This window comes from Trachinotus anak, unplaced genomic scaffold (genome assembly GCF_046630095.1).
Source record: "Trachinotus anak isolate AG129_WGS33_773 ecotype Australia unplaced genomic scaffold, CSIRO_AGI_Tana_v1 ptg000011l, whole genome shotgun sequence".
NCBI classification, from domain to species: Eukaryota; Metazoa; Chordata; class Actinopteri; order Carangiformes; family Carangidae; genus Trachinotus; species Trachinotus anak.
In genome coordinates, this window is record NW_027273862.1 from 13,709,327 (window position 1) to 14,257,064 (window position 547,738).

The 547,738-nt window shown below is 40.0% G+C and overlaps 10 protein-coding genes and 3 long non-coding RNA genes across 27 annotated transcripts; 8 read left to right on the forward strand and 5 right to left on the reverse strand.

The window, feature by feature from the left end:
- Positions 1-1,430: 1,430 nt before the first annotated feature.
- spon1a (spondin 1a) lies at positions 1,431-69,263 on the forward strand. 2 transcript variants are annotated; one of them, XM_071488241.1, is made up of 17 exons: positions 1,431-1,570; positions 1,754-2,034; positions 3,118-3,224; positions 7,678-7,811; positions 19,346-19,419; positions 19,899-20,021; positions 24,092-24,240; positions 51,356-51,420; positions 57,605-57,806; positions 60,469-60,609; positions 62,190-62,265; positions 62,395-62,577; positions 65,977-66,147; positions 66,256-66,423; positions 66,662-66,826; positions 67,945-68,211; positions 68,335-69,263. In XM_071488241.1, exons 2-17 carry the CDS (start codon positions 1,803-1,805, stop codon positions 68,496-68,498), a joined length of 2,421 nt encoding a protein of 806 aa, XP_071344342.1. In that variant the 5' UTR covers positions 1,431-1,570; positions 1,754-1,802; the 3' UTR covers positions 68,499-69,263. The 2 variants fall into 2 exon arrangements, with proteins under 2 accessions (XP_071344342.1, XP_071344341.1); XM_071488240.1 differs by lacking the exon at positions 1,431-1,570 and having other exon boundaries at positions 1,597-2,034.
- Positions 69,264-75,091: 5,828 nt separating this feature from the next.
- LOC139627468 (uncharacterized) lies at positions 75,092-87,146 on the reverse strand. The gene is made up of 3 exons (XR_011692576.1): positions 87,018-87,146; positions 82,208-82,267; positions 75,092-82,073 (listed from the first exon to the last, which is right to left on the reverse strand). It is a non-coding gene; the product is annotated as an uncharacterized lncRNA (long non-coding RNA).
- Positions 87,147-92,331: 5,185 nt separating this feature from the next.
- Positions 92,332-110,934, forward strand: syt9a (synaptotagmin IXa). The gene is made up of 7 exons (XM_071488242.1): positions 92,332-93,061; positions 100,090-100,585; positions 101,084-101,639; positions 107,563-107,683; positions 107,771-107,942; positions 108,190-108,319; positions 110,069-110,934. The coding sequence occupies exons 1-7, from the start codon at positions 92,914-92,916 to the stop codon at positions 110,135-110,137; spliced, it is 1,692 nt and encodes a 563-aa protein (XP_071344343.1). The 5' UTR covers positions 92,332-92,913; the 3' UTR covers positions 110,138-110,934.
- A 9,687-nt stretch (positions 110,935-120,621) lies between these two features.
- On the reverse strand, positions 120,622-456,053 carry LOC139627467 (uncharacterized). Its single transcript, XR_011692575.1, has 3 exons — positions 455,409-456,053; positions 163,673-163,731; positions 120,622-122,088 (listed from the first exon to the last, which is right to left on the reverse strand). It is a non-coding gene; the product is annotated as an uncharacterized lncRNA (long non-coding RNA).
- On the forward strand, positions 121,598-139,075 carry ppfibp2a (PPFIA binding protein 2a). 10 transcript variants are annotated; one of them, XM_071488229.1, is made up of 23 exons: positions 121,598-121,807; positions 125,122-125,208; positions 126,240-126,353; positions 128,105-128,236; positions 130,146-130,442; positions 130,714-130,806; positions 131,795-131,906; positions 132,107-132,139; positions 132,743-132,804; positions 133,484-133,562; positions 133,724-133,848; positions 133,951-134,018; positions 134,106-134,166; positions 134,353-134,491; positions 135,328-135,469; positions 135,991-136,119; positions 136,402-136,552; positions 136,676-136,787; positions 137,091-137,179; positions 137,327-137,449; positions 137,849-137,974; positions 138,091-138,279; positions 138,380-139,075. In XM_071488229.1, exons 1-23 carry the CDS (start codon positions 121,601-121,603, stop codon positions 138,596-138,598), a joined length of 2,889 nt encoding a protein of 962 aa, XP_071344330.1. In that variant the 5' UTR covers positions 121,598-121,600; the 3' UTR covers positions 138,599-139,075. The 10 variants fall into 10 exon arrangements, with proteins under 10 accessions (XP_071344330.1, XP_071344331.1, XP_071344335.1 ...); XM_071488231.1 differs by lacking the exon at positions 121,598-121,807 and adding an exon at positions 122,500-123,008; XM_071488233.1 differs by lacking the exon at positions 121,598-121,807 and adding an exon at positions 122,500-122,775.
- Positions 175,909-177,816, reverse strand: LOC139627462 (uncharacterized). The gene is made up of 2 exons (XR_011692574.1): positions 177,681-177,816; positions 175,909-176,431 (listed from the first exon to the last, which is right to left on the reverse strand). It is a non-coding gene; the product is annotated as an uncharacterized lncRNA (long non-coding RNA).
- On the forward strand, positions 203,591-314,441 carry mafa (MAF bZIP transcription factor a). Its single transcript, XM_071488228.1, has 3 exons — positions 203,591-205,275; positions 213,551-213,616; positions 275,482-314,441. The coding sequence occupies exons 1-2, from the start codon at positions 204,308-204,310 to the stop codon at positions 213,576-213,578; spliced, it is 996 nt and encodes a 331-aa protein (XP_071344329.1). The 5' UTR covers positions 203,591-204,307; the 3' UTR covers positions 213,579-213,616; positions 275,482-314,441.
- A 12,953-nt stretch (positions 456,054-469,006) lies between the features above and the next one.
- Positions 469,007-497,673, forward strand: LOC139627578 (chromodomain Y-like protein 2). Of its 2 annotated transcripts, none has more exons than XM_071488454.1 (7): positions 469,007-469,441; positions 481,587-482,193; positions 486,201-486,418; positions 493,605-493,777; positions 493,873-494,083; positions 494,237-494,380; positions 494,472-497,673. In XM_071488454.1, exons 1-7 carry the CDS (start codon positions 469,418-469,420, stop codon positions 494,628-494,630), a joined length of 1,536 nt encoding a protein of 511 aa, XP_071344555.1. In that variant the 5' UTR covers positions 469,007-469,417; the 3' UTR covers positions 494,631-497,673. The 2 variants fall into 2 exon arrangements, with proteins under 2 accessions (XP_071344555.1, XP_071344556.1); XM_071488455.1 differs by lacking the exon at positions 469,007-469,441 and adding an exon at positions 469,559-469,794.
- A 645-nt stretch (positions 497,674-498,318) lies between these two features.
- On the reverse strand, positions 498,319-500,896 carry cmc2 (C-x(9)-C motif containing 2). 2 transcript variants are annotated; one of them, XM_071488456.1, is made up of 5 exons: positions 500,724-500,896; positions 500,239-500,312; positions 499,485-499,555; positions 499,324-499,395; positions 498,319-499,169 (listed from the first exon to the last, which is right to left on the reverse strand). In XM_071488456.1, the coding sequence occupies exons 2-5, from the start codon at positions 500,273-500,275 to the stop codon at positions 499,086-499,088; spliced, it is 264 nt and encodes an 87-aa protein (XP_071344557.1). In that variant the 5' UTR covers positions 500,276-500,312; positions 500,724-500,896; the 3' UTR covers positions 498,319-499,085. The 2 variants fall into 2 exon arrangements, with proteins under 2 accessions (XP_071344557.1, XP_071344558.1); XM_071488457.1 differs by lacking the exon at positions 500,239-500,312 and having other exon boundaries at positions 499,485-499,601; positions 500,724-500,892.
- Positions 500,897-502,121: 1,225 nt separating this feature from the next.
- On the forward strand, positions 502,122-505,417 carry cenpn (centromere protein N). The gene is made up of 10 exons (XM_071488754.1): positions 502,122-502,419; positions 502,598-502,643; positions 502,738-502,797; positions 503,168-503,241; positions 503,359-503,532; positions 503,641-503,742; positions 503,839-503,893; positions 504,016-504,125; positions 504,283-504,406; positions 505,016-505,417. Exons 1-10 carry the CDS (start codon positions 502,249-502,251, stop codon positions 505,135-505,137), a joined length of 1,038 nt encoding a protein of 345 aa, XP_071344855.1. The 5' UTR covers positions 502,122-502,248; the 3' UTR covers positions 505,138-505,417.
- A 1,286-nt stretch (positions 505,418-506,703) lies between these two features.
- atmin (ATM interactor) lies at positions 506,704-514,716 on the forward strand. 3 transcript variants are annotated; one of them, XM_071488421.1, is made up of 4 exons: positions 506,704-506,986; positions 509,467-509,592; positions 510,425-510,624; positions 510,735-514,716. In XM_071488421.1, exons 1-4 carry the CDS (start codon positions 506,735-506,737, stop codon positions 512,506-512,508), a joined length of 2,352 nt encoding a protein of 783 aa, XP_071344522.1. In that variant the 5' UTR covers positions 506,704-506,734; the 3' UTR covers positions 512,509-514,716. The 3 variants fall into 3 exon arrangements, with proteins under 3 accessions (XP_071344522.1, XP_071344523.1, XP_071344524.1); XM_071488422.1 differs by lacking the exon at positions 506,704-506,986 and adding an exon at positions 507,028-507,121; XM_071488423.1 differs by lacking the exon at positions 506,704-506,986 and adding an exon at positions 510,140-510,273 and having other exon boundaries at positions 509,465-509,592.
- A 743-nt stretch (positions 514,717-515,459) lies between these two features.
- cunh16orf46 (chromosome unknown C16orf46 homolog) lies at positions 515,460-518,235 on the reverse strand. Its single transcript, XM_071488424.1, has 3 exons — positions 518,037-518,235; positions 517,635-517,871; positions 515,460-517,249 (listed from the first exon to the last, which is right to left on the reverse strand). Exons 2-3 carry the CDS (start codon positions 517,836-517,838, stop codon positions 516,404-516,406), a joined length of 1,050 nt encoding a protein of 349 aa, XP_071344525.1. The 5' UTR covers positions 517,839-517,871; positions 518,037-518,235; the 3' UTR covers positions 515,460-516,403.
- A 316-nt stretch (positions 518,236-518,551) lies between these two features.
- Positions 518,552-523,436, forward strand: LOC139627567 (protein phosphatase 1 regulatory subunit 3E). Its single transcript, XM_071488425.1, has one exon. It carries the CDS (start codon positions 518,909-518,911, stop codon positions 519,830-519,832), a length of 924 nt encoding a protein of 307 aa, XP_071344526.1. The 5' UTR covers positions 518,552-518,908; the 3' UTR covers positions 519,833-523,436.
- The last annotated feature ends 24,302 nt before the right edge of the window (positions 523,437-547,738 follow it).

The window sequence follows — 547,738 nt, forward strand, 5'->3', positions numbered from 1 at the left end:
CGTGTTCCTCCCAGAGGCTCGTGAATATCCTCTGCAAATTCACCTGAATTTTTTTCAACACTGAGTTTTTTATTTTTTATTTCTTATTTGCGTCACAAACCTCTGATTCATTCAGAAAGAGGCCATCAACACAACTGGGTGTGAGATCATTAATGAATATGAGTTTCAAGTTGTTGAGAGCGTCATAATGTACCAATGTTTTCCTTAACAACATTACACCGACAAAGTAAAGTATATCAATATGGTATCTTTCAGCTGATGATATGAAAACCATATAATTTGAATGCGGATATAGATGGCGGATAACAATATAGTATTATACATATGCAAGAGTGGCAGGATAAATAGACTGCTTTTAGTTTTTACTTGCATCACAGGGCTTTCATTATAAAACAATTATTATCTACTATTACCGAACTGGGTTGTAAAAAACTGATTTTTTACTTAGTAATATACAAATAATGGTGGTGGTGCATACTTGGTCACCAACCAAGTATGTGTTCTGGAGAAACTGAAGTTTTGACCTGATGGTGGCATCATGGGAATCACCAAAGTCACTGGAATTCATCCTGGGGGGAGACATGAATGTGTGTACTAAATTTCATGATAATCCATCCAATAGTTGTTGACATGTTTCACTTAAACATTCACTTAATTCACTACAAATATGAACCTCATCATGGCGCAAAGGAAAAAAATCAGAGGGTCAAGAGTCAGTAGGCTTCATCCTCTGGGGAGCATGAATGTCTGTATAACATTTCATGGCAAACCATTTAGTTGTTGTTGATATATTTCAGTCTGGACCAAAGTAGTGGACCAACTGACCGACTGACGAAACTATCTCTGCAGACATGCAGTCATTTATAGTCATTTTGCATGCGGTACACAGTCAATCTGCAAGGCCACATTTTATTGCTTTCATGACAACTGCATGTGCGGCTCACTGACATTTGGACTTACATGGCTTCAGTTTACTGAGATGAATTCTCTGGGAGGTCCACGGTGCACTAAATAAACATGTGAAATCTTATTCCTTGTGCTGATAATGACAGAACTACATTTCCCCTTAGTCCCAAACGTTTTAAACCCCGCTTCGCTAGGATGTGACTGTAAGGCATATATACCGCACCTTTCTATTCAGACAAATCTTACTGATGTCCTGATATGTGCACATGTTGAAATGTCACTAGTTAACGTTTGCCCGCTGAGAGAATAGACGGCAAAGCACTCACCGACCGGCTAATGAATTCAACACTAACATGTGACTCAAGGCTTGTTTAATTAGTCACCTAGGCAACCGCAGAGCAAGCTTTATTAATTTCTTTGTGTGTCTGTTGAGTCCAAGTATGTCGACCCCGTTGGCCTCTCCCAGCGCTCATCGGTAGGAATGTTTGTCTGTGTCCTCAGTCTGTTGGCTCAGAGTATTCTTCACCTACAGTCACTGAGTAAATAGCTGTGGCCGCGGTGACAGCCATACACCGCTCATTCCCCGGACCCCTGCTACCCGGTTCAGCCCGACCAGCGGCGCGCAGTGTGCAGCTCTCGGAGAGCGAGTGCACAGCACACCCCGGTCAGTCCTCCCTCTCTCTCCCTCTCTCCCTCTCCCTCTCTCTCTCTCTCTCTTTCATTCACACCAGGATGGATCGACCTTCCTAGCAGAGCAGAAGTCCGCTCCAGCAGTTGGCAAGTTGGGCTCTCATTTAGGAGGGAAGCAGGGGCCGAAACAAACGTTTCTCCTCCTCCTCTCCGACAGGATTTCTCTCACCTCCGCGCATCAACTCGGCTGTCGGAGACCCTACACGATGACACGAACCGGGCTACGTTCACGCGTGGTGCTCCTGCTCTGCTTCATCTCCACGACAGCGTGCAATACGTTCGCGTTTACCGAGGAGCCCTCTGAGAGAGTCGGGAAGGCGGACGGGTATTGTAGTCGGATATTAAAGGCTCAGAACAATCGCAAGGAGAGCAACAGCGAATTTCGCCTCCGCGTTGAGGGAGACCCGGAGAGCTACCAGCCAGGGAGCACATACAAAGGTTGGTGTTTGTCTGCGAGACTTACGCGCCGTGCATTGGTTGGCACTAAGTGCGCACTGTCAAATAAAAACTAGTCTGCAGCAAGTCGGTTCGGCAAACTCAAAGTAAGTTTCTACGGGCTACATTTGACCCATCGCCAGTGTTTATGCCAAAGTGGACTTGGTGAGTAAAGACGTGAGTCTGCGTCCCACTGAGGGAATATGCATTTTAAGTATTACAAATCAAGTGGGACGCAGCTTCACTCACAACCTAATTGGCACAAAGATTAGCAAATAATATGCATAAACAAGCTTTTATGCTTAAAAATTTCAAATGAATTTATAAAGTTAAATCTTCCTATCATACAGAGAAAATGATATATCTATATATAGAGAGAGATAACAAAAAGTCCCAAAAAGTCAGTGGTCCCTGGTTTAATTGTTTTCGTCGAAAGTTAAAGTTATTGGGTATAGTCAGTGAATGGACATATGCTATCTGCTGTGGGAATCGCAAATGCTCATTACGTTCTGGTGCCGACTAAATGGTTTCACGTTGGCTCATTATTTTCAGCTTTAATCAGAAATAGGTTTATATCATCCAATAGTATTACAGAATTAAGTCTTAGTGGGGAGTAGGAAATCACTCAATCAGCTATACTGGAAATTAGTCATTTTGAAGTCTAAACGTCATATCTCAAAATGCTGATAAAGTTGTCAAGGACACCGAATTACAATTCCCCAAAGGTAAATGAACATGCTTTCATGTTCTGCTGGATTGCAAGGTGCACAAAACACTATCTTCAACATCTTATAGAAAAATACTGCTAGGCTGAGAGCCAGCAATTATAATTACTGTTATCTGAGCTACATCCTCAGGAACAGGTGAAACGTTTGATTGTGGGAAAAAAAAAAAACAGTTATATCAGAATATTTTACTCCGTATCCATCACAGCTCAACACATGCAGTGTTGTTTCTAAATGCAACACTTCTCAGGCAGGTAGTCAGCGAGGCCCACTGTAGTCTCCTGTTTGGAAAGACCATGGTAGTTCAGCTTTTTTTTCTGTGGATTGATGCCTGCTGTCTCTCTTGTTTGCTTCCATCTAGTGACTGTGATTGCATCCAGCCCCTCCTACTTTAGAGGGTTCACCCTTATTGCCCTGAAGGAGGGCACAGAAGGAGACAAGGAAGAGGACTATGCTGGAAATTTCCAGGTAAATTAGAGTTAAAGATATGAATATTGGTTTAGCAGGAAAATTCTCAGTTATCACAGTGCTATCTCATGGTAATTAATTGCTCTCATCCTGGTCTGACACACAGTTAAACCCTGGTATTTAATAAACATCCATCATATCAATGATGCCATACATTTTAATGTATGACTCAGCAGCCACAAAAAGACAGCACACCAGTACAATTAACCACACTTATATCAATTCCATCCTTCCTCTGGACCCCAGTACAAGCACTGTGCGAGAAGTGTGGGCAAAGGGAGAAAAAATATACAGGTCATACTGTAGAAGGGCACGGGTGGGGTGGGGTGGGGGTGGGTCTTGGTGTTTTTTTCTTTCCCTTTTTTTTTCTTCACATGTCAAAGTGTGATTCTTCTCACCTCACCTCCTCTAATAGGCTTGATATAGCATATGAAAAGAGCATACTCTCAGATCAGCTCCATGTAGCTGACAGTGCCTTGTCAGGCTGAGAAAGTAGTTGTGTGAAATTTGTGTTCTCACAATCAGCCGTACAGTTCATGTATGTAGGAAGTGTACAGTTGGTGTAGTTAAGAGGGCAATTAGCATTTTATGCAGGCAGGTCCAGCTGGAGTACTGTTGGAGGGAGGGAGAGAAGGCAGTGGGGCCAAGAGTGCCAAATGAAGAAACTGGTGCTGATACACACATGTAATAATGGCAAAACATGTGAGGCCTTGTCTAACTGTAACGCAGTGTGAGAAACGTAATGTGTGTGAGTAGGGATGGGATAATAATCATTTAATACAGTGATCAACTTAGAACACTGATTTTATTTCTGGGATGTATAAGTATTTAATGTATATAGTGCTATACATACAGCTTAAAGTAATCCATTACATACAACACATCGACAGTGTAAAACAACACTGTAAGGTGAAAAAAACCTTCCAAACCAAAAACTTAATATTATATTCATAATGTTTCAATTCATTCCTCTTCACTGGATCTTGTTCTGCTCTCATGCCTTTTAGCTTGCTATGTCCTGCCAATGCTTATTGCATTCAATTCAAGGCTGCAGTTTCGAGAAATTCACAGAGCTTACAGTGCACAAGATGACATCCTGTTTTCAAAGCATTTGAAAAGAACTGAGCAACCAAGGCATTGGTTTTAGCTTTGCCAAGCACCCAAATATTAGAGAAATGCTGGAATATAGTTAAGAAGGGTAAAGCCAGTATACCATGACACAGTGTATTCCTTACAAGAAAATCAAAGGCAGACATAGGAACCCACTTTTATGATCAGCCAAATTCCCATTCCTGCCCAGAACTTGAAAACATATGTTTTCTTATTGCAGACCCTGTAAAGGAGAAGTTGTTAAATGGGTTTAACAGCATGTGTGAAGTTCTCTTTTTCAGACTCTTGTGAACCTGTCAGTTTCAGTTGCTTCCTACATAAAACCCTATTATTTTATTTAACCTGCAGTACAGTGTATGGGGAGGTTTGCACAGCAGCCCTCAGGCTGCTCTGATCACAGTTATTGCCATGCTGGGGCACTCTGTGTGAACCTGAGCCTTGGATATTGGAGAACATAAAAAACAGAAACATTTCATTTTTGTCCTGTGTGCACCTCACATCTCATTACCCAGAGTTAGCAACAGTAAGGTTTTTTCTGTTTTATTTGTCCTTGCAATTGATTTCATGCTGTTGTTATTTAGAGCCAGCCTAGAGCATAAAGAGGGGAAACACTACATCATTTAGTCACGTTAAGTCACTTTGCTCCACGCATGGAAGAGACTGAGTGCACAGAGAAAGTTGTGATAGATGTGTTACCATAGCCCTTAGATGTTTTCATCAAAAGTAAAAAGAATGGATATGTCATTATTGGGACGTGCCTTTGATTGGACTCTTGCTAGGTTTTAAGAAGTTGAAGGTCTCTTTCACAGCTGCAGATGGTCACCTGTCTAGGTGAAAGCACCATGTGACAGTGCTTTAAAAATAAACTGCTGTCCAAAGAGATACCCTCTATCATCACCTGCTCAGTTAGTCTTTCATGTTTTTTGTCTTTTGTGTCAAAAGACACACAAACACACACACACACACACATACACACCATTTCTCCATTCATTCCAAAGAGCTCTGGGTGGGCCAGCCTCCAGGCATTGAGAGAATAGAAAGAGAAAAGAAGCTGCAACAGAAGACGTCAGGCTTTATTTAACATACAGCTCATTTGAAATCTGCTGGTGTGCTACATCTCAGCCATCTCACGACAGCTCCCGACTTGATGAAAAGCACTTTTATTGAGCTCTCTGGGGAGGTCAGCTGCCTGTGTGTGTGTGTGTGTGTGTGTGTGTGTGTGTGTGTGTGTGTGTTTTGGCAGGAGTGTAAACCAGCAATGCTGGTGATGTCTGATGAGACATTACTTCTCAGCAGGGTGAGATGATAGAACAAGAAAAGGCAAATTGTTAAGTGGCTAAGTGCAGGGTATAATCTACTTTAGGTGTGACATATCACATAATCGTAAAGACAGAGATACCAGACCTCGTGTGTGCATCATCTCCACATCAGAATTCCACATGGATGAGCTGATATTAGGACAACAAAGTCTTCACACTGGTTTGACACTTAACCTCTTTGCAAGACACACTTTTGTTTGGTTCTGACCAGCAGCTGCTGTAGAGCCAAGCACTTACTCTGATGCATACCTTCTTGCATAGACACAACTCACTTTTTCAGTAATGTATAACATGTTTCTTTTTTCCTAATGCTCAGCGTCTGTCTTTTTGGTACAAGGTCTGAAAACTTGGAATTAGGCACATACAAGAAGAAATGGGTCATAGGTCATTTTGCAGCAAATTAGTTGCTTCTTTTTGCAGATAGTCTTTAATGCATTCCCTTGAGACTTCGTTGGTTTGAACATGTGTTGCACTCCAGTCAGACCAACCCAGGATGCCTGTTAGAAACCATGGGAACATGGAGGGGGTATAATCCGTCAAACAGAGATAGGCTACATATACACAACTTGCAAACACACACACACACACACGCACACACACACACACACACACACACACACAGAGCTCCCTGGCTCCCCTTCTTATTTTCTCTGTCCTCTGTCTCCTACTGACCATCACACACACACGCCCACGCATGCATGCACACACACACACACACACACACACACACATACACACACATACACAGACAACTATAGGCATGCACAGCAACACACAATTCACTTTCAGAGGGAACTCATTCATAACATGGCATGACAAAGGAAATTCTCTGCTGACAGCTTTATGGAGTGAGAAAGTTCCCCATCTTTACAGCTCTGATGTCACTTCCTATCAAACAGATCCTTGGTCTCTGGGCAGTGAATATTAGCTCGCTGGCTGCAACCCACTCTACTAATTTTACATCTAGTGAAAATCAATGAGATGCTTAGTAGCTCAGGTGTGTGCATGAGTAGGGAGGGTAGCATGCATTTCAACTCTTCAGTGTGACCCAAAGAATCTTTTTTTTTATTATTATTATTTTTCCTACTGCAATAGTGACATGATTAGACATCTGGGTGTTAACTTTTGGACTGATCTGAGTATTGATAATTTCAATTTAATTGACTTTGTTTCACACAGTGTCATTGCTGCTTTCCACTAACACAGCTACATGTATCTTCCAGCTCCTTCAGGTAGATGCCAGCTTGTGCTCACTAGGCTGACAATATGGAAAGTGGCAAAAGAGTGCAACGTGTTACCCGCTCACTATATTGGATTAATTGCCTTGCTTGTTTAACCAGCTCTATTATACTGTGCTGGAAGGTCTTAAGAAGCTTGTGTCCATGTCTCCAATAGAATGGCAATGATGGAGTTTTACAACTGAAATGAAGAAAATCTCAACTTCCAGCTGCAAGCATCCAGTTTTTCTATTTCTCTTACTCTGGTTCACAGCTATTTTGGCATGTGAGCCCTTGCCCAATGTTACATTTATCTATGAGTGACTTTTAATTCAACTAGAAAAGATTAAACTATGCTATTCATATATAATTTCACAAGAAATAAAGTAAATATTGTATCATCAGATTTACTTTGTGACCAATTAGAGGGATCCCAAACCCTAGGATGGAAATCAGTATTTTAACACTCACTCACACAATGGCTGATGTTTAAACTAATACATGTGAGACAGATTTGTTCAATTCATCCTAAGAGCTGCCAAGTTAGATGTGTTTGTTTCTACCAACATTAGCAAGCTTTAAACAGCATATAACCACAAATGGTTTAAGACTAACATGATTTATTTCTGTCTTAACTCTAATTTATAATAATCCTAACTTTTAGGTTTGTAATTTTCTTTTATTCCTGTGTTCAATCAGCTGCTAATACTGTTTATAAGGCAACTGAGCTGACATTGATCTGCAATGAAACAGCTTCTGAGGCAAGTCTTTTTATTCATCATTAATCTCTTTGTGCATGCTTTACAGATAATGGATGAAGAGGAAACACAGTTTATGACCAACTGCCCTCCTGCAGTGACAGAGAGCACTCCTCGCAGACGCACCAGCATCCAGGTGTTCTGGACTGCTCCACCGAGCGGCTCTGGCTGTGTCGTCCTCAAGTATGTACTGTACACTGGAACTGTATGCTGAGACTGCCCAGCAGAGGCAAGTCCTCAGCTCAAATGCTCAGAGATACACTACACCCTGATGGAGGATTAATTCATAAAATATATTTTTTGGATAAATGGGTTCTCGTACTCGGTGAACTATAAATCATAACTTCATAAATCGTAATGTGGAAAGTTGGGCTGCCCCTCTCTATCAAATTCTTAATTTAATTTTTTCACCCTGCCCCCCTGCCTTCAGATCAAAACATGATACAAGATGCAAGCTTAGTCTACATGTTCAGTCTTGTATCAAAAATGGGTAGATTTGATTTGTCATTGACTCCTGCCGACCAATAAATTCATTTTTATTTTCTACCTCTCCAACAGCCAATAGCTTGTCTTGTGAATTTAGACCTGCATTGTAATACATTTAATAGCAGACAGTGTTTTGAGGTAAAGTTTGTCGGGGCTCTTGTTGCTGGTGAGTGCACTTGTGAAGAGGTAAAAAATGCGTCAATAATTTAAAAATAAATGGTATGCTCTGGAAAACATCGATGGCAGTTTGGCAGTCTCCTGCGCTAACTTTGGTGAAGTTGATTTGACTTTGTTGACCTGTAATGGGGTGATTATACTGTAATATAAATTGGTCAAAAATTCGGGAGGCTGTCCTTTTAGTTAATTCAGTTTGAATGCAGTTCTTCTCTGGTAGAACAAGCAGTCAGTCATAACACAAGACTGAGCAATATGTATAACTCTCTGTACTCACTGAGCTTTGTTTGTAGTTGTGGTTTAACTTTGCTGATGTGACAGGCTTAATAACTACTGCATGTTCTGAGACTGCAATTTTCTGTTGTAACCAGGACCTTGTGCTGTCTGAATTTCAGGTCCACTTCTCATGAATCTCCCCATAATTCAATTAAGTAGGAAGGAATCTCAGCCACTAGTATAGTACATAGCAGTAACTAAGTATTTGTTGATGCATGCTGAAAACAAGGATTTTATATAGCATGTATATACTGTATAGGTTTCGTTAGGTTTTGACTTTTTAGCTAAATCATTTTTAACTAAATGTTTTTCCAATAACTCTAGCTTATCCGGAGTTTTAATCATCTAATGTATAGAGCTACATCTCTCTTGGGTTGTTAGCTATTCTACTGCTATATATCAAGTCCATGTATACAGTAACTCTGTTTCATTATGCTTCATCCCCCCAAGCTAAGCACAGTAAAATTCAGAATGTATTATCAAATTTTCATTCCCACTTGGCTTCATAAACTATTCATTACCTTATACAGCTGACTGACACCAATCAATTTTTCTGGTGTGTGTCCTCTGGGCTTACTTGCATACAGAAGGGTAGTCATGTTCAGCTGAAGATGGATCATTGCAGAAATCTGTTTATTAATCCCGTTCTGTGGGGAAATAATGAGAGTACAGGAGGTGGAGAGATACCGAGGGACTGTGATTCACAAGGTCTTTTGATCAATGCTTTATTTAACTGTTTATGAACCCAGTTGTTTCTCTTTTGCATGTCTACATCTTTTCTGGTCTTACGTACAAAGGGAAGATTAAAAAGGTTGCATTTTATTTAATACTTAATGTCATTATGTGACTGTTACAGATAGTGATAACTTTCTCTTTTCTATGTCTCTGTACTTTACATTCCCCTTGTACTTATCTTTCTGGGACATCTTCATGACCTACCCTTTCAATAACCTCTGAGCTTTCCTTTACTCTGTCTGTCATTATTACTCTCAGCTTCTTATCCCTCTTCTCTTTGTTTTCATTGTCACTGTGGTGTTGACGTAGTTTTCTCACAGCAGGTCGTGTTTTTAATCACACCTGCTCCCTTTGTAGAGACCAGAGGAATGATGGCAGAACTGTTTTCAGTTAAGTACACGGATAGAGGAAAAACTGACAGAGCGCACAGCCTAGAGAGAGATACCTGAAAGTGTGGCTGCAATACCAGCGCACAGACATTGGAGGAGGGAGAGAACAATAACCTTGCAGTTCAAAAGAGATACCTCTGAAAATCTTGATTACAGGCTAGCACTGGGTATCTGCCACTGTTCCTCTTGTAACTGGCAGTCATAAAGATGACAAGGTTTTTGTATGCCTTTGAGCTTCAACACAACAAAGTTTTAATAAAGTCTTATTGATTTAAGAGGTACAACTCCTGTAACTACTTGACAAGTGCAGGGCTTTTTATATGAAAACTGTTTGGAGGGAGAGATACTGTTGTACACTATGACTGTGTTATGATATAGCCCATACCAGCAGAGAAACATAGGTAAATAAACATGCACACACTGTACAGTCAACAAATATGACCAGAAAGAAACAACATGAAAATATGAAATGATTGCTAATATTATAGATTAATTAGAGATGACAATTTCATCACCACCACAGGTAAATGTTTAATTATAATTTCATTTCATATCCCAGAAGAACTGCCCGTCACTCTGCCTCCCTGTAAAATATCACGGTTATTAAAAAAAAAAACCCAACATCTGGCCATGAAATTAGATATATGTGTGTGTGGTGTGTTTCTGTCAGAAAGCTCCTGTGACTCACATGTTGTCCCAGTAATCTTGCTCCTCCCGAGTGGTTAGCTAGAGTATAATTGATGGGCAGCTGCTGTCTTTTAGATGGAAAAACTGAGCTTGGTGGTTTGCTTCCATCAGAGGTTGGTCCGTGATGATAGGGTCAGGCAAGGATGCTCATTCAAATTTCTGAACTCAGAGCACTGACTTTGAAAGTCTCATTCTCAGCCTTCTTATATGGTGGAATCAAATCATGCCAAGGTCTCCTTCAATCTGTCTCTCTTGGTATCCAACTCTTGTTTTGTGAAAATATATTCTATACACTGATGTCTTGGTAGGTGTTGTGGAACTTGGACTATTTAAAAACTAACTTAAGGCCAGCTGAAAATCTTGTTTTGCTGACTTTCAGTTGTTGAATTTCTTACTGTCCTGCAGTGATGTACACTTGCATTCAGGGTGTGTTCAGTACACTTTGACATAATGTTACTGGACACATAAATGTGACACCGCTACCTGCTTACTAACTAACTAACTCGTTGGGATTAGCTATCACGAATATTAGCAGATGTGACAAAAAAACAGTACTGACCAGCCAACTGTGTGAAACATAGCAAGATTTTTTTTACCCACATTTCAAGCAGAAACAGAGCAACCTCAGATCCACATACTTCTTCATGTGCCTTTTAAATCTTGAAGGTCTCTGACCGTAGTTGGACTGGCCATCACGACAACCAGTGGGTCGCTGCAACAGTTGGCCAGTGGACCGTCAAGTTGGTTCCTGTATTGGTTGGTTGATAGACTGTCAAAACATCTTTAAAGTTTTTAACCAGTCTGTCAGTCTCTTTTCTGGTCTTCTCTGTGTGCCTGTCATTCGGTGTGCAGGTCAGTCCCGACAGATAAGTCCAGGGCAGAATTTCTTTCCCAATCCGACTGTACAGTTTCCTTTGTTAGAAAGCCTCACTGATTTAAAGGAGGCGCTTCATTCCTGTGTGATCAAAATTGTTCTGTTTCAGTTGTTCTACTGATCTTCTCCTCTTCAGCTATTCCATCTCCTTCTTGACAATGCAATCATGATCACAGCTGGTAGACATGAATTCCATACAGATACCCCTCTCTGTTGGCCTTTCATCTGCAGTCCCAATCAATCCCAATAAATTGACACTATCCACTAGCATGTGCCAGATTTGCTGTCTCTTGTTCTCATTGTCCCTTTCCCCCCATCTCTTCTTCTTCTTCTGTGCACAAGCACAAATGCTCCCTGTTGCTGATTGGCTGGAAAAGTGTTGTGTTACACTGTCCCAGCCAGGGCTGTGAAGGAACACTGGATTTTTTTTACAGTCCACACAGAATGAACAGCTAGCAGACCGTGAGGAGGAGGAGGATATTCACTGAATTTTACAAAATTCTGTTGGATTAGAATTGCTTACTGTAATTCACCTTTAATGTCAGGCCATTATTCAGAGCGTGTTTAGAGCTCATTATTTGTGACAGCTGGAATTTTTCAGTTTGACAGATTTCTCCCTGGTTCATTTATGCAATATATACATCAGGAGGCGCTGTGAACTTGTTTCCACTGGTCATGAATTTATTTCCTCCATGGCATTAAAACACATCACACCCTCCTTGAGAAACTCTTTTGGGTTAAACTGGGATAACGAAATACTTAGGGCCAATTAACTCTGAGAGACTAGATAGACTAGTGACATGAAACAACCCGCAATGTATTGTTAAAAAAACACTGTAAAATACTGTAGTTACACTCTCTCTGTTCAAAAAGAATATCTGGCATAATGAATAAGGAATTGTACAGTTCTGAAATATGAGATGATCCCTACTTTTTCAAAGCTAATTTAAACAAGACTAAATCGAAGTATATGGCTGGTATGCCCATGGACAAATCCTGATTGTATGACCCCTACGTTATCTGACAAAAACACCAAACACAGATGTAAAAGACAAAGACTGTGCTGTGAATTTGGCTAGATTTACTTATAAAATCATCACTCAGAGAGAAAGTTAGAAGAGACAGACTTTCTGTCTTATTTTGTCTCTCACACAGGGCACAGCCTCTGTCTGGGATCCACAACAGTTTAGCCTTTATTTACCTCAACTCCAGAACATAACACACTTTTAAATTAAACAGAGAGACAGGTCTTTATTTCTAATTCCCTTGGACAGACATGTATAATTGGTCATAGCGGTTTAGTGCGAAGCCTCATTTTCAGTCGCTCCCATTTGCAGTGTTAAAGTTACTGCATTAAGTGTTAATACAAACTCTACACTTACTGTAATCATTTCACATTCAAACCTCTCTAGCGCTTCAGTGGCCAGAAACCCTTTATTTCTTAACAGGGCTTTTATTGCTGTGCAGCAGTGAGTGTATTGTCTAATTTCCAGTTGATTTATTAGCCTCTTTTACTAACCTGGAAACAGATCCAAAATGGAACTGGCTGTCTGAACCAAACCCAAGTCAGAGGTGTAACAGACTTGAAAATTTTAACCAGAATAAGTCAGTAACAATGTTACTTTTCATCTTGATGTTATTTCCTAATTATTAGCTCCATGTAATAGACCTTTTTGAACTACAATTTCATTCAAAATAGTAAATGATTGACCACAAAATATCCTTAAACGATCAGTGTGTAGGATTTAGTGGTATCTAGGAATGTGCTTGCAAATTGCAATCGATTGAATACCCCTCTGTAGGAGAACCTACAGTGTCCTGCAGGTAACATAAGAAAGTGGAAGACTTTCTATAGAGCTAGTGTTTAGCGGGCTGTGTGGAAGAGGACCCACTTCCTATCTAGATACGGAAGGCTCATTCTAAGCTAATGAAAGCACAGCGATTCTTAGTTTCAGGTGATTATAATTATGAATATTATATTTCTTTGTTCCAATAGAGCCTTCTAAACCCTCTGCTTCTCTCATTTTTACCTAGATTGTTTTTAATGCCATATCAGGTCTAATGGTCAAAGCACAACTTCCCTCACTGCAAGGTCTAACAATGACAACTTTGTCTCTGTTCTAAATCAAATGTTTAGCTTTATGTCTGGTTGGATTTAGAATAATTGGCTTCCTTTCTGCTCAGCAGGGGCCTCTAAATGATAAGATCTTGTCTGATCTGCAGTTGTCTGATGACGAAAAGGGAAACTCTAGTCAGGGGCTATTACCACAGTTGAATCCTTGTGGTTGGCTACATCCTGGTTGTTCCACAGAGCCAGAGTAAATCATATCAGATTGTAATCCATATATTACAGTCACCATTGTTGCCTCTATCTTTTATCTTTTCATTTGTAGGTGGGAAGCAATTTATTTGTCATCTGCTTCTGGCTTGTGATATGTAGGGTAGTGGAATGTGTTGTGATGGGTTGTCTAAATGAGACAGTATATCAGTGATCAGATGAATGTCACAACCTCATGCAGCCGTCAGAACCTGTTTATTTCTGTCAATACAATGATAGGACAGATCAAGGAGGACTTCAGGACACCATAGTCAAGCAGACACATAAAAATTAAATGTAAATACATTTTCATTTGTGCAGTGGATTTATGTATTGTCTCTGTCTCTATTGCCAGAGTTGTTACTTTTTTGTAAGCTGTGTTTATAGCAGGAGCAGATGGAACAAAATGAATTCATTTAATCTCTGGTTCTAGCAGGAGCAGATAGAAGGGAATGAAAATTATTTAATCTTTGGTTGTAGCAGGAGCAGATAGAACAAAATGAGAATTTATTTTCTTCTTTTACACATCTGCTGGGCATGCAAATAGAAATGTAGCCACAGAAAGTGACACAGAAAATCTTTCTCGATCTTTTCTTTTTTTTTCCTTTTTCTCAATTTCTTCTTTCTCTCTTTTTGTTAAGATCTCACACGTGAAGCTATAAAACACACACATACACACACAAGCAAATCAGGGCAGTTTTGGGGTGATTGGGATCGGCAGTGGTGTGGATCCGGCAAAGTGAGATAGAATTTAAATTGGATGTTAAATAAGCATTACTCTACTTGATTGTCTGGCCAGCCCAAGAAAGTGAGCAAGCGGTGAGGCACAGTGTGCTCCTCTCTCTCAGGGAGATATGTGAAATTGGGGTGAGATTGAATTAAAGTGTGAACAGTTAGAGATGTGCTGGTGGTGTCGCTTACCTTGAATCATTTTATCCATGTTATGAGAGGCCATTTTGGACATAAATCATACTTGCTCTCACTCAGAATCATAATTTCACACGTACAGTACACAGGCACTGTGTAGACACACTAGAGATGTGTATGAGAGAAAATATGTGAGTGAATTATGATGTGTTTGAGTGAGACAGAAAACACCGTGTGTCAAAGAGAGTATAGTATTGTGTGTGTGTGTGTGTGTGAGTGAATGTGTGTTTCGCTGTATGCAAAAGAGTATAGTGCCCCTTTTCCACAAAAAAAAAAAAACATTTAAGAACCTCAAACACTGGGCTAATTTTTGCTCCTTTTCCTGCTGTGATGTCGTTCAGTGCACATATACACTAAAGATGACCTGTCACCTGCCCAGCATGGTGCTGTTAAACCAGAAACATCGCAGCTACACTGCACTCAAGGATGTTAGAATTAGCGCAGCCCAGAAATCAGTCTTTAAAACACACAATCATCAATTGCAGGCTCCACCACTTTTACAGATCCATTTTATCAGTTTGCACATTGGCTAGCAGCTCACTCCCCCCGTGTCTGTGTCATGCTCTGCTCCTTGCAGTTGTGTGTGTCCTAAGTCCAAACAGAAAGACAAACTTGACTGGCTTTTATTAGCGGGATTACTTTCATTTAAAAATCCGTCTTATACTTGCCAATTTTGGTGGAAAAAGGGTATAATTATGTACTGTATGTGAGAGTACGGCAACATCTGAGAGAGAATGAGCAATGCCATTGCAATGACATTGCATGTGTTGAAGAATAGTAGCATGTAAGAGAGTTTTTAAGTAAAAAGCTTTTTAAAAAAAAAAAAATAGAAAAGAAAAAAAAGTTTTAATCAAAAGTTATTTTTTGGGGCATTTTTGCCTTTTTGCAATTAGAGAGAGAGACAGGAATGTTGGAGAGAGAGAGGTGATGGCATACAACAAAGGCCCCCGGGCCGGATTCCAACCCGGGCCACTGTAGTAAGGACTGAGCCTTCATGGTATGTGCTCTGCCAGGTGAGCCAACAGGGTGCCCCGAACTAAAAACCTTTTTGACTCAAAATGAAGGCAGTTGGGCTTAAAGCCTTGAAATCAAAGCCTGAATCTGCTTAGTGGCACTCCTGATAATTGCTGTTGAAAAGCTAAATTGAGGAGCATTTATCTCAAGATGGTGCATTGAAGTTAGTACCACAATTTGAAATTCAACAAATTGTATTATGATAGGAAGGTCACTATTTTTATGCCTCCATGCCAGCGACAGACATATTTGAAGGCATTATGGTTTTTGGTTCTCTGCCCATCTGTCCCGTTCTTGTGAATGTGATACCTCAGGAATGCCTTGAGGGAATTTCTTCAAATTTGGTACAAACATTAACTTCTCAAATATGAACTGAGTAGATTTTGGTGGGCAAAGATCAAGGTCACTGTGGTAATGTTATTTAATGTATTAATTAAATTCAATTAAATATGTTGGATTGATTTAATATAATTCAATAATAACATAATGATTCAATTAATTATATAATAATTATTACTAATATAACATATAATTAATAATTCAATTAATTCTTATTTGAGTAAATCATTTTTTATAGTTATTTTTTCTTCAGTTTTTGGGTTGAATTTTGGTGAACTAATGGCTAATTAGCTGACTCCTGGCTAGTCAGACTATTTGCAACATGTCATTCCCCTACTTTCTTTCCCACATTTCCTTTTTTAATTATTTCAATCATTTACATTTAGTTCAGTAAATTTAACTTTAAACTTAATTTAATGAATGTACGTCAATTTAAGTTAATTGATTAATTCAATGAAATTAAACACACAGTATGCAACTTCTGCCGCGAGGGGTCTTTCAATCAAAATAATAATAAAAGACGGCATTGGGTGATATCATGAAGTAGCGTGGGAACACGGGAGTTGTTGCCTTCACCACCATTGCCGTAAGCTTCATCCGGTTTGGATTCCTTCAGTGTCAGTCGTTCAGGAGGTTTTTACCTGTAGCTGAATTATCTACAGAGGTTTCCTCCTCTCTAAAATAAACAGACCCGGTTATTATAAAAGCACTGAAAGCAGTTTCACATATAATTTTTTTTTTTTTTTTGGCATTTTGCCTTTAGTTATAGGACAGTGGAGAGTGACAGGAAACAGGACAGAGACTAGGGGAATGGCATGTAATGTAAAGAGTCCGACTGGTTGGGAGTCTGAGTGGTGAGCCAATAACCGAGAGGTTAGGACACACACCACGTGGGCGCTAATCCACCAGGCAGGCCAGTCCCGGCTGGAACTATTTACTGCATATCATTCCCCTTCTCTCTGATCTCTCATCACTCTTTACTGGTATTTACTGGCAGCCAATCAGCAGAGATGTCCTCCTCTTCATAATAAATGGACCAGAGGATTAAAAGAAGCAACAGATAAAGCAGTTTTACTTTAAAAATCAGTGATTGGCCAATGCTCTTCAGCGGATACAGTGTGTATCAGAGTGGGTACATGGACATCCATGAGTGGATGGGACCTAAGCTGCCTTTTGAGCCTGGCTGCCTGGCTGTTTTCCCTGATGACTTCAGATCCAGATGTCTGATGACTAAAATCCTTCATCCGGTTAAAATATATAGTTGAAAATGACCAAGATGGAAAAAAGTGTATTTGAAAACATGGCTTAAAACAGGATAAAAGTAAATTTTTACCTTTTGGCAATCTTTATTGAAAAACATTCAGGGGTACCACAATGCTGACACACACACATAGGCAATATGATGTCATTGACAGGCAACCAAATGAAGGGACCATTACCATGATTAAAATCACAATTTCTCTGCTTTGAGAATTGCTGAAAACATTTGGGTTTGTGTAAGTAAATAACCAAAAAAATCTACATCATCATGATGTTTATACATTTAAATGTGGAAAATAACTTTAATCTCACTTAATTAAATTACATTAATTTAATTGATTTAAATTAATTCAATTTAATTTAATTGAGTAAACAAATAAGACGTAAATATCAATTTAACCCAATTGAAACTCAATTTTATTAATTTCACTCAAGTTCGATTGAGTAAATTTAACTTTATTTAATAAATGTATCTCAAATTCAATTAATTGATTAATTTCATGAAATTAATTGGATTGAACTTAATTAATTTCATTAAAGTGAAGTAAATTAATTCAATTTAATTTAATTGATTAAATAAATCAGTTTGATTTAATCAATTTAACTCAATGGAATGTAATTGAGATTTAATCAATTTTGGGGGACCTGGAGCCAGCTGGATCATTTGCTGCATGTCATTCCCCTGCTCTCTTTTTATAGTAAATGGAATTTGAGTACATTCAATTTGATTCAATTAATTTAACGCAATTAATTAAAAAAATAATCTTATCAATCTGACTCAATTTAACTTTTGGCGTGAATTTTAACCACTTAATTACAGGACTTGAAGTTCTGTGGTTAAGTGGTTAAAATTCTTCTTTTTACTCTTTAATAAAACTTTTGTTAATGGAACTTGTCCACAAATGTAGCGGAACAGGTAGCCTTATATGCAATTTAGAGATGCTGATTATGCTAATGATCAAGTCTGTTGAATACCCACCTCCTCACGAACAGGTGGCATTCATCAGGCTGAAATGAGCAATTTATGATGCATTATATATGTATCTGGCTTGAAACACTTGCATAGCAACCCTCACAGAGAAAAAGAGAGTTTTTGGAAGGAATATTAAATATTTCTTGTTATGTTAAAACATGTATATCACTGTCATGAGTATAGTTGAGATGTGGACTGTGCAAATGCCTTTCCCCAAACCAATAAGTCATCAACTAATGTCTTTTAAAGCCAGCTTGGAGAGACACATGGGATCCATTGACACAACTATCTCATTTAAATTTAATATTTCCATACAAAATTGGGAATTAATTTAGGTGTACAGAAATCTTCTAGGTCAATACACATTTTCTGTTGTCATGTCACTGTATGCATTTCCTTGCCGTGAGGGACCAGTTCTGGTATAAACTCTGCTTAACAGAGCACAACCCAGCTCAGCTTAGTTTGATACTCCAGGATAAATGGTATCCAAACAGTCCAGCTGGACAGGACCCACCTGGATCAGACCTTACCCAGCATCTCATCCAGAACTTCATTGTTGGGTTTTATCACCATGGAAACCTTCCTACAGCTATAGCTGGTGTATAAAGCTGGTGTGTGTGGGGAAGTTAGGTGCCTAGAGGCTTGTTTCTGTTGTTGTTTTCTTAAGTCTGCTGGCCTCTGAAAAGGATAGTTTGTGGTTGATTTACATGTCAAGGCCCTTCTCAGACCTATGTTTCCCACCACCCAGAGGAACACGGCTCTTACAGCTCAATCTAGAGAAGCTTCCCTCTGCCTCACATTTGGGGAGGATTTCAGTCTAGATCAATTTCATGTTAGTTGCCATCTCTCTCTCTTTCTCTTTTCCCTCAGCTTTACAGCCTCTCATTTCTATGCATGTGTGTATCTTAAAACTGATGCACGCCTTTTGTGGTCTTTGTATGAGGCAATGAATGCCTCTGTCTGAATGACAGCCTGATATAGCAATTTCAAAGTGGGCTCTGATACCTGCTTTTAGGGGTTATCTGAAAAAAACAGGAAGATGATTATGAATAACTCTGCACCTGTTCGATCTGCCACAAGACTTCCAGATTTCCTGCTGTCTTTTGTCTTCTCTTTCTTAATAAAACACAGCTTCTCCAAAAGCATTTTTTCCTGTTTTAACATTCACTCTTACTTTTGCCCCTTAGGCCTACATTTGAACTTGGTGCTGCCCCCCACACTTTTCACTCCTCACTGCCTCCTTCTCTTCTTGTTCACTCTTTGTAGGGCAAGCATTGTGCAGAAGAGGATAATCTATTTCCAGGATGAAGGCTCGCTCACCAAGCGAATGTGTGAAAAAGGTAGGCTTCTTTTATTGGCATCGAATAAATAATTTATCATGAATCTTTTTTCTTTCAATCTTCCTGCTGGTACTCTATTTTGCTCCCCACTGATAGTCTCCTTTTTTTTTGTCTTTCTTTTACTCTATTTTCTGTCATTCTTGATTTGGTGTAGGGATATTCCTCTTGATTTTTACGTTCTGGCATGTGAATGATTGTAAATGAGTGTGACCCCCTTGCTGTGTATGACATTGGATGCCACACTGAGCAACAGATCAAAAGAACTGTGCTGCACATCCTTCCCTTTCCTCATGTCCTCCCCCCTTCCTCCCTTTGGCTCCCCACTTTCTTAAACCACCCATCTCCTGTATGATGAGCACCACTCTCATCTGCTCCATATAGGAATGAGTAATCTCTCAGTGCCTATCTCATGGTGTTCTGTATTTCGGTCTTGCTCATTTTATTTTTCACCCCTCTACCTTCCCCTCACCTCTCTACAGAATCCCTGTATGGAGATGCTACAGATAAACCTGTGCTCAACTGTTGTGCCTGTGGAACAGCAAAGTACAGAGTCACCTTTTATGGGAACTGGTCGGAGAAGATTCATCCCAAAGACTATCCCCGTAAGCACAAACTCCTCATTTTAAGAATAAGTCTAGTGATATACTATTTTCTTTTTCTTTTTAAACCAGCAGTGAACTGGTTTCACTAACAAGTATTGCCTGTGTAGCCAAGGCCTGTTGTAGTTTACTGGTTTCCAAATTCTATTAAAAACAAATTAATTAACATCACCTTTGCACTAGCTGACATGTTCCCTCATTATGAAGAACATGGGTGTTTATAGTTTATTTTTAGTTGAATCCACATACATTGTGCTGCTGCTGTAAATACTCAGCAGTAATATTTCAGCTGCAGTGCTTCTGTCCCCAACATATAAGCTACTTGCTTCAGTGTGATTAACTTTTATAAAACTATGGTACCCAGCTGTTTTTGGAAAAAAAAAAAAAAAAAAATTGCAATAACATACTTATGACCCCTTTCTAAAGATTTGCACAGATTTGTTGACAAAAACAAAGTAAGTACAAAGTAAAAATATAGAATATTGGCAACCTTATCCCTCAATCTTGGCTGTGTTACTGTAGCCCTAAAAACTCTAGGATATGCTTTTCACATGTAGCTGGTTTAGGCCCATTACATGGCTTGCAGTAGTCATGGTGGATGGTGAGCTACATTACTACACTTGGGTGTGATGTACGTATAACCTTGAGACACACAATCAGGATGTGAATGGTCTTAAGGATTACACTGGCTCTCTTGTCTAAATCAGGCTCTCACCCAGTCAGATCAATATACTGATTAGAGTAGAGTAAGATAAACCCTCAGATTGAACGGAGCCCTAATTTACTGTCTTATGGAGGGAGTAGTTGGTATGTGACTCGATCACACACACATATACACAAACACACACACACACACACACACACACACACACACACACACTCATACACACACCTCAGATACTTAAAGGAGGATAGGGCAAGCTGTGTGCTCTCTGTTTCATCCTGACTCTTAGGATACTACAGTTGGATTTCTCCTTGCACAAAGTCATATCCTAGGTAACTAAGCATTATAACATTGCACATATTGTACTAGACAATAGCAACTACTGACTGCTCACTGATTATGATACAATTGAAAAATGATAATTTGTCCTTATTTGAGTTCTCTTAGTCTGAGTTGGTCTTTTTGTTGCAAATTTTACTGCATGCATTTTATACCACCTGAGATATCCCACTGTGTCACATATCATCCTTCTATTTTTAACATATGTCCTTCAAGTGCAGGAGCCATAGACCACTTTGGTGACACACATTCTGAGACCAAAACTTCTGTAAAACAGGCCAAAAGGAACCTTTTTTTACTCCTAACATGATAACCTTGACAGTTCTATTTTCTTTCTCCCTTTTGTCCCCGTCATAAGTCATGCAGCAGTGCATGGCTGTTCAACCCAAGCAACTGTAGCTCACTCGTACATGGGGAGACAGAGAATGACCTGCTTGTCAACAAATATGTTTTGTATGGTATTTGCAAGAGTGAGAGAGAGAGAAATGAAGAATTGAATCAAATAAAGAAGTACCCTATCATAGTTGATTTCCTCATACAAAAAGGAAGCAATACATTGAAGTCCAGACTTAAAACATATACACTAAAATAACAGCTACCTTCCATCTTCTGTCTCTTTACCTAATCCAATACCTTCTGATTGGATTGATGGGGCTGGTACTGTAAAATGAAAAATGGCATCCTCTGCTCCTGTAATCTTATACATTTCGTGAAGTTGCTTCTACTCTTACAAGGACTGAAAAGCCCTCAAAGATCAAATGACTGAAAAAGTAAAGATTCATTTCTTACCCTGTCCTTGCTACAAGCAAGGCATGAACCATTTATGTGTTCTTAGACTTCGACTTAAACACCCAAAACCTACTTGACTTTTGTAGTTTTAAAGGCTACAGCTTTTGGCCAGTCTAACCATTGTTAAGAAGTTACCCCAATCAGTCTGTTTTGCCGGAATTGGGCTCATTATTATGGATAGATGGTGGCCATATTTTTGAGTCAGAGCACTCTAAACCTGATATATATATATATATATATATATATATATATATATATATATATCTCAAAATATACCTCTATATATATATATATATATATATATATATATATATAGGTATATTTTGATATTGTCTCACAGCCAGAGCAAAATCTGCCACCACTAACCTTCCCTCAGTTTCAGATTAGAGCTCCCAAGGTGCTTCCACATGAACTGCTCGGCAGATGAATGTTAATGCACCTGGAGCATAAAAGCCATTGACAGCAGTAAGAAAAGGGCACCTTTTGCTCGTAAAAACACATTCAGATCAGCCCTAAGAGATGATCAGGCGGGTCGTTCCAAATTGTGGTCATCATTACTTTTTAACTGGGACACTGGAAGAGTTAGAAGGCTCTGTGCTGGCTTGAAGTATCATTATCAGGTTCACAAAGATTATTTGACACCAGGTGATATCACCTTTAAGAGTTATGACTGAAACCATGGAATTTGAAAACAGGCAACCATTGAAAGTATACTAAACTATAGTATATACTATACCATACTACTGACCTCTTCAATAACCTTGTTTGTTTAATAACAATATTTAATGCAAGATCTAGAACATGTAAATGAAGCAGTTGAAACAGTTGAGAAGTGCAAAATGTGTTGGTCATAGAGGGGCTTTAATTTTCTGACTTAAACAGCAGCCAATCCACCACCGTGGACAGATACGTGATAAAACCATTGTTTTGGGGAGACAACACTTGTCTAGCTGTGCTAACAAGCAATCATCTAGATCTCAGTGAAATATAATTTTGTAGAAGTAGAAAGTCAAAAAATAAGTGTGAAAGGGTTCCAGCATTATCAACATTAGCCATATCTGTAACATCAAATAAAGAACTATTTAGAGTTCTACAATATACTATTACAGGAATACTGCAAGCACAGGGATTAAATTGTGAGTGAAATTAATCTTTGATACGACACACACTGGGAACCAGCAAAAGGCTGAAAAAGTTGACTTATAGAACTGCAGAGTAAGGACTCTATTTAGGGCATGAATATGAGAGCCACACCAATGGCCTATTTGACTGAACCTCTCTTTGACTAAATAGGTGGCATACAAGAGTTCAGACAAATGGTGAAATTGTTAATGTAAAGGATTTCATTATGTAGAACAATGATAATCTTTCAACTTGATGAGTAGCTCCCAAAAGCGACTGAATTTTATGTCTTCAAGGGTAGACTCGCCTGAACTCAAGCATGCACTTTATGTTGATGGTGGCTGTAAAATCATCATTGTGCTCTCAAGGTGATAAAGCTGAATGTCATTCTGGTCCATGTACATAATAACATACTAGGCATGGGGATAGTATAACAGTAAGGGGTGTAATAAAGGCATATGAAAAAACTAGTTTCTCTGCTGTTGAGGTAGACATGTCAGACCACAGAGGACCCACAGTGAGATAGTTAGGATCCCTCAAAAGGACCTGCAAACATCAACAGGGAGTACATCAGTGCTAGATGAACAGCTGTACCCCGTACCTTATTATGCCATCCACAACAGTGGAGAGTACCGCAGGGCTTTACCTTCCATTGTCTCAAAGTTAATTATGTAAGGCTCAAGTTTGTTTTTAGCCTGTGCTGTCACCTCTGATGGATCATCATAGATACTACCACTGCTGCATTCTCTACAAGCTTACAGTTATATAGGCAGGCATACAGCTCCACTAGCCCCTTTTCTGTATGTCACTTGGGCACACACACCATTGTCCTGAGTGAGTGAGATAAGGGGAGAGATAGAGAGAGTGAGAGAGAGAGAGAGAGAGGGAGAGAGAGAAAGGATTATGAGGGAGCTTAACATCTTTGATGCACTGTAGGTGGTTTGCAGCAACATGGAATATGTTTTAGACTGAAACAAAGCACTATTCGTTATAAAGATTATCTTGCATCAAAAGAGGTAATCAACTGACTGTCATCTCTAGAGCTGCTAGAAGGACAAAAGAAATATTTTCAAAGTGAATGATGCTGAGATACTTTAACTTTAAGGAACAGGCTGAGAGTGTCAAACTAATTAATTATTTTGTTGTGTGACTTCACCAGGTCGTGCCAACCACTGGTCAGCCATAATTGGTGCATCCCACTCTAAGAATTATGTGCTGTGGGAATATGGTGGCTTTTCCAGCGAAGGAGTTAAACAGGTAGCTGAGCTGGGCTCCCCGGTCAAAATGGAGGAGGAAATCAGGCAGAAGGTAAGATTCTCCGCTGCTGGAAGATGACTTACTTATATGTTTTATATGAAGTAGAGTATGAAAGAATCAGCGAAACGTGCATTTTTGCAAGAGATGTGGTCAGAGGATTTAACAAATGCATGAGTTCATTTATACAAATACTCAGCTTGCTTTTTTGTGTTGAATTAAACTTGGAAGAGATGAGTTGCATAACACCACAGGGGCCTCAGAGGATGTTCGAGGGTTTGCACACCTGAGTTCAGCATTGGAGGAATTGCTTTGACGTTGTTGTCCAGCTTGATTAGTGCTTTCAAGCATCTATGCTATTCTTAGCCTTCCTCTACATCTACTTTGCACACTTCACCAAAACACAGGATCTGGGAGGCACACCTCTGTAGGATCTGGTTCAGATGTTAAAAGAAATGGATGGAAGGAGCTTTTTGTGTGCCATGAAAATAGGCCTCTTGTACCCTTAGTTTATCATCATCAGTTCATCTTTGATCAGAGTCTGGGCCTTGACATGGCCCTCATTTGCTCAGGAGGTGCTTTGGAGGTACCATCTATAGGAGGTAGCTGTTGCTTTCATCATCAACTCAATTGGTTGAGTTGTTTCCCTATAGTGCCCAAAGGACATTTTCTCTAGTTTCACCTTTAACTGCCTCTCACTGCTCTCGCTTTTCTGTTGCATATTAAATTATATATGTTGTACTACACTTCTCATGTTCTTTCTCCCTCCTTGGCTTCTTTCTTTTTTTTTTCTTTATTATTTCCACAAATATATTTCCTTCTTCTCTATGGCTGTCTCTCTCAGTCTTAAAATAACCCGTGCTGGCAGAGCAGATGTTCCTGCAGAGTGCTTATTGTTGGCTAATACTGAAGACCTGGAGTCGCAGCAGATAATGATAGCGTAGTGTGAGCAATGGGGTCTCTGTGTCATTGCTGCCTCCCTACTGCTATTACAGCACACTCTTTTTTTGTATTAGTCTTATCTCTTGGCCTGGATCATTAGATGAGTTTCTTCTAAGCTTAGAGGTGAGAGTAAAATGGCATGCAATTTGATAGACCAGTACAGTAAGTATGCTGAAAAACATCAATTTTATTAATGTTGTGTTTGGAGTTTACTTGCAATTATTTCTTGAGCACATCAAACAAGAATTCATTTACCCCCACAAGGGCAGAAAATAGTTGGATTGCATATATGCCTACCCAGAGATCAGTTACATAAACCAAGAGGGACAACCCACTGCTTCCTATATGTTGGTTCACATGTATGAAAAGGACAGAAAATAGTTGGATTGCAAAGCATATGCCCCTCCTCATATCAGCAGATACAGTGAAATGATGGAACAGGAAGAAATGAGACATTTTCCTAACCACCTGTCATCATATCATCACCAAGCTGTGGTTGTTGAGATGAATTGCTCAATAGTGAGGCGGGATTGGCTGACACAAGAGTACAGGTTGATGATTACACAAACGATCAATATAAACCTTGAATGGTCTGATACTAAGCTGCATAGACTTATTTACTGCCTGAGAAAAGCCAATGAATAATCAGCCTTTTTCAATAATCTGTACATGGCTTAAGAGGGCAGCATGGCGATGCAGTGATTAGCATTGTTGCCTCACAGCAAGAAGGTTCTGTGTTTGGGGCGTTTCTGTGTAGATTTCAATGTTCTTCTTGTGCCAGACTTTGGCTTCCTCCCACAATCCAAAGACATGCAGGTTATGTTAACTGGCAACATTATGAATGTGAGTTTGTCTCTATGTGTCAGCCCTGCGATAGACTGGTGACCTGTCCAGGGTGTACGCCGCCCTTGCTCAGTGTCATCTAGGATTGGCTTCAGCCGCCCCAGTGACGCTAAAAGGTTAACCAGTATGGATAATGAACTAATGGCTTAAGTAGTGAAATCTATGTTTTGTTTTAAGTCAACATACAGTATGATGGTACTGTAAAAAGGTGATGGCATATCATCATTTTGCCTCACAAGACATATGAACTCTTTGTGGTCATTCACAGCTGCTTTGCTAACAAGAAGCTAAAAATGTTTTATTACCTTAGACAACTACCGCACACAGTCATTGTATCCACTTTTCTACAACTCATACAGAGAGCCTGTCGATGCCCTTGAGGTAAGGAGACTGGGTGAAGGAGGCTCCCTCTTTTGAGCCATGCAGAGCTTCTTGGTAAACGCTGACACAAACAGAAAGCTGATTCGCTTTTATGTCAGGTGGGGCGTCAGGGGGAGTAACTAGCAATGAATGCAACATTTATATTCATAGCCAGGCTTCACTCTAGCCAAGAGACGCACTGATCAGTGTGTTCATACAAAGTTTCATTTGCAGAGTCAGGCAGGCATGCAGACCACGCAAACATGTGCGCACACACAGACACACAAAGCCCTCTTTTCCTGCTCACATCAGTTCAGAGTGTGATGGCTTTATTTTATACCAGAGTTTGTCACCTTTTCAGAGCTGGGACAAAAGTGTGTTGTACTGTCTTGCTGATGCTGCTTATCAGATGTATGGAGGAAAAAAATTACACGTGCCTGTCGTCTGGGAGTAAAGACATCTTTATAATTGCCTTTTTATTAAACTACAAAACAACAGTGGTGGTATTTCGTACGTTCTTAGACAGTCTAAAAGACAGTGTACGTATACTAAAAAGAAGAGTAAGGAAATGGCATGCAGAGATTCATCCTATACAGACATGCTGCTTTGCCTGCTCATTTCAGTGGTTATGTTGTGACCAGTTGGTAATAAAAATATGATTGCATGTCAGAGCCTTCTCAAACACAGCTTTCACCCACACAATCTCAGGAACTCTGCACCACACACAAGCAATCATAGCACCATGCCACTCATCACATTGAAACGGTCTGAGATTGGAAGTGTGACTGTTACTACCCTTTTAAGAATTCATATATTGAAATGAACAACATAAAGTTGCGACTCACATCCACAGTACTGGATGCTTTGATTTGATTTATGATAGCTTGCTGCCAAAAATGCAGATCAAATTTGTTTTTTTAATCTAACCTTTGGTTAGAATAGTCATGAGGTGAAGATAAATTAACGAAAGCAATCAGGGACTCATTTTTTTTTTTTTTTTAACAAACTGTCTTGCCAGACTGTAAACAGCTGTGCAATACTGTTCCATTTGCCAGGTACAAATGCTGTTATCAGAGGACTTGGCAGCACAGGAATACAGCCTGAGTCCATTGTTGTTGTCCCTCCTTTCATGTCTGAGGTGATTTGTATATGCATTTAGTCATTACAGAAGCTCAGTGTGTCACTAATGAGAAGTTTAATGAGACTGTCTCCATGGACCAGCGACCAGGGCCAAGGCCTCAGACGGATTATGAAAGCTCCTATTTCCTCTCGCAGCGTGGGGCGTTTTTCATTATTGCACCGTACGGATGCTTACAGAATCCTCTATTATCCTCAGCTCCACAGCTGTGCCACAGAGCAGAGACAGAACAACTCAGGATGGAGTCAAAAAGAGACATTACAGATTAATGACAGGAAAAACAGATCTGTGTCACTTGATGCAGCTGTGGTCGCTATTTTATTGCCTGGCATTTTAAAAAAAAAATGTATACAAGAATACATGTGCAGGTGATACATCATGGATCATCTAAGTGACTCCTGGGATACCTCTAGATTCATTTTTAAATGTCAGAAGTCAATACAGGATATTTCTGAGCAGAATTCATATTAAAGTTTTAAAAACTGTGAAGCTGATTGCCACTGGTGTTATGTAACAGTCAAACTGCCAGGTTGACAAAAGCTCTTTCACAGTCTAGAAGGAGCTTCAGAGCTGACTCCCACATGAATAGAACAACAGGTACTATGGAATAAAATAGCAGCTTGTTGTTAATGTTTCTCCCTCTGTTTCTTTTTCTGTGCACCTTACAAGGATTGAAATGGTAATTTTGCAGTTCAGTTATCTTGAGAACTGTAAGGTGGCCTGCAGTAAGGATCATGGATAGATAATAATAGATATGCAGGTTCCTTTGAGTTCTTGACTCTCTTGGAGTGGTCAGGTGTGTATGTGTCTCTCTTTGTGTATAGAAAATTACTTCACATCAACTTTCACTGTATTGTCAAATCTATAATCCTCAAGTGTCTTATGTTAATTTTTAAGTTTCCTCTTGTGGCAGAATGGACTAGTCATAAACCTTGTCAGAGTTTGTTACGTGTGGACAAATGGCGTGAGGGACAAGAGCTACTGTCTGTTGTATTGACCCTCTGAGACTGAGGTGGTTAGCAGGGAGGACTTTCAAATAAAACAGTTTTATGTAATTACACCAATCAACTCTTACTGTCTGCCGATTTCTTTTTTTTCTGTTACTTCTGTCTGATGAATGCATCCCAGAGTGCTTTGAGACTGTCTACCATCTTGTGTCATAGCTGGGTTTCGTTCTTTTCAGCAGCACAACAAACACAATGTTGTGGAAAGAGGCAATTATGTTATTGCTTGGAAGTGTGTTCATGCGGTGCACACACACATTTCACTCCATTCATTCCATTGAGTGCAAACTGAGAGAAAAAAATACCTGGCATGAGCACAGATTCATATTACAAATGCACACTGTCCACTGACTGAGTACACACTGAACAATTGACATTTTGATAATGAGCACCTGTAAATTTTATTTTTTCCCCACTGCCCATGCCTCCTATAAGACCTGTATAAGGTCAACAGATTAGAAGTGAAGTGAATGACTTGGGTTCAGTTATTTTCTTGCATCATTAAGTTTTGTAATGTCTTTTTAAGATCCAATCTTTCATCAAACAGCGAGAGATCTTCACCTTGATGTCACTCAGATTTGGTGTTTCAACCCCCACATTTGATTTATTTCCTAATTATCTTGAGATCGTATCTGGTGGTCGGGCAGCATACAAGCATGTATGATACATCAATGAAACTCACTCCCTTTTATGTTCCATGAAAGGGTCTAGTTCATGATTACTCAAAATACCCACTCATAAAATGCACCTCTCTGTTTTTATGGCCGTTGTGTTTTTAGATGATTATGATCATGAAAATGTGTTTATGAGACAGTGTACTCATAGAGCATTTTTCTATATTCTCCAATGTATGAAATCACTGATACAGGAAGACAAGTGGCTTGCTGAAAGGGGTCAAGTGTAGGGGCTGGGGGTTTAAATGCTGTTTGGATTCACAGTGGTTCAGACTTTTCCTCTTGAGTGCCTCTTAGCTAAATCCTCTCTCAGCCATGTTATAATATAATGAAGCACACAGAGAGGAAACTCATCAGGCAGTCTTAAAGGAGGCCATGTAGTAAATCTTTGCCAGAGGAGTAACTATCTTTCAACTTTAAAATGGATTAAGCGATGTACAACATGTTAATGCTAACATGTATTATCTTTATGTACATCACAAACAATAAATTGTTATTTTCTATTGGCAGAATAATGTATGTTGATTTGTAGATTTTCCTTTTGGGTATGTACATTCCTGTAAGACATTAGTTTTGCTTGACTCAAGTGATAAATGATGTGTTGCAGGAACATGTACAACTGGATCTGTTTTTTTGAGTGACAATTCAAAAATGCTACTTTGGCCCCCGTGGACACAGCAGAGTTGGATTGATGAGCTGTTAACTTGAGAATTCACATATAAGATGCAGACTCTTCCTCTGTCTTTCTCTGTCTCTGTCATTGCCTTCACTCTCTTTTCTCCCAGCATACCATTTGTTATTCTCATTGTATTCCTCGTGTATCTTTCTGTGCGCGTGTTGCTGCACGAGGTCAGGCTTGCCACAGTGGGATAGCAATTAGCTATAAAGGGGCCTCCCAGGGGACGAAGCCGTGACCCTTGCTTTGCATCGAACCTTGCCAAGCCACGGAGGACCATGCCAAGCCTCAGTGGGTGTAAGAGCATGCAGACAATCCTTCTGCTCTTCATCAACCCCCCTCATGCCCCTATGGCCACTTCTCTTTTGCTACACCATGCTTCTATTTTGTTTTTTGGGTATCTTCTTGGCTCCCAGAAAAAAAAAAAAGTGACAACCAGTGTTTAGGAAGGAATAATTCTTTAATTTTGGCTGGCAGTCCTCTCTTGGCCTGTCAAGTCAGCTTTATGAGGCTAGCAGAGATATTCCTGTTCAGGAAAACAAAGCTTTCAAAAGCCTAAATGCCTGCCTTGGTTCCCAGGACTGTTATTATGATTGCTGAAATTGAACAGTACAGCCAGAGGCAAGCACATTTTGAAATGCAGTGGGGGTAGCGTTAGCCAATATGTGCTTTGTGTATGTGTGTATGGGTGTGCACTTGCACGCAGTGTGGGCATATGAGTGGGTTCTTTATTTTTCTCGTAATGAATAAGTCCGAGCAATGCATCACTTTGTCATTAAGGGAACACAGGTCACAATAGCCTCCCATGCAGGTGTTTTCATGTAGCTGGCATATGTCCCTGGTTACGATATGATCGGGCCTGTTTTCACGTACATCTATTTGTGTGCAGATGTGTGTGCAGATGTGTGTGTTTGTGCGTGTGGGCCTTAATGTTGACTTAACCGGTCCTTGGTGCAGCTGGCTGGCTCAAGACTCAGAGCTACATACAAAGTCACAGGGATAAAAGATGGATTATTCTGGAATCTCAGACATCTTGGCCGGAGGCAGCTTTGATAAAGCCATCCCCATGTCCAGAGAACTGACTGGAGTAAGAGAGTAGTAGCATGCAAAGCAGAGAGGACTGGACACTGCTCCAGTTCTTCCACTGCTCAAGTTCCTCCTGTTAGTGCATCATAGCATTTGAGGATTAAACATTTGCCTTGTTTGTCTTATTTGAATATGCCAGAACTTTTCTCTGAATATTTGTGTGTCCCTGTGAGTGTGAGATGACTCAGTTTAGGGAAATTAAAATTCTAATTTATGCTCAACATTGGAATGTTTTGATTTTAGTGTTATATCTGTAGCCTCTGAGGGAAATCTTTCCCCTTTTTATCATTTAGAAATCAAGGCTATTCATACCCATCATGGTGTTTACCTCTTGTGAGTGCTTTTCAATTTGCTCATTGGTGAACTTAATGTTAGAGTTCATATTTAATGTGCCACTATCTGTTTATTTGTATGCATGCGTTGCTGGTTTGTGATTATTCTGTTGTTCAGTGCCAAAACTGCTATATCTTGCAAATGGAGAACACAGGGGTACAGTATAAGTTCGCTGAGCACATGTAAGAATAACTGAGCAGCAAAGTGGTGTAGACATGGGTAAATAACCATATGTGTGAGACCATATACCTCTTACATGCTTACTCAAATATAAATGTGTGTTTTAAATGAAGGAAAGTATTACTCAGTGTGGTTTATGGTACATTGACAAATTTAATGAAGTACTCCTCTTTAAGGCTTTTGCAGTATACATTCAAGGTAACATATGGCCGTCACAACAGAGTTATTTCATGTTACAAAAGCTGATTCTCGTGAATGAATTTTGTGATGTGGAAGGGAGAGTTTGTTTATTTTTTTAGATCTTCATAGGATCATGGCCAGCTAAATACAATAAACCCTCATTATACATCTGTGTGATCTTTTATTCATGAGATGTCCTTGACAAATCTGTTTTCAGTAAAGCCTCATCCTGTCCTATGTAAATGAGACCATGACTCTGAGGGTCCCCCATTCATTGCAATCTCCATATCATTTGATAGGTAGGGGACCTGGAGTCTAGCCTCCCAGGTGTGGGCCAAACACATGAAGGTGACAGAATGTGATAGACAGTTAAGGACACAGCAGATGATTCAGACATGACCACACAAACTGTATTTCTGACACAAATAAAGCACATATGCAATACAGTCTCACACCGCGTTAGATTTGTCTTGATATTGTAGTTGATGTATGATACAGCATGTCAGCACATTCTAATTAACATTACATTTGTCTGTTGTAAACAGTATTATCATCTGTTAGAATCACTATTATTAGTCTAGCTTTTCAGAAGAATAAGGGAGATGGCAGTGATTTATTATACAGAAACACTGTTTTTGTACAGCTACAGCTTTTGCTAATTCCAGGTTATTGCTTATTCCATTACTTTTAGTGCAGCGTCTTTCATTTCTAATGTTGCATTATTTTGCCTCAAATGCATTAAAAAGCTCATTACTTTGTGTGCGTGTGTGTGTGTGGGTGCTGCACACAAACAGTAATAATAGTTATGATTCTTCTCTGGCTGCAGAGGGAGCTAACAAAAGCAGAACATTTATGTTATCAGCTTCAACTGGCTTCATATTGGACAGTTCTTAAAGGGCAGTGAAACTGGCCAGCTCTTGTAGCAGTGTATCGAAAAGTTGGCTTGTCAGATGTAAAGCTGTGTTGTAAGCTAAATATATACTCCCCTCTACACACTGTACCTAGTTGTGTACCTTGTTTAACTTTAAGGATATCTGTAGTAGCTGATTAAACTTTGGTAATTAAAAATGAAAAATCCCTTACATGCTGTCTGTTAGGTCAAATGGACACCCACATTATATACTCTGCATACGGATACAGCTCTAACAGTTTCTGTAGCCTTGCATACTGTGTATCTATGCAAATTAATGTTTTGCCTTTAGCATGTTTTTGTGTTTTGTTTTGTTTTTTCCCCCTTGGAGGTAATGCTGAGTTAATGTCTCTTGCGATTTTGGGACTGAATTATGTATTCTGGTGCATAGCTACGTGTGCTACAGAGCTGATATTACATGTATATATAATAAACACATGGATGGAATATATCATGGTAATAATAATAATAATAATAATAATTTCAAACTTCAGGACTGAACCTGAATTGGTAGAGTTGTGTTTTCTTACTAGCTGGGTGAGTTTCACAATCATCACACATTCTGCACTGCAGTACATTTAGCCTCAATGACCGCTGACCTCCTTACAGAGCAAGGATTCTGGAAGTAAGAATGAAAGTTGGTAGAATGGAAGAAAAGCTTAGAGAGCGACAGACACCATGAACTGGGTCATCAAAGGCAGTTACCTCAATTCATCTCTAATAATATCCCCTAGCCCTGGGCCCAGGTCTGCTGGAGTTGCCTGTATGATGGCTTGCGCTGCTTGATGAATGAGTGTGCCAGGCGGCACTATAGGCTTCCAGCCTGCACTGCAAGGCTCAGAGATTGCCACCGAGGACAGCCACGGTCAGCAAATCAATTCACAGCTCTCTAGAGAAGTAGTCAGCACTTACAACTCATCTACCATAAGCATGGAAGATTCTCTTGTCACCACGTTTCCTCCCTCGCCTGCGGGATGTTCTCCTGTCCTGTTTTGAGCAAGATTGGTGTGACTGAAGTGCCTTCACCTATGCAGTATCTAAACTGCAGCTTATTCTGCCGGGCAGGATATGGGAATGTCAGTGGAGATTTAATTAACACCTGAAGGCTGTGTAAGCCTTTACTCTATGCGCTGATAACAGCCAGCTTGCATCCCATTGGAATTTTGAAGCAATTTTTTTTATGTCTATTAATAGTTTGGAGTACGTGCTGGGACAGACAGATCAGAGATTCCTGAGCAGAACTTTGATTACAACATCAGAGGAGCTCCTACCTCACCGAGGGTAAAAGCTCCTTTAGACCAAGTGGGGCTTTGGCTTGCAGGCAGAAAACAGCTCTTAATTTCACATAATTGTCATGTCCTAGGGAATAGTTTGACCAGTTTGATTATAAAATGAAGTATTCTGGCATCATTAGGCGGAGCAGAATCCTTTTGATACATAAGTAAATACTAACAAAGTTATGCAAAATATAAAAATAAAGCAATGGGGTATTTAGTAATTTATATAGTGTATTTTTAGCATCTCACATTAAGTTACAAAGGGATAAAGTGGAAATTCATGCAGTGGTCATTCTCCTCCTACATTTTGCATGTTGCCATGCCCCAATCTTCAATGTTAGGCTGCTTTGATATATTATAGCAGCAACAAAGCATATGAATATCTTATTTGCATAGTTCTGCACTCAGAGGAAATAAGATTTCCTGATAATGTTAATGAGGTGAAAAAAAAACAAAGGTATTTGCATGATAATTAGCACTAATGATCTTTTTAGCTGATGATTATACGAGGATGCACTGTGGCTGATATTCCAAAGGGGTCTGAAAAGGCAGAAGCTCCAGCTGTTAGCATGTCACATGCAGGTCTTCCAGTGAGTGAAGGGATGTTACCTCCCTCAAGTTGGTAGCACAGCCACCAGGAGCTGGAAATAGCCATTAGTATCATTTTTCAGCAGAAACTGTGTGAATGATATGGGCAATTTCCATAGCAGCTTCCTCTCTGCTTTTGCCTCAGTGTCCGATTGGCTTTGTAGGCATGAAAGATGCTAATACAGCTTTATTTGCATTGGGAACCTGGTTATCTGTGCTACCTCATCTGTTTTCTGAAGCAAAACTCAGAGAAACATTACCATCATCGCAGTCTAATGAAAACTCAGCCCCAAAGAGTCTCTGTTTGAAATTAATATTTTATGATCAGCAGATGCATTCCAGGGACCTTTTTAATGCTGATCAAAATTTAAATACACAATTTCAAACATATTCAACACACACACACACGCACGCACACTCACACATACACACAAAAAGTATCAGAGTCAGGGGACAGTTTTGACATGATAATTTTGACTTAAGTTTACTTCAGTTATGGCTGTCATGTGTCCTTATATGATTTAAACACTAAACAATTGACATTAAACAGTAAATAAATAAAATGCAATTGAAAGACACAGTAGAGCAGTCAAACATTAAACATGTAAAAACAGAACTCACATCAATCCCTTTCAATAGTAATTATTCACTGTTTAACAGGATGACGCTTGTAGGGATAAATGATGTGACACCTCTTTCTTCTTTCAACGATGAAAGTTGGTTGTAGCTGTCTGAGAGCAAGATGATGCATTCACTGTATCAGGGGTAAAATGGATCAACAACGAATGTGATGTTCTGAAAGGTGTGTGATGGTTGAGTCGTTAAGTGTTCTTCCTTTTGAGGGGTTCTTCAGCAAGGGATTTTGACTTTATGAAGGTCTTACAAGCTTTATTGTTACATTATATCTGCATCAAAGTTCTTGAGAATCCTCACAAAAGAGTCTTTGTTGGGCTTTGGCCTGTTGGACATTTGTGTTGACAAGTAGTGGCCAAAGTAATTATGACAGGAGCAAAGGGAGAAATGCGGCGACGTAGTATATAGACCAACAAACGCAACAAAACACAGGACTTTGATACAGGAGAATGGTGTTTGATTCCCATATAGTTGTATGTATGTATGTATGTTGTTTCTATTATCCATGATCGTCCGGCAAAGTTAACCACGTTGTTATTATTGTAACCTTGACAACAAAGATCATCTAATGTTAAGGAAGTACTTATTTTAACCCAAATCACAATCTTTTCCTAAACTTAACCATGTAGTTTTAGTGCCTAAACCTAACCAAGCTGTAACCGTTATTAGTGATGGTTGGTATGCTGCTGTGATACAGTTGACATATTATAACCATGGCAACGAAGGTCCAGTACGCCACCGTAGGCGTGCTATTTCTGGAAACACTCCTATGGGTTGTATGAGAGGGTTGATTAGAAACAACCAATATGGTTGTTTAGGTTTGAGGACTTTGATTTGTAACAGTTTTAGGTGGTACAGACAAATGATCTTCCTGCCAATATAGGCCACAGACCAGAAAACACTTGTGTGTCAATTTAGTGGGTATTATTCAATTTAGAAAAGTTGTATATTTATTAACCCTGTAATGCCTGACCCCAGAAATAATGGACAGAAAATTCTGATTTCTTGAATCTGGAACCTTTATTTGGCCCTTTCACAAAATTTGAAGAAAAAAAAAATTACAAAAAATTATTTGCATATAGGTTTTTCCAAATTTTGTACACGATTTTACTACATACTAAAATGCAAAAAATTATGTAATTATAACTTGCTTAAACAGATTAAGTGTTCATGTTAGAATATTACTAAAAATTTCAAAGAAAATGTCACTGGAAAATTGTAAAAATCGCAATTTTCTTTACCTTGATCCAGTGAGTTGGGAACTATCTGAAGGTGGCCAACTTGGATTGTCCCATGTACTGTGTTTGAATTGTTGTAGTGATAAAGGGATCCACCAGGGGTTGGAAGACAAGTATCAGATTGGATACAAGAGGGTTTTGAGTGAAGTTTTTACCATAAGGTGATGCAATAGGTCTCAGAAATGCTTGTATCAAATTTGATGCATTTGGCATTATAGGGTTAATGTCGTGTTCAAAGGATAATGGGTAGAGAACACGCCCTTGAAGAACGAGGAGAATTGGCCCTTATTATATAAGATATATTTTACATTGTCTGATAATGATTTCTTAGTACTTAGTCATCTGCCTGTTGATAGCCATCTTCTATGGCCTACTCCCAAGATTACTGGGGGTTAATAGACAAGATAACCACATTTTTGCCATTCCCACATTCCATGAATTTTAGGGCCTGTCTTGTCATTTTTGTTTAGTCCATTGAACATGAAGAAGATACTGAACTACCATTTCTGTTTTCATCTTATTACTGTATGTCGGTTGAGTCTTGTGCAACCACTGAAAAAGAACATTAAAGATATAAGTAATACGGATATCCCCAAAAAAGTTTTTTGCTCCTGATCCCAATTCATGTCCTGTACCATTCAGCCAATCAGCTTGGGAAATTCCTGGTGAGAAAACTCTGTTTCATCTTAAATGTATAAGCAATGATATATAACTTCTTCTGTAACTTCATACAACCAAATCTTTTCTCATGACAGTAGTCTCTGTTGTAATTGAAATGTTCATTAATCTTTTAGGTATTCTTTGACACTATGTTTGTAGTAATTAATGCTGCATATAACAATGTGGATTTAGTTGATTTGTTGTATCAGGTTTTTGATGGGTTTTTGACAGATTTTCTTCATTCTGCAGTGTGAACGCACATAGACAACTGTATGGCTGCCTTCCCACCCATATTCATATTAAACCATTACAAAAGTCAGTGGAGCAAGCAAGCAGTATTAAACCATATTAACACTGTGACTCTGTTCATAACCATTTCTTATTTGCAATGATGCCAGTTTAAATGCCGTTTCTTGCCTAACAGGGAATTACAAATGCTAAATCAAGCATCGCAAATGAAAGTTCACTGCGCTTGTCAGAACTAGATGGAAATTATTCATGCAATATGAATCTTTTCCCTCCAAGACAAGAGAGTATGTCATCCACACTGCATGATGTGTCTTCTCTAATGGATACAAGCAATCCTCTGTTCTGGAAATGAATCCACTGAGCTTTTTACAGTTTATAGTTTCTTACAGCACAAGTCAGTCCATTAGAGTGAGCACACATATTTTTAAAAAGGCAAGCGAGACTACACAGGAGCTAAATGTAAATAACATTTTTGTATATGTGTATATCGATACTTAGTTATCTGAATTCAGCAGCTTAATGCCAAACCTTTTAGCATGTTCGCACTCTCCCACTGGGATCCTTTAGGCCCAACATATTCTTAATTTAATTATATTTTTAGTTAAGATACATTGTGCATTCTTATTCTTATTCTCCTTTTTTAGAGGAGCAAACTTGAAGGTTAGACTTGGATTTATGTTTTTCTGTCTTAATTCATATATAATCTAATGAAATTCGTAACATAGAAAGCAGACAGTTGCTGCCAGAAATGGCTGGGCAGCATGGTTGGGTAGGTGTCAAAACTCTTTCTGGGTAATGCTCCTGAAAGTGATGCTTGTCAGTTATGTTCTCTTACAGCTCTGCTTCATTTGATAGATTTGACTGGTCACATCCATTTAAAGACTGAAAATTAATACTTGTTGGTCATCATTGCATAACTGCTTGCTCCGTAGTTTCTGGGACTCATTTCTCCTAAGAAGAGAGTGCTGTGATTTCAGCCTGTGCTTTGTGTGTGTGTAAAGTGCTGAGAGGGGATCGGAGCTAATACACAACAAACATGAGCCCCATATTTGTAAACACTTAGATACCCACATATATTAAATGGAAACTTGCTAAAAAAAAGTTAATACAAAAATTGTTTTTTTTCTTTGACCTTGAAATCCAAATGATTACCTTTCACTAATGGCAGATTTGCAGATACAGGCCGAAGTGACACACATCAGTTATGTGTTCAACTTAGGTTCATGAAGTGATTTTATAAGGAGAGAATTATTTGGTTTTGGCACACTGAGGGTACTCTGATATGATATTTGGTATTTCTTTTCTCCTGTTTGTCTACACTGTTGCAGTCTCTCATCATAATGTTGTGTAGTAGTAGTGTTACCAGTTGTATTTCTTCTGATCCCCACAATTCCATAAAGGTGCTGCAACCACAGGTTTTTAGTGGCTAGAGGTTAAGACTGATATGTGATAAGACTTTTGCTGTGGCTGCAGCTTTTTCTTTTCTTCCTTTATTTTAGTTTTAAAAATAGCCTTAAAGCCTACTTGTTCATGGGATTTTCACTGTCTGAAATGCATAGTCTTTTGAGCTTTTGCTCTTATTTTATCTTTTATTGCTCTTTTCTGAACATTACACTTTAATTTTAGCTTTAATGTTCATGCTTCATCTCCTTTTCTAATGTCTGCCAATTTGTAAAGCACTTAACAAGTCTTATTAGCCAAATAAAACCATGTAAAGGGCTGCTTAGGGATCAGCGTCTGGTATGGCTGTTGGAGAGGAAGCAGAGCAGCCCTTAGAGTTGAATCTTTCCAAAGATCTTAAAGAGATGCCACTGAGTAATTTTGTGATGCAACATGTAACTGTAATTAATGTCAAAGACTGCTGGTTTTCTGTTAACAAATTGTTTGTCTCGTTCAACAGAATATAGAGGACTCTTTTATTCAGCATTGAAACAATCTGTTCTTATAGACCTAAACTGAATATGGGCTAGGATGGATGAATATAAATGCATAAGACTAGGAGGTTAAATTTAATTTTAGACCTCTCAATTTCAAAACTCAGAAAGAACTTCTTTAATGTGCATGGCACTCTAGGTGACTGTATTATTAAATGCTTATTTTATACTTATGATCAATATGCCTTCCCTCTTCTTCTGACACCCAGTTTATTTCTGCCTACATGCCTTCAGATGGTTTTCTCACACCAGTGACTACAAGTGGCGAATAAAACTAACTATGCTAATTTCTTTAATTATCTTCTGCTCTACCCCACCGATGCAGTGAACTAAAATACATTTGTTTTGGAATAGATAAAGGAGGGCTGAAAACTAATAATTCACTGTGACTCCAGAGATGTTTTTTGCAGGGGGGGTGGGGGGTGGGGGGTGGGGGGGTGGGGGGTGGGGGGGGGTTTGCTTTCAGTAATTCCAGTGATGATTTACACTTCTGATACTAATGACTCTGGAAGAAAACAAAAGCTAGAAAGAAAACTGCCATCTTTTGCTGCTTGAGGCACACTCTTTTTCTTTTTCTGTCTCTGCTGTCTTATCTAAACTCCCAGTGTTCCTCACCATCAAATTCTGAGCCACAGGAAAAGTAAATTTGCAGGGGATCTGACAGACAAGTCTTTAGGATTGTTGATTGAAGGATGAGGGTTTTAAGAGGGAATTTCAAGAGATGAAAATGGTTAAAATTGTGAATATTTTAATGTAATTATAATTATTATCATAATTATAATTATTTTTTAGAATGGGTAGAGAACATGGATTTTAATGGCATTTTAATGAAGCATCTTTATAATTATTTTGATTTTAAAAAGTAGTGCAGTCTATGTGGTTGAGTATTGAAAACACCACCACTTCATTTTTTTAGAGCAAAAGAAAAAAAAATACATGTAGTGGCTGTAAGTTTTATCTGTCATGTGTATTTGCCTTTCTATTAGTCTGTCTGTGCTTGGAAGGTGTCCATGTATCAATACATTTTAGGTCACAGAGGAATTTGTTTCAGGAATTGAAAGCATACAGAAATAAGCCTTCTCAAATCCTTCAGTGTGGTTATTCTATAGTGCACATCACAAATTGTTACAGCTGTCTAAGTGATGAGAAATCCCAAGATGTGCAATTTTATCAATGGCAGTGGCAGATTAAAATATACCATTTAGGTGGAAAGAAATAAGCATTAACAATTTCTTTCGAGGATGTCTTTATTCCTCCTTGGACCAAGATACTGCAACCAAAAAAACAACCTAAAATTTAATGAAACACAAAACTCTGACACCCTCGTCCAATGAAGAGGCATCGCCACAGAAGGAGAATTATGCTTCTTAACACTTGAGTCTGTGATGTGATGGCAGCGTGTACTAATTTTTTTAGCATCACATTCTCTCTGTCAGTAATCTCTGTGCATTTATACACCGTGGTCCGCTGCACCTCTGACCTAGAAGTTACAAATTAGAAAGCAAAAATGTTACAGTCATAACATAACATCACAAAAATAAGAACTGAATATAAAGCATGGGATGAACACAATAGGCACACTGCTCCTGCTTTATTAGCACTGTTAAATAATAACCACTATCGGTCAGTTCATGGTTTTTATACAGTATTTTATGTTATATTTTGTTGTTGAACCTTTGGTGTTTGCTAACAATATGTTCTAGTTGTCAGAATGTAATGATGCAGCACATAAGATGTTAATTTTATTTTGTCCCTCTAGTATACAGTTCTATGTAAATGTTTGGGCGTCTCTGGGCAGATTACATATTTTGATTTTTGTAGTGAAAAGGAATGAATACAACCATTGTGGACAATTAAAATGAGTCTTTGTTAATGCGCTGTTTCTTGAACTATTAAGGCAGTAATGAGCAATTCCTTACAACTGGTGGACAAAACCATATGAAAAATGTCACATAGATTAGATATAGCTAATGCAGGGCTTTTGGATTAGATCAGGTTGAACAGGTTCACTAAATAAACTGGTACTTTGCATCATAACATAAAACGTGTCTTTGTGGTTACACAGTTAAGCAACTACAGCAACACTAAAATGATCATAAACCAATAAGTGATCATAGGATCACATGGTGCCAAAGAGTGAGGTTAAGATAGTAGTGGCTATGCCTCATTCTGAAAATATGGTTGCATTGAGCCTATTTGCCTGACAATAGCCATCAACCCTCTGTGATCCACTACAATAATTGACACTGCACATATAGTGCTTGTGGTTGTGTCAGTAATGGTCACACACAAATACCCACACACACATATGCACATAGACATAGATATGCACAGATGTACAGAATCACTTATAGTGTATGACCAGGTTGGCATCTAAAATCACTGGATGTAATCACGCCACCCTGTCACTAAAAGGCTCAGTTCATCATAGGTCAACATGCACACGGACACACATCACATACAGTATATGGAAATGCATACATGCACATTACATGGAAAGAAGACAAGAATATATTCCCAAGCTCTTCAGCCTTTTTTCCCCCAGACAACATCTGCGCCAGAGACAGCACAGCATGTGTATCAGTGTTTCCTCACAGGTTGAGTTCATTTTTGGTGATCTATGCTCTGAAATCTGGCACCTGAGGGGTGTCTGCCAAGCAGCATAGCATTCCCAAGCAATCACAGTAATTCGTCCTATATGATTGTACTATTTGGGCAGATATTTCAAGTAATCAACACTTTGAACTTTAATTTCATGCCTTTCATTAAAGTACAAACAAAAATCTTTTGGGGGTGGCCACCTCTGTAAATTCACTATATGAAAAAACACTATGCTAACCACAGATTGAACTTACTTTGACTTTCACTGTTAATATCTCAATAAGAACAGTCACTCCAAAGTAAGGAAAGAAATGAGAAAATACTGCAAGTCCAGAGGGTCATAGATGAACCATGCAAAAACAGTAAAACCCATTCTGTAATAAATATTACATTAAGATGTTCCACCTCATCACTGTGAAGCAAGGCATTGTCTGAGAAGCACAAAGGTTCCCTCTGGGCATGAAGAACAGCCACCCAGCACAGTTGTACTGGTAATGGAAGAGAAGGAAAAGATGTTAGGGTTGCTAAGATTTTTTGTGTCAAGGCGAGAACTGTGCACTTCTTGGGTATTACCTCACCGAGGCAGTATCTAAAGACTATACCCCCAGCTTGCCTTTAGCCAATTTCATGGCTGATCTCCTCAGTGTGAGGGACTGCGACAGGTCAATTCCACCACAGCAGGACAGACTTGTCCTGTGAGGTTCAGAGGCCTCTGACAATGGCTTCACCTCCAGCATGTAGTGTTGCTATTTAACGGGTCAAGAACAAAATTAAATACAAATTGAGCAGAAGCCTAATTATGCATTAATGCACTGGTAACACTGGTGTAAATATTCATCAGTTTCCTTGTGAGCTGTCTGCATACTTGAGAACAAAATATTGATTCCTGAACTGCAGACGTGAAGATTAAATCAGAATAAAAGGCATCCTCCGACCAAAAATTAAGAAGTAAAAGCGCCTGAAGTTGGGATTAAAATATTTAGAGATACCATAAGTTCAGGAATCATAACTCACTAATACTATTTTGCATTTATGCATTTATACTGCAAAGCAATTTGATCACAATCTGATGACTAAATAACACTCAGTGACACTGTGTTCTAGCTGATAAGGATTTCATCCTTTATTCAAATTCTAAACCGAACAGCAATTAAACACAACCAGCCACCATGAACTCCAGCAATGTCTGGATACTGCTTCACATACTCTGCCCTCAGCCAAGATCATTGTCAGCTATTGTAAAAAAAGCATGCAGTTTAGCAATTTCTGAGGTGCAAATGAGCAAGTATTATCTCTTCCTGAAAAATTACTGTTTAGATAAAAAAATTAAAATAGATAAATTAAATGTGGCCTCGAAGAAATAGACTAGCAGGGTACATCCCGATCCCTTAATAGAATCTATGTCCCCTAAGAACATCCATGAGCCAATGTACATTTCTGATGATGAAACGACAGCTGGATCGCCTGCTTTAAATGTTCTTTATTAACTTTTGATTATTTGTATTTGCCTATATGGACTGTCCAAATAGTAATAATAAGAGACACACTGATTACATCTGCCAGCACAGCAGTGTTTAGCCTTTTTTTTTTCCCCTTTTGCGTCTATAAAAACCTAAATTCGGCCCTCAGATCATTTGAACCACAGTATCCAAAACACCAAACAAAAAACATTGAGTGAGTGGCAGTTCTGCAGACAAAAACGCCTCATTAATGAGAGAGGTCGGAGCACAGTGAGGCAGACGGGCTACAACAGCAAAAGACAACGTTAGGTTCCACTCATGTCAGCTAAGAACAGAAATCTGAGGTAAAACATAGCCTGGTTTGATGAATCTGGATTTCTGCTGAGGCTCCAGATGGTGGGGTCAGAATTTGACATCAAAAGCATGAATCCATGGATCCAACTTGCCTTGTGTCAACAGTCCAGACTGCTGGTGGTGGTGGAGTTATGGTGTGGAATATTTTCTTGGCTCGCTTTGGGCCCCTTAATACAAATCAATCATGGTTTGAATGTCACAGCCAATCGAGTATTGAGGGAATGGAAGATTGGCAGCATTAATGTGCATCTGACAAATCTGCAGAGATTATGTGATGCAATCATGTCAACATGGAGCAGAATCATCCTGTGGAATCCACACCACAAAGAATTTAGGCTGTTTTGAGAGGCTCCACCCATATTAGTATGTTGTTCCTAACATTTTTATTTATTTTTCTATTATAAATATCTTTAAATAATCATTGAAATAATAATTTGCTTCTGCATGTAATATTCTGTTTGTATTTATTATTTAATGATCCAGATTGTGATTATATTTTTTAGATTTGTTGAAATAATTTAGAATATTTTAGGAGAAGTGGAAATTATCATGAAAGAGATCATGAAACAATGAAAACTTGTTTATAAAGACAACAAACTCTTGTCATCTCCCTGGCTATAATCCATGATACAAATTAAAGGAGGCAATAATAGCTAATGAACAGAAAAATATTTCTATTGAATAAAGAAATTTAATTGTTTTTTTTTTTGTTCATCAGACTACTTTTAATGGTCCATATTTAACCAGAGGGTGAATCAGAAAACAAATTAAAGACTTGGGAGCCACTTGAGCTAGTTGTATGATTAGTCATCCACTTCGGTATAAAACTGCAGTATCTGTCATGTGTTTTCAGAGCAGTTGGATCAACTGCAGTGTCCAATCACGAACTGATTTCCAATAAAGGAGTGTGTCATTCTGGTACAAGTCCTCTGCAAACGCTGCTCTCATGTATCGTTGCTCATGTCTCTTCAGGGATCCGTCCACGCTCCTCGATCCTTGCTCCTCGGAGTAGAAATTAGGGCACTTGAATGGCCTTGATGATGGTGGACCAGGACAATTTCTGGGTCAAGCGAGGAGTAAGGAGTAAGGAGCAATCAAATGAGGGAACTGAGCTGAATTTCAGGCGTATTCATACGAAAGACCTATGAAGTGCTGTTTTAAAAGATATTTTCAGAATGTGTGAAATTGCAAGGCTCAAACCAAAAATGGCACCAACAATAATCAGTTTTATAAAACACTGTTGTGTCATAAATGTATAAAATGTGGTATAAGAGCTGAAGACCTCTGATACAACAGCATGTTGTGAGCAACATTCACTAATAATATGAAATTATTAATGAATGTTTATAACAACTGAGTTATAATTTGTATTAGCTCTCAGCCACATGATATGACATTTAGGTTACCAGTTATTAAACAGAACAATCTATAAATGTCCTGTGTGTGCTCTTCTGATTAAAAACAAACAAACAAACACATGAGGAGTACATTGCTAGCCTGATGTTGATAAACGTGCCTTTGCTTTGGACTATGGTGAGATAATCGACTTGGAGCAGATGTTGGGTTATTGTATAGAATATTCTAATAAGTCACACTTTGCACTGTGACTTGTGCTGCCATATTTGTCCAGTTGGGCAGATGTGCCTGGCTGCTGTGGTCTCACAGTGATTAATGACAGGAGGATTGTGATTCACAACATAATGCACCAATACATTATGATTGATCACAAAATGAGATTTACATTCCTCTTGGATATGTTCAGGGAAACTGTAAGAAGAGGCGATTCTCAGAGGAATGTTCTGAAAATTGCCTCTTGTAGACTGAAAATGCAGTGTTAATGATCTTTTGTCAAAGGTAACACCAGAGCACTCAGAGAAAAACCACAAAACATGAAAATGATCAACTGTGATGCACCAGTTTATTTGGTTTATAATGCTGCGTAAGTGATTTCCTAAATGAAGATTGCAAAAAATCTGAATGATGTTTTGACTGACTGAAGCAGCACAGGGTTTGAAGGAGCTTGATAGGCTTCGGGGTCATGAAACATGCATCATACATCAGCATAAAAAAATAATATAAATGGGTAATTCAATTAAACTGAGAAAACACTAAAACCTTGAAATGTAAAAGCAGTAAGAAGCAGTACTGTATATGGGTTTATTAGTAACTAATGTCTTGCCGTACTAAGCATAGAAATGAAAAAGATACTTCTTGAGCCCATTCTAATGAGTTCCTGAGAGGTTGTCCCTTTGCTGCCATCCTACAGGATACAACAGAATTATAGATTTGCTTTTGCTCAATATTAAATTAGTGGAGGGAAATGACAGGCACTCTGAAAAGCTAACTGCAGGATGTGTTTGGCAGGAGAAGCAAGGGACAAGTTACATTGCTAATGGGGTTCAACTTTAGACATCCCTGTCATTAGTGGAAATACACTCCTTTTGAGCAGCAGAAGTTCCACTTACACTTGATCTTTGAAATGTTACCCCTCTCTGCCTGCTTTTGACATATGTGTGAGGAAAAGCAGGGAGTACATTTAGAAACACTTCTGCCTGTCAGATGACTTTAATTAGAGGTGTAAGTTCGCCAATTAACAGTAGATTCTTCAGTGACTGTTCTGAAAAAATGAAGCATATGCTGGCCCTAATGTTCAAAAAACATTTAAGAAAGCAAATTATCAAAAAACTTGAATTAAAATTACCAGAAAAAACAAGATGACAAAAAAGAAAAAAAGAAACCACAATGACATTTTTAGCATGAAATATAGTCAAATTATGTTGCATTTGCAGGCAGAAGAACAGTTCCAAGAATTTATTATTATGTGCCGCACCTCCCACTGTGTTTTTAAAATGAAGAGAGGATGAGACATGCAGTGGTTTGAAATCATTCCTCTTGTAGTCTTGTTCTTGTAGCAGCTTGATAAACCATGATAGGTGCACTGGACAGGAAAACAGGATTGTTTTCTATTATAAGAAACTTTACTGTTTTAAAAGCTTATCTGAAATATCTATAAAATATCTAATGATCTAAAATGATCATGCATAATATTTCACCATAAAGACTACAATACCTCTACTTCTAGATAGAGTGGATGTAATATAAAGTTCACTTTAGTCCCCACATTTTTGGCTGAAGTTGTAAAAGTCTATGTAAGTAGCTGACAGCTCATCAAATTGATCCATGGATAATCTGCCCCGCTCTCAGAAGCCTGCAAATTTCCAAACCTTGTACATTTCTTTGAAATGTTGTAGATGTCATTCTCTTCATTTTGCTCTTTTTGTCAGTGACATCAGTTAACATAAGCTGACATTTTAGTCTGGCATACTAATGGTTTAACTGAATGAATGGATGCAGGCGCAGTTATACTTGTTAATTGAGAAATGCAAGAGTTTAGGGATTCTGTGCCAAGGTAATGATCTGTTGCACATTTTGTCATTAAGCCAATAAATCTCTTTGCTACCAGTCATTAAACCTAAGGGCAAAGTTGTGTGAAGTGAGTTTATTTATGGCTGCATGCTTTACTATTTGTCTCTAATGGATGGACACAGTAAAAATACGCTGCTTTCTCTCTCGAGTCAAAAAGGAAAGAGGTTTACAGCTGCATACACATGAGAGACTCAATTAGATATTAGTAATGACGGTTGCAAACGTTATTTCATTGTTTTTGTTTCCACTTTTTGAGAGAAAGATACTGATTTAAACCTTCATGTAAGTCAAATTTCACCATAGGCAAGCATGACCCAGATTTTAATAGGTTTGTTCAGAAATGACAAAATCATAACATTGTTGTCATGTGTAATTAATGGAAAGCATTCCTAAGATTTGTCAGAAAATAGACATTTTTTTACCTGTTTTGATTGTGCATACAGTATGTATACTACTATGCCACATAAATTATTATTTTCATTGTTACTATTTTAAACTTTGATGGTTTTCAACTTGTTGCATTTATTTTAAGAGTTACATGGCACAACAGTTCTTGTAGTAAGTGAAGTCAGTAAAGTTTAAATGCATGGTTGACAAGCTAAAAACAAAATTGTTCTTTGTTCCTGAAAAGCTTGCATTTTTGGAAAAGCTATTTAAATCTAGATAACCACTCACAGAACCCCTGTCCCCATATCAATGATCAAAGGGAAGCTCTTACCAGTGGGCACCAGATTCATTCAAATCATCCACTGGCAACTGTGAGGGTCTTTACCAATTTCATAGCAATCTGGTCAGTTGTCAACAAACTGTATCTCGGTGCAGACACAAAATGTTACACTCCTTCAAGGAGAGTTGGAGAAGTTACCAAACTTGAATTGTGTAAACGCAAGAAATAAAATAAATCTGTAGGAATGCATATACATTATAGATACACTGTATAACATATATGCTGAATTCATCATAGGAAATAGTTTCCATTTTATTCTGTCTCATGTGAATGTGAAAAACATAATTCTTTTAAAATGGAGGAAATAGAATAATAAACATCATAGATGTTTTCGATTAGAACAGTGTCAAGAAAGCAGTGTCTGATGATTTGTATTACAGAGAGAGCAATTCATATCTATGTCAAAATGAGTCCATTAGGGTGTAAGGGTCCCTGACTTGGAGGATTAATAATCTATAGCTAAAGCTTGCAAGTTGTACTTTAAGTGATGAAGGAGGCCATTTACTTGTGTAATGCTCTTGATTTGCATGCATTTTTAGTGACTAAGATGAAAACTGAGTGCTGAGCTCAGATGACAGAGATGCAAAAAGTTAGTAGAAGTAAATTCCAAAAGCAAATTGCCTGTGCAACACAAACCAAGGGAATCTGATCCGAATGTACCAGAAGTTATCTTGTGTCCGTGTTTAAAACTTTGCAACTATAAAACATGAAATATAACTACTAACTAAGAAAATTAGTACATTTTAGAATGAAGTGAAAATGAGATGCTCTAAAGCCATCTTATTTTCATTGACGAATACAAGGAAATAAAAAAATAATACTATTGTACCCAGGGGCAGATGTGCCTCTGGCGACTGCATAGCTTACAGACACTGTACTGACAAGTTTGCAATTAAATATGAAATGTATCCATTGCATCAAAATGTCTCGGGAATGACGGGCTTCTGGTAATTAAGTAAGTGATGGTGAGAAATGCTGGATCACATCCTCTGTATTGATCCTGCAGAGACTTTCTACAGATGACTGAAGACTCGATTATTACTGAGGGGAATTAGATCCAAAAGTGAGATTCTACTGTGTAGTGCCTTGTTTTATACACATTTTCTATTATTGGTATTACATGTATACGTATTACACGTTCAGTCAACAATGACATGCAAGTATTATTGTATTTGTTTGTGGGAAAAGTCCGATTGAAGGGCTGAATGATGTAGCAAATGAACGTGATTGCCTGAAACATGACACTCTGCTTTTATGATCAAAGAAGTGTTTTTGTATAACTTAGGAAAATATGTTACGCCTTCATTATAGATACAAAAGACTGCATCAAGACTTCCAAGTGATTTTAGAATTTTACTTAAATTTGTGTTACAAACTAGTTTCTAGGCTATATATTGATGTGTTCATGTAGAATTTTCACGAGCAGATGCATGCAGTGTGCCTGCTGATGACCTATGGATGGTTAAAAGCTGGCATCAATTACATCCAATCATGTCAGCTCCTCTGATCCTGTTAAAAGCAGTGCCCTTAGCAGCATGACTTACTGACCCTTTTGGGAAGGGGGTAAAGAATCCAGTCCGTCCTCTCCTAAGAAGAAACAAATATTCTTATCAGAGAGGGACAGAGTTGCACTACTTTACCATCCATACACTGCTCTCCGCTTTGATATTTTATAATCACTATATGGTGGAGAAATACATCAGAATCATACTAATTTTACTAAAATTTAGGAGGCTGATTCAAAGAAGGCCTTTCTCCAGCATTATGCTCCTTGTATGTATGGTTATTCATTAGGGTGTAGTGACTTTTGGATGTTCAAGAGAAAAGTAGAGAAAAATCAAGTAAAAGAGAGAGACTGGGAGAGCTGTTATGTTGTTTCTGGGGTTACAGGTGCAGAACATGAAATGTGCCCTTTTCAGTAGTTATGAGTTGCATCTTGACAGTTCAATTTGTTCTGCAAAAGGCTGCCAAAAGACTAAATCGTGGGTGGGAGTCTTTCTTGTTTTTTTTTTTTTTTTTTTTGGCTCACTCAGTAGTGATCCTTGTCACCATCTTGGACATTGCAGGTTGTGAGATATCTGTTTTTCAAAAGGTCTCACAACAATATTTGATAGCTCTGCTCCTCATTAGACCTGTATTTCTAAGCTTCTTTCTCTTCAACTCCTGCCGGAAAAATTGGATAGTGAAAACCTCTGTCCTAGATCACATTTAAGAGAAAGATGGTCTACATCCAAATAAGCAAGCTGACTCTCTTTCTGGATATTTACATACAGTAAGTTGAGAAGCTGTGTTACTGTCACAGCTCTTATAATGCAAACCATACTTACTAGTGCATCTTCAAAGAAGATAAGCAATTTCCTTATGTAAAAGAAAACATTTTTCACTATTTGAATTTACCTGAACCAAAAGTTGCACCTTGACTTTTTTTTTTCATTTTGTCACTTGTCAACAGCTTTTCATTTCAAGTTAGCAAGAACCTCCCTAAATATGATTTAAGACTGACTGAAGTGTTTGCTCGAAAGCATAACGCTTCCCACAAACACCCACAAAGAGGATAAGTATATAATATTTAGCACAGGCACAGCCCATCAGTAACATCCTCAAATCTGAAACAGGATTAGTCTGCCTATTAACAGACTGTCAGATTTGCTGTAATGAAATTCAGTAGCACAGAGCAAGAGATGGGTATGCTGACATCTTGGTTACACGTTCAAAAAGTGATCTCCTGACCATATACTGGCCACATGAAATAAACTTACTGACTTTCTGATCATTGCAACATTTAAGCACATTTCTAGAAATACTTACATCATTTAATTAAAAGTATTAATTTGCATTAAAGGTAGCCACAATAAGCCCATTTTGTATTGTGTATTTGTATTTTGTTGTAGGGGGAAACAAAATGTTAGAAATGATTGACACCATTATGTCTTCTGTTACCAAAATATTTCACCATAATGTCTCCATGTGGAATTCTTTGTGGCAGTCAGGGCCATGAGTGACAAAGGAAAAAGATTCATTTACAGTGCTTAGGACTGTCAGTCATATCAATCAGTGAACTTTGCACGCAGGCATGCCAATGCCATTGATTAGTCAGCTTAAGTTGAGAGAATCTTCAGTTATTTTTCATGTGTGGCATCAGTGGCATCCATCAGATACAAAGTTGGCATTGTTTTCAAGTTCTGCTTCAGCATCTGTGAAATAAGACTGTAACTGAGACCACCTCTTTGTGTTCACCAGAAAATATCTATACTAGTATGGAGAAAGAGTGTGTGGTATGATTTTTTTTGTGTGTGATTTATGGTTGAATAAACAATCCTTTTTGTTCCAAACTGGTTACATTTTTGCCTGAATTCTGACATTTATGTGAGGATTTTGTTGCAACGTCCTCACTCATCTTCTTTTGAGAACATACTTCAGGTTCTCTCTAATTCTCTGGGACATATTTCCATTTAAATGTAAATTTTTCCTCCCGTTCCAGTTGGAGGTGTGTTTTCAGCTCCTTTGGCCACACACACACCATCTTCATCCACTGATCATAATGATTTTATACATTAAAAAAAGTGTTGAAAAGTCTTCCATTGATCCAATTCAATCATTCAGCTCTGATGTGCGTTGATTCAATAGTGAAGTGTTGATTATTTCAGGGTACTGAGATTGAATTTTTGTGTCTTATTGTCTGTCTCTCTCCTGTAGGGTGATGAGGTCCTGACAGTCATCAAAATGAAAGCACAGTGGCCAGCCTGGCAACCACTCAATGTGTAAGTAATATATCTCGTTATTATATACAAATCAGAATAAATACTAATGAAGCACTTCTTGAACTTCTGTCCAAGGATTTTGAGACAAAACTGGCAAACTTAAACACAAAATTAGGAAACTGTTCCAACTTTTGATACTATGTACACATCTTGTACAAATCACCATACTTTGCATAGCACAAAAATAAATGGGACTCACTTCCCACTTCATGAGTTAGTCTCTAACTCCTACCTCTTTCTTTTAGTCTCATGGAGATAAGATGGCTGTATGGAAAAACAATTATGAAGTGAAACACTGATATGGATAAACTGGACACAAGGACATATCAGGGCTAATGGTGTATGGAACTTAAAAGTCAAGGAAAAAGTCATGTTTTTTTTCTTTCTTTTTTTGTACATTTGTCTTTTAAATCAGATGCATTTTGTAACACTTACATTATATATATTTTAATTTATTAGAAAGACTGGGAAAGTGGTCTCAGACTTTTGGACTGAACCAAATGCAGAAACTGGATTGATTACCTTTAGGAGATTTAATTGGTTCACAGCAGATCTATAATAGATGGAGTCTGGGCTTTCAGTGACCTCTCCTTTATCAACTGGCTTTACCGCGCTAACTACATCTATAACAGTTTCAATGGTATGCATGTATCCCCGCCATCTTAATTTGATGGGTGTCTGAATTTGAGGTCTTAGTAAATCACTCACTTATCTTTAAGCTGATGTGCTCTTTGAATTGTTGGACTCAGAAAATGTTCAGCAGGAGATACTGCATGGATTACCTATTTCAAGAAGTTTTCAAATCTTTCCAAGCTAATTTTTACCATCTGTGCCTGCAAGATAGTGAATCAGTACAGAAATATTATGGCCTTTAAAAATGGCCCATAGATGGATAGTATAAACCATCCACAATTTGTAGTTAAAGAGCTGAAGGATTCTCAACTACTGGTAGGACCACTTAACAAGAAGTAATTCACATACTGTGTATGATGGAGCAGATTCTAAGGGTTTAAGGCTTAAGGTGTCAGATGATGCAGTACAAAGTTAGTATCCAAAGTTGGACCTGGAGCTTGCTGATCAGTGAAAACACGGCTCAAAGGTGCCCTGAAACTGCCTGCTACACCATGCTTACAGTGTGAAAGCTCATTTACTCCTAAATTCACAGGAGCTATTTCATCTCTTATTCATGAGAACAACAAGAAGCTTGTTGCCTCAGCTTGTACAGAAGAACTTCACTGGTAAAGGCCTGTTCTGTGTTGTTTCCTCAACCACAGGGCCTCAGTGAGGGCCATGAGTTTAGTCTCCAAAGGGGAGAGCACACCCAGGAATAGAAGTAATGATATCCACTATGGCTAATTAGCTTACTCTGTGCTGTGTATGCAACCAGTTAATTGTTTCACACAGTGATTGTGTACAACACGTGCAGGAGTGTGTCACATTAATTACATTGGTTTGGAGCAGGAAAAGGAAAGAACATTTTGTATTGATCACTACATGGAAGTGTCCTTACCATAAAAGCAGACTGAGGAAAGAAAGAGTAAAGCAAAGGTTTTACTCGACCAACTGGAAGATGCACCTTGTTAGATTTTAAAAGTCTATTAGCTATACATGTGAGCTGCATGAAAACTGTATAAATGCACATTTAGCACATTTCATAGTTGGATGTGTGCTATAGTTCCAGTAATAATGTGTAAGTATGCATATTTGTTTGTCTCAGTGTTTGTGCTTTTTCAGGTGTATGTACTGTCTACAGGTATGTCTGTGTAAAGAGGGTTTTTTTTCTGTCATTTAATGCATTTTTTCACCTAATTGGTTAATGATGCCCTCATCTCCATCCAGTTTTTCAAGCGTTTTCTTTTAAAGGGTGGTTGTCAATTAAAGCCTCCAAAATTTCTTGCTTTGACAAATGTAAGGATGATTGAGAGGGGGAGAAAGAAACTGGGAGGGGAGAGAAAAGAGAACAACAACTGGAAAGTGTGAGGAAGTGATTAAAGAAACCTTCTGAGAAGAATTGGGTGGAATTACATTAGAGGTACTTCTTTTTTTAGGTCAACGATAGGGTTAAGAACCGGTACATGTACTGCAACTTCATTCTGTAAAATTAAGTAGCTCCTCTTAAACCAAGCTTTTAATTTAATTTGACTATAAAGAGCAAAATGATTGGTAGAACAAAGGCCAAGCAGCAGAGATGTAGATGGAGAGCAGAGGTGGGAGAATGAGAGTGAGGCTGAAGAGGTGACAGCCATTATCACACATATTGCAGCAGTATGTCTACTGCAGTGGCTCTCCTGAGACCCAATACATACTGTAACAGGGAAAAAAGTTCATTTCGGAAGAATGCATCTTCCAGAAAAGAAGGTATACTAGATCCTTGTGCATCTTATTTACACACATACTTATAGGGGTCAGTGGGCTTTTGGTAAATAAATAAAGTCAGTAATTTATCAATACAAGTCGTAGAATAATGAAACACGTGAACATTTTCAAATTTCAACAGCTAATTATGTGACTGTCCAAACTGTAGCGGTCTTTGTGGACCATTAAAACTATAACCACCTTGGCATCACCCTGCATACCGACAGAGAAATTTCAGTTCTTTTGTTGGGTGAGCCTGTTCCACAGTGTATACTTATACCAGAGCAGCTCAGCTTACAAAAGCATAGATGCTCTTCATGTTCATGATTTGATATCCCTTTTGCTACCATGTCATTTTGCAGCCAAAAAAAAAAATACACATACATAAATTACTGTGAGCAAAGACACTTCGTTCCATAGAAATGACTCCGCCTATGCTGTTAAACTTCAGTGATCCTAAAATACTGTAGGTGAAACAACCAGCAAATGTAATCCTCTATCACGGCTTCCTGTCTGAGGCAGTTATTGTTCCTGTCTATCTTCTCACAACTCTAAATAGTGCAGTTGACTGCAGTGGGAATAAGTGAGATTAAAGATGCAGTCAGACTGGCAGTTAAGCTAAAGGACTGACTGTCTATGAAAATGCCCTTTTTATTAGAACCAACTAAAATTGAAATGTCTGACTCATTGTGCCTAGTGGTCACCTGTTCCACTTATCCCATAAACTGACTAATCTTGGCCAGGCTACTGTAAATATTTTAAAGATACCATATATAACATTATAAATCTTTTTTGGGGGATTTAAAAGACGATGGTACTTCATTTACAGCCAGGGCAGTGCTTCAACCTGTAATTATTTGGACACAAAGGATGGTGTGGTGTTGATGGTAGAGGCTAAAGTTGATTCTTTTCCTCTAAACACAGAGGAAGTGGAGGCACAGTTTAAGGTATATGTAGTATGGAGTGCCATTTCCTTAAAAACTGGGACAGAAATTTTACTCAGAACTTGACATTTAAGTTTTAGTTATGTCACTGACTTCCTACACAGTAAAAGACTGAGAGTATTAGTAGGCAGGCATTGAGACAGCAGGTATGTGCTGATAACGCCAATCCAGCTGCTGTAGCTTTGGTATGGAAACTGGATACTGCAACTAAAACAGACTGCCAGTACTTTAGACGCATTGCATATTTGTGAGGCTAACTTTGAACACCAATCTGAGTTTGAACTAGTGTTTTCAACATTGTCTAGTATGACACCTAACATTTAAAATTCTACTTGTAAAAATGTATAAACCCACAATTCAAACACACTCCTCTCACTCAGACTTACTCAAACATACACCCAGTCACCCACAAGTGAGCAACAGATTCCTACAGAAAAACATATTTCACAGCAATTATTCCACCTGTTTTCCCTAGACCTTAATAAATAGATAATCCTCAAGCCTCCGCACAGATTCTCTTTGTTTCACGGTATCCTCCCACTCTCTACCAAATCACACTAGATACAAGGTCCTCTTTTAGTTTTCTCACTGAATTTCTCTTCATTAGTCGCCTCATCCCCCACCCTCCCCTCTCTATGCCACTTCCCACTTTATTCTGAAGGAAAATTGTTGCATCCATGACAGCTACAGAAGCTCCATGACGCTCAGCTGGCTCCTCGTTGTCTCCCCACTTCCACTCTCTCTTGTCAGGCATCTTACTAATAACCAGAGGACGACACTGCAGGTTACATTTGATTAGCAGTTAAAAAAAAAAATAAAATAAGGTGGTTTTCAACGGTGCGAAATAAGGAGCTTTTGAAGACAAGAATGCAGCTGTTAATGAGCTGCCTTCTTTATTTCTGTCACTCTCAGAACTACTTTTTGGGGTTGATAACAAAGGTTCATGTAAGTGTATAGTGTGGTGTAGTAGTGTAGCAAGTCTTGCCTAACTTCTTGGCTAACCTCTGCTCTACTAGCTACTGTGCAACCAAGTATTTTGCATACTAAAAACATAGGAAACATAATAATGTGGTTGCCTTGCACTGCAATAATTCATTGCTGATCAGGACTGAGCTTTAACTATGTTAAGCACTGCTGTAGCAAGTCTGTCTGCAGGACAATGAATGTTCCAACGTTCAACAAAATAGTTGAAATTACACACACACACACACACATTAATACATATATATATATATATATATATATATATATATATATATATATGTATTAAAGGCGGCCATTTAAATAAGCTATTTCTTTCTAACAGATGCCGTGGATACTCCACAGCCAGTTAATATGACGTTTTTGAGGCAGAAGGAATTTATTAAACTAATCAGAATTGCCAAGGGAGGCCTGAAACCTAAGAAAAAAAGGAAAGTACTGTGGTTCATGTCAACTAAACTTAACCAGACAAACACTGGTTTGCCACCCACACAAATCATTTCTGGAGCAGTCAAGTGTAAGGGCAGGAATGATTTGTGTTAGATGTTGTATCCATTTAGCAACACCATGACCCTGGTAACATTACAACACACTGTATCAACACCTTTTCAAAAATATGCAGAACCTGCACACGTTTATAAACATTAAGGAATACAATAGGATTTCCCTTGGGTTACACTATCTAGGGTGATTAATCCCTTCCTCATTTGCTACCAGACTTGCTCTGTCCGTCCTTTTCTGTCAATTACGCTTTTTGCCTTTTTGTAGCGCACAGGTGGCTGTCTGAGATAAACCTCAGACCTGCAGTACTCACTGAGCAGAGGCCCAGGAGAGTTGACTCAAGTTGTATGTTCCCAGAGGATAAGGGCCATTTCACATCCTCAGAGGCCATCATTAGTGGAGCACAAGGGAAGGACTGAGTTGGCTGAAGTCAAATGGATTTATATGGGCATGATGACAGTTGAAAAGGGATCACTGGCTAATTATCAGTGTTACGACAAGAATCTTCCCTCTGCTAATTAATCTTGTATTGACTGTGAAAGTTCGTGTAATTGGTTTAGCTGTCAGTCACTGGTCAAGACAGATGGCAGATGTGTGTTTGTCTCTTGTGCTGGAACTGAGTAAATGTAATGTGGAGATAGATGTGGTCTACAATATGTCAACTAAACAACTGCAGCTCCCTTGAGTCAGTGACATAGGTGCACTGTCTAAGCTTAATGGTGAACGCTAACAGAATTATCAGTTATATCTTTGTTAGAACAATGGAGTGTGGATCCTAAGGATCAATACCTGGTCCGATCCGTGCATATTTTAATCGATCATATTGGCTAAAATAATGTTCAAATGCTGATCTTTTTTGTACATTTTACTGTAGATATACAGTTAGTACCTGGGCTTGGTATTGGCTCATACTCAGTATGAAAGGACTTGGATTGGATATCCCTTGTGTCTACTGGGCTAGTGAATTCATTATACAAAGCCTCTCACTAGTTGACTGTTCCCTTCATCTCCCATTCAGTCTCTGAATGGGACACTTGTTATCATCCTGGGTTGGTTGTTGTTTATTGTTACTCTGCTACACTGCCAGTAAAATGTCAGAACTTGTAAACTTGGTTATCAGAAATGTGTCCTAGTTTTTCTCTTGTGTTGTCACTTTGTTGGCCATTTTACAAATGACAACATTGGAAAAGTATGACTAATGACTGAGTGCATCATTAGATTTGGTTTTGTTCAGGCTGAATGTCTCATGCAAGGTGGAGCAGGTGGAGCCTTGCTGCAGGTCATTTCATGGGTGCAGCTTATATACATAATTATAACCATATATATATATATAATTTTTCAATCTTACTCACACTTATGAACTGCCTTTATTCACTCACACCTCATGCTTGTTCTTTCCTCAGACGGGCCGCCCCTTCAGCTGAATTCTCAGTGGACCGGGCCCGTCACCTCATGTCCTTCCTGACCATGTTGGGGCCCAGTCCAGACTGGAATGTGGGTCTGTCTGCTGAGGACTTGTGTACAAAGGAGTGTGGTTGGGCCCAGAAGGTGGTCCAGGACCTGATCCCCTGGGATGCAGGCACTGACAGTGGGGTGACATATGAGGTCAGTAAGAACATTCAACCATTTTCATATCATAAATAAATTAAAGCACTGCGTTGTGTCAGTAATTTGCTCCTAAAACAAAAAATCATCAATGTTTCCTCATTCTTTGTCACATGTGTGGTTGCGCTGCGCTCTATACTTTTAAAATAATTATAGCGTGGAACATTAGTTAACCATTTCTAATTTCCAATATTTGTGGCAAAGAGCAAACATTGTAATAACCTTTTACCATGAGTCATTTGGAAAGTTGAAACAGAAAGTAAAAATTGAAAAAGAATAAATAAAAAATTGAAAGTATTTTGTGTCACCGGAGAGACCCTAAAATATTTTTTAATCATATTTATTAAAATGTAGTTTTAGACATTATTTGTCAATTGTCAATGAAATATTTTGTGAAACAAAAATTTACCAGTAATCATAATTTATGAGTTGAGCTAAAAAAACAGCAGTGTCCTTCATGTGAGGAACATGTGACTCAACTCAGGTTACAACTTCACACTCCCACAGCAATCATAGCCATTTTCAAACTGTTATTCCCTCCACCCTTTACCCCCTTGATAACCTTCCTCTTCACTCTCATCACCAGCTGAGTCTCCTGTTCACACTCGCATTTTGACCTTGTCATCACACCAATCTCTTCCTCTTCATCTGCCTGTCTGCCTACATTCACAATCACTCCCTCTTCAATCACATCTTCACGTACTGCCAGTCTGCAACAATTCAAGTGTCATCGTCCATCCAGTTCTCCTCTAACAGCCTTGAAAATCTTCCCCTCCCGCCCTCACCCCTGAGGTGCTGTCTGCTGCGTGCTTAGTGTCTCCAGTCAGCGCCAATAGATTAGGCTGTGTGTGCGCATGTTTGACCAAGCTCTATGACTACATGTGTGAAACCTTTGGCTGATCCCTCAGAGCTCAAAGATGAACCCGCTGAACTGTGCTCTCTTGCTTGTTTTGGCTGGGTTCAAGAATAATTTCAATTTTCTTCTTCCTCTCTTTTTTTCTCTCTCTCTAACCCACCCTCACACACACCCACACACACACACACACACACATTTTGTGGCTCACGTGTTAAATCGAACTGTACTGTAAAGGCAGCAGGAATATTGAGGAACTCTCAATTTGTGCTTTGTTTAACTCTGACTATTGTAACTAGACTAACTAGACTGTGTCCTCTGTTAGAGCCTGAAAAGGACTTTCAAAAACTACTGAAGTCTGTTCTTACTGGCATTTTTTCATAACAAGCACGGCTTCAGCTTGCCATCTACTGTGCAGTCTCATGCATTAACGTTGGACTCCATAATCCTTAACAACAACAGAAACAGGTCACAGGATAAACCTGAAGTAATCTGTGTAAACTGAAAATGTAAAATTTCAATTATCCATAGCGGGGGCTTTCTGAGGTGAGTTGTTGACATGTTGCGGAGGAAAAGACATAAGACACTGCATGAGATGAAAGGGGCGGCTGTTCTAAAGCCAACAGGGAGTTGAATATTGTAGTATGACCCATTAGTTTGGCTGCAGCTGCAGCAGTGACAATCATACAGCTCATGGAGGCAATTAAGGTACTTTGAAACCCTCAGTGCCGGACTGTGTCAAAATCATACTTCTTCTTCAATTCATAAGATAGTCAGATCTGAACACAAACATATAATACACATCTGTGTGATAATGATATCCCAGACATACTTTTGTCTGGGGTATCATTAGCCCCATTGTCCATTGCAAATAAACAATCCGCTTAAGAATCAAAGAAAAAAGTTGCTCCTCATAACCTCGAAACCTGTCTGAGTATCATCATATTTTTAAGCTTTCTTTGGGATTAAACTAATCCAGTGACAGTTCTCTGTACCTGGCATATAGTACTCTGAATCTCAGGTACACACTTTAATTCTCAGTTTGACCATATACATAATTTTCAATAAAATGAGTTTTGCATGGCTAAAACCTCAAAGATGTAGATCTTAAATGTTGAAATATCTTTGTTAAAATGACAACTTGCTCAAACTGTACAAACCATTCAGATGAGGATAAGGACAGAACACCCAAGTATCATGTTAAAGCTTTGCAGAAAGATCCATGAAAGGAAACTTCTATCCAAAAATACATTGTGCAGCAGAGGATAGTGAAACTGTGGCTATTCTGGTGGTGGGGTGTAACTTTGGCTCTCTGTTACAAAGTTGTTGTTGTTAAAGGAACAGGCCTGTAACAGAGTAATGAGATCTGTCCTTTGTGCCATTACTTTTACTGTATCTTTTAATTAGTGGCCACTCATTACCCCTCTCCCTATCTCCTCCTCTTTCACACAAACACAAATAGTACCCTCTGCTTTTCTGGGTGGCCGCAGTGGGAGGTGAAGGATGAGTTGGTCCTCTGCCTCCAGACAGCCTCTGGCAGTGGTGCTTCTATCAACCCCATGCTGGCAGACCTTTACTGTTGACTAATAAGAGCATCTCCCATATAAACTACAGCGCTCCTCCACAGCGTCTCTCTGACTTTGAGACTTGTCCTTTGTGTGACTTGTGCTTTGTGTAACTTTGAGTGACTTTGTGCTCATTATATTTGTGCAAATGTATTTTTCAGAGAAATCCTGATCCCAAAGATCCACTGCTTGGTGGCCCATGAGCTTTTCTCTCTTACTTTGTCTCGCTGTGTGCTTCTTGTAGTCTCCCAACAAGCCCACAATGCCTCAGGACAAGATCCGTCCCCTGACCAGTTTGGATCATCCACAGAGCCCATTTTATGATCCTGAGGGGGGGGCTATCACTCCTGTGGCCAGGGTGGTGGTAGAACGCATTGCCAGAAAGGTAAGTCTGTTTTCATACCATTCAGCTCATGGTACAAATACAAATGCTTAGTAGCTTTGAATGAAAAATGATGCTATACAGGTAATGACACTATGACGGCTTATTTCATCAGATAAAAGTATTCAGACTATCATAAAGTGTTTGCCATTAATAACTCTTATGTATGTTCTAACAATAATTTATTGTATGTTTGTATTGTGCACGTTACAGTACACTGTACTGACTGCTTCACAGCTAGCAAAAAACAAAAAGAAAAGGCCCTGAGTTGGGATTTTCAGTTTAAAATTTTTCTATACAAGAAATTTGTTTTATTCCTCTCCAAAGTCACTGATTCCCTTGCGTAATTTGTATTTTGTGGTGATCTTCCTCTGCTTTCATCTCATCTCTGCGTTTCCTGTTTATACATTCCGAGCTCACACTCAGCCATTATTGATTCTCTTCTACACTGCTAAATAAGCCAAATTTGACTGACATAAAATTTGAACACATTATAAGATGCCAGGTCTTGACATTATTGTGAAGTGAAAATGCCTTCAGATTTTTCAACAGCAGAAACAGAGAGGGAGTGAAACCTTTCCTTCTCCTGTATCACTCAGCAGGTACCATGATGAGTTCAATCCTCTGCATCAATAGAGCAAGTAGTGAAAACATCTTTACCGTTGGGACTCATTAATAATTCTTCTGATTTCCAAACTGAACAAAAATGAAATACAAACTTACTAAAGTATCATTTACATTATCAAATGTCAGGTGTTAGTCCCATTTCAAAAACATCAAAAAACTCTACTTCAAAGTAGGCAGGTTATAACTACATGGATAGTAATATATCTTCATCTAGAACATTGTGATTATCACTGCTAAATTCATCTCATAGCACTAAATAAAGGTAATATTTTGACCAATCACCACCAGTTTCAAAGCTTACGCATATCAAGAACATTAAATAAGATAACACCTAAAATTGTGATTTGATGCTTCTCCTAATAGAAAATTGTACGCAAAGCATTGAAAAACAAAAACATGTACATTTCACCACCCATCAAATTATAATTAGAAAAAGTTTGTATTGAATTTTCATACCTTCAGTAAATGTTTAAAGACATTCCCTAGGAGCCCTGGCTGCAAACCAGAAGAGGATAAAAGGTTTGCAGTCCTTCAGTGGCATCTAGAGGCAGATGTGGGGAATTTGGTGTCTCATTTTTTTCACCCTGCAACACATTTTTTTCTCATCTTTTACTTTACAGCAACCCAAACAACACACTTATATACATATACACACTCCCAACAAGCCCACGATGCCTCAGGACAAGATCCGTCCCCTGACCAGTCTGAATCATCCACAGAGCCCATTTTATCAAACAACACACACACACACACCACAGACATGTGTGTGTATGTCTTCTCCCTGTGTATTGTGTGTCTACCAGTTTAGAGAATTTGTAGGTCTGTGCTGACCTTCCATCTCCCTGCATGCTGCCACTATATCTGATATCTCAGAAGCAAATAGAAAGAGCAAACAAAAACAACTGCAGAGTGGTGGGGTTGTGTAGCAACATCACTGTATGTCTGTGTGTCCACAGGGCGAACAGTGCAACATTGTGCCGGACAATGTGGATGACATTGTAGCAGATATTGCCCAGGAGGAGAAAGAGGAAGGTCTGGATCCAATTTCTCTCTCTCTCTCTCTCTGTTCTGTCTCTCTCTCTCTCTCTTAGATTCAGCAATAAAGTATAATTAACAGTGATAGACTATTATAGTATCTTTATTCCCTTTGCCATCCTGCAGATGATACCCCTGAAACATGTATCTACTCCAACTGGTCTCCATGGTCTGCCTGCAGCTCAGCCACTTGCGAAAAGGGCAAGCGGATGAGGCAGAGGATGCTGAAGGCCCAATTAGACCTTAGTGTTCCCTGCCCACACACCCAGGATTTTGAGCCTTGCATGGGGCCAGGATGCAGTGATGAGGGTGAGTATCTGTCTAAAGACTGAAGGTCGCTGTGTTTGCCAGGAAAACAAAAACCTGTGTGGAGACTGACGTAGAAGACATCTGAATTAATAAAAGTTTTCTAGAGGTTCAGCATCCACTGAAGCCCCTTTATGAGAATTTTTTTAATCTCTTTTCTAAATTTTATGGAGCTTTTAGGGTTATTGCATCCAATAACGTGGCAGCCTTAAATGTGGGGGCATGTATTAAACCTAGCCTTAGTTTGTGTAGGGCCACCAATAATATCCAAGGCACCGTTCTACTGCAGCAATTAAATCAGACCAGAACAGAGGCGTAAGAGGACACTTTGTTTGTATGGCAGCCTTTTAAATTTTATGGCAAGTCCAGTTAAATTACATAAGGCCGTTAAATGTGTTTTGTAAGATGTTAAGGGTTAATCACTCAAGAAATTATGCCTGCTGGTTGTTCAAGGTTTATTTTATTTTGTTTTTACTTTTTTCATCTCCTGCTTTTATGTCCTTTTACAATCATATTTGCCAGAGGCATCATGTTGGGTGTCCATTGATGTCCATGATTATAGTAATCATTTAACATAGATGATTTATTGTTTGAATGAATAATCCAAACTTGGTTGCATATTAAGGTTGGATTGTTCTGCCAGTGAAAGAAGCCCTTTATTTCCTGTGTAATAGCAGACAGATTGTGCTCGTGGAGGTTAATGATTTGTACCGTGTTTTACACCTTGAATGCTGATTACGCAGAGATATGAAACGACTTACATAGAATATGATGAACTATTATCTACAAACTGATTAAGACATTACAGCAATAGAGTTAAATAAAATCAAAAATAATAGTAGAGATACAAATAAAATATACCACAATAAAATGAAATAAGAAAAAGGAGTAAAAATAAACAGTCAAAATATTACATTGGCCACAGATTCAGCCTTTACACATAGTCAGTGTATTCGTCCCTTTGCCAAATCCTGCGGCTCATTTATTCCAATTACATGCACTGAGAAAGTAACTCCTGCTTCCTGCTGTGGGTGCCCATAACACATGCACACTGGTGTCCGTTTTCAGTGCAGCCTGGCAGAGAGCCCTCACACATCAACAGCATGAAAATAACATGTTGGCATGACTGTGGATGTCTATGTCTACAATGGGCTGTAATAACTACATGGTTCATATTATATGATCCGTCAATAGCCTTAAATTAAAGATGAAAGCTGGCATTTTGTCTTCACTATCACAATTTCATTAGAAATCCAGCGAACATGAGTAGAGAGCCAACACAACAAATAACATCACTGTCTTTGGAATTTGCCAGCTACAGCTTTAGCTCCATGCTCATTAATGGTCTTTATTAATTGCATGTTCAAATGATAATAGCTGACTTTGTTTTTTTAAAGATAGTTTTACTCTTAGTTTACTTTTCACAGCGGAGAGTGTCAGGACAATTAGAGGACATAGGGGTAGGGGACAACATGACTATTGTCTGATGCCCATCACAATCCAATCTGATATGTAGTTCCATATCATAACAAGTGTTCATCTTGTCAGTGTGTTTCTGCACAGAGATAGAGCTGATTGGGTGTAGTGTGCACAGGCTGTGGATTACTGTGAGGAACAGTGTTTGGGTAAACTGATCTTTTAATACTCAAACTAGTGCCATCTGTTGCTATCGGGTATTGGTGGATATTTTGCAGTTATAACATAGATTTGAAAGATGCTAGTTTGCTGTCTGCAGAAAGCTAAATTACTGATTTAATGATAATACGATCATACAATTATACAAGTAAAAGTTCATGTTTAAAGGAGATTAATTTCACTGTGTTTGTGCCTAAAATCTTTCATTTCCTCCCCTGGATATAAAACAGGCATATAGTGACAAACTAATGGGCCCTACTAATGGGTTATTGGATAAAGTTTTCTTGCATCACAATTTAAATTTACCTTAAATGATGTAACCACATCATTAACTGATCTTCACTGATTAGGTATACTTATTTTCTATGTAAAAAACAACAAGAAGTTGTATCTGTATTGTTAGCTAGACTGGAATATTAATTATTTTCTGATTACACTGTCATCATTGTTGCAGGTGGAGGTAAACAGAAAAGCGGAGAAGACCTGGCAATGACATCTATTAGAGATTCCATGTGGTGTCTCATCTAACATAATAGGCATAAATGAGAGTAGATAATTTCCTACATCTGAGAGTTTTTCTTTTTTTCTCTTCCTTGTCTCTTTTATGTTGACAAGAAAGAAAATCTGTTGATTCATATGCTAGAGATCCAGGACATTTTTATTAGTATGTCCAGATTTTTACATTATTATTAGTTACATTGCACCACTTATACACGAGAAAATAGCAATTAGAGACATCACAGACAACTTATACAATCCATAACATATACATGCCTTTACTATCAAAGGAAACGTTTATCAACTTTAAATCTAGTAAAATAATTGAGGCAGTGTAATGGCAGTGTTTTGGTGAGATTTTCTGTCCTTAGATTTAGAGGTTAACTGTTTTGTCTCTCACTTTTTGGTTCGGTGAGCAGTAGAGAGAAAGATCTGATGGCTCTACCAGGGACTTGTCAGTGGGCCCATGAATAGATTTAAAGCATGAATAAACTCTACATTTCAGGTCTTAAAAGTAATTTTTTGTAATTTTAGAAATTACTGTGCTACTCTATTTATATTCCTTATGTGCAACTGGAAAGTTAGATCAGAGTCAACGATATACATGATAGCACCCAAATTTCTTTCTTTTTAATTTGTTACAATAGTGCTGTTAATTTTAAGGACAGTTACTTTCCTTGTGCTCCTAGACCAAAAGCTATAATGTCTGTTTCCAATTTAGTTACCACTGGTTTATTGAGCAGAACTTAGACTCGTGTATCATTACTTGACCTCTTGCTTTACTGCTCAAGGAGTAACCAGAAACCAGTAGCATAGAATAACAATTGCCTTAGCCAATGAGGTGTAATTATATGTTGAAACCATTGTCAGTAAATAACTCAGAAGTGCATCTACTTTATTCAGAGCAATTAATGTTTTCATTATAATTTGGTTAAATACAACGTAGTCCTTTCTAATATGGTTGTAAAAGAACAAAGTCCAGTGTTGTAGGTTGCTATGGCAATGCCCAAAATGATGCACACTGTAGAGGTAACAGAGGAGTCTCACAGCCATTCACTTTATATGAGCCCCCAACAGACAGAACTGAAAACAGTGCAGAGCAGCTTCACCAGGTTCAACCAAATAAGACACCAAATGGAAAATTTGTCTGTGTATAAATTCACCATTGTAAGTGTCCTGTGCCGTCAAATTACTTTGCCAGTTACCAAAATCACTGACCTTTTTTGAAATTTGCTGACATGTTTCTTCTTTTGGCCTTTGACTCTTTAGATGCTTCTACCTGTATGATGTCAGAGTGGATCACCTGGTCTCCTTGTAGTGTGTCCTGTGGGATGGGCACACGTTCCCGAGAGCGTTACGTTAAACAGTTCCCTGATGATGGCTCAGTCTGCACCCTGCCAACAGAGGAGACTGAAAACTGTGTGGTCAATGAGGAATGCTGTAGGTTTCCCTTTTTCATTAAAATTGTCAAACCGACCAACAGTTCATACTATAGATCTAATGTAAATAGCGCTGTGGGTTTACCCTGACTTCACTTTTTGGCCTTAGCTCCCAGCAGTTGCCTGGTTACGGAGTGGGGCGAATGGGATGTCTGCAGTGCCACTTGTGGTCTTGGCATGAAGAGGAGAGAGCGCATGGTGAAGATGCCTCCTGCAGATGGCTCCATTTGTGGGACAGAGGTGCTAGAAGTGGAGAAGTGCATGATGCCAGAATGTCGTGAGTAGCAACATTTTCAGGACCACAACTATCCTGACACCTCCTACACTTCAAATCTGGAAAAAACTGTCCCATTAAGCAATGGGGCAAAAGCAAGCGATAGCCTAACTGATGAGACAAAGGGTATAATAAGCAACTCAAGCAACTATATGTGTAGCACATATATGACAACATGATACCACCATATTGTGTTTTATTCACTAGATGTATGTGTTACTGAGAGATTCCTGTTGTACAGACACAATTCCCTGCATGCTGACTCCATGGTCTGACTGGAGCGACTGCAGTGTGACGTGTGGGAAGGGTCTGAGGACACGACAGCGCATGCTCAAGTCCCCTGTGGAGCTGGGAGAGTGTACAGAAGAATTAGAACAGGTGGAGAAGTGCATGCTACCAGAGTGTCGTAAGTAATAAACATCCCTTTCTACGCAAACGCATACTGTACATGTGAGCACATATAGAATTTATGGAAAGTAATGCTAATTTCATCTGTTATACAGCCTGGTGTCTTGATACAGATAGTGTATACACACAGGGCAAGGAAAGGAAGTCAACAGCCTCTGTCCCATGTACCTATTCCAGATTGACAATAATTTAGAACTCGCTGGTGTACATGAGAGGTAACAGATTAGTTCATGCGCTGTATTTACATTGTGGCTGGAATTAAACCTCCTCTCAAGTGCATCAAAAGACTCGACAGACATGTAAAGTTTTAAATGAGAGGCCTAATATGAGGAAGGGTGAAAAATGAAATTATTAAATAATCAAAAACTATCAGGTTGGTCAGAGCTAAAATACCTCAATGAAATTAATTACAATTTGTTTAGGCTCCACTACATAGTTTGTCCTGACAAGTTTAATTGTTGATGATGTGCTCAGTGCATATTTGGTCACAATTCCTTAAAAAACAAATTCATGGGATCTGTGTTTTTCTTTTATTTTGAAAAATATATTTTTACTGGATTTTTAAACTTTCAAACTCAATAAAATAAATAAACAATGAACAGTATTGGTTTGGATGTACTTTTTATTCACCTTCTCTGTTTGACTCACCAGCCAAAACCATGAACCTGCCTGGAGAAACATGATTTCTCATATGTTTTGTGTTTTCCAAAAAAACTTTAAGTTGTGTATATATGCTATGTGTATTTTTTCATATCAATGGTTATGACTTTGACACCAGTGATGCTACATCAGTCATTGGTGGCACATCCATGTGGTAATGTGAAAACAAATCACACCCTCTGGTAAACAAGAAGAGTATTCTCTGTGGTGCCTCTGTATAATTTCAGATAAAATGCACAAAATTACTTAGACATGGATTCATAAATAATGCATGACATACAGTAAACAGGACATTGCATCAAAAGATTACAAAGTCTGATTAACTAAGGCTGTGTCATCTGCATCATTTATTATACCTTACTATCTTCACTGACTGTCCGCCTATCCCATCAGTTACAACCCTGTGCCACAACTTCCTCAGAACACCTCTCTTTCTATCCATTTCTGCCTCTTCAGCCATAGACTGCATCATGTCAGAGTGGACTGAGTGGTCAGAGTGCAATAAGTCCTGTGGAAAGGGTCATACAATCCGGACACGCATGGTGAAGCTGGAGCCACAGTTTGGAGGAGACCCCTGTCCTGAAACCATCCAGAGGAAGAAATGTAAGATTAGGAAGTGCACCCGAGGACAAGCCAACAGTGATGAGAAGAAACGACGCAAGGAGCAGCGTGAAAAGAGGAGGAGCAAACAGGGCAGAACTGAGGTTGCCTCCGAGCATCCAGGTTAGTATCTGCCCTTATTTCATTGAGAACTAAAAGGCCATACAGATGATAAAAAAAAACAATCAGAGAGAACACATTATTCTGATCGTGTCTCTCTTCCTGTTTCCTGATATCTGTCTTTAGGGTGTAAAATGAGACCATGGTCGAGTTGGACAGAATGTACCAAGCTGTGTGGCGGAGGTATTCAAGAACGGCTCATGACAGTGAAGCAAAGGTTTAAGACTGCCCAGCTGTCCAGCTGCAAGGACAGGAAGGAGATCAGGGCTTGTAATGTGCAACCCTGCTAGGAAGGAGTAGGGGAACGGGGTTGATGTAGACAGGATGGATGGGGGATGTGGGCGGGAATGGAAACAGGACAGGTCATGGCACACTGTTGCACAATGATCCAATGCACTCTGTTTAGGGCTGAAATGGCACATACGTGAATCTGTTTTGCTTAAATCCAGAGCTCAGATCAGTTGTCGTCAAGCGAAGACAAACTTAAAGATCTCTCTGGAAAACTCTGGACTTAAACCAGGCAGATTCTTCAATCTGTGCTTTCACACTCTGATAGCTCTGATACACATATGACTCTTTTGCAAGATTACTGTAAACTTGTTGTGGTATAATATATCTTGAAAAATATAATTATGAAAAATGAGTTGATTTAATAATAAGATAAAGAACTGTTATATCTCGTGGTATCCTTAGGTAATACAGTATATTCCAGACCTTAAAGCACAGGTGCCCAGCCATTCCAATGTTTTATATGCCTTCAATTGTTCAGTTGTTTCTAGGACACAAAATGCCCAGTTGACTTTTTACCCAGCTATATTGTTGTACATGTAGATTCACCATGATTGAGATCTATATGATTTGGAGCATTATTAGAAATTTCTTGTTATTTTTTGCTGTGGAATTTTTTGATAAGAATGTGTCCCAAGATTGTTACCAAAGTCTTGTGTAGATGTTTTCTAGATGTCTTCCCTTCCTTTTCTTTATCTCAGTTCCTCTAACATATTAATATTTTGGAATAATATCACCTTTACAATAAAAGTAAATGTGACAACTTGTCACCTGGATCTGTCTTTTTATTTGAGAGGGTTAAAATGTTATGTTGGCACCTTTGCCACCACTAGATGGCAGTAACTAGCTTAAAACCTTTGCCTTTTATAAAAACCGGTCTTTCCTGAGGCTGCTTGTGCCAATGTTGTGCTGTACCAGTTGACTTATCCATTTGCTCCACTATACCTGCTTAGATATATAATATCCACCAGACGGCAGTGTGATGAATGGAAGATAAATGCAAAATAACAGATTCATTTATTTATTCTTGTGTGGTGATTTGGTATGCAAATAATATTGCCCGAGACTGATTGGGATAATTTACAGCACCCTCTCTTTTACACAGGAGTACATTTTCCAGTCAAAGGCATGGGACAAGAAAATAATTTCACAGTAATTCTACACAGAAACTGAGGAGCATACAAAGGTCTCTGCAGAGAGGGTATACTCTCATGCAGATGTTGGTGAGCAGAGAGTTTGTATGTACATGCGCTGGCTGAAACCATGAAAGAATCTGCCCCCCCACCCCTCCTCTCTGATGTAATAAGTGGGGGAGGGGACAGTGTCAGGCTTTCCTCAGTGCTTGGGGGACAGGGGTGAAAAATTCAATACACACATCACAATGCCATCCCTGTTTCCATGCCAACACAACCACACATGGGGGAAGCCTAGATACTTCACAGGCAATAGAAGCATGGAGGGAGAATTATTACAGGCTTGATTGAGCTGTTAAACAGAAATAATTGTGGAGGCTGTGGATGGGTTTAAAATGTGCATGGTTAAAAAAAAAGACACAGATGAAGGATGTGTGCTTGCTTATCTTTTGTGTAATCTGATTGAAAAACCCCTCCAGACCTAATCCAGTCTACTACAGTGCAGGCTGGTGGTTATGTTGCTCAGCTGCAGTACTAAGACCAGACTTAGACTGGAAATCAGTTCAAAGATGCAGTAAGGCAAGTAGACCTTCCATGTCTCTGTGATATTATAATGAGCTTCCTCTGTCTGTGGATACAGTGATGAATATTTATATTCTGGGTGTAGGCCACACTGCTGACATAAAAACTGAACTCTGTAACCTATTCTTTATTTAGCCTGTTTCTCTCTGAGGTTCCAAGATCTCGTTTACTGTGAGAAAACAAATCAGGTCCATAAAGTGGGGACAGAGTGACTCAAACATCTCTGCCACAAGGGATAGGCAATATCCTTTAGTGCCTTCCCAGCTGATAAAACACAGTTTTGATACATTGCTTTTATTTTTGTGCCTGAAAATCTCTGTAAGGCAAGATTCATGTCGTGTAGGTTACCAGAACACCCTATCTTTCAAAAATGCCTCAGGCACTAGCGTTGTACACTGAGTTTATGTATGAGAGGTTTTACATTATCTATAAAACTCACCAAACATGGATCATCAGCCTCTAAGTCTCTATATTATGTATAACTTGATCAAATCCTTGCCTTTCAATCACAAATAATGAGCAGACGATTGAAGACCACGCCATTCTTTTCTATGAGCTTCTCTGTGCACATCTAATAATGTATTGAAGTTAGGTACAGGAACTTTTGACAAAAAAAATAATGAGCTTTAGATAGCTACATGAACCTGGTCAGGGCACAGGGACATTTTCATATAGGCTTTGACAAGATTACAGCCATCTACAGCCATGCTAGTGGCTCTGTGAGGTTTGTTACGGCCCTGCCCATATCACTGAACTGTGTCCAGATTCTTCTGTGTGAATGTGTTTTGTGACTGTTTTTTGTTTTTTTTTGTGAGAGTGTGTGCTCTATTCCTGTGAGGAGCTTTGCGTGCTTCTCCTCCAGGTCCCTCCTGACTGACTGGATCCATGGGCCCGGCTGGGGAAGTGGCTGTTGCTGGTTGGCCGCTTCGCAACATCCTGCTGTTCAAAATGCATGGGTTTTCCAGTACTCCAGCGACAGACCTGACAGCAGCATCTTGGTTCTGTCCCCAGGTTCCAAACTGATTGTATGATCTTGTGAGTCCCGTGAGATAATTATGAGCGTTTGCCACCCCAGTGCCCTGTGTGAGTGTTGTTATATCAGTGTAAATTGATTTGGGATTTTGGTGTACATAGATCGACACACTTTATTGTAAATAGCACAGAAGCTGTAGGCTTTACTTTACTGATGATTTAGTCTTTTGACTTTGGTTACATTTCTCTGCCCTCTGATCCACCAACCACTGTTGCTGAGTCATCTGCCATTTTATTTAGGAGAAGGGAAGATGTCTTCTCACAAGGCTTCTCTTCCCTTTTCCATCATGTCAAGAGATTTTTGAGGTAAAGTTTTAAGAAAACTTCTTGCATATTATCACTGGAATATTCTGTGGTTTTAGCTTTGTGACAGACTGGCAACCTGTCCAGGATGTACCTCTCGTCCAAATATCAGCTGGGACTGGCTCCAGTCCCCACGCCACCCTCAAAAGGATAAGCAGTATAGTTAATGGATGACGGATACTTTGGTTTTGCATGTATTAACCCTGTACAGTAACTACAACTTTGCATTCCTAAGACCAATATTTTTGAAAACATCAGCCACACAATGGTTTTATTTTCTGCGTCCTACCTATCTACCACAGTATTTACAGTTACAGTACGCTTTACATCAACTATGCTTTTTGGCAGCTGAACAACAAGTGCGTTTTTCAGATCTGGGTAAGATTTACAGATGGTTTTTGATCCTCGTGAGCAAAGAGTGTGTCTTGGTTACAGCTGTGACAGTTTATCTCTCTTCTGGTGTTTTCTTTCCGTGTACCCTGTGTCTCCTGTTTCATCCTGTATGTGTGTCTGTGGCATGGGTGTGGTGCTTCTCACTCTCTCCCTCCTGGCTGCCATAATTGCAATCTGTCTACACACCTGCCATCACTCAACTCATCAGCCCTGCAGTATCTACTCCATTTCATCATCCACTCTTCACCAAATCATTGCTTCAGCCAGTTTGGTACCAAACATTCTCAGTGGCTTAGAATCGTGTATTCTGAGTTATGCATGTGTAATTTCTCTGAGCTAAGCTTTATTACCTTGTGCTCCAGGATCACCTCATGTTTGCCTGTTTTCCTCTTCAATTCTCTGCCTGCCACACTCGCAACACAACATGCCTCCCCATAAACAGCTCCTCTTAACCAGTCTCCAGCTTCCCTCAATCCTTTGCCTCATCAGTTTGCTCCCCTGCTCATTCCACTGCCTGCTGGTCAGTTATCCAACCCTGTTCCCCATCGAGCCTTCATTCCCCGCTCTGCTCTGCCTACGGCCACCCACCCCTTTGCCCTCGGCATTCTTCTGCCAGAGCCCTCGTTTCCCCTTTACTCTTCATCCTCTGAAGCTTCCACTTCATTTACCTGGACCTCTGAGGCAGATCTTGCATTCACTGAACACAAAAGATGCTTAGCCACAGTCCCTGTCTTAGTTCACGAAACCCTAACCATAAGTTCATTGTGGAAGTGGATGCCTCAGATATTGGAGTGGGAGTGGTTCTTTCCCACTGCTCCATCCAGCACCAGAAACTCCACCTTTCTGCCTTCTTTTCTCATTGCCTGTCCCCTGCAGAGTGCAACTTTGATGTTGGTAACTGGGAGCTGCTTGCTGGCTGGTTAACTTCCTTTGGAGGAGTGGAGACTAGCTTTAGGGAGTTCGGCATCTATTTACTGTATGAACAAACCATAAAAGTTAAATGTTAAAACTCCTTACCTTCCTGGGCCCTGTTTTCTGGTTTATTGAATTTCACCCTCACCGACCTACTGGCTCAAAAACTATGAAACCAGATACACTCTCTAGTTAGTATGTCTCTAAAGAAGCCACATCCAACCCTGATACTGTTGTGGCCTCTGTTCCCTGGGAGATTAAATGGTTGGTGAAGGAGGGCCAGCAAACACACCTGGCCACTGCAGGTAACGGTCCTTCTAATCGTCTTTGTGATTGACTCTGTCAGTTCCCAGGTTATCCAGTGGGGGCACACATCCCAGTTTGCCCACAATCCTAGAATTGGTTACCCCCTTTCCCCAACACTTCTGGTGCCCCTCTATGGATGCTAAGACCCCTGCCTATGTCTCCACCTGTACCATGTGTGCAAATGGGAAAAACCCCCACCAGTGACCTCCTGGTTTGCTTCACCCCCTGACAGCTCTGGGTCATCCTCGGAATCACATTGCACATGACTTTGTAGATTACCAAAGCAGGAAAGGGGCAGTTACATTAAACTCTTAAATTGCTTCATGATATCAGGTAACATTTGTGTAATCATACTGATGAGTGGACAGCCATGTTCTTTCGCTTATAGTGTTCTCATTAACCAAACATACTGTATTTAGTTTCACCAGATTCAGTTATAGTAGACAAGTGAATTCACTAAAAATAAGATTGTAAGCTTGTAAATTTGTAGGAGATAAGGTAGGCTGAAAAACAAAAACAATTATTTAAAACAATTATACTCAAACACCCTACTTTCTTCCCAAGGCTAGACAGTATACTCACTTAAGTGGATTGTTTCTCCAAAGCTGTGCACTCTGTGGCTTCCCCTAAACTCCCTACAACTCGCGACCAATCAGGACCCACTGCTGCATGCCTCCTTGCATCACATCTTCCTGGAGCTAACAACTCACCTGGATGGAGGATGCACACAACACCCTGACCAGCGTTGCTACCAGTCTGTCTCCATTTGAATGTTCTTTGGGCTATCAATCCCCTCTGTTTCCTGTGCAGGAGGATTAAATTGCAGTACCATCGGTCTAAGCCCACCTTTTCTCCCACAAGATCTGAAGAAATGCTCCTTTGGTTGGGTGACCAAAACTGGCACACCACTGATCCACTAAACCCATGTACTTGTATCAACCTCGTCAGAAAATTGGGCTTTCCTCCAAAGATTTTACCTTAAAATTGACTCTAAAAAACTCTCTCCATGTTACATTGGTGTATTCCAAATTGAAAAGATAAATTCATCTGCTGTAAAACTGATACTTCCAAGGTCCATGAGAAACCATACCAATTGCCATGTCTCCCTGGTAAAACTTGTCTACATGTCTACATGTCTACTAGCCATTCAGCCAGTTTGGCACCAAAGGCTCTCGGCTGCTTAGAATTATGTATTCTGAGTTAGCCTTGTGTATTTTCTCTGGGCTAAGCTTTATTTCCTACTGCTCCAGAGTCACCTCATGTTTGCCTGTTTGACTCTCCGCCTTTCATTCTCACAACACAACACACCTCCCTGTAACCAGTTCATTTCTACTGGTCAATCCCCTGCCTCATCAGTCCGCTCCACTGGCTCAGTCCCCAGCCTTCTGATCAGTCATTCAACCCTGCTCACCACCCAGCCTTCATTACCTGTTCCGCCCTGCTAACCGCCATTCCCCTCTTTCCCTCTGCATTCTTCTGCCGGAACGCTTATTTCCCCATTAATCTCCATCTGCTGAAACAAAACAATAAATCTTCACTTGATCACTTGTACCTTGAGTCTGTGTTCTGCATTTGGGTTCTCGTCTGTCAGAAGAAGAGTACATTAACTATGACTCTGTGGTGGCCTTGTCTTTAAATCAAGTGGAATTTAAATCAGATGTTCTCATAAGAACATTTGTAGTGTTTGAGTATAATTGTTTTGGTATAATTGTTTTTGTTTTTCAGCCTACCTTATCTCCTACAAATTTACAAGCTTACAATCTTATTTTTAGTGAATTTACTTGTCTACTGTAACTAAATCTGGTGAAACTAAATATGTTTGGTTAATGAGAGCACTGTAAGTGAAAGGACATGGCTGTCCACTCATCAGCATGATTACACAAATGTTACCTGATATCACTAAGCAATTTAAGAGTTTAATGTAACTGCCCCTTTCCCACTTTGGTAATCTACATGATAATATACATGTTGATGAAGCTTAATATATCAGCAATATTACACCATTTTCTAAACCATTTTCCATATAAACAAAGCCAAGTCTTCAAGTTGTTGCATGGCAGATACTATACACATGCCCCACAATGGTTTGACATCTGTCTCATGATGTGACAAGCTCTAATTTTTGTTGAGCAGTTTAAACAATCATCTGTCTCCCTAGAAATTATCCTGAATGACAGGAGAAAACCTCAACAGCGTGGGAATTGGTTATATGAAGTGGATTATTATCATTTTCTTTCATTTCAACGGCCTGTATTTTTTTGTATTGTTTGCTTTTTAAAAGCAGCAAGGCACAAGAGAGAGAAAAACTGTGTAAAAGTATTATGGTGAGTGATTGAGTTGGCAAATTCTGCTTGCATTGACGTGGTTTTTGGTTTAGTTGAATGGGATAGGGCCAGTCAATTTTACTTATAAAGCATACAAAAACAGTTTTAGCAGCCCTTCAGTTTTTTTGTCAACAAGGAAGAAAATACAGGTATGGTATGGCCCCCTTTTTATTGGCCTTGAAAGTAGTTCTGCAGCCTGGACAGAGAGACAGAGGAAATATAGGATTTCATAAACTAATAAACCACAGAGGGAAAATCAATATGGTGGCGAGCCCTGCAAAGGCTCTTTCCCACAAATTTATAGACCACTGCAACAATCAATGTCCTCAGTTTATAACCTGTTCAGACTTGGAACAGCTGAGGAATCTGTGAAATGTCAGTTAGCATTAGAGCATATTCAGAATATTTAGTTGAATAAACAATTATAGTCTGTAAGGCAGAGCTGGGCCTTTCTGTGTGAAGTTTGCAGCCCCAGGCTGCAGAGATAGCCTCCCTGAGGGTAAGGCTCATTATCTGGCTCCAGTGTTATGCATATTTAATTTCAAAATTGAAATGGCTATTCTGCATTGTCCTGCTCATTTTTTTTCTTTTTCTCTTTCATTTACTGTCACCCCTTTCTAGTGCTGGCAAAGAGTAGGAAACCCCTTTTACAGTGATAGCACAAGATGATTTTCCTGTCATGTTATCTTCCAGTTGCTGGGGAAACGCATTTTGCAGGGATTCACAGAGCAGTAATCTGAAATTGACTGGCATTCCACAGCAAGGCTATAGAGACTCACTAGGAGGCTTCTGTAGAGCGTGATTGTCATTGTAAATTAAAGCTGCAGTTGGTGACAACACAAATGGAAAATCTCTGGTGCTGCTCTTCTGAATTTCTTTCTGAATTTCAACAAGACAAAAGCCTGGGATGAACTCTATTCAAGAATAGCCCTAATGCCCCATGGGACATGCTGTTAACGTAGGAAGGTGGATAGTTTTTGACTCTTTGCATGCCGGAGTCATTATTAGCTTGAGGGTGTAGGGTGTAGTGGTCAGATTTCATCTGCACTGACGGAAATAGTAGTAGTGATGTCCAAATAATTCCCCTTATACCTGACCATGCATGTATGCACACACAATTTGCCTATGCATAGACACTGTATATACAAAGTACTGTATGCTGCAACATCGTGGCAAATACCCACTAACATTTGTGAAAAGTGCTGAAATTGAGATTAAAATGTAAAATTTGAATTTTGACAGTAACATACATTTATGCAATCATTCTTTCAACAATATCCTGTTGTCTTCCAGTCTGGTCCCTTGCCACAAAGGAAATCATTGAACCAATAACAAGAAACAACAGAGCCTATAAGGTCCATTGCAACCTTCCCCCTTGGGGTCACCACTTGACTGCACTTTCACAGTCTAACGCCTCGACTTTTCAGTACTACCCAAATAATATAGCTATCAAATTTTACTGTCAGAACCAAAACAATCACTCCATCCCAAATAAGACCATAAGTCTTTCTTTTTAGGCAGCAGAACAGAATCCTGCTGTAAACCAGTGTAACTGTGCCAGACCAGGTTTAATGCAACACAATGTTACATTTAATCCTTTTCCTCTAAAAAAAAAAAGAAAAATACAGAAAGACAAACTGTGAAACGTTGTAGAACATTTAACTTTTTTATTCTAATTTATTGCAAAATTGAATAAAGATTAGCAAATGTCCTCTTATTCATCATTTTGTTCTATTTCTGTTTAAAACACATGAAACAAATAATAATATTTGTAAAGGTGTGTTGCCTTTAGTACTCCCCAGCACCACCAGATATCAATGGTGAACTGAACACTTTACAGTGTTGGAATTCTGCTTTAGGGACTCATTGTTACCATGACAACACCGCCATCCCAATACTTTGAACTCTTAAATTACCATATGATCTTTGAAGGAATAGCTCACGCATTTCTCAGTAACTCTCCTGCCTTTAAGAATGCAATTCATTAGCAGCGTCACAGAGAACCTCAAGCCAAAAGCAAGATTTTCTCTGCTGATACTGGTTCATAGAACAACTGACAACTAACCCTACAGTTTAAACTACATACTTAAATTTAACTTCCAAGCATTTGGACCCAGCCTCAAACCAAATCAAAGATATATTGACTCTAAGAGATACCGCAATCAGTATTATGGTAATTAAAAATGGCAGTTTCAGCTTTGAATATAATGAGGCACAGATCACAGGGCAGTATAATGTTTATTAAAATGCAATGCCAGTACATGTTACATCAGTAATTAAGTCTTTGCTGTTTTCTTTAGGGATGATTCTATAATCCACTTTACTCTCTAATAAAAAAAAAAAAAACTTTTTTGTTTTTTTCCCCCTCACAGCATCTTACAGATAGAAATTACACTGCTGTTTGTTGGTTGTTGGTGTGTCCATATGTGGGTGTGTTTACAGTATGTTTCTGTGGCTAAAACCAGAGAGATCTTGAACCCTGCTCTCTCAGTGTATCTGTTGATTCCTTCAATCTCTCTATCCAGATTGGTCTGGGTCACAGTGAATCAGAGGGAGACACCGAGAAAACCAGCATCACACATCCATCTGTTCTCATCTCCTTTCTTATTGTTATCGGCCAAAGTATTACTAACATAAAATTAGGTACTTAGGAGACAACACAGGAATAAAAAGCTCCTCCAATACTGGACAATTCTCTGCCTTGAGGCTGCAACAGTGGATAGCATTTCTATTTTTGAGATATTAAGTTTAATAGTTTGCTCACCCTGGAAATAAACCCCAAGGATTTGGATTAACGTCTCTGTTAGTTTGATAGCTGAAAACAACAGTTCTGATAGTCATGGCTAAATAGGGTAATTGTCTCAGGATAGAAATCCCAGATCCAGATCGCCACCAAAATGGAATCAATTATTCCATTGCCTGAGGACTGTCTGTCTACTGAATTTCATGGAAGTATGTATACAAGTTTTGAGATATTCTGTAGACTATCAGACACAAAATATGACCTCCTCTGCAGAGTTAATTATTTTTTGTGGGTGCATGTGATATAAAAGGATTTTGTGAAGTTATAAGGTTGACTATAGGCTAATTTATTCTACTGGTAATCCTCTGGCAGGTCTCACTCCTTCAGTGTTGCCAAGACTAAGCAGAAGCATTGAAACCTCGAGGTCGTGACAAAGCTCTGTTTTCTCTCTTAAAGATGTTGGCACATGCCAGACCAACATGCTCCAAATACCCACTTCTCACAGTGTGTGTGTGCCTCCTCTTGATGTATTTTTCTTACATGTCTCCTTCAGCCTTTCCCACCACAAGATATGTATGTATGAGACTGTTACATCTGTAGCACCATAGTGCTAAAAAAACAGATTTACACAGAATTACATCACATTTCAGTTCAAGTGATGTAAACATTCTGTACTGTAGGAATTGTCCAACTAGCCAGGTTAGATGACAGGCGCTTAGCTGTTCAGATCAACTGTCAATGTGGATTTAAAGGGATACTGTGTATTGTCCATCTACAATGGATACATTTCAGGTGTGGTTTTTATAGTAGTAATCTATCTATCTATCTATCTATCTATCTATCTATCTATCTATCTATCTATCTATCTATCTATCTATCTATCTATCTATCCAGCTATGGTTCATGCTTTTTGATACATGGTTTCATAAATTAAAGAGTCATTTTTTAAATGTCCTGTTTAAGCCACTTCCCTCAAAACCATCCCTCATCACACTTTCTGATTGGGCCAGGTCTGTTACCCTACAGACATCCTTTGACCAGGTCAGTGAGCAGTAGATATCCTAAACATCTAGCCACATCCCAAGATATGTTGTCAAAGCTACTACTGTTTTGTTTCACTGGTTTTAAGTCAAGATCAAGATAATGTTCATGCAGTCTTTGTACTCTTCTGAGAAAAATAAAGAACATAGACACTGACTGAAGACTTGGCGAGCTGCTGGTGAAATCCTTCCGTGTTGCTTGAGTGTGATTTCTAGGGCTGAGCGTGGGTGTCCATTTACATGCATAGCAGTGTTTTTCATCAGGACTCTGTCTGAGTGTTGCTGAGAGTTTTCAGCTGTTTTCTTAAATGCATAAGCTACTGCAACAAAATTAGGACAATGTGAAGTTTCTGTTTAGTTTCATTGTCTCACTAACCCAGTTGTTACATCTTGTGGGCTACCTTTCTCTTGCACTGAAAAACTGAATTCCCATCTGTAGTTTCACACAGCAGTGAAAAAGCCTGTATATGTGTAGAGTGGGAGATCACCTCAACCAGAACATACACAGTTTTGAACGAGCAGATGTACCTGCTTCTTGTAAAATGTTGTAATCAACTCATCTCCCAGTGTGATTTCCTGCCCTGTAGGTGTGAAAAAAAAACCAAAACATTCAGGTAATGGCCTCAGATATAGTGTGTTGTGATGCACTACGGTTGTAGCAACAGGGAAGCTCTTTACGGGTTACATCATCATCACCAGGGGACACTTAATGTCTAAACTGTTTCTCTGCAATAGATATAACCTGCATTAATAAAAACGCACAGTAACACCACTGCTGTAGCTCTGAAAAGTTAGTTGAAAGTACTAAATCATGTGACAGACCTTACAGGTCAGCCACAATATTTTTGGCAGTGCTAGCATGTACTGTAGAGCTGGCCAGACTGTGCTCACTTAGTGCGAGCAGTAGGAGCAAAGACAGATTATATGCGAATCAATGAGTAGAGCTCAGTGGAGGAATGACCTGTTTATACAAGCTAATGGCTTCTAGAGCAACGCCAGAGCATGTAATGGTTCCTACTAATGTTTTATCACATTGTTTAAACTCTCTCTGTGACTCTCTCTCTCACCTTCTCTTACCCTGAGGAATTCTTTAGTTCAGCGAGTATAACTCTTGCTTCCTCAAATCCTGTTTATTTCTCCCGAATTGGCTCTCGTGTTATTCCCTATGTTATATATGTGTTCTAGGCTATTTTTATTTTATGACTTTGTTATCATTTGACATTGTAGGCTTGGATGGGAAATAGGAAGCGTGTGTATACTGTATGTGTTCAAAATAAGCAACTAGAGGGAAAAAGAGTCATCAGCAAATAAATGTAATGTAAACCTGGCTCTTATTTGCATCCAATGTTGCTCCATCTACTTCCAATATTCAATGAAGTGAAACAAAACATCAATTCAACACAATGATGCAGGTCGATGCCTTACTGGTGGCTGTGCTTTTTCTCACTGAATGATATGGTGATACACACATGAATGTTTAGATGATACTGTAAAAAGGTTGCAAATTAATCTGTCATAAATACATGGTAGGTTATGCTCCTTTTTTCATTTTTCCTTTTTGTGATGATAATATGAATGTGCAGATGTAAATGAAGCATGAGCACAACTTAATGGAATCACAGACCATGTTGTCAGATCCAGAAGGTTTCAATTGAACTGGTGGAATGAATTATTCAGACACGGAGCGTCTTCTGAGCACACTGGAAGCATGCGCCTCAACTCAAACAACAGATGGTTCTATCTTATGAGAAATATTGTGTTGCTGTTGAAAATATGCCTTTTGAAGTGTAAACAACACAAGCAGCAAGTGGTCTCTGAATATCATCACTACCATAGAAAAGCCTCCTTAAAATGAATGTAGAATACTTCCTTGCCAGTCTGAAGTCATGGAAGTTTGAGGATTGAGTGAAATAATGCTGCAATGAGAAAATATAATAACACTATGTCATTAATATAGCTCAGTAATAGTGATGTGATACCGCTTGTCAAAATGATGCATTGTGGCAGCTTTTTCATTCCTGTTAGGAGACACAGTTGTGCTGTTTGTTGTGGTTATTTGCATCTTAACAGGTTCTGCCGCCCTTGTGACTAACACTGTTATCATATGATAACATTGTGCTTCATAGCTATGCCCTAAACACATCATTTCTTAATTAGCTTATTTCTGTGTTGCTAAGCAATTCCAACTGTTCCAGCAGTTAGAGGAGCCAGAAAATAATCATTTTTAATCAGTGAATCCTCAGTCATACACAGTTTTGGCTATGACTTATTGAAGCATGCTTGCTGGGGATGCTCTTATGCTCTGCTTGGAAATGTATATTTAAAGATATATTGCAAACTAGAACATGAATGTATACCTTGGCAGTGATAATAGTCATAAAGAGACTGGTTACCTGTATCCTTCAAATCCACACGGTCCATTTCCAAATGGAAGAAACAAATGTTCCACCCTGAAGGAATCAGTGAATTCATCAGGTTTTCCCTAATGTGTGGTTTGTTGAGTAAGAAGCAGGTAATCGGTCTCAGTTCAGGCCACTTCCAGCTGTTATGCACCAGTGCCACTCTGATTCAACACTTGGTGAACAGAATAGTGATCAATCCTTCCACCTAAGAATGAAAACTGACAGCCATAACCAGAGACATAAGAGCTATAGAGGTACTTGCTGCACTGTTACCACGGCAACAGACCGTGCAGGGGGGCATCATCGTTGGCTCTCTGAGATTGGCTGTTGGTGGTTTGGTGCAATGGTTCAGCTTAGTTGGTTGAGAGACACAGAGAGTGGTTTGCTGGTTTTCAATCCACCTTGATCTGGTAGAAGCAGAGCAGATTTATGATGGGAAGATGGAAAAGACTGTGGGTCTTACAACTGAAAGTCTGGGATAATCATATTGAGCCTGAAAAAGAACATGATTCAGTTACATAACAACCATGTCAGAAATTACCACTAAAGAAGAATCCAAATCTCCATGTTTTCTGATTTCTCCACATTTGGTATAAAGTAACTGTAAAAAAAAAATAAAAGACAATTTTAAGTTTAAAGATGAACAAATTAAGTATTTATAACTCATCATATCTTGCATATAGCTATATGTTCCCTAACTGCACCACTGTCGTGTCTGAAAATTTCAGTCAGTAAAGCTTGTTGTGTATCCCTCATCTTCCTGAACCCTGGGGACACGTGCAATATACTGATCTAGCCTCACTGATTCTGTCTGATGAATTATTACTGACACAGTAACACTGTCACAAAAATTAGATAGATTACTGTCCCTAAGTGGATACTGTATGTTTAGTATGAATCCAAATACCATGCATTATGTAGTATACGTAAGTACACACATTAACACAAACAGATGATTACTTGCGCACGTGAACGCGCGCGCTCTCACACACACACACACACACACACACACACAACTGTGAACCTTAGCTCTGCCCTGTTCCCCTGAGTCTACTTAAAGATGTCTCTCACTAAGATGTGGTGAACCCGCTGCTGCTCTGGGAATGTGTCAGACTGACAGATATGATAGTTACTACAATGTTCACATCAGTAACCGCCCTCAGGATAGGGATATCACTCAAAGATAATCAATTGAAGGCTGCCACACACAAAACATTTCAATGTTATTATATGTGGTTAACAAGTGTCCATGCTCACTGATAACATGGTGTAACTATCTTCCAATTTACATACCGTATTCTGTACTTGGGCATTTAATATTTGACATTTTATCACGTGCTCATTTTGATATAAACAAGATGAAATGGCAACTGCCGACAATAATTTTTATTTCTCCAGGATGAAAATATTGCTAAGGAAGCTCTTAATCATTCCTTGATTGTTTCATCAGACTGTGACAAAGAGAATCTGGTAATGTCAGCTCCATTGTTTACTTGTGTTTATGTAAATTATTTTCTTTCTAATTGCCATAATGCACCATGACCAAATATGGAACATCAGAGAGTCTGCTACAGACTACATGACTACAAGCAATTTTGTTTTTTCTGAGTGACTCAAATTGCAATAATGATTAGCAAAGCAGTGACATTCCCCAATGCTGTGTGGTTAAAAGAAAAAACAGAGTAACTAAGCATTGCAAAATGGTCCCTTCCCTTTCAAATGTAAATTCAATTTATTGTCTACAAATAAACAAATTCCATGTCACAGCTCTGGGCTTTTGTAAAAGCACTAGCAATATAAACAATTACTTAAAGTGTGCGTTACACACAGTGGTAATGAACGGGCAAAATATTTTCCAGGTTGATATAATTATTCTCTTTATAATCTACAATGAATATGAAAACTGAAGGGGCAGCTTTTTATGCTGTGTTGGTGTACCGCAGTCACATAGCTGGTGATTACAGAGATATATTGTACATCTGGACCAAGAGATCTATTAAAAGAACAAGCTGTCTGGCCTCTAGCCTTATTTCTCACTTCTGAGGCTTACTGCTTTGGCCTGTGTTTGAGGTACTAAGTCAAACACCCTGAATAACATTGATATGGCACAAAACACATACACAGGGAGGTCAACAATTATTTAAACTGTTTCCTGTTTTCGTACAAATGCCAATTCATCTTCACCCAGTACAGTATAGACACGCCAGGTGAAACTGGAAACCAAAGCGGAAATGTGTGTGTTTGTGTGTTCCTCTGTTGTTCTTTCTCTCTCTCAACTAAATCCTTTTTATACGAGCATCTTCCCACAAGCCTCAGCAGGTTGAGCAGGTGTTAACCTCTCTCTGGGAGGCTCCCTCCTGAGGTAACACACAGTTTCACGGCGCAACACTTTTCATTCCCTGAGCAGCTTGCAGTCTGCCAATCATACAGGTAGAGATATGATGGACAGGCAGATGAGTCTCCCTCAGTCCCTAAGTAATATTACTTTCTGCTCCTGTTCAGGAATAAAAGGTATTACAGTATTAACTTTCCAGTAAGTTCCCAACATAGCTACACAACAACTCAACTTTTTCTTAAAATAACTTGCTAATATTTTAATCTTCGTTATCTTTTATGTGTCTTTCTTATGTAGGAATCCCTGGGCAAAAGATTCCCTTTGATTTCACAGAATGCTCATTCAGCTGCACATGCATTATGTTCTCAGACAGGATGCAGTGTGTGTTGAGCTTGTGCCAGGTTTTACTGTGTGACCTCACTTTACTTCAGAGATTTTAGGTTACACTAGCTGTAACTGCAGATATTATTGATATACTTGGCCCAGTATTTATGGGTCTTGATTAATATTTGTGGTTTTAATTTGTTTATGTCTCCTTGTCCTCCCTTATGACACGGGTTTTGACACCAAGAATCAAAATATTGCCCTGAACAGTGTTGGCTACCTTTGTTTGCGTTGTTTGACAACTGTAGTAATGATGTGGTGATCATTAGTAGAAGACAAATCTGTACTTTGGGGGAGAAAACCCAAATCTTATGAGTTGGTCTCATCTCATGATACAGGAAAAGATATTGTCTGATACAATATCTTCATATGCAGTAACACACTGACAAAAAACAATGGAATGAAGATTTGCTTTGGGAGCTGCAGCATTATATGGTGCCCCAAAGCATGTCTCATTCCACATGTTGTACATGGTGCCGTGTTGAAAAAGAAGTTCAGACTAGAGTCAAGGGAAGTCATGTTGTCCCTGGGATAAAATTTTTCATTTGCTTGTCTTTCTTTATGTCTTCTGCCTTGATACACTCTGACATTTACAAGCCCTTTGAGGTTGTTGTCCATGCAGAGGAAACTTCAGGGAATGCAGACTGAATGTAGCCAACTTCTGTTTTCTCACAGTAACAGAAACATACCCCCATACCACTACTATCTACTGTAAGTTAGAAATGACTAAGAGTGCACAGATTGTGTGCATCACTAACAGTTAATGACATTTAAAAAGCAAGAATGACATCTAATATCTAATATCCAGTACCTAATAAGTAATTCTATCTCATCCCGTTTTCTGTGGTTAAAGAGAATATCATGTGTCATCATTCACATTATTATGGATTCAGGTATGCAGAAAGGTTCATGGCCATGTTTACATTCAGTGAACACTGAGCTTTTCAAAGTTGATGCTTTCAGGGCTGAAACTAATTGCCTATTTTTTAATAAGCAAATGTTTTGTATCCCCTTCCCTCACCCTCCACCCCCTTATCTTCAGATCAGTTGGGAATATGCTGGTCTTATAGCTGTACACATAATGGCACAGAGCTGTGGAAATGGTGGAAAGTGATTCAGTGGTGTGATAGATGCTGCTTTGACAACTTTTAGCCTCTTTGACAACTCGGCATTTTCCATGTACCATTAGTGCACTATTGGCCGTACAGCTGCTATAGCAGCAGGTGTCACAGCACTGGCTGCATCATTACTGTACATCCATAAGTCTTGTGGGATAAAATGCATCCTCACAGGAAATCTGCCTTGTCATGCATACAAAAGTTTCATAAAATTTCCATTAGTATTTAATATAAAATAACTTTATAATAACTTTTTTTTTAATCCTTTTCTGGGGCCACACCATAATTGTTGTTGCTGGTGCAAACCCCTAAAAGGGACTGAATAGACCTGTCTCACAGCCAGTGGTCATTAATCTTTTTTTCTTCTTTATTTTTCATAAGGGGCTAACTATCAGATGACCAAAAAGTAATGACTGGAAGATATGCAAAATCACTTGATAATTTCAGCCACCTACCTGGTTGTATACTGGTTTTCCTCTTAAAATTCTTTGTAAATTCACTTTGAAAACTCTTAATTTCACAGCGCATATAATGCAGTATCATTATGTCATGTGCTTAGGTTTATATAGTATGTTGTGTCTTTGCACTTAATACTTAAAGAGAAATGTAGGTCTTTGTGCTTGGTCCTTTACAAGTAAATTGCATAATTATTGGTCTGGCTATGTGAGACATAATTACCAGCTAACAGTAGACTAATAGCTGAAAGAAGCTGAGCTCAGCATTAGATTCCTTTCTTTTTCCCTCAGCAGGCCTAGAGAGTCACAAAAGCTAGTGAGTCTTTTTGTCTTAGCTCAGCAACAAAGCTAAGAAATATTAAGTTGATACCCAGGGGTTGAGTGCAGGAGTGATATCACTTAACAGCAGATAGTGGAGGGCTCTTTTGTTGAGGATACAGTGTAATTGGGGTTATACTGTATCTTTATAAAGCAACACTGCAACACAGCCACAATCTCAAAGAAATCTCCAAGCCAAATAGGAGTATTGCATTCTGGCCAGTGTGATGTAACCAAGATAGTTTGGATGAACAACATTTTAATTCTTGCCTTACCTTCTTCAAGTATTGTCTTATTCCCATCAAGGTCAGAGGAAAATAAAGCCATGCATCTCCATGAAACTGGGAATGAAAACACTAAGTATATAGATAAACTCTGTCCACATTGTCATGTCTGATAGTAAATATGAAGCCACATCTAGCAGCGGGTTAGCTTAACTACTCTACCTAAAGGTAACGGAATCCGCCTGCCTCTAAAGCTCACTGATGTACGTGTCCCAGTCCTGTCAACCCTCACTGGTTGAAAGTAGATATGTGATCACATTATCCCATTTAAGGTGTTATAGGCTGGTTTCCACATAATTTATTCCCCCAAGAAACAAAAGACAACTGTAGCAAATTGCGAAGCCTAGCGGGTCAGTGATGGGAATAACCGGAGCTCACGCCCATTTACTCAAAGTGATGCTAGGAGTAAGGTGGTAAAATTCAAAATTCAAAATTACTGTAAAAGGACAACACTCACTTTACTCCAGTTCCTGTTGATTTCTGTCCTCTGTTCCCATCACAGCTTGATTGTCTGCTCTTTACTTTTCCCTCTGGACAGCCATGATAATTATAAAGCATTTGAGAGCTCATCTGGGATGCTTCCTACTTATCTCCTCATGCGGTATCGGTTGCTGATGACAATGTGAGTTTTGTTTATTCTTATTTTTCACTTCATAGTCAACTTTATCTTGTAAATGGCGTGGACAGTTAGATTGCATTGCATCTTCAGGAGCACGGTACTTGCCATTCATTATGGTTCTCAATATCTATAAATATATAAACTTATAAATCTATAAACTCTCATGGCTGCACCTCACCTGCCCACCACATCCCCGAGGAAGGTTTTTCCTGCTTCTACACACCTGCTTCCCATCAACTGATTACCCCTGTGACCCACTCCCTTCCTGCACAGCTGCCCCTCACTGTCACTATGTTACCTGTTACTATATACAGGCATCTCTTTCCAGGGGGACTTGTCACATAACCGCTGCTGCAAGCTGCCTTAGTGCTTGAGTCATTCTAATTGCCTTGCATGTTATCAGCTAATGTGATTGCATGTTGTCTATTTGTTCAGCTTTCATAAGCTATGTTTGTCTGATACTGCCCACCCATCAATTGAAAACCTGCCAACTAGAAACCTGACTAACAGTCTAGTGCTGTGCTGTGTATCTGTCTTGTCTCACAAATCTACTTTTGGCTGCAAATGTTGCATAAACATACACGTAATTTGACATTTTTGCACCTTAGCAGCTCTAAAATAAGTTGGGTATACACGAGAAAATATACTGTGACTTTTATGTGCTCTGTCAAATGTTGTATTAGTTTTTGTGAACTCATTGTGTGGTAAGGTAGCACAATATTTACACTGGAAGACAGACCAAATCACAGACAGTATAATATAGCAGGGACTTTATGTTGTTCTGGCAGGTGAGAAAATGTCTTTTGCCAGTCTATCTCAGATATACAGTAAATGTACACAACTATGAAGCTTTGTAAGAGATTGCTTCTGATCTGATTTATCCACTAAGAGAGGGGCGGATGTGTAACGTACTGTTGCGCTGAGGTTTTTAATAGGGCCACAATGGTTCTTCTGTCCAAATCAGATCTAATCATATTTTAATTGATCACAACAAATATAATTATTGTCCTGAGATATAAGGACTTATTCATCATGTAAACCCTGCCACTAAGCACAGAGATCTCCTGGCAGAAAGTTCTCCTGCTGAACGGCACAGACAGCCTGGGTGACAAGTCTGGATTTAGGAATCTTCAGTAGGGCCTTGCCAAAGGATCTCAAGCAGGGATCAGGCTCATAATGAGTTAGCAGATTGCAGATGTAGGCAGGAGCTGCACCATTCAAGGCTTTAAAAAGAAGCAGTGTATCTTAAAATCAATTCTAAAACTCACAAGAAGCCAATGAAGGGCATGCAAGGATTGGTGTAATCTAGTTGTTTCTCTTAGTATGTGTTACCAACCTAGCTGCAGCATTTTGAATCAACTGCAGTCTTTGGCCCTCAAACTAGAAGAGAGATCATAAATACTGCTCATGCTGGCAACACAGGGGATAATCATGATTACATCTGACTTGGAGTTATTCAGCACCAGGAAGTTTTTGGAAATACAAGTTTGAATTTCAGCAAAGCAGGACATAATATGGGTATATAATATCTGTGGTACCAGGATTTAGGGGGAAATACAACTGGGTGTCATCCATGTAGCAATGGAGAGCAATGTCATTTCTATACAAGATTTGCCCCAGGGGTAGCATGTATATGTTAAATAAAAGGGCACCCAAAATAGACCCCTGTGGGACCCCACAAGGCAATTTATTTCTAGAACCTTTGATAAAAGAAACTGACATTAACATTTAAAGGCTCTACATTTAAGCTGATACTTAATTCTTGGCTTCCTATTTGTCTAGATTAGAGTAGACACTTTTATGTTGTTTAGCTGCTGATATGGGACTAAAAATAAAAATAAAAATAAATAAATAAACAGTAAATATACAGAATTTAAAACTTTTAGATCTCTAATTCCAAGTTCTTGGAGCAGTGTTGTTATCCATTGATGATAAATGTATGGCACACAAATCCCAGTCTGAGAAACCTCTGCTGGCTTTATGGTGAATATGTCTCTCTGTATTGCCTGAGTGTGTTTTTCTTCTCTTACTTACAGTTTTCCTTCTGTTCCCCTCCCCCCACACACTAACACCCTACATTATTCTGTTCTTCATATACACTCTCACACCCTCTCACACACTGTCTTTCACACACACATACCAAAATATCTTGGCTTTGTCTTCATGCTTTTGTTTTTTGAGACCCATTGCTCAAACCCTCAAGGCCTCTCTTTTAACCATAGAGAAAAATACAGTCAGAGAAAGAGCAATTGACATGAGAGAGACTTCCATTCCATCTTTCTCTGCACAGCTCCTCTATGAACCATCCTTTGTTTGATTCAAAGAATGCTGAGAAGCTCGGGCAGCAGATGTGAGATTTTGTGGAAAATAACTAAATAATAATAAAGGACTCATCTTGTCACGTATATACTGTTCTTCCCTGTTTGTGGCTTATGGATCCATTTGTCAAAGCAGTGCTTCCCTTTTTCCCTCTTATGTCTGCACTTAAAAAGGGCATTCAAGAGACTCAATCTATGTCTTTTACAATTGTAATCCAGTATTCCTTATAGTTAGACAGCTATCAACTTTGTATTCCAAAATTAATTCTATACACATTTGCTAATAAGCCTGAAATTACAATGGAACTGGGTGATTTTTTTTGTTTTGTGCTTATTGGTGAGCCTTATTATGTTGAACATATTGAAACCAAAGGACATTTTTTAGTATCTCAATCTCAGGGGTTCACTCAATGTGAAATGCATGTTCAGGAGATCATTACCACCATGGCACCAAAGCCCTGAAACAAATGAACTGAATTCTGTAGCAACAGAGGCAAGCCATATTGTTTTATTGAGATAATCTGCTCTGTATTGCACAGCCAGAGGTAACAACTCTCACCATTTCTATGGCCACAGGAAACCTGGGATGAAAGACAGAGCCATAAAACAATAAATACCTCTCATTACAGAAGATCCTCAGCCCAGAAAAATCAATTTGAATTTATGCTGGGATAAACCAAGGGAACTGGCCCATTTGAATTTAAACAAACACTAACACAAAATGGAGAAGAGGTCACCAGATCCTATTACAAGAAAGAGTTGTGTTACAATAAATCCAATCACACACACACACACACACGCATGCACGCACACACGCACGCGCACATGCACACACGCATGCACGCACACACACACATTTTTGGTGATATTACATAACAAACAGCAGGGTCTGTCTTTTGCAGCACACACTGAGTCTACATTCTCAAGGGTCCATCCCAGTCCATGTTGGAAACAGCACACTCACTGAGCTACTTCTCTCCTCAAATCACTGGTCCTAGTCTCAGTCCTGGTGCAGATCGTACTGCTGCCTTTGACACACAGGAAGGCCGAATTCAATCTTCCATCATTTGTTGCTTATTACAAGTAATGTTGAAAGAAAGACCCACTTGCATCCTGCAGGGCTCAGTGCTGGGAGCCCTTCTTTTTTCTTCCTGTACACCAGATCTCTTGGTGATGTAATCTTGTCACATGGTTTTCCATGCCACTTATCTGATGACACAGTTTCCTCTGAAACTCTGGCATCACAAGTATCTGCAAGGCTGGTAGATTGATTGATTACTGGATGATGGCTCATACTCTTTTGGCCAGCCAAAATGATAATAGATTTAAGAAGGGGTAGTAGGGAGTAGAAAAAAATGATATGGCATGAATGGGAATTGTGTTTGGATACCAATATTCCAAGAAACTTGACTTATGTGTGAACGTTTATTTAATGAAAAACACACACACTCACAATAACCACACATAACTGTCATCATCTACTTGTCTCTCCACTCACAAAACTCCCACCTGTTCAAAGAAGATCAAAATATCTTACATAAATCACATTGCTAACCACAGTCACATGTTCTGCTGTGAGGAGATAAAGTCTTTTAGAATACCTGCTAGGCAACCCATTATTACAAGTTAAGAGTATACACCATTTGTAAGACAGCAGTGCAACAGGATAAATGCACACAGGGAACAGCTCATTAGAAGTTGTGTTCATCTTTGATGGGAGATGACTGCTGGGGTCTTTGTTGTTAGTGAAACAAGCATGAAAATCACCAAATCACAGCAAGGCCATTTATCTGCCCCTCCCTCACGCTCTTAGTATCTCTTGTTCTGTTTGTCCCTTTTCAATATCCCAGTAAGTGTGGAAGCTCTTGAATCTCTTATATATATCGATAAGTATCATATAAGTATATATAATTAAGTATGGGAAATTCTATTATACTTTGCTCTTGTGGCATCCTCTTTGAACTTACCTTTTTTCACAGTAACCCCATTAATGATTTCTATACATCCCCTCTACATTAAAGGAACATCTTATATGATGTATGAGATTATTTCTCAGTTACAGGCTATAGTTTAGCTTACAGCACATATCTTTGTATGATGTATGCCACAAACTGGCTATTACTTTTTCCACTCAAGTGTAATGGTATGCACCCTGCAACCACATAGAATCTATGGCATAATTACTCTGCCTGTCGATCACTGAAATGGACTCAGTGAAGGTGAAATTGACTGTGTGCCGTCAGAAAGACTACTTAATAACAGGAATGACAGCACAACAACGCGCACTCTTTGAAATATTGACATTGATTGTCCCATGAGAAATATATGGAGCTGCTGATTATAATTATGCCCTGAGCGGTCCAGAAACGATTAGGAACAATAAAGAAAATAAAGACAGGAGGATAAATAAATACCCCCTCTCTACATGCAAGTGCCTGTTCCTAATTTCTAATTAGTTCAGTGTGTGGCAGGACAGATCATGGATGTCACTGCAGATGAATCCATAGCTGCAGCTGTTTTGGCAGGACCACGACATGAAGTGCTCACTGAGAAAAAAAACAAACAAAAAAAAAAACAAGAAAAAACATTTATTTTCTTTCTGGTGCTTTCTTCTTTTTTGGTTTTAATGCTGCGGCTCCCTCAAGTTAATTTACACTATGCTTAAATTATGCAACAATATATATGAGTGGATTTGGAGCATATATCTCACTCGTTGTAGCCAAAAAAAAAAAAAGGACAAGAAAAGAGAAAGAAGGAAAACTGATTTCACACAACGAAAAATAAATAAATAAATAAAAAATAAATAAATAAATAATCTTGTCATCCTCTGATTGGCCACGTGCAGGCACGTAAGACCACACCAAGCTCGTCTTAGCAGAGAAGTGATCAGCGTTTGCCACAGGTAGGCTAGTGCTGCTCTCACATCCACTTGTTTCTCCATGTGGTTAAAATGCTGCTCAACTTTTCCTGAGCTCGCTGCCGCTTGAAGGCGCGGCGACGTTTACACGACAGCGGACCGCCTGGTGCGAGGATTCACCGTGGCGTGGGTCCGGCTCTGCAGCGCGCACACATTTCAGCACCCTGGACAGCGCACGGCGCCGCAGCGGCGACGCTTGGATTCAACCGGTGGATTTCAACCGGAACGGCAGTGTGTGAGGGGACGGTGCGACTGAATGCTTCGTAAAAACTCTTGTTTCCCGCATGTGGGGGAGGCTACTTGCTCTCTGGATAACTTGGACTAGTGTCTTGTCCCTTCTTTCTAATACAACGATTCCATCTTGTGGGTAGGCGTGCCGCCGGATGAGTGGCTGACCGTAGAAACCGCCCTGAGCAGCGTGGATTAGGTGACTGTCAGGCGGGCGGAGTGGTGTGGTGGTGCCTAAGAGACCCTTCATTTATAAGGATGCTGGTGGGAAATGCCTGGAGACAGAGATGACGAGATTTGTCAAAAGGCACTTGAACTCCTGTCAGATCTTTGTTCGAAAGGTGAAGTGCAAAACGAAAACTGCCTGGATTTTATCTACTATTTCCGAGACCTCGCCAGGCCACGCTACTCGGATTCAGGTGAGGCATCACGCTTGATTCAGGGGTCGCATTGGATTGAACTGTAAATGCGCATGTCACTTTTTTTCATTGAACATTCTGTGTCTGAAACTTAACGAGTGGTCTAAGCTGTTGGTTTGAGTGCATCATTTTTTTTTTTTTTTTTTTGAATAATCCATTCCGCACAATTTTCCCTCACATTCATTTGCTCACTAATTATCCCGTTTAATTAGACTGTGTGAATTTTCTTGCCACAGAAATGCACACACAGAGCAACAGACTCTTTTTTTTCCCTTTTTTTTTACTGAGAGCCACATTTAGTGTGTAACATTTTAAATTCTATATCCACGTTGTGCAAGATTCAAACTGTGTGGTATTAGTCTAATTCATTCTTGACACTCGTGTACACATGCCGGTAGTGATATCGTGTATTTGCGGAATGACACATCATATTAAATTGGATGCGTTCTCCCATGGATGAGATGCGCTTGTCCCTGCGCTCGCCGGTTGCGGAGACTACTGTGGCACACCTATTGTATCCTACTTCTTTGAAAGTTTACCTCATTAATATTCGTCTTACCAAAACCCTATGCAGGCTGCATGAAACATGTACTAAGTGCATGTACGCTGCTGAACTTTCTAAACATAACTGTATTGCAGAAAACGAATTAATGTGACCACGATTATCATCAACACCTCCACCTAGGATAACCACCTTCATCTGCATGGCATGAGTACATGACTGTAAGAGTGTCTGTGCACCGAGAACAGAGAAAAAGCGAGGGACATCATTTGAAGGAGTGAGAAAGAACAGTAACTGCAGTCCTCCACATACTTACTCAGTTCACTCTGCTTCCATTACTATTAATAACCACTATTCACCACATGAAAGCCATTCGTGAATTCCCACCCCTTTCCTTTCCAACCTTTCCCTTCTTATTTCCTCATCGTTTGCTCCTAGTCCCTAATCTCACAGCTCTCTGCTCTCTCTCTCATTCATCATATAGGCCGATCCTGCCTTGTCTTTTCCATTGCACTTTGTCAGTTTCAAAAGTGGAATTGCTACAGTACGGTAGTGAGATTAGCTATCAGGATGGCTTGCCTGTGAGGTTTAATTTCAGTTCCAGTTGGCATGTTGGCTATCACCCAGTATGATGGTTGCACCCATGACAGATTGACAAAGGACAAAGATAAAACTGAGAGGGGTGGAGGGGGTGGGGGGGGGGGGGGGGTGGGATTCAGTGTCTTTCTTAACAGTACAGCTCATGACTATTTATGTGTTTTTCATGGACATAAAACATAATGTTCCTTTGGCAACTTAGCCCAAACTGGTAAATGTTATTTATATGGAAATGTTTTTGTCAAATATGTCTGTCAGATGAAATATAGTCAGAGTCCTCAGTTAAGTCAGGTAATTCGAAAGCACAGAGTAAAGTTCCTCCTCTCTTCATGCGGTGGTCAAGATTGATTTGACCGTATAACCTTTATAGGAATAATTAGACATTTTGGGAAATATGGTTATTAGCTCTCTTAATGAGAGTTAGATGAGAAGATCAACACCACTCTCATATCTATCTGGTAATAAAAAAAAAGCCTCAGCTACAGTAGTTAGCCTAACTTAGCAGGGGGTAACAACTAGTCTTTCAATGTTAGAGGTGTGAAAATGACAAGTTGCAGTTTTACTGGGGGTTATGTGCTGGACTGTTTGTTGGTCAGACTTTCTGAAATCTCTGCATTTTGCCTGGAACGCTCATAATGATGTCACAACTCCAGGAAGTAACAGATCCCTGCCTAGATTAATACTACATTCATGTCATTTTGGAATCACTGTAATAACCAATTCCTGAGTTATAGATGGCATCTTGAGTTATCTGGTGAATGAGCTTCATAAGTGTTGGTCGTTGGATTTTGTTATTTTTGGACAGCGGCAAGCTAGCTGTTTCCCCCGGTTTCCAGTCATCAGGCTATGCTAGGGGAACTGGGTGCTCAGTGTGTGCACAACATTTAAAAGTGGTTTCTAAAGCAGGAACAAACTGGGTTAATGCAACAAGCATCCTATGAAGATGGAAAGTAATCAGGGCCATGAAGACCACCAGTCAGAGCCATTACATGTTTAATGTAGACCATTGCGTACTCTGTGTTGATATTAACTGTCTAAATTAAGCGTTTTCCTAATGATTGTATATGTGCAGTTTACACCTGTGGAGGTATGATTAAGGTGAATAATAACATCTCAGCAGGTAGAAGTTCCATATATTGCTTTTTCAGCATTTGCCTGCCTCCTACACTATTGCACCTTTGAAGGTCCTGCGCTCTAAATTTGGTCCAGTCTATTTGTTGTAATGCAGTCTCTGAATCCTTCCAGATGTCTATAAATTCCTCTCTGCCAGGCAGCACCTGGGCGGCCTGCCAGGCTGACTGTGGGCTCAGTGTCCTCAGATAGCAAGTCCCTCGATTTCTCCACATTATTCTCCCCAAATCACACATACTGTGGTATTCACAGAATCTCAGAGTGCAGAAAGGACAGTTTGTCTGAGTTACTGTGCATGGTCTTATGACAGCGCCTACACACACAGAGCCAGGCCAATATAAGGCAGTACTGCTGGATTTGGAGGATGGGTTACCTTACCTATAACATATAATGAAAAAATGCTGAATTGTTTTTGCAGATTTGCTGTGACTGAATGTGGTGTGACATACTGTACCGTCTCATTTACTTTCAACTAATATGCATGTGAATGGCCTCACAAATGTTTTAAAGTTTTACAGCATTTCTTAGTAGATGTTTCAGTTTTAAATGTTGGCTTTGCATCAGATGTGTCGTAGAACTTGCCAGGCATAATTCAATTCAAGATGGTTCCTGGTTGCATAAGATGTTTTGTGATTTGAGTTACTCTTTTAAAAACATGTGTTTTCTCTTGGAGAAAGATCCTGTGTCTGTCATATCAAGTAGATGAAGCGTCAGGTCTCAGGAGGAGAATAGTGTGCAGTTTTCAAATTCTAAATAAAAGCTACTTTTGGCACAGCCAAGTACAAATCATACAATTTTAGATCACATCAAACTCTTTTTCACATACTACCTGTTATTATGTACATCACATTGCTGTTTAACAAATTATAAAGTCAGCTAATCAGTGAAAAGATAAATGGCAAGTTTGTTAGCTCATGAAAAAAAATCCATAATTGTTATTATCTATGCACATTCTCTAGTCTGGTAATCATGATGGGGGTATCTACCTTTTATGGTGGTATTATGATTATTATTATGATTAATATCTCTTTTGAACTATATCAGAAGACTTTTCTTTTGAAATTGAGTTTTTTGGCTAATAAAGCAATATGATGTGCTAAGCAATAATAGGTTAGTTACTCATAAAAAACAATTCTTACTGTCTCTAATGACTGAAATGGCATAATTTTACTTATTATTGTGATTCAAATAATTACACTGATTATACACTAATTATTTTTCTTCTGAATTTTTAAAGCATCCATATACAGCTTCATCAACAGTGACTGCGCACTGATGGTAGCCACAAAATCCCTTTGCTTTATTACTATAGGTAACTAATGTCCTGTTGACAGCACAAACATTGGATAAGTCAGTATCACTGCCCTTGCACAGCTAAGAATTTACATGGTCAGGGGGAAACAGCAGACTGATGCTATTAAAAACACATTTTGCAGGAATATGGAATATGGAATCATACACCATAATAAGATAGTCAGTAGATCAACAATGCATAAACCATCACTGGACAGGTTTGCCTACAAATAATATAGGATAATCTTCACCTAAAATGTCTCTCCTCCCACCTTCAAACTATCTTCTCCAACAACAGTTGTTGCTGGGCAACAGTTCACTCTGGCACATGCATATTAACATTATAGTAAAACAATATTCAGTTGTCCCAGAAAAAATAAATAAATAAATGGATTTGTTAGCATTACTTGGCATCATAGGGAAAAAAAAGATCAACATGTAACACAAGTAATAACATTGTCATGAAAGGTAAATAATGTGATTACAGACCATTTAAAAATCACACAGTCATAATTCAGTAAAAGTCATCGAGGTAGTACTATCTTCATCCAGTTCTTACATGCCTGTATGCACACTGAACATGGAAAGATGATCATTCCTCCTGCCCATACTAATTGTGATGTGACTGCAACTCTGCTCTCCTCCTCCAGAAAAACCTGTATTACAAATTTCCGACAAAGCTAATGTGATGCTTCATGATCAGAGTTAGTGAGATCAAGTGTAGCCTTTGTAGGACAAAATTCCCTCTTTGTGTTGCTATCCCAGGAAACCCAAAGATGGAATTTTACTCTAAAAAATAGAGTAATTTAGGTTGAGCTGAACTTTAAAATGCATTTTTGCACAGAATGAGGACTGTGGCTCTCCCATCTTTTTCAGTGTGGTTAAAGGAAAGGAATCGTCTCACAGCCAGTTCAAAAAGAACCAGTGACTCTTTCAATGTACAGGCTAGCGATGCAATACGTGTACCTTTTGCTCCTGATGGCTACCAAATGGGATGGTCTGGCCATTTAAAGTACAAAACAATATATATGATGTTAGTTATTGTTCTACCACAATATGATCTACTAATTGCGAAACAACAGTTTGTTGTAGTTTTCCCTTCAGTGGACGTAACGGTACAGTTTAAGATTAGATTTAATTAAGATGCAGTGGTAAGACACCATATCGCTCATGTGCCCACTTTGTTATGACGAAGATAACAGTTAGTCATGTTGTGAACTGAATTCATTGCCTGTTATCTCATTGTCTGAGTGATTAATCATCACTTAATAATTAATCTTTTTTTCCCTCTTGAAAACTCAAGTATGCATAAGAGCACAGGGAGTGAGGGGGCACAGCATATAACAGGTGTGATAATTTATAATTACATAATTACACATAGTGAGAGATAGTCATGAAAACTAATCTAACATACAGTATATACTCCATCCTTATTATGATGTGACCTATATGCTAACTTAACCCCTACTCATGAGGTCTATCAGCAGATGTGAGTAGTTCATGAGAAGACTGTTCAGGACCAGCTCTGAACAGTTCATTAAACATTAAGCAATATCTTAATTTTCCATTATTTTATTGCACTAAACCAAAAGACATGTCTTTGATTTCACTCCATAAATCCTGTTCAGGTTCTGTTCTAGCTGTGCACCAATGCCAGATCAGTGTATATAAAGAAAATGTATGGCTTTAAATGCATAAACACGATTGATTCATGATTGAACACTGACATAGAAAGCTGTTCATTTAATTATTAGTAGGTTTAATATACTGTTTATTATATGAAAAGAACAAAATATACTTTACATTATTTCATCAGCTTGATGACTGTACTTATTTTTATGGCCATTCCTCATAAACATGATTTTAAACTGGTGACATGTTTAACAAGTCCACTACAGAAACTGACACATTTCTTCTTTCAGCTGTAAATATTGTTAAATAAAACAGATTTTCATATGGTCTCTCATAAGTCTGTGATTGGTGTTGACAGTACTTTTTACACAGCACAGCCCTTTATTCACAGCAGGTATAATAGGGAATTGCACCTCTCTGGGGTCTGACATAACATCACCACAAGTAACATCATCTTTGTAAAATATGAAAGCAAGTTTGTGGCAAAGGTGAAGCTTCTCACCTCAGTGTTTTACTTCACAGAGTATTGTGTGTTGACACTGTTGCAAAGGCAGGATAAAAGAAAATAGTCAGGTGAAAAGAAAAAAATCAAATAAAAAAAAATCTTTTGATTGGTGAAGAGTTCACAAAACTCGTGTTATTGTTCCATCGAGTCATAGAACGAATGGTTTTGGGGAAAGTCACCCACTTCTTCAGATGAATCAGAAAGCACTTGATGACTCTCTCAGTCCACACCTCTCCTTCCTTCCCATGGTGACTTGCACACCCTGTGCTGGTGTAAACAAACAAACTGCAGTAATATTCAGTGTCGTGCTTTGAAACCATGAACTCTTACCTGACATTCTAAGGCCCGTTGTGTGATACTCCTGTAAAACTTTTATACTCCCACAGCCACTGCTTCTGCTCTTGCCCACTAGTGCATTAATATAAATTTATGTTGTGTATGAGAGTTACCACAGCATTTTTACTGGAGAATGTCTAGTTGAACCACCACTTCAGAAGACTTTGTGGTAGTGTTTCATAACATGGTTAAATAATGACAGACACCTTCAGTTTGCTGGTGTGTGCTTTGCATCATGACTGCTTTAGCAGAGGAGATAAACCTGTAGAGCTAAAGTCAATACACCAAGAAGAAGACATTTTGCTTTTGACATAATTTCTCTTCTAAGTCTCACAACTTTTAAGATAAATTCAAAATGAATTAGCTTGCTAGCTAGAATTAGCTGATTAGCTAGCCATTTTTCACTTTGTGTTCATTTATTTAAACAATGATACAGTTGCAACCTTAGACTTATATATCTTATATTCCAAAATTGTTATAAACATTTAAATTTCTTGTGATTAAAATAACAGCTCGGCCCCCTGACCACACTACAATGTATGCATATGAACAGGAATGTAATACTTCTTTTGTTTTAACACACTATTACTGTGCAGTTATCTCCAAAGGAATGAAAATAACAGCATGGGACACACTCCACTTGGGGGACAGATATGGGGCTCCAGAGGATAATTAAATATATGTTGTTAATCCTAATTAATCTTGTTGGGATTCTTTGTAACAAGACAGAAATTGAGAAAATCTCACAGAAAGCAAACTCCACAGATATAATTAATCAAGTTTTTTTGTTTGGTAATGCAAAGGAGCATGATTTGTAACACCACAACCAAATGAAAAATCAGCTATCAGATCAGATATCACATACTCACAAATGTTATTGTAATTAAATAATTATTCATTGTTTTAATGGTTTTCAAACAACTTAATATATCAGAGTTGCTAATGATAATGGTAAATGGGGTAAAGGTATAGTTTTGCAATAAATCACTGTCAGATCCTTATTTCCTGTGTCTCTGTGTCTCATCCTCTTAGATATATCAGTGAGTCTGCTGTCACTGGTCGTGACTGCATGTGGCCTGGCCCTGTTTGGGGTCTCCCTTTTTGTCTCCTGGAAGCTCTGCTGGATACCATGGAGGGAGCGTGGGCTCTCCCCCACCACAAAAGAGGCTCATGGGCACCTCAATCCCACCATGAGCCCTTTGCCCTCACAGCCCGCACCCAGACAGCCAGTTTACACAGCTGTGGACCCCCCGATGCACAACCGCCGTGAGTCCTCACACTGTTCCATTGCCAGAGAGCCCACTCCTGTGGCATCTGTTGTGTCAGTGGAGGCTCCAGTAACTCCCGTTTCACCACCACCTGTGGTCATGGCCACACCTGAGGCAGCTATGAAGATCAGTCACACATCTCCAGACATCCCACTGGACGCCCAGAGTAAAAGTCGGGAAAATGGGGTTCACACTAACCCTCGTATGCAGAGACAGACCACTGAACCCCCACCATCCGGTCGTTCAATGTCTGAAATTGGGTCAGTATCAGATTTTTTAATTTCTTTGGCTCAGACAGAATTATTGAGAAACCTGTAATTCTTCTGCTTCCATCTAACGCTTATATTCATTTGTATTTGAAATAATGAGTATTCTACTGCATGGTTCTCAACGCTACATCAGACCAAAACATCAATGTTAGGTGATTCTGCAAGACCTTGTTTAATGTCAACACTTTTGAAATGGTTGCTACAATACGTCTGTATGGCAGCTATGGCATGTTTGTGGTTAGGGAAATGGTTGTGGTTGAGGTCTGTGACAGAATTTGAATTGTGGTCCAACCCACACACACTTTTACTTTCTGCCTGGCTACATACGGGGCACACTACTTCCTGCACTGGCACACAGTGTTTTTAGTGGATTGTGTGTGGTTTTCATGCATAACTGTCTAACGTGGACATAAATGTCTACCTGTCTTTTGTGATTCAACCTCTTGATGTTGTATGATGATGTTTTTTGTTGATTTCCCCTGTCCACAGACAAGGGTCCATTCGTAGACATATGAACCTGTCTAACCCAGACTTCAACGTTGCCCAGTTCCAGAGGCAGGATTCCCTCACTGGAATGGGGCTGGGCCTGGGCCGTCTCAAACCTGAGCTCTACAAACAGCGCTCCCTTGAGGGAGATGAAGGCAATCGCAGAGGAGGAGGCTGTGGATGCCTCCACTTCATCCTCAAATTTGACTGCGACCTGGAACAGCTAATAGTTAAGATCCACAAAGCAGAGGACCTCCCAGCTAAGGACTTCTCTGGTACCTCTGACCCTTATGTTAAAATCTACCTGCTGCCTGATCGTAAGACCAAGCACCAGACCAAGGTGCATCGCAAGACGCTGAACCCTGTGTTTGATGAGGTCTTCCTGTTTCCTGTGGCGTACTCTGAGCTTCCGACACGTAAGCTACACTTCAGTGTCTATGACTTCGACCGCTTTTCACGCCATGACATTATTGGCCAAGTAGTTGTGGACAACTTCCTGGATCTGGCAGATTTCCCCAGGGAGACAAAACTCTGCCGGGACATCCAGTATGTCTCCTCGGTGAGTCAGCACTCTGTTCAAAATGGTTGATGGGTTATATTGTATTTAATTTTGAATTTTTACCACACAAGGAAAGAGTAGATTTGCTCCAACTTTACTGACATATCTGGTCCACATTTCAGTCCGTATATAGTATGGAATAAAAATGTTTGCTTTTTAAATACACTGAGCTGTCAGCTCTGAACAAACAAGACAAAAATTCGTTGGAAGATAAGGTGAATAGGTCTCACTCTGAAAAAGAGGATTTCTCTTGATAACTCAACACCATGTCTCTCTCTGCTGTGAGATGGAGAGTCTTGTAGCACTGAATGAAGTATCTGATAAATACCAGGCAAAGTATCCCCCTGAAGTATTTTACAGACTAGTTGCTACAGACAGTACTTCTCAGGCATCTGTACTGATATCTAATATTTTTTGTACATGCGCTTTATTGTGTTCCTCAGTCTTTGTAGCACATATGCAGAGGTTTCTTTCACTTGAGATAGCTGTTTAACAAAATCCCTTCCTTTTGTGACAAATATTATTAATATACACATTACAGAAAGAGACATTCACTTCATTAGGAAACACATTTACTGTATCATTTACTACTTATCTAAATTCAGTGCCCTCTGCTGGGGCCACCCATAAAATCTAGGGTCAACAGGATTTAAAGCCCTTTGCTATGTTGCCTTACCAACAATGTGTGTGTGTGTGTGTGTGTGTGTGTGTGTGAGTATGTTGGGTTTGAGGATGAAGGTGGTACTTTAGTTCATCAATACCAGAATTACTGCGCTTTTCTAGTCCCTGTTGCTTGATGTCACTGTCCACTCAAGTCTAAACTCTTCAGAATGTTTCTGAACTGTTCCCTGTTAGTGACACAATAATACATCTGAAAGGTTTCTGACAAATCTATTGTGTCAAGGAAAATGTGTGCAAATATTTATGCGTTTATGCTTCCAGTGATTGTTTTATTGACATGCATCTCAGTGTGTGAGCATAACTAGCTGTAATGTACAATTGATTCCACTCTTAGTGGCATGCATAAGTGGCATTAATAAGACTCCACACTATTGATTTCTACCGACAATTCATTTCATTGCAGGGAGGTCAGTGAAGCAAGATCAATGAGGTAGAGTGGTTTAAAGGAAAACTATACTTTTTTTACACCATGGGTTAAATTTCCATAGCTCTGGTAACATGATAATATTAAAGTGAAAGTAATAACTTATGTTACACGGCACACTTACGTGGCAACACAGCTAAAAATAGGTCTGGCGGGGATTATCAATTATCAGAAATGTCAGCCATATGTTTTGTGAGTACATTGTTATCATGACCAACAGAACTGATGTCCTGAGCCATTAATATAGAGCCCAAGTTGACAACTCAAATCTTTGGCAATTTGGCAATCTTTGTCAATTGCTGAAATGTAATAGCAACTACCTGGCACACTCTACAGTATCGAGAGCAGCATGGGAGCTGAGCGCCTGTATGTGTGTTGTGTCTCTGTGTGTAAGTATGTTGTGTATCTAATAAGCAAAGCATCCTCTGCCTGTGTTCGTGTCCAGGCTTGTCTCCTGCAGCTCTGTTCTGTGCAGCATATGCAAATGACTTTCCTGCACAGCAGCCATTTCAGTTTAATGAGCTTTGCACCTTGGTAACCTGAATTTACTGTATGTGTCTCACTGATCCACCTGTCAATCCAGGCTAAATATAATTACCGTAGTAATGTGATGTGTGTAATTTAGCTGGGAGACAAAAAAAAGGAAACCTCTTAAAAACCTTGAAACTTGTGAACACGTTTTTTCTGCTTTGCTCTCTCACAGAAGAGAGCTGCAGCATTTAATTGTCATATTCATTTTCATTATTATTCATGCTTTCATTCAGAATAACTGCTCCATTGTGTTTCATATTTTTTGTAAAAATCTTGTTATACCTGCCAGATGGTAGTCTTGTTTCACAAGAGCAGAAATAGCCTATATATGAAAGGCATCTGCTGAACATGTCCTGATAATGGTAAAGTCACATAAAAGCCATGTGATCATCTGGAAGAAAGAAAGAAAGAAAGAAAGAAAGAAAGAAAGAAAGAAAGAAAGAAAGAAAGAAAGAAAGAAAGAAAAGCAGCCTATTATAAAGAACGAGGCAACCAAGTAGAAACACTCTACCTTATGGGATGTTGGGCAATGTCAGAAAGCTATAAGGAATGACAGTGTCAGTGTTGGTATATTTGTTTTTGAAGAGCATTCATCCCACCAATAAGTTGCATTATCATACAAGTTTATTGTCACAATTGTGGTTTCTTGTGGTTGCAAATGTATGCAGAGAGAAAGGTTACAGTAGTTTGCAATATTACTCTTATGATGTAAAAGCTTAGACATAGCAGGATTGTTTAGGTGCCATTGTGGTCATGCTCATTTCTACACAGTGATCACAGGGTGGCGGGTGGGATTGCAGCCAATTCCAGTTTAAATTGCGCAATTGGTGCTGGACACCCTGGACAGGTTGCCAGTCTATCACAGGGTTGACACATAGAAATAAACAACCATTCACTCTCACATTCAAACCTACAGGCAGTTTAGAGTTGCCAATTAACCCAACCCACACAGGCACGAGGAGGACACGCAGAGAGGCCCCATGTCGGCCGGCAGGTTCAAACCCAGAAAACTTCTTGCATGCACTGTGTGCCATCATGCAGTTGTGTTTTTCTTTGCCTGATTAAGATTGCTGTATTTGTCCACACAATCTACTGTCCATGGTAAAAGAAGAGTGACCAGTATTTTCTCCCTAAACTGACTTTGCCCTTTGTTCTATTGGAATGTGAGCATCTAATATTTTTGTTGCAGTTTTTTTAAAATTCATGAGACCTCAGTGTTGAGCTCAAATGTGTAACATGGGGCATGTCTATCCACTCTGTAGGCTACTGATAGCAGCAGATATCAACTTGGCAGGCAATGGTTTAATGCACAAAGTCTTACAGTATGCTCGAAACCATTAACAGCTTCCTACTCATGGTCTCTAAAAATACAGGTGGCCAGAAGCTTTCAGCTTCTCTCTTTCTTTCTCTCTCAGTCACGCACACATACACACTGCAGCTGCTATATTTGTGCAACCTGTGAATGGTGAAAGCAAAGGAAAGTTTCATGGAACATTTCAACAGTCTTTATAAGGTAGACCACACTTACTGCACCGAAATGTATGTGTAGTTTCATGGTCAACTAGGCCAAGCTCATCCCTTTAGACAGTACAAGTCACATATATGGCCATAATAACCCCACTTGGCATCCACAAAGTCAGCAGCTGTGTCCCACTTTCATGATACATAGAAATTCTAACTGGGTTTTGAGAACGAAAAGGTGACAAAAATAAGTAGAATGTTCAAAAATGTTTACATGTGAAGTTTATTCACTTGTGTGGTGTTGATTGACATCTTGCCTTACAATAAAGTACACATAGAAAATGGAAGGGATCGCTCCAAGAAACATAATAAATCTTATGACTCTTCTAAATCTTTATAAATTGTAGAGTTAAATCTTTGAATAAAAGGTTCAAAACATTTCCTTTAGTTAAGTTTGCAGTTTGATTGGTGCATACTGACGGTCATACTTCATTTCCAAACTCAACTCAGGTCAACTTAGCTTAGTTCAGGTCAGCTCATCTTTATCTATATGGGTCTTCTCTGAACGCAGCACAGTTGATTAAGCACAAGGAAAAGCTCAGCTCAAGTGCTCAGGGGTGAAGTGCACAAACTTAACACCAGCTTGACAGATTAATAGACACATAAATTGTCATGGATGGCCACTCAAATACAGTTTAACTGTCCTTTCATACACCAAAATCCAACAATAACACCTCCCCCACATAAGGAGGGTGATGCCCACACTCTCCTACTGGTCATGTCTGACAGAAAGTGATCCTGACCTGCACTGCGTGCAGTCAGTGCAGTGGCCAGTAGATTGGCTGAGCAAGTACGTGCATCTTCTGCCCTTAATTACTGATTTTTAATCAATGCTACCCAGTTATGACAGAATAATACTATGAGACAGGTGGTGATGGGGATCAGAGATTCACAGTATCTCGAGTGCTCCATGATCACACTGTTCAGTATTTTTTTTTCAGTTTCACACTACTCAGCTCATGCGCACACACACGCACGCACGCATACACACACACGCACACACACGCACACAGACTCTCACACACACGCACACACACGCACAGTACACACAGACTATTACACTTGCACAAATGCTTGTTCTCATACATTTACACACATGCCGCACACATATGGGTACCCTCATACACAAGCCAATCATCTTTGGATGCAAGTACAGACGTATGGCATTTTGTAAGCCCATTTGACACAATCACTGTACAGATTCATTTACTTAATTGATAGAAATGACAGGATTATCATTAGGACATGATTGCCAATGGGATTGACCATATGGGTTGTTTCATTGCCAGATTTGGTTTGTTTTTCTCAGCAGTAGAAGCAGATTGTAAATTGATGGAAGAAAGTATGTTATTTTTATGACTATGTAGAAAAGCGATATAATGTATTATTATTAAATCCGGTTTGTTTTGTTTTGTTTATCATTTTGATTTATATTCTGGTTTTTAATGTGCTGGGACATATGCTGGTATAGTATGTGTCACATGTGAAATATGGGATACAGCCAATTATCTGAGACTTGCAGTGCAGTGTAACATTCGACCTGCAGGTAATAAATGTCATTTGTTGCCTATGAGGGATTCTGGAGCACATAAAACTCACCGCTAATCTCTCTCTTCCCACCTGTATCTCGAGTGGGCACAACGACAATGGATCATGAAGCATGTAAAGCCCTCAGGTTCCTTCTGGGATGTGGAATGCATTTTCTGGACTGGATGTCAGTGAATCCATCATGCAAATTAAAATGCTTCATACCATAGCCTTGACTCTGATTGTAACAAAAGACCCATGTCAGGATAGGAGGAAGATCTTCAACTCTTTTTCTTTTCTTCCCTCTCTCTCAATATCTCACAATCTCTCTCTCTTTCCTTTGATGTCTCCCACACTCACACACACACTTTTACAGATAGAGATCACAACTGCCATATCACAGAAGAGGACATTAAGGCTTAGTAATGCTGACACATGGTAGAAAAGTCTGATTTGCTTTTAAAAATAAGAAAGAAAGAAGTGTGTGTAAGTGAAAGATGGCCATATTTTACATTTTGTCCAGATCTATTTCCAGAATAAAATTATAATTCAACATCTTCAGACTCTGCTAAGCCAAATGTGGTCTCAGACATTTGGACCCCACTGTATATGTTATATGTATATGCAGGATATGAGGCTCATTTCAATCTACTTTAATCTACCAATATATTGGAGAAAATCAATTCCATTATCTCAACCACAGTTAATGGAGCAGCTCTGTGAAATCAATGCAACACAGCAAATTATTAGTTCTCAAGGTTTATGTTCCTGCACTGATTAGACTCAGAGTTTCTATTTACAAATTATTACAGTGAAAGTTAACGGCAGATGATGCCTGATTCAAATTTCTAACACAATCATCCTGACATACCGGAGGATCAGCAAGAGATTCTACTGTAGGAGCTGTTGTCTTCACCAGACACGTCTGTGTGCTTTCCTGATTCTCACTTCTTTAGTTGAGTTATTTTAAGAGCAAGTGATAAGTGAGCTTCTGCCTCTCTGCAAGTGAACAGAAGTCTCCATGTTGGCTGAAATGTGGGAGGCTTTTATTAGAGCCATGTGACAGAGGACAGTCTTGACTTCTGAACAGAAGTACTAAAAAAGTACTTTTATTATTGTTTAAAGAGTGGCTGTGAAGTTGCCTTTATAAAAGCAATAGATACTTGCATGGCAAAAACTATAAGTTATCATCAAGCTAAAGCTTATGAAAGAGTAAATGTGTTTTGTGTTGTCTTTCAGGATAACGTGGACCTCGGGGATCTGATGTTTTCACTATGTTACTTGCCTACTGCAGGGAGACTGACTATTACCATGATAAAGGCTCGCAATCTCAAAGCCATGGATATCACTGGTGCATCTGGTAATTAAAAACTGATACTGTTTAAAACAGGGTCTCACTGGTAATCTGAATGAAAATGAATGTCCTCCCTTTCTGTTTCCCACATAGATCCATATGTTAAAGTTTCACTAATGTGTGATGGTCGCAGACTGAAGAAGAGGAAGACATCGACGAAGAGGAACACTTTGAATCCAGTCTATAATGAGGCCATTGTCTTTGATGTCCCTCCAGAAAACATAGAGCAGATCAGCCTTTTGATTGCAGTGATGGACTATGACCGGTATTCATTCATTTAAGTCTCAGAATATTTTGTGCCTCTTGCAAGAATAATTTTTAATTCATACTTGCAGCAGGAAAAAGTGCATTGGAATGATTTTGTAAACTTCGACTGAAACGGCTTCTGCCACACAAATGGTTTAACAGCTTCAGTTTATTACTTCTTTTGTACATATAATGCCTTATTATTCTTGGAATGCAGGGTTGGTGGCGATCACATTTGATTCTCTGTCCCCCTCTTGTGCCTACAGTGTAGGCCATAATGAAGTTATCGGTGTGTGTCGAGTGGGCAACGATGCAGACAGCCTTGGTCGAGACCACTGGAGCGAAATGCTTACATATCCCCGAAAACCTGTTGCCCACTGGCATCCTCTGGTTGAGGTGAGTTGACGTTAATAACAGTGGTAAAGTGGTTTCCTCCAAAAAGTCCACAGAGGGTGATGCTGTTTCTTCTCCTCTGTTACGACCCATGGGAGCATCTCCTGAAATCATGCCACCATGGCGGCAAGTGTCTCGGACCTTAGTTGTCATAGTTACAATAATCAGCTTGTGGCTTTGCTTATCAAACAGTCACAGTTAGGTTAGGTATAGGCACAAAAACAACTTAGTTAAATTCAGGGAAATATTGTGGTTAGGATTAAAATGAATACTTCCATAAGGTTAGAGGTTAAAATAATAAACATGCAGTTGGGGCTGTAGAATGGTTGTGGATAACAAAAATAACATTGACTGGAAATGAACAGTAGTCTCTTGGATGAAAGTCCTGCATCTTGTCAACCTGTTCATCCACCCCAATGCTGACTACGTCGCTCTTTACACTACGTCACCTAACCTCCTTCTTTGCTCACCTCATAATTACAAAGGCCGCTAGAGGTCACCTAAAAATAAAACGTAACAGTGGGTTGTAATAAGCTGTTTGCACAGATGATCTATGGGCATGTTTTTCACAGGACAGTCTTGATGCACATTACCTAGTGTAATTTTTTTAGACGTTTCAAACTGGCTTTTTTTAGTCTTGGTAATTTATTGGCATGACAGAGCTCTCTACAGGACAGGCCCTTTGTATTTGAGTGTGCAAGTTCACTCATTTTCATTCTTTATCTCCTTTCTTTTTTTAGATAGTGCAGTGACAAACTAGGGAGGGAGACAAAGTCGACAATGCTCTGATGTGATGCAGCCACAGGCATGCTAGGGTACATGTGGCTCCAGATGAAAACCAACTCAGCTCTCTGTGAACAGTTTGTGGTTTTAATCTGATAAATAAAATAAATGCAATTAGCCAAATATCTATCCTTTGAAAAACTTGAGATTTGTTGGGAAATACAGAAAATAGACAGTGGATGAGACACTAGAGCTAGACAAACTATAGAACTGACAGCTGAGAAGAGGAAGTCACGCTGAGAAGTTGAGGGATGGCATCTCTGACCTGTGCACTCAGCCTGGAAAAATGGCTTTATTGTGTGTTTGTATGCACACCAAAGATTTGCGCCTGCAAAATACAAAGAGACAGTGGGTGTCAGCGAAGACTTGAAACTGAGCTTGTTATATTTCTTTTGGAGCTATTAGGGGTATGTAGTGCTTTGAAATCTTCATTTGAGCCTCAAGAAACCTCCTCTATTATTTACTTCCTCCCTAGTCATTTCAGGCAAAGATTTTCTGTCTTCACAAGCCTGTCATCCTCAAGCTACTTCCCAAACAGCAAAGTACTGTAGTCCTAAAATGCTGATAGGTTTCAAATGCAGAGCTGTTTACATGCTGGTTTGCCAAGTAAGCCACTTTAACTACAAAAAGCTTTTATCCTTTTGCTTGCAGTTGGCAAATAAAACAGTCAAGGTGCTGCGGTCTATTCCAACAAAACTGTGAGAATACATAAATAAACTGACCTCATGAAACTCAAAAATGAAATGGGCAACGTTCACTGTTTGTTTTACTGTCCAATTCATAACTCTGTAGGTGGTTAAGACATTTGTTTGGAGGTTCCAAGATGAAAAGCTGTGATTAAAAAAATGGCTGTGTTTTTATTTGATATGACTGTACATCTGTTAATGTGACTGTGTGAGAGAGGATTTTTTTGTGCATGCATGGTAAAACTCTGTTCTTACATTGCGTTTGCTTTGTTCATTTGTGCAGTACCAGGGGACCACAGGAAGTAGCCAGGGAGGTTCCTGTAATTCTCTGAAGACGCCTCCCTCTCCGTAGCCTTGAGCAAGAATTCACATAAGAGCACCAATCAACCTGAAGCCTCGGCTGAACCTTTGCAGTGTGGTGCTGCTGAATGCTGTACGCACATCCTGAAAGAGGAATGCACACATCCATAAACTACTATGGAAAAGATAGACAAACTGTCTTGAGCTCTGTTGACTTGGATCAGTTGCATGTTGAATGATCGCAAAGATGGATGTTTTCTTTTCTATAATGACCCATAAGAAAAACAACAGGCATATGCAGACATTTTAAGTCTGTGCTATTTCTGGGTTTATACAGTAGTTACTGTTTTTTACATAGTCTTGTTACTTTGTTTTAATGAAGTGAGTCTGTATTTGCACAATGTACTTACAACCAGTTGAACTGCCATACTGTTTTTTAATTTGGTGGTGAATTGGTGCATGAGGCCATGGTTTGATGGGATATCTTCTCCTCGTTTGTTTGTTTCTACTTCTATTTCGGGAATACAATGTGTTGTTCTGTCAGTTGATGTGCAGTGACAGTTAATTTCTAGACAAAGTAACTGTAAGTGAAAGACGTTAAATGTAATAATAAATATTATTCCGTAAAAAAAGAAAAGAAAAAAAAAAACACCACTGTTGATCTTTGCCTGTTCCATTTTTGTGTGCATCATGATTTAATTGTGCAATCACTTTTGTCTTCATTTTTTGGTAGTTAATTATTTGTTTGTTTATTTGTTTTAATTCATTTCAGGAAATATGAAAAACCCTTTCTGAGAGAGAACATCTGTGAAACAATAAAATATGGAAACTAAATTAGAAAACTGTGAAATTAGAAGAAAGTTATCATTTATTTTGTAGCATGTCAATTCTACTACTGTTTACTATTAGCTTATCAGAGGCACAGTCCATAAAAACGTAGCCAAGAGGATTTCTCAATCTGAAGAACTGCTGTTTGTGTAAGCAGATTATGAATGGCTGTAGGCACAGCTCTGAAATGAACCTTTGCCAAATTAGAAACTACAATAATGCAGTTTAGGAAAAGGAAAACTAAACTTGGAAGGCTACACATAATACATAATAAATGGAAATACATTACAATTACAAAAACAAATACAAAATACAAATACAAATACAATTTAGTTTTAGACTATGGTCTAAGTTGGAAGCAGTCCAATGTGTTGCTCATATTTTGGCAAGTTGTTGGTAAGTGGTAAACTGAGTTGACCCTATAACCATGGACGAGTACAGAATGTGTTATGGCTCTTTTTTGCACGTAAACAGGAAGTGACTGTAAGTTTGATTTATGTTTTTGCATCAAGCAATTTCTCTGACTCACCAGATGAGTAAGAAGTTTCTCAACTGGCACTTCATTACCATGATTTATTTATTTTTTTCCTTTTTTTCTTCTATTTGGAACAGTTCACTTCTCCCCATGCTCCTTTCTCATTTAATTTGCTTAAATGGCTTACAGCCAGCACTTGTCTCGACTGCTGTTACATTTAGGCTTCTGCTGTTGCCTTGGCCTTGTGTGCTGGTGAGAGGCTAGCCCTGGCAGTGAGTTACAATAAAAATTTCTAATTGCAATAAAATATCTTTCATTTATTATTAGATGCACACACTATATCCTTCAGGGTACATATAGTTTATGTGTATAGTTTAATGTATGTGTTAGTAGTAGTAAGCACAATCCTCAAAGCAGCTGTATTTTCAAAACAGCCAGTAGCAAAAGTCATAAAAATACTGAAAGCCATTTGCCATTTGTATCACCTTTCCATCAAAACATTACAGCCATATAAAGAAATATGTTCTATGCTTTCATATTTTGGTAGACATTGTGAATGTAGGGTAAAATCAATTCTTGTAAGAGCAAGAGATTCCCTTTTGTATCACATTTGTATTGTTTAACTACCATAGACTTTAAGATCCATTAAAAAGGACACCAGTAAAACAATAAAAGAACAGTAAAATATTATAGGATGTATGGAGAATGCCCAAGAATGGGCAATGATGTTTTACATCTTCACTTGACGATGTAAAACATTTGAAATATGTGTAGGAGAAGTTATAGAAAATTTAAGCAAAGGAAATTTAATCCTGTTCTGTAAGAGGTTAAAAATTCACGATGGAGCCAGACTACTGACTTACATAACGAGTGAAGTCTGATAGGAAACCAGTCTGGAAGCCAGAAATTTGGGTGTTTGTTCTCTTCTCTTCTCACTGTTAGAAGCTGACCTGCTCAGTTTTGCCAGAGTAGAAAGTGACAGTGGTGTAAACACTGAGAAAGGAAGGCATGGGTGGACCTTTCCCAAGTCTGGAGCAGAATAAAGCTATTTATTTAATACAAAATCTGCCCACATTCTTAGTGTATGGTTTCATGTTTGGGGACATATACACATTTATTCTAAGTTAAGATAAGAACAAAATCAGCCTTGCTTTCTTTTAACTGCAGAAAATTATGTAATTTCTAGCACTTCATGTCATTTAAAATACATCCCTTGGCAGGATAAAAAGTGCAGAAGCTGATAAACAGCTGAATCTGATAATGCCTTGTACTTAATTGATATTCCACTCATGTGCAAGCCAATTTTATCATATGCTTTATAATTTTTAATCCACTATATCTATGCATGAACAGAATGTGCCATAGGATGTTTCTTCCATATAGTTAAGAAGAATTGCTCTGAATCACTTAAAAGAAACTATAATTGGTTAAATGGCTTGCTACACTTTGCCTATCAAGGAAACATTGAAGTACTTGAAGCTTTTCTGTATCAAGTATCTGGGGGGGGGCTCAGGACAAACGTCGTTTTCTTTAGCTAATAAGTTAATTGTTTGTGTGCACTGTACCTTCTGTGTATATGGTGCCTTATATATTGGTATTTTAGTATCCTTAACCTCCAACCACTCCCATCATATAAAATCTGCAACAACAACAACTCGGTTGTATGCCTCTGCCACTCAGACGAGTTTCAGATTACATCCTTGTTTATCCAGAGTCGGATGAATATTAACAATTTGAGTGAAATTTTGTCATAATTGCTGTGTGAAGTCTTGAGTAATGGCTAAAAAGTGTTTTATGAGGTGACATGGACCTTGACCTTTGACATTTGATCACCAAAATCAAATCACTTCATCCTTAAGTGGACATTTGTGCCAAATTTGAAGAAGTTCCTTCTAGGTGCTACTGAGATATCGTGTCCACAAGAATGGGATGGACGGACCACCCGACAATATGCCTCTGGCTCTGGCTGTTGCCGGTGCAGAGGCATAAAAACTGTGTTCCTTTTCCCTAAAACACCATGGTTGAACAAACAATGTAATGCAGGTCATACAGAGGCAAGTCAAACAAAACGCTGTTTCATTTTGAGTTTAAATATTAGCCTGACCAATGAACTGTTCCACCTGACACTGATAGATGAATTGTCTCACCCTGGATTCCATTAGAGCTGCTTCCTACGGATGGTTTGGTGTTGTGGGGCCATTAATGAATAATGCAGGTCTCCTTAGTGTAAGTGTCAGGGGTATCGTAGTGCCTTCAACAGGAAGCCTTCATTTGCTGCCATCTAGTTAATAACCATGACCTTACCATGGCATTACTCTGCCCCTAATTATAACTCACACTGTGTGTATATCATGATGAAATAGCATCTACAAGAGAGAAAAAGAGAGGATGGGTGTGGGTTGTCATTGCAGAGACAGAGGTGTGTGGGTTGCTTGTTAAGGTCTTGTTAGTGGGTGCTGTATATGACACATTTCTGGTAGGCTGTACTACTGTGATCCTGCCAGACTGAAGGTAAAAAGGAAGAGGGGAGCACACTTTTCACAAATCATCTTAGATCTTGGTGATATAATTATCTGTCTGACATTTACTCTACATAGGCAAGGAGTATGATAATTGAAAAGTCAATGTGACTTCTTAAGTGCAACAACTATTAGCAATTGTCTATTCTGAATTAAATTTGTGTGGTTAGTCACAGTCTGATTCTCACTTTTTAAAATCTACTTTTTTCACAGAGGAGCCTCTCATGCTGCACTGGAATGATACTGATACATAACTCTATGTCTGTGAAGCCACCTCAAAGGGCTTAACGGCTTAGCCACTAATCTCTGCATGTTTGTGTACCAAATATCCACAAGTATGTGATCAACAAATTAGGATAAACCTAATCACCTCTACGGGCAGCCACAATGCCACTTCCCATCCATCAAAAGAGGAAGAGAAAAAAGAGGAAAAAGAGGAAGAGAAAAAAATAGAATGGGAAGAATATGACATTGAGGACAGGGATTATTTACAAGAAGAGCATTATATTGAGGGCTAATATGCTCTGTACTTGTAAGCACAGAAAAAAAGGGGGATAGGACGTTAATATCTCTATAATTTTAAAGAACCAAAATTACTTGATCTCCATATGGGAAATGGCTATTATGATTTTATCTACTAGGTCATGGAAAAAAAGCTATGAGTTTTCGTAAACTATACAAATCTACAAATCTTTAGAGAATTACAGAATTTACAGCAAGCAGAAAAAAAATGAAGCTATTCATGACAGCACTTTTAATCACAGACAGCCATCAAATGGAAATGAAACTTTTTTAGGATGTTGAGATGTGTACAAACATTTTTATATAAAATATTATCTAGGCTACAAGAATAACATGTAACCGCCTGTAGAGCTCATAGCTGGCTGGGTTGATAAATGCTAGTGGCACACATACAGCACGCTGGCGAGTCTGCTTCACATGACTGAATGTTTACACTCCTCACCCCCTTTCTATAGCCACTTTCTTCTTCTTCCGTTCCCCCTATAGATGCAGTCCACAGTATTGTTCCACTCACTAGCTTTACTCAAAGGCCGTACCCGTCATTACCACTTTGACCGGACATCCATTATTACAAACTGGGTCTATCGTCGACACCGTGCATCTATAGGTGGCATGTGTAGTAAGAATGACCCTAGTAAATGCACGATCCATTGGCGAGAAATCACTCATACTGCATGAACTTTTTTGTAAAATATAGACTTCATGCTTTTAACTGAAACATGGCAAACAAACACTCTTTTATCAGTACACCTCGGGAGACAGGCCATGGCGGTGGTCTTGCTGTAGTTTTTAAAAAACTAGTTTACAGGCTGGATGATGAGCTCAGATCCCTGCTACTACTCCTTGCCAGAAAATTACAGGCCTATTTCCTATTTCTTCTTGAAACTTACAGCGAAGACCATTAAAAAAGAAACTTGTCCAAATACTGGAACTGCACAGGGTGTTTGATAATGTTCAGTCCGGATTCTGTAAAATGTACTCAAGCAAAACAGCTAGCCTAAGAGTCTGAAATGACATTTTAATGGCTGCAGATGCAGGTGATTGCACAGTTTTCACAGGATCTTAGCGCAGCCTTTGACACTGTCAACCATATTTGAATTCACAGGTTGAGGCATCTAGTGGGCATTTCTGGAACTATACTGGAGTGGTTCCCCTCCAACCTCACTGATAGGTCTTTCTCAGTCTCTCTAGGAGAATTTTCATCAGATACTGCTCACCTGACATGTTGTGTCCCTCAGAGCAACATCTCCTTCCATTTGTATGATGATGATATTACTGTATATTTCATTCAAACCTTATGAGCTCCACAAACTCTCCATACTGACCAACTGTTTAAATGCCATTAAAACTTGATGTCGAACAACTTCCTTCAGTTAAATGCAGCTAAAAGTCCTCATTATTGTTCATGATAACATCCAATCAGCAATCAAGCTGTACCTTGGTCACCTGTCCTCCTCCTCTCAACCCAGTCACCCCCCACCACGAGTCGAGCTCTTAGGTCCTCCACTCTAGGTCTAAGCATACTACGAATTCACTAAAAGACCCGGGGTGATCGTGCCTTCTTGTCAACAGCTCCTAAGCTCTAGAAGTTTGAGATCCTTGGACTCTCTGGACTCTTTTAAAGAGTAACTGTAAAACAAGTGTGTAGATCTGGAGATGTAATCAGGGTATTTTGTTCAGGGTCTGGATTCAGGACCTTGAGCAGACTAGGTAGGAGACTACTACTTGTATTCCTTTTTACCCTTATTTGTGAAAAAGACCCCATGCTATTGCAGCAGATTCTTTACCCTCACCTGAATATAGAAATCTACCAGGTGAGACCAAAGGTCTAAAATTTTGAGGTGCAGCTTCTCATCCAAGTGACTGTATATCAGGCTCTTATAGCAAACAACATAAATATTTCTGAGCTGCAGCTGCCTCTGTGCTTTGTGTCTACTGCTAATGTGGAGACTGAACCCACACTATTAATGCAACTGTGCAGTAGCTGCACCTGTTAATCCTTTGTATTGTAGACCACGATAACAGGGAGAATGCATGAATAAAACAGTGTCTTAAGTAAAATAAATATATTATAGAATTTAATTGCCTCCCTTTATTCAATTATGTGGAATGTTTCAGCTATCAGCCTTTTTCAAAGCCTGTGAAATAGATATGCCGTTTTGCACATACATAAGAAATCAAAATGAGATTGAGAGAGCAGAGGTTCAAGGTCACCTATTCAATGACGTGATTAACTATTAACTGCAAATAACATCTGTAATAGAGGTGGCATCATATCACAATTTCAGCTGTGTGCTAGGGTGGCCTCTTCTACTTGCTCACTTACATTTTGATGAGGTTTTGAGTGTCTTCTTATCCACACTTCCAGTGTTTAGCATTTAAATTCTTTGTTGTGGTATGCTGATCTAATTATCCCAGCCTAATTACTTCTGTGAAATGGAGACTGTGGACACATACAATATTTATGCTAGTGGATTTGGTTGACAACATGACAACACTGTAAAAATCCATATCTTATATGTAACATATGCTGTCTGTATGCAGCTAGCTAAAGATTTGTTTTTTAAGCCTGAGACCACAAACATCTAGAAATTAATAAACTGCAGAAACATACTTTGCATTGGTTGTGAATGTTATGAAAAAGAAGGGTACACTGTTACAGATGTGTGTCCCCTAAGACTGCACATCTCATTATCCTGCATGCATGTATTATAATGGCCTTATAGAGGGTACACATGTGCTCTATAAGGCCAGTTGTGGTTGAGCTAATACTAAGTACACATACCTGCTCTGCAAACCGTAATTGTAAGTCTGTCTTGCCATACTGGTTGTGAACCAATCAGGCCATCCTTGATTATTGGAAAAATATGGGAAGGTACAGTTTGACAAATCAGAGATTAGTCATTATTAGTTGGATCCACTTGATTTAAACATGAACTCTGACATAGACCTACTACACACACTAAGAGAAGTGATGTCACAACAGATTATTATCTACATCCATTAATCTCTGTAAAGTCTGCTATAAACCACTGTAACTGAACAGTCTCATTGAATGAGAGGAAATGATTAAATTACTCACTGGGTCTTCATTTTGTTCTCTGTCACATGTACTTTTATGTTGAGAATCTATAAAAGTAGACTGAACCTCACATTAAAATTATATATACTGTTTTCTGTATCATTGTATTTATTCTACTTTCTGATGCCAATCCCTCAACTTGATAACAACTGCATTATCTAATTCACTTAGACATACAAAGAAGACAGGAGGGAACAGAAAGGGACAAAGAACAAAAAGCTAGAAAGAGAAAGGAGTTTGGGGTGACTACAAGAGAAAGTCTTGATGTCTGCCTTATCCATTTTCTAGTGTCTTGCAGTGATGTTGGTGAGTGTGACAGATATAAACAAGTAACCAGTGTAACCTTTCCTACTATGTATTTCCCCTCACCCTCGGTGCAATAATTGCTCTCTTCAGCTGGGACAGAATCTGCTCAGAGCAATCCTTAAACTCACCAAGCCTTCATAGCTCATCTTCAGGGCGATTGATTCTCCTCTCTGAAGAAACTGCATTAGTCTCAACATACTGGTGAGACCAAGGTCAGTGTCTCTCATTTGGTCAGTGTCGGGTCCACAATACACAGCACACATACAGTACATTTTTCCATTGTTACACCTGACTTAAAGTTGGCTAAGTAATTAGAATTAATATCATCCTTTGTTTTGGCCATATAAATCTTGATGCCAGCGTCACAACACAATAACTGCCTGTACAGTTTGACTAATGGTCTTCATAGGTGGGGAATGAAATAAGTTACTGTGGTAATTCATGCATGGAGCCTGAAATAAAGTCCCAGCTCTTTTGATAACAGAAACAAACATTCAGAACTCATATTATTCACATTTCAAAAAACTAATAAACACACCTGACCAAACTGGCTCAGGTATCTATCTCTCACTGTCTCTCTGTCTGGCATGCACTCGCACACACTGGCAAACAATAAACAAACAATAGAGAATGAAGTGGGATGAAGAAAACCTACAGCACAAATGAGTTAACCCTACAATATGCAGCGTCATCAGGGTGTTTGGATAAAATAATCTATATTCGAAACTGTGGCAATTCCATACTTTCTATTATATATATATCTATATCTTATACACATATTGCAGATACAGTTAAAGACATACAGTAACTGAAGAAATGAAAGATAATGAGACGAAGAGATGAAAAAAGCAAATAAAAAAATTTTTTTTTTCTTATGGCAGGATCAGACTTATTTCAAAGCTCGCCAAGTCACGCTTTTATCCTCCATCAATAGAATACAAAGCTTTTAATTATTTGGCAAGGTTGTGAAGCTTCTTTAAAACTAATTCATTTTGAAGTTTTTATATCTAGAACAGGCTCACACAGAACATTTGTCTAATTATTCAGATGGTAGGGTGCTAATATGTTTCCTGTGTATGCGATTTTAAAAACCTATTTTTCTAGTTTTTATTCTCTCTTTATTATTGTCCTCTCTTTGGATTTGGTTGAAGGTACTAACAAGGATTTGTTCAGCTTTACAAACTATAAGGCAGGGCTCTGACCTTCTTGCATCTACCATCTGTACATGCTCTGGGAATTCAAAAACAAAGTTTCACTGCAGTGTGAATAAAAAATAAAACAGCAGTTTCATGTACTTTCACCTGGTGCTTCGTCAAAAGAGATTGATATGGTAGGTGGAGAGATCAATAGACAATAAATATCTACAAAATGCTACATGTACATACTACGTTTGAAAGATATAATGTTACAGTATATCATTTATAGCAGGTGTTCTCTATCTTATTCTGGCACATTGCCAACAAAGATCTCACATTAGGATAAAACTTACATTCAATATCCTGAGAAAGAGGAAAATTAATGTTTTTTGCAGGATTTCAGCAGAAGTCCCCATTTGAAATATGCAGATGTTAAACTAGCTAACATTTATATACATGCTGGAAACCTACAATACAATTCCCAAACCATATTTCTAATAGTTCCAGGAGCAAAGTTATGTTTTTTCTTTTGTTTTGTTTTTTTTTTTAGTAGTGATCTTACTTAAACTCTGTATGCAGATATGTCTTTTTTTTTTTCTTGACGACTGATGCACCCTGTTGGCCATAGAACAGAGTGCAGTTTGCAAAGTAAAACAAAATATGAAAGGTAAGGTAATAAATCCAGTTAAACCAAGAAACTTCTGTAAATCATAGGCTACTCTTAGTGGTAATTGTGCAGTTACCCACAAATAGAATGGATGAACAGATACAAGAGCTAATAATTGATTTAGGTGTTAACAAAAATTAAATAAAACAAATTAATAAGCTGTAGTTTTCTTTCATTTTGATTCAATATAGTCATGTATAAAATTTTCCTTATTTTATTTGACATTTTGCACTTTCACTGATTTTTCTTTTTCTTTTTTCTTTTAGTTTGCTGTTCCCTTGCTCTTGAGGGTGCAACTACTCAGTCAGCTGCTGCTTTTTCCGACAGCATTGTGCATTGCTTATTATTATGAAGTATATTCTTTGTCATCAGCCTCAATGAATCTGGTTACTGTGCTGCAATGTGCTAATGTAACCTATGTGGTTTTATTATAGAAAATAAAAAATAATACGATTTTCACACCGACCTGTCAAATTTAATTCACAAATGTATAGCTAGCAGAGGAAAAATATATACAAACAATGACAACTTAAGGAAACAAACAAACAATTCTAAATATGAGCTTTGGTCTCAGTGCTATGGATCACAGCACTGACAATGGGTAAGGCTCTGGCCGCAAAATGAGAGGAGAGTTTAAACCCAAAAGCCACATTCAGGAGGTTATTTACTTGCAAGTCACTCAGATGTCAGGGCAGCTGTTGTAGCTTTGCTGTGGAAGTGTGACAAGGAAGGGGAGTAGTCTGCAACAGTCTGTCTTTCTGTCGAACATCTCTCCCTCTCATTCCACCATTTAACACTCTGTCTTCTTCATTGCAGTGAATGAGGACCTACTACTGCTCCTGTATAAGACATTGTGTTGCCATGGCGTCAAATGCCAGCCACATGTTGGAGGCTGCCTTGGAGCAAATGGACAACATTATTGCTGGTAAGAGTTTCTGTTTCATTATCACAATTTCAATAGACTGCCCAGTTGGTAATTGCAGGCCCACTTTGTAATTGCAGACCTCCATAAAACCGGCATTACCCACATGCGGGAACATTTGGTTTAACTGGATATATATATATATATGTATGTATATAGAGGAAAGAACATTCTCAGGAGTACTTAAACCAGAGAAGCTATGAACAATAGCTAGAAGAAGTTTATAAAGACCACTTGTTGAGGATGAGATACCACTTTGTTTCAGCTGGAGATGTTTTATTGTAAGCTTTTGATTAGATTTGAACTCAGGCACTCACTCATTTGTGCATTTTTGTACTATTTTTGCTTCTCATTAAGCTTACATCTCTCACAGCACACTGAATACATAAACTCCAAGTTACCTTCCAGTATCTTCCCTTCTGTATTTTCTAGCAGAGGTGACACATTTTAGCCAGTGCTGTTTGTCACAACCACAGCAGTATTTTTGCACGGGGTCAGAAGGGAAAGTTCTATTAATAGAGGTGAAAGTCCAACCATTAGCACACTTTACTGAGAAACTATATCACAGATAACAGCAAATAATCACACGCTGCTCATAAAAATACATATGTTTTACATTATATAGTGCACATCTGTCCACATGTCCACAATATGACCTGACTGAATTACTGTTCCTTTGATTTGCCTCAAGACAGCATATAAGAAAAGAACTTTCTGTAACTTAGACATGATGATTACAGTAACCTACAAGCTGAACCTCTAATTTGTGGATTTTAGAAACCACAGTGCACAGCACTGGGACATTTGATGCTATTTACATCCAGCAAGCCACACTGGAGCAAAATAGTGCCCTCAAGAGGTCATTTCAGGAACTGTTCTCAGTATACTCCTGCCTGCCAGTCACCTCTTGATCAGCTGTATTCTCAGTTATGATGCCCAAGAAGTTAAGATGCTAAAACAATCAAATCATCTCAGTTACTTCCCTGTTGTGCAGTACTTTTGATTACCTGTTGTTCTTTCCTCTAGGCAAAATTGGTGAAGGGCTATTTAGTGCTCTTATGCAATTAGATGGCCAGTCCTCAGAGTGTACAAAACAGCAGACCCTTCCCCCACCCATGGATCCTGCCCTCAAGACTCTTCAGCTGACTGAGGCCCTCAGGGTAGCACTGGAGGGCAAGGGGAGTGAGGAAGAACAGGACTTTCTCAGAAGACAAGTCTCTACTGATACAGCAAATGTTATACTAAAATGGCTGGAGAGAGACAAGGTGAGTACTGCCTCACTCACTTCTAAAGGTCCTCGACACTCAGACCATAACAGCATTATTTAATGCTGGAAATATCCAAAATCCAATACATGAGAAAAAGTTCAATTAGTTTCCACTATAGTCTACTACAGTCTACAACTACAGAGTCCATGGGTTTTATTACTTGCGTGATTTGGTGGTCTTTGATCCTGGTCATCAACATCTGGAGGGCTTTTTCCAGTCTGCTATGAAGGAGAGAGCTGGAAGCTGGATCTATGCACCGGTAATGAGATCCAGAGCTCCTGTTTAAAGGACAAGCAGTTGCTTTTTTACTGTCTTACTCTCCCTGATTTCCTTCATTCTTATACCCTTACACTACTCCTGCCCTCTGTTTTCTGAAACAGTTGCTTGCTTTTTTTGACCACGTTACCCACCACCAGCGTTTACCTTCTTCTACTCAACTTCTACTTAAAGTTTATATTGTCAACTTTACACTCACATTCCTCCTCAGTCTCCTCCACTGCTTCCTCCTCCCATTCTGCGTCGTCTTTACTGACTTCTTGCTCGGCACCACATCTGAGAAGCATGTGCTGCAGAAAGTTTCCTCTCCCCTGTGCCCCTTTAGGAAGCCCCGCAAACTCAACTTGACTGAGAGGTACTTCAGACAGAGCAAGAGAGCAGGCTAGAGATAGACAGAGAAAGGTACAGGAGAAAGAAAGGGAGGACGGAAAAAGATGAACGATCATGAGGTGCAGAAAAAATGCAGCGATGTGATAGATACTGAAGCATTTTAAGCGTGTTTGAGAAAGGAAGCAGGAGAAAAGGGGGGAGTTAGAAAGAGGTAGAAAAAAAGTGAAGAGAAGAAAGAAAGGGAGTACAGCCAACTGGCATAGTTTGAGTTATTCAGCTCAGCTCTAAAAGTCTCAGGCGGCCCAGACTCCAAACCACACGGACCAAGTCCTCTCTGTACGCTCTACAACTGCAATATGGTGGGTCTGTAAAAGCAGAAGAGTTGGATTCAGGGAGCTAGAGAGTACAGCACAGTTAAGAGTCTCTGTTTTGTCTTGTTGTGGATTCTGGTTTCTCTTCATCCTCCTTGGTGCTTTACTGCACGAGCTAAATTCTATTAGTATTATCATTAAGTGCCAGACATACAGCACAATGGGCCTGCAAAATGGAGTATGATATTGATTTCTACAAACATTTTGCCTGGCTCAGAAAGGTAAGACACTCTCCACTTGCATGTCTGCTCTTCATACTTTCATACTTTGCCACAATTGGACAAAAATATCTTGTTTGTTTATTTTGCTCCTGCAGTGGTGTTGCTTTTACAGCATAATTACAGCTGCCATACTGGGTGGAAGATGTGATTTGTTTGTGAGTTGAGGAGGTGTGCTGCAGAATATGCAACACATGCACTCTGATATACAAGCCCCTTGTGGACTGTTACAAGGTAATATAAGAAAATAAGCAACCAATTAACATGTGCATTTTAGCTATTACAGAGATGTCGCCCTTCTTGTTTTAGGGTAGATGTCACAAATTAAGATCCTATCAAGGTCTTGATTTTCCAGTTTGACTGAACAAAGCAACTAGTTAGTGATCTTGTAGTTAACGCTGCATTAAAACTAAAATAATATATTTTAAAAGCTAAAAAAGTTTTCATCAATATAGGAATCAGAGTTTATCATTTCTATTCTGATTGTTGACTGATGGTGACACGGGGCTGAATTCTTGAATGCACAACAAGTCTGCCAAACTGGTCATAAGGTTAAGGTGTTTGAGGAGTATGATAAATGGATACATATGTCAGCTGAGATCATTTCCTGCCACTTGAACCTATAGGGAGTCTTTTGGACAGCAAATACCATCTTGCTGCCATTAAGTAGCCATTAGGCCTGACTGCCTCCATTAGGTTTTCATTCTTACTGACTCTGATCCACAGAGGAAGCTTTTTTATGCACATACATGTCAGCCATAGTTATAACAGTGATTAAAATGTGTATACATGACATGTTAATTATCAGTTGATAATCTATGTGTGGAAAAATAAAATTTTCTTTATACCAGACAAATCCTCATTATATTGTTTGGCAATATACAGTATACTGCTTAAATCTTCAAATACTAAGAGAGTACCGTAATACAGTAGCTATTTATGTATAAAGCACTTTTGAACACATATATACAAGTTATTGTCAAGAATTGCAGATATACAATTATAAAAATACATTAATAAAATTAGAAACACCTGTATGTTTATACAATGCAATACAGAAGTGCTGTAGTTTCTTCCTTGTCATTTTCTCAGATTAACAACACCTCAAACTACAACTTCAAGAAGTTTGTTAAATTGAATCAACAACAATTGTAAACTTTAAGGTTTTTTTTCTTCTGTGAATGTTGTTTTTAGTTGAATTACAGTGTATGGAGTTTTATTTAAATTTTTTGTTATGTTTTGTTAGTGTGACTCTTGGAGATCAATATCAGCGCTGCTCATCAGACCTAAACCTCACAGGAGATTAGTCACATTATCATAGATGAAGTCATGAAGTACTTGGCAAATTTGTTCTGCAACATTTTGTAAATAAATGACAGTTTGGATATACATCTGCAATAATGTGAGGTTAATGGGTCTAGGTTTGGAGCGGCTAAAAAAAAAACAGCTTGCAAGAACTAAGTGAACACTTCAACTAAGCCAAGACCTGAACTAAACAAAATACCAAGTGGATTGGAGGAGGGACTTGTGTAGGAGAAAAATACTACTGATCACTAAAAGTAAAAAAAAATATCTTTAATAACACCAAAATTATGCAATCAAATATTATAATGTTAAAATACATGGATTATATGTTTTTAAAGTCTGATGCAAGGACGCTTAATGGTATTTTAAAATTATTGCTAACCACATGAGCTGGCTGCCTCAGGATGACGGACGCTGGGCTACATAATGTTTCCATGATTGTGGTTGAAAGCCTGGATTTCTAAGAAATTTGAGCTCATTTGGTTGCACTTTACTTCCCTTGCACACTGATGGCTCTGAAATATCCTTGACTGCACAGGCAGCCCTGAGTTCAGACTTTGTTTTTTTTCCCACTAATCAGCCGGTATAAAATGCAGTACAACTTTTAATGCTGGATTAGGACCTATAAACCTCTTAGAGACAGAAAATGAAGTTTGAGCCTGAAAGGTAAGTTTCTTGTGTGTGTTTGTGTGTATACTGACTGAGTCTGAGGCTGCAATCACACTGAAGGAAACCAAGCTCGACCCACTGGGCAACTGTTTTGCATTAACACTGGACTTACTGAACTTAATAGCTGACCTTTATTCTGAAGGTAAACCTCCATTCAAACGGCAACAGTGAGTCCTACCAGGAGCGGTTATCACGTCTGGAGGGAGACAAAGAGTCACTAATTCTGCAGGTGAGATTAGTAATTCCTCTGGATATGCTTTTCTTTTGTTGGAGTGAATCAATATTATCTCTGTCTCTTTTTGTACGATTCATATGACCTTTTAAAAGGTTATTGTAGTGGTAAAACATTTAGCCCAAAGCATGCCTGGACATCCATTTAGGAAGGTGAATCAGTTCCATTGGATATGAGTCTACTCAAATAAAAGAGGACATTTGACACCATTCTGCCAGTGGGAGCTGATTCCAAACAGTGCCTGTATCACATTACAGTGTTAGAGGAAAGAGACAAGGAAGGGAAGGTGAAAGGGCAAAGGTAGACCAGAGTATTGTCTTATAAAAGTTGCGTAATTGCGTGTTTCCAGTGCATGTGTGAAGCAATAGTTATCAAGTGGGTAGGGTGCTGTTACAACACTAGAGCGTCTTGTTTTGTCTGATGTGTTTGTGGTGTGTAGGTGTGTGCAGCTCTCAGGACTGCTGAACAAGTGCTTATCTCAGACAGGTTGAGGCTAGCACCACCATGCGCTGTAGCATGTAGGTGTGGGTGAGAACAGGTGCTCTGTTTGTTTCTTCAGGCCTCAGATAAAACATTCCTTAAGAAAATCTGTTCCAGTTGGCTGCTTGGACCTGCCGTTTTAGCATGTGATTAGTCATTATGTGGCCTTAATAGTTTTTCTACAGATTTACATTTAACCTGCATAGTGCTGACATTGCTGGAGCCACTGAAGTGTTGCAAGCACCTAATGAAGCACAAAGGAACATTCATTTCTTCTCAGAGGAAATGTTTGCACTGTTTGATCTGGCACAGACATAGAAATTTCAACATAAACGAGTTACAGTGAATAAATGAAAATAGCTGATATTAACGAATGGGTTCTGCGAGAAACTCTGAGAAAATCTGAGGTCTTGAGAATTTTGCTAGACCTATGCTGTAGTTATCTGATAAAATGTGGAACTAAATGATGATTGAACAGTTTTATTGTCCAGTTTGGTTAAGATTCTTATCTCTACCGTTGTTCTGTTCCCACCCACAAATACACACAGGTGAGTGTGCTGACAGACCAGGTGGAAGCTCAGGGGGTGAAGATCAGTGATCTAGAGACTTCTCTGGTGGAGCATCAGCACAAACTCAATTCCACAGAGGAGATGCTACAGCAGGTACATTGCTTTCCTGACATTGCTGACTTGAATCTTATATTGGACTTTGTCGTGCTTGACGTACTACTGGACCAATGTCAGGAAACTCTGACTTTTGCCAGGCTTTTATATCAATATTTTTCTTCCAGTTAATGAAATGTGACAGGGCCCCAGCCTGTCCATCTATCTTTTAAATGTGACTCTTCTGCAAATCCAATCATTTCTCATAAGCTGTAGTATGTAACTCGGGATGAGTTCTGCTTCCAGGGAAGAAATTCCTTGCACAGATTCCAGTGAATCTGGCTGCACATAACCTTGACAACCAAAATATTTAGGATGCTCAGACTCATTCCATGACAGTGTCTTAGAGTGTATCTCTGGTTTATGCCAGGCCAGACTGGTCTGTCTGGGCAGGTAATCATAGCACAATTAACCACACCCCCAACCTGTAACCACCAGGACTAAGTCCATGCATGCTCTTACACACACGCATTCACAGGGAGAGGGAGAGAGATAGAGAGAGAGAGAGAGAGAGAGAGAGAGGACAACAGAGGGAAGGAGAAAGGGACAAATGAGGAAGGGAGGAACAACTGAAAAAGGTGGAGAGATGGGAGGGAGAAAGAATAGGGGTGGTGCTCCTTAAAGAGAAGTTAGAAGTGTATGTCTACAACTTTCAGTTGTTAGCTGTTGACTTCAAATCTACTACGGAGACTTTGCTGAACTGTACGAAGGACGCTGAATGGAATGGATGTATCAAACTTTCATCTACTGAAACTGCAAGACACTTGAAACCATTGATTCCATGAGGGAAATTCACTTATACTTCCTTTACCACAGGCAGACACTGGAATAAGATGAACCAGGTATTACATTGAATACATTTCCCTTCACAGTAGAATGTTTCAGCCTTTTCTGACAGAGTTCATAAGAGTCAGGAATATGTCTTTTAACTATCTGATGAGTTGTGAACTTAATGCTCAGTGTCATGTGCAATGCTGGACGTGTGCAGCGTATCAGAGGACAGGCAGGGCTGGTTTCTTGGAGACATGGTCATTATGAGGCTTTGGACCTGAGCCGTAAATCTCTTCCTGGTGACAAAGCTCTAATATTTTCCAGTGTGCACACTAGAAGAAGCCCAGATATTTTCCGAAGCCAAAGCTTTAAATGGATATATCCATATGTACTGTTTGCCTACTTCATATGCTCATTTCTAGACTTTAAGTGATTTAACACCTGCTTGACATCAACCAAATTAGTAATACATCTGCTAGCATAGCCTGGCTTAACTCTCAAGGCTGACAACCATAGAAGAGAGATAGTCACAGAACTGTATAGCAGATCCATAGTTTCCCTCAGCACCAGGTTTGATTGGCAAAGGTTCACACACTGACAGGAAAATGCACCTGTCACAGTTATTTTAATGTTCTTTCTATGAATGTTTTGCATGGTTTTGGTAACCCCCTCTCTCACTCTCTGTCTCGCCTCCCCTCTGCTGTGTACTTTGAGTGAGCTGTGAAATAGGCATTATAAATAGTGGTCATGGGTTGTGTATATTTAGCCACTCAAACAGCGTTTTAAACCAGTGGGTTTGTCTGAGGGGACTGTCATTACAGAACTGGTGGCTTGCTGTGCCTCACACTTAATGTTGCCTTTGTTCAGTAAGTACTGAGTGCTGTGTATTACTGAAAGGATAATACATTTATATATGTTTGTGTTAACCTGTATGTCTGTTTGTGTTGCTTCATGCTCTTGCTGTATGTTGTTGATGACAGGAGCTCCTGCATAGGACGTCACTGGAGAACCAGAAGCTGAGTCTTATGGGGGAGGTGTCCTACCTGAAACTAAAGCTGACAGACATGGAGGGAAAACAGGGCCATGGGGCTGAAAGGCAGCACAAAGCAGAGGTAGGGCTTTGCACAGAGCTGAATGTGACAAGTCCTTGTGTTAGTAAAGTCTTTATTTACAGTCTGTTGTTTGGTTTGTCAGAACTTATTTGAATATGTGTCAGTCAGACTCGATTTACTTGTGTTGAGTTATCACTGATTTCACTCTCAGTATAGTTTTGCAATTAAACTTCATATTCTTGTTTAGCAGATATATTTATATGTGACAGGCTCATAGCCAAATTACCATACAGTTTGTTTCACCGAGGACTGCCTGCAAGGAGGACTTAGTTTGGCTAAAATCCTCAGGAACACTTCTGTTTTGCTTCAGTCCTTGGAAATTTGAACTTAACTCTGCCAGGAATGACGAGGGTACACACAAAAATCTGCCTTGTGTTCTGATGGATCTAACCTTGAAGTCAGCTGCTGATTTTATGGAAGACCATAAACACTTTCTGGATGGATGTAGGGGAACATTCACCAAAATCCTGGCTCTGTTGTTCCTGGCCAAAGTCTACAGGAAAAAAAAAAGTCTCCAAGGGGTTTAAATTTTTTGTCAGTTTAAACTGAATCATGTATTTCCTTAAGACCAATGTGTTGGGTTACCAGCAGACATCCTGGGCATTTAGTGACCATATGAATTGGAGAAAGGGAAAGCAGGGAAAGCTGCATTATTACTAGACAGGATACAGCAATGTATGTAGTTCCTATCAAAACACTACTGGTCAAAGAGCCTTTGTGTTCACAGGTTAAGAGAGTTCAGGCATAGCGGAGTTGGCATGATGGATGGTGGGCCAAATATGAGTGTGTGTAGGCTTCAGCCCAGAGAATTTTGTTCTTGGTGGTGGGTAACAGTTGAGTAGACCACTCTGAAAAAAAACGACCCTCTTCCTAACTGAAGCCATATTTCTTAAAGCATTTGATATTTATACAGCAAATGAAAAAAGGGACATTCATTTGAATATGTCTGAGTGTTTATAGGGATTTGATTTGTATTTCTAATTTTTGTAAGTACTAATTTTTCTCAGGAAGAAGTAGCATAGTTGTGTTTTAGTAGATGGTAGTGTTTCAGCACCTCTCAGTTCTGCTTTCATTATGTTTACAAACCCAACTTTCACTACGTAAGCTGCTTGGATTTAGGGAGAATAGAAAAAATCTGCTTTCAACACTTTACTAGCCTCCCACGTGTTTCCTTTACTACACAAACATGTCCACACTTATGCATGTTTGCACACACGCGCGTGTGTGCACGCGCGCGCACACACGCGCGCGCACACACACACACACACACACACACACACACACACACACACACAAACACAAACACACACACACACACACACACACACACACACACACACGTGCACATGTGCAAGCCTCCTTGCTGTGGAGCCAGTAAGCTCATAGTTAAATTTAGCCATGGAGGCACTTCGTATCATCTGTCATATCCGCTGTACCAGACCCCAAGTGAGACTTCCTCTGTCCACAGTCCGAGCATAACTTGGCTGCTGTTTACACTTTTTCTGAAGGAACATGATCGCCTCTAAAAGACGGCAAACCTATTCACCTCTTTTGCTGTTTCTCAATGCAAACTACCCATTTGATAAACTGGATATGCGTGTTATGGTAATTCAGGTTCATGAATAAAAACAGTGTGTGCTTTTAGACTAAATGGGTGTAGCTGGCCCTGTGTGTCTGTATATGGAACCAACCAAGGATCTGTATTTCTAATACAAGTTCACTACCATATTTATATATTGTGGCTCAAGACCAAATCTACACTTTCTCAGAATGTAGAATATCAGATTACCTAGATATAAAGTAGAGGAAAAAACTGGATTGAAAGGTAATATCTATTAATCTCTACAGGGTTTCCTCTTCTCTTTCTAAATATTTCTCTCAATTTTCTCTCCCCCGCTGCATCTGTCAGACTGTAGTGAATTTCATTAGCGAGCTTCAAGAGCAGATGTGTAGGTTTCAGAAGGAGATCAATAGCAAGATCCAGGAGAAAAAGGCCTTGGAGATCCCGGCTGACAGCAACCCCTGCGTGGTGTGCCACACTGAGCCCACTGAGGGCAAGGGCTCAAACCCTGGGCCGTCCTGTGACAGAACCTCAGGGGTGATGCACAAACTAGAAGAGGCTCCAGATGCGACTGATGGCAACACACACAGCCTGGAAGAGGGTAGCTCAGATGCAGAGCAGCAGTACCACTGTAGAGGAGAAAGTGTAGGCACAGCTTGCCTCCGTGATGTCTAATGTTGTGTACAGCATGGGTTGTCTTACGTTGTTGTGTGCAGCTTGGTAAATCTGTTATGCATCAGTGTGTGACACAGCTAATACCTGTAGGTACATTTCATGTAATTTGATATCGTATGCTACAATGTGCAGGCTTACTAACACCACTTGATTATTTATTCCTGCTATTGGAGTGACATAGTTTCTTTGAGCCTTGCAGCTGAAATTAAGCGGCACATATTTCTCACATGTTCGGTTTCAGGGCTTACTTAAGGAGCTCAGAATTCTGAAGGACAAAGTGGAGCACCTGGAGGATGAGAAGTTACAGTATGAGAAGAAACTCAAAGCAACAAAGGTAAAAGAAAATTCAGATTTTCAGGGTCTCCAGACTTTGAAATACACCAGTGCCCAAATTCCACTGCTAACTGTCCACTCAACTTTCCTAAATGCTGTCCAATGCGATGTTCCAGCCAGTTGAGTGAGTCATTTTCTTTTGCACACGCTCTTATTCATGGACACCTATGTTTTCTTAAGAAGTCTGAGAGCTATTTTACCTTCTATTTTAAAGTACTGTAAAAATAAAGTTAATAATGGCTTAGTCCCTTTTTAATGTCCTCCTTGTATACTTTGGCATGATCCCATGGCATTAACTTCTTAGACTTTTTTGAATAACTTGCCCTATTGTAGGATATATTCCTTTATTTTTTGGACATTATTATTATTTCGCAGAAATATCTTCTTTGTTATTGTCAGTTTGGTAGCAGATGGTTAGACAGATATTCTTCAATTCAAGGCAGTAGAGTCTTAATGGCAGAAAACGAGCTATATAGTCTGTCATGTGTGTGATTATGTATCTTACTCTACCTTTTTAAACAAACCAGTGGGGACTAACATTCTGATGAAGTAAAATAGGGTTATGATGTGGTACTTAAGACAAGAAGTGTATTTTTCTTCCACTTTCTTCTACACAAACAGAACACTGGTAAAAAGATCAGCCTGAACTTAACTTTATTACCATCTGTTTTTTCCTTATACTCTGTAACTTCAAAACAAACTATAAAGTCTATAAAGTGGCCTAACATTTTGTGTCTCTAAAATTCAGGGGAGGATTAGTGTGCTTTGTTGTGGGTGTTTTATATGTAGGTATATGTGATGGATCTTACCCAGATTGTGTTTCAAATGAGGACATGTGCTGGCACTTGAAATTAAGATGCATATACATGTCTATTTTTTGTGAATAAGAAAGTGCTTTTAGCTGTGCATGTGCTTGTTTGCACATATGCTACCTTCGTACAGAACTGCATGTCCTGTCTGCTAAGATTCCTCATGTGTGGCACCCACAGGCAGAGATCAGCAGCCTTCAGCAGCTTTTGCTCAGTAAGAACGCCGAGATAGAGAGTTTGCACACACAGCTGCTGGCCAGACCCTCTCTATCCACCGAGAGCTCAGAGAGAGGTAAGCAAAGCACCCAGCTTCAAGGCCTCGACCAACCTGCCAACAGCAACCTCTCACTGTCAGTGTTACCCAGCCTCATAGGTGACACAGTTAATGACTCCTATTTGCATTCATTAACTTGTAGTAACAGCTGTGGGAAAACTCTGTCTTGGCCCTTAATAAACTGTCTCATCATGGGTCTCTGTCTCTCTCTCTCTCAGAGGAGATGTACAGGAAGAGGCTAAATGCCAAATGTAAGCCTGAGCACTATTTCATGAAAATTATTTTGAACCCATAGGCCATGTCTATTTGTAATTTTTCATTTATTTCCTTTCTCCACACGTCTCTTTATTCTATTATCTTTTGGTTCCTGCTGCGCTTAGGGGCAGATTTGACAAACACCACCTGGTTTCTAAACATACTTGATGCACTATCTCTCCTCCCTTTGGCTTTTTCGTTGTCTTTATGGATTCCTGAGAGCATAATCTCTTGTTTATTCTTAATTTTGTCAGTCACAGATAAACTCTTCTCTGGGGTATTTGCTGAGCATAATCACCGTCACTGCCTGTTCGTCTGCAAATGTTACTTCAGAAGTGTCTATGGACCATTGGCCCAAATATGTAAAAGCTGACATGCATAAAGCTATGACTGGTGTATTAAAAAAAAGCTTTGGTGAATCTAAAAATACATGGTTGGATGGACCTCTAATGAGGAATGCGTTTTTCATGTTAGCGTGTATTTTTGTCTTTCTTTTCTTTCTGAATAACCATATGCAGTTAAATATGTCTATACAAAATGATAATTCAATGACACAAGGAGCTGTCTATTAATAATCAGTATGAGGTTTCTCTTTCTAGATCAGGAACTGCAGAGGCTTAAGACTGGTATGAAATCATTGGTTGCTGCCAATGATGAAAAGGTAAGTTACCAGGAATCTGGAAACCTATTCTTTCTCTTTCTGGTAAGCACAGCTGTATGTGATTGAACAGTATAGAGCACCATGTGTGTTGTTTGCTACAATATTAAGTGTCTTACTGGCATGTATGTACAAGTGTTATCATGACTGCTGTTTGCAAGGTCAGAAGGTAACTGTTTTTAGATGTTGTCATTTCTTAGAGGCGCCATCCTATAACCATTTATAGTACAGAGGGGCTTTTGTATTCTCCCTCCCAGAGAATCTTGTACTTTAAAGACTTACAGACACAGCCCTACATGTGGCACACTAGTGAAGACGCACACGTACACACACCCCAAGGCGAGCCATGTCAGGCAAAGCCACACTTAAGTAGGCCTGGATCTGCCAAGCCTAATTTTGGAGTGAGCTGCATTAAGAGAACCATGGCAAAACCAGGCATGGGCACCACTTCAAAAAACACACACTCCGTGCAGCTGGTGACCACAACTAAGATTTCCAGCCAGGCCCGTGTCAATCCCCTCCCTATCCACTACATTGATGTAAAGGCCATATGGTGAAAGAGGGATGTTTGTGTGGCCAACAACAGGGCTAGGCAGATAGCCCATATGTGTTTCCTAACCTTAGATAAACATCTTAATTGGGTTTTGTTGACCTTGAACCTCCCCTTCTCTGTTTTCTGTAGGACCGGCGTATTGAAGAGCTCACTCTGCTCCTGAATCAGTGCAGGCAATTCAGAGAGGTCACTCACACTACAAGGCAAGGTAATCAGCTTTTTCACTCCTTTGTGATTCCCTTGAAATATTTGTATTATCTTAGCAACAACATTTGAGCTTAATGAAAGCCATCACACTTCCTCCCTTAACAGAAGTGTGTGCCACTGCTTGAGCTCAGAGATAAAAAACACTTCTCTTTGTTACTGCAGCACCACCTGCTGTTCATTCATTGCCGAATGGAAGGACTCCTTCAAGCAGCAGTGAGGAAGAAGAGCAGGGGCTCATGAAGAATACTGACACTGCCAGTGCAAAATCTGAGGATGTAAAATCTCTAGTGGGTCGAACAAATTTTCCTCATGTTTAAATTTGCTGTTTGCATGAACATGATTTTGAATATCATTTTAGTTCCTTTAACTTTCATTTTTACCCATCACAGGTTTCCACAAACAGCTCTTCCTCCCAACAAACATCACTTTTATCCCTCCAGAAGGACAGTGATTCCAGGTAGTGAAGAATATTTATTCATTAATGGATGACTGTAATGTCTATTAGTTGGATTTTATTCAGATGATTGTGTTTTTATTTTCTCAGAACAGAAGCACAAACTCTATCAAGTAGCATGAATGACCTAACAAACGTACCTTCACAAAAGGTGATTATCATACAAATCTAACATGCTTTTTTTTCTACATGCAAGTTACTGTACGATGTCTCATATGATGGTTGTGTGACATAATTCACTGTACTTATTTGTACAACCTCTATACTGTCTATAATTACAGTTAATTTGCTGAGTCTGATTGTCTTTTGTATTATTATATCTGTGTGGTTTATCCAGAGTGGTTTGGATGACACCAGAAGTCAGACGCTGCCTGTGAATTCCTCTCTGTCAGAGCAAAATGGGATCGGAGGCAGCAGCAGTGAAATCCAGAACCAAAGGTCTCCAGATGGGAGCGAAGATGGAGACTCCAGCCAAAGTAAATCCAGACATATTAACTCAGGCTGTAATTTATAACATGACTGATTACTGCACAGTAATAATCCTTGCTATAGGATCATACCTTTTTCTGTGGAGAAGTTGTGACAGCAGTCATTCCCATGGGTAATGACAGGATTCATGTTTGAAACAAACCACTCTTCTTTGACCAAACGACCATTACACCTTTGATCACAACTAATTGCAGAGTCTCCTGACAAGGCTGATGGATCATGGGATAAACTTTCTCACCAAACACACCCTCTCTCTTGCTCTGATTGACCACATTCAACCCAACTCCACCCTTCCTCAGCTTTACTGACCAGTTTTAACTTGAGCCCCACCCTGATTTCTCTCTGCCAAGTCCTGCTGCAGAGTAGAGTCTGACTGCAGCCTATATCATAAAGATCACACCCTGTAAATTTTAGCTAAAACCCATACTTTTTCATGGGACATTAACTGATTACTTATTTGCAGAACTCAATGGTCTGTGACCTGCGCTCCCTCTCCTGAATAGAGCATTGTGAAAAGGCAGACCGCCACACATGTATTATGCTTAGCTCCTAATGTGCTGGTTATTTTTGGCTGCTTTTTACTCAGTCATCAAGATTGTGTTTCCGACAATTCACAACTACAGAAAACTACAAATTTCGATCTTTTCAAAGGCATCATCACTGAAATGCATATTTGGCAAGATTACAGCGGGGCTTTTGTCCGGTCAAATTATTATGAATTAACTGCCATTCTTAACTAATCGAATGCACAGTACACTCAAATGATTTAAATCAAATTTGTACTCAGTAATATTGCGCTATGTTTTTTTGTAACCTCCTAAAGGAAAGTTGGAGAAAGTTGATGACAGCACTTCAAGCGATAATTCCCCTGTTCATTCTGGGACAAATACACAGCCTGGCCAACGAGCTGTGGGCTCACCAGAATACATGAAGAATAACAGGAGCTTCAAGAGACTCTGGGGAAAGTGAGTGTTGTAAAATAGATTAATACCTCAACATTATGTCAGCACAGATTATCAGTACCAAGGCAAGAAGAAAACGCCAGCCAATAGATAATAATTTTGAGTGTCAGTATTTTATAACATAGATATCTAAATCATATATCATATATACAACATACAGTAAATTGTGTATAAATAATATATATGACATGGCTTTGTGTGGCATATTACTTGATGGTTAAATGTATGTATTATGTTTATGTAAATAATAATACACTGTATCTTTATAAAGTATTCCTCTGGTAATACAATACTGCCACTACATTTACCAAGTGGAAAAACACACTGAGTGTAATAAAACTGAATAATTGAGCTCAGTAATGAATTATTATTTGGGTTACAGTAATAGAAATATTTTCCATTATCATCTTTATTTTTTTTGTAATCTTATAAATTAAAAAAAAAAATTAAAAAATAGACAATAAGTAGCACCTTTACTTAATGCACTCTGAGAATGAAAGTAACCACACAGAGTTTATCCACAGACTTCGAAGAACTCAGTCTGGGGGCCTCCAGGCAGCAGATCCAGATGGTGGTCAGTTTAGAAGAGGGGGACTGCGTGCTACAGCAGGACCCAGACTAACCAGGACCCCTGAGTCATATGACCCTGCACGGTAATGATCTGACCTACAGCAGCAGAAGCCTACAGTACTCTTCAGTACTCTATTATAAATGTTTTGGATCAGCGAGGTCACCCTGCTTTAAAATAATCTGGTTTAGTTCTCTAACCTCATCATCATTTCCACCATTTCCTTAATGGCCAAAATGAGAAGAGGCTTATTTTAGCATAACAATTTGTGTTAAATGTATTATATGCTTTATGTATTTTACAGTGAATATTATAAAATATAATCATTTTAAATTAATTAACCAGTTTTTCTCGTTTTCCCTGTCAGTGATATGAATATTCCATTCAGCCAGTGGACCAAGGAGCAGGTGTGTGGCTGGCTAGAGGACTATGGACTGGGCCAGTACGTCAGTCTCTCCAGACAGTGGGTTGAAAATGGACAGACACTGCTGTCTGCTACTCCTCAGGATTTTGAGAAGGTCAGAGAATAAAACAGGATGTTTGATGTCACTTTACACTAAACAACAAAAATATAATACATTTAGGACTCAGTAATGATGCATATTATAAATCAAATTTATTGATATATTCATATCCTATAGGAGATGGGTATGAAGAATCCTTTGCACAGAAAGAAGCTGCAGCTGGCTCTGAGGGCTTTCACCACTAAAGTTATAGAGAAATCATCAGAGCTGGACCACATCTGGGTCACCCGTAAGACTCTTTCTACATGGGATATTTTAAACTTCTGATGCTGTATCTTCTCATTTGAATCCGATCTCAAAAAAGAGAAATGGACTTCTCATGCCGCAAACCAGACAAAGAAATGTAATGTGTGAGATGGAAATGTATTTTGAAAAAAAATGCAAATATAGTCATCATTCAAAACCAGGAACTGTATCTCAACTGACCTGTTACAGGGGTTGTGTTTTGAGACCTAACTGCTCATGGAGCTTGTATCAGCATTAAAATGTGTAGTTAGTGAAGTTAATTCATGTCTGATTTTCACCCACTTAGGCTGGTTGGATGATATTGGTTTGCCTCAGTATAAAGATCAATTCCATGAGGCCCGAGTGGATGGTCGAATGATACAGTACCTCACAGTGGTAAGACTTAATCCAGCATGTGCCGTTACATTTTCTAGTAAGATGGAGGCCTGCACATACAATTATTTGAATTCCAAATGGGATTTAAAGCATAAAACAATATTATGAATTCGTAAGTTCACTGATCTTCTTCTGCTTGTCATCCAGAATGACCTCTTGACTCTAAAGGTCACCAGCCAGCTTCATCATCTCAGTATTAAATGCGCCATTCATGTCCTTCATGCCAACAAGTTCAACCCCCACTGTCTTCGGCGTAGGCCAGGGGAAGAGGTAAGCCAGGATGGAAAGGAGTAGGTGGAATTTGAAATTGTGGATTGTGCATGGGTGTATTGTATGTAGGTTTATTTTATGTTACATTTTGTGTGTATGCTGACACTCAAAGCTGAGAAAATGTCACATATTACAGACATTAATACACAAGAACATTTTTAAGAGTTTTACTGAGGTACTGCTTTTAGATGGCGAGCAGATGTAATGACATCAGTTTCCCACAAGATGGTGACAGACAGACATTGAATGCTACCAAGAGCAGAGCATTTTTCTTTTCATACAACTGCATCTTAGGTCGTAGTGCTGTTTAAATATTTTAGAAGAAGGGTCAGTCGGTTATGAGTGAGATGGAAATGGGTGTAATGCCAAACAATATTATTATTTTTTAACTTTCTGCAGAAACAGCCCAGTCCCTCAGAGGTGGTGCAGTGGTCTAACCACCGTGTGATGGAGTGGCTAAGAGCAGTAGATCTAGCTGAGTACGCTCCTAATCTACGGGGCAGCGGCGTTCATGGTGGGCTGATTGTAAGTACTGTACATTTTTAGCTTTTGCACAACTTCATCAGTGCACAGTGGAATTACATGCTTATATTACATGCCTGGAGACCTAGATTTGTCATTGTCAACATGCTCTTCCATAGATCCTGGAGCCACGATTCAGCTCTGAGACTTTAGCCCTGCTGTTAAATATTCCTCCCCAGAAGACATTGCTCCGGCGCCACCTCGCCATGGCCTTCTCTGCCCTAGTGGGGCTTCAGGCCACGCAGGAGAAGCGCGAGTATGGCAATGCCACAGGCCACGTTCCCCTCACTACCACTGCTAAAGTGAAGGTAAGAACACAGTCTGAAAATCAAAATGTTCTGTGGTTTTTACAGCATACAACATTAAAATGATTTATTAATGCCTTGGACTCCTTTTTCATGTTTTCAGCCAAAGAAGCTGGGCTTCACCCAATTCAGTCACCTGAGAAAGAGAAAACCTGATGAATCTGCGGACTATATCTGCCCAATAGACAGTGGAGTGCTGACTGTGAATGGGGTTTCCCGATTGCCCTCTGCAGCACTCAGAGGCCTCAGCCCCAGCTTGGTCAGACAGGCTGAGAGGCTGGAGCAGCTTGGGATAAAAGCTGAGGCTAATGGCCCTAAATAATAAAAAAGTACCACAGACACACCACACTCTCCTCTCCCTGACGAAGGGACTTTTCTCAATCAGTGGAAATTCTAACGCAGAAGTGCAACCAAGATGCATCGATGCGGTGATTTGCTGGATGGGCTGCAAAGAGTCTGTGTTTAGCAGGTGATGTTATTGTTGTTAATGTATTTTTCACCTGATGTAGCTTATACAATGTTCACCTAAAATGGTGATGAATGGCATTGTGTGGAATATTTTATGAAAGCTGCTCTCTGCATTCCTTATACAGTCAGATTCCAAAGCTCATACTTTTGCTTTAAATCTACTAATTTTACTGACCATTTTGTATCTAAACGTCTGTAGATTTAGTTTGGATATTGATGACCCTTTCCTGTTACATATATGTGGATTCATTTCACATTATAGTAATTGACACCAGATACTGTAAGTATTGATGTTTCTCATTCATCTGAAAATTAAATCATTTTGATTCTTCATGGTACACAAATGATACTTTCCTGCAGCCCCAAATAAGGGTTTTGGTTCACCTTTAGCTTCTCCTGCCCAAACATTTCCATGTTTCATGCAGTAATATAATATACATCAGGTAAACAGTTAGCTTTGTTCGATTTTTTTAGAAGAAGAAATGGTAAAAATTAAAAGCAGTGTGATCATATTTAAATTTTAGCTAAATTATATATATAGTACTATAAAGTACTGAGATAAAATGTATGAAAATTAACAGATGTTTTTATGTTTAGGAGTTCAGTATTAATGCAGTATATCATTAAAGCAAGGGAGACAATTTTGTGTGGTTGAAAGATTTGGAATATTTTAGGATGACATCACTTCCTGAGGATGGATATTAGGGTGTTAAATGGGTAGTTAATCCAAGACTGCCCACTCCTGGTCAAAAATGAAAAAAACAAGAACACTTTGCACCCAATTATTGTACCAACCCAGGATATACAAGTGGTGAGTTAATCAAGATTAATGCCTCAAACAATCAGTTGTCCTCCTGCTGATGAATATTAACAGCTTTGATCTAAATTTGATTTGGTTCCACTAGTTTGTGTATAGTAACAAAAAAAAAAAAGAATGCAAACCTCTCTAAACATAATTTGGCTTTAGCACTTTTGCCTGCTTATATAGTCAGCCAGTTATAGAAGTCATTGTCCAGTTAATGTTGCTGACCCCAGAAAAATGTTTTGTGATTTGATGATACTGTATAAGCAAAAGGATGCGAGACAGTCTCAACTGTTTTCAATTATATCCGAGGATATCAGAAAAACAAATCTCCTTAAACCATACCACAAAGTAAGCCATACTACAAAGCTATGTCTATGCAATTAAAATGCTAAGTAAAAGACAAGATGTAGTTTCAGGAACATACAGTAATTAAGGGCGATGTTGTGATGTATTGCGTTCTTGGTCTTAAAGACAAATAATTTTCTTCATGAGCAGGTGAAATTCAATAAGGGATCTCTGGATTGCATTGCACTCTTTACCCTCTGGCTAACTTATCTGATTGGAGCAAAGGGAGAGCCCTGAGAGGAAACCTTTAGCAGGGTAAAGCGGTCGTGATATGGCATCTCTTAAGATACTGTAGCTTAAAGGCTAAACAAGCCATATGGATGCATTTAATAGGGTTAGATTTGCATGCTTTTAACCAATGTCTAGTGCCATGTATTGTAATTGTTATGCGGTTTCTGTATTTGCTAACTGAGACAGAAATGCTAACGGTAGATGGTATATTCCATTTTACACAGACTGAACACTGTAATGAAACAAAGTCTAAATAAATTTCACTGTGTCCTAGTGAATCTACTAGGATTCTGCAGGCGTGTCTGAGAGTGTGGCAGACAGGGCAGCAGTCAGCTCCCCTCTGAACCCTCCTGCAGAAGCGCACGGCCTCAATTATACCAAACACAATAATTAGGGAATCTTGTACCTCTGCATATCATTAGTTCCCTAACGGAGAACATCCTGATCAATGATTACAAATGACAGGTTCATAAATAAATTAGTCCTGCTGATAAGTGTGTAACACTACTCAATTGATCAATGTTAAATGGAAATTAGAGGGATGCAGGAGTGAGGTTTGGGATAATACATTTTGCAAATGTGAGTCATGAATACAAAGTGGGTGATTTTACAACAAATATTAGTGTTTTATCAGTGGAAATATGGAGTATCTCCTTCCAACTCTCCTGTTTTCTCTCGTTCAGTGTATCCTATGTTTAGTTATCTCTCATCCTCCTTTAGTGATACAGGTACATGTACTAAATGCAGTTTATTTGCCATCATGGAGGCAAGGCTCAGTGAATGGGGAGCACAACTCTGCTTCCCTTCAGCTCCCGAGTAGTCGGGAAGTCAGGGCAGCTGGGTGACTGCGTGACTGCCTGTAACGAGAGGTGTAGCCCTAAGCCCACAGTTCACACCTATACACAGTCCAGCCATGTACTAGGTTTATCCTACTCTTGCTTTCAGATAGATTAGCTAAGTACCACAGTTGCCATACACATGCAGCCTCCTGGCTGGAGGTACCCATTTCCGTTGTGAGCCCAGCTACTGGTCTGGGGAGGCATGTATAGTCAATCTGTGTACTTTGATGTTATTCAACCCATGGGCGAAAAGTTGACCCCAAGACACATTTTGAATAACAGCCTGCTCATTCATATAGTGAAGCAGAAATGAAAATAAGTTTGGGGAAAATAAATAGAGGGGAAATGTAAAGGGGAAATGATAAATGGATCAGAATCAAGTTTATTGCCAAGTATGTTTTCACGTACAAGGAATTTTTTCTGGTGATTGGTGCAGAGCGCACCAAAACACAGAGGCAGCCATCTGGATAGATAAATAATTAAAAAATAAGTAAATAAATTAATAAATAAAAAAAGGGGAATTAATGCCCAGGTAAAGAATACAAGAAACAATACAATTAAAACAGATATATTAGTTTATGTCAGATTTTATTACTTAATCAATGCCTTTCTTCTTTTTAATATTATTTTTGTGCATTTAATGTCATATTACTTAATTTATCATTATCATAATTTCTTTATTGTTGTATTGATTTGGGCTGTTTCAGTCCTCCACATGTAAAACATGAGTCCTCAAAACCAGCAGATGTCAGTGTTGCCTTTGGATGTATCATGTGTCATAAAGACCGTTGAACCCTCAGAGTAGACTCGGTGAAGTGTACCACAGTGTGTTTAAATAGGAAAAAGCTTGTTTGCCTTTCATGCATTTTGCATTATTGTCTAATTTTCCTTCTTGTACTGTTGGTGTTTGTCAGGGGTAAGATTGCTACTTGGCGGCACTGGTTTTTGCCTTAGTCCGCTATAAAAGAGTGCAGCATGTTGGACTACATTGCTACATTTGTAATTACACTTTAAGCCAGACAAATTGGAACATGGGTAACATGCCAGCACAAAGGACATGAGAGGATGTCACATCATTAATCAAATACTGGGCTCAGTCTGATGTGGTACCAAATGAGAGTTTTGGAGTTTGTGCATTGGCCAGAAGGGTGACAGAGAATCCAGGATTAGAAATACAATCAAATTATATTAGATGCAATGTTAGATGTTGGAGTTGTCAGAATACAAATTATTAAGCTCAAACACATAATCAGACGGGCATTATCAGCACTGTGAAAAATAAAAGCTGCTTTAATATGACTGTACAATGTTTACATAGAGAAAAAGGAGCCAGCTTTTCTTTCTATTTTATTTTACATTCTGTTGTGTCTGTGTATTCAGTTTATTTGTGTGTATGCATGTGTTAAGAGAGGATGGCATTGTTTATAATAGTGCATCTTAGCTAATTTCAGTAATGTGATCCAGCCTCCACTAGCTGACAGTTTAATAGCTATTATTTGTGTCACCCTCTCTCATAACACTTAAGCAGTAAATTGCTATGTGCAGGAGTCTGTGGTATGACTGACATCTTACCTTGCAATATGATATCTATTGTTTTAATTAAGTGAAAGCAATTGTGACATTTATTGGTTTCAAAGTTACTTGTTAATGGCAGTATAGGAAAAAAAGTGGAGGTAAATTATCACGGTTTACATTACATAAATAATTTGCAAACCCTTTGCTAATGATTACACATTATTCTCCCACTGTGACTGTCAATTCATTTGAATACATCACAAATAAAAACACTGCACTGGTGATGCAATGTAAACCCCCTCTTGACAATGCCCTCTCGCTTTTCTCTTCTTCCCTCTGTCTCATTCCTCTGTTTGTGTGTGTGTATTTATTTTGTATCACTTTTTGCTGTGAAAATTTCCCTTAAAATTATAGAGGCACACTTGTGTTTTGTTACCAAGTGTGTTAGTGCTTTAAGTTATCACCCTGTCTGTTTGATCTATGGACTCACTCAGATGTCTTTCGTGGAGCGTAATCGTGTTTTTATATGATGTCACTGGTCGTTCCTGTCATTAACTTGCCACCAGCTTGCCAGTTTGGGGAACATATTCGCTGTTAGGGTGGTGCATGTGTTACATACTCCCCATCCAGCCACTAAAACTGTATCTGTCTCCAGCACACCAGTGTGTTCTGACAGGCCTGCCACAATGATGACTGCATCACCCAGATGCGGCAGAGCAGCTTGCAAGCCAACCCTGACACGCCGTCAAAAGGAGCAGCCAGCCGTCTACATGAGCCTTCTTCTGCCCCATCAAACCTCAGAGCTCATCTCATCCTGTACAGCCAGCCACCATCAACCAGGCTGTTTCTCGCTGTTTACTTTCCATGCTGGGTGCATACCATGTAAGAGCCTTATTTGGCATAGTTGCTGTTTTATAATATTTACTCCCAAATTCAGTGGCTATAAATCTCCTTGAATTGCAGATGATCTGAACTCACCACAAAGAAACTGTGACAGTGGCGGTCCAAAACAAGCATGATGGGATGTGATTTGGGGAGCTGAAGTAAGTAGAGCTTGGTGCCAAAGGAGCTTTTTTTTGGTAATGTAAGCAACTAGAAATTATTGAACACACTAATGTATGAATCCAACAAGTCCTCCTCACTAAACTGTAGAATATGTCAACTGTCTATGCATGCCCTCTGAAATAATAAATAAAAGCATTTCTGATCTGATGCCATTTTTGGCTGAATTATATCATTTTTCTGTGCTTTCAAAAACTGTTACAAATCAGTGTTGAAAGATAAAGCTATTTTGGTATTTGAATATTCTGTGTTTAAGATTTTGCCACAAAGACAACCAGGTTAGGGTTCTGGAAAGATCATGGTTTGGGTTCAAATGATTACTTCATTAAGGCTAGGACACCTTTGTCGGCATTGTCACGATAATAAACACGTACTTAAGGATCCTAATCACACTTTACACTTTGCTCCTGTCATTATTACCATGGCAAGCATGTGTTATTTTTGAACTTTTTAGCCACTATTGCTTGCTACTGATGCTGTCGTTCTTTTTAGGAGGACAGTCTCAAAAAATCAAATTCGACTTCAAGAGTTCTTCATTACACATTGCTCCAAACATTATTATAACAGGAAAATATGGAAACACTGTGAGGACAATGTGTCAAATGCATGAGTTTTTGTAAGAGGTCGGAGACAAACACACAGCCAGACAGAGAGAGCAAAATGAGAAGTTCTATCATAGTCATGGAAAAGGATCTGGAAAACTGAAGTGCAATGGACTGATAAAAAGGTAGTTACAACCGTCCACCTCAATGTCTGAATGGTTGTTCTGGCTGCCAAAACTATCACAAAAGTGCTGAAACTCAAAAGAGTTCCCATGTCAGAGGAACGGAAGCAGTTTCCTTACCTCAGGCCATCATCATGGATGATCAAGACTGACATGCATCACCAGAGGCTTTCGTGTCCAATGAGAACACCTGTCTGACTCCCAGGGTCAAACTGGACAGAGGAATGCCATTGCAAATAACATTTCACATGTGCCACATGGCCTCAGAAGGCATGGTGGCATTGTGCACCATAAAGTAATTAAAATGACAGAGATACAGAAAAATATTGGAGATATTTTTGAAGTGCTATTTAGTAAAATCCAGTGATATGGTGAATACATGTACATAAAAACATTATATTGTATCTCCTGCATTTTCAACCTTTAGTTGTAGTATCTGTTTCAGAGCAGGTTTACCACACTTACTTAAAAACAGCTTGCAAAAGAGATACTTTTGACCTGGTTATCCAAAACAACATATGGATATAACATTATAATATAATAATCAAAATAGCATCATAAGGTGGTTAGTTTAAACAGATCACTGAAGCTGGTGAAGGTGAGCAAGATGACATATTGGAAGTGGAAATGCTGTTTGCACACAGGCCCTTGCAGTTAATGTGTGGCCTTATGTACTTTTCTTTTAAGGTGTAAATTATGTGCAAAAATATTTTGCTATTCAAAACATTGCATATGAAAATGACAAGGCTAAGAGTCTACAGTCATGCTAGCAGCTCTGTGAGCTTGTACTGAGTGTACGTACAGTGTTGCTTTTGAGTTTGAGTTGCTTGCATCAGTATGCTAACATGTTCACTATGACAATGCTAGCACTGTATTTACCATAGTCACCATCTTAGTTTAGCATGTTAGACAAACATTTGTTAGTTAGCATTAACACAAAATACAGCTGAGGCTGATGGGAATGACATTCATTATGAATGTATTAGGTTATAAACCAAAGTATTTGACAAAATGAAATTTCAGCTTGAGCAGCCTCATACAATATGACTTATGAAGTGGATAGGTCAATGAATCTAAGAATGGATCTCTAACATATCCTGTTTACAAACTTTACAAGCACACAGCAAAAGGGATGTTAGATGAAATGAGAGCACCTCATTTGAGAAATATTGTATAAAGAAATATGCACAAAATAACAAACCCCAGCAGCCATGCTTGATGAAATTACAGACAAAAAATGGTCTCTGATGAATTGGCACTTAATTACTGCTTGATTAGCATAATTATGCATGTTAATAGCATCTCAAATGAATTGCAGTTGTCAGGGGGGAGGAAGCATCTGTAGTGGTGGCAGCCTGATACATATTTTCTCCTATCCAACAGCGTTGTCTAACTCTTCCCCTTAAGTGTTTGCCATTAATCACTACACACTCCTTTTCCTTTGGAGTGAAATTTGGCATTTTGGGATAATTGGGCTATTATGGTGTGCTTGTCACATCTGTAATAGTAGGCTAACGAGCCCCCTCGTGTGCTAGCATTCAGAGATGATGGCAGAGCATGGGCACTGAGTGGCATGGCAGGTAAAGATATGGCTCAGTCATACTGAGACATATGATCCTATTATTTTGGCTATTGCTCTACCTCATCATCCTAACATCACAAATATAGGCTAGACTTACACTACGACTCTGACATAGACTGATATAGACTGATGTGCAGGTGTATATGACATGTTGGCTTTTATTGTCCACAGAAAAAAAAACGCAGGGTATAAAGACTTTATTGTATAAAGATTTAAATTCGAATACAATTTTACTGGTCAATGTCCAAACTGAATTTAAACACTGAAATTACCACCCCACACCCAAGTGGGCAGAGAATACAGGCAGCTGCACTGGCAGCGAGTGGTGGAAACAAATAGCCTGCTTCCTTTGACACCAACCCCAACAGCCATGTACCATACTTCAGCCATGTCCTTCACTAGACAGCAAAAAAGCCTGTTCCTGCATTCAAAGTATGCCCAGAGAGAGAGAGTGGTTCAACAATCTATGCAATGAAATTGAATGAACACTTCTGAAGTGTTTGTGTAATGAAAGCTTAAAAAGTTCAAAAGAAATATTTAGGGTTGACGTTACTGTATTGTACTGTATCTAGTTACAGTATACTGTGCCATTGTCTAAAAACAGCAACTTGCTGCAGAATGACAGACTTTTCTTGTCTAAATAACCTTTATGCTGCGAATTTGAATCCTTTATCCTCGAGGAATCAATGGTGTGATGGATTACATTGATATCCCTCTCTGTGGCTTGCATCACAGATTCTGGAGATGACACATCTAATTTCATGGTAAACATTTCCTCCCACTGCCACTTCATCTGGCTCCTTATTATTGGCAGACATGGAGAAGAGCAGAGGGAGACAGAGGAGACAAGGGGGAGTCTCAAGGTTGCAGGTGGCGGCCAGGAGCACTTATGGATTGAGGCAAAGGGCACGGTCTGAGATGAGCTCTGACTGCCTCATTGGGAATTCTCCTCAGGAGTATATCGCATTTGTAATCATCTCTAATCACTTTTTATTTGAACCTGTGTCACAGGTAACAGTCTGCTGTAAGTGAAATCCAAGAATTTAAGATATTGAAATGGGTAAATTGAAATCAAAGCACTAAAGAAATTTTATGAATCAGTGTAACACACACATATATATATATATATATATATATATATATATATATATATATATATATATATACAGTATTGTTTCCTGTAAATGAATATAACTATCCAAAAAGCATGTTTTAACTTAAAATGTAAAAAAAGAGCCAGGCTTTAGGTATGTGTATTTTGTGCGTATAATTGGCTGAGCCACTGGCCTGTGTGGCAGGGAGTGGTGCATTGGATATTAACTCACTGACGCCTAGTGGTCTGTCATTCCTACAGACAGCCTCTTAATGCCCTAATGGCTCATTTACATTATTGATGAGCCAACCCTGTGTCACCTCAAACACAGACTATTTAAAGGAAATAATTTTATGCAAACTACATATTGATGCACTAATGATCAATTGGCCCTTGTTTTGTGTGTTAATAATATGCAACTGTTGCAGTGTGATGTACATCCTCAATTACAGAGTTACTCTGAGTGCTGGCTGGCTCATACAAGTGGTGTGTTTGTTCTGCTGACTGGTGGCAGAACCAAAGAAGCATCTTGGATGAGAATGTCTTTAACTCATAACTTCAGACCAGTGGGCAATTCATCCATCCATCCATCCATCCATCCTGGCTCAACTTCTCCACCATCCTCCAGAGAGTCCTGAATAAACCAATTAACTCATCAGATAAGGAGTGATCATACACAAGTTAATAGTTCACAGCATGATCCCGTTGGACTTCGAATTTGCAGGTACTGGGAGGAAGGAGTGTGGACTCTTACTTACCTTTTACTCCCTCTAACTATCCAACTTTGGTCTTAATCTTTATGTGATCACAAAGAGTACAGTCATGTTCCTGATTACAATACTACATGGTTGAAGAAATCAATTATATTACATAATGCAAACTATTTATTGGTAACCAATTTCCTTGTTGGTTTTGGACTTGTATGACAAGATCAAAGCTGTGACATGTATGACATATATATAAATACATTTATTTCCTCTGTATATCTATCTTTCCCCAAGAGACGGAACCAGGTTACATTTCATTATGCTTACTCATTCTTACTTAAAGACATTTTTAGATATTTTCAGAAAGGTCAAAGAAGATAAATTTAAGGATCTGATTGATCAACTGCCTCAACTGCTCTATGGGGACATCTCTTTTCTCCAAAATACAATAATCAATATTGTGATCAATTACATTTGTTGTTCACACAGTGATGCAAATGGGGTCTGCCAGGGCTGTTATTGTGTCCCTGACAAAATGGGGACATTGTTTGCATGCAGGAAGAATGCCTGTCTCCCACAGAATAGCACGCAGCACAGAGTGACACAGTGGATTTGTCTTTCTGATTGACTGGTGTCATGCTTAAATGCTCATCAATCTCTTGATTTCTAAGAGCCATTCCTGAAAGAATCAACCCTGCATAGACCCACTGTTTGGAGCAACAAGGTAGTGCTGTTAACTTCAACAACAGCGACTTCTCCAGAGGGTCTGTGACAGAAAGATTGATTATTATTCCCCATATGGACTGTGAGGAGACACTAGGGTCATGCTTGTCTGTGTATCATCATTTATATCTATGACCTACAAGGTATATGGATGTCACCACTTCCTATGCAATCAAAGATAGATGACCAATATAAATCATTTAAGACTCTGAATACACTTACACAGATCACAGTTTCTCAGTCCATAATAGACATATTTCCTTTTGTCTGGGAGAGTCCTATTATATATGGGTTGCATCTTTCACTCCCTATTTTCCTGAGGATATGTGCACATGCACATGCACAGAGAGCTGAAATTGTTCAACTTGTGGTTAATTAATGTCCCTCTTAGAGGTCAGCCCTATTTGCCCCTTTGCCCCTCTCCTTCACTGACAAGGCAACTATGGCAGTGCCTGCCTCTCTAAATTAAGAAGCCCATAAAATAGCTCCACTTTCAGGATCTCAATCACAGGGTGAGGACCCATCACCACCCCTTAGGGCCCCTCGTAGCACACTGAGCCCCTTTTAAAATGAATTACCTCCGTCTCCACTAGTGCCCACTGATCCCAGTCAGATTGATGGCCAAGTATAAAATGTCCCTCTTCACTTTTGGCCCTTTCACATATATCAGCCAGGAGGCCCATCGTTTATCAGGCTCAATACTAGTATTAAGTATGTTGACTGCTACCATTAGGATAACATATAATAATGTAAAAGGGTTTAAGGAGGGGGTCTTCTCTTCTCAAAAGCAGCTGTCATAGGCACAAATTTAGATCAAACTGAGGGAAATCTTTTAGGGAAGTTTTAGAAACATGCAGAACACAAGGCAGCAGATCCAATAATTTATTTACAAAAACTGCATACATGTAGTACTTTTTTACAAAGCTGCACATGTACAATTGACCCTATACCAAATCACATTCATGAGGGTAAGATGGAGCATTTACAAAGTGAGGAGGCCAGGGTAAGGGTAAGGTAAGGGGCTGGGATAAGAAACAGTTGTGCATTAAATGAAATGGAAATTGATGGCATGGACCTTTCAAGATGTGATGTCAACATGAGTCCAGCTAAAGGAAAGAAAAGTGACAGAGGTTGTGACTGTGTCCCAGATGACAAAGTGTCACTCACACAGTGAAATAAAGTCCTCCTCTCTTTAGAGCAGCACCTCTCCAACGCCTGTCTGCCAATCAAAGAGCTTTTCTTAGGTGTGAGACAGCCTGTGTCTCACACCTAAGAAAAGGTGTTACTGTCCTGGTCACCCTTGGAAGCAATTTATTGCTGAAAATAGTGTATAACAACCAACTTTTGCTTTTTTGAGGAACTTTGTAACCCTGTGTGTTTGAGTGTTGGATGTGTGTGTGAGAGAATAGCAAGAGAGACTTTGTGCTAAAAGTAGTGAGCAGACTAAAAGTTAGATGGAGGCGTTAAAAATAGCTTTGATATTTTTAAGTGCTTACCAAAATGACCATGTCCACAAATAGAGAGAGTGGGAGATATTTGATTATTTTATACATTTGATTTTTATGTCTTTCCTGCTGAATCAACTACCCTCTACTATTTTATTTATATCCTTGGCTTGGCTTCTGTATTTGAGACAAAATCACCAGCAGCCAAACCTGAAACTGGTGTAGATGACCAAGAAAAGACTAAGACAAGGAATGCATTTCCATTGTATGTGTGTAAATGTGAACGTGTGTGTTTGTTGAAATGGTTCTATTTGTCCCCTGTTGTGAAACAAGGCTGTCTCCTTTACCTCACTTTGAACAAATAATTAGGAGAGGAGAAGGAGACAATAGTGTCTATAATGTTTTGATATGCACAGAGATGGAGTAGATATCCTGATGGCTCTGATGCAAACGGCAGCCAAGCAGTTTGCCTGCATGGATGCGATGGCAGAGGAGAAAAAGGGGCTCCATATAAATGGGAAATTAGCGGGAAGCATCGTCAAAAGTAATTAACTCCCCTCCTTACCACTGTCCATTAGCCCTGACATGATGACACAGGAGGAGAAAACATCCATGTCAACTCTGGCAGCCGCCTGCACTGATCAGATAAACATTTTTTTGTTTTGTTTTGACGCCTGATTACAAAATGATTAGCTGGCGTGCCTGTCTCCTCCTTACCCTTCACCTCCCCTGTGGCTTGATTGACAGACGAGGTGATATGCTGTTGGGTCTGTGCAAGCTGTCTACCACCCTTACTGCCACACACACAAATACACACACAAACACACACACACACACACACACACACACACACACACACACACACGCTTATTCTTTGTTATTTAACATGACTTTGGAAAGTACAGGCTATGCTTTCTCGTATGTAATCATTCTGTCTCTTATCATAGGAAAATCTATAAATATATGAAAATATATTCTGATCAATCGTGTGGAATATATAGTCTGCTGAATCACTGAGATTTGTGCAGGTTCTGTTTTCTCTACTACAACCATTAGTAAGTAGTAATAATGACTCTTATACACCCACTCAGTCATAGGTGAAAATAGTTTCACTGATACAGTTACAATGGATGTGAGTTACTTGACTTCAAGAAATGCACTATATTCTGTTTAGGGTGTTTTCTGTATAATTCTCTGCAGCAAATTCAGTAGCATGAAATTGCTGATTTGAAAAAGCAATCGCAATAGCAAAACTGTAGGGGTTTCCATTGAAGTAAATTTCAGTATACTATATCTGAATCTTTACTTACTGAGTTACTAAGGATACATTCATAAAATATTACTGTGTACCCTTTTCCCTTGGGTGTTTACGAGGTTAACCATACTGTCACCTCCATGTGGTTGATCATTTACCAGCAACTCATGTTTGGCACCAGCTTTAGACAGCTTTAGATAAGACACTGATAGCCTCTTCGTAGAACAGTGTCATCGGGTCCAGTCATTCATACACTCATGTATGCGCCACTGTGGTCCTGCATATTTTATAAGCATATAAGAGTTGTGTTTAGTTACATGGCCATGGTGCCATGCTTAAATGAGACTGGTTATAATTATTTTATATAATATTTACTCCGGTGGTTGGGGTAAGGCAGAGAACGCATTTGATTTTGATCACTGATGAAATAATGGATGGAGACCATGTGATTACTTGTTTGGATAAGAGCAGACAGAGCACAGATAGATGCCCTTGTGTTTGTTTCAGTAGCTGTATGGAATGTTCATTGATCACCCATGAGGCTGTAGGAGCTCATATTTTGATAAGGATGTGATAAAAGCAAGATAAGGACAATATCTTAAATCTTTGGCTGTATTGATTTACTGCTGGTGTGTGTACAAATGACATACCACCACCTCTTTCCTTCCTAAACCATTTCTTGGACAGAGTCAAAGGAGACTCAGTCTATGATAAAACTATGATTTCCTCTCAGTACACTGTAATTATGTATAAAATATGTTAGATTTATGGTGTCTGTATGCACTGTGTGTAGACTGTTGAACATCTATAAACACAGACACATTCTGCTGCACCTGTAGCTGTTATCTGCACAAAATAAAATTTACATGCCAAAATCATATTTTTTTCATTCTACATAGTTTTAAATATTTGTGATCAACAGTGGTCAAAATAGAAAATGCTTATACTTCCTTATTGTTTTTCTCTCAGTCTGCAGTGTGACCGATGCTTTCTATCAAATGTTCCTCAAAGTTCCATACCAATTTACTTTTCATTGTAAACCTATTAAGTGTCTCTAACATAAAACAAAACTAGCTGTTAAACTATAAAGTCCTATTATCCACTGTCTGTTCCTGCAATGCTATAAATGTCTATCTTCACCCCCCCCCCCCCCCCCCCCCCCCCCAATTAGAGCAATAAAAAGCAATGTTTCAACTTTGGACCTAATTTACAGAAACTGTATCCTCTTGGAGTACTGCCAAGATTATTGACAGGATAGTATTATGGTTCAATAATAGTAACCCACTGCTGTAAAGTCATCATATTCATAAAACAAATGAGCACTTTAAACCAGCCCATATAAAGATTGCTGTAGCTTGAATTAATACACACCTTCATAATTTTTTAACAAATCTCATCAAAAGTAGAAAATAAGTAAATAGAAAAGAAGTAATTTGCTGTTAAAATGTCACACTGTTTACTAAACACTGTGATTGCAATGTTCAGGAGAATTAAGTAGATGTATGGAATATCACAAGTCTAACGAAACAATATGAATCAGCCCAGAAACAACATGGACTTTGGCTTCCTTTTCCTAAACATCATCTAACCATCATCTAACCATTATCCTTCAGCAACTGTTGTGCAATCAAACAGATGTTTATGCTCGTTACGCCCTGACCTGCCACAGAATCATGTGCTCCCCCACATGGTGATGTGCCTTGGCCTTTGATCTCAGGGTGGCTTTGGAACAGCAGTCACATTTTAAAACACGCTCTTGGTCTTGATAAAAAATAATTAACTGAGTCACTGCGGAAAAAACAATAGACTGAATGAATGATCTACCCATTAACACTAAATTGAAAAGCACTGCAGTTTTTTAGGAATAAACTAAGAGCATACATGTGGGTGATCAAATATGGTGATGGATAATGTTATTTGCAAACATAACATTCAAAAGTATATGTATGGGCTTCAAGGATTTCTTAGTTCCAACTAATTTTGTGAATTATTTTCCTTAAAACATGAATACTTTTTGCTAACATAAGTAGCTTAAAATAATTTGACTGCACATGAATCCCTGCAATAAACATGACACTGTACCAGAAAGAAAAGAATAGCATTTTAGCTGGCTACCTATTATGGGTGCATACATGTTATTTACCCCTGATGATGGTTGATAATGTGCAGAACAGGTTAGGACTTGTTTGTGGTAGTGGCTAAAATAAAATAATAATAATGATAAAGAAATAGAGTTGGATATATATTCTTACACGCAATTTATGAGGGTTCTCCTTCAGAGACTTGGTGAAATCTTCAATATTCATGTTGAGATGTGATGAAGTCATAGCTTGGTTCAAGACCTTCCATTATGCTACAACAGAGACTGGATGCTCGGCTGATTATAAATCACCTTGGAAACACATGGTGATGCAAAATCCATAATGTGAACATCATGCTTAGAACAATATTTAAGCATTCAGGAGCACTGCTACAATTGCCTGTTAGCATGCATTTTGCATTTATTTACCAATTAAAAATGCATTTGGTATGGATTGGAAAGTACTATGCAAAGCTGCATTGCTCCTGTAAACAGATTATGGTCCTGGGGGACAGTGTGGTATTGAATGACTAAATAGGCCTACTATGATTTATGATAATGCATAAGAGAAACAGGGCTCCTACCCTCAGTCCCTTAACTCCAAGTGGGGATTGGGATATTAGCATATTGCTAGTACTATTACATGTCTTCAGTTCACAGTAAATGTGACTTATCTGTAATATTTCACTTAAGTTAATTTTAAAAATTTTAAATTATCTGAATCAATTTGCATATACTATGCAACAAGGTAGTGGTAGTAGTTTTAATGCAGCCTTCTAAGACTGATGTTATAGGAAAGAGAAACTCACAGCCTATTCAGTGAGAGTGTAGTTGCTATCTCGCTCTCACACACAAACGTAGAAACACACACACATACACACACACACACACACACAAAATAGCCAAAAGACTGCAAGTTTTTCTTTTCTTTAAAAGAATATGAGAATCAAGTTCACCCTGGACTCTGATCTCCGAGCTTTGGTGTACACACCATCTGTAGGGGCTACACAATCCATGTTAAACAGTGAGTAGATGCGAGTGCTTCATGAGTGGGAGAGAGGTGTTCGTTAAGGCCTCTTTCATTTGAAATGCTCCTCAGAGCAAAGGGAGATTTGGGGCATCACTATATGTGACAGAAGAGATTACAGAGGTAATCCCGCCTGCTCACCAGGGAATCATCTAGTCTTAAACTTACTCTTATTAACTGGTTCACACTCACAGTCGGTGTAATTAACCAATCTTTTAATTTACACCTATTTGATTTAGTTTCTGTATTCAGCAGAGCAATTGGACTAAATATCTTTTATTCCACGGCTCAGCTATGTTTCTTTCTAAGGCCCAGCTATTATCCTTTTAGCTGCGGGTTTGCAAGACTTTAGAATTACTAGTCATGTAGTTTTGTATTACAATAGGCCTATCCAGCAGTACACCTAATTACAAGGGTTCCTGGCTGAGTCAAAGGTTTTTTACCCCATAGACTCGTCAGGCAGTGTTATAGCAAGACCTGAGCCAAACTGTTACGATGAGAGTTTCATATATTAGGTCTAAGGCAACATTCACATTGTATGGATAGATTCTTTCTTCAATTTTGGCCTTCCATCCACAAAAAGGCCTCCTGAAGTGTATGAATTTCAAAGCACTTTCCCCACATTCTACTGTGGGCTGGAAAAGCTTGCGCAATTGATGTGGCATCATTCAAAACACACAGATTGTCAATATTAATTCCAGATTATAGTAAATTTATGAGATTTACACCCAACCGATTCAATACAGTATCTTAAATCTCTAAATATAATCTACAGGAAGACAGCAACACCATGATATCATGACTGTAACAAGGGTGTTTCCTTTTGCTAGTCCTGCTTTGGGAACCTTTGAAATGTAATTTGGTTTTATCAGTCAGTAAAAAAACCTCTTGTCCGGGTCAACTGTGCGTGTCATGTGATTACAACATTGTACTCTGATAAGGGTGGCATTTCAGTATGAATTAACGTGTGACCTTTGGCCTTGTAAGACTCTTTCTTGAATGTCTTTAGGTGCTGCTGTGAGTAGTCAGACAAGCTCTTTCAATTAACCTGAAAGGGGATAATAATTATACTTTATATAATAAAAAATGATTAGAATAAATAACTAACAATCAAACATATGGTTACACTTATGGTTTTTTCCTTGTTTGGTAGAGGCCCTTTCCATGAGGTCTTCAACTCCCACCTCGAGGAGAGTTTGTTGTGCATCCCATGAGAAGTGGACATGGAGTCTGAGTGGGCTATGAGTTGTGGTCAGAAGGTCACTGGTGCCCATCAAGGCAGCAACCTAAGATCCCACAGGTGGACACCAGTGGCGATGGAAACCATCAGGCTGAAAAAGGAGGACTTTCAGGCTTGGTTGGGCTATTAGTCTCCTGAAGTAGCAGACAGATACCAGGAGGCCAGAAACCTGTAGCTTTGGTAGTTATGGAAGTAAAAACGGATGTCAGAGGAGCTCAGAGGACTATGGAGGAGGACTTTAGGTAGGCCTCAAGGAAGTTTTGGCAAACCATCCGATGACTCATGAAGGGAAAGCAGGGCTTGGCACAGGATGTGTTACGCCTGGGAAGAGACCTAGACTGGGGATATTATCAAGGGGTGGAAAGAGCACTTTGAGGAGCTCCTGAACCTGTTGAACATGACCTCTGTGGCATGTAATGAAGACTCTGGGAAGTGTTATGCGTATCCCAGGCAGAGGTCGCTGATGTAGTCAAGAAGTTCCTTGGTGCAGATTAGCTAGACCGGTGCGGTTGCATATCTTAATAACATGTGACAGTGTGCCTTGACAAAAAACACTTGAGAACCACTCAGCTATACTATCAAGCTTGCTAAAGAGCTCTCCTCTACACCAACCTGAGCTTGAAGGTGAGTCAGAGGCACTCTGATGTCCTCAGGCATCTGCTGCTAAGGCAACCTCCTCCACTCTGCCTGCTTTACGAGCCAGTAATTTGTGATTTTTTTGAATAATTCAAATTTTAGCTGTCAGCCCACCAAAAAAAATGCCCAGTATGCCAGATTGCCAATCGGAACTTGTATTGGACCACTGTGTTGAAGAAGGAGGTAAGCCAGAATGCAAAGCTTTTGAATCCTCGCCTATTTTCATGCGCAGTGGGTAGTGACGGAAAGAATGAGATCGCAGATACAAGATATAATGAGGTTCATCTGAAGGGTGTCTGGGCTCAGCTTTAGAGATAGGTTGAGGAACTCTGGTATGCAGAGGGAGCTTGGAGTAGAACCACTACTCCTTTGAGCTCAAAGGAGCTAGTTGAGGTGGTATAGACATCTAATGAGGATGCCTCCTCTGTGCCTTTTTTCAAGATTTTCTGGGCACATCCAAATAAGGAGACCCTGGGGTAGACCCAGAACTCACTGGAGGAACTGGAAAATACTGGTGGGGAGAGGGACATCTGGAATACCCTACTGCCTCCGCGAAGCATCCCCACGCAAGTAGAAGATAATGGAAGGATGGATGGATATCCCCAAGCTGTTACCTGAGTGCTAAAATTAATTTTAATAACATGGTGGTACACAGCTAACACTAATTGAGCTAACATCATGTCTCTACTATCATGTAAATAGGTCCCCATCAAACAACCCAGCCCTCTCATTTAATTCAATGAGATCAGTGCATTGGTACAGCAGGGTTGTTGCTTTGGAGGGCAAACAGGTCATTCAGCTGAAATGTTGATAGCACAGTTAAGACCACTAAAGGTGGCCTGAGATATTAATTTATTCATTTAGATTTGTGATTTTGTTGTCACTAGCAAGATATATTCCTTTTGTGCTACCTTTGTCTTTTTAGTTGTGCTTAATAAAATGTTTTCATAAAAACATACTTTTGTTCAAATTTAGTAAGATGGTATTGTAATTGAAAAAGGACAGTTCTTGGATTATGACTTTTTTTGCAAGTCACCTCTGATCAGATATGAGGGTTGACCACATAATCACCAAACTCAACATTATGGGCTTGATATTGTACATTGAGAAATACAAGTGAGACGGTCAAACTAAAGCCGGAGAACTAAGGATCTGTGGTCTGGTGTTGACAGGAACAATATCCATCAGGCAGAGCTGAAGCCGCCCTGCTGTTATTCTGTGATTAGATTAGAGTTGGTCGGGCATGGCTGCCAGCTACAGGAGAACCCCAGGTGCTTCCTGTTGTCTGGCCTTGGAGGCCTTTGACAGTTTACCTGGGTTCAGCATTACCCTAAGATACACTCAGTTGGGTATAGGTTTGAAGGAAACCTATGCACTTTTAAGGGCAGATTCATTAAAAAAAAAAAAAAAGATAAAATTGCCATGTGAATGTTTCATAATTTGAATATGTTTTCATGTGGATAACTCTAAAATATAGTGAAGCAATTTTAAAAAGATAATAATCTCTTCTTGTTTGCCAGCACCACACACCCATAGTAGGTTCACATACACACAGGAATATTGCTAAATTAATAACATTCCAATTATTCTGTACGTGATATTGATTGTCGACACAGAAATGAATGTTTTCCAGCAAAAGCGAATGTAAATTGGAAATGAGGTTGGTTACTACTATTTTTTCAGCCTGCTTCCTTGAGTACAATGAATGGATGGAGCCTCAAAGGTTTTTATGTTGTAATAACCATATTCACCAAAATCAATAGTACAGGAGACGAGGCAATAATGCAGGCTAACCAAAGGAAATGAAATCAGACACAACAAGAGAGGACACAAGAAGTGAATAAGGTGATTTGTATTGAAGAGTAAGCTTTTCATTAAGCACAGATTCTTTGAGTGTTGGTCTGCATCATTTATTTGGCACAGTTTTTGAATCCCCAACAATAAATTAAATATTCTGTAACATCACTTTTTCATGATTGCTGTTGTCCCCAACAAACTAAGATAGTCATTATGTATTTAGCTATGTGTTTTACTTCAACAGTACGCTTTATACACTCAGACTCTGTAGATTTTATGTACAAGTGTGCATGCACTGGCATGTTTATCTTACACATAGCCCTTTTTCTCAAGTTTCAACCATTACTTTAATTTCTCCACTCTGTACATCAACATTATTGCCCCCTTTTCAGCTCTTAATTAAAGCGCACAACCCCACCCCACTTTCCACATCAGTTCTGAGACCCCTGTGCAGTAGGATTATGGGATTACACCAGTAGGGTCCATGCCTGTGAAAGCCCTCTGTAGCAACCAGCGTACAGCTAGGAGCCCCGTGGCACAAAGGAATTCTAGGTGGAATTCTTCAGGAGGACTAACGGAGCCATGGCCTTTGTAAGCTGCACAGCAGGTCTCTGCCGGCATCCGACTGCATGTTTCCATACTGAACTACAGCAAGAGAGTACAAAAATGATTATCCATGTACTCAGTGAATTGGAATTCCATTAAGTCGGAATGCCGAAATTGCCCCTGAAGAGGTGTATGTGTGTGCTGGTGGTGGGTTTGGGTGGGTGGATGGGGTGGGGGGGTGGGGGTGGGGGGGGGGGGGGGGTTGCTGTTTGCCCCCTTAAGTGTGGCAGAATTAATAAGACTATTACCTCAACAATTACTGCTCTGTGCAGCACCCAGGATTCATTTCTGTGGAAATTCAATGCCACTAATTAAAACTGTTGCCATCGCTCTGGCTTGAGAGTGATTGTCTCAGAAGATACATTCCCCACCGAATTACAAAGGCAATTTTATGAGTTGGAAAACTGAGAGCAATTATTTTAACAAGCATAAAGCATTTTCTATCGAGCAGCAGTCCCGGCTGATCTAATATTAGTGCTCGTACTATAAGCAGAAAAATAAAGAGTGAAGCCAACACCAGAAGAAAATGAGGCTCCTTCCTCAGAAGGCTGTAAAGCAGGGAGGTGTCGACCTCCTGCTGCTACTCTCTGTGTGGTCACAGACTGTCTGGCCATGGCCAATGTAGCAACCATTTTTACAGGATGCACACACAAACACACACAAACGCACACATACACACATACACACACACACACACACTCACATGTACACACATTTATAAGAATACAATATAACATGCAAAGCATACACACACCAGACAGAAAGACACAATTTGAGTGTGTGTATGTGTAGTGTACAAAACTAAGGTCTCATTTAGGCTACAAAATGCATCTGTTTCAACACAAATTGCAGTATCATAATGAGTCCCTTACACAATACATGAAAAAAGAAAAATAATTACATGAAGACTGGATTCTTCCTCCTTGCACATACATTTTGTTTGCACAAATGTGGTTTAGAAATAGTTTGCCATCACATTTAAAACTAAAAAAGAAAAAAAAAGACCCCTAGCTGTTTTCTGTTACAGATGAACACTGGTGGTCTCAAGCAGGCTTTGTATCATCATATTCAAGTGCGCATGAAATGTGAGATGGGAGGAAGCATTTACATTAACCTCCAAACTCAATTAAGTAGTTTGTAGCTGTAAAGACTTTTTCTACCCAAATGTCTTTTTAGTTGTTATTTCTTATGCAGTAATGTTTAAAATTCACCCTAAACTGTTCTATATGATCCTCTTCAGGTTTCATTTTGTTGCTATACCTTTTCATGAAACATCCACTTTGTGGACTTTATGTCCACAGCATACAACCATGTCTGATTTAGCCTTTTTTTGTGCTCATTTCACAAAATTTAAAAAGGTTAGACAAACAAAGGTTTAATACATATATCAGATTTTTTGGAAGGCTTACTTTATATGTTTGTGCGTACATTGCATTTGTATGTCTGTGTGTTTTCAAGTGTCTCTCTACATCAGTAATTACCCTGGCATTAACAACCAATGCTATAAATCCCTGCTACAATTAAATATGTTTTGACATAAGGGATCTCCCCAAACTTATCATTACTGGTGTGCAAATTACACATATACCTCTGACATGCGCCCCCAATTAGTCACTTTGTACTCTTAATTAAGCAGCATTAATCTTGTGTGTACATAGAAGCTGTGAGCTGAAACTGGCAGCACCACAGGATGAAATGAAATAAAAGGGAGGAGTTGGGGAGGGTGTACTGGAATGTGCATGTTGGGCCTGGGCCTGGTATATTGTACTGTACGTCATGCTTCAATACACACAGACAAAGAGGTGATTAGGGATACACTCCACCATGTAGACATATGTACATAATAATCACTATTGGATATGGCTGACACTTGTAGACAATACATATACAAGTGATTGTCTTGATTAAGATTAAAGTATGGGAATTCCTTAAAGCATGATCACACATTATTTCTTTTGCCAAAACAAATTTCATATATAATTCAAGTTCCATATCAGCACCTGTCAGCTGAAAATACATATTGCTGTATGTTTACGTGCTCAGATTCACAATCCGCTGTGACCTACAGCACTGTGTCCTGACCCAAACTAAACTGACTTTTCACACAAGGCCTGAACAGTGTGCTGTCCATCCTTGCCAAAACACATGAGATTCCTCTGCATATCCAGTCTACACACATTCATCAGGCCTCCCACCTAGTCCAACAGTGTCCCTTCATCCTCCATTATATTTCCAATTAGGGTGTATTTCCAGGATTTAACATCATTTTCCCTGGTACAACCTACTGTTTACACTGCCAATGTCTCTATGGGCATCACTGTGAATTTTTCAAGCCCAGGAAACCATTAGTGGCAGGGAAATGTACTGTCACATATACAGTAATGGAGCCTCTGTGCTAATATTTATGACACAAGGTGATGTGTTAGTGTTAGTAAAAGCCTGTGCCTTTCTGCTGAAATGAGGAGGGTGTGCTTCAGCTCACAATGGATGTGTGAAGCAGTGTATAATTTTATCCTGAATATACATTTATTTGCAGCCAAGTAAAAATATATATGTACACATTCAAATAAACACTAACACTAGTTAAGATTATGTGTTTTTGGTTTTTTAAGACATTAAGTGATATAATGCAGAGTAAATATTATATAACAAACTACCCTGTGTATACTGCACATCAACATCAGATTTAGACAGAAAATAATTTTCTTTGGTGAATGGATATCCATGTACAATAGTATGCATGGAAAAGATATACAGTATGTAACAAGCTGTTTATCTGACTCTGTCCTCAGTCTCCTGCACATCTGGCCCTTAAATTACAGCTGCCGAAAACAAGGAGAAATTTACAGTGATCTTGACAGGGTTTCAGACTGGGCACAGAGCCCAGTCCCCCTGCCTCACACAGCCTTGGAGCCCTGAACACACATGGGGGCCATTATTTGTAAAGTAGCTGCGGTGGCACCAGGGAATGATTTGAAAGGAGTGTGTGTGTGTGTGTGTGTGTGTGTGTGTGTGTGTGTAAGTTGGAACATGCAGCCCGAGTATGTTTACTCTCTGTTATCACATCCACACATCTCCAGTAAGTGGCGGGGAGAAAGTGTGCCGTGTCGAGGAGGAGATATGGGGAGATTATTGTGCTGTTTAAACCCCAAACTCTCCCACCCACTTCTCTCTCCTTGAAAATGGATTATCTTTTCAAGTATTGTTAAGCACTTGAGTGAAATGTTCAGACACACATTTATCTCCCTTGTCATTTGGCAGTGAAACCCTGCCACATGTATTTATTATGGCAGTAGATAAAGTACAACTTAGTAAGTCTGCTAGGATAGCAAAGAAATCTGGAGGTTAATAAGTGATACTGGAGTGCATTTAAAAATAGAACATTAAATGACACATTAACCTGAGGAAATAAAGTGAAAATGTGTGTAAGCAAAGCCCCAAAACCCAACAGACATGAAAGAAAAAAAAACTAAAAACAAGAGAACCAAAAGAAGGGTGGGGGGGGTGATACAGTAATAAGGGAAAGGGGATAATATCTCTGGCGTGCAGCCCCACAGTAAAGCCACTGGTTGGTCATGGCTCTGGGCTGTAGACGGACCGTCTCCTCACAGTGCTGGGTGAATTAGGCTGTGGTTCCTCAGCAAACCTCAGCCAGCCTCAGCAATGTGCTAAACCCAGACGTGACTTATGGCTACCCACCAGAGATTTGGCCTCTGGACCCAGGTCTTGCACCGCAGAGCGGAAAGGCAAAAGAAATTTCATCACAAACACCACAAAAAGAAAGTGGGACAACGTGTGACATATGTACTGCTATGGTAAGCTTCATATAATTGTACTAACCTCTCTATTCTCCAGACTGAGTATGGTGTAGCTTTGCCAAAAGGCCCAGTTGTGAGCAGTGGCTGTCCGGCAATGTTCACATTCGTGGTCTGCTGGTCAGTACAAAGCCACAGGGCAGAGATGTTCTCCTGAGGTTTCATGACCACAGCTCCAAGGGATACTCCCAAGTAGGACAGCTATGAGTACCAGTGGTTGGAACTGGTTTCAGAACATGATCTTCTTTTAATATAGTGCTTGCTATTCCAAATTTCCCCAAATAAAGGATTCACCAAATCCTTGAAAGGAAAATAATGTGTATTTCTAGGAAGAGTGAATAATGGATTACACCAAGGTCATCTCATTGCACATGTGCGCTGTGAGAGAATGCTCAATCTCTGTACAAATACTACTAAAAGTATAGAAAAAAAAGTTTCCTTTACAGTCACAAGGCCACGATTAAGTCATCATATAACAAGTAAAACCACAATGTCAGTGCTGTCTTCAGCCTACTCTGCACGCACCCCAGAGTGACTTTAATGTTCTGTCCTTGTTAAAACATGCTCTGATAGTTTAATACACAACTTTGAATGAAAGCTGATACAGGACTCTTGCTATTTTCTAAGTGCCACTCATATCACAGAGGGTAACGCTTGGTTAATCAGACTCTGTTTGTGCATCGTGCTTTCCTGCTTTACATAGAATCAGGTTTTCATGCTTCATCTAATAGATGCCATGCCCTGTTATCATGCTCCAGTTTGCCCCAAGACATAAAGTGACTACTTATTTATTGGTCAAGTTCTGCCTGGGAGAGATATTCATTAAGAAAGCTGTTTAAGGAAGAATTAAGCCACTGTACTTTCCTTAGCACCGGCCCATTTTTAATCAATGTGAGGTTATGATTTTAAGTATATCTCCAGAGGCAATTTGTTTGTCCTTATGCATGACATAAGAATTATTCATCACCTTTGATGAGATTTACAGTTTAATTTGCAGCATGCAGTCATTTATTGATCCAAAAAAGCTTATTAGCAATCCCTTCCACATGCTCTCTAAAAACATGTATTTGTCATCCCTCACATGAGCAGCAGGTTCCTTTGAGAATCTATGGCTTTGTCAGTTACACTGTGGGGAGTTAAAGAATGCCCTGCCACAATTTCACAGCTGTCTAGTCTGTACAATACACATATTGACAATTACAGCTTCAGGGTATGCTCACACCATCGTGCGTTTTGTAGAGAAGTAGAGAAGTGAGATACGCTTGCCATAACAACCAAAAGCTGTAGCAGCCACTAAATCAAGCTGTACTTAAGTCCAACATTAAGGCAATTTGCAAAAAAGCTCCCACAATACCATTAGCTAGCTCTATAGTCAGAATAAAACTACAACAACCTCCCTACCTTCATTCTGTTCCTTGCTGGCACGTCACTTGCTTACATGTCATGAAACCCCACCACTTCTGAAAAACAAAAAAGTGGTCAGTGTCATTTACAGTTCAAAACTCAAAACTGACACTATCTCACTCATGTGTGTGTTCTGCCTAAAATGGTGCCACAGTGTTGTCACACACTGGCTATATAAAGTTGGTATTCACATGTGCAAAGCTGTAAAAATAGAAAAAAAAAAAAAAACACCTCTCTGAAGCGTCATTTTGATGTCATTCACTTATTCGAGTATTAATATGACAGACTTTATCTGTAATTTTTTATCATTTATATTATTTAAATTATGGGACCTTTATATAAATATATATAATAACCATATGTATATACATACATATGTACAGGAGAGTGTTGGGCATTGCTGCTGAGGTCAGTAATCATGACTATAAATTTGAAAAGTATATTTCATCATTGTTTAATTCAATTAGGGTTTCTAGGATTGTTGCCAGTCCCTTACTTCAATCAAAACGGAAACAAAAGTACACAGAAAAAGCAGAAATGAGCAGAAACATGTGAGAAGGAGACAGGAAATATGAAAAAGTAAAGGTTTTGAATGAACCCAACACAAGTAGAATCTCTCACTGGTTAAAACTGTGACAAGGTCTGAGAAGCAACACTTCAAATGGTTGTGATCTGTGTCAAACCTGTGGAACTTTGATTACTCAAGTTGATTGAAGTCTGATCTTGACAAATCATACATGGGGAAACCCACCTCTGAATTTGAGCTGATTCAGCTTAACCCAGTATAGCTGCAAGACACGTGATGTCATGGGCTCAAGCCATCACTGATTCATTCTTGCTTTCTGTTTGGATTCCAAAACACCCATTTATACCTGATCATTTATATTGCTTCAGACTAACACTTTTATGGGCCATCATCAGTCTTGCTTAAAGCAACCATGCATTAGAGATGGGGTTGCTGGAGGGAAATTGCCCTAGTTTGATAATGAGGCCTGCAAGAGGTAGGCTGATGATGGTGGGTGGGCTTGGGTAAAGAGACTCAGTAATTAAATTGAACAGGTAATTCATTCAAAGAGAAGCCAGTGCATGAGAATGTGACAAGCAGTGAAGATGGAGCTTAATTGCAAATGTTGGCTATAGCTGAAATGAATTGTTCTTACTGGGGTGTCTGTCTTAGCAGAGGCCTTGCTGTGAGGATGAGTTTATCTATGAGAGACTTTACTGCATTTACTTTATGTGTGCGTTGTTGTGTAAATACAAAGTTTCAGTCTCATTTACCTCATGTTCTGTAGAGAACGTAGAGAGGAAATGATACCAATCCGCCAAAGCATAAAATCAAGGTCTTTTCTTTACTTCATAATGGGTCGTACAGTTCATACATACATGAGAATGGGATGGACAGACAACCCGTAGCTGACACAGTGGCCTGAAACCGGCATTCATAGGGAGGAATGTCATCCTGAATGTCATAATAACAGGGTCAGTCCTGTGATATTTGAGACATACTGAATCCTGAACTAAAATGAGTTAATGCTATTAACTTGACTACTCATTCTCTTTACAACCTGAGAACCATAATCTTGTGACCAGTGGTCGGGAGATGCCATCGTAAATAGCTAATGGCCTCAATTTTTGAAGAGTGAAATATTGTGTCTCCATGTCTTGGCTATTTTGCGGGACAGCACAGTGAAGTAACTTAAAGTATTTTAATTCCCTAATTATTCTTCTCATGAATAACTGAATGCATTTAAAAATTATTTATGTGTATGCTCTAGTGAGAAACAAATAAAAAAAGTCTTTATTGCTCTCCTCTGTCAGTAATGTCATGTGTGCCAATGTTTTGCAGCACACAGTAATACAAAAAAGCATATTCAGACCAGTTCTCTGCTGCCAAAACTATAAAATAGGAGAAAAGTGAGAAATAGGAAAATAACAGCTCTAAAAAGCAGAGGATAACTCAAACACGGAGTCCCATATGAAGTAACGGATTTACTGAGTTTAATCCCTTATCAAACAGACTATACAATGAAGCTAGGCCCTAATCTATGGGAATTCATAGTCCATTTCCAATGTTTGGGCACTGTGGATCCACAGGGGTGCCCTGGCCTATCACTGCTATAACCTTGAGTAGGAATCCAGCTATTCCATCCACAATAATTGTTCTTATTACCAAGAAATAAGTCCAGTCTTTACTTATTTCATGCTCAGCTGAAGACTTCTCTCACAAGCTGAATTAGTTTGTTCTTTAGTCTGACAGTGACTGAACACAAAATGTTCAGTTCTTGGAGCAGCAGGCAGGAGAATCATATTGGATTTCAAATTTGTGTGCCATGTAAGCTTTTTCTAGATCTTCACCTCCATACAACCATAAGCATAACCTTCTGAAAGTGATCAATTTCATTACCTCCATTTACATTTGTAGGGTTCCATCATCTCCCCTGCATGCTAGACATACTTGATTTCCTTAACTTCACTACCAAAAAAACAAAACCAAAAAAACAAAAAAAAAAAATCACAGAAACTAAATTTATGTGACAAACACACAGGGCATTTGAAAGTGGTCGAATACGTTCTGGACAACGAATTAATCGCCACTCTGTTTCAGACAGAACTCTCGTTTGCTTTTTATCTGTGAATAATTAATTCCAGAAGCTGAAAAAATTTAGCTATTCATGACCTTGATAGTGGGCACATTAAAGAGCGGAGCGTTTGCTAAACGTGAAATTATATGCGACTAGAAAGCCGTAGCTACATCAACGGAGTCACCCCAGAGTAAACAAATGAGTTCAGCAAGCAGAGGAGGGATTACCATATCTCCACTTAACTTATTTTATCCTGTGAGAATCATCAATATTAAAGGGTAAGGAGAGGGAGAGAAACTGCTGAGGTGGGCTTTTAGCAGCAGGGTGAACCACTGTGTTTAAGGAGAGAGATAAATGAGAGATCTCCCTGGAATCTACAAAGAGAGTAAACATAATCTTTTTATCTTTTCTTTTCACCATACAAGGTCTCTTCGTTTTGAAATGGTTCAACACATTTTGATGTCACAGTCATCCTCTTTCCCATCCTCTCTTGTTGTTAAATTGCTCGTGATACGTTAACTTGTGTGTCAGTTTGCTTGTTTGTGTGTAATAGTGCAGAAATGGACACACAAATATTGACTAGATCGTTTTTACACATTTGCATCCATGCAAATGTTTTTTTATTAGTTTAATCAAGGTTGTATTCTGCAGCTCACTGCAGTTTTGATACTTAACGAGGATAATTCTAACTGAGGAGTGACCTGTGCTTGTGTGCCTTCGGGCTAAAAGCCAGTGAATATGCTGTGCTCGCCTGTCATGACAGTGTAGTGTATACTGTATGCAGGTAGATACTGCCTCAGGGCTGTCAGACTCAGCATGGTGTCATTGTCACATAAGTGACCGTACAGGGTGTGAAGCAAACTGCTGCTCTATGGACTTTATTTCTGTTTACCTGACCCATCAGTCATAAACCTGTGACATTACACAGTCTCAAACAAAAGAAGAACTCTAACATCATAGTATACTTTTTACACGTTACACAATGCCATCGCTCACTGTGTCTTCTCTATAAGGGAGAATATAAGGCACATCTGCACATCTGTATACCCTCAAGCTGCTAGACACATGGCAGTTAGGGCGGACATAGCCCAGAAGGGGGCCTCCAACTACCTGCCAAAAACCCAGCCCAGCCTCCACCTGATATTAGTTATCAATATTTTACTGGCTTCCATTAAAACTTTAAGAGGCTGTGATTAGACGCAAAAACAAAGGAGATCCTTCATGAAGTGAGGTCACGTGGGGTTGTAAAAGATGGCTTTAAAAGGCTTTATTTAATGATATAAAATTCGCCCTGGTGTGTGAAGCTGTGGGGTCGGACAGCTATAAGGAAGGAGCTTCTGTGCTGTGGTCTTTTGGCAGTTCTTACGGCCACAAGAATTTCAAAATGGGTGAGCACCATTTACTGCATGGCTGCAACCCACAGAACTTCAAGGGTAGCTTAATCTTTTACCTTGTAAAGATGATTATCAGATATTACACTGATAATGACTGGATTTCTTTTTTTTCCTTTATTTTAGAGGTACAGGGAGAGAGAGACAGGAAAGTTGGGGAGAGAGAGAGGGGATGACATGCAGCAAAGGGCCACGGGTTGAAAAAAAAAAAACTTCACTTTTAATTTAGTACAAATAATACTTTTTTGTGATCTCATCATCACGATGATGATATAACCTTCAGGATATATATATATATTTATATATATATATATATATATAGTGTTGTAAGTAGGGAGTGGCAGCTCAGACAGACTGAGCAGAGGTTATATTTGTTACAGATACATTAAGCTACTTCTATGGTGCTCCATCTCATTGCAAGTTGAAACATTTTCAGCTCAAGCATATGCATATGTTTATCCTAAAATGTGCTCCAGCTATGTTAAATGTGCATTAGTTGAGATATACATGACATGTACATGCATATGGCCGTAACAATTTCTCTGCTGGACGCTGGATATGTAAATATATGTATATGTCTACTGGTGCCTGTGTGTGTGGTTGTCTCTCTGTACATGTTTATGGATGCCTGTGTGTTGTATTGTTGTTCACAGTGCGTGGGCCAAGGTTGGCATGGACACCATGGAGGAGGAGGTCTCTTCTGGCATCATTTCCATGTCCTCTGACCACCGTCATGACAGGGAAGCCACAATGATGAGGAATTTTAGTATTGCGGTTACAGTAACAAGAGTAGGCCACAAACAACGCCCCTTGGTCTCCACTCCATTCTCATCCAACTCTCCTTATTGTTTTTCCCATTATATTTTCTCTTACTCACTTAATATTCTTTCCTTCCTCTGTCTCTCTTGTCTTTTGGTGTCTCCTTCCTCTGAAACACCCACTGAAGCCCTTGAGGCTCTGGGTAGTCTGAACATTATCATCAGAGGCCATGTGAGGTTGAGGTGAAAGATGAGCTTTACACAAAACAACTATGACAAAGCTGTCTGTTATTGTAGCTTGGAAACAATGGCCTCATACAAGCCTCTGCAGTTACACTGACATTAAATTCTAAATAGCTGCATTTTTCTTTATTTCTTCTTTTAAAAGCAGGTCAGCTCCCCCTAGATAACCTCAGCGTAAGTGCTGATTCTATCAGAGTGAAGAAAAATATGTTAAAGTAGGTTAAAATAAGGTTTGTATCATATGTATGGTTGTGTGTGTCCATGTGCACATATTTGTTTGTCTACGGGCCAAAGTATCAACTTAAGCAATGCATACACATACACACCTATACAGTACATAGCATGGCATGTGATAACACTATACCATCAATGCTGTTGAAGTTACCAGCGCAGATGATTCACTACCTTGGCTTCAATAACTGCAGTGAGAAAATGTTGATATTGGAAAAGGACATTTCTTTTAATTCACTACAAAATGTGTGCCTTCACGTCCTTGCCAGTCTGCAATTTACATAACAGCATTTATTTCATAATTCCATCATCACCCCATGAATGAAGATGTATGTATTAGAAGCTTTTTTGTTTTGAGGGCTGCTATGAATGGAAAAAATTAAGTCGTATTGTAATTAAATGTTTTACTTATTCATTAAATGTATTTTAACTGCTCAAAGGTAATTTTGGTGAGCACTTTTATGGCTTCTGCTTGTTCCATGCCAGTGGATCCCGGAATGAGACACTGAGCTGGCCTCAACACCAGACACTGAGATGGCTTTCAGACAGCAACTCACTCCATCCCTCTACCTTCTGTTCCGCATCCCCTGTAGTTCTTTTTGTCTTTGCATCACTAGTCTTTCTCTGCCCTCTTCTTTTCTTCTTCTGTTTTCTTCCTTCTTTCAAACCTCTCACAATGTCCCTCACCTCTATGCTTCCTCCCATTAATTGCACAGCTCCCTGTGTGCCGTTACCATTCCTGAGGGAGGTCCTACCATGAATAACCAGCCTTGGAGGTTGGCTCTTTGGCCCGGCACCATGTCCCATTTGGCCCAGCTATGGTGGAAAAGCCGAGTGGCGACCACATAATGACCAGTGTCTGAGGGCCTGGCTAATTTTTCATGTTCAAACAGGCAGCTGACTACTAGGCCCAAACTAGGGCTAATGTAAGGTTTGTCAGTGCCCTCCAGGGGTCATAAAACATGGCAACCTGAGCCTCTGATCTCTTTTACGAAATCTACACTGAGAACTGCAGGACAGCCTTTAGTTGTGGCAGTGACAGATTTGCCAAATCACATAAAAATGTCAGACACATTTTCCAAAAAACTTCTTTATAGATGGTAAAGTATTATGAGCCTACCAGTATGTTTTCTAGACAGCTACAATTGTATATTCAAGGGATCTCTTCCATTTTCTCCTAGAAACTAATAGTATATACAACATGCATTTGTAAGAAAGAAAAAAACAAAGACACTCCTTTATCAACTGAAATTATAACAACCCTGCTTGACATGATGAAATAAACTTTAGGAATTGTGTTTTCCCATTAAAGGAGTAGTTATATGTGTCAATGAACACATAATTTTTGGGTGATGCAATGTATCCTGTCTGTAGCTCTGCTGTGACCTCATCTTCAAGAGCTCCGAAGCAGTAGAACAGCACATTATTTCCAATCCTGTTTTCTCTTCTTGCGGTTAGTTCACCCTTGTCCATGAAATCTGACACCCAAGGCTGTTACTCTGGATCCAGGCCTGTTAGCTTCACTTCACCAATGGGCGTTTATTTACATTTTCCTCTGACCTGAGCTCCCTACAGAGCAGCTGCTCCTACCTCTGCAGGCCTACTGCTTGAGCTCTTCCTTCTCCTTCAGCCCTAGTAACACTTCTATTGGCCTGAGTCTGTGCAGTGTTGCTCCAACAAACTGCCTGCAAATCATGCTTCCAACAGGCAGAAAGATAACCATCCTAAATGTACTAGCAGCAGCAGAGTGTTGCAAGGATGATGTATTTTTGTGGACCAACCCAGAAGTTAGCATCACCCTGGTTCCCTTGACAACTATTTCTCCATTGCCTATTAGATTACAGCAGAAAATAAACAAACAGTTTATGAAAATGTGTCCTTTTGTTCAGCACAATAATCTTCACAAGTGAACACAAATTTCATGTTTTTTGAAGCTTAAATACAATCACCAGAAGTAAAAAGGTTAATGTTAGGCTATAAACAAACTCGGCTATAAACTACCACAGCTGCATGACTTTAACGTAACCATCACTAAACTTCCTTAAACTTTGATTAGCGCACCTAACTCCTCTACAAAAGCCTTTCCTCTAACAAAATTAGCATTAGTTTACAAAAGCACAAGTATGAACACAACAAGGCTGTAAAGGAGGGCTGGTGAGTAGATCAGTTTTCATTAACGGCATGATGGTTTAACATCCCTGACAATCTCTGTGTCTCATTTACATACATGTGTACTGCTGTATTTTATGTTGTAGAATAAAACGTGAGAATGTCGTGAGTTTGTGCTAACCAAAGTCCTCATTTCAGGCATCTAACCAAAAACACGTAAAAAAAAAAAAAAAAGACTTCAGGACAAGGGAACCTGAAATGCTAAAATGCTAACTAATTCTCAAAGGTTTAGGACTTATTCCTGTAGTATTCTGTTTTCTCAGTGTAGTATGGCAAAGAAAAGGGAATATGGTTTTGGATGGTAGTGCATTCTGACTGTTAAATGCAGAGTTGGCTACAGTAAGTGTGAGTGACTTCAGACTTTAAATAGGTTAGCGGGAATAGAGCCACTAACACAAATGTGTTGTTTTGTCTAGATGCGCTAATTATTTGTAGGTATAAAAAGAATAAGGCACACAGATGAGCTGGAGTAAGAAAAATAGACCACCTCTGTGGTGACCCACATAATACATTATGTAGATGAAGGCATTCACTGTGTATGTTGTGTGAGTTCTTGGGAAGTTAACAACTCAACTGTCTAGACTCATTTCCTGTGTGTGCACAGGTATGAATCTCCTTTTCTGTGTGTAGTAACAGAAGTAACAGAAGGTCTAATATAAATTCACTATAACATATATACAGTATACCAAATATATCATGTTGCCCAAAAAAGTTTTGTTTACTGCCATCTTAATGATTATGAGTCATCACCTTTGTACAATTTTGTGATGTTCGCATGCATAGGCTGCAGATTCATTTTGGCTGCCAAATATAATGTGTTTAGAAAATGTACTTTTATTTGCTGTGGCAGGTTAAGCTAAGATACACAAAAAATGATAAAAGATTTGAGAAATCCTTGAGAGATTTCAGATTTTCTTTGTGCACAAAATCAGTCACTAAATGACTGATATTTCATATTCATCATCATCTATTATTGTAACAGGCATGGTAACATAAATCAATGGGATGAAGACTCACAGTGACAATGAATTAATTACCTGCAAATCTGCTTCATCATACTCATGCAGTATTTTCCAATACAACCAGTATCTTGTCAGATTTGCTATCAGAAGGACATGAATCAGAAACTTTAACAGTCATCTGCTGCTATGAAAATTCATCATCGTAAAAGACATCACAAGCAAAAAGTGTGATAGCACTTACACACACAAAAAAGCACCAAAAACCATATCCAGCACTCATGCATCACAACTTCTACTGCATCAGAAAAACTGTCAAGTACAGCAGTGAAAAGCCCTTCATCTCTTACTCGAAATGTCTCTTTGTGGCTTTCCTGTGTGAGGAGCACAGACCAGTTCTCAGCCTCTCAATGAACCTGGACTTTTTCTTGAGGTCTTCTAATGAAAGCCTGTTGTTACTGCTATACAGGATGTAGAGCGCTGGTATCTCCACATACAACTTACATGTTACCTCTGTGAAAGTACCCTGTGGCCTTGTGGAATGTCTGTCATTAAGTGAATGAATAACAGACTATAGCAAAAATACTTAAAACAACCAGTGTTGTATTGCTCTGCATCAAATAGTTTGGGGTCAAATTCTATATGTCTAGTGCTGTCTCCTAAAGCTTGGGGAACAGTGTGGGAAAGGTTGTCCATGTTTATCAATTTAATTATTTTTTTGGACAGTTGTGATTTCAGAAGTGGATTGTATGTAGTGAAAATTAATATCAATCTTACAAGTAACCAAGCGGTACAGATAGTCTTAAATAAACCTTCCAATAAAGTGAAACACTGAAGTAGGGCGGCTGCTTTCTGACACAGTGTGCTCCATGTCTCTGTACTCACGAGGCCACCCTGTTTGTTTAAGTTGGTATGTTTAAGTGTAGGGAGGGACTAGGACACCATCCAAGAATCAAGGCAATTTGATGTTGCTTTGTTTGACAAACAAATATCGTGTATTATAAAGAGATGTAATAATTTGTGGTTGGAAAAAAAATGTTGGAAATTCAGATGGATATGATATATGTAGCTGTACTGAAGAGCGCATGGATTTCTCATTGGCCCTGCTGGTAGAGAACAGCTCAATGATGGAGTTGTGTTACGCCAGTGGCTGGAAATCTAATGCAAATATGACGCACAAGAGGGCAACCTAAAGAGGAGTTTGGAAAAAGAAAGGATAGCTACACCACTTCTGGGTTTGTGGCTACACGGTAACTGCCAAAGCTGAGACGAACCAGCAATTCACCCAAAGCTTACTCTCTTAATTCATGGTATCTCTAGCAGATAGCTGTACCACACAGAAATAAACTAAAAGAAATTTACACATGTATGCACAGATGCACATATGGTAAGACATTCAACAGAGGATTCCTTCTACAGAGCAGAATAAAGTTCTTGCAGGACTGAAAAGTGGGTGGAAAGGACAATTACTGGATTCTACATATGATTCTTAATCTGTTTTTGCATAGTACATATTATTTTATGAGGGAAGAACAGACAGACATGTGAAGAAAACAAGTTTTACTTGTCTTTTGATGGGTGCCATTTAAATGTGCTACTACTGCTGCTTCTGTTTGATCTGATAAACTTTCACAGATAGGCAAGCAGTGCCGAAAAACCAAGAATTAAGCTGTTAAATACACTGATGAGAAAAATGGACCACACTTAAATCTACTGTAGCTAGCCAAAAACTGCCACTCCCCTCTCTGCTTGACAGCCCCATTGTAAACTGGACACAGTCACACCCATGACAATGACAGAAACCACATATACAACCGCTGGTAGTCAAGTTATCTTCCAGAACTGCATGCCTTGCTTGTCCTGATGTATTTTTTCCAAAACCATCCTGTATTGGGGATTTTCCACAGTCCTTTGGTTACAGGACAGGGCAGCTGACTTTCTTATGCATTGACATCCTTGTGTCACTTTCAGTATAACATGATGGCATCCCATTGGTTGGCCACCATTTTTTGATGTCCCAAATTACAAAAGATTAATTCAGATCACAGAGAAACAGACAAACTAGAGGGAGATAAACAAAAAAATTGTCAACCTTAAAGGACACACATATTTGTTTATGTCTGCATGTGTGTGTATTTTTTGAGGATGGGAGGAGGAGGAGCTGTCAATAGCTTGTCTCATCTGCAGGCAGGCCCTCCATCCGTCAGGGCTTAAGTAGTTTTCCAACAGTACATTGACCTTGAGTGCCTGGTATCGATTTCCTGTGGTGTCGCACTGAGAGGGGTCGTTACCACATGGCCCCTGCCGTGGGGTGTGATCAGGAACAGATTCCTGAAATCCCGATGCGATGGTGATGGATAGCCAGCCTCTGAAGACCATCAATCCTCACCTACCGTAACCAGGGTGACACCTGCACTGAATTTATCACCATACAAGCCACAGACGTGGCAAAGACTGGGATGCATTGTTACGGCGTAAAATAAACTTTCACAAAGGTACAACCAAATACACACACTACATGTGTGCTATATCTGACCTTAGCGGAGAGCCATATCAATATATTACCTCCAACTCATCCCTGACAGTCCCATTGCTATCTACAGGGGACTTGCGATCAGAGCGAGAATAAAATTTTGATTGCTGATGTGACAAGATGATGTATGGGTAGACAAGAGTGTGTCCAGAGATAGTTTTTCAACTACATTTAAAAGCCATCCAAACGAGCTTTCCTATTGATGCCATCTGTCTCTTTGTGTGACATTGTGAGGAGGACAAACTGTTTTAGAGTTTCAAGGAAAAGGAAAAAAAAAAACATGACCTTACTGACCTTTGCTCAGCATCAGCTTTTCAAAGCAAATTATGAAGAAAAAAAAACAGGTTAAAAGCATTTCTTCTTACTTTAGTAAGAAGTGCCATCAGTGGTAACATAAGTCTGAGGGGAGAGGTATTTTCTCTGGTTAAACAGACACTCAAGCTGTGCAATAATTCAAATGAAATAAACACTGGTAAACATAGTAATCCCACCCCTTTTCTTAAACATGTAGACTATCTTTCTGTCTCTGTCTCCATTGTTCTTGCCTTCGTGTCTTTCTCTTTTGTATCTTATTTGTATCACATATTTTCCATGTCCTTCCTCTTCTCTTTGGGCAATAAGCATGGCTATTACTGGTATTGTCTCAGAGGAAGCAGCCTCTGGTGCCATCCAAACCACAGCTCAGAGCCTCGACTGCAGGCCTCATGTGGAGGAGAGCGGCTTACAAGCTTTACCCACCAGGAGAACACTCTCAGCACAATGCTCCTTTTCACTGAGTTCCTCCATAGGTGTCACTCAAACCCACCATGAGACTAAGCCACAGGTTTAAGGGCACGTACACACACACACACACACAGTGACAAGGAGACGGTGTGAGCATGCACACATAAATACAGTACACATACACTCTGACAGCAACAGAGATTAATGCAATACATCATTAATAGCAAAAAGCTGCACCCAGAGCCCAAAACTTTGCCCAAAGCTTTGCTCCCAACATCCTGACACTAGACATGGATTAGGTTGCATCAAAGGATGAAGACTGAAATCAATCTGAATCAATCAATCAAGGTTCTAATGCTTCTAATGCTTTTTCTTGAAAAAACAAAACCAAAAAAAACCCCATTTCAACATTGTTTTAAAAAGACACTTGAAATGTTCCCCTTTGATCCATCTTGTCAGTTTGATTGAAAGCCAAAGAAGACAGGACTAATCTATCCACACATACGCTTTCAGCCCTTCACCATGCACCATGATCCAGAGCGCCATGCTTTGATAAGAAGGCTTTGAATGATTCCTTAAACTATTGATTGGCTTGGAGATGACATTCGACAGGAGAAGAAAAAAGACAAAAGAGAAAGATAAAATCAAGGAATTACTAGTCATAATACTTTAAAGGGAAGGATTTTCCCCTTTGTTTCCTCAAAGATTCATTCTCATTTGAATATCACTATTTGCTTTTATTTCCATGGAAATATGTTTGATTACAAATCTGAACTTTTTGTTGTATATAGGCTAAAATTAATCAGGCCCTGTGAGAATTTGCCAATTTAGATGCCAAAGAAAATGATTCTGTGCACAGAAAACATAGAGATATGAATAAATTTAAGAAAGCACAACACTAATGGTAAAGGAAAGCACTTAAAAATAGACCTATATTGGCATCAGTTTGCATGTTTTCCTTCATATTTGTGGTTTCAGCGTGGCACAGTAAATACATAAATAAAGGCATGGGGTTGGAGAGGTTGCAGTGGTTCTTCCTGTTTCCACTTGTGGTGTCCTTGTCCGTGGTCTGCTTCTGGCTGTGCTGGCTGTTGTACGAACAGCCTCCTTCTACCAGTTATTCACTCTGTGTGCCACATAATTCAGCCTGGGAGGTACAGCTCACCCCTTAGAGCAAAGTAGTGACAAGATGTTATTCATTTCCTCCTTTATTTTTGATGGAAAAGAGTTGAGATCATGAGGTTCTGAGATGTTACACTTAAAAACTGGGAATGTACAACAGGCCTTTACCCATTTTCTTTATATGAGCAAGAGTATAACAGTAACACTCAGTAATCCTTTCTTTGTATCTCTGTGCCCTTACTACTCCTGTGCTTTCTTTCTGTCTTCCTCTCTTCTTTCTCCACATTGACAACAGTGTAATTTGAACTGCTTTTCCCAGGGGCCTAATTGTTTACGTCCTGCTCGCAGAATATGCAGCTATCGATTAGTTATCAGAACCTAATTGGGGTGCAGTCCCTCTCACCCTCAGATGTTCAAATCTATGATGGAAATGGCGGAAAGTAAATAAGCTAATAATACTTGTAAATGGTTTTGGCAACTTGCCTTGCCACCCAAAATAATGCCTTAAATTTCTATTCCTCTATTTTTTAGAGGAGAAGGAAATAATGGAAAGATACTGTGAATAGCTGATGAATGCATTAACACCCTAATTTAAAACTAAAAGAGCACAGGGGAACATTGGCTGGGGTACACCATCTGTTTATTAGATCCATGTAAGCGCTGGATCTCCCAGTTTCTCTCTGTACACTGTGTGCAGAAGGACTGACCTACATGTCTTCAAGCACCAGGAAGCCTGCACAGCTTTCTACACTTCTTAGCCTCCCTCAGCTCTCAGCTCGGCCTGGCCCCCCTGGAATACCGTGGGCGGCTCCGGCCACAGCTCCCACTGTGCCGGAGCACTGTGCGGAGCGCGGCTGGAATGGGAATAGACAACTAATGGGCACTTAGAGGATGGTGAAAACATTTTCCTCTGGAGACGAAGTGGTTTGGAGATTTCTCAGTGGGACATGGCCTAGCCAGCGCCCTGTCGCTCTCAGCCTCTTTTTTCTCCGCTATGTCTACTGTATGTCTCACTATGTCTATTTTTCAGCTCACTCACCCACTTTGCCTCTCTTCTTTTTATTTTGATTGCCCAAGGACTGCCATGTTTCATGTTCTTCTTATTCCAACCCAGCATTTGCCTTTCTTTATTTCTTTATACCTTTATTAATTTTTGGTAAAATACTGGTCAACTGTTGGCAAACCAGGAAGGTGGGTTGCCCACTTGTCAGCCACACCAACAACAGACTGAACACAACTACTACTACCATGCTCTTGTTCATCTACTGATGTTATTCTGTTTTCTTAAACCTACCTGCAGCTATATTAAGTCTTCTATTTTTCCGTCGTCCATTCCATGCTGCTCCTTTCATTGGCCAGGCTAAGTTGGCAGACACTAAAACTAGTCTGCTTATAGCTGTTCAGAGTGGAGCCTCTAGCTTCATGTCCAGCAGCAGTGTCTGGTGATGGGTACTGGCCGGGCCCCAAGCCTCACGTCCAGTCCAGACATATGAGAATGCCGTTTGAGTCTGGTGTCACCTCAGGATAAGCTGAAGTCAGCTGCACATTTTCCGAACCTTTTCACTCTGCTACAAGGCTACGTCGCTGTCTTGTTTCCATTCAACCAACACCTCATATAAGTTTGGACCTTGGCTTTTATTTACAGTAGATTTTATAGTGTTTATGTTATATATTATAAAAAAGTGTTTTCCTACTTATTTTTGTGCTTTTTCTTACTCTTAAGTCATACAAGAAAAATACTTGAGACAGGCATGGGGTTGATAAACTTAATTCTTCCTTTAAAAAATGTGAAGTTGTAGTGGCAGTGATGAATCTACCACATTATTCTTTTAAGGGTCTCATATTATTTAGGCCACTAAATTTAGTGTTATTTAGTGTTATCACAATGAGGGTGCAAATGTCTGTGTTTTCACACTGAATCCCACTTTCTGTGTTCCCAAGAAATCCAATTCATGTTTGAAGAAGAACACAAAATCGGATGCTCAACATAGATTAGTAGTAGAAGTGGAATATACTGTAATAGAGTAGTATTACAGTATATTCCACCTGTGCACGCATTACAGGAACATACAAGTGTCAAAGCCAGCTAATGACTCCTGACTTCTCTGACCAGCACACTGGGTGTTTTCTGCCACAGTACAGAATGTGCCACAGAGGATTGTTGAAATGTAGGTGCCTATGCTCTGAGAGTGAAGGATATGTGTGCCTGTGGGAGGGAAGAAATCTGCAATGGGAGGCAGAAGTGTCCAAATGTGACCCCCTCAGCAGAACCATCCAACTCTAAAGGCTATCTAATTGACTGGCTGGTGCTCTCCTGCCTCCCTCTATCCTCCCCCAGTCCCTGTGGATAGCCATCAGATGGATTGTGTGAACTTGCCCCTAATCAAGACCCATTCACCGCTAATGAGAATACGCTTAACGACCAAATAATGTCTGCGTGTGTCTGCATTCGTAGGTCAGCGTGTCAGTAAGGTTGGGGACTCATAAAGCTTGGACAAGATGGACAAGAGGGAAAATAAACTACACTAAATTAACTACAAGGTAAAAAGGATCTTTTGAAAAATATCAAGTATAGCTGAATAACTAGCAGCAACAACTGTAGTTTTGATATCATAAACTTAGGAGAAACGTCACTGTTAGCATGAACAACATTAGCCAATGTAGCTGGACATACAAATAATATACAAAAGTGGCTGAAAGTCGTGTTTGCTGGGTTCTTGTTCACAATGATGGATCACCTTTAGCCCTGTGATTGAAACCTCTCAGGAGTTAGTTTGTAGTGGAACTGAAGGGGAGTGAATGAGTCAGGAGGAATGATAAGACTGATTTAAAAAATGTATTATGATTGCAGATGCATGTAGGAATTGTTGCATAAGAGGGATGCAAAATGGAAAATGTAACCTTTAAAAAAGGGCTATTTTTCAAAATATAATATTGAAACATATTACAGTTGTGTTTTTAGTCCCAGGGGTGCCTGTTATTTACAGTCCCTTTGAGGATGTAAGCCACTGCAACTTAATAAGGTGATATAAGTAGTCACACACACCACTCTCTAGGAAAGGTAGAAGTAGTTTGATGGAGTTATACTGTCCTTTCAGGGTGCTGATGGGGATGGATGGTTGGTGACTTTGACATGGGAGATGATAGCTTGCATCCAGAGGAGAATGAACACTGACAGGGGTCACCCTCTATCCTTAGCCATGACAGTGAACCTAAACCATGGCTAAGTAGTTACTTGGCTAAAACTAACCTGATCTTAATCATAGAGACAGCAAATCAGCAGTTTTTTGAAGAAACTCAAAAATGACCTTATTTGTTGTTAGGTATGATGACTTGCAATATGATCAAGGCTTCTTGCTTTGTTTGTATCTAAGACAAACTGTCTTAACGCAGCTTGAAAACTACTTGAAAACTAAAACTACATTGTGACTGATTTTGTTATTTCCATTTCCATTTCCATTTGCAGTGTTATAATTCTTTCAAGACCTATGATTGTCACATAAATACAACATAACAGAGCAGGCTGCTTTGTTTCCATATGTCTGTGAGTTGTGCCTTCACATGCTTGTCATCCACAACTTCAGTTTTAGCTTCAGAATAGTAATAGATATACACTCTCTCCTGTCATGAAAAGCAATAAACAAATTTGTTTTTTTGTCAAATCAATATCATGAAGTTGATAGCTTTCATCTTTTAAATAACAGGTGTTTAGTAGCCTTATTATCTTGAGAGCCGCACAGAGTATCTGGTATGGGAACAGATGCTGCCAACATGTAAAAGTTAGGGAGTTTAGCTTGAAGTACATGTTTTCTGGCTGGCACAAGCACAACCCGCAGTCCATTGGGCTTCAGATAAAGGCAGAAAGATGGACTTGTTTGCACAATTAGTAAATAATCTTATATATTTACCTTTTGACGACTTTGAAACAGAAATGACAATGAGAAGTGAACTAAAAGGTCTGAATATGTGTGTGTGAGGGAGAGAGGGGTTACTGAGGTGCAGGATATCACTCTCTGATCTCAGTCTCCCTCTCCATCACTCTACAATCTTTATCTCATCCCCAGAGGATCTCTTTAGATCTGTTTAAAATTGGAAACATGGAAGTCAGTCTTTGACCAGAACTTAAATAGACCCCCAGGAATCTCCTTCTACCACTGTTGAGTGTGCTTGGTGCCCCCATGAGAGCACAGAACTAGACACCCATTAAAAAGGCCCTGGACGACCATTTGCCAGTCTCCGATACCCCTTTAAGAGCACAGGATAGTGCTTTAAATGGGCTCTTTCCTAGCTGATTGCGTGTCATCTCTGGAGCAGATTAGACAGCAGGCAGCAGGGTCTTTGGTGGAGCAGCATGCTCCCTTCTGCCACAGGAGAGAAGACTGAGAGGAGTCATCCATCACTGCTTTTGTGAGGCTCTTTCGCAAGGGGATGAGCAGCTAATAACTGCTTTGCTCGGGCTGGGGATGGAGCACTGGGGTATGTCTGGGCCTCCTCTTGGGGTACAGACTGAGATTTGGGGACTGGACGTGATTTTGATTGTGTTAATGCAACTGTGGCTAAATGCAACATATTTTGAAACAGAAGGGACAAGAGGTACATTTTTGACAATGGTTATGTGAACAGATCAGATCTTGAAGTTTTAGCCACACTTACTTTCTTGTTCAGCAGCACACTTCAGGGTTAAGCAGAGAGCTGCTTTGGCTGGATTGTATTCTCTTCCTCCACACCGAGCAGGGGCCAGGGAGGGGGAAGGGAAACTGGAGATTTATGTCCCACTGTGACACATGCTGCTCTAGGTCTCATGTTAATGGAAAATGAGATGTTTAAGAGTCTGGCAGAGAAATACAGCTCTCTTTAAATCCTCTGCTTGTCAGCCAGTGTAACAGCATTATAACTATAGTCCAGCATGATGATGCTGTTAATGACAGTAATATGTCACTTTTTCATCAGACTTTCATGCTTCTTTTGTCTGCGTCCCAGCGCAGTCTTCAGCTTTTTCAAAAACAGCTTACATGACGCTGCATTAACGGCTATGTCAGGCCGAAGGCTGAATTTACATGACAGAATTTGATATGGCCTGAAGACGCCCAAAAAGTGAAAGAACAAGTGCTTTTATGACAGTAAACTGATTACTATTCAGACAGCAAGCCCATTCACAATGGACGCCCACTTTATCAACATGTCTTCCTACTCTCTGCCTGTATACTGAAAGGTCTGTCAGTGAAATGGGTTCACAATGCTTTACCTAAGGTCTGTGGGAAAATGACTTGGGTCATAATTGTGTAATCTTTTCCAAACAAGGAGGGACAATTCCATACTTTCCAGCCATCACAGTTAGCCTTTGTCCATCCAGTCTGACATTCCCATAATGCCCACATGTTTCAGATGCCTCCTTCTTCCTTATTTCTTCAATTCTGTGTCTGTTTACTTTCTAAAGGGCTCTCTCTGCCCTCTGTTCTCAGGCTTGCTGCCCACTGTTCTGTAGGAGAGGAATGGAGACTGGAGTAGCTGCTAAACTTCCTAATGACACTGAGGTCTATGATTGAAGATATAGATATACTGTATTTAGGAAGTGCAACGTCTAGGTCTCCCTGATCAAGCACAGGAGCAGAAAACCACTCATACCCCCCCCCCCCCCCCCCCCACCCCCACCCCCACTCCCCACACCCCCACACACACACACACACACACACACACAAAAGGTTAAAGCTTTACCGTAATGCAGTGTGATTTTAGTGTAGGCTAATGTATTTTGATTCATTAAATCTTTACCAATTCTTTAAATCTTTACATCAATTGTTATAAAAATGCGGATCATAACACACTGCTGAACCATGAAAGATGAGTTATCTCATCTATAATGGCCTCTGCGCCATCATCAAACTTGCAATTTGCTGTCGAGAGATGGTTATCACCGCCGGATATCCTCGTTCAACACTTCAACCCCAGCTCACCCTCATCAACCAACCAATCCCTACAACAACAATAGGGAGAGATAAAAGCAGTGCTGTGTAAACCACAGTAGCTTCTCTTCCTCTTGAGCACAAAACCCATGGCCACCGCCTTACCGTGTCAGAGATTGCAGCAGGATTTCATCCAGGAAAGGATGAGTATTCTCCTAGCTAATCCTAGTTCTGTGGCCTTGGTAGGAACAGCCTGACTGTGTTGCAAAGGAGCACCGTGGGATTGTCGTGAAAAGAGCTGAAATTAACAGCAGCTGAAATGACAACATGAATAACTATTAATTTAGATTGATAATTTTCATGTTTTGTATGTTATGTGCAATTTTGTGCACAACTATCAGAGCTTTTTTGGTTATTTGATCCTAGAAGTGGAAAACAGTGGAATAATGCTCTTCAGATGGCACTTAGTAAGTGATTTGTAACATTATAGCCTACAGATTATGCTGTTTGTACACCACACAAGGCCACCCTATTAAATCTCATCAAACATAACAGCCCATATCATGTCTTTTCTGCCTGGCACTCCTTAGAGATACACACTGCCTCGTCTATCTGGTCTGGACCAGGTCCAAAATCCTCCAGCAAAACCCAAATTTGTGTAACATGATCTGGACCCTGAGTCGCACGCCTGCCACAACAAATTGGCCTCATGTAGAGAGAGAGAGAGAAAAAAGGAGGCAGGGGGAGTGCCCGCAAAGCTAGTGAAGATGTGAGCTAGCAGAAGGAGGTAATCTTAGAGCCTCCATGGCCTGAAGGGGCCCTGCCCCCTGATGCTCAGCATTTGGCCATGGCCCAAATTGTGAGGACAAACACCATGTCTTTTTCAATTAGACACACATCTCTCTGGGTAGGCAGGACATGGTGCATCATGGAACAGAGTACGGGTATATTGTTGTGTCTGTGAATTGTGAATTTAACTATACATAATTTAATTTAGTTTTTGTGTATGAGGTTGGAAGTGCAGTGTTTATGACTGTTACTGTGTCACGTTTTGGACTCTACAAGGCAAGAAGAACATTTAGAGCTCAATGTCAAAAGGGCAAACATGTTCTGCCGGTCATGAATTTTCTCATGGACTGAGAATCAAATATCCTCTCACTGGTACCTTTTCTGTTCAATATTTCTGTCTTCTGTCTTTCTCTGTTTTCCTGTCTATGGCTGGGAGCAGGTGGAGCAGGTCAGACTGGCCATTGGACATACCAGGACAAATCCCAGTAGGCTGCTGCACTGGTCTGGTGGCCTGTCAAAAAATCCATAAAGTTTTGACCAGCCCCTTCAGTCTCTTTACTCACCAACACAACCAGACCTGATTAATCAACTCATAGACACATGCACATTGAGTCAGGGAAGCTGACATTCATATGATCATTCATCTGTCTGTCCCTTATTTGTCTATTCATCCATTAAAGATTTGCTAACTATTAAAATTTTGTTGTTTGAAATACATCCCCAAATGAGCCAAACCATCAGGAGTTTTATAGGTGTCTACCACCCCCTTTTGTATAATTCAGCCATCAATATGAGCAATAATGGGAAATACACAAAAGGTCACATTATGCAAAGGGAGAACTGAGCTAAAGAGTCACAGTTCTCCACTGTAGCCTGTGTTGGACTGTTAAAGAAATGTTGAATTTTCCTTGTACTTGGAACATGGAAGGTCAGTGGCCAGGACACAATTGTGCATGTTATTGTGGCAACTGGAGGCAGCTGAAAGAGACCTTATAGACCAGAGAAGTATCTTAAGGCCAGAGATCTCGCCACTGTGTTCAATGTGAAAACAGACAGAGCTTGGAAAACTTTGGAAGATGACTCTTAGATGGTCTCAGACAAGTTCTGGAAAAGGATTTGGTGACTTAACAAGGTAGAAGGGAGAAAATCAATGAAGGTTGTTCCCAGCAGGGTTCTTTTAAGGTTCATTTTTGAGAGCAGGTAGAAGAATTTAAAGTGTCCAAAGAGGGGAAGGAAAAAAAAAATGAATCTCCATGGTGTGGAAATTCATCAGCAGCAAAGCATAGAGGTTGGATAATGTTTCTCCAGGAATGGGTCTTCAATGTTGAATTTTTGTAAAGCTCATTAGAGGCATGTCTGCTATGGCATATGTGAATTATTTTAGTTTAAATGTAAAATGACCTGCGGTAAATAGTGAATGATCTGTAGCTAAATGTTGTTGTTACAATGAGAATTATCACCCTAAATGATCTATATGTAGGTTTTTGCTATCACTAAAAATCCAATGTTAGCATTAACAGCTGTTTACTTAATAGAGGAAAACATTGCAAGTTCAGCATCAAACCGCCTTTACCCTAAGGCCTGTCTCTAGCTGTGGAAAGCAGTGACAATGTTGACTCTTGTTTTGCTTCTTTTTGTATCACTATTTTTTCTACTGGCATTAGCATGCTTACCAGTTATCCCCAGCCCGTCCCATCTCAAAATACTACTTTGCCATTCTGAGTCACTGTAACGTCCAGTCTGCCCTCAGTTCACCATCAGAGAATGAAGAAGTAGCGCTGGTCAGGGGGCGTATTCTAACCCTGCATCTTATGAAACTACATTCGGTGGCAGAGAAAACTTGCATATAGCACCTTTAAAGTGAGACGAGAAATAAATGGAAAACTGAGCTGCTTTGTCCACTGTGTTGCCACAGACACACCTGATTTCAGATACTTACTTAATTGCAATGATGATACTAGATTATTAAAGCTTAATGTTAACAACTCAAACTATAACAGTCTTAACTGGAGTGCGGTCAATAATGGGCAACTCCACGTATGTGAATGTTAGCCAATGTTGTTCATTTTTGTGAGTGAAAACACAGTAAGTGTTTTCTTCCCTTCTACATGTTTTATGCTACTTTTGCCATACAACTTTTAGTTAATAATACAAATTTGTAACTTCTCAAGACCATCATATCCACTGTAAATGTTTAAATGCAATATGTGCAAACCCCTCATTGTCTTCTAGAGTCAGGGCAGGCCCTTGGAACCAGCTGCAAAAGGCAAAGAAATATCAGCTCAGTCAATGCAGGAGTTCCTTTAAAGTTAACCCTTCCCATTCCCACTGGAAATATCATTCTCCTGACCCTTCCTCCCCTAAGTGCCTCCCGAACACGAAGGGTTAACACAGAGATTTCCTGTCTTGGCAGCAGTCCCAGACTAGGACATGCCTCCACATGTAGATGTGTGGACTGTGAAACATCTGTGTAGAAGCACTGGAACACACACGCACGCACGCACTCACCCACACTTTTGCAACATTAAATGTGCAAAACACCCCCACAAATCCTCTTTCTTGCTTGCCTTTCTCATATTTCAAGATGCTAAAATAACAGTATTAGTGTGACTCATGAACTTATATCTAATCTGACACACAAACACTCAAACTTCATACTGCAAACTGTCAAGTGCTGTGAAACTAGAGACGGGGGAAGCTATTCTAAATGTCAAGAAATAAGATGCTGTAGTGTTGTCTTTATTAGATGTGGGGTTGAAGTGTACCTGTTTGAATTTCAATCTTCAATCTTCAAGAACAAGCAACCAACCTGTGGTTTGGTGGTCCTGGTGACTACATAAAACTTGTATGAAATGCTGTCCTAAGACATTAGTCAGTAATTTGCCGCTGCCCAACACTGTCCCCCAGGTATCTGCAGTCTCCCTGAGTGACACTGCAATGCCATGCCAGTATAATATCCACGAAAGATAAAAATGTGCAATTCTGAATTAGATCATTTGTTATAGTCTGCATGAATCAGCCACAGCGCTGGTAAAATGAAAGGTTAATATTTAAGATTATACATTCTATTAAAAAAAATTTAAAAAAAAGCGACAACTGATGGTTCCAGTAATCCACTAATTTAGGCGACAGATTAATTTCTCCCCCCTCCTCTCTCACTCTTCCTTTTTCCAAATGTGAACTATGTGTTGCATGATGTATAACAGGGGCCTTTTGTTTATTTAAGGCGCGCTATGCCAGACGTGCGGTATGCCACGCTAGAGGTGCGGTGCCCTGAAGCAATCAAGTAAATTAAAATCACAAAACTTGAAAGCAGCAGAGAGAAACAGCTGTCGTGCATACGCCTTGCTGGAGTGAAACTGAGAAAACTGAGAGGGGGTTGTTCTCTAGCCTGCAACACAGTAAATTTGTGAATATCAACATGAAGGACTTTCAACTGTATTATTGTTTTCTGCCTGTGAAATCTCTCACACCATCTATGATATATCTATGCATTTGTACCTCCGACTCATTGCCTTTCCCTGCTGAAAGCTGTCGGAGTCAATTTGTGCCCACAGGGGGTACAGAACAGGTGGAATTACTACCCTGACCATGCCACTTGACTCGCTCATCTCCTGCTATGGGTGTGTTGTCTGATCTGGTTGTCTCAAGGAGTCAGTTCTCTCTTTGTTCTCTTCCCCATTATTTTGTTACTTCTCCAGGAAAGGTACGCCTTGCGCTGCCAGTAAAGCACCGTGTACAGATGTCACACCCCCATCCGTTGACCCAGCTCATGTCACTCACTAAACTGAGGTTATGGGTTCAGTGAGTTACAAGGAAACTTCCCTGAAAGTCTTCATGTCAGATCAGCTTAACCAGAAAAGATACAGCACATGTGCCAAACCAGACAAATGTGATAAGAATAATCAGTTGTTCACAAACACAAAGGAAACGATGGCTGTTGAGAAGATTTAAATTTATATGGAAATGCATCTTTCTATTTTCCTTCTTTGCCACTCCCTGTAGCCCTCAAGCTGGTACAGTGAGATTTAATGTTCATTGTAGTTCATGGGCACTTGAGAAGAAAAAATGCTATACTATCAAAGGAACCTTTTTTTTTTTTCTGGGACTCCTGTTCAAAAAATTGGTCTTTTTACACAGTTACAACAACACAGGAAATAATGTAGCGCCCTACCACTTTGTATAGGTGAAAGACAGAAGTGGGATTCCCCACATCACACAGGATGTTATATATGAGCATACGGCATCACATCCTGCCTTCCTCTCACTGCTTTACCACATCACACTGAAGAAAGCACACACGCCTAGGCAGAAACACAAACACACACACACACACCCACAAAGACACATTTGAGCACATTCCCACAGAAAGGATGAATTCAGTAGTTTCCTGTGGTGTTTCAGTTTTGTTTTCTTTGCCACTGTACTTCACCTACTTTCTAGGCTTTTTTCTTTGCTGTCTGTTTGCTACTTAACCTCTCTGACCTCCTTCCGATCTTCTCAAATATAAAGTGAATAATGTAAACCATGACCTCTATTCAGCATTTATCTGAAAAAGCTGAACTATTGCTGAGCAGGGCTTTCTTCTAATTGGTCTACATTGTAATAAAAAGAATGACAGAACTTGTGAATAAAATTAAAATGCCTCTTTAATGCACATTGCAAAATTTAGTTGAAAATATAAAAATGGGACTCTTAATCCAGTGAGAGAGCGAGAGAGAGACTGAGAGAGAGCAAGATCAGTTTTGCTTTGTCTGTATCTGACTCAATGCCCAGTGTGCAATAATGACAGAAGTAAAGCACACAGCAGTGATCAGTGGGATAAGCTCTCAGACCTTCCATACACCCCTCTTCACTCTAATTGACGAGTGTAATTTGATGGCACTCGTAACAGAGTTAGAAAGCAATTAGCGTCATGGCCCATCGGCACAAACAGTGCAGAGAGCCCACCTGTGGGTCACTTTTTAATTTGGTGAAGTGCTCAGTGCTTAGCGCAGGACTCTGTCTTTGATATACTCACGAGATAGTAAATCCTGTTAGCGCTAACTCCACAAACTAACCCACCGACCAATATCCATCTAATCCACTGGTTAGGAGCTCACCAAGCCACACAACAAATTATTAGGGTGTCATCTGGCCTAGGATTAAAATCCAGACTCCTTCACATAAGAAGAGGGGAGAAAAAGTGGAGATGAAAGGGAGGGGAGGGAATGGGAGGGAAGAGGGATGAGGCAATGATGGGGGAGGGTGTTTAATTAAAGCGACTGATCCGTGCTGTTTGTTGAAGGACTAATTGTCTTTCCCCCCGAGGAGGCTGTTTCCTAAAGGAGCCTCTCCAAATTACACTCCAGACGGTAAATCCTTGTTGGTGGTGAAGACTACTGCACTAACTGGAAAGGAAAGAATAATTCAAGGAAATAAGTTTATTTCAAAACAATAACAACACACGAGGAGATTCTCTTTGTTCCTTTTGTTCTTCTGAGATATGGTTGGTCCCCGGTGTCTGTGTTTGTTCTAATTAGGCCAGCATTGCTGATCTTGTCAGACACTGTTGTCCCTCTTTTTCCCTGGGGAGTGTGTTTAACATGGAGTCCTCAGGCAGGCTACTTGACCCAGAATGACCTTTCACCTCTCATTAAACCAGCTTTGGTTTCCTTTCCTAGCCTCTCCCTACTCTTCTGGCCCAAATTCAGACTCTGTTGCCTTTGACTGTAACCCTGCCCTTCAGCAAAACTCCACATGACAACAGTATACACAGAACATGTCAGTCAGTACACTATGTGTTTATGGACTCATGAGGTTTATAGCATTTTAATGTGGATAATTTAAAGGGCATAATGCCAGTTTATTACAAGGCTTTATATCAGGATCAACTGTACATATCCAAATTGTTGTCAAGTCAGTCAAGGCAAATTGTTTTCTGTCTAATCAGGTCGGAGAGGGACTTGCCAGATTTGTTGCAAGTCTTGAGTCTTGGATCCGTCTAAGTCTAATAACTGGATGGATCCAAACAGACTCACGATCAGCTCTGATGAAGTTGTGTACCACTATCAACACATATCCTTTTTTCAGGTGAGAAACAGAGTGTGAACCCTGAAATGAAGGAAAGATTAAATGTATTGCTGCTATTTTTGGCGAATGTTGTTGCTATTTATTTCGGTCCTTTCAGGTCAACAACATTCTGACTCAAGTTCTATTCTGGATTTTGACTGTCCAAGGATCCCATTCACAATGGGTGTCTTTTTTTTTGTAAACCAATTCATGAACTGGTTCAGCCTCAGAGTTTTGCCACAGTCCATTTAAGCTCAGTCTGAAATTTTGAACCTGTGAAGACTTTTAGGCCTGACAATGAAACACGCACCATAGCCTCTCCTTTTCATGTCTGCAACCCCTCTTTTTCTAAATTCTGATTGACACAGGGTGCTTTAGCTTCAGCCATGGTTAATTGAGCTCATCATCCACAGACTGAGTAATGAAGAGGAATTATGGGAAATTAAAAGGAATTGTGAGCAATGAGAAGCAAAAAGATTCCTTTGACTGAGGAAACTCAGATGTGTCAACATGTCTACAGGAGCAAAGGGGGTTTTTCATGGAGGGTGGGCAGACATTCGCACATTCACACAACCTAGTTTAAAACGACAAGTAAAAAAGAATGTGACTTTTTCCCGTGTAAATAAACAATGTAACTAAACTCAAAACATGAATCAATATGCAGTATCACTGAACTTTGGTTCTATGCTTTGCTGATTCAGCTATCAGGATGCTTGACTGCTACTGGACTCATTTTTTCTTTTCTTCTTCAAATTCCTAAATAATCCACAGGATATAACTTTAAGATACATATATTCTCTTTTTGGCATTCCAATAGCACGGCACCAACAATCGATCAGAATTTTTAGCCGATATCATACACAGAATCAGGATTATACTTTACAGTGCATTCAGAAAGTATTCAAACCCCTTCACTTTTTTCATATTTTATTATTATGTACAGCCTTATGCTAAAATCATTTCTATTCATTTTCCCTCATCAGTCCACATTCAATACTCAATAATGACAAAAAAAATCAAAACAACAATTTTAGAATTTTTTGCATATTTATTAAAGAAATATATATATTATTAGGATTACCTGAAATATTAAATTGATATAAGTGTTCAGAGTTTACTCAGCACTTATTTGAAGCAAGTTTGCCAACGATTACAGCCTCAAGTCTTCCTGGGTATGACACAACAAGTTTTGCACACTTGGATTTGGGGAATTTCTGCCATTCTTCTTTGCAGATCCTCTCAGGCTCTGTCAGGCTGGAAGGGGACTGTCTGTGGATGGCCATTTCCAGAGCTTTCTGGAGATGTTTGATTGGCTGCAAGTCAGGGCCTTGGTTGGGCATCATTGTCCTGTTGGAAGGTCAACCTTTGGCCCAGTCTGAAGTCCCCAGTGCTCTGGAACAGGTTTGCATTAAGGATATCTCTGTACTGTGCTCCATTTAGCTTTCCCTCAACCCTGACCAGTCTCTCTGTCCTTGCCCCTGAAAAACACCCCCACAGCATGATGCTGCCACCAGAATGCTTCATTCTTGCCTGGTTTCCTCCAGACATGACACTTACAAAGGAGGTAAAACAGTTCAATCTTGGTCTCATCAGACCACAGAATTTTGTTTCTCACAGTCTGAAAGTATTTCTTGTGAACTCAAGGCAGCTTTCATGTGTCTTTTACTGAGGACAGGGTTCCGTCTGACCACTATGCCATGAACCCCAGATAAGTTGAGTCCTGCAGTTATGGTTGTCGGTCTGGAAGTCTCTCCCATCTTCACACAGGATCTCTGGAGCTCAGTCAGAGTGACCACTGGATTCTTGGTCATCTATCTTGCCAAGCGCCTTCTTCCCTGATTGCTCAGTTTGGTCCTGTGGCCAACTCTAGAAAGAGTCCTGGTTATTCCAAACTTCTTCTGTTTAAGAATTATGGAAGCCACTGTGCTCTTGGGAACCTTAAATGCAATGGAAATCTTTTGTAACCATCCCCTGATCTCAACAAAATCCTGTCTCTGAGTTCTGTAGGCAGTTCCCTTGAGCTCATGGCTTGGTTTCAGCTGGGAGACTTTAAATAGACAGGTGTGTGCCTTTCCAAATCATGTCCAATCAATTGAATTTACCAGTGGTGGACTCCAATCAAGATGTAGAAACATCTCAAAGACAATCGAGAGAAATGGGAGGCCCCTGAGCTAAATTTGTCAGTCATAGCAAAGGATGTGAATACTTCTGTCCCTGTTTTCACCGTCATTATATGGTATTGAGTGTAGTCTGAGGAGGGAAAAAAGAATTTAAACAATTTCTAGTCCTAATAACAATATTGAAATCAATCTATAAGGCTGTAACATAACAAAATGTGAAAAAGTAAAGGGGTCAGAAAACTTTCTGAATGCACTGTATGTCCAACAGGCTCATAAGTTATGTGCCCAGTCCAAGCACAGCCCCCAAGTGGTGTACAGCAAACTGTCTCTAGGCAGTGTAAACCAATCAGATTTCTCTAAACTCCATCTACATAGACGAGGCCGAACCTCTGGCCCCCGCTTAACCAAACAAAAGAGGAGAGACAGAAATGAGCAGAGATTCCACAGTGCTGGACAATGACACAGTGTAGATTGGACATGTGTGAATGTGAGTGTGCAGAGAAGAGGCATGCCTGTTTTAGCTCTTTGTGTTGATGTTACTGCAACGTCATACAAGTCTGAGTCATGACCAGGTCCTCTAGCCTGAGTTCTAACTATTCACAACAGCAACTTCTCTTTGCTTTCAACTTGCCTGGACTGTAACATTAATCTGCAATGTGCTCTTTGATGAGTTTTGGTAAAGTTTATTGAAAGGGCAAAGATTTTTTTTTTTTTTTCAGTAGCATATTGAAAATGTAAAGTAAGTTACGACCTGCTCTGTCCTTTTGTGCATAGTCCTAATAACAATATTGAAATCAATACTGTACTCCACTGGGCATTTAATCACTAATTTAATCAATCATATGCATATTAAATGAAAAGTAGTGGTGTCTAATGGATCTTGTCATTCTGTAGCAGAGGTTTGTCTGTGATCTGTGTGTGAGCATGTGAGTCTACCTGGCACCATTGCAATATTTCCAGCCTGGCCTAATGCCTTTAACAGCCAGCTGCAGCTTGAATGGGGCACAACAGGAAACACAAAGCTGTCAGCAAAACATACTCTACTGGCCAGGAGTCTTGGTGATAATAAAAATGAAGGGTTTAAATTATGCAGTGATTATGTTTTCATGATCCCAAAGAAGGGTGGTGATTCACTGTCACTGAAAGAGTTGATTTAGAGTTTTGGTTTCATATTTTATTTCTTTTTTTTTTTTTTTTTTTTTGTGGGAGGGATAAGATTAGAAAATCCAGTGGCAACGTGTTCTGCATTGTAAGAAAGTGAGGAGTGCTGCATCTTTGCTTGAGCTCTGCATGGAGTGGGAGCAGCAGTCACAGATGGTGAACAAATGTTCTTTTGAGGGAGCGTTGCACAAGACTTGGTTCTTGCACGGCCCAGCAGTGAGCTAGCTTTGCTGCAGATGGTTTGAAAAGCAGCCACCAGCAAACACGCAAATGGCAAACATGACTTATTCCATCACTTTGTGATGCAATGCAACTTGAAGAGTAAGATACATGTTTGCTTTATTGCATTTTTCACTTTGTGGCCAAGCACTTGCCAAATCATTTTACTCAGTGATCTTTATTGATCAGAGCAGCTTAGACATTGCCCAGTTAATAGTGATCTAATTAGTCTCATTATTTCAACATCATCACCCTAAACTCAATTGCAGTAGCTGTTACATTCTCTGTGGGGTTTGCATGTTATACATATTCATTTGGAATAAATCTACACCCTGTGAAATTAGTGGCTATAAGAAATGGCCGCTTGTGGCACAGCGTCTGTTCAACATGCACTGTTTTCAGAGAAAAGGTATAAAAACATTTCTAAAGGCTTCAGTGGGACGAATGCTATTTCCATTACGTCTGGGATATTTCATCTCACACTGAATTACCAACCAGATTTTGCTCACAAAATTACAGCGCAGCCCATTAACACATAATTATGTGGTGTGAATAATGGCCGTGTGTATGAAATACAAGCATTTGGACATCACTGACTTTTTTAGTTTTATGTGTGTTAAAGAAACTGAGAAAATTAACGGAATATGTCTGGAAATTGTTGGGAAAGGTAGACAAAGTCCAAGCACATGTGAACTGTAAAAAATGTTTTGACAAAAAAATTACAATGCCATGTCTTCTTCCCATTAATCTCCCACCCCCAACCACACACACATACACACACACACACACACACACACAATGATATTTGATATTCATTTACAGACATAGTACTTATATCAAATAGAACCTCTGACTGATGATACCATGACTACACAGATGTACCTTCTGTTATCTCTGTCAGGACTAAGAAAACCAAAGGCAAGCAAAACCAATCATAACAGAAACTTTCTCTATGTAATTCATTCACATCCATTCCAGTCAAGTCTTTCCTGACAGCAAACACGCTGCCAGGATCTGGCCTGTTGTCATGGTCATTACACTGACATGAGAACATGCAATGGCTGAGAATTTTTTTCTAATGAATGAGTTAAGATTAATAACAAGAATGGACCAAGAGCAGAGGGGGAGAGGGGACAGAGGAATGAAGAGGGTCCAAAGAGGGTTGCCCTTGTGTGTGAACAGTGATGCCCATTGTTTTTGTGAGTAGGTGTTTTGGTCTGGATTGGTGGGCCCGGTGCTGTAATTGCTGCTTGGAATGTCAGCCTGGTTAGAGGATGTGCTCTGACTACTGGCTGTCATTGTCCATGTGCACTCCAACGCCAGAACTCTGGAGTCACGAACCACAATTTAGATTATGAGCTTTTATTAGCCAATTTAGTCTCTTTGTCTCCATGGGAAAAGCAGAACAGCACATCCAGCACAGACAGTCATTTGACTGACTGGTCTGACTGGTCTGAATGTACAACAACCATGTGATGTCTATCTTGAAAATTAAGCTAATTCTTGTAGTATAAATGCATAGTATACTTGTGTTCACCCATTTATACATATGTGTGCGCTTGTGTGTGTGGGTAAGGTCACGATATGGATGCCTGTGTGTGCTGACAAGAAGTTGAATATCTGCCATACTTCAAGAGAAGCAACACCTGATACACCTGCATGTCATATCCACACCTGACACATGTGACGTAGCCTCTGAGATTTCTTTCTTATAGCTACAACACAGCACCTGGCTTTAGATACACATAGTGTAAAAATAATGCTGGTACTTGACCTCAGAGATAAGTGTTCCTTTGGTCATTAATTTATTGAGCTGTTGTTGGCTACTCATATTTACAACAGTGATTCAAACCTTTGTACACAAACAGTGTTGCTACTATTGCTATGACTGTGGATGACAAACCCCTTAATTTCCCAATTTCTCTACATAGAGTAAGGTAGGCTACTGTGGATCAATGGTTGGCCAGAGTCCAAGCTGTTGGGTACACACTTTCCCATGTTTCAGACCAAAACAAGTCCTTTGCAATTCTTCATGCATGTGAAGCAATGGGTGTACATTGGATTTACACAAACATTTGAGAATGTTGCTGCAACTTTATTTTTCCAACAACAACATCAACAACTTTGTTCAGTACTGCTTGCATTTACTTGAAATAAATGCTGAAATTATCACGTTTGAATTTTTTGTTGGGATTTCATAAGGATGGAGATGGATTCATGTGTATCTGACAAGTGGATCTGACCATTTCTTTGACGAGGTTTGCAAGCACGCAAATATAGTTCTCAGTAGGTAGATGATTTTCAGATCATTAATGTACTGTATGTGACGTGAATCACAGAGCGAGCACTGCAAAGTTCGTGCTTGCCAGTCTGTTCATAGATCTGTGTCTGAGTTGATGAACAGAGGTTGTGGTTACAGTCAGGAAAGTTCTAGAAATATCTGACTAATACTGACAGCGCCCTATTAATCTCTATATGACTTCACTGTGCGCTAAAGTTTACAGTGCATGCATATGTATGTTGCCAGGATGCAAAGGATATCAAGATGTGAAACAATAATAACCACCACTGAATCAAGAATGATAGCAATCTGTAATGTAGGCAGTTTAATAATTTGAACTTTATCAGGTTAGTTGCCAAGCAGTATAGATGCAAATGCATGCACTGTGCAATGGTGAGCTCTCTCGCTCTCTTTTGCTGTTTCTCTCTCGTTCATCCTCTCTCCCCTATCTCCCTCTGTGTCTTTGTCTCTGTCAGACAAGCTTGGAGACTCATTGTTCCGCAGGAAATGCTCTCACCATACAGACTGCAGGCTTGTATACTCTAGATTTAACCTTAAAATAGCGTCACCAGCATTTAACCAACCAGCTTCCGTTTACTTTATGTTGAAGCCCTGTTACAAATACAAAATGGACTTTGACAGACGAAGACTAGCTAGGCTCTCTCAGAATAGTTCAACAGACAGAAAGGAAGTGAGGGAGCAGCAGAACATAAAATACTCGATCTGTATCTTTGTTTTGACAGTTTGCTTCGAGCTTACAAGAAGCTAAAAGGTGGATTTGTTTGGCATCTTCTGCCTTGAGGCCTTTGGACTTCCAGACACTGAGAAGGCCACAGGGAGAGCAGCTGCTGCTTCTGCCACTCGTAAACACTGACACATATTTACTTGCATACACATGTGGAGGCATTCACTGTCTCTCTCTTCCTCTCAAACACATGCATAAATACACACTTGGAGAACAGTGGGAGAATGACATTCCCTGTAATAGATGGTGCAGGTGTGAGGATGTTGCGATGTGGGAATTTCCAAAAGCCATGAAATATGCATGTTACAATGGCAGGGCCAATAGTAGCCTCAGCTTAACAACAAGTGTCCAGAGGAAGGGGCTTTTACTGGCCACGCAGCACACCTGCCCTGTAAATCCTGTCTCACAACTTACTCATCTCTTCCTCTGTCATACTGTGAGCTCCACCTCACTCATTCATCTCTGTACTAACCTCTGTTTAAACTAAACGTCTAAAATCGAGCTCTTTTGTCCCATTTTAAGGATAATTTAGCAGTGATGGGTTTATTTGTCCAGCAGATGCTTCTCTGATCTTTTCATCTGTCCTGTAGGCTGAGTACAGGCCTGACTCTCAGCTTCTGTGCTCAGCCTCATCACTATCTCCCCAGTCTTTCTCATTTCATTAGGAATCACTCAGCACTTCAGAGAAACATTCAATTACGCTCCAATGGTAATTAAACGTTCCTCAAATGAGTTCATTTAAATCATCTTCATTTGGGCTTCAGTTGGGTTTTTAATGCCGGGTGCTGAACACGCGGGACCCACATAAACATTAAGCGCCTCACCCACTGGGAGTGTTTGAAGGGCCACACTCACAATCACAGTCAGATGACATTTTAACCAGCTTAGCAGCGTAACAATTGAGAAGATATCGTTATTGGGAACAGATCCAGACTGCAGGATTCAAAAACACAAAGGTCCTGATAATATTACTGGTAGCATAGTGAAAAAAGTGACACACATTTGCAGGTCAGAGAGGGCTCAGATTCAAATAATTCCATAACCTTGCAATTTGAATTAGTCTTTTTGCCATAAGAGCAAATGTGACATTAACTGTGATTACTTAGCTCACTGAGTTAGATTATGTCTGATTTGACATGGGTAATAGGAATGATCTGAAAGGGGGGCAAAATTCAGCCTCTCATGTTTCATTGTGACAAAGGTTTTCGTCATAAAGCTTTAGACTGCATGATAATAAAAGACTTAAATGTCATTACAAATCCTACAGTTAGAAATGGATGAAATCCTGGACCAGAGTTTTAACATTGCAGGAGCTTATGGGAAAGCTAAACATGATTAGTCCCAGCCCATACTAAAACTTTGTGTTCTCTCCCTCTCCTCTCATAGGTTTTCTTTCACTCATTAAACAATGCACCATAAATGCTACAGGTTTAGTTTTATAGTGGCTAATGCACCACTCTAAAAGCTGTAAACTGTTTTCTTGTGATGTTAACTTCAGAGTGAAACATGAGTTAAGTGTATTCACAAAAAATAAACTTTTAATCGGCTCTATTGTGTGTTAAAAAGCCCACCTTCTACCACAATGGGCCAACCCTGTATAGTCCAACATAATAAATGTAATAATTATGTGTTGCTGAAATAACTGTAAATCATTTAATGACCCTACAAGGCGAGAGTTATTTTTAAAAGGGGATTCATCAATATTCTCCTGGGGTACATAAAGAAAGGTCAGAAAATCTCTCATTAGGCTATGAGCATGCGTACATGTTTCTCTCTTTGTGCATTCGTGTAAGCATTCATGCATTTGGGAATGGGTTTGTGTCATTGTGATTGCTTGTGTGTTTCTATTTACTTGTTAGTGTGGGGGTGATGTGCATGTTCACTGTGATTGGAGAGACCGATGATCAGATAAACATGAAAGAGGAGGGGCAAACATCTTTCTGATCATCTGTACACAAATATCCACCGATCTTCCATCACTGAGCGGTCATCTGTCTGACAAACAGAAAAAAAGAAAGTCATTACTCGAAGTCTACGTTCTCTGATGCATGATAAAAGAAACAAGACTTGAGGCTCCATGACAGATTGTGTTTGCCCCTCTAGAAATTCTTTGGCTTTTATCAACCTGTGGTTTGGGGTAGGCAGACAGCCATTGCTCCTGTATATCTTCACTAAGTCAATTGCCTGTATTGGCATATTTGACAAACACTGTGTTGAACACAATGGAAAAATGGTCTCATTAAGTTCAGTGTAATGACCATGTAACAGATGATGAATGAGTGGGAAAACACCATAGATAAAGTTGATATCCATGAGTAAAAGAGCAACAAAACAAATCATTAGGCCAAACGTGACCCTCTTGGGACTTGTGGTTAAATAAAATATTTAACATAAGGTGGTGCGTGCCACCATCATCTGCTCAGCTATAGACAGGGCAAAGAGTGTTACAAGACATTTCAGCTATGGAGGCTAAGAAGTCTTGTTTTCTGATATTCCTACTCGGTCTCTGCTCAAATTAACGTGCAAACTCTCTGTAATTGTGGAAATTATACTTTATTATTAGTGTCAGTCCCAGGCAGGCTACAGTAGCTCAAGGGCATAGAAGCAGCTGGGGGTGGGGGGCTAGAGACTTGCCAGAGACTTGAGCAGGAGGTGACAACTCCTGCAAACAGTGCTACAATTCCTATTGGCCCTGTACAGATAACTTAAAGGGGATGAATGCAATATTATGAATGCATATGCAGCCCAGTATCCCTGCAGCAAGCTGTACTTCAATAAAGAAAAATGTTTGATTAGCCTGTGTCAGAGAGAAGTGTTGATACATTTTTGGTAGTGTTTGAGGCTATATTTAATAGTACACGTTGAATTGCATTATTGCAACAAAATATTTTGGTCTTCACTGTACACAGAAATACCAGCAGCTTACTTTTTTTTTACTGTCTTGTAAAAGCAAACTATAATGAAAGCAAACATACCTCTTTATGGTTCCTATTACACAAAAAATGGCTATCGGAATGACTCTGGTTTCTCGGAATTGCCTGCAGTTAAAAGTAAAGTGCTCTTCATTTTAGTATTGTAGAAAACTATGTCATTGTATTGTATCTGTTTTAACATTAAGCCATATCAAAACTCAAATAAGACACAAACACATGCACACACACACGCATAGAAATGCATGCACCAACACACAAACACTGGTACAGGGAAAGAGGCACACTCATACACCACACACACACACACACACACACACACACACACACACAGTTAAAGATGAAAGTCTAAGTCATGTGTGGTTGTCAAAAGAAGATAACCCCGAAAAGCTATCTAACAGTTAATATATCAATAATTTGCTATACATATTAACCTTACACATGACAGTAAACCAATACATTACTTTCATGTGAATGTAATTGTGGCTAATATGCAAGCCACTCTGCCAACACTGGTGCAATATTGACCAGTCTTCTTCGATTACTCTACATGTGGTGAACAGAGTAGCCTACATCTATGGGCCACACAGTATTAATTAGCAACCATGTTTTTAACTCGACAAATATTAATTCGGAGGAGGAAAGGGGATTGAATATGATAGATTCAACCTCAAAACTCTGTGTCACCCTGGTCCATGTGACACTGAGACAGTCTAGAAAACATGTGTGAGTCTGCTGTTCACAGCACAGTAACACATTCACTGGTTTACTGCCTGTGCTTCGCCATCAAGCCGCAGAACTGATACTTGCTTGGGGTCATATGCCAGAGTTCTCCAGTCACACAAAGCCCACTAGCTGTAGGCTACCAAATACTTTCCGCCAGTGTCAGAGAGGCCGTCCAAGATCCACCTCAGACTACGGATCTGCTCTCCCCCTGACCTTGTTTTGTCTGCTATGTCCTCTGTCACACCCTTCTCAGCCTCACCCTCCTTCTGACTAATGGATTAAGGTAATTATGACATGGCTGTGCCCACATTCTGCTGGTGGGGTGAAAATTGATATTCCAGCTTTGTTGTTCTCACTGAACTGTTGATGAAATTGCATTGCCCCGGAGCAGTACCAGCTCTTCACGTTAGTAGAGATGTTGTTGTCTTCTTCATTTTAAACTTAAAAGCAGTGTTCAAACAAAGTGTTCTTTTGATGTTAAAAGCTGTGTGACTCCATTTGTTCACCTACATTGCCCGTGTGTTTACAGGTGCTATCAGCTTTCAGGTATTCACCAATGCTGACATGGATACAGTAATAGGCTCAGGTTAGGGGCAGCTTACAAAAGTGTTGGAATGCAAAGAGGCTGATTACATGGCCTTATCGAGCCCTGTCTGGAACTGAGCAACCCTCACCTCCACACACACACACACATACACACACACACACACACACACACACACACACACACACACACACACACACACACACACATACAAATAACTCACTGACCTCTGCCCTTTTCCACTCAGTTTCCTATTGCTCCAGTTCGGACTCATGCCAGCACTAATACACTGATCTAAATTACTCTCCTCATATTGTTGCTGAATTTAGGTTTGAGAATAGAATTGGTTTACATTTAAAAGTATTTTCCGAGAAGATTATTTCAATCTGCTAACAGATGTCTTGCATATCTCTACAAACTTGAAATAAGTTAAGGGTTGCTATAGACAAGAAAATGGTACAATGGAAGTTGTATGTGGAATTGTTTAACAAATTTTACATTACATGCATATTGCTGGTTAACAACATATGTATTTATAATCAAAAGGAAATATAATCTTGTCAGCTTCTTCCATGTCTTGTTTCTTTTCACGCTTTTTCATGATCCACAATTGCCCTGTCTTTGCCAGTTTAATTCCACAATGATATGCATTGTGGGTTTTTCCTTGAGTAAAATAAGTCATTTCATTAGTTCATAAGTTGCAGACTTATGGACGATCTGAATATGTGGCTTAAAAAGTCAATCAGAGAGATGTCAAACACTTTCCAGTTTCACAGTATAGGACAATCCTGAGCTCTCGCAGACTCATTAGGAGTGCATATCAGAGTCTGTACTGTTAAGTGCATCAGAAGGGACATTAAATGTTGGCCCTGACTACTTAAAAAAAAAAGATCGTACCTCTGCTGTACCTGCAGGATACTATTTATGCCATAAAAATTGACAAGAGACAGACAAGAAAGGGGTTTGGATCTGGCACCAACACCTTAGACTGATCATACACAATTCCAAAACAAAACCAAAAGTCATCTTGTTGTGTCAAAAGCAACTGCGAAGAAATGTACATGATGTGTTCTGTAATCTCCAAATGGTTAATGGCCTATTTAAAAAATCCTTTAATAACAATAGGCTGCGCCACAATAACTCTTGACAACGTGAATGAGAAAAGCCCGCTTTTGAGGATGTTATCGTTTTAGATTTGCAAATCTAAATTCAGTCAGTGCCAGAGGATAATTTGTCATTTGTGAGTCCAATATTTTAGGTTTTAAAGACACTGAGAACGTACATGTACCATGTTGTCAAAAGCTTGTGTTAACTTTAACTTAGTAATTCTGAACTTTGCAGTTAGCATTCATGACGAGAACACCATATTTGCTGCAGCGCCCTAACAACTGCACACCTCTGTTTCATGTGGTTGCAATGGTTTTAATAAATCTTTCAGTTTTACATATTACCTAAAAGTCTGGAAAACAGGATTGACCCCTTTAATGATACAGACACCTATGTTGCTCTCCCACCTCATCATGTGAACTTCTTCCTTCCTGTTTTGATAAGTTCTGTTCGCAGCCGCCTGATCTCTCTCCATGTAGATCTCCCTCAGCTATGCATCATCAATAACTTCAAAGGCACAAAAGCAACTAAATTAGGTCTGCCACTTTCTTCTGTCATGACTAATGAGCTCTCCATTCGTTTGTGTATTAGTCTCGCTCTGCTGTGGCTGCACCCCAGGGAATGGGCCACTACTGTGCCTTCCCATGAAGGTAAGCCCAAACAGATGACAAGGCAACAGAATGGAAATAGAAACAATAGGGTTCTATCCAAGTTTGTCTGAGCCACACGCATAGTGTTGTGTTAACTTGCAAGCAGATGCATCATTTATCCCTTCACTAGAACATTTAGTAACTGCCAGTGATACTTGTGTGTTGGGTTAACTTCATTTGTGTGTTTTTCACGAGCAGAAACAGAAGCATAAGCACTGTAACGTCACATAGACACTCAAAACTGAGTGTTTCCACTAAACTTCAAACAGAGGAAACTGAAGGACACAATCTGAGCAACAGTTCAGAACAACCATAGGGAAGTGTTAAACTCCTTATGGTTATGAAAATATCTGGCAGATTGTCAGGATCATCTTCCATAGTTTTTGGCAGCAGGAACATGACTGATTTGGCCTATCATTAGATAGTGTGCACCCAGGAATCTAAAAATACACATCGTTGTAACGATGAGATCATACACTTGGAGAGAGAGAGAGAGAGAGAGAGAGAGAGAGAGAGAGAGAGAGAGAGAGAGAGAGAGAGAGAGACTATGATTATAGGCTTTTGTCAGGGGAAAGAAATGGTTATTTGTCAGCACCATGTCAAAAGAGGCCACAAGAAATCAACACTCTGACTTGCCAGCAAGACCAGGCCTCAGCATTGCTTACGTCACTCTTTTCCCAAATTGCATTATTATTGAATGAGTAAACTGCCATGTGTCATCAGTTAATTGTGTTCTGCCATTAATACAGATACAATTGGGGAACTCATAGTTACGGGTATAAAACCCATATTAATGCCATCCTTGTTGATGAATGCAGGTCAATTCATAGGAATGCAGCTAAATAAATTAGCAGTACAAGATCCTATAGCAGGAACTTCATATAGCCTATCATAGTTACACTCACAAGCCAGTTTGCTGAAAGTGTATGTGTTAGTATCACTCCACACCAGCAGTGTACTAAGTTGCCTGCTCTGTAAATGTATGACATGAAAGTATATATATATATATATATATATATATATAAAGCATCACAACGGTCCCTGTGCTCTCCCAGATAAATGAAATATTCAGCTAAACACATATACTTTACAGTGCATGATGTTCATGGATAAACCCATTATGACCAAACAGGACACACAGTAATATTGGAAGCAGGAAAATACCCAGACTGCTTTATGTCATTGTAGTACATGGGTCAATTAAGAGAAGCAGACCTCTGAACTGAGAGAAGGTACAAAGTACTAGAGTGGTTTATATGACTGCACCGTAATGCCTGAGCCAGTGCTTAGATAAAGTGATTTTTATGGTTGTACGACATAATATCAGTTTGGAAGGAACACTAGGTTCACTAGCATTCGCTTCCAATGACAAGATTTCTTTCACACAGTATAGGTTCGATTTTCTTACATAACACCATTGAAAGTCACAAGCAGAATTTGGTAGCCTATCTATTCCTCAATAAAATAAAGAAAATAAAGACACACATCATGTGTACGTTGTGTTTTCTTTCCATCTCTTTGTAATAACTTACTCTTTGTTTGTTTCTTTGTGTTGTTTGTATGGCCTATCACAGTGAGGGTATTCCCATGTACTGGCATGTCCAAAAGGTGGCAGTGTTGAGTTTTATAATGGTGCGCAGAGGCATGGCAAATGTCTTCAATCCACCTTTCATAGCCTATTTTTGGTCAATTATCTCTGAAGTTACATCTCAACATGGACAATATGTTTTATACAGTCATTTGTGCTACAATGTGACATAAACATCATGCGTTATGTATGTCTTATGTTGAAGCGATTTTTCTAGGAGACAAACTAAATTTATATATCACATTAAAAATATTATAAAAAGATATTATAAAATACAAAATGAAGTGGTAAATGCCCCGACATGAAGGTGAGTAGTTATGATACACTTTGTCCATTTCAGAGAGATCTATCTGTCTATCCAATTTTATTCTCTTTTCTCCAAATCTTCCCGTGTTAAGGAATTTTACAGCACGCTTCTCTCCCTTCCTCTGAAACCTACATAAAATAAACTGGTAAAAAAAAAAAATCTGTTGCTTCATACGAAAACGGAGATTAAAAACACCGCCACACGGTCGCCAAAGAGTTAAGAAGTTGCGTCCCAGCTGACAGTCAGCTGATGGCCTCTGACAGTTCAGAAAAGTTTTGTTTCTCCAGGTTACTAATATGTTAATTAGCTCTCGGAGTGTGCGACCCTATTGGCTCTCCGTCCGAGTCATTTCCAGCCTGACGTCAGGGCAGCACAATGCTCTTAAACTCATCTGCTGTGTGATCCCTCTAAAAAATCGCCCCACCACTCAGCGGCTTATAACGTGCGAGGCTGCATTCACTCCCTTCCTCTCGGCTCCTCTCCCTCTCCGCCTGCGCAATGTATTCGTGAAGAAACCGTAAAGTGTTAAATGTTTGAAATACAAAACCGCCGAATTTCACATGCTGAAAAAGGACTCCGCTACTCGTGTGCGCGGCACTCCTGTGTCTGTGCAATAGACTCTGCAAAGAAAAACTACTCTCACACGCCTGCAAGTTCCGTGGCTGCAAAAGGGACGCTGAAAACCTAATTTTTCAGTTTCAAGACAAACGCTTAAAATCAAGCTGGCTCACGTTCTTCCCAACCAACCCAGTTTGACAGCTGCTCTTCAGCCCGTTTGGAGGACTGTCAGCAGCAAGAGGATGGCATCAGAGCTGGCAATGAGCAACTCCGACCTGCCCACCAGTCCCCTGGCCATGGAATATGTTAATGACTTCGATCTGATGAAGTTTGAAGTGAAAAAGGAGCCGGTGGAGCCCGATCGCAACATCAGCCAGTGCAGTCGCCTTATCGCCGGGGGATCCTTGTCTTCCACCCCGATGAGCACGCCTTGCAGCTCGGTGCCCCCTTCCCCAAGCTTCTCGGCGCCCAGTCCGGGCTCGGGGAGCGAACAGAAGACACACATAGAGGATTTCTACTGGATGTCCGGTTATCAACAGCAGTTGAATCCAGAGGCGCTGGGCTTCAGCCCCGAAGACGCAGTCGAGGCGCTGATCAACAGCAGTCACCAGCTCCAGTCATTCGATGGCTACGCCAGGAGCCAGCAGTTTGCTGGCGCAGCCGGGGCAGGAGGCACCATGGCCGGGGAAGAGATGGGGTCTGCCGCGGCGGTGGTGTCGGCAGTTATCGCTGCGGCAGCCGCTCAGAACGGAGGGCAACACCATCACCACCATCACCACCACCACAGCAGCAGCCACCACCAGGCACCTGGCGTCCAGAACAACAGCACTTCTGGGACAAATCACCCACACATGCGCTTGGAGGAGCGGTTTTCAGACGAGCAGCTGGTGACCATGTCAGTGCGGGAGCTCAACCGACAGCTACGGGGGGTCAGCAAGGAAGAAGTGATCAGATTGAAACAGAAGAGGAGGACCCTAAAGAACAGAGGCTACGCACAGTCCTGCCGGTTCAAGCGGGTCCAGCAGCGGCACGTCCTGGAGGGAGAGAAGACGCAACTCATGCAGCAGGTCGACCACCTAAAGCAGGAGATCTCCAGGCTGGTCCGGGAGAGGGACGCGTACAAAGAAAAGTATGAGAAGCTCATCAGCAACGGCTTCAGAGAAAATGGATCCAGCAGTGACAACAACCCTTCATCCCCGGAGTTTTTCATGTGAGTTTCGACATTATCGTGAAAAAAAAGAAATATCAGATGAGTTACTCACCCCCGCTTAATAAAGTTTTCATTATGAAACATTTTTTTTTTTCATTTGGCGCAAAGCCCACTAGACCAAGAACTAATTTGTCAACTTTTTTGATTTTTTTTTTTTTTTTTTTTAATTTTATACTTTTTTTTTTTGAAAACAAGTTTGCTCAAGTCTGCGGCTGTTTTTAGATTTGGAAGGCTCTGTTATCCGTGTGTTTAATTTTGGAGAAGCATACTATTCAGAAAACTTTCATCTACTTTTTGCTGTCATACTCAGTACTATAGGCCTATATTACGCATAGCCTGTTTGTCAAGATTTTTTCATCGTTGTTCATTAGATTTGCAGTGTTAAATATGATTTTTGAAAGTTGATCCAACTTTACGCCGCAGTATACAGAGTGTGCATGCGAGCACTGAGTATACTCATTTGAAGTTCATCAACTTGCCCTTTTTCATCATTTTACTTTTGATTCAGTGTACAGACTCTTGTCAAAACTGCATCCATCGACAGTATGTTTTTGGTCTTTTCTACCTTTTCTTTTTTTTTTTTTTTTGTCTGCCAAACTTGGAGGATTGCGAGCCTGCCGTTTGACGCCACCTCATCTCATGCGTTTGCTTGTTATTGTGTTGAGCAACAACAGACTGTATTCATTACAAACTATTCATTGTTTTTAAAGAGATGTGTTATTGAACTGCCCTGCATGCTGGACATGTATGGTTTTTGTTTTTTGTTTTTTTCCCTTTCTGTGCTTGAAGATGTCCTTTTTGTCGGATGACTCCAGCATGGCATTCATACTTCATTTATGGCCTCCTCACTTTTTTGGGACAGCAACAAAAAAGTGACAGGACTTCCCACCCCCCTGTAATCTATACAAGTGCATTTCAGCTGTGTTGAAGTGCACCACCAGCGGCTGTCATTAGGCTGCAGTGAATGCGCTATGCATTCCTGCTGGAAGTTGATCAGCGGGGATCCCAGTGCGAGGGGAAAAAGAAAAGACTTCACTGTTAAGGAAATCACCAATCCCTTCCCCTGGAAGTTTAGACTGTTGCTTAAAGCCTATATTGTTATTTAAAGATATTCCATTGTGCATTTGTCAACATTTGAATAATTTTAAAGCGTAATTTAAGTACAAAGTTTTATAATCTATGTTGCAAAAGGTAACATGTGCTACAGGTTGAAGAGTATAGATGGCTAGGATCAGTGATGAGATAATTGCTGCACAAAAGTATTCTTCAACATTGGTAGAGAGAAATTGGCTCGGCTCCAAAATGGGCAGTATTGTGCAGTGCATAAACAGCGCTTTTGCAGCATGTGCTCCAAACAGAAGTGTGAGGGCTCTGCTGGTCTCCGCCACACGTTTCCTCACTGTATTTAAAAAAAAAAAAAAAAAAAAAAAAAAGAAAAAAAAAAACTCTTGGAGGAAATAATCCTCATAGCCGAAGTCAAGGTAAATTGCCATGCTTTTTTTTTTTTTTTTTTTTTTTTGGAAATGTGTTTCTTCAACGAACTGTCATATTTTGGACTGAAATAAACTTAAAGAAAAATAAACAAAATAAAATGTCGCCTGTAATCATGTAGAAGTGAAGGAAAAGTTAGTATTCACCACATCTCAAGAAGATAAGTTTGGCATCCTGTTAAGACTTAATCGTAACATTTTGATACTTTATTATCAGTTCAGGAGAGACTGATGTTTTGTCCTAAGCGAAGTCAATATTCGCAAAGCAATAACAATAATTATAATCAATAATGTCTGGACATTGTTAGATCGTCAGGGATTGACACCCTGCATGTACAAAATGAGGGAGTACCATTCGCCAATAAATCTTGAACATATGTTAATTAATCTTCCATCTTATATATAGAATATAAATATATATATATATTTTGCTGTGCAAAATTATTTCACTCACTAACCATATGTGATGATTATGTGCTCGTTTTTTTTTTCATTTCATACAATTAAATGATATGCAATAAATGTATGTAATTGTCTTCAATAAGTTTCTCACTTTTCTTTTCTTTTGACTTGTCTTAAGAATTTTTGCTTTTGTAACTGAAACATAATGGAACTAGAATCAAAACAGACTGGAGATGACTGCATTACATTTCAGTCTTTATATTTGCTGTTTTCGCCCTTTTTGGCGTGTTTACTTGCAACACTAATTTAGCAACGGACCACCCGGAACGAATCACAAACATGATTTTAACAACAAAGTCATCCATTAATTTACCCCAAACGATAAATGAAGCAAAAAAAAAAAAAGAGAGAGAGAAATTCAGGTTGAGACACTTTAACCATTTTTGACGCATGAGAGCTGCATGTAAAATAGAAGAGGTTCAAGTCCGGCGTTACACACGAAACCACAAACAAAGATCTAGACACGTAGTGGCCTGCATGTGGATGTACTCTGACACTTTACTGTCTGATACTGGCTTCAGATTTCTTTCTTCGAAATCTCCAAATTAACCGTGAAAGAAAAATCTTTTTCACAGAATGATCCCAAAACGCAGACTTAGATTGAAATCTTATCTGTTGCCATTTTTGGTTCATCATGTCAGCTCCATTTCCACTCGACCTCATCTCTTCAATCAAAGTATTGTGAATGATAAAATATTATCTTCGCTTTTTCTATTTAAAAGACTTTGGTTCATAAATGACATCCTCCTTTGTGATGATGGTGTGGTTTCATATATTATACTGACATCCTGTTAATTTTACTGTGTGACCTGTGATTAGTGAATGTGTGTGTGTGTGTGTGTGTCTGAGTCTCTCTCTGTGCTTGTGTATGTCCTTGTGTGTGTTAATGTGGATGTGTGTGTGTGTTTTTCCTTGAATGACAGTATGAAAGGATAACATCTCTATGTGAATTTCCTCTGACTATGCATGTTTTGATATTTGCACCCTCCATTTGCCCCCTTTTCATATCGCTTGCTTCCTGATCTGTGTATGTGTGGTGTTGCCCGCTGTCTGTGTCTGTATTTTTCGGACACTGTGTGCTCACTGTCATTAGCATGTCATCGTTTGGCTTTCCCAATTTCACCCCGCTTTATCCTGTTTGTCAGTGGGCCTGGATGTTGGCCTGGAGCAGACAGGCTCTCAGAGGGGGAAGGGAGGTGCAGTGAGGGCATAGTCATGTCAGGCATGCGAGGGGGCGCTGGAGAAGGTGCCAATGTAAGTCAGCCTCTGCGGTGAGCAGAAGTGGCTGAGCGCTACTGTACCCAGTCCTGCATTCCAGCCAGTGTTTAGACATCTCGTTCTGATGCCTTTCAACACAACTTCTTCACTGTGCTGGTGCACGAACTGAAAGGGACACTTTTCTGAAACACAAGAGAAAAAGTTCTTTTGTAAGTTCTGAGACAAGGAATAGCCTTGTGGGCATCTTGTTTCACTGTTCCAGAACAATTTGTTTGTTGAAACAGGAAGACCAATGTGCCAAAATACACTTCGAAGAAACACTAAGGTTTCTGAGGACAGATGCTGTCTGGATTTACCAGCTTTTTTGCAACTTTGCCACGGTTTGTGTGTGCACGTCTGGGAGCAAAGGACACGCACAAAGGGCACCTTTCATAAAAATGTACCACACTGTCACTGTGTTGACAAAGCACTGAGTGATCAGCTGTTATTCTACACTAAGAACATCAGTCTTTGTAGTTATACATTTTGTACTTGTTAAATTTCAAAAAAAAAAAAAAAAAAGAGCCACCTTCTGCAGCATCTGGGAGTGACGATGTGCTACATAGCCTGTCAAAATCAAAAAACAAAACAGTTTTAACCCAACACTTGTGTCCCACTCTGTTTTGTGTGATATCCTCTGAGGTGCGTGCTGCTGCTGTGGTGGCTGATTTGCCCTGAGTGAGGGGAGAAACTGAGACAATAGGCGGGCTTGGGCTGAATTAAATGATTTTGCTGATGATTAATAGTGGTGTGGGCCACTGGCTCCTGCGATGTAGAGATGATAAATCGTGAGTGCAGCTCTGTGCAGCTGTGCCAGTGTTGGGTCTTAGCATGCACACACCATGCAATTTACAACCAAGCCGTTCTCCTTCTTCCTCAATTTATCTAATTACATCTATTTGATCTAAGCAGTAGTGCTGCTATATTTTGATATTTCATATTAACCACAACAGTGTATTAAATGACTTCACAGAGGATAACTGTTTGCTTTTTCCCTCTCTAAGGAGTATGTTTCTGTTCTTGCCATTTCAAAGAGAAAATCATTTGTTCTTGACTTAGTAGTTAGGCATTACTTCTCTACAGGCCGTGCATTTGCGTGGTGGGTTTTTTTGATGTGTTTTGAGTGGTATGTAAAAAATGAAAATTTGGTTTCTATATGAGGTGGCCTTGTTAGACTCGTTAGCTTGTTTATTTTGATTGTTTCCTTATTGTGACAGAGAACAGTTAAACCTCTGATGCCCATGCACTAGAACTGAAAACACACTTACCACAAAGAAAGAAGTAATGAAAACACTCTTGCCAGCCTGCACACACCAGCACAAACACAAATACACAGACAATCAGTAAATGGGCCCAGCCTTTCTGTTTCACAGCATGATATTCCTCATGTTTCTCTGTATTCTGGCATTTACATGACTCAAATACACTCATTCTCCAAGCTAAATGACACATGCGTGAAGACAGATCTAATTTGCAAAAGATGTTTCCCCTTATATCTGTGGCACCAGTGCGTAATGGGTGTGTAAGTGATAAATCTATCGATCTTGCAGTGATGCACTCATATGGAACGTTGGCGTTATGTGGGCTGACAGCATAAGATGCAGCATGATGTTCACTCAAGTGGCAACACGCCAGTTGACAGACCCAAAAATAAGGGCTGGTTGAGGGGGGGGGGGGTCCGAATTTTTTACAGGCGTTTAACGGTGCCAGAGGAAGGACTGGAGAGGATCTGTTGTGTTGCCGTTTGTGTGTGATTCTGCATCTCTTAACCCGCTTGTGTAAGAGGTCGATTAGCGCCTATGTAGATAAAATGCATGCTTATATGTTCAAAAGTGCGAGTGTGTGTCGGTGCGTGCACGTGTGCCTCTCTTGTCGTCTTTTGGAGAAGAGGATGAGCAGAGGTCAAAAGTTACAGCGCACAAGGCCGCTCTCAAAGTCATTAGAGTAATCCCTGCCCTGGGGAGCTCATGCTCATTTCCTCTGCCCAGAACCCACTGAATGAGATGTACATGCACATCCGACATGGTACAGCACACAGTAAATTTAAGACCATTCACTGCCAATTTTTTTTTTATCCATTTCCTGTATTTCACCACTGTCTCAGAGTTACATTCTTATAGCGTACTTTTTTTTTTGTTGTTGTTATGTACGTGTGTTTCTGAGGGTTTGAACAAAATGTAATTGGCAAAAACAACTTTTAGTAGAAGTGTTTTTCATTATTTTATTTATTTATTTATTTATTTATTTATTGAGTATGTAAAATCCATATTAACTCCAAGTAGATGACTCATATATGGTCAGTCTGAAATACACAGAAGGTATTTATGTATGCAGCACAACTGTTACCTTAAATCGCATAGAACAGGGCAGACGTGGCACTTGGCCGAAGCCTGGCAGGTTTCAGTTCACTCTGCCAAACTGTTTTCTTTCTTTTTCCATGCCATGTAGCTGAACAGAAAAAGCCACTGAGACACTGTCAAGTGGAAATGAGGGTGATAAAAATAAGGCAGCCTATTTTAACTAATCACAGAAGTATAATGGGGATTGTCCGGTAGTATTTGTGGCAGTTAATTTTGTTTTCACACCCACATCATGTAACTATTATACTGTGGGTATTGCAAAGACACAACAAAACAAGTCATGAGTCAGACTGGGTGTGTCAAACTGGGATCTTCAGTGTCAGCCCTGAGTTTACTCTTTAATTAAACTTTAAAAAAAGTCAAACGTGTTTATCATCTCTCAAGTGATACAATGAATCCAAAATAATGAAAACATAGGAACATTTAAAAAAGAATGTTATTTGCATTCATCTTTTTTTATTTGCTTGTTCTTCTATCTAAAACGAGAAGTCGGCCAGACAACGTGCATTGATGAAAAATGGTTCTTTGAAATTAACTTTTGCATGACGTTTCCTTCTTTTCCTTTTTCATTCTTTTCATCTGGTCACAATCCAGATGTTGCACACAGGGCCACCATTACCTCAAATTTTCAATTCACTTTGAAATCATATAGTAATTTACTTTTTTTTTTTTACTTATTTACTTATTGGTGTAAGCATCTCATAAAGTTTGAATTTTGTCTTGTTATTTTTTTCAGTGGCAAATTACAAAATCTTAGACTGTTTATGAGTCTGGTTCTGAAAAACAGCAATGCTGATGGAGGATATAGTGGATATGCAGAGAGTTAACAGTAACAGCAGTCAGGTGTCTAAGCACAACCAGGTGGCAGCCACATCTGCAAACGGGCTGTCCAGATTCACAGCAGACTTTACAGTGTATATGAGGGGCACTGCACAGAAACACTGACTTCTTCAGAATTAAACAGACATTAGGGATCAATTAAGATGCTTATTTCATCAGAGTACATTTTGCTCTTTCTTTAAATTCCTTTCTTTCGTTGTGGCAGAAAGTCACTATGTGCTTCAAATAGACATTAAGCGGATACGCGTGGTGTCATTAGAGAGTTGTCCTTGAAACACTGGCTGCAGGTTATGTTGGTAATGAGGTGGTCAGGACTTGTGAGGGTAATGTTATATGTCTGTAAATGGACCCAAACCAAGAGCCTGTGACTTAAATAAATGCAACTCCATCTCTCAGCCTCATTGCATAGAAGGTGACAGGTTTAAAAAAAAATGTAAGAGGGATTATTGTCTTTCAAAACAGCATACAGTTTTCAAATTCCTACAGAATAAAAAACATAACATAGATGACCAAAATCACAGCTTCACTCGAGGGGTCTTTTGTTTGCCAGGCTTTTACTAGCACCGTGTGTTAATTTCTTCCACAATTTCGAGCAGAACAATAATCAATATAGAGCAATGTTTTGTTTTTTTCTTTCTTTCATGGAGAGTATTTATTTGTTTCTTACCCTTGCACCCACACTGTACTCAACTGTGTAATGAATATTAGAGAATGACATGAATGACAGGGCAAATAAAGCATAACATAAATGAGATATTTCCATACGTTTCTAACAGGTGACATGCACCAACATGTCTGCTGTCTATCGTCTGTTAGTGAGGAGGCAACTTTCTCTTTGTTTAACTCAAGCTCTCGCTTTTCCAGCACAGCTAACATCCTTTTAAGATTTTCCTCAAAACCAAGATATGTCGTCCTGAAGAAAGCTTATACTCTGTGATGCAAATGCAATGGCTTTTTTTTTTCTGCTGCAGTACTAATATCATCATGCTGCATCATCTCTGTTTTCCTGCAGTTCTATATACTCTGCAGAGCTGAGTTATGTGGCATTTATTTGAAAATCCAATGATTTAAAATTTCCTTTACTGCAGTGTATGGGCAATGTATTTCCACAATTCATTTTCCACAGCGTTTTAAAGGGACCCTGGCTTGGCATCAGGAGGCTAAGAGCGAAGTTAATGTTTTCACTTGTGTAGCAACATGTACAGGAGATATGAATAACTCTAAAAGGACCTGCCCTGAGCAACATGCTTAGTTGTGTGTGTTTTGAAAGGGGGGGCTTATAAAAGTGTCACTCATGAGGTTGTAAGCAAGCATTACTATCCTCCACTATTTGTCTGTACAATAAATTCTCTCCCTTTTAGAGCGATTAATTATGCAGTTTAATGAAACGAGCAGGAATAAAGGGCATAAAACTATTTTGCCTTTTCTGTGCAGCGGCAGACTGTATGCTTAGATATTTTAGTTTTGTCTCTTGTGGTTACAGTGTTTTGATGCATGGGTTCTGCCTGTAAAATCTATTTGCATGCAAATTTTTACATTTCCCTCCGCATCAAACACTTACTGTGATACATGTACTGTATTTCATTAGACAGACAAGGTGAGAGTGAATCTCGCTCAGAATGGATCTACTTGTTTCTTTGTGATTGTTCGTGTGTCTGTATGTATGTTTGTCTGTGCGTGCGTGTGTGTGTGTGTGTGTGTGTGTGTGTGCGCGCGCATCTGTGTGCTGGTGACTGACAGGGTGGCAGAGAGTGACACACAGTAGAAGAAACGGAGGACGAAAGCGTGGTAGACGCCATGTGTATTTACTCTGATATTCATTTATCCACTCTGATATGTTTTGTGCAATCTCATCTGCTCCTTTAGGTCATCGAGAAAATTCCTCCATCTGTGATTTCAAGCCCCATTCCTCCGTGCCCTTGGCTTCCTGAGGTAAAACACTTCTTACTTGATCTCTTTAAGCCTTTTTGTTTTGCTTCCCCCTGTTATTTCAACTTCATAACAGTAAGTGAAGTCAGACTTGAAAAAAAGTCCACAAAATATTAATCCTTTCAAAAACAACCACAGCTATACATACAATACTAAGCATAGAAATAATATGTACAGTATTATTACTGATCATGTTTTTCCTATTATCCTATTATATCACTATAAAGTGAAATTAATATTTATTATGAATCCATGATTTATTAGATTCCCATGTTAAATAGAGAGAGAACATAGTCATCACATACGGTATTTGTGTTTTATAGCATATTGCACAAGACTTCTATGATAGATATATAATATACTGTAGTGTCAATTCCTACTGATATGCTAAAAAGCACACACCTACTTTATTTTGGCAATATCTCTCTCCATCACATCTCTCATAGCTTTGCCGAATACTGTATACATTTCCCTACCTTATTTAAATCCATGAAGAAGAAACACACACACACACACACACACACACACACACACACACACACACACACACACACACACACACACACACAGAGAAGTTCTCAGTTGTCCTGGATCAACAGCACAACCAGCACATTATAACCACTCATTCAAATGTAAATTGCATGTTCAGAGTTTGTGTGAAAAGGCAGAGAGAGAAAAAGCGTCCGAGTGTCTCGGACAACAGGATAGAGGCAGAGTGAAAGAATAAGCTTCTAGACCTGAAATCAGTTCACGGAGACAGGAGAGAACCTGGGCAAATATATATCACAAACCTGATTGTTCTTGTAATGGTTTCAGTGACTGTTCCATAGCAAACCCCCACGATGTGCTTGGTCATGACACATACGAATGAGAGAAGGTTTGAGCTTGTATTCATGATTTCCCACCTTGGTGGAGTAGAGTATGTGTATGTGCGTGTGTGTGTACATGTATTAGTACCCAATGTTATTTACTTGATTGTATCTAAGTGGGGTGTGGGATCAGTCACTGGCCTTTCTCCAGCTCCACTTAACTTCAGGAGGGGAAGCAGGACAAAAGCCATCAGGGAAGACAAGGACAAATCATCTTTAGATGAAGTGTTTTAAGTGCTCTGATTCTCCTCCCACGTCATCACTGTGAATTAGGTGCCCTCTGCTCACTGCTAAGGGGTGTAGAATATAAACAATGCCAAGGGAACGGATGTTAAACGAATGAAAGTGGAAAACCATGAGGGTGTCTATCTTAGTCAGCCTCGTAAATCTCAGTTCCCTTGCCATGCCGCCGCGTTACAGTGATGTTGCGCTCTGACAACCTGCCAGCCGAGCTTGGAGGGGCTGCGTGTGGTGTGGTCTGGTCGATCTTGTTCTTAGCGGTTTCAACCATGGCAGACGTTGCAGGCAGAGCCATGTCTTTGTTTTATGCAAATCCATGCATATGAGGAGGGGGTGGGGGGCGGGTGGGTGATGAGCAGTCTGGCCACGTAGCTCCAGGAGGACAGGCTGAGTGATGGAGACGGAGAGCCAGGTCTCCGTGTCCTTGCCTGGGGAAAGAGTGTCCCGAGTCCGGCCTGGACAGCCTAGCCACCGCCAGGACACTACATTACTGCAATACTACCCAACCAATGCAAAAGGAAAAGATTTTTCCTGGCACAAATGTATTTACTCGGTGAGATGTGGAGTTGGCGAGGAGATAAAGAGAGGTTAACGTTGTATGAGACTGCTAGTGTGTCTCACCTGCGACTGTTGTGTGTGTAATGAAGGCAGGCACACCTCAGGGGTTCGCCATGCAAAGACACACTGCAGTTCAGAGCCCAGCAGGGAGCTGAGGCACCCCGAATATGCTGACAAAGATAAAACACCAGGTGTGTGTATATGCACTGTAAGTGTGTGAAAGAGGCCGTGAGAAAGAGAGGGGACTGCAAGATTTGGGAAGCAGGACTGGGTGTGTGTGTGTTTTCGAGTGCACGTGCACGTGTGTGCGATCTCATAAGCATAATGTAACAGGTAGACAAGGCCAACTATGTGATTGGTGTACAACAGCGTGGTTTGGGTGAAACCTGCTGAAACAGTGTCACCCACACACCACAACTAGTCATAACGATACAGTTCCCATCTTCACAAGTGTATTTTGCTCCCTTATATCAGTGTAGTTCATCTGTGCAGTAAATTGAATGTTTTCAAAATAGTTTTGTTCCATCATCCTTTCTCACTCGCTTCTTCTCAGAGCTGCGTGCTAACGGTAACGCTTGGTCGCAGGCTCCTCTATCACACAGAGCTCTATTTCTGGGTGCCAGGATGTTGGTCTCAGTGGATGAGGGCAGATGAAATCGATCCAGATTGACCTGTCATGTGGAGGAGAAAATGAATGAGATAGAGGAGGGGTGCAGAGGCCAGTGAGTGAAGGGGGGGGGGGCAGTGCAGAAGTACAAAAACAACCTCCTGCTTCATATGGGTCAAAAGTCGAGGGATGATTTATTCAAGACTGGGTGTTATCCCACCTTCCCCCTCCCCTTCTCTGCTCCACCTGCCTCTCAGAAAGGAGTGAGAAACTGGAGACTGCTCAGGAGGAGCTGACTATATTTAGCTTTGGTTACCAAAGACACCGTGGTCTAACTTTAAAGTTAAAAATATAGATATCCATGTACAGTGAGATGGGCACAGTTTGCGTCACTACGAGGCACCGAGCACAAGTTTCTCAGACTGGACAGATGACAAGCAGCTTGTAGCTTTCACTGTGTGTTTTTTTCCATCACAAGACTGTATACACTTCCTGGGAGTCTTATTCACTCGAGCTATCCTACATCTCTCTTTTAGTTTTAGTACTGAAAGTAAAATTTTACACTCGATTGTGAGAATGAAACTTTCCAAAGAAAGAAGAACGAAGAAAGAAAGAAAGAAAGAAAGAAAGAAAGAAAGAAAAAGAAAGAAAGAAAAAGATTTATGGCTGCATTTGTATGTGAAGTGGTACTAGATTTAGCCCAGTGTGTTTGGGCAGAGCTCCATTTTGCTAATTATTTTCCTGTGGCAGAGTTCTCAGCATGGCACACCTCTCTCGCTCTGGAAGAGAGGCTCAGCGGTAAGTGCTTAGTCAGCCCTACTCTGGGTGTGAGATACTGTTGGGTCTCTGGTGGACTGTCAGGGAGGCGGAGCAACACGGGACCAAGTCATCGCAAGGGCGAAGGCTTTCAGGAGAGGGCAGGCCCATCATCACCCATCATTGGAGAGGAAGGAGAGGAAAATACTACTGTTGGGGACAGTTTACTAGAGCTCTGAATTGTATCTTCCTCAGTCCTCATCATCATGAGGCAATACTACTGTTAGAGCTGGTCGTTTGCTGAATGTGGAGATCAGATGCAACTTGCAGAGGCCTAAAGAACCCGGTCACTGTGGACTTTAAAACTTATAAACACATCATTGTTTGTCTCTATACTGCCTTGATTTCTGTGCCAAAGCCTCAGTCGTTCAGTCCAGAGGAAACAGTGTCTATCTCTCTCCTCCCTCTCTATTTATAATCCAATGTCAAACTTGTCTTTCTGACTATCTCTTTTTAGAGAGACGCAGCTCCTCCTCCTCTATCTGCCTTGCTATTCTCCAAATGACTCTACTCCTTCTCCTCACAAACAACCTTAGCTTCCTTCCCCTCGCCTCTTTTCCCAACGTCACTTCCCTGCCCTCCCTCCCTCTGCCTCACACTGCACCTGCTTCCCTCTCCCGCTCTCTCTCTCTCCGCTCCCTCTCCAAACGTCACTTTTCCCCTCCTCGCCTCCTCCACTCCTATTCTCCCCCTCGTTAGCTTGATGAATGGCTTCACTGCGGGGAAAGTGCTGATTTTCATCCCTCTGTCTGATTTCTGCTGGCTGTTATTAATTTCAAACACTCAGAGAAAAGCAAGTGAGTCAATAAATAAGGAAATGAACACACTTCATCCTGCCGTACAGTAACTCTCACAGTCATTCACCCAAGGTGCGGGTCCTCTGTGGAGGCCAGGCCTGCATTTGTACTGATAGAGTTCAGCTCCACTTTTAAATCACAACATGTTTCAGTTTTTTTCAAAGAAGAGTAAAAGTAGTGCGGTACCACTGCATCATATCAAATGTTTCTGGAGTATTTTCAGTATCTTGCTTCACTCAGACAAACAGGACCAGAGGGAGACAGAACAGTGCAAACTAAATAGCTCTGTAGGGACCTGCAGCGTCCTCTCTCATCTTTTATCTTTCATACTAGTGCACCTTTTAAGAAATGTATACAGAGAGTGACAATGGGAAGAGAGATTAGAGAAGATGCAGGGTGAAAGAGATGCAACGAGAAGCAGCAGCTTAACAGAGTTATTGCTGCATGTTAAACGATGCTGTCCACACAGTGTGGCTGGCAAGCTCTGTCTAAGTGCACATTACTTACATTCCAGGTTTAATGCATTGTGCTTGCCTGTTAAAATCAAACAAAAATACACAAATACCCTTTGAGATAAGGCCATCATGTCTGGAAGTTGTTATTCTCACTTTTATGTAAATTAATTAGGATATTTAATCAATCAAATAGGATCACCATAATGCATGCACAGGCACAGAAATTAAAGCCTCAGATATCATCACATTGTTTACAAAGTGTCAAGACAAACAGTCTGGAGTATCCTATTAATATGTCTGAGACACATGCACATGCTACAAGGCTTATGTTCCCCTTGGCTCTGACAATTAAAACAATATTTGGTATCATATTAATAAACATGCAGATTTTATTAGGGCCAACACCTCCTTAATTTGCTGGTGTATTCCCGACACCTCACTAATTATTGATTTCAGCCTCATAGGACTGTCCTGCTGAATCAGTGTGCAGCACAAATGTGTTACTGTGAAACAGTTACAGTGAGAGAAATTTAATATGGGCAATTTGCATATAATACATAAAGTCTTTTGTTCCTCACACTTGGTGCAGTGTGGCAGAAGAAAGGATTGCCCTTTGACCTTTAGGTTTGAAAATGACTGGAACTTTAGTTTATGCCGACAAGAAGGAATAACTTCTTACACAGAAGTGTGAAGGGCCCAACTTTAGTACTGCACAGTACTTTGTTTAAGCATCTTAAGTGTTATTTGTGACAACTGTTGTCACTTTGGCAGTTAATGGATTCCCAGTGGTTCTGTTGCAGCCTCTGTGGACTAAATATACAGCATGTGAGAATAAATATTGAAAGAGAAAGAAAGATAAAAACAAAGTTATATTTATATAGTTCCATAGAGGAGAGGAGAGGAGAGGAGAGGAGAGGAGAGGAGAGGAGCCTGTATTAGCAGTAGCTGCAGGGGTAGTGGGGTAGTGGAGCCTGTATGTCTGCTTCATGGCTCTGTGAGCGCAGACATAACTATTGTGTTTACAAGGCTGAGTTGCTCTTACTGTTAAATTATTGGGGTGGGGGCACGTTAAAGGAGGAGGAACAGAGGGAAGGGTGGGGGGAGTAAATATTTGTCCCTCTCTCTCATAGCTCTGGTTAACCAGGCTGAAGAATGCTTTTTGCGTTCTATAATTACAGAGTTTGGGTAGTGTCACCCTTGGAGAGTACATGGCCTCAGAGACCTGACATGGGAGGCCTTTCTGTAGACACAATGTAGGACCGGGCCTTAAAGTGTGGAGGCTGAGGAGCGCATGTCACCGCTGTACCAAAGAGGCATGTTCGGTTAATGGCCATGTGTCGCGAGGTTGCTCTCTGAAGTGTAACTCAGGCACGCCAGGCCAGACCAAGTTGTGAACTCCACTGGTCGACTCTTTTGTTTTTTGTTTTTTTTTTGAAGGGTGTGAGACCCTCAGGAAAGAATGTTGTGGCAGAGACAAAAACGGAAATCGAGAGAGACCCACAACTCTTTCTCAGAAGTAAAGAAACTGTCTTCTCACCCTCACACACACTTGGACAGCCTCACTATTGAACATATACAACATCTTCACTGCTCTGCAATGCTCTTAGGTTTTTGTGTCTCTTCTTTTTTCTTCTAAGAGACCTGGCCATTAAAGGAGAGCGATGAGTTCACAGCTGATAGTCTCTGGTTGCGAGGAGCGGAGAGCAGTGTAGGATGACATTATCGGAAGTGGCTGCATATAGATGCTTAAAAAAACACACACACACACACACACACACACACACACACACACACACACACACACACATGCAAACAGAAAGAGAATACTATAGTGCACTTTTCTCAGTATAAACTTCTGTCTGCTTGGATTACACTAATGACCCCTGACAAACCATAATAAGACACATGCATCTCTATGGATACAAGCCATGACCAAAGGAATGGCATTCTACAGTATGAGACTCTTGTTAGCGAAAACTAAAACATTATTAGTTTCCTGTCGTGTCCTTAAACCAATAGGTCATGGTTAAAAAAAAAAAATAATGATACAAGCAAATGCATTTTCAATATACAACCCAGTATGCCACAACTGCCATTAGTGAGAGGGATGTGAAAGGAGGGTGATGGAGAGGGACAAAGCTTTCTCTCCGTCCCTGTGGCTGAAGTGGAATAGTTGTGGTGACGGGGTTTGACAGCTGAGGGAGCGAGGGAGCAAGAAGGGAGTATCACTCTGAAATCTCCAGGAAGCAGAGAGGAGGGAAGAGTAATTTAGGATGAAGTGCCTCCTGCATGCACACTCTCACGCCGTCTGTTTTTGTTGTTTTTTGCACATTCGGACACTCACACAGACTCACGTGCAAACAAGTCTCTTTCTCTCTGACACACACTCACACTTTGGGTAATAGATAGTTATTGTAGGGAATATTTTGCTAACTCTCTAGTCACTAAATTAACATAATGATTCAGTCAATAAGTATTAATACTGGCTCCCTGGCTGAATCCCCTGGGTCAAAATTAGACATATGTCAAACACATATGTCATACCAGAATTAGATGCGCACAGGACCAGCACACTGACTCTCATTTCCTTCCCCCGTCTCTTGATAGTATCCATAATAGACCTCTCTCCCAGTGGCACACTGCTGTTGCAACATTCACCTGCTATTGCTTTAATGAGATGTCTGTGCCGTTGTGTGTATGTGTGCATGCATCTGTGTGTGCCTGAGAAAGAAAGATGTTAGCGATCCTTGTGGCCCTGTTTATCTCCACCCTTGTGTTGGAGTAGAGGGAGGTCAGAGGCAGGGCTGCCTGTATCCATCTCCATTCCCACGGCTGCTGTCTCACAGGCACAGTGGTCACAGGAGGATGAAAAGACTATGGATTTTTCCTCCTCCTCCCTACACTCACCAGAGCAGGAAGATTAGACAGAAGATGAGCACAGCCTGGCCCATTCAAAGCAGCTTTAAGCCCAACACTGGAGGCATCTGACCCGAGCTCTCTGGTTCATGGAGCACAAGTGCACACACGACATGCATGCACACACACACACACGTACACACGCAGGCACACACACACACAAATCAACTAAGACAAGATTTCTTGGTTCACTTTTCTGGTTCAAAGCTTGGTCATATTGTGCCTGGGTGTTAAACACTGGCCCTTTGAGCTCTCTGTATTAACACGCTCCGAGCACATACAGGTACACACACGTAAGACACTGACAGAAAAAAGCACTCACACTCCCTTCACAAATGCTTGAGATGGGGGTTGACGGTTGCCTGTGCTTAAAAAGATATTTTCTGGAAAGCTTGATAGACAATGAGGTGAAGCAAGTCAGGAGGGAGGAGGAACCACATGGGGCAGGATAGTGAGAGACAAAGAAAATGATGCAGACCAAGAGGAAGAGGAAGATAAAATTCAAAGCTCTGCTGTTCTCACTGGCAATTAAACCAATTTCAGTATAATTTGAGAATGGCTTGAGCTGTCTTATCAGTTTCCAGACAAGTCTCCTCCTTCTTCTTCTCCTCCTCCTCCTCTTCCTCAATGCATGAGAGGCCACCATGACTGAAAACTGACACAGTATACACTGGTAGCTGCGACCATATGGCTGCTTCCTCTCCGCTCAATTCCTTTCACTTGCAGCTCACAAGCACTTATAGATGCATGTGCTAACACACACACACACACACACACACACACACACACACACGTGAACATAAATACACAGGTCGGCTGACAGGGAAATTTGTGCATGGAGTTTTCATCATATAGCATTGAATGCTTCTTTAAAAATCATGCATGTGTTGGTTTTCAGGTGTCTTCTCTCTCTATTTCTCACTCACCTGAGATATATTCATAAGCACTTGGCTTCCTAATTGAAAGTAGGCATGGAAATTTTGATTAAAATACACAAAGAAAAATAAACAGAGAGGAGAAGGAGCACATACTTGAGAAAGTGTGGGTGAGCAGCAAAGCACAACTAAACGGAGACTGAAACTTAATGTTATGTTGTCTCTATTTATGGGGGTTAAACTATAACTAAAAATAGATGCAGATAAAACCCACAGCACTCAGGTAGTGGGCAGCATGCAATGACAAACACTGCAAAAATGTAAATGGTCCAAATTCAGTAAGTGAAGCAACCTGCAAATGATTAAGCATGTTTGATACGGGCAGTATCAGTTGATCAAGTCACGGCTTCGCTGTGTGGGAACAGCGGGGGCGGTCAGAGCACAGCACTGTCAAACGTATCCTGACAATTTAACAATTTGAATTACACTGATTTGAGTCATTCTTTTTTGTAAATCGTTTCCTCCCTTAACGAGTAAGATCTCTGGGTAACGGGCAGCTAAGAATTCCAACATAATAGTGATGGTGTAACACTGAGTATCACCCTTCGGATATAAGAGTCTCTCTTGAGATAACTGCTGACTTCCTCATGTACAGTCTGTAGTGGAATCGTGGTCCAGCTGCTGACACTGCTCTTGGTAGCTGATGTGACAACTGACTACAGACTTTCTGCTACTTCACAGAAACAATGGTGGCAGGAAATGGTCAGTGGCAGTAACCATAACTGTACGGAATAACCTGCTCTTTGCACTGGGGTGTAGAGTGTCTGTTTCTACCTATGTGTGCACATGAAAAGCTTCATTGTGCATGCACAGAGTAAGGCGGCGAGATAGCAGCATGCCTGCGTCATTTGGGAGCTTTGCTGGTGTCACGGACACACAGAGGGCGGCGTTCCATGAACAGGAGGTGGGTGCAGTGACATAAGCAAGGCACAGTGCCCTTACCATACACGATACTCTCACAACACCTACATATGGAGGGGTCAAGGGCGTGCACACACTGACTCGCACACACATTCATTATGATACAAAAAGCATTCCACAAAAGCATATTAACCGTCTGTCTCATCACTTTTTAAAACAATTTTTATTTGCCTTGTCATATTGAATGTTATTCAAAGTGAGTAATTTTTTTCCAGTCTGTGAGTAGATACAGTTCAACACAGAGTGCGTCTGGTTCCATACACTTGGCAGCATCCTGCGCACACACTGTGTGAGTGCTGTAAATAGCCAGAGTGTGTCGTGCATCTCTGCTGTGTTTGGACCTATTTTAGAGCTGACACAGGAAACAGGGCCATTCTGACAGCCACCCTGCCAGCCGGTACTGCACACAGCAGCCCCAGAACCTTCTGTCTCACACACACACACACACGCATGTGCATGCACGCATGCACGCGCACACACACACACACACACACACACACACACACACACACACACACACACACACACACACTCTCCCTCTCAGACATACAGGTACACACACACAAAGACTAGATTTTTCCATGTTAACAACCCACCAGTGCTTCATCCACCTCATAGACTTCCACGAATCATTTAATTTCCTTTTTAAGTCAACACTCCTCTCATCTCTCTGTTCTCTTCCAGTTTTCCACAAACACCGACTGGAAAGACCTTTAACAAAAGCCCCCTGCAGTGTCACTTGGCGGTCCCCTGTCCTCCACACGTCCCCCATCTTGTCTTTTGTGTTGCACATTTCAAACCTTGCAGTAAAGGAGTGGTTTCACTAAAGAGAGTTTAGCTACTTTGCTGTGTTACATATCCCTGCATAATAAGCAAAATAATAACTCTGGCAAAGGGAAGCTCAATTACCCAAGACACAGGTTTCTGCTTTCATCTAAATGAGACAGCTGGAGACCTGGTGCAGTATGCAGAGTTAATTTGGAGTTAATTCATGTTGTTTTTTGCTATTCTGGTTTATTGTTTCTGTACTGCAGTGTTTGTTTTTTTATTTCATTTGTCCACCTGGGTGATGTAATTTAATATAGCATCTTTGTAATTTATTCATTCGCTAAATATTTTGAGGGAGTCGGAGATACGGAAGCCCCGACTCAGTGAGTTTAAACCCAAATGAAGCCACATCTCAGTGATGTGACAATGCTAGCTCATTTACAGACCGTTGGCATGCAGACACAAACGCCTCTTCAAAGGCTATAGCAGAGACCCACTCACCAGCCTCTCATATTTAGGGTGGAAGATAAATTCAGCTGCTCCTGCCTTCCTATGTAATTATGTGCATGGTGATGTGCTTCTACAGCCTGCCTAACAGTCGGAAATTATCTCCCGGAAATGAAGTCCAATTAATTGTGGCACTTTGCAGGCGTACGTGTGTGCAGAAACACTGTAATGACACTTAAAGAGAAATTGGTTCCTGTTGAAATATTTAATATTTAAGTTGTGAGTTGAAACAACCTTGTATGATACTGACAAGAGTAGCTTGCTCATTCTGCTTTTTTTTTTTTTTTTTACATACAGACACACACATGCAGTCAGTCCCCTTTAATGAACAGCTTAGATATAAGGAGCTTGAAATGAGTGGTGTCACACTAGCCAATAGCCTGAAACTATGATGTGACAGGTTCAGCTCCAGGTGTGAACCTTTGTTGCATATCACACCCATTTTTCTCTCCCCATATTTGCTTCCTGTGGAGTACTGAATTTTATATATATATGTGTGTGTGTGTGTGTGTGTGTGTGTGTGTGTGAAGACTATTGATCAAACCTAAAATTGGAAAGTCTGTAAAGGGAAACAGCAGTCTTTTAGGGTCACTGACATACTGTGTCACACCACAGTAGCTCTCTATTGTAGGACGTACTGTGATGAGTCAGCACTTTTGCAGAATAGCACCTTTTGTTTTTGTCCCTGGGAGTCTGGGTGTTCTGCCCAGAGCTCCTGTCCAGACACAATCTATTCATGAATTAGATGTTTCTAATATGTTAAAAATGTTTCATTTATTGCTCGGTCAGTAATTTAATTAATTTCCTTTTTTGAATTCTGTATTAGAGGGATCTCATTCAGTTTGCACCTATTGATATTACTGTTCCCTGGACTTCTTATTCCTTGAATTATTTAATCATTAAACTGAAATGAAAAAAGTTACTTTTAAAATGCAACTGTTCAACAGCTTTCAAAACATAATCTTCACACATCTATAGTCAGAGTTTGGGACTGATATGTCCTGCTGTGGATTTGGCTGATTTGCCCAAAGATTCCTTAGTAGCATTTGTTAAAGAATGGATAACAGAGGATATGTGTGAATGGATAACACAGGAAAATGTGCTTTTTGAAAGTCACTTGCATATTTTTCAAATATGTTTATAAGGATGTGTGTGTGCAGTTTGTGAGTGTTCACATTCACATCCACATGTATATTTATTTCTTCATGTGTATAACACTGCACATCCAATTGTTCATTACCTTGGGTCATTCTGCTCTGCTTGATCACACATAACAGTTCGCTGGTCAGGGTGTGTGTGTGTGTGTGTGTGTGTGTGTGTGTGTGTGTGTGTGTGTGTGTGTGTGTGTGTGTGTGTGTGTGTGTGTGTGTGTGTGTGTGTGTGTGTGTGTGTGTGTGTGTGTGTGTCTGTCTGTCTTACTGCATTAGGGCCTTCTATAGACCCATTCGGCTCTGCAGTATGGCACGTAAATGGCAGCAGAGTGGTGCGAGTGTCAGCCGGAACGTGTGTTTGGCAGGCAGTGGCTCTGCTATTAGTGAGCGCTAACAGTTTTATTATTAGAAAATAAACGGTGCGCTGCAAAACTCTGAATGTTATTAGCAACTCACCATCTGGGTCTGACAGCTGTGTTCAGCCACCATCATGGCTGAACTGCTAACGGCTATATCTGAAATCTCCGCTCTTTGTCTACAGTAACTTCAGACTCATTCTCTGTTGCTCTCTTTCTCTCTTTCGCTATCTCTTTCTTCCTCTTGCTGGGTTTTTTGCAGATATAAAGATAAGTGAGTGGATAATAAGCAAACCAAACATTTATTTCATGGCCTTACACACACACACAGAAAGCAACAAGCAGCAGAGGCTACTGGTAAACTCAGGCTTGTTGCTCTAATATAGCAGTTAAAAATAAAATAAAATGCAAAAGCAAAACCCAAAGCAGAAATATGGTGTTTCCGTCTCCCCTCACAGAAACTCAGTCATTTACGACTGTTCAACTATAAAACATGTTTTACACACAACAAACAGAGCACTGCATCTCTAGGATGGAAACGATCAGTCATGATGCCTCAGAAAAAACTCTTTGTGTTCCCTTGCATGCAACCTCCTGCATGTTAACTTCTGAAATTTGTTTCTTTTTAAGCATGAGCATGAGAGTGTGTCTGCATGGATACCTTTAATACATTTTCTTTCCTGCATGTGTGTTTTTCCTCCACGATCACACAGCTTTGCAGGGCTTTATTTAATCAGATAACCTGCTACTAGAGGCCCCCAGCATCCCCAAAACCTCCTACCTCCTCTTCGTGCCTCCCAGTCTTTCACAACAAACCCCACTGAAAGGAGACACCTCCAGAAATTAACGTTGTTATTGCAGACACTGCAGAAATGCCTACCCTGCAGTGTTTCTCTTCCTCCAGCAGAAAATACTTTTCTCCAGTAAAACAGGCCAACTCCTTCTAGGGGAGCGTCTCCCGTGCTCGACCCAATCTACATGCATACTTACCTTCCTTATATTTAGGGACGTCGCTACCAAGCAGCGTGAAGGACTCTGGATGGCATAGGAATCTATTTCACATATAGATGCACAGGGCTAGCGTGCGGGAACAGGATATAGAGCAGGGAAATAGTGTGTTTTCAATTTCACTTACCCTCCTTTGTATTTTGCCATGGTTATCCGCTGTCTAATTCTATTTATCTGAGTGTTTCTTCACTGTCTGGTAAGTTTAAGACTAACATTGAAGCAGCTTTTTTTCAAAGGCAATTCTTTTCTTTTAATTATTGATTACTTTTGAGGACTTTGAGGCAGAATATACAGCATCAAACACCAGAGGAAATACCCTGGCACCAGTTTTAAACACTTCTTTCTTTCTTTCTTTTTTTCTTTCTTTCTTTCTTTCATTTTACTGTCCTTCCCAATCTGCCAACATCACATGAGTTTATAGATGATGAGTGTGAGGTTATGGATGCATTTTTTTAAGTGCAAACATGAATGAATAAACATCGTACAGTATGACACAATAATACCAGTGTCCAGTGCAGTGTGAAGGGACCAACTCTCAATTATTGCCTTTGATGCTCAGATTACATGTTGTGTCCCCTGTTTGTGCAAATGTGGTTCATTTTTAAATCTTCAAGAGGCACTAAAAGAACTGTGAATCATTCTGCTTTTGTGTACAACTTTGCTCTAATTTGGAATAATTATGGGATTGGACATCTGGACGCAAGAAAAGAAGCAATTTGCAGATTCATCTGCGAGTGAATACTGAGAAAATGAGTCACTCTGGCAGAAGAAAAAAAAAATCCATTGGGCTCTGGACCTGTTGAAATACGTAACACAGCACCAACAGCATGGTGGTATTTTCTTCAGCAGTTTATGAATACAGTCTAAACACTCTCTGAAATGCTATCAAACGCCCTGCAAGCAAGCACATTCATTTCACTGTGCCTGAGGTTTGCAAAGAGACCATTTCTTTTTGATGGTGAGTGTATTTGTGTGTGTGTGTGTGTGTGTGTGTGTGTGTGTGTGTGTGTGTGTGTGTTTATGCAGCTAAATGTGCACATCTGTGTGTTAGGTGGTTAATGCACTTGACTTGAGCCTGACCACAAATCAAAGTGATGGCTGGTGAGTACCACATAAGAGAACAGAAATGAAGCAGATAAGTGTAGAGATCAAACAGACCTTTCCCATTCGAAAGCTCCCCTAGAGGGGCAGGAGGGCTGCATAGCACTACTCAGTATATGTCTCATTTAGTGGAGGCAACACCGCAACCGCTAACGAGGTGATAACACCGACAGACGGTAAGTCATTAGGAAAAAAAAATTAAGACCAGTTATGTCACTTTTCTTGGCTCTGTCTGTGTTACTCTCTGCGACTCTGTTTAATGGCATCTTTCAGAATAAATTCTACATGTGCCGAATATAATACAGAATATGATTTCATTACAGTTTACAAAGGAAGAAAGAAGCGCTGCATGACTACTGATTACAGTACTTCAGTGGCTATGTTATATGTTAGTCTGGACTGAGACCAGAGTTGAAGCAGTCCGCAGTGCAGACAATGGGACTCTGAGGACAGATGAGGAATGGCATTGATGAGAGGTTTTTGTCACTGGGCTGGCTGCAAGCCAGAACCTAATGTGGACTGTGGAGTGTTAGAGTTTGACAAGACTGAACACTGTTTGTCTGACAGCGAGCTTGCTGCTTTGTATCCGAGACCAGATCATATCCAGACCTCTTCTGCTTCCATGCTTTTTTCTTCTTTTAATGCAGTTTGAGTACTTCTCTGCTCTCATCTCCTTTTCTCTTCTCTTTTCTTCTCTTTTCTTCTCTTCTCTTCTCTTCTCTTCTCAAAGGTCATGGTCACATTTAGCCAGACATGTTTAGACTTTTATATAAAGTCTTGCAAAGCAGTTTACTTCCACATTTTCCCCTCAGATCAGTCCTTCAGTTCTTGTGCTTCAGTTTCTGTTGTCCAACTCTTTGTATCGCTACCTCTCCCTTGCATCCCATTCCCCAGTGATTCCCAAAATAGCTCAGCTAAAACAGAAATTTTAATTTGATTTGATACATAAACACATAGATAGTTGTATGGAAAGGTTTATGCACCCCTGGGTAAAATATATGTTTTGTTCATTTTTTAAGTCAAGAGAAGTAAACAGACATTTCGAAAAAAAAAATCAAAAGTTCAAATTAAAATGTCAATCCACAGTTACTTTTTATTTCTTGAACTTAAAAAAAAAAATATATATATATATATATATATATATATATATATGATAAAAAAAAGTAATTATGTTCAAAAGTTTGGACAGCCGTCTACTTATGAAGTCTCATAAATTCACTAACATGCCCTTTATTGACTGGACATGTAAGGCAGGCCAATAATTTTTATTAGAAATTGCCACATTTCCAGATCTGATCATTTCTCTGACTTTTTAAGTTTTGCAGTAACACTCAACAACACTGAGCTCCACTAAGCAACTGACTGAGTTGCTGACAAGGCAGAGGAGGCCACAAAAACATATAAAATCATTTCCAGTTTGAAATTTCCACTGTCTGAAATGTCAGAAATGGCTGTTAAGATGTGTAGGACAAAGAAAACTGTCAGATTGCAGATCTGCTGGGTAGAAAGGCAAAGCACAGTCCTACAGGACCTACAGGAAGGGCCTGAAGTGTGGTGTACTGCTGCACTGTGCAACGTTGATTTACAAACAGGGTCTACATATCAGGCATGAAGGGGAAACCTCACCTGCAACCTTGTCACAAGAGTCATTGTCTGGAAAGCAACATCTGGATAAGCCAGAGTCATTTTGGAAACTAATGCTGTGGAGAGATTAAAGTTAAAATTGAGCTCTTTGGTCACAACCATAAATGTGTTAAAAAAAAAAAAAAAAGAAAAGAAAAAAAAGAAACAGCATTTGATGGAAAGAACGCTGTGCCTACTGTTGAGCATGGGAGTGGAAATATTCCACTTTGGAGTTGTGTGGCAGCCAGTGACTCAGAAAACATTGCATGGATAGAGCAAAGAATTGATTCCACTTAGTATCAGCAGATTCCGGATGCAAATATCCTGCAGTCAGTCAAGAAAGTTAAAGTGAAAAGAGGCTGGCTTCTACAATAGGATAGTGATCCAAACATTAACATCCACCATGAACTACTTAAAGAAACACAAGCTGAAGCTTTTGGAATGGCCCTCACACTCCGCTGACCTGAACATCATTTAAAAGCCTGTGGGTGGATCTTAAACATGTTGTGTGTCTAAGACAGTGAAAAAATGTCTGAGAACTTTAAGTGATTTTCAGGGAGAGTGGGTGAAAATTCCTAAATCAACAATGGAAGGACTCTTAACTGGCTACAAAAAATGTTTCTGCCAAAAGCTGGGGACGCTAAGTACTGATTTACTAGGGTACCCAAAATGTTACTAATGTCTGTTTGCTGCAACAGTTGTACTCAATTCAGATATCAACATAACATGTAATTTGTCCATGGGTGCCCAAACCTTTGCATACAACTGAGTGTGTCCAGAAAATAAAATTACAAATTGGTGACAAATGATTTGGCTCTTTTCTATATGTATTTAGCAGCTAAGCCAGGCTGACTGCACAGCAAACGCCTTGGTTTCCCATCAACTTAAGTCAGTTGTAACACCTTAAGAAAAAAGATAAAAGCAGCCGAGCCTGAACATTGACAACTCCAGGATCGCTAAGTCTTGTGCAGCCACAGATCCACCAAATCAACTGTGTTTTCTCTGCTGTGAAATAAAGCAGAAAAAAACTCCTTTATATTCTGCCCACCTATGGAATCTGTATGATGAAGGGTTACTCAAACTCATCTGATAGGGCTCTGTGCACTGTGTCCTTACACGGTGCACAGAGTATTTAGACTAACATCCCACTGTTAGGCCATGACTCTCTCTATCCGTCTACCTCTGTCATTGTCTAATTTGTCTCAGGTATTCACCGTCCATCCAGGAACTGTGTTTTAGCTGGCTCCATTAATGACAGGGTGGCAGAATCAAAGACAGCTTTATAACAGTAATCCCTCCCTACCGACAGCCAAATTGTTCTGAGGGAGAATGTCCCCGGTGTACAAATTCAGCCACAGGGAAATTTTTACACTTGGAAATAAGGCTCATATTCAGCCTCCTCTCCTTTTGTGTTTTGTCAAAGTAATACTCTAAAGTTGTTTAGGGTTTTCCAAGAGGATGGATTTGATAAGTTATGTCTCTATTGGAGGAAATGTGCAGAGTGTGTGCGTGTGGGTATGAAGGGAGTGTATGTTGTGGGCACTGCATTGAGAAAATGTTATTACACAAATGGACTTTGCAAGACAAAGACTTTGATATTATCATAATTAAAAGTGAGCAGCACCATATGGTGAGGGAGAGAAGCTGCACATAAACAATCAAACTGAAAGCCTCTCAGAGAACCGAAATACATGAAATGCTCATTTTTCAGCCAGAAGAACTGACAAAGTCTGAACATATACTTTTCCATAACCTTCTCCTCTCCTCTCCTCTCCTCTCCCTGTATGTGAGTGTATGCCTGGTCAGTGCCCTGGGCCTGCTAGGGGTCTACAGTATGCTCCAGGAATAGTCCAGTCACGTGGCCGCTCTGTGGGATCTGTTCCCCTGGCAGGAAGCTGTTATATGGTTACAGTTATTTTTGTTGTCTGTCTGGGGATAGTTTTTACCGCGCTCCAGAGGATCAATAATTGTCATAAAAAGACTGCGTCACCCGGTGCCCTCTTCGAGCAGGACAGTAAGGTGGTGTGTGTGGGTCAGAGAGGTGTGCATATGTCTGCGTACATGTGCAAGAGTGAATATTTGGCTGTATTTAGCTGCGTGAGGATGTAAGAGGGAGGGAATATTTTTGTGCACATGCACATGACATCAAAGAGAGTGTGCATGTTATTACAGTGTGTGTTTAAAATAAAGTAATAAGATGAGGTGTGGAGTTGACAAGAAGTGTTAGTGGTTTTTATTTTTCAGACAAAGTGGAAATTGTGAACATGTTTGTTATGTGAAAGGAAATGAGCTGCAGACGGTGTGGTATGTGAGGTTGTGAGGTGTTTTTTAGATGTGTTAAAACATTTCATATAAGGAAGAGGCGACATGGGTTAGCCACTTAACTGCAACTATGCTCCCCTGCATTGTTTTCATTTGTGTTATAACTCCAGCCCTGCTATTTCACACATCGCCCTTTACCTCTCTGACCTGCTGCATCTGTCTGCTCTGTTTGTCCCTTTCCGTCTGGAAGGCCACACCACATCCCCGTCTGATGCATGTCTGCTGAGTATCTGTGTCTCTCCTATAGCTTGTCTACTGTATACAGTATGTGTGCCACCATAGCCCTGAAGCTGCAGTCAGCCCTGGGGACTCAGAGAGGAGGTCCTATAACAGCGCAGGCAACGGAAGCTGGCTCCCAGCTAATTGGTTCCTGTGTTAGCGGCACACAGAGACGGTGTCAGAGTCAGCACTTTCCCTCCCTCTTCCCTCTCCTTTTCCCTTTCTCCATCCCTCCCTCCCTGCCAACCACAGATGCCGCAGGTTTGACATCCCTTCAGGACACATGCCTGAGCTAATATGTACATTGCTGCATGTTTGTGTGTTGACAGAGAATTTGGGCATGTCGCTGGCTTATTGACAAATAAACAGTTTTATACAAATCGAAAATCATGTTTTACAAATGAAGGTTTAACTCTTGAGTGTATTTCTCCTCTCGGGACATCCACACCACACCCAGTGTGTTTCAGTGTCTATTTGTTGGAGCCTATCCGTCCTTCTGTACCTGCAGTCTTGTCCGTCATTGTCTCCTTCCTCTGTCCTTTGTATTTGTCCCAGCCAACAGCCACAGCCCTCTTCATGGGCACAGCAGATCAAGGTCACTATTTATTTGTGTTTATGCCCTCCTTCAGCTGACGCCCCCACTGACAGAAAGAGTAGACTCCAGCCCAGGTAATCACAGCTTGTCGGTGTCTGTGCTCTAAAAGGTTGCTTCCTCTGTGAGTGTGTGTGTGGTTTTTCATACTGTGAGAGGAGATGACTGTGAAGTGTATCCCACTGAGTTAGAGTAGACCTGAAGGAAGCAGGCCTTTTCATGCTCTGGTCACAGAGTAGGTGTCTGGCTGGCCACTGGCCGCAGCTGTGTGTTTATCACTTGATGTCCTCTCACAAACAAGCTCAAACTTTGCTAACTTCATGCTAACTCACACTCAGTGTTATCCTCCACATTCTCATGTTCATACTAGAGGGTAAATAATGTATGTCTGTGTATGTTATCATTTCACTTTAGGTTAATGGGAAACAATTTCATATACACTGCAGTCACATATAATTTTGAGTCAGTTTTGACCAATATTAGTGCTCAACATTGTTTCCTAGCAAAAAACATTTGTATACTACTAATTTGCTTTGCTAAATATGTTTTGAGGAAACCTAATAGGAGCTTAGATTTTGTTCACTGCAAGTGTGTTTTTTTTTCCATCCAGGGTTTTGACCCAGGGAAATCAGAGCAGACAATACAAAGTACAGGACTTTGAGACCATAGTTTTCATCCTGCATGAGACATGTTGTTAAGTTTTGACTAATATAATATTTGATTATGTTTAGGGACAGATTGCAGTTTTACTTAAAGTAGTTGTATGACATTTTGGGAAATACACTAACTTGCTGTCTTGCCAAGAGTTAGAGGAGGAGATCAATACCCCTCTAATGCCTGTCCACTAAATATAAACTAGTTTAGCTTAGCATAAAGATTGGAAACAGCTAGTCTGACTCTGTCCAAAGGTAATAAAATCCAGCAAACAAGTTCTATTGCATTTGTTTAATCCATACAAAAACCAAAGTGTAAAAACTCCAAGTCAGTATTAAATATTTAACCAATACCAATTTCCCTGTACCTCAACCAAACAGTTTGAGTTGCCTAAACATAACCATAAAGGTTGTCAGTTATTGTAGGTTACGGAAAACACATGAAATATGTTGGCAGTGTAATATATGTGTTTTCCTGTGGTACCGCATTTCCTACAAAACACATTTGCTAATTGAAATTAGTTAAATGATGAATGAACATAATTTTTAGGAGACAGGGCTGCTCTGCTGAGACAAAGCTGTACAAAAGACTGGGACCTCTGAGATGGAGTGTCTCCCACTAGACGCCTTGTGTGACAAACCCCCGTCTCCTGTCACTCCCCTTTAAAATCGCTGTAGTCTTCCTCCAGCCTGTCGACTCCAGAGCTGACCTCCTCTGTGAGGGTGGCAGCCCAGGCTCGGCCTCCTCTCTGCCCCACTGCATTAAACATTGATGGAGCTGTAAGGGAAGGCTGGAGCCTGTCTCCTACTGTGGTCTGGCCTTTGCCTATAGCAAGTCTCTTCACTGGCTGTAACCTGTCTCTTTTCAATTCCTTCCCTCCTTCTTGCAATTTATGTCTTTGCTACTGCTGTGGTTATTTGAATAAGGTTGAATGAAGCTGTCTGTAGCAAGTGCTGCTCAGTGTAAGGACACACATCAGATCTCAAGAAATGAGAGTGATAAGTGTCTGCTTCTGCTGTGACCACTTGCACAGCAGTGAGACACGACTTCCTGGAAATGACTCTGTGTGTGTATTCCTGTATTTGCATCACTGTCTATGTGTGGTGCATTTATGTTGTGCATTATGACTTTTACCACAGAGCAAGGCTATATAAAAGGAAGTGGTAGGAGACACAACTTATCTGTGTGTGTGTGTGTGTGTGTGTGTGTGTGTGTGTGTGTGTGTGTGTGTGTGCATGCGTATGTTTGAGTGTATGTGTGTGTGTGTGTGTGTGTGTTCCAGTACTGCTGCATAACATCAGAGCATGATATTAACACCTTGCTGTGACTTTATTTTCTCAAAATGTAGAGACATGTTGGTTCAATTAACACACAATAAAACATTCAGATACTTAAAGAATTGGTTTGAAAATAGATTCAAACTAGATGTACATGCAGTGAGTTCCAAAAATGAGAATTAATAATGTTGAATTAAATTTGCTCAATGGATGCCAAAAAAAAATTACAAGACCAGCAGGGCAGCTCATAGTGACAAGTCCAAACACTAACAGATCCAAGAGGGATTTAGGTGCCTCCACCCTGCCTCACCCATCCTTACCCTGTAGAGCCTTGCCCTGAGAGATCTGCCCCACAACCAACAAGTGGTGGAGTTCACCAGCATACCAGACCTGATACTGAGTCCTGTTAGGACTGTAAATGTATTTATAGAGTGCAACATGAGCTGGGTACGGGTATGAGACTGTGAGAGAATGAGACGTTGTAATCTGGCATGTGTGAGAATCGATGTCTGGTATTTGTGCGTGCGAATGTATGAGGTCTAGGAGAAAGCACGTGTGTGCATGTTTTTTTTGAGTGGTTGTGTGCGTGTGTGCAGTGTGTTTGTGTGCATGGATGTTTATACATGGCTAGAGCAGGTTTGTGTTAATCAGGATCATGTCTGATTGGGCATGAAAGGTTTATAGACAATGCTACTGTTTTGCTCTGGCAGACTGGTTCGGTGGGTCCTGAGAAAGTGTACTGGCAGATCTGCACTGGCCCCTTTGCCAGTAACCTGCTATCCAGCCCTCAGGCAAGCTTCCATGCAACACAATCGAGTACAGTGGGGCTATTCTCTACACAAAGTAGAGATATGATATGTCCTGCAAGCATGAGCAGCACACTTCAGAAAATAAGATCATAAAGATACACTGCACACACAAGGGTGATAAAAAGGTAATGATTGCAAGGAAATGTTTCCTTCATTGATGCGATACATGTCAGATGTTTCTACCTAGAACAATCAGATGTGATAAAATCATCTTAACCTACAAAATTAAGCTTAAAGATTCTCATTAATTTGAGGAGCTCAGACCAGTTGTCTGCCTCAAGAAGAGAGAATCACATGAGAATAATCCTAAGTGAAATAATCACAGCTCTGAGCAACAGCAAACGGGATGAATAAATAAGGCTGACTAAATAAATGATCAGTGATTGTTTGGCTCTAAGTGCTGTTGCTGTAGCTCAGCATCCTGATTTAGTCGAAGCCTTCAGCCATCCCTCAGCGGAGCTATGGTCTTAGCGGAAGAGAAACGGCTAAAAAGCCCCATTCTTCTTCATACCTTCAATATTCAATGAGAGCGCTAATTGCACTGTGCTGAAAGAAAGAAAAAAGGGAGGGAGGCGGAGTGGGGAGGTGGGAGGGATCTACTGGCTAATGGTCCGTAGGGGGAAAATAAAGGAGAGGAAAAAAGGAGGATTTAAGAAGTTAGACATATCCTCAGGAGGTTCCTTTCTCTGTGTTTTTACCTGTGCGTCTCTTAGCTATAATGCTAATGCTCATTAGCCAGTCTGTGTGATATCCGCCGATTCACGGCTACTGTTAGTAACCGTCACCGGGAGCACTCTGGCGAAGCGAGTGCATCCAGTGGTTACACACACGCTCCTCTGTTGTCAGCCGGAATCCAACTCCGGCTCTTTTCTTCTTCTTCTTCTTCTTGTTTTTTTTTTTTTCTTTTTTTTTCCTCTTTTTTGTTTTACCTCAAAAGTTGGTTGGAAAGATATCTTGGAATATATTCGCTCAAGGTGCACCCATTTGTGAAGAAGAATTGGGGGATGCATATGCATTAAAAAGTCTTTGTGTGTATAAAATGCCAGCGCAGCACTTTAGCCTTCCCTCATCCTTCCACCCCCGTTTCTCCCTTTAATCTTTGGCTGAGTTATAATACAATAACTCCTATAATCATTGGATCTCCTTCTCTCGACTTACCTGGGATAAATTAATAGGTTTAAACAGGAAGGTGGAGGAAAAAGGGAAAAACAAAATGATGAACTTAAAATGAATCTGTATAAAATAAACAATACGGAAATATCATTATGTTTAATGAGTTTTTCATTGGAATATGCTACTTATCACCACAAGGGACAGCGTGTACAGGACGTCGGTCTCAGGTACCAGGCTGCGGTGTCTCCTTCTTCTCTCCCCCACAGTCAGCCCTTTCACTGTCCCCTGGTATACGGCAACTGAAATACTGCTGATCAGAAGTTTTTCTCATAAATCATGCCATCCACCAAACAAAGCAATAAAGATGTTTGTTTGCATTATTGAAGGAAAAGTATTGCCTTAGGTCAGCTTTAAGCAGTGGTGTGTGCATGCATGCGTTCTTAAAAATACATGTTCGCTGGGTGTGCGCCTGCCAAGTAGCTTTTGCTTGAAAAAAAAAAAAAGTAATTTGCTTAAGAAAAGCACATTTTGTTGAGTTCACTTTCTCTCTTTTTTGCATGCAGAAGTCAGTAATAGTATTTCTGATTGCTCAGCCAATCAGAAATGAGCTGCGTGTGGGTGTTTGAGTGTGAAAGTGATTGTGGGGGTTGGAGGCGGTACATACTGGAAATATATGTTTGGCTGCATGTCTGCGCTTGTGCACGATAGTTTGTGCCCTTTTATATTTCAGTTTTGTCTTTCAGGATCATTTACAACTCTCAACAATTTCATAACAGCCCGTTTGGTGCTATTTATATTGATCACAGTGGCTGCCAAGCACAGGCGCAGAAATACAGGCTTTCCCTCTTTCTGGGCCTTCGGCTTTTTTCTCTATCGTTCTCTTACGGCAGTTTGACTCCTTCAGTGTCGTAGTCTGTGTTTTCAGTGTACAAATACTTATCATGTGGTGAATCTATCTGTGGGTTAAAGACACTCACGTGTCTCAATAATATGTATATGATTTCCACAATGGATAATAGATAAATACTAAGCATTCACCCTCACATGACCCTCTGATGTCTGGTGCGTTTTGTGCGGTCTCTTTCTCTCTCTTTCTCTCTCTCTCTCTCTCTGTGAGTCACCCAGATTCTCTGATAAATATACACAAGAGCACTGAGTGGATGTTTTTTCCTACTTTTACTGTACCTATTAATAAAATACCTGTGAAAATGATCAAATTAATTTTCTACAAGTGCCTCCGACACAAAATGCCAACTGCATATCATCCATTTAATAACCTGGCAAGAGTCACACACAGTACCTGCCTCCTAATTAGAGAGCAACCCAACCCAGGTCTCTATCAATAGGATCCTCCACTCAGTTGGTCAGTCAACAGCATTCCAGCTTAAGCCTGAACCTGGTACACTCATTAAAACTAAACCCAAGTATTCGCTTGTGGTCGTGAGGCTTGCGTGTGATTCATCACTGCATGTGTTTGTGTGTGTGATGAAAGTATATAGGTCTGTCCTCAGTTGTACTGTAACTTAACCTGGTCCATGGGAGTCTGTTTTGGGCTCTTGGCTCCACTCTTGCGGCCTTCAAGCATTCAGCACTTCATCTGAGGAGGAGTTTGTGAGGGGTTTTTAAGTGCTTTGCATGGCCAGCACACTCCTTACTCTCTAATTGAGATGGTTCCCGAGGAGCAAAGTTTCTCCTGTTTCCTCCTTCAGAAAGTTAAAATACAAATAGTCAAGCTTTAGGTCACAAAGACAGACTTGGCAAATGGGAGTTACTGCAAGCGGAAGGTGTGCACTGGAGGACCTGCATATGAGAAACCGAAACACATTTAAGAAAGACATTACCCTTTTGTTGTCTGCCTACTTTTAAAACTTTTTATGATCCTGTTTACTCTGCCTCCCCACCCTTTCCACTCCTACCTCTCTTCTCTGTCGCAGAAATGACTGATAGTCAGTTACTAGAGGGTTGCTGCAGAGTGAGGGGGTGAGAAACTACCTGCTTTTGTTATCTTAACACCCACCGGCATGCAAGAGGCAACCATCAAACACCCAGCTCCTCGCTTGACATAAGCAGACACTACTGATGTGGAGGGAGCCGGGAGTGACATGGCTGGTGGAGTGAGAGTGTGCTGCATCCTGGGCCTGGCAGCTTTATGAGCCCAGGGGGATCATAAAGACACAGGCTTCTAGGCCGTCAGCTGCTCCCTGGGTTAAGGTTAGAAAAGCACGGGGGACACGGACAGGATGCCTGTTTGGTCGGAGTTCATCCTTATCTGAGCAGTGTCGTCCCATTCGCAGTAGAACGAGTAAAAGTGGATTACTTCTTTAACGCACTATGGCTTGGATTTATAAAAGCAATGACTCTTGTGTTCACTAAATTGCAGCCATGCTATTCTCAAACTCGTATACGCAGCAAAATGAAGAGTGTGCCAACTACATCTGCGGGCATAAATACACACATGAACACACTGGAAGACGAGATGATTTCCTGCTTTTCACATACCTGTGGCATGTCTCTCACAGATGGATGGGTCGGTGTTTGTTTTAGCAGCAAGGTCTTTGGATGACAGGAGGAAGCTCTGGGAGAGCTGTATCAGTGTTTAGACAGATACTATTGGGCCTGAAAGATGACACACGCCTAGGCCTTCAGGACACTGGTCATAGAGAGAGGCCACAGAAAAAAAGCTAAAAAGCTGAAACATTTTCTAATAATTTCAAATAATTAGAATATCAGATTTTGTGCTAAAACATGCCACAGTCAATTAGTAATGACAGATAATTTGAGAATACTTGATGTACCAGATGGTTAGTTTTACTGTGTGAGAGTCGTTCGTATAAGTAATATTTATTTTTACATTAGTCTGTAATATGCATAGCTTGTTACTCCTTGCATGGGCTGGTGTTAAACCCTACGAGTTTTGTTGCAAACATATACTATTAGGCAGATGACTGTTTTAACATGGCCATCTTTTTTTTCTTTTTTTTTTCCTGTACGTGTTTGTCCCTGTTTGCCGGGCTTTCATTGTGACTGGAGGTGCCCCACTTGGGAGGAAGTTTAACAGTGTTTTATAGAGTAAACCTCACGGTCCCAACCTCCTCCCTGTAAGGAGTTAATGGGACCAGGTTGAGGAGGAGACAGAGACGAGGCGAGGAGCACAGAGAGGTTTAGACACAATGGGAACACACACACAGGCCTTCATGGGCATCTGTTTCGACTGAGATCCCACTGACGGAGAGCAGAGACTTCACCATCTGCAGCTCTGAGATACACATGCACACACTCACAGGTGCACCTAGATGCACACATTTACATACAGTTTAAATGCAGAGTCATACAGTACAAATGCAGGTTAATTTTTTTTTTTTCTAAAAACAGCTTCCAGCAACGTTATTCTCAAAACAACAATGCTGCGTGTCCCTGTTGTCACGACTAAGTGCAACTGGCCGAACAACATGGTGGAGGAGACGTGAGTCAATGGCAGCCACAATGGTGCAATCGCACGCTGTTTTTCTAGGCGTGTGAGCAAGCGTTCCCTTTACAACCTCTGACAGTAAAGTGTGAATCATCAGTTGTTTCATCATCATCACACTCTGCCTCCCTCAGGAACACAGTATGGGGGTTGTGACCGCTCCAGCCTTGTATTCTAGCATTGTGTGAGCCAACCAAGACATGTTTTATCCTCCTTTTTCCCCACTCTCTTTAAAACCGATTATGATCAGGTCTCTACTTTAAAACACACAAGCATTTAAGACAACGTCCCCTAAAACAGCTTGCACACTGGAAATGCTACTCAAATTACCATGTGAAGCATTGATTACTGGTCTGTAAAGTTCATCTCTATGTTACACTTAACAGCAACCACAGCTCCTGTAGACCCCAACGAGACCAGGGGGTGGGTTGGTTGTGGAGCGTCGGGTCCAAAGATAACCTGTGGTAAAGGTGGTCACAGTGAGGTTCTGTGTGAAAGCTGGATTGTTTGCGTATGTGTGCTTTTGCACGCCTGCAGGCGCAGACCTACATCTGTGGGGGGCCGAGAAAAGAGAGTGTGAGAGAGAGAGAGAGGAAGGTAATGAAGTTTCTGTTGCCACAGATAATGTTTCATCTCAGCACCTCAAAAGTCACTGGAATGGGAAACTGTAGCGACTTTACTGCTGCTGTGCAAGCCACACAAAAACACTAACAAACTCCAAAGATCTAAAATGCCTGCTGACTTGTTCCGCTGAGCGAGTTTACATAATGAATGTTGGTTTTCAGCAAACTGTCTTGACAATGAATTAACTGGATTTATTGCGATGGTACATAGTGACCCAGGCTTTCTGCTGTTAGAGACAAACACTAATGTATCCAGTTATGTAGGTGTGTTGCCTTTGTAGTCATGTGCATTTCTGTGTGTTGTGGGAAGGTGTTTTATTTATGGTTATACTGTTTGACATTTCTAAAAATGTATTATTTGTGAAACGGGTGTATTGAATTGCCTTGGAGGTTCTGTTCTCGGGCCCATAAACAAATGTTGATACATGAGAATTAAGATTGAGTGTTGTATTTGTGGGCTGAACATCACAGGCAGTTTTGGCACCATCTACACTTATGACGCACATGAGAGAACAAACCACTCCTCCTGCCTTGTGCACAAATGAAATTAAAACTACCGATTCATCTGCCTTTGTAGAAATGTGTGTTCAGGTGTGTTTAAGATCAGGGGATGCACAAGTGTGTGTAAATAAAAGCAGAGGTGAAAAGAAAACTATCTATGAAGCAAAAATAAGACATAAACTCAAAAAAAACCAAAAATCACTGCTTTTAATGCCAAAATAAAGTATGACTAGAAGATATGCTTTACTATGTTTCTTCAATTCTCGGATCACAGCAGATGGTCAATATAGATTGCAGTCTGCTGCTGCTGGATCTGTCACAGAGAACCCTTTAACAGTAGTGTATTTATACCCAGTTTTTATTTAAAGAGCTATTAGGATTACTTACTCACAGTAAGTCTAGAATGTACCTTCAAATGTCTCATTTCTTGTCTTACAGTTGTGCTTGTTTCCCTCTGTCATGTGATTGCCCGATGCACCTTCCCAGCATCACGGAAAGAATGGTATCTATTTCTGCTCCTTCCTGCCATGGTTTCGAGCAGGCATCCATATCTTACCATAACCCCATCGTAGTTCTCTCTAGACCCATATCTTTGTCAGCCTCGCAGAATGAAACGCTGCTTCCTGTTTGGTTTGTCCAACCAGTACCAGCTCTCTCTTACTGGCTGCTCTAATGTTCCTATTTCAACTCTGACCCGACTTAACTGAAACCACTGCTATCAGCCTGGTTCGCCCCAGTCACAGGAAGTCATGCTCTGAACTCATGGCCTCAGAGATGATTACGAAAGCAGGTAAAAGGAGTGAAAAGAGAAAATACACTGAGCAGGAACATGCTACCCAGTAACTTTGTAGCACTGTAGTAGAACAAGTGTGTACCTTTAGTTTTGTTAGTGATAATGCAATAGTCAAGAGAGAAGAGTTCAGAGAAATGAAGAGAAAAACAAAGGAATATTTTTAAGAAAAAATAAAACAGAGCAATAAAGAGAAGTGATATATGAAAACAAATTGACAATGATTTTTCTAGGCCATATATAATTTATGTTGCTCGGTATGGGCTTGTATGTATTGTTTCTTAGTCTCTTCCCATTTAGATTAAACAAACACCTTCAGGTTTCGATTGCTTCTGGAGTCCATGCGGTAGTACCATCATCTTTCATTCACGCTTTCATAGATGTTTTCTATTTGACAGTCTTCTCTATCCTCCTCCATTTCTGGTGTACTCTAAACCACTACACTCCCACACTGAGAGGTGCAGCCCAGCAACTGAGGGGTAAGACGACACGTAAAAAATTTAAAAAGACAGGCCTCCTTTGGCTTAGTTACAGGAGCAGTCACACACAGCTAGTAGGCGCTAGGTCTCACGCTGAGTCTGAGGACAGAAGACGTCAGCTCCAGCAAAGCTCTGTCTCCTGAGTTATGATGTTATGTGTCTGTTCTGCTGTTTAAGATCCAAAGTTGAACTAACTGACAAAATATCTGCCAGGAATCTTTGATGAGTGAATAATGTTGAAGAAAGAAAGGAGGAGGAGGAGGAGTGGCAAGAACTTGCATCTGTGCATCTCTGTGGGAGTGCATAAGGGAGAGAGGTTGAGATATGAAAAGATGAAGAGACTGAAGATATGGAGGAGGGACAGACAGCACAGAAGACCACTGTGTGTCTAAGAAAATGAGCACTGCACCGTCTCCATCAGCCTTAATAGAAACACGCACCAGCCCATTATGGAGAGGTGTTTGAGAATAAATCATCTAACAGGCCCCTTTTCAAAGCATTACCCTGTCAAACCTAATCTAACCTACCTCTGCCCGCTCTCCTCTCCCATCCCACACCGCCCCCCTCTCCTCCCTCCCTTAGTGAGCAAAGCCGTTTGCTGCCTCAGGCAAGGGCTGGGAACATAAGAGCAAAGTCACAGCAGAGCCGTAGATTCGAGTCACCACCACAGTGTCTCCTCTTGGACTGTATGCTTTTCTTCACAGGAACAGGCTTGCACTGTGAACTGAACACCCTAGGTTAACTCAGTCAAGATGTGTCTGGTCACCCCTCGATATTTTTAGGCCCTCAAAACGAGGCCATTTTTTCTTTTCCGAGTACACTCTGCATCCGTGATTTGTAAATGAATTTGTTTGCAAATTTGCTGGGAGCTTTAGAATAAGAATGTCAGAGCCTCTGGAGAACAAAAGCAAAACTAGTTAATAGTCTTTGATGTGACCACTGCTGCAGTGAACATAGATGAGAACTGCCTTCCTCATGTCTCCTCTATGTCTGTCACATAGTGTGGTTTTCACCACAAGACACATCCCCTATCCTTCTGGGAACCATAAGGCCAACCTCTACGACAGCACGGCAAAGCAACAAATAGACTAGTGAAGAGAGTTGGACCACGAAAAAGGAGTTTTAGAGAAACAAGCAGACTGATGGTATCTCTAATGCTGCTTAAGGAGGGACTACTTGTCTCTGCATGCTCAAAGATTTTAAAGCGTGCCTCTTTAAATACGTTTTAAGACAATCACAAAGCACAGTTTGATTTCAACTCAATTAAATTTTAGAGCTGTAAATTTGTATATATATATATATATTTTTTTTTTTTAGCTGCATATTCAGAATTAACACCGTAATGACTCGGCAAGGCTCCTGATACATGAGAACTGTTTCGCACAGGTTTGCACTTCCGTTCTCACTTAAGGACAAGCCCCATTGATTGGTTGGATATGGGGCAATAAGCCTTGTGTGTTTTTCCATGGCTCCCTCCAGTGCTGAACCAGGCTGATGCGTCGCGCTCCAATGTGTGAGACAGTTCGGCCAAGTGACTGACAGCCCTGGATAAGGGATAGTGTGTCTGCCCTCAGTGCCAGCACAGCTAGAAGTGATAAACACCGGCAACCTGATCCAGAGACAAGAGACGCCTCTGCCTGCGACAGAGTTCAAACTTAATGCACTTCTATTCTTCTTAGCCAAGTCCAGATTTGCTTGGCTCAACCTTGCTGAGCCTGACATGGCCTGGCCAGGTGGAGGTCAGCGGAGGCTATTCCAGCAGTTTTTTTGACCACTGCTGATTGGCTCTTCCTTTTACTAGACTACCTCATTCCCGCATAGACAGACCATCATAATTTCAATCTGTCTGCTGCCTCCGCTTGAAAGCCGGGACTTTCAGTCTCCATTATTCCAAAAGCTTCCCCTATTCAACATTCCTATTGCACCAACAGGACCTAAGCGTTCTCTCCGGTCTGGAATATTTATGGAAAGTTTATTTTATCTGTTTTTTTTATTGCTACTCTTGTGCAAATAGGCCCCCATAGAGTCCCTGGTCCCTGCCCTTGCAGTAATGGCAATGTAAACATGGGAAAGTAATTTGAATTCTAACAAAGTGGAGATTAGCTGGTGACAGTTTGTGGCATGGGCGATTATTTCTAAAATAATCCTGTTTTGATATGCATCTGCGTCCCGGCAGGAATTTTCAATTTGTTTTCCCATTGCCGCATGTAAACAAGCTCTAGTGTCTCCTTATCATGGCGTCACACGGACAAGGAAAGAGCGTATGCCTGCCTGCCTGCCTGCCTGCCCCCCCCACCCCCCCACCCCACCCGCACACAGACACACACACACACACCCCTTTCCTTCCCTCTTCCATCTCACTACACAACCTGTCTCCTCCATCCTGCATCTGGTTAGAGTCGCTGTGCAGCCGCGCTTGTCTGGGTTTCAACAAGTCTCTTTATCGAGAGCAGGTAGAGGGTTTTATGTGTGTACCTACAAGTCATTTGCAAACATGAAGTCCTCAAAACGTACCTCCTGAATATGTTCTGCTTGAGGGGTTCTGCCCATTCCCTGTCTGAATAGGCAAATATGCAGCATGGCAAAATGGCCTCCTGTCTGCCAAAGGAGCCATCCTACCCACAGGCCTGGGGCATGTGATAAATGTTTACACATTTGATTGTCAACTAGGAGTTATGAAAAGAATTGACTATTTATTTGAATTACTGGCACAAAAAAAATCCACTTTAATTTAAAGTTACAAACCTCATCTGAAATATAACTGAAAAATGCAGTATTATAAGGATTTATTGTTGTAGATGTTAACTAGTCCACATAGTGTCTGCTGAGATGGTAAAGCCACAGAAAGTCCTGAGCAGCAAGATATTAGCTGTTTACTTACCCTTCTTTCATGTGGACAGAAAGCCAGGGTGCTATTTATCTCTCTCTGATTGATTGCTGTTGCCTGAAGCTAATCAGCATGTAGCTCGTTGTGTCTTAATGTTCATGCGGATTATAGGAGGATAAACATGGTAATCCCCAATGTTGTGCAGGACTTCCAATTATCACGCCGCTTCACCAAAAATAAGGTCACCATAGATTTAACCTATTAATGCAATATAAGACAGCCAACATCCCTCTGCTGTTATTTCACCAAAGTTAAATCTGTCTTTAGACACAGACCCGGGCCCACAGGAACCGGGCTGGGGCGTCACAGGTGACTCATCTCCACTACAGTCAGTTGTGATTGGAGCTGACCAGCTAGGTTAGGCTGTGGTCACTGCCGTGACTGAGGCAGGCTTCCTTACAGATAGAGATAACAGGCAGAGGTGAATGTCTAGTCCATGCTGACAGTCTGGATCGATTAGGGATGGATCACTTACACGCAGCGATCGTTACAACCCCACCCCAGCGCTCAGGTGGAGCCATGGAGTGAATCACAGCAGCACAGAGAGGTGATGGTCCTGACTGAATTGTGCCCTTGCCCAGTCGGCAGCTAAAACATTTTTTAGTATACACAGTTCTTTGGCTCAATTGGCATTTGGGGCAGTTTATAAAAAGTTCCATTTAAAAGTTATGTACAAAACTTTTGGCGAAATTATCCCGTAATCTCTGATTGACACAGACTGCATGATTGATAAAGCTCCCATTTTCACGCCATTAAGGGTGCGCGAGAGGAGTGGATGCAGAGTGGCCTGGCTCTCACTGCTAGCCACCTCCATATCCTCCCTCATTAATCTACTGTAATACATTCACTGCAAAGAGCTGCTTTCCCAGGGAAGAGCAAGCAGGCCTTAAATTACAATACAGAGGAGTGGAATCATTACTACCTTTAATGTTCCCAATCTAATTGAGGCATTAATTTAAGTAGAGTCTCCAGCGAGGATTATTCATAACTGCTTTTTAATTTAGAGGGGTGATCAGCAGAAATATTCCCCAGATCAGAGGCAAAGTCCCTCCTCTGGTTTCCCCTTTCACTGCTTTTCAAAGCCCCTTGACATTCAGGGTGAAGCAGGAGGATAAACACAGCCGCAGAGAGCAGACCCTGTTATTTTAACATACAACACAAACACTACATCGCAGCTCCTTTGGTGTGTTTCCTTTTCGTGTAATGCTAAAGATCGTGTGTTCCTGCATAATGTGTGTGCTTCACACAGAGCTGAATTAAACCCTACAGTGACAAGAGACAAAAGTATATTATACCCCGGTAAATTATATTTTACCCAGGGCCTCAGAATCAAGCAGTTGCCTATGCTGAACTACGTAAACTTTGCAAATTAAGACACAGGAAAGTTTAATTTATTACTGGATGTCACTAGTCAGCTGATATGTGCTGATCAGCCGCTGATGGCGAAGCATTAACAGACGACTGAAACACGTTCACTGTTCTGCATGGATGAACACAACACTCTACTGCTGAACAGTGAACCTGGGTACTTTGGGGCCTGTTCAGGTCTCAGGCCCCTCCAGGGGAGATCAATAATTCTGCCATATCCGTCTGTGCTTGTACAGAATAAATGAACGACAGCCATAGTTGCAGACAGACTGGTTGTTTAAAGAATAATATTGTGAGTAGGTATGATAACAAGTTTAGTTATGCTTCGTGACATTTAGAGCTTTCTGTATCTGTGTTAACAAAAGCTCATTCTTTTAGATTTCAAGCCATTCCGCATGCAATGAAAAGAAATCTCTTCAGTCATCGATGCTATTTGCAATTGCAATTCTGGCAATGTGAAAGAGAAATTACAGTATAGGGCAAATGTTCTTTATATTCAGTATCATATAATATTAGCTATTATATGCTGCTATTATGTAGTGAGTGAAGTTTTGGCAGTGAAGTTTTCACAGGCCCTTGTTTCCCCTTTGAAATCACTTACTTAAACAGTGAAGCTCAGTGGGGAGGATTATTAGTGAAGGAACTCCATATTGAACCACAGCAGCCAAATTTGGCCAAAGGGGAGAAATCAGCAGCCCACGAGACGCAGGCATCTGATTGTTGGGACTTTCTAAAACACACAACCAAACAAGAGCACTTAAGGGACAAGCACACACTGAAAACCGAAACAAGTGTACACACACACGCACAGGGACCATGCCCCAAAGGGATTTGAGTCACACCGATATCGTCGCAGTCCCCCTGTGGCACTAGAACCAGGCATGGCATGCCATCTGGAGCTGGGAGGAGGGTTTGTTAGAGGAGTGTTGAAACCGAGTGGTACATGCTTCGACCGTGCGGCTGACCATCTGGCTTGGCATACTGTGTATCAGTAACTTTGAGCAGTCCTGCAAGAGAGAGGAGGAGGGGGGATGGATGGATGGAGACAGAGGGGGAGATAGCTGTAGGGTTAAAAGCAGCCAGAGCTCAGTGGCACCAATTTGATGGATGTATTTTGTATAGTGCTTTCTCTCTCAATCTCTCTCTCTCTCTCTCTCTCTCTCTGTCCTTTCTGTCTCTCTGTTATTTCCATCTTTTTGCTGTGCTGAGAGGGTAAACTGGTGAGTTTTGAAACTGACACAATATTTACACGATCTTTTACTCTCTTTTATGTCAAGATTTTTTTATTGGCAAATCAAACTGAGAGTGTGCTCTATGTGGGGTTATGGCTGCAACTAATGATTATTTTCCTTATTGATTAATCATTAAACAATTACTTTCTTGATTCATTGCTGATCGATTAAGTGTTGAAAATTTCCATCGCAGTTTCCCAGAGCCCAAGGTGACATCTTCAGTTTGACTGATTTGTCTGACCAGCAGTCCAAACCTAAAGGTATTCAGTTCATCAGTTTTATCACAGAAGACATAGTGGCAAGGAGAAAGTAAAGGTTGGAAATCTGTGTCATTACTACTTAAATGTATGGTTACATAAAAAAATCACTTCTTAACTTTAATTAGTACCTATTTATCATATATACCGTACTCAATTAAAATGGCCTAACTATTAATTTAATTGCTCTAAAATGAAGAATAAGATAATAATTAATATTAATAATAATTATTAAAAGTTAATAACTAGGGGTGGAGGGTGGAGTTGTTGAGGAACTTCACCCCCTGCCTGTAACAGCAGACAGACAAGCTTGAGGTCCGTGTGGCTCAAAGCTCCATGACCAACCAGACTGAGAAAAAGACCCCGAGAGAGAGGGAGGGAGGGAGGGAATAAGCAAGAGAAACATAAAGAGAGAAAAAGAGGATTTATCTTATGTGCCTGTGTGTGGCCTGACTCATGTCTGCATTAAGTCAAGTGAGGTATCCACTTCCCCTTAATATTTTATGGTTTCCTTCAAAGAGGCCCTGTCATCTGTACTAAAGTCTCAGTGTGGGTTCAGTGTAGGAATTCAGACTTCCTACCTGGTATCCTGGCCCTGTATAGAGTTACCCCTCTCTCCTTTACTGATCTCCTGTCTAACACACTTTAATGTATCTCTGAACAACAGTGACTATGCAGTTCACCTGAATGCATAAGCAGAAATAACTAAAACATGGTCTGTGGACGAAAGAGCAGACATATTTTTTTGCTGGATTAGATGAAGAAACTTGAGGAGAGGACTCAGCCAGGACATTAAAAAGTTCTCATCAAACTGGCACTGAGTGTACTGACAATCAGATTTCACAGTTCCCGGCTCCTCAGATCGAGCAAAGGAAAGTGTCAGTAGCACTTGAAGGTCCACCTCTCTCTGAACGCATGAAGAAAAACAACAAGAAGTGATGTTAATTTAAGGAAAATATATAAATGTACTGCATGTATTTATGTTGGTGCCCAATTACTGATCAGTCAAAGGATGTACAGACCTTTCAAGAAACGGATGAAATGTGGTATTGCTTTAACTTCAAAGCCAGGAGAGGGTATAGAGTTCCTAAACACATCATGAATATTGCAAGATTGTAAAGTCACTCTTTCTGATCTGGAAGAGAAACTTTTGAAGAGCGCCACCCCACCTCCACCAGTCCCACCAACTTACAGTAGCCGAGCGGATGGGCAGTCCATTAACTATTTAAATGCACACAGAGATGTGAGAAGTAGTGGCCAGCATTTTAATGAAAAACAGAGAGTGGATTGGCTCCTGACGGGACCACTCTGTTTCTGATTACCATTACCACAGCTCAGAGTTACAGTTTTAGGTCTGGATCTGATTAAAGTTACATTGATATTTTCTTTTCTTCTTTTTGAGTCGGTGTATGCATGCTCTTTTCTCCTCAACCAGATGTGTGTAAGAGCCTTCATGGCAGCTCCATTTTTATGTGTGCGAGTCAAGACAGTGACAAAGTGCTACTAAATCCGAATAGGTCTGTGCCAAAGCCAAAGTGTCATCTATCCTTCCTATTTCCCCTGAGGGGGTTCTCACCTATCCAGCCTTCACAGTCCTATCTTGGGCTCTGTGCTAATAAGGAACGCCCTGTATTAAAGCTCGGTGAGGCCCTGTCAAGGATTCTGGTTCAAGGCAACGGGTGCCCACATGGGGACACTCTGCCAGTTTTGGATGACTCCTTCAGTCATTAACTGTTGCCATCTATAATTAGGAGGGCCACTGTGTAACTACATGAGTCTATACTGCTAAATCAGTCACAGCTTACTGTATCTACATACCATACATGTTAAATCTCAAATCAATGTGGTACAAAATACATTTGTGTACATTACCATTACTTGATCATATCTATTTTGAAGACAATAGTATTTTTGCTTGTATTTTGTTCACTGGCATTTATTTTTTATTTATTTTTTGTTATTAAAGCAGTGTGGCATCCTTATTCTATGAATCTGCAAGTCATAGAGAGGAGGTCAGGGTGGCTGACTGGTCATACACAGCGCATGACATGCGGAAGTGGGATACACATATTGTGTCCCATGTTGTTAGGTTTAGGCTACTAAACACTTTAAGGAAAGATACTGGTTTTGTATAAATTCTGAATATCTCAACATGTCTCTTTTTGTCCTTATAGTCAGTGTTGATTTTGGTTAATTGGAAAGACCACCTTCCCTCACCCTAGACTTAAGTTGCCTGAACTTTTGTAAATAATAATTAGTCATATCTTTGTTGCTAGGAGAAGATAATACATAAGTGTCTGTCTAAGTGTAGCACGCATTTTAATTAAATGTCCATAAAATTGCCAAAAGAAAATCTCAATCAATGTGTGCTTCCATCCACTACTGTTATGTGAATATCAGTATTCAGTCATTGAGTGGACATTTTAGTCACATGTTTTATTTATGTCATAATTTATTTGCTTAGTCTGATTGTATTTCACTTTCTCCCATTTTCTTTTGTGATACACCAACTTTTCCACCTTTCAAATATAAAGACACTTCTTCACCATTTTTTTTTTTATAGTCTGTCCACTCAGGTTTGTTCTTATGTGCAAATTGAAAACATGCTAAAAATAGATTTTGTCATATTGAAAAACAAAAATTTCCTGAGGTCCAATGGGAATCCTGAGGTACTTTTGAGATTTAAAAAACAAACAAAAAAAACACAGGAAAAGATGCAAAGAGCAGAAAACTGTTCACTATTGCAAAACATACATATTGTCCATGACTTAAGAATACAGGGACATCAAAAGCAAGATGTGTTCTTTATTTCCAAAGCGTCTGGCTCTTTAGTACTTTTACTCCTGAGACGTCGCAACAACAGCCACTTGAGTTCCCTCGGGCAGGGTGCTAAGTGGCTGAGAGGACTGGGAGAGGTTTGTGCAGAAGACTAAAGACATGCCTCTGTAAACACGCATGGATCTTTGCACTGCTCTCGCTTCACACACAAGCTCTCCCCGGCAGAGTCAATAAACTGTTTTAAGTGTCTCTCTCACTTTCATTCATTCTGTATATCCCTTGCGCAGCTCTGTATGCCCATGATATGAAACGCCTTTCTTTCTCTCTGCTCTTCTGAAGCAGTGCTCAATCTTGCACTGCAGCGCAACAGGAAGCCGCTTAGAGTATCGCCTCCACCATTGTTCCAGTCTGTTTCTCTCAAAAAGCTTTTATCGCTTCTACTAAGCGCTCTGCCAGGGGAGAAACAAAGATTTGTTGATAGTTTGCACACTGCTAAAATTGCACCCTGGAGGTTCGCACATTTAACATGTGGAACATGTAATAAATTAAGAACAACAAGATGCAAACTTGGATGATGGAGGATGTTCCTGTGAGTGATGACAGCAGGGTTATATACGGTGGCAGGGACAGTGCAGTTTCCTCTTTGCTATCTCAAAGCTCTCACTCGAGCTTTCCTGTTTCTCTCAAGCTTCTTCCGTCTCTTCCTTGGAAAGAATTGAACTTTTGCTTTGGAGATACTGGGGGATATAGATGCAGTTTTGGGGTGAGGGTCACTATGTTCAGTCTTGAAACTGTAGCACAGTATTGTTATAAGTATCAGTCTGAACAAAATATTAATACATGCCTTGATGTAGCCACTGCCTGCTACAAATCAATTGCCAAAACCCCAGAAACAAAGTTGGGTTGTGCAACTTCTTGATGTAGTGGCCCACAGCCCAATGACTTCTGCCATACACACTTATTACAAAATGAAATTGCTGTAAAGCAGTGAAGAAAATTTGTTTTGCATCAAACTCATTCAAAAAAGTTTGAGCCAATGACAGCAATATAGATCGAGAGGCCACCGACAGCAGTTTCAACATGTGTGAGGGCAGAGAATATGCAGGGATTACAGGCCACTGCACAGGCGGCTTGCTCTCGAGAAAGTGAAAAAGACCTGTCTCACTCTATACTCTGTATAATTATTGCTGTGTTGTTATGTTTTTTATTAGAAAAGTTTGAATATTTTCATATACAAGCAGCTATGAACAAATAAACCTTACCATTTTGTTAAGGCTTCATTCAAATATTCATATGCATTCTATTGTGTTGTGAATCACTGAAACACACATGCTCTTCATTGTGTGAAATATTATTTTTTTTCTGAAATGTTTTTAAATATTTGAATGAAAAACAAACACACAGTGGGTATTCATGAGTGTCATCTGTATACTGTACAATCCAGACAAACACTCATGGTCAGATGGGTGTGACTGCCCCTTGACCTGTGTTCTCATGTCTTGTTCAAAGTCTAAGTCTACTCCTTGACCCTTGCTAAAATAAGCTGCTTTTGGATAATCAATGGACATAAGTTAAAGTTAATTACCATGTCACAATGTCACAGAAACCACATACTTGCCATTGGGGACCACTGTATTTATGGGGGGCAGTTGTAAGAGGATTACAAGGACCAGATGTCTGTGTGTTTAGATTTGGCTTTAGCCCAAACAAGGTTCAGTTCAGCTGACTGAGTTGGTGACTTTCAAGACAAAACAGAATTTATGTTATTGAAGATTATGTCTCTTCTGTTAGATGCCATGGTTTTTCCCAGGTGCTGATAGTTACAGTAATGAAAACCATATTATAACAACAGCATGAGCATGTAGTACAGCATGTTATCATGGAGGGTTAGAAAAATCACCACATAACTTCAAGAAAGTGCTACACGAACAGACAAGCTATTTTTTTTTTTTTTGCATAAGGTAACACTATAACCTTTATGTAAATAATTTAAAGTGCTACTTGAATTATTCATCAAAAGTGGCCATAAAGCCAAGGGAGCTCTCAATATGGCTGTATTCCATGTTTTAATGTTCTTTACTGTAGTGACTAAATGTGTTGTAAGAGACATCGCTGCATTGGTTTGTTGATGCCTGGCTTAATGCATAATGTGAATGTATACAGTCCTCTACAAGCAGATAAGGGCTCACTGGTGTTGCCACTATGTCTGAATGCTGTGGTTGGACAGTATACATCAGTGTGTAGCTGCATATAATGTACAAAGACTATTAAATCTGTTCAGTCATAGATGGGAAGGATGCTTATGTGCAGATGAAGAACCTCCTCAGGTTTCTGTCTTGTGTATCTGTCTTGTGGGGAAGAGCAACTAAGACTGATGAGAACTTAAATGTATACTGTAGCAGTTGAGAGGTCACACACAATAATAGGGCTGTGCGCCGCATTTAAATCCCCAAACCTACAGCTATCAACTTTTCAACATCTATCATGTCCTCTCCATGTGGTGACAGATGCGGCTCAAGACAGACCTGAGTCAGATACCACAGAGGAATTGGGAGTGGAACTACGGCGTTGGGCCCATACCTGAGGCTGGAGGCATCCAACTGTAGCGAGCTTTTGTCACTGTCACCATCTCTTTTCTCTGAGACTTATGTCCCCTCAGGCATCTGTGGGACTCCATTACCTCTGTGTGTATTGTTAGAGTGTCAGGACCTCCCTGCGTGGAGAGCATGTGTCTCAGATTGATGGGCAGAGGTGTAACCGTGACCTGGCTGACTTTCACTCTTAGCACACAGACTGATTTACATGGCACAGGCATGGGGCTTTGTGCGATATGAGAGAGGAGCATGAAGTCCCTGGATACATGCTGTAAAAGAGGGAGGGGGGGGGGCTTAGATAACTGATTTATGAGCGCAAGGTTCCTGAACTTTCTTTAAATGAGCACCATGTCTTAAAATGTGCTCAGAAGGTGAGGGAAAGATCACCCGAAGGAGACAAGACTCGAAACTGTGGCGTCTGACATTAAATACTGTAATGGAAAGTAAGGGGGTTGTAGTTCGGATAGTGGTTCTGCATTTGTTTCAACATGAATAAACCTCAATCTTTTATGGCAGAACAGCGCTGTTACACTTAAGAGGTCTTACCATTAAATGGCATCACATATTCTAAGTATGTTTGATTCAACATACTGATCACAACAAGAAAAGACTAATTTAAATATGGACATGATTTGCTGTTAACTTGCAAAGGTCTCATGTCTCAGTTTTGTTTCATCATCATAATTTATCACTGTGATTAATCATATATTGTCTTGCATTTAATTTTAGTTCTTTAGTTGTCAGTGTGTGCTGAATTTACAGAGGGACAGGCAAACCGGGATGCTGGTGAGAGAAAGTGTGTCAGAGTGTGTATACGTTTTAGTAGAGATTATTACAAAAATTCTACAGCACACTCACACTCACAATCACAAGCACAAGACCTGCTGAGGGTTTGTGTGTTTTGGTGTCCTGCCTGGGTAAATCATGTACACCTACCTTTTCTGGTAAAGATAATCTTTCCACTTCCCCAGTACAGCGCCTGTACACATCCAGTTGTCAGTTCACTGGGTTGAGGAGGGTAGTGTTTTTTTTTTTATTTCCTCCAGAGAAGCAGTACAGGGCCCAGAGCAGAGAGCTGAGGCTTTGTAATCATGGCCCTGTCTCTGCCTCTGCATTTCTCTGTCCATGTTTTCTGTTTGTATTGGAGCTGACAGCCTCTCAGTGGAGGAAGGGCTTTGAACCTGAGGGCTTCTCTCACTACCAGAGGCTAATCGCTACTTCAGAACAGGGAACTTCCCCTAAACAAACATTTACTGCTGTAAAGACAGGGTCGGCCCCTAACGATGTAGGTCAGCAGGGCTTTTTACAGCAAGCCCTTTATGGAGACAGATGCCAGAGATGGACAAATAGCAGGACATTAGCTGTCAGCAGCACCAGCAGGAGCCAGATCTGGCCGCACTTTAATAGCTGTTTGTTGGTGGAGAGGAAGAGGCTCATAAAAGTGGAGACTCTTATCTTCTGCGGACCCTGTGTGTTTGTGTCACAGCCAAAACTGACCACAATGAAACACAACCAGAACAGTCCAGTCCCGAGATGGACTGCGCTCAATCTGATAATTGCAGTGCATCCTCCTATCTAACATGGGTTACAAGGCTGAATTATATTACTATGCTGCCACAGGCGTCTAGCCGTCTTTACAGCGCACACCGCCGAAGATGATTTGTCAACACATTAAATATATCTTTGCAGGAGAGTGCAATGCTGTGATTTTTCGGACAGCATAATCAATTCATCCAACACGGTTTTATTTGGTGACAGCGCTGAGGGTCTTTCTCTGCCTGAGGATCTACGCTCTCCCACTCCACATGCTCATACCTTTAACGACTTCTTAAATGTCACAGAATGTCAGGTGGAGGGATAAAAGCAGAGGACCTCCTCCTGCTTGCCAGTGATCCTCAGTAGTTTTTACTATGCTACAGTGCTGCCGGGCAGGACATATGCACTCAGGTGTGGCCCAGATTTCACCGGACCGGCTGGTGACATGATTTAATGCACTTGCTACTAAAGAGCCAAGTGAGAAGAGCTCCTTGTCAGTGGAAGAACACTGATTGAGCACAGCATGCCCTTACAAATATATCCTCTGTGCATACTACTTAGGAGAAAATCATCCATCACATGCGTTTTCATACACTATAACGCTTCAGATTATAAAGCATTCTCTGCAGTGGGCCAACCAGCTCCCTCACAAACACTACAATGTCCTTTTTTCTTCATTTCAGAAAGATGTAAAATCAGTGTAAGTTGACTGTGTATTCCCTGGGGATCAGACTACTGCTGTGATGAAATAAGCATCAACTCTGCTCAATTTTCCATTGAGCTAACCAGGCAGCTCATCTCCATTAGTGTTAGTGTAACCAGCTCCGCTCTGGATCTCTTTAGCTGTGATCTCGCCAGAAGCCAGCTGGGTGTTGTATGTGTGTATGTGTGTGTGTGTGTGTACATGCTTGTGTGATTTTGTGAGAGCTCAGTAGTCTGAGCCCTACAGCTGTGAGAGATCTGAGTGTAAGGCCATGATGGGGCTCCGTTAAGCTCAACAGCGTGAGCCTGTATCAATTACGCTGCAACAGCGATATGGACACAGCGTGCAGTCTTCAAAGACAAAGACTTATGACCGCCCAGCGTCTCCTCGGTTCCTCTGGCCACAGAGTCAGCTGGGTAACCTTCAGACAACACACACTTACTGGGGAGGAGAAAAACACAGACTGACAATTTTTATTTATTCTCTGATTCTGAGAAACTTGCTCCCATATTTGAAAAGCAAAATGATGTCACGTTTATAGCTTGTAAATACAAGATGTAAGCATTGTGTGACTTAACACTAATGACACCGTAATCAATGTCTGATTTATTTTCATCTTATTTTGTTTGAACTATTATACTTTACACCACCTTAAGTCTCTTACCTAATTTTTAAGGCTTTTTTTTTTTAAGGTAACCTGAATTTCTATAGGATTGAAAAACAGAGTGAGAGAGAGGAAGAGTTCCCTTGAAGGACAATGTCATGCCCTGGGACCTGCCTCACCTCTGGGCAAAAAAATCTCTGTGGTCCATTGCTCCTTTGAACATCATATGGATCTAGTTCCCAGGCTGGAGACCGGTGGTATAGATGTATAGATAAGCTATGATCCATGGAACTTCCAACCTCCTTTCCAATACCTTTGTACCTCTGTATTCAATACCACTCCAAAGGCAAGCTGATACCTTTGAGAACTCCAACAAAGTTTGAGAGAATCTGAGGGCAAAACTGTCCTGCATAATGTGTGTGGTATTTTCATAGACTCCTGGTTAAAGAAATGACTGCCATATCAGCCAGTCAGCTGTGGACTGTGAGTGTGTGCCGGTATGGGTGTGTGCGCATGTGTACAGCGTGGTAATGAATGAAGGTAAATGGCAGGGTATGAAGCCCTTCCTATCGTAATTTCACACCTGTCAGCTCTTGTGAGGAAACTTCACCTTTACACAAGGATAGAAGAACAGGCCAGGCCACAGAAAACAGAGAGAATATGTCTTCATGTTGTGGGATAAATTCTCCATGCAAAGAATTTCCCTTGCAAATGTATCCTGTTCTCAGTTGTACTAAAAGAGAGCAGAATTGACACTCAAATACTGAACATTTTAAACAACACACACTCTTAGTTGCCAATCCTTAAAAAGTATTTTCATGAATATACAGTATGCATTACAGAGATCATAAATAATTAAAATAAAATATGATTCTTGTATTACTAGTGTGTGTCTAGATCACTTGTAATTATTTTATGAGTGGTTAAATGTGTGTGTATATGCAAGAATGTGAATGTATGTAAGGGAGCTGTGTTGGGAGAGCTGTAATGAGGGCATTATATAGTACCTTTGCTACATAGAGATAGGTTAAATAGGGTAAAGTTATCATGTACACACATACTCTCACACACACACACACACACGTCTGACGCAGCGACTCTGGCGGTATCTAATTAAATAAGGAGGAGAAGTGAAGTATAAACATGAAGTTCATTAAACTGCACCTGTCCCATCCTGATGAAATTCGTTTAGTCCTGATGTGAACTATTTTTCATGAATCATCCTTATGTGCACTTATGAGTCAGGTCCTCGCGCACGTTGAGGGGATGAATGGCCGTCATCATGCCTACATGCCAGGAGCACACATCTGATACTCTCCAGCTTAATGTTACTGTTACTTCATGAAGCTTTGCAGTGATGGGGCAGGGACAGAGACAAAATATTTAACAGGCCACAGTTACCAGTTCTGACTGTGAATTTATGAGAAAGAAACACCTGTTGAGAATAATTTGTTGAGTAAAACAATGTTTATGCTTTGTTTTATGCGTTGTTGTATTGTTTAATATGCACCACATAAACATTTATCTTCAGCATAAATTTTAGCTGCAGTCTGTTCAACACCTCACACTGAGATTTCTTTTTTTCACAAACACACACAAACTCATGCAAACCCTGCATTAAACATAAGGTCTAAATAGCTGCTTTTTGAAAATGCACATTACACATCTGAATATTTCTCTGTTGGTGCGGCACTATCTGTATTTGTGCTTCCTATTGGATCAAATCAAGTTTTAATAAGTGCACAATGAATCAAGGAAAATCAAGTCTATCCCTCTCACTCCCATTGTATAGAGTTTAAATAAAACTTAATATAAAATGGGGAAAAATAAGATTAATTCTACAATATGAACACACATGATCAACTGAGTCATTTGCACACGTTAAGTTCTGTACGCTGAATTTGCAATGTAAGTCAGGGTGCATGAAAGTAGCACTGCGAGTGTGTTTGTGTGTGTGAGCGCGAGAGAGACTGAGCAGGGAAAAGGAAGGGGTGAGTAGCGGGAGGATATGAGAGCCTTCTCAGGGGACCTTAAACAAACTGACTAAAGTGGTCCTGTTTTCTGATTAGGCACAGAGAGGAGAACACTTAGCACTGCTGGAGACACTCTAAACAGCCACTGAGGAATTAGCCTGTAACTGGGAAACTTCACAGCTCCTGCACTGGGCTGTGTCCCCAACTAAGTAATACAGAAAATAGAACAGCGCAGTAAACAGCAACAAACAAATGCACACATTCACACACGCATCTATCTTCAACCCACCCTAACTCACACCTACACAGGTGCATAAGGACATGCTGTATGTATGCCAATAAGCGCAACGTTGACAATAGCCGTCTCACAGCAGCACAGATAAACACGTAAACACACACAACACAAGGTAACATATGCGCTACGGTCTCTCTGAGGAAAGACAGATAGCAGTAGATAATGAATGGGCCCCTCACACACTCCAGAAAAGTGTCGCAAGTGATTTGAGACACGGAAAAATATGTTTTCACTGAGGAAAAGCAATGACCTTATTCCTTCTCCGTGTTCATATATAGCTTTCTTTTGCCTGCATCACCAGGTTTGGCCAAACAAAGATGAGCTTAAATTTAGGCCCCATGATGTCAACACAAACACAGGATAGAAAGTTCATCTTTAATTAGGTGTCCCCCCTTTTCTAAAGTTCATTTCAATTAGTCCCACCTCGGCCCCACTTTCAGGTCTCAGTGATTTGTCAATGCCTCTACTTCTATGAAGCGCAGTGTGGTCACAATGCAGCATGTTAATGTGTGTGCATGTTTTTGCATGTTTATGTTTTGTGTGTGACCTCGACAAAAACAGGGACTCCTGTGCCCTTGACATTTCCCTCTTGTTTTCATGATGAATTGCAGGGGTTATTCAGTAGTTCATAGGAGACGTGCACAGATCGCTGCTTTGTTTCCAAACACTTACAAAGAGTACAGAGACATCCATAAAAATAACTCTGGAACTTTCACTGTTGTTCTGAATTTAAAAAGCAGAAATGTTTTTCTATGAGTTCAGTTATTCCGTCAACTGGGATAGTTAGTTAGAAATGCAAAATCTTTCTTAAACTATTTAGATTTTTTAACTTTACTGTATGTCAGGGTTTCTTTTTTTTTTGTTTGTTTAAAGTAGACACTTAATTTTAATTAAATAATTATTTCTAAAGCTGGTACGTCATGGTTTTGCTTAAATGGTTTTACTCGAGTCACATCAGAGATAATTCAGTTTTTCTGATTCCGACTGCTTTAAATTACACTTACTGCTTTTAGTAACAGTTACATGTCATAAGAATGTCAGGAAGTAAAACAATAAAACTTTTAATGAAACTCTCGAACTAGAAAATGTCTACGCCTCTGTTCAAATCAAGTATGTCAGAACATCTCATTCAGATTCAGGCTTATATAGGTGGTTAGATGGCCTATATGTCCTATGGAGGATCCTGAAGGTGTACTATGTCCGCCCTGTCCATTTCATGACACCCTCACATAAGCCGATCAATCAGCTGTAATGAAACCCATCAGGTCACCTTTGAAATTTATCATTTTTTTTTGTGTGCGTAAAATGAAACGCCCCATGATGGTATGTATGCTAAATTTAGACTACCTATATGCTAACGTATCTCTACCCCTCCCCCCTTCAAAAAAAAAAAAAAAAAAGCTTTATGAATTATGCTGAGATGGAGTCCATATGTTGATGTGCTTGTGGCAAGTAATATCAAAAGCCTGATCTTTGACATTTGACTCTGTCCCCCTTTTTTTTCCCCCTCTCAGTGTTTGTAGCTGTGTATCTAAAATGTGTACTTAAAATGATGCATGTTTCTTCAAGAGCCTCAGCGCAAAGAACAAGAAAGTTTTAAAGGTAAACTTAAGGTTTTTAAAAGTAAATATGAAAATGGTGTTTTGTTGCTCATCAGCGAGACGTTTAAAAAAAAAAAAAAAAAGAGCAATCACCTAACTGTTTGACTTATCTCTTTCACCCAGTGGTGTGTTTCTCTGTGTTTCCGTCGCTTGCAGAGGTTTGAGGTGCTTAGCATCTCTTGTTTGCACATGATCCGCCTGTGATTATTGCCCGCTTCAGGCTTCATGCACTGTGATGCGTCTTTTCACAAAGCAGCTTCATTTGCATAGATTTTGCCAAGAACCTCTCACATCTTAAGGAGTATGCTTAAAGAGGAGGTAAAGATGAGCAATCATAACGGCAGATCGCCTTGTTTGTGTTAAAGGCAGACAATATCAGTATCAGCTGAGCCGCATGCAGTAAATTGGCTCTTCAAGTCAGGGAAGGCACACAGAAACTTTTATGAATTTGTTTTGATACAGATGGGAAGATTTCCAACACTTTAGTGGATTTTCCACAACAGTTAGGGCTTTTTTGAACAGTCAGGCCAAACCTGTCTAACTGCAATCAAGGTCCGACTCCATGGTTCATTTTCTGCAGATGGCACACAAAAAGTCCTTATTCGAGCATTTGCAGAGAAATAAGCTTCCCTTATGTGTTTGTTGATTTGCTTATTTATTTCTTTATTTTGTTGTTGTCATTTTTTTTCTGCTGAACACAGCTGCTTGGGCCCCACCATGCAGAAAAGCTCAATATGGCTCTGTCTGTAAATCGGAGTCCGGGGGCCACAAGACAGAAAACAGGGGAGAACCACCCGGCGAAATTTAGCGCACAATGGCTCCCAGCGGGCATCATTTGGGGACCAGAGAGATGTTTTTTTCCTCCTTCTCTCTTTCCTTTTTCCTGCATGGTGAGCAGGTTGGAAAGCTCAACCCCAACATTGCTGCTGACACAACCACTCAGGGACGGCTGTAACAGCTCTCTTAGCATGGCACCTGTTATTGAGCCATCAGAGAGAGAGAGAGAGAGAGAGAGAATGAGAAAGAGAGCGTTGGAGAGGGAGGGAGAACAAGGAAGGGAGAAGGAGGTAGGTGTGAAAGCGGGAAATAGTGAAACTCAATTGTAATTTCAGGGCTGTCACAGTTCTGAGGGCCGGTAATTCTGCTGCCGTATCAGTGAGCGGACGCACTCGAATGCCTCTCCGTGCTGAGACTGATCTCTTCTCTCACTGTCCGGACTACATGTTTTATACATTCATCTCGAATCAGAATAAACAAACTGATTATAAATACATTCACATCAGACTACTTTGTAAACAGAGAGCACATTATGTCTATACAGTGATCACACTCCTCTACTCTCACTCCTATTTTGTTCTTGTGTTTGTCTGGTTTAACACATTTTCTTCTCACTGTCTTTTTTCCATTTTCATGCAACTGAAATTACTCTGACAGTACGGTGTGGCTCTTGCAAGCATTTTTCATTTGTCTTCTTCTGCTGAATACAATTGGCTTTTGATTTTTTTTTTAATGATTTATAATGCTTTCATCAAACTCATAATGATTACAAAGACTCCCTATGTTTCAACCCTTACCAAGATAAATGACCTACAGTATAGAGAACGAGGTAGAGATAATAGCAGATACACTGTTTCTCTCATTTGTAATTTATTTTGGATTTAAGGAGATATTTCAATGATACTTAAATATAACGGTATCACGTCTGTTTGGTGTAGTAAAGAATACAAACGTGTGGGAACAAAAGAAAGAAAAACACTTTGGTTTACTTTGTTTCTCTCTAAGCCAATCACCAGAGGTACACAGCAAGTAGCTGTCCATTCAAGCAGAGCAGTGGCATTCCTCTGCAGAGCAATCAAAATGGATTAAACCGACCACGCTCCAGCTGCCTCCACGCAAATCAGATATGCCTGTGATGATGATAATCAATCCATAATAAAATAACACAACATAAATCTGATAGTGTTGTTCCAACAATTTTAATAACATAGATTTAAATATTGCCATGTGCACTGGAGTGATTTATTGATGAAAAAGTGCTATCAAGCTTATATACACCCCGTTTCTGGTGGCCCGCCAATAATACCATTAACTGCATTGTTCAAACTCATTATGTGATGAGAAACACAATAATAATCGCAGGACTACAAATGCACAATTTCTCCCATTGAGCTAATCACTTTCGTTAGCATTATTAGTCTCTCTTCCTCTCTCGGTCTCTCTCTTTCTCTCTCTCCCCGATCTCTTGCTCACTTTGTCATAAATCCTAGGAGAGGCTGGAGTATAAATCCCTAGTGCTGAATTAGTATTGTAATTTCGGGTATCCATGCATGCTTTGCCAGCACAGACCTTGGAGTTATTAATCTGGGGGGACAGGTGCCATAGAAACAATATGCTAAGCGGTTGGCCTGGATACTGGGCCGACCCCACCCGTGCCAAAGCCCTCAGTGCATTCAATTAGAATTACAAGGTATGGACTGAAGCCCAGTTTTAGTGAGCATAAAAAACCTAAAGGCTGAAAGGGATTTTATGTTGTATCATTACATGTTAAGTTTAAATTTAGTTTTTCAAAAGATTCGTCTGCTTCATATAATATATATTGAAAAAAACATTTGCATGGAGATTTCTATGAAAAACATATAAGTTACTAAAGAATGACCATGTTGCTGCTTTTGACATCTCAGAATGTCTGAGCAGAGATGTTTTTGGAAGTCCCATAATGTGTGATATCGTGTGGTTTACCACCTCTCTGATAGAAAAGCTGTTACGCCGCACATATGGCCCACTGACAAACATGACAGATGAAACACTTTGTTTGCTTTTGTTTAAGCACCAGCTCCTCTCCTAATACAAGCCTTTTAAATGATCAAAAAGGCCTGGCGATATTTGATGTTGTCTGCGGCGAGAGGGGGGGAGGCAGAAGAAGTGTCAGCTAGTGATATACAGCTCCAGTCCTCTGTCACACAGCGCAGTGTCTGCTGGGAAATAATCTGACATCTTGTGCTCGACACATCCAAGCGATGAGGAGAGAAGGAGGGAGGGAAAAAAAAGAGAGGCGGGGGGAGAAGAAAAGATAGAAGGCAAAGAGTGATGGGACAAAGAGACTAGGGAGAGGAGCGAGGCTGAGGGAAGTGGGAGTGTCAGCGGGAGAGTGAAAGGAGAGAGAGGACACAATCAATTCAGGAGCCCCGTCTCCATCATGTCATCGCCTGTCAGCATAGATTTAAGAATAAAGCTTTTGAGAGACCTTTCAGAGCTACAGTCTGATCGATGCCCTGGCAATGTTGGCCCAGATGTCACTGACACGCATCACACGTCCACTCACAACGCACTCCTTTGTGACCGCATCACTGGGAACTACCAGAAACCCCTGACCTAGGTTTGTAGCGGGACACGGCGCACTTTTCAAATTTCAAGTTCCTCCACTCTCCACAGAAACTATGCAAGATGTTAACCCTCTGCCCATAACTTGAATATACCAACGGGGAGAGAAGACTGGAGGTGCATATGGGCAAGACCATTAGAGAAAACAGAGAGGCATAGATGAAGAGATAGTGACGGGGTGAATAAATCGAGTCATTAAGCATGTGTTTGTGGGAGCCTGGCTCCCATATGACAGCGTAGGGTGGCAGGATGCTTCTGCTGCTGTTCTCCGTAAACAGACAAGCAGATTGGCTCATGTGCCTCTCTCCTCTGGGCAGCTTTTGTCTCCTGCTTTCTGGGGAACACTTAGGACTTTCCCCCCTGACTCTCTGGAGAGACTCCTGCTTGTGCCATATTTCAATTTCTAGCATGGCTTCTTTTAATTAGCCTACACCACTGTCAAATGTCAAACTCATTTTGAACGCAGATCTCAAGCATTTAGTCTGTAAGTAGCTTTAATTTCAAACTAAACTGATTTAATTAAGTTTTAAGTTCTAAATAACTAAATACAAGTTTTAGTCAAAGAAATGTATGCATTTTTGTTGCATCTTAAATAGCTGCAAAGCACTTTCACATGTGAGGTAGATACATAAACTTATCAAGATCCCTGTACAAAAAGACTCAGTTGATGTTTGAGTCAACTGTTTCTTAGATGTCACAAGGTGAGCACGAACTGAGTTACATCAGACATGCCGTTCTCTACATAAATAAGTTGGCAGGATATTTCCGTGGAAGCATATTTTGATGCAAGAAAAAAAGCCCTTTGGAACGACCTGGTTTTCTGCATTAGTCTGCATGGTCATAAAAAGTGATCTGATCTTCATCTCAGTCACAAGTTTCGACAAACATGATGTTCTTCACAAACAGTTCCAATCTCTTGCGTCTTTATTGAACACACCCTTTAAACATTCACTGTGCTGGTGGGAAAAGTTAGTGAAGCCTTGGATTTACTAAATGGTCAAACCTCCTTTGACAGCAATAAACTCAGACAAGTGCGTCAGACCAGCACAATGTTCAGGAGGACTTTGGACCATTCTTCTTACGGAACTGTTTCATCTCAGCCCTATTCTTAGGATGTCTGTGTGAACGCTTCTCCTCAGGTCATTTCACAGCATGTCTACTGGATTACAGTCTGGGCTCTGACTGGGTCAGTCCAAAAGGTAGATTTTCTTTGAAGTCAGTAGATTTACTTTAATGTTTATGGCCTTTCTGTGTTTAGTAGCCACCCTGACATTATTCTGTAAGATAAACCCTAGATAAACTTAGGAATTCATTTTCTCCTTGATGATACCGAGCTGTCCAGGCCCAGAGGCAGTAAATCAGACCCGAATCATGATGCTCCTTCCGCTGCACCTCACCTTTGGGATGATGTTTTCATGTTGATCCGTAATGGGTTTTTTTACACCTTTACACCGCTGCATGTTCTCCCCAAACAATTGAACCTTAGTTTCATCAGTCCACAAAACATTTTCCTAGTAGTGTTGTGGAGATTTGCATATAGTTGACTCATGAACAGAGATGTTAAACAGCCGCAATGATTCCTTTAAGCCATTAACTGTTACTCTTTGGTTTTTTGGTACATTACTGAGCATTCAGTGTTGTGCTTTTGGAAACATCTTAGCTGGGCGCTCACTTCTAGGAACTGTAGCCACAGAACTCAATCATTTACAACAGTTTGTTTAGCTGAGAAATGATGAATATCTCAGCTCTGACATGACTTTGTAACCCTTTCAGCTTTATGCATGGGATGTTTCTGGTGAACAGCAAACTGGAAATATTGAAGTGTTTTTTGATCTGTTAAAAAGTAGCTCTAACCCACACCTCCAATCTTGTTTCATTGCCTGGATTCCAGTTTTGATAACTCCTGACTCCAGTTGTTAATGCCATTAGCTGAGGGGTTCACACACTTTTTCCAACCTATACCGTGGATAGTTGAACGATGTTTTCAATATGGATAAGAACAATCCAATGATTTGTGCGTTATTAGTAAAAATTGATTGTGTTTGCTCATTATTGTAACTTCGATGAAGATCTGACCATATTTTCATTTTTGCAGATAATCCCAACAGCTGCACTTTTTCTTGCCGCTGTTATAATCGTTCAGGTTTTGCCACTTCTAAATACATTTCCCGAAACCCATCAGGTCATTTATATCCTCAAACTTGCTAAAATGTAAGTAAAACTCCAGGCTCCAATGTGCATACTTGTGGCTTCCTGCTGACCCAGCCGTCTAGGACATGTGCCGTCAGGTTTGACCAGGAACCTTTTCCTGTCACTGTCTGCTGTCAACCAGCAGGTGGAAAAAAAAAAGTTCATTAAAAATAACTATTAAAATGTGTGTATGTGTACAGAATGATTGTATGTGCCATCTTAGTGGCACACACAATGGTATAAGGAAAAAGCTGTATGTGGCAAGAGTGTGGTGCTTCTGCGTTCATGTTTTTTTGCAAGTTTTTGTTGTCCATTACATTTCTGTTCATTTTTACACAGTGTATCAAGCATTCCGCAATAGAAAATCTATTCATCTGTTTTTATTTTTAATATAGATAATACTGATTTAAACACATATTAAATGTTTTAGGGTCTAAAACATATTGACAAAAATATTTTAATGACTTGTCTTTATTATGATGATCCAGGATGAAATGAAGTGTTAAAAATAATATCTGCCAGCAGACTGGAACAAATTCTTCTCTGGCCAGTGGAAAGAGAAACTACGTCGATTCCAGAGGGGAAAATCTACCTCTGAGTTCAAAACCTTATGAAAACCTTCAAAAAAAAAAAGACTATACAGTTTCATAGATGAAACTGAGATAAATGTGACTCTTTTTGCTGTCACTGTGTGTCTCTCTTACGCACACAACCCTTATTTTTACTCAACTGCCTTTACTTCCGTTTCTGCAATCCTCTCCAACCCTCTCACGCTCTCATCTTTTGGTTTCACTGTGGAGGGCAATCGTTACGTGAGTGATGGCACCCATCAATGTAGTGCATGTGTTGTAAAACTGTCAGCCACTGACAGATTGACTGACATGGTCAGCCCTTCGATCACCACAGCAGAGAGGGCAGTGTAAGAGGCAGAAAGACACAGAATGAAAGACATGCATGGAGACAGAGAGAGAGAGAATGAGGGGAAACAGGTGCATTTCATAGTCATGTTTTATTTTTCTATTTTTTAAATTTTTTCTCTGAGTACTGATCAAATCTGGCACTAAACTAAAACCATAAAACATACATGGTTGGTTTTCAAAGGAGTGCAAAGAAAGAAAAAAAAGAGTGATATATTGAGAAGGAGTGTTCCTGTGTAATTTCCAGCAGCTGTTGATTCAAAGGGAAAAACTTTATTTGGTCCAGATGGTCTCAGTCAGTGGCAGAATGAGAGAGCTGACTTCATTGGCTCCAGCCATGTGTTTTTCCTCCTGATAGAAATTAAAATGGTCGTTCGTTTGTCACCGCTCACTACACAGCTTAAAATGTAGCAATGAAACGTTCCTTGGCGATAATGCACCATAATTACTCAAACGCCTGTTCTTTATCTGCAGCAGAGGGAGGACAGAAGGAACATTTTCTTCAGATGAGATTTTAAAACCCAGAGAGCTTGCTCAACCCACAGTGAAAGATGAAGCACACACTCAAAAATATTGTTCTTTTCTTTTTCAGTCGAAGGGAGAAATAAGCCTGTCATCTTCTTGTTCAGAACCATAGAAAATGCCAATCCATGTGTTAAGTGACAGTAGAGGAGAGTTTGATGGTAGCTTCCATCTCTGCCTCCAAATCAGGTGTAACATGCTGTAGCAGCACAGTGCAGCAAGTATCAGGGGGTGATAAATGTATTTATTTTACCATTCTGATGGGTATTGATCTCCTCAGTGGCTCCTCCACAAGGTACCATTATGGGATCCTGGAAGGGAAGAGAGTGGGTGGCTCTTCACCAGCAAACATCTCACGCCTCACAAATGAGGTGAAAAAAAACACTCTGTTGCGGAGGTGTGGAAAGGTTAACAGTGGCCTCCGACTGCCAGTTAAACATAAATTCAGTCATTTATCGGAAATAAAAGTAAAGAGTATCTCAGCAGCCACCGTTACGGAGATGAAAGACCGAAGCATGACAGACGTTGACTCATGGCGGCATGAAACTGACACAGAGCAAAAACATACACAGGCTGGTTTTTTTTAAAGCTGTGGTGCTCATCCACAGCCACACATGTGTGTGGGCTGGAGAGGTATGGGCACGTACAACTGACACCTAGATGTGACCTGTGGTTGTTTGACTCAGACATCCACTACAACACCCGCTTCCCTGTAGCGCCACATCAACAGCGAGCGCTCAGTGAATCATGCTAGGAGATATTCTGAATGTTTGATTGTGACTGGTCCAAACTTGGCTGCCGACTGAGGCCAGTCATAATGCATTGTGAGAAATATCACAGGCACTCGCCTTACAGCTCAGTCTCACTTCTGTGTTTCTTTTTTGTTCTCCTGTCTTTGTCGACCTCCCTCAACCTTTCTGTGTTTGAACGGTGGCAGGTGATTCATTGAGCTTTTTTTTGATGCCTGCTGAAAATGTCAACCGCCTTGGCCTCTACACAGTTGTACCTGCCTCATCTTTTACACAGTAAACTTCAGTCTACTTTTTCATTTTAAGATCATATATTAATATAATTAACTGCAAAAAGTGTTTTTAGAAAAGACATTTACATTCATAATTTTCACTATTATATAATGAAACCATTTCAATTTTAATGAAAAATGGCATGTTTCTAATAGATCATAATCCTTGAAGAATGCCTCCTAAAAAAATTATATCAAATCAATTGAATTTACCTCATGTGGACTCCAATCAAGGTGTAGACACATCTTAAAAATGATCAAGAGAAATGGGAGACACTTGAGCTAAATTTCAAGTGTCAGAGAAAAAGGATCTGAATCCTTATGTCAATGTGATATTTTCTTTTTAATGAATTCAGAGAGATTTCTAAAATTATCTTTGTTTTGTCATTAGAGGTTATTGAATGTAGACTGACGAGGGAAAAATGAATTTACACAATTACAACATAAGCCTGCAACAGATCAAAATATGAAATAAGTGACGGAATCTGAAAACTTTCTGATTGCACTTTCCAAAAAAACAAAGTAAAATGTAAATGTTCTCCAATTTGCAAAGAAATAGAATCTTATGTCTTAGACACAGCTTTTTTTAAACAGCAGATTCATTTCCATAATCATGCTGGATATTTTTTTTAACTGAACTCAAAAGGAATGAGTTTAATGAATTTTTTTATTTTTATTTTTTCATATCATGATAAAGCATGTGTGAAATTTAATTAAACATTGCTTTTATGTTATGACATATAAAAAATGTGTAGAATGAAATGAAAATAGGGAACTGCAGCTCAGTTTGTGCTGAAATAATAATAATAATAATAAAACCCAAACATTAAAGTACAACCACAAAAAGGACAAAGTGTATTTGGCGTGCTACACGGCAGCAGATTGTGAAACACTAAATGAGCACAGTGCCGCTCTCATTGTGGCTTAGTCTATAAACACAGGATCTGATTGGGTAATCTGTGTCTCTACTATGGTCTCTTAAACAGTAAATTCAGCCTGGTAAACTGCACAGAGTTCTCCAGAAAAACCCTCAAAATCTCCACAGAGATAAGAGCTGAGTACTCCTTGACTCACTACTAATATTAATAGGGAGTTTCCACAGCAGTAGTAAAAGGTGGACCCTTTCAGTCCATCATGATAACCAATAGTTATCTCCACCAATCTATGATACTTTTGGGTCATGTGCTTCACTCTGAGGAGACATGGTGACCTTAAAGACTAAGATGACTAACAGAGAGTCAGTCAGTCGTGCTATAGAACACCGCTCCCTGCAGTGGATGTCACGCTTGATATGACCTCATAGGCTACAAAACTGTGGTATCTAACTTAAAGACACAGACACTTTTCCCCTCTTACAGTCACTGGGGACATTAACAGTACAACATACACAATGTGCATTTATGTATCTATCTCTGTGTGAACTCTGAACTACAGTGATGGTGATGAGTTTAAAAAAAAAAGGGTCTTTTATTTAGTGAAAAGATCTGTGGAAGGTCATCTGGAATTTTTCACTCATCAAGTCATCTGTGTAACTAACCTTACTGGACACCAGCGATTTGTTCACTCTGCAGAAAAATGACGGGAGTTGATACACAACTATTATTATCTCACTTTGTGACTTTGTGTTCTCTTTCTCTCCCTTACTTTGTCATGTCTGCCAGTGATGATCAAGGCTACTTTCAAATGGAAATAGCAGCAGTATTTTCTGTATGGAAAAATGTCCAAAAATGTACTTGTTCAGTTTATTTAATTTTTTATTATAACAAGTAATTTTTTTTTTCTTGCTCTGCAAATGCTGATACTTGTGTGCATGTATGTAGTGTCTGTGTGTGCGTGCGCGAGTATAGCTAACTGAGAGAGCGTCAGAGAGACAAATAGAATAGAGAGAGGCTATCGGCAGATGAACCGCAAGAATTTGCATCTCAAATGTGTCAGCCATACGGGACAGTCCCAAGGATGAGAGCCTTTGTGCTTTTATGCCCTATTTTATATATACCCACATGCAGTGTTACGGACATTCTGTTGCAAAATACTGACATTAATGTAACACCTGTGTGAGGGAAGGAATGTGTTGGTTAGAAAACATACTGTCTTAGTTCTGTAAACGGAAAAACAACATTTCAGCGAGCTTACGTTGCTCAAACAGGCTCAATTTAATTCCTGTCTCATTTTTTTTTTTTTTTCCATGATGTTACTTGATGTTATCTGTTTTCCTCTTCCAGTAACATTGCATTAGATTTCCAATATTCATGGTGTGTTTTTCCATCTTTCACAGATCAAGACTTCATGGGCTTTTTAGATGAAAAATTATCAATACAAGATGAAGCATCAGCAAAAAAAAAAGCAGTGACACATTGCCAACATGCTCTTGTTCCCAGTGCCAGCATCAATAATTCAGCCACTAGCTCATAACTTTATTTTCAATGCATAATTGAGGCCAACCAATGTTTCTTTCAGCCAGTTATATGTCGAGCAATTTTTAAACAATAAGAGGAGCAGTCCATTAAGCTTTTAACATCTTCTCTTTCTCATCCAGTAGAAGGCTGGATAGTATGGGCAGCGAGACCAGTTTCTCTCTCTGTGTGCTTTGTACTCAGTAGTGTGAGAGTCGGGGGGTGTTTCCAGGTGTCTCACTATAGTACTGTAAGCATGAAAGTCTTAAGATGATAACTGTGGGATAGATGTGGTGAGTAAATGAAAAAGTGTAGACTCCACATTTAAACAGTGTGGTTTGGAAAGGAAGGGGGTCTCAGGGTGAGGTGAGGTTTCTGTAACTGCATTTGTGCTTATGTGTGCAGTGCATACACGTGTGTGTGTGTGTGTGTGTGTCTGTTCCTATGATTCACAGTTTGTTTATTTGATTTTTATAAGAGTAATTTTCCAGATATTTAAGTTAAGCCTGTATCTTAACATATAATTATTTTAGAACGACCAAGTGAGTCATTATATGACCTGAATACATTTCCCATTTGTTTCGTATTACTGCTTAATAAACATTGATTTACTATTTTAATTACATGTTAATCTCAAAACACATAGGTGCCAGGGTTATGACTCTCTCAAGTCATACTGCAAATTTCCTGTTTGCAAATATTTATTGAGGATGGCATCCTGAGAGGGCTATAAAAGTGAATAGCAATCATTAAACAAAGACTAGCTGTCTACAATATCTGCACAAATGTCAATATCAGCAGCACAGGTTGACCCAGCTACTAATCAATTACTTTTGTCCCCCAAAGAGCATAATTATCAAGACAAAACACACAAAATGAAAGAGTTATGAAAAAACTATTGAGTTAAAAGACACACAGAAACAACAAATAAGTGCTGTGTCTTTTAAAGCCTCCTCAATGTTACCTGAAAATAGCAATAAATCCATTTTTCATTTTTTGAAAAGTTATGTAACTTTCCAGATGGTCTGAGTTTTTCTCTATTTAGCAAAATGAAAACATGATTCCTGGTGCTCATTATCAAAAAATGATCAAATCAAAAAATAAATGGAAAAAGTCTGACTGATGAAGAGTGACTGCAGGTTTACCAGATCAGTTTTATCCGACATGATGTTTCGAAAACTTTTTATTATTTTCTGTCTGATTTGATGCCAAATGTTTCAGTCGTCTCAGTGCAGCCTAAATGGTTCACCATAAGGTTTGGGCCAATAGGTTATGTGAATATCTTGTAATCTTGTTTCATAAGCTCCAATCTAAGGCTGAAGTGAAGACTTGGGTCCTACAAATAGCTCTTGTGAACTCCTTGCTGTAGGACATTATTTGCCAAACTCATTACTTTGTAAGGCGGAACGTACCAATGCAGACTTTGCAGGAAATGGAGCCCAAGAGTGTTAAAATGAGGGTAAATAATGAAGCAGATCACTGAAACTATTATTTTTTTCTTTCAACAGATTGCTTTATCTCGCATTGGCATTAGAATATGTCATCATAACTAATTTGACACCAGTGTAGGATCATACACTTACTCTTGATCTGGTTACTAGCTGCAAAAGGTAACTGGAAAAGGTTTTCTTGGATATATTCTGTCATAACAGTGGTTCCACAGTGATCCCTCTAATAGGTAACTATGTCCAGAGAAAACCAAAAGAGTTCTTAGGGATCTCGTCAAAGCAAAGCTATCATGTGCTGGAGGTCTGATTCTGCAGCAGACTGGATTTGTTATTTTCTTCACTTTGTTGAAGTTGTCATAATCAAGGTGAGACTTCATGGCGCACTTTGATTTAAACTAATTAAAACAGTGTTTAGTCGGTCAACATACTAAGATTGCATAGTTTTTTGTGTGGGACTGAGGTGAAACCGAGGTGATTGTAGGACTGAGGTGAAACATCATGGAATAAATAAAAACAAACGAGTAAGCAAACATTTTAAATATGAAAGGCATGGTAGTATTCCTGCACTGCACTCAAGGACTATCCGTACGTCTCTCATTCATTACAAAGTATTGTATTCTGATTTCTTGTATACCATCAGTGAGAGCATAATATACAATATTGAAACCGAATTCTATAGTCTTTGTTTAGAATGAAAACCTGCGGACTCTTGGAAATTCTCTGCACACGATTGAGGTTACACTACAGCAATGAACCCTAAGAGTTCAGCATGAGTTCCTCCCCCTTCTCTCTTTCAGTCTTGCCCCCTCCCTTTCTCTTGCTCTTGCTTTCTCACTCTCATTCTAAATCCTTCCATCACAAAGATATATTGAAACTGAGAATGCATTAGGATGATTGGGGAGCTAAAAAATTAAATAGTGTCTTTCTTCTTTTTTTCTGCAGGGGAAAGCTGTAAATGAGGAACAGTAAACAACCTAATTTTAATGTCATCTGGCCTAAACAACACGGACAGTGTGTAAAATATTTACTTAAGATGAGAGTGTGGAAGAATGTGTGTGTGTGTGTGTGTTTGGGAATAATCCATGCAGTATGTACTGTTTGCATGGTTTGTTCCTGAGATCAAGGTTGCTGGTTTAATTGAGCCTGCACTGGACCCAGGGCTGAGAGAGGAGGCAGAGGAGCATCGATAAACTATGAAATGGTTCCAATATGGCCAATCGATGAGGCTTTGTGAGCAGCTCCCTTGGGGCTTTGATTTTCCTCTCAAACAACAATCCAGGATCTCCCCTCTTCAAAGGCAGACTCCATCTTTGCTGTTATTGTTGTTGTTTCCCCCATGTTTGAGTGATGTCACTGAGGTCGATTTTATCCATGTCCATAAAGGCTCTCCCACACTTGAATCACCCGGGAGATGGCTTCTGTTGGTCTGTGCAATGGTAACAACAACCAATAAAGGTCAATCTCCCGTGGTAATGGCCAATTGGGTTTGTTCCCATTATTGGCCCTCTGAGCGGTGGTCAACAGATGGAGAGCTGGCATCACTGACACAAGTTACACTCCAACCTTAAGGAGGCTCAGCTCTGCCTCCAGGTGCTGTTGTGTGAAGCCACTCTCTCTCTCTCTCGTGTTGGCCCGTACATCACTCCATCATGTGAGGCTCCTGTATAAGGCCCCTGTTGCAGTAGCATCAGAGGAGTGCTGTCAGTGAGGGCTAACCGTCTAACCATTTCATCTAATTGCCTCATTAATGATTCACTGGTGTTAGGCTGCTCTAGCACTTCGCTGTGGGGAGCAAATTGTTCTGATTGGTTTGCCTCTGTCAATTATTGATGAGGCTGTGATCTGAAGTGCTAACACCTGGCTTTGGAGGTCCAAATGGCCCTGCATTCCCATCACATACTCTGTTATCACACACCCTGGGACTACATTCAGTCTTGACTGTTGCTGTTCTCTGAGAGTGGATGTAGCATGCCCCAGGGCAATGACTGTGATCTCAGTTGTAAGAATGTTAGCTCATAGAACATGGCTCACTGCACAAAAGGTGGACAAAACAGGGACATATAGCTTGCAGTGATTTGTGCTGTAAGTAGTGGATGGCGAACACAGATAGAGAAGGTCCACTGACACCGTATGGATCGCATGTGTTTCTGTGCGCGGTTGATGATACCACAAATAACACTAATATTTCAAGTAAATGTTTATAATTCTTTTGGAATTATGACTACATTTTATCAACGCTCTGCACATGTTATCTATAGCTCTATCCACATCTTCTGCAATACTGAAACTGTCAGTGACTCTCAGCCACGGCTTCCCCATGGGATACTTCCACAGTTATGTGGAAAGATCACAGTAAGTTGTCTAACATGAGAAAAATGTAGATCACGTTTTGTCAAAAACTTATCTACCCACATATTTGTATTTAGGAAGAAAATGAACAACTTGGTGTGAGGATGATTTTTAGTACATTTTTTACCATAATAATCAATACACTGCTGGTCAAGACTGTGCAACTGCACAGGACATGCTTTGGTTTCCCACCAACCTTAGTCAGTTGTAACACCCCAATACTACTAGATCACATAAATGGCTAGAAATGATTCAAATGTTCAGTATCTGCCACTCAAATCGGTAGTAGCATGAAAGGAAATTTGAATTCACTGTCCTTTATTTAAAAAATAAAAATAAAAAATCTTATAACAATATCCACTTCACTACTTTATAATAATTAATAGTGTAAAATAAGTGGAAAATAAATTAATTTAGAACATAGCAGATAGGGATGATGAAGATTTAACTCATGTAACATGGCTGGCCGACATAGTAAGTAAATACATGAAAACGTCTATATGTGACTAATAGCTAGATAATAACTTCAGATTTCACAGGTGTGAGTGGAGCTCTAAGGAGATGCAATGCAACATCAATACTTGCTTTGTTTATGGTGATTTAAAATGAGTGCAGGCTGGGCACCTTTATAGCTGTACTGGATCTCTTGTAGACAATAGCTGGATTCCACTATAGTCTGTGCGTCCCACCAATAAAGTGCTCCTTCTGGCTACATGACTCATCCTTACTCAGTGCACAGGCTGCTATGGCGCCTCACCAAACTTGTGTGTGTTTTAAGAAACAAAAGCAGAAGAAAGAAGAGTACTTTCGAGTCTTGATGGAATAAAACATGAAAAGATTGATTAACGCAAAGAGATGTAGACATAGAGGAGACTCACCCACACTGTTTGTGAATTTGCTTGTCTCTCCTTGGCCTTAATTGAAGCTGATTAAAGAGTCACCCCACCCCACCCCCCATGCTGACGCCACTGTCACTCTGAATCTCAGCCAAGTGGGCTTGCCACGTACACTCGCAGGGTGGTCATTCTGCCTTTGTTTTTACACTGGCAACAGTGACAGGAGAGCTCCCTCCTCAAGCCCCAAATACTCACTCACTGTGTGTCACCATAAACCCTGGATGGAGGGGTACAGAAAAAAGGCCCTCTATAGCTCACAATATGGACTTCGCTCACTGTCTAATAGTGCATGTTATGTGTGTGTATGCATGCATGAAGGCATGACACTAAAGTGTGTGAGAGAGTTGTGATCTGACTGCAACTTTAATGACTTTCTTTTTTCTCTTTCTCCTTTTTTGTCCACCCCCTTCCTCTCTTCTCTTCCCCCCGTCTTTCTCTTTCTGTCAACAGCTAACCTAGCAGCTGAGCAGTGATGACATCAGAGCGCCTGACCAATCGCACGAAGGCACCTACAAAGCACAACATTCAAAAATGACTTCACTGAAGAATAAAAGACAAGACCCGCTGAAATCCCGCTGAAATCCCGACAGTGAAATTCTTGAAAGCCTCTTACTACTCCTGTTTCCCTCCCTGATATTTTACCTCCAGCTTTTTTCTACAAAATACAAAAAAAGAAAAAAGAAAAGAAACAGACTCATACTTATGAGATGGTTGACAACGCCAGACATTGGAAGGACTATTTTCTCTTTGGTGGGAAGATCCCGGATGCATGCTTCTGTAAATAGATCATAATAAAAACCCTATTCTTATTCCTAATATTGGAAGCGTACAAAGTTGCTCTCACCAACTTCACAAACCTTCATGACTGTGGATAGAGTACTCATGGTTCAATATTTTCCATATAACATCAGAATTCTTCTTACCTCCTTAGAGACCATGTAATTATCATTTCCCATATCGTTTCTCAACTCTTTGGAGTTAGTTGGACTGTAAAAATTGTACTTCCTATTCTTCTTATTCCATTTACAAAATGGCCTAGTCTTCCTCTCCAATATCCACATTAGTACATGTAAATAGAGATGAATGATGACAACAGCATGGAACAGACTATAGTGTATATTCGCCACTCCCCTGTTAGATCACAGATCTCCGTATGACGATATTTCAGACGACCTTTTTAAAAGTTTGAAATACTTGAACTTGTTTTCTGATAGTTAAAGACATAGTCCTAGGTATCTGGACATTTTCCTATGTATTTCAATAGATGCATAAAGGCAGTAGCTATAGGTCATGTTATTATTTGACTACAATGAAAGGATTATAAGGCAGCAATTCTTTTGGTGTCATCAATCTGTTCCACACGGAAGAAAATGGTCAAACTGAAGATGAAAACCAGGCAATTCACCCAAGCCATGACTCCATCTTGGCACTTCTCAAAATATTAAATGTTTAAAATAATATAATTTTTTTATCTTATTTACAATTTTCTCCCAGTATCTACCTACTTATTCTTTCCCATTGCAATAATTTCCCTCCCCCTCCCCATGTTTGGGTTGGGACTGCTGAAGCTGTCAGACTGAGAAGGCCACTGTTTTCTTTGAATGGTTTGAAATGGTGCTCTGATCTTGAGCCTACACATGGGGACAAAGAGCACCTCATTGATTGGAATATAGACATGAGGACTCTGACCTCTGTCTTCTGTGGACTATGAAAATAACCAAATGGACTGACAGATAATATGCCAAGCCTATGAACAGTCAATCTCAAAGGTTAACCCCCCCACCCCCCACCCTCGCACTAGTGGAGACATTGCATGGACAACAGGGAAAATACGAGCTTGTTGAACACCTCATCTCTATCATCGTGCATCCTCTACCTCTCAGTGTGTATTGTGCATCGGGGAATTCATGACTTTTCAGTGACCCCTCTACTGTCTGCACAGTGGAGGGGTCACACAGAGAAGAGTGTCCCTCAGCGTTGAATGCTACTGATGGACACACATGGCAATGGGGAAGACAAAACAAACGCTTGCTCACTTTGACTCAAACACACTCACTCATACAAGCGCATGCCTACAGATGCACAATCATACACAGCACCACTCGAATAAGTTGCTGTATATATGTACAGTATATCCACTATGTATAGTCCCAGATGCTGTACTCTGCATGTTGACTTGTAGAAGGAACGTGACCATTACTCATAGAAGAGATTGTGCAGGTAGGCCTAGTCAGTGGATTTACTCTCTAAACCAATGCAAGCTCTTTGTCAACCTTACATCTCCTTACCTTGTTTTCAGAAAGTGTATAGTAACATGACAAATAGTTTTACCGCTCCCGATCCTCTTGTGAAAGGTCCTCGCCAGCCAAACAGCATCGCTGATGGGGTTTTAAACTCTTTGAAGGGACACATAACCTCGCCTTTGATGTCAGACAGAACCTGGCCACAGTGAGCGTGGGTAGGAGAAGAGAAGATGGAAGGCAAACTGGGGCGCTCCAATTAAGTGGCAGCGCACAAAGTGGCATGGGGCATCCTGCCAGCAACTGTCTATTCATCCTATGTCAAAGGGATTTTCACATCTCAATGAGTCTACGCGCTGCCAGAGAAGTCCGAGAACAGGAAAAGGCTCAGGAGAAGGGATAGGAGAGAAAAAGAGCAGATTTTTACCCAAAATTTGAGGTGCTGAGCTTATGTTGAAGTATTCCCCTGCTCTGTCCTCATATAGAATACTCTTTTCTTGGAGAGTTCAATGACCCCTTGACCTCAAACTGTTACACCATCATGCAGCTCTCTAGGCTGTCATGCCCTCACGTCCTGTCCCGAGGTTAACTTTGAGTTAATGAGCGCGGCCCTCAGCTTAAACAGATGTTCAGCTTTGTGGTTAAATACCTGTTAGCCCTCTAGCCCTGTGATTCTTTAACGCCTGCCTACTGCAGCTGTACTCTCTCTGGACACAGCCACACTAACGACTTCATCATGTGAAAAATTATGTTGAGTAAATGTTGATGAAGGAACTTCAGCTTTACACTGTGGAACACATCGGATTCCTTATTAACTCAAAATAATTAAAACTGCATTGAAATCTAATCAGCGAAAACCATTCTCCAAGAAATGAGTAATTTTAGCAGAATAAAAGTGGTTACCTATTCTGTATGTCCGCTTGAACATTTATATAAACAAGTCGTCTTAAATCAAATACTGTCAAAGCACACCGAATCACATGAGTGTATTACAGTCAACATGTAAACAAACCTGAAATTAAGACTTCTGACTTACAGGTGATTAGTTAAAGAAGATTTAAAATACAGGAAGGATGAAGATGTCACTCAAACATGAGATGCTGCATGTTGTAAGAAACAAGACATCGAGCAAGTGTTGATCTTCTCTGAGCCTCAAGGCTTTCCACTTTCTCAGAAGTGAAACAAAGCCCCATTTCTGCGCAGCTGCAGGCAATCTGTGGCAGGCTCATTTGTTTTTGTATGCTTTTGAATGCAAGTCGTACTGTGTTGTTCTGCCCTGATAGTCAGGCAGTGAGTGTGCTTTTATCTGGCAATGACCCTGACCAGGATTAGGACATGTACGTAAATATGCACAGATGTACATGTTCATATACAAAATGTGTGAAAATTGACACAAACGCATAGAGGCACATCCTTGCTCGCTCTCTCTCTCTCTCTCTCTCTCTCTCACACACACACACACACACACACACACACAAACACACACATATATACACACACCATACTAATCTAAACAGCAAGGCTGTATGTAAACAGATCGTCGACATAATGGGATTGTTCAGTGTGCAAACAATAAGCTGTTAGCGTAATCACAGGTCAAAGATATATTACCCAGAGGGCCACGCTGTAGGTATATTAACATGATGGATATGTGGGAGAGAGGAGGGGGCAGGGATATGAAGGATATAGAGCTCTACCGATTCAGATTTACCCCCTATTGGGCCCCGTCCACTGCCTTTCTCTCCTCTACCTCCCTTGTATTGGCCCCATTTAATCAGCCTTCCTCCTTCTCTCCTTGCACCCTCCTCCATTCGCCTACCTCTGTCTTAGATACTAGGTTCCTCCCTTTTCTTTTTTACCTCCCCTCTAATACCACAGTCCCATCTTATTCTATCTTCATTCCCTCCATTCTCCTCCGATTTCCCTCTTGATCTGGACAGATATAATCTCTGTGGTCATTGTGGTAGCAGGATAAGGCAGCTTGACAATCTTGTTTCTGGATTAAGGAAAGAAGGCTTTGAGTGATATTGGGCCATTGAGGTGCTTTATCCATGCCTGATACATACTCAAGAAAAGGGAAGAAGCAAGGAAGAGAGAGACACAGCTTTTTGTAGCATCATCTGTGAGATATTCCTCTATATCTTTATATTTCTATGAACAATGTGATAAATAGAAAAGCTACATAGTTGATAGAGATGATTCTGCACTCTACTTAACCATGCTGAAAGTACCATGCTTGTGTGTCTCAATGAGTAGCAGCATGCAAGTGCTGTGTCAGTCAAGATAAATCCTGCATAGCTTACTCCATTGCACATACAGCTTATTAACTTATCTTTGCTTTATTTGATTACCATCTAGCCCATTCTCTCAACTGGTTAATAAGTCCATGTCTTCCTGACTAAACACTCCATTAGTGTCATCACTGGCTTGCTTGTGTGTGTACTGCATACGTCTGTGGACCACTGAAGCAGATACACCCAGGGACAGAGTAAACACAGAGCAGAACACTGGGGGGAAAAACAACCTAAAAGACAGACAGTAGGTACAAAGGTGGTTGGTCTGATGATGACACCAATAGTCAAGACCCTCTGCTTATCTGGTTTAACATTTAGTTTAAGGCTTTTGTATGCACAACCCATATGTATTAAAATACAGTTAGGGGGGTGAGTCAAAAATGACCAGAAGGAAACACTAAATAGTTCAATCAAACAGCTACTGAATTGCTTGTAACAATTTTAGTTTGACTCAACTTGTCAAAGAACACAACTCTGATAAGCTGAAATGCTAGTATGAGAAATATGAAACATACATTTCAGGTGAGTCACAAAGCTAATAGATTCACTTCACATTGCATATTAAAGTTGCAAAGTGGGAGGGAACTGTGGGAACTGTTTCTCTGGTTCTGGAAGTTTTTCCCCACAGACAGTGTTATGTGTTAAATGGATATGAAAGTCTTGCTCATGAATCATCAGTACAAAAGATTAAAATCAGTGTCAGAAACTGTCTCCTTTTCCCGTGAAATAACGTCAGAGAGCTAGTGATACCATTTACAGCTAAAATTAATTTGCTTATGAATTCTGGCTCAAAATTGTGCTGCGTTTTGCTCCCAACCGCAACTGCGCAGTGCTTTGAATGCTCTTGCTTGTCACCTTTCACTAGCTTTTTAGGAAGCTAATGGATATTGTAGTATTCAGAGCAGTCTGCCATGCCAAACTAGAAGGTGAGATGGCAGCACATCATGGGAAAAAACACTTATGAAACATGTAGCTCCTACCCACTTTGAAACACACACATGCATTATCTTTCCCTTTTCTGTCTCTTACACACATGCCCACACACCCAAACACACTCTGCTCCTGTGTGTGTCTGTGTCTAGTGGGGAGTCATGATTACCAGTGACCTCAAGCCAGACATGGCTGGGGTAGTGGGAGCGGGGTCAAAGGTGAAAGGATTACAGTGAGGCAACCCATGTCAACTGCTCTGCTCTAATCCTGACCTCCAGGCTGACCCGAGACTCCGCAAAAAATGATTGACATGCATGAGCTGCGCATGGTGTGTGTACATCACCATATTACTCACAGTAATACTCACTTGTTTGTGTATTTCAACTCAAATAGGACTTGTAAAAATGACTGAAATGTAGCATGTGACGTAGTGTGGATTTTGCTCTAGAGACACATTGGGTGAGGCTTGATCTAATAGCCAGACAGCAGCAAAGATAGAGCAGACCTCCTTATGTCACAGAGATAATGACAGGGATGAATAATAGAGCCTTTAAAGCCCTTACTCCCACCTCATTCTGGCCTGCACATAAGCTTGAGCACTGCATGAGCAGCTAGCCCCTCATTGCGATGAGATGGGCTCCCAAGAAGATTTGGGGGGATGGAGAGAATCGGATTAACCAAAATGCCTCAATTGGAATAAATGTTCTGGGCAGACCCCGGTGTAATACCATTGATAAATGCTGTAAACCAAATCTTTAGCATCTTATTAGGTAGTGGAGGAAAACATATCCTTTTAGCAACCATTAGCTGTTGTGAGATAGCCTGAACCTTCACTTAATGGTTGTTAGCCGATGTATCAAAACGCATACAAGCTGAGTTTCTTATAAGCAGTACAGACTTTTACAAATACCCAAGTTTCCATTATAGAAATAAATAAATGGCGAAATAATAAATCGCCAGAAGCTGTGGACAGGTGGCATTTCAGTCTGCACCATTTAGCTGTGCAGTCTGGTTTCTGACAGCTTGATTTAGTCTCATGCACCTGAGCCAGAAAAGAGACAGAAAATTAACGGCAGGAAAAAGCAGCTTAACTAGACTCCAATTTGCCTACTTTGAAACACAGTGATGAAGCTAATGTACAGAATGGCCTTATTGGTAGCTTATTGTGATTGCACACACTCATTCAGGGTCAGATGCACGGCACTGATGTGATACACCCTTACTCTGCCATCTGAGCCTGGTTCTGTTTGGGGGGGACATTAAAGTTTGTCTTTAAGGTGTAAAATTGAGATTAAAGTGGCTCAAGGGGAGATGCTAAGATACATGCTGTTCTCCCTGCTGTGAACAGGGTGTAATCCTTCAGTTTTAGAGAAGTGAAAAGTTTGCAGAGTCCAGAAAGTTACGCATACATCCCTTCTGGGCCCCCTACAGAGCAGAGAGTGAGAAGCAGCAGGGGATAACCATATGTTATCAAAGTGTTCTTCAAAGCTCCCGTCTTTAGTCCACTAAATTATACAGTATCATCACATATACCTGACAAAAATAGAAGAAACATAATTATGCAGCTCAATGTACAAACACACATACACACACACACACACACACACATATACACACACAAACACACACAAACAGTCAGTAAAAATATGTTTTAAGAAAAGAGTTGCCTTTGAACAGTGAAGGGACATTTATATTTTTCCTGGAATTAGTTTGATCAAACTTTGCTTAAACTGTGGCCATGTCCCATTAGTGTGGGTCAGTTGATGATTTTGTATTTACATGCTTTTAAAATAGTGCTGCTGGTGGACAATTAAAAATTTATGATTCCTATCACAATGAGCCCCTTCTGTTACCAGAGGTTAATTTGTGCTCGCCCCTCATTTCAATTGTACTGTAGTAAATGTCCACATTATTTCCCACATGGGCCTGGATGAGGGGTTTGATTATCCAAAGGTAGGCCACGGTTGGCTCTGTTATTGTCAGAGGGGTCGTAAGCTGCAGTAACGGCTTCTAGGGTCTTATTGCTATGGCGATCAGCCCCTTGCCACTTGGCCTCCATGACCCCAGTCAGAGATAAGCTTTATGGGAAAGCACATTAACATGCTCTGGCAGTCACCTCCCTCCTTTATCAAAGGCAGTTCTATGAAATCAAGTGTTTATGGACCCCCAGTGAGGGTATAGTGCTGCTGATTGCCTATATTAGAGGTTGAGTGTAAATGAGCTGGAGGTGGACAAAGGACCTGTAGTAGTGGGGAGAACTGAAGTTGTGATACTGATGTTATTCTCACTAAATGAGCAATATCTTTAATGACTGCAATACCACATGAGCAGGTTACTGGCCCCTGGATTACAAATATCGTCTGCAGTCTAAATATATCCATGTCTTCCATGTACAAAAACAGACACTATGGAGTTATTTATTCTGTTAGCACTACTGAATACTGTAAGTAACAGAATTTTCCTATACTGTCACCTCATTTGTGTTACACTGATTCTATTGAGTAAGTTGTCAAATTGATTTTTTTTTTATTTTTTTAATTTCTTTCATATGATATGGACATTTTTCCTGTGGCTATGAATGAGACAAGGCTAAAAAAAAAAAAAAAAAAAAAAAAAAATAGTAAAGTGTCAGTAGTGTGTGCCTGCTTACAGCCTGATCACTGGTGAAAGATCCTTTCAGTATGTCTGCAGTGATGGATGGTGATAGCCCTGTGTCTTTGTACACATCAGGGGGCCCTACTGTTGTCGCTGGACAGATAGAGGGAGCGGGAAAGAGAAAGATGTAGCCGCAGCTTAATGTCCTTCTCTGGTGCTGTGCATGCTCTTTCCTATTTGCTTTTCCCTTCACGGCACGGTTAACATCGTAAATTAACCTTTTCAGGTCCCCTGTGCTCAGAGACTGGTGCGCAGTATAGACAAAGGGAAAAAAATAGATCTGTTATGCAATGCAGTAGCACTGATCAGCCTGTTACATTATTCCTGCTATTCCTTCTTTGGCGAAAAGGAATAAACAACACACTTTCTTCAGACAAGCAAACATTTTATTTCATGTGCATGTCCTGTGTACTCTGCAAATCGGTATGAGGCTGCTTTTTGTTCTCCATCCTGGAAATGTAAATGAAACACATCAAAGAAAATGTATCGTAGATCTTACTCTTTTTAGTTCAAGTCTGTAAATAGGATGTAAATACCAAACAGCTATGCATGCTAATATACAAGCAATTTGTTCAGGTACTTTTGTAATCCAGACTTCTCATATGGCATGTAATGACGAAAAAAAAAGCAAACATGGAAAAACATAATAAATTGTGAACACAGATATGGTTTGTAAACAACTTCAAAACTGGAAAATATATGTCTTTGCTGTTAATGTTTTCTTACTGATGACTAATGCATTGGCCTGCCATTTACTACAGTGCTCTGCTCATGTTACTTGTTATCTTTTTTATGTTTCATAAGGTAGGGCTGAGGCAAAAAGGACCATAAATCACTGGTTTGTGGAATAGTCAGGTTGGGGAATAAGATGATGAGGGGAAGAATGGCAGTCTGACCATGCTGTAGTTTTTTCCATTGATGCTGCACGTTCACATGCACACACTTAATAATTAATTACATATCCTTAGTGTCTAACACAGCCAATGAAATGCCATGGCAAAACCGTTTAGCTTAAAAGCAGTAGAAACTGGGCTGCCATTTGAGTTATCTCACCAAAAAGACGTATCACCAGCTTTAAAGTGTGCTGTTATTTTGAAATGGCATACATTTGTTTCTGATAAGTGAATGCAAAACCATTAAATAAACTATGAAGCTGGAACAAGCAATTTTGACTCAGTCCAAATTCTCCAAATCGTGATGCAAGGGAGAGATTTTTGAAAACTTTGACAGTTTTTTTTCGTCTCATTTGTAATGCCATGTCCAGTGAAAACGATTATGTATATGCCAAATTTGCCTCTGCCCTAGCAACTCCAATGTGACATTTTATGAAGACAAAGATGGAAGAAGTAAGGAGAAAATCTTTTTGGTTTCTAAGAGTGTTTATTTTCAACCATGTTAGAACCATATAAAATCCCAAGGCGCTCATGGTAGATCGAAGTGTCTAATTTTTAACCTGTGCTAAAGATATTTTAAATTTAATAAATAATTATTGTAACAAGAAAAGATGTTGTGTGATGTTCTGAACTATCCTCTGAACTTTTGCATATTACCCATGATGCTTCTGTACAGACCTGAAGGACAACATTAATGAAGACAGAGATACAAAGAGAAACAATAGAGGGTGAAAGACTTTAGCTCTAAAAGGCCTTTAGCGACACTTGTGTCCTGGTAAACTGCTCTCTTCACTCAATCCAAAGAAACCTCAGCCTCACACACAATGACCTTTGACCCCTGGCCCCGAGCTGTGTAAGATGGCACAAAGAGGTTAAGTTTCACCTTGCCTTGGCCAAACAGACTGCCTTGGATATTATATCTCACTTTTGCTGTTCAACCACCAAATATGACACCACATAGTAGATTATCTGCCAGATACAAACGGATTTTTGTGATGTACGTACTCCTTGCCTGCAACTAAAGGCACAGCTAATACTTTTGTGAAGGTTATCAGACTCAGTCTTCAATTAATTAAAAGCCAATCACACTCTCACAAAGAGAGGCAAGACACAACATGGCTGTTTGTGTTTTGAACGTTACAACAAATTGTTTACAAGAGGACACATTCAATTAGTTATTTCATTAACGCCCTTGTTGTAATCAATTGACAATGCCGATAACAAAGCCACATCAATTTGTGAGCTGACTCCTGTGCATTTCTCTAAATGATTGAAGAGCACTTCTATTTTAGGCCTGCATGACACCCTGTTTACTCTGGCTTTTTAGCAGAAACCCATATAACATTACTACGTGTATCATGAGAATTATTTCAGGTTTTACGGTTCAATAGTTGTTTGAGTCACTGGTTGTGGTCAGTATTCCACATGTAGACTCTGGTGTCTGTGGGAAGCACTGTTCGGTCTTTTTCTCTGCTCCCCCTTTCCCCTTGAGTGATATATGGCAAAGAAAGAAAGAAGCACTTGCTTCTCTCTGTCATTCCCTTCTCCTTCCTCCTCTAGCATAGATAAACAATGCGAGTGACAGTCTCTCATCACTCAAGAGGCTGAATCTCTGGCCCTGACCCGATAACATCAAGTGTGTGTGTCACCTGTCAAGTGGCTTCTGTCACACTTCAGTGGGAACTCAAAAACAAGACTCTCTGTATGTGTATGTGTATGTGTGTGTGTGTGTGTATGTGTGTCTGTTTGTGTTAGTGTGTGTGTGTGTGTGTGTGTGTGTTTGTGTGCAAAGTCGATTGGGGGATGGTGGTGTGGGTTTAAGAGCGCCTGTTGGCATGCAAACGTAGGCCTCTCTAGGCATGAGTGGAGTTGAGAGTGGCGAAGGGGGGGATGGTGCTTGTGAAGGTATGCCAGGAAACCAAGAAAAAAGGAGGGGGAGGTGTAACAACCCAAATGAGAAGGACTTGTGCAGACACTGTGAAACTATCTCATTTTGTAGGCTCCGCTAGTCTCATTCTCATGTTTAGAATGGGCAGGGTGATCTGGGAACGCAATTATTTTCACCTATAAAAGGCAACATATGCCAAGATCATAAAAGTTCTTATTGGACAGTAATTTATTAAAGCAAGTCATAGAAATGGAGAGAGGTAGGGCACAAGCTATAATATGAAGGTGTCGTTCTGCTTCTCATTAAGGGCCTGAGTGTCAGTGAAATTCAATACCCCAGGTGCCTGAGAGAAGAGGGGCAGATGAGCTAAACAGAAGATGTTCTCACTTTATAAGATCCTGGGGAAATGGGAACATTTACTGTGGCCACATGATGTCCTAGTCCCGTTCTCAATTCATTTTCTCTTTCACTGTAAATCTATATCTATTCAAGTGTATAATTAAGCTTTCTTGTACCTGATCTCACAGGAACACCTACTGTACAGTAGATCAGGCCTACTTGGTATATTTTCTTTTTATAAAACATCCTCCTGGTCCATCATAACCTCCAAGCAAGACACAGCTGCTACTAAGCAGAACTGGCATCCTCTTAAATGGATGAGTGATCTGAGACAGTGTGTTTGTTCCCATATTGTAAATGTTTAAATCATTGTTGAGCTCTGAATGAGCAATAATAAACCATCATTGTGATCCTCACAATACTGAATGATGTGGATTAACCAATGCGGAGAAGATTGTATTTAGGAACTTATCAGCATCTTCTCATTATCTAATACACAAAGTGCAAGGGGAGATGATTGCATCCGTGGCACATTTCACCGAGAACAATAGAAGCGTGTGTACTTCTGCTAATGTGTTGCACAAAATGAACGAGGCAGATATATGCTATTGTTTGAGGTTATTGTAATGGTAAAATACAGTTTTTGTTAATGTAAATGATTGTAAATGACTCCTCTTTCAGACAAGAGGGAGGTTTTTTTGTATCCTTTACCAACATAAATACCATCACAAATGAGGCCGGTCGAAACAAAAGCAGTACAGAGAGAAACAGGCAATTGTGAAAGAGGGGAGGGCGGGTATGTGTGTGCCTATTGTGTAATGTCTGGCAATGTGCTTGCATGTTTGTTGTCGTCTTTCACACTGACAAACACACAACACAAACAGAAACAAACGCATACACATACGCACACACAATAATATTGCAAGCCTGGAAATAAAAACAAGAATTCTACACATGATAAATATTAATCCAAAGGTATAAAGTTGCATGATGCAAAGTTGTACACAGGTAAAAGTCATCTCTTTACAAAAGTCCTGTTAAGTAGATATTTTAAATGAGCATCACTAATCTTCTATCAGTTTATCAATAACCATCCGTTCTTCCTTCCTTCTTTATTTTTGCATCTTTCAAGAACATTGCGTAGTAATGAATATGTAAAAACAAGCCGCCTTCATTGCGGTAATATGAGGTAGAGGAGGTAGAAAGCTTTAACTAGAAAACAGCTCATTTATTGATCTGGAGAAATACAGAAGCGCTAGCAGATCTCACAATCTTATATTTCTCTAAAGTGCAACAATAAAGCAGCCTGTGTTGGCTGAAATCACATACAGATGCCAGCAATGATCTGCACTGTAACTTTTTCACTTGTTATGACCATTTCAGCAGAGTTTGTGCTATCAGTAAATATAACATGATTATGCCGAACTCTGGACGTGTATTGACATCATGTTAAAAGACGTTTGCTTTTGGTAACTTCTAACTCTATATTTTCCCATAACCTCTGTGTTCTGTTCAATCAGGTATTGATGTAAACTTGGTCAAGGTTGTACAGGCCAGCTGGTCAGCCTGTCGAACATGTCCACGTCATGTCTGCTGAATTGTCCAGAGAACACAGAAAGCTCTAATCCCTTGTTTGCATTGGAAGCGATGTCTTATTGATCACAGACTAACTATGTAATCATACTAGCATTAATATCAGATGAAAGTGATTCCTAGATACTCCTTTGTTAAATAAAAGTAGTGTAGTATGCCTTGTGGAGGAGGCCTCATTGTAATGTAAACACAGAAAGCTTCCTTGTTATTGATCCCACTTTCATCCTTCTGGCTAACATACAGGTAATATATGCATATTTTGAAAAGACCAAGTGACGAAGGCCATTTGAAGTCCAGCAATGAACTTCATTAGTCACAGGCATGCACACTTGAACATACAGCTACACATGCACATGCAGTACTCAGATTCAGGACCCACACATGCATATATCCACACATTCATATAGCCCCTTGGACATGTCTCATTAAATTCAGGTGAGCAGATTAATTAAAATGATATTTAAATCCCTCAGGACTGTAATCTGTACTACTGGTGTGTATGTCACACACACACACACACACACACACACACAGGTTTGCCAGCAAACACTGCATAGGAACGGATCGTGGTGGCAAGATATGTAATTTGCAGGTAAGCAGAAACATTCATGTGACCTGTGAGCATAAGCAAGGACATTTATGGAGCTACAACTTCAGTGGTGCAACAGTGGGGGAAAAAAATCTAAAGGATCAGAATGCGCTAATGAATACAACCTCTCAAGCTTGGAACAATTTTATATCTAACACTTTCATGATTTGTTTCACTGATTTTGAAATCAAAATTCTTAATTGTGCAGAGCTTTCCAGTGCAAAGCCTTTAATGTTGTGGCTGGTTTGACCTTGCATATCCCTCCTCAAACCCCCCTATCTGCTCAGCCTGCTCATCCACAACACTGACCTTAACTGCAGCTGTAACTGTGGACCTGAGGTATGCTTTGTTAGTCTTCTGTAAATTCTGTAATAATGTCACTGATTGCTCGGCACTGTCGTAATTTGAATGGCCCTGCTGTGTTACACTGAGGATAAACCAAAATTAGAATATGTGCTGGTGCTGAAAGGAGAACAGAAATATGAAAACTGTGATTATTCATATTGGCAGGTGAATTTTTAAATATTGCATATTTATATTAAAATCATGTAAACCTACATCAGTGCATGGTGACACTTGGGAGTTCCTGAAAGGTGAATCAGCCATCAGTAGATCGCTGATACCAGTTCAGTAGTATCTGTATTCTAGTTCTCATGGGATGTTTATGTGTGTATATTCATATGTATAGATATATATATGATATTGAGAGAATGTCACCGGATATTAAACACAGAAAACCTACAGTAGGTGGTGAGTAGGAGGCGTGTTTCACACATGCTTGCCTACTTTCCCACCAATCAAATCAAGATAAGAAGGAAACTGAAGTTTGGTAAGTATGTGTTATCAAAAGGGAAATGATGACAGGAAGTGTCAGGCTGGCTATTCATGAAATTCTTTTTTCTTCATCAAATTAGTTTGTTTTTGCTGTTTTAGTTTCTGTCACTGCATGTGCAGCCACATTATATATTGTATTTAGTTACAAAACATATTGTGTTGTGTACTTTCTCTGAGTTTGAAGGAGGACTGAGGGAGAGCTTCAGAGTGGACATGAAGAAAGAAATAGATTAAATGAGAATAAAAAAAAAAAAAGGAAGAAAGAAAAAAGAAGCCATCAACTGCCATGCTGTGGGCCCTCTCCTGACCTTCACCTGCTGGAGAGGCAAATTACATTAGTGAATGACATGTCATTCATCTGGGTTGTACTTGGAGAATCATTTAGCTAATTTAATGATTAATAAGTTTAACACCTCTTAATAATTTCATTTGGCCCTGTGATTGAAATCCTGGCGAGCTGGGCTGAGCGCAGTGGGAGGCAGATGAGGATGTCTGGGAGGGAGACTGTCTGTCTGGGAGTGAGCAGAAAGAGGGAGAGACATATGAGGGAGAAAGGAAAGAGAAGGAGAGAGAGTAAGAGAGAGAGAGAGAGAGAGAGAGAGAGAATCTCCCTGAGGACTACAGATCAGTCTATTACCAGCATGACCTTTTCCCTCCACTGGATGTGCCATTAGAGAGGAAATCTGAAAGTAAAGCCTTGATTAACACAGTTATCCAACATGTTGAGAGAAAAATGGAAAAGAAAAAATATGTTCCTTCATTAGGAAAATGTTCTGCATTATTAATGTTAGAGAAGCCAGGCTAAGTGGACCTTAGAGCATTACAGATTCTTGGTTTAACCAGAGGTGATCACTGTAGAGACTCACAAAGTCTATACCGTACAACATGATTCTACAACAGAAGGATTTGTTGGAATCCATCACACTAATGAATCAGCAATGGTTCAACCATAAGTTTGGGTGAAAAGAGGAAAAAGGAAGGAAGCCTTGACATTTAGTGATGTGTTATGTTTTTCAACTGCGACTGCTGAGTTTTGACCTTTTTACCCATTTCCTGATCATGTCAAACAACTTTGAAATACGTGAGAAAAAGATGAGAGTCTTTATTTCACCTGTCGTAAAGTGCTCAGAACTATATAATACAGGTAAAGGTTCATGTTAGCACATTTGTTTCTGTCTTTGACACACAGAGGAAATACTGCGAAACAGCTCTGGCATGTCAGTTCTCATGATCTAGCAGCTCTCACAAAAAACAGTAGTATTTTTTCTCAGGTACGTCACAATGCTCCTCACTGAAACTCATGACAATGTTCCGGGGGTGAATGTGAGAGGAGTGAGCCCAGTTTGTGGTCAGGCCTGATCATAACGCACTGACAGATATCATAAATGTGATAAAATGTCATACATTACTTAGTTCTGACAGACTAGGCTGACAGCAGAACTCGGGTAAAAAACTGAAACCAAATGATGATGCCTGCCTACCCAGGGGCAGAAGCCACTCCACAGACTTGTAAGAGCTTTGAAGTCCTGCGTCCTCATCGAGTCACTATTAAAAGGCACCTTGCTCGCTTGTTTTTCAGATCAGATCACAGGAAAAACACTCACAGAAGGCTTTGATGTGCAACATGGGAAGGGAATCATGTTCACCACAGCATTAAATTCAGATTGGATTTAAATAGGACTTTGCCCCTTCTCACCTTGGTGTCCACATCTCCTGATAAGCCCAATTTGCTGTTGTCCATGTCAACTAACTTAACAGCCTCCTCCAGCCCAGTGACCTTGTTCCCTGTTCTGCTTGGGACCAAATGCTTTACCTCACCCCCATCTTTCTCCACGTGACCCATACCACACAAGGTCATGGCACATCCTCCCATGTTCCTTTCCATCTCCTCAGAGAAGGAAGCTCTGTGGTGTTTGTGTGAATGTGGAGCTGAACACAGAAAGACCTCCAGACAACCTTGGAGAGCCTGTTCCAATCTATACAGCCAGCAGGTGATGCTTATCTATAATATGGCAGGAAGGAGTCCTCTCTAATTGTGTGAAGCCACATATTGTCATGGTGGACAAAGAGAGCCTATTAAGTTCATGATATAAGGTCCAGGTGAAGCAAACCAAACACTGTGACATGTCAAAACAGAGCCAGCTGGCATCAGCTCTGTGTGTGTACTTTAGAAATATGTGCCACAAAAGTTTATCGTCAAATTTCTCCACCTATTCCACAATATATTTTTTTTCTTATGGCTACAGAGGAAGCACAAAGGGAACTCTCTCTCTCTCAAAATACCCACAGCTTGAACTACGCCTAACAAAGCAACAAAAGTGTGAAACTCGAATCATCCTTTTTCTCTCTCTCTTTTTCATTTTTGTAGAAAAAAAAAACAAACAAAAAAAAAACCCAAAAAAGAAGAAGAAAAAAAAAACACTTTTCTACATCCCACAAAAAATTCCTGGCCTGCAAAGTTAGTCTTGTCTTCAAAACAAACTGGTGTGCCTGAAACATGCAGAGGTCTGTGGAGGGACACGCCAAGAGGAAATGGCTATGATCTCTGGTCTCTGATGATTTTGGTTGGACACTGACACACATCGTGTGTGTGCTTAAAAGCATCTGTGAAACTCAAACCTGTTCAAAAGCTACTTAGGAAAATAAACACAGCTTCCATTCCAAATAAATGTCTGTTTGAAATGAAATGTTGGGCCAATATTTTGGCTTTGGTTATTACTGAGAGAAAGGATTTTTTCGTAGAAGTGGTAGCTCGGGGGGATTCTTACTTTGAGGGTGGCACAGATCAAAGGTTACGCACTGCCTATTTGTTAGGGCAGAACACCAACAGCCACAAAACTCTGGCACCAGCACCCTTTCCCGACAGGGCGCACCTGGAGAACACTGAGGCCAGTGTTTCGGCCATACAAGTCGTCTGCAGCTTTGCTTTCAACACCTCCGCCCCCCCCTTTTCTGAGACTGAAGGAAAGGCTGAAGAACATTAGCGCAAAGTCCCTTAACTGCACTTTCACACACACACCATGCATAAACCTGTAGACATACATACAGAATGCATGAAGACCCAAAGATGGATACTGCATACTCATGAGTGCACACATGGGCAAAGACAGAAACACACACATTCTCCTGCTGATTTGTGTTAATTGCCATTTAGTCAGGGTGATTATTGCCTCTTTTCAACTGAGTCCTGTTGAATTGAGGCAAAGGAGGTTAATAAGTATTTCATTTAGCAATTATTATTCTATCAGCAGCTTTTCCTCTTCTGATTGGTGTTTACTGGCAATGTGGTGTGGCTGCCCTGGGTGTTTTTTAGTTACTCATTTCTGTTTTAATTGCCTGCTTCCACCTGTAGAGAGAGGAGTGGAGAGGTTTTCCCCTCTCACTGGCAAACACAGTAGGCTTTGAGATGTCAGCCGCTCTCTTTAACGGGCCAATGACAGTTTCCTCCTGTCATAACTCTGACTTCCTGTACAAACATAACCTCATTAAAACTGCCACCCTGGTCTGTGGGCGGGCCTCCTGGTCCTCCCCTCCAATTAAGAGCAGTAAGGGCTGTCGCACTGACAATTCCCACTTTGAGTTAAAATCTGAGCGCTCTAGGGGCTAACGCCATGTGTTAAAACATAATTATGATCTCACCTATACCTCTGTCCAAAAGAGAAGAGGGAGTAAGGGAGAGTGAAAGAGAGAGGAGGTGGAGGGAGGGAAGGAGAAGGAGACAGAGCGGGCTTGGGGTCGCTGACTGGAGGTAGTGGAGGGAATAATGAACTGAGAGGGATAATGAGAATATTTGGCCATAGTACGTTATCACCCTTCCCCCTCTCACCCGTGACTTCAAAATAAAGTGTAATATTTATTCCGTGGACATCTGGACTGGGCAAGGGCATGTTCATCACATGTCTGTTGATGCTGGTTGCTCCCAGCAGCGATGGTTAAGTTCAGAGGTCGAGATGTCACAAACTGCCTGTGTTAAGGATTTCTGGAGACGACAGAGCGTGATGCCGCTATTCACTTTTATCCTTTTATACTCACAATTCAACACACTCACACACACGCACAACAATAGACACGCATCCATGCCCGCGCTCTGCAATCAATCCACTCCCTCTAAACTGTTATCCCAGCGTGAAATGTGAGACATGTTTTGCATGCCAGTTCTTCCAGCTGATATGAGGTGCCCCTATTTTATCCCTGAGGACAGTAGGCAGAGATGAGGAGGGTGAAGGGAGGGGAGGATGCAAGAGGGAGGTCACACAAGACCCTGACACTAAAGGCCACCCCCTGTCTGCAAAGTTGTGCTTTGCAGCAAGGCCTCAGTGACCCAGTGTCAGGCCACCACAGGGGCCAACACACTCCAAGCTGTGCCCACTGTCACAGCTGCCAGTCAGCCAGGTTTGATAGCTGACAAATTATGATGCTTATGTACCTCACCATGTGAACCACACACTGGTAAAGCGGCTTTAATTAAGTCTCCATTTCAGCAAATTAACACTGCATTCATTCTGAGTCGTAATCTTCTATGTGCCCCTTTTGGCTCTGAGCACACAAGAGGATTTCTCCTCTTTCATTGAATTTTTGAACAGCCCCTCCCCCGGTTTTGTCCTTTCCCTCCCTCGTCCTGTGTGATGGGGGTGAGGTGGGGCCGGAGACAGAAACAGACAGGTGTTCAGGTGTGTGATGTTTGACATGCTCACACAGCATGCGTTCATCACAGAGAGGAGATGTGTTTGACAGCAGCGACTCCCTGACCATGATTACATTATCTTGATGTGCTGGTGAAGGTCAGCGGAGAGCCCCAGCTAGTGAGCAAACCCAAACACTTTACCAAAAGACTGCACTGAAATGCTCAAGAAGGGCTCTGAGTTTTGATTTAATTCACTTACGTCAAATTACTATCTCGTTTAGAAATTTTATGTTTTGTGGTTTTGGATACAGATACAAGATATAAATCTATTAGGATCAAGATATATACAAAGTTAGCCAGCTTTTATCTTTTGAGACCAACATATTACACTGCAATTACACACAGTCATAGCTTACATGGCATCTGGACTGAGTGTATACTGTACAGTCTATGCACAATTGAATAGGAAACACTTTAATTATCGTTTTACTTGATGCATTCCTGCGCTGTAATCCAACCTGCTTTTTAGGGAAATTGATGACATGATACATCAAGTTAGGTGTATTCATACATTAGGAAACAATACATGCAAAAAAGACACCAAAAAGCCGAACCATCAATTAGAACAAAGGAATGAATAAGGGACAAAAAAAAAGGAATCATACAAAACCTCATTTTCAAAAAACCACTGAAAGTCACCTTGGGAGGAACCTGACAGAGAGAGATCCTGCTCACAGCATGGGCTAAGCAAGCAAAGGCTGCTGAGATCAGGCAAACAATGCTTAAATATTATCAAATTGGCACATGAATGAAATCCAAAGAGTAAACCATATGAGACCACTGTCCTGGCATGGGGCAAAAAACAATCAGGGTGGACTTTTTAATATAAAGGGGAAAGAAGAGATCATTTAAGGTCAGCTTCAGAGATGAAAGATAATCCAAGTGTTCAACCTCATAGTGAAATGCCAGTCAGAGGTAAATGGCATAATAGAGTAGCTCCTCCATCTCCTGGGCGCTAACACAGTCCAATTTGGCTGGAATTAGGAGACCACTCAGATTAAATATGAAATATTTGTCTGGGATCCATGAATTATACAAAGCCTGGCACAATTACAGAATTATTTACTCATTTTGGTTTTTCTTCTTTTTTTTTTTGTTGAATATCAACAAACCAAGCAGAGCAAAACAATAAACATTAGCTGAATAGAGACGTCATTTAAAGTGGCTACAGAGCCATTATGTGGCATTCCCCCTGGGGTGGCAGTGCGACTGGTGGTGGGGGGTGGGGGGTGGGGGGGTGGGGGGGGGGTGGGGGGGGTGCACTGGGATAAATGGGCCCAGTGTTTGTAATGGAGAGGAGTGTGGCTGCTAGCCAGGGATTTGAGTTAGCAGGCCTTGTCCTGGAGAGGAGCACTTCACACTCTGCCAACTGGGGCTGCCCGTGCAGGGAATGGCATGGGGAGCCCTCTCTTTCCTCCCATCTCCTTATCCCTGCGTGTATGTGTGTGTGCCTCACTGTGAAAGAGTGTGTGCATGTGCACTCGCGTGTTTAAAGGAGAGTGATTAAGGAGAGTTCTCTGGAGCACGCTACTCGGCCCACCTCTCTTATGTAGGCTGACAAAGAAAGCGCTGCTCTGGCCTGTTCACAGCATTTCCAGCTTGAGCTGCGGGGTAGCCATGGCGAACTTGTGTTGAAATGCCACATAGTGGAAGCAGCTACATCTCTGTTGAGAAGGTCTTCATTGTACTTTAAACAATCGATTTTAACCATCTGTTTTTCCAAAAACAGGGAGACCAGTTGGATTTTACCTGTACACACACACACACACGCACGAAAGCATGCAAACAACACAGCAACACAAACACACACACACGCTCTAATTGCTGTAAGTGAGTGAGCGTTTGGAGCGGGTGGACAGGTCTGGCTGAGTGGACGGTTTCACGCGTTCATGCACTGCTGCTCCAGCAGCATAATGAGGTGTGACGCATCAGACTAAGTGGCTAATGGGGTGTGAAGTCATTAGAACACTGCCTGTATCCCTCTAGCTCTCCCTGTCTCTAACTCGATCTCTCTATGCAACTCTATCTCATTTGCTTTTGCTTTCACCACCCTTCCCTTCCATGCATTCTTTTTTTTTTAATTTATTTATTTTTTTGCTTTTTTTTGCAATGTCTCTTCTTTTTTCTTGCAATGCCATAGCAATCTATGTTTTACCTTTAAATCAACATCAACTATATCACATCCTGTCAGTGTCTTATCTTTGTTGGAAAATTCACTTGCATGCTATCAGACCTTTCTGTTTTTATTTTTCCCACCTGCTCTGGACCTTATGCCATGAAGCCAAATGCAGTTCTTTTATCCTGTTAATAAACTTCTGATCTCTAAAAGCTATTGCTAAAAACTGGGATATATACACTGAATAGGCCGTAGCTTGCAAATACAAGCCACACATAGAGACAGACAGAGAGAGAGAGAGAGAGATAGAGAGAGAGGCTACCATCTGTTCCCTGGTTCAGACATAGTTGTAAACAGCTTTAAGAATAGAGAACAGGCTGAAGACAGTGAAACTTAATATCTTTGTCCTGCTGTCATTTTCATATCTTGGCTTCTTCTAATCCTTGGCTCACTCTTGCCCACTAGGGCACAGACATAGTCATCACTATGTGACCTTTGACCTGCTGCAGCAAACCAAGGCACCAAGAAAAATACCATGAAACACATGCCCTGTAATTGTAAAAAAAAAAAAAAGCTACTTGGCCATGTTTTCAATATTATATTTGGCTGCGGTTTATGTTTTTGATTAAATGAATCACTGACTTAATGTGAATGGAACTTAATGATGTGAAGCACAAATACTACAGCTACTCTGCAGATAGTTCCTAGTTGTGAGTTAACACTACAAAGGACCTGTGACTATGAACATGACACTGATGAGTCAAGTACACACACCTACCCACACGTACTCTCCATGAAAAGGTCTGAAAGGTCAACAGGGGAGGTAAAGAGAAAGAGAAAGCAAAAACTAAAAGGAGACAATGAACCATTTGCACAATTTTTGCCATCATAAAGGCATCATGGGAATACTCAAGTTATTGTAGCTACAACACCAGTTGCAGCCAAACTCCTCACAATCTGGTCCATTGTTCTGTGAGTATAAACCACTATATGTGCAGATTTTGCAGTCTGCAGATGCTAGTGTATGAAGTTAATTTGCAACCAAGGCACTCGGCTTCTGGGTTCTGTTTTTCACTGTCTCTGTTAAGTGTGCCCATGTGCGAGACGACACCTGCAGCTGTGGTACCAACCCCCTGCTTAATTTCATTAACCTTTATACAGAACAGTGCATGTACAGATCCTCCCAGCAGATTATAAGCAACCAGTCATCCCATCCATCCACTGAATGCTACAGATGCATTTAGCATACAATCTTGTGTACAATTTTGGCTGCAGCTTTGGTGATAACCTGCATTGCTTTAGTTCTACACTCGGTTTTGGCACTTTCCCAACATAAACAGTAGAACTAATAGTAAAGACTACGGGCAGTAAACAATAGTGAAAACCAAAGGTAAGCTACGTGAGCTTCACTGTCCCTTTCTGTGGAAATGACTTGTTCCTCATAAAGTAAAAGTAAGAAAGGTGTGTAGGTGTTTAAAGCACCAAATCTGAACATTTTTAAAGCTGAATCACTACTATAAGGAGAATAGAAACAAGTGGTTATACGCAGTTTTTTCCACTTGCAAGCATTTTGTGTGTACGTCCCTTGGTGAGTAAATGAGGTGTGATGAAAGAAGAAATGTGACATGACAAATAATCAAAAGTTCACAGAAGAGTCTATGTGGCCTGCAATGACTCAGAAACCTACTCTCCAGGCTGGTCTAGCTTTGCCAAACATTTTATGTGTGTGTGCACATACACACACAAACGCAAGCCCGACAGTGTGAGGACAGAGAAGTCTTAGAACTCAGTGAAACATCATATTCCCTCAACAAAGGCAGACACTGTCCCCAGGCACTGATCCAGGTTAACTTTCACATTCTATCATATAACAGTGAGGTCAGGGGCTGTGATAGGAGAATCTGATTTCACACGAGCCCATGGTGATAGCCCTTCCCACAGAGTATGTCTCCTCCCACCAGGGAGAAGGAGATAACACTGACAGGCCGGGAGCTTTCATAGGCTGGAGGAATCAACAGTTTAAAGCTGCAGATTTCTCACAACTCCCATCAGACCTCATCAGCATCACAGGGCTGGTTTCTTTAAGGGACAATACCAGTGGTTTTTGCATGTCGTAGTCCATTTACTACAATTCACATATACTTCACATCGCAGAGAATCACTTTTGCAAGCCATTCTGCTCTATTCTAAAGAAGTATATACATTGTTCTTCAACTATAGGCATCCATTACTGTCCATTAATTTCTGTACTGTATGGAAATGTCTTATTGTTATGAGGTGACACACTGAAATTACATTACTGTTCAGCAATAACAGACTGTAACAGTGATTATTATAATAGATTACACATCACAAGCAATAAGTTATGCAACTAACAATAATTTTCATTACATTTCATAATATATATATATAATATGCAGATTACTTTTCTTGATTAATTGATTAATTGTCTAATGGTCTACAGAACATAAAAAAAAAGGAAATTGGGTTGATGAAAGGTGATGTCATTAAGGATGGGTGATTTTTGAACCATACTTTTTTCAGCTTGTTTTGGACATTTGTCAAACACAAAAACTCCATTTCAGGTTACTTAAGACAGACCTTTTACAAAACACCTGCCAGGTTGAGGACTTTCAGACACTCTTTTTTCAGTATTGTCATGTAGACAAGGGAGACAGAGGTTTTGGCTTGTAATGTCATTTTTGTTTGCCTACCAGAACCGAGGGTTCTCATTAGCAAACATGGCTTTACAGTTAGGGTTATGTCACTGCCTGTTTATCTGGTATGCTCTTGACACTGTGTGTGTGCGTTTTCATGTGGAGAGAGATAAGGAAATAAATATTCATGTCCTGTGGACTAACGATCAGTACAAAACCCAAATAATATTAAATTTGCTATAATGTATGTGGAAACATACTTGGCAATAAAACCGATTCTGATTCTGATTCTGATTCTGATGTGATAAAAACAGTAAATTCTCACATCTGAAAGCTTGGAACCCACAAATAATTGACATTTTTGCTTTAAAACTGACATGAGTCATTAAAATAGGTGCCACTGAATCATCTTTCAGTTACAATTTTTGCATCCCCAGAAGCAAGATTTGAGAATTTGCAAATTGATCGTTACAAAATATAGAAATGTATGGAAACCAAAAGCTGCCTCTAACAAAAGGATACAAAATACAGCCAACAATCTTACAATGTTTATTATGCATTGGAAAATGATAATCAAAAATGTTGACTAGAAACACTGCTTTCTTAAATGGCTTTATATACTGAATACACTGGCCCCCATGTTTGAATCTTGATAGTGTTGATTCTACAGGAAATAGTCTTATGTTATACATACAGTACGTCTTGGTAGCAGACAATTTTACCACTGAGATAATCACAAGTGAAAACATATTTATACATGATCACATAACAGGAAATTCTTATCAGATCAAGTGAAACTGAATTAGAAAACCAAATGTTCTTTCAAAACACTGCTATCATTTACCAGATCTGTAGATGTGTTTGCCCCTCTTGCTAAGAACAAACACAGTTGTTTAAAAATATTTTGAGCTTCGCCTCTACACATTATTCTTGCTCAGCGATTATATCAACCATCTATTTTTCAACACCACAGCTGTGGTATTCCTATGAGCCAGCCAAGTTGGAGTATATATTTGTCTAAAAATTATTCACTTACATAAGCACAAAACTCCATTTCCTAACAAAGTAAACAAAACCAATTTCATTTCCAGTCCAGTGCACCGCCTACTACCAAGGGTACAAAACATGTGCCCCTTTAGCTGTGCTCAAAACGTTTTATAGGAAAAAAAAAAAAATCCTATATTATTTTCAAGTCTGTGGACATTTGAATCCAGGTTTAAATACTAGTATATGAACAAATTTCACATGAAGATGGAAACATTAAGCCCTTTTTGACATGCACTCCTAGTGAAGTAAATCTGATGGCAGTTTAACATGTTGGCCTCATGTCTGAGGAAGCAGCCAGGTCACTTTTACTTGGAAGTCACAATGGTAATCTGATAAAGTATGGGCTAGAAAGTACCACTTTCACCACAGCACAGCAAAGTCTGAAATGAATGCCATCAGATTAATGTTAAGGTTGCAGCAACACAACATAAAATGTGCACAGAGAGAGATCCTTATCTGCTATTATACTTTTATAAACTCTAAAACACTGTGAAAGATTTAGATTTGTGTCACATCAGATCAGTAAAAACTTTTTTCCCCCTTGTGGTGCGACAGAGGCAAAAGAGGTTTCAGAAAAATTCTCATAGACCCACAGTAATAAATCTGCCCAGCACTCTCTTAATACAGTTTCCATTCATGCTGAATGCATGGATGAATAAATGTATCCAGCAAAATGCTTTACGTGTAAGCAAACAGGAATTAAATGTCCCTTAGGACTTAAGGTCCTGTCATTTAATGCTTGTGCACTTCTAGACTGATAGTACGGGCAGCAGACTTTGCTAATAACATGAAAATTAATAAGCTGATTCATTGTGAGAAAGGGGGCAAGTGGCCTTCTCATTCACGATTAAATCAAAAGTCTGAATGTAACAGACTGCCATGTCTGAATGACAAAAAGCAATCACTTCAGAAGACCGATGAAGCCAACCATGCTATGTGTTCCATGTCCAAACTCTTTGAGAGGACCTAGGTTGATTTACACCAACTGACTAGAAAAAAGAAAAAACAACAAAAAAAAACAACAAAAGTCTCTCCACACTGTTACAAAATCCAATGCAGCAGTCATGTAATTATGTGAAAGCACCTCCTACAATATGTAAATAAAGTGGGCAACATATTAGAAATTCCTCAGTGACAGCCAGTCCTATACAACATCACTTCAAATCCCAACATATCACTATTCGTTTGACAAACAAACTTGCAAAAAAAAAGTTGAATAATACCATGGAAGAAAACATACAGTGGAATGTTTAGGGTAGAGATGAAGGAGATCAGAAACATATTTGTGAGTTTATCTTAAGTTTGGGTATATCATTGAAAATAAATAAATACATTCAAAATATTCTATTTGATTTTTGATTTCTTTTAATGTCAATGTCATTTCTTTATAGACTAAATTGAGTGATTTCTTAAGTCTCTATGATCAATATGGGTATCAGCCACAAAAAAACAGTATTTTATCCAGTAGGTTTTACAACTGAGAGTAAATTGTGCATGTTGTTAATTATAACTGAAATTTAGATATTCATATAGTACATATACAGAATATACAGTTTATTCTTGTTCAATTAATTAATTAATTGATTTATCAATCGATCAATCAATTGCTTTGGCTACCAATAGCACGAAAGTCTGAATTAATACCAACCATGCAATCTGGCTCAGTATTACAGTACACCTTCATCAGCAGTCTCACATATCAACATAGGCTAGGTGCTACATGTGGAACACATTTCATTTTCAGCGTTCTCCAGAGCAATCCATGGATAATTAGATCGATACTCACATTTGACTATTAAGCTTTTAATATGAAAAGATTAGAGGTGACCCCAAAAGGATTAAATGTTCATTTGAGGACCACCAGTGTGTGGCCATCATTCTTGAAAGGATTAAGTAAACTAATTAAGCAGAATTTGCATCTGCAGTTAATTGGTTGTATAAATTTTAACATCCAGGAAGTCATGGTTTTGTTTTATTCTTCCATCTTAACATTCAGATGGAGTAGAATCATGTGCTTATGGCATCAGGTGACATATCAGAAGAAATGAAAGGATCGTGGCCTGAAAACAAAAGTGTCAAATCGAGCAGCAGATAAGTTTGCATTTGGAAGGTATTGTGCATTTTATGACTAAAGCATGAAACTTTCCTCAGTGCTTCAATAAACCATGGAGTTCCTTTTCGGACATAGATGCATTTCAGATTTGACCTCTGGGACCTGGCAGAGGGTGACCAAATTTCAGGCTGTCAATATTTGATTTATTTAACTTTATTGCAGGCATAAAGGCTGTATATGTCAATTATGTTTTATTATTATGCTCTTGTGAGATTGCACAGAACTCTGTTTTAATAAATTCAAGCATGAGTTGCAGCTCAGTGAGGCTTCTGGAAAGGTGGTTCACAGTGGCTGCCATCCCATTACTTTCTCCATCCAACCCCAATCAGAAGGGCTTGTTAGCTCAGTGTGGTCATGGTCAATTGCCATGGCCGAGAACTTGCTGCTTGTATTATGCACAACAAACTTCTCGGCACTGAATCCTTTCAGGACTGCTGTGATTTATTTTTGTGGTTTTTTTTGTTTGTTTTTTTTTTTAGGAGGACCATCATGTCACAGACCACCTGGAGTAGTGAGTGTGGTCCAGAGCGAAGCTAGGTTGTTTGCGAAAAATGCAAACAAACTAACCTGCTAGCTTCTGATTAGAATATTCTCTGACATACTAGCTTGCCACATAATGTCTCTTGGATCTTTTACCTCATTTGAAGTTTTAATCACTGTCCAGTTCCTCTGCCTTGTATACTTTTATGCACGCCCCCTAAGCTACATGGTTTTATCAATGAATTCTCTCAGCTCCCCTCCCTTGTCATATCCAAATATGACAGAGTTGTCATCCTTGGTGATTCTCATAGATCTCATCATATCTTTTATCTTAAATCAGATCGTTAAAGGTGACACACATTCAAAAGGTCAATGTTTAGATATGGTCTTCATTTGTGGTTTTCACCCCATGAAAGTGAATCTTGTTGAGTTTTATGTCTCAGACCAAAAAGCTGTCCCATTATCTCCACCACCTTGTCATGTGTCCTTACTGCTGATTCTGCTACAAAATTTTGTGAAGCTTTCTCTGAACACCTTAACCTCAAACTCACTAATGCAGCAACAGTGGCCTGATACCTTGGTTAATTCATTAATAATATCTGTCTCTCTATCTTTGACTAGACTGCTCGTCAAACTCAAACAGAAAGTCAAATCCTTCCCCATGGCTAAATGAGCAACCACTATCAGGCTTTTTTTCAGAATAATTTCCAAAAAATGTCCAATTCTCAAAAATATTGAAGGTGATTGATTCTGTTGTAAGCGGCTCCACTCCCAGTACTGAACCTAGCCCTGAATGAGCTGAGGACTTTCTGAATTATCTTGTTAAAAAGATGGGAGAACATTAGGTCCCAATTTGTTTCAGACACATGTCCTATCTGTCCCCCTGCCACATTGTGCAATGCTGACTCATTTTCAGCCAATTTCCCTCCCAGTCCTAGAAAACCACCATTTCTCATATTTTATCCTCCTGCCAGATGGATATTATTCTCTCTAAACTTCTCAAAGACTTATTACTCACAGTCAGCCCTTGCATCTTATCAATTAACAATTGGTCCTTGACCATTGGTGTTTTGACCCACAAAAACGTCTTTTTTAAACTAAGGCGCTGGAGAGAGTTATTGCTTCTCAGCTGATTGCATATATGGATACCAACAACACTTCAGAGGACGGCATAGTAGTGAGACGGCCGTAGTTAAGGTAACAAATGGCCTACTTCCTGCTGCAGATGAGGGTGAAAGCTCCATTTTCGTTCTGCTAGACTTGAGTGCGGCCTTTGACACAGTAGACCACTTGGGTTTGTCTAAAAGGGTCAGCTCTTCATTTACCCTGCATCTATCTGTCTAATAAAACCCCCTCTCCATTTCACTCATGGAGTTCCGCAGGGGTCAATCTTGGGTCTGTTATCGTTTTCCATTTATATGCTTTAGGTCAAATCATAAACAAACGTGATATCATACAGTGTCATTGTTATGCTGACGAAACACTGTTATCTGTCCCGTTACAGTACACTAATCCTAGCAGCCTGACCCAACTTACCAACTGCCTCACAGATTTAAACCGATGAAGTTCCCTGCACAGACTTCCTGTTCCATTTCCTATTGTTTTTAAAATCTTGTGGTTTACTTTTAAGGCTTTACCCAACAAGGCCCATATGTATAGTAAGGATTTACTAACTCAATATGATCCTTGATCAGCTGGTAGTGGCCTGCTGGTTGTTCCCAGAACCCAGTTGGTGACTTGGTGACAAGCTATAGCTACCTTTACACCTGGAAATTGTAGAGTAAGTAGCAGCAAATAAGCATCTATCATAGAGCAATGATGTAATTTTGGCTAAGATATAAATGATTATAATGGACAGTGATCGGGCAAATATTGAAAAATGCAATGCTGAGGTCCATTGACCTCTCAAGGTCACCAAGGGTCAGATACAAATTGCCTCCATGTCTGAAATAAAACCTTGAGGTATGTAGATTATATGCTGACACTTTCTTAGTCATAAAATGTACATTTAGTTTGCCTATCTGCTCCATCGACCTCCTTGTGGATGAAGTCGTGCAAGAAGTAGTGGGAATCATTAGGGAGGAAAGAGAAAGACAGACTAGTTGGTATGAAAAAAAAAAAAAATACAGTGCTTATGCTGGTTCTATTGGCCTTGGAACTGTCTGGTCACCTGTGACAGCTACTGCCTTGGAGCAGGTGCGTAACCATATGCACACGGCTGCAGCAGTGTGACCTCATTAAACTGGTGCTAAACCAAGTCCTCAATAGGCAGCATCATCAGGAGCCAATTTCCTAACTGGCACGTGGCACTCAAGCAAAAATATTAGTGACTACCTCAGGAATAGCAATCCAGTGCAAACAATTTGTAGCAATCCAGTGCAAACAATTTCTGACAAAGAATTTGTCAAACTACACACTCATCCTTTCTCCCTCTCACTCTGTTTCCTTAGACCCACACTGCTTGAGCTCTAACTATCTAGAGAAAGCAGTGATGGCGAATGACTCGCTCTTGCAGTTCCATTATACCAATGGTTCCCCCTTCTATTGCATGTCATTTTGTGATGTTCATGGTCATAACAGGCGGTGTGAAATTCACTTGCCATGACAGCCTTAGTGTAGTCCATATGTCAGAGGGAAGCTCTATGGCCTACCCATTGCAGAGGGGTCAATCTCTCAACCCTAATGGCACTTTGGGTCATGTGACTGCCAAGTACTCTGGAACACTCGTTACAGCAGATAGGAGCAGGAAATGATTATCAGGAGGTCAATTTATGCAAGGGAGAGGTAGAATGACAGAGTGAGAGGTCAGAGCTCGCCCATATCTCTGGGCATTAAAGATTGACATGCAGAATCTGAGAGGGCCCTCATGCTGCCTTTCTCCTTACCACACACACGCACTTCTCCATTTAAATATCTGACAGACGATGAAAGTGCAGCCATTAAAATGTCCGCCGAGCACTTCGCAATGAAATGGGAGAGATAAAAGAATTCCCCTGGGTAATCAACGGGGCTATGAATTAGCCGTGCGTTTTAGATGGAGGGTTAAAGGATCGAGCGCATGTTTAACTCATTTGTCGTTCATTCCTCCTGAAAACACCAGTCCAGAGAGGATGCTATAAGCAACTTTAAGCTCTCCAACGTATGGCCAAAGGACAAGGCAGTGGCCGTTCATGGCACTTGAAACCAGGGAAATAGTAGAAGGAATATGCATATTTATATATTTATTTCCCCCCCTTTCTTTTACAGAAATAGTCAGGCAGGCTAAACACCCATCAGTATCTGAAAAATACTTAATCACTAAGTAACAACTGAACAAACCACCACAGAGTTAGTGTCAACCCTACTGTGCAATATTTTTTTGAATCTGTTAGATCTCTTATGTGTTTATGCATAAATTTGAGACTGCCCAGTAAAACAAGCCCATAGGTTGTCTGTGTAAGCAGCTTATTACGACCCATAGTTATGTTTTATTGTTAGGCGACCTCTAGCAGCGACAGTAATTATGACAAGAGCACAGGAGGAAGTTAGGTCACATAGTAAATATAGCAACACGAATGTGGGCTTTGCGTGACTCAACTGAACAAATCAAACTGCAGATACGAGAGGCTATGATGTTTCTCCTACATCTCAGCAGTTCACTCAAAAAAAGGACATATCTAAGGTGATAAAGACATGATCAAGATGACTTCAAGACACCTCCCTGTGGAGGTATTCCATAGATATCATACTGGGTGTCAACCCAAGGACAGACCCTCAAGAAGAGGGGATAATTCCAGCTCTTCATGGAATCTCACAGGTGCTGATTTTGTCTCTGTCTTGCTCATTCTCACAAACACTGCACTGTTTCACTTATTCTCTTTGTATAGTGTTTTCTACATTGTGTTATGTAATAAATAAATAAATAAATAAATATGTCAGAGGTAGAATGAAAAAATAAAAAGTTGTTCTATGATCTGTAGATACATCTCATGTAGCGAGGAAATGTAAACTGCAGTTGTTTATACTGGAGCCTCTGCTTAAGTTATGATACATTATTTCTGGGGGAAGTGCAAGGCTAATGACAGAGGAAATTATATCATTAGGGAATGATCCTGCCGTTTTCAGTTGGTAAAAGCACATTCTGGTTAGAATATGAATTTCTCTATTGTGAGGACTGGAGGGAGGAGACACCGATGAGTATACAGCATAACTGGTCACATTGAAAGGCTTTTTAGTGAGGCCTTATCGTGTTTTAACACCATCTTTCTGTTGTAATGCATAGAGAAAGCCATACTACCATCAGATAAAACTGGCTGCAAGGCAATTTAAAGCAGACATGATATCATTTGGTTGCCTAAGAATGTGCACATTGTGTGCCCTGAGCAGCAGTCCCTTCATGAACATTTTGCATGGGGAACTTATGTGTATGGCTTAGTTGTATCAGAGGTACAAGAGAAAACAAAATTTCTCCCTGCTGTTTACCATAATATGAGATTAAAATTTGACTGGCATATACAGGACACGCGTGATTCAATTGTATCGGCTCTTGCAATTTGGCTGAATGTGAAGGTATTCCACACTTTGGCTGCATGGAATAGGTCATTATAGGGACGTTTTCCACAACCAGAATTGGTTGTGTCGTCTACTCAATTGCTATTCAACAAAGTCCTAAAAATCTCCTTTATGGGCTACGAGCCGCGAGGCTCTCAACAGTTAGAAATAGAGATATAATTTAATTTACCAAAGTGATGGAAAATGAATGCTGTGCCATGTAGTAATTGCCACAGATGCAAGATAAGCACCCAGTGGAAAAAAAATAGGTCACTCATAAGCAACAGTCATTGGCACTGTAGATTACACTTTATATATTTGCAAAGAAAATACGCTTTTAAAATACCAATAAAAATGTTAGCAATGCTTCGTTGGAGGTGCTTCTGCCACAGATGGTCGTCTATTTATCAAAAGTAGTATCTGCAGTTTTGTGGAAGACTACTTTCCACATCCAAAGGAATACAAACTCACATACACAGTACTTCAAGGTTGTTTTCATTGCCAACCATAGCCAGGATTTTTTAGTTGACCTCATTAGGATCTCACTGCATTTTCATATTTATGATCAACACCACAACAACCACAATAATGGTGTCTCCTCACTTAAATTTGCTAGTGCTAAAATGTATATGGGATGAAAACTCATTGATAAGGAATGCATGTGCACTTTCAGAAGCCTTTTCAGAACCAGCAGCCAGAGTGTTGGAGCTGGAGCTTGTCTCTGGGGTGGGCTGAACTGATGCTGGCTGCGGAGGATGACTGAGGTGAAGGGGTTAGGAGAGGAGCGAGCACAGCTACAAGGGCCTCTGTCCCAGGCCAGGCTGTGAGCTGCAGCCCTGTGCTGATAAGACTGTAATAGCCCTCCTTAGAGGACCCAGGGCTCCGCTCCCCTTATTAGTCATTTATCACACCTGGCAGCCTCACTGAACCATAATTACTCTTCCCTTATCCCCCCACACTGTCATGTCCATGAGAGGGAGTGGGGCAGAGGGGGAGGGAGGGAAATAGCTGTGAGAAACGGTGTTCAGAGAGAGTGGACTGAGAGAAGGACAGAGGAGTTAGAAGGAGAGGAAGGAGGAGGAGAAAGTGCTAGTGAAGAACAGTCATTAAAGGACACAGTGTAGAATAGACATAAGAATAGTATGTTGTGCATACAACAGTGAATCGGCATGGCAAACAAGAATTTACACATGACTGAGGAGGTAAAAGCAGTGTATGGGGTAAAAAAACCTTTTCAAATCCCTCTTTTGATACACCATATGCATGTAAGGATGGAAAGGAATGTAATCTCACAAATACACCCCTTGCAAACAGACCAGTCTTTGTGCTACAAATGAGAACCAGTTGTTCTGACCACAGCTCTCCTACTAACTGTTTGACAAGACAGGAATTAGAAAGAGGAGGAAAGTCTACTGTTCCATTAATATTACTTTGTAACATTCAAGTGACCATTTATACTTAGTAACACATGTATAATCACAGGGAGTACGGTTTTAAGTTCAAATGATTTGTAGTTATGTATGTACAACATGTATAGGCAAGCAGGCAAGTGGTTGCACATAATTATTCATAGACCCTAAATGTATTTTTGTTACTCAGCAACACTGTTGCAATTATTTATTTATTTATTTATTTATTTATTTATTTATACACACACACACACACACACACACACACACACAAAGGTTTATATGCGGTTGTGGAGTAAGACCATTTTAATTAGTTTGCTGGATTGAAGTGTGATGGAAATAGAATCTGTTATGGAAATCAAAAATGACACCTCATATCTGCGTATTGGCAGTGGAGAGCTGTCCTCCTCGTGCCAAAAGTTTTTCAACTTTGCACAACCTCTCCTCCTATGTCTGTTATAAACACAAAGCTAAGCTTGCCAATATCACTCACCACACTAACATTTCTTTCACGAGTGAGTTACAGGGACATTTTCTCTGCAAAGGTTCTACTTTGTTGCCACGTGCCTGGCTGTCATGAAGGCGCCCTCCTTGACACTCTAAGCAGATCCAGATGTGAGCCACATGCTTCCAATCCCAAACTGAGGTTTGCCTTCTACACCCCAAACCACCTAACCCCCATACAACTGGAATCAGGTCTCACACTCCAGTCACTGGTGTTTCATTAGGAAAGGGGTTTCACCTTTCACAACAAGACAAACATGCAGAAAACATGTAGCCATTCTGTGCTTCTGTACTCCTACGTTTTGTTATTGAAGAAATAAATCTGTTGTGGGGTCATTTTGCTCTGGAAATTGCTAAAAAAAAAAAAAAAAAAAAAAAAAAAAAAAAAAACTCAAAAAGAAAAGAACAGAAACAACACAATACTTAATACAGGAAGGAGAGACAATCTGATTAATGTAGACACACAACTAAATTCTAAAGGAGGAACAGTTTGAATGCACAGACTCCCTGGATGCCCCATGCAATCATGGGCATGGCTTGTAAGAATCCTGCCAACAGTTGTGTCGTCCTTCACAGATGGGGACCACACCAGGGCTCACACAGCAAAGTCCAGATGTGTGAAAAGAGGAAGAACAGAGGGACTGCAGCAGGAGGGAGGGTAGAGAAAGTGGGAAGAGAAATGGGTATGCATGAATTTTGCTGTCATTAAAAACCCCGACAGATGTGTGAATCCCAAAGGAAAGACATCTGGGTTCTCTCTCTCTCTTTGTCTCTCTCTCTCTCACACACACACACACACACAGTTTTCATCAACTACGTAAGGTGAGAAAATGGAGAATGCTCTTGGCTTTTTAAGATCCGTATTGCTGCCTTCCTCCATTTTAACAGGCGTTTTATGGAGCAGCTTCCTTAATAGCCACTCACTTATAAAACAAAGCTGTAATGACATGCAAATGACTCACAGGGAAACACTGTAAAGAGGACATGATGTATGGGCCGTCTGCGCACCACACACACACTCACACAAAAACAGTAACACACAAACAAAAAAGTGTACCTCATGGAACAACCTAAAGAATTAGTGTCCTTTTTTTTTCCTTTTTCCTCCTGTGATCACCAAATATAAATGAAATACATCGCCTGATGTTTGATACTGTGAAGGAGATGACAATTTTGCTTGATCTTACAATAATCACTGTGACAATATCATTGCTCAGAATGCTCTTATTTCCCTTTGAAAAAGTTGTCTATGGGGAATGTGGTTGATTTGAGTGTAAAGCCATAAATCAAGATGCTAGAGTGACATTCACACAATGCACACACAAATCCATACGTGCATTCGGCACACAGTTCGCAGTACAACACAATACATGTGGAAGTTCTTGCAGGCATGGTTAAGAGAGAATTCTCTACATGAGAGTAAGAGAGAGAACATCTTTGCACCAGTTTTGACCAAGATACGGCTGCAAACGAACAAGACAAGAAAAGGAAGAGCGGTTTCCACCCATGCAGAATAGAGCTGTTTATTATAAAAAGGTCATTAAAAGGTCACTGTGACCTACTGGCTCCCACATTCATAAGCAAGGTGTTGGCGTCTCAGAGGTATCTCTGTCTTGATTTGCACAGGTGGTTTTGCTTTCAAAGCACAAATTAATCAGTATTAAAGTGGTGAGAATTTTACTGCAGCGTTATACTGAAAATCACAGGATTACACATTTTGCAGTTTGTTACAATATTACAGTATAAGAGAAATTTACAACTGTACATAAAGCAGAATATTCTGCACTATTTAAATGCAAAAATGCCTGGAATACTGTGTCTTCTGAAAAATGAGTAATAATTTCTAAATTTATGGGATATGCAGTACATAATGCTTTTATCACAGACCTGGAAGCAGTTTACACTGACAAACCATTAAATCTGTTAAAAAAAAAAAAGAAAAAAAAAAACATTCATGTACAGGCCTATTTTACAGGGACAAACACATAGGTTGTGTGTGTGTGTGTGTGTGTGATTACCAGCTACTCTGTTTAACACCAGACTAGATTAGGGCCTAAGTGGGACAGATGATAGGTAGGCTAGTTATGGCTTTATTGGACACATAGGAGCAGTAGCCTCCTCATCATTATGATAAAGAGGTTATCTGATGGTGAAACCCTTTTTCAGTGTGGTGAAAGAGAGCCAACTGTCTCTATGAGCCCGAAAACAGGGGATCATTACTAGGCTTAGCCCATTTTGAAGGGCTGTTCAAGGTGAACTGGTTTCTTCTTGCACACACATTTACTTAACTGGTTTGCAGTACAGTTCTTTGTGCCACAGACTATCACATTTTATTCATAAGGGATCTTTAGCTCAATTTCTTAGAAAGTCAACTGCATCCAAAAAAGTTGTATTTACCTGCATTGTCTGCAAAGGGAAATCCTCGCTAATGTAAACAAACCAACATATCCCACCCCTCAATCTTCACATCTTCTTTCATTTCCCTCCTACGCTGACTTCCCTCAGTTCATCCTCCATCCTCTGTGTTGGTTCAGTCTCAAAAAGAAGGCATGCATGTATGCGGCTCTCAAGCTGCCAGAGCATCTGCATCCTGACTCCAATTAGGAGAACAAACCACAGGGAGGCATACCCACCATCAGGAGTTCAAAGGTCAGCTGACAGGAAGGAAAGAAAAAAGGCAGCTAGACAGACACCAAGTACAGTAGATACAGCAGCAGAGAAAGCCTTCTCTCTACAGTAAAACTGACTGAAATCATCAGTCAAAAATTCTCTCTCTCTCTCTCTCTGTCTCTTTCCCTCTCATGCTCTTGCTTTCACTCTGCATGTCCCTGTCACCTCTCCAGTCTGTTTCCTCTTTCCTCCTCTCTTCCTTGGTTTTGTTCTATTTATGACTTCCTCTGAAATCTCTGCATCTCTTGCACACTTACGTGGGCCATAAATCAGCCATTGAAAAGGACAGTGGACAGGAGGAGAGAGAGATGGAAAAATCGGAGGGAGGCCTTCACTGTCGTCTGAGCAACCATTTAAAGGCCCACCTGAGAGCTTTAAAACTGAAACCTGCTGGAAATATTAGCCAACACAGGCAGACAGGAGGTCCAGCAGCCAGCAGCATTAGCAAACAGTGTTGTGACAAGCCATCAGTGTCAGCTCTGCTTTGTGACATTACGCCAGACACAAATGAGTGTGTTATTAATTCTCCTCAGGGGTGACTTAATTGCTATATAACAAGAACCATATCTGTATTTTTTTTTCTTCTCTTGCTGTGTTGCAGCAGTTTGTTGACTGGTGGCTGCCTCATAGTGAGTGTGAGCTTGGCCAGAGCAGTTCAGCAGATGCATGCCAGAGACTTGTATGGGACTCTGGGGTGATTCATTTTTGAAGTGTGTTGTAAAGAGCTATGAGATCCATAAACAGGAGAGTGCGCAAGAGACAATCCCAGGACAGTGATGGTCACAGCGCAGCTCACAAAGCTCTATGGTTACATATAACAACGGCAATAGAAGCGTGCTGTTACTATCATTGGTGTGCTTCTGACAGTGATCTTGATTTCTCTGATTACAGGTTCAACCTTTTCCCTCATATACATCTCTGTCAAACTCTGCACTGACATGTCTCACCAGGGTCTCCTGTAAAACAACACAGCGCTCCTTCAAACAATACCCGGCTAATCTCAGGAAGAAAAAGAAACCCTTAAAAGAAAGAGAGGAGAGCACTGTTGTTTCATTAATATGCCCCTGAGAGTATGGTGGCAGTAGCAGAAGAATGAGAGGGGGGTTATCAGCCCTCATCTGTGAGGAAAGCCCCCCCCCCATCTCTCACTAGACTGTGCGTCCATCAGGCCTCATTACTCTAATGGTAGTGGCAGTGATTAAGGCTTCCTGGCTGCAGACCCCTTTGTTTGTGCGCTTGTGTTTCCCCTCCATAAAGACAGTCTTCAGGATGCCTGTGGTGCAGCTCCCCCTCCTTTTTCGAGGATGCAGTGCTGGCAGAACCCCTTGGACCTTGGAGTTATCACAGGGGGGTTGGGACAGGTTATCACATTTGAAGAGGAGAAAGCCAGGAACCACTCGGGTCCTGCGCACACACTGATAATATGGTTAGTGAAGGTATTTAGCTGCAACAATGCACTTCTTGGTCTCTCTCTCTCTCTCTCTCTCTCTCTCTTTTTCCTCCAGCCACTTACTATGCAGCTGCATACAGTATGTATTTTTGCACTGTGTAAAGTTTGCTACAATATTCATATACACACAGAGCTACTAATTAACAGTGAAATGGACAACAATACTTGCATGCAGAAATATATACACACAAATCAAATTGGACAAAAAAAAAGAAAGACAGTAATGCACTGATTAAAATAATTTGGATACAAAAAATACCTAAATAAAAGGCAAGTCATGTCCTGTTCTTGAGGCATCGTCTTCTGTTTTAGTGCATAAGCTGCATAATTTTGACACTCTTTCAAGTTCAGACTAGGGTCTTTGTTGCAGGTCAACCCACCCCCGCTTCCTATTTCCTTTCCCCTACTCATTCTTTTCTGTAAACAGTCCAATAAAACTAAGATGACTAAAACAGCTTTTGGTCTTAATACTTGTATGGCTCTTTTAACATTTAAACATGAAAAGGAACCCCAAGAGGCAGTGGTGCAACAGGAACCAGTGCCATTTGACCCCATCTCCATCCAGTACATAAGGGGAAAGTGTAGACATTCATTGTTCTTTGTACAACATTACTAAAGCAATCCTGTCTCTGGTCTCAGTCAAGTGAGCAGTGATGTGAGGCACTCTGCCTGGTCTTCTACAGTTTCACTCAGTTCAGTCCTCTTTCTCACTGCTTCATTCATAATGGATAGCTCTTTCGGTTGCTGTCACCAAGAGTCTATCAATGACTGAAAATCCAGCTATGGATCTCTGAGACAGCAGTAGTCACCTACAGACATAAAATCCACTTGTTGTCATGTTCATTATAGAGACAGATCAAGTTTAAAAACTCATTTTATTTAGGAAAGAAAAGGAAATTCCTGGTGTTGGTCTAATGATCGAAAATGAGGGATAACAAATGAGCAAACTGAAGTTATTGCAGCCAGGTAACTTTTTGACCATAGTTTACATGTACAGCTGTAACACTGATGCAAGAACACAGGGTGAACTGCAATCAATGACAGGAGACGTCAGGTACGAGCATCAGAGACCCAGACATCAGGTGCAGTCTTGGTCAATAAGAGGCCTAAAATGTAACTGCTCATTGTGGCGTGCAGTCGTAACACCTCTAGAGGGCCATCAGCTGCCAGGCGCTCAAACTTCAAAAAATGGTGACCATGCAGAACAATGGCTGTCATGGGAGACCATCAAAAAACAACACATACACAGAAAGCAAGTAAATAAGCACAATACGTACACAACGACCATGTGTAAACAAAGATGGGTATCTGTTTGTCCCACATCTGAGCTGTGAGCAGCAGAGCTGAGGACCTGTGCACAGCTGTTCTCCCTGGGCTGTCAGTAGGCTTCACCAGGCTGGGCCTGTCCCAAAGGCCTGTACTGGGAGGCCTGCACACAGTCTGACATCTGGACTACACAGGAGGGAGGGATCATTCCTGAATTCTCTGATTTTTTTTTTAAATTTTACTGCCTCTCCTTCTATCTCGCTCTCTCTCTCTGTGTAACTCCCACTCTCTCTCTCTTCCCTCTCTCCTTTCTTTTCTCCATCCTTCTACAGAAGGGTCCACAGGTCACAGTCACATGGGAAAGGATGATGAACAGCTCTACAACTGAGCCAGCTGACTCTTTAGCAGCAGGACTGTCCCCTTGTTCCCTTGTTCCCTTCATCCCCCCCCCCCCCCCCCCCCCCTTTTTTTTTCTTTTCCTCAGTTCACCTCTCCCTCACACCAGTCTGGCAGGGCTATCGACTGAGGGGGCTGAGCGACACTGTACATGTGCAGTCTCAGAGGAGAGTCGCAGTGAACGGTGACACATCACAACAACCTTCAGGTCATTAATCAGTGCCCGGGTGTCACAGTGTGTTAATTTCCAGAATAAAAATCATCATCAAGTCTACTCAGCTTTTCTGTTTTGTCTTTTCTGGAACATAACACAGTAAATTAAAAATAAAACTTCTCTTTGATTATATTGCACCTTCCAATAGAACTAAAGAGCTACATAATAGCATGGATGTTTTTTGCACGGGCAAAGTAGTGCTTGATGATATGCAGAACTTTGTCCTTTATTGACCTCTTTGTAAAGGTGCAGTCCTCTGCCTACATCTTGGCTTCACCTAATGAGCTCAGCAACACTGGCTACACTGACTTTGTTTTCACTCTTATAAGAGACAGAACTTGTGCTAAAGCCCCTGAAATGCTTTAAAGAGCTGCCATAACCTTCTGTTATTCTTCTCGTTCTTTGTTCTTGTCTCTTGCTTGATAAGGCATGCCAGCCGCCAAGGTCATGGAGACAGGAGAGAGGAGAAGAAGGGGGGCTGGGGGTATTTCTCTGGTGTAAATGAATAGTTCTATCTCTCTCTAGATGAAGAGGAAGAACCTCATCAAAATGTTGTCTCTTCCCTTCACAAAACGAGACCACATTCAAGTCAGATGAATGAGAATTGTCAAGCGCAAAATCATAATTACAAGCCCACATATTCCCTCGAGCACTGGGGAACGACTTTATCAGGCACCCATTGGTCTGTTCTTGTGTGTTAGCTAGGGGAGGATCCTCTAAGCCCTTCTCTTGTCTGCAATCTGCGATTGTTGTATTCCAAGGGGGGTATCAGGGCTGAAAGGACCGAATATAACAAACCTAATTATCATGCCTTAATTAGTATCAGGGGTAAACCTCGGTGGGACACCTGCAGACTTAATTTATATCCTGACAAGCCAGGAACAAGTGTTAATGTGCCGTATTTATGATAATGCCCCAAAGTGTGCAGGAGGAGCAGGAGGAAGCTCACCTCAACTCTTCCAGAACAATGTGAGAGGCAGGTAATTACAGGGAAAGGGTCTGAAGTGCTCAGGGATCAGCCCAGTCCCAATGTTGATACACAGCAATAAAATAAGAGCACTGTCAATGGCATAGATGGGGCTTCAGAACTTGGCCATAGGTTGTTTGTATCTTGGAAGATTTAGAAGGTAAAAAAGATTTTTTTAAAAACTCTTAGTTTTACATATTTCATTCCAGGCTTGTTGAAGACAGATAAGATAAAAATATAGAAAAGGATAATGATAAGTTAAAAGAGGACAATGTGGCATCATTTCCATCTGTCTATATTGTGTTATGCAATTATATTGGCCCCACATCATCTCACACCTCAGCTGAGAAATGCTAGCCTTCACAGAAAATCTGCTACCACAAATAAATGGGACAATTGTTGTCCTATTAGTCAAAAATAGATGTGCCGTTTGTCTGTTTTGCTACCACAAGCATACCTTTGCGATCGAAAAATAGGTTAGCAGGGCGGGGAAGAAACCTGGAAAATTGTGCATGTTGTGTATAGTGGCTCTATACACTGTTGTAAACCACTACAGACTTCCGCCAGGCCTTGACAACCGTCTCTGAAAAGAGGACATATTTCCACTGATTGATTATAGAGGTCATGCAGAATTATGTTGAAATGTGTTGTGCACCACATGAAAACATCAGAAAAAACATCTTAAAATATATTTTTTAACGACTTATGATGTAGAATAAGGGTTACTGGGAAAAAAACAACAACAAAAAAAAATATTACGATGCCATGGTAAGCACGAAGGTGCAAATCAACTGCCGATTTATATTAAATAACTTTGAAATGTCTTTCGTTCTTTCATCTGACACTCACTTCAAAAGTAACAAAAGTTTTTTATTTTGTCCTGTTAAAGACTTGCATTTTTATGCTTTTATAGCACAGACATAACTTGAAAGTTAGACAAAAACCTTTTATGTAAACATGTCGAATAAGAAATCTGCTTTACTTGCTTAACTTTAAACATCTGATTTTGAAACTGATGGTTATACTGGTTACACTGGCTCATATACATGGGATTTGCCACGTATTTTAAAAAATGAGATTTGAGTCACATTATAAATTACGTGCATGCAGACTTTGAAGTCAGTTGTGTGTGGGATATGGTAGTGCGTGAGCACTGTGGTAGTACAATAATTATTCATCTTTACATTTCTAATTTCTAGTAGGAAGGGAGGAGGAAGGAAGATGTTGCCCTTCAATTTGTTAAGAATAGGCCGGTGTTTCCCCTTTTACATGTCCTATGTCACCTTTCTGGTGAGAAAGGGGAGATTTTTCTCCTTCCTCTCATCGTGATGTGTTTATGTTATCACTTAGTCCTCATCACGTTTTTAGAAGCGTGGGCTGGGTGACGTGTCACCGTTTCACTGGACCACATTAAAGGAGAGATAATGTTTTTACATGCCATGGGTTGACCTACTTTTAAAATGTTTGTTTTAAGACCTAAACTATAAATCAGTCTATTAGGAAAATACACATAAAAAATGATTTAGTGCATATGTGGAAATACTAAAATCACTTTCATTATGAGTCATTATGTTCAATGTGTAATGATGCATAATGGTGCATAATGACTGTTTTGACATTTTTGTGACATCTTCCTCCTTTCATGTAATCCTTTAAAGGTTTAAAATTAACCTCACCAGCAATAATGAAAAACTTCTTACATCTGATCCTAAATTGTTTTAGCCTACTGTTTTTTTTAAGCTTCATTTTTGGAAAGGTATTAATTGAATTGACTGCATCTATACAGCATGAAATTCTTAGTCCTAACAAAGTCGTACATCTGGCCCTAACTGTCCTAGCTCAAAGTTGGTGTCTCTTTTCTGGGCAGGAAAATAGATGCCCTGGAACTCTGGATGATCCATCATTCACTGAAAGCAGAGGTCATCAGAGAGATGATCACAAGTAAGTGTGTGTGTGGTGTGGTAGGGTTCGGTATGTGTGTGGGATTTGTGTGTGTGAAGAAGTGTAAGGTGGTGGCAGGGAGTGGGTGTTTGTGAATGTGATTTTGCTTTCCATACTGAGGAAAGAATTGTGTTTTTCTAAGAATCTAAATCACCAAAACCCTAAACCAGAGTTTGGCTTTCAGTCTTAAGATTGCTTTGAGGATAATTATGTAATTTACATGTGGAGAGTATTTGTTTGTTAAACCCTGTCTATACTTCCAAGAGCCAAAATCAATTAACCTAAATTACTGCACTGAGCACTGTAATAGTGCAGGTAATGAAACAATTGTGATCATAATGGATGTGTTCTCAAAAGATTTATGTGTTTTATGTTTGACTGATTGCTTCTATCTAACAGACTACCACAGTCAGGCAGAACGTGCCTTCTGTCAGTGGCTTTTAAGGATGAATTGTAATTCAGTTTTGTGGTCTTATTAAAATCAGCTATACTAAATTATTTTGCACTTTATCATTGCCTTCTTAGTTGCAGACCTCACCTTTCAAGAATGAGGGGCCATGAGTTTCATAAAATCACGCTCACTTTATTGATCCTGTTCACATTTTATCCATTATTTGAATCAAATATGTTGAAAATGAACTTTACTCAAAAGGTTGTCTCGGTAAAGTTTAAATTATCAGTTGAAATGTAGCCCTCTGTCACTGAGGGTTCATGCTGTAATGTGGCACTTTCCTTTTGTGCAGCGTATGGGAGTCTGAGGTGGCACTTACTGTAATCAGTGAAACCACACCTCTGTTCACAGCCGCAGATGTTTGGAGAAATTCTCGTCAATTATGCGGAAAATGAGCGGAAGTTCGATTCTTGCACAAATTCATCAAACTGGCATCTATAGTTTGATTTTCTTCGCAGGGAAAAAAATGTTGTATGTGGTTCATTGGGCTATTATGCTGCCTGTTATTGTCACGGTGTACTTTCTTCTTTCCCTTTCGCGGTCAAACTGTGAAATCTACAACAGTATGCTGCGAGCGCCAGGATTGAAAGTTTACTGGTTTGACTGCAGACAACAGCAAACCTTGCAGCCTTCTCTGTTCAGCTGTTAGGTTTGAGGTTGTTAAGAGCCAGTGGTGCTGCTACATGAGATTACACTTCCTGTAACCTTCCATGCATCGTCTTTGTGGAGCAGAAGTATTTATGCCAGTATCAAGTATTGACAGGTAGCTGTGAGGCCCAGCCCTGCGAGCTCTTTGCCAGATTGTGAGCAGCAGAAAAGCTGGATTGAGTAATCAGGCTGTTGGCAGGCAGACAGAAGCCCTCCAGTCGAGCCGAACTGCTTTAAAAGCCCTATCTGCTGTTGTTCCCCTCTGCGCTGGCAGCTTATCACCCAGACAGATTTCAGGGGCCTTGAACCGTGCAGAGAGTCCATCCACGTGTGAGAAAGCCCAGGCTCTCGCTCTGACAACATGACCCCCAGCCTCAGAGAGATGGAGATAACTCCCCAGCCCACGTCACTGTGAGAAAAACAAAACCTCACCATCTCCTCAGCTTCTGTAAGTGTCATCCACATGTCTGGGAGAGGAGGAGAAGATTGTCTCTCCAAACACAAGTGGGAAAGTTTAAAGTCTCTGCCTGGGGCTGTTAGAGATGATCCCTCAGGGAACGGAGCCAAGATCATGATCACTCCTCCACATGACTGGTTCCATGTCAATAGGGTGCACACACACACATAAACACACACAGAATTTTTCTCCCTCTCACTCTCCCACTTTCACTCTCTCTCTCTCTGTCTTCCTCTCTCTCTCTCTCTCTCTCTCTCTCTCTGTCTCTCTCTCTCACACACACACACACACACACACACACACACACACACACACACACACAAACACACACACACACACAACATACATGTGCTCTCAACACCTGCCCTCTGAAGGTGCTCTCAGTTAATTTCAACATTAATTATTGACTCTGAGTTTAATTTGAAAGGCAGACACACTGTAAGCCAGGGGACACTGCTTTAAATAATGTATACAGCCCATTCAGAGGTAATCATATTGTCATTGATTAATATACATTGGTGCTGTGGAGCATACCTGATGTGTGTTGGAGCCAGGCACCGGGTATGATAAAACTTGGCACTGAGAGCCATGTCAGTCCAGCAGCATCTCTTGGGCCCCGTCCTCCTTGTCTGATGTTTCAATCACAGCTTAGGAGCTGTGATGCATGGAGGCATACACTATCAACTGACTGGATAACATGAGGAGCCCCAGAGAATCACCACAGCCAGAAAAAGACAGACAAGGAAAAGGTTACAGAGAAAAAAAAAAAAAAGAAATGCAGTCAGGCAGAGAGAGAGGTAGATAAAAATCAACACAAGAGAGGTGGAAATGTGGGGAGATTAATCAATTACATATTTACACTTCAGATAAAAATTACCATTATTTCTTCACTTAATTCCTATGTGACTAAAGTGGCTAGCAAAAACCATCTTGCTCATTAAGGAGAGAGAGTTTTTAGAGAGATTTGGAGTAACTATACAATGAGCTCAGTACTGTAAATATATAGATGAGTTGCATCAAGTATCCCTTGCTGAGGCTGAGGGATTGGGATTGGGGTGGTAATGAATTCCCACACTCTCACACTTCTGTTGACACCCAGATGCAGATGGCATGTCACCCTAAGTTTAGTTTAGACAAAAACAGATCTGCCCAGAGAGGAGCGAGAAGCCGCGGCTGCTCCCCGCGATGAAAAATTCATACACCGTTGTTACCTCGACGCCATTCAGAGAGCACAGAGTTCAAAAACATGAACCAATTACAGTCTAAAACTCAACTGTCTGGACACAACACATGCATTTTGATAGACGTGAACTTAGACACACTCAAACCAATAAAAAGTCATTCTACACTCTCTTTCTCTATCGCACACACACACTCACACTTACACACACTCCATCGGATAGATAAACAAATCCTGTCCAAGACTCTCCTCCTTCAGGAGATTGTGAAAGCTTTGGCAAGCTTGAGTGAATATGTTGTTTTTGTTAATACATAAAGATTAGGGAAACAGTCTCTAGGCTCCTCTCTCTCTCTCTCTCTCTCTCTCTCTCTCTCTCTCTCTCTCTCTCTCGCTCTCTCTCTCTCACCCCCCTCTCCTTTCATCCTCCCCCACCTTCTCTCTGAGTCTGGCAGGAGAGGTGGTCTTGTCAGACAGCTTCTCTCCCACGTACCGTGGAGCTCTGAGAGGTGTGGAGCAAACAGGCTGAATGCTGGGAGGCTTCTGTCTCTCTTTCTTAAAACCTTTTGGCTGCTGGAAAATACTCTCTGACAGGAGGCCTATGTGTTCTGCTGTATGTTTGACAGGAGAGGAAGAACAGCCTGCACCAGATACAAAATAGCACCACAAGCAGATGCTTAGCCCATCTAAGAAAGCCTCATGGGTTGAGTAAGAAACAATATTCTACAACTGAAGAGGGACAGTCAGTTATACGTGGTTTATTCAAGACTGTTTACGGGGCTTTTTCTGTTTCCCAACCTCAGTGATATGACACTGAGTAAGTAATGGGGAAATGCTGACCTAACCGAGAGGGGTGGTTAAAACGACACTCTCTAATCTCTAGCTTGTGGTATTGCTGGCGTGGAAGTATGTGTTGTGAGGAGCATGTAAATGTAGAGCATCAGAGAGGAGGCCTTATTCTTCTTCATCAGATATATTTGCTAGAGACACAGCATTAGGGACAAGTGTAGATGAGGACTGACTCACGGAAGACGCAAAACAGAAAACACCAAGCACTTACAAAACACTAGTTCATGTCATTTAACCTGGTCAGTCAACTTTTTTCATTTATCTTGATCCACTTTTGGAAAAAAGAAAGAGCATCAAATGTTCAAAAGCTTCCCGCACCTTAATGTTTTTCATTCAGTGTCTCATGGACTTAACATTACCATTTCAGTCAGTAGGGGAAATTGCTCATGGTTGGTCAAAACAATGATGTTATCTCAACCTGCCAGTGAAGTCAGACTTCACAAAAAGCATCAGTGGGCAACCATACCCCTAAGTCTTCCAACCGCACTCTTCCTTTAATTTTCATCTCTCAACAGGCCTATGAGCCACTCCAGTCAGCCCCTAAAGGAAAGCTTTTTATCATCCAAAGTGAGGAAGAGAGAAAGGCCAAATCACATCAGAGGCAACACCAGCTGCACATAAAGAAGTTCTCCACCGAACAATGGATCTGCCATGAGCACCACCTCTGTCTCCCAGCTGAGCCACGCAGCCAGGGCTTAACCAATCATTGGGGTCAGAGCAGCCGCATGGATGACCAAAGTGCAGCCACCATAATCTAATTGTCATTGTATTGCCTTCAAATGTAAAAGGCGTATCTTTTCAGTATCATGAAGGGATTGGAGTGTAGATGAATAGGTCTGAGGCTTGTGTAGGCGACTTTAAACTGATTTAAAGGAGTCTAGTATAGTATTAAGATGCACTTTGGAGTAGTGATGTTATTCAGGCTTCACAATAGAGCTCTGTTGGAATGATGCACCGGAGTAATCAAAGCCTGACATCTCCATCTAATCCAAATTCAACAGTATCTATACATCTATACACAAACTAAAGCAATGCCAAGGATATGCTTCCAAATAGAGGCTGTCTGATTCAAAATATTTAACTATTAAACATTTAAAAACAAGAAAAGTAACCATTGTTATTGCATCATCATCATCATGCAAATCAATCATTGTTTGTTATCTTAAGAAATGCCGAAAACATTTGTTTTTAAAAGGATAACAACAGGTAAAACTTGTGTAAATGCAAAATGGACGAGAGACAAAAACATGAGTCAAAGTTGTTTGGGGAAAGAGACCTCTCCTCCTCTCGCAGTTTAATCTTATTTAGCATGGCATATATTAAACTTCACTGAAAAGAAGACATTCCCTGTACTTGTTAACCCATCTAGATTTAATTAAATATTCCATGATATTTTAACCCGTCTTGAAAATATTGACAAGTCAAACTGTACAGCTCTTAAAGCCGAATCACTTTCTAAAAGTGGGTTACCTTATGCAGTACATACATTCATAATCATGATGAGTCCTCTAGTGTTTTTTTTTTTTTTTGGTCTGCTGGACACTCCATCCATACAAAGGGATGGACCCATTGGTTTTCCTCCAAAGCCCTTTTATTTATGCAGATGGATATCATTTTATTTACAAGTCAGTAAAGTGCAGGCACATCTTGTGGACAAAGAAACAATGTCAGGCCACTCTCATATCTTGCAGAAATATGCACACATAACACCACACAACGGTGATGCCAGCATCCATCTGCACTTAGCCGCAGCCTCCTCCTTCATTAGCCAATGGCACCTTTAGCTTATGGTCAGAGCTGCAGCAGTGTCTATAGTGTAATGAAATTTACGAAGAAGACCCACTTGGTATGCCAGCGATGCGGCAGCAGGTCCCCATGCTCAGTGAAAACCACACGCTCGCTTTTATAGATTGCATAATGGCTTGCATGAAAATGGTTTCACACTAACATAAATCAAATGTCAAAATACAACCGGAGCAAGACAATTCCCCATGGTGCACACATGGACACACATACTCACACACACAATAGAGTGCACACACACACATACACAAACTGCAGCTACACATGCTCAAAACAGTCAGCCATCCAAACAGCTCACAGTCCTGCTTATGCAGATACATGTATTGCTTAATAGCATACATAATAATTTATTAAGAAATGTTAAATATTCATCAATATTAAATTAATCATTTATAGCGGATCTTTAAATAAAAGAGTGTCCTTGAAGTTTTAGATGTGAGGAGTGTCTTTAGCAAAGAGGCAATCCCCTGTGGACATTTTAAACCTCTGATGTACAACACTTGGGCTGCTATTGTATAATGACTATCCCACTTTGATATTGTCTTAAAGAAAACACACACACACACACACACACACACACACACAGGCACAGAACAAATGTCACTGTAAAAGTCATTAATTGTTAGTGTCATAATTAATGTTATACCCATGTCTAGGAAATTGGGAAGGCTGTAACAGTGTTGCTGGGAAGCTGTGGGGCAGAAAATTGGTGAGAAAACTGGGCATAAAAATGTGAAATGTTACAGCAGTGTCCACGAAACAAGAGCTGTGATTGTCACAGTGAAGTCAATGATAAACTTCGTCTTCTCTTTCAGGCCTTGGGGTCATCCTGTACTTCCAAGACAACAAAAGTACCAAAGGACCAAACATGCACTAATCGATAATATGAGTCATACTTTGGAAATTTGCAAATTGCAAGATGAATTTGTACTGTCTTTCTCAATTACACTATCAGAATGTATTTAATTACACACAGCTTGCAAGAATTAAGTCATCACACTATATACATCTGTGGCCATGAAGGCAGAAGAGGGGAAGGACGCGGCTCCTTGCCAGGGCACACCGGCTGGTGAGACTGCATGGGACACGCTGTAACACAGCAGCTCAGTGCCAACCACACCTGTGCCCACATAGGCTCCACACTCTCCAGGGCACGCCGAGGTCGCCCGGATACTCTGCCAGCCACACCTGTCCTTCTCCTCATCCTCTCACCCTCATATAGGTCCTTGTGCCCCCCCCGATGGAGCAACATACAGGATACATGCATGATCGGCCGGTCTGCGAAGGGCAGATGATGTAAAGAACGTTCTTCACACAAAGTCAGTGTGAGAGGAGAAGGATTTTCTACTCTAATTCCTGAGCATATAGAGTAGTAGTATTCCCTCTCATTCTTTACATATCATTCCCCTTATCAGTTCAGCTAATGCCCTCAGGCAGGAAAGCAGCGAGTCAGGTCGCCCCATCAGTATGGGTAAAAGCAAAGTTTGGTACAGGGTTAGGCAAAAAGGCGGCTTATAAAAGATTATACTGCCATGATACCAAATAATCAGGAGCTAATTCATTGTGTGGCCCTCTCTCATCGCTCCCTAAGCCTTCTTATTAGGGGGCTTACATCTACATTTGCAGCTGATGAGGGTGCTTCTCCTCTCTTAAATTTAAACAGCATATACCAGATGGAGACAGCACACTAATATTAGATTTGGCCCTCACTTCCCCACTTTTTGTAATAGTTGTGGATAATGGAGTCAGATATATGTGCTAAATCCAGCGCCTAAAGGAATGAAATGATTTTTTTGTGTGAAATGCACAGAGATCTGAGTGTTTCATCTAGATCTGATTATTTTATTGATAAGAACTAGTGGGTGGCAGGTCCTCAGATAAAAGGCTTAGCCCTGATTCATACCCCGGCTGCAAATCCTTCCTCTCAGTACAGGTCATACACATTTTAAGTTTTTAATTTATCTGCAGCAGCAACTCAAATGTTCAAGTATTTTAAAAAAAAACGATGGAGACTACTGGGTGGAGGTGCATTTTTAGAAATCAAAAAACCGTCTCGCTCTAATTAGTTCTTTTATCATTCCAATGACAAATTTTGAATTGTGTGCTGGAGAATTTCATTAGAGCCATACATGCATATATTGTAGCAGCAGGAACACCCTCATCTATGTAGCCCGGGCTTCACCATAAATCAGGCTAAATTCCCTAGAAAGAAGAATGCAGGAGGACACTGCGCCCAGCACTAAAATAGTATCACCCAGGGCTACTTCTGATTGAATGTTTTATCACAGACAATCCTGAGTGGCGGAAAAAGAAGAAACTAATTCATTCATCCTGCTCGAGTAAAGAACTGTAACAACCATGTAATTCCTCAGAGATTTTGCCATTTCAGAGCACTTTGATTTGTCATGTTACTCATGTCTTTTCATCCCTCTTTCTTCCTGCACTCGGCTCTATACTTGGGTATCCTCTGCTGTAATTCAGCTTTTTATAACCCTCTCGCTCATTCACCTATTGAGTATCTGCCACTGTAGTACCAGGGCCACATGAGTTCATCACTCTGCCTCAGTAAAAGGATACAATAAGTATGTGTCCAGGGCAGCTTAGGAAGGGCATAGATATCCATCAGCAGTACGTATGATGGATCATGGTGGTGTCTGGGATGAATAGACACGCAACACAAAATACAGTGTGGCCAAAACGGGCAGGAATATACATTACAACCATTTAATCATCCGCGCGTGTTAGGAAGGCAGACGGGCCTTGCTTTCTCTATTCCTGCCGCCTTCAAAAGCTTTGCGTAGATTGATTATGTACGGAGAAGCAGTGAGCATAGCTGCAAAACACCTGCCAAGAAGAGGAGGCAGTAAGCTTTTTCACTGATACACAAAAAAACATGCTCCAAGACAGAGAGAAAAGAAAGAATGGATGACTGCTTAGCTACCCAGATAAATAGCTCTGAGTATGCAGAGTACTGATGGAAATCTAGCTCCCTAGCACAGTGACACAAAAGTCACCAGTCCAAGTCCAAATTGGTTGTTTCGTATCTGCCACTTGTGGAACGTTGAGCAGAAACCTTGACACTGTCACATTCTGCTAATCCCTCAAAAACACTGGAAGCAAAGGTTCATCAGAGAACTGAGGTGAAATGTCAGAGGATATCGGAGTTTTCACAGCTGTGAGTTAGAGGATCCAGAATTACTACCCTGTAAAAGGAAGCAGGTCATTAAGAATGAATACGAAAACATGGAAAAAATGATAAGCTGTTTCGCTGGGTTCAAAATCTCATCATCATCTCTGAGCACGTATCTGTCTTGATGCCCTAGGCCTTATTTAACCTCTGAGTTAAAATACTCACAGCCTTTTACACCCACATGAAACTGGGCCATTAAGGTCATCCTGGATAAATGTATTCATGAAATGTGATCTGCATGAATGGAAAAAAAAAAGAGCCGTGAGACAGCCCTGCCAGAGACGTCTCCGCAGTGATGATGTGATTGATGATGATTAGAGATCCTGTCTTTCCTCGATTTTACAGGACATGTCATCTGCATTTCATTTACAGGACGGGTAGCTGCTCCCAGTGCTAAAACATAAACATGTCTGTTGTCTTTAATTGAAAGAGTGCCGTACCACATGTCAAGCCTTTAACACCACAGATGTGTGTTTTTACCCAAAAGAGACCAACAGAAAGCCTTTTAGTTTCAACTTAACTGCTCTTTGTCTAAAGCTGGGATTCTGAAGGACTCACACCTCACTAAAGATGAAGGGAGATGCAGCAGAAAGAGAGAAAAACACGGAGAGGAGCAAGCAGGGAGAAATTTTGTAACACTTGAAAAGACACTTTCGATAAAGGGGAGCACAGCTTCTTTTATGTTTCTTTTATGAGAGGATGAAGACACAGGGAGCAGTCAGTTGTTCCAATATACATGGAAAGGTTGAACTGCTCTTTCATCCAGATTCAATGACACTCATGAATATAGATAAGAAACATGCGAATCAAAAACCCATGCAGTAATTTTTTGTTGTTTTATTTGAATCTCTTTCTTGAAAATCTAGGCAAATACAGTATGAGTGTGTATTTGACCTGTTAAAAGATAAGTGTAATTGGTGGATTTATTGTCGCAGCTCATAGGCTGAATGTGCTTACAGGTCATGCATTACAAAAGCTATATTAAAAGTGTTAAGTATATTTTTCTTATCTTCTTTGGAAAACAAACTGCATCATGCTTCCTTTCTAACTTCCTCAGCTAGAGGTCTTTTGAGTGGCGTGGCAGTGGGTTGTCTCTCACAGCCAGACCAGAGAGCCCCTCTCACCTCTGTCTCATCTGGGAAGCCCTGGGGTCGGGCTCAGGGAAGAAAGAAGGCTGAAGGCAGGGCCGGATGAAAAACGAGGGTGTCACAGCATTGTTGCAAGGTTAGCACACCCGCTAATGGAGCTGTGCTGGGGCAGGGCGCCCTGAGGATCGACCCCGCCAAGGGGGGCATGTACAAGCCCAAGATAAACTACTGTAGGGGGCATGGCACTGCCCCAAGCCCCTCTACTGCCCGCTAAGCACTAACACACACACACACACACACACACACACACACACACACACACACACACACACACACAGACACAACCATAGGCTAAAGACACCCTCTCAACATTTAGAGCTGACCATCAGATACAATACTGAGAGTTACCTACTGCTCCTCACAAAGCAGTGTTTGACACAGCACTATTCAATGTTTATAAAAAGCTGAGCAACGCTGTAACTTTACTCTGATAGACCGGGGTTAGAAAGGAGCACTGTCACTCCATCATTTCAGACGACTTAACTTTGTGCTTCACCGTTCACAAATGACCACATTTGTTGGCAGACGTCTCTGACAATAGAGACGTTAATTCTTTTTTTTTTATTCCCTGCAGTGATAACTGCTATCCAACCCATACCAATCCCTTTCCACAAAAAGTAAACATCTCATGCAAAAAGGGAAAAGAAAATTGAATGAGCAGATCTTGAGCCTGAGTGTGAAGGGACCACTCTGTGGTTCATGTTTCAGAATAATCTGCCAAGCCATGCTGCTGTCCAGACTGTGCATGTAGACTACATGGAAACATGCTTGTCTTCTGTCTCTTCGGCAGCATAGATGATTTTAACACAGCCAGGTAAATCCTTATTATCCCAAGAGCTCATAGGGCACTGCAGACAGCCAAGAGAAAAATGAGAGAAAGTAAAGAATGAGGCATATGGCTGACATGCTCCTGCTGTGCTGGGTTGCACCGCTGAGCGGTCAAGGGTGGGGAGTTTCAGACAGAGGGGACATGAAGAATGACATACCCTGGAAGATCTCTCACTCACATGGGACTCAGAGTTGACAAAGAAGGCTCTGTTTGGCAGAGTGGCAGCTATATTAATGACCAGTTTATCACTGTTTGTCAGGGGAGGGAAAGAGGAAAAGATGGGAAGAAGGAAAACGTTTCCCTGCAGGCCTTTAAGGAGACTGACTTCCTGCCAGGAGAGGAAAGGAATGCTGACATCTTCCTGTTGGCTGCTCACAGGCGCTTTGGATTGGTCAAGAGGGGATACAGATAGGTCAGTACGCCATGCTTGGATTGGGCAGAAGGAATGTGGAGAGGTCAGTGTGGAGTCCAGTCAATGTCAGGTCTAGGGTGAAGGTTTAAATGAGAGCAAAAGATCCTCCAACAGAGTAAGTGTAAAAAAACCTAAATGAATTAAAGGGGACTGACTCTACATGAGTAAATACACAGTAAAATCCTGAATGATGACTATTCTCTTTTGGTTTGCACTTTCAAAAAAAATACAGAGTACAATTTTATCCTGTTGTGTCATACCATGAATCAGTGGAGAGAAAAAGAGACAATGAAGTTTTGTGTGGTTCCCTCCTGAGCAGTGACATCACTGCTGCTAATCAAAGCAGTGTTTCTGAACTGTATCAGACAATATCTTAAAGAGAGACTGGGTGTCTATGTCTGCCTCTGCCTGTGTGCGATCTTTCTGTCTGTCAGTGTGAATTGGGAGGAGAAATGGGGTAGTTATAGGCAGCACTGAGCCCGCCTAGAACCCAGCAGAGAAAGGCCTGTCCAACAAGCTTCACCAAAGCCTCTGTCGCTGATCTAACAAAGCCCCTCTTATTCAGGGCAGCAGACAGAGGCCCACAGGGAGAAAACCTCAAAGACTTTAACAACACCTCAAACCCCAGCATCAATGACGGCTTGTTTCTTTCATTATTGAGCTCAAACGGGGGCTCTGTGGGTGCCAGTGTGGGCATGCCCGTATTAAAGAGAAAATAAGCCTCTGCCCACACATTATCGCTCACATGGCACCGACACCCACAGGCATTATTGCATGGAATTTTCCAGTACCAGCATCTCATCATCCACCGTAATATGTTTCCATGTGCAGTGGCAATTAAAGTACCCAAACACAGAAGCAGTAACAGGAGCCACATTGGCTCCTGTGTGCAGAGGCCACCGTGTTTCTTCAGTCCTGTAAAAACCACAGCGCATAGTAGATACCTTACATGAGAAGCTACAATACTGACTAACACACACATGGTAATGTAGAAACACACTGGGGGATGGGGTAAACTGACAGATACCACTGATAAAATAACCAGAGATAAATCATATTTCTGTTCTTTATCATACATTTTTTTTTATACTAGACAAACATAAAGCAAATATTGTCCTAGTCTATTAAAAACTGTTTTCTCAACTTTTCACAGTTTCTCTTTTTGATTTTATCTTTTTGTCTCTGTTGGACCCTGCGAGAATGGACCTATGTGTTACAGCTACCTTGCTGAACTGCTGAGGCTTGCTGTGTGTCCACACCAGGGACTAAAATCCCTGTCAATTAAACAGACATTTTATATTTAGACAACTCAACTTGTGGAAAAGTAAGAAAACAATCTGAAAACAGTCCAGTTTGAGCACAATTTTATCAGGATCACATCATCTGAGGCTAAACACGCATGGCTAATGTCAGCAATGCTAGCACCAGCAGCTTTCTTACCTTGCAGGTTAATGTTCACATGCCTGTGCTAGCGTGGTTATTACACATCGCTACGGCTGATATGGTTATATGCCAGTTTTTTTTTTTTTTTGACGTGACCAACATACAACTTTATTTTCCTTTTCTAGATCAAAATACTGCCAAACCACACTAGTTTTACGAGATGTCATATGTCCCATTTTCCAGTTTGCTGGCTTACATTAATAAAATAGTAATAATTGGTTTAACTGACTGAGTTTTCTGGCACCAAAGGATAGTGATGTTTAATTGTTAAGTCGACTAATCGCTACAGCAGCAACACTAGCGCCAGCCCTATTGCTCTACATGAGTTTACCTTTGACAATGGCCATCAATAATAGAATAATTTCATTATAAACCTAATTTATATTTAGCTGAGAGGGAGTGCATTGGAAAGCTACAGCCCTTAACCTTCTGTTAACTTAGTGACATAATTACAGCCCACGTTGGCTTTCTGCTATGACTATATAGTACACATGTAGCCTCCTCCTGCTCCTCTAATAACATCCAATTGATGCAATGGTTAAGAATATATTTCTTCATGTCTATGACATTTAGATATAGTTATGTATCTACATATAGTTGGTATGATTTCAATAAGACTATCAACAGATCTTTTTATCTATTTCCCTATGAGAACCACACATCTCACGTGTGAAAAATGGGCGCCACAGCGAAACTATAGATGACGCACAGCTCTCAGTGCAGCCCAGGACTTATACCTTGTAGGCAAGTGGGGAGAAAAAAAAAATCACACTATTAAAAGTAAAGAAATCACTCACAATCAAGTCAAATATTAAATATTTGCTTCTGCCAGATATTTAAAACAGTCCCTTGGATGACTGTCAGAATAGCCATTGCAGTCACAGTATTTATTCTGATTCTATTCCACATGTGCGTGTCTGCTCCAACTGGTCTCCCTGCCCATTACATTTTAGCCGTAATTCTGGACCATCAGTACTCAAGAATAAGCTCCTGTAAAGAAACCAGTGTTTTTCCATTCATCCTCTACATCTGATTTTCTTCTCTCTGCTTCTCCCTTAGTTCCTTTATGATTAGTGGCACAGTTTTAAAACAGTTTCATTATCCCTCGAAGAGAGTTCATTGAACATGCTCCGTGTACATCCATAAAAAACAGAACTGTATCTATTTATGCCTGATGTCAACCAGCTTACTTAGACAAGCAAAAACCAAACACATATGATGCATGCAGAAAGGTTTTCCAGCAACCTCCACCAAGATTGCATAAGAAAAACACCCACGAAACCGCAACAGGACACATTCACTTCCGTTTTCTTCAAAGCGTCGCTATTCCGATAATCTTTCCACCCACCTGATACCTCATAAGCAATGAGCCTTACCAATACTGAAAATGGACAGCAATCTATCAGCAATCTGACAGCACTGCACTCCTACTGCTCTCTGAAACTGCACAGGTTCAGTCACTCTGCACGACACCCGTCAAACTCTGACCCTTCATATGCTGATGGTATTGTGGTGTTTAATCATAGTGAGAGACATTAAATAAACTGAGGTTACATGGACCGGTATATTGTGCAGACGCCTGAGGAGAGTCTCATCAATAAGTTTACAAGGTGGGTGGGTGGGTGGGGGGGGGGGGGGGGGGGGGGACAAAGTACAGTGGGCTGAAGCTGGCAAAAGGCTATCTGGTGTTTTGGTTTTAAGGGACAGTGGGAAAGTGTTTGGGGACAGTGGGGTTAATAGTCCAGGGAAGACAGGCCTGGCACCAGCATGTTATAATAATACACTTGGCAGCTAGAATGGTGTCAACCCCTTAATTCCCCCCGGGGAGAGAAGGACACAGCCTAATCTGTATTCAGTCCTGACATTGTCCACATCTGATATGGAACATTAGCCCTTAACTCTCTCTATAGACTAGTGTCCTTCGGTTTATATTACTTTATGTTAATAGAGAGAGAAAACTCCATGTGCTGTCGTTTGTCATTGTTAGCAGGGGTGCTCCCTGAGCCTGTTTGAAATGCATTTGTTTAGAAGAGAAAAAGGGGGAAGGTAAACCTGACTGCTCGTGGAACCTCGTTGTTTCTCCGTCTCTATTGATCTCTGATCCAACCTAGGGCCTTCTGTGCTCCCCTTTCCTCTCCTTGTCCTCTGTTCTGCACTCCTCATTCAAAATCTATTTTCCATTCCTCTGCTGTGAGGTATGTGTAACTGGGGTGGTTGAGCCAGCAAGGGAGAATAAGCACTGACCAGCTGTCCAGGACTAACACCTGGTTCCCTCTCACTCTGCATTTATTGGGGTATTTTTTAATTTTATTGAAGGAAATCTTATTTTACTTCTCTCTCTGTTACTTTTCAGTATAAAAACATCAACATTAAGCCACTGTCCAGCTTCATCACATAGAATATGACACGTTATTGAGAATAAATTAAGAAAAAAAGCAAATGAAGAAATCAATTATTATTATTAAGTATCTGTTTAATTAATCCTAACTAGTTTACACAGATAATTATTCACAATAGAAATGAAAAGCACACCAAAATTAATAAATATGTTCTAAGCAGTTTCTCTACAAGAGCCACAGTTACATTTCTGCTTAACACAGCTTGCATCGTCTTATTTGAATAAAATAAAAATGAGAGAATGTCTGGTGAAGCTGGTGGAGGGAATATTGTTTAAATCTGACGATATTCTCCGACTTCTGTTGGAATTAATTCAGCTAATTGTCTTCAGCCCAATTAGAGTCTATTCCCCTCTGCAGTCTAGTGAAACAGTGCCGAGCTAATTGGATTAAATCTTTATCATTTCCTGGGAAACAGAGAGAGAAGGGGGAATATGAGGCAACACTACTGCCTTTTTTAATTAAATCTAACCTAATGACTGTGCTTTTATTAACATCCAACTTTGCCATGCTTCCATGCTGTAAATAGGGCTTAAAATGTAGAAGTAGAGACTTTTAAACAACCAATATATTGACTACGAAACCTTCTCTGAAATGATACCTAAAGGTGATCACCAAAGAAAACCTACAGGTTCTCTCTCCCCTGTGTTTTTTTTCATTCCACCACACTCACAGTGATCCACTGGCAGGGCAAGAGAGAGCTTAAATGTAAACCTGTGAGTGCACAGTACAGTAAAAAGCATGTCCCTCTGTACCTACCAGCCCTGCTCATCCTCTTAAATGCCAATAATAATTAATGGTATTACAGAAGGATACTTCTGAGCCCCTTAAAGTCTGCTTTATTGGTGGCCTTTAGATAGGCTAGGTGGAGCTGGCTGTGTGGAGAAAGCGGGCTTTTCGAGTCCTTGCTGAGACATAAAAAGGTTTAGTGATGAAAAAAATACAGTGGTTATGGCTGAAGATTAATAAGAGAAAGCAATCTGTGCATTTCATAGTATAGCCACACATCATTCAATCACTGGAACTCGTAGGAACATCATATTAGGTTCATCACCTATCTACAGTCTCATCAAAACCACTGCAGTGAACTTTGTGTTTTTACTGTCTCTCAGCCACTCGCTACCAGCTCAGACTATAAAAGGGACTGTAAAAGGCCCTTTCACATTCATGATAATTATATGTTTTGTCAAAGTGCCCAGGGAACCACAGCCAGTGACCAATCCCTCCTTGAAGATAAACGCTTCATTCAGAATTAAGAGCTCATCAAAAAAAAAAAAAGATCACAGCAATTGTTAGCAACTGTGAGGATGAAGCAGGAAAGACAGACAGAGCCTGAGAGCAAAAATAACCATTTTCAACAATAACAATTGGAGTCCCATCAAACAAAGGGAGCAACAGCTAGATAGCTTCCAGACTCTCTTTGTGCAAAACAGACATTGAATGATGTGGGGATGAGCAACTAAAACAAGCGAGCATTATTGTGATGACCCAAAACCAAACAAGTCATAAAAGCAGGATTTTTCAGAATTGATGATCAAACAGGTCCCTATCTGTTATTTTCATCTCTACATTACATACTGCAATCTGGTAGTGCATCCCATTTTTCAGCCTTCCACAAAGGTTTAGTATAGGATTTAGGTGACATTACTATACAAGAGTTATATGCACTCTGTACTGTCAATATGTAGAGTGCATGCATCTACTTAACCTCAGTACATCACAACCATATGTGCAACAATCTCCTGACCACTCAGCTCCTTTGCTTCAGATTGAAGAGCCACTGTATTGATTCAGAGAAACCCAGCCACCTCCCCCCTCTTTAAAAGAAGCCAAGTCGTGTGTCCAACGCTGCTCTGCTCTAAGAATCGTTTCCTTATAGTCTCAGTGGGAGAGACGGGGAAGAGCATCTGGAAAAACAAACAGGAAACCCAGTGAGAGGAAGGTTGGGATGATATACAGCCAGTAGGGAGTACTGCAGCTCACTGCCATGAGAGTGGATTGGAGTGGAGGGCAATAGGGAGCATGGGGGGAATGGTCCGCTTTATACTGCATGCCTCATGAAAATATAATGAACAGGAGCCAACGACCTGACAGCCAACATACAGACATCCACACGTCAGCATAGCAGCGCATGCAAGTGCTCACAGCCACAAAAACGACAACAAACAGATGAATACATATGTGTGCACACACACAACCAATACTATTTTAGCTGAAGCATCTGTCACTGAAAAATCAAAGGACGTTTGCACCATTTTTTTCTGAAGACAATACAATTTTGTAACTTTCTACAATATAATTTACAGCTATAATTAAGGCTATTATTATAAGTAATTATGTAGGAATCTTGTTTTTTATCTTTTATTATTTTCATGTTTTATGTATTGTCTGTTCTTTTGGTATCATAAGACTTTTCAAAAACAATATATATAGTGATAAATATAGTTTTTTTTTCTTTTTCATAATTTTTCTTCAAGATAGCTGTGATGTGCCCAAGAAAAAAAAAATCCATTTTATTTATAGATGCAAAAGATACATTGTTTATCGACTGAGCTTAAAACTTAAAAGAGCCTGAGAGAAAAGTTAAATTTTTGTAACATAAAAATGATTTAATGATAGACATTTAATTGAAATGAAAATTTGTTAAACCCTTGTGAATCTCTTCTGTAAGACATACACACACAACAAGATCACGCCCACTCATGCAGAGGATCACCACAACTTGAGTTACCTGGACTGAATATGAGAGTTGAGTTTTGCCTTTTTCGAGACTTAGTGAGCACATATGGTAAAGCCTATAAAGCTGACATGAGGGGAAAAGCAATGCTTTAGTCACTTAGCATGGTAACAAAGGACAGTCATGTTTGATGATGTAATTTTAGTGGGACATGAAATATACAAACCATGCTATTTCATGCCTGTCTACACACACGCTTCACTACAGAAATGTCCCATGTTGACATTGTGAATAGAAATTCAAGGATCTGTTTTGCGGCTGGGAAAATGTTTCATATATATTGAAAGGGACTGCTCAGGAAAATGGATGTCTGAGTCTGAGTGTGCAAATGACATTGCACAGAGCACAGAGCAGAGGGAAAGCGATCAATGCAGATCATAAACAGAATACAATAAAGTAATCCATTGCCATTACCAGCAAATGGGCAAATTATTTTGATAAAAGCAAAAAAAAAAATCCAACAAACAATCATGTGGGGACACACTGGGACTACATACACACACACAACTCATCAGGCAGCCCTGACACGCAATCCCCTAGCCTGCATCTGTGAAACTTGAGTCCTCCTCACACTCCCAACATCTGGATCTGTTTAGGAAATTAACAGCCTGGCTATTCCACTGTCATTTAACCTGCAAGCAATTGAGCCATGTGTTGAAAAGTTTTCTTGGATTCTCATAAGCCTGCTTGGAAAAGTGCCTCCCTGTCATAAATCCACCAACTCCCTCTATTGGGTAGCAGTGCCTGGTTGACATTTTCTTGAAGTTTACATGAATGCACAGACTACAACAATAGCATTTAAAATCTGAGAGATCGGCCTCTTTTGTGAAGAGGATGCTTGTCAGCTGTTGCAGAATTGAAATATTTAGTTCAGTTTAAGTGAAAAAATACGCTGATTCATTTTTTAACATTTGAGGAACTTTGAGGTGTAAGTGGAGCAGTTTTGGGCAGCGCAGTACAGTAGTACATAGTACAGTATGCATAGAGCAATATATTAATACATTACTAACCATATTTTGCATAATATTATATATCTTATTTTCTTGTTTCTTTGCTTTAGGTATTGGTCCTCTAAAGCTTAACCTCAAAATACATTTAAAATAATAAAATAATTATTATCTTGTTGCTTGGCAGATGACCATTTCCTCTTTTCTTTTAGTTGAGTTGAGTTGAGGGTTGTCCAGTGATTTAAGCTCTTAGATCTCCTGTCCTTTGGATGCTGTGGACACCTATTAAATAATTCAACAAAACAAGAGAGGAGTAGGTAATAGAGCTAAGGCCTAAAGTAACTCAATCAGAGCTGACTGTTGGACGTTCCCACCCTTGCCCTCAGAACTCACACAATGCATATGACTGCCACTCTCTGAGGTCAAAGGCTGTTTGTTGACCACAAACCACATAAAATTGGTTGCTCTGTAGCCATGGCTGGGGGAAGACCACAGGGTGGTCAGTGCGATAATGGGAGCTGCTATGTGATCATGTTACACTGACACACGACCACCTACATACGTCAACAGAATGAATATACTTTCACACAAACCTACTTTAGTGTATGAATGAGGTCATGTGAGGAAAAAAGAAATTGTCTTTCAGCGACAACATTACAAAGCACTGTGACATTAACAGTAATTTTCCTTTGACATAATAGAAAGTTCAAAGACAGACAGTAACCACACTTTCCTGTCAGTTTCCTTTGACAGCTTTCATAACTAGCCCAGAACAAGTGAATCAGTCACACAACAGTTGTTTTCTTCACCCTTGAAAAACGTGTTCTTTGTAAATGTCACCATTTATTATTCATCTGAAATAAGTTTACCAGCCTAATGGATCAAGAAGGAACAACCAGTAAAACTGTACTTTTTGCTCTATTACCGAGCTTTGATGTGATTCCTGCGAGCTGTTGTAACAAATGAATCACAGTCCTCAAAGGGTCGCTGGTTTGGGAAATGTAAATGAGAGGTTTGTTAAAAAGCATCTATCCCACTTTGATGTAGAAGTTTTATCTTATTAAGTAGATGTCTTAATAACAAACTCTTCTTTCTTAAAAACAAGGTGTGTGCCATTCTATGCACTGTAACACTGTCTTAGAAAGTACTAAAGCTACTTTAGAGGAATAACGTGTAACAAAGTTGCGCTTTGCTACAGCGAAGGAACTGAAAACAGAGAGGTGAAGTAAATATGACTGTACAGAATTACAGTGTTCTTGCAGCTGGCTTGTTTGATTGTACTTCACTAAAGCAATAAAATGTGTTGTAATGGACTTTAAGCTATCCAAACATGTCTGTAGTCAATATACTGAGAGAGAAAAAAAAGACAATTGAAAGGGAGAGTGGGGGGTGGGGGGAGTGAGGAAAAGAGAGAGTGAAAGTTGGTCCCAGAAGCAGACCACGATCAATTAGTCTAGCGCTACAATAGCCGGAAATCTCATATTGGGGTCATGCATTCCTTATCAGCAAGTGAATTTTCACATGCCAGATAATGCTCTAATGATTAATGGAGTTGAATGAATAATGGTGTAGAAGAAGAGTGTTATTTTTACCCAGTGGCAGCTGGTAGCACACACAGTTAACCTAAAAAGTGAAGATCACACTTGAGGGCACTTTCTCAAGTCCTCCCACACATGTTGAAAGATAAAGTGGACAGGACTGGCACAATTATGCTATTTTTCCTTAGATTTCAATACAAATATTCTTAACCAGAATTGGTGAATTTGAAAAGAACCCAGCAGCGGAGAATGTGCTTGGCATGGAACAGTTACATGCTTGAAAGTTACTACTTGTACAGACTTAAGGAGTGCATGCATACACAACTCAGTGATGCAATAGCCCCTCCTTGAGAACATTATAACTATCATAAGCAGTGAGTTGCACAAGCAGCTATTGCTGACCATTCAGCTGCACATTTATCAGCGGGTGGTGCAGCATTGCATTGTGGGGTAGAGGTGATAGCGATAGCAAATATTCTACCCCATCCCTCTCTCCAAGCAGGTGTTGTGTGGGTAAACTGGCACTGGTGGACATGCCACTCTAATTTCATTGACAGGTTTATGACCTTTTATGTGTCCCAGCTGCCATGTTTATGACGGGCTGACTGTGCGTTCATGTTCAACAACATTAAACATGCATAAGCTAGACACGGTGGCCCACCACACGGAACAGAATGCTCTCTCCAAGAGCCCTGAGCATCTAACATGTCTTTGGGGGGAAAGTGGATTCGATGGGAGCTATAAAAACAAGCAGAAATGAAAATACAGAATGACACATGGATAGATGGGAGTTACTGGGATTAAATAAATGGATGTAAAAACTACAAATCTAAACCATCATGGAGTCTAATTTTATAGGGCTGTTTGGTTCACCAATGCAACTTTATATCTGATTAATCTTCCTCATCCGCCTAGCCAGACAAGGTCAGAGAAGGCAAGGTGGTTGGACCTACGGCACTGCAAGCGTCAATCCCACGGACCCAAAAGCATGTTGGGTAATTAATAATACCTCTGGGAAGTTCTCCCAAAAAAAAAAAAAAAAAAAAAAATGGAGCTGTACTAGGAGTACAGTAGAATAGCCCTCAGAAAAAGGGGAAGGGGGATAGAGAGGACACAGCCAGTGATTTATAGACCATTGTTGTTTGGAGGGTGTTTGGCAAGAGTTGCTGTTCTTATTGTGCATGTAGCCCTCAGTCTTCACCAGGGCTTTCTGAACCATTGAGTGCTAAATCTTAACTTTCACCACAAAGAACCAGATAAGACTGTTGTAGTTCACGTTTATAGTGGAAGAAAATTCAGATTTGTGGCTTACAGTGGCTTACTCTAATAAAAAAGGTGCAAACCTAACTCATTACCTTTAACTGAAATTGCTTCAATAGGAATTTTAGCATTTGTGGACAGAAACTGTTGCATTCGGGCAGCAACCTATTCCTACTGTATTGGCCATCTTTCATCAAGGCAGGCTGTCAATTGATAGGGAGGAAGAATATCAGACAGAGATGAGGAGAGAGATATAAGGAGAAAATAGCGGAGAGATAGTCAGAGACAGAGGAAAACACAGAAGATAAACAGAAAATGGCTAAATATCCCCTGTGATTTGTCAGTGATATGCCCTTAAGTCAATGGAGGAGGCATCAGTATCGCAAGCTATAACAAAACATGTCAGGATCATTATCAGGCTACAGATATGATTAGAGCCACATCATGCCATGCCCTGCACTCTTCCCTCATGAGGAATATGTTTCTTGCCTTGCCTGGTTTTCTTTTTCTTTTAAATGGCGATTATAATTTGGTCCTCTGGAGGGGTGCCAGGAAATAAACTGTTTAGTGTCATAGCCATGCCTGAGCAAGCACACCATGGCTCAGGCCCTACCAGGGGACAGTTGCCAGCACAATGCTCCATTTAACACTACAGCCATGAAAGCTCTGTGTTCTTCACCTAAACTGTCATAGTGGAGATTTCATTCTGAGACGGTTTTGAAGAATAAGTATTTTGTAAACTGGCATGGTCACAACATAGGTAATTAAATTATCCATTAATTGCCGCACTGGAAAAAGCACATGAGCCATGTGCACATGCACCAATTATGAATGAGGAGGACCAGGGAGTAAGGAACAAGCACAACTTACATTTACGTTATATACTCACATCTCCACAAGGCCTCTGTAGGGTTTGAGACTGCACTTTATTAAAAGTAAACACACAGCCAGTAGTACTGACAGAGGAGTGTTGAGACATGAAGCTGTTGCCTTTCTTTATTTGAGATGTGTGAAGCTCTGGACTCTGCAATCCCCACAGCAGGGTCACATAAATGAATGTAGCAGCTCTACCAGATGAATACTATTTTGTTTCAGTGTGGGGAGAGTGTCTTTAAAGAGAAAACCCTGTATATCTCATGTCTCTTTTCCTTGGTTCTATTCCTAAAGTAATACTGGTTACATGAGGAAAAAATATACAGAAAATAATGAAAAGCATACTCTGATCAATCATCTCATGTGTTGAGGCGGTTATCCTAAATCATGATCTGATCACAAAAGAGAAATGGAGCCAAATTGCAAATTTATTGAAGGCTGTGTTCCACAAATCACCCAAGGGTACAGAAAATCTATATTTTCATACGGAATCCCACTCTATCATCCAATTGTGAAAATTGTAACGTCCTTTGTGCTGCTGTCGGAACATAATATGCTCTAATTTTTATTTTAAACTTTTGTTTATCCCTTCATTATATAGCATTGCAAGTCTTCAACTGCAGTAGAAAACAAAATAGCAGCAGTATAGTGTTATGATGAGCAAAATGATTCCAAATGTAGTGGAACATGTTGCATTTTAATAAAGCACACAGTCGTAAACGGTGGCAGCGTCAAGAAATTTTATGATTAAATTTCACCTGCTTAATCGCTACAGCCACGCAATTCATAACTCAACTATATCAGGACGTCAGGGGTGCTGTTTAACTCTGTTTAAGCAAGTGGGTGGAGGACTAAACACTATTTAGTGAAAAAAGGAGTGATTGTCCTGTATCTTATTATTAAAAAGTACTGTGGTTCTCATGTATCACAGTTATAAGAGGAACCAGTTGTAGGAGCATCATGAAAGAGGCAAATAGAGATAGAGAGACTTGTATTGCGGAGTAATGAAAGAGGGGACATGCAGAGGAGACCATGCTCAAAGCAGAAGAAAAGAGGTGGAGCAGGAGGTGGAGAGATGCTTTAAGCTGATTTATATCAAACGGTAATAAACTGGGCATCTCCCCCCCTGCCTGTTTAATATGCGAATATGCAGAGCATCCCACTCCTGACAGCTCCCCATTAATAAAAGCATGGCTGGGAGCGCAGGTAGCCATAGCTCATCTATATGAAAATACATGATGATGGTTTTACACAGCGTCATCTTTTAGAATGGAGCTCGTGTGCCAGAGCAGGACTGATACTGAGAAGTACACAGTCATAACTCTAAATACGTCTGTAGTTCATTTCTGTGATTCTGTCTAACCTGCAGTGCAGGTGAATGGAATCAAATCACAATGCGGCTCATGCATGACAGAGGCAAGAGGGTGATGAAATTCTCTCAAAGAACTGCATCAGTTTCATACTCAAATTGTCTGCCAAGATGGTGCCAGACCATATGGTACACTGCCATTTAACCCCACTAATTAATGAAACCAGTCTTTTTATGCACTGATGGATGTCACAGTGTATATTCTTATTCTTTAGCGCACTGTATACAGTCTACACAGAGCAGGGACACCTTCTATTCATCCACAACAGTCCCAGCAATGTGAGAAAAGTTTCTTCTTACAGGTCACCTTGTCATATTACAAGTTACAGTATTTGAGATGAGGAATGATTCATAAAAATGTATAGATTGCTCTGGTGAGTGTTTTTCTCTTTCCTCAGTAACAAGAGCATAGATATCAGACAAAGATGCATTTCCACAAGCCCAATATTCTTATAACTCACATGTATATTACCTTTGCCCGCTTTCTCCCAGCAGACGCACCCATACGGAGGAGTGAACAAGGGGGAAAAAAAGAGGGAAACACAAGGAGACTGTGGACCTGGTATGTCCAGCCCCTGGAGGCCCTGGTAATACCCACTCTTAGTCCATGTATTTTACATGAACAATCCTCAAAGGGCACAAAGAATAGGAATCTTACACTATTTAAATACAGGATTTGGGACATCAAAGCCAGGCTGATATTGGAATAACAGAAATAATTAGGAATATGGAAGTTGCAGAAATAGCCACATTTCCATAAGATGATAATTAGTCCCAGGGCTAGCTGGGTCGGGAGAAAACCTGTTTGTTGAGGCTTTGTATTAGCAGGGGGCCTACAGCTGGCATTCCAGGTAATTACAGAAGACTGGAATATTACAGCTAAAATAATGATTGAAAATCAGGTTTTATTTTGTCTCATTTTAGTGCTGTTCCATGTATACAGATACATAACATAACATAAAGGTTGTTTCAATTTAAATAATGTGCTAAAACTGAATGAAAAGCACCCATACAAGAAACACAGACCTCAGTTAAATAGGTTAACACGCTTTGATCATAGGGAGTTTTCAGTCAGCCAAGTGGAAAATATGATGAGTATATTTAAAACAACACTTCACAATGAGACAATGGACCATTCTTCAGATGACGCTTAGTAACTACAAAGGCTTGTAAAACATGCATGCTAACTGATTACGTGACTCTGTGAATCACTTGCGAGATGAAAAAAAAAAAAACCTGAAACCTCAATTAGCCTAAATCTTGCATCGGCTGAGACCGGGCCACAGGTCTGCTGGTGCGCTGTTCTCAGTGTGTAGTCATTTGCTTTGTCTTGTTCTATTTCCACTTATGGGTAAACAGGGAGGGAGTAAAATCATTTTATTTTCTCCTGCTGAGAGGGATGTTTAGAGGGGCCAGAGAGTCTGTCTCCTTATCTAATAACCCTGCCACAAGCCTGCCAACACAGGAGAATCCTGGCAATGAGCAGGGAGGGAGTCACAGAGCCATTTAGAATCCAAACTTGGCTCAGTCAGTGAAATCCACACTGCTACTGCATGAGTGATGTTGGTAGCTACAAGTTTCCCTCCACCTCCTCAGAGGAAGCAGATCTGATGCATCTGGCTGCATCTGGCAAACGTTTGTGTGTCTTTTGATATTCAATTGCTAAGCATAGTTTAAATCACAGTGCTGCAGCTCTAATACAAAGACAGTACACGCCATGAAATCAGATTCATTTACACACATTAAAATCTCTCCCCAGGGACCTATTCCAGCCCCAAATAAAATCTAAAGTGATGTTAAGCTGAAGGAGGAATGGAAACTGGAGACTGGCGAACCTTGTCTTCTGCACAGATTATTGTACAAAATCTTGTTCTCTATGAAATCTTCAATTCACAATACTGTATTCATTCATGTTACAAAGTGCATTAATGTAAAACAATGTTTTACTGAGGGAAATTTACCAAGACTAAGAGTCTACAGCAAGGATAACAGCTGTGAGGCTCCATATCCATGATGCTAACATAATCGCAACAAGCGCTAACAAGCTGATGCTATGCAGGTGCAATCTTTACAATAAATGCCATCTTGGTTTAGCATATTAGCATGCCAACATTTAAGCAAAATTCATGAGCACAAAGCACAACATGTATTCAATAATACAATAATTACAAAAATTCAGTAAAAAGCCTCCAATTGATCCAGAATGCGGCAGCACGAGTACTGACAGGAACGAGGAAACGAGATCACGTCTCTCCTGTGTTAGCCTCTCTGCATTGGCTCCCTGTAAAATCCAGAATCGAATTTAAAATCCTCCTCCTCACCTACAAAGCCATTAATGGTCAGGCACCATCGTACCTTGGAGAGCTTATAGTTCCCTATTTTCCCAATAGGACACTTCGCTCTCTAAATGCAGGTCAACTTGTGGTTCCCAGAGTTAGTAAGAGTAGAATGGGGGGCAGAGCCTTCAGCTATCAGGCTCCTCTCCTGTGGAACCAGCTCCCAGTGTGGGTTCGGGAGGCAGACACCCTCTCTACCTTTAAGATCAGGCTTAAAACTGTCTTGTTTAGTAAAGCTTATAGTTAGGGCTGGCTCGGGTATGTCCTGACCCATCCCTTAGCTATGCTGCTATAGAGCTAAACTGCTGGGGGATTCCCATGATTCACTGGGCGCTCTCTCCCTATTTCTGTCTCTCTCCCCCGCTCTCTCTCAATGACTTCATGCCATTAACTTTGTTTTTTTTTTTTTTTTCTCTCCCGTAGTTTTGTGCTTCTCCTCTCTCTCCCTCTCTCTGTCCTCATTCTGCAGGTATCTCTGCCTCGGGAACAGCAGGATCCAGATCCACCACTACTCATCTTTACTATTACTATTACCTGTCTTTATTATTAATAACGCCATTACCGACACAGCTGTTCCTGGTCTCTCTCTCTTCTCTCCCCTCTCCTCCCCCTCCCCCTCTTTCTATCTTCCCCTAAACCCAACCGGTCGAGGCAGACGGCCGCCCACCCTGAGCCCGGTTCTGTTGGAGGTTTCTTCCTGTTAAAAGGGAGTTTTTCCTCCCCCCTGTCGCCAAGCGCTTGCTCGTTGTGGGAACTGTTGGGTTTTTCTCTGTAACAAAGTAAGGTCTTGACCTTACCCTGTAAAGTGCCTTGAGATAATGTATATTATGATTTGGCGCTATACAAATAAAATTGAATTGAATTGAATTGAATAATAAAATAAAAATGTGTTTCAATCCATCAGTTAGATGATATTTTAAAAAATAAATGAAAACTTCAAACTGTTGGTGTTGCTCAAGGAAAAGTCAAGGGATTACCAAAGTTATCAGAAGCCATCCTCTGGAGACCATGGATATCTGTACTATATTTCCTGGCAATCCATCCAAGGTTGCCAAGATATTTCACTAAAATCCAAAATAACCTGCTGGTGGTGCTGGAGGTGAAATCAGGGGATCATCAAATTCAGTATGATCGACCGACCAAGGACCAAAATGGTGGACTGAGTGACTGACTGACAGACAAACACACTGCCATCCCAAGAATCATGTCTCTAGCATGAGTTAAAACCAGATACAAAACCAGCCTGACTGTGGTCATAGGGCAGGACTGAGTTGTGACGGATGGGCAAGAAGTAAAGTGATACTTCCTGGTGTTCATCCAACTGAACTAATCTTAAGTCCACCCCATCAGCGGTTATCCCCATAGTGACTCCACGCAGTAGTTAGACACCACAGTTGCTTTTTTAGAAAATAACATGGACAGGTGATGTTTTTCTAGGCATTTTATTTGTTCTATCAGTCATTCTATTGTCTTTTCCTCAAATATACCTGTTCAAGACAAGGCCTGTTCAACATTCAAGAGGAACAATTAAGCATCCTTCACCTCATTTTAGAGAGAAGACCTCACTGAGCAGTTGACAGAATGAATGGTGAATGAGACTTGCTCAATGTATTGGCAGCTCTGAGGATAGGCCCTGTGAGACAGTGTCCCCTGGTGTCTATAATGTCTCATCTATACTGGATCTCCAGCCCAATTACCAATAATTTGCTTCCTCAAACAAACCTCAAATATATCATTTAAGTCATTTTTATCCCAGGGACTGCCAGTCAATCTTAAACTAACAGTTTTATAAGCGCCCCTGTCATAATGTTCTACACTAGTGTTGAATGGTGCCTGTGTCTTCAATCCAAACATCATGGAGCAATTAGATTTTTTGGTCAGTGTTAAATTAGACCAGAAAAAAAATTGGACCTCCTTGTTGGCAAGAGAGAGCACTTTCAGCACCAGAAACCATTATGGCAGTGAGAAGCAGTAATAAACATCCATCACAAGTGTGGGCAAAGAGGCTGTTCACTCCCTTATCTCCAAACTGAATTCATTACACAAGTTCTATTTTAGACAATGAGGCATGAGTGAGATGCAAGTGGGGCAAGTTTTGGCAACCGAGTTGAGACAAGCAGAGCCACAGCTTGAAAAAAGAAAAATATCTGTGACCCATATGGTTTGATCAAAGTGGAGCTAACAATTTATCTCTGAATGGAGTTTTTTCAACCACTTTTTCCCAAACACCCCACCATCTCGTCACAGCACACCTGTTGCCTAACAGAGCTCTGGGCCGTAGATCTGTGGGCATTCGGGCCCTTTGTGGACGGAGGAGCAGGCCAAGCCCTGGACATAACAAACTGCTGACTAAACACAATCTTTGTTGCCGGGTGGGTGCATGTGACATCACGTCATCCCCCGGGGCTGTGTGGGATCTAGGGCAGGCTCAAGCTCTTTGTGTGTCCAGAGCCAGAGCACCCTGTACACGCGTCCTGGATCATCCTGCCATGTCACCTCTATTGTCCACAGGTCTGGACGCAGTACCCTGGCATTCTCACACTATGAGGTAGTGTAGGAGAAACATTCTCCACTTGTCATGCTCCAGAGATTTAAACCGCAGGAAAACAAATTATAACTGTTTATTAAACATATGCACTGTACATACCGCCCAGTGTTGAGATGGCTTCTTTAATTTCATTATAAGCCACAGAACTATTTTGGTGACTTAGAAATGGTCTTTGCCTTATATAAATCCTTTCAACAAATGCTCACAACCCTGCATAAATATACCAAACTCAATCTTCTGAGGTTTCTTGGTCTTGGGTAATCTAAAACTTGATGGAATGAGGCCATATAGTCTGATTTTGTGGCTACCTCAGATTTAACGATGTGTCCTAATCTTTGAAGACCAATTTACTGCCCATAGACTTACTCCTGCCATCTTCTTCTACTCTGTCAGTCCTCCTTCCTGTCATATCCTTTTTGTCTGATTTCAGTATTACTGCTCTTTCCATTCCAAAAAATTGAAAAGGCATTAACCCTCATATTAGATCTTTGTGAATAACATTGAGTTCATTCTGTGACGCAAAACATGGAGACCACAGTCAGCGTGCCCTATTAGTGGTGGGCAGGAATGTAATAAGTGGGAGCATAACGTCTGGCACAGGTTCCCCATGATGCAACCCCTAGCTCTCCAGGCGCAACAGCACCTAGATAGATCTTCAGAGAGAAAGAAAAAACGGCCACATCCCTTGCAGTCAGACATATTCGCAACACTCTCCTGACACCAATCTTTTCCACATGGATGGCCTATCGGTGTCCTATTTTCCTGAATCTGTTATTTCCATAATCCGGCGGGTGCCATTGCCTAGGGTTAATAGATGAGCCTGAGCGTGTGAGATGGCAGGGCTTTGTAGCCCCTAACGAACAGTGAGCAGTCTGATGAATGACATTTGGGCTGCAACCACGTCACTTCTTCCATTAGCGAAGCCTGTCCCAACTCCGCCGTATTGAACCATGGCTTTCAGCTATTAGCCTGATGCATGACACAGTCAATTCCAGTTACGCTTTAATAAGTGAATATTTATCTTAGCCCGCTCTCAAAGAAAAAAGGGAACAGGCAAGAAAAAAACTAAAAACAGAAGTCCCAGAATTGTTCTTATCTCTCTACATGTGTGCATGCATGCACCTTCGTTTTAGCGTAGCTTGCTCTGGTGGGCTTATGCAAAGTTGTCAGTTTACATTGATGAATCAGTATACAGTACTACAGGAGATGCTGCCTGTCATCTCACGCTTTTAAAAGCTCACTCCGACAATTTTATATGTAAAGTTCAGTTTACTGATCATGAGGAGTAGTACTTGGCCTCTAAAAAGAGTTGTTTAACGTCTTCAGTGGCTGTAAAGGGAGATTTCTAAAGTCTGATGAAACAACCCGAAAGATGTCACCAGGGTAATCTCTGCTCAGGCTTGTAAATCACACATTTTAAAGGAATGCCTGTGTGCACAAACTGTAGGAATAGAGTTTAAAAAAATGTTGGTTTTTACTAGTAGGTAGGATGGATCAAACAAAATGATGTTGTATCCAGTGTTTGGGGGAATATACTGGCAGTTTTTAGCTTATTGGAGATATATTGTATTGTTGTATATGTCGACCTAAACAGTACAGAAATGCCAAACAAGGTTTGAGGTTAATTTAGAAACAGTGTCACCGCTGCACAGTTTGTCAGCCGCAGACCACTGAAAAGTTAATTTTTCAACTGTGAAAAATGTCTCTCAGTTTGTATTCTGGTCACAATTGAAAAAAGAAAAAAAAAATTTGGGCAAAAATACAAACAATGTTTATATTTAAGCATCAGGAAATATCACTTCAATTTGGCTTATCTTTTCATCTGAATATGTGTATCTGTATGTGTCTTCAGCAATATTGTGTGTGGGTGCGTGCGTGTGTGCACATGTACGTGTGTGCACGTGTTTCAGAGGCAAAAGAGAGACGTTGATCTGTGTGACCAAGTAGAGTTGAGTGCCACTCTGACAGGCTATTAGTCATAAGGCTTTAGCCACTCAACTCCTATCACCATAGTAATCCATACCCTCAGATAGCCACTCTACACATTTCAATACATACACTATACACAAGCACATTAACACTTATGCACCTCATAGCCAACGGAAAATATCACTCCACATGACATGACATTTGACTTACAACAAGGTCGATCAAGGCTGACAGGTATAAGTATAAGGTAAAAGTATAAGTGAACGCTTAAACTGATCAGTGAAGATATCAATCACTTTAAGTCTGAGAGTGACAGACTGGCTGCTGTCCTGTGTCCTCCCATCTGTCACCTCTGTAGCTTTAAGACACGCCCCCAGTTCTCCTCAATTTCAAAAAGCCAAGGGGAGACATTTAACAGATTTGTGATATCGCTGGTATGAGTCATGTCAACATAAATGTTATCAAGCAGCATTTTCTTTTGAAAACATCTAAATATTCACAAGAAACAGTGAATGTTATTTAAAGAGAGATTATCACAGGATGTTGTGGAACCCTCAGAGTTGCTTCGAAACTGAGAACCAATCGTTTTCTTCTTCACTGAGCCACGGGGGACTAGTTTGGAGTTAATTGCAGAGAATCCAAATTTTTAATTAAAATGAACATCATGATGATCTGACTGGATTGGGATTTGTTATTGCCATTTCTTTCTCTCTCCCCGTCTCATTTTCTCTCCCCTGCAGGACAGCTTGAAAGAGTCCTGTTGTTTTATTTTAATTGAGGTGGTGATGTAATTGGCCTACTCCATGCTGGTCTGTTCAATTTAGATCCTGGCGTGTGTGCATGTGTTTCATGTGTGTTTTGTGTGTGTGTGTGTGTGTGTGTGCGTGTGTGTGTGTGTGTGTGTGTGTGTGTGTGTGTGTGTGTGCACATGTACAGAGATGCAGTGTGTTGGATGTCTTCAAAAGTAAGGGATAGAGATCGATTAAGTGAAGTGTGCACTTTACTATTCACACCAATAAAACAAATAAGTAACAAAACACATTTTGAACATCAGTGTCAAACAAATCAATTGGACCACAAGTTCCAGAATTCATCTTTCAAGATAAACAGCACAGTGGAAATTCAGCTTAGACATCCTGTTTGTTGGTTACTCACATTGTACCAGACTTTTGGTAGATCTCCCCTGTAGTGCAATCTTTCGCTACACTATCTTATTAAGGTCAACATAACAAAAACGCATTACAACGAACACAAGATGACATAAAAAACATTACATGCAAGAGACAAAAGTATATAAAATGTTTCTTCAGGTGGAACAGAAGATATGACAATAAGAAGAAGAATAACAGACTTAAGAGAAGACACAGGTGTTTGAGATATCAGTGTCTGATTTCCCCTGTGCTGTGTCACTATAGTAAAGTAGCTCACTTTAGTAACTTTTTAACACCCTGTGAACATGCCCAGAAATTATTTCTAAGCAGAATTACTGATGGGGAAAACAAATCCACGGGATGGGGCTGGGTGTTACAGGGAAGGGGGTGAAGCATTCTTGGGAAAAAAAAAAATATGCAACCTGCAAATGAAATCTAAAATACACTTTGAAAAATCAATTCTTCACGTATTGGCTTGGGGTGTGTACCTTGCAGAGGTGGCACTGTGATAAATATTCATGTATTTTTGCCCCTACAAATGACTGTGCTTTTAAAAAGCAGAGGTCAGGAGGGGAAAGGGTTGGGAGCTTTAAGAACAGCAACAACAGCCTAATCATTTCAGAGCTGCTTTTTCTCTCTTCACTTACATAAAGCGTGGGGGAGACATAACACCGGCAATGTGACATTTATCGGTCCACCTTTTCAGCGACTATCCCCTGATTTGTGAATTCTGTGCAGGCAGAGATAGCATAGCTTTGAGCACAGATTCCCACCCGTCTAATAATATCTCTGTAATTAGCATATGCTTTGATTATAAAGGTCACTAACTCGGCCTAACAGAACATCATATGAAATGTACCAGGGGAGGCTTGTTTAATAGTCTATTTCCATCCCTTTTAATCTGCATTCAACTATTTAACATGCCATATTTCCTGATGTCGAGTCAGTGAATGTAGTTTAAGACACACTGCCAACCCAGGGGAGACGTTGTTCGACAAGATTCTTTGCACCTTTTACTGCATGTACAGAGGTGTATCTGGGAAAATGTGGGACTGGTAAACTTGCCTGGATCTGCTTAACTCTTTGATAATTCTTGGCACATATTGTACCAAAGTTTTTGTTTCACTCAATTAATGACTTAAACATGCAGTCTGCTCTCTCGGCTAAGTTGTGTTATCAAATCCAAAAATGTTGTTTTTAAGAGTAAATGTAGGTAGGTAGTTAATTTAATGCATCTTAATCTACTTAGTTACATCTTGGTAACTGTAGTCATACTCATTCATTATTCAGTTTACTGAAAATATATTGTATCTACTGGTCAATTATATTTAGAACATACTCCAATTTAAATAAATAATGTTAAGGTCAGGATGTCATGTTAAGCCTTGTGAAATACACACGTTATGCACTCACTTCCTTGCTTTTAATGATTCATGTGCCAACAATTGCCAAGTGCATGCGATATATGGAGAATGTTGAAGATTTTTTTTCTTTTCTTCCCAAAGCAGCAAAGATCAAACACAGAAGGACGAGGCGGACTGAATAAAGCTTATGCTGTTTACAGATCAGTAAAGTAAATCTGGCTGCTGTTAACACATTCAGACACAATCTGCCTATAGATGGTGCTCTGCTTGAGCTGGTGGGCTATTTTAAGTCTCCCCTTGCAAATACACTAACAAACAGAGAGGGAAGCCCTCATGGGAGACCATTGTAAACAAGTGGGTGTGATGCACAGAGTACAATCCCACTTTTTGTTTTAGAGAAAATATGCTCCTTTCATCTGAGACAAACAAGTGGATAAACCAGCGCCTATACTCACACACCCTACGTTAATTACCACATTCATTTACAATGTTTAATCTGTGTGAGAACTGAAAATACAACAAACAAACAAAAGGCAGACCAGGATTTTCCTGTTGTTTTGTTTGTTTGTATGGCGCAACATTTAGTACTGAATTCTTATCTGTGGAAAATTGGTCTGCACAACAATGTCCTGGTTTTGCCTCCCTCTATCAGTTCTGCAGAAGATATTTCTGTCTTAATGATCTAGGTTACATACAATAAAAGAATGCATTAAAATATCTGGGTTATTAACATCTGTGTAAAAATGAACAGAGTAAAAAAAAGTTTTGTTTTTTTTGTTATGTTTTTTTTTTTTTGTTTTAGTCATATTCAGATTTTAGGTCAAGTAAAACTGACTCCCCCAACAACTGATCAAACATTTAAATATCTGTCCCGGTCAGCTGACCTTATGAGACTTTAAGGAAATGTAACTGAATTATTTCTCTCATTAAAAAAAAAGGTTATCACTGGGCTGCAGCACTGTGAGTCAATTTGCTGAAATTCAGAGACAACCAAAATTACAGTCAAATTCAAATACAGGAACTGCTGTTTTCATATCAGAGTTCTATAAGGTCCCGCTATTACCAACAAAGCTCTCAAGCCTGGTCACCTGAGCTCTCTCCATTTATTATCAAAGCACACAGCACATTTGAACCTGAGGGAAATATGATGCCTGACAGCTCCTGTATCCAGCCAGAAAAAACTAGCTGAAGTTTCACAATTATTGGTGACCAGGCGAAAACGAAATAAATAAATAAATCCAAATCTCTCCTACGTATCAACAAGCAACCCTACACCTGCCAGACGTTATAGATCGCTCTGTGGTTGCGGTCAGCAAGGTAGCTCAAGGTATGGGAAGGTCTGACCATCACCATGAGAATATTCAGTCATTTAAAATATTCTAACATGGACAGACAGTGCAAAGTCTGAATAAATTCCTGCATGTGGGTTAAAACAATTATAAACTCTTGACACACAGAATTTTTCACATATCTTGCAAAGTACATATCTTAAGACTTTAACGTTTAAGCATATCAAATTTCTCTGTTGCATCTCTTTCACTTTTTACACTGTGATATCTCCAATTTCAAATTTAGTGGCTTAATTTTTATTGAATAAAGCCATAATAAAAAGTATCATGTGCTTCAAAAGAAGTCAGCAGTCTGAGAGAAGTGGGGTTCACACATGTGGAAAATGAAAATGGATGCTTAAAGAGAAATGACTACACTTTTCAAAATCTTTTTTTTTCCTATAGCTGTGACTTAAACGCTTACTGCTATTTTAAAAGTCTCACAATTAAACTGACAATGCAATGGTCACATCTGAATCCTACATGCTGTTACAAAACAAAAGCGTGATAAAAGGTATTTTTACTACTGCTATGACAGGGCCACGGACACACAGGTTTGTTGTCTCCATTCTCAAGCTTTGATCAAAGGTTCAAAAGAGCAGCCTCCACATCTGGAGGGAAGTCGCTTTTACCGAGTACAAAGAGACAGGAAGAAGATAAAGAACAGCAGAGGAGGACTCAGACACGAATGACACAACATTTCAATCAAACTGCCATAAACTTGCTACATCCTCAAAAAAAAAAAAAAAAAAAAAAATCACATGGCAGACAAATATAGCCCAGAAAGTGCCTCTTTTTTGTGTGATTGCTGATCATTTACAACAAAGTGGATATACTGTTGCTCCAACAAGAGGGTTATTAGATCAAAGTTTCAATGTGAACAGTGAAACCTAACACAACTATTTTATCATCACAATTAAGTGTGTCAACATTGATAGGAAAATATTGAAGTCATTCACACAAATAAAAAGACTTATCTACTGAAGATTTAAAAATATGTAACAATTACTGTTCAACGTAATGTTTCCCGTAAAGAATAACCAAGAACAATTTGTCCACTGTGACAAGATATCACAGTGAAACAATTTTCACCGCTGTATCTGAAACTTCCTCTTTTCCTAATAAAATATTAAGATTTAAAAAGTAAAAATAAGATTTAAATAAGTAGGACGTAAAAGAGAAAGAGAAAGTATTCATTAAACCACTAAAATGTTATGTGACATTTGCGCATGAGAACTTACTTGAAAGCAGCCCCCTCATGGTAGAGGATATGCTGCTAAACCACCGGTGTCTTTTGTAACCTCTTCATTAGAATAGAGGCATGAGAAAGTGTGCTCACACCTGCATACACACAGGCGTACACTCACACTGGGGTTTCATTATCATAGATAACCCCCTCCTGCGTTAGTTTAGACAGGGAGAGAGGAATCTCTGACATATCTGACAACTACACTCTGAATTTAACAGATATTAAATATGACCTCCGTCCTGTCTTCCTCAATACGATACACATTTCCTGATTTTAAAAGGAGGAATCTTTCTTTTGTAGTTATGAAGAAAAAAAGGAAACAGTCTCCACCCCAATATGTGCAGCTCTCCCCCTTGTTCACCCACACTTGAATAGCAATTAAATTAATTCTCTCTCTCTCTCCCTTTTTTTCTGCTAGTTGGGTCTTGTGAGGACTTTTGTGTTAGAGGGGATGGGGGGAGGAGTGACACATCTAATCTAGTACAGCTTCGTATCTGGTGGGAGACTTATGAAATGAGAGGAAGGGGGATCTTTATCAGTGTGGAATTAGTGCTTCTCCCTGCTTCATCCAGGAAGTGTATGGAGTGATTCCATTATAAAGAGGGAGCCTTCAAAGAGGCCAGCACAGCCAGAGGACACCTTGGGAGGAAAGAGAGGACCATGCTGAGGAACAGGATGGAACCTTGCTGAAGCAGCACTCTGTAAAGAGAGATCGCAATCAGGCATTTGCACAGGGTCTGAACAATTACCTCCAAAATAAAGGTCATTTTTACATCACTCCAACACTTGCATGGGACGGAAAATGGATTGCTGTTATTCTAAAAGTAAACTGAAAGTGGAATATAATATGTTATGAGTTTATGAATGAACATTGCACTGTAGGACAGGGAACAGAAAACATGTATCCAGGTGTGCAGCAACTGCTTGGTAAAGCAGTACTGGTCAGACTTCCATAGAAATGCTCCTAAAGATCAGTAATTGGACACTTTCTCAGGCACAACATAGGTCATATTTTTTGTTGTTAACACAATTTATCTTGGTGCAAACAAGGTGCTGATTATCTAAGTTGAGCCTTGATTTTGAAAACAAGTTGCACTTTATGAGCCTGAGTTTTCTCTTTGAAACTACATAGTTCTTTATAGTTTTGTGTTAAGATGCTATTAAACAGTTATTACACCCTTTCGGATTACTCATTAATTTGGTGATTTATTTTACATTTAACTATGCCCTAGAAGAAGCTTTAGTCTTTCAAGGAAAAATAAACAGGCGCGATGAATCGCGATTAAAAGTTTAGTTAATTAGTTGATTTTTTTTATCAATTCACAGCCCTAATTAAACCAAGACGATTCAGATCCATTTCTGTTCCATCTCCGTAGCAACATAAAGTCACTCTCTCAGCCATGAACTTCAGCTGTTAGTTACACTCACCCCATTTATATGTCTTGTTCCATCCATTCATCGTTCATATATACGATTCATCTATGTGTTGGAATTAGTTTGTTAACTGCTATTGTTGTAACTAAATGGGTTTAGTAGAGAAACTATTCTTCTACTGATGTTTGTGGAAGTTATCAAACAGCTTCAGTTGCAGTACCATCACCTTTGGACCAATGGGAGATACACATATGTATATATGGCTGAGTGTAAATAAAACAATGTATTGAATCTCATCTGGAGTTTATCTGGATACAACACTTACAGTGAAGTACAGTGAAGGACCCTACTACCACCAAGAAGTGGACTTGATGAACGTGGTGTTTTATAAAGTTTATAAGTCCCTGTTAATATTTGAGTTCGAGCAAGGCTGTTGCAGAATTAAACATTTAATTCAATTTAGTTTTAGGCAGACCTCACATTGTTTTGACCTCCAGAACCTCACCCTCTTAGTCAGTGCTTTGGTGTCTGCTCTTATTTCAAGACAGAGTAAACCAATGGGTTTTACGTATAACGTTCCTTTGACAGGAACATCATTGGTCTAACACATCTGCACCATTAGTGGTGCATTATCCTGATGCTTTCACGGCCACCAAACTCTGTGTGTATTGCTGAACAAGTTACCAGTTTCACACTGGGGCCAGGGGTCTATTGAAGTGGGCCTACAGGGGCTCTAAAGTTACTGAGGACTGGCATTGTGGTTTAAATGATCTGGCCCTGCGGAAATGTAGAATTTTACTCATGGCAGTAATTGTACCTCACAGCTGGAATGAGAGTGGAGAGAGAAGAGTGCATAAAATGAAAGAAGGAAGAACATTTTATAGTTAGTCAGGGTGATACAGGAACTAATGATAAGAGTAGCAGATATATGTATGTATATATCTATATTTTCTGTTTGTGATGCAGTAGTAATTAAAAATGTCAGTTACAAGATTAAACCAGTTCTATTTGTAGGTACAAACTGATTACTAACTGTTATATAAAAAAACCACAATAATGATGTATATTCAATATGTGTCAGTTAATCCTTTAACACCGGAGCCTCAGAATGTCCGTCTGGTGAAATTACCGTAATGACACCTATATGCCTAAAGCGCAAGGTCTTAGCTTTCAGAAACCATTGGAATTTTCCAATTGCTCAAACCGTGACAGAGTTACGGTAATCCAAAGTGTGCCTGCGCAAATGTGTCATCAACGCCACACTCGTTTTTAAAGGGTTAAGTAGATTAACTGATTAAATAAATGTTGACAACAAACATTTAAGTGCTATTACAGTACAGATTATAGCTATAAACTATAAAATACATGGTTATTAAACATCTCCAGTAACAGTTAAAACCAATATTCACTGTCACACAGTGATACAGTGCCATGTTATAAGACAGTAAAAGTAAAATGCGTGTTATAGTTTGTTATAGTTTTCAGTGTGTGTTACTGTCCATCACATTAAGCATGTTTTAAAAAATCTTAAACTAGAATTTAGACAACTTTCTGTAACCCCAAAACTTTGTAATAACTTTCTGAACCCACTGCAGTGGAAAAGAAAATGTAAACATCTCCTCTGATTGGGCGGCCATTCTGTAGAAAATCTAAAAACTTCCAAATTAGATATTTGTTTGTCTATATGCCAACTAAAGCCCTAGAGTGGTTGTAAATAGGGGAAGTTTACGCATGGTGTGGGGTGGACTGCAGCCCTCATGCGTAATTCATGCCGGGCTGAACGCAGCAACCAACCAGGCTGAGATTCCCTTTCATATTCTAATCAACCACCCTGCAAAGAATATGTTTGCTCCAAAACCGACCCATGTTAATAGGGCACAACACTGAACAAACACAGCTTTCAAATACATCTCAAACAAGAGTGTGTGTCTGTGTGTAAGAGGGTGGTTAAAGGAATTTTAGTTATACAGTAGGCCTTCTGTTGAATTTAAATTTTATTTTGTTTAAAAGGGACAATACATTTTAACATAGAGCAGAGCATGAAACTGAAAATTCTACTCTTGTCTTTAGTTGGGCTTCTACATACAATATACACCTCTAAGTCTAATAAAACAACAATACACTACAAATATGAAAATATAATGACAAAAAAGAGCACTACTTTGCTTTTAGCCAGCCCTTGTTGTAAAGGATTTTATATCTATAATTCATTTGATTTCAATTGGTAATTTGTTCCAGAGTTGATAGCACTTTGTGGAGAAAACTGATTTTCCAAATTTAAATCAATAATGTAGTATTTTACAGATGGCATTTACCATGCTCCCAATCATTCTGTTAATGTCTTGTCTTTGGGTAAACTTATTTGAGAAAACAAAAATGAGTGAAGCTCTCAAAGCTAGGTAGTACTTAGCTTTGAGAGCTAAGCTAAGATTGTATCTTTTCAGGAAGTGACAGTGATTCCACCAGAAGGGCTAAGTGCACAGTCAAGGTTGGTCATTGCTGTTTTTGAAATATTCTTTACATGTTTATCAAATTGGAGCTGTGGATCTATGAGTATTTAACTAAGCATCGCCAGACCAATTTGTATTTGAGGATGAGTCTAGAACCTGTCCATCCATTTTCAACTTCCAAGAGGGAAATTGCAGACCTGGAAGTTGCAGACCAACAAATCTGAGCAACATAACATGTGACGTAGTGTGGAACAACAGAAACATGTAAACAGACTACAGTGACTGAATGCAGTTCTTTTTCTTTTAGAGAACGAAAATGACGAAAATTAACTAAATGAAACATTAACAAATGTAACAAAGTTCTGATTTGCGCAAGCAGTTACTGGATAGATGGAAACCAATGTGAATAGGAGGGGGACCAGACTCATCTGCAAGAGCAAATAATCGTGAGATCACTGAGTGGTCTGGTTTCCTGGCTGCTAATAATCCCTAAGAACTTTAAATCATTAACCTCCTCTATTTCTTCATTCAACATCTTGAATTTGAATTCTTCAAGTTAGCCTTCTTCTTTTTTAATGGAGAGACATAGTGAAACTGTTCTGTTGTTTGAAAAGGATGACTTTTCTTGTTCAACTTCCACACACTGCTCATTAGTTTGAAGATACCCTCTTGTCAATATAACATCACCACTCTAACTCTAATGCTGGCATTAGACGTTGTCCTGACATTGAATTTTGTTCACCCAATGTCACAACCTACATTCAACCAAATACCAACATCTAATGACGTCGGTAGCCAGCTTTATGCCTGCAGGCTATGAACTACTTGCTTAAAAATTGAATGTAGACAACAAAGACAGCAGGATGCCATCTGAGGACCTCGATGAAAGGAACGCTTAATACTTTCCACGAAATAACAATTTGTCATTTCTGTGGAATATTTTGGTCTAAAACCAAATTGTTGTGGATGTTGTACTTGACTGGTCCTACAACTTGTTTGCAACTTTTTCAAGTACCTTTGACAGAATAGGAAGACTAAGAACATGGCTGATAGTTGCATATCAGATCATGAGCCTCTGCTTTAAAGACTGGAGTAATGACTGCCTTTTTCCAATTGTGGAAATTTGTGGAAAAAATTGGGAATTTGCTGGTCCTAAGTGATGCTTTGATGAGGTCTCATCAGTATAAAGCTGTATTTTTTTCTTATGTTTCGCTGGTAAGGTAGTGTAGTATAAGTTATATATGTATTTAAAAGAAGTAGATATTAAAATCTTTCTTACCATTTGTCCTTTAGAGCAAAGAAAGTCTTCTAAAAGTCTTAACAAATCCAAAAATAAGAAAAGACTGTTTATGAGTATCTCAGCATTAAAGAGCCAAGGAATTAAGTACTGACAAATCAACAGTTAAAATACAGTTTGTGAGTGAGAGCAATTGTTAGTCATATGAATATGTCATGTTTCCGTATAGAAATCAGATTTGATTGTCATTGATTTGGATGCAAAAGCCAGATCACAGTGTTCACCTGGTCAAAGCACACTATTTTTGCAGTTTAACAGGACCAGCAGAATGGTGACTCAAGAGAAATGATCTGGTTGCTCAATTGACATGAATTTAAGAATCCCCCAGTTTAACTTTGATTCATGTCACGCAAGTATTTTCAACTTATAAACTTAATGGTCTGACAGTTTTCTGAATCAGAACTTTCAGCATTTGGAGTAAGTATTCTTATGAAATACACTAGACTAAAGCTGTTCACTGAATGTGTCAGCAACATTTATTTAACATTTAATTTATTATTGTATGCTACTAATCTCATATTCAAGTGTAGGTACAGGTTGTTAAGACTGACGTTTCTGCCTTCCAAGCCAACAAGACATGATTTGTAGTTATAGTGGCCTCAAATTACTTAAACCGAGTAAGATTTAATAAGAGATTCAACAGGATTCAGATTTAATAAGTGGATTTGATATCAATAAAATCAACCCTAATCTTAAATGTACAAACTAACACACTACCCCAGAAAAATGCCATTTGTTCTGTCATTTGTTTTATCTTTCCACTAGTTTGCATCATTTTGGTATACATGGGTCATTTGATACAGAAAATTTATAAAACAAGCAGGATCTACAGCATGGACACAGTTTAACAGAACACTCCTTGCATGTATTTATATAGGTGCATTTAGTCAGGAACTACCAATCCATTAGAATGCGGGTTATTAAGATGAAAACAGTAAAAAAGTTAGAGGAGAGAGGAAATTAAAAGAACCATCAAATAAAATATATTTCAGAGACAGGGCCAAAAGGAAGCATTTTAAAAATCAATGCAAAAGATTTGAGTAAAACTCTCATGTATCATTGCCAGATAGGCATGATTTTATTACATTTTTACTGTAAGAAAGATACTGCTTCATTTTTGAATTGTGATGAGCTATCATTATTATAGTCTGATAAGATTTCTTAGAATCCATTCAATACATTAACGTATATAAGAGGAATATAAGACGCTGTTTCAGCACTATTATCCATTTAGAGTGGAAATGGAGACATATCAGAATTTAACTGATTATGACCACTGGAAACCAATAATTATGAGAGTAGTATCTCTATATGAATAAACTGAACAATTGAGAATGAAATATTTTCTCTCCTCACTGTGCTCTCTTTAACCTTAAAGTGCTATGACTGTGGAAACAACCTAGATGATGTATGTCCCCTCTCATTCAAAAGGATAATGGCAGCTCACTGTAATAGTGGCAATAAAAGTCTGGCTGCGTCTTCAGAAGGACGGGAGAGACACTGAGGGAAAGAACAAGTGTGTGAAGACAGATGATTGACTGTTGATACAGCTATGGGATGAGGGAGTGTGTTTATGGACGGAGGATGGAGAAGTTTTCTCTGCAGGAGCCACATGACCCGGCTATGCCTACTGCATCCATGCAGGAGCACAGTACAAGTTTGCATTCACTGCAGTATAAAAGACAGACATTAAAAGATCTCTACACAAAGGGCCATGTATAGATATGCATGCACGCCTGTGTGTGTATAAACACAAACTGACAAACACAATTTCCATATTTACTGTTGGGTGAGAAAAGGAAAAGGAGGGGAGGGCAAAAAAACTCATAAATAAATGACAATGCACAGCTTGCCCTGGAAATAGAAGCATAATTTTGTGTTTGTATTATATTCAGGCGGGTAAAATTTAATCTCCCTTTTAATACCCTCTATTGTATAAACAGGAGAGGGGTTGCTGAAATATAAACATTAGGAATGTAACCTTATGAAAATCGATTTTGCATTGAAAAATATTATCTCTGCCTGGTTGTTTATTAATGCAACTTCAGGCATGTAGCCACTATCAATGAGACAATCCACCTATTTTATTTTTATGTTGTACAGAAGAGAATCTATACGAAGAGGCCGTGGCAAAATGTACTGTTAGTTACCTCAGATAAATCTAGAAAAAGGTAACATACGCAGCATTGCTTTGAATAAGATTGGAATCAAAATGCATGAATAAAAAGTCCTTCGATCAAATAGTCCAGAGAAAAAAAAATCTGAAAAGTATCTTAAAGCATTAGTATTTGTTACTGCTGGAAATTGTGATGTTTGGTTAAAAAGCTGGAAGCATGATTTCACTTGATTGGTAATGTTTGTGTGATGTAATTATGTGACATGTCAAAAAATGATAATAACATTAATGATATTTGACCCAATGGGACCTCACAGCATGGATTATGATTTAAAGCATCATGCATTATGCCACAAATGTGAAGTGACAGTTGAGTATCAGTGAGCTGATCCCCCCCCCCCCACTCCCCTTTTGGCTGAATATCTGCAGCTCCACAGAGGGCTGTGTTAAGAACTGGATCTGATCTGCTGTTATATCATACTGTAAATGGTTGAGCCACAGAAACCGAACAATTCTGCCAGGAGACTAATCACTTGGGCTGGTAAACCAATCCTCCATGGACATGCACCGCAAGTATGAAAGTGTGTCGGCAGCCCCGATTATTTATTCATTTTGTTTGATTCAGGATGATGTTCCTCCCTTGGATTACCGTTTTTCCTATCTGGCAAGAGTGCTGGCACTATGCCCTCTGTTTAAGATATCAAAGATTTGTGGCATCTCGTTGCCTTGTGTTGGCTCGCCTGGGGAGTTTCACTAAACATGAAACGGATAAAGCCACAGTGATGAGAGAGAAGGAGCGAGGAAGGCAAGAGGGGAGGAGGGATTGAAAAATGAAAAGATGTAATGGGGTTCTTCTGTTTCAGGGAGAGAGGTGCTATCGCTGTCTCTGGAAGCTGCTGACTTTACCTGGGATGCAAGAGCATGATGGTCTCAGGAGAGAAAGTCTGTAGGAACAACATCACTGTGTTTCTATAATCTATGTATATTAGGTGTGGCTGATTGATTCATTTTGCAGCTTGGGTTTCATCTCACTATTATGAGATGCACTATTATGAGCAGCAAAATTTAAGAAAATACATGCCATTAATTATGAACCCCCTTTTTGGACTTTATTCTTCTCCTAATTTTAGCTCAATAAGGGAGCTGTAAACATATTGTAGACCAGGTACACTACGTGGTTTATATACAGTGGTACTTTTTATGGCTCTAAAGACCAGGAACATTTTCAGACATTGAATCAATCCACTTTATCTTATGAGGGACCAGTCGTCTCCATCCAATGATGGGATTCATTTTGATGCGCACAATTGTTGAGGAAGACGAATTTCCCACCGGTGGCCATTTCTTGGATTGAACAGTTACATGATCTCATCAGCCATGTGTAATGATCCTTTTGATATCAAGATATGAGCAGCTGTTGAAGACATGGAGACAATGTCAATGTGAATGCAATTTCCACTGTGGAGATTAAGCAGCCAGACCGTCTGTTGGACCTGCTTTTAAAACAACTAGAAATGCCAGAAAGTAGCATTAATCGTCAACAAATTTTAACAGAGACTAAAAAATATTTTGTCCATCTTTTAGAAATGCACCAAATGTATTTGTTTGAATAATTTGAAGAGGAACATAACATGTCCTGAAAATCATGTTTTAACTTCCCACTTTGCTGTGGTGATGTACAGCTGTTCTTCTGGACCCTGTGACATACAGGTGCAACACTCTTCTGTCCACACCCAAGAAAAATGACTTGGAAAAGCATCAGCGGTTACTATTTCCTCAACTCCCCCTTCCAGGAAAGCTAGTTTTAAAACTGCATTACGAAAGCTTTGATCACGAAGCACCGATCAGCAGGAAGGCCTTGACCTATAGATAAAAAGGGTCTGATAAAAAAAATTCCTCAGACTGACTTGCCACTGTAAGTGTTCGACTTTCAATCACTTATATGATTCTGATCTTCATTATTTGAAGCTGGAAAAATGACAGGGGCTGACCATGGTTTCGCATGCAAAGATAACTGACCAAGATCAAGGAACTAAGGCATTTAGTAACTATTCAATCCCTCCATTTTCCGCCTCCGAACATCATTTTGAAAATGAAAGTCTGGTGTTCTTATTTGGTCAAACATCACCATCAATGGCCTATAGCCATCTCCATCAGGGTGCTCTTTTCTAACAAAAACTCTGATTACAACAACAACAAAATCTGTATCCTCTAACATGGAACCAATATAAAATCACCTCTGCATAATGGGCCAGGATAACAGGAGGAGAAACAGGGGCTAATACCACACTAGGTTTCTGATTTCCTGTCTAAATCGGCATAAAGCATCTGGCCTTCAGATGGATTACCTGTCGGTGCATTAAGTACAACTTAGACCGCATCTGAAGCCACAAGAGACGCCAGCCTGCTCTTCCAGAGGAGCTTTAACCATGGCCTCTTCAAAACCACAGGGCTATTACATCTGCCTGTTAAAAGCTTTGAGGGAGACGTCCAGTCAAAGTCAGAGCTTAGTGGGAGCTTGTACCAAGGTGACTAAACTCATCCCTTTCAGTACAGGTCGCAATTCTTTCTGATGGAACTAGGGGTACTTTGCTCATCTTTGCATCACCTGCATTAACAGCTGCAGCAAGAGTCACTTTCCATCAGCCTCAGCTTCTTTGACATAAAGACAGCAAGACAGACAGATGGGGAGCAAGACAACCTGAAGACTGGGGAAATGAATTAGAAAGCGAGCTCTACTTCAGACTATACAAGCAAGGCGGAGAATTAAACATACAGGAGGCGCATTTGATCAATGGCCTCAATTGAGAGGCAATGGATTTCGCATTATAACCACCCTGTTCATTATTGGCTGAGTTAGCGTCTGCTCGCTAACGCCCCCTCTGTCCTTTCCTATTGAGGAGGGGTGATCAATTTGGAAGGATGTGTTCCCCTTCACTCACACACACACCATATATATATATATATATATATACACAAGTAGACACACATAACATCATAGCCCATCACTCCAGAGGCAGAAGAGGTAGTGAGGGATGGAGAGAACAAGACCTAAAGAAAATCACACTGCTTACATAAACAATAGCTCAATTAGAGAGGTGTGTTCATGTTATGAGATTACTTTTCTTATGCTAATCTGTAAACGTAACTAAGTGCTATTCAGTAAGGGGTTTGTGCTCTCCCAAGTCAGCTCACCATTTCATTATAAAGTCACGTGTAAGCAGCACTTCGCATCGACTACCTTCGTAAATCACGTTCATGGAAGGAGGGATAAAAGTGCCGTGCTGATATGTAAGTGGATTTCGGGGGTCGTTTTCCTATCCTTGTATTGATAAAAGCTTGATTAATCAATCATACATCTCTCTCTCTGTGATATTGTGTGTGTGAGTCTGTGTGTGTGTGTGTATGTGTGTGTGTGTGTTGTGGATCAAAACCATAGTTGTGGGGACATTTTGGCTGCTCCTGTCAACTTCAAAGGGCTGTCTGATGGTTAAGGTTTTAGGGTTCAACTTAAAAAACAGGTTTAGGTTAGGGTTACAGTTTTTTATTTGGCATTTATTTGTGATGGTTAACGTTAGGTTAGGAGGTTAGAACATTAATTATGTCAATGAGTGTCGTCACACAACTGCCACACAACTGTGCGTGTGTGGCAGTCTGACTATCCCTGTTACATTTTGGGTTAAACATGTAAATAGTGTAACCTGCTATGCACAAAGATGCTGGTGCTGACAAAAAGCAATGAGGATATTTATCAAAGGGCCAAATTTGAAAAATGAATAGGGTCAGCCAGCAGGGTTTTTTTTTTTTTTTTGGTAAATTACAAACTACCTGAAATCCATTTGAACCCACTGTTCATGTCAGAGGAAAACATTTTACCAGTTATAAAGAGACAGTGAATGTCTCTATCAAATATCATGGTCATCAGTCCAACAGTTCAGATATTTTAACCAAAATCACAAATATCAGCCTGCTGGTGGCGCTAGAGGAAAAGTCAGGAGACCAAAGTCATTAGCAACATATCATCTGGGAAACATGTATGTCAAAATTTCATGGAATGGAGATAATATCTGTTTCATGGTGCAGGCACTTCAGCAGAAAGCAGAAGTGTGTTTGGTTAATAGGTCAAGAGATTCCTTGGAGCTTGATTTAAGTAGGGAGCACTCACAGTAAATAAAGCACTCATCCTTCAGTTGCTCTGGCAAACACTCAGGGACCTCTGCTCTCCTGTGCCTAATAGGAATCCCATATATTTTGACAATTAAATTTCAACACATCTTCACAACTTTATATCATATACTCATGACTGCACTATTGCGTGACACAAAGCAACCTCTTTAGTTGATAGAATAATGTTAATTCTTAATGCTTTTGGGCTTCAGACATTTATTCATCCATGCTACACAAAAAACAATAAAATCATTGTAATTTCAAAGTTTATAAGTATATTATTTTACAATTCTCAAAATGTTTCCAGTTCCAGGAATTAATACTCAAATTTCATGATTTCCCTCTTTCCAGTTTTCTCCTCACTCTTCTCTCTACTTCATCTCCCCTTCAGTCACTTCCTCTCTCCCTTTTGTCTTGCTCCATCTCATCTCCTCTGCACTTTAATGCCAAACTTCCATTGTCCTACGTATGAATTTCGTCTCGCGATTTCTTAGCTCAGCTTTTCCTATGTCTCAGCCTCTCTCCCTCCACTCATCTCATAGCACAACCCATCTATCATTGCTGTAATCAACACAATGGAGTTCTCACGGAGACCACAGTGACCCTCCCTGGACATCGCCCCAGGAAAGTGACAGAGAGAGAAAGAAAGAGTCAGACTTGCCAAACACTGAATCATCACATTTATTAAATATTATAAAAGGGATGAGGCAAAAAAAGGCACGAACAAGGAGAATTTATTTCTCAACAGAGCAACTGAATAATAGCTGGGGGCTATAGAGGTTATTCCTTCTGACTGCTTACTTTTACAAATACATTCTGTAGATGAGTAACAGAGCACAAACCCCCTGTAGTTTCACTGCTTCCAGCCTCCTGAATTACTTTTGAACATTCCTTTAAAGTTTCTGAGCATCTCAGGCTTCCTGCTTGACTGCTTGATGGTGTGATGGGATTCTCAAGTGCTGAGCACTGGAGGTAAACCCTGACAATTTTGTGAGCATGAGTCATTTAAATCAGAACTACCATAGATTGAAAAAGAACGGCTAAACTCACTCTCCACCCAGACAAATGAAAAAAGTTTACAGAGTACAACCTAAGGTATTCATATTGGGCACTGATAGATCTCCGACTTGTCAGTCTGAGGAAAACAACGTTAATCAAATGCTTTTAAAATAAACACAAGTGAAAAATGGTTGACAACTTTCAAAAATTAAAAATTCAGCTACCATCGAATTTTCTGTGGAAATTTAATTAAATCAAAAGCTTAAATATCTGAGTGACCCATTCATAATTAAGTTTTAAAGTCTGCAATCGAAGCTTGGGCATTTATCCAACATTGCTACTGTAAGGATCTAGGCTGAGAAGTGAAATATCATTCAATGATGCCTGATGCCTGATGCATTCAGTTTGCATAACGTGCCTCAATTCTGACATGTGGAAAACAGCCTTAAAGATGGCACTTCGATGAATAATGAAGCAAAATGAAATGCTAATTCACTATGAGTGTCAGGAAAACTTATAATTCCCCAAATTGCTTATTTTTAAAGCTTCTGACCCACAGTAAAGAAGGTGACTGCTTCTTGTTCTGGAGGTAAGACTGTGTCAAAGAGTTTGAGTTGTCATTGGGGCGTCCTGGAAATATATCATGACGAACTTTAAAGGTACAAAGAATTCAATTCCATTTCCAAGACAACTGGTCTGAGTTTTCATTTGTTGTCACTTTTGATTTTTAGATTATTTGAACACCACTCACCTCCCTTCACTTGAAAACATCATCACTTTAGCCTTGGATTGAAAGCTATGTCCAGACTTACAATGCTAATTAATTTGGCTAAACGTATGTCTTTTATTGCTAATTTCACAGAGTACATTGGAAAAGGGTTAATAATTGTCTACATACTTCTCATTTTCCCAATATAGTTCTACAGTGGCTTGCAGCAAAAACATCCCCATTACCTCCTGCAAATGGACAATGCAGAGGAAGGGATTAACTAAGCATACATTGAGGGCTCTGGAAAAATGGACATGTCCACAGATTTATCAGCATTTATTATGGTTGTTCTTGTTTTAAGTATAAAATCATCTCTAAACTGCATCATTGAATATGCTGTTGCTCTGCGTCATACAAACCATTAGTGAGAGAATTTATGCATTTAATATATTAGAATAGAAAATGAATTTAAAAAGAAAACGCTATGAAGGAACACATTATCTTTCCTGTCTGCAGTTTTCTGGTTCAACATTTGGCAGCCTCGTCAGTAAATGAAAGAATTATTTCAATTATTGTACAGCACTAAATTACAGTTTGTGGGGAAAGTGGTGACAGGTCTGCAGAGCTATAACACTTCCCCTGCCTCTGGCTTCTCTGTCAGTTTTAATGAAGAAACCTCTCCATACTACACAGAGTGAGAGAGACAGAGAGAGGGGAGGTTTTGTTCACCGATTCTCAAATTTGTTGCAATGACTGTGAATCATTATTAAAAAAAAAAAAAAAGAAAGAAAGAAACATTACCATCCAAGGTCAACAAGAACTGCTTGGGCTTCAACTGTCCCAGAATCCAGAGACTGAAATCAGAAGAGTAAAATATACTCTGAACACCTAAAAATTAATTGAATATGTTTCCTACTGTTGAACTTACTTACAGCATGTCATCCTATTAATAGCCCCAGTGTCTTACCCCGATGGTTTGCCACAGGGTCTGCAGCTCAAACCCAACTTGCTCTTGCAGATATTCCCTCAACAAACATTAGGGAATGTCATGTGTGGAAATATATTGCTATTATACCTGCTAAGAAAAACACCTAGGGGCAACTGTATCCTCCTTATGCTCACATTAGCTCCCTGCTAGCTGCCCTGTCCTTCTGCAAATAATGCCCTCTATAAATAGAGAATAAAAGAGTAGGCCTCTCTAAGCCAGTGTTGCCCATCCGCCATTGTAAATGCCATCCCATCCATACAGATATCATATGCCTGATCCCTGCAGCATTTAACCAAATTAAATACCACCTTCATTAGTAAGCCAACACCTATCGGAGGCATACAAAATACCCCCAGCCCCAAGGACACACTGCTAAATGGGCTGGCAGAGCTTAAAATAAGTCCACACGCCACAAAGACTAGCCTTCATTTGTATGTTCCTAATGTGCCAGCTTCACTCACCGTACATGGCCCGCTGCTCTGAACACATGGTGAGTAATTGCTAACACTCGACCTCCATACTGCACTTAATCAACATAGTAACACCATGGGGATAAATTCAGGAACAATACAGCCAGAATAATTCATACATTGGTCAACAGAACCAATGTGCAAAGTGGTGTGTAGCGTCACGGTGTCATATGATTCAGAGCCAAGGTTACTGTAAGTTACCTGAGAGAAATACCAATGGAAGCAAGGAAGAGGAAAAAAGAAGACACCTTGACCTAAAGTCTAAGGCTAATAATTTGTTTTGTTTATATTCCACCTAATGATGAAACAGAAAAATTCCAGTAGTCTCTTAATTTTGTATTAACAATGTACTTCCAAGACACTGTAGTCTTCTCCTCAGCCTATATAATTTTTTTGCACTATTTTTTTAATTAATCTATAGTTGCCATAATCTATTTCACCAGTGAAGTATTAGCCCTACTCATTTGTCCTACCCATTCTAAAAAATCTCCAACGACAAAAGAATGGACTGCTGGGATCCATGAACTGGAAGTATGTTTCCAGGTTCAGAACCCTCTGTTCATCATTGTACAGTTGGCCCATTTGTCTCCATTCTCACCTTTGACCCGCAGGCAAATGGTGATAAAAGCACCCTTCATTGCATTCGACAATAAAAGCAATAGGCAGTTCTTGAGTCAAGCAGCACAGTAAACAAACATAAATAAAAGAGAGTGGGAATCAATGAAAGAGGACGCATAGAAAAGCAGCACACAGACCCAGAAGCCGATACACAAACATGCAGGTATCGCCAACAGTACAAAAAAAGAAATTTACACATCTCTACAGAAAAATTTGAAACACTATGTCAATCCATATTATTTTACAATACTCTACAGTATTATCTGATGCACCATCACTTTAAGACATACAGTTTAGCATACTTGTAACTTCACATTATGACAACACTTTTAGGCACAGGCTCTTTTGTGCAGTGCAGAAAACACATTACATTACATGACTTTACATCATATGGTGACAATTAAATAAACTATTGATTCACTTTTCAAAAGAATATATCAGTCAGACCCTCCTGTGCCACTACAGTACAACATTGAGGACAATTCCTGAGGAATCAGCAGGTGATCTCTTGTTGAAACAGGCAAAGACTTAGTCTTTCTAACAGGTGCAGTTTATGCGGCTGAGATGTGACAAAGAAACGAATACCATGTATTTTATGTATTGCTCTTGGTGTGGCCCAGCATCGGAGGGGAACACTACACTAAGTTTGCTCGACCAAGAACTTCACACATGAAAACACTTGTAAAGCACAAAAACAGCATCAATCATGTGTACATAAATAAAGCTCAGACATGAATTAATTAGGCGAGGTTGGCAAAGGCCAAACTTCCGGCCCCTGTAGCACTCTGCTACACACATAGAGAACTAACATCAAATTTAAAATCAGTCCTCATTTCCTAATAATTTCAGCATTTCAGTAGCTTGAGAATTTAACTTACGTTCTTTACACCAGTTGGTAGTTGTAGGCTAGGTCCAAATCTGACAGCCGTGGTATGTGACACTGACATGCACAAAATGAAATTCTCCCTATTGATATTTCTCTCATAGAGGTTATGCGAGAATTGCTCAAATGGCTACATTCAAGAGGAGCTAACCAAGGAAAAATACCTCGACACTTGACATGGCAGCAGTCAGATAAAGTGAAGTGTAAAGAGCTGGGATAAAAAGAAAACACTGGTGGTGTCTAGTTTGGATTAATTTGGTGCACATCTTTATGATTCTAAACACTGATCTACGTAAAATTCAGCTAGCCTCAACGTCTCCCCATAACTCTGCCCTGGTGCATTATTCACATTTTGGAGGCATCTGGTTTGTACTGGATGTCTTTACAACTTCTGACATGGAAAATAAAAACAGTCGAGCTTGACCTTCCTCTTCTATCATCTTCCCTTTCCTCTGCTCCAAGCATCCACCCAATAACGGATTAGCTCAGAGGAAGACCCATTTCCTCCCTGAGGCTGCTAAAATATTAATCAAAAAACAGAGGAGTGTGCAGCAGCTCCCAAGATGCATGTCTTCTAATGGTAATACATGGGCAAGGCAGAGAGGGAGGAGTGCTGCCTGTAATAGCCTCAGAGAGGGGGAGGAGAGGAGGAGGGCCAGAGGTGACAGGGGTTTTCACAAGGGACAAAGAGAATGAGAGAGAGGGATAGATAGGCAGGAAAAGAGGTGGAGCGAAGACATGAGGGGTGTTGAGAATCAACAGAGAGACTGCACTGATACAGAGAGCTTCAGAGAGATCCGGCACAGGGAGGATCAAAGAAGTATCTTTGCTTCTCACTATCCATTTTGTGCGCTTATGAGGGTTGAGGATAGTCTTGTGTAAAACTTTCAAGTATGAATAATAGATAACAAACACTACAAATAGCCAATTTAGCTTAATTTTTTTTTTTGCTTATCTGCAGGGCCAAATATTTGTCTGTGAGTGTGTATAAGAGAGATAGAAAAGAGGTGTTACGGTTGTAACTGGCACTTTCTTTTTTTTACCTTCTTTAAGACAGAACTTATGATGCCAGGTGGTTTGTATGAGCAGTGAAAGGTGTTTCTCTCATGGGCCAAATCTAAGCCCGTCTCTGGCACTGAGCCACTGCCAGTGGGGGAAAATGATTGGACTATCCATGTTGCCGACACGGTAATCATGAAACTAAGCTTTGTTGCAGTGAGGGGAGACTAAAAGGGTTATTTCGGCTAATTTTCCATGGTTGCCTACTAGTCTTTCTGTTACTAGGTGATTCAAGCACATTGACAGTTGTCATGTTTTCAGGGAGAATATGGGAAGCATGTTAGCTTGCTGAAAACTGTGAAATCAAGGCACGCACATAAGGCAGGCAGCCTCCTGTAACCAATAAAGAATTGCTCTGGCAGTTTAAAGCTGACAACTGTTTCAAATACCTAGTCTGAAAAGAACAACAAGCTGATTTCATGGGGAATGCAAAACTGTATATCCTCATGGGTCATCTTCAAGTAACCTGCAGACAGCTGTGACTGTGTTCCACTACCTGGTAATTAGGGAGACGTGGAGCCCCGTGGGTTACACACTCGCAGTGTGCTGCCACACTCCTCCCCCTTCATCCAACAGACTCCCGAGAGAGATGGCCATTTTGTGAAAGGTGACACAAATCAGTGACCTCTCTCTACCTGACCATGTCGATAATGAGATGCAACTGGAGCTTCATTGTATTCAAATGAGGCTGCGCGTGACAGCAATGCTGAAGAGATGCCTGTAAAGAAGGACCAACATCAACTTCTCTGAGAATAAATACAGTAAAAGTGTAAAAAGGCAAAGAGAAGCTTCATCGCTGACAAACAGAAAGAGGGATTATACACACTCTTTTTCCCACCCACGTTCTTTGTGTCTCTAAAGACAGATGGGCAGGGCTTAAACTGGTCTGTCCCAGTCGTGGGCCTTTGTCTATTGTGTTGCTTTGCTTAATGTAAACCGATAAAGCTGGCTAACCTTGTGAGCCCAATCAATGCTTATTTAGAATACCATTGACTAACAGTTCTGATTATTGATTATGTCATCCTGCACAAGATATGCCAATGGCTCTGATAAGCCGTTACCCTGGAGCAGATACGCCTGTCCACTGGGCTACTGGACACACACACACACACACACACACACACACACACACACACACACACACACACACACACACACACACACACACACACACACACACACTATGGGCCCTGCTCCTGAAATAGATTCACAGGAGTTCAACGTCTTTCTCTTTATCTCTCAAACACACGCAAACACCCAACATGCGCGCACACACATTATGTACACCCTTATGTATTCACTCATTAACACACAAAGACTGAAGACAGTGCTACTCTCTGTTGACACGGGGTAATGTCTGCTCATCTGAGACCTAAACATTGAAATGAACACACCATCTGTTCCCGCAGTGTGCCTAGTGGCCATTTTGAAGTGTCATCACTGCGAACATATAGCATATAGCTACATACAGCTTCCACTAAACTTCATTTGAATTTTGTCTTGTTGGCAACAGTGGAGCGAGGATTCCCCTCACCTTGTCCTGCTGGGAAAAAAACTGACAGTCATTTCTAAAACTTTCAAAAATATTTCGCACCAGAATGACTAGTTGAAGACATTTTGTGACTCATCCAACAAGGTTTATCACTTCTACTGTAGAGTTGTGGGCATTTCCAGGGGTTTTAATCTCTTGTGACCCTGCTCTGCCAGGTCGTGAATGGTAAAGAAGAGCTTTTAACATTCTCAAATAAGGTTTGCTCAATGTTGTCTTCTCCATGTGTCTTTCAAACTCTCCACCTTCTCACTTCATCTTTTATGCCATGTATCTTGTCCTGCACTTGAATGCAAACTGTTGAGTTTTGAAGGAGTTCTTTAATTATACTTTATGTGGCACTACCTGTTTGGCAAGGACAGTCAGTCTCATAGATGCACAAGTGTTTACACCTCTCACTGAAATTAACAGCATAGACAGTGTTGCTCCTTTGTCACCAGCGCCCTGCTTTCAACATCACATTACAACTATTCACACCTTTATCCACATCACTACCTCATTGGCTTTTTATTGGATTTTTTTTTTAAATCATGGCTAATATTTTTGGGAGATGCTTATTACCTAAAAAGCTGAAATAAAAATGCCCAATGTTAAAGTAACAAACAGTCTTAAAAGAGTGACTAAACTCCAGAGAGAGATCATATTACATCTTTCCAAATGTCCTATAAACAATCTACCTTCACACTCACAGTGAACATGGGATAGTGTTTAAGTTAATGGTATAAATGTAACATGTTGATTTAAAAAAAAAAAAAAGGTTTTAGGGTATTTCCTCTTCCCAGCAAATGCTCTCAAGCCTGTGGGGTCATTGTCCAGTGCTGTAAAGCCTGATGATAAAAATGTTTACAGCAGTGCCGTTATTAAAGAGAGAGTGAGTCAATCAAAACGGTCAATAACACAGTATCCATGACTTACAATTACTAGAGCTACCACTTGCACACTTGAGTATGCCATTCAATTTTTATAGTCAGTATAGAAGGATTTAAACACATTAAAAAATGAAATAATAAGTGGGCATGTGTAGATACAGTGTCGTGCTCATTGCTTGAGTTAGAATTTGCTTTAAGGAACAGGCTTATAAAATGCATACAGTAATAAATATGGTTATTTGCTCTCTCGCCGAGAAGTAGATGAGAGGACTGATACCACGCTCATTTCTGTACAATAAATATGAAGGTACCACCCACAGCCAGCTAACTGTAACTCAAAGACTGGAAAGAGGGGGAAACAGCTAGCCAAGCTCTGTCCAAAGTAACAAGATCTGCCTCTAAAGCTCACTAACACAGTTTGTTTAATTCATACACAACCTTCGTAGTTTTATGGGGGTGGTGGTAATGTTCCAAACTGCTTACCCTTTCACTCTCGAGTTTTTGTACAGATTAAACAAGCTGATGTGTTAATTATTGAGCTTTAGAGGTGCTCGTAGGCAGATTTCTTTACCCTTGAACTGAGCCAGACTAGCTCCTTCTCCTCGTTGCTGTATGTGTCTGTACGCAGAGCTACAAGTTAGCCAGCTGCTGGTGGTAGCTTCATATTTAGCATAGATACATGAGTGGTAACAATCTTGTCAGCCAAATCTCAGCAAGAAAGCAAACATTTTCCCAAATCGTTGAACATTTCCTCAAACTTGGTGTGAGATCTTCTCCGGCATGAATGTTTACAGTTCTTTGTTTTGTGGAAAGCAGAAAAAAAAATGTCTGGGTCTCATTTTATATGAGGACCTAGTCACCTTAACTTGTATATCAGCTGCTGCTGGACCAGGCTGATGAAGGAACCGGGACACTGCTGCTGTGTTGTTTTTTCTTTTTGGTTTTTTTTGGGTGGGAGGGGGTCTTATTGTTAGGTCAGCAGTGCTAGGCTAGCCCCTGTCAGCCAGCCAGTGTTGAGCTCTGCACTTTGCATAAGGGGGCTCTTCCGTAATGAGCCGCTATGTATGGGTATCATGTGAGATATCTGAGCTAGCGCTTACTGTTCCATGGCCAAGGTCAAAGCCTGCCCACCCCACCACCATCTCCCCTACCCTATCCATCACCTGAGAACACAGACCGCAGTGAAGCTCACATTCCAACCCCTCTGGACATCCTCACACCAATTTGAAAGGACCTTCTTTTTTAGGGTTAGCTCTGTTTAATGTATATGTAAATATGCTTTCGAGATATTGTACAAAAATGCCCTCAAATTCCTGTCCATGGATTTCAGTACAATTTGTAGATGACTGGGCTGATGAAATAAAAACAGTTACATTATTCCTTTGTCCCCCCATTGAGAAAAAAATAAGAGGCTTTGCTGTCAACATCATCCAGTCTAAATATATGCCCTTAAAAGACTGTTCAGGCTAATTGTTTGTGGTGTAACATAATAGTCTATTTATTTTGTCTTGCCTATGTGCATGTTTAATGTTTGCTCTTTTCCAATGAGGACTTGCTATCAACATGTCAAAAGTGGATACCTCATATGTGGCTCCATATGAGTAAGACAGGGGCTTAAGTGTACAGGACCCTGGAACAATCTGTCCATACACCACCATACTGCCGCTTAAGTCCCCACAGTAATCAATAAACTGCCCTCTCCCAGATCACATATCAATTGCTTGCTGAACTCAGGGGTAGAATAAAAGAAAAAAAAAAACTGTTTCTAAATGGATGAATGCCCTCTGTTCTGTTGCTGTGTACATGTAAGTCACATCGGCATGCAGTCTAAGCTACAATTGGACACTTCATGCCTGAATTTTGGTAACAAGAAAAAAAAAACAGAATTATCGCCTCATCCCTGTTTATCCAGAGGAAAAAATAACAACAATTTGTGTGAAGTTGTGTCATAATTGCTGTGTGAAGTTTTGAGAAATGGCTAAAAAGTGTTTTATGAGGTCACTGTGACCTTGAACTTTGACCTCCAAAGTCTAATCGGTTTATCCTTGAGCAAAGTGAACATTTGTGCCAAATTTGAAGGGACACCATGAGGAGTTCTTGAAATACTGCATTCACGAGGCCAAAATCATGATTTGTGAGGTCATCATGACCTTTGACCTTTGACCGTTAGCCATCAAAATCTAATCAGTCTTCCTTGAGTCTGAGTCCTTGAGACATTTTTACAAAATTTGAAGAAATTCCCTTAAGGTGTTAGGGAGATATTTCATTCACAAGGTCAAAACTGCATTTTGTGAGGTCAACGTGACCTTAACCTTTGACCTTTAACCACCAAAATCTAACCAGTTCATTCTTGAGTCCAAGTAAAAGTCTGTGCCAAATTTGAAGTCCCATCAAAGTATTACTGATATATTGTGTCCACGAAAGTGGGACAGACCGGCGGACAACCCGAAAACAATATGACTCTGGCTCTGGCTGTCGCCAGGGCAAAAGCATAAAAATGTATATCTCTATTGCAGTGCAAATCAAAAGATAATAAATAAGACACAAACGGATCTGAACATGTGTATTTCATGCAAGGTGTAATTATCTGCATTTATTTACTGAGTTTCTCATTTTTTTGTTAATCAACGGTGCTCAATGTGATCTGAAGTAAAGTCAGATTACTCACGTTTGTAACTGAGTCCACCTTCAATTCCCCATTTTGTCTGAATTATTAGCACATTTGGGTCGTCTATTTGGAAGCAGATAGATTTCATGATGAATCTGAAATCAATTTAGACTCAAATATTCATGTTTGTCATGACGGAAGCGCATTAATTACCCCTCAACTCCAATCTTCCTGCAACCCTTTTCTAAAGACAGGACAGCCCAATGTATTGCCACTTAGTCCTGCACAATAAACTTTATTGATAGCTCTTTCATCTAGGACAAGAGTAAATTATATGGTAAAGAGCAGGTAGAGCTGATTCTGTCATGCAGTTTAAAGAAAGAAACATGGGGAACCAGGTTGTGAATTTTAGTATATGAATGGACTGGATTGTATGAAAGTCTGTGTGAAAAAAGAAACTGAGTGGGAGCATGGACAAATAAAAAGGAGAAATGAGCAAGGAGAGATGGATTTCCTGCCATTTGTGATCTATGACCAATTGCCTGTCTATCTTCAGATTCACTGTTAATGGCTATCGGCCGAGATTTAAATCCTCTCTTTTGTGCATTCCCCTAAATCAATAAATTGGCATCCATTTGATTTAATGCTCATCCATTGTGTTAAAATGAAGCTGAATGAGTTTTGTCCTTTTGACCAATGAATGTGTTTTCAGTACAGCTTTTCAGATGTTTAAGAAAGTACAGTTTGGGCATCCATTTATGAAAAAAGTGGTTTGGATTCATCAAATATTCATTTGTCAGCAAATATTTGCTTTGAACTGCAACGTTAGCAAACTTAAAATCTGTTTTTATCATGAAGCATTCCCATTTGACCACAACCAGTATGCCCTTTTCCCAACTTTTCATATAAATTTAAATGATCAATATATATTAAGCAATATGAATGATTATATATCCAAACTGCAGTCATATAGTGAAGACAGACTGTCCTCTTAAAAGGGCAAATAGAGGAGTCATATAGAATAATTATGAAAAAAAAAAAATTGTCAGAGGACAAAAGAAAAAAGACATTTCAGAAAATAAACAACAGCAGCAGCTGAACTGAGGGTTGGTTTTTTTTAATAGGTGTGTGTGTGTGTGTGTGTGTGTGTGTGTGTGTGTGTGTGTGTGTGTGTGTGTGTGATTTCATGCACTTGTCTGTGTGTGTGATTGAAAACTGTGAAAGATGGTAAAAACAGCTACTGGGTGGTTATCAGTCCTGTAAATAGTAGTGTTTTCTTTTCTTAAATGTGAGCTTTATTTTTTTTTAACTCCATGCACACAGCTCAGGTGTGTGCACATAAAGAGAAGAAAGATTTATTTTCTTCAGACCACATTGTAAACAACCTTACAACTTACTTGTCCAACCACAATGTCTGCAGTCGTCTAAGAAGTACTGAAGAATTATTTGATGACTTTAGCTGACATGAGATCAGATCAGTACCTTTCTGTAAGATCTGTTTGCATTCCTTCTCTTTACACAAGCAGGCCCATTTCAAGAGGAGAACTTGCCTGCAGTTCAGACCTTATTCAGGCTTTAGGAGAGTCACTTATATTTCAAATTTCAGTCTTTTAATCACATTGCAAAAAAAAAAACTGCACATCTACAATAACATTTGTGCCAAAAAAGGAGAAAGTTAATCTTATTTCCATATTTTAGCAAATAACGTGAAAGAAAAAAGGCATTTAATTTATTCCCTTTAGAGTAGAATTGGCTGCAGCTTGATGAAATGAATCCTTTTAATTTGCATCTCATATAAAACATAACATGGAGTAATTTCAATTGGTGGAGAAGAAGAAAAGATTGAGTGTGTTTAGCCATTGCATTTGCTGACATAGTATGAAAAAACACAACACTGATAGAGTGATTCTCAAATTAGTATTCAAACAAAACCATCAAATCCAGTCAGCTTGAATGAAGAAAAGAGGAAAGACTGAAAGAAAAACAGCAGCACTCATTGATACCTTCATAAACAAAGACTATGCTCTTTATGTCTGCAGTTAAACAACAATGCCCTCTATTGGTGTGACACTGCATCTGTTTCCCCAACAAAGGCCATCGCACTAAAAGCAGACAGTTTCCAGTCCACTCAGCAGAAATATCACATTGAAGTGCAATCACCTCGAACCTCAAAGATTGTCCTTATTAACCTACTAACTACCACACAATGCTTTATTATTAATTTACAAACGTTATTCAACTACAACAGTCGTTGCTGCCATAATCAGGGGGCCTTATTAGGACTTAAAACGTATTAATTAGAACAATAATGAATGAGACCACAGTAGGTAAGTGCAAGTGTAGCCAGCATGCCTCTAGCATTAGGAGTCTGCAGACTCACAGACGGCTTCTGAGAGCTAAGAGCTCTGTGTGTGTGTGTGTGTGTATGTGTGTGTGTGTGTGTGTGTGTGTGTATGTGTGCGTGTGTGTGTGAGGATGGTTTACAGGATCAGTGAAGGAGTTCTTGACAGGAATGCACATTGAACCTCTCGTCTCCCTGTTGCTCTCTCTACTGAACCGGAACAGTGGTGTAGACAAACAGGGGCGCCCCGGAGAGTGTGGCGAGCTAAGTGAGTGAGCACGGAGGTTTAATATGACAGCTACACCTCTCAGCTGCTGGTTCAGGGTGAAGAAAATGTTCTACACTGTACATCTGTGGTACCATCATGGCAGATCAAACACATGCCACTTAGAAAAACTGAAGTGGATACTTGACACGTGAAGGAGTTTTAAATTGTGTAGAAGTGTGTCATACATAAACCTTCTAGGACCTTCTAGGTATATTATGAACATTCAACTTGTTTAATGTGATAAAGATTTTAATCCTTACATACTGTAATCTGATACAACAAATGCATAGTGCAAAGCAGATGCAAGAAGTAAAAAAAATTCATCATAAATAGCGGTGCATATGAAAGGCATCCATTCATGGATCACTTTATTCTTGCTTACGGAAAACACAAAAGAGACACCATCTGTTTAGAACTTGAAAACAGTGGGCCACCCTTCTCTGTTAAAGCAAACAGTGCTGTGCACAGGTGTTCCTCTTTGCTGGGATTCTGTTTTGTCAATTGCTTTCTGACATTCCTGTGGAGGGGAAAGTCCGATTGTTTTTCCTCTGGATACTGATTTATAAGTTACAATTACATACAATGGATGGAAACCAAAGACTTACATTATATATTGCAATATACGAATTACGATCTGCTTTACATCATTTCTAAACTCATAGCAGAACTAAACAGCAATGAATAAATAATGGTACCGTGTTTTCCCACTTTCACCACTAAACTCTGCTTCCCTTTTGTTTTAGCCTTTGTGCATTGTCCCCTGCTTGTGTGAAAGAAAAACTGATATCTTTTGGTTTTACTTAGACCATCCTGGCAAACATAAACCTCCTTCTACCTCCCAGAAGACCATAAAACACTTGTAGACAGGAGGCAGAGTTGGGGGCAACAAGGCAAAGCAAGAGTAGATGGAGAGAAATGGTAATAGCTGCACAATGTTAAATGGGATTATAGCAAAGATTTAAAGCTGCTGCTTTTACAAATGGTTTTTGTAAAGTTTAACAAACCTCTTGAAGAATAATTTGCCAATAAGCAAAAGGAAGTCTATTCTGTTGACAATGTTCATGAATAATTTTTTTTTTACACTTAATTTTTAAATACTGTGTGAAACATTATAGGGGATATCTTTCAATGCTATGTTTTAGCCTTGAGAGAGAAGCCATGCAATGCAGCCAAAAGACATTATGATACATACCTGAGCAGAGCTATTAGCCTGAGTCCCATCCCCCTTTTTATTTCAATTAAACCTCTCTCTTTGATTCAGAGGCATCCAAATCTAAAGTGTCTTTGATCTCCTAACCATAGGACAGACAGGAAAATAAGTCTCTTTAAATGGGTGGAAAAGAAAGTTGTAATTCCAGAACTGGGGACAGCTTCTTTCCCTGCTGCGGTTTTAACTGGCACAGGGGTACTTAAAAGACCTCACGCCTAGTTTGGCAGTAGTGAACAAAACAATCCACCATGATAAAGAAAAAAAAAACCCACACAGTCTATACAGGGCTGACAGGCTTTCCTTCATTCTGAATCTCACTTCCCGAAAGTGATTAATCAAGTGTCTCAATATGCACAGAGAGGAGGAAAAAGGCAGTCTCGAAAGACAGAAGTTAATAACCGCTATGAACACTGACACAACACTACCAGGTGAAAGGAAGAAAAACTTTCCTCACAATTCTGCTCTACATTTTCTAATTAAACAAATTACCTTAAAATGAAAAGACTGTTGGATCCTTGGGAGAATTTCAAGTTAACCCTGAAATTGTCCCGCATTGTTATAAATCTGTGTGACTCGCCTGAAAGAAAAAAAAACAACTGATCTACAGAGTGCCTGATGGAAAGCTGATATAATACTGTGCAGGTAGTATGGCACATCATTCAGGTCTTCAACTCCTCTGAACTTTAGATACACTGGCTGCTGACATCACACTCCTCTGATTCTTGAAGCTTAAATCTTATTGCTCAATCTGTGGGCTTCCACCGTGCACACACTTTGATCCTCTCTATTGCCCACCAGGGCGTGAGGGAACAGCTACATGACAGTCCCAGTGTGAGGGATTGTGGGTATTTTCTCCACTCAGAGTGTAGGATTATAGGCTGCTAACTGCCTTTGTATGAAAGAAAAACATCAGTGTGCACCGTGCGGGAGCCCCACTGAACAACAGTCGCTCCCCGGAAGCCTGGGTGTTCTTTGATGTGCTGCTGAGCCGTGCGGGGCCACACAAAGTAGAGGAGCACAATCAGTCATCTGTTAGAAAGGGACCAGCAGGCCTCAGAGCCAGAGGAGGGTCACTCAACACTGGCCACAGACACAGACGCAGTCAGGAGGGGGAGACAGCATTAAAACCAGACATTCACATTCACACTCTTATGAGTCCCGTCATGTCTACTAAATCCCTCATAGATGTTGCTCATTCAAGTCTCTTCTACCTCTTCCTTATTATCTGCAAAGGTGAATAATTAACCCATCATTGTGATGATTCCAGTGTTTGTCTGTTGTGATTAATATTAATCCACTTAATCAGTGTTTTGTGACTCAAGTGGATCTCTAAACATTTTTTTGCCTTTTCTCTCAGCGCTTTATATGATGCAAGCATGCATATTAAAACAAGGCAGCCAGCTGTGAAAACAGCTTAATTAGTCGTAATCACTTCTGATGGAACATGTTTCCACTATTTGCCTCCATTAGGGATGCCTTATTTCTCTTATTCTATTAAACAACTGCTGCTACTCTGTGTCAGGTGGGGCCAGTGGAAAAATTAATGTGTCCCAGAAGTGGATTTCTTTCACTAAATGTGTTATTCATAATAAAAGTTTTAACAGACACAGATTTCCATATTGACACTGACAGCACGTGAATAGCACTCATGGAGTAAAATGATCGGTTTCCCACAAGACTGATCCTCGCTTTCAAGGACAAATTGAAAAAAAAATTTAATTTCCTTGTACAAACAATTATAGAAAGGCAACAGAACACAACCCAAGGGTCAATATGACAACATGCACTGACCAAAAGTTCCACTGGATCCAGCCAAAAACATCAAAAATGATGTGACAAGGAGCTTTCATCAACCACAAATCTAACTGGCTGGACACTGAAGGAGAGCTGGTGATGACAAAAGGAGAAATGTGGAGTATTAACAAATCATTGATGCCTGAGACAATTGAAAACTGATGGTCATTCAAGACCTATAAGTTTGATTTACAGCACCTATTTCCACTTTATCTTACTATCTAACCTCAGAGTCAGTTGAATCAATGGCAGCAGTTGGCGGTATAGCTATTCTTCAAAAACTGTTCAATACAAACTTTATTGAGAGGGCAGGGTCAGCATTGGCAGAGACAAGGAGACTGATGCACAGAAAAGACCAGACAAGAAAGAGTTGTCTTCCAGCTGGAAGAAATTTCAAGGTGAAATGCACCATAACTGATTTTCTGGGTCTGATTATAACTAAAATATTGTTTCAATGAAACAACATTCCACCAACAACTTCCATAAAACCTGAATATCACTGAATAATGAAGCTTATTTGTCTGCACACTCTATCAAACCAAAAGAGCTACGTGTTGTTTCATTGTATACATTGCATTCATGAGCCTTTACACACTACTCACAGTTGTCAGTTGACTTTGACATTTGAGGAAAAAATCTTCCCAGTCATGCCACCATTCAAAGGCAAGGATCATTGGTGTTGGGTTATTAGATATGATCTCAAACACACCAAGACACACACACACACACATACATACATACACAGATCGTGGAGGACTCAAAAGTGAGAAATCATTTGACATACAGGGGGGAACAAACAATTTTCAACACAGAGCACATGTCTCTGTTTTTGAGGCTGTAGTTTGTGGACTTGTACTGGAATAAGTTATATAATCAGCTGTCTCTGACATTTTTGCTCCTCTGTGTTTGTAAATGGGATGCTCAAAATAATAAAAACATATTGCAGTTCACAAGGCATCAGGACAAATATTTTGTCAGTGCAGGAAAGCACAGGTGTAACAGATGTAATCAATAACACTAATAATGGCTGCAATGGGAGCAGTTACACCTGCAGTTACACGGTGGTATTTATTACAGTGTGTGTACTGGACTGCATGACATTGACCATCACGTGCTGTTTTTTTCCTATATCCTCATATCTCTCTTAATAGTTTATTTTTCTATTTTGTCTTGTTGACTTAAGTATTGCAACTAGACTAGTTTATAGGACATGAGACTGAGCTTTTACACATTACTGAAAACTACGGTAAATTACAACATCAGCATTCAAAAGAATATGTATTCTCATGGACAGAAACAATTAAGTAGAAACTGGTGGCAATAACCATGCTTTCTCAGCGTGGTCTGTGTAGCCCTGCTATTTTGAACATGACTAAAATCTCTTGGTCTGAAGTAAGCACAGCAGCTAATTCAACTCTCATCAACAGTAAACCCTTATTTAGCTCACTCAGTTGAAAGTCAGGTGTATTATTAGCTTGTGATAATATTTGTACAAATCTACTGTACCTCTCCTTGTTGTTTTACTTTATTGCCTGAGTGTTCCACAATTCAAAAGGCCACCATATGGAGCCATTTGCAGATAGGCATGCTGTATATATGGCACCATAAAAGTCAGGCTGCCATATATGTTCAAGTGCAATTACAAAGGGTATTATGTAAACCTGTTTGTATTCTACAGTAATAGTATTGCTGCTGGCTTGTCAGTGACCATTTGACAGACAGGATGGACTTCCTATCACTTTCCAACATGTTCGAGCATCCATCACACAAGCTCTCAGTCAAAATGTATCAACTTTAGGCAAACACACACACACACACACACACACACGCATGCACGCATGCACTACTAACACCCATAAAAGAAGCAGATGCCCAAAGGAAAGGACAACATTCAAGTCAATACAGTTAAACATTATTGCTGAGTGGACATTACTGTGCATGGAGATTAGCACTTGGCCCGTGGGACAGTGGACCGTGTCTGTTGGCATGCGTACACACATCTGCTTTTGTGTGTAGCTCAGAGGGAAAGAATGACTTGGAGCTTGAAGACAAAGTTTCAAAAAGCTTTGAAATCCAAATATTAAAATCACTGAATGTTTGAATGTCTCCATTTGTCTTGTCTGTTTCCTATCTATAGCATGAATGTGTGATGAACTGTATTTGTGTGTGCTTTAGAAATGATTGAGATGGGAGTAGCATGGCCTTTTTCATTGAGTAAGTGTCAAGATTTGCACTTCAATGTGATGAAATGTGCCACTCGCAGGTAATGCAAAGAAGGCTAGAGGTTAAAGGTACCCTCAAGAGTTTCTGACCACCGGTGGCACTGCAGACCAGTGCTTGATGATTGGGTATTCACATCGGTCTTCCAAGAGTAAGTGCACGCAGACATGCATGCGTTGCAAAAGCATGGATATGATGTGATACTGTATATTAACGCTATGGTTAACTGCTTATTGCATGGTAAGCCACAAGATCTTATTTGGATGTATATGACAATATTTTGGAGCTATGCTAAATAATCATTTGTGATATCAAAGTACATTGCAGTTTCATTCAGGCTTTGCAAATCCATTTAGCATATCTGTTATGTATTAGGGACACCCTTTTTTTTTTTTTTTTTGGTAAGAAAACCTGATCGAATGCAATCTCTACTTCAAAGTCAGGGATGGAAACGCTAATCAAGTACACTAACACATTAGACCTGTTATCTGACAGCAAGCCACAAACAACCACTTAGGGGAAACACAACAGACACAACACAAAAGAGTAATACTTCTCCAGCAAACATGTCCAAGTTGCACTGATGAGGTGTGATGCAAGCTGCCTGCCTGCTGTTGTATTCTCCTCCACAGGAAATCCAATAGGAACGCTCAGTGGCACTAATGCCCTCCACCAAACCAAGAGAAAACACTGATCAATGCTCAGCAATCAGCAGATTGATCACACATGATATCACTGGCCAAATCAAGACAGATAACGTACTTCCCCTCTTTTATCAATGTGCTGCCGAGCCAACAGGTGTGTTATTCACATCCATAATATTTAGATAAAGATACTGGTGAGGTTTTACCCTAAAAGTTATTAAGAAGCCCAGAGAGATAAAATATAATTTGTAATTTAATCATGACTTGTAGAACATCTAGTTTTCACGAGGCACCATTGTTTGTGCGATATCTGATCAGCTGCCAAAGCTGAACAAGAGGTCACTTGCTATTTATATGCTGCCAGGGATAACTCCAAAGAATGCCTTATGTAAAATGGCTAGATAAAAATGACCAAAGCCAAGATAATTTAGCAAATTAATTTCATGATAATTATATTTTCTTTTTCTCCTATCTTTTTCATTCTCCTCTTCTCTGTGCTGGTTCACACAGTCCTGCCTTGCGGGCAGTAAGTATATGCACCATGAACACATTTAATTTTCCCTGTTAGTCTACAGCGCGGCCAGAGGTGAGCTTTAATAAGGATCAATGGCACTTTATCTGGGACAGGACCCACTCCTATGCATGCAAATCACAACACCAGCAATGGATTCAATTAAAAAGAGAACCTCCAACCACCGGCACTGGAAATTCAATTAAAGGATTTATGCAAAGGTCCACTGGCTTTTTTGTGTTGCTGTTTCTGTTTATGTAATGAGCTTTTCATATCAAGAATCAATACATAGTCTGGAGTGGGGCCATGGAGGGGGTGGTGGGTTGCCTTCTCATATGCATTTTGGATATAACTCAAGAACAGGCATTTCTACAGAGCAGTTAGTTGGATATCTGACCACGTTACTACACCCACTGGGCATGAACTCGAGTCTCCTTCCACTGTGGTACTCTTGGAAGACGTAACATGTCTCATGCTATGGCCACATATGACATTTATGTTATGTACTGACTTGGACACACTTTAAAAGTCCAGTGATCCTCAGTAAAACCACTTACAGGACTCCCCCTCCCAATCAGCCAAGCAAAGAGGCTAAGAGGCTGGGGCCCCTGCAGTAGCTCCAGTGAGCACCCTGAGGTGTGTGTTTTAGCCTAATGAAATGGGATCTCAATAGACAATAATCCTTGTAACAAGATTGAACAGGGACACCCATGTCAATATTAGCAAATGGGATTGCTGGCTTTTCATTTTTGTGCGCACACACACACACACACACACACACACACACACACACACACACACACACACACACACACACATACGTATGATGTCTGTATGCTCTCATACCTGTGTGCCCATCTGTGTAAAAGTGCACTCTCATTGCTTCTCCACCCAGGTTTTAAGTGGAACACAAAAATAAGAGTGTTCTGGCCGGACCTCAAGGCTGTGGGTGGGGACCCATAACATTTTCCCACACCTACACGATTAGAGGATTTAAGCCTCCCTGAAGTTCCTCAGAAGTTTTTAATTAATCTGCCACAGATGCGCCAAGAGGGGTTGTTCCAAGATAGAGGTGTAAAAAAGGGATGCTGTGTCGACAGAAAGAGGTGTATAAAATAAAAGCTGTACAATAAATATCTGGCCAGTTAATGAAGAGGGGCACAGACATTAGCTACCCTGCTACTTGGCATCTCCTAGCACTGCCATGGTGGCAGTCTTCCACACAGTTCAGTTTGGAGGCCCTTTAGTGTTCAGTCACATCACTTCAAAGGTTTGCGTCACGCCTATGCTTTTTAGGATGTGGCATGAATGTGTGTATTAGAGTTAGAAAGAGAACGAATGCCATGTTGAATCACACGGAGCAACCAAAAAAATGGAACCACCAACGCAGTGCACCAGCCCCAATATCCAAAATGATGTTTTTTGTTGAGATGACTGTGTTGAGTCCATTCTATGATGTGTTTTGAAGGAATATACTATATTGAAAGGTGTTTCTAATTTTAGAAATATTTTGGAATATAATGAAATCAAATACACCGCAAAAAACCTCTTCTGCCAAAATAAGAGCTGAATCTCCTCATTGAATCAATGTCAACAAACAATTAAAAACTGTAATTTTGACTGTTGCATGATGTTAGATTGTGCAAGAGTTTCTGTTTTTTCATTCATTCGGTGTACTCTCGCTACACAGAAATATAGGTACCATGGCAAACGACATTTTATTCAAGTATAATTTAACTGTCAATGGAGATACAGCTCACAGTATATGAATCTCTTCAACTCAAAAAGCAATCAAAATAACTTTATCCAGACAACACACCGTGTAGGGACAATCTTGAGTGCTCTATCCCACAGCCCAGAAGCACTCTCAGTGAAGCAGAGGGTCGAGATGTGGAGCAAAAGAAGACTAAAATTACCGTCTGTATGAAAAGTGAAACTAGACAGTCTATTCACATCCTGGCCTGGCTATAAATAGGGTAACACACACAGCTAATGTGGTGGATTAGTAGCAGGAAGCAGACAGGCAGTCATCACAGCCCTTGTCCTCCTTCGCCCACCAGGCTCTGGATCCCAGCAGACGTCACCCTATCTATCAAATCAGTATCAGCCAGGGGCCTCGTCCATTCACAAAAGCAGCTCCATACAACTCTCTGCCCCATCGTGTCATTCACCAACTAGGGAAGGGGTCCTGTTTCAGTAGTTGATATTCCGTCAGGATGTTACTCCTCCTTTCCTCTTCATTGCACCATATAAAGTAAGTGTGTAACACTATCCACACTAAAGGGCCCTTTCTTCATATTTATATAGAGGGTGATGGTAAGAGATAAGAGCTAAAGGGCCCATTTTCTCACAGATTCAATCGCATAATGCTCATCAAGTCTCTGTCTCTTGCAGTGAGGTTTGATTGATTGATACCCCTCTACAGTTCTCGGTTTGGCTCCAACCTCATTTGCTCCAGAAAACTAAAAAAACACGACAACACTCAAGTCACATAAGACAAACAACAAATACTATTGGAGAGGAATTATAATTTCATTATAAAAGACATCTCGAGCCATTTGTATTACAAGAAAAAATTTAATTATTTATTGATGTGTGATATTGATGTTTACATTACTACAGTTTATAGTTGTCTTTTTCATCATAGGTTTATGGGATGCAGCTGGTGCAGTAAACAGTGATGCATCTGCATAAAAATTGCAATTGCTGTTTTGTTTCAATGAAACAGTGACTACAGCAGCCTGCTGCTTCATCCTGCAAACAGCAGACTGCTAGTAGACACTCCCTCACCTTTCCCTCTCTCCTAATCACCAATTAGGACTCCATTAGTCTGGCCTGGCAGCTCATTTGCTCTGGAGGCAGCTGAGGGGGCCTGGTGCGTGGGACCTCTGCCCGCTGTGTTCCGCCCCAGCGACCACAGCACTGCACAGCTGTCACGGTAACACTGCCACCACGTCTCCCTGTTACACAAGTGAAAGTCCCTTTCCTCCTCCCTCACCACTTCCTGCCTAACAATGCTTTGCCGGGGAAATCCTCTTCCACACTGGCAGGCTGCGCATACACTCTCCCTCTGAGGAAAGCAGGGGATGTGAGAGGGAGGCAAGAAAGGGAGCAACTAGAGGACAGTCAACGCACGACTGTGGAGCCACTTGTTAGGCACTTCATTAAACGTTCATCCCCATGGTGAACAGGTGAAGTGGGACCCTTATTAACTGAGTAGGGAGACATCTTTCAAGAGCTGGGAGATGACTTACAGAGCCAGCGCCAGCTGCCTGAGAAGGCTTGTGGGAAACAAGGGGAAACACAGGACAGCCAGAGACAGAGGTGGGTGGGGAGTTGGGGAAGGAGTTTGATGAGAGAGGGAGCAAGGACTGAGTCACATTCAAAGCACTAAACAGCTCCTTAGCAACATTGTGAAATTACCCTACTGGCATGCAAGATGAGGCCCAAAGCTCTCAGGAACTTGTTAAAGCCACTGACTCCCTCTCCCCCTCCTAACTCTCTAATGTCACACCAGAGGGCCTTGGTCAAAAGTTCAGTGCATGCATATGTTAAAAGGTAGGTGAGTGCCAAAGGCAGCAGACAAGGAATGAGCTGGAGATAGTACAACATGCCACTGAACAGTGTGCGCGTATGTTTGTGTGTGCACGTGCAAAAGCCTGTGTATACATGGGCGGGTGGGTTTAGGCGTGTGTTTCTATGTATGAGTAAGATAAACCTAATGCAGGTAGGAAGCATTCCAGTTACATTACAATCAGTTAACCAGAGGCCATTTACAGACAATTTTAATCAAAGGATGATTCTACGTTAGCATCATCTGTGCTGCTTTTCCACTGCCTTTTATTTCTGTTCCCCATCCAGCAAACTTCTTGGAGGATAAAGAAAATTTGACCAACTCACAGTCACAGCAGAGGTGCACAATTAAAATGCAATACAATTATGCTGCTTTTTCATAAGGCGTGTTACGTGTTTTAATTATGCTTGACTTACTTGACTATCACAGTTTTCTTGAATGCATTAAGGATATATAATCATGGCAAGCAATCTTGTCAAGTGAGTGCAAAACAGATCAAATATAGCTAATGTATATTTTGGCTTTCATTTTGTTATCACATTTCAAGTATGCTGGCATCTGCAGTCTCTAATCTCCATGGATCCCAGAAGCATGTACGAGCAATTAAAACAATAACATCTTTACGTCCCTGCAACCAATAAACAAGCTAATGTCACTGCTCTATAAAGACACTTAGCGTCTGGGGCAATACCCCAGCTGGATTAGAACAGAGCTCTGTGCTTTTAATACCCCACCATAAAGAAGGTTTAAAGAAATGCATGCACTTTATTAAAGAGACTCCAAGGAAATAATATCAAATACATAACTAAGACAACACACTCAAGTTAGGGTGTAAATTCAGGGAGCATCCCATTTAAATTGAGGTTTATTTATCAACACTCATTCTGCATTGTTAGTGTCTTGGGACAGTTGTTAAAGTAAAGTTCTCTTTGAAGAAATCTTAAATGTGGTTATTTCTGCCTTTTACTTATCTAAACCACAGCTAAGGTGTAACTTACTGAGTTTTCTTCAGTCTACTGCCATGCAGGCTAGATATAGATAACACCCTCTCAGTGTAGAAGGGATTGAAGGCAATATAACAGCCATTGGTCAACGTATATGACAACATCCAATGGCTCAGCATTGCCATCAGTTTAAGCCTGAGGCCTGGAATCTAACAAGAAATGGTTGTTGAACTTTTGTGGTGCTGACTGGGCATTGGCAAGGGAATCTCCAGCCCTAACCTCTGAAGGGAGCAATAGGATCCCACACAGCCACAGGTGCCATCTGGGCTTTAACCTGAGAACTTCCCTCTGCTCAACCGCACCACAAGCCCAAGGGCAAGGAAGTCCTTTCCATGAGTCAGTAAATTTTTCCTGCTAAATCCTGAAAATAAGAAGAGAAAAGCATTGGGGAACTTGTGTACAGGGTTTATATTATGGAAAGAGAGAGAGAAATGGAGAGAAATACTGGTGTTAGTGAGAGGAGAGACGACAAGTGTGTGGGACCACGTCTCCAATTCCTAATATGCTGCTTTTATTGGCCTTGCCCCAAAGGTTTAACAGTGCTGTCCTGGGAACGGTCCAGTACCTTCAGTTTCCTCTTACTCTGGCAGGCCATGGATTTACCCTCACCCCATTCTCTCTTTTCCTTTTCAGATTACATTTTATTCTGTGTTTTACGAAAGGTCTGATGGGACTTTCCTTTACCCCAGGTAAATAAGCCATGCAGCTGGGCAAACAGAACCCCAACCTAGCACCGGTGTCAGAATAAAATTGGGTAAGAGGAGAAAGAAAGTCTTAGAGAGGAGTTAGATACAGGAAAACTGTGTGTGAAATTTAGAAATCTTGGAATGGTTGGGTTCATTTGTGTTGCAGTCTATACAGACACACACACACAGTTTCAGGTTCCGCTCTGGGCTAGGAAACAAGCTCCACAGCCTCCAAGGCCAGGTTATGCAATCTTCTGCTTAAGTGATGGAAGAGTGGGCCAAACTGAGCTCAAAAGGACCCTTAGGAAATGAACAGAATTTGAGAGAGAAATTCAGTCAAGACAGACAGAGGAGCAGATCTTAAAATCTTCTTTTGTGTGTGTAAGTACAGGTTTACAAGATATGTCTGAAGAGTCTCTCTGTGTGCCCCACTGAGCCACCCCATGATGACATGGACCTGAATGACAGTTTGAGTGACTTCCTCAACTCACTTGCACTTGTAGCCATCCAGAAAGTGTGGTGAAATCACACTACAGGACACAAATACCAGTCTGTTGCAACACAAGTCTACAGAATTTAAAGCCAAAGGAATAGTTTCTACTCTTTGTCTTGCATGTAGAGTGGAGAAAGTAAAGCACCTAATGAACCATTTAAAGGACATCTGAAATACGAGCCATTCTGCTTTAGGTATAAATGAGAAACTGACCATGTACAGCTATGATGGCCAGTACTATAAAAGAGGATTTTGTTTACAAGCCTGTTTTTCTCAAGATTCAAGCCTTTTCAAGGGGCCTGAGATGGGGAATCACATCTATTACACTTGTCACAACACACTACAGTATTAGGTGGGAGAGCACCTACATATTGTAAGTCAGCAGAGTTTTGTCCGCTCTCGAAGAAACCACTGTTCCATCAAGGACTACCAAAAGAACAGACTGAGAACAGAAAGCTGAGATTCCTCCAAAGTTAGAAAATGCCAATAATGTCACCATCAGTTACACAGTTTTCAAACCACTGTACGTTTATCCTGGTGTCGAGGATGGAGTGGTGCCAAACTGCTTCAGTTTGAGCTAAACTTGTCTTTAACACCTGCCTTTCCAAATGAAAAGGGTAAAGAAATGTTTACATCAGCAGCCAGTTTTGAGAGGTTGGTTGAGAACACAAGAAAAGGCCTGCTCTTCTGATGCTTATGCTCTTAAAGTAGCAACTTCGAAGATCAGTTTCATGACCGTTGGTGACACCTGTGGCGGTACATGGTAATTACAGGTTTGTCTTTGAACCTCTCATGTTCAAGACTCACTATCTTTGTGTTAGTGACTCGTGCTCCTTGTGATTATTGATTACCAAATTCAGTGAATGTGACTTAAGACATTTATTTAAATGAAAATCTTCATTGCCACTTTAATGTTAGGAATTTTGTTTTTTCGTGAAATTGTTGGAGCACACTGTATTGCAGGTAATTGGTGTAGGAGAACATCATCATTTTCTTCAACATCAAAAGTCATGTTACATTGCCAATAAATAATAATAACTAAAGGTTCAACTCTTTAAAATACAAGATGAAATATGGTAGGGGGAGGTGATGGCAACACTGATGTCAACACACAGAAAAAGGAGTCTTGAGGAAGTGAGCACACAGCTAGTTGTTTGTCCCAGTCACAATTAGTCTTGCCTTCTCTGTCGTTTTGCCAATGGCTTGTTTTTGACAAAATAGTCTGGTCCTCCCTTCCCAGGAAGGCCATGGCAGTCTTTTGGGACCAACTGTGACTCTAGCGAAAGTTTATTTCAAGTGAGAAATGGGTGAAACACTTGTTTTATTATTCTGGTTAGAGGGTGGGGAAATTCATTGGAAAAAGGATGAAGGTGCTTCGAGCTCCAGCAGCTGTAATCTATGGGTGATCTCCTGGTGCAAACAAAAAAACCATGAAACAACAGTGAGCTGCCATGAATAACTACAAGAGGAGAACATATGAAGATTTTAAAGTGATCATCAAGGGCCAAACATGCTTGACCTCGACTAAAGTGGGTAAGCTCATGAATTGTAAATAGGGTAGTGGCAATAAGGTCTGCAAGAAAATTAATCTACTATGCTATTCTGGACATAAGGTAAAATAAGGGTATTGCCTGCCACCTCTGAAAACAAGGACACACTAAATAGCACCAAGATGTTTTCCATAAAACAAGCGGGCCACCAGGACAAACACAGTTTTAAGAGAGATGAGAATATTTGCAAGGCTTCTTAGACAGAGCAGAAAAAGATTTCAAGTAACAGACAGAGGAAAAGACAGGCAGGGAGTTGGGGGCTCATGAAAGAGAGCACTGGGAATGGCTGAGCTTTTTGCTCAAAGACCTCAGAACTGGGCAAGTGCTGTTCCTCACACAGTCTGTACTGCCAGGGAAAATATTTTTATTCTGAATGATGGATGTAGTACATACAGTCCCGCTTTGCTTTTATGGGTTAACTCTTGTTTTCAGTTAACATTCTTCATGGCCTTGTCTCAAAGGTTATAGTGGTAGATAACAGGTGAGTTAGCCTTTTTGTATGAAATGAAGAAAAGGTTATGATACAAAGAAATCTTTTGAAAGTACAAGTATTGTAAAATGATGACAGATACAGATACATCTTGTGTAAAGTCTGCAAACTGTGACGATGATCTTGTTCAACTGAGGAATATATGTAGTTCAGCAAACCAAAAGTGCAAAAAACGGTAAAAGTCTTCTTAATAAAAGAAGACATGAAATAATGCAGCCCCTTAATTTCAGTGAAACCCTGCTAATTTTTCTTCCAAGACAATGAGACATCAAAAGGACACGATGAGTGATTCCAGAATTTACAAAATTAAACTTGCACTTCCTAAGAAATTTGCATAAACACTTTCAGATTTTTAAAGCTGAATTTTAATCATGTAATACTATACTGCTCGTAACCAAAGTTTAGAAATGACAAGCTTTACAATTTCAGTTTTGCTTTTTACGTACTGACAAAAATATGTATAAAACAGCATGACCAATAGAACTATGATAAAAACCACTAGATAATAGACTTGTATAGGTCACAAACAAAAAGAAAACTCACAGTGTATATGCAACAGATGGATCTGTTTAGTAGCTCTAGGCCTGTTCATCTGTTCACAGTGTAAGTTCTGTGTGTGAGCATGAATTAGTATAAAACAGAGATAAACACAAGCTTGCAGGCACACAAGTGGAGAGGAGCCAGTGCCAGGGAGATGGAGCGAGACTTAGCGTTGGCAGAGCACAGGGATGTTTTCACAGCATATTATGTTTGAGTACACATCAAACATGCCACGCGCCACCCTTTGATTGTCTCTGGTGAAGCATCTTTCTGACAGGTGTTAGATGAGGTCCCTGGGTAGAAAGGCGAGCATACTGTAAATACACACTCATAATGACACATCTCGCACTTGGCAAATAGAGAGATGAAAGGACCTCCCTGATGATGTTTATGTTGAGGTAAAATTTGTGAAGGGAACACAAAAGATATGCCACTTGTATTCTGTAACCTGATGATTGTAGAAATACAACAGTGTCAAGCTTTAAACTGGCACACTGTTAACCGTTGAATTCCTCTGAGATACAGCTTGCAAAATGTTTGAATGAAACCAACTACATAACCCCAGCTACTTCTTCACAGCAAAAACTGGTTGGATGTATATAGGATAAGTAGCACTTCCTTCTTTTGGCCAGTCTCACTGCTTCACTACACCAATAATAAAAGCAAAAACCTGTTTAACATCGATTTGATGAGAGTAAGTTTGCACTAAACAGACGCCATACGGAAAGAACAGACGAGACCACATATACTGAGTATTTTCTTAGTGTCTGTTATTACTTTACGTTCAGTTCAATATATCTCGTCTCTCTATGCCTGTTTCCATTCCCTCATCATCCCAGACCACAGTGAGGTAGATATTAGACAATCTTCTAATTAACAGTAAAACCACAGTCTAGTGGTCACATGTGTAATTTCTCCATAGGACACATTCCCCATCCCCAGTGTTCAGTGTGTGGAAGCTATGGGCTTTAATCGCATTGCCCCTTACGCTAGAATAACTGTGAGTACTTTCTTGGCAAAGGCGTCCACAGCTCAAGGGTTACTGCATGGTCGATCCTCCAGCGAGGTCCTTTCCGTTCTGATTCAATCAATCTTTATTCCATCCACTGCCAAAATCAATTGCACTCCGCCTGGGATGCCTGGTTAAAATGTGGGGCGGCGCAGAGTCAGGCAGGGTACTCCATGCTACAGCTATAATCTCAATACTCTGAGAGGGTTCCCTTAGTCTTTATACAGTGTATGGTGTAGTTCTATTCTTTTTGATCAGACAATCACACTTAATAACATTTTTGTGCATGCAAAGAACTTTTAGGATTATCATTTTGGTATTTGTTTGGTTGTTTTAGGTGGTAGGAGTACAGTCACAATGATGGCACTACTATACTGAGTTACAATTTGCATTTTTTACTAATTTGTTGTCATGTTCAAATGAATTTCAAAATAAAACAAAAATGTGAAATTTGTGTTATGATTTGTGTTATAGAGGTCAACAAGTTGCATACTGGGCTACTAGAGGAGGAGTGAAAGTGACAGTGCTTCAAATTTCTGTTTTTCCCTATCTTAGTACCCTTCCCAGTGCTGTGTGGAAACTAAATTAACACAAACTAAATAAACGCACCAGAAATTAAACCCTTGTAGTTGCAAACTGACATGCTTTGATACACAGTCTCTGTACTTTCAGTAGCTTGTAGCTTGTTCTAGCCAGGCCTATTTCCTCAAGCACTCCGCTGCCCTCCCAACTGTGTAGTTTCCTTGTAGTAACCTTGTAGTTTCCACCCCTGCCTGGTGTGGACACACTGGCCTCTTCATCCCAGTCCACAGCCATCAGCAGGCACCTGGCAGCTGAAAAAATATGAGGCCTACTTAATGAGTTCTTTAAGAGAGTTGGAAGTGGCTGGTGTTCATGCTCCAATGCCTAGAGTTATGAGATAACCACGCTGCAGCTCTGAGCCGGGACCAGGGCTGAAACTACAGAGGAAGGCCTGGATAATGATTTCAACCAGCTGCTCTGATGACTATAACCTTGGTTATGGTTAGATTGTTTAGTTAGTAAACCTTGTGAATTCACACTTTTTAACAGTTTCCAAGATCAGTGTAAATTACTGCTCAACTTAGAACTGTAATCCTTCTATACTTTGAATATACAACAGGTGAAAACTGATTGAAATCAACAACAGAATACATAATATTATACATACATACATACATACATACATACATACTATTCTCAAATCAATTAAGTTAACCATGTATGAACATTTGTTTATTTATTCAAATTATTTTTCCGAACAGCAGTAAGCAGTGTTATTTTGCAGCAACCAACAACCTTTGGATCTGTTGGGAAATAAAGTCCTGGCCAAAATTAAACCATTGTCCCCCTTTTGGAATATATGAGCATGATGAGTATGAGCCTTAAATATTATTTATTCATAACTTTTATACTTTTCATTTCTTGCTTTTCTTGCATATCTACAATATCTGACTGGCTTCTACAGTTGATGATGAAGTGATGGAAAGATGGAGAAGTCTCTTTGAGGCAAGGTAATGACTGCCCCTGCATTTAGCTGCTTTGCAGCAACCATCCCATATGGGAAAGGAGGGCAGATAGAAGAGGCTATTGGCCCACATCCAACACAAACATGGCCTTGAATACATAGCACAGAGTTCTCTGCCAAAACACTGGTTCTCTGTGAAGGCAGAAAAAAGGGGGATAGGAAGGGAGGAGGAGAGGAGACTTGATTAGGAAACCTTAATGGGACTACCCTGTCACATTGCATGGGTGTCTGGGCCATTGTCCAAAGCATTACTGACACTGCACTAAAGTAACAAGAAGGTGAGGATCATACAACCGCTGCACTAAGAGACTTTCCAAAACCCAATTCTTCAATTACACTCTGTATGAGTATGGTTGCATTATTTATGCAATTAGCCTTTAAAATAAACTGGAGGTGAGACACCACTTTACTGTATGATACAACTATCAGCAGTAAGATGGGCTATGTAACCAGAGAGGCTGTACGTCTTTGCCATAGAGCTTTGCTAAAAAAAAAAAAAAAAGAGTATCTTCTTTAAACAACAATTTTCATCCTTGTGCCACTGGCAGTGTCTCAGTGTGGAGAGAAAAACAAACAGGAACGGTTCACCCTGCAAACTGGAATTTCAAGCACTTAAAATATAATCATGGTGCCACATGTTAAAACAATTACACAACTATTTAAAGTGTGGGCATGTAGATGGCTAATTTGACCACTTTGATTTTCCCGTTCCTGAGTCTAAAAGCACAATGCCGATCTCCAGTGCACAGATGAAATGCATTAGGTGACCGGACGGCCCAGTGCAGGTTCACTGACAGCTGGGAATGATGAAGGCTAAGGTGTGGCCCCACAGTGTTGAAACCCTCATACCATGGTTAAAAAATTAAATAGTCAAGAAAGCCTGTTCCAGACAGGTAAGGCAGGAAAAAAAACAAAAAAATGCATAACACATTATACTATGACAACCAAAAATTCATAAAAAGAGCTATTTTTCATGGTTCTCCATTTCTCCTTTGTGTTACCACTGTGTTGAGTAACAGCGATTGTTTTTGGCTGAGAAAGGCAGTTCACTCCTAAAGCAAACTGTGAGATACAAGATAAACAAAGTTAAATGAAAAGGGGCGAAAAGAGCGTAACTCAGACCATGGTAATTGCTCATTTGTAACCCAAAGCCTGGCTCCCCTGGTGGGTGCAGTGGAGAGAGTGATGGGGTGTGCTAACTGTGGCCCAGTGTGATTGGGTGCTCTGAGCCAGTACACCCTCACTTGGCTTCCAGGATGGTTTGTTTGATTTGAAGAGTGACCTTGAGTGAGACAGCGCTCCTCTTTCGGTCCCGCTTTCCTCCCTAAACCATCTTTTCCCTCCTTCTGTCTAGGGAATGAAAGCTTTGCCAAACCACTGTCAACACAAGAGCTTCAGGGGAATTACAAGCTGCCCAAACCAGGGCTGTTTCGATGAATGAGACTAGTGTCCTCACTCCTACTGTTTTTTTTATGCCTCCATCCCTGTGTCATCCTGCTCCAGCACTGTATTCAAAACCTAGGAGCAGGTAAGCATAAACTACGGCACAACAATGCCCCTCTCTGATGGGATAGTCTGTTCCATTTGGTAAAATAAATGCCTAGACCAGGAGTAAATTCCTGAACAGGGTACAGTCAATAGCCACATATTTGAGTTCCTTTATGCTCGCCTCTGTAAGGGAGTGGTTGCATCTGGCCAGAAATTGTCCTGTTACCCTTCTCCAGACCACTGTCAAAACAAAGTCCCTGACAGGAAATGGGAAGGCACACAGCCATGGCAAATGTGTGGATGAAGAGGAGAAACGGGTTATAGCTCTACTCCGTTAAGAGATAGAGGTGAAGGCCATCAGAGCACAAGACATTTCATGTGGATTTTCTGCATGGATTTACCTCCGCTTGTACTGACATAATTATATGACAAATACAATACAATTTAACGTAAAATTCTTCAACTTGTACCTATGAAGCCTGAGCATTAGCTCTTCAGCCTCAACTGAATAAATCTTATTCCAATCCAGCCATTCCCTAATTAGTGACAATTACTGAATAAAGGGTGTTACGAGACCAAAGGAGACAGCTTGAAAGTGAGAAAGAGCAGCAGCCCACAGCCATACTGAGTCATGAGTACAGATAACTAATTCATGGAACAACCATAGACACTGGAAAATATGGCCCCATGATGACAAAATAATCACAGGATGACAAAATAATAATAGGAAAGAGGAATCATCCTGGACAGGCCTTAAAGCCCCCTAGATTTACGCCATCATATCTTTTAACATGTACACACTGCCATGAGCAGAATGAGCCATTTCCACTGCTTTGGGACACTGTCTGGGTTTACATGAGGATTAAGGTTTGGCTGTCATGTAAGAATCCAATGCGAAGCCTTCTATAACAAACTGAAGTAATTAACAGCTCACTTCTAAGGCTAACCACTTTCATCTAGTGTCCTATGGAGTTTCCCAGGAGTGAAGACCTTAACAAATGGCTTTAATAGGCAGACCTTCATAATGTAAACCCATAGTCTTGTGGGACAGCTCACAGCTTTGACCACAGAGCAAATATGAGTAATTTGTATACAAGTCTGCTGGGAGCCATAACAACCGCACTGGGAGGAATTACTTTATGTAATTACTTGAGAAAATATCTTGGTAAAACACATGCAAGGCTATGTCATGCTATGAAAGAGAAAAACAGAGGAAGAGAAACAGAGAGAGAAAGAGAATGAGAAAGAGAGAGGGGAGATTATGTGATCTATCCCTGTGGTGGTTAGGGCGCTCAGTGGAGAGGCTATGAGGCAATCACAAAGGCTCTTCAAATGCATCGAGCAAATTTACTCACATGGAAAATTAAGCAGAGACGGCATTCTGTCCCCCTAAAGACTTTAAGATATATGGCTGCTTTTCTAATTATCACGGGTCAGGTCCTAAATTGAGATATGTTCATATACCAGTGATTTCAGCGTAAATCTTCCTATATGTGTGATGATTCTTTCAACAGCATACTTGCATGTGTATATGGCTTTTCATTTTACATACTCTGTTATCTATGTGTATGTGTGTGTGTGTGTGTGTGTGTGTGTGTGTGTGTGTGTGTGTGTGTGTAGTGGGTAATATATGAGTTGCAGTAGGATTGAGAAAGCCCTGTCGACAGCTGCTGGCTGCCATTCACACCTGAGAGGACCCATGTCCTGATGAGAATTAATGTACTCTGACATCCTATGGGACTCTGGCAGCCCCCAGAGGGCCTAATGAAGAAATACAACCTTGCCAAGAGAGAGGGGGCATATCAAAAGGCTCCCCAAGGCCCCAGGAGAGGGCATATAGAGAGGGCATGGGGAGACATAGAACAAGGATATTTGGGCGTGAGAGCAGAAAGACTGAGATTATTCTTGGGCATGCGTACTTTCGTTGCGTTGCTTTTTTTTTTTTTTTTTGCTTTTTTTAGATTCTCTCAGACACAATATGAGCATCAGATGTTCGTCATTGTGCTGATCTACCTCGCTGTGTTAATTAAACATGCAGAAAATGTCACCAACATATGCTGGAAATTTCTCACCTGCTCATTAAAAACCTAATAATCAATCATATTTTTCACAACTCTTGAGAATGAATCAATTGCATGCAGGTTACATTTTCTGACCTCCCAGCAAGCCAGTATAGAGAAGGGTCCTAAAGGTCTGCAAGGTTAGAGGACCAACCTCTTTGGAACATCTGTGCCCTAGGAAAGGTCACATATGGCCCATCCGAAAAGGACCTGTGTTTGGAATTAAAGTGTTGGTCATTATGCAAAATCTATTTGGGTCCCAAGTGATGTACATCCAAGTACCAATTAAAATGCTTCCCTTTAAATTCAGGGTGACTTGTACATCTCTAAAGGGACAGATGGTAAAGCATAATGGTATATTTGTCCAGACAAGCCTACCCAGCTCTCAATAGACCACAAAGTCAGGGCAGGAGGTAAAAACAAATATTTCAGTCCCTCAACCTCAGCTCTAACTCTCTCAACATCGCTCATCTGCTCATGACTTTTCTTCACCCACATCCTTCCCTCAGTCTTTCTCCCTGAGACAAAAAGCAGCACATTAGATTTCCAGTGCCCCACTTCTCCTGGCAAACACGGTGACTTTTACAAGTGAGGCAGGCAGAGTTTCTAATCTCAGAAGAGAATGTGATACTTTCAAATAAAGACTCAATATGAAAATCTGACCACCAGGAAGAGCAAAAGAAAGAAAGGCAGACAGAAAGACATAGTAATGGGGTAAACAAAGCGGTGGTTGTGTTGACAGATGAAGATGTCGACACAGTACGTAGCATTGTTGACTATAAATGAGACCCAGGGTTTTGGTTCCAGTACAGGGTTGCCTGGGGGTAGCCTGGGGCCAGTACAGTTGAGGTGCTCCCAGAGGTTCAGTAGAGGACCAAGGCAGAGAACAGAGTACACTGGAACCTTTGCCAGGAGACCAGCAGCCGCTGGATCCCCTCATGATGTTGCCTAGCCATCCACAAACCACCAGGAAATGGTGGTAAGAGCTGACCCAGACAGAATTCCAGGCGTGTGACCATGTGACGTCAGCACAACCAACATCTATCATTAGCACATCCACAAGCTCTACCCGCATGTCTCTATGGCCATTCAAGCAAAGTTAGAGAATGCCATGTGATGAAGCCGTCTGGGGCTGTGAAGGTGACCATATGCCTGTGTTTTTGCTATTGTACAACAGCTAATGTGAAGTTCACTTCAACTACTTTTTTAACAGCTGCTGAGCAGTCACACAGCAACACTCGTTGCCAGGATATCCCTGTCTGAATTCGGCTCTGCCACTAATCCCTGAAAATTACAGTGTAACTGCATCCATGGAAAGTCACGGTGGCCACTCAGGCCATCCTGTTCACTCACAATGAAATACGACCATTTTCACTGAACCTATGGAGAAACATATTTCCAATTTCAGATTTAATTCTCTGCTCCCTAGATACATCTTTTTATAAAGCCCTTTCTTTCTTTTATTTAATTGTTTATCTTATAAAAGGTCTTCAACTGGGATTTCTCCCCCAATTCATTTTAAAAGACAATTTTTTTACAGCAGCAATCATGACCCTCAAAAAGACTGTGTTGGCATGTGAATGGAAAAATACATTTATTTTTTTTTTAAAAATACACTTTTGCCTTGAAATTACATGGCAACAGACAAAAACTGCGAACTATGGATCCATTTTACTTTGAACCAGTTCACAGCTGAACAGTGACGTAGAAGGGGAAGGAGGTGCTTTCTTCTTGAGGTCTGATGTTTGGACAGAAATTGCTCTTTCATCCTCCATTAAAATTTCCCACACATTTCTGTCAAAACAGTCCCTTCAAAGTCCCCTGTCAAACACATATGCAGATGAGAAAACACTCTTACCCAGTCATCCTGTGGGCAAACATTGCTTCCAGCTGTGCAAACATGCCTAGACAGAACAAGCTATACATGACAGACGGTTCTAGTATCTTACTCCATATTGGTCAAACACTATACAGCATAAATACATAAACTGTACTTTGTACCTTTACCATGTTACAGCCTCTAGCCTTATGCTAGCTATACTTTTAGAACGAAGGCAGGAACATTTCTGTTGATTTTCTGTATTGAATTCAGTTCAGTTAACGTAAAAAATTAAAAACAAAATTGTCTCAAGGTGAAAATTCAATTTTTGAGCTGCAGGTCACAATATTTTGATATGTATAGAATCATCTGCACTTAAGCTAGACCTAATGCAAATTCTGGCTCTCACATACCTGATCTACGTGATGCATAATCATTCCTCCTGCAGTGTTTTGTAGCACATTTCTACAATATGCAACATTTTAACAAAAGTAGAGGCACTGCTTCACACAGAAAAAAAATGGAATGTACTTAATAAGTGTGGCTACTGTTCAGGTTGTCATCCATAAATTACACCAGTCACACCATGAGATGCGTCAAGGTCTGACTGGCTTACCCTCTCTGCTAAATTTATTGAGGGATGTCCTGTATCTGACTGGTAGATGAATGGAAAACAAGTTGAGGTTATGTTCACATGGAGCACTGGGGTTGTTATGTATACTGTTTTTAGATAATGTTTAAATTTCTTATCTATTTTTTCTGTTTTTGCCTTTTTGCCCATAGATGTAGGCACTGGGAGCTAATTGCATCTTATTATGATTTATGCACTGGTCTTTGCATGGATTTTTAGACCAATTAAGACCAAACCTTAATCAGGGTTTGGTCTAAGTGTGGTTTTATGAAGTAGTCAATGATCCTCTAGACACCAGTTTAATGTGATCATTTTGCAGCTGCAGGTCAGGTAAACTCTGACCCTATGATCCTACATGATAATAGTGAGAGCAGACCCTTGGCCCCTCTCAGTATTAAACTTCTCATATTGCTCACAATGGCCATATACATGTGACCAATAATTAAAGTATCTTAAAACTTTCTTATTTATTGGAATGTGTCATTTGTGTGTGTGGCAAATTGTTTTAGAGAAAAAAATTAAAGCATTATTCTTAAAGTTCAACAGGGAACCTTTCAGTGTCCCTTACGGATCAAGGCCCTTTCATTTATTTATAGTTGTTGAATAACCTATTCAGCAAATCACTAATGAACAGTAAACATTGTTACTTTTTTCAAAGATCTGTTTCATTGTGACCCCTGACCCAAAATAAAGAAAGTGGACAGGTTCTCTGAACATGAGCCAACTACATCAAAGTGGCTCTGCAGATCTTTTGGACACTTCTGACACTCCTATGCTGTATAGAAGCAGCTAACTGTCTAGATAAGCTCGGCACATTATATTTTCCTCCTATGGGACTTCATATAGCCTGCTGCACTGCGAAGGAGGGCAAGAAATGAAGGCATGTCTCAACCCTATAAAGTTGATACCGCAGGATGATCTTCATCATGCTCTATTTTTGGGAGATAGTAGGCAAGGAATGAACATACTGTATGGTTGTCATATGTTTCTAACATTAGAAAATTATGCAAAGTTTAAGTAATTGGCTGTCATATTAATTTACTGATCTGTATCACTTGATGGAAAAGAAGTATATGTCAGTAGTATTATAACCCTGACAAGGTTAATAATCCAGTCATGGTTTGAGTTGTTCTTAAAAAAGGAGGAAGACTGAGTCAAACTATGAAGACGTTTCAGGATTCTGAATAAGAATCTGGAGTGGTGCTTGTAATCGTGAGAGTGGGTGTAGGAGAGTTATGGCTTTAGCTAGCCTGTAGTTTATGTGCACTCTGGGTAAAATGCAGAGCACTTTGAGAACATTTATCATAAAACACACGGAAGGGACCGGGATGTAAAATGGCTGCTCGCTCGGCCTCAGTATCTGCGATAAACTCTTCAGATAAATAATGTATGGCTCCGCTGTTGGAAAAAGTGTCAGAGTGCCTCTTATTTCTTGCTCTGACAATTATAATGCTTTGTAAGGTTTTTGTTTTCCTCTTTTCTCATTTGGAAAAAACTCTAGTCCTCTTTTATTGTCTGAGAGCCAGACAATGTGGTTTTGCTTGTCTGAATCTTACCTTCAGTATAAGTAAAAACTTTATGATGTACAGAATAGTTTGTATACACATTGGTATAATATGTTTAAGGAAATGTATGGTAAGCGATTGAGGAGTTGGACAGATTAACAGTGCTCAAATAAAGTTAAGATGGGGGATAGATTAACGTTTATAACATGCCAGAGTTTTATTTAATATTTCATGCAGGTGAGAAGCTATCCATGATAAATTGTACGTCTATGAATACACTTGTCTCGTACAAGAGAAGAAATTATGACAGATCAATCAGGAAACCCTACATACAGATGAGAGTAAAGTTGCAACTAATTTTCATTATTCTCTAATTCTACCAAACTTTTTCAATTAACTGGTTATTTTATAAAATGTTAGAAAATATTTAAATTCTTAATTTTAAATTTGACCCAAAAGTCCAAGACATAAATATAGGTTGACAATATAACACACACGGAGGCAGTGTTACTCATTTTCTGCTAATTCAACTATTATATCAATTCATTGTTTCAGATAAGACTCTTAGCCGTCCTAATCTCTCCACACTTTTCCTTGTGTGTTCCCAAAGACATAAATAAAACCTACATCTCTTCTCTCTAAAGGACACAGGCAGTGGGGACTCCATGCACACTGGCAGCATTTAGCAGATGACAAATGGAGTTTCCCAGGCTGAACCAGCCCAGAGGCCTCACTCAGATGGGTTGATGAATGTAGAAGTGAGCCCCGACAGGCAGGTTTATTTTTATTACGTCTGTCATTATATCTTTGCGATGTCGCCACAGCAAACACACAGACAGTGTATGCTACACCAGGAGGAGGGAAGTTGTCTCGAATCACAATGAGGGATGTCTAGAGATGCCATTACGACTGTTGGTCTTTGCACTGTTAATAAAAAATAAGGAATCTTATAGAAGAGGAATCAGATCAATGCATATAGCCAATTTCCTTCCTATTTCCTCAAAGACAACTCTGAGGAATGAGGTAATAGGAAACACAGGAGAATGAAGAACAGGAAAACATTGTTAGGTTGAGAGCTCTGAAAGTCCATGTCAGAGTGAGAGAACGGTTTTCTGTGCTCCAACCACGACTGAATACCTAAAGAAGACTATGAAGGGCAAGGTTACAAGCTGTGGCAAAAGGACATCCACCATGATTTCATTCCCTTTCTCTCCCATCTGGAGAAACGCATGATGGCAGGGAAAAACACTGTTTCTTTATTTGGCTGCGCACAGAGTACTTTATCTATTTGACAGAAGATGTGAAATCACGGGAAAGGAGAGTGGAGTGGAGAAAGGGGGGAAATATTCTTTTTAAGAAAATGATTCATGGGCTCAAGGCTGTGCAACTCATGAGTCAACAATGTACTGTGGGTGTCTTTGGGGGTGTGTTCAGCGAGGGTGTGTATCAATAGGTAATAAATCTCAGAGCATTCCCAGGATGAGGACAGCTTCACAGGTGTGTCACTCTTACCACAGCAGCTTCAGCAGTGCACACAGGTCGTGGAAATACTGTGACTCAGTGTAGACCGCAGGTCAGTTTGGAATATGGATGTCACGAGAACCGATATTTCGGTACCAAGTTCGGTACCAAAATTCTGAAAATTTGACAGTACTCTGCAGTACCATAGCTACAGAAGATGGCACAGGAGGTATAATAACCCTACAAGTGTTCTAGTCTGAGAACAAACTTGAAGAGAAGAAGTCGTCAGGCACAGTAAACAATAACACATGGAATAGCAGTAGCAACTGAGTGTGCAGCCAGAGATCCACCACAGCTTGTGGGAGGAAAAAAAAATGTCAAGACACCGATCATCAAGTGTAAGTTATGAACAACCAAAAGTCAGTATACAAACGGTGTCCGAGCATTTCAAAGGAAAGGAGGGAAATTCAAACTTATCTAAGCAGCTCAAAGCCAGGCATCCAGATCTGGACACAATTCAGGGGGAGTGAGTTTCAGTTGTTACCTTTATTTTAACAACATGTCAACATGTTGCAACATGCTGGCACCTGTAGTCAACAACGCTCCACACACAACATCCACAAAGGCTAACGTTGGCTTGTTCAGGCTAACATAGCTCACAACAATAGTAGGCTACCGTCATCACCGCTCAGGCCGTCAAATGTAATACTGACCTTTTAAATATTTTCTCACCATGGGCCTGTTAGTCCATTTAGACAACTGCTTGAAAACTGACTATAAGGAGGTGTGTGTATGTGTGTGTGTGTGTGTGTGTGTGTGTGTGTGTGTGTGTGTGTGTGGGCACGCACATAAATATGCACATGCATTAGCACACAGTGTGCAGTAGCCTCTGCTTTCCATTTCTTGCTGTGGTATCGAATTTGGTATTGAGAATTGTGAAATTTCATTGTTATTGGAACCAACTACCACAGTTCTGGCATCATGACATCCATAGTTTGGAACGTGCCTGTTCATATGTGGTCAGTGTGCTGACATCAAAGTAAAAACAATAGAAATTATGTCAATTTGCCTTAATCTGGAAAATGTTGATGGCAGCCATGCATTGCTTTTATATATATTTGCTCTTTATACTGCAAGTGTTGCATCTGAAGATCATCTCTGCTATGTTGCAATATTTTCTCTCCTATGGTCCACACATTTGACCTGGTGAGCTTTGAAGCGGGTACTAATAAAGAAAGTGTGAAAGTGAAAGGCTTAATATGCACTGAAAAATCTTAACAATGAAGAGAGTAGAGAGACAAGTATATACACAGCTATCAAAAGTACTGACTGAATATTTGGACCGACACTTGCTTTCACCTTGTCTCATGTCAAGCTTCACCACCGAACTCAATCAAAGTAAGAGCAGCCAAGCTGAGACCCACTCTTTTCCATGCAAACGAGCAAGGAGAGACATCATGACCTGTTTAATGGTAATAGAATAGTCTTTAATGGGAGTGGCGTGAGACAGATTTAATGTAGTGACTTAATGCAGAGGTCTCTCACCTCTCCCGAAGGCTCCAGGGAAAGCTACCATTATGTGATCAAAACCCTCTGCCACCTGATGGGCTAGCTGCAGACTGTATAATTAAGGTCAGCATGGGCCCCTGGATAATGCAGTGTGGTTCAGGTCCACAACTAACAATCATTTATATTATTGACTAGTCTATTGTTGAATTATAAAGTGTCAAACATTATCACTTGCCAATCAGAAGTTACCAGAAGCCAAAGTGATTTTTTTTTTCAAGTAATATATTTCATTTCTATAGTGACAGTCAGGAATCTTTACAGTGATATAGACAGAAAAAAACAAGCAAATGTTCACCTTTTTTTTTTTTTTGTCCATCCCCATTCAAAATTGTGTTTTGCTTATTATTACCTGATTTATTTTGGATGTTTGACCCTAACTGTGTACAATGATGCATTCTGTGCTTTTGAGTCTGAAACTAGAAGATCCAATCGTGGCTGAAGGTGCAAATTACGCAAGTGCGATGTGGAAAAGTAGGGCCTCCAGTACACATAGGCTTCAATGTACATATCATACAACTACAAAATGCTTATACAATTATACAATTTTGTATCTTTTCATATTTGTTCCAAACATTATAAAATCATTTTTTCTCATGTTAATAATAGAATTCCTGATATATTGACACAAGAAGCCGAATTTCCTGTACCACACCACTCATCCCACCCCTGAATTAACACTTCTATAACTGTAGCATTTGTCAAACAAATAGTGGAGCTTAAGCCTATAAAGTGTCATAAAACAAAACAAACAAGTGTGCTAAAAAATAAAAAATACAATTAAAAATAAGTGTAAAATAAAAACTATGAAATAAATAAAAGACAAGAAAAAGGAGGTGACTAGAGTTGTGGCATTGCTTGTAGTAATGGTGACCATCTTTCAGCAAACCTGTCTGTCCTCAACTGTAATCGTGCTGTGATTTCCTCCATGGTATAGACCTTTATTACTCTGTCCCTCCATTGCGCTATGGTGGGGGCTCCGGCTTGAGCCAAGATACTATCGTCATTCTTAGCTACTCAAGTCCTCTGACTGATTAAACAGATAATTTTTTCAGCCTAGTGTGATTTCGCTGGCACGAGCCGCTCAAACAACCAAGCCCATCCATTCACTCAGTTTTCACTCTAAAAATGTCCAGTATTAGCTCCAAGCAGAACACTTTAGTGCTCACATAATTTAGTGCTGCTACCTGAGGTCAGATGTCTGGCTATTGTGTGAACTGGAGAAAAAACAGCCACTAAATACTGAGAGGTTCTTACCATCTCACCCATAATAACATACCGAGTGGGTTCAGTGAGCTATTGCTTGTGTTGAAAGCACAGTACCCTGAGATCAAATGATTACAAATTTCAATTTCACCGCATGTGTCATCTCCAAACTCATCTTTCTGCTGTGTCATTTCTGTTTCATTCAGCCAGAGGAGTTTTTTTTTTTTTTTCCTTTTTATCTCCACCAGTTCATCTGGAGTTCAAATGGAGCATCAGGGATTGTTCACCACCCTGTCAGTGTCCAGGAGGTGTCTTGTAAGGGGCCGTCAGGGAGGAAGCCTTTCAATTAGAGTGATTTATGAGAAACCTTATTGAGCTTATTACGCATGGGCTAAGACTGGTTTTCTGCTCTGTACAGAGGGTCATTTATGTGTTGATTACATGAAGGAGGATTGGAAGCTTCACAAATATTCCTTATGGTATCAAATCTCATCCTGACTGTCATCAATCTATAGTAACTTGCACTCCATTAGCCTTAATGCACTTCATTTACCTCAACAATTTCCTCCCCATTTTACACTGTAAGATAGTAGTGACAAAACTGACAAAAAAACATGTTTTCAAGCACACTGCTCCTAGCTTTTGTTGTATTATAAGAAGCAGAAATTATTAAACTCTCTATGCCTCTTTTATATTTGCAAATAATGCATATTTTTGCAGCTTTGCAGACCACCTGCCTTCTCCAAGGATAGTCTAATGGTGGCACTAATAATGTTATCTTAGAGTGTATCTGTGCTGCAAAGTAAGCTTTTAAATCTCAAACAATTATGTAGACCTCATTATGCAATTCAGGAAAGACATTTAACCATAATGTTAAAACTTTGTAAAGATAAAAAATATATATCTCCAGCACAGTTAAAAGGGTATAAACATGTTTTTTTTCCCCCTCATCTAGCACAAAATGGGACTGGGGAAAAGTTTAATGACAATTGTGTAATTTCAATAGTCAGCAGAAAGGTATTAGAAGTACCAAAACTATGAAGGTTCCACAGAAAATGTGCATAGGCCACTGTTGGTCTAAAGCTTAAGAAAACTATTAGACTATTAGAGTATGTCTTTTGGCAACAATGTATGCGGCTTTGTGCCAACACTGACTGATATTAGATAATCAAACATTACCCTTGCACATTTTGTATAATCATGTAATCACATTGGAAAATTTGATCTAATTTGCCTAAATTGTGCAGCCTCAGGAAGAATATAAAGAAATCATTGTCATCAATGTTTTCTGACAGGAAGGCAGCTGAGAGTTCCTCCACTCTATTTCAAGGCTCCGTTGCAAGAGAAGAATTGACCTCTGTAACATGTTTGTTATTCAACATGATTGTTATGGGGTAGATGGTGGGATACAGTTAAAAATATATTTACCACAGCAAGAGAGTTTATCTGCATGTGGGCAAAGGCACATAACAATACGGTGATCCCTGCAGCTTTGTGGAAGTCCCTCAATCTATGCTGATGAGAAAAACCACAGGGTGACTCTCCCCTATATTTAATATTAGAAAGAAAATAAATCTTATCTGACAGATTTCATTGAGGATGTTGTTAAGAGATATGGAATCTATGCTCTTGTTCTTTCACAATAGAAACATTGGTTCCTTTCTTGTCCACATGGATGAGCTGCCTAATTTTACGCCAGCCTTTGAAGGTAATTTTGCACTGACTAGGCCTCTCTGATTTCAACTTTGTATGCATTATTTACAGAGAAACGCAGGGGGCAGGGCAGGTCTATGGAAATACTCCTTGCCCCAGGTAATTATCCAGAAGTCTTAGTCCAACCTCGTTGATGAAATGTGCTCATGTTTATGCACATAAAGGGGATTATGCATTCAAACAGTCAGACCACTATTTCACTTCCTCACTGTGTAATTATAAACGGATTAGACTGCATTCAAAATGCAAAGACACCCCTTATTTTGAACCATATCCTGTTCCAAATAATATTGCCTGTATGAATGCATGTGGTTGTCTTATCTCTGGTTATTTCATTTGGCTAAAGAAGAAAATACAAGGAGTTCTGGAGTGTAGAAAGAGGGTGAAAAAAACCAAAATGGTAAGACAATAATTTATATTTCAAATCCATGGAGCTTCACAGTGTTAAAGTCATAATGGGCTGCAGGCAATGAGAGGAAAGACATGGTGAATTAATTAGCCTGGCAAAGAGAGAGGAGCCCTGTATTGACCCCTCAGTGGGTTTTCTCCCTCCGCCTCTCAGGCAGCCACACAATCAGCAGTGTCACTAATTAAGACATACCAGTTCAGATTCTGTCCTTTGTAACTTGCATCAGACAAACCCCTAAATTAAAAGTAGAATTGGTGCACACTCACTAAGTTACTGAATATAAGCACAGGCTAACTACTTATATAAACACTGACTGTTTGTGTATTTATCAGTTTTATCTTTCGTATTTTATGGTTTGTGTTGGAGTAGATTATGACTAGAATCAGAATCAGAATCAGAATCAGTTTTATTGCCATGTATGTTTTCACATACGAGGAATTTTTTCTGGTGATTGGTGCAATTGAGGATCAGGGGGATCAGCAACAGTGGGGCTCTCTAGCCTTGTTGATGAGGCTAATAGCAGATGGGAAGAAGCTATTTTTGTTTTTTTTGACTATATTCTAAGATTTTAACATATGCAATATATATATTATTTTTATACACACATGCACACGCACACACACACGCACACACACACACACACACACACACACCTATAATCACATCTACAATGGAGAAAAGGGTCATTTGAGTACAGTGAACTCATTGTCATGGTCAAGAAACCAGTTTGAGATGATTCGAGCTTTGTGACATGGCGTGTTATCCTGCTGGAAGCAGCCGTCAGAAGATGGGTACACTGTGGTCATAAAGGGATGGACATGGTCAGCAACAATACTCAGGTAGTCTGTGGTGTTTAAACGATGCTCAGTTGGTATTAAGGGGCCCAAAGTGTGCCAAGAAACTATCCCCCACACCTTTACACCACCACCACCAGCCTGAACTGTTGACACAAGGCAGGATGGATCCATGCTTTCATCTTGTTTACGCCAAATTCTGGCCCTACCATCCGAATGTCAAAGCAGAATCGAGACTCATAAGACAAGGCAACATTTTTCCAGTCTTCTATTGTCCAATTTTGGTGAGTCTGTGCAAATTGTAGCCTCAGTTTCTTGTTCTAGCTGACAGGATTGGCACCAAGGTTCAACATGTTGTGCATTCAGAGATGCTCTTCTGCATACCTGGGCTATAACAAGTGTTTATTTGAGTTACTGTTGCCTTCCTATCAGCTCGAAGCAGTCTGGCCATTCTTCTCTGACCTCTGGCATCAACAAGGCATTTTCTCCCAGAGACCTGCTGCTCACTGGATATTTTCTCTTTTTGGACTATTCTCTGTAAACCCTAGAGATGGTTGTGCGGGAAAATCCCAGTAGATCAGCAGTTTCTGAAATACTCAGACCAGCCCATCTGGCACCAACACTTAACACTTAAATAAACTTTTTTTCCCCTTTCTGATGCTTGGTTTGAGCTTCAGCAGGTTATCTTGACCATGTCTACATGCCTAAATGTATTGGGTTGCTGCCATGTGGTTGGCTGATAAGATATTTGCATTAATGAGCAGTAGAACAGGTGTACCTAATAAAGTGGCTAGTGAGCGTAAAGTTCAATGGTCACATTCCAGTGTAGCTGGAACAGTCTTTGACAGAAAACAAATTGATATCTGTACTGACAAGTGCAGTGTGTCTTTACTATATATTGATACAGTTTTTCTACCTACTGTAATATTTAGGCTCAGACAGAAATGCAAAATCTTTACTGTTTTTTTTTTTTTTTTTTTGAGGGGGTGGAGGGGTAATATAACATGTACATGCTGGGGGTTATGCAACATACATGCTGGATTTTTGGTTTTATATTGCCTTTCTCTAATAATATCACGTCTATCACTGTCTGATAAACTATAAAAGTACATTTATAGCATTAAAGAAATTTACTTAGTAATATTAAACTCAGGAAATTTCTATATACACAATATATTAAAATACAACGAAACAATGTTAACAGCTACATGTCTTCACCTCACCTAACTAAATACATAAAGGTTTGTAAATGCATATATAATTACATACATGGATAGTTGAATGACACTCTACCAGAAGCTTCATTGTTGTTGCTGTGAATCAGGCCCAAGCGCTGGTTCTGTGGTTCTTTTTCCTTTAATCAGGGAGAAGTCCCACTGCAAAATGCTGTAATGCTTGCAGACGGGCAATATTATAGCTAAAGGAGCCTTCTGGCACATTAGAGAGGTGGAGGTTGGGAGAGCAAACCCTAGTCATTCCTACAATAAGGAAAAGTCGCACTAGAGACAGAAACAATAACTGCACTTCCTCTACAGTGGTGCCCCCATGCACCCAAATGCAGAAAAATGACAGGAGGTGACGTTCCCCGCTGCATTACTTTTGAGTTACAGAGGTGATTTGCAATTCAAAGAGTCTGAGGAGTGCTGACCACAACACTAACGCCTCCACGGGCCCACTGAGGCAAATAAGACCAGCAGCAATTTGCAGCCCCTTTTGCTAGGAAACACACTTTTAGGCCAAGTCATGTAAAATAAAAATATGATAAATACCAAAACTAATGAGGCCAAATTTTGTTTTCTGAACTAAAATAGAGGCGGGTGTTAGGAGTTAACTTTATGTCAAGGCTACCTTTTCTTGGAGCTGCTTTGATAGAGTTGGCCTTGACAATGTTGCAAAGTAGCTTACATATTTTGCATATATTTGTAAATTAATGTTTTGCATATCTGCTTAACTAGTGAAATCACCACTAAAGTCTCACTTATGAAAATTGTATACAATGTTTGGATTTGCATTTGTTTGAAGCAAGTAGAATTCAAAAAGCAAACTTGTGAATAATTTCCGTTTAAGAATTAAAATACAATTTGAAGTATTTCAATTATTACTGCCACAACCTGAAATATTCTGAACTATTACCTGACTATTAATCATAGTGTGTGTGACTTCTGTGTTGCCATATGGAGGAGCAGCATGTGAAGAGCACCAAACTTGCTGATCCTCCGTAACTGGGCCCAATTAATCCTGCCAGCTGCATCATCCACATCAGGTCTGTTGTGTGCTGTGCTCCAGCCAGACCTATATAGGAATACAGTATTTCTCTCAGCAGCCTGTCCCGTTAGAAACAGAAGAACTCAGAGCACCTGTGATTAATGATGGCAAGTTAAACTACTATAGATGATTTAGGATGACTTGAGAAAAGGGCGGCAAGGGATTTAGCTTGAGGTTTAGCACCACAGTTAGGATATCTGTGAAAGGTGAACCCAACATAGATTTATGTTTTTTTAAAAACGGGCCATATCAGTTTTACAGAATGGCAGTTTCATTTTTGACAGAACTGCTTGTAAGGCCTCTTACATTAAGGCACTTAATTGACAGCTTCAACCAGCATCCTGTGAACAGGTTCAGCATCATTCCCATGCAAACTTCAGCAAGATAAGACTTTAAAAATTAGAATCCAGTATGTGAATAGATTTAAGAAATTATTTAGAGATTCCTAATTTGTGCAGTAGAAATCTTAATGTGCTTTAATGCTCAATTCCCTTTCTCCTTTAGCTTATAAAATACCAGCGCATTCTTTATTAATAGAAATAAAATATATTTAAAGTGTACATATGCATGTACAAATAACAAGACTAAGAGTCTGAAGCTTGTGGCTTCACAGTGAGGTTGTGCCTAAAGCTAAATGTTATTGTCAGTAAACCAACATGCTACATGACAAACATTCAGATGTTAAGCAGGTATTCTGTTTACCATGATCATCAAAGGACTATGCAGACTTTACTGGGTAGCACTTATCAGGTGGAAGCAAAAGGAATCTTTTTGGATTGGACTAATATCAGATGCCAATATTTGGCTGTGTATACTGAATCAGAAGTGGTTACATTTAGGGAACCAAGAGAAATTTATACAGATGTTGATTCCTAAATATTTAATGGACAAAATGAATTTCACTTAGGTGTACTATTGTCCAGATGTGTAGGTTACATTTTCTGATGTGACTACCTGTACCGCCAATTGATTGATACATTGACTGACCTCTGCAATGTGAGAAGGCAAAAGCCACTTTCTCATGCAAAACAATCAATCTGTACCACAAGGAGAATCTATGGCTACTAATCAGCTACTGCTCGGCTCAAGGTGAAGAGTCTTCTTTTGTGAATCAAGGCGCAAGCTGCCGTCAGTCTATATCACCAGCAAATATTTGGTATAATTACACCAAAGGTGCTAGCACAGGGCTGTTCTGACCAGGACCTGATTAAAAAAACCGCAGGCTTGTTGCACGAGGTAGTTTTACAAGTGAAAAACTTTAGACCTGTGTCAATTCCTCCACACTGTATGAACTGTCATTTATCTGTTTGTGGAAGAAGCCAGCACATTCAGCAAGCCTCAAGGATCATCAGTAACACCCTGTGTTGCTTCAAATGATGTGACTTCAGCAAATTTAGGCTACAGCAGAGAACTATAGTACACCAGTGTAAAGTCAACATTAAGCAAGTGTTTAGTGCTTGGGGGTAATTTACTATTTTGAAGGGGGTGTACTTGGATTCTATTTTTATTAGATGTACAAAATCTGGATTAATTTGAACTATATTATTATATATGTGAAGTCTATTTTGTACTCTTATTTCCTAAGCTATTAAAATGAGTCCAGCTTATATATCTTTACTCTATTTCTTAATTTGTCTTTTTTTCTTAGCTTATTATCAGTGTAAAATATTAAAATCTGCATTAAAGCCAAGCATCTTTGTTTCATAGCATTTGTTAAGATTGGTGTACACAGTACAGGATGGAGGGCCCCAATGTAGACATAAAGACAGGGTTTATTGGTGACTTTTAATGAGAGCAGAAAGGAAAAGGCTTATAAGGGCAAGGCAGGAAGGCAGCTCGAAAACAGGAAGGATGTCCAAAACAGAGGTATAAAGGTTTCAAGCAGGGCACAGGAAATGAGTCAAGAATGAGTAAACTACATGCAGAGTGACAAGAATTAGACAGGGGCAGAAACACAGAGGGGCAGAGTCCTTCTTTAACAGAGCACTCAGGTGCGCTGCCCAAAGGCAGGAGGACAGCAGAGATGCACACTTGAGGCAGGAGGTCAGGAGAGTGGAGAGGGATAGAGCAAGGGACCTCAGGTGGGCAGCACAAGCCTGGGGTGCAGCGGAACAGGAGACCTCAGACAAACACTTCAGTAGACTCCAGATCTGCTCTGGAGGATGGAGATGTTGCAGGAATAGCCAGTCTGAGGGACAGGGACCTATTTGTCAGTTTAAAATATTCTCAAATCTGAATTATAGCCAAGCCTCTTTATTTCATAGCATTTTCTCATGGTTGGTATACAGAGCACAGGGCGAAGAAGCTCAATGCAGACACAAAGTAAGGTTCTACAGGTTACTTTTAATAAGAACAGAAGTACAAAGAGGCAAACCAAAAAGCAGACAGTTAAAAACAAACATACCCTAAAGGCAAGGCCGGACGGCAGGCTGCAAGCAGGCAGGATGTCCAAAACACACACACACACACACACACACATATATATATATAAAGGTATAAAGGATTCATATAGGAAACAGGATCTGAACCATGAACAGGTGCACACAGAATGGCAATAATGCTATGAAGAGCCCCTAAACTATACAACACTGACGATCAGCCAAAGGGTGAAGTAACTGAGCTGGTATAAGTAGTGTGAAGCTGACAGGAAGAAATTATACTTCTGTGAAACCTCTCCATGAGACACCCAGCCAAAGATAATCAGGTCACTTACTCTGATGAAAGCAGTTTGCACTTTTGCATTTTCTTGAGGAGTGTCAACAAGTGCCTCATAAACACTTTTTTCAATACAAACCAAATGTCCTTGTCCAACAGGTGTAGAATCACAAGGCACAAATCTACACCACCAAAATAATTTTTGCAAGCACATACTGTGTAATGATGTCCCCTTTTCAGTCAAGGTCGTGTTTGTGGATATATCGTTGTACTTGTCAGCAAGATGTCAAAGGGCCATCATGCTGTTTTATGTCAGAGAGTAACATGAGCACAAGCTAATTCACACATTAGCTTGTGCAGATCCTGCTGAGTTGACTTTGGCAGTTGCTGTAACTGTTTTAGTTCCAGTAAGTGACTAAAAGGGTTGTATTCAGTAATTCCCATCTTTGTTTATGTTGGGCCTCAGTCCATTCAAATGGTGGATACCACATGCTCTGTTGTTCTCCAGACGGAGAGGGCCACTTCAACCAAGTCCCCCACAATACTTCACCTTTCACACCTGGGTGTGAAACCCACCCTGGGACCTAACAACCAGCTTTTATTGGTCACTGTGTGACATGTGACCCAGGGTGTCACCAGACCAACAAAACCAGCTGTGCTCCTTTGGTCTCTTTCTCTCCTCAACTCCAGCTGTGGGAGAAGCAGCAGTTCTCAGCACTAGGTTAGCACTGCTGCTACCTAGAACCTCTTCTCTGCAGGCCTGCTCACAGCAGACTGCTGCACTGCACTCAAGTCTGCCATCTTGTCTAGTTTCCTTTATTAACCACCATCTTGTTTGTAGTCTCTCTTGTATAGGCCATGTGGTCCCAGAAACCATTTTGAGCCTGGTCCCTGTCTGGGTCCAAATGTCTGTCTGGAGTTGAAGTGACCTTAAAACAGAGTCTGATGTCTATATTCAGAAATCAGAAAAATTCTTACACTGTCTATGGGCAACATATTCTTAACAGTCATTAGAGAGCCATCATACTTAGCTTTCTTTGCTGTTCTTTTGTTTGTTACCTTTGTTGGGTTTGTGTGTGTGTATGTGTGTGTGTGTGTTTGTGTGTTTGTGTGTGTGTGTGTGTGTGTGTGTGAGTGTGTGTGTGGGTGTGTGGGAAGACAGTGAAGGCACATGTATTTTTCAAGCACATAAGTGAGTAAATGTACCGAACAGGGAAAGAAACATGTTTTGAGGGTGAAAAAGGCTACTTGAAAGAGCCTGACAGCTTAAAACAAGCAAGTGAACCACAGAACTGTAGATAATTATCACAACATCTATAGCATTCAGCAACTCAGCATTTCATTATAGTCCAGCACATATTTTGTTTAAAGTCACTTTGATTGTGTTTGACTTGAGCAATAACTGAGCCTGTTGGACCAGAGTCTATCTGTGTTTGCCTATAACTCAAACCAACACAGCACACGCTCATTGCAGCATCTGGCTTTCACATTACATTTGAGGCTGAGTTTTGAGGAGCCTCTGAAATGTGTTGGAATTAAATTAAAACATGCGCTCTGCCTAGGCAAACTGGACATTTTCCAAGAGTGCATTTCACACACCATAAACACTACAGACATTTTCAAACATATAACCTAAAAGGGCACTGCCGAGCCTTTTAAATTCAGCGGGCAGCATGCATTTAAAATCTCCCAAAATTAACAAGCTGTTTTGCATTTGAAAGAAAGGAGGAGGCACTGAATTCCTCAGAATTTATGGTTCTTGAAATCAAAAGTTTTCTTTTCTCTCTATTTTTTTTAAATATAAAATATTTCACATTGATGACATAGTAACTGGATTTGTGAGGGAGGTAACAATGTAGGTGCATGAGAATACATAACTGCGAATAATGACTGCAAAGATTAAAATCAAGAGGAATTTTAAAACGTATATATACACATTAACATGACAGTAATTGAGATGTAAATGTTAAATGACAACTACCCAACTACACATTGCCTACTACTCAAAATTTATGACTATTCTTATAATCTTCATTTACAATTAACACCACAGCTCATGTAGTGTAGCACACATTTTATTACATCTTTGCATCTTATTTCTGCTCAGCAGTTCGGTTAAATGAATTGAGGCAAAGAAGAAAGAAAACATGATCAATATCACAGCTTCCACAATATCACTGTAGTTGTTCAAAGTGAATGCATTCATAAAAGAAGTAAACAGGAGACAGCTTTGAACCACAAAGGGAAGGCATTCCTCAAGCAATGTTCACAATAGATGACCCAGGCTGCTTAGAAATCCTTTTAGCTCACACCTAATGTAATATTTTACTAGTTATCAAATTAAGGTTCACATATGGTGCAGCCTCTGCCAAAATCCTAAAAACAAACTGTTACTAAGCCTCAAAATCTATGTCCAATAAGCACCATCTGTACCAGAGCCGATTTACAGTAAAACCAATGTTTCATTAGCAGCTTAAGCAAAACTACTGCACGATATGGAAACAGATATGATTATATAACATAATACAATAACAAATCTGGTTAAAGCTAACAGGAGGGACAGAGACCCCATTCAGAATCTCAACCTCTTATTATTATTCCTCTTCAAATCTAATCTTGGCAGACAATAAACGACATAAATGCCTCTAATAGGATTATGGCCAGTGAAAACATGTTGGCGCGAAGAAGGATAGAGACATGGGGGAGAGAGAGGGAGGAGGAAAGAGTGAGAGAGATAAGTGGGGTACCTTTAGCACTTTCAAACACTCAAAAGAAAAGCATGAATAGAGGATCAAGACTTGTGAAGGACTACAAGTTTCCTAAACTAGGGATCAGGGCTAATTCCTCCTGGCCCATGGCTGAGTGCTGGGTTGTGGCTTCAAACAGTGGTGAGTTTATTTAGTGGGTTTCTGGAACATTCCTCAAGTCTCAGCTGAAGCCCAACAATAAGACGTCTGGTGACCAAATGACCTTTGTCCTCTATTTTCAATTTCAGCGCCCATAAAAATGTTCAATAATTACTAAATCTGGGTGTTCTTATTACATAACCTGTTTTCCAAATGGTTTTAAAATCATCTGTAACTGCCAATTTCTGTTTCAACTGTTGATTGTGTTGCCACTTACCATTAGCACTGGCCTCGCACTGGTTTTACCATGTTTGCCTTGGCCTGAAACCTGCCTCTCCCCACAAGGTTATAAGGCTCAGTGGAGGGATCTAGATCTGCTGACATCCACGAATACAGGGTAGCAGTCATATTTACACAAACTGGCACAAAGAGGGAAAGAATCCTTTTCAGCAGTGAGCTGTGCAGAAGAGTGAGTGAATAAAAAAGATAGAGGGGACAACCATAATTTTGTCTGTCACTTTGTATTAGAGAAGAAATTACTCTACTAAACGCACATATACGCACATCCACACAGGCCTTCCCTCTAATGGACTATTGCCCCGTGATAAACGGTCCCGTGCCTCCTCAGGACCACCTACCCAGCAGGAAAATCAGGTCATGCACCTGGAAATGGTCAGAGCTACAAACACTAACAAACGGTGTGTGATTAAGGTTGGCTATTACTGAGGACCTTGGCCCACACCAAAGCCAGACAGAGGTAGAGATGGGGAGCACTGTGAGGAGGGATTGACTACGAACAGTATCAGGAGGGAGGAATTAGTAAAATATACAAAGAGGCAAACCAAAAAAAAAAAAAAAAAAAAAAAAAAAAAACACAACAGAACCTCAAAAATACCTGCAAACATTCTGCCTACAAACACACATATACAACACTTACATAAACACAGGTGTTAGGATACACACCCAGACCCACACCCTACAATATTTCACTGATAAAGTTCTGCAGAAATCCCTTAAAGATTCTGTAATGTTTAAAATATTATGAAAACATAAATGGAAAATGGAAATGAAATTAAGAAATAGATTTTTTTTTTAAATAAAAGATCAAATAAACATAAAAATACAAATACAAATATTGATATACTGGCAATAATCCAATCCTGGACATGCCTTAAAAACTTTAAAAACCTTAAAAGACTCTTTCAGTGTATGCATTGAGTTGCGCAGGGTTTACAGTTTAGATACAGCGTACAGCTAATCAAGGTTAACACTATCTCCCCACCAGATTGAGACAAATAAACAATATAATTTCTCCCCTGAGCACCAGGCCTCTGTCTGGCCTGGCTGTTGTTTGTGAAGGACCCCAGAATGTGTCTGCCAAGAGGAGAAAACTCCTGCATATGTGAAACAGCTGCTTTGAGTTGAGTCCATGGATCTCCACCAGCATAATGATCAGTAATAGAACAAATTAGCAAGACATAATACTCCCAGTCCCACTTGCACAAAGAATCATATTACTGATATTCACGCTCATATAGTGTTTTCAGTGCTGGTAATGTCCCGCACGACATTAGACCTATCAGAGTCTAGAGTGAGAAGAAAACACTGCCTTTCAGTTTTTGGACAGCAGACAAACATCCTCCCAGTTGTTTGTACTGTAAATCACATTATGCTCCACAACGCCCTCCAACAAACCTGCCGTCTACCAACACCTCCTACTGTGACACATTAATTATAACTTCCTGTATACAGCCTATCCCAAGCCATGAATACGTAATGCTCCAAAATGAGTCATATTCACATAGCAGACGCCCAGCAGTGAATAAATACAACCTATCCATCACACACTGCCCAGTGAAAAATTAATGAAAACCCACAGAGGCAGGCAGGAGGCTGGGCTTAGCCAACGGGAGGAGTGGAAATTATTATACTTTATCTTTAAAAAAGTGAAATTTAACAGCCATCACAATGTCCCAATTATGCCATCTATGTTGTACAAGACCTGAGCACCTGCCAAGTGACAGATTAAATGAAAATCAGCAGAGAACAAGCAGGTGTTCTTTTAAATTCTGACTTCATATAGTGTCAGTCCAAACAAGGTGCTAACATGGGGTATAACTTGAATTTTCTCACTCCTGAAAGCCATCTCTGTCTTCTCTAAGGATGGTGAAAAATGCAGCTGAAACTGGCAGGTAATTCGTCTCTGTTGTCCCAGTGGGTGGTGTTGGCTACAGGTTGACTAATGATCTTGTTGAAATGCTTCAGATGTCTGAGTAATGACAAGCTATAAAAGCTAAGCTGACTATAAAGTCAACTAATCTGAAATCTACTGGCTGTTTTCCAGTGATGAGAGCTGTTAAAGTTTTAGAATCAGGAAATGTCACAACAATCTGGAGGTTGAGGTTAGAGAGGGCTGGATCAGAGGTCCTTAAAGTAACAAAAGTTAACGGTAGCTGCTTCCTAGACTGTTTTTATTCAACTTTGGGAAAAACTGTTAGTCTTTTCATCTGTTCCCTACCATTTCAGTACTGAAAGTGAAAGGAAAGGTATGAATAAAGTGACAGATTACCAAAGAAAAGCAAAACACAAGAATGAATGAAAGGAAAAGTCAAGAAAGAAAGTAAGATAGCAAGAAGTAAAAATTCAATCTGTCCTGAATTCTAAATATCTACTGCCCATCCCTCCTTCTCTGCTCTGAACAGCTCCCCCCAACCCCCCCTCCCCCTTTCTGTTATTGCTCCTTCTGCTCCTCATGTCTGTTAAGTCAGCATGACATTTTATGATGCCTGGATATTAAAAAGCAGTTCCTATTATGTTTGAGAGGGAAGTGGAAACAGCCATGCTCATGCTAAGTAATTAGGGGAAGCGGGCAAGGGGATATTTATGAATGCAGAGGAAGGCTAGGGGGAGACCAGGGGAATATGTGTGTAATGTCCTGCTGTCAGTAACAGTTTTCTCTTTAACTCTATACAGAACACTGTTAAAGGTGGAAATCATATTGAATCTCATTTGTAACCCATGATTCTTCTGAATCATTTGGTTCTTTTGTCCTTCGCAATGCATTGAACCAAATAACGTCAAATGCAGCAAAGATGAACGTAGATCCCAATAAGTTGTAGTAAGCAGGGCCACGGCATGATTTGATTACACTCGATGAAAAGAACACAGGTAGGTAACACAGTTAAACAGTCTGCTTGCTTGGAGTTGTCAAGAGGGTCATTGCTTCAGTAAAATGCTATTCCATATGCAAAAATGTTGGTAATATGACATTGTGTGAATTTCTGCAACTAAGTCAATCTAACATATGTTGGAGTCCATGATTCACGTCGCTAAGCGTCTATTACTTATGGAATATTGCTAAGATCTATTCCCTGTTTAGCTTTAAAGGTACTAATGCTTAAATTGACTTACACTGAAATGTAATAAAAGTAAATGAGAAAATAAAAACTACCCCATGTTACAGACAAGACAGCTGGACTCCTAATGAAAACATGTAATGTTTTTATACTGGGTGTCTGTTGTAGGATTTTAAGATTTGTCATTTATTCCCCTCAACAAACTTTGCATAGCCTGACATCCTGAGGCAAAAACCTGCTGGCTGTTGCCATGATAACAGAACAAAAGATTTCCTCTTAAAGTATCTAAGCCCTGCCCTGCAATAGAAACTCAGGCTTGCAAGATCGGTATCTTCTTTAAAATACTTGTGAAAATACATTTTTATCAAAAGGCTTTTTTTCTAGTTTCATTTCAACTACTGTGTTTTATTATTCACCATTCTGCTGAACTTAGTCATGCACTTAATTTCTCCATACACTGTTAAGCTTTTACCATTTTATATGGTTTGTGAAATTCCTGATAAATTGATTATCGATTGTTTTCACTTTTTTTGCTGGCAATTTTTGTTTTTCTACCCATCCATTTGATATTGGTACCTGATTTTGAAATTTTTATTGCTTGTCATCTTATGTTTTCATTGTTTCATACCGCTTTGTAAAGAAACATTTTAACAAGTGCTATATAAACATTATGACCAAAACTCAATGCCATATTAAAAAGAAAAAAAATTATAATATCCTCTTTATTCAAAATCTCCTTTTGATTTTTTTAACAGAAACTGCATGGCGCCAGTGGCAACATTTTCACAGATCGCCTCAACAGATATACTATAAAACCACCCTGTGTTCTTCTCTCCTGATGTGGTCACTATATCCATTTCTGATACTTGCTGGAAAACTTTGATCAGGCTTACTGACCACAAATCGTGAAAAGCAATTTTCATAGAAACCAAAGTTATAATAAGTTCACCTAACCTGACTTGAAAGCAAATGTACTCTGCTCAACAGCTACACAGGAAAAGAGTTCCTTTGAATGGAGAGTGAATGTGAAATAACTTTTGATCAATGTTTAGATTTTCAGTTTTGCACAGTGGCCCATCTGCAGATCAAACACACGCGGTGTGAATTGCATTCGTTACCTTGTACAATCAGGGTTGTGGCTTTTAGCCCTGTGCAGCTGTACTGTATCTTGCCTTTTTCTGTTCAAAAACATTAAACAATATTTCCAGCCAACCCCTCCAGGCCCCCAGCTCAATAACAATTTGAGGCTGTGAGAGAAGTGAGTGGAGGTGGTTCAGACACCTCAGGGCCTCGGGGGCTGCTCTGGGCTCTCCCTGGAACCACAAACCAGCACAGGTCACACTCAAGTTTGTTGCTTTTCGTTTTCTTCACAGCTCAGGGACAAAATGAAGCCTTAACCTCGTAATCTACCCAACGTGTCCCCCGGTAGCACTTCTGGATTTAGAGCTGGGAAATTACACTTCAGGCCTGAGAGATGAGGTGGGAGAGATGTGATTTTGAACATAGCTGATGAAAGATGGCAGTTTAGATCACAGAACCACAAGACTAGGGTACATTTTTCAGTATTCATAACTACACTTTCAAACATGATATTTGTTATTGCATCTATAATTAAAGCAGGCAGCTACATACTGAAATAATGAAGATATCAACATCTGTGTTTATTTCTACAGGATTTTATCTCTGATGGTTTCAGTTTGGGGGGGGGGGGGGGGGGGGGGGCCAGTGACAGCAGTCTCTCTGCCACCTGTCATGGTGTGGCTTTAGGGGAAACAGTCTGACCTACCTACTCCCCAGAGCTGGTTTAAGCCATCCAGCCCACTCTGACTGCTGCACAATCAGCCCTCTGTTCATGACTCAGGGTGGGTCCCACTCCTTCCACCCACAGTACTGTGAAAACAGCCCAATCTCAAACACACTCTCACTCTGGCATACCCATGCGTAAATACACACACACCCCTGGACCCACTTTTAAACCCGTAGCCCACCAGGCTGCAGCAGGACCTATGGGGAACCTAACCCCATTCCTGCCACTTACCATTATATTCCAGCCTGTCTGCTTCATTGAAAACACATGCATTTGTGCACGCTTGTGTGCTTAACGCGCAGATGCATGTAAATGTGGGTCTGCTATTTCACGTCTTGACTCCTTGATCTTTGCCCACAGCTCAGGCATATTTAAATAACCAGTCTGAAAAATCTAACCGTGCCACAGTCTGAATATTTACAGACTCTATTAATGAAGCATCTGCACTCATAAGCTCCTTTCACATATGCAGTTCATTATATAAATGTGTCAGGTAAGAAGGGATGGGAATCTCTCGCAAACTCACAATTTGAGTCCAATTGTTGGTGTCATGATTTGATCCAGAATTGATTTTTTTTTTTTTATTTGATTCAAAACAATTCTTGATTTGCTAAAAAAAAAAAGAAAAAAAGAAAAAAAAGAAGAAAAAAAAAAAGAAAAAAAGCAAGGCACTATATTTTTTTGCCAGTGCACTGTGTGCCAAACCCTTGATTCCTGTCCTTGAAACATAACTGACACTTAAGTTAACTGATCTTGATGAGGGTCATTGTCAGTCTAGTAAAGTGTCGAGCAGAGAAAGCTGTGCCAGAGTCTGCAGCTTTTATTTATGCCACCGCATGGGCGACAGCCAGGGCCAGAGGCATTATGTTTTCAGGTTGTCTGTTCATCCGTCCCATTCTTGTGAACGCAATATTTCAGTAACTCCTTTAGGGAAAATTTGGCACAAACATTCATTTGGACTTAACTTGTTATTATTAGATTTTGGTGGTCAAAGGTCAACGGTCAAGGTCACAGTGACCTCACAAAACACAGTTTTGGCCTCTTGAATGTGATATCTCAAGAACACCTTGAGGGAATTTCTTCAAATTTGGCAAAAACATTAAATTAGAATTTAGTGGTCCAAGTTCAAAGGTCACTGTGACCTCACAAAACCCTTTTTTGGCCATAACACACAAATTATTTATGACACAATTTAACTCAAATGCCCTTAAGGATAAAATGAAGTGATGACATTTTATATCCAAATGGTCAAAGGTCAACTTTACTGGGACATCATAATGTTCTGCAAAAACACTCATGATGTAGCTCAGGAAGGGTAGATTGTTTCCATATTTCCTGTAACTTGGCTGGTTGGCAGAGGCATACAAGCATGAGACAGTGATTCTAGTTTTATCTAAGTTATTTTTTAAAGTTAACTTACAGTGGTGTTATTTTTTCTTAAGTTAATTGCATTAACAGACTTCTTTCTGCATGAGAATAAATAAATAAAAGTTTAATTTATTGACCAACAGCCCATCACACAACAGAAGTTTGTGCACAGTATTGAGTGAAGGTGGAGTGCTCTGACGTGTTGCTATTAACATTATGTCCCCAGTATTAACGTTATTTCTCCAAGAGAACAGCCTCTCTGCTGAAACGCTAGAACTGGGAAAAGCCATCATTTTGCAAAACACTCTGGCACAGTCTTCTGAAATAAAACAGACTAGGGACCAAGTTATTTTCTTAACCCCACCAAAGTTGGTTGAAGTTTTGAAAAGCTGCTGCAGTGTGTGTTGGTCAGCTGGTCTCGTCTGTTAGCACGTCTGTGCTCCACTAACTTTAGTCTGTAGGTGACAAGGTATGAATCAAGTATTCAGAAAATACATCACCTTTGTCTTGCAAAGCTAAATCTTAAGTAATTAAATCCAAAATGGCGCCAAATGCTTGCCTTTTTTGAAGATGAAAGACCAAATTACTTTAATATGTAAATGCTGAATGTGATTTTTTGCAAATCCCTGATGTGAATCGTGACTTTTTTTTTTTTTCATCCAACCCTACAGGTTAGTCTTATGTCTAAATAAGGGAATGAGTCCTCCCTCTCTATATTTTAATGTTAATTCATGCTGACTTCATGAATGAATAAATGAATATCAAACTAGAATGGCACTCAGTAGTGCACATGCCTCCACCAAGGCCAAACAATTCTTTTGTCTTTTGTTCTCAAGTATACCTTTATTTATTTATTGTCTTTAATCCTTACGCAAGACAGCTGTATTTTTTTATTACCAAATGTGTGAAATGACGACATCAGCATTATACAATTCATACAGCTCTCATTGCCATGTCACAACCACTATTGTTATAGTGTAATTTTAATAGTCACACATTGAATGAAATACTGATGTAAGCACTTCTAAATTCTGCTGGTGCCATATGCACTGTTACTATTAATAATAATTACAACTTGTGTCATGCGGATTCAGCATTTCTTATACCAGGATTATTATCTGGATCTGCACCAAATTGTACAACACTACTGATTTTTCATATTCTTTACATCAAGACCCATACATTACATTGTGAGAAATTGAAAAAAATGTTTAAAAGATTCAAGATTCTTTATTTGCCACGTACAGAGTTATACAAGTACAACATGTAGTGAAACGTTCCCTGAATCGGCCATGAGACTGTGCAATAAAGTTTACAAATAAATTAAATTCAATGGAAACTGAAAAGGCTAAGACTAAGATAATAAAGATTTATAGAAAAAATATATTCCAAACATTACAATTATAAGCAAAATCTGAACAGTGTGCAAATGTAATAGAATGGAATATCTATGTACTATGTACTTTAAAGAGCAGTGTGCTGGTAAATAGACTCACTGACACGACGGCAGGTGAGACACAGTAAGGTAGAGAGTTCAGTTTGTGTTATAAAGAACACTTAAAAAGTTGTGGTGGCATGTCCTGGTTAAGAAGTCGTATGGCCTGAGGATAGAAGCTCCTCCTGGGGCCTCTCTGTTTTGGCCATAGTAATCCTGAAGCGTTTGCCTGATTTCAGCAGGTCAAACAGACAGTTACTGGGGTGAGACAAGTCTCTGATGATCCTAGTTGCTCTGGTCCTGCATTTCCTGGTATAAATGTCCTGCAGAGACGGTAGATCTGATCTTGTGCAGCGTTCCGTCACCCAATTCGCTCTCTGTAGTCCCTTAATGTCCTGCACACAGCTGTTCCCAAACCAGGAGGTGATGTTCTGAGTCAGGACACTTTCTACAGCACCAGAGTAAAAAGTCCTAAGGATTACTGAAGAGACCCGGAACTTCCTCAGATGGTGAAGACACTGCCTTGCCTTTTTGGACTCGGCTTGAATATGTTCAGATCATGTCAAATCATTGGTGATGTGAACGCCCAGGGTATAGGAGGTTGGAGGCAGTTCTCCTGAGACCACAATGTCAGGTTCTCTACCTCCTCCACGTATGCTGTCTCATCATTGTTGGAGATGAAGCCCAGCCCCACCGTGTATCATCAGTATATTTGCTGATGGAGTTGGAGCCGTGTATAGCCACGCAGTCATGAGTGTAGAGAGCGTAGAGCAGAGGGCTGAGTACATAATTTGGTGGGGATTCTGTATTGAGTGTGATGGTGGTGAAGACACAACCACCAACTCACACCACCAGACCAGCGCTTTACCTCCCTCGTGACCGGAGCTTCCTGGTGAAACTTTTGTTTATATTCTGGTATGAGGAAAACAACGTTATGGTCTGATCTCCCAAACGCGAGTTGTGAAATAGCCTTGTAGCCCTGCTTGTATGCCGTGTAACAGGGATCCAGTGTGTTAGCTCCCCTAGTTGGACTCGTGATGTGTTGGTAAAAGTTCGGCATGACTTGTCTGAAGTTCGCTTTATTAAAGTCCCCCACCATCTGGGTGTTTGTTTTGAGTCACACAAAGGACATTGTGTAATTCAGACAAAGCCGTACGTGGGTCCGCATGAGGTGGGATGTAGACCACCGTAGTGATAAGCGATCTGAACTCACGAGGCAGGTAGAACGGACAGCACTTGATGGTCAGATATTCCAGATGAGGCGAGCAGGAGTGAGAGGGAACAGAAACGCTCTCTGCCTTGCACCACTTGGTGTTCACCATGAAACAGACTCCCCCAACTTTAGATTTGTTAGCGTCTGTTATTCTGTCCGTTCTGTCCAAAAATGCAGCATTTCACAATTTTAAAACTTGATCCCTTTAATTGGATTCTCACCAAAATGTATTGTGTTCTCCATGGCCCATGCTCCATCCCTCCACGATGTTTGGTGCAGAACTACACTGTATTGCTGTCCTCTCAGGTAGTCACATGATTCATATCTCTACTTGCCAACAGCTTAACACCTCAGGCACAATATATGGCAACAGGGACAAATCACCTTGTCGGAAAATTCCCCCATACTTCCATTGTATGTGATGACACAGGGGGATCCTCCTAATGTATAATGATGAAAATGTTCTGCCACTTTGACAAGGAAAAGTCTTTGCTTCAGCGCAAGAGACCCATGAGCCAACATATGGTTCACTGTATTGCAGCCGACATTGACGTATTGCGAGTCGAGTTGGAGTGGGGCTCACATCAAGAGGAGGCTCGTCCAAACCACTTACTCTATAGATCATCAAAGACAGAAAGCTCTCCCTCAGCTTGTGCACGCTCCTGAAGTGGGCCCATTCAGTCAGAAATGAAAACAGAGGGAGAGCATACTACGTCTTTGGCGTACGAGCGCATTTTTGTGTGTGGTATGAAACTCATACAGAAAGAGAAGTGTAAGGGTGGGCCAGTACTCCTTACTTAGACCACACACATGCACACAAAAATAATCATGCACACAAACATACATGTCTACATGCACACTAACATCCACACGTGCATATACTCAAATACACACACTTGCTCACTTAACCACCCAAACAACACAAAATGATAACCACACGCCAAGAAACACAGGCCTGCACTGTTGCCATATCCCCTTCCAGAGACAGAGAGCAAACGAGCCTCAACATTTTCCACGGCTGGGTGCACTAGTTAAACGCTCTCAGAAGTGATGTCTCTTTGACAAGCTGTGGTAAGTGATATAATAATCACACAGCCGCACATTTGCCAGAACACTTGGCCATATTGCCCTGACCAGCTCAATGCCTTTAGAGGAGACAGAGGCAAATAAACAGATCCCATTTCTAAAGGCAGAGACTGGTATTGAGAAGTCATGCCCTGCTAGATCAACTCACCCCCCGTTACCACCACCACGCTCCCACTCAAATGATCGTCCCACATTCCTCATTCACAACAGTGGTATCATTTGCTGCTAGAGGTAGGAGTGGAGTTTATACAGCCTCCAACCAAGGCCATCTATCTCTGATGAGAGCACAGTGGAAGGCTTTGTGTCACTGCAGCATTTTAGACAGACCCACAGACAGACAGGCGAACACAGACTGGATAAGCTCTGAGTGGTAAATACACACACACACACACACACACACACACACACACACACACAAATACCCCAATTGATCATTTCTGCCACCAATGCATCAGACACCCCATAACTCACAGTGAGGCTATAACCATCAGAGCCAGTGATACACTGGCTTAATTTTGAGACAATAAAGTAGATGGGCAATTTTGTAAAAGAAGACACTTTCATTTTAGTTTTGTTCCTCAGGCCATTTTATCAACACCAATTTTGTCCCATCTGACACCACCCATACCTGGAGGAAGCAATATCTATTATCACCATCTCCAAAACTAAGAGATATCTCTTTTTGCCCTTGCAGAGTATAAAAGACACATTTCCACGACAGTGCCTGCACATACATGGAAAACAGCATTATTATGTCATTCATAAGCTCAGAGTCAAGAGGTTATATTTGTTTCTATGGTAAGGCACTGGTCATGACAGAACTATAGACTTAAACATTTAATGAAGAAAAAACTATAAAGACTTTACATAAAAGACACACACAGCGACTCTCACAGGTGACTGGCCCTCTCTCAGCCTTCAAGAACAGGGCAGGAAACACTTGGTGATCTATGATAATTTCATGTAAGGGATTTCACCATTATTTTACAGATTATTTTTCAGAAGGAGAATCATAAACACTCCAGCCACAGGGGCTACACTGAGGTAAATTCCTCTGTTAGATCAGTCAGTTAAATCAACAATGAAAAATCCCTTTCTGTGACTGTGCGAGCCATCACCAAAGAAAGGTATGTGCTTTGCCTCAATTTGACACGTGAAAATATGGAAATGTGAGAACAAAACCCCACATTATGGAAAATAACAAAGATTTTTAGTCAAATCCAATTGAATAAATTAAACATTTCTCACCAAAACCCACGTATTATTTTGAATATTTTGAAAGCTGAATGGTTTACACCCATGTTTGCTAGCTGATAGTCTTTTTCCCTGTGTTGTCGGTGTGTTGCCGTTTACAGACACATTCTAGCCGTCAACTGTTGGACATTGGAAAAGTAAAAAAAAGCATCATCAGGAATGTGTATCGCATCTCCTGTTTTCCTCTGCCTTGTGTAATTGTATTTTCATGAGATGCAAAGAAAGCAGGGTCCAATCAAAAGAAAAAAACTTGTCCCGTAGTGCTATAGTGGTGAAAACCTCCACAGGGTACTGTTAAACAATGCCGACGAATCCAAAACCTCTTTGATGAGATTAAGGACGCTGGTTATGCTATACCAATATCAATTTTGTATACTGACTGAACTGGTTTTCAATCTATTGTCTGTTGCTTATCTTACTAATTAATTCCCCCCTGCTGTAAGTTAGTCAGAGCTGATAAATGAAAATAAAAAATTAAAACAGGTGCTGGGTGTCAGGCCTGAGAAACACTAAGCCTGATTTGTACTGAATTTATGGAATATATACCACAATCAGTCTGTATTTTCTTCCTTTTCCATGCTTACAAAGCAGAGGGGTTCAGGGAACAGTGCGCTTGTTCATAGATTTAGAGGTTAAAGTGTGTGTATATGAAAAACCAAACAAATAAATATGATTTGGTCCATCAGTCTCAATATTGACATATCCACAGATTCCTCCAGCCCCTTAGCTTTCTCCTTCTTTCTCACCATCCTTATTTCCCGCCTGGTAATAAGCACCTGAATACATAAAAGATGTTGCTCAAGTCCTTCCTGTTTATATTAATGTTTTATTTAGTGTTTTGTATTATCATAATCAAAGTTCCAATAAAAATAACAAAGTAGAATAAAATATACATATCAAGTGACAGCCTAGTTCCGTAACCTGTCCCGCGCGGAATCTTGATGTTATGTTAACAAACAAATTAGCATTTAAATGAGTCCTGCATTTTATCCTTCAAGGTTATGTTGTTATGGATATTAAATTAGAGTGTGTGGATTTGCTTGTGTGTGCAATTGTGTTTATGTGAGTCTGTGGTTGTGTGTGTTGGTCTGTGTATGCCTGTGTGTGGTCCATAAGCTGCCAACCGACAAGTCCCCCAGAGAGGTATTAGAGCAGGTTTGTTTAGGGTTGGTTTGGGAGAAAGTGGGGTGGAAATGTGCATGTTGAAGTGTGTGTGGGTTTCGGTCTGCACATACTTGAGGGGAAGCAGTCCAGACATTTCCTAATTGTGGAAGATTTAATATCCATTTCTCCTGATGGACAAAATCATAGTAGTTGAAAAGTTACTCTAAGCTAGAGTGACTAATATTTCTGTCTTTCCTCAAGGACAAAGTCTGTAGACACACTTTTACAGGTAGAATAGTTTGTCCATGTGCTGGCATGCTTTGTATTGCTGATCATTTGGGCTGAGCTCTTAGAGCAGCAGTCACAGCAATGAGAGTGTGTGGACTGTTACTGCAGAGATGCTACACAGTGCTTAGACACACATCACTCCCGCCAGAGTAATCAACTGCCAGTTTATCCAGTAAATTCCAAAATAGAGACACAGTCTACTGAGCTATCAACATTAGGGAAGAATTATGACAACCCTAACTTAATGCTGCAGCTACACCTGCACCTGAGGTGTCAGCATTTGTTGGAAATGCTTCAGTTACTTTAAAATCCAGGTATGACAGCTCCCCACATGATAAAATCAAAGTTTCTAATCCAAAATAAGGCAATATTAGAACAGTGACGATCAGCTACATGGTACTGAACAAGCCAATCTCTCCACATACATGGTCTCTACAGGAAGAGATATGACAGTGTTTGGAGGCAGAAGCATTAGGTCGCACTCACCCTGCACACATTTAAATCTGCAGATGATAATGTGTTGAGTCCACACTTAATATCTAAGGCAAACTAATCTCCCCTTTAATATAGTTGATTCACGAACCTGCTCAAAAACATGTTGTTTTTAATCTACCCCTCGCCAGCTCAGCAGCCATAATAAAATGTGGATTAACTTGTAAGCTGGGTGATATGTGGAGGTTTTTTTTCTGATTCTTATAGCAAAGCATCTCCTTCAGTCTGCAACAGTAAATATGTATGCTAATACAGTAGCTCATAAAGTCTTTTAAAAAACATCTCCCTGTGATATTACAGGCAGAAAAAGCTCACATATTCAGACACACACAATCCATGGTCATGACTTTGCCTGAGGCAGTTTACATGTACAAGTGTAACATATATATTAAGTCTATACCTGTTTTTGCATTAACTCGGTCATTCAGCCTTTAAGGTAATGTCCAGTCAAAATTCATTCGGAATCGCTGCAGGTGTTGATGCTGGGCAAGACATTCCAACCTCTTAAATACAACACTTGTTAAGCTTGAGAGTCTATTGTTTCTGTATTGATTTTACCTGCAGCCCACACTAACAAATCTGCAATAATATTGCTTAATTTCTGTAGTAGAAATACACCAACTGACATTTGATGTTTTGATGGAATTGAGCTGCTTTTGGAGAGGAAATGAAGTTTTATTCACTATTGTTTCCATAACTTCTTGCCTTGTTTTTGTTTGTTGTTCTACCTTTACCTCAGTCAAATTAAGATTTCAAAAAGGAACAGGAATTTTGTGTCAACTTGGATACACAAGAGGGAATGTTGGTCGACAACAGCACAAGGTCAGTGACCAAAGAAAAACAGACAAGGAGAGGAAAATGTATTTGAAGAAAATACTTTATTCAACATTACTATTTTTTTTTTACTGCAATCCTATGATAACAGTTCTAGTAAGTGATATAAAAAGAGCAGTAAATAATTTAACTTGAACATGGGTTGAGTGAACAGTCTTACCCCTGTTTTTGTTTGTAAAACATAAAATATCTTTACAAGTGCTAGGTGAAAAGATGGACAATCATTAACCAGTCTGTGGTCTGCCCACGCCCCTTTAATCCATAGGTGGGGTCCAGTGATTTGATAGCATGCCGTAGCTCCAATGATTAAGTCCATGTGGGCATGGTTACAGTTGGGCCCACTCCCACCTATTAATCCACCTGAAACTGGAGCTACACTTCAGATCATCACTCGGACATTCCAAGACAAACTGATCCATCACAGGGAATGTCAGCCTGGAAGCACTCAGACCCCCATGCAAACCATTTCCTGAAGCCCTACCTCCACCCATCGCCCAGGCCAGACATTTATTTTGTTAACATTACTATCCTGTGCCGTTTGGGCCGCTGCAAAAACTAATTTGGGAAGTTATGGAGCCTGGTTTCAAATGTAGGCTCTATAGTGGAGTGTCTGATATGTTCTTGTGGGTTTGTGACAGGAAATAAAGATTTACAAATGGAGTGGAATTCGTTTTAAGACATGCCAGTGTTAGGTGGGTTGTTGTTATTCCAATGTCAGAAAATTCCCCCTCCACCCAAGAAACACATATCCTGTTCACATCCATAGCACATGTCAGATCAAGGTCTCTGCATCTAAGGGTACATATATATCACATATATAGATCTTAAGACTGATAGAAAAACATTAATGCCAAACACAAAAACATTTCAATTAGATATGGCGCAAGCATGAAATGAAAGGAAATTATCTAATGTATTCAATCTTATGAAATTTTAAAAAGTACATTTTAAGAAGTTCAAGAGAAGTCAGCTACAAGGACATAAACCCCTGATCAATGTCAAATGACCAGTTTGTTAACAGTCAGTGTTGTCTGCAGGGAAGGAGATTCATCTTTGGTCTGTCTTCAGTGAATGATGCCTGGTATTTGTTCTGCAGCACTTCTCAAACAAGAGGAGACAATAGAAGTCAGAACAGGTCAGAGGATGAATTAACACTACAAAAATCTGTGGTTTATCGGCTGGTCAGCAGCTGCTCAGACCTTTCTTTCATTACTGAAATGCACGAGACCTTTGTCAATGCTTTGAGTGGCAAGGAAAAAGGCAAACTAAAGGGACTTTAGCGCTTTCTTCCTCCCCCTGTTTTCAACTCTCACACCGCCTCTCTGTTTCCCTTTTTCTCTCGCTCCCTCTCTCTCACACTCACACACACACACAGACACAAAGTACAAGGGACTTGAAAGACCTGTTTCAGGTGTTTGAACTCATCATTACCAACTCCAGCCTGGGGATCTGCTCAACCTGACAGCCTTGTTGATAGATTGTAATTGTACGGTCGCAATTGATTGACTGCACCTCACTCAATGTAATATGCATTTGTTGGAGGTTACAGGTAAAGGGAAAAGCAATAATGACTTTCCTTCTTGTCCTTTGGCAAATGACCCTGTACAGACTCTGACGGACACTTTACCATATTGAAGGGGGAAAGGATACTTTTGTGGATATTCTGCTTACCAGGCAAAAGAAGGTTCTGGTTTCCCTTCTAATCAAATTTCAATTATTCCAACGGAGGAGAGGAAACACACTCGTTCTGTGGCGGGCTCTCTGTGTTCTTTAAAACCAGTATTTTCCTCCAGCAGCTCCAGGTAATTAATCATCCATACATGTTTTAAAACATCAGCGACTCTCCTCGCTCCGTTCTCTCAGTCAGTACTTTGTCTCTGTTGTCCCAATGTGTGAGTGATTACCACCAAACTAAATACATTACATATTCCAAAGTGTGGAAAATACACATATGGCATGGTCTTTGAAACAGTGTTGTATTTGAAGCATAAGCGGAAAAGAAAAAAGGAGGCTGAATGGAGTGTGACTTCCAATGTACAGGTGCAGCTAACGAAGCTGCAGAAAAGGAAAGGGGAAATGTACAGTAGCAGGTCAACATTTTTTAACTTTTTTTAACAAGCCAAGAGTGAGTAGAAGAGAGTAAATATTTTCTTGCCAAAGGCGTGTGTATTAGGCATCATGTTGCTGGGTGGGATATCTTATACATCTTGGCTGTGTTTAACCAATGGATTTTCTTGGGATGGTATTTATTGGTGGCAATGGTCTTTATGCTGACTAACTTCAAAACTAATTTTAAAACACCGTTGTTTCAAACAGGAGCCATTCCATTTTTATTTTGCACAAGCTTGGCCCTCTCACAAGCTCTACACATTCTCTTGCCCATCCACTCCTTTGAAGCAAGGCACTTAAATTTGCATGTCCTCCTTGGGGCCAATCAGGATCGAACAGCAATCCCTCCACTTGTGTTAAGTCTATTGTACCCTCAGCCAGGACACTTTCTCAGCACAGCAAATCACACTATTAACTGTAGTCAAAGATGGCCTTCTTTCTACTCTGAAATTGCACTGACCCCAATGCCCGTTGTCTTAGCTTTGCAGGTCCTTTTTTTGCCTGTGAAGTTGCTTCCCTTCTAAATCAACCATTCCCTCTTTCCATTTGCAGCTCTCTGTAGAAAGAAACTCGACAATGTTGACCTGAAGGTGGAAAGTAAAGCACTCTCTCTCTAAATAAACTGAATTTTGATGGATGAAGTTGGACAAACTAGTACAGGGATCTGGCAAGATTCTCTATTCTTCTAACTATTGCACCTGCTGATTGCACCTCCATTTTCTATTACACGTAACTGACAATTAGCTGATTGGTTTACTGCTGCATGAAATTGGACTTCTCTATATAGTCTATATAGTCTTTCCAAGGATACAGTAGACATCTCCATCCTATGCGTGTCCAATGGACTAACATGGATGTGCAATGAACTCCTGAATCCACCTTCTTTTCTGACAGCAGTCAGAGGCCACTCAGTATCATCTTTATGTTACCATGAACAATAGGAATGATTACAATGCACAAATTATAAAAAAGCATTTTAAATAAACAATAAATATCTGTGAAAATTACAGAGCTCTGGAAAAAGCCTCTTTTGACATTAATGCATGGATGCAGGTGATGCCATTATAACTTTTATTTATACAAATTCTATCTGATTAATTACATACAGAATTTGGTGAAAGTTTACTGTCTTATAATCACCTTATGAATATTGTTTTCACTTACAGTTGTATATCACCAAATGTATGGTCAGTGTTTTGAGAGTCATTGGCCTGTTATTACACATACACTTGCAGTTGCACACACACTAGAAGCGATCACATTTTGTGCACATTGCATGAAGATGGTCACACATGGCAGTAAAAGTCATGGGATGAGAACTTGACAACAGTTTACAGTAAACCTCTTGAGGGCTCACCAAAGCTATGTTTCTCTCATAGGATAGAAACAGCTTAAACAGCAGATTGCATGACATGCACACAGTGATGCAGACTCTCAGCGATACTCACATACTTTGCACACAAGTTGCTGTGTCTAGCAATACTACCTTAATTCTTTTGTTTCATCACGCAAGCTTGTGGAGAGTGGATCTAAATCAAGCTTCTAAAAGCTGCGTATGAGTCTGAGATGTTTCCTGGGTTATCTGACATAGACAGAGGACACAATGAGAGACAGATCAGTTTCACCTCCATCTGCTTCTCCTCCTCCTCCTCCCTGTGCTAAGTCTTCCCATCTCTCTGCTCTGCCATTCTGAGATACAGAACCTACACCCTAGTGCACAACCGGATCATACTAGGCCAATCTTCCCTCTGAAAATAGAGGAAGGCCGGAAAAAGACTCACATTTGCTGACGTCACCTTATCAAGAGCGAGGGACACAGGGGAGAGGTAGCGAGTAGATTACCGGTCTCTAAAAATACATTTTAAATATGGCTTCTGTTCTGCAACCTCCCTTCTTCCATCTCTGTATGTTTTTTGTTGACTGTTATTGTCCATGTGCTTCTCCAAACTATGATGCATTCAGAGTACACACTGTTAAATGTGGGTTGACTTGGCGATACAGTCTAGTCGTGCTCAAAATGATTCTTGTTGAATAACATACTTACACAAAAATATTATATAGGTGTGGTCTGGTTGCACATATTGTTTTAAGCCTCGGCCTCTTGCTCAGTTTTACTAGTCTCAGAGGACAGCGGGCATTGAGTGCTAATTGGTTCCAGAGCGAACCATAACACGGACTCCACCAACGACTGCCCGCCTTCATCACCACAGGACCGTAACGAGTGTTTTGCAAACAACACAGTGAGGCTGATAAGAGGCCAGGTGGGTAATTGATGTGGTTACTAAGTGGCTAATTTGCATTCTTTATGCATATCAAAATAAGCAGAGGGAGAGATAAGTGGTAAATTGGACAGGGTTGGGGGGAATTACAGTCATGAATGACAACATGAACTCAACATTTAGTGTTGCGCATTGATAAAGTACTTAAGGAGCTTGATATAGTTGAAGGTAAGGGCTGGGCAATATGGCAAAAATTTGGCACTGCGATAATTTTTTCCCTGTCAATGGAAAGACTTATATCACAATATAATTCAGTCAGTATTTCTATAATGTAGACTGAAAATCACAAGTTCCTTTCATAGGTTACAAACCAAAAATGAATTTAAATAAACAATGACACAAATAGAAATGAAAGTAGTGTTTCCTATACAATGATGTATTTGTGGTGGCCCACCACTATATGAACACTGACCACCACATATTGATTTTCTTTTTCTTTTTTTTCCCCTTTTTTTAGTATTTCAAATGGGTAAAATTGTGTTTCATTAAAAATTGTGTGCAACAAATCTCTCACTCTGTCTCTCCCTAACTGACAATGGACCGGTCCAGCCATGTACTAGGTTTTGACCTAGTATTGTTAGAGTAGATACAGGCTGCCATTAACTTCATATAAATAACAAAATGAAAGATTTGTAGGGGTTCCTTTTTGCTCAGTAGGTAAAATAAGAGGGAAAAAAACACACACAATGAAATGCTGGCACAGCACACATTTAACTCTCAAAAACATGAAGCAAGATTTGGAGCTGTACAAAGATAACAGCTGGAGTGATTTTCTCCCATGTAAGGACAAATGGCAGCTGCACTATTACCATATAATGCCTGGCTGTCTGCTGGTGGGAATGACAAGCTGTTCCACAGTGACAACAGTGAGAGAAGGGATGATGGCTGGTGACATTTGTGGGGTAAGTAGATATGATGGTGGCATCACAGAGAGTTTTTTTCTTTGTACAGCTGTTGTTGAACATTGTATTTGTGCTAATTGGCCAAAAATATAGGGTATCAGGTGCTGTGGGAGTATCCTATAAACCTAATTTACAGATGCTATTACTATTATCTCACACAGCTCAGTGTAAACTGTGAGCAAGAACAACTCTCTTAGGAATCCTGAAGCCTCTTTCCTGTCAGGCGATAGGGGACCAAATTAATGGACTCTGGAAAGCACAGATTCAACAGGCATTTAGACACGTGATTGAACGATCATTCTGTTTAGCTTTTCTTGTTTCACCAAAAGCAGCTCAACGTTTTTGTGGCATTCTAATCTATCCTACTCTCTCCTTCCCGAAGGAAAGGAGGGGTTAAGTTGTGACCATCTGCAGACTGCACCACATCCACAGGTATGCCACTGATACCCAAACCAGTCCACCTCTTTTTATATGTGTGTTCTTCTCAACCTGTTCCCTGGCATGGTTCCGAGCTGCCTTGCTAATGCTTGCTCATCCCTCAGGAACACATCTGCTGCTTTAACGCTCCACCAGAGTTTATGGAGGTCTCAGCACAGGCCAGAGCTGCACCTGCAGACCCATCCAAACGAGGAACAGTACTTGTATTGTAAAAGGAACTCATGACGTAAATATCTCTTCTGTCTTAACCCCTAATTTACATAATGTGGCTGGAAAACAACCATGTGTGTTAAAAGCGTGTTCAAGGTTAGCTACAGCCAGCGGGATGGATTACAGGGCATGGGAATAAGGCACTAAGATGAAAGATAAAGACAGATAGCAGGAGAAATTAGCAGTGAATATTAGAGAAATGTGAGACACAAAAGTAACAGAAAAAAATTTGTAAAAAGTAAAGGAGAGAATGAAAACAGTGTCTTGCTGTCAGTTCCTCTACCAGTATAAAGAATTACTCAGGCCACCTGCGCCAGATGCTGGCTAGGATCATTAGGCATGTGGCTAAAGGAGAGGTGCCTACCCAAAGAGGAGAGTGGTGTACCAAGCCCACCTGCCCAGGGCTAAGAATCTCACTGGGACTCTTAAGCTGAAAGGAGTAGAGCGCTGAGCCTCTCTTAAACAGATGAAGCTAAATAAAACCAAGGCTATTTATCAGTGTAGCAGCCACTCAACTTGTCATTCTTCACCTTGCCTCCTCTCTGTAACCATCCATCCACGGCAGCGCTATCAGCACACACAAAGCAAATCAGATGCATGAATCAGGACGAGTAGCACGGGTGAAGTAAGCCAAAAATGACTTCTCCTGCTGGCCAAGAAGACAAATTAATATATAGAGTTGGGCACCACTTGAGAGTTGCCATTTGACTTTCATTGCACGTTGCATGTTGCTGTTTGTAAAAGGCATTCCCGTTGTGGAGAATATTTCTGTCACTGAAAGAATGACCAAACACTTCAGAATGACCTGGCAACCACACCATTATCCAATCACTACTACTTCATAGGAAAGTCCCTGGGTTTTCCTTAAGGTCAATTGGACCATCAAAAATCACAAATACAATCTAAAAATAATTCATTTTGGCCAGCTGTAACCACTAGCAGTTCTTCTACCCCTCCACGTCCATCTCCATGCCTCCCCCATGCAAAAGTGAGGTGATTTCTATGCTCATTTGTCATCTGAGAAGCAAGTAGCTAAATCCTTGTCAGAGCTGAAAGACTGATTCCTGCTGCTACCGTGTATCACTAGCACTGTTCCCCTGTGGCAGATTTCCCAAGACACATGCACAAAGTGGGAGACAGATTATTTTCACCAGACTTACCCACTCCAGGGGGCAATTTGTCTGTGTTACAGTGGTGTTAGCTACAGGGATAAAGGTACTGTGCTCTGCTACAGTCTGCAGAGTCTCTCTCCTTTTCCAAAGTGGTTTTAAAACACAAGTAATTATGCATGATATGTTAAAGTAAATGAATGATCGTGGTGTGAACTAGTAATTGCCCCCCCCCGTCTTTGCCATTACCACTTTATTGTACTGAAAAGAGGATTTGGGGAAAAGTTAGAAACCAGCATAATGGGACATTTTGAGACAGACAAAATTGTCTCATTATGATACATTAGACAGACTCCTCAGATCTGCAGCCTCAGAGGTTTGGTAATTTTGGACCCACACGTGTATTGTTTAATCAGCATTGTTATCATTACCACTCTTCCTTCTCCTCTCCTCTACACTAAAGTGCTGATGCAGGTGAGTAACACCATGGAACTTCACGACACTCAAGTGTATCTGTCCATTATGCTACTAGACTGAATCCAAACCAATAACCCTTCACCAACCTTTAATGATCAGCCCAACTACAATAATGTCCTTAAAAATAGATGTACCTTGTAATACTAGCTCCACTGTAGGTGTTTGTTTTTTGAGGCATCATATAATGACCTCTAATACTGAAAATTGATTCGTCTCCTTGTTTTTGTACAACCGTAATCAGTGGTAGGCAAACCATTTAGTGCGATATCCATGTCTAATGGGGCTATAATGTGGGGTTGAATGGCTCTATCTGCTGGGGAGAGTCAGCCCTCTCAGCAGCCCCTCAGGCCATCGCCTCAGGTCCATTTCAGAGGAAATTCTCAAGTGTTTCATCATTTCCACTTATGAATGGCTTGTTTTGATCACTGAGCTATAGCATTATGTCTTTTAGGAGTTAGTTTGCTGTTTGACAAATCAGATCATCGGCTTTGTTCATCCCTGTTTTTAAACGGAAAATAGACAGTTACCTTGTAGTTTATACAATCTTGTCACTATTACAGTAGAAAATAACTTAGTAGAGATTATGTATTCAGTCAAGATCAAGACAAAGAAAAACTCCCTTCTATAAAGCAATGTTGCATCCACAGTGTACCTCAAAACCAAACAGACCAGATTAACATGGGAAATGGGTCCTTTATTTCATTTTATTTTATTCCTCTATTCCTGTGCGCTGGTCTCTGAGGAGTGCTGGCATCGATTGCTGATTTAATAAAAGCGTCTGTTCCTCTCCCCCATTCCTCACTCCTCCTCCAGGTCACTCTGCTTAAAATGCCTCCGTTAATCAGATTTCTGTTAAAAGCCGTAAATAGAATCAGAGCTCTGGTGCCAAGACACACACCCCTTTACTTTAGTCTTCATTCTGTCTATCTTTTTTCTATTATTTTCTAAAATTATATAATTTTCAGAAATCTGTTTGTAATCTCAATTTCAGCACTTGATTGCTAAGACTTTCACCCAGTTTTACAGTATTTCTGAGATGGTATCCCATCCTCTTCATATAATCCTAGTTCTCAGGTACCTACTTAACTGGAGATGAGATGGTCTTAATAGCTGCTGATTCTATTTTACAAATGTGATCAAAGAAGTATATATGCACACATATTTGTTATAAAGGTAGTATATACTTAGACTGGTACAAATAATCAAGGGACATCCTTTTAAAAAAACAGTGGTGCATGTGAATTGCAAAATGACAGTAAGTTTTGTACTCTGTAACCTACATGGGGGTGACTAGCATTCAGGATATGTCACCTCAAGTAAAATAATATTATCCAATGTACATGAAGGATTCATCCTGAAAAAAAACATTTGTGAACACTAGGATTAACAGCTATTCATTGCAGGTACAGGGTACTCCTAAGGGGAGGATTTTAAACTCATTATGTGGTGCACATTCATTTTTCATGCCCAGTTCTATTTCTTCACTGTAGTTTACATATGGAGGTTATCACCAAAGAAAATCCTCCCAGTTTAGCAGAGGTCTGTCTTTACTCAAAAATAAAAAAAAGAATGGCCTGTGAACGGCTCCTTATGGAAGAAGTGAATGTCTCAACATTGTCTTTAGTGCAAAATTTCTGTTGGGCCTATCCAAAGTTGAGGCATTACCGTGAAATGAAACCACAAACTGAGAATGTAAAAAAAACAACCTGTTATATTGTCCCAAATAATCACTGTGGAATCCTGAACATCACTGTTGATTCTTTAAATATTTACCCATATGAAAGGGGATCAGTGTCCTGGATGGCTAAGGATTCAGGGTGGTGGGTCCTGGGCCTCCCTTCACTAATCTGCCTTGCAGTTATTTAAAGGCTGCTGCTGGCGCTCTCTTTCAGTTGAACATTTTAAACATGGTGCAGTGACCATGAAAAATGGCCATGCTAACTAGTTGTATAAAACAATACTACTTTATTGCTTGTTATGCTCACAAGCAGGGAAAGCAGCTCGATTTACATGATTGCTGAGGGTCAGTGAGTGATTGTCAGAATTTATGTCCATTTTAAGTTGCCCATTTCTCAAATATCTGGTAATTACCAGACCAGCTAAAGCTCTTTATAGCGAAGCAAAAACATCACAGACAATCCCAAATAAATCAGTTCAAAAATATGAACACAAAGTTTAATCAAAGTGTAGAAATACCATCAGTCCTTTAAACTCTCTGTCTGAAATTCTGTAGTACTTAATTTGATCTCTAACTTTACTACTTTTACAGCTAAACTAAATGCTGGTGCCCGCCTAGTGTTCAGCTTCCCAAGGTTTTCCCACTACTCTTCCCACTTCTCTACTGCAGCATACATCCATTTCAAGACTCATGTGCTGGCCTACAGGGCAGTAAATACACATGGAAAGGAAAGGAACTGCTCCCTCCTTCTTCCAAGCCATGAGCAAACCCTATACTCCAATCCAACCATGCATTCCTCTGCCTCTGGAGGACGGTCACTGATCTCAGTCAAGGCTGTTTGACAAATCTGACAATCTGACAAATTGTTGGTCTGTTTTGGCTCCACAGTGGTAAAATTAACTCCCCACTGAAGTCAGGACAACAAATTAAAAAAAAAAAAACTAGAACTGCAAGCAGTTATGAACGGGGTCCAAGCCCCCCCCCCCCCCCCCCCCACGCAGGTCGTCCCCCGCGCCCCACGTTGTCCGACAAAGTGGCACCCACAGCACGACGCCCATGAGGCAAGTGTTGGGGAGCACGCCAGCGTCAGAGCTGCAGTTGTCTCTGTAACAGGAAGTGTACTGTAACAGGTAAAGGCTAATGTTGTTATGAATTGGATTTTTTTTAATAAGCTCAGCCCACTTGGAAAAACCATCACCAAACTTTATGCCTGCACTCAGGAATGACCTAACATCATGCATATTAATTTCTATATAAATCCAAGCAACTGTTTTGACATATTCATGATCAGGCTTAAACTGTAGGAGGACTTCGAAAAAGTATCTTTTGCATATGTAGCAACTTGGGGAAAATAAATAAGTGGAGGAAGTGGGCGTGGCCAATGTCATATGATTTAGCCCCATTTAGAGAATGCAATGATATAACTTTTTTAAACATACCACCAAAAATGTGGGAGTTATAAGGCAAAATGTGTTTATCTTGATTATGGTGCCCCTGGTGGCACACATATGTAATCTGTAATCTAATATTTGTTATGTAAGGTCTCTGTGCCAGTCTACAGGTACCCTATGAATTTCATGGCCCTCAGATTAATATTTCAGGTGAATTAAATAGTTTGTATTTTGTCCTGTAATAAGCCCCGCCAACTTTGACCAATCATAACCCCCTTTGGTGCAAGGCCTACCTGAATTTACCCAACAAATTTCATAGAAATCAGTGCAGCCATTTTCGAGATATAAACTTTCCACATTTGTAGCGCCCCCTACTTGCCAAGGGTCACCAAATGAAGTCCATATTCTCATAGTCCCATGCCAATCACATATCTAAAATTTGGTGCTAATAGGACTTTCTTTGGGTAAGATATGTAACAATTTTTATTTTGATAGCTAGCAATAAAATTTTGCTCATCAATTACATGTGCAATACCTGAAATAGCAAAATTTAACTTTAGATCAGGTAAGTCTGAAGATTGTACGTGCCAAGTTTCAAGCAGATCAGTGAAAAACTGTAGGAGTTTAAAAAAAAGTAGGTTTTGAATATTTTGCGATTTTGTGAAAAAAAATATTCAGAAATGGGCGTGGCCTAGCTCATGAGATTCAGCTGAATTCAGGAAACACAAGGATCTAAGGTTTCTGAATGTGTGACATACAGTTTGGGAGTTACGGGCGCCTCCTACTGGCATGGGTGTGTCATGTTTTGCATCTGGGTTACGTGCGAGCCCCTGTACCTACCCTGCAAAAAGCATCACCCTACCTTGAATGGTTTAGGCTGTGCAACCACTTTTAGTGGCGGAAAAATATAAATAATAATAATAATAATAATAATAGAGAAGAAAGAGAATAAAAATCTGAACAATTAGAATAGGGTTGCCAGCACCATTGGTACTGGGAGACGCCTTGCCTTGCATACGCGTCCCCCAGCCCGTCGCGGGCTTGGACTCCTAAAAAAAAAAAAACACACACAAAAACATCATGCTCTTTTATTCCTCTTTAGTTTTCCAACAATTATCAACAATTAACAATTAGCTATACATAACACTATGTATAGCTCAACGCTCACTTGAGAATTGGAGGCAAGTGAGCTGAACTTGCCCTACTGCTCAAATAAGAAGGTCCATATGGGATTCGATATAATATTTTTGCAAATTCCTACCCTCGCCTTACAGAGACCATAAGTAGTGTGCCTTTACTCAATCAGCTCTCTGTGGAATGTGCCCATGCATGTCAATGTAAAGTATGACATTTGAGTGAGTCCTGCATATTGTCATCACATGCTATCTTTTTTAATTAACACCAATTTATGTGTGGGAATAGTGTATGCATGGTTTTGTGCACACAAATCATTTACAAATATGGGCCTAGGTACCTGAAAGTGTTGTATGGTCAATTAAAAGTATGTGTACATTATGGTTTTGATATGAGTTTATTACAATGTTTGCCAAAAAAAGGAAAAAAAAGAACTACTTACTGTCTAATGCTTGTATGCCAACCAGCCAAGTTGCAGGAAATATGGTCACAACCTCCTCTTCCTGAGTTACAGCACTGGATAATAGCCAGCAGTGTTTGTGCAGAACATTATGACACCACAGCAAAGTTGACCTTTGACCATTTGGATATAAAATGTCATCACTTCATTTTGTCTTTAGAGCTATTTGAGTTTAACTGTGTCGTAATTAGTGTATGGATTCTTGAGTAATGGCCATAAATATGTTTTGTGAGATCACAGTGACCTTGACCTTTGACCACCAAGATCTAATCAGTTCATCCTTGAATCAATGTGAATGTTTCTGCCAAATTTGAAGAAGCTCCCTCAAGCTGTTACTGAGATATTGTGTCCACAAGAATGGGCCGGCAGGACGGACAGACGGGCGGATGAACTGACAATCTGTAAACATAATGCCTGAGGCCCTGGTTGTCGTAGCGCAGAGACATAAAAAACACTCCCTGGCCTTACAAATCCTGATTAGTTATTGTGTATGCTAGAGAATCCTGTACGATAAGACTTTACTTTTCTTTCCAGCAGATAAGCAGCACTTGGACTGCCACAAGGGCTAATCATCACACTGTTCCTGATGAATAGACAGCCAAAATGATTATGCACTCTACAAAAACTCTTAATTAGCAAAGTCTCTTCCTCAATCAAGTATCTAAATTACATTTGTACAGTTCAGTGATTACTGACCAAAAGAAGTATTCTTGAGCTGTGAAGAATATGCCGGCCCATAAATGGTACCATCGAATGGGTGACCACTCACTGAATGAATCATGTCCTAATAATTAAATTGTATGGCGTACCGAGAGTGTTAACTTTAGTGGATGCACATTGAGCGGTTCTGACTTTTCAATAGGCTTTTAAAGAAATTAAGTGATGGGCTTGGACAATAATTTCTCTTTTCTGGGTCATTGATTGTTCTCTTTTTTGGCTCCTCCAGACCCATTTTGCTCCTCTACTTAAGAATTGCATGCAGGGACTCTTGCCTTTCCACTATAACCTCAAATAAGTCAAGGCAATAAGATATGCATGAGGCTGAGCTGTCACAGTAGTTACTTTTGTAATGTGTTATATTTACGTTGGACTTTTATCTCTTTTGATTTTTGGTTTGTACTTGAAACATGTTACTCAGTAAACCATTGTAACTGGTCAAGAAAAAGAACAGATAACTGCAGTAGATTAAAATAGGCCTGTCTGTGAGAACATTTCAACATTTTCCACTATTTGCATGCAGAAGAGAGAGCCACTTCAACACAAACAAGGAGACCGACACTGTCTGGACCTCAAGAGTATGTTGTTTGTTGTATGTTTCTTCATCATGTTCATTTGCTCAACAAATATCATAAATATCAAGTGTTTAAATCTACACAGTGTACATCAATGTTACAGACACAATTCTATCACATATACTTATCAGTTATGAGCATTTTATGTCTGAATCTATCAGGACAAAAATGTTTAACATCAAAATCTGAATATATGGCTATACCTATCCATCAAATGCAGATTTTCACTCTTAATTTGAATGATATCTCTGTCAAGGTTATCACTTGTATCCTTTCAGTGTCTGCGTTTAACCTATAAAGTGATGGGTTGTTCCAGAAAGCTTGAAACACCTGATATGCAAACCTTAATTACCTCCTAATAGAAGCAGAAAACAGAAAAAGTTGTTGTTGTACCTTAAATTTAAATATTTAAGCCAGTCACAAAAAAGTCCTGATAAATTTGACGCAATAAGAACATTTGTTTAACACATTGCGACTGTCAAAATAGGACAATTAGTCACATTACAGACAGCTTTTTCTTTCAATTACATGTTCATTTTTCTTTTTTTGACCTCAGAGAACTAACAATTTGCTGGAATCTGTCAGTATCCAACTATTAATCAAGTGATTGCCTGCAGGTCTGTTGTGATTTGAGGGCCATAATAGCATCTTCTCTCTGGTCAAGCAGCTGCATTCCATTTGTTTCACTTTTACTAAGCAACCTGTCAGCATGTCATAATATTAGGTCAATAATCAAAGTCAATTAGCATCAACCTTCCCTCCCTTTTGTACCTAGTCCCCCATCCTCCACCCTGCCAATACTTTGAAACGTGAGAACCACCACTACTGCCTTTCTATGACATTTTTTAGCTATCTAAAATGGGTATTACTGATATCAGGCTTCTTCCTGATCAATAAATAGCATTGTAGGCTACTGCCATCTATCACCCCCAAACAGCCTACCTGCCTCTGCTGATGAGTGATATATCATGCAGTCTGTAATCTAAAAATTACTCATAAAGACTGAGAAGAGCCAAATCAAAACCTTCCTTTTCTGAATCCTGTACACACCAAAAAAAGGCTTCTTGGAGTCAAGCAGCCATATGATAGACGAGCATTTCCAAGCACGAGGCCGGGGTATTGTGCATGCTATGAAGCTTATTTTATAGGGTCCATGATAGATGTTGTTTAGAGCGATTTAAGCGGCCCTTATGCTGGTGTCAGCATCTGACCCCTCCGCAGTGATAAAGCTATCAGAAAGAGAGAGTAGCACCAGAAGTGAAATATGGAGGGAGGGACACGTGTGCCAGATACACTCCTGCATACTGGGCACCTGCCAAGCTCTGGGAGGGGAAAGCCTTCCCTCTTATCTGCATAAAACTTAAGGAGCGGGGGGCTGGGGGTAGATGGACCAAGCATATAAAGATTGGTTTCAGGGAAATTGCCTGTGAAGTTCATCAACTGTCCAACTTCTGAAACTTGAATTTAAATCAAGAACAATGCAAACTGACTCTTCATTATATAACATATTCAAATCAGAATAATCAAAATAAAATGAAAGCGATTAAAAAAAAAACTATCACATCAAGTCACAATAAATAAAAAAGGGGGACCTGATAAAAGTTGGACAAGGGCTTCAAATAAAAGTCATGTGATTTAAAAGATGAAACTAACTTGGCCAGTCTGAGATACTTTGGCCAAGGTTAGAGGCCAAAGATTGAAAGGCCCCTTTCATAATACCTGGTAGAGATTGGTATGAAACAATCAAACATAAAAAATATCACTAAATAATTATTTTAATAATTATTTGATATAATTTGACATAATGAATTAATTTATTTTTTATAATTATGTATATATATGTTTTAATAATAATTATCAAATAAGTATCGAGTTGATGAAACAACCAGAGAGCCCTACCTGAGGCTCTCAGCTGCCTTGCCCTCACAGCATGCAGCGTGAAAAATGTAAATGATTAATACAGTTTAAAAGGGTCAGTTCACTTCATAAAAGCATACATTTTCTCAATTACCCCTAATGGTGCAAAACCATACAGGTGGTTTTTGTTTAATTTGCAGAGATGCAAGAAACACCCCACAGTGACGCTGTGGGCTACAAATTCAGTCCCATTTTTTTAGCCTATATATTTGTTTTACATTGGCAAATTATCAGCAATAAAAGTATGTCATTATTTGCAATTTGCAGAGCACCCTGGGATGTATGACAACAATGAGTTACTTTGATACTCTAACTTGGTGATGAATCTCCAGGAAGTTGTGACGTTATAAAGAGAAAACATTTTTTCCTGTGATTTCTAAACTTATTTCTAAGAAACTTTATCTGTGATGGACGTAGGAGATAATATACTAAGAAAGTGAGAGTCATATTAAGTACATATATGTGTATGTATATATGTGTACAATGGCTGTGTGATGACTCAAAAAAGTGGAAAAAAATGAACTTTCATTGTCTCTATTAGTTGTGTGTCCCATCCACTGCTGCTGCAAATGCTGACTGTGTTGATAAGTGGGCCAAATCCAAAAAGAAACAATAACTAACATCCTTTTTTTTAAGAATACTGGTATGCACCTTTCATCTCACGCAGTATCTTTGCCTTGTGTCTCCAGTTCCACCCCTCCTCCCATCCCCCTTCAACCCTTTCAGTTTGTAAGCCTTTGCTACGGTAATGGGTTTGCCATCCAACAGTATCCCACCAATGCTACCCACCATATCCAATTAAGACTTATTTATGAAAATAAAATCGTTGTTGTCTAGTGGATGGTGTCTTCCTCTCGCCTTGATTTTGGTTTTGATTTTACAGATTTGGAAAGAGCAAGCCATCCATGTAGGTGATATGTTTTAGTTTTATTTAATTTATTTCAAGGCTGCATTGGCCACAGGTGATCAGATCATTAAGTCATTTTGTGTGCTAAACAGCATGTCTGAAATATCATGATATTTAGCCATGATATTGCCATCAGTAGCTTATTGCCTACTACAGCTAATTACTTTTAAATCAGACTCAACTTTACACAAATTCATCCACCTTCTCAAACTTGCAGACCTTTTCTGTTGCTGTAAACTTCAACGTTTACTACTCTGAAGCCACAGGCCATGTTGTCACATTGTCACATTGTATTAAAAGCTCTGTCAGCCAAAATGAGTGAAAATGTGTTCATTCCAGCGCATGAACTTAACTCTTGATTTATTCACCACTCTTATTAATCTCACAACTAAAGCATAATTAAGTAATAATTTGCAATACAGAAAAATCATCTGAATGAAAAGAAAAAAAATCCAATCCAACAGAAACAATCAAAACTGCATTCCAACAGTCAATGGATTCAGAGTTGTACTGCAGATAAGGAAAAGTGTTGGCACAAAAAATATTCTTCATCATAAACGTTACTCTTTTAGGAAGATATTACACACCCAATGGGACATTAACCCCATTAACCCCCCTCTATACACCAAGCCCTATAATACAGACGCGACCCCAAAAGAGTAGTTGGTGTTGTCAGGTAAAATTGAGACCTATTGGTTGTAATCAGGAAATGCGACAGACCTGTCCCCCTCGAAGAGCAGGTCACCTCTACTCCCATCTAGGCCCATGTTTTATTTCCCATTTCTGTCCACTCACATTGGCCCTGTCATTTTTCACCCCGCTGACTGATTACTGGTTACACTGTTGAGCCAATCTCCTCTTACAGCTCCTTGTCTTCTCTGACTTTACAACATTATTACATGTCTTTATCACTGCCATCAATACTCCTAGTCCCATAGTAAGCCATTTCAGCACCCAGTCTAGAACAGGCACAAACATCATAAGCTCAGCCCACAAATCTTTAGCACACACTACATTACAGTAGTGTTGGCTGAACAGAGACCTGAAGCAATAGACGTTTAACTAAGTTAAGGTACTGTAAATTCAGCAACCTCTCTAAACCTATCTGTTCACTTTTTTTTTTCTTGAGGTTACACAAACTAAACTGTGCTAACAGAGGTTGGATAGTTTGACTACCCAAGCATGTGCAAAATCTGTCATAAAATTCTATAATCCTGTAACTCAAAATTAATAATAAATAATATATTTTATTATACTCTTTACAAAAAGAAAGGTGAACTCACACAGTGGGATAATCCACAAGAAGGAGGAAAAAATATAAAGTGGCATGTGAGAGACATCTCTATATACTGATACACAACTGTACCATGTGTAACAACATGTTACTTCTAATAATTGTTACTTCTAATAATCCTCAGCATTCACTGAATATGATTATTACTTTGGGAGCTGTCTCCTTTTTCGCTTCGCTACACACTTCACCTTAAATGTTTTCTCTAAATCAAGGTAATTGAACTAAACCTCCACTGAGAGGTGACACTGATTTCAGAGTGAACAAAGTAGATGAAACACATTCAAGTGACAGAAAGGGGAGAGAAGCTGAAATATAGGGAAAGAGGTATTTGAGCCAATCACATCTTAAATTCAATCAAACAAGTCTAACACCTTACCATAAAGAGTGAAAGACAGAAAACATTCACTCCAATAACAAAGACACTTTCAAGTGGACACTACACTCTCAGTCTCAATACTGTTTACACTGTCAACAGCATTCATCAGTATTACAGACAACTGTTGCCTGTGTTCAACTCCAAGATCAGATTTTCCCTAGACCAGGCGGTAGTCACAAAGGTGTATTGTTGCAACTTAGATCACTTCATTTTGTTTGCACAATGGCAAAAATGAAAGGACATTTAAAAAAAATAAATTAAATTAATTTTAATTAAAGTTTTCCAAAGAGCCCTGTGAGATTTGTCATGCACATGTACCATGTACTGGTATCACTGTAACAGTAAACCTGTCTTTCAGTTAAGGTAATGTTTTCCATACAAACACTGATAAGATATTCTATTCAAATATAAAATGCAAGAATTAAAATACAGATACAATTTCTTTGTGAAAGAAAAATCAAATGACCCAAATTAGTGTTGCAACATTTCTTGTTAAAATGTTCGATTTTAATACTACTTACAGTTTTATAACAGTGTCTATGAGCTCATATTTTAATTATTCAAATTACTACAACTGAATACTGATGCAGCTCTCCATACCACAAAGCAATCTGAACAAGTTAGTACTGCATGTAAGGGCTGTCCACTACAAACCTACGAAAGGGTTATTTTAGGGCTCCATAAAAATAGGGTTTTTTTGGAGTTTCTTGGAATGTAATTTCACTTCATGTCAGTAACAGCAGTAGCACGTTTTAGACTGTGCATTAAGTCCTCCACCTTCTGTCTGTAATAGGAAGGACTCTCGGCAATTACCACACATCAGCAAACAGTCTGGTAAATATGTGTATTTATAAATATTAAAAACAGAAAATGAGCAACAGTTATCGATGTTTTACAGTCATTTTTCTCAAATTTAACTGAAAATCCATGTGTGTATATCCTGCGCGTGTACATATGTGTGCATCAGTGTTGGTTATTTGAGTGCGGTCATGCATGCCTGTACCTGGGTGGGGGCAGGGATGTGTCTGGGTGTGTGTGTGTTTGGGTGTACAGGATTTTGAACACATACAGTAACTTCACTGAAATGGGGAATTTTAACATGAGAGAAGCTTAAACACGGTGCCTCAATGTCAGAGGAGCACTGCACTGGTGGCAGTTACTATTGACATCACGCTAATTGTAGCTGAATAATTAATCCTTACTGTACAGAGTACAGGGACCTGAAAAGGTGAACTGGATGTGGCAGAGTTGAACTCATGCACAGTTGAATGGTGACTAATCGGAATTAGGATAATTTTGTTTAATGGACAATTATCTCTTCCAGTTTAGGTCACGTTTAGGGAGGCACAGTAGCCAGATCCAAGACTCAAGAGCACAGCATACCAATTAATAACAATTACGGTATGAATTCAAATATCTATACACAATGGTCTTGAAGCTAAATAATTAGTAAACATGCAAAACTGAGTTAATCTCATAACAACAAAACAATATACTGTGTAGCTGTTCAAGAGAATGAGCTAAGTGAAACTCTTAGCAAAGAAATGTACAGAACCTGCCTGCCCTCTATTGGACACTAAGCTTAAAGCCGTCTTTCCTCTTACAAGGATGCAGAGCAATGTGTTATCACACATTTTAAATATATTGAAGGTGGTGGTTTTTACAGGAAAAAAAGACAGCAACTCTGTGGGTCTAAAACAGCAAAGTAAGGTTTGTGAAACTGCTCTGTATTGCTCCAAAAATTGTGATGATGACACACAATGTCAGGGCGCTTTGAGTTAAAGCAAGTGCTGCCCAACAATGAAAACTTGTCTGTATCAGTAAGTAAACTTGAGCTATAATTGCTTCACACTTCAGTGAGGCTCCTCTGAACCCCTCTGAAGGCCCAAAAAGTTACATTTCTCAAAGACAACAAAGGTATCACTGGCATTTTTTATCTTACACCAATAAATATTAGCTTTGATCACATACTTTTGAAATATTGTTGAAGAATGGACCTCACCATTAAAAAAAAAAAAAAAACTAAAAGGGAATACAACATAATCATATATATTGTATATTCTCATGGACCTGTTCGAGAAACTGGAAAATTTATAGTGCAAGAGTGTCTGAAGTTAAGTGTCTTAACCATCAAACTTCAACACCAAACACAAACGAAACTATTTGTGTTTTCTGGAGGCTGACTCACATCCAATTTTAGTATACAAAGCAGACAGTCAACAAATTCAATATTTCACCTTGTAATTTTGTGACTGACAAAACAAATGTAAATGCACTGTAACTTTTCTGTAACTTTTCTGGATATAGTTTGAATTTTTTATGTGTAGCTGTAACAGTACAATTCATTTTAAAGGAAATGACTGGTTAAATATGACCAACTTCAACTCATTTATTTTCTCTTAGTGTATCTAGTGTTTTTTCAGAGGCACCCTGACAAGTGAGATGAAAGGATATAAAGTTTCATGTGGCTTAAGATGACATAATACCTCTTATGATTTACCAGCATAAAGCAGAATAAAATGTACCACTGAAAATGCTGTTAGACGTATGCGGCGGCAGGAGGTGGTGATTCATCTTCCTTATCACATGTGTGATACAACTCTGTTTATCTATTGTTAATGGTCCTTCATTATCTGCTTATACTAATCCAACATGAAACAACCTACTGAGGTTTCATTATTAATGGAAAGTTGACTCAGGCATTTTCTGATGAGTCAAAATTGTATATACAGGACTAACTTTGCACGTCAGTGACATGTACAAATTTGTTTCTTTTTCCATACCAAAGATACACAAGCAAGATTTTAAATTTCGAGGGTAACCGTCTTTCAAATGTATTAAGGAGACTAACAGATTTGGGAGACAATGTTGCCACCTAGTGAGTAACGTGGAAAAGTCCTTTCTAACCCAATAGTTTCTCCTGGTATAAATAGTCTTCACCACCTCACCTTAAGTAAAACAGATTTTTTGATTTTTTTGTGGTGTTATATTTTTTACCTGTGAAACTGCTAACTATATGCAGCAAATGTAGCGATGTTTAAAGACTTAAAATAAAATTATTCCATATGGAACTACTGACAGTTTTGGGAAATGTGACATGATATCCACTATATGTTCTTAATGAAGGTAGAACTTATGAACTTATTACCTGACTGTTATATTAGACTGAATTAGTTTTATTAGTTCAGTTTAAGTAAAGTTCAATAATGTTCAGATTGTGTTGAAATCGTTTTAGAGCAGTGTTGATTCAACTGTATGAATATGAATGGAGTTTGTGGTGCAGTTGAATCAACACCTCTCCAAAACAAAATCAATTAAAACCGAACATGATAACTGTCACAAAGGTAGGATTTTTTTGCAGGACTGTTACATTAGACTGCATTAGTCTTAGCTAGGTGTACCCAATAAACTGCCAACTAAGTATTATCTGTTACTGAATGAAGTATTACTTTTAGATTTAGAACTGATCCTGTGATGACTGCCAGTGATTTCTCTTTGCCAAATGAACTGTAATAAAAGATAAAGTTAAACTATCCATCAGAATTGTCTCATTCACATTGGAAAGGTAGATACTGCTGTAGGACGATGTTCCTTTATCTACTTGATCATTTATGGAAATAGTAACAGCTTATAGATCAGACACAGACAGAATGTCATGAACTGAAGCCCAGTAAAACAAGTGGCATTATAGGGCCTGTGTTTTGAAAAGCATATTTTGGATGTTGAGATCAGTTTCCTTATTGTCATGTAGTCTTCTAATGGCTTCAGACACTTCATTCACACTTCATTCCTCAGTAACGACATAACTTTTACTCTGCGCCACATACCCCAAAATATTAAATGATAAATGGGTTCAACAGTTATTCATACATACAAGATAAAACTGCCACCCCCACAGTATTCCTCAGTGAAAATATTTAAACCGTTACCTTTACTAGACAGGTAAGGTCTCAACATTTAGTCATAGAAACAGGTCTACATAGTCTGAAAAAAGCCATCATTTGTGTAGTAGAGATCTATGTTAATAAGGGCAGCATCAATCATACAGAGAAACTTATCAAGCCTGGCATTTTCTCTGGTTCCCCACTTTATCTAACCTCAACCATAATTGTGACCATAAGTCAAAGTAATCTTAGGGCACTATCTAGAGGACAAACTGTGTTATTACACGTAAACCAAAACTATTGGTATTCAGTATTATTAATTCAGTGATTGTGTTTTTAGGTGAAAAAAAGTGGTTATTTTTTTTCTTAATTCATGGATTCAAATCATGATTTCTAATGTTGTACATAAACATAGTGTAAAAAAGTTTAAAACTAGATTTGGACACACATCAAACAATCATGTAGAACACACCCTGTAATTATTTCATTTGATATTGTGTTTGATGGAGCAACTGACAAGTGACACACAGTGAATCAAAGGCTTTCTGACCCCTGATAGTCTAAGACCCTGGAGACAGCACTTTGTCCAGTTTGGCCCAGTAATAATCCACCCTTGAACATTGTGTGTTATAGGGTGCTATCTCTGTCTGGCGAGGATGTTTGTGTTGTCTGTAGAGAGTGTGTTCCTGAAAACTATTTTTCGGCATCCTCAAGGATGAGTGAGTTTTGCAAGAGAGAATATATACTGCAAAACATATTAAGAAATAAATCCCAGTATTTCTTTTAAGTTACTTATTTCTTGCTGACCTGCAGCTTTGAACAACATCCTCTGCCCAAGCCTGGTTTAAGGGGGTCATTTAAGTTTTAATAGTAATGTGCTAAATACAGTTTCAGATCCCGTTTCAGTTATTCTTCGGACTTTTTCTTCAAAGATATATTCAATGAGTTCTATTTAGAAATCCAAGCTCTTTAGAAATATTTCCCCAGATGTGGGTTCAGCAAAAATGTCCAGCAAGAAAATGGGGGGTTGAAAATAGCAAAAATGTGAAAGTTTAACTACAGTTAACCGCTGAGTCAATAGCACACAAATCAAAATGTCACACAACTAAACAACTCCATTCAAACAACATACTAATCACAGCCATCACTCTAACTTTGTAGCAATTTAAATCTGAGAAAAATCTGCTTCCACAAACTACAGATTAGTGAAGAACATGCACACATGAGAAACACACAAACTGCAGCTTCTATAATGGCCACTTCAGCAAGAACATGGTGATATGTGGGCCAACATAACATTTAACAGTGGTGACCAATATAAAAATCTATATTTTTGCCAAAAAGCACACAGACATCAGATGTCCAATGCAGAAATAAGTATGACAATAAGCAATAACTGTATGTATCAAAACAGACCTTTACCTTGTAGACTTTACATCAAAAGAAACACAGCAACGTCCCCTTTGTACACAAGTGAATCACTCCCAAGACAGATGATGGAGAAAGAAATTAAAATGCGCTTCTCTCCATCCAAATCCATCAGCCTGCCACCTCTATCAAACCTGAATTAGGCTTTACCCACTGTCATCCTCAATTACACACTTCACACATAGCTAACGACAGTGATTCATTTTGGGCAAAACAGCTTTGCATTGCTCATTAAATCAGCAGTAAACGCTATCAAAGCAAGCCACCTACCTTAGGCCAGGTGTTTTTGCCGTCCACCACCATAACGTAATCCAGTCCATCCTTTAACCCTGGCGTCCACGCTTGGAAACATATGCCCACATGGGTGGTCAGGCATACAGTGCAGGGGTCAAGCTAGGTAGCTGGTTGATCATGCTAGTTGTCATTAGCATGAAAAATACGAGGTAGCGTCAACTTTATCTCCACAATCCAGTTTTCACACTTCTTTCAAACTCCACACCCTCTGTTTGGCTGTCTCTACCTCCAAGCTTCGTCCTCAGGATTCGTTTCTTCGTTTACTTTATAATTTTTACTTTGTAATTATTATTGTAATAAATTTACCGGTGCCGACGACCGTTTCCATGTCGACCTGAAACTCATGAGCTGTCTTCCTGCTCATTACTTAGGCGGCAAAAGTAAAAGTATGTCATGATGGTGCTTTTATGACTTCAGCCGTTTAAGCATATTATCGATATTATTGAAGGAAAGCAACATTTGGTACCTTGAACAATAACCAGGCCTTTTGTGGTGTCCATTTCCAGCTCCCTTCATAAGGCTTTAGACAGGGTGGCGCCCCCAAATTGATACTGGTGACACCTGGCCTTTTTCTGGGTATCCAAAATGGCCGCCATGAAAATATTTATAGTCAGTGGCCTGTTGTCAGGTCAAGTAAGGCGAGCAGTGGGTCCAGTTAAAGCTAAAAAAAACAGACATAAATTAGATCAATACTGAATTGGATGTGATATCTCTCCTTATATCTGATCTCAGTAGCAACATAATTGTGATCGGCCCTGGTGCAAATATGTTTTTCTTGTAACCTCCCCCCTCCCCAACATCAGCATGCTTGTGCGCACAACCACTGCAGACAATGGCTCTGTCACCATGGAGATGTTCACCATGTTACTCTCATCCTGCAAACTAGCCTTTGATCAGCACATCAGACAGCAGCAAGTGTCTAACTTTATCAACCTTCCCTGGACTCAAACCACCACAGCAGCTATCAAACACCTGAAATCATCCACAACACTTACAAACCAACGGAAAGTATCTCACACAGTGTGCCAGGTGGATATATCCATATATCCATCAAGAAAAGCACAACAACTCATTATAGGTCAACACAGTTATGAATGAATGGATGACAGCACCTGATCACACAGTCACTGTATTTATATAATTCATCATTCATCATCAGTAAAACAGTGCCACATGTTATCACACACAGATTATGTAGCTGCGCATTCACCACATGGTTTTAAATCCCTGATCCATGAAAGGAAACCTGTACTCACCCATTAGAAGTTCATCCACCAGGTCTTAGGAAAGTCATGAACAACGAACTTGAAGCGTGCCGAGTAAAAGCTTTATGTCTTCAATTCAGCCATAAACTCCTCCTGTTTTCTTCTATCCCTCCTCTTCTGAGCCCCGCTTGTTTGTTTGGGCTTGTTAAACATTATGCTGCTAACAGAATCGTCCATTTGAAGAACTTACTAAAAGCTTGAGAAAAATCTGACATTCACTTTCAGGTTATCAGAATTGACAGGGAGCAAGCTCATTAGTCAGGTTAGGATTTCCCAGCAGGCCTTTCTTCATAACTTCATAACAAATTAAATCAGTGGTGGGTAAAAATAATATTTATTTTTGATATAATATGCAGTTTTGGAAAATTACGATAAGGAAAATAAAAATATTCAAGACTATGACTCAAAACTGTAAGTGTGAAAACATATATCTGGGGCTTGTCTGTGTTATCATCATGTAATATAGTGTTACCCCTAGGATGGCAATAAAGTATTGTCTTGGCAAGCTGTGTTGACTTATGGCTGTTGTATCAGAGACAGCTGCAATGTATATCTATAGAAATGTATATGTATATATTTATTCATATTTATCATGCGCAGACATGTGCGGAAACTAATGACTAATGAGCAATTACACTAATTTATCATCTCTGTGCAGGATCTATAGTAAGCTTGAGAAGTTTGAGACAGAATAGTGTTACAGGAGTAGAGCAGCTCCTTTCAGCTTTCAGGAATATCTCAGTATGTAGGTTGTGTGCATAGTGGGCGAGAGAGAGAGAAAGAGAGAGAGCGAGAGATGTGTATATATATATATATATATATATACACACAAATACACACAGACACACAAATTGAGTGTGTGTGTGTGTGTGTGTGTGTGTGTGTCTGAGTGTATATACTGTATATATTGTATATATTGTGTTGTGATGGCTCTCTCTAGGCTGGCATCTTCCTGCAGGAGCCTGATGGGTGGAGATTGGCTGCACTATATAAGGTGATGGCAGGCAGCCAGTCTCTCTGTCCCCTGGCTTCCACTCTGTTGGATTTAGTTGTATTTTGGGTCACTTTAGATTAATTTCCTTTTTGCTTGTGTACAATAAAAGTTATTTTAACTCATGTATGGTCTTCCCTTCTTTGTCCAAACTTGAGCTGAGTCAGACAGACAAACAGGAACAAGGACTGAGACTACTGAATTGATTGAGTGCTGCTATAACAGCAGGCCCAACGAGAGAGGTTACATGCAATGTATGTGGGAACTATGGATAAGCAAAAGACCAACAACATCCAACATTGACCAAGAAGCTCCTGGTAGCTCATTGCTCTAATATCAACGGTACAAGGCAGCTGCTATCGCAGCTGGAGATTGCATGCATGCTTACAAATGTTTTCAGTTAATATTAGCTAGCATATAAGTTCATTTGATTTTCATAAGCAGGGGACTGCAGTTAAATTAACAAACTAAGTTATACAGGATTTGTTAGCTATTAAATGTGTTTGGTGCGGTGGCTTTAATACATGTAATTTCATGTGGCCATCTCTTGGCATTGTTCAGGAAAGAAGGAAACTGAATTCATGGTACATGGACCAGGACATGCAGATTTAGAACCTGTTCAGCACGAGGAACTGTGTTTTTATGGATTGTGTTTTATGTATTGTATGTTTTTGTAACGTGTCAACAGGAAGAAGACACTGAGCAATTCAAGAAGGACCTGGATGATGCCAAAGCTCAGTGAACAACATTAAGTTTATCAGGGAGCTCTTCGAATCAAAGATTCTGAGCACAGCTGCATTAAGACACTGTTAAAGAACATAGATGAGGAGTCTCTGCAGTGTCTCTGCAAGCTCCTCAGGCTTATCTACAATGTTCTGAAGGCGGCCTCAGCAAAGCGGGACATGGACTTGTACTTTGACACAATGAACTTGAGGCAGAGAAACTGGTTGTCTGAGTTGGATGTGACCTGTGTGAATGGTGAGGGGACTGACAGCCAATCCACAGCCAGCTGATCCTGAAAGATCCCCAGGACAAACTGGATGCAGACAGCCTCAGAACAAGGATGCTGCCTCAGGCTCTGCTGCCCAGCCCAGGCTCACTGTGGATGAAAAGCCACAGCTGTTTTTGGACAAGGAAGACGAAAGTGACAACAATCTACATCCGAAGACTCCCCACTAACCCCCAGCCTCCCTATACCCATCAGGGAACATGTGAAACTTGTATTGCTGTTCTCTCTGGCCCTGCTCAGACCTGGCATTAACATGCATCTTCAGTGATCTGATCACAAGAGGTCAGCTCTATGTACATCAGTTCACAACTGGCTCTAAAATGCATCTCCACATTAGTCTCGAGTGACTACTTGTGATCAGATCTCATTTCCACATTTTATATGCAAATAAACAAGTATGTGGGGTTGTTTGAGTATCTGTGTGTTTGTAAGAGAGAGAGTGGGGTAAGGAGGGCTTAAGTGAACCATTGACTGCACACAGCTCTACAGTGAAATATGATTTTAGCTATTAGACCATGGCAGAGGACGTCAGTTGAGTAGGCAGTCCTAAAATGTGGCCCAGAATGCATTGGCGTTCCCAAGAATGTGGCCACATGTGGGTCAGACCTCCTCAGGATGTGGTCTGGGTGATTGGATCTCAAAGGTGTCCTCAATGCAATTTGAGTGTTTTCCCACCTGAACTTAGAGCTGTGCACTTGTGAACAAATCACCTAAGACAGATATTAATACAAGGTCTGAACAGGGCCTTGGGGGGGTATGAATCATTGTCCATATATAAAAACATATCGTGTACAAAAACTGAGCATTGAAAACAATAGTAAAAAAATGATTCTGTAACAGTTTACCCAAAGCATTTTGTAGAAGCAAGTTGTAGAAGCCTTACAGTTTGTGTTTTGACTAGTGAGTAATATTAACTGTTGTAAAATCCATCCCAGTAGTTCTTGACTATCAAAACCACCAGAAGTATAGCTGATCAAAATGCAGGAAAGTTCAGGTCAGGCTCCTGAGAAGGTTCCTATGCTTTCGGAAATATTTCTGCAGTGGCTACAAATTGCCAGTAGCTATGAAATTTGTTATCGTGTCATGCCCATGATATACTCTCTCTCCCCACACTTCATGCGGCTTCAGCTCCATTATGTTTTATGATGAAAACATAATCTTTAATTGTACCAAGTACTAACACAAAGGCCTCTTCTCTCTAAAACATCCAGACAGAAGGGAGACAACAGGGAAATGGCTGAAAACCAGAGAGAAAGAGAGAGAGAGCCAGAGAGAGAGAGCGAGTGAGAGAGCGAGAGAGCTTGTTCCAAGCACAGTCTCTAGACTGAAAATCCCATGGAGCTGGTTTGGTTGAACTGGACAGGAGGTGGAAGCAAAGCAAACTACACTTGTAACACACTTGAAGGAATTTCTGCAACAGTGTTGGAATGAAATTTCTAAACAATGTTTCTTCTCCACTGTTGAAAGAACAAGTGTGTTTGGCTGCTGAATGAGTCCAAAATGTATATATACTGTAGATAAATTTAGGATTTAAGATTCCATGATTCCTTAAAAAAACAAACAAAAAAAAAAACCAAAACAACTTTATTATCTATTTGTCCTATGCTTTAAATTCACACAGAGGTTCCCTAAAACTTTTGAACAATAGTGTAGATATGTTAATGTGCAATGTGCAGACATATATATATATATATATATATATATATATATATATATATATATATGTGTGTGTGTGTGTGTGTATATATATATATATATATATATGTATATATATATAACTTTTGAACAATAGTGTAGATATGTTAATGTGCCATGTGCAGGCATATATATATATATATATATATATATATATATATATATATATATATATTATGGCATGCCGTTTAGGAAATTATTTTATATATATATATATATATATATATGAAGTTAAGTCTGAATATATGGAATGAATGAAACTTGAATATATGGAATGAAAGTCAGAATATAAAGTCTGAATATATGGAATGAAATATTGAGACTCCATAGTCTAGAGTCTAGACTATACTTATCCTTGCCATTATGCCTTCGGAATTCCCTGGCTTTACAAAATGGCATCAGATGAAATATTCCAATACTTTGTTGAACTGGAAAACTTTTTTGCAACAGCTGGTCATACTTCAAACAACACAAACAGCTTGGAGTCTATATCCCGTCGCCTTGAGGATCATATCTCCATTATTGCAACATTCTTAGTGCTTATGAGTAATCATGTTCAACAAAACGTTGCATCATTCTTAAAGCAATTTACGAGTCTCTTACGGAGATGTTGGCTGAAATAATACTTCAGGTAGACGCTGATATACAAGCGCATGGTATATATTCAAGTTTCATTCCATATATTCAGACTTAACTTCATATTATATATAATAATTTCCTAAACAGCATGCCATAATATATATATATATATTTATTTATTTATATACACATATAGAGCTTTATTAGGAACATCTGTACACCTTCTTATTAGTGCAATTATCCAATCAGCAAGTAATGTGGCACCAGTGCAATGCATAAAATCATGCAGATACAGGTCAGGAGCTTCAGTTTAGAGGTTCACATCAAACATCAGAATGAGTAAAAATGTCATCTCAGTGACTGTGACTGTGACAACATCGTTGGTGACAGATGGAGTGGTTTGAGTATTTCTGCTGTAACTGCTGATCTCCTGGGATTTTCACAGACAATCTCTCAGAATGGTGAGAAAAACAAACAACATCCAGTAGCAATTCAGCAGATGGAAACACCTTGATGATGAGAGAGGTCAGAGAAGAATGGCGAGACTGGTTGGAGCTGACAGAAGGGCTACAGTAACTCAGATAACCACTCTTTACAACCATGCTGAGCGGAAAAGCGTCTCAGAATGCACAACATGTCGAACCTTGAGGTGATTGGCTACAACAGCAGAAGACCATGCTGGGTTGAGGCTGCAGTGAACAGAATTGGAAAGACTTGAAAAACATGGCCTGGTCTGATGAATTTAGAATTTTTGCTGAGGCAGCATATGGAGAGTAAGAATTTGGCGGCAACAGCATGAATTCATGGACCCAAGCTCCCTTGTGTCAACAGTCTGATGCTGCTGGTGGTGACGTCATGGTGTGGGGAATATTTTCGTGGCCGACTTTGGGCCGATTCATACCAGTCAATCATTCATCATTTGAATGACACAGCCTATCTGTATGTTGTTGCTGACATGAACATGACAGTAGACTTGACAATGGGTTCACTGTAATTCACTGTAATGAAACACACATATATATAGAGAGAGAGGTGTAGTGCTATTTGTTTCGGTACCTACGACATTTGTGCACATGTGCACATGCACTATTAAGTTGTGACAGATTTCAAAGGATATGTTATCACTGTTCCTATAGTGGCAAGTTAACATACATCAGTCAACTATGACCTCATGATCAAATATGAGACTGACTTTATGAACAGTTTAATCATATTGAGAATATGACGCAGCAGTCAGCTAAACATCCAGCTCAGTAACATCAGAAGATACCATGGATGTAGGTGGTTGTATCAGTGTGGTGTGAAACAGCAGGTGAATGAATACAAGTGCAGTCGGTACATCAGTTTTCTGCTATGACCTCAATTTCACACACTGACCATACACGGTCCAACCATATACTATGTTTTTGCAAACAGAGCCATTGCTAAAGTTACTTATTTCTGCTCTGATGACGAGTCAAAATGTCTACTTTGAAAAAAGGACATTATACTTTTTTTCACAGGAACATGTTTTGAGTAGAGCGTACAGGGGTGTGGCTTTAGGTGCATTTAACTTGTGCACAGTGGTGAGATACAGGCAATGCTAAGGTGTAAACATAAACTGTGGGAGCCAGTGTATCAAGGCTAACATTCTCAAAAAGTCTCTGGTATACACAGCAAATTACATTTCAAAAGTCAATGTTTAAAATGTAATTACGTCCTGTAGCTAAAATGTAATGTAGTTAAACAGACTGATTTAATCAGCAAGGTGACCTGACAATACTGAGAATGCTTGATAGGGACAGGTCTTGATTTAGTCTTTGAGTAATGTGCTCAATTTAACTTCAAGGATGAGAACATAATTATTGCAGTTGGAATTGCAGTTGTAGTACTTCATACAGTCCTGAGATAATCTTATCATCATTTATACCCCTTTGCTTCTCAAGAGTTGTTTGAGTCAAATTGGCCCAAACATCCCCTCAAGGCAGTTGGATGCAAGGAAATAGAGTAGATGGTGAAAAATTTAAATGGGCACGTTTGACTGACTGGGACACCATTACAAATTGTAGGATCACGTGGGTGGCATAATACACAATTTGCTCGTAAGATTCGTCTTGTATAGCAACGACATGTTGCTATACAAGATGTTTAAGCAGTCCTTCGACCCATTTTTTCTGTGGTGCTTCATTTTTATTTCCTCGTATGGTTTGGTATGAGAGGCTTAAATTACCACTTGCATCTGTCACATCTAAAATAGAACACTGAACAAGAAAAAAATTAATAAATGTAGCACATGGAGACAAGGCAAGAGGATTCGCAATATTGTTAGATGATGCAGCGTTAAAAAATAAGAATTTAAATGAGAAGGCAAACTTGAAGGGGCAACAGATAACCATGCAAAAAACAGGACTGTCCAAACCTGTGCAATTTTTATTCTATTTCTATTAATTGCACTGATTAATTTTGTAATTTCCTGGTTTTTTTTTGTTTTTATGTCTGTAAATTACAAAGTACTTATAAAAATACTTTGAACTTTAATGAGATGTGGATTCACAGTGACATTTGGCAAAGATTCTTTTGTGTTGAAAGCTAATCCTGTGTCAGACCTGGTTCCAACAAAAACCAGATTGCAGTCAGTTTATACAATTAATTATTAATAGGACTGTGAAGGCAGTGGACAGAGTAAATGGCTGCATTCTCTTTCAAACTTACAACTTTAGGGTCTACTCTATATATAGAGATAATAAAATGCTTTTTTTGTCATTTACAAGTTTTATGTTTCCAGAATGTTGGTGTTTGTTGACTTGAACTGGGGTGGTGGACTGTCTACTTTTAACTGTAAAGGGTGTGAGATTTAACTAGCGTGAAACTGACAACTGCAATTTCCATGTTAAGTTTTAAATTATCTTTTTAATGGTAACTTCTAACAATCTTTGTCATCTAAATTCAAATGTGAACTATTGAATTATTTGTGAATTATTTCTAATTTGCTGTTTATCAGTGATTCACATAAATTTAGCGTTAGTCAACTGTTGTCAGCTTGCAATCTTGCTTATGGCTGGACTGGAGGCTGACCTTGTCGGAATGAATGACAGAATGAACTTTCAGCATGGCTTTGATTGACAGCCATTTGAAAGCACTGTAACATAGCAAGATATCTGTTTCTCTATATCATTCTTTCGGATAAGCCTAGTTTTCAAAAATCCAGAGTAAAGATGGTGTCAGTAATTTCCACATTCACACGTGTTACATGGCCAGCGAATAGTAGTTGGTAATGGGAACCCAGGTATGTTTAAGCTTCCAGAGTTAAATTATGCAAAAAGGTGACCTTGTACAGAAGGAACTGGTTCAATCCATGTTTCTGTGGAACATACAGTGGAAATAATCCGGCAGCCTATAACATTCTCACTGTGACTGGCCTTACATGATTGTAGGTCAGTGATGATAAAATCAACATTGCATGCAAACAGCTTAGCAGACACACCCTAGAATGACTTTCAGGTAAGTGGACAGTGTGCACAATAAACACAGAGAATTTCATACAGCACCTGGAGAGAATGGTTAGCAACATGGGAGGTAAACCACAGGAGTCCAGATGTCCTCCCTGCTAGCTATGGTTGCAAGAGAATTTTATGAACAGAACATGTGTGAGTGAAGCAGTTGTAGCAGAGTGAAGCCCTGCATTGATAGCTTAGCACAGAGCTTGCAGTGTGGATTGTTTTAGCCCCAAGTGGTGGTGGTGCAACTGGGAGGTGTTAGCAAAGATGTTTAAACCTCAATGTTAGTGTGTAGATGCACTGAGTACGTTTCTTAAGATGTAAGTTAAGGTGAAGAGATAAGCAATGATAAGCAGTGTAATGTACAAAAAGCAGGCCATTACTGCAAAAATAAATCCACTCAGGGCAACTTGTGTTAGGATTGGACTTTGTGACTTTGTCTCTCCTTCATATCCTGTTTTTTCCTCCATTTCCCCTCCCTTGTGTCTTTGTCCATTCCTGGTTTTGTCTGTCTCCCTGCCTGTGTGTGTATGTACGTCTCTGCTGGGTGTGGCTTCCTGGTCCCATCCCGCCAATTCACCTGAGCACCTGTGACTCATCAGCCAAATTAACTTTAAAACCTGCTGCAGTATTTAAACACGTCTACCCCTACGTTTCTACTCTCCAGTCCCTGTCAGATCATTCAATCTCCCTTGTGGTACAGACACTATGGCCTTCTCTCTGAAACACTCAAGTCTAGTTCCCTAGAACTGCATTTTGTTTGACTAACCTTTTTTTCCCCTTTGCTTCAGATTCTTCAGCCCAGTCCAGCCTCACTCAGCCGAGATGCCCTTGCCAGTTTCCAGTTGGGACCTCACTGCACACTGTTATTTGGCTATTCCACTCCATCAGCCTACGAGCCATCTACGCCTCCTGCGCCTCAGCCTGGATCACAGTTCCTCATCCCCCCAATTTTATTTAAGTTTACAATAAAACAACAAATTGTCATTACAGTGAAGGTCCCTTAGCCTTAACTTTCACAGTAAATAGTAATTTTAACTCAAATGACTCCAAACAACCTATCCATGGCTAAACCTAACCAAACCCATACAATAGTGATCATGATGTGTAATGATGGATTGGAAGGTGCTCAGAAAGGATGTCGTCTACCACTACCGTCAGATCAGAAAACGCTGCAGTGTTACAAATTAGACTTTAAATTAAACTTGTCATATGTACATGCATGTTGGTCCTTGTGCATGTCCACATGATATAAAGAAAATGGGGACCTGCCAATAAAAACATTGCTCTATACGGTGGTCAAAAACTTTGCAGGGTACCTTCTAGTGACCATAACCCAAATGCAAATGTTTGACTCACTGAGAATTTATGAAAATCCAGTGCTCTTGTCTTTGTTTGTTCTCTTTTAATGATAAAAGCTAAATATATTCTTAAATAATTAATTGCACGTCAAGCTATAGCCTGTCGAAGCATTAAATCAGCTTCACAGCTCCATGCCATTTCGCAGTGGTAAATAGCTGTGGCATTTTAGCCCATTAATTTTTGCATCCTGTTTGTAGGAGGAAATTACGAATGAAAAAAATATTTAGTATATTACTGCTAGAGTGAATCCAGTCTGACTTAATGCAAACAATTATGCTCTCCACAGACAGTTTTTCTTTTCACATTTATTCATGAATATTTTATTATGAGAAACACATTTTTTTACACACCAGAGCAAATCACAACATCACAACAAAACACATTACAGTTGTAACATGAATGGACATTACATTACAGGTTGAAGTTATTTTAACAACGAAGGAGATGGTTTAAAAGATAATCCAAAAGTCAGAAACAGCTTGTATGTCTCATTCAGTGGTTGTCATGCCATTCAATGTAAGGAGAAAGTTCAGACTAATCATAACTTATTTGTCACTTGTTTCCGTTGTGATTACTGAACAAATTCTAAGGATATAATAAGCTAAACTCTTGATATCCCTTTTAACACTGTACCCTCACTGGAGAGGTCAGCTGTGAATTAAATGATGCAAAATGATAGACAAGTCACTCCCACCTGTCACAACAAAAAAAAAATAGCTACTGGCTCAACACTAATGACAGGAAATAACATCTCTGTGGCTACAGGAAAAGAAACTTTTCATTTCCCTTTTTCTCACAAATACTTTACCTGCATTGTTTGAAATCTACAGTGCTGCCAACAGCAGATGCAGGTATCAATCAGAAAGATATGTGGTATAATACAGCGTTTGGTCTATATTTGATCTGGGAAACTTATATCCAACTGTTGCTTTCTTTTATGATAGGTAGCTTATTTTTCCTCATGGAGAAAGTCTGTAAGTAACTGTCTCCCGAACTACTATAGCTAACTAAAATCTATCCAGACAACACTTCCTGTTTCCTCATCCTTCCTCATATCTACAGTTTGAGCTGGTTTTTATTTCCAAAGCAGGGCAAAGGCGCTGTATATTTTGTGATGGAAACATGACAGTACTATTTTAAATTGTCAAATTGCCTGAGGCTGCATGATCTCGCCTTTTGCAATTGTTTAAAACCGTTTTTGAATTTTTGTCAGTGTTAATCATCAAGGAAAGTACAATGTCCTCTTTCCTCCCATTCAAGAACATTTCCCTCCTCGCCTTAATAAAACACAAGGAAAAGTCTACAATGGCTTTCAAGGAAGGATTCATAATGAGAGCGCCACATGACATGCACTGAAACAGATTCCTCAGTAGTCACAATAGATGGTGTCAAGGGGCCCTAGGAAACCTTTTCATGTTCACAGACAAGGGTTTGGACGATAATTGTGAGGTACTTGATTAACAAAATGATCAACACTGATCTTTACTCTACACAGAACCAGAACCTGCATTAATCTTTCTTTCTAAAACCAGACCTTCCAAACAGCTCTTTGAGGATTGTCCAAAATGTCTTCCCTTTGCAAAAATGTTCTCACTTGCACGGTCTAAAACCGAAAGGCTAGAAAACAAGCAACATGTATATAAATAAAATAGACCGTACACACAATTCTTTATTTCTTTTTCAATTCTTAACAAACAATGCCCATTGTCTGAGATCCCAGAGTTTTTCGAGGCTTGCATCAATGGGTAGACTCAGATGATGGAATATCAGTAAATTAAAAACAAAAAAATCCTGTGTACATATGTATGTTTTAGTAAGTGAGAGCATTAATACTCCATGTTTAAAGCTCCATTATATTATTTAGAAAAAGTGGGCTGTTATTCCCAAACTAACAGACAAGACCAACCCATTCTTGTTGGGGATGTTAATTTATTCTCAACATATCTTTAGAGTCCGTAACTCCAACAACTTATTTTGGTCAATAAAATGTCTTTGGAAGAAAAAAAAACCCTGTTATTATGCTAAAGGTCAGTCTGTGCAGTGTTCCCAAGCCTCTTAACTAGGTGTAATTCACATTAATATTAAATGAAAGGCAAAATAGTGAGGCAGTTTACACCTCTGTTGTGATATCAGCATGGCCTATTTATTGTTTTCAACAAAAATTACGAGTTTAAGTTTTGTTCAGTATTTGTTTTTACAGTGGTGGCATTTATTTCTACTAAGACAGCATGGTGAGATGGTTTTCCTGTATAGCACACTCACAGGAACAGTTGTGCTCCAAATCTAACCTGGTCTGGAGAACAGTTGCACCTTGTCTACAATGAGCTTCTTTCCCCAGACTGCAGTATCAATAATGTGAAACAGGCAGCATTATTTTTTATACACATGCTCTGAGACACTGAACTGATTTTCAGAATACCTTACCATGTTGCATAGTTTCCTATGATTATGATTTTAAGTCTGTTTCAGTAAAGTGGAGAGTGGTGGAAAGGTTCCTGCAGTCAGTGTTTTAAAAAAAGAACTAAATAAAGAGAGTTATATAGCTTTCCACAATTTCTGCATATTTCAGCTGGATCTTTTTAAAATACAGTTTTCCATACTGTGCATGATAGAAAAAACAATAATGTATATATTACTGTGAATAAAAAAGAACTTCTTACAACTGCCAGACCCAAATACAATGAACAAGATCATAAATCAGCTTAGTCATCTTCTAAACATTTTAGTTGAGGCCACATTATTTTTTAAAACCACAAATAATCATTAAGTCGTGATGACACACTAATTCACATGGTGCTTTACCATAAAAATCTTTATCATACAGCTTTGCCTTAAACCTGTGGAGTACAACACTGATAATGTGATGGTGAGCAGCCCGAGCTCACCTCGTTGGATGACATAATTTTATTAGGTGCAAACAGGGTGACTGTAAAATGAAACCATCACCACGTACTTTTGCGTGTCAACTCACGGCTTAATAATTAATTGATGTTTAATAATTCTATAAATATTGTAAAACTGATGGCAATTTTGTGGTGATGCGGGTTAATGAAGGGATGTAAGCAAACGTCAATAATTTAGCAGCTTCCTGGCCTCACCGTGCAGCAAATAGTTTCAATGAAATTGATCTACATGTTTCCTAATGACTCTAAATTACGGTCAGGGCAGGTCTTCTCCTTGATCGTAAAGTGGACAGGTAGAGTGGGCCATAAAAAGGGATCTATCTCAGCTGGTGTATGTGAACACCCAGGATATCATCCCCCGTTGAGTAGTTAGATTGCAACGGAGCTTAGATGAACAGGGCGCATGCAGACCATCAGGCTGAGCATTTTTCTGCCAGGGACTAGTTTTTAGTGCTCCACTTGGGTCTGGGTAAACAGCACCGCCCCGATGGTTGTTTGTTTTAAGTGTGGAACGATCCATCGCAGAGCGCCGGGCTCGATTGACACTGTCTGCTGATCTGCTGCTGCGGATTGCTCAGAATAACAAGGCTGCTCGCTAATTCCCGTCTATCGGGGCTTTCGGCGAAACACCGAGAGAGTCGGGTCCAAAAAAAAAAGCCAGCAAGGCAGGCAAGAACGCCGCGCCGCCGGAGTCCGCACCCCAGAATGGCTTCAGGAGACCTTTACGAGGTAGGATAAAACCATGTCCAAGAAAAATGTACTGTAATATTGACGAATAATGGAATTAGGAAGTAAAGGGGAGGGCGTCGCGTATGTAAAAAGCGGTGTCCTAAGCCCTTTAACAGGCGAAACTAACCCTTCTCAAGCTTTGCGAAGACAAGGTTGGTACGTTTACGGCCGCACTTTATGTCGCTTCTGATGTACTTTGACGCAATTCTTCGCGACTGTAGCAAACAGATAAGATGTCATTTGCGGGCTGAACTCCCTCAGTCTGTCGCCGAGTTGAAAGTCGTGGTAAAGTGACAGCAGCGCTGAGCGGACGGACATGGTGAATAGCTACAGACGGAGTGATGACTCTGAAGGTGCGCGTACATGCCGAAAGATATTTTGTCATCACAGCCTTTTTATTTTTTATTTTATTTTTTTTTTATTTTTATTTTTTTTAAAAACAGCGGTGTGGCTGTTTCGCAGGCTGTTTGGCACAGAAGCCGAGACACCGGTTTATTTTTATCGAGCGGTATAAAGAAGTCCGTGTGAGCTTCTCCCGTGGTTCATGTGTGAATTTTTTTTTTTTTTTTTTTTTTGAAACGATGACTCCGACGGTGCTGGGCGTAAAAGTTGCCCCAGATGGGTGGCAGGAAGGTCACGCTGCCCTCAGGCGCAACATCACTCTGGAACCAGCGCCAGAATTTGCATGAAGCCTGGTTTCCTACATCAGCTGTACTAAATCAGACATTTGCTGTCATTAGCCTTTGTTATGCTGCCATGGTGTCATATGTTTCGCTTCATGGTGGTGACAGAGAGAGTTGGGGGTAGATTTCAGTGTCTGATGACTTCCAAGCACAAACAAACGAAAGGAGTCAGACATAATAAGTTTTCTTTCTTTTTTTTTTTTTTTTTTTTTTTTTTTTTAAAGGACTCGTTTTAAATATGCCTCAAAGATGTCCCTCTGACATGAAACTTGGGGAACCTCGCATGAGTGTTTTAGTAGATAACATTATCTGCTCACAGCACTGACAAGCAGCACAGGGCATCAGTTAGAAGACAATACATTCAATAAGTGAGAAGCACTAAGTAATTGCCTTTTCACAAATTGTTTCTCATAATTAGGCCCACAGGCTGTGATCATCCTGTATTACAATTATTACTCTTTTTATTGCTGAAACTCATTTAAACATACCTCATTTGACAGGAGTCCATATTTGACTATGCCTTCCACGGCCATGTGCTCACTTGTGTTGTTCACATGTTCATAGATTTCGGCTGTTCTTTCTTTCTCTCTTACAATATACTCCAACATGGGTTTTACCTGCGCATTTCTGCTACACCTTACATTGCATGTTCCAGCAAAAACCTGATTGTTTTATGCTCCACTGAAATTGTTTAGTAATTACTGTGTGGGAAAAACCATTCACGACGGCCTCTAACTTGTACTTCCAAGTTGTGTGAATGTAGTATTACATCAGTAGACTTGTAGTGAGTAATATCGTGCTTGTATTTTTACGTTGACTACTAGATTGAGAACGTTGTTTGCTCCGTGCAGGTTGTTGGTTTGATGTGAAACCTGCCTCATGTGGCAGCCTGCACGACTGGCCTCTGGTCAGTGGAAGTTGATTCTTTTTCTGTGGACCTGATGACGGCTCTTTGTTGAAGAGGTTACTGGCCTATCGTGATTTATGTCAGCTGAGTCTTTGGGTCGCTTCCCTACTAACAGGACAACAGCCCCATGGGTGACAGTTCTGTTTAAAGTGACCAAAATTGAGAGGATGATCAGATTTACTGGAGCTGTAAAGCTTTTATTTTAAAATGACCAAAAATAAACGTTTTAAATGTGGGGAACAGAGTCTCCTATTCATGGGTTATAAGTAATATTTTTAGGCGTGTGTACATGTTGAGAGTAAACTAGTTAATAATATAATGTGGAAGTGGTTTGTTTGATGGTGCTGTAAGATTATGATATTGTTTGAAAGGTGGATGCAGTATTGTCTCATGTTTGTGAGTATTGTTGTTGTTGATGGGATGGTTATAGCAGAGTTTGGGATTTACGATGTAAAGAAATGTTTTATACAGTATATATTATTAGACTCCTGAATTTATTTATTTTTTAGAAATATGAAAGCAGTGTTACTCAGAACAGCCTTATACAGGAGGGATTCACTCATTTTACACAGACTGGGGCAACCTCACAAGTTTTACAATGAAGGGGAACATCTTGACATCATTTTCAAAAAACGTTGTGGATCCAGAGTTTAGTCATTAGCCATCTTCAGAGCTCTCAGGTTAGAAAGTCTATATTTTGGAAGATGTTTGGGAGTCATGGAAGTGCAGCCTTGGCTTAGATGCTTTGAAATGAGCAAGCAGTGACATCAAAGACTGAATGGGACAGGGTGAGACTATGGTTGGATACTGAAATTCAATCTTTCTGGTTTAGTTTAAAAGTGGGAAAGAATTAAATGTTTTCCCTGCAATTATATGCCTGAATTCAAGATTCAGTCTACAAGATGGTCAGATATCATGACATCAAACCATCTGAAAAGTAATGAGGGAAAGGATTTCTGAAAAATTGTGCATAAAGGTCAAGCTGTCTGCTGACTTTGTAAAATGTAATGAGGTAGTTGACGCACCAGGAAACACGGGAACAATTTCAGTTCTACATTGTCATTGAGAAAACAACTTGGAGTTAAATTTAGCTAACATTTAACATCTAAGTGAATCTCCTCCCAAATCTGACTTTGAGCTTCAAATTATTGCCTCCTATTGGCTTGAAATGTACCTGTTAAAAGTTTGTATTTTTATTCATGAAGAACAATGGCTATGGTGTCCTGAATCTTGTTGGTTGCAAAAGGTTGTAAACGTGACATGTGCGAATCAGTTTCTACACTGTCCTTGTTGATGATGGTTACAAATAATCATGGCTTTACAACTTTGGGGACTGCTTCAGTGTGGGCTCTCTGAAGCGCTGCTTGAAGCTGCATCTTCTTTAGTCAAATTCTTTAGTTGTGCTGAGTCATTTTTTGCAAGTCCAAGTCAAGTCTCAAGTCTCTTGTGGTTGTATTCAGCGTTCCATCATCTGCTGCATGCCAGTCAGTCTGCTCACAACACTGCATTACCATATCTAAGGAATTCAAAGCATGTACTCTATTATCATCACTCCTTTATCTATAAAGTTACGCATGATAATAGGGGGGGAATGACGTTTAATTCGTCAGACATTTCCTTAATCTTAATGCGGCAAAAACATAAAAACATACAAAATGTGCTCAGTAGAGCCATATCTACTCTCAGTAGAGAGTAGATATGGCCTATTTCACAAGAATCATGTAGTAAAGAGAGGATAAATGATTGTTATGATGATTTGTAGAACAATACATTAAATACAACAACTGGCACATTAAACTGTAATTCTTTTTTTCCACTGTCCTCTGAATAAGTTAGTAGCTAGTGAGCTTTATTTGTGTATTAGGATTTCTGCTGAAACAATAGTATAAAAAACTAAACTATTCAACATTAACCTGTGAAATCAACTCAGATTAAATTCCTCTTGTCTTCTGCCGACTACTTGTTCTGTAAAACTGTCCTCACCGCTAGCTGTGGTGCTGAACTCACTCTGCTGTTCTGCTCCTGTCTGCTGCTGCCGTGTGGGACCAAACTGAACATACTTTTCTGGGCAGGCAGACGTGAGGGAGATGATGGCCACACAGAACCATGCGTCCGTTAGCCACTGTGTGCCTGACATACACCAGACTTCACAGAAAAAAAAAAAACTGATCTGCCCAAAAATTTACTGGGATCTTCCCTGGCCCAAGCCCCATCCCCCCGCTGCAATTGGTGCAAATCTGTTTTGTACTTTTTGCATAATCCTCTGCTGACAAATAAAAAAAAAAACAGACATGGGCAAATACAAACCGTCATTTTGTACAACTTAAGTCCAAGTCACATACTCAGGTCGCCATCTCTGGCACCGACACACACGTTCACCTCCATATAGTCAGGTGTGGTGTATGAGGTGTTGCTATGTCAGCCTAAACATGATAGCGATTGCCTTGTGAACGTTGTGTGGAGCTTGGCAGCAACAGATGCCAGATGTTGCATTTCACAAACAATAACAGTAACATTTCAGGACATGAACATTTTGATGAAATGTTGTTAATATAAAGTTCTCACTTTAAAGAAACTCTCTCACCCTGACTTCTGTGTACAGATCTGGGTGCACCTCTTTGAGCTGCTTGGATAAGTTTGCTTACTGGATTTTGGTTGTCTATAACTTGTCTCTAATGATCTGCATCACAAACAAAATATCTCAACACACCAGTTTTGCCATTTTTTTTTTTTTTTTTTTTTTCCCCCACAAGTCGTGGCGGGCCTTTTGCTGCACCAGCACATGCTGCTGCCACTTCATGTGTTATTATTGTTTACTTTGCCTGCCTTCAGTTCAGTGTCAGACCAGAATGCTTGCAGGGTTATTATACTGGCCTTGTCAGTCTCAGAAATATCACACTTTAAGTACCTATGATGTCCACGGTGCCTCTGGTACCTAAGGTGATCAGATCCCAACAAAACAATTGCGGGGCAAAGAATATGTTTGTGTGGGATAAAGTGAGACGTTAAACCAATGCTGAGATGCACAGTGTGGTAAACGCTAGTTATTTCACCCTTTCTGTCTGGAAATCACCTTTGGGTTTCAGTAGGAATGCATCAATAGATTGGCGGATTTTAGAAAAGCTATTGTCCTGCAGTAATGACTTTTGACAACTAGAGCCGATCAAAATGCAGGTTGCAGGATAAGGGATAAAATGGCTGTGGACTCCCACATAAAGTGGGACAGCTGGTCACCCTATTGGTACCCATCGTACTGTACAAAAACAAGTACCAGCAGAATTTTGGCATCAACTTGATACTAAAGTATTGGTTCTCATGACATCCCTAACAGCAAGTCAAAGTTTTTCATTCATTCAGTATCTCAGCGTCTACCTGATGGATTGGGACGAAATTCATGGCTCCAAGATGATGCATCTGAATGACAGTGTTGTAGTGTTTTTCATGCTAAATCTGTTCCATTTTAGCATTTTTTTTTTTCAAAAAACTGCCGAGCAATAAACCTAGCAACTCTAGACCTCAACTCTTTTCTCTTGAAGAGAGTTGTCAGTATTTCTCAGTTAATGTGCTCTCACATGACTCTTCAGACTGACTGTGGTCAGACAGAAACATGAAAGAACTGAATATGTGTGCCCAGCGACAAGTCACTGATCCCCATTGTTTCTCTGCAGAACCACTTCCCCTTCATTTTCTAATTTAACTTTACCGCACCATTAATATGTTTGTTTTATGCTTGTTTTAGAAACACACAGAGTTGCTTAGAGTGAGTTTTTTCCAGTGTGTGGATCCTCTCTATTATGACATTTCAGTTCCATAGTCTATATAACAGCTTACATACAGTTTTGAAATTAGAGGGAGATTTAGATTAATTTTATTTAAATTTAAATTAATTATTTAAACAATAATAGCTAACAATAAAGCTAGATAGAGTCATTTAAGTTTAGATGGATTGCCATGAAGAATAATTATGTAATAATGTATGTAATAATTAACATTCCCATCCGTCTTTCTGTTAAGTGTTAATGAGTAAATGGTAGTATGCTAACATGCTAACCAAGGGTGAACTAACATGGTGGTATTAGCGTTAGTTAGCATTGTCATTGGAAGCATGTTAGTATGCTAACATTAGTGTTCAGTTTCAAGCACTGCTATGAGTAAGAACAGCTTAACAGAGTTGCATAGCTGTATCTGTAAGGGGCAGATAAATGAGAAAAAAAAAAGACATTGTAAAAATGTGCGTTTACATTGAGTTTGTGGCCGCAGTCTACACATATTCAACTTGTACTAAGATGCTCATTACACAGCCATTTCCAGAAAAGGCTAGCTCATAGGCCCAGTTCAGAGGTTAGACCTCTATGAAATCACTAAGCCCAGAAAAGAAGTGATAATGTAGACTCAGCACGACTGATAGGTGTACTCTGTTGCACCTGTAACCACGCCCAAAAGTGATGTAGGCCTACATTACACACCTGTCTTGACATCTCAGAGAGAACTTCTTTGCTCTTCTCACTATGTTTTGGGTTGGAGGATGCTGAAAAAGGGATTTGGCAGCTGAGGAAGGATTTGCCCACCTCCACTCTTCCAGCTCATACTTAAGCTATAAGTGTTACTAAACCTCCCTGGTCTGTGTATACAACTCGGCCCTTCTATCTACCTCCTCCGCTCTTCTGCTCCTTTTCTGTGTTTGTGTCTCTGCTGTGCTGTTATGTGGTTAAGTGTGACATTGTCTGGGACTGTTAGCATTCAGGTCTCTTCATTTCATTGACACTTCTACAGCTCACTCGTCAAAGGCTGTTTACTCTTGTTAATGTGCTCAGAACATCTGAGAGCTTGATGAGCAGTTATTACCACTGCACTAAACTGCCTTTTGAAACTTTCAACTATTCTCCGTTTCTGGCTCAACAAATGGTAGACGATGTCAGGGTACCCCGCAATTCCCACTTAGGTGAATATTCACAAATCCACTGCCTGCAAAGGGCTGCACGTGCTTGATCTTGTGAATTTTCATGCTTGTGTACCTTCATATGAACAAGCAGGCTTCTGATGGAGTCTAGCACAGTAGCAAATATTGAATACCTTGTTCTGTTTTACCTTAAGCTGGATTTATTGTAGACACAAGTGGTTGATGGGAGTCCTGCAGTAGACACCTATGGTGTAGGTTTGGATGTATCCGTAGACAGCAACACTCGATGCAGGAGTCATATGTGATCAGGCCGTATCATGGCTGAAGTTGTTTCAGTCATTGTCATAGTGGTGTTTGATATGAATTGATATGAATTGAAGGTTCGGAAATGTGTGTTACTGAGAAGGAGAACACCACTGAGCCTTTCTTCAACATCCTTCATTTTGCACTTACTGCCTCTGCTGGCTTCAGAAACTTGCAGGAGAAAACACAAGCAGCCCAAGTTGATCAATCACAGCTCTTGTGGTATCTCCGTAGCTGCCTTAGCTCTGATGTGTAGTTAAATCTTTGAGGAGCTGCATGTTGGCTGCGGCAGCTATGTACACAGGCTCTGCAGCTATGCTGTGTAAATATAGACCTAGCTTAAAGTTGCCCAACCAGCAGTGGTATAGTGATGGGCATTCTTACGACATCTGTGAATTAAGAACCATTATGCATTATGCAAGTTTTTCCTTTAACGAACATAAGATCGATCTTTGTATTGTCATTATTTCAAGAAAAATCTAACATACTGTGCATAATGTTGGCAGTGGCAAAATTCTATTAGTGGATTTTCCTGAAAGAATTGCATCTCCAACTTGGGTTTGTGTTGTCGTTTATTACATCTTAATTTTAAGTTACCTCCTTTTTCTATGTCTATTTTGTTGTCTGTTTCTAGAGCAACAATTGTTCACCAAACAGGACTAGTCACATAGCTCTTTCCGTACTAGCTTATATTCTTATTGAGGCAACCTGTAAATATTATAGCACACAGTTTCAGTTTACAGCAATGGCAGGTATTGAGGGCAGTCAATGCAGTCGTGCACTTATACTACACACTTTATTAACCGTGTGACTACACAACAGAGAGTGTCTTCACAGGAGATCATTCTTGAAGTGTTTTGTTTTTGACCTACTGGATGTTACATTGCTTCAGGTGGGAGATGCTGCATATGAAGATTTTGGTTTTATAGTAACATGTTATCATGATTAATAATGCACGATGATCCTTCACCTTACCCATCACTGTGTCCTAACAACTTTGGGCTGAGTCCAGCAGATTGTGCCCTGGAAGTGCCCTGTTAAGCCAAAACTAAAGCAGTAATCATTGATAACTTGGTCCAGTTTTGCTTGAATGACTACATGCAAATTTACCAGTCTTTTTTCAAACGATTTCTTTTATTGGCAGATATGATGGTGATCTTATGTATTGCTGCAGAGACGAGAAGATTTGAGCATCAGAGAAATGATCAAATCTTGATACTGGATATTTCAGTATGAAAAAAGTGTCCAAAAAATTTATTGGTCAGGCATAACTCATAGCAGCATTATTCTTAAACCTGCCTTCATTGATATTTTTGGCTGCTCAACAAGTTGTTAACACAACATTAACATATTTTCACTGTTATAAAGTTCTTAAGTTTAATACATAAAAGTCTATATACATATCCAGCAAACACTGAGCAGCATTAGCATTCATTTGGAGTCATGTTTCTGGCCACCTGGTAAATATAAGTTAATTTTCACTCTCCTTTATCTCCTTTTTGTATTTAATGACTCTAGCCCCTAAATGCTCCCTTATGTTCCCCTGCTAGTGGCAGACTTTGTCTGTCTGTTGCTTGGTGCTGGACGGATAACTTAGGAGGTAGTTTATTAGAGCTTGCTTCTTTTTTTTTTTTTTTTTTGCTGAAAACAGGTGCATACGGTGGCTAAAAACAACTCTATGAGAGTGGTGAGACTGAACCAAAACAGCAAAGTCACTTGCTGTAAAACAAAACAAGACAAAACAGAACAGAACAAAACAAAACAAAACAAAACAAAACAAAACAAAACAAAACAAAACAAAACAAAACAAAACAAAACAAAACAAAACAAAACAAAACAAAACAAAACAAAACAAAAAGAACTGTGGGTTCAGCACTATGAATGACGCATTTCACATTAAATCTAACCAAACAGGTTTTAAGTAAGTCCCCTTGCGTAACCCAGTTATCTAAAACATTATTTAGAAAGGAAACCAAAAGTGTTATCAACCAAAATGTGTATAGCATAAATATTCTATTGCATTGTAAAACAGTGTGTCGACTTAAGTATGTAATGTACAGTTGTCAAATTTTAACCAGGATGTAGTAATGCAAGATGTAATGCACTTTTACTCTGGGGAGTTTTGGGTAATCGTATTGGTTTTTTTTTTTACATAATATGTTTGAACTAGAGAGATGAGTTCTGTCTCATCACAAGGTTTCCCTGATCGCTCTGATGTAAAGGCTATGGAAATAAAAATGATCTTGGGTCTGCTGGAAAATGCATCGATAGTAATAATTTTGCAATGAGCATGAACAGTACAGTATATTAAATTGTAGTTGGAGTTATCAGTAGCAATGTGATGCAGATTGGGCTGAATGTTTTCAGAGGCTTTGGTTGTACTGCTGGTTTTTTAGTGTAGCTTGGATGTTGTCATTTCATTGGACTGGAGTGATGCAATTTGCTGGACTTGGTGGGCTGATCTGGCGTGATGGGGTGGGTGGCAGATGAGAACATCCACATAAAGCTAGATTTTCTCTCCATTTCAGCCCCCAGCCCACTTTAAAATTATATTTTTCTCTTCCAAAAGCTGAGATTTTCCAATTTGGCTGGAGTGTGTAAATCATAAAACGGCTTGGGGTTTCAGTGTGTTTGGGGAAAACGTACCTTTCTTGAAACAGCGATGTGAGCTGCCCGGTGAGGGTCGGGGTCTGTGCAGCAGAAAAAGCCTCTAACCCTCTCTGTGATCGTTCACTTTAAGTGTCAGTAAAGGTGAAGACACATCCTGTATTTATGTTGATTTTGTCAGATGACGGCATGACCATAAAATAACCATTTGCTCAGCTGGTCAGATGTCAAAGTCTGTTCCCCCTTTGAGTAGTGTTTCCTCCTTTTCAAACTGTATTGTCTGTCCCACCTAATAGATGTTGGCTGGGATGTGCAATTTTGTTGTTTGGCAATTCATGCTTCTCTATCGTTCAGGTTTTTCAGGTCTGTTCAAAAATGACCAGTAAATACTCATTTAGATGTAAGTCATTTCACAAAAAAACAGCATTTTCAACATCATTTATACACTGCATGTGATTGGAGGAGTACCCTGTGGTTTATGCTGGAAGATAGTGGTTCCCTACATTTACATCCTCTGCATCAAGTGTTTGTAAACCTCTCGGGTCTTTGTACACAAGTTTGCCCCACGCTTTCCCCTTCCTTCTCTTCTTTATTTGCATGTGCGTCTCTGCAATGCTGTTGAGTGCGACAACGGGGCTGTAAGGAACCTAATCATCTGTTCATTTCTGTGACACCCCTACGGCTCACCCATCAAAGGCTGTTTACTCCTGTTAATGTGTGCAGCACATCTGAGAACATGATGAGCAGTTATTACCCAGCTGCTCTAAAGCCTCTGATGAAACCTTCCAACCATTTTCCATCAGTCTCATAGCCCAGAACCATGCTACATCGAAATGTCCTGTGAGTATTGTTTAACATACTCTTACTGAGACTTTTTCTTGTCTTTGGCTTTAAGTCTTAAAGACCAAAGGCGAATTCAGAATCGGTCTTAATCTTACTGTGAGAGACTGTTGTAAAATAAAAAGAGCCTTACCCGATGCCTGAGAATGAGAATTTTTATGGCACCAGTCAAATGGTTGTAAGTATAAATGTAAGTGTGGCTGTGTGTTGTTTGATTATTTTCTTCTCTGTCCCATCCTGTTTTCTTCCGCTTTTCTTTGCTGCTCTGATTGCACTGTCAAAAGTTAGTCATTGTTTATGTTGATATAATTTATTAACATATCTTTTGAGTATGTTTTTTTTTTTTTAAGATTAAAGTAATTTAAAAAATATATAACATTGAAGTTGTGAAAAGGTTTTCTTAGAAATACAATATTCAATTGCTTATTGCCAAGTAATTTAACCTTTAGTCAAATGAGTACCTGAATAGTGAATTAGTTATGCACACAACACCGTCATAGTTAGTTTTGTTAGTAGTTAGTTTGTCAATACCCTATTTTTTTATAACAACAATAACTCACTTTTTAAACTAAAACATATATTTTGCCTAGAATTTATTTGAATCAAAATAATTTCACAAATGCTCTCAGAGGAAGGTAAAAACAATCCTGACAACATGTGTACTATAGTCACTATTTTCTTCCACTGAACAACCACTGTTCATAATTAAGCACTTGTGTGGAATAGTTGGATTTGCTGGTGCTTTGTGATCTCAGTTGGCCACATATAATTATAAAATACGCAGGATTTTCTAGTGTTGGTTTGACCTTGAAATGCTGATGATTGAGGTTTCTTCGTCACAGCAGCCTGCAGTACAATTCAGCTCCACTCTGGTCTTTAATCTTTCTTTTGCAGGTTTAAGTCACAAAATGTACCTTTTTTAAGATTTGATGGTTGCTGGGAGTACATCAAAACATAATTCTACATAAAATGTATATGTGTTTTTAGGGTTGAAGGGGTCATCCTCTGGGGAACATAAATATGCTCAGTCAATTTAAAGGAAATTTTCCAATTATGTTTTGATTTTCTGGTGTATAAAGCTGGAAAATTTGGCCCGATGGTGGCAATACATGAAAAACATGAGGATTTATCCTCTAAAGATCACGAATATCCACTGCAAATTTCAGTGCTGTAGCTGCCAGACCCAGAATGTAGCCTTGTATGGTGATAGGCGATTGTGTATGCCTGCAATGGGGCTCTATCCTCCAGCAACATAAAATCATATTAGTGGCCTCAGACCTTGTAGCTTGTATTCGTATTAGACAGGGCACACAGAAAATGCATTTTAGCAGGCATTTTGATAACATTTTACCTGAGGCATATTTCTACCTTCATGCAGATAATAAATTAATAATAAGTAGATAAACAGTATTCAGCTGTTAGCCTCATCATGTGTATCATTCCTAGCTTTCACCTTTTTTGTAAATTCAGAGGTGATTGCTTTAGTTTTGTGGCATAAAATCTAACAAGAAGATTCTATGCTACCAAAAATATCCAACAGAAACAAGCAAGCTCTGTGTTGTATTGTATCGTATCATACCGTATCATATTGTATCATACTGTATCGTATCAAAAGACACCGCAGCAGACATTTTCATGCCTAAAACCTCTGCCAATCAGTTAGCCTGTGCAGACGGTTGGACTGCTTTTTTTTATATTTCATTTTTTATATTGACTTTTTAGATAAAGAGTGGGAATACATTTGCTATTTTTCTTTTTTTTTTTTTTTTTTTTGTTTTGTGCTGATCAGTTTGTTTTTTTTAACAGTGCTTTAGGAGCGGGAAAAACTAGCAAACCTATAGACCATCATTTTTTTAATCATTAAATTACTGTCTAATTGCCTGTAACTTTGTATGCTGCCCTCAGGTGGAGCGGATCGTGGACAAGAGGCGGAACAAGAAGGGTAAGTGGGAATACCTGATTAGGTGGAAAGGTTATGGAAGTAAGGAGGACACATGGGAGCCAGAGCACCACCTACTGCACTGCGAGGAATTCATCGACCAGTTCAACACCTTGAGACTGCACTCACACAAACGACCCAAAGCTCCAAAGAATCGTGGGGAGGCCCTCCTCACCAGCCATCCATCTGCTTCAGAAAACTCCAGAGCTAGGTCTGAGGCCCGGAAAAAGAAAAGGACTTGTGGCCCAGCTGTGGGGGTTAGAGTCGGAGCTGTTTTAGGGATCGGAAGTGGAGGGTCAGGACCCACTCAGAAGCAGAGGAAGGTGGGTGTAGGACCTGGGAAACATACTTTAGGGGACAGAACGAGCAAACCCATGACATACAAGGCTCCTCCACAAGGGGGGCCTCACTTTGTTCCTCCAGTAAGGGTTCCTCATAATGGACTCCAGAATGGAGAGATGGAGCCTCTCATGTATAGGGCAGCAGCAAGGTCACATAGACTGCCCTCAGACAAAGTGGATGGAGAACCGGGAGACATGGATACCACTGGACAACAGTACACCACTGAACTAGGTAAGCTGTTGAGCTATTGCATGAAATGAAAAATAGAGCTAGTTAATTTAGAAGACATAAATGATTTTTGAGGCAGATATACACCTGAATGTGTATGTTTTAAAAAGAAATCTGATAGTGTAGATTGATTTAGGGAAAAAAAAGAATTTAAATGATTTTAGCATAAGGCTGCGACATAACAAAATGTGAAAAAAGTGAAGGGGTATGAACACTTTCTGAACGCACTGTATGTCTTTGACCTGTCTTGTAGTTTCTTGCAATTTATTAGCTGTCACATAGGCCCACATTGATATATCTCTGGTAAGCTAAAAATGGGTAATGGCAAATATCATCCATATTGATGTACTCACTGGGTTCTAATGGAAAATGTAGAAATGATGCAGTTCAGATTGCACAGCATTTTAGCATATATATATATATATATATATATATATATATATATATATATATATATATATATATATATATATATATATATTTATTTTTATTTTTTTTCTCATTTCAAGATGAGTGTTTTCTGCTACATGATAGACTGCATTGCTTATAGAGAGCAAGCACTCTTTTATACTGTAGAGACTTCTGCTGACACACAGCTCATAAAGCTCCTACCATGGTTCTTTACTACAGGACCAGCTGATAACACCTTTGAATTTCACTCCTGGGTCACAGTCCAGGGCCTGTACTGCTATAGTTAATCATTACATATGTTTTCAAAAAGTAATCTCAGCTTATTGAACAGAAAGTCCAGATCTGAATGGGTGTATTTTTTCCCCCAAATTTGAATAACAGCAGATACATATGGTGTTAGTGATAGGATCAATATGGGGTTTGTCTGTTTTTCCTGTCTGAAATACCTGTTAAGGGAATTATGTTTATATTATATTTCAGATACCCTAGAATAAGCAGAATGTGTGCTTATGGGTATGTAAATTATGTTCTTGATGTGTTCTGTCGGACTATTAGTTTTTTGTTGTTCCATACTGCCCCATTCCCATAATTTCAACCATGTTATTCATTGTATTTATGACGCAACTGATGGTTGAAATTTAGGCGATGGTGTACATTTGGGTGCTCTGTTGCCAATTCTAGGCATACAAGAGTATGAACTTGAAAATAGAAAAATCCCACAAAAGGCCCATACAGAATATGTCAGTTGTTCACTCCTTTCAAAGCAATGCAAACTAATTAGTGATTGTGAGTCCAGAATTTATTTATATGAGAACAACATTAGGGCTATCAGCCTAACCTGATGGCTACTGATGGCTATGGGTCTGGCAGATATTACAGCTCCTAATCTCCTAATCCTTGAAAGACTACCCTGCTCACCTCATTGGCTGAGGGTGTCACTGTGATTGTCAACTAGTAGCAAAACAAAAAAAAAAAAACAAACAAAAAAAAACAACAGATCTACCGTAGATGATATTGAATATTTTCTTGCACCAAGATGGTGTCAAACTCATACTTTATGCAATTTTGATTTTGAAATGCCTATTTAAACATTAATTTGCCATACTGCTTATCCTTTTAGGGATGGGGGGTGGGGGGTGGGGGGGGGGTGGGGGGGGGTGGGGGGGGGCTGGAGGCATGCTCAGATGACAATGGGCGAGTGTAGGGTACACTCTGGACAGATTGCCAGTCAATCACAGGGCTGTCGTATAGAAACAGAAAACCATTCACACATTCACACCTATGTGCAATTTAGAGTCGCCAGTTAACATTACCTGCATATCTTTGTAATGTCGGAATAAACTGGAGTACTGGGGGAAACCCACACAGGAATGAGGACAACACTCAGAAATGCCCCAGCTGACTGACTGATTCAGACCCAGAACCTTCTTGTTGTGACCCTGCCGCTTGCCTGTTTAAACGTTCCCATCCAGTTTTGTTTCACCTCAGAAAAAAAGGTGCCCTGTTGAAAATATTGAGCCTTACTGTCTTTACCAATTACTATGGTACTCTTTCAAGCATATTAACAAATTAAAACCTACATGTCACAGTATGAAAGTAAGACTGAAATGTGAGAGGGAAGACATGCTGTTGTAAATGTTGTTAACTGTACCACACTTTTTGAGATACTGGAGATACTGGACTCTATCACAGTTACTTAGCTCCTGGCAGCAATTTGGACCAGTAGTAGATCTGAATATAATGAGACAGGCTCTTAATTTGAGAATCACTGAATTCAGTGTTGTATTGCAGAGTCAAACTCTCGATAATTCTGTTTGAACTAACCCCAATTTATTAAGATTAAATGTAATTTGAATTGTTGTATTTTGGGTCTGGGTTTAAGAGAGCTTGGAGGGATTCTTGTAGCCTTCTTTTGTTAAGCACTGGCAGGGTCTTCCTCTTCACTGCCTTAATCGTTTAGAAATCAGACTGAGGCTCTCATTGCTTGTTTTTCTGAGTGATCAGTGACTTACTTGTGGGTTATTGTTTCCTACCACAGGGTCACTGGATCTTAGATAATAGACTTGTGTATTGCTTAACTCATAGTTCTTTCAGGTTTCATCTAATTCAGCTAATGAGTGTGAAAGTGCACAACTGTGACTGCATTACTCAACTTCCACAGAAGCATTTTTATCAGAACAGGTGGATTTGTTGGATTAAGGCTGACATAGACATTTCACTGCTCCCATAAATCAAGATTTTTTTTTTTTGTGAAAATGCCTGAAAATTGCAAAATTCTCAAATTTGAAACTTTAGATGTTAAGAAAATTCTGCTTCATATGTGGCTTTTAAGCTTTGAATATTAATACAATCAAGAAAGGTTCAAATTAATTGAATCTAGCTGTGGCAGCTTAGGTGTCATGCAGAGAAAATATCCTCAGATGACACAGAAATGGTTTAAAGTTATTTTGGCAATATAATTACGTGATTTGGTAAGTGCACGGTAAGTAGCTAACAAATACAAAATAATTAAAATCACTGCTAGCATAGAATTGACAAGGCCTGCAAAAGCAATGCTGTGAAGACTTCAACAAGGATAAAATTCCTACAAACAACAGTGTATGTACATTTTTCATCTACATACATCATACTCCATTCAATACTTATATAATAATATATAAGAAATATGTATACTTTTAATGAACCCAGAAGTTCTAGTTATGCCTTAGTACTTAAACTGCAGAAGTTTATTGCTGCAGTAACATCACAAAGGCAGATATTTACTAAAAAATATTTATTGTTATTATTATTATTAGTTTGTAGCAGAACAGAAGTTCTATCTTATCTGTAAAATATGAGGAAAGTCATAGAAAGGTTCATACTAAGAAAATGCTCTTTTTAGGAAAAATACATTTATTTATGTAAAGACAAAATTTACCCAAAATACTTTCATCCACACTTCAGTTGACATTGACAAATGACTTTGGTAAGCCACACTGTGGCGGTAATGAAAAACTTGCTGTGAACAGTGGTAGCAGTTTTCCTCAGCTGAAGGCCATTGAGACTGCACACTCCAGATAGATGGCTCACTTTTCCATGTCAGATACACAAATATACTGTTTACACAAGTCAAATCAGGCTCTATACAGTGCTTTATCACAAATATGTCTCAAAAGATAAACAAGCCACTCAGTGACGCAGCTTTTAAAAAGTCCACAGTTTAACTATATATTATCCAAACCACTGGCTGAGATCGTGATTTCCCTATTTATCAGTGAAACTGATGTTCTGCCTTTAAATATTTGTCCCAAAATGTTTACTGTAGACATCAATGTCATTTTTCAGTGCTATTTCCCGGTTTGACAGTTTTGGATGGAAACAGACAAGTGTAATGGACACATATATAAACTATAAAAACTATAAGTGTTTGTTTAGCAATTATCGAAAACAATTTCAACCAAGACCCACGTTGTAAAAATAACAATATTTTTAAAGAGAGAAAGTAAACTTTTAGGTGATGTTTTTGTTGTTGAGATGTTTTCATTATCTGGTTTGTCAGTAGGTGTGTAAGATCTACACAAGACAGATTGACCTGTTCTGTCATCCCCCATCTGTGTCAGGCTCCCCTCTTGCCAATGGAAAGATGCATCTGCACAGCTCAGTGAAGAGGAAGCTGGCTGAGGAGAAAGGCTACGTGTTTGACAAGCGGCTCAGGTATAATGTGCGACAGAACGAGAGCAACTGTCGATTCCGAGACATTGTGGTCAGGAAGGAGGAGGGCTTCACGCACGTCCTGCTCTCCAGCCAAACGACAGACAACAACGCACTGACACCAGAGGTGAGATGGGGAACGCGCTCACACCTGCATACAATGTTTTACTGTCCATGTCCATTAGTCCATTTTGTTTCTCTGGTATGTATCAATGCCTACATTTACTTCTGTAGCTTTCTGATTGTATCCCAGTTGCTGCGGAGCTCTGTTTTGGAAATATAAACGAGAAATGTTTCAATGATTGCTGTAGAGATGCCCTGGAGCTATGCACTAACTTCCAACTCCTCCAGGGGAGCTTTTCAGAAGACAACTTTAGAAAACTGTGGTTTTATTTGACAACTTACAGGTGTGAATATGTTTGCCTACAAGAATTTTACAGAGAGCAATGCTGGAAAAGAGCATGAAAGCTCAGCAAAAAAAGGCTAGAAAATAGCTCTTGGGCTCTGTGTACTGACACACAATTTCCTCAAAACTGCCTCCTGCCAAACAAGGTTTCTACAAGGAGGGTAATTAGGGGTACATATGATCTAACGCTATGCCATCTGTTGTTATTACAGCAAAATGTCAGTTGAACTAGTGAGGAAATTATGCAGAAAGTTCATAATGGAGAGCCTTGTGTAATCATTCTTAAAGAGAACTGGATTTCCACTGATTTCCACAGCTGGGATATGTAGGAATAACACTGACATCTCTGCAAGAGTAAACAAATGATGTGAAGAAATGTAAGCTCAATAATCAAATGCCTAAGTGCTGCAATTTTTTCAATATTATTTAGCTGTGAAAATGTAGTTTGTCTCTTTTTTAAATATGTTTGCTTTTAAAACAAAGCATCATCAAAATTGAATATGTAACATGCCACAAAAACACTGAAGCAATTTCACAACTTGTTTCACTTTTACAATGTTGCAAAGACACTCTAATACAAAACATTTTGTTAAAATTATTAATTTTACTATTGCAATGACAGGACGTCATGACTGAAACCCCAGGCTATAAATTTAATGCTAAAACAACAAAAGGTTTTTAGTAAATTTATAATAACTTGCTGATTTACCATTACACTGCACATAGACAGGATCTCACAATTGTTCACTGGTTTTTGACGTCTTTTCTCACAGTCTCCTCAGCACTTTCTTGATCGCCTGCTAACTTATATCAATCACATTCCCTCCATAAAATCACCACCCAGTGGCAGAGCAAACTGTGCGTTCTGAATACAGAGGCAGCATTGTAATCTATCATGGTACTTCACTGTAATGACAGGGGTTTCAATATTTTATCACAGTCTAGTCATATTTACATAGGCCATTCTTAGTGAAGATATGAAACTCATAAAGATTAAAAGAATGAAAGAAAGAGTTTATTATGGCTGGGACGTGTATCTGCAGAACTGGATGTGATTTAATGGCTCTCTGCTCTGACGCTGTAGCTTCCATCATTGTGGTGATTCACTTGTTGAATTGGCTGCCCGCAGGGATGTACCAGCCTCTGCTCACTTCCACAATCCAATCAGCATCAAGCTTGTTCATTTAATTTTCCACGGTTAAGATGTACCGCAAGGTATTTTTACATAGAAACACTGGAGAAATATGTCCACAGATAGAAGTTGAACAATACTGTGTATACAACTGATTTAATGAGACACAAAAGATGGAGGTGATAATAAGCAGTATATTACTACAGCTTTCACTTCTGTTGATGTGCAAAGAAGTCATCTTGGATTTTGAGGTCGGGGTTGATGAGGTTCCTCTGACTTTCCAAATCTGAAATCCAACTTCAAGGGATGTTCCAGTTAAAATTTCTGACTGGGAACTGGGAAATTCTGAGTTGCCAATTCAAAGAGAACTCACCTTTACATTTCACTGGATTCTTTCCCCAGCTATGCTTTTGATTGTTTGTCTATTTATTTATATTTAAATTTGTAAAATTGTAATTTATGGCTTACCATATTGTACCAGCAGTTTTTTTTTCTGACTCTGCACTGGCCACAGCCTGTCTGTCTGCTGGTCACAAAGCATGATTTTGGTCATAACTCACAAATTCATACACTAATTATAACACTATTCAACACAAATGTCTAATGGGATAAATTGATGAAGTTATGACATTTTATATTAAAATTGCCATAGGTCAAATTCACTGTATTCAGTGCTGTAGCTGAGGAAGGATAGATTGTGGCCTTATTTCCTGCAACTTGTAATTCTAGTTAATCTTTAAAAATAAAAAAATTAAAAATTGGGAACCTCCACAAAAAACATTTGATAAGTGATGAAAAATCCACAGTTTACATAACTAACCTACTGATATTAACCATGAATATTTATATTTATAATTTAAACCTATAAAATTAAGTTGCTGACATACTAATTAAGTAGATCATACAGAAAAGTATAGTTTATTTGGAAGCTTTTCAATCTTGGTCTTTTGTGAGTTGACACTTTTTACTAGATGAAAATAGAGTTTTTAAAAGTATTTGTCATAGACTCCATAGAGCATAGGTCAGCAAGTAAGTTTGACCTCGGCCCAAATTTCATCAAATCCATTAGATGGCAGGCCAGAACATGATAAAATGCAACTGGAATTTACCTTGTTAACATGTGGTGCTGTGGCCCACAGTCACATTTTCTGATTACTTCATATGGAGTATTCATCTGTATAGCTCTGTTATTTATTTATGAGGTGCTATATGTAAGTGTTTTGATTTTAAAGTGCAGTCGCTGCCTCACCTCATCCCGCTTCGTCTTCCCCTTTCTGCGGTCAGGTCTCTTGTCCCAAGGGTGGACTGTAATTTCACCGTCCTGGAGTGCAGCAGGTGATGGTTGTTCTCGTTCTTCTCAGGCGAAGAACTGGTACATGCTAAACCAAACTTGCCGAGACTGAACAGTCGCGAGCTGCAGTTAGCAGTCCAGCTGTTTAACAGTTAACAGTTAGCAGTGATAGAACTTTAGAAATTAGATATCAAAATGTAGAATCTTTTAATGATAGTATCTGTGCCATGCATCTGAAAAGTAGATCATATGTCAAAGTAAAGTCGTCCACCCCTAGTCACACATGAGCCTTTAAGTTTGGCTGATTTATGGAACTGCTGTTACATTTTTCATATCGCACGTCTCATGTCCGCTAATTCAGAGGTTTGTGAAGTAACAAACAAAGACAGTACGTTTTGAAGTGCCTGTCAGAACTGTTTAGAATAAAATCTCACTACAGCTTAAAATAAAGCATTGCTCCAAAAAAAAATGACAAACTTTTCACCACTTTTATTTTTTAGGCAAAATCGCTAAGGAGGAAGTGATTCTGTAGGTAGCTGTTGCTGTCGTTTTTAGCACCAAGCACTGTGTACTAATTACAGTTCAGCCCGCAGCCTGATGTATGACTGTTTGTGTCATTCACTCTCAACACGGATAAAAGTTTAATAAACATCTTCAGGTGGGGGTAGATTCTCCATTTGGGCACTAGATGTGGGGCTATGAGTCTGATGTTGTACGATTTAAAAAAAAAAGTCATATTATCAAAATAATCTGCCGACCACTGCCTTAGAGGTTTGTTAATATAACAACGAGGTAAAAAACCGACAATGGCATGTATGACGATCATCCACCCTGGCTCATAAATCTGAGCAAACAGGATTTTCCTCCTCTCAGATTGTATGATGTGTCTTAGATCTTCCCCAAAGGGAGGTTCTGGCTTTGATACCGTGTCATATGCATGGTCGCCTATACTTCACAGGCACTGAAGTGGCCTAAACTGTGTGTGAAAGTGCACGTGTGTGTACTTTCATGTGTGACAGTAAGCCCGTAAGCTGTGGGCTTATCAAACAGCTCTGATAGCGCCTTCTCTGTCTCTGAGTCTTTGAAGCTTCAAGAACAAGAGAGTCTGCGGATGTGCTTACTGAAAGGCTTTAGCAGAGAAAATTTCCTTGTACTTTTTTTTTTTTTTTTTCAATGCTCAATTTTTAAAAAGTCAGAAAGTCTGTTAACTGGTACTCTTTCTGTGACCTTTCTGGCCCAATGCACTGTTCTCGTGCTATACTCCCAATGAAATTGTTTTTTTTAACAGACTTTTTTTAACTAACATTCTTATTTTATTATTCATATTCTGTCAATGGGCAGCATGGTGGTGCAGTGGTTTGCACTGTTGCCTCAGAATGAGGAGGTTCTGGGTTTGAACCCCAGGCCTGGGGCCTTTCTGTGTGGAGTTTGCATGTTCTCTTTACTATAGTAAAATACTTTTTGCCAATAGTTTCAAAATGAAATGTTGCATTTTATAGAGGGTGTACCCTCGCCCAATGTCAGCTGGGATTGGCTCCAGCCCCCCCTCCCTCCTGCCTTTCAACAAACCAGTAATTAAAAGGGAGGAAATAGACCCCAATATTCCAATAGACCTTGACATAATGGCAGACATTTTGACACATTTAGGTGTTGCTAGTAACATTAATGGTGGCTCTGTTCTGTTCTTTTGTCCCAATAAGTTATGACAGTGTGACAGTGAGCTATGGCAAACCAGGACCCTGAAACTGAAGCAGCAAAATAGAATTCAACCATTGTTCATTACACTTGTGCTTTTTACCTGTAATGCTCTAAATTTACTGTCAGGCGTTTGAGTGTGATATATACACTTTATAGTGCTAACGAAATAGAGCTAAAAAAGTACTCTCGCAAACAGTCTCAAAATGCAATGTCACATTTTATAGATGTGAAAATTATAGTTTTTTTTCTTTACAGCTGTCAGTAAAGACATACAATTATGATAATTCATAAGTGTTAGAAAGCTCATTTGACTGCTCACTATAGAGTAAACTATTGTGTGTATGTTATATTGGGAAGAGTGAACAAGGACAAGCTAAACCTGCTATATCTGTTTTAAGAATTAAAAAAACTGTCCCACAGAAAAAAAAAAGCCCAAAAAGTGTCATCTGGAAATTGGGAAGAACTCCTAACGGAAACAGATTAGTCAGATCTACTCAGTTTAGCATAAAAAACATATAATTGCCAAGGGAGCTGATGCATACTGTTGCAAGTTGTTGTGGATACCACTTTTGTTTGTCTACAGATATCCTTAAGGCCTCTGGTCACTGCACATGAATGTCTCTGTGACTGCTCTCTTCTTCCCCTTTGTGTCCCAGAGAGCATCTGCCCATCTCAGCTTCATGTGTCTGAGCAGGATTATAATTCACCTTGTAACAAAGACACACACACACACACACACACACTGTTAAAACTGGGGACAGATTATGTGCTTGGTGAGACACAGAAGTGAATTTACTATGAGGTTGAATGGTTAATATGGGTCAAGGGTAATAATCTGATTAAAGTGTGCAAACAGTGATGGGCTGGTGTGGGTGTGGGCTTGGGGTATCCAGACAAATTCTTATCAGGTCATGTGTCTCACAGTGTCAGCTCACTCCCGACTTCATCACATGAGACAAAGGCAAAACACTTGTTTTCGAGGAAACAAGCTGTGCAGCAACTTGTCATGTAAACAATTCACTTGCACTCTACCGCTGCTCAGAATGTAGCTTTAACTAGCAAGAACCAAAATCACCACTGGAATCTCACCGTCTACGCTAAAACCAAGCATTGCTTTGCAATGTCAATAGATCTCCACGAAGGAGATGACGTTTGTGAAGGATCTGCTGCACTTCTGTGAGAGTGTGGTTTGGAAGCCTGCATCGATGCAAACTCGTTGTGGGAAATCTTTATAACCCGCTCCCACTTAAAGGTAATTGGTTTGGAATGACACTTAATGTGGCAGACCGTCCGCCGGCACGGAGTGACAGTAGGTAGGGGGAGGGTGTCGGGGCCAGATTGGAATTGGGCCAAAGAGGGCCATTTCAACTCAATCTCAGAATCCTTGACCTTTCTCATCTGGGTGTCAAACCCACCCAACAACCAGCTATTATTGGTCACTGTGTGACATGTGACACAGGGTGACACCAGGCCAACAAAATCCAGCTGTGCCTGTTTCGTCTCTCTTGCTGGCTCTTCCACCCAGCTGTGGAGGCACAAACTCCCTCTCTGGCTCAACTCCAGCTGTGGGTAGCACTGCTGCTATCTGGAAAAAAAAAAAGCTCTGCTCTGCAGGCCTGCTCACAGCAGACTGCTCCACTACACTCTTTCTCAACAGCAGTGATGCAAGTGCCTGTTTAAGATTAGTCAGGAGTGAACAGTTTAATTTAATGCCAGTGGCTACGACACAAAGTCCAGCCCACTGAGTTTTACAAAGCAGCGCATAAAAAGACTTCTCTTTTTCCAGTGACTGGGCCTAATCTAAGATAGCATAGCATAGCACAGTATGGCTAAGCACAGGACTATTAACCTTTGTTTGTGTAATGGTTAATGTATCCACTGAGCTTTATTGTTTTGACGTCTGTTTAGGTTGTTGTGGTTAGCCACACCGTTACATTGATGCTAGTATGTTTCACCCACATACCTGTCGCACATCCCAGAACTAGATTTTGCACATAGATAACTCCCCTTTGAAACTGGCACCTTAGCCTACATGAATTGGCCTTAAACAAAGAAATACTCTCTCTCTACATACTGTCCCAGTGGTTATCTTTGAGTCCTCCATCTTGTGTAGCTCCTTTGTTTACCACCATCTTGTCTTTGTCTTCTTCCACACACACACTCATACACTCACCAACATTGGCTATCTTGTTTCCCTGAACAGCATGGTGCCCCGAGGATAGCTAAAGTTATTTGTTATTTATATTTTTAATATAAATATTTTGTTCATATTTGATAGCCAGTAATTGATAACCTACCAATGCCTTTTGGTTTTATGACTTTTATTGAGTGGAACTGTTCATCTATTGCTATTTTTAATGGAATGCGGCTTCCACCAAAGCATGCTTCCATTACAATTTCTTGATACAGTAATTATCCACTCAACTTAATTGAAATTATTTATTGTTTATAGATATCATGGTACATTAAATTGTCAAACAGAAAGCAGTTGCAACATAAACAGGAAAACTGTTGTAGTTGTAACATGATACTTAAAGTGTGCATTTAGATTTTTTTCCTCTTATATAGTTTATCAAGATAAATAATTTACTGTTCGAGGAATTTAAAAAGTAAAGATGTTTTGATATACAGTACATATGACATATCTGCAATAAAATAGCTGGCATTACATGTGAAGGCATACTCTTAAGGATTCTAAACTTATTTAATCTTTCTTCTTCCCTGTATTTCCTCATGTGTCAGGTGAGATAATAATGTAATACACATCTCCCCCTATTTCTCTTCAGATCATGAAGGAGGTGTGTCGAGCTCTGGGTAATGCAGCTGCTGATGACAGTAAATTATTATTGCTCAGCTCCGTAGGGACTGTTTTCTGTAGTGGCCTGGAGCCATCCTACCTGATAGGGCGTCTGTCCACTGACCGCAGAAAAGAGAGCAGCCGCATCGCAGATGCTGTACGGTAAGAAGACATCTTTCCACTAAAAACACAGACTCTCTTATCACTTGCCATCAGACTTCACAGATTTGGTTGTGATTGTTCTGTGACCTCTTTAGGGACTTTGTGTTGGCATTCATTCACTTCAAGAAGCCCATTGTGGTGGCAATAAATGGGCCTGCGCTGGGCTTAGGGGCTTCCATCCTGCCACTGTGTGATGTGGTGTGGGCCAGTGAGAGGGCCTGGTTCCAAACTCCTTGTGCGGCCCTCCATCTCACCCCCTCTGGATGCTCCTCTTACACCTTCCCCCAGATCCTGGGTGTAGCTCTGGTGGGTCCCAGCAAAATCAAGGCTTTTGGCAAATTTCACTTAATCTAATTTGATTCCTCTTATAACCACATGATTACCCAAATCAAACATTTGAATAGCATGACATATTTTAACTATTTTGTAATTTTCCCCACTTTCTGTCTCAAATGGCAGGCCAACGAGATGCTGTTCTGTGGGAGAAAACTCACAGCACAAGAAGCATGCAGTCGAGGTCTGGTGTCACAGGTTTTCTGGCCAACCACATTTAACCAAGAAGTGATGCTACGTGTGAAGGAAATGGCATCATGCAATGCAGTGGTAGGTGATGATCTAGACAAGCCAGAGGGCGAGGCTTTCTTTTGAATGTAACAATATATGACCCTCTTCCCTTTCTGTGTGTGTTTAAAAGGTTTTAGAGGAGTCCAAATGCCTGGTGAGGAGTATCCTCATGTCAGTCCTGGAGGAAGTGAACGACAAAGAGTGTCAGATGCTGAAGCAGCTGTGGTGTTCAACCAAAGGACTAGAGGCACTCTTCAGTTATCTGCAGAACAAGGTGTATGAGAAGTAATCATCCGCACTCAGGACACCAGAGTCAGTGAAGATCTGACACACTACCTACAGAGGGACATCCAGGATGATATGGTCCGGATCTCACAGTGAAAGAAATTAAGGGCCTTTGTTTCCATCCATCAGCAGAGGGATACTCTGGAGTTGTGTTTGCTTACATCGCTACCATTTAAAAAAAAAAAAAAAAAAAAAAAAATCTTCATCATCAACATTTTAAAGCAACTTTTTTTTTTTATCGGACCCACAGCCGTCCAGATGTTTCTTCTCTTTTTAAGGAGTCAAAGAGCAAAGGGCCAAATGTGCATTGCTTAAATGCAGGGAGGTACAGAGCGTTTCTGCACCTATGCCGGAGTTAATCATCAGGATGTATGAAATAAGTGTATGTCTGAAAGCACATGATAAAGTGATCATAATATATATTAATATATATTTATTTCAAGAGTGTAAAAGAGTTGCTTTCTGTATATAAGATGCATTTTCAGGATTTTCTTATGGTTGCTTATTGTTTTGAGTTGAAGTGTAAACCAAAGTTTGAGGACACTGTTTCTTGCTCCTTGACATGCACATTCCATCTGCTCTGTATGGACAGAAGAAAACTAATAGAAAACTGGCTACAAATGCTCATACATGCTCATGTCAGATTCATAGACAGCTCAAACAAAACTGAGTTTTTTTCTGTCTCTTCGTCACACAATTCATTATTTATGCTGTAAAAGTGTATAGTACACAGAACAGATATGTTGTTTTGCAGTGGCTCTCTTATCATAATCAGGATCACCAAAACTTTGTTTTTTCCGTTACATGAAATCAAGTGCTTATGTGCTCATAGTGTATTAGTACATGCAATATCATCCTCCTACTGCCAGCATCCATCTGTCTTTAGTTCTTTTTATACCTACAACAAAACCCAAATGTCAAGAGTTTCATTTCATTCAACTTTTATTTATACAGATAAAATCTCACAAAGGTCAGGATTTCTCTTTCAATAGAAACTTGTTTGAGCTGAAATGCACATAGATTTTTTTTTTTTTTTTTTTTTGGTGGAGTGGAGAACACTGGAAGGCTTGTGTGAATGCTCGCGCTAAATGTACAAATGTGTTCTTAATCAATTTGGCTTGAGTACAAAATGACTTTAGATGATTAAATGAGTTGGTGGCACATATCACGTGGAAGGATTCGCAATTAAGTTTATCCCACTTTATTTGAGCTACATAATAGCTTTACATGGAGCACTGTGGTAGTTCATACATAAAACATGGCTTCCATTTGTCACTGCAGAGAGTGATTGTGTGAAATGTGTGATGGTATTCTTTTTGAAAAAAATCATGTTGATATCAACTGACAGTGATTTCTTAGTTGTGTATTTTTAGAACACACAACAGAGATGACTCTTGCTTGGTCCTCTAGTAATCACATTGTGACTACACTAATTGTCAGTGATCAGTATTGTGGAAATGCAGCAGTTGTGTAGCTGGTGTCAACTTTGTCCTTATCTGCATGTGATGATTTAAGGTTTAAAGAAATTTTATATTTCGATGTGTACTATAGTTAGGCATCTATTTTGGTTTACCAAAAAATGTAGGTCTGTGAAAATTGTTTTGTAAAACTCAGAAGATATTTGTCCATTTTGCAGTTGTACACATGCAGTACAGAATAATATATAGATACACTGTTTTGTCTAACTACTTGCATGTAATATACTGTACATATAAATGTGTTGCCTGTCTGAATACCTTGTATTTCAGGGTATGTTTTGTACCAGCATTGTAAGTATTGTTAGAAATGTTGCAGTTTATTTTTGTATTTATTTGAGATAACTGTGTGGATGTGCAGTGCCATGTGGTTTCTTTTGCTCCAGAGGCACCCCGATTCTCCTAATCATCTTTCCAAATTATCCCATAAAAACTTTGATGAACAAAATGGGTCAGGAAAACAGATTATTTATACACATATAATTTCAAAACCAAAATGTTTATACACTGTTGTCACTTGAATGTTTACATTTTCATTTGACATTATCAGATTAAGTATTTTGTTGTAAATTATCGAAGGCTTGTCAGGTAATTTAAATGTTATGTTTTACTGAGCTTTATAAGTATAAACAGATGATTGATAAAATGACCTGTGTTGTTTTTCAGATTTGTCAAATTCAAGCATATGAGACTGGTTTTATTTCTGGCCATTGCAGTCTGATTGCAGGGAACAATGAAGGGTTTGATAAAGCATTTGTTGACTTTTTAAGCCATTAAACACTCTTTATCCTTTTATCCTATCTTCCCAGATGTATAATTATCTGCGAACCGTGGTTCAGCTCACAGAATCAAAATTGTCATGTTCTCACAGGCAGCTTGGCAGGTTTGTAACCAAAAACTCCATGAGGCTTAAATAATTAGTTCATTTTTTTAATGAAAGGGGTCCCCACCCTTCACTTCTTCAGCTTTATTCCTTGTTTGCTGGTAAATAACATCCCCATTCTTGCTTGGCTTTAGGGTCCCAAGAAGAGGTGAGAGGGACCTGTGTAATGTGGCTACTGTACGGCATCAGTGAATACAAATTACTCAGGTCCACTGAGAGTTAATCACATTGATCCTTCAAGACAGGGGTCTTAATGTATTTATTAATTTATTTATTTTAATTCGTAAGATATTATAAATTCTTGTCAGTGTGTCACCTGAGGGAAAGAATGCATTCTTTCAGTTCTTTCAGGCACCAGATCTAAATGTGTTTGAAGTGTACTTGATCATAAAATTTGATGGAAATCAGTTATAACTCAAAAAACAAACAAACAACTTATTCCAGTTTGCTTCATTATTTATGACAAATGGCAGCATTTTTGACAGGTTTGTGTGGTTTTTGTCATTTATAACCACAATATCTTAACGTTGTCTCATGTATGTCTATTTTCATCATTCATGTTTTTTTATTTCCCACATTGTCTCAAAGCACATCTTGGGGTGCCTTACAATTTAAATATCTGTCAAATATTGATCCACACTTTGTGATGGGTAGAGTGAGCTGCTTTAAATAAAGAAACAGTACTTTCACAGTGTGGTTTTTGTTTTCACAATAGTGTGGCTGTTGAACAGGCAATGCATCTTATTTACAAATAATTATTTAGATATGAAGGAACTGAGCTTCAGCTTCAGCCATTGTGAATCCTGTACTGGTCACATCTTGCAGTCCTTTTGTCATTTTACTCAGCTCATTTGCTGGACAGACAGGTACTTGACATTTCCTGTGTTGGTTGTAAGAAAGTAAGACGTAACAGATCTGCTACAATCAGTTTTTGGTGTATGTGGTAAAGAGAATCCAGTCTTAAAGGTCCACATATTAATGATTTTGAGTCCTCAGTCTCTTCTCATGGTCTTCACTGAGCAAATGGCTCAGATGTCATCTCATGACCTAAACATACATTTTCAGCCACAGGATCACAGTCATCGACCGAGAGCCAGTAGTTGAGTGCATCCTTCCACAACTTTAGCAGCTCAAGTTAAATGTAACACTTTTAATATAGCATGTAATAGAATTTTATACCTGTTTTAATTTTTAATATCAATTTAATACCATACCAGCCAAAGTAAGGTGGTATGAATGGAAACCAGTGGGGACTTTTTAAATACTTTCAAAGACCAGTAGTCTAATGTGCTTAAGTTTTTCACAGTGTTTTACAATTACACAACATATCACCATTTCAACTTAACTTACTTTATTTTGAATCAAACATCTCACAAATCAATAATTCCCCTTTCAAATTAACAATCAAACAAAAATGTATATGTTAAGCATGTATGTACTGTGTACCCAGATTGAGAGTAATGCTGGTTCTCCTGTTTTGGGTCTTTTTTTATAGGTATTGTTTATACCATTAAATTTTTTTCGGGTACCAGAATATTCCTGAGGTGTCCTGTGAATAAAAAAAATGGTTGGATGAAAGGATTCTACCACCACCTACACTGATCTCTTAAATGGGGTAGAATACTGCTAATATAGGGGAAATAAATGAGGATCCCCAAGAGCAATTTTTAATCCAAAGTACTAGATGTTACTGTTTTAATGATGACCTAAAATGTTCTGGTGTCTCTGCAAGCTGTAGTTAAGAGGGTTCATTACCCAGTAAATACAGGAGTAAGTTGTACAACTTAACCAGGTTTGGTTTAAATTACCTGTGATCGTGTGTCTCTCTCAACTGATATCAAAATAATAGTGATAGCAATAATATATAATAATAACAGCATCTTGAAGTAGCTGATGTACACTATCACATCATACTTAGACCTGTAAATGCTGATATAATCCACACTCCTCTGAATTTACGAAGAGACAGAGTTACAACCTTTCCTCTGTCTTGACACAAAAACAGCAGTGGAGGCATGTTACACAGTGCCATGCTTGATCCAATGTCCCAGTATCTCACACGAACTGCGGTGCCAGAGGCAAAGTTGCAGTAAAATGTCTGTCAGACATGCTCCTTTGACCTTTCTTTTATCCTCTTCTTCATCTCATGTGCATGCTGCTTGCTGCGCTCCCGCTTTTCCAGTCTCTGTTGAGTGGTAAGGAGACAAAGAAAACATGAATTAAATAATTAAATAAATACAAAATAAATATAAGTAAATATATATGTATATATAGGCAAGTATTCATATTGCTTGTTTTATCTTATTCACAAAGTGCAAAAACAAAAATAACTGACAGACCTCTTTCTTCAGGCACTGACGCATAGCGCGGTCCACGTCGTTACATGTGCCAAAGAACTTAAGGACATTGTGCTGAGGGTAACATGAAATGAGATCTAAATAGTTTTGTCTTCTGTGCATGTGAAGCACACAGCAATACTCAAATTTGGGGAATAGCATACCTCTGTGTGGCACTGCCTCAGACGACTTATTAGTTCATTGCACTCATCCGTGTGCAGGTGGGGTGACAGATCAGGGTGCATTCTGAGTTAAGGGTTTACTGAACCACTGCCGCAATACTGAAAAGCCACAAACAAAAGGAGCACTCAGTTAAAAATAATGAGAATATTATAATAGATGTGATTTGTTGGTAATACATCTAGTTTGCCTTTAAACACACTTTTGCTTTCTGCAGTACTGCACTTTTCCATTATGTAAGAATACACTAAACATCAAATCTACATACTGAGGCTGCAACTAATGGTTATTTTCATTGTTGATTCACACACACATATATATATATATATATATATATATATATATATATATATATATATGAATCAACAATGATATATATATATATATATATGATTATAATATGCCTAAAAGATGCCTAGTGTAAAAATGTTTAGCACAATTTCCCAGAACCATCAAATCATCACATCTTGAATTTTTTATTTAGCCTTGCTAACAATAAAAAGCCAAAAAGTCAATTTTCAACCATGCAAAATGGAGAAAACAGGATATCTTTACATCTGAGAATTTGGAACTGGTAAATCTTTTTGCTTTATTAAATGGCTAAAGCAATTCATCCATCTTAACAATATTATAGACCACTAATAAACCACTCTATTCATTGTTTCAGCAATTCTTTCTATACACTATGTCAACTCAGCATTATTAGTTAGACTTATGCCATGGACATGCCAAGGATACTAAAGCCTCCCCATCCCTCTCCTTCTTGATCTGTCATTGTGAAGATGGATTTTATTCTTCCAGTGGACACTTACCTGCAAACACAGAGGGGGGGGGGGGGGGGGGGGGGGGGGGGGGGGTACAACACTGGGTCATATGCAATACCATGGCTTTGTAAACGATCTGAATCCACACTGAATCCTGTGGATTCATGTTAACAGTACAGCACTGACTGGAAGACTCTGGACCAGCAGACATGACCACTACACAAGGCGGTCTTTAGATATTTGGCACTGAGCTGAGTTCTGACTTAATATTGTCACGTAATAGCTAGTTTTATACATACTATATATATAATGCTAATAACAGCGGGATAGCGTTTTCAGTAGAAAGGCTGTGTCACCGGAGAGGTTTTCCTGCACACCTTGGTGAAATGTCACACCAGCTAACTGCTAGCTCTCAGCTAACATTAACAATATAAAGCCATGCAACCACGGAAGACCTACGAAAGTCCTCGTCTTCTTTCCCGTAGAACAACGACGCAGGTTACTGTAATGGCTCCACAGAGTCGACTAAATCAGATGTACTTGTGCTAACATCAACATAACCTACAAAAACAACAAGGTCCAGTAGGACATGCTTGCCCGTTACAGTACTGAAGCTTTCGTAACTAGTAGATCGTGAATTAAGTGACAATATTCAACAACCAATCGGCATCCGCCTTTTTTCTCAATCCACCAATGGCGTGCGTTGTTCTCCCAAAAGGCGGGACTTCTGATGGCGGATGTGTACAGGCGCTGCAAGAAGCTTCTGTGTAATGTACGTCCGGGTTTGCTTCTGAATGCCAGGCGTTTGGCGTTTTCTTTTCTTTTCTTTTCTTTTCTTTTCTTTTCTTTTCTTTTCTTTTCTTTTCTTTTCTTTTCTTTTCTTGTCTTTTCTTTTCTTGTTGGACACAATGCTTTTGCTGCAAATCTTTTCTTTTCTTTTCTTTGTTCTGATATTTTAAAAACACAACCACATACATTTATCTATCAAGTGTAAAGATGTATTTTAAATTCAAATTCATTATTTACTTATTTAAACTGAATAAAATGACAATTACTGAACTTTTTCACTCACAGTATGATCTGTTTTCACAGGGTACACGTCTACAAGTTTGAAGTTCAGAGGATGATTTTCCCTATTTTCCATTACAGGTATTAAGACATGAAATTATGAAGTTTTTAACAGACAAAAAGCAAAGATTGAGAAATGTTTGATAAATATATATATATAAATAAATAAAAATATAAATAAACATATAATGTGTAGCAGAGCTTCTTCTACGTATTTGCACTGTCACTACCTCACTTTTAACTTCCATGTGCTGTCATGATTATTTATGCAAAGTTTTTTTAACATTATATTTTACATTTTTATATTTTATGTTTATTTGCACTGTGATTTCAATTGCGCTGTATGTCCTGTATGTGTAGCACAATTGACAATAAAGCTGACTTTGACCGTGACTTTTTTTCTCCTTTTACTCTACTAATCATCTCGGTGTGCTGTCTATTCCTTATATACTCCTTTATCTCTGAGAAACGTATTAAGACTTGTGTTTTTAATCTTGCCTTTAAGTTGTATTTTTGTTTCCTTGCCTAACCTAACCCTAACCCTTAAAATATTTTATCTTCTGCTCTGTTTTGTATATAATTAAAATATTATTTTTTTTAAAAAAATGGACAAAGATAAAGTCGGATACAGTATTCTAATTGTTATGAAATGTTCCTTTGAAAAGATAAGCCCCCCCCCAGCGGCGCCTGCCGACAGCGCTGGTACACTGCCACTCCAACCCGGCGGGGGGCGCTAGAGGACGCGCGGAGATTTTCTGGTCGCGCCTGATTGGAGGATTCGTGTGCTCGTTTGTCGGCGGTTTGTTTGGATTTTCTCAACTGTACCGTGGATGTCGGACGGAGCCAGGCGTGTTCATTAAACTCAAAAATAATTATCACACAGCACGGTTAGACCTCGACCACGGTCCGAGTCGGAATGGATGAGTCGACCAGACGCCTACTGCAGCGACTCCTGAGGCGGATTCCGGCTCAGCTGTTAAGATCCACGGTCGACAAGTGGGGACGTTTGTCGGTGGCGCAGTGGCAATCCGTGGATTTTACTCAGCCAAAATGGGCGTTAACGGAGAAGCTGCTCGCCATCTGTGAGGTGTGTGGCGTGTTTCTGAAACATAAATTACTGTGTTTAAAAAAAAAAAAAAATGGCAACCTGGTAGTTAGTTGACGGCGTGTTCTTTATCAAAACGCTCGCTGAAGTGGGTCGTGACGAAGACTGTCTGTGTATATCCTTTCCTTTAAAGTCACTTCTTTTGTTTTTGTCTGCACAGGAAAATGAGTGGACGGCTAAACACATAACAGAACTCGAAATGATATGTAAGTCAAGCGAGATTACTTCGTGGTTTAGACTTGAGACAATGTCATCAACCCGCTAAGATTTAAACTGTCTCCTTGGTTCATTGTCTGTCAGATGTCATTGATAATCCAAACCAGGGGATGTGGTACGCCTTCCAGCTCATGGACCCTGAAGGTATGTAAAAACATGAATGTGCACCAGTGGAGGGCTGAACACCTGCAGCTTTATACTCTAACCTGGTGGGTCAGGCTTTTCTTTCTAGTTTTCTGCAGGAGTCTGGGTCATCATCGTACTTTACAGTTATATAGTGATAAACTTGATCTGTTTTTCTAGGGAATTAAAAGCTATGTTATGATTGAGTGGAGTTTACTATTCAAACCCACATTATTTTTATGGCTGCACCATTACACTGAATTATAATTTTTCTGAATTCTGATCGGTCAAGCCTTAATTATACCATGCATTGTGAAGGTCTGAGCACGGCTTGGCATGTGGATGGAGTGCAGTTGGTTGGTTGTTAATGGAAGTTTTCTCTGTTTTCCAGATGATGCTCACTCTGTAGAGCTGACGCAGTTCAAGGAGCAATTTAAGTCTCACCTCAGTGAGCTTGTGAGACATGTACGCCAGATATTCCTCCTAACAAAATCCTTCCGTTTGTACAGTTGCATCATTACATCAGGTATTTCTGTGTTTAACGTCCTATATTAAAAATCTTCTTTTGACATTGCATTCAAGGTGTCTGTCAAAATAAAGAAGCACACAGATGAAGCTGTATGGATTCGGATTGCGTGGGGAGACAGCTACTCTCGGCCCAACCACCTGAACCCAACATATGTTGTTCACCATCTTCAAACCCCTTATGTCTTTGTGACCAACCTTACTTCAAAGCAAAAGCCCCTGTTATCCCAGGTAAGGAGTGACTTTTATATTTAATATTGACTAAGCATGTATAGTTTCCATTCCATGTTTTTTTTCCCGTCTTTCTATTCTCCTCTAAAAGAGTGATGTACTTTGCAGGCCCTGGTACTGTCCACCAGACATCATGCTATTAAGGATGCTAACCTCAGTGGTCGGAAACTTACTGCCATAAGGGACCTGCTGATGAGGCAATATCAACACGTAAGTTTGCTGTGATATATTTAGAAAAGATTGAGCTGATGTATATTGTGAATTTTGCTTTTGAGTGGATTCTCACTTTTTCTTGTTTGTTTCTAGGTGTTTCCCACTAAGTATCCCAGCCCTCTTGCAGAAATAAATCAAACTGCCTCAAGTATGTTTATCAAATTATCCAATGTGGGCAAAGCTACTGCGGTGTACTTCTGGTTAAATTCTGTAAAGTCATTTTATTTATTTATTCTTTTTTTTTTTTTTTTGCTTTACTTGTATTTATAGACCCACGCATAGAAAGAGAACAAGCCGGGCCTGGAGCGAACAGACTTCAGATGGCCTGTGAGGCCTTTGGTGATGGGATGTTACCTCAACTACAGTCTGCAGTTTACAAGGTACCCAGAGGCTTGTGTGTGTTGAGTAAAATAACAGTAATGACATCAATCAAAGAAACGAATGTCACCACTCACTGTCTCGATGTAATCATGCAAAAGTTCAGCTTCAGTCTGTGCTGTGATCATCTGAATTATGTTTATGTTTATCTTTCCTCAGCTGGAGACAAAATTTAGAGACCACACCAACAAGACCATGACAGAGCGGGCGGAGCCTTTCAAATGTGTTGTCAAATTTGCAAGCACCAACCTCCTGGAGTCCCTCAGACACTGTGCATCCTCAGGTACAAGGCATTTGTTAGTCACAGACATTAAAGAAACTCTATATGTCTTCGGAAGAAAATGATATTAATATTGTAACCCGGTGAAATGGAAAACAATTTTAATTGTCATATTATTTGCAATTCAACATTTGACCACAAGAGGGTGCATACACTGTAGAGGAAATATCTAAACTGCAATGCTCTTAAGTTATTATTTATGAATATGTCACGGTCAGTTATTATTTCGTATTGTTGTTTTATGAGAAAGTGTTTCCTATCTTTCAACTAGCCTTTGAAAAGTTTTGTACATTCATAAGTAAAGGTGAAAGGCAGTAGCAACAGGTAGAGACTGGGAAATCCTGTCAAAGAGAAGGGATGCATGCATTCCAATTCCCATGAATGTGTCCAAATGTTTTTCATTGGCATATTTTCTGCACGTCGTATTTCCTTCCATCCAGGAGGAAAGATACAACAGATTTTGTGTAAGATGTTCTTGTTCCTGTTGTCCAGACAAATGGCTGTGATTAATTATCATGTCAACAATGTCATAAATAATTGTAATTAGTCTTTTTTTTTTTTTTTTTTTTTTTAAACAGTTCAACTAATTGAATGTATTTTTATATTTTACAGGGATTGCCTCCACCCCTGTCACCCCTCTGCTCTCATCTATTCCTGTAAAAGGAAGGAATTATTTTGTCATCACAGACAATGGCCCTAGTCCCTCCTCACAAATGCATGAATCACACAACTGATGGGTGACAGACCCTTGATCTAAAGGACTCACAGTATTACCTGTTCTTACTTCTGCTATGTACATTCCACCCATGGTTTGCTTTTATAATATTTTATCATTGATCCCTGGACTTCAGAATGAATTAATGTTCTCTTCTGTCTTTATGCACTTGCACATGCAAATATATCAGAATTTAGCAATAGATGATTCTCATTTTATCTTTTGTTGCTCTTCAAGTGGCAGAATGTTACTGCCACCAAATGTTACATCCAAACTGAAAATAAAAGTGGTACACTTAATCTTCCTGAACTTTGTAACTTATGTCTTCTTAAAGTAAATTCACCCCACACACTAGTTATTGTTCCATCTCTTTTCAGTATTTTTCATCAGCTATCAACCAGTGAAAGGTCTGCTGAGCGTGAATTTAAGTCCACTAGCTCGTTATATGTTAGTTTTTACACTTCTTGTTTTAGGATTCATTTAAAGCCGTCTGTCTGTCTGCCTGCAAGCAATTTAAATGATAGATGCACATTTTTTTCAAGCCCCTGTCTTAAAACAACACTTTCATGCCCATATGTACATTGAAAGAGCGATTGGTTTCTTCTCTCCATGTTGGCAGCAGTTCGATTCCTGGCTCCTTTTGTCCACATGTCAAAGGGGCCTTTGGCAAGAAACTGAACCTCAAACTGCCCCTGATGTAACATTGGTGTGTGTGAATGTGTACATGTGGTAGAAAAGCGCTGAATGAATGTGTGTGTGTGAATGGAACACTTTGAGTGGTCGATGAGGCTAGAAAAGCGCCATATAAGTGTGGTCCATTTACCATTTAACACAACTCAGAGACGGTGTACAAAATGAACGCCAAAGCCAAAGCTGATGAGGCTTCCAAAATTAGCTTCCAAAACAGTCTGTATTCCAAAAGCCCCAATTTTCTACCTCACTTCACAAATTATCTTATGGAACTGTGATGCCACCCAAAAATGAAATCATAAAAGTGAAAATAGCTTTTTAACTTAAAATTAATTTAACCATTTTTAATGATTGTAAAAAGATATGTACTCAGTTAGACAATTTATAGTGGATAAACTATGTGATGGTGACATTTCCATACTGTAATTACTCTCTTATTGCTCAGAGGCAGACAAGCTAATGTTGGCCAGTTTATTTGTCAGAGTTTGGCAATAGAACTGCTAAACTGGGTAGTATTTCTTTATTTTTTCAGCAGCTTCAGCCTGTAATAGCCTGTGTAGAGTTTGAACAATACATTTACTATTATTTATTTTTTAAAATAATTTAAGTAAGAAGAAACACGTAGCTTCTAAAATAAACTCTTCCATCTTAAAACACAGACTTCGTATAGGGCACAACAATGCCTTTTAAAATACCGTCACCCCTACACTCACATGCATTTACCTATATATTCAGAATAAGTGTTGCAATAAACTTTAGTTCTTTTATTTTGTAAAACGGAAGTATGCCAAGCATACCGGAAGTGCCCCGCTCTCCCAGCTGCCCTCATGAGTGGAAGGTGGCGAAACAACCTTTCAGGCAAAACTGAGGGACGGCATGCTGCTTTTCATTCAGTGCTGCTGCTGGGGCGATCAGCCAAACACAGAATGGACTGTCAACACAGAAACATGGCTGCCTCTGCGACGGGCAAGGCGAACAACAGAGACAACGCTATCACAGACAGTCCGAAATGCCACGAAGAATCTCTGTCGCAGTCACGGGAAATAATAAAACCCACCATCATGGAGCTGACCAAAGAAGTGAGGACGAACATCCTCTGCACCGTGGAAGGATGTGGCAAGATCCTCCCCAACACACCTGCACTGAACATGCATCTTGTGAAGTCGCACAGAATAAAGGTAAACGCTGTCAAAGCCTGGCTAATGTCCACAAGCTCTGAGTGTGCGTAACTGCAATGCTAACTTGGCTAACTCGCTGTCGAGTAAACGCTGTCATACTGATTGGAAAACGCAAGTCATCCATAACAACTTCATGTAAGCTAACACAGTGGGGATGCTCAGCAAACGCGACGTTATAGTTAACGTTAGGTAAAAGTGTATGTAAGTTTTTTTTATGTGGGTGAACCACCATGACATGTAGGTAAGTTTACTATTAGCGAGCTAGCTACACTGTAACTGGCCACTTATGTTAACACTTATTGATTTGGATCACACGTGGTCATCGATGATTTTTGCATTTTGCGATTCAAGGCTCCGCCTCTAGTTAGAGATTTTGTCTGGTGGACTAATAGTGAAGAGCAGGAATTTGCCGAGTGTGTGATTTGGCTGTGATAGTGTGTGAAAGGAGGAATCTGTTTAACATTGTATGCTAAGAGTCTCCTCACATTTTAAATACGAGCACTATTGATTTTCTGAATCTAATATATAGCCCACTACTACTACTACTATTTAACAGTCAGCGAAATGGAGGCACTGCAATGATTTGGACCAAAGTTTACCTCTGACCCCGGTTTTTGTGTCCTCACTGGACTGGGCTTTTTCGTGGGAGGCAGTAATTCACTGTCTCCCCTCCATGAATGAAGTTCTTTGCTGGGAAAGGCTGCCTTTTGTCCTGCAATAGACTAAGCTCTTTGTTTAAAATAGGTGAATGTGAGAATTTGAATGAGTTCTTAGAAGTAGTCCATTCAGTCCAGCTGGAACAGTGTTTAAAGGCCCAGTCCATGGTTTTACTATATTGTTTGAAAGTTTGAGTCTACTACTAAGGCAATCATAATTTAAATGTAGGTTTGTTTTACTCCACTTACTAAGCATTATTGGTCTAAACAAACCTTTAAAAGCAACAGATAGCGTCTGTATGTTGAGTTTTTCTTGTGCAGCCACACTTAAATCACAGATTGTGCCCTTGGTGGAAAGTGGGAAAAGGAAGCAAGTGGCAGTGCTTCGGTAATGGTCTTAGATTTAGCATCTTAATTGAACAGTTATTTTTGATGCACAGCTATGTGAACCGTGTCAACAGTGGCAATGATTTTCTGGTTGACATGATGACGAAGTGCTTAAATGCTGGAATTGCACACTCTGTATGCTTCCTGTGCATTATTCATGCGGTCAGACTGCAAGAAGGAGGCATGATGTGAAACACCATATCTGTTGATATTACGTCAGCTTAAACACCACTTTAACTATACTGCATCATTGCACAGCAGTAATGTATTTGCTGATCAGTGACTGTTAGTGTGGCCTAACAGGGTAGCTGCTTCCCCCGTGAATACTGATGCTTTTCATTTGAGCTCGTGGACTCGGCCCAGTTCAGACTCCTTTCATGAGGCTAATGTGACAGTTTTTGCCTTTTAGCTGCCTTTCTATCCCTATTGCTTCTCTTAGCAGCCATGAAAAACACAGTTTAGAGACTCTTAATCTTATTTATCATTGTACAGTACAGTCTTCCTGAAAAAGAATATAACCTCCGCCATTGCTACTGGAAAGGCTGTGGGCTGAGCAACAGCAAACAGCAAATCTTGACTTGGTCTGTCTTTTGAGGCACAGCCAAATACTGACTTATGACAAATAATGTCATGACATGACTCAGGATTCAGCCCACAACCACATGATGTAGCTGAGGTGAACTGCGAGAACATTTATTGTTTGCCGAATGTGTCTTTTTGTGCTAATTCCTGGTTATGATAAACCAGGAGGGTATTTGTCAGCTTCAGCTGTTCGGCTCCCTCCAGCGTAACAGCAGATGGAGGTGACCTTGACCACTGGAAGGCTGTAGCATTAATGACTGTCATGCAGTCTGACGGTTTTTAATCTGTTTTCACAATGCACCATACATTTAGTGTAGCTGCTGTTTTCTGTAAAAATGCATCGTTCTGTTCATTATTCAAAATAATTTTAATGATACAATGTGCTGACAGCTGGTTTAGCAAGTCTGCGTTGAGGGGAGGGGTTGTACAGCAAACTGTTAAATTCCAGTTGCTGCCAAGCACATTCATTTCTTTTTCAGTTCTGTAAAGCAGAGCCTCCTGCACACATAGAAATGGGGTTTATTGCATAATGTTACATCTTTAATATACACAATTACCTACACTGGATAAAGACAGCAAGCCAATGTACAACCATCACTTTTATTTTTTTGAAGTCCTGAAAAAAATAGTATAAAGTCAACATTTTGTATTTTTGATGTACAGCCCAGATGACATTTAGTGAAAGCGCCACAGGTCTTTCTGGTGGTTGCTTGTATTTGTGGTGATATCAGAATGTATGATTCTTTAACCCTCACAGTAGGCTATGCTGAGAGAGGGTTTGATCTTAACATTTAAAATGTAACTCATTCTTCTTTGTCCTCTGTCTTTGTCTTTTGCTGTCATTGTCACCCTCAGGATGGTATTGTCAATCCCACAGTCAGAAAGGACATGAAGGGTTCTCAGAAGCTCTACTGCTGTCCCATTGAGGGCTGTCCCAGGGGGCCTAACAGACCCTTCTCGCAGTTCTCCCTGGTTAAACAAGTAAGCCTTTCCTCCAGTGACCTGTAAGCCTGTGCATGCTGCCAGTGCAGTAAAATGATGAGGTGTCAGCTCTGTGAAAGAGCTCCTATTATAATACTCAGCACCAAGTATGTTAGAAAAATCATTTTACGGGAATGATGTAATACTGGAAAAGTTTATCTATGAACATTACTAAAACAAAACAGAAGAAAACCTGATAACCTATGATCCAGGTGTTTTTTTTAACCAGGAGCCGAATTATCCCCAGAGATCTCCTCCTCTCCAAAACAAATGGACTGGTGATTAAATTCAGTAAAAACACTAAATACAACAGGCTCACATTAAAAATCAGTGTTTCTCAGGCGCTGTTGGTGGACACAGGGCACCTCGAAGGGGCTTGGAGCCTAGCTGCCATTCTCTCTCCAATAACTTGAGATCCAGATGTGTGGTGACTAAAATCCTTCCTCTGGTTAAAATATACAGTTAAAAATGAACAATATCGAAACATTCTAGTGTAAAGATGTGGCTTCAAACTGGATAAAAAGTCAATTTTGATCACCTCTGGCAGATTACCACAACACTGGTGCATGTGCAAAGGGGACATGATGCCACTGACAGGCCACCAGATGAAACAGACTGTTGCCTTGACTAAATTTACAGAGTTCTCTGTGTTTGAAAATTGATGGAAACATTTGGGATAATGTAAGTACGCAGCTCAAGATAATATATGACAGGTCCAGTTCTTTTAGACATTTTATTGTGGAAAAGTTATATATTATAGCTGTAACAAATTAATGTTTTAAGACGTATGCAATATACAATATTCTTTGCTCTTTGATGTGGTTGATTGTAGCATTTTATGAAGATGCATGCAGAGAAGAAACACAAGTGCTCCAAGTGCAACAATGGCTACAGTACTGAGTGGGACCTAAAGAGGCACATAGAGGACTGTGGGAAGACCTACCACTGTACGTGTGGCTGCCCCTATGCCAGCAGGGCTGCTCTACTCTCACATATCTACAGGACAGGACATGAGATTCCCACAGAACACAGGCACGTATATTCATGTTCCAGAGTGCTGTTTTTACTGAGACTTTGTATTAAGTTTGGCTAAAAATTCATTTTAGCTGACTGTCTTTTGTGTCTGTTTTGTGTCTTTACAGAATTCCTCCAGTAAAAAAGCGAAAGATGGAGAAACTGTTGAGTGGTTCTGAAAAGGTTAAGACCAATGAGTCAGCCTGTCAGATCATTCCTGCTACTAAAGAGCTGACAGAGACTTCTCCCCCTTCTCATACAACTGTTCACACCCCAGACTCAGTAAGTCAGAACTCCAACCCCCGTAAGAGCCTCCAGAAGTTGCTTCTACCAAAGCCCAAGATGGCTTTGGTCAGTGTTCCTGTGATGCAGCTAGCGCACCTGCCTGTCCTCCTGCCATCCACAGAAAGTGGGGCTTTGAGGTCTGTAGTGCTGGCAGTAGACAGCCAAGCCTCTCTCAGCATTCTTCACCTGCTGCCACAAGCCACAGGAGCGGTGGTACCCCAACTTGATGCTAAGAGTTTGGGTTTCAAGGATAGCATGCCTACTTCCCGCTCTAGCCTGGGGCCCATTAGCACAGGAGTCCAGGTAAGTCTGGACGCAGACGAGTCACCCAGCATCCTGGCAGGACAACCGACATTCACCTCCACCAACATTCAGACAGACAAATCATATTTGTCAAAAATGCCCACAGGGTTGGGTGTTGGGGAGGGAATAGGCCTGTGCTCTGTGGGTGAGTCCTCAGTATCATCCTGCTCCCAAACAGATATCAGTGTGAGTGCCCAAGTCCTCCTCCCTGTCAGCGTTGAAACCCAAACATTCTCCTCAAGGGCCAAAGCCACATCGTCTATTGGAGCTCAGACAGACAGCCAGTGCCTGAGCCAAATTCCTTGCTCCTCCTCATCTGTGCCCCCATACAAAACCAGGCAGACACAGACACACTTTACCATGCCACAATCAGAGGAGAAGGCTCAGGACCAGGCCATCATGTGCACTGACCTATTTGGCAGTGACTCCCTGAGTGTCTCCACCCAGACGGCTCTGGACTTAGATGACACTCTCGCTGTTGCAGGAAGCAGTATATATGAGGACTCAAAGTCAGCAGGCGGGATGTGTTTTGGGGTGCAGACAGATGAGCTCAACTCAAACAACATGGCAGACAACCAGACCCAAACAATGACTTTGTTAAATGACTTGGAAAACATTCTGTCTGACAGCATGTCGGGCCACCAGGTGCTCACTGAGGCCTCTGCAGGCTGTGGTTCAGGTCTGGGCTCTGTTCAGGAGCAAAACAACGGCATAGACTTTGACTTTGAAGAGTTCCTCAATGCTGTGCATATCCAGACACAGACAGAGGAGAGTGAGTTGGGAGGACTGGGTAGTGACACGCCTCTGGAGTCTCTGGACATCCAGACCCAGACAGACTTCCTCCTGATTGATGAATTGGACCAAAGCGAAGGACCAAGTCGAACCCAAGCCAGCGACCTGGAGCTATTTGATACTCAAACTCAAACTGACCTCAATTTCCTGCTGAACGCTGGAAGCCACATGCCCCTGAGCAGCATCCTGCGACATTCAAGCTTTTCAATGAGCACCGAGTCCTCGGATACAGAAACGCAGACCGATCTCCCTTCATTTGCCACTGGCATCTCTGCTCAGACACCTGTCAGTCAGGGTGAGCATGCAAGGCTGCTGAATAGCACAGAGACACAGACTGTGACCAGCCAGGCAGAAGGCCTGGGACACCTCTTCCTGACCAGCAACGAAACACAAACTGTCATGGATGATTTCTTGTCAGCAGACCTTGCGTGGAACATGGAGTCCCATTTCAGCTCCGTGGAAACCCAGACATGTGAGGAGCTTTGTGCTCTCTTTCAGCACCCTGAGAAACCCAACAGCTGAAGCCCTCTTCGTGAGGCTGCCTATGCTTTTGCAGTACAGGTCTCTGATATCCGCCTCTTCCTATAGGAGGAATCAGTGTATGCTGTCTTCTGGTGGACCATAGTCTTAGCAGTTAGAAGTCCGAAAATGTCTTTGAACATTCCACTGAGGTCATCATGTCCAGAGCCTTTCCAGGTGTATATCCTGACTGCTGTGCTGCACTTTATTAGCTCAGTGGGCATGGTTTATCAGCTCCTCTGACCGTTTACATATTTATTTGCACATAAAGTAACATATTGTATGTGTCTTGTCTTAAATGCCAGTTTACTTCTATATTTCAGTGTATAACCAGTGTGAATGGTTTTCACTGTTTGGTCTTACTAGCAAATTAAAAATGACTTAACATTTCATCAGTGTTAGATCTGCATTTAAAAGGGATGACATCTTTTGCTGTGCGTGGCTGTCAAGAAAAGGCTTATGAAATTGTTAACCTTTATTAAAGCTTTCAGATATGCATATACTGCATGAACACAATATCATCTCAATCGTACAGTATACAATATTGTACATCAAGTTTACGTATGTTCGAAATGTGCATGGAGCCTTTACTTGGTCAGCAGCACAAACTAAAATACCAATTTCTACGCTTGTGTATCTGATAGATGCCTCTTTGATGTTGCCTTCACAGCAGCAAGACTGTAAACTCTGAATTCCATCCCGCAAGCTTTGCAGCCAGTGGAAAACGTAAGCAGTGATAATCAGTTTTACAGGAATAAATCCCATAAAGCCTTCAATAATCAGCAAGGCATCGATCAAAGCTGTTAAGATGCATCTCTGAAATACACCATTACTCATGCAGATGTGGCACAGGTGTAACTGAAATGTTTGTCTTGTCAGTTGTTGCACACCTTTCATTGAAATGTGATTGTGAAGTTTGATGTTTTGTAAAAAATGTTTTTTTGTGTCTGGGTCTCTATAGCTGAGCAGTCAGTTCAAGTCAGTAAGCAAAATAGGCTGTCATCATCTGTGAGTTATTCATTAGCTGGGTGTAAGTGTATACAGTCGCAGTGCTCTGTGCTGAAGTGATCCAGTAATGCTAACTGTACAGAAACACACTGTGGATTAGAGCTAGGAATAGCACAGAGTTATTGTATGTATTCACCACCTGATTTTTATCGAAGGGAGTCTTGTTGAATATCTTCTATGAAAATCATTAGAATATCCACCCTTAACAATTTGAACACAGTATTTTTTATTTATTGTAATTCTTTTTACTCTATTCTTAAAGCAACTAAACTTAATGTTTTGACTGTGTTTTTTTTTTGTTATACTGTTGCACTGAGTTACCTCATTATCCACAGGCACCACATACAGACTGCGTTCTGCTAGAGAACATAAAGCTGTAGGCCTTGTTTATTTGTTCATTTTGTTACGTTGGTGCCTTAACCCAAGTATTAACTTCAGTTCTGTTACAGACAATTGAATTTGCTGCTTTTGTGTAAAATCTTTATCAGAATTATACAAGAATATGTTTTGGAAAATGAAAGAAAATTGTCAGAATCCTTTCAGTCTTTGCTTTGCATGTTTAATATGTTCTGTATTGGTATTTACATCATAATTGCATGAAATATTGGAATGTCCCTGATCGAAAATAATGCTATGCAGCATTTTACTGAAGAGAATTTGTTTGATGCCATCTCACACTGTTTTGATGGAGGGATGGTTAATGCTGGTACAGTTTCAAGATGTTTTTAGAAACTGAAGAATGTACAGAACATGACACTGTGCCCAAGTTTAACATGCTCTAATTTTTACACCTTATCCAAACAGTTTAAGGATAATTTTCCCATGTTAATAAGGATTTTTGACATTCATATCAAATTTCAACATTTCTTGTTTTTAGATTAGCACTTCTAGTTTGTGGTTCTTGAATACAAATACAGCATAGCTGCTCCCCGCTGGTGCAGTGGTATGGGGAAAAATGCCTTGCTTAAAACAGGACCAGGTGTAGAATCCTTGTCAGTCTCAAGTGTCAGTCACAGTGCTTTATTTTCTCTTCTGTAAGGAGTGCATGCAGATATTTTCCCAGCACAAATTATTGTATAATTATTGTTTTTAACTGAATTTAAGTTTTCCTGCCTGTATGTGTAGAGTTAATGGCTGCCTTGATTAATTGTTGAAGCTACACTACAGATATTATTATTATTATTATTAAACTGCTTGAAAGTATATACCGTGTTCCTTGTCAGTTGGTATAGAACAAAGATAGAAAAAGAAAAACTCAAACAGTACAAACAAGGAAACTGAGGTGCATGTGGCTACAGTGTCACAGGAAAATCAGCATTACACTTCACACACAACATCACACAATTATGACAGGAAGAAATATCTGAAGTACAACACAACAGCGACAGGCAAAACAACATGACAACAAGACATGTAGCACCGAACCCATTCAGAATGCAGCCGTTCAGGGTCGCTGTTGCTCTAGGTACCAGTCTTTTGCCAAAGCGAGGCCTTCTGCACCTCAGGGACCTGTACGTGGCAGTTGCACGGGCATGTGTGATGTCCTGTGCTATTGCAATGCGTGTGATGTCCTCAGAATTGAGGTCTGAGAGGTTGCATGTGGGGAGACCTATTATCATGGCAGCAGTGTAGGTTATGTGTGTGAGTCTGGCCCAGTTTGCACAAGAGAGCATGTTGAAGAACAGTTGGAGCAGGATGCGTTGAACAGTACAACAATAGAAGGAGATCGAGGACAACATGGAGTCCTTTGAGTTTCACACACCTAAATCAGTCAGATTTCTGCTTTATCAAGCTCTGAGTTTTTGAAGTCTGGCATCAGGGAATAAAATGCATAAGCGCAATGTATTTTGTTCATCTGTGCAAGACTGAGAGCTTAAAGGAGCAACCTGATAGATTTGAGTGAGTGAACCCTTTTTCATACTTATAGAATAAAATAAACAACATAGTCTCGTGTATTTCATCTCTTTACTTTGATTAAGTTACATAGACACATACAGAACATTCTGAATTGTGGTTCGTGCCAGATATAGCAAATCTTTACAAATCACTTCGATTCACTTTGGTTTAATTAGGTTAACACTGCAGCTCTTTTGATTATAGAACAATCCCACTACATTATTTCTCATTTTACAAGGCAGATAAACACCAAAGAGGTAGTGTAATAAATAACAAGATCATCCCAGTTGAAACAGTATTGCAGTAAGTGGCTGGTCTTTGGAGACCATGACACCGGGATCCTGGCATAATATTGCACTGATAACCCAAACCCCACCCACAACCACCAGGAAACGCCATTAATGAGCGATATAAAACCGAAGTTGTACTGAGCAGATGCAGTAGTTTGGCCCCAGCTTAGATCATGCATAGACAGAAACGTACATTGTGATACTAAAGTTCTGACAGAGCTTTGGTGAATGTTGTAGTTTAAAACGCAGAATGTGCGCCTGGCAGGCACACAGCCAGGCTTCTTATGAGGTAGTTGCACTGTTGCTAGGTAACTAGAACAGCTGAAAAAGCACTTGTGGGAACTGGTCAGAACAAATTAAAAGCCCAAATGACATATAGAGCTTAACATTTCAATGTTCTCTTCACTTGACTCTTATTGTTATGCTAAGTATGGTCTGAAATGTTGTACCAGACTGGAATGACTGATCGCTAAAACCAAATGAATTACCTCTGCAATGAGTTACTTTTGCGAATGTCCCATACATTGAATTTATTCTTCCAACTGACTATTGTGAGGGAAACATCGTACGATGTATTGATAAACCAATTTTACTTGGTTGAACCTGAGAGTTTAAAGCTGTAATATACTTGAATATCACCATAAGATGTTTCAAAGTTTTATTTCACAGGCCTCATACAGCGGGTCAGCACACAGTCTTGTTCCTTAGGAAAACAGGCAACTGGGGTGCATATGGGCCTGTGCACCTGCTGTGGTGCTGGCTTGGAGGGCCTGTGTGAGGCTCTTGCCCATTGAGTAGCTCCTGTGGTGCACTGTGTCAGGTTTGGAAGAAATACGTACCTCATACCTCTTGGGGATAGAAACACTTACAGCAGTGAACAAGTGGGGGTTACGCTGACATGTCCTGTACGTTGAGGGCAGGGCTGCAGAGTAATTGGGAAGCTCTGTATTAACAGCAGGATCCACTCTTATTCCACTTGTCTCACTCTTCTTATCAAGTATGAAACAGTTTTCCTCGAAAGTTTCTCCCTCTGAAGCCTTCTTCCCACTGCAGAGCTGGCCACTGACCTTGGGATTCAGGTGTGGTGACTTGATAGGGGGTAAAAATGTGAAGTTTTTAATGGGAACCACTGTATTATTGGGCCTGTGGCTGTGGCTGGCTCTCTGAGGCTTGGTGGACCTGTTCTCAGACACAGAGCATTTTGAGGACAGATGGTGAGGTTGCACAGGAGTCTCTCTGAGCATCCCTTTCTCCCCTTTCTTTTCTTCAAGTAAGGGGTGTGACGTGGTTTTCTGCATGGCATCTGGCTGCAGGGCTGCCAGAGCATTGTTACTCCAAGATCCCACCCGCTGATTTGATGGCATGGATTTCTTAAAGTTGTTATGAGAATCTGCGTGCGACTCACAGCTGGGAGATCTGTCTGCATTAGGGAGTGCTGGATCAACAGATTCGGGGGTCGGGTTGTTTGCCTCCTTATGGTTTCCTTTCCTGTATCTCTTCTGAGTCAAAAGTATGCAGCTGAGTGGAGCAACTCTGGCCCAACCTCGGACCTGTTTTATAATGAAATTAATTGTTAAATATGAGAACAACAGTTTTGAAAACACACCAGAGGATTTACTTGTTGTGTAAGCTAAAATTAAAAGTGATAATAATATAGATATATGAGATTGTACTTATTTGATAGCAATATCAGAATAATTATCATATAGATAAGAGTTATGTCAACAGATTGGGATATAATAAATCAGAAATTCACATTAGATATTACATTTATTTGTTCTTCTCATTTGAACAATTTTGACTTCAAACCGTGTTAGAGGCTACAGAATCAACATGTGCAACTGGTACAACCCACTTTAAAGGTAACATTAACTACATCAGATAAAAGCAGGCAGTAAAAAACATTTTGTAGTGTGAATCTATTCATTCACTTACAGCTTCTTCCAAACCAGAGTAACAGTGATACTCATATGGCTCCAGTTCTTTCAGGGACTCTTCCTCACTAATATCTAGAAGGACATCAACATGTCTCCTCTCTGGTGTCCTGTAAGGCTCTTCCTCAACTGCGTCCTCCTGTGTGGGAAGCTCCTCGTCCGATCCACCCACAGCCGTGCGAGCCACTTCTTTTAAGGTCGCCATTATTTAGTTACATTTTGTACACTGTGGTGAGATCTAGAAAAGGACACAAAAACGAGAGCACTGGCTACCAAAATAGCCTGCAATACGTAACCTACATTGTCCAGCGCATCAGTTCAAGTCACTACGACAGTTTTTATCTTGAAACGTTAGCAACCTGGAAAACGTTACACCGGTTTGTCAAACGCAGACCTCACTCACCACACCGAGGCAGGCTGAGTCCCTGTCGCACTGTGAACGTGTTTGTAATTCCCGTGTCAGGATTCACCACTTGTAAGGAAGTGCCGCCGTCCGTCGTAGGGGACAGTTTTCTCTCTGGTTTTACTCACAGACGCGTAGATGCGGTGAGTGCCTTAAGTCACAAGCCGCAACGCTGTCGTCATGACAACCCACACACGCAGCACCGGAAATATGTTACGTAGAGAAAAGGGGAGGGGCTGAAGGGGGCGACTGCTGCAGCCCGGACTGGGCCAGATGAATTATTACATCTCTGTTATGTAATGGGTCTTACTACGTCACAAAAATGCCCCAAATTAAGTTGGAATTTGTTTGAAAAAACAACAACAAAAAAACATCACATCACATTATTTCCTTTATTTGGGTTATCGAGGTCATTATGATGCCACGGTGTGAAAAAGAGGAAGTTAACAGGTTGTGTAGGAGGAAACCATCTTGATTAGATGCAACGCTCAGTTCTGCACGTAGAGGCTCAGTTTACGTCAAACTCTGCTCTATACAGGCTCAAGGCAGCTGTGTGTGTGTGTGTGTGGGGGGGGGGGGGGGAAATGGAAGCGAGCGATGGTTTCTGTGAAGAGAGAGGTATTCTTGTTTGAATCTTTTCGGCACTGAGCACATTTGAGAAAGTGGCCGTTCAGCTGGAGCAAACGCGCACTTCGCAGACGCACAACAACAGCTTGGTTAATTGGTGCAGCCCTGCAGAGTGTCAGCTTCTGACGCAGCCGGAGCGCCTATCCGAAAGGGGGACACTGACACCTGACGGCTCCATCCCTTAACCCTCCGGTCTTTTCCATCACGACCACTTCGGTTCTGCAGTGCAGGGGCTGCTGCGTTTTATGGAAGCGGAGCCAGTGCGTCCTGTCGTGGTCATGCTGCCCCCAAAGAGCTGCCTGCCGAGGAACTACAGCTGCATAGCTGGACTGTTCGGAAGCCTGGCAGCGGCGAACCCGCGGCTTGAAGATGGGGAGGACTTTGACTTGATAAACGGTACTACTTGTGAGCCCATCGAGAGCCCCGTGGTGGACGAGAGACCACGGGGCAGAGAGGTTTCCCTGAAACCTCAGAGTCCAAACCTGCGTCGGAGATGCAAGTCGCTGCCCACACCCACAGAGAGAGCAAAGTTAGAGGTCTCCCGCAGCAGGAGTCCAACCAGTCAAAAGAAAGTCCGGTTCGCCGACTCCCTGGGCCTAGAGCTCATTTCAGTGAAGCATTTCGATGATGCAGATGAGCCAGAGGTGCCGGAGCGCATACTGGCGAAACTTCCCAAAGGACCCCTCCAACTTAATCATATGGACACGAAATTCCCCCGGCCTCCTTCACAGTCTGTGTCCATGGAGTTGCTGTTCACCAACCCAAACACTCTACCCGGTTTTGAGCAGAAAGTGAGGGAGGTGAAAGTCATGTTGGAGAGCATTGAGGCAGACGAATTCAGCCTCTCCGGGTTCGTGCGAGTGTTGAATATGGCTTTCGAAAAGAGCGTCTTTTTGCGCTATTCGTTGAACAACTGGATAACATTCATGGACAGTTTGGCGTCCTACGTTCCGAACTCAAGCGACGGTGTCACCGATAGGTTCTGCTTCAAGATCGTCATGCCTACCTACCTCGAAAACGGAGGCACATTGCAGTTCGCAATTAAATACTGTGTCGGCGGGCAGGAGTTCTGGGACAATAACAATGGGAACAACTACAAAGTGCGGCGTCACCAGTTCAAGATGTCCCCACCGCGGGAATGGGAGAACGGATGGATTCACTTCATCTGAGCTTTGCAGTCTGCATTGGCACCTTGCGTGCGTAATTTGCGCGTAATTGATCCCCGGGTACCTTAATTATGACTGTAGCCTGTTAAAATGATTTTTTCTTTTTTTTCTTTTTTTTTTTTCTTTTCTGCAATTGACAGAAACTAAACACACGTTTTATGGCACAAAGAATAATTTCCCTCGATATTTCAAATATTTGCCCTGCTGTGGTGACAGACTGAGTGTTGAGGACAACTGCGTAAGGCTTTGGTAGGTGCTGGGTTTGGGATGCCGTTAGATAATTTGCCTTGATGTCAGGGCTCTGTACAGCTTGGTGCCCTTTGGGAGGGCATGTTCACGTTATGTAATGTGGGAACACGTGCCACGCATGACGTGCCGGGCAATGCCGGCTTCAGGCGTCACTGTTCATGCCAGGAGATGCCTACATTTATGGCATGGTGTTACTAAAAATATCTTTTTGTTTTGCATGTGTGCAAACATTGAATTAATAGGAAGCAGGGAGCTGACAGACAGGAATAGGCGAAATATATTTTATTTTTATCCAAATACATTTAATGTGTAATTTCCCATTCTCGTGCCATTGAAAATGCCTTATTTTAAGCCATGATGTGGGAAGTTGTGCATTGAATGTTGAAAGTCATTTCTTCATTAGGCTTGAATATACTAAATGCATTCAATACTTATTAAACTTGCATTTTGAATAAGGCCTATAAACCCTGGGAAGCACGTAGTGCAGGTAAGCTTTAATCCAGGGGCACCAGACTTAGTCACAAACCTGCCTTTTACCCTTAAATTTGCACATATTCAACACCCATTGTATATTTTTTGCCACAGTCATGCAAAAATGATAAAATATTTTTGCCAAATTTTAACATCAAGGAGGCCTAACTAAAGATGAACTCCAAAAATTTTTTCTCTGGAGAAAACTATTCCCTATAGGCTATTGTAACAGCATCATGCATATTCCATCAAATCATAAAGGCTATGTTTATAGAAAATGGGCTTCAACATTCCCATCCTGTACTCTGATAAGAAGGTTTTTTTTCCTGAATGAACCCCTTGAACACGGTTGTTGTTCTCCTAAGGAAAATAAATTTAGTAGCTGTATCAAAGATTAAATTTACCTCAGATTACTTGTGGACTTTTTCTCCTCTTCTTCAGGTTGATCAATATAAAACAGATGTTATTTTCACAGTAATAATTTTCTAACAGATATGTTCAAACAGGAAAGTATTATTATACATTTGCAGATTTAAAACACAATGCTTATCCCTTTCTAATGTTCTTGTTACTTAGTTTTTCATAGAGCAGTGTTGTCTGTAGACAAAGTAGCTATTACATGGACGTCTGTGTTTTACCAGCTTCTGCTCCTGTAAAGGTACATGATAGCCATCACTGTGCAGGAATAGTGCTGCTCCTTACACCCCTCACACGTAAGCAAAATGATAAGGACCACCTGACTCGCGGATATTTCCATCCATAGGTTGCCTTGAATGATGTTACACAGTAGTCTTCCAAACCTGCTCCCAATCACACTCACAGTCTTTATGGCAAACAGACTTTCTTGTTTGAGGCATGGTTGTTTACTTAAATGCAGTTACTCAACGTGCTTTTTTCTTTAGTTGTGTCATTATGTCAGTGTTTGTGAGTGTGTAGAGAGTTCAGACTCCAGTTCAGTAAGTAGAGGGACAGGCTGGGTGCTTTTTAATTCCCATGCACTGACGGTAATCTCAACATCACTTTGGGCTTTGTTTACATCATCATGGCCTCAGAGGGACGATCTCCAGTGAGTGAGGCCCTCAGGTCGGGATGTGGATAAAAGAAAGACTATAAAGACTATTCCTGTAACCACTTAGTTTTTGGAGCAGTTCCACTGTGAATCCATCACCAATGTTTGTCTCAAAATCTGACATGATTTGTTTCATTGCAGTGCTACACCTGATATTGTTAGAATAGTTTTACTAAAAATGAGAGATGGCCTGTGGCGAGCTGACGTTTGCTACCACTCAGCTTTAGCTTTAACATGTACAGAGCTGCTCATCTGTTCATTTAAATACACTGTGGATATAAAAGGTCTGGCCATAGCAGAGTTCACTGTGTGTTATGTTGTTGGCTCAGTGGGTATTTACATATTATCCGCTTTGGTGTATGTAAACTTTGTTCAAGCATTCATGCAGTGCAAGGCCAAAAAGCATTAATTATCCAGAATGAGATGTTTGAAGCGGGGACAGAGAGATGCATCAATACCAATGAATCACAACCAACACGGGCTGTGATTTTTAGATTTTAACGATCAGCTGACGTAACATACTGCAGTGTTGGGATTGACTGACACAAATGACTGTCTGAATATGATGCTTTCTCTATTTTCCATAACATGTAACTCTTTGGTTTAAGTTTCCAAAAACTGTGAGAACTGTAAGATATCAGTGACATCTCCCTCACTGCTGTTGTTATTGGTGCATCCCTACCATCAAGCAAAAGAAGGGCTTCTGGTTTGATTAGATTTTCACCTCAATGTATACATAACATTTTGCATCAGAATTCACTGATATATATATATGTATGTAAATGTGTTAATGTTTCATATTGAATGTCTTCCTATTACTGTTCTATGTTGTGTGTATTTTGAAGCTTTTTAAAAGCAGACTTGAGAGACATGAATGGTAAAAGTTTGTTATCTGATGATCTTGTGAAGCTGGAGAATAGAACATGAACCTAAACTTAATGGATTCCTAAAAGCACACTTGCTAATCAAATCTTTCTTCAGGACCATTTCAAATAAGGCTGATGATAGAATTGGAAGTACATGATTTTTGAAACAAAATATATTGCCTCTAAATGGTGAACAGTGACATATTGTAGAATTTTCCCTGAAATGTGGACCAAAATGTGAGCAGTGTATCTGAATTGAATGAAATGTGTGGGCAGCTATAGGCGTACACTGCCTTACTAAACCCTACGTTTACTTAGAGACATGTAAAAGAGGCAAGTGCTGGTTTGTTAAGAAATAATGTGACTGTAGAACATGTGAACAGTGGACAATGATGAGGAACATATCTTGGCAAGAGGGATAACATGAAATGCACTCTGGTGTTTGAGATTTTTGGCATGAGTGACTTATGATTGTAGCTGATACCGAGCAGACTCAGTCGAGGCAGGTCTAATGCACTTTGAGTGAGAACAAGGAAAGAGGCATGGTAGATAAATGAAAGCTTCTCTTGTGAATAGCTACTTACCAAGTTGTTTTCATTCTTTGTCATATTTTATTGCACTTTTCTCTCACTGTGGAAAGCCTAAATCACCTTTCCTAATTTACAACCATTGTATGGCACTGATTTTGATCTCATTTGCTTTCTAGTTAGTGAGTTTATTGTTTTTTGTAAATCCTATGCAGCCCCTTTAGTATGTATGATGTAGTAACATCTGCAGTCATCTGACTGTTTTAATTTGTTCTATGAGCTGTCTATTTCTTTCTTTTTCAGTAAATGTTAACTATGTTTGCATGTACAGCTGAAACACATCTTTATTTTTACATTTTCTTTTTAATGTAACCTATATTTTGTTAAAACTATGGTTAATAAAGGCATTTGTGATGATAACCAAACCCACCCTGCCAGTGCTTTAACGTCACAATCACCCAATGCAACCTTTATACTGTTGCCTTTATTCAGTTTCTCCCAGCTTATGATATGAACATTGAATGCAATTTGTTGCATAATAGTGTAATCAAAGCTATTATTCCAAGATTTCATCTCTTAGACTCAAGAAAACCTTCACAGTTCACTGTTATTTTAACCTAAAATAAGATGTTACTGTGATGTATGTGCAGTGTCTGACTGTGGAGCTGAGCGTGTGCGTGTTTTCCCAAGGGGTCCGACTGTTCAGCTGAGCATCTCATTTGCAAAGGGCTGCTGCTAGTCCCCATTCATAAAAGTGACACACCACAGAGGGCTGTTGCCATCGCCATTGTAGACATGGCTACGGACATGTCCTTGAATCGATTACATTCTGACGTCATGCCCCCCTGTGTATATGAAAGGGAGGGGTTGGAGCTTGAAGCAATAAAAGGTGCAGCAGGAGCTAGGCAAAGCTGCAATGAGCAGACAATAAAAGAGCATGGAAACAGACAGTGATATGTATGTTTGACTTTTTTGCTTTTGGTTATATCTACTTTGAAACTAAGAAATAAGTTCTGTACATTATAAAACATCCTCATGGATCGTATGTTAATATGTTATACAGTATAAGCACTAACTGTACTCAAAGATTTCTATGTGGCATAGTTCTAGTTCATAGCCTGACATTTTCTTGGCTGACTATGTTTTGGTTAATGTCTTCTGTCTCGACAGTGTCATTACTTCTAACAAATGTACCAGCTCTTTCTCTAGGTAGCATTGGTCATTTGTATTTAATAAACACTAAGCCAACTGCCATGTGATTAAATAAAGCCACAGTCTCCAGAGTCCATCAGCAAATGCCATTTAATCACTGATAATGGCACTGTAATATAATATATTCTTAGCAGATGGAAAGTGAAGTCTGATTCTGGAGTTTTATTTGAATACTCATACAATACAATTTCACACTAATACAAAAAATTAAGTATGCTCAAATTAAAGCTTTATGTGTACATGTGTGTGTTTGTGTGGCATATATTGTGCATGTTGTGTATGTTGTGTGGGTGGTGTATCGGGGTGCTTTGGTGTCAGATTTGGAACATGATCCTGCTTAATCTTCATGTAACCCTAAGGCAGTGATGACTGAGCTGTGTTGGCCCACAGTCAGTGAAAGTTGAGTTAAACTTTGCTCACTTATGGCTGTGTTGAAGGCATCCTGACAGTTTGTAGCTGCTCTGCATGCTGGGAATCTCATCAACCAGTCAGTGTGAATCCATATGGCTGGTCAATAAAAACCTGCTGTGAGATTCCAGTTTAGTTCTATGGTTAGAGCTACTCAGCAGCTTGCTTCAAGTGGAAAATCACATAATTCCCCCAAAATACAGACAAAGGGAGATTAAACTATTCAATGTCAAAGTGGTGAAGCGGGAAATTAAGACAAGCGCAGTTTGCTTTAACTGTAGAGTGGCGCATTTGTCTTGTCCGGATTTTATTTGACTTTTTGTGAGATATATGAGCCATATCAACATCAACCAATCAATTTACAGAAAAAATCTCTTTCAGCAGGAGCTACCATATGTATCAGTAAAAGTGCATGTGTTGTATGTTTGTCTGTGTAATTACCAAGTGATTGTAATCAGGCAACGTTGCCATGCTGTCTAACATTGGCTGCTTACATAACTGCTGTGTTCATGTGATGGTGATGTTCTGATTGCTCACTCCCTCAGGCGTATGGCATTATTAGACTGCAGCCACACACCCACAGGCATTTTCATCCCACCTGCGCAGCGTCTCCCTCCTTATCCAAAGTGTGTCCTTCAGCTCTAATAATGTGGCCAAGGCAATGCACACAAATAGGTTTCGTGATTTCAGTTTAAATAATTCATGTGAGGAATTCAGAAAAATATTGTGCCATGAGATTAATCCTGACTCAGCAGCAGTCAGGGCTGCAGTGTAGGGATGCAGCCATAACCTTGTCTCAGTGAGAACTGGACCTGAATAATTAATTGGCTGAATGATCTTTTGCAACTTTGGAAAATTCACTCTGATGTTTTGAAACGTATGCTCGCACACAGCTAACCAAGATTCCTCCGACAAAAGCTGTTTCTTTTGCATTCTCTTCCTTTACACTCCCAGGCTTAATCACCCATCATGCTGCTTACCACAAGAGCGCCTGTTAACACTGAGCACTCTCCCCCTGCTCCATAACAAAATCTTACACATGCGGTATACACTAACATTCACTCACTCACAAAGAGGTACAAATCGGATAAGGCAGGAGTCAGACTTAATGTTTGTCAAACAGTCTGCTTGCCCACTTTTCTCATCCTCTTTCCCTCTTCTCCTCACATTTCTTCTCTCCGTCTCGTATCAGCTCCACCTTTCTTACTCTTTAGGTCTAAACCTTTGCTTTGCTTAGGTATTTGATTTGTTCCTTAGAATGTATAAGTGTAATTCAAATTTTAATGTGTGTATAATTTTAGTTGCTGCATTTGCTTGTAAATTCCCTTAATTTGTGAAATGTCCTAAATGTTTGTGCCTGTTTCTTGTGAAATGTCAGTGAAAGCCACACAGGCATATGAATTTATCACATGTGTGGTTCAATATCACATGTGATAGAGTCACAGTTTTACAATTTTATAACAGTTCACAGACATATACATCAGAAAACACTGATGGAGGTTGCAGCACAGATGTAGTACACTGAGTAAGTTGCAGGTTTATTTGTTGGCTTGTTGTGAGCCCCGTTGGCAACTATACATGTCTAAAGAGATAGCTCCACTTCATCACTACTTTATTATGCAAAACTACACAAATAAGCTAGAATATGCACACACACACACACACACACACACACACACACACACACACACACACACACACACACACACACACACACACACACATACTTGTACTTCTATCTTTGTGAGGACACTCATTGACATTATGCATTCCCTAGCCCCTAACCCAAACCTTAACCATCACAACTGAGTGCCTAACCCTAACTCTGACCCTAACCTAAACCTAATTCTAACCATAACTCTAAAACCAAGTCTTAACCCTCAAAATGTGATTTGAAGGTGTCTCAAAAAGTGAGGACCGGCCAAGATGTCCTCACTTTCCCAAAATGTCCTCACTCTGTTAGTAAAATACAATTTTTGGTCCTTACTATGTAGCAAGTACAAGTACACACAAACACACACACACACAAATACCACAGAGTTAATAATTCTACAGTGGGTTCATCTGGATCTGTGGGGAGCTTTTCTGTGTTCCAGCACTCTCTTGTATGTATTGCCCTCAGTGGAAATTTCCACTAGCTTGAAAAGGTTTGTTTATGAGAAAGAAAACCATCTTGTTTCCTTACACACCATTTTTAGACATGGTACAGGAACTAGGTTAGAGAGGTTTCATAGGAAATACTTACCCAACAAAAGAATGGCCATGTGCCATAACTGCATACCACACTTTAGACAGATAAGCTCATGTGCAATTTATAACACAAGAGCCTCCAGTGAAACAAAGAATAGACCCATTTGTATTTACTTATGTTGCATTGTAAAAACAAATTCAACATTCTTGTCATAAGTCACTGTGTTTTAATATCATATATATATATTATATATTAAAATATTCCACAAAATGCTTGCACAGGCCTGGTGCAGATGTTTAAGAGCAGTTATGCTATACAATGGGCAGGCTATTCTGTAATAGATGTTATTTCTTACGCAGCAAATGGAGTACGCCTGACAATGAAGAACTGAAACTGATTCAAAAGTACCCTGAAAAGAAGTAGTCTCAGCCATTGTGTGTGAGATGTGAATCCAAAGAGCTGTGCAGGCGTTCCTCTCCACCATCAGTGACTGTTTAGTATGCTGCTGATCTTACTCTAGACCTCCTAGGTCTGCCAGTCCTTATGTAATAAAACACCAAGGTTTGTTCCATATGAGCACAGCAGGAGTTATTGCAGGTTTATTTATATTTATTTATTTACTCTAAATAAAACAAAAGGTACAGCATTACATTTTCTTCCTTGTTTTGAAAGTTTCATCCCTTTCTTTTTCTTTTATTCTCCATCGTTTTCCTTTTCTACTATCATTACACTACACAGTGATTTTATAGAGAATTCGGTTTCCTATCTGCTCATCCTGTACATTGCAACAAATTAAAGTTTTTTTTTCTTTTCCTCCTCTCCTCCTTCCCTCCTCACTTTTTTCACTGTCCTTGTGGGTTGTGTCTAGTAGCCCAATAATGCGATGAGCATTCAGACCACTGCAGACACAGTAAATTTCTTGCACTGGCACCAGGGAAGGACTCTGGGCCAGAAGAGCACTCATAAATAATCTACTGACCCAGACTGTTTCCATGCTCTCTCATCAGCTCGGCATCATGTCAGTCTGACCTAAGAGGGATAAACAGAGAAACAGAAAGCCTCACACTGACAAACAGGTGGAAAGACCAACTGGTCAGGCACTTATATAAAAGCACCTGTCAAAGTGATTAAACACATGCACTGTGTAGCCATGTGGTGAGAGGAGATAACCAGTGGAACATTAAGCATCAGCGCTCCCCTGCTGACAGGTGACAAGTGCAGCTGACAAGTGCATATATTTGGCCATATGTACCCACAGTGGTATAGAAAACCAAACATGTCCACCTGAAGAACAATTGGGGACTAGTTTAGGGATTGAAGCATTTGTAATAAAAGTATACACTATGTGGCCAAAAGTATGTGGAAACTGGGGCAAAGTATACTCATGTGATTGCTGCTATGATGTCCTGGGAAGGCCCTGCATAACATTTGGCAACCTGGCTGCAGGAATTAGTTCCCATTCAGCCACAAGAGCAGTAGTGATGTTGGGCACTGATGCTGAGCGATAAGGCTTGGCTCACAGTCCACTTTGTCCCAAAGGTGTTGGATGGGCTTGAGGTCAAGGCTCTGTGTAGACTAGTAAATCCAGCCACACCAAACTCAGAAAACAATTTCTTTATGGACCTCAATTTGTACATGGGTTTGTTACAACTCACATTATTGTCTAAAGTCTATACTGTAGCATTGAGAAATAAGGAGCTACACCATAAAAAAGGCCCAGACCAAAAGTACACAAATGTGTGTGGCGAGGGGTGGAAGTCGGTGGTAGGCTGTTCGATATAACTGAAAGATCCGAGACACTGGGCTCACTTGACTGGATAGAGTGAACCAGGTAAGAGATGCCGAGTTTTGGATAATAGAAGGAGTCAGGAAAGTAAAATGAACAGACATGAGCCAAGAGGTGTGGCTGACACAGTGTCAAGATTGAAATAGTGCAGAGTGAATGAAATAGCCTTGACTGAACTTTTGCCAAGCTTTGTAGCAGATAGAAGTGTTCGAGTGGGTTGAGCTATGTACTGGTTTATCAGGCATGACATTTTTCAGGAAGTGGTTATTGAATTCAGTGCATGGTGGGACAGACTAGTCACCAGGGAACTTTGTGGGTAAAGCCATTTAATTAGATTAGCTATCTGGTTTGCACACCATAAAAGCACAGACTGTGTGTGTGTGTGTGTGTGTGTGTGTGTGTGTGTGTGTGTGTGTCTATGTAAGTGACTAAGGAAGCACCACAGAGAGAAAGAGAGAATAAACTCAGCAGCAAATGGAGAAGGTCACCCTTAACAATACACAGTGGTAAAAAGGGATGTATCAGCCTAGTGTGTCTGTAATACGACACACCAACCTGCCAGCCTGTCTGTAGCTGTGTCCCTGCTCAGTGGAGTGACTTAAAGACCCCATCGCTCCCTTCTCACCATTGTCAACCCTACAGGGGTGCCATGGGCACTTTGTCACAGGGAGTGATGTCACTGTCTCCCAACCCCACCCACATTTCCAAATAAATACCCTGTCTGCTGTTTAGGAGCAAGACCTGGCACGTGAGTGATTCAGCAAAACGTGACTGCTGTCAGTACAAATATTTGTTAGCTTGTTAGCGGGCGTCTCTCTCTGTGCAGATGGGGCCAGAGATGTGAGATATATCAGGCACGAAGCAGTGGTCATGCATGAATATTAAAATACTGTTTGTGAATGTATAATGTGTGTGTGTGTTTGTGTGTGTGTGTGTGTAAGTGTGTGTGTGTTTGTGCGTGAATCTTATGTGTATATTTAGATTGTCCATTTCTGTGTCTGCCCTATGGTAACCTGAATCGTATCATTTTCACCCTGGTAGTTTTCTTCTCTATAAGCTCTGTTGCCTTTGGGAGCAGAGCACTCACAACAGGTCTCATGAAATAATTATGTTGCTGCACTCTCACACACCTCTCTGTGTGTCTGGCTTCCATCCCAAAGCGCTCTCTTATGTCTCTCTGAGTTGCTATCACAGACCGTGGCAAGTCACATGGAGTGAATGTGTGACTTGACGTGCCGTAGTCTTCCTCTGCCAGTGACCCTTAGCTCAGCCGCTGATACACACTTACGCTTATGAATACAGACACATCCACACACGAACGCACAGGAGTGTGTCTGGCTGGGTGTAGTGTGAGGTATAATTCCACCTGGTCCATTAGCCCAATTTCCATATAAAAAACATTTTTTTGTCTTTTACATGTTTCAGGAAGATCGAATCATTTTATTTCATAGTTTGTTTTATTGTGAACTTTTAAATGTAGTTTATGTTCACCATTGCTGTTTTTGCCATCTCTCCTGTTACAGTCTCATCATGTACTTGTATACTGAAATGAGAAACTGTAAAAATCATGATCATCATGATGGTGGTGATTATTTACTTTCTTACTTCCTTGATGTGCTTATAGCAGAAAAGGGCAAATATACGCAGGGAGTGTATAGTTTCTGAACTGCGTGATATGCAGTTCAGAAAAAGATTTGTAATGTGTGATTCTGGTCTGTATAAATGTGAGTAACTTGATCTGAACATATTTATTCTCTGCAGAGTGGCAGTGTTTCTTTGATAGTCTAACTAGAAATTACACTGTAGTTCTGCACTTTCTTAACATGTGCTAAAGCACGTGCACACGTGTGGGAGAAAGTATTTTTGTGTCATGAACCACACTGATGCACTTCATGCATGTGTGCCCCGATACTGCATATGGTGACATCTGTTCCCAAGGTCTGAAACTCACTCTCTGCTGCCCTCTACTGTGCAAAGATGTTAAAACAACATTGTCCGTCTAAAATCTTCACTTCAAGTGCTGTAAGGGAACATCCAAGAATTTTGTGTGACACTGTCTTTTGGGAGACAATTCATAATCTGTTCTCAGACAGCTGACATGTCGTTAATAACTGTCTTTAATCCTACAACGTTGTTAATATTACAAAACCCATTTGCTGCATTACACACATACACACACACACACACACACACACAGCCAAATCCTTTTAAAATGGTGTAAATCCTCAATGAACGTCAGGTTAATGAATGAGGTTTTGTTGGTGCCCCATCTGAAGGCTTGCGTTCTTGCTCACAACCCTCTAAATGTGTCTCATCTGTCCGGGCGCTCCACAGGTTAGCAGATTAAAAAGAACAAAGCCCAGAATATGAGCCTGCTGGCAACAGAGACATAAGCGATCGCCCCTGTCTCTGGGGCCCAGTCATCAGAAACAGCATCACTGCCTCCATCTGTCTGAAGAACTGCACTCTCTGCCCCCTCTCACCCTCTCACACTCCATCTGGTCTCTTCTCTTCTGTTTTCATGTGCGTGTGTTACCATGACCCTTATCACCACAAAGTGTGAGGGCCAACCACATTCAGACTGTCAGCACTGTGCACTTGTGTATGTAGTTAAAGTAACACATCTCTTCTTGCTCCTTGCATATCAGACTAACGTCATCACAGACACACAGACACACAGTTAACCCATCAGCAAGAGCGACTGCACTGCTCTCTTTTCTCACCAGGTGTGCTAATCTCTCTCCTCCTCTCCCTCTTTCTCATTTGCTTTCATCCCTCCAAAGACTGTTGTCATGGTCACCAACTACTTCATCTTAGGTGAGACCCCAATCTTCCCAGTCTTGTGTCAGGTGAATAGATGGTCATACCAGCAGATTAATCACACTGGTGTTCCTGTCCAATTGTCTACTTCCAGAAATTCAATTCAAACAATGAGGTTAAAAAAATTTTAAGCTTATTCATCACAACAGTCATCAAACATTGCTGAAGCTTCCGTGCCACAAGGAAGAGGTTTTGGCAGAAGATGAGGGGAGGGCTTATGATTTTGGCAGCACTGTAAAAGTGTGTGAGAGTGGATATAGAGTGAGGTTCTTAAGTGTCCTCCACTCAGTGTTGTTTCAGCTGGGTAGCCTCAGGGACTGCAGGGAGAGATCCAGAGGGGAAAATTTCAGCACAACACAAAACACAAATAGAGACAGACAGACAAATACAGAACATTACTTAATTCCTACTGTTACCCATCGCTTGTAAGAAAATCCAAAAGTGCAGATATTAACTCATTAATCACTGTAGGTTTTAAGTAATAATATATAGGCCTGTTCCTCATTCATCACAATCATCATCAGACACTTCCAAAGTGTTGAAGCTAATGACTTAATTCAAACTTGCTGCACTGACATCAGTGTGTTTTGTCTTCGTATTGATGTCCTTCAGGTTTTTTATGTGGGCTCGTGTGGATAGCAAATCCCAAAAGTCTGCATGTGAGCTGTTTTGTACATGTGGCCTCAGCATGGGATAACAGGTAGAGTTGCATTTATGTTTTACTGTAACACACAAACAAGAAAGAATAAAATGGCTTCAACTTAATATTAATATAGAGCCTCAGGTCACAGCAGCCTTCCAATAACAGTTATTATTGTTCATGTCCAGTGGCTACCACTGGGCTGTTTATTATTGATGAATTCTTTCAGGATAATGTATTAGAAGCATTCATTTCATGTAATTTTACATTTGTAGGCTGTCTAGCTGAGATGATATGCTTTCAGTTTCCATCACAGTGACGTTTATAACACATATGAACTGAGAAAAATAATGACATTGTTTCAAAGCACAGACATATTTGACAGCTGCGCCATACATGCACTTTCTTGTCACGACACAACAATTGAGTAAACTGATGTTGTGTAATTTTCGTTTGCTGGGTGCAAAATGAGCTCCACAGTCACAGAAGACTGATTACAATGCAGTGGAAACTATGCAATACATATTTATCTGCAGTAGGTGACTGCATACCATTACTCTGTAGATTAGAACAGCTGCGGTGTGTGTATGTGTGTGTGTGTGTGTGTGTGTGGGTGGGTTGTGTGGTGTGGTTGTGTGTCTGTCTGACACTTTGCAGATAAAAGGTCAAACATCTTGATCCTTCTCCTGAATATCTCTGAAGTCATGAAACCAGTATGAGTTTATTTGTCAAAATGTCTGCTATATCCCTTCTGTAATCACCAGTTTTATAAGAATGGTGTTATCCAATAAATGTTTAGTGAGAACGGTACCTGTATAACTTAAGGATCTAGCATACAACTATTTTCTATGTAAAGATATAGTGGAGTAATGGCTTCCTGAGCAGAGAATGAAGTCACACCCCCTCTGTACATGTTAGTGCATTTGAGCCCCTCCTGTTAAACCCTTGGCCCTCCCTACATTACAAAAAAACACATAGGGACCGTCCACACATGAGATGGCACAGCGTAGTGCGCAGTGTTCAGGTGAAAGTGACCTTCCATACCATCCTGCACTGAAGAACCCACATTTTCATCTTAAAAGGCCTCCAACAAAGAAAGAGATACAACCCGAGAACAGGCGAACAGGCCATGGGGACTACTCGCTCAAATCCCGTGGCCTGTCAAAACATCCATAAAGTTTTTGAAGTTATTACTGGCTCGGAGCGACCTGCTAGCCGAATGGTCAGGGCACATCCCATGTGGGTGCAAATGCTCTGAGCAGCTGAGTGCCCCGCTTGTCTCTCTAAGAGCTGAACTCTTTGCTGCATGTCGTTCCCCTCCTCTCTGTCCTGTTTCCTGTCACTCGCCACTGTCCTATAAAAAAAAAGCAAAAAGCCCAAAAAATAATAATTAAAAAAAAAAGAGTTTTTACTGGCTCTGTCAGTGTATTTACCGGCTCTTTTTGTGTCATTCCTGTGGCCCATCCCAGCAGATAAGTCTAAGCGTGAATTTCTTTCCCAGTCTGACTATGGAGCCAGTACTGGTCTGGCTTTATGGAGATAGAGAGGCCTACAAGCTGCTAATGGGCTCCATTTTGACTAGGCAACTGGCTTTTCTTCTCCTTAGTGTGTAAGTAGATTTATAGCATGATGATGAAACATGTCTGTTTCATCAGCGACCAGCTACGGAAGGCATGATAATGTTAGCTAACTTACTGTACTGATATTATGAGTGTGTTCAACAAAAGCTGCTATTGCTAGCTGGCTTACTGTCAAAATTCATGCGGGGCAAAATAGGCAATGCTTGCGTGGCCTAACAGTGGTGACTATTGTTTTTTTTTTTTTGGGTCCCGTGTACAAAGGGTAACTTATTTTCAGTTGTGCTTCTTGTTGTGTGTTTAGTGAGCGTTTTCACTGGGCGTCATTACACCTTGTGGAGAGCAGGAAGGGAGGGGGGAGCTGTGGCCAACAAAGCATTTGTTTTGGTCTGACATGTGGTGTTCTAATGCGACATCATGCAACATTAAAATTATTGGTTGTATAGTTATGTGAAGGGAATGCATAAAAAGATCATATTATAACTATTTTTGGTAAGATTTTGACTTTTTGACAGTGCACATTTCCTATGAAGTCCTTTCATGGTCTACTTATAGTGATTAAGTATATTATACAGCATAATCTCGTCAGACTTTCCTAAGAACAGATTAGAGAAAAACTTCATTGATAACAGTTTTTTATTTTCTGACGGCCATGTTTGGAAGTCAATTAAAGTATTGAAGATTGTGGTTAAGATGGAGAAATTGTTAATACTTTTTTTATAAAGACAAACTTATATGTGCCCCTTACATTTTTGTGTTCAGTCCATGGTTTCCTATGCAATTGCATGTATCATAAGTAAAAAATTGAAGCAATTAATATTATTGTGAAGAGAGTTCAAAAATATGCATATTCAAAACACAACAGACATGTGAACCATGATTGCTGTGTATGTGTACAGGAAGAAGATATTTTGAGTTTGAATTTTAGCTGCCTTAATACAGTACAGTATTCCATGTCTGGAGACATCCAGCCCTGCTTTTAATAGGAGCTACAGCTTAATCAGGCAACATCCATGAATTTAGCCTGGCAAAGCTAATATGACTATTTAACTGATACTCAGACTGAATGTTGAGAAAAATTAAGGATATACATGATTTTGTCTGACTCTGGGTAAACAGGGAAAATAGTAAAATTCCCCGAAAAAACCAAACCTTCAATTTCAGACCTGTAGTTACACTGCCATAGCCTGTTTGAGGTAGTTGGTAGTTGATGTTCTCAGCCTCATGATGGCAGCAGAGTGACATGACTGGGTTCTTTCCACAGAGCATGGGGAGACTTAGGAGACCGAGGAAATAAATGAGCCTTTGAGTCCTCTGAGCCTTTGAGGAGTCTGGTAAAATTGCTGTATAAAAACGCTCTCATTGGCTTCCCCTACCCTCTCTCTCTCTCTCTCTCTCTCTCTCTCTCTCTCTCTCATGCTCTCTGTGTCTTGAGGGGAGGGATTGTAAGGACTGCTGCCTATTAACGAGAGTCTGTGAGAGAGATGTGTTGAAGCGAGGCCAGCTCTGCTCTCGATCTGAAGAATGTGTTGGCATATACAAGGGGCGCCACTCAAATGGAACTTTAATTCATTTACACAAAAACCAGAACAATCGTAAAAACAGACCTCACTGCCGACAACTAACAGCTTAGGTAATAAAGGCTGGAACACAACTTCCTTTAACCTGAGAATTAACCTTTTATGGGGTTTTTCTTTCAATATATTTTGCACACACTGAATGGGCGGATAACATGTCCTTCAGCGAGAGTGTGTGCGCCCGTGTGCGTGGTTGTGTATGTGTGTCGGATGGTAGAGGTGGGCTGTGAATGAGCCTTTGATGCAGCCTGCCAAGTTTCCCCTGTGGACAGCAGCTGTTATGATAAACACGCTGTCTAGTAGCAACAGATCGTCCCAAGATCATTCCCCACCCCTCCTCTTCACTCTCCTCTCCTACTTTCCCTCTCTTTTCTCCCAAGGCTGTGTTTAATGTAAGGGAAATGAAAACAATAGCCCTGCCAGTCTGCAGGCCAGCAGCAGCTCTGCCAACCTGACAGTAAGTCAGGGAAGACAGAGACTGTGAGAGAAAGACTGCGATGTACCAAACACAGCCCAGACAGTGTTTTTTTTTTTTTTTTTTTTTGTTAAAGGTGTTTCTCCAGCGGGATGAATGGGGGAGATTGATTGTGCATGACCATCTATATTATCTATCCAGCCAACAAAGAGAACACGGAGATGTGGCCTTATGGGTGTCTAACATGTTAGATGTGCTGTTGATGGAAAAGCAACATTTATCTTTTACGCAAGCCGCCTTTTATCTGAGCCAACTTTTCACCCAGAATGGCAACGAAGGTCACACGACTTACTGGAAATGATTGAACTTCCATGAGTTGGTCTATTTTTGTGTCATTTCCAGTCTAAAACACATGCTTTTTTCTGTACTCATTCTGCTCTCTGGTTGCTCTGACAAAAATTTTATATACTGATCTGAAAAAAAGGTTTTATAGCTGATGCTGTGATTTCACTTGCACCAAACAGGGATGTTTTTTTCCCCCCCAAAAAAGTGTTGGATCCTGTTATTTAGCTTGTGAATGGTAAATGCATTAAGTATTGCACTTACTAGGATGTACACTGTATTTATGGATGAAATATGGAAGCTATTTTAAAATGTTTAAATCTGTAATTTTACAGACTTTCACTGAAGATCACGTGAGTCTTTTTGAAACATTGGATTTTTTCAGTATGTTTCACCAATTGGCCCATTTTCATTTGGAACCAGGTAAGATTGGTTTAAAATACACAGTAACCGCTCTACTAAGACATTGCTGTGCATCACACATTCTGCATTTTGATGACTTTGCATACCATACAATTATAATGGAAAAGGGTTTCTCAAATTATGCACATCCTCATTATATAAAACCAAAATATCTATACCAAAACCAACTGTATACAGACTCCACAACAAACAATATTACAATTACTTCACTAAAGGATTTCACATGTTCATGGCTGATGAAGTTTATGGTGGATTACACATTGCTCAGTGTTCAGGTGGTCACAGTGCACCCACATATGGAATGCTAAGAAATTAGTCAAGGCCGTCTTTTACTAATTCTCAGCCGCCTATGTTTACTCATCAAAGTGCTGTCAGGTCCTGTAAAATGATGTCATTCAGCTTTTGGTTTCCATGATCTTTGGCACTCCACAGTCATGTCCATGTTGTTGAGTGTTGGTGAGTGATGGTGCAGGAAGGATTTGACGACACACACACACACAAACACACAAACACACACACACAGTGTGGACACGACAAGCCCAAACCACAGGCATCCATGTGGAACGAATGAGTGAACAGACCTTTATTCGTGCACTAAGCTGCTCTATGACTAAACTACCCAACTCAAACTCTCTCAAACTTTATGTGTCAATTATTTTTACTTACTCATTTAGTTACATGTCCATTGCCAGGTCTGACTCTCACAAGTCATTCTGTGCACTGAACATGTCTCACTAAGTCTTTTTTGTCCCGTTTGCATGTTGACCCTCTTACCTGGAGAGTTTCGTTTATCTGCTCTGTGACCTCAGAGTGAACTCTCTCAAGCTGGCTTGTTGCCCAGTGAGGAACAGGCAGCCCATTTGGCCCTTCAGTACCTGTCTGACACACTGATTGGGTTACTGAGTGTATACTGGAGTAAACAGGTACCTGCTCACCTATCCAGGAGCCGTGGCACAGCAGGCATGTACAGAGGTACACAAAGGTCCTTTTACAATTTCCACTTTCCTGGAAGCACAGGCTACAAGCACCCTGTGCACACTCTGTCTAAGTATGCATGCATACATATGTTTGTAACTGTGTCTGCACTTGTGTTTGTTTAAAACACTTGGAAGTCTCTGGGTTTTTGTATTCAGTTAGGGGAAGTCGAAGAGGACGCTCCACTCATCGCTCCCAGCTGATTTTTTTCCAGCCTCAAATCCAGTCACTCTGGTTGGGTGTATGTGGGCGTGTTTAAGAATATATGAGGTGTGATTGGAGTGGTTAATTCAATAAAGTCTTATCTTTCCCCTGTGTAGCTATCCCACGGAGGCTAAATGTATCTTACTGGGATATCATGTCGCCTGTTCACCCCATCTCTCTGCTCAGCACATTGCCTCTTTCCAGAACCCCCCAACACACACTCCAATGCGCACATAACACTTAAGCCCCCCTCAGGCATCAGTCAGTTAGCCAATCCATCATGGGAAGTTTGTGCTGATGAGAAGAGGAAGAAAAAAAAAAGGTAGATGTAAAAGTAGATGGAGGGAGAGCGATGCAGGGCTAGGGAGGGAAAAGAAGGGAAGGGGAGAGGATGTAGAGCCCTGATCGCGGTGATGGATGAGGGAGAGGATGCTAGTTGATGGCTGCTCCTCCCTTTGAATCTCACATGAATTTGCATTCCAGCAGGAAAAACCTGCACATGGGATAGTTGGTGTTGAGGCATCAGAAACCTGGAAAGAGATGTGGAAGGAGAAGGATGAATGTGTATGGGCATGGGAGGAGTCATTTTGCAAGTTTAATTTTTTTCTTTTGTTTTTCCCCTATAAATAAGTCCCGTCTTGGTTAGTGCCAATACACGTGAGAAACCCTGTACAGTTTTCTACAGTGAAAAACAGACAAAAGGCTGGAGGATTTATACTGGTCAGAAATCAGTAAAACTCAGACAGGGAGAAACCACAGTACTGTCATGATCTGAGTCCAACAATGGAAGATTGGATAAATGCAGATGCTGGACTGCTGGGAAATGCAACAATGTATGACAGGCCTTACCACAACTACACTATTATGTTACTGGAGGATGAATATCAGAGAGTTGGAGAGAGAAAATAACTTCTGATCCAGTCATTATGAGCATTTATGTGTGTGCTTTATATACTGTGTGAGTGACTGATTATGGACACTAATGCTAGTAGCAACAGTTGCATCCCTAAACAAACAAACAAGCCACGTAGTAAACAAACCAAAGAATTTCTGACTTATTTATCACTATTATTATTTAATGACTTTGGGAACATCCTGGAAAGGTTGCATCTGACTGGAGGGTAATGAAAAATTGGAGCGAGAGGGGCAAAGGGTGAAGAGAGGCGAGTGAGGGGATGGAGCCAAAGGAGTTTAAAGGAGTGGAAAAAGAGGGAGCAAGAGAGAGAGAAAAGGTTTCCCCTGCAGGGCTGTGTGGCTGGCTGTGTGCTCCTGTTCTGCTAGGCGGCCGTGGCTGGCTAAATAAACAATCCTAATTGGCTGTGGAGCCCCACTAGTCTGGGGTTTCACTCGCTTTCATCCTCGGGAAGCTGCCCGGGAAGCTGTGGGAGAGCTGAGGTGAGGCATCATGATAAACACACATGTGCTCAATCATTCACACGCATGAGAACTCGCAGACGTACATGCACGAATGGAGTGGAACTTGATTCAATTCACAGAGGCTGCTTTTTGATTCTGTTCTCTTTCTGTCATCAGGTAGATGGTGATACATGAGAATGAATGTGTGAGCTGTTGTGAGTGACCTACCCCGCCTGCAGTTTAGCTCAGAGGAGACTAATGTGACCACCTGCTCAGCACATCTGGGGATGAGCAATTTGCCATAAAAGGCGCACTCAGGCACGTACACAGGCGAGCACACACACACACACACACACACACACACACACACACACACACACTTATTTGCGCATACAGAAATAGATGCACCCTCAGACACAAGCACAATCATGCATATGACTCATATCCACAGAAATACACACTGATACACACACACACACACACACACACACACACACTAACACAACAACAAATTCCTGGATGTGGTGGAAACAGCCAGAGCCCAAATGACTAACTTACACTAACAATATTACAACACCGACTCTGGAACAAATACAGCACAGCAGACTTTATCCATCATGGGCCATTTAGATTCGTCTGCTGAGGTTTAGTGAAGACATTGATGCTCTCCTCCTTTGACAACACAAGCACAATCCAGCCCATTGTACAATGCTTTGTAAAATGGGAGACATCTAGTGGTTTGAAGGAGAGATGTCCCCATCTTTGACTTGTCAATACATTTAAAACTAAACAATTGCATGTTGCAGAGAAGATAGCACTGTTGAAGTGAAAAAGTGGGTACGACCCAGGACAGAAACAAATGAGTGAGATTTGATATTTTGGGGAGTCTCATGGAAATTTACGCTCAGAACTGGGATGATGCTCTGACTGGCTGTCATCCCTCTGAAAATGGCTTGGAAACAACAAAAGAAGAGGATGATAAGCTTTTATTTTTATGTTTCTTTGCTGCCATAGCTATCCTTTGCCACACTCTCTAATGCATACAGTGCGACCCTACCTGCAAAGAGCGACTCAAGCAAAGAGAAGCCCTATAATTACTGAAGACTGCATTTACAAGTGACAGAAATGCATTGTCTGAGAGAGAAAAAGAAAGGGGAAGAAAGAGAGGCTCTTTTGCTCTCAAGAACGACTCTGGCCCTTGGCCCGGCATGGCTCGGGAAGTGGGATTGTGAAAGCGGTTGTCATGGAGGAGAGCAGGAGAATAGAGAAAAGGAGAGGAGGATGGGAGAGGAGCAGATTTGCTCTCTGGAGATGCATACTATTGGTCATTTGATTTCTTTGCTTTGAATGTTCTGTTTTATAGACTAAGCAACAACAAAAAACTCAAAGGAACAGAGAAAGTGACTGATTTGAAATTTGGAAGCAGTAATACATAATCCACTTTTGTTTTGCAGGTATTACAAGTACGTACCAAATTGCATCAGTCCAAAAGCTGTTGAGACATTTCACTTAAAGCCACAAATTTCAGTTTCATGGTTGAGCTAGAGGAAAAAAGGGGATCACCAAAGTCATTAGGATTCATTGCCTGTGAACCACTAATGTCACAAGTAAAACACCAGAACTATGTAGTGATATCTGGAAATTGTACAATGAAAGACAAAAAACAATATTGCAACAATTACCATATCAAATAGACACACGGTTATGTATAGAAGGGTGAGCACACCATTCATCACATGCATATTCAAAAATTCCTTTATTTGTTACCACGATTATAAACAGCTTCACCATAAAGATGTTCTTCCTTCCATTTAGTCAACAAGACACCCAATTGTTTCCTCACTGTCTTCCAAGACACCTTCTGGAAATTTAGAGTTCATAGTGGTTTAATGGTTCTGGCAACAGAGACCAAGCTGTGAGTCAAAGGGTTGAATGTAAAGATGGCTCTGATCCAAATGCAGCAGCCCTGTCTGCCTCCATCCTTCCTCCCTACTGAACTTTTCCTCCTCCTCTGACTACTGGCTCGCACTCTCTCTGCACCCTCTATGACCAACACACCCCAGGAACCCATATAAGCCATGAGAGGAGATTGTGTGTGTGTGTGTGTGTGTGTGTGTGTGTGCGTGTGTGCAAGGAATTAAAGACTCCTTACACTAGTTGTGTGTATGTCAGGCACCTCATGTATCAGACAGCACCTCTGTTCACTGGAGCAAAATGAACAGGAGACAAGGGGCTTTCCTACCTGGCTCACATAGCACACAGAAACACACACACACACACACACACACACACACACACAAGGTTACATGGGTTAAAGGACAGAACCTGAGAAGAAAATGCTTTCTCTTGACGGCTGGGCGTTCGTGTATGTAAATGTGTTTGCCAGGGGTTGAGAATAAAGGCTCCTCTCTGGGGCAAAGGACAAGTGCATGCATTCCCATGCATGAACACATGCCATCCCATGTTCACACAAAAAAGGGCAGAAAGGCAATAGAAGGAGATGGAGATGAAGAAAGAGGGAGATGGAGTGAATACTGAGTACTGAATGGATTGGCAGGTGGGGTTGTAGAGAAGGAATAGCATTATTTGATAGGGGTGAGGGTGGGTGGTAATCACTTTTTCCAGGGACCTCTCTGCCGATGTCATGTCATCAGCATTTCCCTGGCAGCTTGCTCACAGCAAGAGAGAGAGAAAGAAGGAGGGAGTGAGGAGAGGGAAAGGAGGGAGAGGCTGAGGGCGCGCTTCTTCCGAAGGTGGCAGGCGGCCAACAACAACAGCCGACTCCAGTAGGTCGGCACAGGAAGGGGGGGTGGGGGGGAGTGTGTGTGTGTGTTTGCGTGGATCTGTGTGTGTGTGTGTGTGTGTGTATGGGTGGGGGGTTGGGGGGGGGTGGGGGGTGCTGTTAAAGCCCTTATGTGTGCACCCTGCGCTCCTCAAGCTTTCCCGTTTGTTGTTGCTGAGCCAGAGGGCCTTCGACTGGGCCAGTCCCAGGGGAGTCATTACACCACATTCCTTTCCCATTATTCCAGGCGTCTCTTTGCGAGCAGCACCATCACCAGATTCGGCTGGCCTTTCCTCTCGCCCCTGATGTCCTGTGTTTTCATCCTCGTCATTATTTTTTGGTTATTAGCTGCTGCTGCTGAGGCGAAAGATGGTGATGTGTCAGAGAGCAGGAGTAGGGAGGGCCAGGAGATTGAAGGGCTTCTGCTACTACTAAGCCTGTCTGCGTATATATGTGAGTGCGTGTATGTGTTTGTGTGTGCCTGTGTGAATGTTTGTCTTCTTATCCTTAAACTAGATCTTGACAACATTCAAACCACTAGAGCCCCTAGGTTACACAAGGTCAAGTAAAACAAATTTCAAATTTGTGCCTCTAAAGTTGCTAAAGGCATTTCAAGCCAGCCATCATGCTGTAACCTACGGCAGAGAGAGAGATAATTTGCAAACATCTGCTACAGGGAACAGGTGTCCCAGGATCTCCAGTTCCACATGGATCGCTGATGACCCAGCAGAGAAACCCCATTAGGGCCTTTTATCACTTGTCCTCCTCCACACATTCACTCTTTCTGTCTCTCTGGTGTCTTGTACTCTCCTCATTGCTTCCTCTCCCCTCCCAAATGTTCTCTTCTTCTTCTTCCCCTAGCGGAGCCTTCCTCCTGTGGGTCTCAGTGACCTGACTTGGGAGGAACGTTCATCATAAGTATGTTAAGACTTTTCAAGATCTCAGATGGGAGGGGTGTGGAGCCTCAGGCCCGGGAGGGGCCTAGTGACTGACTGACTGACAAGTACAGGTGAAAGTGGATTGGGTCAACCTTGTGTCACTGAGGACACACACACACACACACACACACACACACAGAGGGCTCCAGCCAGGCTATGCCTCTATGGGAAAGAGGGGAGAGGTCAACTACAGCTGCTAGCTACAGTAGCTAGCGAGTCTCTGCCCACATGTCAGATGCTCTTGTCGTGTGGGTAATCACTGCAATAAGGCTCATGGCCTTCTCTGTTTTGCACTTCCTTTTAACATCAGTTTCAGGTGGACTGAGGAATGTAGTGGAGATTACACTTAAAAATTTTAGTTTCAGATGACTTGAGGAAACATCTGTTAAGGAGCATAAAAGCATGAATTAAGGCTTTTCTGAAAAATGATCTATGTTTATACCTTAAGACTGGAGGTCACAGCTTACCCACCTTGTAGAATAATCAAAATTGTTGAACTTCTGAAAACATGAAAAACAAAACAAAAAAAACAAAACAAACAAACAAAAAAAAAACTGAATGAACTGTGGCCCAGTCTACAATGTATGAGTTGGACGTGTTAATTTTTCCGTGTTCGGAGGAAACACATTCCTTAGTTCCACCTCTGACCTTGAAGAGAGGAAAGAGATCCTGCACAAATAAATGAATAAATAACAAGAAGACTCCAGGCTTCTCCTCAGAAGTTTCATTTTTTCTTTCTTTCTATCTTTCTATCGGTTTTTTCTTTTACAGATGCATGTTGTCAACAGTCAACGAACGACAAAATTTAGAGAACTCAGCCTTGATCTACCTCACAACATTGAAATGTGGCAAGGTTATTTTGTATATCTCTATTTGACAGCGCGTACAATTTGTAACCTGTCCCTCAGCCACTGTGATGACTCTCCATCAAGGAACTGAACTGCTGACTCTATGGCTCATGCTTTACTTCCTGTGTCACCTCCCTGTGATGGCATGTACACCCTGACTTCCTGCCTGGCAGGATGCAGACCTGTGGTTGGCAGCGAAGCATGGCTGTTATTTCTGGCATCAAAAGGAATCAAAAGTATTCAAACGTTAGTAAACATAATAGATTTCTAAACCTTAACAGAAACAGAGAGGACTCATAGTTGCTCTTCCTCTCCCTGCCAGGCCCATAATCTCTGTCTCGTTCTTGTGTCTCTTATTAAAACTTTTTTTATATCCAATTCTTTTGTGAATGAATCAAGTGAATATATACTAGTTTGTTTGACACCTGCTCTCTTAGCCACACCTAAAAAGTTTAACTCTTCTGTGCACAGATGTCATCCATGCTTGACATTGGATATGAGACCTTTTTCATGGCAGACATTTAAGATAGAAAACATCAGTTTCCAGAGTTCTTTTTTTTTTACATGAATGTATTGGCTTTTCTTCAGTATGATTTTACCCACTGTTGTTATTATGTATAAATTATATAATGGCATACTGAGGTTGAGCTGAGGTCTCACCACTGACTCACCCACTGACTGTGTTAAACTCAACAGCAACTGCAGCTGAGACCGCTTCATCATGTGCGGGCCATGTGTTGAAGGACTGTGACAAACTTTGAAGAGTCTTTCTTTTAAATAAATCCTTGTTGTCGTCAATAACAATTTCCAGAACATCATGATCTCCTGCTCCCAGTCTACATCAATCAGAGTAAAAGTGAGTACAACAAATGAAAAATATATATAGCAAGCAGTTTGATATATATCATTGTGATTTGAGACTTGTATCCACAAATATACACAAGTATACGCAATCACCAGCTTTGCCAAAATATTATTTAAAGTTAAGTCATGTACTTTAGAAACTAGCCAACTAATCATGACAATAAGTGTACCCACAAACAATTACTACAGCCCTGTCTACATCAAATAGCTAAGATCATGTAGCAATATTAAAAAAAATGTGTTGAAATGCTTTACATCATTGGGTCCCAAGAGCACAGAAACAGACGTAGAAAGAAAGGGAGGAAGAACGGAAAACGGGTATAGAAAAAAAAAAGATGACAGAAAAAGGAAGGAAGGCGCTGAGTGACTAAAGTAACATAAGAGTCAACAGAGCTGTCAGTCAAGCCTGGTTTGTACAAGTCTACTCAGTCCTGGGGGAGAGGTCTAATCAAGCAAAATGAGAGAAAACATCTGTGTTAGATGTACTTGGACTTTTTTTCTAAGAATAAGCTGTGACAGAAACAGCAGGTCAAGCAGCAGTAACAGTGTGAAGAGTGGAAGGTCTGTTGTGAGCAGTATGGGGAAGTGCTTTGTTCAACAGGTGGGTAATGTGAGCCACAAAGCTCTCACGTAATGAAGCAGTGGTCAGAAGGGCAGTGGTCAGAAGGGCGCTGGAAACAAACAGCGTTGTGCGTCACTATCATTTCTGCCTCTGTGAGACAATGTGAGTCAGTCTAAGTGAGACACTTAAACTGAATGAAACCCTTGTAGCTGCCGTGAGTTACACCTGTGCTCTTCCTGCTATAACATGTTAAAGTCAAGCAGCTTGTCATCTGAGCTTTGTCTGAGTGATGTCATGTTTTATTAAAACTTTTACAATGTTAGTTTGGATTGTTTTTGGATCCATACGGTAGCCTCTATCTTCAACTATATAGTGTCTAATCTCACTATATTTGTGTTTTTGATATGGATTCTTCTTTTAAACTCTGGATCTGCTGGCATGCTGCTTCAAATAAATAGTTCTTCCAATACGTATATGTATATTTTTTCTCACTCTTAGGTTCTTAGGAAGTCTCTTGGGTCTGTGATGTAAAATATACATACTGTATTCCCCCCCCCCCCCCCCCCCCCCCCCCCCCCGAGTATAGTTTGGGTTCTGTTATTTTTTTCTCCTCTCCTTTCCACTTGTTCTTCCCCATTCCTCCTCCTTTTTAAATGGCGCCGCAGATGGCTGCCTCAGTGTTTTGGTGCGCTCTGCACCATTCACTAGAACAAATTCCTTGTACGTGAAAACATACTTGGCAATAAACCTGATTCTGATTCCGATTCTGATTCTGATATACATACTCAAATTTCAGGTGTGACCTGCTGCATCTGCGACAACCAGCCATACTTGTATATACTCCCTGATGACACACACGTGCATACAGACACACACACAGTGCCGTGTAGTGTAGTGTCTGTGCCCTCCTCCTGCCCCTGTCATCACCTCCTTCTACCAAAACTCCTGGAGGCCATACACTACTCAACATGAGGATTTTATTCAAATCACTCTCCAGCTGCATTCCCTTTCTCCCCTCACTGCCCCTGTCTCCACACACATACACACACACACATACACCCCCCCCCTCTCGTCTCCCTTTCCACTCTCATCAGCCTGGAGGGTCTTCTATAGCAGAGCAATTTCCACACAATGTATGATGAGCTATACGACAAGTATCTAATCTCACATGAGATCTGCATACAATACTAGTTCAGTCACTCAACAAAAAAGAATATATATATAAAAAAATATATGAAAAAAATATATATATATTCTTTTTTTCATTATTATATTTCAAAGAAAGGTAAAGGGATACATTTTTTTCATTCTTCGTCTTTCTCTTATTTTCTTCCTTCTCATACTTTTCTTCTGCTCATCTGTGATTTGCCGGCATGTGCCTAGTCTGACTGGCTGCATAGGGGGGATTTCCCAGATGATGCAGTACCAAGATCTGACACTACAAGGCAGTATTGTAAATCTTTGGATCACTGACACATCATTAGTGTTTAACTGTGTGTTTGGTTGTTGAGTAACTGGGGTGTACATTGTGAATAAATAATTAATGTATTCATGAATGGAATTACCAGTTAAAGTCATCACACCTGCTCACTAATGTTAGACTACACTGTCTCTGTTTTCTGGTGTGTTACCCCTCACCTCCTCCAACACACTCTCTCCGCCTCTCTGTGGGAATTGTCAGTAGAAACAGGTCAGCATCACTCAGGAATGCCCTTTTTGTCTGAGATCCTTTTTGGCTGCCATGCTGAAGGGGGGAAAAAAGGGTATAGAGAGGCTCAGGAATATCCTTAAAAACCGTGTATTGTGGATGGAGAGCTGGGGAGGCCAATTTGTCTTCAAGGGGCAATGATAATGGATGAAGGGGAGGCGATAATGGGGAAGTGCAGAGGTAGAAGGAGGTAGTCCCTGACTCTCTGACATCAGTGAGTCACTGGAGAGTGGATGAAGCCATGGGCAGCACACAGTGGAACGGACAGACATAACTGTTTATCTGTGTTATTGTTAGATGACGTGAGTGTTTGAGGTTTGATTACTTGACTTGCTGTCTCGTCTTTGTCTGAGATACTGGAGTTTAGCAATGGGAAGGGGACAGCGGGGGGTCAGGGGTGTAAATATTGTATGTGTATGTGTATGTGTGAGGAAGATATCTGTGCTGTTGGGCCTCGACCATCACTTTGTTTTTCTTTACATCTCTTTACTATGGCATTGCACATTGTAACAGATAGATAGATAGAAATTTTTAAGTCTTGCCATAAACTGTCAACTGGAGTGAGTTCTGGACTCTGACATTGTTTTGAAGCCGTCCCTGTGTAGCTTTGGCTTGTGTGGGGTCATTGCATAAGGGCCCTCCCAAGTCACAGCTGTCAAGTAAACTATAGAGGAATTTCTGTCTTGATTTCTCTGGATATGCTGCATGACCCTTTCAGGGCCTGGTGCAGAGAAGCATCCCCACATCATGATGTTGTCACCACCATCCTAAATGGTGGGAGATGTGTGTTTCTGCTGATGTGCAGCATTTGGCTTGAATATGTAATATTTTGTAATGTGCCAAAAAGTCCAGTTTAGGTGTTGTATAAGCAGGGAACCTTCTGGTTATATTTGATTAGGGTGTTTTAAGAATCTCCCATGTTCCTTCTGGCAAACAGATCCCAGATGTCATTTGAGTTTTCTTCAAATGTATTTCTCTCTTAATGTGACACCTTCCACATACATTAGTGTTTAAACTCACTCATTTCACTGATGACACAGTTCAAAAATATCTGAATATCTATCTATCAAATAAACAAATTATTATGAGCCTAATTATC

Bases quoted from the DNA above. Each gene is read 5' to 3' on its own strand.
- syt9a (XM_071488242.1), top strand. From the start codon at position 92,914: ATGCCTGGAGACAGAGATGACGAGATTTGTCAAAAGGCACTTGAACTC. The intron at 93,062-100,089 runs GTGAGGCATCAC...TCATCCTCTTAG, and splicing joins GCCACGCTACTCGGATTCAG to ATATATCAGTGAGTCTGCTG. The intron at 107,943-108,189 runs GTATTCATTCAT...TTGTGCCTACAG, and splicing joins GCAGTGATGGACTATGACCG to TGTAGGCCATAATGAAGTTA.
- cmc2 (XM_071488456.1), bottom strand. From the start codon at position 500,275: ATGACAGATCAAGAAGGAGAGGGATGGGGAGGCTTTA. The intron at 499,556-500,238 runs GTATCCTTGGCA...GAATGCACCCTG, and splicing joins AGAGGGATGGGGAGGCTTTA to ATCTGTCACCCCACCTGCAC. The intron at 499,170-499,323 runs GTCTGTCAGTTA...ACCACTCAACAG, and splicing joins GTCAGTGCCTGAAGAAAGAG to AGACTGGAAAAGCGGGAGCG.
- LOC139627578 (XM_071488454.1), top strand. From the start codon at position 469,418: ATGGCTTCAGGAGACCTTTACGAG. The intron at 469,442-481,586 runs GTAGGATAAAAC...TGCTGCCCTCAG, and splicing joins CTTCAGGAGACCTTTACGAG to GTGGAGCGGATCGTGGACAA. The intron at 482,194-486,200 runs GTAAGCTGTTGA...CATCTGTGTCAG, and splicing joins ACAGTACACCACTGAACTAG to GCTCCCCTCTTGCCAATGGA.
- ppfibp2a (XM_071488229.1), top strand. From the start codon at position 121,601: ATGCAATTAGATGGCCAGTCCTCAGAGTGTACAAAACAGCAGACCCTT. The intron at 121,808-125,121 runs GTGAGTACTGCC...TTTATTCTGAAG, and splicing joins AATGGCTGGAGAGAGACAAG to GTAAACCTCCATTCAAACGG. The intron at 128,237-130,145 runs GTAGGGCTTTGC...TGCATCTGTCAG, and splicing joins AAAGGCAGCACAAAGCAGAG to ACTGTAGTGAATTTCATTAG.
- cenpn (XM_071488754.1), top strand. From the start codon at position 502,249: ATGGATGAGTCGACCAGACGCCTACTGCAGCGACTCCTGAGGCGGATT. The intron at 502,644-502,737 runs GTAAGTCAAGCG...ATTGTCTGTCAG, and splicing joins AACAGAACTCGAAATGATAT to ATGTCATTGATAATCCAAAC. The intron at 504,126-504,282 runs GTACCCAGAGGC...ATCTTTCCTCAG, and splicing joins TACAGTCTGCAGTTTACAAG to CTGGAGACAAAATTTAGAGA.
- spon1a (XM_071488241.1), top strand. From the start codon at position 1,803: ATGACACGAACCGGGCTACGTTCACGCGTGGTGCTCCTGCTCTGCTTC. The intron at 7,812-19,345 runs GTATGTACTGTA...CACTCTTTGTAG, and splicing joins TCTGGCTGTGTCGTCCTCAA to GGCAAGCATTGTGCAGAAGA. The intron at 60,610-62,189 runs GTAAGTCTGTTT...GTGTGTCCACAG, and splicing joins TAGAACGCATTGCCAGAAAG to GGCGAACAGTGCAACATTGT.
- mafa (XM_071488228.1), top strand. From the start codon at position 204,308: ATGGCATCAGAGCTGGCAATGAGCAACTCCGACCTGCCCACCAGTCCC. The intron at 205,276-213,550 runs GTGAGTTTCGAC...CTGCTCCTTTAG, and splicing joins TCATCCCCGGAGTTTTTCAT to GTCATCGAGAAAATTCCTCC.
- cunh16orf46 (XM_071488424.1), bottom strand. From the start codon at position 517,838: ATGGCGACCTTAAAAGAAGTGGCTCGCACGGCTGTGGGTGGATCGGAC. The intron at 517,250-517,634 runs GTAAGTGAATGA...ATTATAAAACAG, and splicing joins ACTCTGGTTTGGAAGAAGCT to GTCCGAGGTTGGGCCAGAGT.
- atmin (XM_071488421.1), top strand. From the start codon at position 506,735: ATGGACTGTCAACACAGAAACATGGCTGCCTCTGCGACGGGCAAGGCG. The intron at 509,593-510,424 runs GTAAGCCTTTCC...GGTTGATTGTAG, and splicing joins AGTTCTCCCTGGTTAAACAA to CATTTTATGAAGATGCATGC. The intron at 510,625-510,734 runs GCACGTATATTC...GTGTCTTTACAG, and splicing joins GAGATTCCCACAGAACACAG to AATTCCTCCAGTAAAAAAGC.
- LOC139627567 (XM_071488425.1), top strand. From the start codon at position 518,909: ATGGAAGCGGAGCCAGTGCGTCCTGTCGTGGTCATGCTGCCCCCAAAG.